We start from the raw sequence: 576716 nt of genomic DNA on the forward strand, positions 1-576716 counted from the left end.
GTCATTTTCATTGTTTTTTCTCCCATCCCACCGTCTTTTAATATCTCACCCACACGGCTATTCATTGTGTTATTAAGAGCATTTTGGGTTTTTTATTCTTCCTTTCATGGGGATGTGGCCGTCACTAGGATTCACTGCCCATCCCTAAATGCGTTTGAACTGAGCGCCTTGCTGGACCATTTCAGAGAGGAGTTAAGAGTCAACCAGATTTCTGTGGGTCAGGAGTCATGTATAGGCCGGACTAGGTACGAATGCCAGAGTTCCTTCCCGAAAGGCCCATAGTGAACCAGATGGGATTTTACAGCAATTGATAATAGTTTCATGACTAGCACCACTGATAATAAAAGCGACGCAGACCACTCCGGCGTCGGGCAGACCAGAAGTTGCAGAATCCTCCGCACTTCCGGGGGCCAGGCCGGCGGCGGAGCGGTTGACGCCGCGCCAACCGCCGCCGAAGAGCCAGCACGAGTTATCGCATGTTCAGAACTGCCGGCATGTTCCACACATGCGCAGACCGGCCGGCGTATTCTAGCACATGCGCAGGGGAGTGTCTTCTCCGCGCCGGCCAAGACGGAGCCCAACAGAGGCCGGCGCGGAAGGAAGGAGTGCCCACATGGCACAAGCCCGCCTACAGCTCAGTGGGCCCCGATCACGGGCCAGGCCACCGTGGGAGCCCCCCCGGGGCCGGATACCCCCGCACCGCCCCAAGGACCGCGCCAGCCGGCCTACCAGCCAGGTCCCGCCGTGTGGGACCATGTCCAATCCACGCCGGTGGGACTGGCCAGAAACGGACGACCGCTCGGCCCATCGGGGCCTGGAGAATTGCTGGGGGGCCGCTGCCAACGGCCCCCAACCAGCGTGGCGTGATCCCTGCCCCCATCCGAAAACCGGCGCCGGAGAATACAGCAGCCGGCGTCGGAGCGGGATTCACGCCGTCCCCCCTGGGGAATCTCCGACCTGGCGGGGGGTCGGAGAATCCCTCCCTGGGTTTATATCCCAGATTTTATTGATTTCATTGAAATTCTACCCAATACTCACTGGATTAGTTGGTCCAGTGACATTACCACTTTGCCAGCATCGCCCATATGCGCCATCACAGCCAAGACCAGTCCCACCTTCACCCACAAGCACTTTCCATTGGGTGATTCCCCCCCCCCCGGTAACACTATATGGCTAATTGCAACACCCTAGTTACCATGCAAGATGAGATTAGCCAGTCTCAGAATGGATGAGTAAATTCATCTGCTGAACAAATGAATATTCATTGGAAAACGTGACTGGGAAAGGTGAAGAGTTGCATGCCATCTTTGTCGCAGGGACATCGGAGGCAAGTGGTGGGTCCCTGAATGGAATTCACCTTCTCACGATTGTGTGTTCCTGCCACCAGCCAATTGCAGACCTCCGGAAGGGGGAGAGGGTGAATGACCCCACCCATTAATCTCCACGTGACATTACTGTGGATGAGATCATTGGTTATCAGGGCATTCAATGGACTGGGATGATCAAATACTTTGTTGGACACAATAGTCCCGTGTTTTGGGGGGCTCTGTAAAACAGGTGTGAGGGAATGTTGGCTGGAAAACAACAGGAAGAGTTGGGAATGTCAGGCTGGGTTAATACAATGGGGTCTTGCCGGGTAGTTTTGGCGAATCAGGGAATATTTCCACTGGACTTTTCCAGAGGAGATTAGAGTAGAATTTATGAAAGAGCAGACTGATCAAAGACTGTGGAAGGAGTGGTCGGAATGGCATGTCTTAATCCTCGCCATCTCTTGTTTCTTATGTATATATTTGAAAAACTGAATGAGCATTGATTTTTCGAGAGGGATTTCAGTGGTGGAACTCTAGCACCAAGGAGTTTCCCTTGTAGCCACTTAAAATGGCCAACTCCCGATTTAAAATGGCGAACGGCAAAGGCTGATGGGAAAGTCAGCCAACAAGACAAAAACGAGCAGCTGCAGGTTGGCTGTGTATTTACCTCTGGAAAGGCCAGACAATATTGATACCAGCAACCATCAGCATAACAAAACAACAGCCATCTGCATACTAATGAGCAATCCCCGGGAACAATAAGCAACATTTAGACACACAAAGCAAAACCAGACTCTTCGGCGCCAGCAGGAGCCAACACAAAAGGAAGTGAACGAGCACCTCAAGACCGTCCATCGATCAGGGAACCGCTCCAGCATTGGAGAAAATCGAACCAAGCGATTGGGACAAAGTCCAATCACTTGGGACCAGGTACAGGGTCCGCCCCGAAAGGCGGGAAGCCCCTGGGGACTATAAGAATTGAGCCCCAAGTTCAAATCGCTCTTCTCTTCCTCTCCACCTCTTCGAGCTCTTCGTCCTGCCCGGGTCACCCAGCAACAACGAACCAACATTGACCGTGACCGGAGCAGTGAAGATCGAATCATAAGTTTAATTCAACGTTCGCTACGAGATAGGCGCTCCTAGCTACCAATCTGTACCAACTTTGAATCCCGCAGGCTCAGAACCCGAACGAAAGGCCATGTGTTTCCCTGACCTGGTGGGCCAGTTCCAAGTTAAGTAGAGGCCTGTTAGTTGTAGAAGTAGCTTAAGCGTAGAATTTGTGCATGAGTTGCGATTACGGTGTATAATAAAGGTGCTTTGATTTAAATCTTACTAATCGGTGTATTGGAGTATTGATCATTACTCAGACTTGAACCACGTGGCGGTATCATAAAGATACCTGGCGACTCAAGAGCAAAGGTAATAAAACAGAGCAATTGAACTAAGGCAAAATTAGCAAAATGGTCCCCATTTTTACTGCTTTAAAATGAGGTGTGATTTGCCCAAATAAGACTATGCTGTAACAAGCTCAGTAGAAGTCTAATTTAGTGTCAAAAGTGACAGAGAATGTCACTCATGATCATGACAAGCTTGTGCATGCCAACACAGTGAGTGTTGGGAGGCTATTCTGATGTGAATGACCCAGTTCTAATAATATCCAGCATTCACATACACATGCTCCAGTGGAATGTTTTGGACGGCAATCAAAAGGCTCCATTTTTTTTTGCCCGTCTTGGAGCCCTCGGCCTTTAAGTCTATTTTGGCATTTCTTATTGCTGCACAGGCTGAAGTCAGCTACCTTAGCGCAGACTTGGTTTGCAGCTGGAAGGTTCTAGGAGGTGGGATTCTCCGTCGACCGTCGGCGAAATCGGGAAAGGCGATTGGGCGGAGAATCGGTTTTGACGCCAGAATCGTGGCTAGCGCCAGGTACACACCAAATCGCGATTGGCCTCAACAGCGGCGTCAATGCTGCCCACACCACTGACCGCCCACCATGGCCCGTGGTTCTGGGCAGTGACACCGGCCCCATGGGTACCCACTCTCCACGCCAGCACCCCCACATCTCACCCGCCCCACCCACCACCATTCCAGACCACACCCCAGCAACCAGTCCACAACCCACACCCTCCGCAATACCATCCCCCCCAATCGTCACTGCCCATTGGTGGGGCAGTACGCGGCCCACCCAAGGGCAATGCACACAGTAGCCCCTACAGGGAGGCGCCGAATGGGGGCCACAAAGCTTACACTGGCATTTGCAGTGCCAGCCGATGGTACTGTTATGGGCCAAGGTTTAGAGAACCCCAAAGTGTATCATGGAGTTCACCTGACCCACAACATTTAATAGATTGTGGTATGGGGAGCACACGGCCCACTCTACAGGTGTGGTACAGCAGAAATGGAAAAGTAATTTTTAAAGCAAAACAATGTTTATTTTATGAACTCAAGTTAACCTTTTTGAAAGATACAGTGAACATCTTAGCAACCGTTAATTCAAATACAACCCCCAAAACTACAACACTAAGTAATCCTTTAAGCTTTCCTTTTAACATCCACAAGACTTAAAAACCTTCAAAACAGAAAGACATCAGGCTTAACTTCACTACTGAGAACATTTAGAATTCTGAATTCACCAAATGATCAAGAGATAGTCTTTTGATGGCAGAGAGAACAGCAGTACACCTGCTTGGTCTGGCATCAGCTCCAATACTGAAAACGAAACTAAAACACACCCTGCAGCCTGCTCAAAAAGGAAAGTAAAAAGCTGACAGACTGCCCAGCTCCACCCACTCTCTGACATCACTGCAGTCGTAAACACCCATTTCTTAAAGGTACTCTCACTACAGATATTTATATACACCCCCATTGAGAAACACTCATTTCTTAAAGGTACTCTCACTTGACACCACACCCCAAAATTAAAAAATAAACCATCAACTTCAAGATGGTTTCATTATTCACCTTTTCATTATCCTTTAAGAAATGCACACAGTAAATGTACATTTTTGTTTTAAAAAAACAACACACGTGATGCGTGATCAATTACACTCAAGACGAAGTGATCTCATAACTGAAGGCTTTAATCTACTAGAACTTGTTCCCCAGCAGCTTTGGTACAGAAAGTGAAGGCTGCTGGGACAGCACCGTTTCTAATATTCCGCCTGTCAGGGCGGAGCTACGTACAACAGCCAATGGTAAACTCCTGGGTTTAACCAATGGTCATCAGCCTCTTAGGTACCGCAATACCTGGTACTACCACAACACGCAAACAGGTACAATAATATAGTCAATTTTTGTTCTTCTTCCTCCAACTGAAATCCTTCTCAATTGACAGTCTCTTTGAACAAGAAGGCCTCTGCACGATCCGTCCATTTCTCTACGTCTCGGCATTTCTCTTTAAAATCAGATACTTTAGTTCAACCTGATCAAAGAGTCCCTTGTAATTCTCCAACACAGGAGCATTGGTTATCACAGCTTTCAGGCCATCAAATGCCTGTTGAAAGTCTGCTTTCCATTGAAATTTTCGACGTTTCTTCAGCAAGTCCATCAGTGGAGCAATCACGCTACAAAACCTTTGCACAAATGTTCGATCAAGTCCACTCATGCCAAGAAATCGCATTATCTGCCTTCATCTTGAGGGTATCGAAAACTCCTCAAGGAAAGTGACTACGGTTTTTCCAAATTCACTTTTGGCTAGGTTTACCACCACCCGCCTCCTGAAGTCGATCGAATAACTCCATCAGATGTTTTAAATGTTCTGTCCATGTCTGGCTGAAAATTACCAGATCATCGATGTACCCCGCACAATTGGGTAATCCTGAAACAACTTTATTAGTTAACCGTTGAAATATGGCTGGGGCGTTTTTCATGCCAAATGGCAAAACTTTGAATTGGTATATACCATCTGGAGTCACAAAAGCTGAAATTTCCTTTGCCCTTTCGGATGAAGGTACCTGCCAGTAACCTTTAAGTAAATCCAGTTCCGAAATAAAAGCTGATTGTCCCACTTTCTCAATGCAATCCTCCAAACGTGGGATAGGATAAGAGTCCGTTCTTTTGCATTAACCTTTCTATAGTCCACACACAACCATTGGGTACCATCCGGTTTTGGCACCATCACTATGGGTGAGCTCCATTGGCTGTAACCCACTTCAATTATGTCATTTTTAAGCATACTCTCAATCTCTTTGTTAACCTGTGCCAATTTTAAAGGGTTAAGTCTGTATGGATGTTGTTTGATTGGAACAGCATTTCCCACATCTACATCATGTATAGGCATTTTAGTACTTCCCAATTTATCTCTACAAACCTGCCCATGTAATATCAATAACTCTTTCAGGTCAGTTTGTTTTTCCTCTGGAAGGTAACTCAACAATTTATCCCAATTTTTAAGAACATCCTCGTTTTCCAATTTAATTTGAGGTATGTCAAATTCACAATCATCTGGATTTGGTTCGTCACTTTGAGTTAGAATCATTACAACCTTATTTTTCTCTCCTTCCCTTTCAAAGTACCTTTTAAGCACATTCACATGACACACTCGGTGAGTCTTCCGTCTATCTGGTGTTTTTACCACATAATTCACCTCACTAAATTTCCTTTCAATCTGATAAGGTCCACAAAACCTAGTTTTTAAAGGTTCACCTACCACTGGTAACAAGACTGAAACTTTATCTCCACTGGCAAAACTACGAATTTTGGATTTCTTGTCTGCTACCCATTTCATCACATGATGTGCAACGTTTAAATGTTGTCTAGCCAATTCACCTGCTCTATTTAATCGTTCCCTAAAATTTGACACGCAATCCAATAATGTAATTCCCGATTTCTCACTCACAATTTTATCTGAATCAATTTAAGTGGTCCTCTTACCCCATGACCAAAAATGAGTTCAAAAGGACTAATTAGTTTGTTTGACTCATTCGGTGCATCCCGGATTGCAAACAGTACGAATAGAATTCCTTCATCCCTATCCTCTGGATAATCTTGACAATAAGCCCTCAACATTGTCTTTAATGTCTGATGCCACCTTTCTAACGCTCCCTGCGATTCTGGATGGTACACAGTTGATTTAAATTGTTTTATTCCTAAGATATCCATATCTTCTTTAAATAACCTGGAGGTAAAATTCGACCCTTGATCTGATTGTATTTCTGTGGGTAGTCCATATCTAGTAAAGAATTTAAGTAATTCCTCCACAATCTTTTAGCTGTAATATTACATACTGGAATGGCCTCTGGATACCTAGTAGACACATAAATTATAGTCAAAAGATATTGATTCTCACTTTTTGTTTTAGGACGCGGTCCTACGCAATCAATTAGGATCCTTGTAAAAGGTTCCTCAAATGCTGGAATGGGTATTAAGGGCACTGGTTTTATCACTGCTTGAGGTTTCCCTATCACTTGACATGTGTGACATGATTGACAAAATTTTACTACATCTTTATGTAGTCCAGGCCAATAAAAATGTTTCTGGATTTTAGCTTGAGTTTTCCTTATTCTCAAATGATCTCCCACTGGTACCTCATGTGCAACTTGCAACACCTCTTTTCTATACCCTACCAACAATACCATTGATGAACTTCTGCCCACTTTTCATCCGCCTGCATATGTAAAGGTCTCCATTTTCTCATCAAGACATCACTTTTATGGTAATAACACTCTAGTATACACTCAGATTCCTCTTCCGTGTATGCTTTCTGATACATCCGTTTTATTTCTATATCTTTCTGTTGTAACTCCGCCAATTTTCCTGAACTACAAATATCCGCCTCATCCTCCACCTGTTCTTGTTCTTTTTCAACCATCTGATCAAAAATTGTTTCTGATAATTGCACTTCAACTTCATCTTTACTCTTTGATTTCTCCTCTTGTCTTAACCTGTGACTTTGTGACCTTGTTACTACACAATCCGGAAAAATCCCAGGATATTCGTCCTTCAACACTTCAGTTGTCTGATTATCCACTGGCTTATCAACCACTGTAGGCATCACTCCCACCTGCAATCCAGCTATATCATTACCCAAGATGAACTGTATTCCTGGACAAGATAGTTTCTCTATTACTCCTACTACCACTTCACCACTCTTCACTGGACTTTCCAACCTTACCTTATATAATGGAACACTACTCCTCTCACCCTGAATTCCACATATTACCACCTTGTCTGGCAACATTCTTCCCAAACTATATAACTCCTCATCTCTTACCGTTAAAGATTGATTAGCTCCCATATCTCTTAAAATTGTGACTTCTTTACCTGCTCTTCCTGATACACATGAGTAAACTTTACCCACACAAGCAAATTCTTTAAAGAGATCTGGCACCTTCTTATCAATCACCTCTTGATCAAGCATTACAATCGTTTGCACCTCCTTTGCTTCACTTGGGCTTTCCTTTTCCACTTTAACAAACCCCACTGTCTTATCCTGTTTTACCACATCAGCCTTCCCAGTGCTTTTCTTCAACCACCAACACAGTGACTTTACATGGCCTAGTTTATTACAGTGAAAACATTTGAAACTTTTCATTTCTTTTCACCCTCCTGGATTTCTTTTTTAATCTGAGGTACACTCTGCTTATTATCTTCCATTAGATCACCTTTATCTTTACCACTTGAGAAGAACATGAGGTGGAGGGTGATTAGAGGGCAGCACGGTAGCATGGTGGTTAGCACAATTGCTTCACAGCTAAAGGGTCCCAGGTTCGATTCCTGGCTTGGTTCACTGTCTGTGCGGAGTCTGCACGTTCTCCCCCGTGTTGTGGGGACGAAACTCATGCAAACACAGGGAGAATGTGCAAACTTCACACGGACAGTGATCCAAGGCCGGGATTCGAACCCGGGTCCTCAGCGCAGTGAGGCAGCAATGCTAACCACTGCGCCACCGTGCTGCCGTTTGTATATAAATGTTAACATTTCCAAAGGAAGGGGGATGTGGTGATATGTCTGTGCACAGTTTTGTATATGGTTAGTAATGCGACCTCCAACCAGCTGGTGGCGTCAGACATCTGTCATGTGACTTTAGATGCCCGCCAGTTGGTAGTAAAACATACAACATGATAGTCACACTTAGAGTAGGTCCAGGAGAGTTCACCAAATTCATCTAGTAACTTTGTCTGTATAGTAATCTGTAAGTCATCTTTCCACATGTTTGCAAATAAATCATCATTCTAGTTAAACGACTAGATGTTTTGTGCACATCATTACAATGGTGGGATCACAGAACACAACACTGAGGTCATGAAAAGTGTTAAAAAAAATGAAAGTCTATCAATAACATATATTCAACTATGCCTTTCTTCACACTCTGCAACCATAGGTGGCACGGTAGCACAGTGGTTAGCACAGTTGTTTCACAGCGCCAGGGACCCAGGTTCCATTCCCGGCATGGGCCACTTTCTGTGCGGAATCTGCACGTTCTCCTTGTGTCTGCTTGGATTTCCTCCGGGTGCTCCAGTCTCCTCCCACAAGTCCCGAAAGACGTGCTTGTTAGGTGAATTGGACATTCTGAATTCTCCCTCTGTGTACCCGAACAGGCGCCGGAATGTGGCAACTAGGGGCTTTTCACAGTAACTTCAGTGCAGTGTTAATGTAAGCCTAACTGTAACAATAAATTGTATTATATTATTACCATTATATTATTATTAGAATTCCTACAGTGCAGAATGAGGCCATTCGACACATCGAGTCTGTCTCGCCCCTCTGAAAGAACACCATACCTAAGCCCACTCCCCTGCCCTATCCTCGTAACTCCTCCTAACCTGTGCATCCTTGGACACTAAGAAGCAATTGTAGCATTGTCAATCCACCTAACCCGCACATCTTTGGGCTGTGAGAGGAAACCGGAGCACCCGGAGGAAACCCACACAGACACGGAGAGAACGTGCAAACTCCACACAGACGGTCACCCACGACAGGAATTAACCCTGGTCCCTGAAGCTGTGAGGCAGCAGTGTTAACCATTGTGCCACCTTGCCGCCCTGCTGGGGTTTGCTCTCATCCCCTTCCTGAAACTAAAAATAACAAATAACTATGGGCTGCACAGTAGTAGAGGAGTCAATAACCAGGAGGCATAGATTTAAGGTAAGCAGCAGGGGATTTAGAGGGGATTTGAGGAAAAGCTTTTTAGGGTGGTGGGAATGTGGAACTCTCTGCCTGAATGGGTGATAGAGGTGGGAACCCCCACAACATTTAATAAGCATTTAGATCAGCGCTTGAAACGCCTGAGCATATAAGGCTACGGACCAAGTGTTGGAAAATGGGATTAGAATAGATCGGTGCTTGATGGCTGGCGCAGACACAATGGGCTGAAGGGCCTCTTTCTGTGCTGTTAAACTCTGTGGCCACGATCCTACAACCACGTTGCGTCCGAAACGCAGCTCACCGTGGCGCAGCGTAGCTGTTGAAAGCCGGGAGATGGGCAGGATCACTTTTTAGCAAATTTCCATATTAGCGCGAGGCATTAAATCTCACTCTAATGTCAGATTCCCGAGGTACCTGAGTCTTTGGGATTCAATCCCTTCACCTCAGAGATTTCGGGCAAGCACCGTTTAGTACTAGGCCCCACAAAGGGTACCAGACGGAATGGCATTCATGGGGTCTCCGGGGGGCTCGAAGACCCTCCAGCTTCATGCCCTTTGGGAAGGGTGGTGCCCTGGCACTGTTTGCTGCCACCTAGGTGCCCTGGCAGTGCCAGCCTGGCACCATGGCAATGCCACATGGGTGCAAGAATGGCACTGCCAGCTGGCATTGGCACTGCCAGGGTGTCGGATTGACACTTCCGAGGTGCCAAGCTGGCATTTTAGCTTGCGAGTGATCAGGCCGGGATTCTCAGGCAAGGGTGTTGGGGAGGGTGCAGGGGAGTGTCGGGGATCCTCCCATATTGCATTCAGGCTGCGGGGGGGAGGGGTAGGTCGGGGATTCTTTCAGGGGCCTCTGCGATCGGTACGTCATTTAAAAAAGGTGTCCCGATTTCTCGCTACAATGGGGTGTTCCAGCGAGCAGAGCTCCCCACTGTAAAAAACTGTGTGTGGTCTTGGGCACGCATTCCCCGTTCAGGCTCCTTACACAACGTGCATCACGTTAAATAGCCATGTGTTTCTCGGCACGGTGTGGGCCGGGAATTACGCGGCTAAACGTGATCGCTGGGGGGGGCGTTGTTCCCCTTTTGGAGAATCGCGCCTGATGACCCAATGGCTCTTCATGACAAGACACAGATCTTAACTGTGATTCAATTGCCAGCACAATCTGAGGGCAATAATCGTGGCAGATGATAAACATTGATTAAGAGATTGGGTTACAGGCATTAAATCACATTTGCTTCAAAAATAAAAACAGAAATGCTGGAAATACTCCCCAGTCTGGAGGCTCTGTAGAGTTACTGGAAAACATATTAATGAGGTTTCTCTCTCCATCAACGCTGCCAAACCTCCTGAGTGTTCCCAGCATTTTCTACTTTTATTTCAGATTTCCAGTATTTTATTGGTTACTCTTTGTTTTGGGAATGTTGTGTTCACAAAGATGGCAGATGCCAATGCTTGGAAATGGGGCGGGCTTGTTTCCCATTTAGATATCCCGAGATCTCTGCATTGCTCCCATTGTGGGCTCTTGTACGTCGCTCACTCCCTCCGCTCCACACTGGCAGCAATGCCTTCAGCTGCCGAGGTTATGGACTTTGGAATCCCTCCCTTGGCCTCTCTAAGTCCCCACCACTCTCTCATTCTTTTAAGCTATCCTTAGAGCCGACCTCTGTGACCCTGGTTTGGTTGCCTATCTTAATATTGCCTTTTTTTGGCTCAGGGTTAATTTTTGGTCTCTGACTGCACCCCTGGGAAGTGTCTCGGATGTTTAATGACGTTCAGGGCACTAGATATTAGGGCACTGAAAAATGAACAGTGAATCTTTCTCCAACACTGTCTCATTAACCACCACCCAGGGCAAAGCTTTGCCAAGATAATCAACCTCAACCTCAGAGGTCTCCTCACCACTCCCCCAGTATGAAATTTAAATGTTGTCACTTTGTGGCTTCTCCAGACCCTTGGATATTTCCTAGGTAGAACTGTAAGGGTAAAGAAAATCTCTCTCATCTGGATCAGAACAAACATTGGAAAAGAGGAATACATTCTGATAACCGGATGGTCCTCCTTTACCTTGTCTCATGACTTCACCCACCCCATTGTAAATAGGGCCAAAAAACCCTGAAAAGACCTGGGGCGAGATTCTCCATTTGTGAGTGTTGACGCCGACGCAAAACTGGCGCGGAACCTGGACCGATTCAGGAACTACGGAGGGACTGGTGCCAGTGCCATGTGGAGCACAATCGATTCCAATGAAAAACGCTGCGGGATTCGCCGAGTCCCTGATTGACACTCGGGAGGCTGACACGTTGCATCCGCATACACTCATTCCAGTCCCCACACACACTCATTCCAGCCAACAAATTGTCACTGGTTGTGCTGCAGCGCGCCCATACAACTGATGGGTCTGCTGGGGCCAGAGGGTACCTAAGCTCACCGTGGGCTGTGAGCAGCGTGTGCAGCTGCATGGCTGCCTTGTCGGCTGCGGCAATGGTGCTCCATGCCCATCCACCCTGACCCCACAGCCCACCTCCTGGCCAACCCCCACTACTGCCCCCGGCCCTGGCAGAAGGCCCTCGGCCAGCGGCACAACATTCAGCAAACTATGGCGATGTTTCCGTTCACTTTCCGTACCCTCTCTCTCTCCCTCAGCAGCCGCCTCGCCGGTTTCAGGATTTTTAAAAGCACAAGTGAACCGCGCCGTCGGAAACTCGGCCCATCGGAGGCGGAGATTCGCGGAGGCCCCGGCGAATACCGCGACGGCCCGCTGATGACATGCAAACGGTGTTTACTGCACGTGCATTCTGGACCGCATTGACATCGCTGTCGAGGTGACGGAGAATTGCGATTTGCCATCAAATCGGCGCCTGCTGCGATTTTAGCATCGGAACCTATTCTCCGCCCAATCGCCATTTTGGCGTCAGCCAACGAAGAATCCCGCCCCTGATTCTTCCCTCAATTGTTTTACTCTGGGTATTGATAGCCCAGGAGGCTTTTATCTAACAAACCTATCCTTTTTGTGATCAGAAATGTGGGTTATTAAGCGTTTGGCATGAGCCTGACCATTTGTCACCGCACTCTGCTGCAAGAACAATGCCAATCCAGTGAGCCAGTGACTAAAATTTTAAAAGGGACATGTCGCAATGTTTGGCTGAAGGTGACTTGAAAGCCAAAAGTGTCCATGACCAGATCAGGCAACCAGTGAGAGAGTTGGAGCATAACAGCAGTAGAAGAAGGTTACCGGAATTCAGAGTTGAACTCCACCAGCTAGCATCCAAGTGTTATGTCCCTGAGAACTGCAGAGTAAGGGCTACCAAGAGAGAAGCAACTCAGAAAGGAGAAAAGTGCAGCATTGGAATGCAACGGAAATTAATCCAATCATCCCAGAGGGAGATGAGACAATGAATGCTGTACTGACTCAGAGATAATTCTCTCCATCTTTGCCAAAGCATACTCGCAATCGTTGAATGAATTAGACTCACGATAATATCCAATGGACTCCTGTTCAAGGAGCTTGTCAGGGACAGCATATTGGGGTGGCACAGTGGTACAGTAGTTAGCACTGCTGCCTCACAGCACCAGGGACCTGGGTTCAATTCTGGCCTCGGGTGACTGTCTGTGAGGAGTTTGCACTTTCTCCAAGTATCTGCGTGAATTTCCTCCGGGTGCTCCGGTTTCCCGCCACAGTCCAAAGGTGTGCAGGAAAGGCGGATTGGCCAAAATAAAATTGTCCCTTAGTGTGCAGGTTAGGTTGGGATTGCGGGAGTATTGCTCCCGGCACAAGAAGTTCAAGATAGGGTGATCTCGGTTGTATGGGTCGGGGAGGGCAAGGTGTTGGAAATACACCAGGAGTTGAAAGAAGAGGGGGAAGCGCTGGTAGAAGAGTTGAAGGGTAAATGGGAGGAGGCGCTGGGGGAGGAGATCGAGGAAGGTCTGTGGGCTGATGCCCTAGCTAGGGTTAATTCCTCCTCCTCATGTGCCAGGCTCAGCCTGATACAATTTAAGGTGGTCCACAGAGCGCACTTGACGGGGACGAGGTTGAGTAGGTTCTTTGGGGTAGAGGACAGATATGGAAGGTGCTCAGGGAGCCCGGCGAACCATGTCCATATGTTTTGGTCATGCCCGGCACTGGAGGGGTTCTGGAGAGGAGTGGCGGGAGCAATATCTCAGGTGGTGAAAGTCCGGGTCAAGCCAAGCTGGGGGCTAGCTATATTTGGAGTAGTGGACGAACCAGGAGTGCAGGAGGCGAAAGAGGCCGGCATTCTGGCCTTTGCATCCCTAGTAGCCCGGCGAAGGATCTTGCTAATGTGGAAGGAGGCGAAGCCCCCCAGCCTGGAGGCCTGGATAAATGATATGGCTGGGTTCATAAAGTTGGAGAGGATTAAGTTCGCCTTGAGAGGGTCTGCGCAGGGGTTCTACAGGCGGTGGCAACGTTCCTAGACTATCTCGCGGAGCGTTAGAGGAAGGTCGGTCAGCAGCAGCAAACTTTGGGGGGGGGGAGATGTCCTTGGGGGGGAGTGGGGGGGGACTGCCTGGGAGGGTGGATGAGCAAGAGATAACATGAAGGGTTGGGGAAACTGGCACGTACGGGTGAGGGCCAGTGTACAAAGCTGTGTAAATATATCATTTTACCATGTATATATCTTGCTCTGCGCGATTTCTCGTTTTTTTTGTCACGAAGGGGGGGTTATTGTTTGTAAGGGAGAAAAATTGTGTTAAAAAACTTTAATAAAGATATTTTTTTTAAAAGGGATTGCGGGAGTAGGGTGCTCTTTCAGAGGGTCGATGCAGACCTGATGGGCTGAATGGCCTCCTCCTTCAGTGATTCTATTAAATTGGTCTTGGAGGAAGCGAGGCATGAACTCATCCGAATGACATTGGAGCTAAAATGGTTAAACTTACAAGATCAGGTTGCTGGAGGTTGCAGGTTCTTGTGTTCCCTTGAGTATAGAATATTGATTGACGTGTTTAAAATTTTTAAAAGAGTTCAACAGGGTAGATGCAGAGAAACCGCTTTCTCTGATGGTGGAATCAAGGATCAGGCGAGATCACCCTAAAATTTAGAACTCAGGCATTGGGCGGAGAAATCAGGAAGCATGTCGTTCACAGAAAATCTGGAATGTTCTGCACTAGAAGACTGTGAATTGATTTTAATCTGTATTGAAATTGAGGCTAAAATCAATAGGTTTTTGTTGGGCAAATGAGTCAGGTGCAGGAAAATGTAATTGAGGTGCAGGTCAGCCATGATCAACAGAATGACAGGTTCAAGGGGCTGAATGGCTCACTCTTCTTCCTAATGGGGGTAATTACGACCCCAACAACCAGTGGATGTCTTTCAGATAGAAAGTAAAATGTTTCAAATTTCAAACATAGTCTCAACACAACTCCACCCCACCCACGTCTAATTTTAATGGAGGTGGAACAAGAGGCTGCCAGCCAAACAACTTTCAGGCCGCAGGATAGTCATTGGAACCTTTTAATCGGCTAGATACCTCCATTTTAACTAGTTTCCATTTCCCTGGCCTTCGGAAATGCAACAGATTAAAGGAGGCGAGTAAGGCTCGATCCATATGGAAGTGTATTTCCAGCACTGCTTGTAGGCCAGGAGGAGCAGTAATCCTTTTTCTAGGCCCAGCAAACTTAATTCATTCCCTGTGATCTACTCACCCTACTGCAATCATTGAAAACCCCAACTACCTCTCATGCATATCCTCCCGACAATGATTGAACCCTCAACGAACACAAAATGTTCCTGCTCCCGTGAAGCTTATGCCACAGCCTTCCTCATCTGGTAGGCTGCCGTGCCTACCAATCAGACTGACTGTCAGGTGAAGAATGGGGGAACAAATTCTTGCTACCCCTGAACTAAATACCTAACACCATTTTGGGAAACTCCCATTTCTGGGATCCTTAGTTCCCCCGATGCATCCGCCCTGGTAAGTGTCGGAACAATGTCCCAACCTTCCAATGCTAACCTAAAATTACTTGCAAACTTTCTGTCAGTCTTGGACATTGAGCATAATCGTTTGCAGTAAGTGGAGCCCAGCTGAATTGACACACTGACACTGTCTTTTTAACCTCAGATTTTAATTGTGCTGCTTAATTACACTGAGTACAATATCACCCTTGACTTAAGTGGAGTCCAGTGAGTTGCTGTGATAAATTTGAACTGCTTTTGTAAGCTTAGCTGTTTATTCCATCAATTAATTATACAAATGGATTTTTTCCTCTCTGCATTGGTGAGAATGGAGAGGACAAGCAACTAAAATGGAGAGACTCCATTTCTCAGTCCATTCCTACTGGTTTCTGATAGTAACACAATGTTCAGATCAAGCGGCCACTGGATCCGAATGGAGTCTTCATGAACAGATGAGTATCTAGACCTGACCTTTCCAGCTTCGGGCAGGCCTAAAACATATGCACATGGTTCGCAGGGCCCCTCCCACATCGCTCGCAGACATTCTCCACCCCCTCAAGCAGCCAGCTCATCCTAGACTTTGTGAAGTGCACCCTGTACACTACCTTCAGTTGTATCAGCCCCCTCCTCCAGCACTACCCCCAATTCTTCCTCCCACTTCGCCTTAACCCCCTTCCATGGACACCTTATCCTCCTCCAAAACCCTCCCGTAAATCGCCGAGATGACCCCCCTCTCTAACCCTGCTGTTACCAGACTTCTGAATGACCCTCTTATGGACTGAACTGGTCTCTCCACACATCTTCTCTACTGAGTAATACTGCACTCTGTAGGCTTCACCTGATGCCTGTATCTATGTATTTACATTGTGTATTGTTGCTCTTATTAGCCTTAGTTTTATTAGCTCTAATTCTGTCACCTTTGCTCACGAGTCGCCAGGTATCTTTCTTATACCGCCACGTGGTTCAAGCTCAAGTAATGATTAATAATGCAGCACACCGCTTAGTAAAAGTTAAATCAACAATCATTTATTATATACAGCAATAAATACTTATACAATAATCCTACTTCTAGATTATTACCTACCACTAAAGGCCAATACTTAACTTTGGTGAAGGCCCACCAGGTCAGGGAAACGAATGGTCTATTGAATTGGGTCTGGCCTGCGGGATTCAAAAAGGCTGGTACGGGTCGATAGTCTGGAGCGCCTATCTGGTAGCGATCGCTGGAGTAAGACTTACTTGTTTCTTCGTCGAAGGGTCTCGAAGGTTGCAAGCATGAAGAGAAGGGTCGATCTGAACTTGGCCCCTATTTTTATAGTTCCCAGGGCTTCCCGCCTCTCGGGGCGGACCTTGACCCTGGTTCCAAGTGATTGGACTTGGTCCCAATCACTTGGTTCGATATGCTCCAATAATGGGGCGATTCCTTGATCGGGGGGTGGTCGTCCACCTTTCTTTGTCTCAGCCACTGCTGGCGCCGAAAAGTCTGGATCAGCTTTATGTTGCTAATGTGTAGCAATTGTTCCTGGGGATGGCTGCTTAGTATGCAGATGGCTGGGTTGTTGTGATGTTGATGGCTGCAAGTATCGGTCTGGGCCGACTTCCCCAGAGCCGAATACACTGTTTTGCCTGCAGCTGTCCGTTTGAGTCCTGTTGGCTGATTTTCCCATCAGCCTCTTTCGTTCGCCATTTTAGATCGGGGTTTGACCATTTTACTCGGGAATCAGCCATTTTAGGTGGCTACATTCCCTCCTTGTGATTCTAATGCGAAGCGTGAAGGATCACATAAATTTTGTTCTTTCCATTCCCTGACCGGGGGGATCACCTCCTACATGGCCACTGCTCTGACCCTAGCTATGCACACATTTCTTTTTACCTAAACAATTCTAAGGGCACTATGTCAGGCAGGGGACATGCATTTACAAAATAACGAACTTGGAACCCCTAATTTTATCCTGATTACACTATACTCACTAAACATTGCATTATCCTATCTTCCTAACACAACAACAATCACAACATTTAATATACTCTTTCCTGGCTTGGCAGTCAAGCTCAGGATCATACATTTTTTTTTGTTCATGAAAAGTTTTGTACATCTTTTTATTTACAGTAATAACGCAAGTGAATGCTCTTTATTATTTTGTTATAGATCGCGGGGGTCGGGGGTCTGGTCATAACCAAATATAGGGGATCGGATCCGATATACCGGGGTTCGAGCGCGGTACGCTCTCCTTCTCCATTTGCGGAGGCGCATAGTCTGCACTACACAGCAGAGTATCGCCAACGGTGCTTCAATCACGTAGGACAGGGAGTACCAGGTTATGAACCTGGCACACCAGGAAGATGCAGTGTCGCTGGTGACTGAGCTTTGGGTACTGCGGGGCAGTGAAACATTAACGGCAGGGAGGTTTGAAGTAATGGGGTCCGCGTTCCCGGGCAACCAAGTGTTCATGAAAAAAATGTTGAGCACGATGAAAGAAGTCCTCATGGCTGTCCTGGCTGTCCTCTTTCCTTTTCCTTCTTGTGTTCTTTTGTTTTCTCCGGTCCTGGAGCCTCTGGAGTTCTGTAAAAACAAGCATAGTATCTGTAACTACCTTGGTTTAATATCCGGTGTGTTAGTGTGTCTGTCCTTTTGGGGCCAATTATTCCCTTATAATTGGTCACTCTGTGTGACTCCCTCATTTTTTTTTTCCAAAAACAAACTTTAGGACACGGCACACCTCCCAATGAGGGACCAGTGCTGATTTACCATCCTAATGTTCCAGGATGTAAATAGCATATGGCAGCAACCTAAAGGTCGCCTAAACAAATAAAAACGTTTTGAAATGAAAAATGTCAAATGAGGTGCGTATGGGCCGCGACGGGTAAGATTTGGATGGAGTCCCCGGGTAGGACGGCTACCAATGCCGTATCTCCCCTACCCGAGCGTGTTTGACCAACAGGGGGGTCCCCAGGCAGGGCGGGTCTCACGCCGTTTCTCCACTGCCTGAGCAACCGACAAGAACGGGCAAAAATGTAGTCATCGTGGTGTGGTTGCTACAGTGATTCTATCCTTGAATCACAAGAGCAGCTATGATCGGGTGTCTGGTACCCGAACCGGTGTCAGCTGAAGGGTCTGCCGACAAGCGAGTTCCATTGAACAAGCGTCTGGTCTGTTGACCAGGTATCTGCAGATAAGTTGGTACCGCTGAACAAGCGGCTGGAAAAATTTCTCCCGTCGGACGAACAACACAAAACAAACGTACGAACAACATAAAACATCCTGCAGGTTCCACCAGGAAGGACAACCCTTCTCCCAAGCGTTTCCTTTAAACATCATGTGGACACCTCAGTTCTCGGTTGCGAACAGGGTCGCAAAGGGGTTGGCGGTTTGGGAGTCGGACTCGAGGTCGTCCCCTTCTCCCGGGTACCAAACTCTGGAGTGAATCAGGGCTGAAAGGGCTGCGTGGTGTGAGTTGGGGTTGCTTTCGTCGTAGCGGACGAGTCTGTAGGAGTTGTCGCGGTGCCAATGAGTTGTGTCGAGTTGTGTGGGGACAAAGTCGGGGTCGTCCGTGTGGTTCGGTGGTCGGTGGTGGGATTTGTTTAGAAAAGTGATCATGAAGGGATCACTGGAGTCGAAGTCGGAGTCGCTGGGTGTGGGTCCGGTTGTATGGGGATAGTAGGGAGGCGTGCTGTGGCTATCGTCAGAGTCACAGTCGCTGTCTCTGCTGCTGCAGTCTGTGGGCGTTCCGGGGCGGAGTGTAGATTTTGGGGGTGGAGTCGAGGGCGAGTCCGTGTCTGGGCTGGACGTGGCGGGGGTTGGTCTGCTGCGTCAAGCATGATGTGGTGGGCGTGGTTTGACTGTGCTCCATAAGCCTTTAACTGGTTTATATGAAACCACGCAGTCTTACCATTTGGGTATTTTATTTTGTATACCGATGGGCTTACTCTATCCGTAATGGAGTACGGACCCGAGTATTTTGGAGACAGGAATGTGCTGGGGTTATATACAGACAACATCACTTGCTGTCCTATATCATACTCCGTTGCATGCACTGCCTTATCAAAACAGGCCTTGCTCTGTTTCTTTTTGGTGCCCAATTTAACTGCGGCTGCTAACTGAGCCGTTTTTACATTAGCAACTAATTGCTCCACGGCTTTCTCGTGGGTGAGGGCCGTAACTTCAGGGCTGGTCAGGTCTAAACCTTACAAGTATTCTGTCCCTTTATGGGGCGTCCGGTCATAAGAGTGTGTGGGGTGTAACCTGTGGAGGTGGAAACGGTTACGCAAAAACATCAGCGCAAAAGGGAGGACTGAGTCCCAAGTGGTGTTGTTCTGCAGGACCATTTTTCGGAGGGTGGTTTTTAGGGCCCGATTCATGCGCTCCACTATACCACTTGACTGTGGGTGGTACGCAATGTGGAATTTTTGGGTAATGCCAAATATCGTGAGGACGTTCTGCATGACCCGTCCCATAAAGTGAGAACCTTGGTCCGATTCAATACTGCGGGGGAGTCCCCATCTTGTAAAGATGTGGTGGGTTAGGATCTTGGCTGTGGTTTTCGCGGTGTTGGTGCGGGCTGGAAATGCTTCCACCCACTTTGTAAAAGTGTCTATGACCACCAGAAAATATTTATAGCCATTCCTGCAAGGGGGCAATGGACCTATAAAATCAATCTGGAGGTTAGTCCAGGGGCCGTTAACGGGTTGGGTGTGGCTGAGTTGGGCCTTTTTGGCATATCTATCGGGGTTGTTCTGCGCACAGATAAGGCAATTCTCAATGTAATTGCTTACATCTCCCTTGAGATTAGGCCACCAACAAAGCTGTTTGAGGTGGGCTGTAGTGGGATCGATTCCCTGGTGTCCATGACCATCATGGAATAAACAAATGAATTGGTTCCTATCCTGCTCAGGAACTACATAAAGGGTGTCCTTTAACACCACACCGTCATGTGTGGTCAGTGTATTTCTGAACCTCTCGTAGGAGGCTGGAAACTTCCCTTTCACAATCTCAGTGAGAGCGCTATCCTGCTTCTGGGCCTCTACTAGATCCTCGATCCTAGTCTGCGTGACCTGAACTGCACTCACTGGCGCGCTTTCGGGGGGTTTCCAAAAGTACCCATGCCTGGATCCTGCCTTAGCCAGTGCGTCGGCTTTTACATTCCCAGGGGGGGAGGAACGATGGTGGCTGCGGACTTTTATGATGCCAAATGTCCTGTTCTGGGCTTTTTGTAAAATATGGCAGAGTAATGGGGCTGAGGGGAGGGGTTTCCCATCCGCGGAAACAAATCCTCTTGTTTCCCACAGGGGCAGAAATTCTGTAAGGCTGTTGCAGACTTATAGGCTGTCTGAGTATATGTCTGCTGGGCTGGGGAAGGAATCTGGGTGGTCTACTATGTACGCGATGGCCGCAAGCTCTGCTGCCTGCGCGCCTAAGTGTCCGGGGAGTTTTAATGCTATCTCCTCGAGGGCGCGTCCCTGCGCATCCTCAACATAAATCCCTCAACCTGTTATGCGTTGCCCATCTTCGACTGTGGAAGATCCAGCCACATAAATCTTAATGGGGTCACACGTGTCCGGGTGAGGGGGGCTCTGAGATGGAGTACCTATTTTCCTAGGGGGTGTTTTTGCTATAAAGGGGCCTGTGTTGTGGTGTGGAGAGATGATTTCACATTCATGGGGGGTTCCGGGGTACTGTAAATTGTCCGCTAAGTATGTGTGGGTCTTTGTCTGTTTGACTGTGATGTCCCGTCCTTGCAAGAGAAGGGTCCACCTAGCTGCGCGTATTTGGCTGACGGTACCGTCCTTAAGTCATCCGTCCAGTAAAAGTTGGGTGGGGGTGTGCTCGGTCAAAATGGTGATGGGGTTCAGTCCGGTAATGTATGAAAAGTACTGGACTGCCCAGAAAACTGCGAGCAGGTGCCTCTCACAGGCTGAAAATCCCTGCTCCACAGCATCTAAAATTCGGGAGGCATAAGCCACGGGTCTTAGCTGGTCGTGCCGTTCCTGCAGGAGCACGGCTGAAAGGGTGCGGTCTGTGGTCGCTACCTCTATTGCGTATGGGGAAAGCAGGTCTGGAACTTGTAGTGCGGGGGCGGCTATGAGCACCTGTTTTAATGATTCCACGGCATCCATATGCTGCGGAAGCCACTCCCAGGGGGCTCCTTTCTTTAGGAGGTCTGAGAGGGGCGCTGCCTTGCTGGCGAAACCGTCAATGTGGTTTCGGCAGTAGCCAACCAGTCCTAAAAACGACCGGAGGGCTGAAATGTTCTGGGGCAGGGGCAATTTAGCGATCGAGTCAATTCTTTTATGCTCGATCTCGCGTTTGCCGTGTGTGATAATTGTACCCAAATATACCACCTTTTCTTCCAAAATCTGGGCCTTTTTGGGGTTTACTTTACAGCCAATGGAATGTAACAATTCCAGGAGTTCGGACAGAAGCTGAATGTGCTCTTCCTTTGTGTCTGTCTGCAGTAGTAGATCGTTTACATACTGTACCAGACATTCGGGGTGAGAAAAGTTCGCTAGTCCATTTGCCAGCTGTCGGTGGAAAATGGAGGGGGAGTTGTGGAAGCCTTGTGGCAGGCATGTCCACGTGTATTGCTGCGCTCGGAAAGTAAAGGCAAATTTATACTGGCACGCCTTTACCAATGGAATGGACCAGAATCCATTACTGACGTCCAAAACCGTGAAATATCGGGAATTGAGTCCCTGTTTGAGCATGGTCTCGGGACTTGTTGCTACGGTGGGGGCTGCTGCGGGGGTGACTTTATTGAGTTCCCGATAATCAATGGTCAAGCGCCATGATCCGTCGGGCTTTCTCACTGGCCAAATCGGGGCATTATTAGTAGAGGCTACCGATCTTAGTACGCCCTGCTCTAATAAGCTCTCTATAACTTTTAGAATTTCTCCCTCTGCTTCTAGGGGGATCCGTACTGTTTTGGGGGTCTAGGATCCAGTCCTGTTACTTCTACGGAGCCAGTCATCCGTCCACAGTCGTGCTTGTGGGTCGCAAATGCTGCCCTGTTCTTTTGCAGGACTGCCCTAACCTGCCGGTCCGTGCTGAGTGTGGTGGGGTTGAACCAAAACTCGCCAACTGCGCTAATTTTGTTCATATAGTCCCCTATGTTGAGTGTTGCGGGGGCTCTCGCGGATTTCGCCATCTTCCAGACACACTGGTGGTGGGAATTCATAAAGTCGATTCCCAGAATGTGTTCTGCTGTGTGGGGCAGGTCGACTAAAACTACGGGGTGTTTTGTGGTTATGTTTCCTATCTGAATGGGTACAGGGGCTGTGATGTGTCCCTGTTGTGAGTGGCCTGTAAAGCCGCTGAGGGTGATAGTGGCTGTAGTGGGCCACGTGTCCTTTTGAAATAGCGTGGAGGAATTTATGGTGGTGCGGGACCCTCCTGTGTCCCAAAGAAACTCAATAGGCTGTCCCCGAATTTTCGCTGCGACTACGGGTCATCCTGACCTATCCCAAAGGGTATCGCAGACCCAACTGGGGGAGCCCGTACACCGTCAGTCCGTTTCGGTCAAGTCCGTCTGATCCGAACGGGCACTAACGCTATGGATGGGCTCTGCCTTTTTCTTACTCAGAGTGCCTGTTGGGCTCTCGGTGGCTTTTTGGGGCCATTGCACTCTTTTGCAAAATGTCCCAAATGTCCGCAATTGTAACATTCTTGGAATTTGGGTGGGGGGCTGTTCTTTCCCTCATTTACTCAGGCGGGGTTGTGAGGTGTGGCTTTTACTGTCTGCATGTCTGCGGCGGCTTGCTTTTCCTCGGTGGTTTTAGCGGCGGGTCCATTGTGAACAGACTGCTCCCAAACGTGGGACAATCTTTTAACCACCCACTTCTCGTTGTGAGCCTCCTCCGAGGGATCATAACTACTGCAGGCTTTCTGTCCTGTTTCTGTGGCATGGAAGATAAGGGTGCGGGTCCATTTGGCCATATTGTCTGGGGACAAATGGCACGGTCTACGTCTCCAAAAACGGCTTTGAAGTGAATCCACAGGCGTCCTGCGAACGCTGTGGGGTGCTCAGACTTCTTCTGCCTACACTTATTTAGTCCATCTACGGGGTCACCCCGGTTATACCCGATCGCATCCAGGATCGCGGTATGCATTTCTGCAAGGGTGCCTCCTCCTACGTTCTGTGGGTCGGGAAGGGCTGCTGCTACCGATGGATCCAAACTTAGAACCATGAGCTTTACGTGCTCTCTCTCATCCAGGCCATACATGGTCGCCTGATGTTTGACGGTGGCAAAGAAATGGTGTGGGTCTGAAGCGGGGAGGAACGGTGTGATTTTTGCACACGCGTCCCGTAATTGGGTCACTGTGAGGGGCGTGGAATATAGGAATTCCGCCTCGTCTGATGTGGCTGTGCGGTGGGTTGTTACAGGGTTCATTGGAGCCTGAACTACCTGCTGTGTGGGGGGTGGAGGTGCTTTTCTACTTTGGGGCTTTCCCTGCGCACATGTTCCCTGAACATATCTCTGCTCTGTTTCCTGTAATTCTTCCCAATCAGGGCCGTCTTCCTGGTCTAATTTTTCCCCAAAGCTTTCTTGAAATCCCTTTTGGACAGAAAGCAGTGACTGCAGGTCTGCAATTTGCTTCCGGCACTTTGCATGGTCTATTGTGCTCTGTCTTTGTTCTGTGGTGGCAGCGTGGAGCGCTCTCAAGGCTGCCTTGAGATCACTACATTGTTTCTGTAGCGTCTCCACCTGCTTCTCTGTTTCTTTCTTTACCAGGACTGCACGCTGCGTGTCCTGATAAACCTTTTTGTACTGGGACTGGAAACTACTCAAATACGCCAGACAAGACTGGTGACCCCGTTTGGCGTCAGCCACCTCTTCGTCCTTTGCTGCTAATTTGCGCCTTAATTCCAGATTCTCTTTCTCCACCTCACATACATCGACTTTACTCATACGATGTATGCCCTCTACTTCTTTGCGGAGCGTCCTGACGACCTCCTCTGTGCCTCGCAATTGTGCCAGACAGGACACAATTGCCATCGGCTTGCGAGCTTTTGTTAAGTTCTTTTTATGGATCTCACTCATGTTCTCCCACCAAGTATGCCCTATACCTCCGGGACCTGAGTCGTCATTATTACAGAAATCATTCCGCATGGGCCATCCTTTGCCCTTGAGGTATTTCTGAATTTCCTCTTCCCAAGTGGGGCACTGTCCCACTCTACTGCTGCTGGTCGCTGCGACCGCAAATTCCTCGGGGTTCATGAGGCGTTGCATTGCCTGCATGGCCATCTCTCCTATCTGCTTGCTTCGGTTAAATTTGGAACAGGGGGCTAAGGTGATGTCGTAGATGCGGGTACGGCTTGCGCTAATTTCCGAAAATACAGACTTCCGACAGTTTTGACGCAACAAAAATCTATCAGTTTTACTTTATAGCCCTGTTAGTTTCGCATGCATACACACACTTCCAAATTATGAATTATTAATCAGAACCGCTTGAACACTTTTTTTTCCAATTGGATTCTAATTCAAAATTTCTTGTGTTCTCCCAGAGTGGTTTTCCACTTCTAGATCGGGTCCCGTCAGGATGTCGCCAAAATGTTGCTCTTATTAGCTTTAGTTTTATTAGCTCTAATTCTGTCACCTTTGCTCACGAGTCGCCAGGTATCTTTCTGATACCGCCACGTGGTTCAAGCTCAAGTAATGATTAATAATGCAGCACAACGCTTAGTAAAAGTTAAATCAACGATCATTTATTATGTACAGCAATAAATACTTATACAATAATCCTACTTCTAGACTATTACCTACCACTAAAGGCCAATACTTAACTTTGGTGATGGCCCACCAGGTCAGGGAAATGAATGGTCTATCGAATTGGGTCTGGCCTGCGGGATTCAAAAAGGCTGGTACGGGTCGATAGTCTGGAGCACCTATCTGGTAGCGATCGCTGGAGTAAGACTTAATTGTTTCTTCGTCGAAGGGTCTCGAAGGTTGCAAGCAGGAAGAGAAGGGTTGATCTGAACTTGGCCCCTAATTTTTATAGTTCCCAGGCGCTTCCCGCCTCTCGGGGCGGACCTTGACCCTGGTTCCAAGTGATTGACTTGGTCCCAATCACTTGGTTCGATATGCTCCAATGATGGGGTGATTCCTTGATCGGGGGGTGGTCGTCCACCTTTCTTTGTCTCAGCCACTGCTGGCGCCGAAAAGTCCGGATCGGCTTTATGTTGCTAATGTGTAGCAATTGTTCCCGGGGATGGCTGCTTAGTTTGCAGATGGCTGGGTTGTTGTGATGTTGATGGCTGCAAGTATCGGTCTGGGCCGACTTCCCCAGAGCCGAATACACTGTTTTGCCTGCAGCTGTCCGTTTGAGTCCTGTTGGCTGATTTTCCCATCAGCCTCTTTCGTTCGCCATTTTAGATCGAGGTTTGACCATTTTACTCGGGAATCAGCCATTTTAGGTGGGTACAGTATTTATGTATGTCCTATGTTTTTTTTTCATGCATGGAACCGTCTGCCTGGATTGTACGCAGAACAATACTTTTCACTGTTCCTCGGTACACGTGATAATAAAAGCAAATCAATCAATCGATCAAACTGTCTGCTCTTTACGAACCGTCTGATCCTCCCCAATCACCTTCGGAAGGCACCCGTCCAACGTTAATGCCAATACCTTTGCCAATATCTCGGCATCCACATCCAGCGGAGATATGAGCCTGTATGACGAAAACTCCACCAAATCCTTGTCCTTCTCAAGCAACGAGATTGGGAGGCCTGCCCCATCGTTTGTGGCAAGACCCCCCCTACCCATCGCGTCCTCGAGCATTTCTACCATCAAGGGCATCAGCCTATCCTTAAACCTACTATAAAATTCGACCGGGAACCCATCCGGCCCTGCCACCTTCACTGCCTGCATGCTCCCGATTGCCACCTTTGCCTCCTCTACCCTCATCGGCTCCTCAAGCCCTGCCCTATCCATCTCACCCAACCTCAGGCACTCTAACCTGTCCAGGAACTCCCTCATCTCCCGCTCCTCCTCTGCTCCAATTTATACTCCAGAAAACTCCTCAAACACCTTGTTAATCTGTTCTGGAGCCACCACCAACTCCCCTATCTTGTCTGGAATTATCTCCCTCGATGTGGCCTCCCTATGAAGCTGCCCTGCCAACATACACCGTGCCTTCTCCCTTTACTCATAGACATCTCCCCTCACCCTTCTCAACTGACACACCGCTTTCCCCATGAACAATAGGTCAAACATGGCCTGCAATTCGGTTCTCTTTGCCAGGAGGTCCCAGGTCCCCGCGTATCTCCCATCCACCTCTAAAATCTCTTCTATCAACCATTGGCATTCCTCCCTCTCCCCCTATCAACCCTAGCCTTAAACGGGATCACCTCCGTGCTCACCACTGCCTTCAAAGCCTCCCAAACTACCAACGGTGATACCTCCCCCATGCAATTGAACTCCAAATGCTCCTTAATCATCTTCCCTATCGTGTCACAGAAGCTCCTATCCACAAATAACCCCACATCCATCCACCACACCGGCTTCTGGGCTGCCCCCTCTACATTACCACATCCATCCAATGTGGAGCGTGATCCGAGATCACAATTGCTGAATACTCTGCGCTCTTAACTCCGATCAATAGCGCCTTTCCCACCACATAAAAGTCATAGAATCATAGAATTTACAGTGCAAAAGGAGGCCTTTCGGCCCATCGGGTCTGCAGCGGCTCTTGGAAATGAGCACCCTACTCAAGCCCGCACCACCACCTATCCCCGCAACCCAGTAACCCCACTTAACCTTTTTGGACACTCAGGGCAATTTAGCATGGCCAATCCACCTAACCTGCACATCTTTGGACCGTGGAGCTGTGAAGCAACTGTGCTAACCACTATGCTACTGTGCTGCCCTCAATCATGCCTTGTGCACCGGGAGAAAAACAAATACTCCAGGTCCCTCGGGTGAAAAGGTCTTCACGGGTTAACCCACTCCCTCCATCTCCCTCATCAGCTAACGCCTTCACCGCCATCCCCCTGATGTGGTCAGCGAGCGTGGCTGAGACCTGCCATTCTCGGCTCCAGCACTGTGTGCAAACCACCCCACCCCCCCACTATCAGCTCATGGGTATCCAGATCCGGAATGGCAGCCAGCTCGCTTCACGAACCCCCCATCATCACAATTGGAGACATACGCTTAACAACGCCACCAACCTCTCCCCCAACTCACCCCATCACGTACCTGCCCCCCTGATCCGCCACCACCTTCTCCATGAGGAACCTCACCCGCTTACCCACCAAAACTGCCCCCCTCCACCGCGAGCCCTACTATCAATCCCCAAATGAATCACCTGGCTCAGCCACCCCTTCCTAAACCTCATCTTGTCTTACACCCTCAGATAGGTCTCTAGCAGCATCACCACATTGGCTTTTAAAATCTTCAAATGCGCTAAAACTCTCTCTCTTCACTCGTCCCCCTAACCCCCTCACATTCACTGTCACTATCCTGACCGGAGGTCTCTCGCCACACCCCTGCCCCTCCTACCCGCCATCACCATTACCCCAGGCCCCACCCCATCATTTTGTTACCTTCGACCCCCTCCCAGAATCCCCCTTTCCACTTCCTCTTGCAAACACATCACCCAGTATCAATCCCCTCCCCCACCATTCAGACCTCTGAGATCCATCGAAACCTGCTTGACCAGGCTCCAGTGACTGTGGCCCCTTCCCTTACCACACTCTCGTTCACTAGCTGTAGCACTATCAATTACTCACGGGACGAGAAGAGATGAAGTCAATCAAAGGCTTTATTAAGCAGACTTGTTCCCCAGCAGCTCAGTTACAGAATGCGGCTGCTGGGAGAACCCGGGTTCTTATACTCTGCCTTACTGGGTGGAGCCAGCAGGCGGATCCAATCAGGACCCAGTGTCTGTCTACCAATAGCCTCTCGGCATCACAAGTACCGTACTAACCCTAATACATACCACCACACTAGCCAGCCTTTGTCTGCTAGCACGGGGACCCCTGCTAGAGCTCCCCTTTCTCCCCACCCCCTCCTCAGTAACCCGGCCCCACGTGTCGAAAGCCTACCTTCCTCAAACCAAGAAACAAAAAGGAAGCACACCCAAAAGGAAAAACAAGAACATATGTAAATAAACCCTCCCCCATTTAAGAGACAGAAACCCCAATTCAAGTAGGAAACCCTCAATAAGAAAAAAATTTCCCGTCCCCACCAACCACATTCAAATCCCTCCTCTCATCCGAGTCCCAGTCCTTCAGCCTTAACGAACACCTCTGCCGCCCCCAACGTCTCAAAATAAAAGTCCTCCGAATTGTGAGTCACTCTCAGCTTCACCGGGTAGACCTCTCCGAACCTTACTCTGCTACAGTACACCCTTCCAAAGGCCACCCACCTTCTTGCTAACTCTAGTGCAGATATTAGTGTATGCATATACCAACGCCTTCCCCCTCCCCATCTCGTCCCTGCTTCACCCAGCTCAAAACCTTCTCTTTCACATGGTAGCTCATCCAAAAACTACCCCTGAGACTGGGCAGAAAAGTCCAAAAACCAGAGACTCCAGCAGGAGCCACCTAACGTGCGACCTCCACGAGGACGCTATTTTAAGCTTGGACTGAGTAGCTCAAGCTTTCCTTTAAGTTGAAGCATATTATGCTTCTCTCGGTCCTTAAGGAAGCCCTGCGTCTCCTCTGCTCCAAAATTACACTTCTCCTCAACAAGACTATGCTGAACAACCCCTGCTTGTAGGCAAGCCTTCCCTGGGTGCAGCTGGTGCCTTCCAGATGCACAAACATCCAGTCCATCATCCTGCTGCCAATTACCCAATCTCCACCATCCGGTAACCTGCTCGGGGTTTAAACCTGTCTCAGATTAAAACCTGTATTTTCAAAGGGTAGAATGTTAAGGACGGTGAGCGATCAGCGCTTGCCATCCCGAGAGTGCACTAGAGGCTACAACTCCCACTGCCGTGTCACACTCACTTGAGTGTTGATTGGCGTGGGCAGTGGGAAGGAAATCCCCCACTGTGAGAGACAACCAGATTGGCCAACAGCTGTGTACTGGCAATGCCAAGGAGCAGTGCCAGGGGGCCATGCCCTGGCAATTCCAGGGTACCCCCCGGATAGGATCCTCTTACCCCTGGACGTGGTAACTACCTGTCTTCCCCAGGCGGGTTCCGTTCACCAGGCCCGCATTTGTCAAAACGTCTTGCAAACCCCGCCGATGTGACATTGGGTGTAGTTGGAGGTGTGGGGCATTCAGGGAGGCATTTCCCCCATGTGAGGAGATGTTACAACGGTGAGGCCAGCTAACTGGATATCCATGTATGCTCATCGGGTTCCATCCGCCGAGAACGTGGGTGGAAACTCCTCCCCCCCCCGTGTGTTACCATATGCCAGGATTTTCAAAACTTTCTAATGATGTCCACATCCCATTTTTTGCCATGAAATAGATGCGAACACAGAAGTTAAATGTAGACAAGGGATGCAATCTACCGGCTGCGGCGCACTCTTGCTTGAGTGCGGCACAGCCATTAGATCGCAGGAGAGGCCAAAATCAGGAGCTGTGCCGGGCGCCGATCGGTTTGCGATCTAACCGGCCCGCAGAAACCAATAATCACCAATTAAAGCAAATAATAATAATAATCTTTATTGTCACAAGTAGGCTCACATTAACACTGCAATGAAGTTACTGTGAAAATCCCCCGGTCGCCAAACTCCGGAGCCTGTTCGGGTACACTGAGGGAGAATTCAGAATGTCCAATTCACCTAACAAGCACGTCTTTCGGGACTTGTGGGAGGAAGCCAGAGCACCCGGAGGAAATCCACGCAGTCACAGGGAGAATGTGCAGACTCCGCACAGACAGTGACCCAAGCTGGGAATCGAACTTGGTATCCTGGAGCTGTGAAGCAACCTTTAACGGAACAAGCCCTTATCTAACTGCCTCCCATGATCTAACTGCCTCCCCAGCAAGTGGTCACATGGGCGCCGATTAGTACACCTTTTTAAGAACGTGAAGTTGGCGCAAAGGCTGCTGTGGGTATCCGAAGAGGTGAGTAGCCATCTTCAATCCCAGGCAGTGAGCCCGAGGACACCGGGGGGGGGGGGGGGGGGGGGGGAGGGGGGGGGACCAGGGAGGGACGGGTGCGGCGGGAGGGTGGGCAGTGTGGAGAGGCCTTAGCAGGTGATGGCCTCGGTCAGGGGGTGGACCGTCATCAGTGGGGATGGGGAGGGGTGTCTCTGCATCTCCGGGTCCACCATGGCACCCCCGGGTCATCTGTACCCATAACTGGGGCAGCTCTGGGTGGTGCCTATCTGTCCCACCAACCACCCATAACCCCCATTGACCGTGGCGGCCTCTGGGCGCACAGCTGAAGGCTGTTGCTAATAAGGAATTGGCAATTGTAGTAATGTGAGCATTTCACAGCCCCCAAGTGGATTCCCGTGGGTAGACATGGAATGTTGCAGGTGAGAGTTACTGCCTCGCCTCCCAACCAGACCGTGAGGCCTAAACACCTGAGGTTTCAACACCACAGAGGCAGAAGGCAACATCCAAACACCCACGAGGTGGGCCTCAGCTGTGGAGACATATCCCGCAACCAGAGGGTGGGTGTGTGGGCTGGGAGGGTGGGGGGGGGGTGACCAGCACCCCGTTCAGGTAACATTACCAGCAAGTGTCTGGAGCACAGGGGCCTGGATCTGGACTGGATGGAAGCCATATTGGATTTACTGTCTGTAGACTTGTAAAATGGCCACCTGCAAAGGACCATGGGAATTGTGGTCAATTTGGGACACAGACAACCTATGTGTATTGTGCAAAGAAACCAGACTTGGCTGAAATTTGCATCCATTGAGAATCAATTACCATTTTCCGCAAGACAATAGCATTCGCATTAAGGACCATCGTCACTCCCCCTTTATTTAGAAAGGCCTACGTTCCTGGGACAATGATAGCTAGGGCCCGCCCAGCCATCGAGGTATCCACCACCTAATTGGCTGAGATCGATGAGGGTGATCGAAAATCCTATCGATCCATTGGACCTGGAGTTAGGACCGCCCAAAAGGGCGCAAAAGAGACGAAGGATAAAAAGTCCTACGCAAGAGAGATCGGTCTCTTTTGGGACCGGCCTGTGTGCGACCAACTGCAGCAGAACAACCAAGTTCAAGGACCCGCGACCATTCCTGAAGGACGAGCCCAGTCGAGCCGAACCTGAAGACTTCCAATTAACCACGTGGACACGGATAAAGGCCTTATCTCGCACAGCGCCGGTCACTCAAAGTTAAGTAAAGGTCATCTTAGTTGTTAGGTGTAGTTTAGGATGGAGCCGCGTGTATTATTGCATAGAGATACAAGTCTTGTGTTATTAATAAACTGTGTTTTGGAGCTAACATACTGATTGTGTGGTCATTTGGTCGATATAAGAAACAGCTTGTGGTTCACATAAAGGGTAAAAAGGCAACATGTCCCTCTCCCTCGTCAATTCCTTACAGATATTACAAGAGATGGATGATATATTGGACCCCACAGAGGCTGGCCTCAAGGTACTGGTGGCAGGCCAGGCGATCAGTTGCTGGAGAAGGCAGCGGCAGTTGCCTCAACAGAGGCTTGAGGAGGCGGCACATGTGTAGGGCCCCATCCACACACGGAGGAACTAGCCACCCACCAGGCCAGGGATGGACCCAGAGGGGGAGGCTGGCGATGGCCGAAAGGTATACAGGCGTCGCTGTCGATCGAACAGATGACGAACAGCATGTGCCGCCTCAATAAGGGGACAGTGCAGCAACTGTGCCATGTCCACCACGTGGAGGAGGAGGATACCCGCTCCCGGTGGCTGTCAAGGTCCCCGCAGCCCTAAAACATTATGCCTCAGGGACATTCCAGGGATGGGGCAGGGATTTGTGTGGCATATCATAACCAACAGCCCACAGGTGTATTTGTGAAGTCATGGATTCCCTGTTTGCCCACGCAGCTGAGTTTGACCTGGACCAAGCCCAATGGGATGCCCGGGCAGCAGGATTCTTGCCCATCGCTGGGGTGCCCCAGATCCATGGAGTAATAGATAGCATGCATGTTGAGTTTTGGGCATCAGGCATCTGGGAGCGTCCTTCATCAACAGGAAGGAATTCCGTTCCCTGAACATCTGGCTTGTGTGGAACCACCTCATGAAGATCATGCGCATCTGGTGTTATCTGGTTCTGCCAGCCTGGCGGCTCCCTAATGTCTGCACCGTGGTGTCGATGCCCTCAGCAATGCCCATCTGTGAGCGGGCCTTGCTCTGCAGTGATTTGCCATTGTCCACCTATGTCTGGGACATGCTCCGCAGCGCCTCAGCGATGCCCACCTGAGACTGGGACAGTCCACCTGCATCAAGAGTACGTTTCCCCCGCGACTTGGACATGCTGTTGAGGCACTCAGCCACGCCCTATACACCTCCATTCATGATGCTGACATCGTGCTCTCCACCGCGGTCACCGAATCTTGGAGCTGGTCTGTGCAGTGGCATGGCTGTGTGCGGTGTGGCGTTTGCTCTTTGTGATCAATTTATGTGCTGCTGCCCCTCATTAGCGTGGAGCCGCTCGGCGTGGTCCCGGCGAATCAGCCTGCGGGGCAGTCATTTGCGACTTGAAGCCCGTGAGGTCTCAATAAGTGGACCAATTAACGTTAGATACTGGTGACAGCCTCGCCGGGTCGGCTGTCGGGAAACAGCCGGCATTTCCCGTCGCTACCACACTTTGAATGTGTGGTGATATGCATGTTAAAAAAAAATCATAGATGGATGGTGTGTGACCTCCAACCAGTAGGTGGTGGTGTAGACACACCATGCGGTCTCAAGCCCATGGTTATGTGACTAGGGACTCCCATATAAGTGGTGACACTGATGTACTATCAATTACGACGAGACAAGAGTAGAATGTAATCGAGGCTTTATTACACAGAGATGTGTGGCCTCCTACAGCAGCTTACGAAATGGCTGCTGTTCGGAGAGCACACATATTTATACTCCGCCTCCTGGGCGAAGCCAGCAGGCAGGGATCTACCCCCGTACCTGTGGTACAGGGGCCTTACCGTAATACCCATATATACAATATAATACAACAGTGGTGACTACCACATTCACCCCCTGTTAAAAATGAGTCCAGCGGAGGGGGTGGAAAACTATATACATACAGATTGGTTTTAAAATTACAGAAAAGATTACAAATTTAGACGATCGGGCGCCTTGATCTGTCGTTGAGAGTGCCGCAGTGCTGGTGGTGACTCTGGCGTCGGCTTGGTCTTCGGTGACTCCGGGAGCGTGTCGAAATCCTCTCCATCCCCGGGTGTGAGCAAGGGGAGGACGGATTAGTCCTGGAGCGGGGGCTGCGGTGGGGTGCGCCGGAGGAGGGGAAGGTGGCGCTGGTGCAGGGGGGGAGGGGGGGAAGGGCGGGAACCCAGCTGGTGCCAGATCCCTGAGGGAGACTATGTCTTGGCGGTCATCGGGGTACGTTACGTAGGCGTACTGCGGGTTCACATGGAGTAGCTGTACTCTCGCAACCAACGGGTCCGCCTTGTGGAGCCGCACGTGCTTGCGGAGGAGAACGGGTCCTGGAGCTGTCAGCCATGTTGGGAGCGAAACCCCAGAGGTGGACTTCCTGGGGAAGGCAAAGAGACGTTCATGGGGGGTTTCGTTGGTCGTGGTGCAAAGGAGCGACCAAATGGAGTGAAGTGCGTCAGGGAGGACCGCCTGCCAGCGGGAGGCCGGGAGACTTCTGGACCGTAGGGCCAGCTGGATGTCCCTCCAGACTGTCCCATTCTCCCGCTCCACCTGCCCATTTCCCCGGGGGTTGTAGCTGGTCCTCCTGCTCAAGGCAATGCCCCTGTTGAGCAGGTACTGGCGCAGCTCATCGCTCATAAATGAGGATCCCCGGTCGCTGTGGACATAGGCAGGGAAACCAAACAGAGCGAAGATGGTGTTGAGGGCTTTGATGACGGTGGCAGACGTCATATCGGGGCATGGGACGGCGAAGGGGAATCGGGAATACTCGTCAACCACATTAAGAAAGTACGTGTTGCAGTCGGTGGAGGGGAGGGGCTCTTTGAAGTCCACGCTGAGGCATTCAAAGGGGCGGGAGGCCTTCACGAGGCGTGCAGGGTCTGGCCGGTAGAAGTGCGGTTTACACTCCGCGCAGACCTGGCAGTCTCTGGTGATAGCCCTGACTTCCTCGATGGAGTAAGGCAGATTGCGGGCCTTAATGCAGTGGTAAAAGCGGGTGACTCCCAGGTGACAGAGATCATCGTGCAGGGTCCGGAGTCGGTCCACTTGTGCGCTGGCACATGTACCTCGGGACAGGGCATCGGGGGGCTCGTTGAGGTTACCGGGGCAAAACAAAATCTTGTAATTGTAGGTGGAGAGCTCGATCCTCCACCTCAAGATTTTATCGTTTTTGATCTTACCCCGCTGTGTGTTGTTAAACATGAAGGCAACCGACCGTTGGTCAGTGAGGAGGCATGGAGGGTGCGGAAAAAGAATGCCACGGGCCTGCCTGCCTGGTTGAGGGTGGCGGCCAGAGCGACGTCTGATGCATTGCTCTCGACTTGGAAGGGGAGCGTCTCATCGGCCGCGTGCATCGCGGCCTTGCCGATGTTGGCCTTGATACGGTTGAAGGCCTGGTCAGCCTCGGCCGTCAGTGGGAAAGCAGTGGATTGAATGAGTGGGCGGGCCTTGTCCGCATAGTTTGGGACCCACTGGGTGTAATACGAAAAGAACCCCAGGCATCGTTTGTGGGCCTTGGGGCAGTGGGGAAGGGGGAGATCCATGAGATGGCGCATGCGATCGGGGTCGGGCCTAGAACTCCGTTCTGAACCACATAGCCAAGGATGGCTAATCGGTTTGTGCTGATCACACACGTCTCCTTGTTGTAAGTTAGGTTGAGGAGTGTGGCGGTGTGGAGAAATTTGGAAAGGTTAGCGTCGTGGTCCTGCTGGTCGTGGCTGCAGATGGTGACGTTGTCCAGGTACGGGAAAGTGGCCCGCAGCCCGTACCGGTCAACCATTTGGTCGATCTCCCGTTGGAAGACCGAGACCCTGTTGGTGACGCCGAAGGGAATGCGAAGGAAATGAAAAAGGTGGCCGTCTGCTTCAAACGCAGTGTATGGGCGGGTCCGCCTTGCAGATGGGGAGCTGGTGGTAGGCAGATTTCAGATCCACTGTCGAGAAGACCCGGTACTGTGCAATCTGATTGACCATATCAGATATGCATGGGAGGGGGTACGCGTCGAGCTGCATGTACCGATTGATGGTCTGACTGTAGTCAACGGCCATCCTGTTTTTCTCCCCGGTTTTCACCACCACCACTTGGGCTCCCCAGGGGCTGTTGCTGGCCTCGATGATGCCTTCCCGCAGCAGCCGCTGGACCTCAGTCCTGATGAAGGTCCTGTCCTGAGCGCTGTACCGTCTGCTCCTGGTGGCGACGGGTTTGCAATCCGGGGTTATGTTTGCAAACAGGGAAGGCGGGTCGACCTTAAGGGTCGCGAGGCCGCACACAGTAAGGGGTGATAGGGGCCCGCCAAATTTCACGGTTAGGCTCTGGATGTTGTACTGGAAGTCCAGGCCGAGTAGCAAGACAGTGCAGAGGTTGGGGAGGATGTGGAGCCGGAAGCCGCTGAACTCTACACCCTGGACGGTGGCGATGTAGTACACCCGGATCGCCACGGAGTGGGATCCGGAGGTCAGGGAGATTCTTTGGTTAGCGGGGTGTACCGCGGGGAGCAGCGCCTTACCGTATCGGGGTGGATGAAGCTCTCAGTCCAGAAGGCAGGCTATCTCGTGCCCGTCGACCTTCACCTTTGTCGAAGCAGTCGCAAGGTTGTGCGGTCGAGATTGGTCGATCGTGACCGAGGCGAGACGCGACTGGTCGTCGGCGGTTGCAGACGATGAGTGGCTCGATGAGGTGCAGTGGTCCTGAGGCAGGTAAGATGGCGGCGCCCACGGGCCGCATGTGTCCTGGGGCAGGCAAGATGGTGGCGCCCATTTGTTCTGAGGCAAGAAAGATGGCGGCGCCCACAGGCCGCACGTGTTGTGAGTGGAGCAAGATGGCGGCACCCACTGGCCGCACGTGGGGTGTGCCGGGACAATAGCGGCGATTGAGCGGGCCTGACACACTGCAGAGAAATGTCCCTTCTTGCCACAGGCCTTGCAGAGCACGCTCCGTGCCAGGCAGCGCTCCCGGGGTTTTTTTTGTCTGTCTGCAGAAGTAGCACTTGGGTCCCCCGGGGTTGGTTGGCTGCCACACGGCGCAGGCGTGGGGTTTGCTGAGGGCGGTCGCTGATGGGGTCCACGATGGCGTGGCCGCTGGTGGGGCCACGATGCACAGGGGGGTGGGCCGTGCGGTCGGGGGCATAAGCCTGTACGTTGCGTGAGGTGACCGTGAGCGAGAGCGCTGGCTTCTTGGTCACCACAAGGTCAAGCGTGGCCCCTTCTAAGAGGCGCTGGTGGATGTAGTCAAACCCTATGCCCATAACAAACGCGTCCCTCATTAGCAGGTTTGAATATTCAGTGGCCGAAACGGCCTGGCAGTCACAGTCTCTCGCCAGGGCGAGCAGGGCATGCCAGAAATCTTCCACAGACTCACCGGGAAGTTGGTGCCACATGGATAGGAGGTGCCTGGCATAGATCTTGTTGGTCTGCTGAGCGTAATTCTCCTTCAGTAGCGCCATGGCCTCTGTGTGGGTAGGCGCGTCCTGGACGAGGGGAAAAATGTTGGAGCTCAGCCGCATGTACAGAATCTGGAGCTTCTGTGCTTCTGAGTTTGGGTCTGACGCAGATCCGATGAATGCTTCAAAGCAAGCTAGCCAATGTTGGAAGTCCTTTTTGGCGTTGTCTGCTTGAGGATGCAGCTGCAGGCGATCCGGCTTGATGCAGAGATCCATCTCTGAAAAATCTTTGTGTGATAAATTGATGCACTATCAATTACGACGAGACGAGAGTAGAATGTAATCGAGGCTTTATTACACAGAGATGTGCGGCCTCCTACAGCAGCTTACGAAATGGCTGCTGTTCGGAGAGCACACACATTTATACTCCGCCTCCTGGGCGGAGCCAGCAGGCAGGGATCTACCCCCGTACCTGTGGTACAGGGGCCTTACCGTAAAACCCATATATACAATATAATACAACAGTGGTGACTGCCACAGACACATCCGGCCATCATCAGATGGTTTTAGGAGATCGTAATAAGACATGCAGGTGAACAGTTGTGCTACGTGTAGTTCCAGAGGAGTACAAAGGAACTCCATGATAACTTGCTCTGTAACAGATCACTATCTTACCATGCGTGATTCAATAAACATCCTGGTTTAGACAAGTCAAGGTGCTTGGTGGATTCCTGTGCAAGACATAGAAGACCAAACACAGAATGAGCTTGGTTAGATCGTGCCTCAAGTCTTTTCCCGCTATATCTGTGCATATATTTGTAATTAGGAAGAGGCACACAGCCTCATATAAATTCACTAGCTACATGTCCCCCTCACAGTAACCCCTGGCTAAGCCAACCTCCCATGGTCTCTTGAATTTATCCCTGGATGTAATACCCACTTTAGGAGTGGGTAATCTGGTAATATTTCAAAAGTTCTCATGTTAAAAAATACTTAAATCTTGCCGTTTGTCATTTTTAATGGGGCAGTAATGCTGGTAATTTGCTTCTCAAATCGGATTCAAGCACCTCTCCCTCGCACACATACGCACACTTCTCCCTCGCACACTGTAGCGCACAAAGACTCCGTGAGACGAATAGAGTGAAGTCGATGAGGCTTTATTAAGCGTGTCTGTTCCCCCGCAGCTCGATAGTAGAATGGCCTGCGGGGGAGGACTCTGGCTTCTTATACTCCGCCTTCAGGGCGGAGCTAGAGGTCAACGGCCAACCAGGACCCGGGATCTGTCAGCCAATGACATTAGGGCTTCCAGTCCCACATGACCCCTAATACATACTACCACATTCACCCCTTGTCAAAAATGAGCCCGGCGGGGTGATGCTTCGCATGGTGGTAAGGGTTTACAGGGCTGGTCCTGGGAGGAAAACATTCATATGGCAATACAGTATGTACAATTTTGTCCTGTTTCAACTATTTACAGAAGGTATCGGGAGAAAAGCAAAATGTTCTTGAGAAAAGTCCTCTATTGATTTAGATCGACGCCACGAGTCGGTCGGGCGGTCTGGTCGTCCGTGTCGATCGCCTCGGCCCCGGTGGTGGTGGTGGTGCTTGTACCGGTGTTGTCGTCTCCTTACGGTTTCAGCTTGGGCTTTATTCTTGGTCGGGCCTGAGGGGAGGGGAACCAATCCTCCTGGGAAGGGGGCGGTCGCGGGGTGCGGCGGTGGCAGGAAGGGGGGGGTTGGGTGAATGGTGTCGGAGGGGTGTGTGTGTTGCCGGCGGGCGCCAGATCCCGCAGGGAGACCGTGTCCTGTCGGCCGTCGGGGTACTCCACGTAAGCGTACTGCGGGTTCGCGTGGAGGAGGTGAACCCTTTCGACCAATGGGTCCGCCTTGTGTGCCCGCACATGCTTTCGGAGCAAGATGGGTCCTGGGGCCGCCAGCCAGGTCGGCAGCGACGTTCCAGAGGAGGACCTCCTAGGGAAGACAAGGAGACGCTCGTGCGGCGTTTGATTAGTGCTTGTACATAATAGCGACCGGATGGAGTGGAGAGCGTCCGGGAGGACCTCCTGCCACCGTGAAACTGGGAGGTCCCTGGACCGTAGGGCCAGTAGGACGGTCTTCCAGACCGTGCCGTTCTCCCTCTCTACTTGCCCGTTCCCCCGGGGGTTGTAGCTGGTCGTCCTGCTTGAGGCTATGCCCTTGCTGAGCAGGAACTGGCGCAGCTCGTCACTCATGAAAGAGGACCCCCTGTCGCTGTGGACGTATGCGGGGCAACCGAACAGTGTGAAGATGGTGTTCAGGGCTTTAATGACTGTGGCCGCGGTCATGTCAGAGCAGGGAATGGCGAATGGGAAGCGGGAGTATTCGTCCACCACATTAAGGAAGTATGTGTTGCGGTCGGTGGAGGGGAGGGGCCCTTTGAAATCCAGACTAAGGCGTTCAAAGGGGCGGGAAGCCTTAATCAGATGCGCACCATCCGGCCTGAAAAAATGCGGTTTGCATTCCGCGCAGATGTGGCAGTCCCTTGTGACTGTACGGACCTCCTCTAAAGAGTATGGGAGGTTGCGGGACTTAATAAAGTGGAAAAACCGAGTGACCCCCGGGTGGAGGGTTTGGAGGCGGTTAATTTGTGCGTTGGCACATGTGCCGCGGGATAGGGCATCGGACGGCTCGTTCAGCTTTCCGGGACGATACAAGATCTCGTAGTTGAAGGCGGAGAGCTCGATCCTCCACCTTAAGATCTTGTCGTTTTTGATTTTGCCCCGCAGTGCATTATCGCACATGAAGGCTACTGACCGTTGGTCGGTGAGGAGAGTGAATCTCCTGCTGGCCAGGTAATGCCTCTAATGTCGCACAGCTTCCACTATGGCTTGGGCTTCCTTTTCCACTGAGGAGTGGCGGATTCCTGAAGCGTGGAGGGTTCGGGAGAAAAAGGCCACGGGTCTGCCCGCTTGGTTAAGGGTGGCCGCTAGAGCTACGTCGGAGGCGTCGCTCTCGACCTGGAAGGGGAGGGACTCATCGATGGCGCGCATCGTGGCCTTTGCGATATCCGCTTTGATGCGGCTGAAGGCCTGGCAAGCCTCTGTCGACAGAGGGAAGGTCGTGGTCTGTATTAGGGGGCGGGCCTTGTCTGCGTACTGGGGGACCCACTGGGCGTAGTATGAAAAAAACCCCAGGCAGCGTTTCAGGGCTTTTGAGTAGTGCGGGAGGGGAAATTCCATGAGGGCGCGCATACGTTCGGGGTCAGGGCCTATTATCCCATTGCGCACTACGTAGCCCAGAATGGCTAGCCGGTTGGTGCTAAAAACGCACTTGTCCTCGTTGTACGTGAGGTTCAAGGCTTTGGCGGTCTGGAGGAATTTTTGGAGGTTGGCGTCGTGGTCCTGCTGGTCGTGGCCGCAGATGGTTACATTGTCGAGATACGGGAACGTGGCCTGCAACCCATGTTGATCAACCATTCGGTCCATCTCCCATTGGAAGACCGAGACCCCGTTTGTGACGCCAAATGGGACCCTTAGGAAATGGTATAATCGCCCGTCTGCCTCGAAGGCTGTGTACTTGCGGTCACTTGGGCGGATGGGGAGCTGATGGTAGGCGGACTTGAGGTCCACGGTGGAGAAGACTTTATATTGGGCAATCCGATTGACCATGTCGGATATGCGGGGGAGAGGGTACGCGTCTAGTTGTGTGTACCTGTTGATAGTCTGGCTATAGTCTATGACCATCCTTTGTTTCTCCCCTGTCTTCACTACTATCACCTGTGCTCTCCAGGGACTATTGCTGGCCTGGATTATGCCCTCCTTTAGTAGCCGCTGGACTTCGGACCGAATGAAGGTCCGGTCCTGGGCGCTGTACCGTCTGCTCCTAGTGGCGACGGGTTTGCAATCCGGGGTGAGGTTCGCAAACAAGGACGGGGGTTGCACCTTGAGGGTTGCGAGGCCGCAGATAGTGCGTGGGGGTATTGGGCCGCCGAATTTGAACGTAAGGCTCTGTAGATTGCACTGGAAATCTAATCCCAGTAATGTGGGGGCGCAGAGTTGGGGAAGGACGTGTAGTTTGTAGTTTTTGAACTCCCTCCCCTGCACCGTTAGGGTAACTATGCAGAAACCTTGGATCTGTACGGAGTGGGATCCTGCAGCTAGGGAAATCTTTTGTGCGCTGGGATGGGTGGTCAAAGAACAGCGTCTTACCGTGTTGGGGTGGATAAAGCTCTCCGTGCTCCCGGAGTTGACTAGGCATGGTGTCTCGTGCCCGTTTATTAGCACTGTTGTCGTCGTCGTCTGGAGTGTCCGGGGCCGAGCTTGATCGAGCGTAATTGAAGCGAGACGTGGTTGTAGTAGTGGAGCGTCTTCCTCGGACCCCGTGGAGCCGTCGACACTGGGGTCCGTTGTTGCCGTCCAAGATGGCGTCGGGGATGAACAAAATGGCTGCCCCATACATCGCACATGGCTGGGGGGTCACAAGATGGCGGCGGGGGTGGACAAAATGGCCGCCCCCACGCGTCGTACAGGTCTGGGGTGGTCCAAGATGGCGGCGCCCTTCCTCCCCTCGTGGTGGCCGGGACCCAAAATGGCGGCGTCTGCGGGTCGCACATGGGGCGCTGGGGGGGTTGGGGAGCGTTAGGACCGCGCGGGGCTCCCTCATCTCTGGGGACAGCGGTGGTCGGGACCCAAATTGGTAGCATCGGCGGGTCATATGGGGGGGGGGGGCGTTGGGGAGCGTAAGCGGCGTGCAGGGCTCCCTGTTCTCCCGGGACCGCGGTGGTCGGGACCCAAAGCGGCTGAACCTGCGGGTCGTACATGGGGCGCTGGGGGGGTTGGGGAGCGTAAGCTGCTTGCAGGGCTCCCTGTTCTCCCGGGACAGCGGCGACCTCGCGGGACCGGCACACAACCGCGAAATGGCCCTTTTTCCCGCAGCTCTTGCAGATTGCTGCGCGGGCCGGGCAGCGCTGCCGGGGGTGTTCACCTGGCCGCAGAAATAGCAGCGGGCGCCCCCGGTGCGACTTGGCGTTTGGACCGCGCAAGCCTGTGGGGTGTCCAGGGGGGTGGGTTTGTCGCGACGGGTACGTACGCAGCCCAATGGGCTGCCGCGCGGTCGGGGCCGTAGGCGCGGGTATTACGCGCGGCCACGTCTAGAGAGGCTGCTAGGGCCCGTGCCTCTGAGAGTCCGAGCGACTCTTTTTCTAGAAGTCTTTGACGGATTTGGGAGGAATTAATACCTGCCACAAAAGCATCGCGCATTAACATGTCCGTGTGTTCATTTGCGTTCACCGAAGGGCAGCTGCAGGCTCGTCCCAAAATCAGCAGAGCGGCGTAGAATTCGTTAATCGATTCTCCGGGACTTTGCCGTCTCGTCGCGAGCTGGTAGCGAGCGTAGATTTGGTTAACTGGGCGGACGTAGAGACTTTTCAGTGCTGCGAACGCCGTCTGGAAATCCTCCGCGTCTTCGATGAGGGAGAAAATCTCCGTGCTTAACCTCGAGTGCAGGACCTGTAGTTTTTGGTCTTCTGTGACCCGGCCGGTGGCCGTTCTGAGGTAGGCCTCAAAACAAGTCTGCCAGTGCTTGAAGGCTGCTGCCGCGTTCACTGCGTGGGGGCTGATCCTCAGGCATTCCGGGATGATCCTGAGCTCCATAGTCCTTTTTAGGCACGCTTAATAAATTGTAGCGCACAAAGACTCTGTGAGACGAATAGAGTGAAGTCGATGAGGCTTTATTAAGCGTGTCTGTTCCCCCGCAGCTCGATAGTAGAATGGCCTGCGGGGGAGGACTCCGGCTTCTTATACTCCGCCTTCAGGGCGGAGCTAGAGGTCAACGGCCAACCAGGACCCGGGATCTGTCAGCCAATGACATTAGGGCTTCCAGTCCCACATGACCCCTAATACATACTACCACACACACATACGCACACTCATCTCCCCCTCTCACACACACACACACCACTCCCTCGCACACACACAGTCACACACCACTCCCTCGCACACATACACACACTCATCTCTCCCTCTCACACACACACACACCACTCCCTCAGACACATACGCACACTCATCTCCCCCTCTCACACACACACACCACTCCCTCGCACACATAAGCACACTCATCTCCCCCTCTCTCACACACACACCTCTCCCTCAGACACATACGTACTCATCTCCTCCTCTCACACCCACACACACCTCTCCCTCGCACACATATGCGCACCTCTCCCTTGCACACATACGCACACTCATCTCCCCCTCTCACATACACACACCAGTCCCTCGCGCACACACACAGACACACACCAGTCCCTCGCACACATACGCACACTCATCTCCCCCTCTCACACCCACACACACCACTCCCTCGCACACATACACACATTCATCTCCCCCTCTCACACCCACACACACCATTCCCTCGGACACAGATGCACATTCATCTCCCACCTTGCACACATACACCACTCCCTCGCACACATATGCACACTCATCCCCCTCTCACACACACACCACTCCCTCGCACACATCTGCACACTCATCTCCCCTCACACACACACCACTCCCTCGCACACATATGCACTCTCATCTCCCCCTCACACACACACCACTCCCTCGCACACATATGCACACTCATCTGCCTCTCTCACACACACACTTGCTCACACACATACGCACACTCATCTCCCCCTCTCACACACGCACGCATCACTCCCTCACACACATACGCACACTCATCTCTCACCTCACACACACACCTCTCCCTCACACACACACACACTCTCACATCTCCCTCACACACACACCTCTCCCTCACACACATACACTCACCTCCCCCTCACATACACACACCGCCCCCTTGCACTTATACACACTCACCTCGCCCTCACACACACCTCCCCCTCACACACACAACTCTCCCTCAGGCACACATATATACACACACTCACCGCTCCCACACACACTCACCTCTCTATCACACACACACTCACCTTTCTCTCACACAGACACACACTCACCTCTCTGTCTCACACACACGCCCTCACCTCTCTCTCACACACACGCACTCACCTCTCTCGCACACAAACATACTCACCCCTCTCTCAGTCATACACACACTCACCTCTCTCATTCATACACACTCAACTCTCTCTCACACACACTCACCTCTCACATTCACGCATACTCACCTCTCTCTCACTCATACACACGCTCACCTCTCTCACACACACACACACTCACCTCTCCTTCACACACACAATGCTGAAGAAAGAGTTGCATTTCTTTAGCACTTTTCACAACCTCAAAAAAGATTGTGAGATACATTCATAGTAAACGAGTTCATTCTAATGTTACTAAGGTGCTGATTTTTGTCTCCGTCCTGTGTCAATTTATAAAATGCTAGAGCTTAAATTTTTGCAAAGTCAAGTGTGGCAAATTTAAACTGGTCTTGGTCAACTATTTTTAACGAAACATTTACATGAGGTATACGAAGAAGGCACAAACACACAATGCTGTCTGAGTTACAGTTGCAATGTAAAATATTTATCGCCTCTTAAACTTCCAAACCATAACTTAGACCCGCCATGCGACAATGTTTGTTTGATTATAGATTCCATTCGGACACATGTCAGAGAATACTCATGCCCTGTAATAAATAAGACAGTTAGACGTATTTTGTCGAAGCAATTACTGGATATATGGACAAGTGTTGATATATATTAGCAAGGAATGTGAACATGTTTATGACTTTGACCTATCTTGATTGACAGTTCTCTATCCAGAGCCTCTCAGGCTTGAGTTAATGCAGCAAAGTTCACCATTTCACTTCACTTAGAGATGAGCAACAAGGAACAATTCCATGGAGCCGACTGCCCTTGTCATACTTCCCGATGATATGTTAAGTAAGTTGGTTCAACGTTGACTGCAACTGGATGCAGTGAAACTAGAAACAGGCTTCTGACACAGGAGATGGTCCAACACTGTTTTATTGAACTTCCTGATTGCTGTACATAGTCTGCTGTGAGTTGACACGCTATCACTCTAACTGATAACCTCCTACTGGCTTGACCAGACTAACTCTCTACCTCATGGTGATAGTGCTCACTGGCTTGTGCACTCTTACTATCTCAGTAGCTGTGTCCTGTAGAGAGAGAGAGAGTCTTAATGCCCTGTGTGCTTTATAGTGGTGGTGTCCTGTTTGGTGATTGGTTGTTATGTGTCGTGTGTGTTCATTGGTTATCCTGTGTGTCAATCACTGCCTGGTTGCATCTTATTATATACGAGTGGATATTGTAGCCACCTGGGTTGGCCACTTCCCGACTTAAAATGGAAAACCGCAACGACGAAAGGGAAATTCAGCCAACACAGGCAAAATTGAGTAAGTGCAGAAATCATGTGTATTGAAACTTGCAACAACCAGACAGCGCTGAAACCAGCAGCCGTCTGCATAGTAATGAGCGATTCCAAGGCACAATCGCAACACTTAAGGTGATTAAAGCTAAGCCAGACTCCTCGGCGCCAGCAGGAGCCAAGACAAAGGAAGGCCAACGGACATTTAGGGACCACCCTGCGATCAGGGAACAACTCCAGTATTGGAGAAATCGATCCAAATGATCAGAACGCAGTCCAATCATTTGGAACCAGGTCCGGGGTCCGCCCCGAAGGGCGGGAAGCCCCTGCGGACTATAAAGTAAAGTCCCCCAAGTTCAAATCGTCCTTCTTTGGCAGGGTCACTCAGCAACTTGAATCAACCAGTGAGAGTGACCTGCCTAGGCTGCCGCATCAACCAAGTAAGTCTCCAGTCACCGCTCGCCACGAGATAGGCGCTCCTAGCTACCAGTCCATACCAGCTTTTGAATCCTGCAGACTCAGATCGAACGAAAGGCCATTTGTGCCCCTGACCTGGTGGGCCAATTCCGAAGCTAAGTATAGGCCTTTTAGTGATAGGAATAGTCTAGAAAGTAGAGTTTATGCATGAGTAGTGATTTACTGTGTATAATAAATGTGTTTTGATTTGAATCTTACTAATTGGTGTGTTGAGTTATTGATCATTACTTGAACTTGAACCTCGTGGCGGTATCATAAAGATACCTGGCAACTCTAGAGCAAAGGTTAAACAAACAGAGCAAATTACGAATGAAGAGCCAACCAAAAGTTAGCAACATATTACTGGCGACATCCTGACGGAACCCGACTTAGAAGTGACTGAACCACTCTGGGAAAACCCAAAAATTTGAATTAGAATCCAATTGGGAACAGAAAAACCACAAGTGTTCAAGCAGTTCTGATCAATCCTCGTAATTCGGAAGTGTGTAAATGCATGCATAACTAATAGGGCGGTAAGGTAAAACTGATAGATTTTTGTTGCGAAAAAACTGTCGGGAGTTTGTATTCCAGAAAATAGCAAAAGCCGTACACTTAATTACAGCACTGCCTTAGTACCCCTCGTTCCAAATTTTAAGAGAGTATTTAGAGAGGAAAGCTGGCAATGCAGGCAATGCAACGCCTCATGAACCCTCAAGAATTTGTGGTTGCAGTGACCAGCAGCAGAGAAGGACAGTGTCCCTTTTGGGAAGAGGAAATCAGGAAGTACCTCAAAGGGAAATGATGGCTCCTTTGGAGTGAATTCTGTGAGAATAAGGAAACAGGACCCGGGAGTATAGGACATACTTGGTGGGAGAACCTGTCAGAGATTCATAAGAAAAGCTTGGGAAAAGCTCGCAAGCCGATGGCAATCATGTCCTGTCTGGCACAATTACGAGGCACAGAGGAGGTCGTTCGGACGCTCCGTAAAGAGATAGGAGGAGTACATCGAATGAGCAAGGTTGATGTAAGTGAGGTTGAGAAAGAGAACATAGAGTTAAGAAGGAAGTTAGCAGCAAAGGACGGAGAGATGGATGATGCCAAGTGGGCACACCAGTCTTGTCTGGCACACCTAAGCAGTTTCCAGACACAGTACGAAAAGCCCTATCAGGACACGCAATGTGCAGTCCTGGTAAAAGAGGAAACAGAGAAACAGGTAGAGGCATTGCAAAGGCAGTGTAGCGACCTGAAAGCAGCATTACGAGCACTCCATGCTACCACCACAGAGCACAGACAGAGCTCACTAGATCATGCGAAGTGCAGGAAGCAGATTGCAGAACTGCAGTCTTTGCTTTCAGTTCAGAATGGATTCCACAGCACCTTTGGATCGCAGTTAGATACAGAAGACGGCCCGGATTGGGAAGAATCAAATGAGACCGCGCATAGATAAGTTCAGGGAACATGTGCGCAAGGAAAGTCCCAGAAGAGAAAAGCGCCCCAACCACCCACATCGCAGAGAGTTCAGGCACCAATGAATCCAGTAACCACCCACCGCACAGTCACATCGGATGGAGATACAGAATTTCTTTATACCACCCCCTTAACCGTGACCCAATTACGGGACGCATGCGAGAAAATCACACCGTTCCTCCCATCCTTAGACCCCCACCACTTCTTTGCTGGAGTAAAGCAGCAGGCGACCATGTATGGCCTGGACGAGCGTGAGCACGTGTAGCTCACAGTTTTGAGTTTAGACCCTTCGGTCGTAGCAGCCCTTCCCAACCCACAGAATGTAGGAGGAGGCACCCTTGCAGAGATGCACACAGCGATCCTAGATGCGATCGGCTACAACAGAGGTGACCCAGTAGAAGGCCTGAATAAGTGCAGGCAGAAAAAGACAGAACAGCCCACTGCGTTTGCTGGACGCCTGTGGATTCACTTTACAGCCGTTTTTGGCAATCTAGACCGCGCCCATTTGTCCCAAGACGGTATGGCCAAATGGACCTGCACCCTTATCTCCCATGCCACAGAAGCAGGACAAAAAGCCTGTACCAACTATGACCCCTCAGAAGAAGCGCATAATGAGAAATGGGTTTTAAAGAGATTGTCCCGCTCCTGGGAGCAATCTGTCCAAAACAAACCCGCAGTTAGGAAACCCGAGGAACAGCAGGCAAAAGCAGACATCCAAGTGGTGAAAACGCACCAGAACCCCGCATGGGTGAACGAAGGCAGGAAGAGCCCCCCACAAAAGCTACAGGAGTGTTACAACTGTGGACAGTTAGGACACTTTACACGAGAATGCAATGCCCCATGAAAGACACAGAGAGCCCAGCAGGCAGGCACTCTGAATAAGAATAGGACAGAGCCCATACATAGTGTGAGCACCCATTCAGACCAGACGAACCTGAACGGAACGGACTGACGGTGTTCAGGCTCTCCCAGTTGGGTCTGCGACACCCTTTGGGATAGGTACGGCCGACCAATAGTTGCAGCAAAGATACGGGGACAGCCATCGAATTTCTCTGGGTCACAGGAGGGTCCCGCACCACAATCAATTCCTCCACCATATTCCAGAAAGCCACGTGGCCCACTACAGCCACCATCACCCTCAGCGGTTTCACAGGCCACTCACAGCAGGGACACATCACAGCCCCTGTACCCATTGAAATCGGCAACATCACCACCAAGCACCCCATAGTTTTAGTCGATCTACCCCACACAGTAGGACACATTTTGGGAATTGACTTTATGAACTCCCACCACCTTTCATTTGATCCGGTAAACCAGTGTGTTTGGAAAATGGCAAAATCCGCAAGAGCCCCCGCAACGCTCACAAGAGGTGAATACGCAAACAAGATTAGCATAGTCGGCAAATTTTGGTTTGACTCGACCACGATTAGCACAGACAAGCAGGTTAGGGCAGTTCTGCAGAAGCACAAGACAGCATTCGCGACCCACAAACACGGCTGTGGCCGGATGATTGGTTCCGTTCAAATCACAGGACCTGACCCTAGACCCCAAAAGCAATAATGATTTCCCCAAGAGGCAGGGGGAGAAATCTCAAAGTTATCGACAGCTTATTAGAGCAGGGCGTACTCGGATCAGTAGCCTCCACTAATAATGCCCCGATTTGGCCAGTGAGAAAGCCCGATGGATCATGGCGACTGACCATCGATTACCGGGAATTCAACAAAGTCACCCCCGCAGCAGCACTCACGGTAGCAACAAGTCCCGAGACCATGCTCAAACAGGCACTCAACTCACATTACCTTACGGTTTTGGACGTCAGTAACGGATTCTGGTCCATTCCATTGGCAAAAGCGTGCCAATACAAATTTGCCTTCACTTTTAAAAGTCAGCAGTACACGTGGACATGCCTTCCACAAGGATTCCACAACTCCCCCTCCATTTTCCACCGACAGCTGGCAAATGGTTTGTCGAAATTTTCTCGCACCGAATGTCTGATCCAGTATGTGGACGACCTATTACTGCAGACAGACACCAAGGCACAGCACATCGAGCTTCTGGCCGAACTCCTACAGAAAATTGGTTGCAAAGTAAACCCAAAAAAGGCCCAGATTTTGGAAAACAAAGTGATATATTTGGGTACAACTATCACGCACGGTAAACACGAGATCGAGCACAAAAGAATTGACTCGATTGCCAAATTGCCCCTTCCCCAGAATGTTTCAGCCCTCTGGTCATTTTTAGGACTGGTTGGCTACTGACAGAACCATATTGAAGGTTTCGCCAGCAAGTCAGCACCCCTCTCAGAACTTCTAAAGAAAGGAGCCCCTTGGGAATGGCTTCCGCAGCATACGGATGCTGTGGATGCTTTGAAAAGAGCCCTCATTGCAGCCCACGCACTATAAGATCCAGACCCGCTTTCCCCCTATGCTATAGAGATAGCTAGCACCGACTGCACCCTTTCGGCCGTGCTCCTCCAGGAATGGCATGAACAGTTAAGACCCGTGGCTTACGCCTCCAGAGTTTTAGATCCTGGGGAGCAGGGATTTTCGGCCTGTGAAAGGCACCTGCTCGCAGTTTTCTGGGCAGTTCAGTAATTTTCCTACATAACCGGACTAAGGCCCATTACAATCCTCACGGAACACACCCCCACCCAACTTTTACTGGACGGACGACTTAGGACGGTACAGTTAGCCAAATTAGAGCAGCTAGATGGACCCTTCTTTTGCAGGGACGGGACATCACCGTTAAAAGGACCAAGACCCACACCTTCTTAGCCGATAACCTTCAGTACCCAGGCACCCCCCATGAATGTGAAATCATCTCATCGCACCACAAGACAGGCCCCTTTATGGCGAAAACACCCCCCAGAAAGTTAGGTAGTTCACCCCAGAGCCCCCAGCACACAGACACGTGCGCACCTATAAGAATTTATGTGGATGGTTCTTCCACTGTATTAGAAGGGAAGCGCATTACAGGATGTGGCACATATGTCGAGGACACGCAGGGACGCGCCCTAGAAGAGATCTCCTTAAAGCTACCAGGCCACTCAGGCGCACAGGCGGCAGAGCTAGCAGCCGTTGGTATATTATAGATCACCCAGATTCCTTCCCCTGCCCAGCAGACATATACTCGGACAGCCTCTATGTCTGCAACAGGTTTACAGAATTCCTACCCCTGTGGAAAGCAAGAGTATTTGTTTCCGCAGACGGAAAACCCCTCCCTTCAGCCCCATTGTTCTGCCACATTTTAGAGAAAGCACAGGACAGGACATTCGGAATTATTAAAGTTCGAAGTCACCACCGTTCTAACCCCCCTGGAAATGTAAAAGCCAACGCACTGGCCAAAGCAGGTTCCGGGCATGGATATTTTTGGACACCCCACGAAAGCGCACCAGTGAATGCAGTTCAGGTCTCGCAGACTAATATCGAGGATTTAGTGCAGGCCCAGAAGCAGGATAGCAATCTCATGGAGATTTTGAAAGGACAATTTCCAGCATCTTACATTAGATTTAAAATTGCACTGACCACACATGACGGTGTGGTGCTAAAAGACACCCTTCATGTGGTTCCAGAACAGGACAGGAATCAACTTATTTGTTTATTCCATGACAGTCATGGACATCAGGGAATTGATCCCACTATAGCCCACCTCAGGCAGCTCTGTTGGTGGCCAAGTTTAAAAGAAGATGTAATGCACTACGTTGAGAATTGCCTTATCTGTGTCCAGAACTATCCGGACAGATACGCAAAGAAAGCTCAACTTAGCCACACCCGCCCCGTTAACGGCCCCTGGACTAACCTCCAGATTGATTTTATAGGACCATTGCCCCCTTGCAGGAATGGTTACAAGTACGTATTAGTTGTCATAGACACTTTTACGAAATGGGTAGAAGCATTCCCATCCAGAACTAACACGGCAAAGACCACAGCCAAGATCTTAACCCACCACATCTTTACGAGATGGGGACTCCCCCGCAGCATTGAATCCGACCAAGGTTCCCATTTTACGGGACGTGTCATGAAGAACGTCCTCACGATATTTGGCATTACCCAAAAATTCCACATCGCATACCACCCCCAGTCAAGTGGTATCGTGGAGCGCATGAATAGGACCCTAAAATCAACCCTCAGAAAAATGGTTCAACAAAACAACACCACTTGGGATTCAATCCTCCCTTTTGCGCTGATGTTTTTGAGAAATACTATTTCAACATCCACAGGTTACACCCCACACACTCTCATGACTGGACGCCCCTTGAAAGGCACAGAATTTCTATTAGGACTTGACCAGCCCCGAAGTGACGGCCCTCACACACAAGAACGCAGTCAAACAGTTAGTGGAGAATGTGAAAATGGCTCAGCTAGCAACCGCAGTAAGATTAGGCACAAGGAAGAAACAGAGCAGGGCCTGTTTCGACAAGACAGTGCATGCGACTGAGTTTGAGGTAGGACAGCAGGTCATGCTCTCAATTTACAACCCCAGCACATTCCTGTCACCGAAGTATTCGGGTCCGTACTCCATTGCGGACAGAGTAAGCCCCTCCGTCTATAAAATTAAGTACCCCAACGGAAAGACTGCGTGGTTCCATATTAACCAGCTTAAGGCATGTGGCCCACAGTCCAACCACGCACACCATGTCATGCTCGACGCAGCAGACCACACCCCGCCCACAGCCAACGTATCCCTACCCTCCCCCAACACATCCACCCCACCCACGGACTCGCCCTCGACTCCACCCCCGACCTCTAGACTCCGCCCTGGAATGCCCACAGACAGCAGCGACAGCGACTGTGACTCAGACAATAGCCACAGCACGCCTCCCTACTATCCCCAGCCAACAGGACCCACACCCAGCGAATCTGACCACGATTCGAGTGATCCCTTCCTCATCACTTTCCTCAACAAACCCCACCAAACACCACTACCCTACGATGACGATTCCGTCCCCACAGAACTAGACACCACCTTTTGGAACCGCGATAATTCATTCAGGCTCGTCCGGAACGACGAGATGGACCCCAAATCGCACCATGCAGCCCTATCAGCCCTTATACATTCGAGAGTATGGCATCCGGGAGAAGATGACGACTTTGAGTCTGACTCCCAAAACGAGAACCCCTTTGCGACCCTGTTCGCAACTGATAACTGAGGTGTCCAGATGATGTTTTAAAAAGGAACCGCTTGGGAGAAAACGGTGTCCTTTCTGATGGAGCCTGCAGCATGTTGTTTAATGTTGTTTGTTCCTGTTATTGTTATGTGTTGTACGTAAGATCGGAAATTTTTTCACGGCCCCACGCCATATTTGTCGGCCGAAACCTATGAAAACTTGCCAGCACGCTCATCGGCAGAAACCGCTGAGAGCTTGCCAGCCCCTGTTCATAACTGCTCTTCTGGTTCGAAGGTAGAATCAATACGGCAACCCCCTCACGATGACTACATTTTTACCCGTTCTTGTCGGTTGCTCAGGCAGTAGAGAAACGGCATTGATCTCCGCCCTGCCTGAGGACCCCCCCTCTGGTCAGCTACGCTCGGGTAGAGCACACACGGCATCGGTCGCCGTCCTACCCGGGGATTCCATCCAATTCTTACCCGTCGCGGCCCATACGCACCTCATTTCGGCACTCTTGGTTCAAAAAGTTTTGTTTTGTTTTCCGGCAACCCTTAGGTTGCCATCCCTATGCTATTTACATCCTCAAACATTTGGATGGTAAATCGCACAGCCTGCGAGACGGCTCGCACTGTTTCAGTATTTTTAAATGTGTCTTGTCCTGAATATTCGGGTTTTTTTTAAATGAGGGAGTCACCATAAGACCATAAGTTTTAAGAGTGGAAGTAAGGCCATTCGGCCCATCGGGTCCACTCCACCATTCAATCATGGTTGATTTCAACTCCATTTACCCGCTCTCTCTCCATAGCCCTTAATTCCTCAAGAAATCAAGAATTTATCAACTTCTGTCTTAAAGACACTCAACGTCCCGGCCTCCACCGCCCTCTGTGGCAATGAATTCCACAGACCCACCACTCTCTGGCTGAAGAAATTGCTCCTCATCTCTGTTCTAAAGTGACTCCCTTTTATTCTAAGGCTGTGCCCCCGGGTCCTAGTCTCCCCTGCTATTGGAAACAACTTCCCTACGTCCACTCTATCTAAGCCATTCATTGTCTTGTAAGTTTCTATTAGATCTCCCCTCAACCTCCTAAACTCCACATGGTGACAAATTATAAAGGGAGAATTGGCACTAAAGGACAAACATACTAACGCACGAGATATTAACCAAGATAGTAACAGACACTATGCTTGATCCATAGAACCCTAGAAGCTCCAGGAAAAGAGACGAAAAGGAAAGGAAGAGACAAAAAGAGGAAGAAGAAGAACAATGAGGACTTCCTCCGTGTTGATCACCACCATTATGATGTGTATTCGGTTGCGTGCGAACGCAAACCCCCTGACCCCAACCCCCCCGGCCGTTAATGATTCACTTCCCCATAGCACCCAGAGCCCAGTAACAGGCAACACCACACCATCATGGTGTGATAAGCTCATAACGTGGTACTCCCTTTCCTACGTAGTCGAATCCCTATTAGTGTTGGCGATACTCTGCAGCATCGTGCAGACTATCCGCATGAAGAAATGGCGAAGGAGAGCCTACCGCGCTCGCACCCCGGTATACAGAATGAGATCCCCTATTTTCAGTTTTCACCAGGCCCCCGAACCCCTTGATCTACAATAAAGACCATTTGTGTTACATCTTTTGTAAATAAAGAAATGGAAATATTGTATACCCCTGTGCTTGACTGCCAAGCCAGGAAAAATGTAAATGCTGCTTTTATTTTGTATTGTTTAGGAAGTTAATATGACTGAATGTTTAGTGAGTGTAGTTTATTGAGGACAGTTAGAGGTACCGTTTTTTATTTTGTAATGCATGTCCCTGTTTTGACATAGCGCCACTCAGAAATTGTTAGTTAAAAATTTTCATTGCATAGTTATGGTCAGTGTAGAGGCCATGGAAGAGTGCTCACCGGGTCAGGGAATGAAGACAACGCAGTTATGTGATCCTTCACGCTTCGCGTTAGGGATCACAAGGAGGGTGTGTAGCCACCTGGGTTGGCCACTTCCCGACTTAAAATGGAAAACCACAAAGACTGAAGGGAAATTCAGCCAACACAGGCAAAATTGAGCAAGTACAGAAATCATGTGTATTGAAACTTGCAACAACCAGACAGCACTGAAACCAGCAGCCATCTGCATAGTAATGCAGCTGCCATCTGCATAGTAATGAGCGATTCCAAGGCACAATCGCAACACTTAAGGTGAATAAAGCCAAGCCAGACTCCTCGGCGCCAGCAGTAGCCAAGACAAAGGAAGGCCAACGGACATTTAGGGACCGCCCAGCGATCAGGGAACAACTCCAGTATTGGAGAAATCGATCCAAATGATCGGAACGCAGTCCAATCATTTGGAACCAGGTACAGGGTCCACCCCTAAGGGCGGGAAGCCCCTGGGGACTATAAAGTAAAGCCCCCAAGTTCAAATCGTCCTTCTTTGGCAGGGTCACTCAGCAACTTGAATCAACCCGTGAGAGTGACCTGTCTAAGCTGTCGCATCAACCAAGTAAGTCTCCAGTCAACGCTCGCTATGAGATAGGCGCTCCTAGCTACCAGTCCATACCAGCTTTTGAATCCTGCAGACTCAGGACCTGAACGAAAGGCCATTTGTCCCCCTGACCTGGTGGGCCAATTCCGAAGCTAAGTACAGGCCTTTTAGTGATAGGAATAGTCTAGAAAGTAGAGTTTATGCATGAGTAGTGATTTACTGTGTATAATAAATGTCTTTTGATTTGAATCTTACTAATTGGTGTGTTGAGTTATTGATCATTACTTGAACTTAAACCTCGTGACGGTATCATAGAGATACCTGGCGACTCCAGAGCAAAGGTTAAACAAACAGAGCAAATTACGAATGAGGAGCCAATCAAAAGTTAGCAACAATATTATGATACCCGAGATCAACTTAAGGAATTTTATAAATGAAAGGACTCTCAGCATTCTGAAATGTTGTGTTCTTTGGATTTCAAAAAGTGAATGGAAGCATTTAATAAAGCACAGCATTTCTCTCATTGTTTGGATTTATTTCCTTCCCTATATTGTTACATTTTACACTAACCACCTGTTGTTTAGCTTAAAATAAGTGGCCTATCAGATTGAAACTTTTCCACTGATTGGAGAAAGAAGGATGATACATTCACCAACCCTGTGCTCGAGGAAGGAGCTATGTATGAAGAGATAGTAGGACCGTGGGTTCAGGGTATAATTTTACAGACATAAATTCGATGCATGTTTCCTTTAAGGATATTTCCTCTAAGATTGGCATATTTATCCTTACATTTTCATAAGGTGCAATTTGAGGTAGTACATTACCTTCAGTAATTTCTTTCTTACTGTGAGCACAAAGGAAAATGCGATGGCTCGAGGACCAGGCAGATGGAGGTAATGAAGAACAAAGTGTTTAATGGCAACTAAGAAACGTAACTTATGTACAGGCACAGTCTCTAATACTGGCATTCATACTCTGGCTCCCGGGTTCACTCTGACCAGAACCACTCTCCCCGGGTCCCGCTCTTTTCCCTCATTGGTCGGGGTTTGCACGCTCCCGCATGATAGGCCCCGAGCCAGTCACATGGACCGCGAGTGGAACGTTCCTTAAAGGGGCCATGCTAACTGATCCCTCCCCGCTGAAGTACCTCAAATAGCACATGTACAAACTGTTATAATCTGCCTACTTACCATTGGCTGGGGACTAATGACCATCCCACAATCCTGTGGGAGTATGAGCTTCCCCAATGAGGGGGGCGGAGAGACCACTAGTAAACTCCTAGTATAAATAAGCTGGCCAGTTCAGGAACCAGGAGGAAGGAGTATGTAGCAAGGGAAGTTACTGCTACTGTTATGTATATATGTTATAGTAAATAAATGTTATTACTTTGTATCCTTAAAACTCGTGCTGGATTCTTCATGGCCCTTACAAAACTGGCGACAAAGGTAAAAGTGAATAGCTGTCTACACTGCTGAAGCCACCTCCCTGGATTTTTGTTGGATACAGGTTGGAAGTTGTTTTCTATTATACCATGCCTCTGTACGGACGTTTGGATGTTTTTGATGCTGCGCTGGAAAGCTGGAACGAGTACACCAACAGTTGCGTTACTATTTCCGGGCAAACAATATCACCGAAAACGAGCGCCAGGTGGTCATATTGCTCACCGCCTGCGGCCCGCATACATTTGGGGTGATTAGGAGCCTTACGTACCCAGCTGCGCCGGACGCCAAAACGTTTGATGAACTTGTGAATATAGTGGGGCAACACTTTAACCCAACCCCGTCCACGATAGTCCAGCGTTACCGGTTTAATACCGCTGAGAGGATCCCTGGAGAATCCCTTGCCGATTTTCTATCCAGGCTACGCAGGATTGCCGAGTACTGTGACTATGGTGAGACCTTGTCAGAAATGGTACGCGACCGTTTGGGTTGCGGTATTAACAATGCAGCCACCCAGAGAAAGTTGTTAGCGGAGCCAACATTGACTTTTCAACAGGCTATTCTTGTCCCGAGAGAGCGCAGAGCGAGGAGTACAGGAGCTACAGGGAATGGAAGTGCATGCCTTGGGGCGCAACCCTTTCTTCCAAAAACGTCCCCCGCACTCCTGCGGTACCTTGGGCGAGGCAACGTCCGGACCGACGCCAGTGGCCATCGGACATTCTTCCCCGAAGGGAGCCTTCTCCAGAGCCAATGGATGAGGAGCCATGTCCGTGTCAGACTTGTAGGCGCCGACCCCGTCGTGGACGGCGGTCCTGGGGACACCAGAGGCGCCGTCGTTCCAACCGAAACTGGGACCAGCCCAGGGGCCGTAACTGGGACCAGCCCAGAGGCCGTACCTTCCATGTGGATGAACCTGCGGCGACTACTCCTGAGGACGTGGAGATGGAGGACGACAGCCTGCAGCTGCATTGTGTGGCAGCTCCCCGTGTGGCCCCCATTAAGGTGACAGTACGGGTCAATGCCACCCGCTTGAGATGGAGTTGGATACTGGCGCAGCGGTCTCCGTGATCGCCCAGAGAACATTCGATCGCATCAAGCAGGGTATACAGACCCTAACATTAACCGACTCACAGGCCAGGTTGGCCACCTACACGGGGGAACCACTGGACATTGCAGGAACTACAATGACCCCTGTTGTCTATGGACACCAGGAGGGGCGTTTCCCACTTATCGTGGTGCGCGGCCATGGGCTCAGCCTGTTGGGCCGGGACTGGTTGCGCCATTTGCGGTTGCAATGGCAGCACATCCTCCAAACAGTTTCTGGAGGGTTGACTGAGGTGCTAGGACGATACCCAGATGTATTCCAGCCTGGTTTGGGGAAAATAAAAGGGGCCGTAGCCCGTATCCAAGTTGAACCAGGAGCCACGCCGCGCTATTTCCGGGCCCGCCCAGTGCCTTACGCCTTGCTCGAGAAGGTAGAAGGGGAGCTCACTCGTTTGGAGAGTTTGGGTATTATCAGGCCCGTCCGTTTTGCTGACTGGCAGCACCAATTGTACCTGTAATGAAGCCAGATGCCACAGTTCGCTTGTGTGGCGACTACAAACTTACAGTGAATACAGTTTCCCGACTCGACCGATATCCAATGCCTCGCATAGAGGATCTCTACGCGAAACTTGCAGGTGAACTCTCGTTCACAAAATTAGATATGAGTCACGCCTACCTGCAGTTGGAGCTGGACCCTGCCTCCTGACCATATGTAACGATTAATACACACCGGGGCCTGTATGAATATACAAGGTTGCCCTTTGGAGTATCCTCTGCCTGCGCAATTTTTCAACGTGTTATGGAGGGCATTTTGAGAGGTTTACCACGTGTGGCTGTCTACCTAGATGACGTTTTGATTACAGGGACGTCGGAGCAAGAACATTTGGAAAATCTGGAGGCTGTCCTTAGACGCCTTTCGGAGGCTGGAGTCCGTTTACGTCGCACAAAGTGCGTATTTCAGGCAAAGGAAGTAGTCTACCTAGGTTATCGGGTGGACCGCGAAGGTCTGCACCCCGTCGCAGAGAAGGTGCGTGCAATTCAACATGCCCCCGCCCCGACTGACACTTCGCATCTTCGTTCTTTTCTCGGTCTCGTAAACTATTACGGGAAGTTCCTCCCCAATCTGGCAACTACGCTGGCCCCCTTACACCTTCTGCTAAAGAAAAATCAAACCTGGGTTTGGGGTCAGCCGCAAGAAACCGCTTTCCGGCGGGTAAAGCAACAATTGTCGTTGTCTGGGTTACTAACCCACTATGATCCTGGAAAGCCTTTGCTCGTCACATGTGATGCATCCCCGTATGGTATTGGGGCCGTCCTGTCCCACAAGATGGAGAACGGGACCGAGCGACCGATAGCTTTCGCCTCCCGCACATTGACTGCAGCGGAGAAAAAGTATGCGCAGATCGAGAAGGAGGGCCTGGCAGTGGTTTTTGCGGTGAAACGCTTCCACCAGTACGTGTACGGCCGCCATTTCACTATCGTGACTGATCATAAGCCCCTGCTGGGAATTTTCAGAGAGGATAAGCCAATACCGCCCATTGCTTCTGCACGGATCCAGCGCTGGGCTTTGTTGCTTGCTGCATACGAGTATTCTCTGGAGCACAAACCAGGTACGCAGATAGCAAATGCCGACGCACTGAGCCGATTGCCTTTATCGACCGGCCCCATGTCGACCCCCACGACCGGTGAGGTGGTTGCAACCCTAAATTTTATGGACACCTTGCCTGTCACGGCATCACAGATCCGTGAGTGGACCCAGACAGAGCCAGTCCTGTCAAAGGTTCGGCACATAGTCCTGTATGGTGGGCAGCATAGACAGCTCCCAGGTGAGTTGCGGGCATTTTCCTCCACGCTGTCAGAATTCAGCGTGGAAGACGGCATCCTCTTGTGGGGGACGCGTGTGATTGTCCCGGAAAAAGGCCAGGAGCTGATACTATCAGACTTGCACAATGGGCATCCAGGCGTGACCAAAATGAAAATGTTGGCCCGGAGTTATGTCTGGTGGCCAGGCCTCGACACCGACATTGAGAAGGTGGCCCAAAACTGCTCCATTTGCCAGGAGCATCAGAAGCTTCCTCCGGCCGCGCCCCTACATCACTGGGAATGGCCAGGGCGGCCTTGGGCACGCTTGCATGCAGATTTCGCAGGCCCTTTTCAAGGATCCATGTTCCTTCTACTAATTGACGCCCAGTCCAAATGGCTAGAGGTGCATAAGATGCAGGGGACAACGTCCTGCGCAACAATTGAAAAGATGCGTTTATCGCTTAGTACGCATGGCCTCCCCGAGGTGCTGGTCACGGATAATGGCACTCCATTCACGAGTGAGGAGTTTGCTAGGTTCACAAAGATGAACGGCATCCGCCATATCCGCACTGCCCCTTACCACCAGGCTTCAAATGGGTTGGCAGAGCGCGCAGTGCAGACATTCAAAAGAGGCCTAAAGAAGCAGTCTTCCGGATCAATGGACACGAGACTGGCTTGCTTTTTGTTTACGTACAGGACCACCTCCCATGCAGTGACTGGGGTAGCTCCCGCAGAACTCCTAATGGGCCGGAGACTTCGCACCCGCCTTAGTATGGTTTTCCCGGACATTGGCGCAAAAGTACACCGCACACAAGAATGGCAGGGACAGGGATTTTCTTGGCATCGTCCGATTCGGCAGTTTGCGCCCGGTGACCCAGTATTCGTTCGGAATTTTGCTGGTGGTGCCCAGTTGGTTCCTGGTGTAATTTTTCGCCAAACGGGCCCTAGATCTTACCAAGTGCAAGCCCAGGGTCGCCTCCAGCGAAAACATGTAGACCACGTTCGGTCCAGAAGATCATCCCCTCAAAAGATTCCCCGCCCCCGGAGCTCATTTCAACAGCCGCAGAGACCAGAGACAAGGGAAGGTAGTCCTCACAATCTTCCACTGGTGCCTCACTCGAAGCCTGCGCAGGTCGTTACGGGACCGAATGGAGATAGAGACGCTGACATGACGGAGGCAGCAGACTCTGACTCCGAGATGGAGACACAGGATGCATCAGAGGGGGAATCCTCGGGTCCATGGGCCGTGGATGTACAACCGTTACGCTGTTCATCATGGAAGCGCCGGTCTCCGTCTCGTTATACGCCGCCTGATCCAGCGCCGCGTGCAAATGGTGTCCGGCCTGCGGCCAAACGAGTCCGACGCCCTCCTTCGCCAGGGTCTTCGGTGGATTCCTTGGACTTTGGGGGGAGGGATGTTATAACCTGCCTACTTACCATTGGCTGGGGACTAATGACAATCCCACAATCCTGTGGGAGTATGAGCTTCCCCAATGAGGGGGGCGGAGAAACCACTAGTAAACTCCAAGTATAAATAAGCTGGCCAGTTCAGGAACCAGCAGGAAGGAGTATGTAGCAAGGGAAGCTACTGCTACTGTTATGTATATATGTTATAGTAAATAAATGTTATTACTTTGTATCCTTAAAACTCGTGCTGGATTCTTCATGGCCCTTACAAAACAAACAATCTATATACAATATCTATATACAATTTAAGGCTCAGGAACAAAGGGAAGAGAGTCCAAACAGTCCATCAGAGCGATAGCCTATCGGGGGATTTCCTAGGTTCTGTTGTCCTCCTTAATCCCCCGAATGGCACTTCCAACTCAGAATGAAGTTGTCACTCTTAACAGAATGTCCTTGAGAGTCAACCAACCCCGCAGGATTATCCCCTTCTCCAGCTTGTTCCTGGATTATTGATGGGGCCTCCTCAAAACCTCCGGAACCCTTTGTTCCTGTTCCACCACAGGAGCGCTGGTGCTGTCTGTCGGCTCTAACTGTTCCGAGATTGGGGTTGTGGTCCCTCGGCTTCTCACGTGGTCAATATGTTTCCATACTGTCCTACCGCCTAAGTCCAAAACATATGAAAATGGGCAGACCTGGACACAACTTAGCCTGGTAACCATAGTGGGTCTGAAGCAAACTTCCTGACAAGAACCAGATCGTCCACTTGGAAAGATCTGTCCCCTCTTCATGAAGTGTGTTGCTTCCTCTGGGAGGCCTGCCTCCACTCTCCCCACCAAATGTGGTGGCATGAGGGTCATATTGTAAGACAAAAGAAAGTTCGCCAACCTAAGATGTAGTCGTCTGCTGGGCTGTTTCTTCACAGCGACCTTGAACATTTGTACAGCTCTTCCGCTAACCTGTTTGAGGCAGGGTAATAGGGGACTGTTTCATTCTGACAAAGTGTTGAAAGTCCTGACCAGTGAAGGGAGTGTCATTGTCAGACACCACGGGCTGAATTCTCCATTTGGGAGACATGGGGCGGTATTCTCTGCTCCGGCGCCGTATCAGAGAATCGCCTGGGTCGCCAAGTTTTCCCGTGACGCCGGTCCAACGCCCTCCCACGATTCACGGAAGCAGCCAGATCGGCACAATCGTGTTTTCGTCCAGTGAATCGCCGGAGACAGCCAAAATGGCGGTTCATCGGTACCCCCGCGATTCTCAGTGCCGGATGGGCCGAGCGGCCTGCCCAAAACAGCGGGTTCCCCCCGGCGCTGTCCACACCTGGGCGCTGTACACACCTGGTCGCTGCCGGCGGGAAAATCGCGAGAACGCTGGGGGGGCGGCCTGCGGGGGGGGGGGGGGTGGAGGGGGGATCCTGCACCGGGGGGGGGCCTCAAATGGGGTCTGGCCCGCGATCGATGCCCACCGATCGTTGGGCCGGCCTCTCTGAAGGAGGACCTCCTTTCTTACAAAGCCCCGCAAGATCCGTCGGACATCCTCTTGCGGGGCGGACTCGGGGAGGACGGCAACCACGCATGCGCGGGTGACGCCAGTTATGCGGCGCCGCACCTAGCCCATTTTCGGGCCCTGAATCGGTCAGGATAGGGGCCGTTTTGCGCCGTCTTGAACCTCAACGGCGTTCGCGACGGCGCGAACACCCTGTCTCCATTTCAGAGAATCGCGCCTAAGTTCCCACGCCAGCGTGAAAACGGTGGTGTTTTACGCGAGGAAACCTGGTGCAAAACGGCCCCCGATTCACCGTTTTGCTGGGGGCTGGCAGGGAGGCAGCGTAGAGCTCGCATCTCTAGCTGCCGATACAGCCCTGGGCATTTCTGGTTCCGTGGCCGTGCATGTGCATGGCGGTGGCCGGCAGCGGCTGCGCCGTGCTTCATGACGGACTCAGCCCGCGGACCCGGACCGTAAAAGTGGTGCCCCCCTTCGGCCGCACGCACGCCCCGGAACGCCTGCCCACAGTGCCCCCAGCCCCGAATAAGCCCCCCCCCCCACCCCCTCCCCACCCCCCACCCCCGCCCGCGGATCGGCTCTCCCCCGACTGTGGCGGCACCGGACTGAGTCCTCAGCCGCCAAGCTAAGTTCACAATGGGTGAGACCATGAGAGTCCCACGCCGTCGGGAACTCGGCCGGTCGGGGACAAAGCATCATATGGCGCGTACCCCCATGCAAACCATGTCCACTGGATTACATGATGGCCCGGATGGCACTGCAGGCTCTGCCCCCACATGTCCCCCCCACATCTCCACACCCCTGGCCCCATGATTGTCCGTCACCATGGAGGCCTGCTAATGATATGCAAATGATGTGTACTGTACTGTACGTGCGTTCCTTTACGCATTGACGCCGCTATCGAGGTGACGGAGAATTGTGATTTGGCGTCAAATCGACGCCTGCAGCAATTTCGGCCTCAGAACCGATCATGTTTCCTGATTTTGGCGTCAGCGAACGGAGAATCCCGACTGCCAACTTTCAACTGAGATGTTAAGCCAGGCCCCCGCCTGTCCTCACAGATGGCTGTAAATGATCCTGCGAAGAGAAGCCAACTGGCCAACTTTTATTTCTCAACCAACATCAGTGAACAGAATATCTGGTCATTAGCGCAATGGGAGATTGCTGTGCTAGAAGTGGTTACTGCAATCCCTCACAATGCAATAGTCACTGCAGTTCCTAGAAAATAAATGTTTGGAGGTCTGACGATTGAGTTTGAAAGGACTCCAGCTCTTCCTGTTATTGGGTTAGAATTGAAGCTAAAGTCTCTCAATGACTGGATCATGACCCCGATGGTTAAACTGGCTGAGGCCTCATTGATTTCAGAGGGCAGAACGCCCGCAATGTCATCACGGGCTTGTGGTAGTCACCACTGTTGTATTATATTGTATATACTGCACTGCATACGAGGGTATTACGGAAAGGCCCCTGTACTACAGGCACGGGGGTAGATCCCTGCCTGCTGGCTCCGCCCAGTAGGCGGAGTATAAATGTGTGTGCTCTCCGAACAGCAGCCATTTCGGCGGCAGCTGTAGGAGGCCACACATCTCTGTGTAATAAAGCCTCGATTACTCTACTCTCGTCTCGTCGTAATTGATAGTGCATCAATTTATTACACAGAGATTTTTCAGAGATGGATCTCCGCATCAAGCCGGATCGCCTGCAGCTGCATCCTCAAGCAGACAACGGCAAAAAGGACTTCCAACATTGGCTAGCTTGCTTTGAAGCATACATCGGATCTGCGCCAGACCCAAACTCAGAAGCACAGAAGCTGCAGATTCTGTACACACGGCTGAGCTCCGATGTCTTTCCCCTCATCCAGGACTCGCCTACCTACGCAGAGGCCATGGCGCTACTGAAGAAGAACTATGCTCAGCAGACCAACAAGATCTGTGCCAGACACGTCCTGTCCATGCGGCACCATCTTCCCAGTGAGTCTGTGGAAGATTTCTGGCGTGCTCTGCTCGCCCTGGTGAGAGACTGTGACTGCCAGGCCGTTTCGGCCGCTGAACATTCTAACCTGCTAATGAGAGACGCGTTCATTACGGGCATAGGGTCGGGCTACATCCGCCAGCGCCTCTTAGAAGGGGCTACGCTTGACCTCGCGGCGACCAAGAAACTAGCGCTCTCGCTCACAGTCGCCTCACGCACGTACAGATGTATGCCCCCGACCGCACGGCCCACCCCTCCTGGGCATCGTGGACCCCGCCAGCGGCCATCCCATTGTGGACCCCATCAGCGACCACCCCCAGCCAAGCCCACGACTGCGCGCATGGCAGCCAACCAACACCGGGGGACCCACGTGCTTCTTCTGCGGACAGACAAGACACCCCCGGCAGCGCTACCCGGCGCGGAACGCGTTCTTCAAGGCCTGCAGCAAGAAAGGACATTTCGCTGCAGTGTGCCAGGCCCGCTCAATCGCCACTATTGTCCCGGCACTCCCCGTGTACGGCCAGTGGGTGCCGCCATCTTCCTCGCCTCAGACCATGTGCGGTCCGTGGGCGCCGCCATCTTGCTCCCCGCACAACACGTGCGGCCCGTGGGCGCCGCCATCTTGCTTGCCTCACAACCAATGGACGGAGCATTCTTGTCTGCCCCAGGACATCTGCGGCCTGAGGGCGCCGGCATCTTGCCTGCCCCAGGACACGTGCAGCCCGTGGGCGCCGCCATCTTCCCCGCCCCAGGACCCCTGCCCGTCGGGCACCACATCGGGATGCTCATCGCCTGCAACCGCCGACGACCAGCCGCGTCTCGTCTCCGTCACGATCAACCAGTCCCGACCGCACAACCTCGCGACCGAGTCCACAAAGGTGAAGGTCGACGGGCATGAGATATCCTGCCTTCTGGACTCCGGGAGCACTGAGAGCTTCATCCACCCCGATACGGTAAGGTGCTGCTCCCTCGCAGTATACCCCATTAACCAAAGAATCTCCCTGGCGACCGGATCCCACTCCGTGGTGATCCGGGGGTACTGCATCGCCACCCTCATCATTCAGGGCGCTGTCTTGCTACTTGGCCTGGACTTCCAGTGCAACCTCCAGAGCCTAACCCTGAAATTTGGCGGGCCCCTACCACCCCTTACTGTATGCGGCCTCACGACCCTTAAGGTCGACCCGCCTTCTCTGTTTCCAAACCTCACCCCGGATTACAGTGCCCAGGACAGGACCTTCATCAGGTCTGAGGTCTAGCGGCTGCTGCGGGAAGGTATCATCTAGGCCAGGAACAGTCCCTGGAGAGCCCAAGTGCTAGTGGTGAAAACGGGGGAGAAAAACAGGATGGTCGTTGACTACAGTCAGACCATCAATCGGTACACGCAGCTCGACGCGTACCCCCTCCCACGCATATCTGATATGGTCAATCAGATTGCACAGTTCCGGGACTTCTCGACAGTGGACCTGAAATCTGCCTACCACCAGCTCCCCATTCGCAAGGCGGACCGCCCGTACACCGCGTCTGAAGCGGACGGCCGCCTTTACCATTTCCTTAGGGTTCCCTTCGGCGTCACTAACGGGGTCTCGGTCTTCCAACGGGAGATCGACCAAATGGTTGACCCGTACGGACTGCTGGCCACTTTCCCGTACCTGGATAACATCACCATCTGCAGCCACGACCAGCAGGACCACGACGCTAATCTTTCCAAATTTCTCCACACCGCCAAACTCCTGAATCTAACCTACAACAAGGAGAAGTGTGTGTTCAGCACAAACCGATTAGCCATCCTCGGTATGTGGTTCAGAACGGAGTTCGAGGGCCTGACCCCGATCGCATGCGCCATCTCATGGATCTTCCCCTTCCCCACTGCCCCAGGGCCCTCAAACGATGCCTGGGGTTCTTTTCGTACTACGCCTAGTGAGTCCCTAACTATGCGGACATGGCCCGCCCACTCATTCAATCCACCGCTTTCCCACTGGCGGCCGAGGCTCACCAGGCCTTCAACTGTATCAAGGCCGACATTGCAAAGGCCGCGATGCACGCGGTCGACGAGACGCTCCCCTTCCAAGTCGAGAGCAATGCATCAGACGTCGATCTGGCCACCACCCTCAACCAGGCAGGCAGGCCCGTGGCATTCTTTTCCCGCACCCTCCATGCCGCCGAAATTTGGCAGTCCTCCGTCGAAAAAGAGGCCCAAGCTATCGTTGAAGCTGTGCAGCACTGGAGGCATTACCTGGCCGGCAGGAGATTCACTCTCCTCACTGACCAACGGTCGGTTGCCTTCATGTTCAACAACACACAGCGGGGTAAGATCAAAAAAGATAGGATCTTGAGGTGGAGGATCGAGCTCTCCACCTACAATTACGAGATTTTGTATCGCCCCTGTACGCTCAACGAGCCCCCCGGTGCCCTATCCCGAGGTACATGTGCCAGCGCACAAGTGGACCGACTCCGAACCCTGCACGACGATCCCTGTCACCCAGGGGTCATCCGCTTTTACCACTTCATTAAGGCCCGCAATCCGCCCTACTCCATCGAGGAAGTCAGGGCTGTCACCAGAGACTGCCAGGTCCGCGCGGAGTGTAAACCGCACTTCTACCAGCCAGACCGTGCGTGCCTGGTGAAGGCCTCCCACCCCTTTGAACGCCTCAGCGTGGACTTCAAAGGGCCCCTCCCCTCCACCGACCGTAACACGTACATTCTCAGTGTGGTCGACAAATATTCCAGCTTCCCCGTCGCCATCCCCAGGGCAGCACGGTAGCATTGTGGATAGCACAATTGCTTCACAGCTCCAGGGTCCCAGGTTCGATTCCGGCTTGGGTCACTGTCTGTGCGGAGTCTGCACATCCTCCCCGTGTGTGCGTGGGTTTCCTCCGGGTGGTCCGGTTTCCTCCCACAGTCCAAAGATGTGCAGATTAGGTGGATTGGCCATGATAAATTGCCCTCAGTGTCCAAAATTGCCCTTAGTGTTGGGTGGGTTTACTGGGTTATGGGGATTGGGTGGAGGTGTTGACTTGGGTAGGGTGTTCTTTCCAAGAGCCGGTGCAGACTCGATGGGCCGAATGGCCTCCTTCTGCACTGTAGATTCTGTGATAATCTGTGAATCCCATGCCCCGATATGACGTCTGCCACCGTCATCAAAGCCCTCAACACCATCTTCGCTCTGTTCGGTTTCCCCCCCTACGTCCACAGCGACCGGGGATCCTCATTTATGAGCGATGAGCTGCACCAGTACCTGCTCAACAGGGGCATTGCCTCGAGCAGGACGACCAGCTACAACCCCCAGGGATTCGGGCAGGTGGAGCGGGAGAATGGGACGTCCAGCTGGCCCTACGGTCCAGAAATCTCCCGGCCTCCCGCTGGCAGGAGGTCCTCCCCGACGCACTTCACTCCATTCAGTCGCTCCTGTGCACGTCGACTAAGGAAACCCCCCATGAATGTCTCCTTGCCTTCCCCAGGAAATCTACCTCCGGGGTTTTGCTCCCAACGTGGCTGGCAGCTTCTCTGCAAGCACGTGCGGCTCCACAAGATGGACCCATTGGTTGAGAGGGTACAGCTACTCCACGCGAACCCGCAGTACGCCTACGTAGCGTACCCGGACGGCCGCCAAGACACAGTCTCCCTCAGGGACCTGGCACCAGCTGGGTCCCCACATAACCCCTCCCCTCTGCCCTGGCACCACCCTCCCTTCCCCCAGCGCACCCCACCACAGCCCCCGCTCCAGGACAATCCGTCCTCCCCTTGGTCCCACCCGGGGATGAAGAGGATGTTGACACGCTCCCGGAGTCATCGACGACCGAGCCGACGCCTGACTCGCCACTGCGGCGCTCTCAACGACGGATCAAGGCGCCCAACCGTCTAAATTTGTAACCTTCTCTGAAATTTTAATGACAACCTGTATGTAAATAGTTTTCCACCACCCCCGCTGGACTCATTTTTAACAGGAGGTGAATGTGGTAGTCACCACTGTTGTATTATATTGTATATACTGCACTGCATATGAGGGTATTACAGTAAGGCCCCTGTACTACAGGCACGGGGGTAGATCCCTGCCTGCTGGCTCCGCCCAGTAGGCGGAGTATAAATGTGTGTGCTCTCCGAACTGCAGCCATTTCGGCAGCAGCTGTAGGAGGCCACACATCTCTGTGTAATAAAGCCTCGATTACTCTCTATTCTCGTCTCGTCGTAATTGATAGTGCATCAGGGCTCTTCTGTGGCATGAAGCTTCACCACAGTGAACCCATCGATGCCCAGTCTGGACTACATAGTCGATGGTGGGCACCGATCAGGCCTCGGTGAATCACCAACCAACAGTCAAATCGGGGTGCTGGGACGTGAGGCCCAAATGCTTCGCGTTTAGGAGTTAAACCAGTTCAGGCCATTTTGTAACTATTTCTCTTTCCTTTGACCGTCAGATTTACTTCCCATTTAAAAATACGAACAGAACCATTTACATGAGGTAATTGTTTGCTGTGTTTCTGATATCAAAAAGAGTGGCCATACTTAAAAGGTGCTCAATTGACTGGAAAATGCTTTGGGACCTCCAACAGTTGTGAAAGATGTTGTACAAATGCAAGTTCTTTGTCTTCTTTTTGTTCTTTTAGCTGTTAATTAAGGTAAACCCATCAGATATTTAATGATTTAAATATGGGTGGCATGGTAGCACAGTGGTTAGCACTGTTGCTTCACAGCTCCAGGGACCCGGGCTCGATTCCCGGCTTGGGTCACTGTCTGTGTGGAGTTTACACGTTCTCCCCGTGTCTGCGTGGGTTTCCTCCGGGTGCTCCAGTTTCCTCCCAAAGTACCGAAAGACGTGCTGTTATGTAATTTGGACATTCTGAATTCTCCCTCTGTGTACCCGAACAGGCGCCGGAATGTGGCGACTAGGGGCGTTTCACAGTAACTTCATTGCAGTGTTAATGTAAGCCTACTTGTGACAATAAAGATTTTTTTTTTAAATTAAAAATATGGACCCCCGTGGGTGATAAGTGTTACATTTAACAACGTGGATGCCTTGACCGAGGGGCAGACGGACCCAGAAGCAGACTCCCTTCCCTCTTTCATTCCATGCCAATAATTAAAGCAGGATCGGGAGGATATTTTTAGAAACTCCATCATAAATTTCCAGGAAGTACGTAGGGGATTTGAACTAATAGAATGTACCATGGAGACACAGATGTAATGTGTTAACACCATATGCGAATCATATCCTGTGCCTTCACAACATGTAACATTATCAATTACTAATGCTGCATTATAATGCAAGGACATGAACCAGGCTCCAAAGTAATTCTAATTCTCTTCTCTTTTCTACACTTCTCTCCTCATACATCACTGGCAGATTCTGCACTATCAACATCCCGAGGGTCATCATTCACCAGAAACTGAACTGGATCAACCACATTAATGGCACGGGTACTACTGCACATTAGAGGCCGGGTATTATGCAGTAAGTGACTTACCTCCTGACTCTGCAAGGTCTGTCCACCAATTCAGAAGCACAAGTCAGGGCTGTGATGAAATACTCTCTACTTGCCTGGATGGATGCAACCCCACCAAAAAGGAGGGTTGGTATTACGCCTGACAAGGCACTCCGCTCGATCAGTACCGCATCTACCACCTTAAGCATCTGCTCCCTCCACCACTGGCACGTTATTGCCAAAGTTTGTCCTAGTATCAACCTGCCAAGACTTCTTTGGCAGCACATACCAAACCTTAGAAGGGCAAGAGCATCAGGTGCTTGGGAACACAATTGCCTCAAGGTTCATGTCCAAGTCACACACCCTTTCTGCTTGGACATAAAAGGTTGTTGTCAAAATGCTGGAATTTCTTCCCAATAGTACCTGTGGTGATATGCATATGCATAGCAATGTATTTAGTTGGATGTACGAACTCCGACCAGCACATGTGGGACAGTAATCCACCATGTGACTCCACACATCGTCAGTTGGCAGTAAGTCGTACTAGAGGACAGTCGCATTAGAAGTAGCTCCAGGAGAATTCACTTATTCGTTACCGTTTGCATTATAATTCTTCAGTTACCTTTCCACATGTTCATTTTGTTAATAAACTACCTTACAAACCAAAGAACGAGATGTTCTGTGTGCATCATTACCACAGCCACAACATAGAACATAACAGTACCTACGCCATAAGGACTCCAGCGGTTCAAGAACCACCACCTTCTCAAGGACAATTAGGGGTGGTCAATAAATGCTGGTGTTATGCCCGGTATCAGCGTGTCATGTCACAAATTTTCAGATACAGCTTTTAAAAATTGGATACAAACAAGCTGCTAATATGGCGGATGCAAATCATGTGCCTTTTAGCATTTGGGCTACAGTCAGTATCCGATTTTGGCAAATATCTAATTAAATATAGGCAGAGTTGAGGATACCTCACAACCATCCGTGGAATTCACACATACCTTTGTTTAAGGATGGGTCAACACCAAAGGCAATGGAGTGCCCTGACACTCCATGTTTTATACTGGACAAAATGGAAGATCGAAACTCAATTTGTGGTAGATGGAAGTGAATGTCCACTATAAATGGCAGGCAGTGACCTGTGGGGTACCGCAGGGTTCGGTGCTGGAACTCCAACTGTTCACCTTATATATTAATGATTTGGAAGGGGGAACTAAATGGATTATCTCCAAATTTGCAGATGATATAAAGTTGGGTGGGAAGTGAACTGTGAGGAGGATACAGAGATGCTTCAGCGGGATTTGGGCAGGCTGAGTAAATGGGCAGATGCATGGCAGATGCAGTATAATGTGGATAAGTGTGAGAAAATAAGAAGGAAGATTATTATTTGAATGGGTGTAAATTGAGAGAGGAGAATACTCAGCGAGATCTTGGTGTCCTCATGTTGAAATTAAGCGCGCAGGTACAGCAGACAGTAAAGAAGGGAAATAGTATATTGGCCTTCATAGCAGGAGGATTTGAGTATAGGAATGGGAATGTTTTATTACAATTGTATAGGGCATTGGTGAGGCCACATCTGGATTTTAGTATGCTTAACTAAGGAATGATATTCTTGCTATGAAGAAATTGCAGCGACTCCTGGGATGGCAGGACTGTCATATGAGGAGCGACATTGTTGGTTAGGATTAGATTCATTGAAGCTTAGAAGAGTGATAGAAACTTAAAATTCTAACAGGATTAGACAGGGTTGATTCAGAAAGAATGTTCCTGATGCTGGGGAGTCCAGAACTACGGGTCATAGTTTGAAGATAAGGGGTAAACCTTTTAGGACTGTGGTGAGGAGAAATTGTTTTACCCAGAGAGTGGTGAATATGAGGAATTCACTGCCACAGAAACTAGTTGAGGCCAAAATATTATGTAATTTCAAGAAGGAATTAGGTTGAACTCTTGGGGCTAAAGGGATATGGGGGTAAGGTGGGATCAGGGTTTTGAACTTAATGGTCAGCCATGATCATAATGAATGATGGAGCAGGCTGGAAGGGCTGAATGGGCCCCTCTTGCTTCTATTTTCTATGTATATTCTATATTTGTTTCTATATCTAGTTCTCAAAACTCTCGGAGAAGTGGTAGGCTCTCTCCCTGCAGGTAAATATTGTTGAGGATTATTTTGGGGATTATTGTATTCATGGTATTCCTGAATTCCTGAAATAGCTTAGGATGTGGAAAGATGCATTCATTTTGTCCTTTATCCCTCATATTCAGCCAACCTTATTTTGAAACACATCTTTGTACTTACACAGGATATCTCGAAAAATGCCATTTGAGATCCTGAACATTTCTCACCAGTTTAGCTCTATTTGACATAGCCAATCTCGCCCCAAGATCTTTAAGGTTTCCCCTGTGTACATTGCCAACTTTGCAGTCGTGCTGCTTAGACTCAGGCATTGGACTCCTTCTCAAAGGTACTTGTAGGTTTGTCCATCCACCACCATGACTGCTGCCCCTGTGTCGACCTCCATACCTTCCTGGATGCACCGTAGCTCAGAGAAGTGCCTTTCTCAGCACATTAATTGACCTGAGCTATCTTTTTATCACTTTACCCAGGGATATTTTCATTTTGGTTAACAATCTCCTTTGTATATTGATATCGTTGATGCCGCATACCAGACGGTCAGGCAACATGTCATTTAGTGCAGAGCCGGATTTGCAGTGTTCAGCCATTTGGCGAAAACTGGTTAAAAAAGCCCAAATTGTCTCCCCTGGGTTCCTGAGCACTGAATTAAATTTATACCACTGCAGTATAATGGAGGGTCTGGGGTAGAAATGCTCTTTCACGTGTATCATCAGCTGGCCAAACAAATTTATATTTGGGACCTCCGGGAACATTAAATTCCTAATGAAGTTGTAGGTCTGGGGCCCACAAACTGTTAACAAAATTATATTTTGCTTATCTTCACCCATTATCTCGTTTGCGGTACTAAAATACAAGAGCCTCTCGATATGCTGGCTCCATCTCCGGCCCCCTGGTCGAACAGATCGAGTTTCCCTATCATAGGCATTGTTCCTCGTTCACTGTTTTTCTGCCGGCCTCGTATTTTCCGTTCCTTGGAGATTTTCGAAGCGACTCCTTCCCCCACAAATGTCGAGACTTAAGACCATTGTCCAATTTACTCTTATGTTCTTATGTTCTTACTCTCGTCGCAAATGTAATGGTGTGAGGTATCACTGAGGAGGCTTCTTATATATAAAAGAGATTTATTGGAAACAACAATGAGGTCTAACTATATACAGGCACAAAGGTATATCATACAAATCTTTACTCCGTGACTCTCGGGTTCACACTGCCTGGGTCCCTGCGCTCAGGGCCCCGTGCTTTTTCCCCATTGGTCATGGTTTGCATGCTCCCACGCAATAGACGGCAAGCAGGTCATGTGCCCCGCGAAAGGTCGCTCCTTAAAGGGGCCATGCGACCACAATAATCGTAATTCTGGATAGCTGTTTCCCAAAATCACTGCAATCCTGGAAGGTGTTACGGCACCCTGGGGGAAGTGCGGGGTCAAATTCCAGCCCCTGGAGTCCCAACACAAGTGAATCAACCAATAATTTGGGTATTTTCCCGAGTTCATTAACCCTTTGCTGCTCCAATGAGTTACAGTCTCCAGATTTATAAGTTAGACGTTAAAAAACTGAACATGGTAAGAATGGAACAATGGTCTGCTAATCTAACTATTCTCTAAACCCCGGGGGGGATTCTCCCAGCCCGCCGCCGAGCCGGAGAATCTCCGCAACAGGGCCACGCCGCCCCGACGCCGGCACCCGATTTTCCGCACAGCGGAGAATCGGCGCCATTGGCGCCGGCGCGTTTGGCACGGCGCCGGTCACAGGTTGCTGTACGCGACCGGGCCGCTGATTCTCCGGCCCAGATGGGCCGAACGGCCGCTCTAAAAAGGCAGAGTCCCGCCAGCGGCGTCCTCACCTGGTCGCAGCCGGCGGGAACTCTGCGCGCAGGGTTGGGGGTGGCCTGTGCGGGGGGGGCACCCCAGGGGGTGCCTCCGATGGGGCCTGGCCCGCAATCGGGGCCCACCAATCGGCGGGCCAGCCTCTCGCTCCCCGGGCCTATTTTGTTACGCGCCAGCCCCTGAACTCCCGTGCCATGTTGCGTCGGGGCCGCCATGTTGAGGGAGGCCACCTCGCATGCGTGGGTTGGCGCGGAGCACAGTTCATGCTGGGATGGGAGACTGGAGCCCCTGTAGGGGCCAGAATCAGTACTGCCAGCGGCCCGTGGTCACTCTGCCGTCGAATGGGAGAATCCCACCCCCCCATCCCACCCTCCACCCAGACACACACAAGACAGACAAAGGATTGAAGATAACGGGGATTAAAAGGCATGAGATGGTTCCTTTGCTGCCATGGGCAGCAGTTTTTGAAGCCAGCGATATTCTAATGGTGGTCTTAAACCAGAACCTACAGGCTGTAGAATGCTCTTTGGTAAGTCACTTTCACTTTTAACAATTGGGGTCTTCACACTGAGAATTTCCCCTCTGAGGACTGTGCAATTCTAGCCTGCGCCCATCGGATGGACTATCAGCCTCACTGAGTTGAAACTACAGTTCTCAGCATGAAGGTTTTAAGTGGGCGTTTATCAGCACCTTTCCTTGTTCTGAATCCTCAGGAAGAAACCAACAGGGATGTGAGGATTTGGAGCACTGTCTTCAGAGTTCTTAATCAGGATAGAAATGTCTGTTTGCCCACAGTTCCCCTCGTAGTTCACTTTCACAGGCTAGCTGGAGGCATTTAAATCACCAGTCCTTTCAAACAGAGCTTTTACACTTTCACCAACCTGGCTGGAGACATTTAAGGAGGAGGTTTCTTCCCCAAGCTGGCTGGAAGCATTCAAATCGCCAGGCCGGGAGCTGATAGAGAGCCCAGACTGGCTGTGTGCTGTTTCCTAGGATCTCACAGAACTGAAAACAAAATGGAGCTGGTCTGGGTTTCCCAGAAACTTCCAGAAACTCTCTGACAAGCTCGTCCAATCCCAAACAAGAACAGTTTCAGAAGTGGCTGCTTGCCAAGTCTATCAAAATGACATCCCAGGCTATGCCACAGAGCAACAAGGGGAGATCTGGGCCAATACATTAAACCATGGGTGTTCTCAGTTTGACCACAATCTGCAGGTTTAAAGCGAAAACTTCCTGCGATAACTGTCCTGGGATAAGCTGTACTCCCATGATAGTTGTACTCCCATGATAGCTGTACTCCCATGGACTGAGTGCTGAATTTGGTGCATTTGAGTGCTATAGTGAGAGTTTGGTGACTGAGGGAGTATAAGGCTTCATTTTTATCTAAAGTCTAGTCTTTCTTTTATTTAATTAACTTAAACGTTGCTGTTTGGTTTAGAAGAAGGTGAATTTTCAATCAGCTTTAAACAAAGGTTCTACTTGTAGGTACTTCCAGCTGGAGCTTGTTAATTAGTTACTTGGATTAGGTCAGTTTTCAGAGGCTAGATTCACAGTATAAAAGTGATCCCCTACAGTGCAGACTTTGTTTGCACTGAGTGCTGAATTTGGTGCATTTGAGTGCTATAGTGAGAGTTTGGTGACTGAGGGAGTGCTGAATTTGGTGCATTTGAGTGCTATAGTGAGAGTTTGGTGACTGAGGGAGTGCTGAATTTGGTGCATTTGAGTGCTATAGTGAGATTTTGGTGACTGAGGGAGTGCTGAATTTGGTGCATTTGAGTGCTATAGTGAGAGTTTGGTGACTGAGGGAGTTAGGTGAGGAGGGAGCAAGGTGCTCCTTTCATTTTGTTTCCTACATTTCCACAAAGAGCAAGAAGAGAGCCAGGAGTTTACAGAGAGTGCAGCTGACTGGGAGCAGAGTCAGAGGGCGGAGGTCCAGTTGGTCCACAGGGCAGCTATATTCTGTAAGGTAAGAGGGGATGGAGGTTAGGCCAGTTGCATGCTCCTTTAGGATGTGGGTGGTGAGGGATACCACCGGTGTCCCTGCTGACTATACCTGCAGGAAGTGCACCCAACTCCAGCTCCTCAAAGGCTGTGTTAGGGAACTGGAGCTGAAGCTGGATGAACTTCAGATCATCCGGGAGGCAGAGGGGGTGATAGAGAAGAGTTACAGGGAGGTAACCACATCCAAGGTACAGGACAAGAGTAGCTGAGTTACAGTCAGGGGAAAGAAAACAAACAGGCAGACAGTGCAGGGATCCCTCGTGGCTCTTCCCCTTCAAAACAAGTATACCATTTTGGATGCTGTTGGGGGGGATGACCCAAGGGGGGAAGGCCCTAGCGGCCAGGTCTCTGGCACTGAGTCTGGCTCTGGGGCTCAGAAGGGAAGGGGGGAGAATAGAAAAGCAATAGTAGTAGGAGATTCAATGGTTAGGGGAATAGATAGGAGATTCTGTGGTCGCGGGCGAGACTCCCGGAAGGTATGTTGCCTCCCGGGTGCCAGGGTCAGGGATGTCTCGGATCGTGTCTTCAGGATCCATAAGGGGGAGGGAGAACAGCCAGAAGTCGTGGTGCACATTGGTACCAACGACGTAGGTTGGAAAAGGGGCGTGGAGGTAATAAACGAGTTTAGGGAGTTAGGCTGGAAGTTAAAAGCCAGTACAGACAGAGTTGTCATCTCTGGTTTGTTGCCGGTGCTACGTGATAGCGAGGCTAGGAATAGGGAGAGAGTGCAGTTGAACACGTGGCTGCAGGAATGGTGTAGGAGGGAGGGCTTCAGGTATTTGGATAATTGGAGCACATTCTGGGGAAGGTGGGACCTGTACAAGCAGGACGGGTTGCATCTGAACCAGAGGGGCACCAATATCCTGGGAGGGAGGTTTTCTAGTGCTCTTCGGGAGGGTTTAAACTAATTTGGCAGGGGAATGGGAACCGGATTTGGAGTCCAGCAATTAAGGTAGCCGATATTCAGGATGCCAAAGCGTGTAGTGAGGCAGTGGGGAAGGTAACACTGACAAAGGAGAGTACTTGCAGGCACAGAGATGGGTTGAAGTGTGTATACTTCAACGCAAGAAGCATCACGAATAAGGTGGGTGAACTTAAGGCATGGATCGGTACTTGGGACTACGATGTGGTGACCATCACGGAAACCTGGATAGAAGATGGGCAGAAATGGTTGTTGGAGGTCCCTGGTTATAGATGTTTCAATAAGATTAGGGAGGGTGGTAAAAGAGGTGGGGGGGGGGGGGTGGCATTGTTAATTAGAGATAGTATAACAGCTGCAGAAAGGCAGTTCGAGGAGTATCTGCCTACTGAGGTAGTATGGGTTGAAGTCAGAAATAGGAAAGGAGTAGTCACCTGGTTAGGAGTTTTCTACAGGCCCCCAATAGTAGCAGAGATGTGGAGGAACAGATTGGGAAACAGATTTTGGAAAGGTGCAGAGGTCACAGGGCAGTGACTCGAGTGAGGGAACCATGGTTGACAAGAGAGGTTGAATGTCTTGTTAAGAGAAAAAAGGAGACTTATGTAAGGCTGAGGAAACAAGGTTCAGTCAGGGTGCTGGAGGGATACAAGATAGCCAGGAGGGAACTGAAGAAAGGGATTAAGAGAGCTAAGAGAGGGCATGAACAATCTTTGGCGGGTAGGATCAAGGAAAACCCCAAGGCCTTTTACACATATGTGAGAAATATGAGAATGACTAGAGCGAGGATAGGTCCGATCAAGGACAGTAGCGGGAGATTGTGTATTGAGTCTGAAGGGATAGGAGAGGTCTTGAATGAGCACTTTTCTTCTGTATTTACAAATGAGAGGGGCCATATTGTTGGAGAGGACAGTGTGAAACAGACTGGTAAACTCGAGGAAATACTTGTTAGGAAGGAAGATGTGTTGGGCATTTTGAAAAACTTGAGGATAGACAAGTCCCCCGGGCCTGACGGGATATATCCAAGGATTCTATGGGAAGCAAGAGATGAAATTGCAGAGCCGTTGGCAATGATCTTTTCATCCTCAGTCAAAAGGGGTGGTACCAGGGGATTGGAGAGTGGCGAATGTCGTGCCCCTGTTCAAAAATCGGACTGGGGATAACCCTGGGAATTACAGGCCAGTTAGTCGTACTTCGGTGGTAGGCAAAGTAATGGAAAGGGTACTGAAGGATAGGATTTATGAGCATCTGGAAAGACACTGCTTGATTAGGGATAGTCAGCACGGATTTGGGAGGGGTAGGTCTTGCCTTCCAAGTCTTATTGAATTCTTTGAGGAGGTGACCAATCACGTGGATGAAGGTAATGCAGTGGATGTAGTGTACATGGACTTCAGTAAGGCATTTGATAAGGTTCTCCATGGAAGGCTTATGCAGAAAGTAAGGAGGCATGGGATAGTGGGAAATTTGGCCAGTTGGGTAACGAACTGGCTAACCAATAGAAGTCAGAGAGTGGTGGTGGATGGCAAATATTCAGTCTGGATTCCAGTTACCAGTGGCGTACCGCAGGGATCAGTTCTGGGTCCTCTGCTGTTTGTGATTTTCATTAATGACTTGGATGAGGGAGTTGAAGAGTGGGTCAATAAATTTGCAGATGATACGAAGATTGGTGGAGTTGTGGATAGTGAGGAGGGCTGTTGTCAGCTGCAAAGAGACATAGATAGGATGCAGAGCTGGGCTGAGAAGTGGCAAATGGAGTTTAACCCTGAAAAGTGTGAGGTTGTCCATTTTGGAAGGACAAATATGAATGCGGAATACAGGGTTAACGGTAGAGTTCTTGGCAATGTGGAGGAGCAGAGAGATCTTGGGGTCTATGTTCATACATCTTTGAAAGTTGTCACTCAAGTGAATAGAGCTGTGAAGAAGGCCTATGGTGTGCTAGTGTTCATTAACAGAGGGATTGAATTTAAGAGCCGTGAGGTGATGATGCAGCTGTACAAAACTTTGGTAAGGCCACATTTGGAGTACTGTGTACAGTTCTGGTCGCCTCATTTTAGGAAGGATGTGGAAGCTTTGGAAAAGGTGCAAAGGAGATTTACCAGGATGTTGCCTGGAATGGAGAGTAGGTCTTGCGAGGAAAGGTTGAGGGTGCTAGGCCTTTTCTCATTAGAATGGAGAAGGATGAGGGGCGACTTCATAGAGGTTTATAAGATGATCAGGGGAATAGATAGAGTAGACAGTCAGAGACTTTTTCCCCGGGTGGAACAAACCATTACAAGGGGACATAAATTTAAGGTGAAAGGTGGAAGATATAGGAGGGATATCAGAGGTAGGTTCTTTACCCAGAGAGTAGTGGGGGCATGGAATGCACTGCCTGTGGAAGTAGTTGAGTCGGAAACATTAGGGACTTTCAAGCAGCTATTGGATAGGTACATGGATTACGGTAAAATGATATAGTGTCGATTTATTTGTTCTTAAGGGCAGCACGGTAGCATTGTGGATAGCACAATTGCTTCACCACTCCAGGGTCCCAGGTTCGATTCCAGCTTGGGTCACTGTCTGTGCGGAATCTGCACATCCTCCCCGTGTCTGCGTGGGTTTCCTCCGGGTGCTCCGGTTTCCTCCCACAGTCCAAAGATGTGCAGGTTAGGTGGATTGGCCATGATAAATTGCCCTTAGTGTCCAAAATTGCCCTTAGTGTTGGGTGGAGGTGTTGACTCCTAACAAGGTGACTGCTCTTTCCAAGTGCCGGTGCAGACTCAATGGGCCAAATGGCCTCCTTCTGCACTGTAAATTCAATGATAATCTAGGACAAAGGTTCGGCACAACATCGTGGGCCAAAGGGCCTGTTCTGTGCTGTATTTTTCTACGTTCTATGTTCTAACTGTCCCGAGACAGCTGTACTGCCATGATAGCTGTACTCCCAGGATAACTGAACCGCGATAGCTATATCACAAAGTGCTTCGACAGGTTAGTCATGGCATGAATCAAATCCAGCCTCCCGGATTGCCTTGATCCACTACAGTTCGCCTACCGCTGCAACAGGTCCACAGCAGACGCCATTCCCTGGTCCTGCACTCAGCACTGGAACACCTAGATAACAAAGACACCTATGTCAGATTCCTATTTATTGACTACAGTTCAGCCTTCAACACTATTATTGCTACGAAACTCATCTCCAAACTCCATGGCCTGGGCCTCGGCTCCTCCCTCTGTGACTGGATCCTGAACTTTCTAACCCACAGGCCACAATCAGTAAGGATAGACAACAACACCTCCTCCACGATCATCCTCAACACCGGTGCCCACAAGGCTGTGTCCTCAGCCCCCTACTATACTCCTTATACACCTATGACTGTGTTGCTAAATTCCCCTCCAACTTGATTTTCAAATTTGCTGATGACACCACCGTAGTGGGTCGGATTTCAAACAATGATGAGACAGAGTACGGGAATGAGATAGAGAATCTGGTGAACTGGTGCGACGACAATAATCTCTCCCTCAATGTCAACAAAACAAAGGAGATTGTCATCGACTTCAGGAATCGACTTCCGTATTTCTTGTTGTATCACAGCTTGGTATGGTTCCTGCTCTGCCCAAGACTGCAGGAAACTACAAAAAGCCATGAATGTAGCCCAGTCCCTCACGCAAACCAGCCTCCTATCCATTGACTCTGTCTATAATTTCCGCTGCCTCGGAAAGGCTCCCAGCATAATTAAGGACCCCACACACCCCGGACATACTCTCTTCCACCTTCTTCCGTCAGGAAAAAGATACAAAAGTTTGAGTTCACGAACCAACCGACTCAAGAACAGCTTCTTCCCTACTGCCATCAGACTTTTGAATGGAGCTACCTCGTTTTAAGTTGATCTTTTCTCTACATGCTAGTTATGACTGTAACATTACATTCTGTCGTCTCTCCTTCCTTCCGTGTACGGTATGTGTTCTCTGTATAGCACGCAAGAAACAACACTTTTCACTGTATACTAATACATGTGACAATAATAAATCAAATCAAATATAATCCTGGGATAACTGTCCCGGGACAGCACTACTCTTGGGATGTCTATCCTCCCAGGTTAATTGAAGCAGGATAACTGTCCTCCTGGGATAACTGTCTCGGGATAGCTGGACTCCCTGGATACCCATATTCCAGGGATACCTGTCCCGGGATAGCTGGACTCCTGGGATACCTGTGCCGGGATAGCTGGACTCCTGGGATACCTGTCCCGGGATAGCTCTAATCCCGGGACAACAATGCTCCCGGGATGGCGGGCTGGCCGCTCTGTCTCCAGTCTGTGTGGGTTCCGTTGCCCCGGTAACGCGGTCACTTGTTTGCTTTCAACCCGAGTCTCCGGGGACAGGGAGCAGGCGGGCGGCTCCCGGGCTCTTTCCCCCGGCTCCAGCGGCCAGGCAGCAGCCAATGCCTTCCCCGGTGCCCTCCAGCCCCGCGGGCAGCCCCCAGTCCCACAGCCCCGAGGATTCACACCGAGTCCAGGGACCGCTGGACTCGCCCGAACTGCTCGAAGTCACAGCCAAGCGGAGCACCCTGGCGGCCAGCCCGGCGCCTGAAGCCGGGGTTCAGGAGTGGCCGAACGGCTGGAAATACGAGGGGGGTTTCCGAGGGAACCTGAAGCACGGGCAAGGGGTCTTTCAGTGGGCCAACGGAGAGGTAAGTGCCCACAAAGGCCGGCAGGAGGGTGGCATTTGGACTGCCATTGGCCCGCCCTGTTTCCACCCACCAGCCTCTCAAATCAAAGAATATTGATGTTCCTGCCTCCCGAACCACTGATCCCTGGAAGTGCACCCCACACCCCCCCAACTTTAAAAACTCCCCCGTGAAGAGGTTTCTCTTGCGTTTTAAAAAATAAATTTAGAGTACCCAATTAATGTTTTCCAATTAAGGGGCAATTTAGCGTGGCCAATCCACGTCACATCTTTTTGGGTTGTGGGGGCGAAACCCACGCAGACAAGGGGAGAATGTGCAAACTCCACACGGACAGTGACCCAGAGCCGGGATCGAACCTAGGACCTCGGCGCCGTGAGGCTGCAGTGCTAACCACTGCGCCACCGTGCTGCCCCCAGGTTTCCCTTGCTTGCTGTCTGTTCTCAATCACTGACATTTAATCTTGACGCTTATGCTCCACAGTTACCCTTAACCACTGCAAACATTCTGCTTGTTCAAGCCTGGCCCATCCGTTCATAAATCTGTGCTGCTCAGTTGAGAACAATAATCTTTACTGCCACAAGTGGGCTCACATTAACACTGCAATGAAGTTACTGTGAAAATCCCCTAGTCGCCACATTCCAGCGCCTGTTCGAATATATGGAGGGAAAATTCAGAATGGCCAATTCACCTAACAGCATGTCTTTCGGGACTGTGGGAGGAAACCGGAGCATCCGGAGGAAACCCACGCAGACACGGGGACAATGTGCAGACTCCGCACAGACAGTGACCCAAGCCGGGAATCGAAACCAGGACCCTGTGAAGCAACAGTGCTAACCACTGTGCTACCGTGCTGCTCATAAGGGGTGTCAGGGACAGGCAGGTATACAATCAAGCCTATTGATCAAAAACAAAATACTGCGGAATCTGGAAATCTGTATTGAAAACAGAAAATGCTGGAAAAACGCAACCGGTCTGGCAGTATCTGTGAAGAGGGAAACAGAGTTAACGTTTGGCGTCTGTTGTGGCTTCTTCAGAACCTGGTCATCAAGGCTGTATATTAAAGAATCCTTGGCAAACTTGGATAAAAACTGCACCAAGCTATTCCAAAAGTCATGAGGTTGTTGGCAGGAAGGTAGGTTGGGAGAAACAAGCTGCTCCAAAAGCCGGAAATGTGAATCAACTACCGGAACATCTTAGCGAGGGGTTAATGTTTCAGCCCAATGACCATTCAAAAGGCCATTGACCCGAAACGCTAACGCAGTTTCTGTCTCCGGGGATGCTGACCGACTTCCCGAGTGTTTCAAGTATTTCTTGTTTTTATTTTGAGAAGATTTATAAAGCTGATCCAACAACCCCAGCAGGGAACAGTGCGGATGTTTTTGAATAAGGACTGAGCCTGAATATTTTTAACATTAATTCAGCTACTTTGCCTTTAAAGCTAACTATATCACACCCAATAGTTCCCCCAAGTTACATCCTCAACAAACTCCCAACAGGTTTGTTCTACATAATTTCCCATTCCTAAATCCATGTTGACACTGCCCAGTATTACCATTATTTTGTTGGTCCTGTTAGCACATCCTTCATTATAGATTCCCAGCATTTATTCTCCGACTGATATTAGGGTAACAGGCTTGTGTTTCCTCTTCTCTCTCCCTCCTTTCTTAAGTAGTATGGTTACATTTTCTACTTTCCAGTCTGCAGGAACCATGGTTGCTGCCAGGGACCCGGTTTCGATTCCGACCTCGGGTGACTGCGTGGAGTTTGCACATTCTATATGTTTGCGTGGGTTTCCTCCGGGTTCTCTGGTTTCCTCCCACAGTCTGAAGATGTGCAGGTTAGGTGGAGTTACAGAGATAGTTTGGGGGAGTGGGCCTAGGTAGGGTGCTCTTTCAGAGGGTCGGTACTGACTCGATGGGCTGAAGGGCCTCCTTCTGCGCTGTAGGGATTCTGTTCTATTCCGGGGTCTGCAGAATTTTGCAAGGTGCCCACCAATGCATCCACTATCTCTACAGCCGCCACTTTGCGTACTTTGGGATGTAGATCATCAGGTCCAGATTATCTACTTTTAATTCCCATTAGTTTTTCCAGTACTTTTTTAAAACTAATATTAATATCTTGCAGTCCCTTGTTTACATTCCACACAGGAAAATGCTGAAAACCTCGCTGAAACAACGAAGACAGCGTGGTGGAATTTTCCACCCACCCCTAGCGGTTTGTTTATCGCAGCGATGGAGGAGGCCTGTCATTGATCAATTGCGGGATTTTCTGATGCCACAGCTGTCAATGGGGTGTTTCCGTTCTGTGCACTCCCCTCCCGTTGCCGCTGTCACCGGGAAACCCACAGTGGGGGTTCACCTTCAGCAGGACCAGAAGATCCTGTCAGCGAGAACGGCCGGAAGATTTCGGCTGAAGCATTTGATTAGCTTCTCTGCCATTTCCTTATGCCATGTGAAAGATTGGTTAATGGGGTAATATCCCAGTTTTGGAACCTCAAAGCTGCCCACTGGGAGTATTGTTTTCCAATTTGAAATGAGTGGAAATTCTGCTGCATGGCGGATTCTGCATTTGCATTGTGGAGAAGGGATTCTAGATTGACGACATGAAGGTCAGAAAAATATACTTAATGGCTGCAACTTTGGGTTGCATTTCCCTTGTCCTTCCCTGCTTTGAAGTCCCCACTGCCCGAACCACCTGAGCAATTAAAGTGCTGACTTTTCTTTTCATTCTTTCTTGCGTGGTACTCCCCCCACATGACCATATATGTTTTATTATTGCAGTATTACACAGGGCAGTTCTACAAAGATCATCGCCATGGAAATGGGACCTACGTCTGGCCAGATGGGAACAAATTCACGGGCATGTTTTACCTGGATCGGAAAGATGGATACGGGACCTTAGAAATGAAGGATGGCTGTATATTCCAGGTATTCAATGAGCTCAACATATGCAGGGGAAAAGAAGTGTCAAATATTTTTATTGAAGGTGAGACAGGCAGGACGGCAGGGGCTGTTTTCTTTTTACTCATTCTCGGGATGTGGCCATTGCAGGCAAAGCCAGCCAATCTCTCATTGCCCTTGAAAACAAGATGGCGGCCTCCGTGTGCTGTTGTTTATGCCAGAAATTCCGAGATCCTGACCTCGCAACATTGAAGGAATGGCGATGTGGTTCCAAGTCAGGATGGCGAGTGACTTGGTGGGAAAATTGCATGTGGTGGTTGATGCATGCACAAAGACTAAAGTTGGGTACAGCTGTGGCTTTATTACAGTCAGATGCGTGGCCTCCTGCTGCAGCTGGCGAAATGGCAGGGCACTGGAGGTCATGCATATTTATACAGTTCTCCGTGGGCGGAGCCAGCCGGCAGGAGCTACCGGTGAACCTGTAGTGCAGGACCTACCTTACATCTCCTATTACAGTGGTTCACCACATTCACCCCCTGTTAAAATGAGTCCGGCGGGGGTGACGTGAAACTATATACAATTGGTGCAATTATGTACAGTGGTAGGGAAAGAAAAGTCCATGTTGACGGTCCGGAGTTCGTGAAAGGTTCAGCCGGTCCGGTGCTTTGGTGCTTCGTTGGGAGCGGCGTAACGGTGGTGGCGAAGTCGGTGCTGGCGGTGGTGGAGGTGGCACCGGTGGCGGTGCTGATGCTGGCCAGTCATCGGGGAACTCGGGGAGCGTGCCGAAGTCCTCTTCATCCTCTTGTGCGGAAAAGGGGATAGGGGGGGGTGGGCGGTCTGGTGGGGTCAATATTGGCGGCGCGGTGGGAGGTTGGGGGGGGGGGGGGTGGAACCTGACAGTTCCCTGAGTGTGACAGTATCTTGGCGGCCGTCGGCGAACTCAACGTAGGCATATTGAGGGTTGGCGTGGAGCAGGTGAACCCTGTCCACCAAGGGGTCCCCGCCTTGTGGAGTCGGACGTGCCTACGGAGAAGGACCGGTCCTGGAGCAGCGAGCCAAGTCGGGAGCAACACCCCGGATGTGAACTTCCTGGGGAAGGTAAAAACACGTTCATGAAGTGTGTTATTAGTGGCGGTGCACAATAGTGACCGGATGGAGTGTAGAGCGTCAGGGAGGACCTCCTGCCAGCGAGAGGCTGGGAGGTTCCCGGACCATAGGGCCAGCTGGACGGCCCTCCAAACCGTCCCATTCTCCCATTCTACTTGCCCGTTTCCCCGGGGGTTGTAGCTGGTCGTCCTGCTGGCGGCTATACCCCTGCTGAGCAGGAACTGACGCAGCTCATCGCTCATGAATGAGGATCCCCTGTCACTGTGGATGTAGGCGGGGAAACCAAACAGAGCAAAGATGGTGCTGAGGGCCTTGATGACGGTGGCAGACGTCATATCGGGGCATGGGATGGCGAAGGGGAATCTGGAGTACTCATCGACCACACTGAGAATGTACGTGTTACGGTCGGTGGAGGGGAGGGGTCCTTTGAAATCCTCGCTGAGGCCTTCAAAGGGGCGGGGAGCCTTCACCAGGCGCGCACTGTCCGGCCAGTAGAAGTGCGGCTTGCACTCCGCACAGACCTGGCAGTCCCTGGTGACTGTCCTTACTTCCTCGATGGAATAGGGCAGGTTGCGAGCTTTGACCAGATGGTACAATCGAGTGACCCCCGGGTGACAAAGGCTGTCGTGTAGGGCCCGGAGTTGGTCCGCTGGCACATGTACCTCAGGAGAGGGCATCTGGGGACTCGTTGAGTTTACCGGGGCGATACAAGATCTCGTAATAAAGGTGGAGAGCTCGATTCTCCACCGCAAGATTTTATCACTTTTGATCTTGCCCCGCTGTGTGTTATTGAACATGAAGGCTACCGACCATTGGCCAGGTAATGCCTCCAATGCCGCATAGCTTCAACGATAGCTTGGGCCTCCTTTCGACGGATGAGTGTTGAATTTCCGAGGCATGAAGGGTGCGGGAAAAGAATGCCACGGGTCTGCCTGCCTGGTTTAGAGTGGCGGCAAGGGCGACGTCTTAAGCGTCTCTTTCTAGTTGGAAAGGCAGTGACTCGTCCACTGCGGCATCCCGGCCTTGGCGATGACTGCTCTGATGCGGGCGAAAGCGTGTTGTGCCTCGGTCGCGAGGGGGAATTGGGTGGACTAAATGAGTGGGCGGGCCTTGGCCGCATAGTTTGGGACGCACTGAGCGTAGTAGGAAAAGAACCCCAGGCAGCGTTTGAGGGCCTTGGGCAGTACCGATTGTACCGATTGATGGTCTGGCTGTAGTCCACGACCATCCTGTGTTTCTACCCAGTTTTAACCACTACCACTTGGGCTCTCCAGGGGCTGTTGCTGGCCTCGATAATACCCTCCTTAAGCAGCCGCTGGACTTCGGACGTGATGAAGGTCTTGTCCTGGGTACTGTACCGTCTGCTCCTAGTGGCAACGGGCTTGCAATCCACAGTTAGATTGGCAAAAAGGGAGGGGGGATCGACCTTGAGGGTCGCGAGGGCGCAAACGGTAAGGGGGGGTAAGAGCCCGCCGAATTTGAGGGTGAGGCTCTGGAGGTTGCACTGGAAGTCCAGGCCCAACAGGAGTGCAGCGCAGAGATTAGGAAGGACATAGAGGCGGAAGTTACTAAATTCTATGCCCTGGACCGTGAGGGTGACTGTACAAAAGCCTCGGATCGGGACGGAGTGGGATCCGGAGGCTAGGGAGATCCTTTGATTGGCAGGGTGGACCGCGAGGGAGCAGCGCCTTACTGTATCTGGGTGAACAAAGCTTTCAGTGCTCCCGGAGTCCAGCAGGCACGGGGTCGCGTGGCCGTTGATTTTAACCGTCGTCGACGCGGCGGCCAGATTGTGCGGGCGAGATTGGTCCAGCATCATCGAAGCGAGCTGCGGGTAGCCATCGGATGCTTCGGGTGGCGAGCGTGTGCGGTTCTGATGTCGGGATGTCCAGAGACCCTGTGGGGGACAAGATGGCGGCGCCCATGGTGCGCACATTGCGGGGTCGGGACAAGATGGCGGCGCCAATGGGGCGCACGTGGCCGAAAGGGAATAAAATGGCGGCTCCCATTGTGCGTCTGGCGTGGGGGGGGGCGATAGCGAGCGCAATCGCAGCGACTGCGCGGGCCTGGCACACAGCCACGAAGTGGCCCTTTTTACTGCAGGCTTTACAAACTGCAGTGTGGGCCGTGTAGTGTTGGTGGGGGTGCTTCTGCTGACCGCAGAAGTAGCAGCGGGGGCCCCCGGGGTGCACGGATCGGCGTGCGGCGCAGGCATATTGGGAAGGCAGGGCCCCGGCTGACGAGGTCGTCGGCGGGGTCCAGGAGGGTAAGAAGGAGTAGAAGGGTGGGCAGCGCGGTGGGAGGGGTACGATTGTGCGTTACGGGATGCGACCGTCATGGAGAACGCTGGAGCTCAGTCTGGAGTGCAGGACATTGATCTTCTGAGCCTCCGTTGGCGCGCGGTCTGCCGCGTTGATGTAGGCCTCAAAACATGCTAGCCAGTGAGTAAAGTCTTTCCTGGCGTCGGGTGTGTGCGGATCCAGCTGCAGACGATCGGGCTTAATTCGGATATCCATTCTGTGGAAAATCTAACTGTAATAAATTGATGCACGATCAATTGCACAAAGACTAAAGTTGGATACAACTGCGGCTTTATTATAGTCAGATGCGTGTCCTCCTGCTGCAGCTGGCGAAATGGCAGGGCACTGGAGGTCATACAGATTTATACAGTTCTCCGTGGGCGGAGCCATCCTGTAGTGCAGGTCCTACCTTACATCTCCTATTACAGTGGTTCACCACAGTGGTGTTCCCATGCATCTGACGCTCTTGCCCTTCTAGATGGTAGAGGCATCGTGTTTGGGAGGCGCTGCTAAAAAATCCCCTGCGGACAATACACGGGCAGACATGTTACACCGGTGGTGGATGGTGTGAATGTTCCAGCGATCAAAGAAAATTGGGCTGGCAGGAAAATGCTCTCAAATTGGCAGGATTGGCAGTGAACCTCGCTCACCAGTATGCATTGGGGATTGGTGGGCACATTGCTATTATTTCCAATCTGGGATGAAATCGCAGGTTAGCCAACAGCATGAAACTGGAGAACAGAGAAGGGGCCATTGTGCCATTCCTCCAGCAGTCCCTCAATGTATCTTTCTGAGGTTCGACATGTTAATATTGCAGGCTGCTAAGTTTTAATAGCAATAAAAGGAGATCTTCGATCAATCAAACGTGGAGAGGATAAATTCAATTCATTATCTTATAGGAGCTAAGGAAGAGATAAAGGCATGAAGATAAATATACACATACAAAATATGTGAATTCATTCAAGAAGGGAATAGAGCTAGAGGTCTGACAGCTAGTTTGATTACTGTATATCAAAAGGGTGATGGTACAAGTGCAGAGAACTAGAGATCGGCTAACTTAATGTAGGAAAGGTAATGGAATCTTTGCTCAATGATTTCATAGGAAAACTTCTCAAAAGCGAAAATGTATGAAAGAGTAATCACGTTCGTACAACTTTGTTGAGTTTTTTGTAGAAGGAACAGAAACATCATAGGATCTTTAGGAAATGGACTTCCTGTGGCGCCCATGATTTGACATTCCATTTTGGAGGAGAAACCAACTCCCTCCGCTTATTCTGCACATCTTACAAGCACAGTACCCATTAACCGTGTAGCAAGGGCGAAAACTGAAGCCTCCAAGCAGGAGCCAACTTGTGTGCCTGGACGAGAGGGGAGTCTAGTGGCATGGAGAGTTTTGAGTTAGGCGAGTGTTGAAATCAGATTTAGAAAGAAGATTATAGATAAGTTTACCCTGGCTTGAAGGCGTGTAAAGAGGCAATTTGTAGGAATAGATAGTGTATAAACATGCTTGTGATTTTATAACCTAAGAATTACTCATTTTAGAAAGGACAGACATACAATTAAAAGAAGTTATACAAAATGGCTGTTAGCTAAGTTAGCAATACTAAAGACACAAAATGGCTGTTTCTAAAAAATATATATTTATTAAAGTTTTTTGACAACACAATTTTTCTCCCTTACAAACAATAACCCCCCCCCCATAACAAATAACAAAAAATCGCACTGAGCAAGATATATACATGGCAAAATGGTATATTTACATAGCTTTATATACTGGCTCTCTCCCGCACATGCCAGTTTCCCCCACCCTTCATGTTATCTCTTGCTCATCCATCCCCCCAAGCAGTCCCCCATTCCCCCCCCTTCTCCCCCCCCCCCAAGACGCCCCCCCCCCCGGGTTGCTGCTGACCGACTTTCCTCTAACGCTCCGCGAGATAGTCGAGGAACGGTTGCCACCGCCTGTAGAACCCCTGCGCAGACCCTCTCAAGGCAAACTTTATCCTCTCCAGCTTAATGAACCCAGCCATGTCGTTTATCCAGGCCTCCAGGCTGGGGGGCTTCGCCTCCTTCCACATTAGCAAGATCCTTCGCCGGGCTACTAGGGACACAAAGGCCAGAATGCCGGCCTCTTTCGTCTCCTGCACTCCCGGCTCATCCACTACTCCAAATATTGCTAGCCCCCAGCTTGGCTTGACCCGAACTTTCACCACCTGAGATATCGCTCCCGCCACTCCTCTCCAGAACCCCTCCAGTGCCGGGCATGACCAAAACATATGGACATGGTTCGCCGGGCTCCCTGAGCACCTTCCACATCTGTCCTCTACCCCAAAGAACCTACTCAACCTCGCCCCGTCAAGGGAGCTCTGTGAAACACCTTAAATTGTATCAGGCTGAGCCTGGCACACGAGGAGGAGGAATTATCCCTACCTAGGGCATCAGCCCACAGACGTTCCTCGATCTCCTCCCCCAGCTCCTCCTCACATTTACCCTTCAACTCTTCTACTAGCGCTTCCCCCTCTTTCATCTCCTGGTGTATTGCCGACACTTTGCCCTCCCCGACCCATACACCCTGTCTTGAATTTCTTGTGCCTGGAGCAACGGGAATTCCCTGACCTGTCGCCTCACAAAAGCCCTCACCTGCATATATCTAAAGGCATTTCCTGGGGGTAACTCAAACTTCTCCTCCAGTGCCCCTAGGCTCGCAAATGTCCCGTCAATGAACAGGTCCCCCATTCTTCTAATCCCCGCCCGATGCCAGCTCTGGAACCCCCCGTCCATCTTCCCCGGGACAAACCGGTGGTTACCCCTGATCGGGGACCACACCGAGGCTCCCACTGCACTCCTTGCCATCTCCACTGGCCCCAGATCCTTAATGTTGCCGCCACCACCGGGCTCGTGGTATGCTTTGACGGCGAGAACGGCAGCGGTGCCGTCACCAACGCCCCCAGGCTCGTACCTTTACAGGACGCCATCTCCATCCTCTTCCATGCCGCCCCCTCTCCCTCCATAACCCACTTGCGGATCATCGCCACATTTGCTGCCCAGTAGTAGCTCCCTAGGTTTGGCAGCGCCAACCCTCCTCGGTCCCTACTGCATTCCAGGAACCCTCTCCTTACCCTCGGGGTCTTATTCACCCACACAAACCCCATAATACTCCTACCTACTCTCTTCAAAAAGCCTTTGGTGATCACGATGGGAAGGCACTGAAACACAAACAGAAACCTCGGAAGGACCACCATTTTGACCGACTGCACTCTACCCGCCAGCGAGAGCGGTAACATGTCCCATCTTTTGAAGTCCTCCTCCATTTGGTCCACCAACCTCGCCAGATTCAGTTTATGTAGGGCCCCCCAACTCCTGGCTATCTGGATCCCCAGATACCGAAAACTCCCCACCGCCCTCCTCAGCGGTAGGTCCCCATCCCTCTTTCTTGGTCCCCTGCCTGTAATACAAAGAGCTCACTCTTCCCTACATTGAGCTTATAGCCCGAAAACTCCCCAAACTCCCTTAGAGTCTGCATGACCTCCACCATCCCCTCCATTGGATCCGCCACATATAGCAACAGGTCATCCGCATATAGCGACACCCAATGCTCTTCTCCCCCCTCGGACCACCCCCCTCCATTTATTAGAATCCGTCAATGACATGGCCAAGGATTCGATCGCCAATGCAAACAACAGGGGGGACAGGGGGCACCCCTGCTTTGTTCCTCGGTACAGCTGAAAGTACTCCGACCTCCGCCGGTTCGTCACTTCACTTGCCACCGGGGCTCTATAAAGGAGCTTAACCCAGCTGATAAACCCTCCCTCGAACCCAAACCTACGCAGCACCTCCCAGAGGTACTCCCACTCTACTCGGTCAAAGGCCTTTTCCGCGTACATAGCTGCCACTATCTCCGCCTCTCCCTCCTCCGATGGCATCATTATCACGTTTAAGAGGCGCCGCACATTAGTGTTTAATTGCCTGCCCTTTACGAATCCCGTCTGGTCCTCATGGATCACCCCCGGGACACAGTCCTCAATCCTCATGGCCAGCACTTTTGCCAACAACTTAGCGTCCACATTGAGGAGCGAGATCGGCCTGTACGATCCACATGGCAGTGGGTCCTTGTCCCGCTTTAGGATCAAAGAAATTGTCGCTTCTGACATTGTCGGGGGCAGGGTCCCACTGCAATGTGGATCTCTTGCCTCGTTAAAGGTCCTCACTAGTAGCGGGGCCAACAGGTCTACGTACTTCCTGTAGAACTCCACCGGGAACCCGTCCGGCCCCGGGGCCTTCCCCGCCTGCATACTCCCCAAACCCTTGCTCAGCTCCTCCAACCCAATTGGTGCCCCCAAACTAGCCACCTCTTGCTCCTCCACCCTCGGGAATCTCAGTTGGTCTGAGAATCGTCTCATCCCCTCTTCCCCCGCTGGGGGCTGGGATCTGTACAGCTCTTCATAGAAGGCCTTGAATCTTATCTTCGTCGCACTCCAAACCGTGGCTCCCCTTCCATCTTTGATTCCCCCTATTTCCCTCGCTGCCGTCCTCTTACGGAGCTGGTGTGCCAGCATCCGACTAGCCTTTTCCCCATACTCATAGGTCGCCCCCTGCGCCTTCCTCCACTCTGCCTCCGCCTTCCCTGTGGTCAACAGGTCAAGCTCCGGCTGGAGCCGTCGTCTTTCCCCAAGTAATCTTTCCTCCGGGGCCTCTGCGTATCTCCTGTCCACTCTCAAAATCTCCCCCACTAACCTCTCCCTTTCTATGCCCTCTGTCTTCTCCCTATGAGCCCTGATGGAGATTAGCTCTCCCCTGATCACAGCCTTCAACGCCTCCCATACCACCCCCACTCGCACCTCCCCGTTGTCGTTGGCCTCCAAGTACCTTTCGATACACCCCGTCACCTTCCCACACACCACCTCATCTGCCAGCAGTCCCACATCCGGCCGCCACAGCGGGTGTTGGTCCCTCTCCTCTCCCAGCCCCATTTCCACCCAGTGCGGGGCGTGGTCCGAAACGGCTATGGCCAAATACTCCGTCCTCTCCACCCTCGGGATGAGCGCCCTGCCCAGAACAAAGAAATCTATCCGGGAGTAGGCTTTGTGCACGTGGGAGAAGAAAGAAAATTCCCTGGCCTGCGGCCTTGCAAACCGCCATGGGTCCACTCCTCCCATCTGATCCATAAACCCCCTAAGCACCTTGGCCGCCGCCGGCCTCTTTCCAGTCCTTGATCTGGAGCGGTCCAGTGCTGGGTCCAGCACTGTATTGAAGTCTCCTCCCATTATCAGGCCTCCTACCTCCAGGTCCGGAATGCGCCCCAACATGCGCTTCATGAATCCAGCATCATCCCAGTTCGGGGCGTATACATTTACCAACACCACCCACGTCCCTTGCAACCTACTGCTCACCATCACATATCTCCCTCCATTATCCACTACGATAGTCTTGGCCTCAAATGACACATGCACCCCCCCCCCCCCCGCTGACTAGCCATCTCCTTTTTTCTGGGCCAGTGTCGTGTCCGCGTCTCCCTCACCCTCCAGTCCCCCAGCCGGGGGACCTCCGTCCCGACCACCTCTTCTGTGTCCCATTCCCTTTCAGCCAGTGCAGCAGCAACCCCCCCCCCCCCCGCTAGACCCCTGTCTAGCTTTTTTGCTCCCCCCATATCACTCCCGTAAGTCAGCTGACACCTGCTGACCCCGGCTTCCCCGCTGTCCCATTGACCCCCCCCGTGTGGGAGTCTCCCAATCAATGTGCGTTCCTTCGTTCCCCTTCCCGCCTTCTTCCCGCACGCGGGAAAAACCCCACGCTTTCCAAAGCATGGCCCTGCCCCCTCTGGCGCAGCTCCTGTCGCGGCCTTGTCTCTCTACCCCAGCCCATGTAACATTTCCTGCGTGTGATTGACCCCCTATATACAACAACCATCACACATCAACCCTCAAACATCCCCCCACCCTCACAAACCCTCAGTTAGAGTCCAACTTTTCAGTTTGTATGAAGGTCCATGCCTCTTCAGGCGTTTCGAAGTAGTAGTGTTGGTCCTTGTATGTGACCCACAATCGCGCTGGCTGCAGCATTCCAAATTTCACTCCTTTCCGGTGCAGCACCGCTTTGGCCCGGTTGAAACCCGCTCTCCGCTTTGCAACCTCCGTGCTCCAGTCCGGGTATATTCGGATCTCTGCATTGTCCCACTTGCTGCTCCGCTCCTTCTTAGCCCATTTCAGGACCCTCTCTCTGTCCGTGAACCGGTGAAATCTCACCACCATCGCCCTTGGCGGCTCATTTGCCTTGGGCTTCCTCGCCAGCACCCGGTGTGCCCCGTCCAGCTCCAGCGACCTCGAAGGGGCCTCCGCGCCCATCATCGCCCTGATCATCGTGCCCGCGTATGCCACGGCATCGGCCCCCTCCACTCCTTCTGGGAGACCCAGGATCCGCAGATTCTTTCTCCTCGACCTGTTCTCCAGGTCTTCGAGTCTTCCTGCCCACGTCTTGTGTAGCGCCTCGTGCCGCTCCACTCTCACCGCCAGGCCCAAGAGCTCATCCTCATTCTCACTAACTCTTTTCTGTACCTCCTGGATCTTCACCTCGTGGGCCTTCTGGGTTATCCCTAGTCCTTCAATTACCGCCAGCATAGGCGCCAGCATCTCCTTGCGCAGCTCCTCGAAGCAGCGCTTGATGAATTCTTGCAGCTCTGGCCCGCACTCTGCTTTGTCCCCGGCCGCCGCCATTTTGATTTTTTTCCCCCGCTTCTCCCGCTGCTCCAATGCTGCTTTTTTGGCTGTTGCACCTCTGGTCCGGTCCATAAAAGTTGGAGGGGGACCTCTCTCTTCACCTCCCCACGGGTTGTCGTCAAAAAAAATTCCGTTGGGGCTCCTCCAATGAGCCCGAAAGTCCGTAGTAGCGGGAGCTGCCGAATCGTGCAGCTTAGCTCCGCATAGCCGCAACCGGAAGTCCACCGCACAAAATGGCTGTTAGCTGAACTACCTACATTCTTGCACAACCGTCAGCTGGATTAAGTTGCAAACTGGTATAAATAACATAATTTAATTACGGCAGCAGAGTGAGTCAGAGAGACAAGAATGATTGATATCAAGGCATTGAATGGGAAACAGACATGGGAGATTCTAGGGAGTACTTCACTAGCAAGTGATAACAGTTCCACCGGACAAAGAGCATCATGTATCTTCGCCAGCCCAAGATTTCCAGGTGCAGGGAGGAAAGATAATCTCAACAGTTGGTATGAGTGATTCTTCATGAAGTTAGGGGCTGGTAAGTTACCAACCCACTTTACGTGATGTCAAATTTAATTGGATATATAACTAATGTATGTAATGTATAACCAATATTATTGGACGAAGTCAAGCCGAAATGGGCTGTGTAGCTGTTTTGAAAAATGTATAAGAATAAATGTTTCCCTTTGTTTGGTGGAGTGACGGTCTGGGACTTTAACAGACGCCATCTCCCCACTGGCAAAATAAACCTTTTAATGCGAGGACCAGCAGCCCTGGGCTTTGAGTGATTTCTTCTAGATCCTCTCCCACTAACAGCAAAGATGGCGGACCTTAACAGAGGGGGGGTTCAAAAACCCCCGGTGAAGATAGTGACATGGTTGTTGTAAACGGAAAAGGCGCCAGTGGAGCAGATAAGATCGGAAATGGGAGGAGGAATTGGGGATAGAGTTTGGATGGGGACCTGCAGTGAGTTTATGCACCGGGTGAATTCGACATCATCCTATGCCAGATGAGCCTGATACAGTTTAAGGTGGTGCACAGGGCCCATATGACCCGGGCTTGTGTGAGTGGGTTCTTTGAGGTCAAGGACAAATGCGAGAGGTGCGCAAAGGGGTCTGTAAATCATGTCCATATGTTTTGGTCTTGCCAGAAGTTGGGCCAACTCTGGGCACCGATTTTCGAGACATTGTTGCTAGAGGGGAAGGGGGCCGATGTCGCGGCCTTCACCAATCTGATTGCCCGGCAGCAACTCTTACAGCGTTGGAAGTCAGCGGTGCCGCTGAAGGTATTGCTGTGGTTGGGAGATTTGGGAGTTTTTAAAACTGGAGAATATTAAGTTTGTTCTGAGAGAGTCAGAAGAAGGATTTTATGCAAGATCGAGGCTCTTTCTGTCTCTATTTGAGGATCTGTTTCATGCCGCCTGGGGGAGTGTGGAATCAGTTGTGGGGGGATTAGTTGGGTGGGGATAGTTAAGGCGAGAAAAAGGGCAATATAGTTATAGATATTGCTGATTGTTTGTATTGTTGATTGGGCTTGGAATAAAATATACTAAAAAATATACATATATCTTGAGGAAATAAGAGGAGTAGAGTATTCAACTCCGCCAGTCAATAAGAACATGACTGATCTGATTGTAACCTTAACCCCATTTTCCCGCCTTCTCCCTCCCCCACCTTGACTCTCTTGTGTATCAATAGTCTGTATAATATGTTCCATAGCCCAGAGCCAACTCCTATCAGGGGAAGAGAATTCCAAAGACAAACTGAGAGAAATTCCTCCTCATCTCAGTCTTAAATTGGAGACTACTTATTTTCTGCTGCAGCCGCTAGTTCCAAGTTTCCTCCCAGCTATTACCCTGTCAAACCCCGTCAGGATAAGAATTAAAAACAAAGAACGGTACAGCACAGGAACAGGCCCTTCGGCCCACCAAGCCTGTGCCGACCATGCTGCCCGACTAAACTACAATCTTCTACACTTCCGGGGTTTATACCCCTCTATTCCCATCCTATTCATGTATTTGTCAAGATGCCTCTTAAACACTGTTATCGTGTCTGCTTCCACCACCTCTCCCGGCAGCGCATTCCAGGCACTCACCTCTGTGTAAAGAACTTGTCTCGCACATCTCTAAACTTTCCCCCTCGCACCTTAAACCTATGTCCCCATGTAATTAACTCTTCTACCCTGGGAAAACTCTTCTGACTATCCACTCCGTCCATGTACCTCATAATTTTGTAGACTTCTATCAGGTCACCCCTCAACCTCCGCCGTTCCAATGAGAACAGAGTGAGTTCATCCAACCTCCCACATAGCTAATGCCTTCCATACCAGACAACATCCTGGTAAACCTCTTTTGCACCCTCTCCAAAGCCTCCACATCCTTCTGGTATTGTGACGACCAGAAGTGTGGCCTAACTATGGTACTATACAGCTGCAGCATGACTTGCCAATTTTTATACTCAGTGCTCTGGCCAATGAAGGCAAGTATGTCATATGCCTTCTTGACTACCTTCTCCACCTGCGTTGCCACTTTCAGTGACCTGTGGACCTGTACATCCAGATCCCTCTGCCTGTCAATACTCTTAAGGGCTCTGTCATTTACTGTATGTTTCCCACTGTATTGGACCTTCCAAAATGCATTACCTCACACTTGGCCTTGACTGTATTTGAGCACATGTAACTTTTCTGACTATCCACTCTCCATAATTTTGTAGAACTCTATCAGGTCACCCCTCAACTTCCATCGTTCCAGTGAAAACAATCCAAGTTTATCCAACCTCTCCTCATAGCTAATACCCTCCAGACCAGGCAACATCCTGGTAAACCTTTGCTGTACCTTCTCCAAAATATCCACATCTTTCTAGTAGTATGGTGACCAGAATTATATGCAATATTCCAAATGTGGCCTAACTAAGGTTCTGTACAGCTGTAGCATGACTTGCCAATTTTTACACTCAATTCCCCAATTGATGAAGGCAAGCATGACATATGCTTTTTCACTACCTTATTCACCTGCGGTGCCACTTTCAATGACCTGTGGACTTGTACAGTGAGATCTCTAGATCCCAGATCTAGTCTGTTTCAAAAAGATAACCTCTCATTTTTCCAAACTCCGATCTTTCCTCATACAACAACTCCTTCATCCCATTTGAATCAGTCAAATAAACATTCTCTAAACTGCTTCCAATGCAATTCCTTAAGCAAGGAGATCAGAACCATACACAGTACATGAGGTGTGGTTTTATGAATGCCCTGTACAATTATAGCAAGACCGCCCATACTCCATCCATCTTGCAAAAGAGGCGAGGGTAGAGAAGGGCAAGGCAGTGGATGTAACATACTTAGATTTTCAATCTAAGCACCACATTGTGGACTGATGATTAAGGTAAGAGTATATGGAGTCAGAAGAATGGAAAGCAAACCAGCTGCAAAAGAGAAAACTGGGATTAAATGTCATTACTCGGACTTGGTGATAGATAGGAAGTGGCGATCCACAGGGATTGGTGCTGGGGCCCCTGTTGTTCACCATTTACATTTACAATCAAAATTTCTGATGCCACCAAAATTGGTTTATAGTGAGAGTTAACATCATAGAGCTCCATAAAAAATACAAATAGACATTAACAAACTTGTCTGTGAATGCTAAATTAATTTCAATGTACATCAATGAAAGATGCTGCATTTTGGTAGGAGTACTATGGAGATCACATTTGTTTGGACAATAAGTTTAACTGGGATAGTGGAACAGAAAGATCTTGGGATACAAATTATCAAATCATTGGGACCCGGGTTCGATTCTCGACTTGGGTCACTGTCTGTGCAAAGTCTGCATGTTCTCCCCGTGTCTGTGTGGATTTCCTCTGGGTGCTCCGGTTTCCTCCCACAAGACATGCTGTTAGGTGAATTGGACATTCTGAATTCTCCCTCAGTGTACCCGAAAAGTGTAGCCTACTTGTGACACTAATAATGATGATTATTATTATTAAAAGGAGCAATGCCATTCAGAAAAAAGCTATAAAAATGCAAGCAAAACGTGAGGGTTCATTTCAAGAAGAAAACAATTCAAAAGTCAAAGAGAAGAGAAAGGGGAGGCGGTGACCTGATAGAAATCCTTAAAATGTTGAGAGCATTCAGTGAAGTAGATGTAAAAAGGATTTTTCCATTGCTCAAAAGTGAAAAACTAGGAACCACAAATATTTCAGTGTGTACTTTCAGTGTGTACTTTCTCCATGGGGAAGGCAAGAGTAAACTATGGGCGGGATTCTCCGGAGCCGCGTATTTCTCACCGGCGCACCATTCGTTGGCAGCGGGGTTCTTTCTTCCCGCCACTGCTTGTCGATGGAATTTTGCATTGAAACCACCCCATGGGCGGAGATGTGTTGCCAGCAGGAAAAGACAATCCCCACAGTCAGAGTATTCCGGCCTATATGTGATGATACAACAGAAACTAAATTAGATACTTACTGTTGGGTGTTTTTGGCGAAGGCAGCTGCAAAAATTCTCCATAAGCTGCTTCCGGTGTGTTGCAATCAGAATGCAGTTAGCTCATATTTGGAATAGGTTCACCTATTAGGTTAAGTGGGTTAGACATTGACTTTGCATCTTTGAACTCAGATTTTTGCCGAGCTGATGAAATGGAATCCTTGTGTAAAGCCTTGTGAAATATAACTAGCTTTTATTGCACGATTGTAAGATTTTACCCAATACCTAGTGGGTATGGTCCTACAGCACAAAACTGTCCTCAGTTATTTGCATTTGTGTTAAAAATAAAAGACTTCCTGGGCCCACAGAATAAGCATCAACTAAACATTAAACAACATGAAACCGTTGCTACTTAGAGTACAGAAGCATAAGCTATGTCACAGGATTCGTAATCTAGAGGCCTGGATTAATGGTCAGGAGGACAAGAGTTTAAATCCCATCATGCAATTGGAGAATTTAAATTTAATGATTTAAGCGAGGTTACAATTCTGGAACTTTGACCACAAAAGTACCAGGTTGTTGTAAAAACCCTTTACTAATGCCTTTTAGGATAGGAAATCATTGCATAATAGTGGTTTCATGCATTTATCTTTTTATCCATAAACAGGCAGTATACGGCCTGTATTGTGCAACATCTTTCAATATCCGTGTGGGGGAGGTTGGAAAGACCGCACTGGTAGATCTTGTTAGGATGACTGTCAAAATAGTAGATCTCAAGTCACTCGGGTCTTGGCACCCCGAGTGTACAGTATCGGTCTCCTTTTTTAAGGAAGGATGTAAATGCATTACGAAGCAGTTAGAGTCATAGATGTTTACAGAATGGAAACATTCTCGTCAGCCCAGCTTGTCCATGCCGTCCAGTTTCTATCACTAAGCTACTCCCATTTGCCCGCATTTGGCAGAGAGTCATAGAAGTCAGTTCAGAGAAGGTTCGAAGGTTTTTTTTTGTTTTTTAAAATATTTTTATTAAGGTTTTTTAACAACACAATTTTTCCCCCTTACAAACAATAACCCCCCCCCCCCCGGTAACAAAATAACGCAAATTCTCCCTGAGCAAGATATATACAAGGCAAGATGGTATATTTACATAGCTTTATACACTGGCTCTTGGCCGTGCATACCGTTTCCCCCCCACCCTCCATGCTATCTCCCGCTCGTCCATCCCCTCAGACAGTCTCTCTTCCCCCCCCAGGGTTGCTGCTGCTGCTGATCGACCTTCTTCTAATGCTCCGCGAGATATTCTAGGAACGGTTGCCACCACCTGTAAAACCCCTGTGCAGACCCTCTCAAAGCAAAGTTAATTCTCTCCAATTTTATGAACCCCGCCATGTCGTTAATCCAGGCCTCCAGGCTAGGGGGCTTCGCCTCCTTCCACAATAGCAAGACCCTTCGCCGGGCTACTAGGGACGCAAAGGCCAGAATTCCGGCCTCTTTCGCCTCCTGCACTCCCGGCTCATCCACTACTCCAAATATTGCTAGCCCCCAGCTTGGCTTGACCCGGACTTTCACCACCTGGGATATTACTCCCGCCACTCCTCTCTAGAACCCCTCCAATGCCGGGCATGACCAAAACATATGGACATGGTTCGCCGGGCTCCCTGAACATCTTTCATATCTATCCTCTACCCCAAAGAACCTACTCAGCCTCGCCCTCGTCAAATGCGCTCTGTGAACCACCTTAAATTGTATCAGACTGAGCCTGGCACATGAGGAAGAGGTATTAACCCTACCCAGGGCGTCGGCCCATAGCCCTTCCTCAATCTCCTCCCCCAGCTCCTCCTCCCATTTACCTTTCAGTTCTTCTACTAGCGCTTCCCCCTCTTTCATCTCTTGGTATATTTCCGATACCTTGCCCTCCCCGACCCATACCCCCGAGATCACCCTATCTTGAACTTCTTGTGCCGGGAGCAACGGAAATTCCCTCCCCTGTCGCCTCACAAAAGCCCTCACCTGCATATATCTAAATGCATTTCCCGGGGGTAACACAAATTTCTCCTCCAGTGCCTCTAGGCTCGCAAATGTCCCGTCAATGAACAGGTCCCCCATTCTTCTTATCCCCGCCCGATGCCAGTCTTGGAACCCCCCGTCCATCTTCCCCGAGCAAACCGGTGGTTACCCCTGATCGGGGACAACACCGATGCTCCCATTGCACCCCTGTGCCTTCTCCACTGGCCCCAGATCTTTAGTGTTGCCGCCACCACCGGGCTTGTGGTGTATTTTGTCGACGAGAGCGGCAGCGGTGCCGTTACCAACGCCCCCAGGCTCGTTCCTTTACAGGACGCAATCTCCATCCTCTTCCATGCCGCCCCCTCTCCCTCCATAACCCACTTAGGGATCATCGCCACATTTGCTGCCCAGTAGTAACTCTCTAGGTTTGGCAAAGCCAACCCTCCTCGGTCCCTGTTGCGTTCCGAGAACCCTCTCCTAACCCTCGGGGTCTTATTTGCCCACACATACCCCATAATACTCCTACCTACTCTCTTGAAAAAGCCCTTGGTGATCACGATGGGGAGGCACTGAAACACGAACAAAAACCTCGGAAGGACCACCATTTTGACCGACTGCACCCTACCCGCCAACGAGAGCAGGAGCATGTCCCATCTTTTAAAATCCTCCTCCATTTGCTCCACCACCCTCGTCAAATTCAGTTTATGTAGGGCCCCCCAACTTCTGGCTATCTGGATCCCCAGATACCGAAAACTCCTCTCCGCCCTCCTCAGCGGTAGGTCCCCTATCCCTCTTTCTTGGTCCCTTGCCTGTAATACAAAAAGTTCACTCTTCTCTACATTAAGCTTGTAGCCCGAAAACTCGCCAAACTCCTTCAGAGTCTGCATGACCTCCACCATCCCCTCCATTGGGTCCACCACGTATAGCAGCAGGTCATCCGCATATCGCGATACCCGATGCTCCTCTCCCCCGCGGACTATCCCCCTCCATTTCTGAGACTCCCTAAGTGATATGGCCAAGGGTTCGATCGCCAATGCAAACAACAGGGGGGACAGGGGGCACCCCTGTCTCGTCCCTCGGTACAGCCGAAAGTACTCTGACCTCCGCCGGTTTGTCACTACGCTCGCCACCGGGGCGCTGTAAAGGAGCTTAACCCATCTAATAAACCCTCCCCCGAACCCAAACCTGCGCAATACCTCCCAGAGGTACTCCCACTCTACTCGGTCAAAGGCTTTTTCCGCGTCCATAGCTGCCACTATCTCCGCCTCTCCCTCCTCCGATGTCATCGTTATCACGTTTAAGAGCCGCCGCACATTGGTATTTAACTGCCTGCCCTTTACGAATCCCGTTTGGTCCTCGTGTATCACCCCCGGGACACAATCCTCAATCCTAGTGGCCAGTACCTTCGCCAATAGCTTAGCATCCACATTGAGGAGCGAAATCGGCCTGTACGATCCACATTGCAGTGGATCCTTGTCTCGCTTTAGGATCAGGGAGATTGTCGCCTCCGACATTTTCTGGGGCAGGGTTCCCTCCTCTCTTGCCTCGTTGAAGGTCCTCACTAGTAGCGGGGCCAGCAGGTCCACATATTTTCTGTAGAACTCCACCGGGAACCCGTCCGGCCCCGGGGCCTTCCCCGCCTGCATGCTCCCCAAACCCTTACTCAACTCCTCCAGCCCAATTGGTGCCCCCAAACCAACCGCCTCCTGCTCCTCCACCCTCGGGAACCCCAGCTGGTCCAGGAATCGCCTCATCCCCCCTTCCCCTCCCCGGGAGCTGGGATCTGTACAGCTCTTCATAAAAGTCCTTAAATACCTTATTCATTTTCGTTGCACTTCGAACCGTGGCTCCCCTTCCATCTTTGATTCCCCCTATTTCCCTCGCTGCCGCCCTCTTACGGAGCTCGTGCGCCAGCATCCGACTAGCCTTTTCCCGTACTCGTAAGTCGCCCCTTGCGCCTTCCTCCACTGTGCCTCCGCCTTGCCCGTGGTTAGCAGGTCAAACTCCGTCTGGAGCCGTCGCCTTTCCCCAAGTAAGCTTTCCTCCGGGGCCTCTGCGTATCTCCTGTCCACCCGCAAGATCTCCCCCACTAACCTCTCCCTTTCCATTCCCTCTATCTTCTCCCTATGAGCCCTGATGGAGATCAGCTCTCCCCTGATCACCGCCTTCAACGCCACCCATACCACCCCCACTCGCACCTCCCCGTTGTCGTTGGCCTCCAAGTACCTTTCAATACACCCCCTCACCTTCCCACACACCACCTCATCGGCCAGCAGTCCCACATCCAGCCGCCAGCGGGCGTTGGTCCCTCTCCTCTCCCAGCTCCAGTTCCACCCAGTGCGGGGCATGGTCCGAAACGGCTATGGCCGAATACTCCGTCCCCCCCACTCTCGGGATGAGCGCCCTGCCCAGAACAAAGAAATCTATCCGGGAGTAAGCCTTATGTACGTGGGAGAAAAAAGAAAATTCCCTGGCCTGCGGTCTTTCAAACCTTCATGGGTCCACTCCCCCCATCTGATCCATAAACCCCCTTGGCCGCCGCCGGCCTCCTTCCCGTCCTTGATCTGGAGCGGTCCAGTGCTGGGTCCAGCACCGTATTGAAGTCCCCTCCCATTATTAGTCCTCCTATCTCCAGGTCCGGAATGCGCCCCAACATGCGCTTCATGAATCCAGCATCATCCCAGTTCGGGGCGTGTACGTTTACCAACACCACCCACGTCCCTTGCAACCTACCACTCACCATCACATATCTCCCTCCATTATCCGCTACAATAGTCTTGGCCTCAAATGACACATGCTTTCCCACCAGAATTGCCACCCCTCTATTTTTTGCGTCCAATCCCGAGTGAAATACCTGTCCTACCCATCCCTTTCTTAACCTGACCTGGTCCGCCACCTTCAGGTGTGTCTCTTGGAGCATTGCCACATCTGCCTTCAGTCCCTTCAAGTGCGCGAACACTCGAGCCCGCTTCACCGGCCCATTCAGGCCCCTCACGTTCCACGTTATCAGCCGGATTGGAGGGACTCTCACCCCCCCACCCCCTGCCGACTAGCCAACTCCTTTTCTGGGCCAGTCCCTTGTCCGCGTCTCCCTCACTCTCCAGTCCCCCAGTTGGGGGACCCCCGTCCCAGCCACCTCTTCTGTGTCCCGTTCTCTTTCGGCCAGTGCAGCAGCAACCCTTTCCCCCCCCCCCCCTTCCCCACCTCCCTCCTCTCCCCCCCTCCCTCCTCTCCCCCCCTTCCCCCCCCCCCGTTAGATCCCCATCTAGCTTTTTTGATCCCCCCATATCCCTCCCGTAAGTCAGCTGACACCTGCTGACCCTGGCTTCCCCCGCCATCCCTTTAACCCCCCCTGTGTGGGACTCTCCCAATCAATGTACATTTGTCCCCTTCCCGCCCTTTTTATTTATTTATTTATTTTTTTGCCGCGCGCGGGAAAAACCCCGCGCTTCCCAAAGCCTGCCCCGCCCCCCATGGCGTTGCTCCTGTCATGGCCTTGTCCCTCTCCCCCAGCCCATATATCCTTTCCTGCACGTGGTTGACCCCCTATGTACAACAACCATCATACTTCACCCCTCAAACACCCCCCTCCCACACAAACCCTCAATTAGAGTCCAATTTTTCAGCTAATGTAAAGGTCCACGCCTCTTCGGGCGTTTCGAAGTAGTGGTGTTGGCCATTATGTGTAACCCACAGTCGCGCTGGCTGCAGCATTCCAAATTACACCCCTTTCCGGTGCAGCACCGCTTTGGCTCGGTTGAAACCCGCTCTCCGCTTAGCGACCTCCGCGCTCCAGTCCGGGTATATTCTGATCTCCGCATTGTCCCACTTGCTGTTCCATTCCTTCTTGGCCCATTTCAGGACCCTCTCTCTGTCTGTAAACCGGTGAAATCTCACCACCATCGCCCTTGGCGGCTCTTTTGCATTGGGCTTCCTCGCTAGCACTCGGTGCGCCCCATCCAGCTCCAGCAATCTCGGGGGGGCCTCCACACCCATCAGCGTCCCGATCATTGTGCCCACATATGCCGCGGCATCGGCCCCCTCCATTCCTTCTGGGAGACCCAGGATCCTCAAGTTGTTTCTCCTTGATCTGTTCTCCAGGTCTTTGAGTCTTCCCGCCCACATCCTGTGCAGCGCCTCGTGCCGCTCCACTCTCTCCGCCAGGCCCACGAGCTCGTCGCCGTTCTCACTCACTTTTTCCTGGATCTCCTGAATCTTCACCTCTTGGGCTTTCTGGGTTGCTCCAAGTTTTTCCACCATTGCCAGTATAGACGCCACCATCTCCTTACGCAGCTCCTCGAAGCAGCCCTTGATGAACTCTTTCATCTCCTCTCTGTCCGTGGGTGCCGCCATTTTGTTTTTTTCTTCTTTCTTCTCCCGCTGCTCCAGGGCCGCTTTCCTTGCCGTTTCACTGCGGGTCCGGTACATGCAGGGCTGTAGGGGGCTTCCTCCGTTCTTCCCCACGGGTTGTTTTTTTTTTACAGGTCCGTTGGGGCTCCGTTAGCGGGCCCAAAAGTCCGTTTCTGCGGGAGCTGCCGACTCGCGCGGCTTAGCTCCGCATCGCCGCAACCCGGAAGTCGGTTAGAAGGTTTATTAGATTCATATCTGGAATGGGTGGATTGTCTTATGAGCAAAGGTTGGACAGGCTAGGCTTGTATCCACTGGAGTTTAGAAGAGGAAGAGGTGACTTGATTTAAACATATCCTAAGGGATTTTGACAGGGTGGATGTGGAGAGGACATTTCCTCTTGTGGGGGAATCTAGCACTAGGGGTCACGGTTTAAAACTAAGGGGTTGCCCATTTAATGCAGAGATGAGGAGAATTTGTTTTCTCTCAGAGGGCGGTAAGTATCTGGAACTCTCTTCCTCAAGAGACAGTGGAAGCAGAATCTTTGAATATTTTTAAGGCAGTGGTAGATAGATTTTTGATTAACAAGGGGGTGAAAGATTGTTGGGGGTAGGCAGGAAGCTGCCATCCAATCAGCCGTGACCTTATTGAAAGGGGTCACGCATTTAAGGCAGGGAGGAAGGGTCACTGTTTAAAATAAAGGGTCACGCATTTAAGACAGAGATGAGGAGAACTTTTTTCTCTCACAGAGTCATGAGTCTTTGAAACTCTCTTCCTTAAAAAGCAGTGGAAGCGCCCTATTGAGGTGCTATATAAACGCAGGTTCATGCTCTAACCTTTGACCTCCTGGTTTGCTGAAGTTACTTTTGTAATAAGTGAACATGCATTATCCCTGGATAAATGAAAGAGAAAATGCTGGAAAATCTCAGCAGGTCTGGCAGCGAAAGGTCTAGGGAGAGAAAAGAGCTAACGTTTCGAGTTCAATGACTCTTTGGCAAAGCTGCATCCCTGGATAAAAACAGTTCTGTGGACCATTTTATTTCACTCTGCTTTGCTCTTCCGCCTCGCATTGTGCTCTCCATAACCTGTAATCTTTCTTTTTCTTGTTAATTTAGGGGCTTTATAAAGCCGATGAGCGTTTTGGCCCTGGGGTGTTGACCTACCCCAATGGCCACCAAGATGTGGGCCTGTGGTACCGGAATCACCTCATCAGACTCTGTTCCGCAATGCCAGGAGACTTCACGGTGAAGAACCACCCGCTTTATCATTTGACCACAAAAGAGATTGACATCCCGCTCAAAGCCTACAAGGAGAAGTACTTCTGGAGAGCTGATCCCGAAGAGGACCCCTTCTTCTACCCTTACAAAAAGTTCCTCTTTGACGACAGCTACACTCTGCCTGCGGAGATTGGCACGTATTCCACGGATGCTGACCACTTGCCGCTCACTCGTTCTTACACCAGAGACGGTGACAGACATTTCTTTCAAGAAGACGACGAGCTGGGAGACGAGGACTTGACAGAGAAGATCACCATCACAAACCAGACTCCTTTGATGGTTAAAATGCAAATGCACATTCATAGGCACAGGTATACCACTCTCGGTTATTCTGGGATGCTGGCCAAGCACCGGCAGTTTATGATATGCAAACTTTGTCCATGTTTTACTTGATTGTGCACAGTTTTTGCTCCAGGTAATGGGAGGACGAGCAAATTTATCTATTCCCTGGCTTGTGTCAATGCCGCCCTTCACTGCAGCATGAATAGAGAAGAGGCTTGGAAATTAATTGCCTAACATAGAACATACAGTGCAGAAGGAGGCCAGTCGGCCCATCGAGTCTGCCCTGACCCACTTAAGCCCTCACTTCCACCTTACCCCATAATCCGATAACCCCTCCAAACCTTTTTTGGTCACTATAGGCAATATATCATGGCCAATCCACTTAAATTGCACATTTTAGCATGGCCAATCCACCTAACCTGCACGTCTTTGGACTGTGGGAGGAAACCGGAGCACCCGGAGGAAACTCATGCATACACGGGGGGAACGTGCAGACTCCGCACGGACCCAGCAGGGAATTGAACCTGGGACCCTGACACTGTGAAGCCACCACAGTGCTAGCCACTTGTGCCACCGTGCTGCCCCTACTCCCCTCCCCCTGCTCCCACGCAGCTTCAACCTCTGAAAGTGAGCACAAAGCCTAAGCTGCTGCTTCAGTGCAGTACTGAGGGAGCGCCACATTGCTTGAGCTGCAATCTATTGGATGAGGCACGTCTGCCCTCTCAGGTGGACTTAAATGATCCTGTGGCATTTTCTCGGCAAAGAAATAATCAGTTCTCCCTGCTGTTTGGGCCAATATTCATCCCTTAACCAGTTTACCTGAAACAAAAACAGTGACTACATTTCAAACATACTTCACAAGTTGTGAAGCACTGAGAGAAATCCTGAAGCAATGATGGAAGGCACTGCGTAAGTGCACAGAGTTTATTTTCTGAGTTTATTTTCCAGTCTGTTGTTGTTTCAGGTTAGATTGGAGTGAAGTACAATATAGAGTAATTACGGGCAGGGATTCTCCGGTCCCCCAGCCGCACGTTTCTCAGCGGCACGCCATTCGCTGATGGCAGGATTCTCTATTCTAGCCGCTGGACAATGGGATTTCCCATTGAAGCCACCCAAGCCGCCGGGAAACCTGTAGACAGGGGTGCGCTGTCGGCGGGAAAAGAGAATCCCAGCGACCGGAGTGTTCCGGCCTATAGCTTGGAAGCAGGTCATTCAGCTCAATAGGGCAATGTTGATGTTTACGCTTCACATGACACTCTCTCCGCCTTTCTTGGTCTAACCCCATCAACAAATCACAAGAACTAGGAGCCGGAGTAGGCCACCTGGCCCCTCAAGCTTACTCTGCCATTCAATAAGATCATGCCTGATCTTTTAGTGGACTCAGCTCCACTTACCCGCCCGCTCACCTTAACCCTTAATTCCTTACTGTTCAAAATTCTATCTATCTTTGCCTTAAAAACATTTAACGAGGTAGCTCAACTGCTTCACTGGGCAGGGGATTCCACAGATTCACAACCCTTTGGGTGAAGAAGTTTCTCCTCAACTCAGTCTTAAATCTGCACCCCTTTATTTTGAGGCTATGCCCCTAGTTCTAGTTTCACTCTCCAGTGGAAGCAACCCCCCTGCTTCTATCTTTATCTATTCCCTTCATAATTTTCTATGTTTCTATAAGATCCCACCTCATTCTTCTAAATTCCTCTCAACTCCGGAATTAACTTAGTGATTCTCCTCTGCACCCCCTCCAGTGCCAGTACGTCCTTTCTCAGGTAAGGAGACCAAAACTGTGCACAGTACTCCAGGTGTGGTCTCACCAGCACCCTATACGGCTGCAACATAACCTCCCTGCTTTTAAACTCCACCACCTAGCAATGATGGACCAAATTCCATTTGTCTTATTAATTACCTGCTGCACCAGCAAACCATCGTTTAGCGATTCAGGCACAAGGACACCCAGGTCCTTCTGCACAGCAGATTGCTGTAATTTTTTACCATTTAAAAAATAGCCCATTTTGCTGTTATTCCTACCAAAATGAATGACCTCATATTTACCAACATTGTACTCCATTGGCCAGACCCTTGCCCACTCACTTAATGTATCTATATCCCTCAGCAGACTTTAAGTATCCTCTGCACGTTTTGCTCTACCACTCATCTGAGTGTCATCTGCGAACTTTGTCACAATATTCATGGTCCCCAACTCCAAATCATCTATGTAAATTGTAAACAATTGCAGTCCCAACGTTGATCCTTGAGGCACATCACTAGCCACTGATCGCCAACCAGAAAAACACCCATTTATCTCCACTCTTTGCTTTCTGTTAGTTAACCAATCCTCTATCCATGCTAATACATTACCCATAATGCCATGCACCTTTACCTTATGCAGCAGCCTTTTGTGCGGCACCTTGTCGAATGTCTTCTGGAAATCCAGGTACACGACATCCACCAGTTTCCTGTTGTCCACTGTGCTCGTAATGTCCTCAATGAATTCCAGTAAATTAATTAAACGTGACCTGTCTTTCATGAACCCATGCCCAATGGGACAATTTCTATCCAGATGTCTCGCTATTTCTTCCTTGATGATAGATTCATGCATTTTCCCCACTACAGAAGTTAAGCTAACCGGTCTATAGTTACCCGCCTTTTGTCTACCTCCATTTTTAAACAGTGACGTGACATTTGCTGTATTCCAATCTGCCTAAATCACCCCGGAGTCCAGCGAAATTTGGTAAATTATCACGAGCGTATTTGTTTTCACCCACCATCTCTTTTAGTATCCTGGGATGCATTCCATCAGAGCCAGGAGACTTGTCTACATTTAGCGCCATTAGCTTGCCCAACACTACCTCCTTAGTGATAATGATCATTTCTAAGTCCTCACCTGCCATAGCCTCCTTGCCATCAATTATTGGCATGTTATTTGTGTCTTCCACTGTGAAGACCGACACAAAATAGCTGTTCAATGCCTCGGCCATTTCCTCATTTCCAATTATTAAATCCTCTTTTCATCCTCGAAAGGACCAATGTTTACCTTAGTCACTCTTTTTCGTTTTATATATTTGTGGAAACCTTTTCTGTCTGTTTTTGTATTCTGAGCTAGTGCACTCTCATAGTCTATCTTACTTTTCCTTATAGATTTTTTGTGGCTTTCTGTTGACCTTTTAAGATTTCCCAATCCTCTAGTTTCCCACTAATCATTGCCACTTTGTATGCATTTTCTTTCAATTTGATACCCTCCTTTATTTCCTTAGATATCCACGGCCTATTATCCTTTTTTCTGCAGTCCTTCCTTTTCGCTGGTATATATTTTTGCTGAGCACTGTGAAAAAACATTTTGAAAGTCCTCCACTGTTCCTCAATGGTCCCACCACAAAGTCTTTGTTCCCAGTCTACCTTAGCCAACTCCTCCCTCATCCCATTGTAGTCTCCTTTGTTTAAGCACAAGACACTGGTATTGTATTTTACCACCTCACCATTCATCTGTATTTTAAATTCAACCATAATGTGATCGCTCCTTCTGAGAAGATCCCTAACTATGAGTTCATTAATTATTCCTGTCTAATTACACGGGACCAGATCTAAGATAGCTTACTCCCTCGTAGGTTCCATTACATACTGTTCGAGGAAACTATCGCGGATACATTCTATGAACTGACATGTAGATTAAAATCCCCAATGATAATTGCCGTACCATTTTTCCATGCATCAGTTATTTTGTTGTGTATTATCCACCCCACCATGATGTTATTATTTGGTGGCCTATAGACTACACCTATCAGTGACCTTTTCTCCTTACTATTTCTAATTTCCACCCAAATGGATTCAACCGTTTTCTGCATAGAACTTGTATTGTCTCTCACTACCGCCATGGAGTCATCCGAAAGCTAGTGTTTGAAACAAACATGTTGGACTTTAACCTGGTGTTGTAAGACTTCTTACTGTGCTCACCCCAGTCCAACGCCGGCATGTCCACATCATCCTTAAATATCAGAGCTACACCATCTCCCTTAACTTCTGAATAGTCTGATATCCCGGGATATTTAACCCTTAGCCGTGACCAATGTCTCCAAAATGGCCACTAAATTCGCGATGATTTGTACCCTCAACTCATTTATCTTGTTTTGAATGCTACGAGCATTCAGGTAAAATGCCCTTATGGTAGTTTTTATACCTTTTTGAATTCTTCTATTACTTTCTCCCTCATGATTACCAAGCTTCCCCTTCAATGAATTACTCACCTCAGGTACTCCCTGTGGTAATAAGTTCGGCATCCGAAACACTCTGGGGTAGAAGTTTCTCCTGAACTCTCCTTGTTGTATTCTTTAGTGACTATCTCATATTTATGACCCAGTTCTAGTCTCACCCATTCTCCACATCTACCTTTCAAGAATCTAAGAGACCTCTATTCGGTCACCCTTCAATCTTCTCCTTCCAGAGAAAGAGCGGCATGGTAACACAGTCGTTAGCACTGCTGCCTCACAGCGCCAGGGAGCCAGTTTCAATTCTGGTCTTGGGTGACTGGCTGTGCGGAGTCTGCACGTTCTCCCCGTGTCTATGGGGTTTCTCCAGGTGCTCCGGTTTCCTCCCACAGTCAAAGATGTGCAGGTTAGGTGGATTGGCCATGATTAATTGCTCCTTAGTGTCCGAAGGTAAGATGGGGCTACAGGGATGGTAGGGGAGTGGGCCTAGGTGGGTTGGTGTAGACTTGATGGGCCAAATGGCCTCCTTCTGCACTGCAGGCATTCTATGATTCTATAAAAAGGGATCAAGTCTGTTCAATCTTTCCTGATATTCAGAACCTCCAGGTTTTGGCTCCATCCCAGCAGCATCCTTTCCGCTGCCTGTATATTGCTTTTATAATATTGAGATCAGAACTTTACACAGTACTGCAAGTGTGTAGCACCAGATAAGGTTAACATGAGGGGCTGCATTTTTCCTTCGGGGTTGGAAAGCAGGAGACCCTGCTCTGCTTGTGAGGGAAAACAGTGACTCATTTGAAATTTGGTCAGGGCACCTTTTTAATTGGCATAAAGACAGGTTCCCTGCCCAATTTAGGGTGGCAGACGGTTTCTCGATGTTGGAGGGTCTGCTTGCTTGGAGGACCTGGCTGCCATGAATGGTACATAGCTGAGAGGGCTCTTCAACATGAAGGTGCCCTCTCAACAACTGTTTTTTAAAAAATTAATACAAAATGGAGAAAGTCCGCCGCAGTTTGGTGGGGGTTGAGGGGAGGAGGTGTGGTGGGGATTGGGGGGAGGGGGGGTAGCCCCTCTCCAGGGTTTGGCTGCACCTGAATGTCCTGGAGCGCAGGCCTACCTGCCTTTCAGTGGATCTCTTTAACTTATTTCCACAAGGGTCTTAATGAGCCTGATTAGCTGACCGCCTTGTACTATCAGCCCGAAATCACCTTCAGACAAAATGGCTCATTCAGCGAAAACAGCGCGGGAGGAGAGAGCCGGGAGATTTTAAAAGCGCGGGAGGAGAGAGCCGGGACAGTGAAAACAGCGCGGGAGGAGAGAGCCGGGAGATTTTAAAAGCGCGGGAGGAGAGAGCCGCGACAGCGAAAACAGAGCGAGATGAGAGAGAGCCAGGACAGTGAAAACAGCGCGGGAGGAGAGAGCCGGGAGACTTAAAAAGCGCGGGAGGAGAGAGCCGGGACAGCGAAAACAGCGCGGGAGGAGAGAGCCGGGAGATTTAAAAAGCGCGGGAGGAGAGAGCCGGGACAGTGCTGGGAGAGGTGGGTGCATAAAAGGTATGGCAGGAGTGCCTGTAGTCAAGGAGTGCTGATTGGAACAGAGTGCATCTGAGTTTAGGTGAGTGATTGAGTTTGGGTGAGTGGTGAGAGAGGGCTGTGTTTTTGTTGGTGTTCGGGTTTATCCTTGAGGTTATTTTTTTTTTTAAATTATTATTATTTAAATTAATTAACTAATTGAATATGGCTGGACAGGTGATGTGCTGTTGCTGTATGATGATGGAACTGGTGGATCCCATTGAGACCGTCAGTGACCACATCTGCAGCAAGTGTTGGCTGCTCGAGGAACTTCGGCTCAGAATTGATGAGCTGGAGACCGAGCTGCACACACTGCGGCACATCAGGGAGGGGGAAATTACCTGGACGCTTTGTTTCAGGAGGCAGTCACACCCGGTAGAATAAGTGCAGGCAGAGAAATGGGCGACCACCAGAAAGGGCAGGCAGTCAGTGCAGGAATCACCTGTGGTTGTCCCCCTCTCGAACAGGTATACCCCTTTGGATACTGTCGGGGGGGGATAGCCTATCAGGGGAAAACAGCAGCAGCCAGAGCAGTGGCACCACGGCTGGCTCTGATGTTCAGAAGGGAGGGTCAAAGCGCAGAAGAGCAATAGTAATAGGGGACTCTATAGTCAGGGGCACAGATAGGCGCTTCTGTGGACGTGAAAGAGACTCCAGGATGGTATGTTGCCTCCCTGGTGCCAGGGTCCAGGATGTCTCCGAACGGGTAGAGGGCATCCTGAAGGGGGAGGGCAAACAGGCAGAGGTCGTTGTACATATTGGTACTAACGACATAGGCAGGAAGGGGCATGAGGTCCTGCAGCAGGAGTTCAGGGAGCTAGGCAGAAAGTTAAAAGACAGGACCTCTAGGGTTGTAATCTCGGGATTACTCCCTGTGCCACGTGCCAGTGAGGCTAGAAATAGGAAGATAGAGCAGCTAAACACGTGGCTAAACAGCTGGTGTAGGAGGGAGGGTTTCCGTTATCTGGACCACTGGGAGCTCTTCCGGGGCAGGTGTGACCTATATAAGAAGGACGGGTTGCATCTAAACCGGAGAGGCATAAATATCCTGGCCGCGAGGTTTGCTAGTGTCACACGGGAGGGTTTAAACTAGTATGGCAGGGGGGGTGGGCACGGGAGCAATAGGTCAGAAGGTGAGAGCATTGAGGGAGAACTAGGGAATAGGGACAGTGGGGCTCTGAGGCAGAGCAGACAGGGAGAAGTTGCTGAACACAGCGGGTCTGGTGGCCTGAAGTGCATATGTTTTAATGCAATAAGTATTACGGGTAAGGCAGATGAACTTAGAGCTTGGATTAGTACTTGGAACTATGATGTTGTTGCCATTACAGAGACCTGGTTGAGGGAAGGGCAGGATTGGCAGCTAAACGTTCCAGGATTTAGATGTTTCAGGCGGGATAGAGGTGGATGTAAAAGGGGAGGCGGAGTTGCGCTACTGGTTCGGGAGAATATCACAGCTGTACTACGGGAGGACACCTCAGAGGGCAGTGAGGCGATATGGGTAGAGATCAGGAATAAGAAGGGTGCAGTCACAATGTTGGGGGTTTACTACAGGCCTCCCAACAGCCAGCGGGAGATAGAGGAGCAGATAGGTAGACAGATTTTGGAAAAGAGTAAAAACAACAGGGTTGTGGTGATGGGAGACTTCAACTTCCCCAATATTGATTGGGACTCACTTAGTGCCAGGGGCTTAGACGGGGCGGAGTTTGTAAGGAGCATCCAGGAGGGCTTCTTAAAACAATATGCAGTCCAACTAGGGAACAGGCGGTACTGGACCTGGTATTGGGGAATGAGCCCGGCCAGGTGGTAGATGTTTCAGTAGGGGAGCATTTCGGTAACAGTGACCACAATTCAGTAAGTTTTAAAGTACTGGTGGACAAGGATAAGAGTGGTCCTAGGATGAATGTGCTAAATTGGGGGAAGGCTAATTATAACAATATTAGGCGGGAACTGAAGAACATAGATTGGGGGCGGATGTTTGAGGGCAAATCAACATCTGACCTGTGGGAGGCTTTCAAGTGTCAGTTGAAAGGAATTCAGGACCGGCATGTTCCTGTGAGGAAGAAGGATAAATACGGCAATTTTCGGGAACCTTGGATAACGAGAGATATTGTAGGCCTCGTCAAAAAGAAAAAGGAGGCATTTGTCAGGGCTAAAAGGCTGGGAACAGACGAAGCCTGCGTGGAATATAAGGAAAGTAGGAAGGAACTTAAGCAAGGAGTCAGGAGGGCTAGAAGGGGTCACGAAAAGTCATTGGCAAATAGGGTTAAGGAAAATCCCAAGGCTTTTTACACGTACATAAAAAGCAAGAGGGTAGCCAGGGAAAGGGTTGGCCCACTGAAGGATAGGCAAGGGAATCTATGTGTGGAGCCAGAGGAAATGGGCGAGGTACTAAATGAATACTTTGCATCAGTATTCGCCAAAGAGGAGGAATTGGTAGATGTTGAGTCTGGAGAAGGATGTGCAGATAGTCTGGGTCACATTGAGATCAAAAAAGACGAGGTGTTGGGCGTCTTAAAAAATATTAAGGTAGATAAGTCCCCAGGGCCTGATGGGATCTACCCCAGAATACAGAAGGAGGCTGGAGAGGAAATTGCTGAGGCCTTGACAGTAATCTTTGGATCCTCACTGCCTTCAGGTGATGTCCCGGAGGACTGGAGAATAGCCAATGTTGTTCCTCTGTTTAAGAAGGGTAGCAAGGATAATCCAGGGAACTACAGGCCGGTGAGCCTTACTTCAGTGGTAGGGAAATTACTGGAGAGAATTCTTCGAGACAGGATCTACTCCCATTTGGAAGCAAATGGACGTATTAGTGAGAGGCAGCATGGTTTTGTGAAGGGGAGGTCGTGTCTCACTAACTTGATAGAGTTTTTCGAGGAGGTCACTAAGATGATGGATGCAGGTAGGGCAGTGGATGTTGTCTATATGGACTTCAATAAGGCCTTTGACAAGGTCCCTCATGGTAGACTAGTACAAAAGGTGAAGTCACACGGGATCAGGGGGGAGCTGGCAAGGTGGATACAGAACTGGCTAGGTCATAGAAGGCAGAGAGTAGCAATGGAAGGATGCTTTTCTAATTGGAGGGCTGTGACCAGTGGTGTTCCACAGGGATCAGTGCTGGGACCTTTGCTCTTTGTAGTATATATAAATGATTTGGAGGAAAATGTAACTGGTCTGATTAGTAAGTTTGCAGACGACACAAAGGTTGGTGGAATTGCGGATAGCGATGAGGACTGTCAGAGGATACAGCAGGATTTTGATTGTTTGAAGACTTGGGCGGAGAGATGGCAGATGGAGTTTAATCTGGACAAATGTGAGGTAATGCATTTTGGAAGGTCTAATGCATGTAGGGAATAGTGAATGGTAGAACCCTCAAGAGTATTGAAAGTCAAAGAGATTTAGGAGTACATGTCCACAGGTCATTGAAAGGGGCAACACAGGTGGAGAAGGGAGTCAAAAAGGCATACGGCATGCTTGCCTTCATTGGCCGGGGCATTGAGTATAAGAATTGGCAAGTCATGTTGCAGCTGTATAGAACCTTAGTTAGGCCACACTTGGAGTATAGTGTTCAATTCTGGTCGCCACACTACCAGAAGGATGTGGAGGCTTTAGAGAGGGTGCAGAAGAGATTTACCAGAATGTTGCCTGGTATGGAGGGCATTAGCTATGAGGAGCGGTTGAATAAACTCGGTTTGTTCTCACTGGAACGAAGGAGGTTGAGGGGAGACCTGATAGAGGTCTACAAAATTATGAGGGGCATAGACAGAGTGGATAGTCAGAGGCTTTTCCCCAGGGTAGAGGGGTCAATTACTAGGGGGCATAGGTTTAAGGTGAGAGGGGCAAGGTTTAGAGTAGATGTACGAGGCAAGTTTTTTACGCAGAGGGTAGTGGGTGCCCGGAACTCGGTACCGGAGGAGGTGGTGGAAGCAGGGACGATAGTGACATTTAAGGGGCATCTTGACAAATACATGAATAGGATGGGAATAGAAGGATACGGACCCAGGAAGTGTAGAAGATTGTAGTTTAGTCGGGCAGCATGGTCGGCACGGGCTTGGAGGGCCGAAGGGCCTGTTCCTGTTCTGTACATTTCTTTGTTCTTTGTTTGTTTGTACTGTTAATTCGGACAGTGGTCAGGGACAGAGTGGTGTGACTGCAAGGGAGGCAGGTAGGGGGATCCTGAGTTTAGGAGTTGAGGAGCCTCCGCCCTTGACCTTGTCCAACAGGTATGAGGTACTTGCTCCCTGTGTGGATGAGGAAGAGGGCTGTAGGGAGGATGTGTTGACTGACCACTGCACCGTGGTACAGGAAGCCATTCAAGAGGGGGGAGCAAAAAGACAAGTGGTAGTTGTAGGGGATTCTATAATTAGGGGGATTGATGGCATCCTTTGTAAGCCAGATCGAGAGTCCCGCATGGTATGTTGCCTGCCTGGTGCCAGGGTGAGGGACATCTCTGATCGGCTTGAAAGGATTTTGGAGAGGGAGGGGGAGGATCCAGTTGTTGTGGGCCACGTTGGGACTAACAACATGGGTAAGACTAGGAAAGAGGACCTGTTTGGGGATTATCAAACACTAGGGACTAAATTAAAGAACAGGTCCTCCAGGGTTATAATCTCTGGATTACTACCCAAGCCACGTGCCAATTGGCATAGGGTTGAGAAAATTAGGGAAGTTAACACGTGGCTAAAGGAGTGGTGCGGGAAAGAGGGATTCCATTTCATGGGGCATTGGCATCAGTACTGGGGCAGGAGGGACCTGTACCGTTGAGACGGTCTTCACCTGAACCATTCTGGGACCAGTGTTCTAGCGAATAGGATAAATAGGTTGGCCACAAGGACTTTAAACTAGCAAGTTGGGGGGCAAGGGAAGTGTAAAGCTATGGACAGTATAATGGTTAATGGAGATCAAGGTAGCAGGTTACGTGACAGATTATTATGTAGAGATATGGATTCAAAGACAAGGAAAATTAGGAGAAAGGGCAAGAGGAAAAATAATTTGCGAAAAGTTACTGATCAAGGTGTTAGGATTCATAACAAATACATAAAAAACAGCATAAGTGTACTTTACATGAATGCTCGTAGTATACGAAATAAGGTAAATGAGTTGATGGCGCAAATCACGTGAATGACTATGATTTAGAGGCCATTACTGTAACATGGTTAAAAGATGGTCACGACTGGGAGTTAAATATCCACGGGTATCAGACTATACAAAAGGATAGAATGGACGGTAAGGGCGGTAGTGTAGCTTTGTTGTTTAAGGATGGTATCCGGGCAATAGTAAGGGATGATATTGGTGCTACGGAGGACAAGGTTGAATCAATTTGGGTGGAAATCAGGAATAGTAAGGCGAAAAGGTCACTGATAGGAGTAGTCTATAGGCCACCAAATAGTAACAGGATGGTAGGGCAGGCAATAAGCAAAGAAATAACGGATGCATGTAGAAATGGTACAGCGGTTATCATGGGAGATTTTAATCTGCATATCGATTGGTTTAACCAGGTTGGTAAAGGCAGCCTTGAGGAGGAGTTTATAGAATGTGCCCGGGATAATTTCCTGGAACAGTATGTAATGGAACCTACAAGGGAACAAGCGGTCCTATATCTGGTCCTGTGTAATGAGGCAGGATTGATTAATGATCTCATAGTTCGGGATCCTCTTGGAAGGAGCGATCACAATATGGTGGAATTTAAAATAAAGTTGGAGGATGACAAGGTAAAATCAAACACTAGTGTTTTGTGCTTAAACAAAGACGGTTACAATGGGATGAGAGAAGAACTAGCTAAGGTAGACTGGGAGCAAAGACTTCATGGTGAAGCAGTTGAGGAACAGTGGAGAACCTTCCGAGCGATCTTTCACAGTGTTCAGAAAAGGTTCATACCGACAAAAAAGAAAGACGGTAGAAAGGGGAAAAATCGACCGTGGATATCTAAGGAGGTGAGGGAGAATATCAAATTGAAGGAAAAAACATATAAAGTGGCAAACATTAGTGGGAGACTAGAGGACTGGGAAGTCTTTAGGGGACAACAGAAAGCTACTAAAAAGCCATAAAAAAGAGTAAGGTAGACTATGAAAGTAAACTGGCTCAGAACATAAAAGCAGATAGTAAAAGCTTCTACAAATATATAAGACAAAAAAGAGTGGCTAAGGTAAATATTGGTCCTTTGGAAGATGAGAAGGGAGATTTAATAATAGGAGACGGGGAAATGGCTGAGGAGCTGAACAGGTTTTTTGGGTCAGTCTTCACAGTGGAGGACACAAATAACATGCCAGTGACTGATGGAAATAAAGATATGATAGGTGAGGACCTTGAGATGATTGTAATCACTAAGGAGGCAGTATTGGGCAAGCTAATGGGGCTAAAGGTAGACAGGTCTCCTGGCCCTGATCGGATGCATCCCAGAGTGTTAAAAGAGATGGCTAGGGAAATTGTAAACACACTAGTGATAATTTATCAAAATTCACTAGACTCTGGGGTGGTCCCAGAGGATTGGAAAGTAGCAAACGTGACACCGCTGTTTAAAAAAGGAGGTTGGCAGAAAGCGGGTAATTATAGGCAGGTAAGCTTAACTTTGGTTGTAGGGAAAATGCTGGAATCTATCATTAAGGAGGAAATAGCGGGGCACCTGGAGGGAAATTGTCCCATTGGGCAGACGCAGCATGGGTTCACAAAGGGTAGGACGTGTCTGACTAATTTGGTAGAATTTTTTGAGGACGTTACCAGTGCAGTAGATAACGGGGAGCCAATGGATGTGGTATATCTGGATTTCCAGAAAGCTTTTGACAAGGTGCCACACAAAAGGTTGCTGCATAAACTAAAGATGCATGGCATTGAGGGTAAAGTGGTAGCATGGGTAGAGGATTGGTTAACTAACAGAAAGCAGAGAGTGGGGATAAATGGGTGTTTCTCTGGTTGGCAACCTGTAACTAGTGGGGTCCCTCAAGGATCAGTGTTGGGCCCGCAGTTGTTCACAATTTACATAGACGATTTGGAGTTGGGGACCAAGTGCAATGTGTCAAAGTTTGCAGACGACACTAAGATGAGTGGTAAAGCAAAAAGTGCAGAGGATACCGGAAGTCTGCAGAAGGATTTGGATAGGTTAGGTGAGTGGGCTAGGGTCTGGCAGATGGAATTCAATGTTGCCAAGTGTGAGGCTATCCATTTTGGGAGGAATAACAGCAGAATGGATTATTATTTAAACGGTAAGATGTTAAAACATGCTGCTGTGCAGAGGGACCTGGGTGTGCTGGTGCACGAGTCGCAAAAAGTTGGTGTGCAGGTGCAACAGGTGATTAAGAAGGCTAATCGAGTTTTGTCTTTCGTTGCTAGAGGGATGGAGTTCAAGACTAGCGAGGTTATGCTGCAATTGTATAGGGTGTTGGTGAGGCCGCATCCGGAGTATTGTGTTCAGTTTTGGTCTCCTTACCTGAGAAAGGACATATTGGCACTGGAGGGAGTGCAGAGGAGATTCACGAGGTTAATCCCAGAGTTGAGGGGATTAGATTATGACGAGAGGTTGAGTAGACTGTGACTGTACTCATTGGAGTTTAGAAGGATGCGGGGGGATCTTATTGAAACATATAAAATTATGAAGGGAATAGATAGGATAGATGCGGGCAGGTTGTTTCCACTGGTCGGGGAAAGCAGAACTAGGGGGCATAGCCTCAAAATAAGGGGAAGTAGATTTAGGATGGAGTGTAGGAGGAACTTCTTCACCCAAAGGGTTGTGAATCTCTGGAATTCCTTGCCCAGTGAAGCAGTTGAGGCTCCTTCTTTAAACGTTTTTAAGAAAAAGATAGATACCTTTCTAAAGAATAAAGGGATTCGGGGATATGGTGTATGGGCCGGAGAGTGGAGCTGAGTCCACAAAGATCAGCCATGATCTCATTAAATGGCGGAGCAGGCTCGAGGGGCCAGATGGCCTACTCCTGCTCCTAGTTCTTATGTTCTTATGAAACTGAGCATGTCGGCCATTTTTGATATTTCCAAACCCTGTCAACCTGACCCAAATCCTATCCCTTGAGCAACAAACTCAAAGGTTTTCTTTGTGGCCTTGTTAACTAATCTGGCTACTTGTAGTGATATACTTACCTGTGTGCTCTTCTCATCAAAATGTATCATAAGTTCATAAGATTTAGGAGCAGAATCAAACCATTTGGCCCATTGAGTCAGCCATTTGATCATGGCTGATCTCATCCTGGTCTTAACTCCACTGACCTTCCCGTTCTGCATAACCCTTCAACCATTACCAATTAAAAAGCTGTCTAACTCTTCCTTAAATTTACTCACTGTCCCAGCATCCATCGCAATCTGGGGTAACGAATTCCACAGATTCATAACCCTTTGGGAGAAATAGTTTCTCCTCAACTTTGTTTTAAACTTGCTACCTCTTATCCTAAGACTATGACCTCTCATTCTAGAATGCCCCACAAGAGGAGGCATGAAGGCAGCATTTGACAGAGTATTGCATCAAGGAGCCCTAGCTAACTGGAGTCAATGGGAATCAGGGGGGAAACTCTCCACAGGTTGAAGTCATACCTGGCCCAAAGGAAGATGATTATGGTGGTTGGAGGTCAATCATCTTAACTCCGGAACATCACGGCAGGAGTTCCTCAGGGTAGTGTCCTAGACCCAACCATCTTCAGCTGCTTCATCAATAACCTCCCTCCCATCATAAGGTCAGAACTGGGGATGTTTGCGGATGACTGCACAAGGTTCAGCACCATACGTGACTCCTCAGACAATGAAGCAGTCCATGTCCAAATTCAGCAAGACCTGGACAATATCCAGGCTTGGGCTGACAAGTGGCAAGTTACACTCCTGACACACAAGTGGCAGGCAATGACCATCTCCTACAAGAGAGGATCTAACCACCACCCCTTGACATTCAATGGCATTACCACCGCTGACTTCCCCACAATCAACATGCTGGGGGTTACCATTGATCAGAAACTGAACTGGACTAGCCACATTAATACTGTGGCTACCAGGGCATGTCAAAAATTAGGAATTCTACAGCGAATAACTCCCCTCCTGACCACCCCCCCGAAAGCCTGTCCACCATCTACAAGGCTCAAGTCAGGAGTGTAATGGAATACTCTCCACTTACCTGGAGGAGTGCAGCTCCAACAACACTCAAGAACTCGACATCATCCACGACAAAGCAGTCTGCTTGATTGCCCCCCCCCCCCTTCCACAAACATTCAAACCTTCACCACCGATGAACAGTGGCAGCCGTGTGTACCATCTACAAGATGCACTGCAGTAACTCACCAAGGTTCCTTCGACAGCACCTTCCAAACCCACGACCGCTACCATCTAGAAGGACAAGAGGAGAAGATACCTGGGAACCCCATTACCTGGAGGTTGCCCTCCAAGTCACTCACCACCCTGACTTGGAAATATATTGTCGTTCCTTATCTGTCGCTGGGGCAACATCCTGGAACTCTCTCCCTAGCAGCACAGTGGGTGTACCTGCACTTCAAGGACCGCAGCGGTTTAAGAAGGCCACTACCTTCTGAAATGCAACTAGGGATGGGCAACAAATGCTGGCCTAACCAGCGACTCCCACATCCCGCAAATGAATTTTAAAAAGTAGGCTCCATGTCTACTTTATCCATACATTTTAGCATCTTGTGTACCTCAATTTGATCTCCCCTCATTCTTCTAAATTCGAGAGAGTATAGGCCTGAACTGTTCAATTGTATCAAAGTTCATTTGTCACTTTTAGACTCCCACTGCAAGCATCTTAAAATCTTTCTGTCTTTTGTTATAGCTGTCCTTGTATTAACAAGCACCCCACTCCCTTGCCAATTCAATGTCAGCTGCAAATTTATTCATTTCCCCTTTATTCTTTCACATGGCTTGGACATCACTGACAAGGCCAGCCTTTGTTGCTCGTACCTAATTGCTCTGTCATGGTGGGATTAAAACCCATGTTCCCAGACCAATAGCTGGGCTCACCTAGTGATATCACCAATACACCAACAGCTTTTCCTTGATTATATCGTTGATTCCTGGGGTAGTTCTTGGTACCTAACCCCTTCGCTGCAGTTTGCAGGCTCCTGAAATGTCCTTTATGACAAACATTCCCTACCTAATTGCAATATGTGGCAAAATGGAGTGCAGCACCTTGTTTTTTACGAAGCCAGAAGCAACTCGGCATCATAGGGCAGAGAAATAATAAAAGGAGGGAACCCCCCGCCAACATGCAACGCAAGTTTAAGAGATATGATTGCTGGAGAGGTCATAGAAAATGGGTTTTGAAAAGGTTTCCTCGGCAGCACGGTGGCGCAGTGGGTTAGCACTGCAGCCTCACGGCGCCGAGGTCCCAGGTTCGATCCCGGCTCTGGGTCACTGTCCATGTGGAGTTTGCACATTCTCCCTGTGTTTGCGTGGGTTTCACCCCCACAACCAAAAGATGTGCAGGGTAGGTGGATTGGCCACGCTAAATTGCCCCTTAATTGGAAAAAATGAATTGGGTACTCTAAATTTTTTATTTTTTTTTAAGTAAAGGTTTCCTCAAAAGGAAAATAGAGAAATAGTGGGCTGGATTCTCCGTCAGCGGGATCCTCCATTCCGCCAGCAGCGCACTCACGCCCGTGGATTTCCCGATGGCGTGCGGGTGCCCACAATGGAAGACCCCATTGCCCGGCTGCCGGCATAGTGAATCCCCCTACCGGCGGGGCGTGCCGCACCTAGAAATGGGTGCCGCGGGACGGAGAATCCCGCCTGGAGAGATTTAGAGAGGTTGTTCCATAGGGTAGTTGACTGAAAAGAAAATGATAGACTTGAATTTATATAGCGCCTTCCACATCCTCAGGATGTCTCAAAGCGCTATCAGCCAATGAAGTTCTTTGACAGTATTGTCCCTGCTATAATGCAGGAAACATGACTGCAAGATCCCAAAAACAGGCCTGTTTTTTAAAAATTATTACTTTATCAGAGTTACAAAGCCAGAGCTCAGAGCGTGGACAGGGGCAAACCCCTAATCCAGCTCCTTGCCTGCTCCAAAAACCAAATAAAATTCAAATTCAATCCAATTCATGGTCCCCACATGAGAGACATACCAGATCCAGGCACTACACCTGAACCCACGCTCATCTTAGCCAAAAGGGGGAGAAGCGATAAACAGGTCACTGTTGATGGATAACTATTGACTAGGATAGCAGGAGAACTCATCTATTCTTCACTGAAGCAGAGCTATGGAGCGGGATTCTCTGACCCCCCGCCGGGTCGGAGAATCGCCGGGGGGCGGCGTGAATCCCGCCCCCTACGGCTGCCGAATTCTCCGGCGCCGGGGATTTGGCAGGGGCGGGAATCTCGCTGTGCCACTCGGTGGCCCCTGGCAGCGGCCCCCCTGGCGATTCTCCGGCCCGCGATGGGCCGAGTTGCCGCCCGTTATCGGCCGGCCCCGCCGGCGTATGTTATGACAGGTACTTACCGGTGGGACCTGGCTCCGCGGGTGGCCTCCAGGGTCCTTGGGTGGGGTGCGGAGTCCACCGATTGCGGGCGAGCCTGTGCCATGGGGGCACTCTATTCCACCGCGCTGGCCGCCGTAACAGTCCGCGATGGCCGGCGCAGAGATGAATTCCCCCCTGCACATGTGCTGGGTTGACGGCAGCACACGCTGGCGCTCCCGCGCACGTGCCAACTCGCGCCGGCCGGCGGAGGCCCTTCGGCAACGGTTGGCGTGGCGCCAAGCCCCTTCCGCGCCGGCCGGCGCAAACCACTCTGGCGCTGGCCGAGCCCCTGAAGGTGCGGAGGATTCCGCACCTTCGAGGCGGCCCAATGCCAGAGTGGTTCACACCACTCCATCGTGCCGGAGTTGCCCGCCCCGCCGGTTTCCGAAGAATCCCGTCCATGGTATCTTTTATCACCCCTTACAAGGGCTTAACATCCCAGTTTGGCAAATGGTGAAATTTGAATTCAGGAAAAAAATGATGGAATTAAAAAAGTCGAAAGGTGACCACAAAAACATTGTCGATTGCCGGAAAAACCCATCTGGTTCACAAATGTTTTTTAGGGAAGGGATTCTGTAGTCCGTACCTAGTCTGGCCGACATATGACTCCAGATCCACAGCAATGTGGTTGACATTGGATAGGCAATAAATGCTGGCCCAGCCAGCGACGCCCACATCTCATGAACAAATAAAAGAAAAGTCTGAAAGGCTCCACTCCGACGTTGCAGCTTTCCCTCGGCATCAAACTGACGTGCTAGCTTGGACTTTGGATTAAGACTGTGGGGCCCTCCACACCTGTGAGACACAGTCAAAGGAGGCAGGAGAACATGTGAGTGTTGAAAGCGGTTGATGAGTTAAGGAGAAGTGAGGCTGTAAAATGTTTGAGGGCAAGGATTTTAAATCTCATGGGGAGAGAGAAACCCATTTGGCCTCTCACCCATACTCAATCAATTCTGCCAGGGCCTCAACATTCGTTGGCCATAAAAAGACTCACTATGGTTTCCCCCTCACCTTAACTGTTGACTTCTAACCAATGTCTCCCCATACAAAATGCATATGAACATTTTTTCATTTCATTCTTTCATGGGACGTGAGCATCACGAGCAAGGGCAAGCTGTTGCCATCCAATTTGTCCGCGCACTAGTGCCTCACTAGGCCATTTCAGAGGGCAGTTAAGAGTCAACCACATTGCTGTGGATTTGGACCAATTCATCGGCCGTTAAGGGACTAGCACTTGCGCCAGGTGGAACATAATCGATTCCAATGGGAAATGGTGCCGGATTTGCCGGGTTGAGGATTAACACTCAGGAGGCTGACAAGCTGCACCTGCATAGATACACTTGACCCCCGACGCACACTCATGCCAGCCAACAAGATGGCTTCACGGACGCCAAACTCAAGACCCTGCTGAATGCCGGGGAGGAGAGGCGGGCGACCCTGTACACCAGGTTTGGAAGGAGGCTGCCAGCTGCTGCCATTTGCTGGGCCTGGACGCAGGTGGCAGAGGTCTTCAGCGCCATGGGCCACATCGCGCGGACCGGCTCGCAGTGCCGTAATAAGCTACACGACCTCCTCGGGGAGGCCAGGGTGAGTCGACAGCACTGTGCCCCTAGCGCCAATTCCCATCTCACACTCCTGTAACCCCTCCCTCTCCCCCACCCGAGGGTGGCCGAACCCCCACCCTGCACCACATGCCGACACCCATATCGGTTGCCATATCTGGATGCCCTGGCCACCAAAGCCACAAGCTACTCACTCCTTGGACTGTCTAACACTGATCATTTTCTGTTTCCGGCCCCCAACTACCCCCCTCCACCCCCACCCGCTCACAATTGGCGAGAGAGGGAGAGAACTGGAGGGAGAACAGCGGGCCTGCGGCCCCTCACTGCAGTTGATTAGGGAGCACTGGATATGGTCAGTGGGCTCAAAGAAAGGACAGTCGCTGAGGCAGAAGTCGGCATTGGGTGAGGCCCACACCCACCACCACCCCACGACCACCCCCATCCCCCCGCTCCACCACAACCACACGTCCTCTGCACCATCACCCCCCCCCCCCAGGCCCGCAATACAATTGTGCGTCTTGTGTTGTGTCTTGCATGAGCTATTGGTGATGCCGCGGGCCCTTCTGGTGTCCCCCAACTCCAATCACAAGCGGAGAGCAGCGATGACAAGGGCACCGATGGGAGTCATCAACCCGCATCCCATGACACCCCGGAGCTCAAGTCCGGGGAGGACACCGACATTCTGGCACAGCTGGGTCCAACACCCTCCACCATCCCAGAGACACGCACCTCGGTTGAGCACTGTGATGAGGCTCCTAGGACACGATCTGATGTGCTCCACACACATGCTGCGGAACACCGAGGGGGCAGACTGTCAGAGGGCGGGCTGACCCCAGGGACTAGCTGCCTTCCAGATGGCTTCTGGGCTTCTGGAACGGACAGTCCCATCGATTAGTGAAATGCAGTCGCAGAGCCAGGGACTACATGAGGGAATGTCGGCGAGAATCCAGCACCTGCAGGTGCAGTTGGATGAGTCCAAATGCGCGCAGGAGCAGGAGGTGGTGCCGACCATGTGTGCCACCCAGGCCCTGGGGCGAAGGTTTTGCCCATGGGTCAAGGTGACAAGGCCTGGGGCAATCTGTGCAGGAACTGGCTGAGGCCCAGGACAGAGCTGCCCTATCACAGGCAGAGCCACCTGGACATTGCAGTGGCGCTGCAAAGCATGGCCCAGTCACAGCAAGTCATGGCTGAGAGCATCGCCGGCATTGCCCAGGCGCTGGCAGACGTGGCACTGAACCAGAGGGAGGTGGCCAGTCCCAGAGGGAGATGGCGCAGATCCAGAGGGAGGTCGTCCACTCCCTGAGCTCCATGAGCGTGCAGACCCTGGTCAAGCTGAGAGCGAGCCAGGTGGCGGGGGAGCCTCAGGGGATAGCTCCATTCACACCCTCTCCCCGCCCCCCACCCATTGGGTAGCCGGGGACCATTGAGCACCCTGAGGGAGGTGGGGCCCAAGTTGGTGACTCCTGCAGGGGAGATGCCAGAACCCATCGCAGCACCTCGGACCTCTCCTCGTTTAGCACAGGGGTAAATAGCTGGCTTTTAAAGCAGGCCAGCAGCGCGGTTCAATTCCCGTACCAGCCTCCCCGGACAGGCGCCGGAATGTGGCGACTAGGGGCTTTTCACAGTAACTTCATTTGAAGCCTACTTGTGACAATAAGCGATTTTCATTTCATTCCATTTCATTTCCTCCTGTCCCTGGTGCATCACATGGGCAGTGGGCAGAACAGGGTGGCACCACGCCATTTGGGACACCTGAGCAGCAGCTGGGCCCACCCAGGCCTGGTCACCCCACAAGACAGCCGCCAAAGGGGGACCCAGGTCGCCTCTACTCCCACTGGGGATCCACTTAGGCATAGCGTTTGGGCCTGTGGGGCCAGAAAGGTAGACACCATTTAGGATGGCATAAAAGATAGCAATAGGGGCTAGGGCACGAACCTGATATTTATATGTTCCCAATAAACACATGTGCACGACATTACAACCTGCCTCGGTGTTCTGTCAGAAACTTGTGAGCGATGGGTTGGTTTGGGCTGGCCGCAGAGGGGTCGGGGTGGGTGCATAGGTTGGGGTGGGCTTGGCAGAGGGAACACAATTCAGCCAACGCTCACCACTCTGGTATCCCACCCCATCCCACCATGCCCACTTCCGCCACCCAATGATTCGATGGGAGCGTGTGATGGAATGGTCAGCTGGCATGCTGGGATCACCCAGGCCGATGGAGGAAAGTGCCACCATCGGCAGACATTGTTGAATGATGCGGAGCACCAGAGAGCATCCGAGGGTGGGTTGTCTTCATCTTCTATCCCAAGAGCCAGATGTACTGTTACTGCCATCCCAGTGCCTGCACCCCCATAGTGAGGCAGGTAGGAATCTTGGAGGGGATTTGCAAGGTTAGGAGGGAGGTAGTTTGTGTGGGGAGGGGTTCATGGCAGGGGGTGGCTGGCCGGCAGGGGGTGGTGGGGGTGGGACGGGATGTCTGCGCCGCTGGCCAGACAGCCTGGTCGCTGAGCCTGCAGACGATTAGAGCGTCCCTTGCCCGCCAGCCCAGGCGCACACATTGTGCAACCTCCTGTGCCTGCCCGGGCCCCATGTCCTACCCATCCCCACCCTTCTCCGCATCCTCCTTGCCGGACGAGGCCTGTCGTTCAGCCTCCTCCTCCAGCACGTCGCCCCTCTGATGTGTGATAGGACCCCTCCAGAGCGGTCCAGGCACCTGAACCACAACTTCAGGATGCCGAAGCACCGCTCAATCATGTCCCTGGTTGCTGCATGGACGTTGTAGCTTGTCTCAGCGTCGAGCTGTGGCCTCCGGATTGGCATCATCAGCCACGACTGCAGCGGATGACCACTGACACCCAGGAGCTACCCCCAGCCGGGGGGGGGGGACCTCAAAGAAGTCAGGAATCGTCAAGTGTGCCAGGATACAGGCGTTGTGCACACTGCCTGGGTATCGGGCGCAGATGTGCAGGATGAGCATGGCATGGTCACACACGCACGTTCAGCGAGTGGAACCCGTTTCGGTTTCTGAAGGCTGACCTGTCATCTGCAGGTGCTTGTAGGGCGACAGGCATCCCGCCGATCATCGCCTGGACCTGGGGCAAGTGGGCAATGATGGAGAACACTGCTGCCCGGACATTCTGATGGGCTCGGTCCACATTGAAATGGATATATTGTGCTGGCCGGGCATGTAGGGCCTCCGTGATGGCGCGGATGTACCTGTGCATCGAGCTCTGTGAGATCCCGGACAGGTCCCAACTCGGCGCCTGGAAGGGCCCCGTGGCGTAAAGGCTCAGGTCGACCATCACCTTGATAGCCACCATGAACGGGTGTCCTCCCCACACCCCAGTGGTACCAGGTGATCGAGCAAATATGTTGCACTGTCCCCCTGCTCAGTCGGAGTTCTTGACGGCATGCCAAGTCTGGCACATCCTCAAATAACAGACGCTGCGGTGTCTCTTTTACACCTCCTGCGCTTCGGCCTGTCGGGCAGGCGGCTCTCCACCTTCACCGGCTGCCTCCTGTTACTCTGGGGCAGGCTCCGCTACTGCAGCTGCCTCCTCCTTGAGCAGCTCCAGCTCGTACAGCCGCAGTGGCAGTCCGTTCTTAGACACTCCAGTCCCATGAAGGTTCATCCTGAACTCCACTGCCCATTCCATGGTCACCCCTCCGCTGTCCGCCCAGGTCTGGCAGCCCCCCCACCCCCTCAACCCCCCCCCCCCCCCCCACCCCCGCCAGCCAGCCTGGCCAATGTTAGGACCGCCAGTCCACGGTCATGCCTCTGCATGTCCTACCTCCTCGTTCTCCCTCATCAGCCACAGTGCCTGTTTCCTGATTTTTGAAACCTCATGTGAAACTCGCCGTCGGTAATTCCCGGTGGCGGCGCAACATCACGGAGGCCCCGGAGAAAACTGTGTCAGGCCCCGCTAATGATATGCAAACAGCGTTTCCTGTATGTGCGGCGTAGAATGCATTGACGTTGCTGAGGAGGCACTCCGCGGAGCACAACATTCTGCCGGGTGCCCGGCACTGGCCAGGATTTTGGCATCACAACCGAATCTCCGCCCAATCGCATTTTGTGATTTCGGCATCAGCCTGCAGAGAATCCCACCCACAGTGTTTCACCAATGCTGTCTGAATTGCAGAATGTTACCTGCAATTTCTGAGTCGATTTTGTTATTTCAAAAGTATTTAAGATGGACGCAGCAGGGGAGGGTGCTGTTTCATGGCCTTTGGAGCATTAGAAGGTGGGCGATCGTGTGATGTAGCCTTCAGATACACGTTCAATTGGAGGTGCGGCCAATGAGAATTCACAAACCCTGATTCAACACACTCTATTAACACGGTGCCAATTCTCTTTCCTGTAGGCGCATTCAAGCAATGCTCAAGTGGAATGTGACGGCTATAATAGAAGGAAATCGAGATAGCTTTGGACCAAAAGGACCCCTTGAGTGCAGCTCTGAACAGCTGATCGTTGCAGCTGGAGAAGGGGACTATGTGAAAGTGCACGAGATTCTCAAAACTAACTTAGTGAATGCCGATGTTGCTGATGTCCATGGCCATATGTCACTGATTGGTGCCTCAGTAAGTATTACTCCTGCCTTGCACTTCCCTTTGGTGTCTATATGAGAAACGTTCATACCAAGTGACATTGATACCGAACTGCCAGCAATGATCCAATACGCTGAAAGATGCTCTTAAAGTCACTATTTCTTGCTTTCCCTTGTTGAATGAATCAGTACTGACTCAGCACTGAGAGCGTTCTGCAGTGGGATATATAGCATCTTGTCATGTCTCAGAGGTGTGCACACCTCCACAATAGCAGTCGCTGTCCATTCTGGGCCTCCGCACAAAGGTGTAGAGCCACAAAGACACTTGTCTGTTGAGAGAAGGAGAATGGGTCTCAGTCCTTTCACACTCTGGGACTGGGTGAGACAGTGGGTCATGTGGGACATGTTTTGCGGGCCCTCTCGCACACTGCCCACACCTGTCCTCCGCCCCCAAAAACCTGCTCATCCGGGCCACTGTGTGCCCGGTGAACCACCTTAAATTGTATCAGGCTGAGCCTGGCACATGCTGAGGACGTGTTGACTCTGCTCAGAGCATGCTCCCACAGACCCGCCTCTTTCTCCCCACCCAGCTCATCTTTTCATTTACATTTTATCTCACCTATCTGGGTTTCCACCCACTCCATAAGTTCTTTATAGATTTCCGATACCTTACCCTCCCCCACCCCATTCTAGAAACCACCTTGTCCTGTATCCCCTGCGGCGGTAGAAGTGGAAAGGTCGAGATCTGCCTTCGCACAAAATCCTTTATCTGCAGATACCGAAACCCATTCCCTCCCGGCAATTCAAACTCCTCCAAATCTTCCAAACAGGGGAAGCTCCCATCAATAAACAGATCTCCCAGCCTCTCAATCCCTGCTCGCTGGCACCTCCGAAACCCCCCTTTCAATTATACTTTTAAACAAAGCTTCTGCTGTTCTTTTAACAGCGAATCCTGTCCAGGTTTTATGCAAACCCTTTTAAGATTTCTCTGTCTTAACTGCTGTATAATAATATTTATTATTGTCAAAAGTAGGCTTACATTAACACTGCAATGAGGTCACTGTGAAAAGCTCCTAGTCGCCACACTCCGGCACCAGTTCAGGTACACTGAGGGAGAATTCAGAATGTCCAATTCACCTAAACACCTTGTACAAACTAATCACAATTGCTTTAACTCTCGGTTCCCAGACTCTAATAAAAAGGCATCAAATGTTTGATTTACCTCTCTTCCAATTTCAATCTGGTTTCTGAAATTGTCTCTTTAACTCAGTTTAGGGGCAGCACGATGACACAGTGGTTAGCACTGCTGCCTCAAGGCGCCGAGGTCCTAGGTTCGATCCCGACCTTGGGTCACTGGCCGTGTGGAGTTTGCACATTCTCCCCGTGTTTGCGTGGGTTTCACCCCCACAACCCAAAGATGTGCAGGGTAGGTGGATTGGCCATACTTAATTGCTCCTTAATTGGAAAAAATGAATTGGATACCCTAAATTTATTTTTAAAAAGAACACTTTGTTTACTCTTCCTTCAATTCCTCTGGACAATACTTTGGTCTCTGTTCTATTAACCCCAGTCATCTTAAACATTCTTTCAGTCCAGTTCCCTGGTTATCTGGACTGTAACTTGTTCCTTAGGAAGCTTGTACCTTTGCAACTCCCTTGTCCTGTCCAGCTTCTGGCAGTTGAGAGGTGTTCACTCCCTAGTGTCCTGTCCCCAACTGCCAACAAATTCAGCTAAACTAAGAACAGAAAGATTTCCTACTTTAAAAGGGCCTCTAGTCACTAAGTGATGACTGCTACTACTATTTATTTTTCATGCATAACCCTCTCTAAGCACAATAGAATCACACTTGGAACTGAAACCAACTCCCGCACATATAAACGTCTTTGTCCAGCATGGATCTAACTGTAGGTTTTACCATTCCGGGCACAGAAACATTACATTAAACCGCCTTAAATTATACCTTATTTCTAATATTTACTAATACAAATATAAATCCCTTAAAACTACCTTTGTTTTCCTAACATTATCCTTTCACACTCTGGGACTGAGTGGTACAGTTGGTCAGACACTATTCTGTCACACTCTGGAACTGGTTGGGTTCAGTGTGTTAGCCTGATTCCCAACTCGGTACATTGAGAACTGGTTTGATGCGATGGCGACGGTCTCACATGATTGTCAGCCCTGTGCTCAGAGACTGTGACCCTTCCTTCCTCCCATGGGCTCCAAGGCACGGAGGGGTGGCCGACTCGCCCCCCCTCAAATGCAAGTAGTCCTCTCTCGATATTCATCAAGCAGGGCTGTTCAGAGTGAGGCTGTAATCCCTAACTTTCCAACAAAGAAGAGGGAATGCCAAACCTTACTCCTTCATGATGGAACCAGTTCCGCAGCAAGAGGGACCTATTCAGCCGGACAAGGCGGTGATGGAGGGATGGTGGTGGGCTGGGGGAGGTGGTGAGAGACAGGGCTGCACCTCTTTGGATTTGAGATTCATCTCCTCACAGGACGATTAACCATTGCTGTTCGGAAGGGGTTAAACTAATTTGTCAGGGGCTTGAGCCTCCAGAAGAGAAAGGTGAAACGAGGTGCACAATGTACTGTGAAAAATAAATAGATAAAACTTGGAAATGTGATAAACGCTGCGGAGTATGGTAACAGATTATAGATGGACATAGACAGACTGGTGAAAGAGACAGACTGGTGAAAGGGGCAGACGCCTGTCACGTAAAATTTCTGGAGGGAAGAATAAAGAGAGACCACATGAATAAATGGTTCCATTTTAAATGTTGTCGACTAACCGTGAGAGCTGGGGGTGTAAGGACCCAAACCCTTGAAGATGGCAGGAGAAGGTGAGAAGGCTGTTTAAAAAGCACATGGGATTCTTGGCTTTATTAATAAACCCGAGAGTACAAAGGGCAAGGACGTTATGTTATATCTTTCCAAATCAGTTATGTTATATCTTTCCAAATCACTCATTAGGCCTCCGCTGGTGTATCATGTTTTACGCTGAATAAGGAGTCGCCCATTTAAGGCAGAGATGGGGGGGGTGGGGGGGGGGGGGGGGGGGTGGGGGAGAGGGGGATTCTTTCTCTCAGAGGGTAGTGAATCTGTTGGTTTCTTTATCACACAGGGCTCTCTCGAGGCTGGGTACGTTCAAGTTTTCAATCAGTAAGGGAATCAAGGGTTATGGGGATAAGGAAAGAAAGTGGAGTTGAGGATTATATCAGATCAGCCATGATCTCATTGAATGGGGGAGCAGACTCAATGGACCGACCGGCTCACTTCTACTCCTACATCTTATGGATCTTATGAACGCTGTACTTCAGGAAGGATGTTAACGGCCTTGAGCAGAAGTGTAGAAAGGATCTATTAGAATGGTGCCAAGGATTAGGGATCTCCATTATTTAGAGAAGAGTGGAGGAGCCAAGCCCCAACATAAAGTCCTCAGAACAGTAATGTTTATTAATAATAATACTAATCGCTTATTGTCACAAGTAGGCTTCAATGAAGCTACTGTGAAAATCACCTAGTCGCCACATTCGGGCGCCTGTTCGGGGAGGAGAGATTTGATAGAGGTGTTCAAAATAATAAGGGGATTTGATCAAGCCATATGGATAAACTATTTCTCATAGCAGCAGGGCCTGTAACCAGATTTAACATGACTGGCAAAAGAACTAATGGCGACCGGAGGAAACATTTTCGGGCATGGCAGGTTGTTGAGATCTGGAATGTGCTGTCCGTGAAGCAGATTCAACTGCAATTTTCAAAAGAGATTTGGAAGAAATGTTCGAAGGGAGAAAAAGAACAAAAGGGCGACGGGGAAAGAGCAAGGTAGTGAGATTAGTTGCATTGCCAAAGAGCCAGTATAGACCGGATTGTCCAAAATGGCCTCTTCCTACTCTGTACATTCTTTGACTCTATGTGACTTTCACCAACTCGCACAGCTTCATCTGAGAAATTTCTTCCAGGTGGTTTGCAGTGCACTTGCCATCAACCTCCTGCTGGATTATGGAGCGAACGTGAACAAGCTGAACAATGAGGGTGTTTCGGCGCTCAACTGCAGCTCAACACTTTACTACCCCTCTGGATCCTTTCTGCACAAAGATATCTTCAATATCGCAAACGGAAGAGAGGTTTGTTTCATTTGAAGCCCACACCAGCCGGTGAGACCTTTCCCTGGTTCATTTTCCTAATTTCACCAGCACAACAGGTGAAACTGGGACAGCCAGATTCTGCTTCACTCAATTTATGGAATTATTCAGAATGAACTTCACCCACAATACAGTGAGAATGTGGAAATCGTTATCCGAGGGAGTGTGTTTCAGGGCCAAGCAGACGAGTATTTTTTTTTATTCGTTCATGGGATGTCATAGAATTTACAGTGCAGAAGGAGGCCATTCGGCCCATCGAGTGCGCCGGCTCTTGGAAAGAGCACCATGTGGCCGATGCTGGCAAGGCCAGCATTTATTGCCCATCCCTAATTGTCCTCGAGGGGGCAGTTAAGAGTCAACCACATTGCCGTGGGCCTGGAGTCGCGTGTAGGCCAGACCAGGTAAGGACGGCAGAGTTCCTTCCCGAAAGGACATTAGTGAACCAGGTGGGTTTTTATGACAATCGACAATGGCTTCATAATCATCATTAGACTTGTAAAAAATATATTTTTATTGGCATTTTCCAATTTTTGCAGAGTAACAGTTTAACATGAAATGAAATGAAAATTGCTTATTGTCACAAGTAGGCTTCAAATGAAGTTACTGTGAAAAGCCCCTAGTCGCCACATTCCGGCGCCTGTTCGGGGAGGCTGGTACAGGAATTGAACCCACGCTGCTGGCTTGCATTGGTCTGCTTTCAAAACCAGTGATTTAGCCCTGTGCTAAACCAGCCCCAACATATAGAGCACCTGATATTTACGTGGTATGACGTTTCCTATTTACAAATTTTACATCATCCAACTGCTCCCCCCCCCCCCCCCCCCCCCCCCCTCGGATGGTGAACTTGATCTTCTGCAGGTGGAGAAATTCCGAGTGGTCAGCCAGCCAGCCTGCAGCTGTGGGTGGTGCTGCTGATCGCCAGCCGAGCAGGAGTCTCCGGCTTGTCTGTGTTCATTAGTACCCATTATTTGACTTTCAATTTCTGTGCTGTGTCATGGCGGGATTTGAACCTGTTGATTCCTTTGCGAATCCCGCTATCGGGCTGCCATTTCGAGCGGTTGGCCTGATACTGAGGTACGGTGAATAACGTAAATCCTGCCCCGCTGACAAATAGGGACATCCTTCCCTCCACCAACATGGGAATTATTGGTCAACTCCCCCCCCCCCCCCCCCCCACTACAGTACGCACGCATGAGGATGACCCGATCCCCAACTGACCTTCCCATCAAACACTCAACAGATACACCCCATGTCGGAAACACCACATGTCGGAGATCCCCATGTCGGATACCACCCCCAAGTCAGAGAAACCCGCCCCCCCCCATGTCACGCAGTCTGCAAACTAAAGAGCAGTTCAGACAGAGACAGTGAAAAATCACTGCGTTTTCACTCACCAGTCCCTTACACCTGCTGCCTCAGCCAGAAGTGTTGAAAGCAGCAGCTGTTACTTCATAGAAAGCAAAAAAAACACATCACAAGGCTTTAAACCCCCTTCGATCCTTTGATCTGCGAGGTCCCTATTCTCTTCCAAGGAGAAATAGCTTTTAGTAGGCTGTAATGGACAGGGTAATGGCTTCCAGACAGCCAGGAGCCTGGATTGTTTATTATTATTTCCCTTCACTCTTGATACATCCCAAGTATCCGGCTGTGACGCTAACCATAATGTTTATAAACATCTAAGAGATAAGTGCTTTCACTTCCTCTTTTTCTCTTTTCCTCTTTTCACTTAATTACTTTTGATATGGTGAAGGCCTGTCAATCATAGTTGATGTTTATAAGCATTGGCGGGGATACTCCACTTCACCGGCAGCGCACTCACGCCTGTGGATTTCCTGAAGGCGTGGGGGTGGCCACAATAGGGAACCCCATTGGCCGGCTGCCGGGATGGTGGATCCCGCTGAAGGCAGGGGCGTGCCAGAAAATGGGTCTGGCGGGACGGAGAATCCTGCAGATTGTCTCTGATGGGGGGGATTCTGTTGGGAGGTCACTGATATTGAGGGGTGGAGGCCTCTGATATGGGGGAGGGGGCTCTGAGTGGGGAGGTGCTGGGCGATGGGGTGGATAGGATGTGTGTTGTAGATTAAAAAGGGCCCTCTGATGGACTTTGTGGCACCTTGACCCACTGCGGAGTCCATCGCGTCAAGGCCATGCTGGAAAATAATTGCACCAATCCACAACCGCGTGAATCCTTGCCGATAGGGTCAGAGCATCACAGAGGTGCACAGAGCCCCACTGCAGGTGGCTGGTGGCAGAGAACCCACTCCTCATCTTCAATTCCAGATTTATTAGTTGAATGTAAAAATCTACCCGCTGCCTTGTTGGGTTTTGAACCTATGCGCCGAAAGAATTTGCCGGGGCCTCTAGATTACTAGCCAAGGGACGTTACCACTACCCCACCTTTTCTCACTTGTAAAATGGAAGAGATTGTTGAGTTGGGAGGGAGGCGGGGTTCAAAATGGGCTCTGAGAAGAAGCATTCGTCTGAGGCCACTGTCATCTTCAATGGTTCCAACGCTGCCACAGACTGCAGCTTCAATGTCAGCCACACTAATGAGGGTGAACACCTTCTCCATCAGGGTAAAGATATAGAACCATACCTCTCACTGCCAATTTAGTGCTGTTGCCACTGTTTGTCCTTCGCCTTGTCCGACTCAAAAGACGCAAGGGTGTTAGTGAGTCTGGTGTGATTTGTTCAAGGGGTGCAGCTGCCTCGGTTGAAGAGCTGAAGGTCCGTGCCAGCTCTGTGATTTATTTTTTAAATTTGCGTGATGTGGGCACCTCTTGCCCTCCAGCATTATTGTCCATCCCGAATTGCCCTTCAGAAAGTGGCGGTGAGCTGCCCTTCTTGAACCGCTGCAGTCCGTGTGGTGTGGCGTAGGTACACACATGGTGCTGTTCGGGAGGGAGTTCCAGGATTTTGACCCAACAACAGTGAAGGACTGGTGATATAATACCAAGTCAGGATGCTGTGTGTCTTGAAGGGGAAATTCCAGGTGGTGGGGTTCCCATTCATATTCTGACCTTGTGTTTCTAGATGGTGGCAGGTTTGGAATGTGCTGCCTCAGAAGCCCTGGTGTGTTCTTGAGGATGGTACACACTGCTATCACTGTTTATGAGAGGTGGAGGGAGTAAATGTTTGTGGCAGGGGGTGCCAATCAAGCAGGCTACTTTGTCCTGGATGGTGTTGAACCTCTTGAGTGGTGTTGGAGCTGCACCCATCAGGGTAAGTGGGGAGGATTCCATCACATTCCTGACTTGTGCCTTGTAGGTGGTGGACAGGCTTTGGGGAGTCAGGAGGTGAGTTACTCACGACATGGGGTATGAGTCTTGTAGCAGTGTTCAGCGTGTGAGGATGAGGTGAAGCATATGAATGCCGCGTATGGGCACTGATTGATAGAGATTGTCGATGGGTGAGTGATGGGGGTGTGGTGCATTGAATAGTGTGGGGAGCTGATGGCGCAGGTGATCAGAGATGACATTTGAAGGTGCATTCACTGACCTTGACAACTCTTGTGAGCTAATTGAACTTCTGGCAGACCCCGTCCTTGGGGCTGCCCAGCTAGCGCTTACTGGCACTGCAATCTGGTCCAACTGCCTCCTGGGAGTCTGTCTGGAGACTGCCCTGGCCCATGTGGATGGCTGACACTTCTCCTCTTCACCTTCTGCACCAAGACCTCTAGTAGGAGCCCACTGCCTGCCTGACGGGGCCATCGTTCAGTGTTATTCTTGCTCAGAGGCTGTTCTGCAATCAGCCCCAGAAGCTGGTGCAGCCACAAATCACCGCTCCTTTAAGAGATGCAGGCCAGCATTAAAGTTGCTCTAACCTCCCATGATTTGGCAACCCCTACGCAGGTTTGCAGCCACTCAGCAGAGGGGTTAGGACTGGATGTGCATGGCCATCATTTAAATGAGGTGGCAGCACATTGCTTTGGAAGGCAGCAGGTGGTGTGAGTTCAGCGTACATTACGATCCCCGTACCCGATTTTTGGGCCTCATTGGAGTTTGCCGCCTTTGCCCTTAGTTAGGCGAGCTTATCTTTATGGCAGCAATACACTGCATTCAGCACGGAGAGAAACCATCTGGGCAGAGCTCGAATCATAAGCCTTGACAGCCAGTTTTGGGCTGTGTTACAACATGCAGATGTTCTCTTTGGTCAGCCACATGTCAGTCGAACTAACCTAATAAGACCATAAGACGCAGAAGCAGAAGTAGGCCATTCAGCACATCAGCTCTGCTCCGCCATTCAATGAGACCATGACAGATCTGATCCCATTATCCTCAACTCCGCATTCCCACCTTATCCCCATAATCCTTGATTTCCTTGCTGATTAATCAATCTAGTCCAGAGCTTTCCTCTGCCCCTCCCTCTATCCCACTCCAAGCTGATAGGGTTGAACGAGTCCAGACCATGAGTTGAATAAGCAGTTTTCTGCATTATGTTTGGGGCTGAAAATGGCAAATCACAAAATGCAACCCCACACTTCCTACTTCCGAATTTACCCCACCCTGTCTCCTCGGCAGGAAGCAGAGGTGTCTCTGTGTAACATGGTTGGGCGTTTTGCGACGGGAACTCAGTCTTTTTGTTCAGGTTTCTCACTGAAGGGTTTCTGGTTACACACTATGTGGCAAGCTCACGTTGAATTCCTTTCTCTCCAGACACCTGTTGATAAAGGCTCGTCGAAGGTGTTATCGGACGAGGAACTGACCACCCAGGTGAAGATTGCCAAAAGACTCTCGATTTATGACCGCAAGATCCGATTGGGCAGCATAAGTTTCAAGAAGATTGCGGTCATTCCATTGCTGGATAGCAAGCATGAGCTGAACCACCTGGATGAAGAGAATGTGGAGGAGGAGATTTTGAATTTCGAAGATCTTCTGGGGGAGGACGTTACAGACTTTGAGACTGAGGAGGACACTGAGAGCCTAGCATCGCCATCAGCAGGGGCTCCCTCAACTCAATTCGAATCGACACGAAGCGTGCACCACTTTCATTTCAGTGTCACCGGGCAACAGTTGCAGCGTGCAGCTCAAGTCTTAAGTCGGAACCAACAATTTCGGATGTCAGCTGAGAAAGCTTTGGGGTCACCTGAATTCAAGCACAACGAGAGAATATGGAGAATAGCAACGATGAAATCTCTGTAGGTGCAATAAGAGCGACTGTTTGTCTCACTTGTATTCCGGGGGCCGCGTAATAAAGGCAAATGGCAAGACGCAACCGAAAACACATTCCCCACTAATCCGCTTGATTCAGCTCCATGTAAACAAAGATATTTTTCCTCCCCCTCTCTGTCCTCCCCCCTCCGTATTCTCTTCATCTGGTGGGAGCACCAATTTAAATAGAGGTCCAAACCCATAGGAAGTTGCCCCGGAGCACATCATTTGCGTGTCTCGTAGTGAGTGGCGGCCATGGGAATGACGTCAGCTGCATACTGAGTACCTTCACCTGACCACCATCTGTAGTGCAAGCCCAAAGCTGCTTTTTTTTTTGTTTCAATACCTCCAGGGTCCTGAGGCTCACAGGAGCACCGTTTGGTAAAGAAGTTTACTCAACATAGGGATCGAATACTCAGCTTCCCTGCAGAGGCCCTGCAGTTAGACTCCTACTCTTCCCCTCCTCCATTACTAAATACAAGGCTCAATTCGCCTCACACTCTCCCTGTCCCATTATTAATTACTCTCACCCCTTTGCGGTCCAATTAACTCGTCCTTTGCCCCATTATTGCACCACCTGTCCAGCGTTGCTCCATTTAGTTTTACTGTTTGTTCCAATGCTCCCGTTTGATTAGAAATTGTTGATAAAGACAGAAAACGCTAGGAAAACTCAGCAGGTCTGGTAGCATCAATGGAGAGAGAAACAGAGTTAATGGGCTGTAACTTAAGTACTCCTCAGCCTCTGATATGAGTGCAGATGGGGGAGCTCCTATTGGAACTTCACAGGTTAAGGGTTTGAACGAATGACAATTGCCCAGAGGCTCAAACCTCTTCTGGGCATTTTGCCCTGTGCTGGAATTAATCTAAAAATGCGATTTAAATCGCCAACTTCAGAGTGTTCCAATAGGGTTACGCTAATTATTACCCAGAAAAGTTTAGAAGAATTAAAACCTCTTATAAATTCTGGGTAACTATTGTAAAAGACTGGGCTTCTGGTGGTGGCCATGGAGTGAGTGGTCACATGCTTGGTGGCTCCCGCTCGAGGTGGAATTGTTTTGTCCTTTTTACCCGATATAGGGGGTGTATATTGATGCAAAGTGCATGGACAGTGAGAGATAGAAATTCGCCTCTACTAGATCCAGTTTATTGCTTATCAAATGAGGAGTGTAATGTCCAAGGGGTAGCAGTCTGGCCGGGAGGTATTTCAAAGTGCGACAGAGGAAAAGATGGTGGAGGGATCTGGGCTTCGTTGCCTGCCCAGTGGTGCACTGGGCAATTGGTGGATTTCTTGAATGCCAAGTTCCAACAGCAGAAGCAAGAGGCCTCTGAACACCTGGCTAAGGTGGCGAAGCCAATCTGGGGGCGGTTACTGAGAATTTGGAGCAAAGGCTGGAGGCGCAGAGTTCAGTGCTCCAGAAGGTGGAGGAGTCGGTGATGGATCATGAGAACCGGTTGGCCTCATTGGAGGCAGAGATGGCGATGGTGGTAGTGGTTGGGGGTGGGGGTGCAGAAGCGGCTGAGGGAGAAGGTGGAGGACCTGGAGAATGTCAGGCCACAATGTATGTGGCGAAGATGTTCGAGAAGTTGATGGGGGAGGTGGATCGAGTGCACAAGGCATTGAGGGAGGCCGAAAGTGGGGTAGCAGCCGAGGAGGAGGATGGTGTGTGTGTGACATTATAGAAACGTTCAGTATACAAAGAGTTAATGTTATGTTCAAATTAACCACTAGATGGAGCTAGATGCAGTACTATATAAAGCACTGACTCACAGACTTCTGGTAGAGAGAGTGAAGGCTGGAGTAGAGTGCATAGGAGAGATTTAGAGAGGATAGAGTAAAGTTAGTGTTAGAGTGTAGAAACTAGTGTTAGTAGAGTGTAGATTACTATCATTATTGTTTATTATAGGAGTAAGTGGTCGAGCTTAATTTAAGTAGTGTAAATAAAAAGTTAGCTTTGTTATTAAACTTAGCTTCTGTGGTCTTTGTGAACACTACGGCAACCATCCTGATAACAGCATCACAAAGAACACCACAGTGCGGTTGCATCATTTTCTGGACAAAGAGACGATTCTGCAGTGGACAAAGGAGATGGGAAAGTATACTTGGGGAGGAAACGTGCAGCTTATCACTGGGACTTGGGTGCGGAGTTGGCTAAGGGCGGCTGGGTTCAATAAGGTCAAGGTGGTCCTCTACAAGAAAGGAGTGTCTATGGGTCACGCACCAGAATCAGGGATTCTATTTTGATACGCCGGAGAAGGCGAGTGAATTTATGAGAGATCATGGACTGGGGGACTAGTGAGGGCATTGCACTTCGGAGTCAGTATGGGGAATGTAGGTGTGTATGCTGGGCGGATTGTTGTATTTAGTGTGTTTGGACGTGATTTGGGTAAGTGTGCTCAACTGCTCTTGGGGGTAAGGAGTGGTAGGGGGAGAGAAGTAGGCGGTTGCATCGAGTGGGGGTTGGCATGCTAGCAGGCGAGTTAACAGGAGTGAAGTGGGGGCCCGATCCGTGGAGGGAGAGGGGGGTTACGGGATGGGTTGGTTTTCTTGGCCTATGGGGGTGGAGGGTGAGGTGGGGGGTGGAGTACTGATATGGGTGGAGTTGGTGTGGCGCAGTTGGTTAAGGGGACGTGGTGGCGGACATCTTGAGGAGACCCTGAGGTTGAACGAGACGTGGACATGGGGGATCTGGTTAAAGAGGAGCTGTGGCTGAACGGGGAATGAGGGGTTCCTCCGGTGTGGCTGGTGGATGGATCCACGGACTAGGAGTGGGGTGAGAAGAAAAGAGCTGCTGGAACAGGTGCGTCTTCGTGGTGTGCCACAGGACAAGATGGTAGATTCTAAGGGGGCTGCTCTGCCCACCCAGTAGTCAGGGGAGCAGCTAGTGGAGTTTCTGAGCGCAAAGTTCTGTCAGCAGATGACGGCGGCCCTGGAAGCCCTCGTGGAACCGATTAAGTCAGGGATCGAGAGAGTGGAGCAGAAGCTGCAGTCCCAGGGCCGGGAGGTCCAGATAGTGGAGGAGGCGGTGGGGGAACACGACGAGCAGCTGGTCTCATTGGTGGCTGAGGTGGGGGTGATGCGGGAGACCCAGAAGAGGCTGAAGGGGGATTTGGAGAATTGCTCCAGAAGACAAAACCTGTGGATCGTGGGGATGCCTGAAGGCATGAACGGTGCAGAGGCCGGCTCATACGTGGCTAAAATGTTGGAGAAGCTGATGGGGGAGGGGGCCTTTAACTGGCCGCTGGAGGTCAACTAAACGCACAGAGCGCGGATGAGGAGCCCACAGGCGGGCGAGCCACGAAGGGTGATGATGGTGCGGTTGCACCGCTTTCTGGTCAAGGAGAAGTTCCTCCGATAGGCGAGGCGGACGAGGACGTAAACCTGGGAAGGGACTGAGCTCCGGGTGTACCAGGACCTGGGAGCAGAGCTGGTGAAGAGGAGGGCTGGGTTTAATCGGGTCAAGGCTGCCCTCTTTAAGAAGGGGGTGAAGTTTGGAGTACTGTACCCGGCCCCCCTCTGGGTGACTATCCAGAAGCGTGAGTATTATTCTGGCATGCCAGAGGAGGTGATGGAGTTCATAAGGGACAATGGACTGGGAGGAGAGTGAGAACATTGAACTTTGGAGGAGTTTGTGTTCCTGTTTGTTTGTCGAAAGCTTTTCCTGTTGAAGAGTTTTTTGGTTTTGATGGCGGGGGTTTTGGAGGGCAGGCCATTCATGGATGAACATTAATGGTGAGTGCACCTTTTGCTGCTTTTTGGGGGAGCGTGAATGGTGGAGGCCTTGGGTGGGGGCCACCATGCTAGCTGGGCGGGCTTGTTAACGGGAGTGAAGTGGGGGATTGCCAGGAGGAAGGTAGGGGGGGGGGTAAAGGGGTTGATATTTTGTTTAAAAGTTGGGGGGGTGGGTTGCTGACAAGGGTGTGGTTGAAGTGGTGCAGTTCGAAAGGGATCGATGATGGTGGACATCCGAGGGTGGGCCTGGAGGGTCGCGTGACATGGGCCGGGGCTGGCAGATTGACAGGGAAGGGGAGCAGGGAGCCACCTGACAAGGCTGGTCACGTGGAATGTGAGGTGGCTGAATGGGCCGGTCAAACGGTCACGTGTTTTCGCACACCTGAGGAGTCTGAAGGTGAATGTGAGCCCTTCACAAAAAGGGCTTTGATATCAGCGCCTCTGCCGTTCTCGCTGGCCAGGCACTCCGTGAGCCCAGTGGTGCTGTTGGCCCGAAGGTGTGGGGCAATGGAGGCACCATTTGGGACTGGAGGGTGCCTCGGTGTGGGCACCGATCTGCAACAACCATAGGTTTGCGCGGGGGGAGCTGGATGCGAGGTTTAGGGTGTGGCAGCAGGCAGGGATTGAGCGATTCGGAGATCAGTTTATAGGGGGCAATTTCGCGAAGTTGGAGGACCTGGAGGAAGAGTACAAGCTGCCCAGGGGGGACAATTCTAGGTACCTGCAGGTCTGGAATTTTGTAAAGAGAGAGGTACCGTCCTATCCTGGGCTGCAGCCCCTGGGGTTGCAGAATAAGGTGCTATTGGGGGATGTGATAGGGGAGGGTAAGGTGTCCGAGGTCTACAAGGAGTTGATAGATTGGGCGGGGGCACTGCTGAGGGACATAAAGCATAAGTGGGAGTAGGAGCTGGGAGGGGAGATGGAGGCTGGGGCGTGGACTGAGGCCCTGTGGAGGGGGAATGTGTCCTCGTCGTGTGTGAGTTTTAACACATTCAGTTTAAAGTAGTTCATAGGGCACATATGACGGTAACACGGATCAGTGCATTTTTTGAGGGGGAAGAGGATAGGTGTGGGCGGTGCGCGGGGAGGCCCGTGAATCACGTCCACATGATTTGGGCATGTCCGAAGCTGAAGGAGTTCTGGCATGGGATTGCGGACGATCCGAGGTGCTGGGGGTAAAGGTGGCCCGTGTCCAGAGGTGGCGATATTCGGGATGTCAGAAGACCTAGGAGTCGAGGGGGCGGAAGAGGCTGATGTTTTGGCCTTTGCCTCCCTGAAGGCCCCGGAGACGGATCCTGCTCGGGTAGAGGAACCCAGAGCCGCCGAAAGCGGGGGTGTGGGTGAGCAACCTGGCGGAATTCCTGAGGCTGGAGAAGGTCAAGTTTGTCCTGAGGGGGTCAGTCAGTGGGTTCACTCGGAGGCGGAAGCCATTTGTTGATTTCTTTAAGGAGGATTGAGGGGTCAGCAAAGGGGGGATAAGGGGGTTAAAATGGGAAGACTGGATGGGAGAAGGAGGCGATATTGAGGGAGTGGGGGAGTGGGTGTTGGTTATTTATAATGTTGTCTGATTTCTCTTCTGCTTTTGTTTGTTTATATGAAAATGCCGTGGATAAAATATTTTTAACAGCCACGGAAGAAAACTCACAAAAGTAATTGTTCCCGAGGTGTCAGTCCGACAGTGATTGCCACTCCGAGGAAGATACAATCCAACCTTCCGAGTCTGTGTCACTCTTTTTCAGAGCGGGCTGGCGACAACTCTGGTTCTCGCTCCACAGATGCTGCTGGACTGGCATTTCCTGGTGTTATTTCAGAGTCTGCAGCGCTGTTCCCTTTATGTATAAAAACCCCCCTCTTAATCCTTGATTCATCGCGGGCTGAATGGTTGCATAATTCTTTTGTCTTTCGTACGTGTTACTATTCCCAGGCACAGGAGGAGAAGAGAGATCATCAACCTGCTTCTCAGAAGAGGGGCAGATCCCAACAATTCCACAAATCCATTACCGCCGCTGTTTTCTGCCGTGTTGGCAGGGGATATCGAAGCCGTCCAGTTCCTGCTGGAGAACAGAGCAGACCCGAACAATATACTTACATCACAGGTAATGCACCAAACTGTACCAGCAGCGCAACAAAGGCAATGACCACCAATCCCGAAAGACGTGTTTTTAGGTGAATTGGACATTTTGAATTCTCCCTCTGTGTGCCCGAACAGGCGCCAGAATGTGGCGACCAGGGGAGTTTCACAGTAACTTCATTGCAGTGTTAATGTGAAGCCTGCTTGTGACACTAATGAAGATTATTATTATTGGGTGCTGTGATGTGTTAAGAACGCACAGATGACAGTATGGCTAGACCTCAGGCTCTGAGTTGTGATGCAGTCTTGGAACTCAACAATAACTTGCATTCAGACCTGTGCAGCTCCAGTGATGAGACACGTCAGCTGGGAGAATAGACTGGAGAGTTTGGGACTGTTCTCCGTGGAGAGGAGAAGGCCGAGAGGAGATTTGACAGAGATGTTCAAAATAATGAGGGGGTCTGGACAGAGTAGACGGGAAGATACTGTTTCCCGCTTGTAAAAGGATCGAGAATGAGAGGTCACAGATTTAAAGTGATTTGCAAAAGAAGCATCTGTGATGTGAGGAAAACCTTTTTCACACAGCGAGCGGTTTGGGTCTGGAATGCAGTGCCTGGAAGTGTGGTGGAGGCAGGTTCAATCGAGGAGTTCAAGAGGGCATTAGATGATTATTTGAATAGAAACAAAGTACAGGGGTACGGGGAAAGGGCAGGGGAGTGGCACTAAGTAATAACGCTCATTTGGCGAGCCAGTGCAGGCACGATGGGCTGATTGGCCTCCACTGGCTTGTAATGCAGAACAAGACCAGAAGCGCAGGTTCAATTCCTGATCCAGCCTCCCCGAACAGACGCCGGAATGTGGAGACTAGGGGCTTTTCACAGTAACTTCATTGAAGCCTACTTGTGACAATAAGCCATTATTATTATTATTATTCTGCACAGTAATTCGGTAAGTTGCCATGATTCCAGAATGAATGAAAGCAGGCTGCTGGGAGAGTGCTCGGACAATAGGGAGGGCAGATTTACGACAGCAATGGGTTAGGGCTGGATTGAGGTTGAGCGTGATGGGGAGTGTTTAAGCTTTGGGGGGATATTTTAAAGAATCACTTGCCTTTTTGCAGACTTTATTTTTGGCAACACAAATCACGGGAAAAATTCTCCCGAAACGGCGCGATGTCCGCCGACTGGCGCCCAAAACGGTGCCAATCAGACGGGCATCGCGCCGCCACAAAGGTGCGGAATGCTCCGCATCTTTGGGGGCCGAGCCCCAACATTGAGGGGCTAGGCCGACGCCGGAGGAATTTCCGCCCCGCCAGCTGGCGGAAACAGCCTTTGGTGCCCTGCCAGCTCGCGCGGAAATGACATCTCGGGGCGGCGCATGCGCGGGAGCGTCAGCGGCCGCTGACAGTTTCCCGCGCATGCGCAGTAGAGGGAGTCTCTTCCGCCTCCGCCATGGTGGAGACCGTGGCGGAGGTGGAAGGGACAGAGTGCCCCCACGGCACAGGCCCGCCCGCGGATCGGTGGGCCCCGATCGTGGGCCAGGCCACTGTGGGGGCACCCCCCGGGGCCAGATCGCCCCGCGCCCCCCCCAGGACCCCGGAGCCCGCCCACGCCGCCTTGTCCCGCCGTTCAAAAGGTGGTTTAATCCACGCCGGCGGGACAGGCAATTTATCGGCAGGACTTCGGCCCATCCAGGCCGGAGAATCCAGCGGGGGGGCCCGCCAACCGGCGCGGCCCGATTCCCGCCCCCGCCGAATATCCGGTGCCGGAGACTTCGGCAACCGGCGGGGGCGGGATTCACGGCGGCCAACGGCCATTCTCCGACCCGCTGGGGGGTCGGAGAATGACGCCCCTGGTCTCCGAGATCTGTTCATTATCTTTGCACCCACGTTAAAAAAAATCAAGGGGATTCAAAGGGAACTCACAGCTGTTTGGTCTGATCTCCACAGTGAGCCATTGCTACCACAGAACTCACAACCCCAAAATCTTGTCTCATGGCCGCACTGGGGTCGTGACCCACAGTTTGGGACACCCTGATTTTTAAAAAAAATTTAGAGTACCCAATTCATTTTTTGCAATTAAGGGGCAATTTAGCGTGGCCAATCCACCTACCCTGCACATCTTTGGGTTGTGGGGCGAAACCCACGCAAACACGGGGAGAATGTGCAAAATCCACACGGACAGTGACCCAGAGCCGGGATTCGAACCTGGGTCCTCGGCGCCGTGAGGCAACAGGGCTAACCCACGGTGCACCATGCTGCCCTGGGACACCCTGATTCATACAGTGTGCTTAACATCATTAAGTGGCCCAAACACTTTTTGATGGTGTAAACAAAACAAAAAAATTGATCGCAGAACCAAAGATGGATGTGGGATTCTCCCCTATATCGGGATCAACCCAGTGAACCTTCTCTGGACTGCCTCCAAAGCCAGTACATCTTTCCTTAGTTAAGGGGACCAAAGCTGTTTGCAGTATTCCAGGTATGGTCGAACTAGTGCCTTGTATAGGTTTAGCAGGACTTCCCTATTTTTATATTCCATTCCATCTGAAATAAGGCCAACATTCCATTTGCCTTCCTAATTACCTGCTGAACTTGCATGCTAACCTTTTCTGATTTATGCGCGAGGATCCCTCAAATCCCTCAATGCTACAGCTTTCTGCAGTCTTTCTCCATTTAAATAATCGCGTTTGGCGATCGGCTGGAGAATCCACATTTATGCTGGAATTGGGGACGGTGCCGCTTTTGCGATGCTCCACCCCCTCAAAAACGGCATACTCGGGGAGTACGCCGAACGCCGTCGCAACCGCCTCAGGACATCACCTGAAGCCCTCCCCCGATGCTGCGCCCCCAGTGGGCTGACTTCCGGGCGGCGTGGGGCGCGTGTCATCGCAACGTTCGGGAACCTCGCGTGGCGGATCTGGACTGTGCCCAGCCGCCACAGTCTGGGGGGGGGGGGGGGAGAGCCATTCCTCTGGCGGGGGGTGCTTCGGCATGGGCTGGGGGAACTGGTGGGGGGTGGTCCGGGGATGACGAGGGGAGTTACAAGGGGGCAGTTTTTGTCAGGCCCGGTCCGAGCGCGGCCGGCGCCATGTTGCACGGCCACGGACCCGGCCATTCTGCGGACGTAAAGCCGGGGGCCTTACGCGGCGCGGCTGCTAGCCCCCCACCAGGCGGAGCATCGGTGAGGGGACGGTGCTGATTTTCTGGTCATAAGACTAGGCGGATCCTGCAGACATAGCCGCACAGTCGGAGAATCCAGCCCTTTGTCTCATCCTCATATTTGCCTTCCCGCCTATTTATGTGTCATCCGCAAACTTGGCAATGGTGCTTTCACTTTCCTCATCCAAGTCATCAATATAAATTGTAAATAATTGTGGCACTGATCCCTGTTGCACTCCACTGGTTACAGGTTGCCATCCTGAACATGCCCCTCTTAGCCCAACTCTCTGTCTTCTACTGGTTGGCCAATCCTCTACCTTTGCTAATCGACTACCCCCAACGCCATGGGCTCTTATTGAGTAGCCTTTTATGCAGTATCTTATCAAAACTATTTTTGGAAAGCAAGTATATTACATCTGCTGGTTCCCTTTATCTACCCTGTTCATTACCACCTGAAAGAATTCCAATAAATTTGACAGGCATGAATTCTCCTTCATGAAGCCATACTGACTCTGCTTGATACTCTGCTATTAGATCCTTTTCAATGGACGGTAACATTTGCCCAATGACAGATGTTACACTAGCTGGCCTTTGGTTATTTGTTTTTGTCTCCCTTTTTGAATGGCAGTTTTCCGATCATAGAATCCCTACAGTGCAGAAGGAGGCTATTTAGCACATCAAGTCTGCACCAATCATCTGAAAGAGCTCCCCACCCAGGCCCAATTCCCTACCCTATACCCGTAACCCCACCTGGGGCAATTTTAAAATAACCTGCACATCTTTGGACTGTGGGAGGAAACCGGAGCACCCGAAGGAAACCCACGCACACAGGGGGAGAACGTGCAGACTCAACACAGACCTGAGGTGGGAATTGAACCCGGGTCACTGGCACTGTGAACAGCAGTGCTAACCATTGTGCCACCATGCCACCCCTTTGGGATCCAAACCTCGAGGAATTTTCCAGGATTTAAGGCTTCTTGGAAGATTACTACCAGTGCGCGCACTATCTCTGTAGCTACTTCCTTTAATATCCTGGGATGCAATCCATCAGGCCCAGGGGACTTATTAGCCTTTGGAAACATTAGTTTCCCCAGTGCTTTTTCTCTGGCGAGATTTATTGTATTTATTTCCTCCCCTTCTTTGCCCTTTGATTATTAAGTCTTTTTGGAATGCTATTAGAGTCTTTGACAGTAAAGACAGTTGCAAAGTATTTATTTAACTCCTCTGCCATTTCCTGGTTCCCCATTATTTTTCCCCAGTCTCATTTTCTAAAGGGCCTCTGTTCATTTTGGCCTTTCTCTTCCTTGTTATATATTTAGAAAAGTTCTTACTGTCTGTTTTTATATTACTTGCTGGTTTACCCTCATAGTTTAGCGTCTCCTCTTTGTTATTATTTTGGTCATCTTTTGTTGGTTTTTAAAACTTTCTCAATCGTCCAGCTTATCACTAATCTTTGCCACATGGTATGTTTTTTATTTTAGCCTCATACTATCCCTAACTGCCTTGGTTAGCCATGATTGATTTATCTCCTTCATAGAAGACGCGGCAGCACGGTAGCACAAGTGGATAGCACTGTGGCTTCACAGCGCCAGGGTCCCAGGTTCAATTCCCCGCTGGGTCACTGTCTGTGCGGAGTCTGCACATTGTCTGCGTGGGTTTCCTCCGGGTGCTCCGGTTTCCCCCCACAGTCCAAGACGTGCAGATTAGGTGGATTGGCCATGATAAATTGCCCATAGTGATCAAAAAGGGTAAGAGGGGTTATTGGGTTACAGGGATAGGGTGGAAGTGAGGGCTTAAGTGGGTCGGTGCAGACTCGATGGGTCGAATGGATTCCTTCTGCAATGTATGTTCTATGTTCTAATCCTTCTTCCTCACTAGGATATGTCTTTGCTGTGAGTCATGAACTATTTTCATCAACATCTGCCATCACTTTTCTGCTTTTCTGCTTTCCCAGTCCATTCCAGCCAACTCTGCCCTCATTGCTTTGTAATTACCATTATTTCAGTTTAGCCCAGTTGTTTCTGACCCAGATTTCTCACTCTCAAACTGAATGCTAAATTCAACCTTGTTATGGTTACTGTTTCCCAGGAGATCTTTACTTTGAGGTTGTTTATTAAAACCTGGGTCATTTCACATTACCAGATCCAAAATTGCCTGATCCCTAGTGGGATCCTAACACCTGGGGCGGGATTAGGGTTAGTGTTGACACCGTTGTAAACGCCGGAGGGTTTTACGACTGTGTCATCTGGCCGCTAGGAACAGCGATCCTGCGCCGCACAGGGGGTCAGCACTGCACTGGAGCTCTTTATGCAGCTCCAGCTGCCGATACGGGTGCCAGCATGGGTGGCGTGGGTCCGCACATGCATGTAGCTTGCTCCGTGCCAGACCCCGGGCAACATGGCAGAGTCCTGCAGGGGCCCGGCATGGAGGAACATAAGCCCCCACTCCCCCCCCCCCCCCCCAGGATTAGCCTGCCCACCGATCGATAGGCCCTGATCGTGGGCCTGTCCACCGTGGAGGCCCCCCCCACCGGATTCGGATCCCCTCTCCCTCATGCCAGGACGGTCCCTGCAGCATGAACGGCGAGGTCCCGCCGGGTAGGACCACACGCGACCGGCGCTGGCGGAACTCGGCGGTCACTCAGCCCGTCGAGCGCGGAGATTCGCGCGGCCCCCGACCGGCGCTGCAGCAGCCGCGCTGGCGCCATTGGTGACCGGAGAATCGCCGGACCGGCATCGGAGCAGCGTCACATGATTAGCACCCCTCCCCCCCGCCGATTCTCTGACCCGGCGCAGGGTCGAAGAATCCCGACCCTTGTTCTAGGAAACTGTCCCAAATATACTCCGAGAATTGTTCCTCATGGCTACCTCTGCCAATTTTATTTTCCCATCCACATGAAATTCAAGTCACCCGTGATTAAAGTACCAACTTTTTGCCCACCTCATTATGTCCTGATTTATTCTCTATCCTACAGTATGGCTACTGTTTTGGTACCTATAGACTATCCCACCAGTGTCTTCTTCCCCTTGTTATTTCTTACCTGTACCCAGATGAATACAATATTTTCTGATCCGAGGACATTTCTTGCTACCGATCTCATTTCACCTTGCACTAAAAGAGCTATCCACCACCTTTTCCTTCCTGTCTGTCGGTAGGAAATATCACATTTCCCCCAAAATTTAGTTACCAGCTCCGATCTCCTTGTAACCAGGTCCCTGTAATGTCTATAAGGTCATACCCATTGACCTTAATTTGTGCCGTGAATTCATTGATTTTGTGCTGAATGCTACGTGCAATTAAGAAAAGAGCCACTAATTTTGCCTTTTAACCATTATTGCCCCGCTTTATTTGCTGCTGTTTCTTAATGTTTGTGCACGCTGTTCTTTCCTGTCACACTCTGGGTACCATTTCTTAAATAGCTGCCTTACAATGCTGCCATATGCTTTTGCTTTGCAAGTCTACATATCTCCTCTCCAGAATCGTACCGCCCCCCCCCCTCCCCACTCGTATTTAGTCTAAGGCCTTCTCTATGTGCTTCTGCTAAGGAAATCAGAAGCACAAAGGGACTTGGGAGCCCTTGTTTGCGATTCTCTTAAGGTTAATGTGCAGGTTCAGTTGGCAGTTAGGAAGGCAAATGCAATGTTAGCATTCATGTCAAGAGGGCTAGAATACAAGACCAGGGATGTACTTCTGAGGCTGTATAAGGCTCTGGTCAGACCCCATTTGGATTATTGTGAGCAGTGTTCGGCCCCTTATCCAAGGAAGGATGTGCTGGCCTTGGAAAGGGTCCAGAGGATGTTCACAAGAATGATCCCTGGAATGAAGAGCTTGTCATATGGGGAACGGTTGGGGACTCTGTGTCTGTACTCGTTGGAGTTTAGAAGGATGAGGGGGGATCTTATTGAAACTTCCAGGATCCAGCGAGGCTTGGATTGAGTGGACGTGGAGAGGATGTTTCCACTTGTTGGAAAAACTAGAAGCAGAGGACACAATCTCAGACTAAAGGGACGATCGTTTAAAACAGAGATGAGGAGGAATTTCTTCAGCCAGAGGGTGGTGAATCTGTGGAACTCTTTGCCGCAGAAGGCTGTGGAGGCCAAATCACTGAGTGTCTTTAAGATAGAGATAGATAGGTACTTGATTAATAAGGGGATCAGCGGTTATGGAGAGAAAGCAGGAGAATGGGGATGAGAAAAATATCAGCCATGATTGAATGGCGGAGCAGACTCGATGGGCCGAGTGGCCATTTCTGTTCCTATGTCTTATGGTCTATTTCCCTAATATCATGGTTTGCAAGAACACTAGTCCCCACATAGTTCAGATGTAGACTTGGTAAGTGTAGATATGAATGGGGGGGAACAGAGGGCTGAACTCTCCTACCCTGCCCGGTGCAAGATCGCAACGGGCGGGATGTGGACCATGTAAGTCCATGAAGCTCAGGCAGGAAATTCCGGTCACCGGGCGGGTGCGGCCGAAGCATCCCGCCTAGAAAGCGAAAACCAAATGGTGATGAATGTGAGGACATGAAGACGTTGCTTTGCTATCTGTTTTCAGATAAAGGGAATGCAAGGACTGCCCATACTCCAAGTCGCAGTGGATATCCCTGGCAAGAAAGGAGTGATGATTACCCAGCTACTGCTCAACGCTGCAGCAAATCCTGACCAAGGGGCAGACGATGGCGATGAGATCTATCCGCTTGATGTGGTATGGTGCTTCATGGGTGTTCTGAGGGACTCCTTAAACTTGTTGGGGGCAAGGTAGGCAGTGGCGCCACCGCTGGTTATTCCAGGAATGACACAGAGGCTCAGGGGAGGCCGGGCAAATGAGCACGAGGCCTAGATATTTAGTTTTACATCTTGATAATTGCTGATGGGGGCGGGGCATGGCGTATCCTGATTGGCTGGCTTTTTTTTTACAAGACTGGGAAACTTAGCACAGTCCAAAGCCATTCACAATTTGCGGAAAGCAGTTATTGGCCACCACCCCCTGTCATGATATGCAAACATGCAACCAATGAACACTCAGTATAGGACGCAACCAATGGGCAGTCAGGACACGCAGAGGTGGCAACACCTCATCCATTATAAAAGGGATGAGACACTCACATGCTGCCTCTTTCCACAGACAAACATCTAGAGGGTTAGACAGGGTTGATCAGCAGCATCACACCCCAGCACGTGGCTTAGAGCAAGCTGGTACAGTTAGACTGAGTTACTACAGTTAGATTAGCAGAGAGTCGAACTCATTTGAGAACTGTGTTAATAGTTCAATGAACACGTTGAACTCATTTCAGAGTCTGGAGTATCCTTTAGTTAAGACTGCATCAAGTAGCAGCCTGTGTTATCCGAAGCAGCATAACACAACATGATATCAGGAGTGACTGTTCAATCTATTTAGTTCAACTCAGCAAGATCCGTGACAACCAACTACTGAATACAGGCACAATGGACAAGATTCAGGCTCCTCATCAGCTCAGGACCACCAGCAATCTTAGTGCCAACTGGCGATCATTCAAGCAGAAATTTCAACGATACGTGGAAGCATCCGACCTCAATGGCGCGACTGATGCGAGGAAGATCGCTCTTCTACTCACCACTGCAGATAGAGATCTTCAACTCCTTTACGAAGGGCAGGACAAAACGAAGTACCAAACCATCCTGGACAAATTCGACAGCCACTGCGAGGTGGACACCAACGAAATCTTCGAACGCGACATCTTCAAGCAGAGGATGCAAAGGTAAAGACGAATCCTTCACCTCCTATCTAACTAACCTTAGACTGCTAGTGCAATCCTGCAATTTCGGTGATATCACTGACTCCATGATCAGAGACCAAATCGTTTTTGGAGTCCACTCTGATCCGCTGCGAGAGCAATTGTGAAAATCAAGCACATGACCTGCTAGTCGCGATTGAAACGTGTACTGTGCATGAGCACTCTAAAAATCGCTATTCACAGTACAAAACAGCAGAAAGTGAAAAACAAGCCTCCTACGAGGTGGAGAGTGTGCAGGCCATCTCCCGGATGCAGCGCCTCCACGTTGATGAAAGCGGCCATTTTGCGTGCTCTTCCCGGGGCCCGATGCATGCACAATGCGATCGGGAACACGAAGCGGCCAAAAACCGCACTGCGCAGGTGCAGACGTCCGAGAACCGCACCGCGCATGCGCAACGACGCACTGAGCATCATGACGTGTGTGAACTGCGGCACCGCCCATTTTTTAAAAAACTGCCCTGCAAGAGGCAAACGCTGTTTAAACTGTGGGAAACCAAACCACTATGCAGCCCTGTGAAGATCTGCACCACCAGTCAGGAGCCAGCGCTCCCAATTCCGAAAGCGGCGCATCAGAAGTGTGCAACACCGAAGGCATAACTCTGATCCAGGCAGTGCGACGGATCCAGATGATGAATACCTGGACAACACTTACCGAGTGGGCATTATTACGTAGTGCGAATACGCCACACCAGACACATCGCAAGTCCAATCAATCTTGGCCGTGGATTCCAAGGATGAATGGCGAGCAGTGATGAAGGTCAACCACTGCCCCATCCAGTTGAAACTGGACACGGGTGCCTCTGCCAACCTGATTCCACAGGTGGACTTGAAGAGAATCAAGAAGCCTCCCACAATCCTTCCAGCTGCCTGCAAACTCCTGGACTACAATGGAAACGCAATCAGGCACTGGGGTCCTGCCATCTGCAGGTGTCCAGCCGACACACACAAGCAAGCTTACGCTTTGAGATTGTTAAACCAGACAGGGCGTACCTGCTAGGTGCGCACGCCTGCAAGCAACTGAACCTCATTCAAAGGGTCTACACCACGACGCCGTCCCATTCGGATCTTCAGGCCAGCATCGACGACATCCTAACCCAGTACCCAGATGTATTTAGCAGGATGGGCACGCTGCTGTACGAGTACAAGATTCTACTGCGGCCTGATACTAAGCCAGTGGTCCACGCAGCACAACGTGTCCCTGCTCCACTGAGAGAGCGCCTGAAGGCAGAGCTCACGAGTCTACAACAAAAAGCATCATCTCCAAGGTCACTGAACCAACTGACTGGGTCAGCTCGATGGTGTGCGTAAAGAAGCCTTCGGGGGACCTATGCATCTGCATTGACCCCAAGGATCTAAACAAAACATTATGCGGGAACATTAACCCATCCCGAAGAGGGAAGAAATGACGAGTGAAATGGCACACGCGTGCTTCTTCACAGAATTGGACGCATCCCAAGGATTTTGGCAAATCCAACTTGAAGAATCCAGCAGAAGGCTCTGCACCTTCAACACGCCTTTTGGCAGATTCTGCTACAACCGAATGCCATTTGGCATCGTCTCGGCATCAGAGATTTTCCATCGCATCATGGAACAGATGATGGAGGGAATAGAAGGGGTTTGTGTCTATGTTGACGATATCATAATCTGGTTCACAACCCCAGAGGAACATGTGTCGCGACTCAAGAAAGTATTCCGACGCATACATGAACATGCCCTCAAGCTAAACAGGTCCAAGTGCTGTTTTGGGACATCCACGCTGAATTTCCTGGGCGATCAGATTTCACAACAAGGTGTGCGCCCGGACACAGACAAAATTAAAGCCATCAAGGCAATGAAAGTCCCCGAGGACAAGAAGGCAGTACTGCGCTTCCTGGAAATGGTCAATTTCCTTGGCAAGTTCATCCCGAATTTGGCCACACACACCACGGCCCTACGCAATCTGGTGTAAAAATCAACCGCCTTTGAGTGGAAGACGGAGCACCAAACAGAGTGGCTGGAGCTGAAAGCCAAGCTCACCACTGCACCCGTCCTTGCATTCTTTGACCCAGACCGAGAGATCAAGATATCCACTGATGCGAATCAGGATGGCATTGGGGCGGTGTTGCTTCAAAGAGACGACACGTCATCCTGGGTACCAGTAGCATACGCGTCACGGGCAATGACACCCACTGAGACCAGATATGCGCAGATTGAGAAGGAGTGTTTAGGTCTTCTCACCAGCATCCTCAAATTTCATGATTATGTCTACGGCTTGCCAACATATACTGTTGAGATGGATCATCGTCCTCTGGTCCACATCATCCAAAAGGACCTGAACGACATGACGCCTCGTTTGCAGAGAATTCTGCTCAAACTCCGGAGGTATGATTTCAATTTGGTATACACACCTGGCAAGAAGCTCATCATCGCCGATGCACTGTCCCGCTCCGTCAACTCACCCAGTGAACCACTGGAGATCATCCAGCACATTGAATTGCAGGTACAACTATGTGCAAGCACTCTCCCGGCAACAGATGAGAAGATTGTTCTCATCCGAGAAGAGACGGCCAAAGACCCCCTGTTGCAGCGAGTCATCCACAACCTCAGCAATGGCTGGCAGAAAGGGTAATGCCCTCAATTCGGCAACGTCAAGGACGACCTGACACTGATCGATGGCATCCTGCTCAAGCTGGACAGGATAGTCATCCCTCTACGCGTCCAGAGCATGGTGCTGCGGCAGGTTCATGAGGGACACCTGGGCGTAGAAAAGCGCAGACGCAGGGCCCGGCAAGCTGTCTACTGGCCCGGCATCAACCAGGACATCACGGACAGGTCCTGAACTGCGAAAACTGTCAGAGCATCCAACCAGCGCAGAGCAAGGAGACGCTCCAACCACTTGACCTAGAGACCTCTCCGTGGTCCAAGGTTGGCATTAACCTATTCCACGTGAATGGTCGCGACTATATCTTAATCATCGATTACTTTTCAAACTATCCTGAGGTGCTGAAGCTGCCAGACCTCACCTCACGGACCGTCATCAAAGCGTGTAAAGAGACATTCTCACGGCATGGCATCCCGGACACCACCATGAGCGACAATGTCCCGTGCTACCACAGTCGAGAATGGTCCACGTTTGCCAAGAGCTACAATTTCAGGCATGTCACCTCCAGTCCGCACTGTCCGCAGTCCAATGGCAAAGTTGAAAAAGGGGTGCACATTGTTAAGCAGCTCATCCGCAAGGCCTCTGACTCCGCTTCCGACATACACCTTGCACTACTTACGTACCAGGCGACTCCCTTGTTCACTGGCATGTCGCCAGCTCAACTGCTGATGAACAGGGACCTGCGGGTGACGTTTCCAGCCATACACCTGCCCAACCTTGATCACCTCCCGGTGCTGCAGAAGATGCAGCAGCTTCGCGACAGCCAGAAGCAGGGCTATGATGTACATGCCACCGATCTGGACCTGCTATCCCCAGCAGACATAGTCAGGATCAAGATACCGGATGGTGGGTGGCCTGCTCCGGCTGTCGTTGTTCGACAGGCTGCGCTCAGATCCCATGTCATACGTACGGCTGATGGCTCCATTGTGTGAAGGAATCGAAGGGCACTGCGAAAGTTGCTTGCCCACAACCACTTTCCCCTCCATTTCCACATATCGAATTGCCACCTCCAGACACCTCGAACCACGAGGCCACCAGTCGTGCCTCCCACTGGCCTGTCAAGACACCGTCATCCCCTCCACCACCTTTCCGGTGGTTGATGAGGATCTGATGCAGGCCTCAGAGACTGGACTTATGAGAATTTGATTTGTTTGTTCTGTTCTGTATTCCTCAGTCAGTCACATTAGACAGACACACTCACAGGTTATATACCTCTTTAAAAAGGGGGTGATGTCATGATAATCAAACATGCAACCAGTGAACACTCAGAATAGGACACAACCAATGGGCAGTCAGGACACTCAGAGGTGGCATCACCACAAGGGGGCATGACATAAACACTATAAACGGGATGAGGCACTCACACCCTGCCTCTTTCCACAGACAGACATCTAGAGAGTTAGACAGGGTTGATCAGCAGCATCACACCCAACACGTGGCTTAGAGCAAGCTGGTACAGTTAGACTGAGTTACTACAGTTAGATTAGCAGAGAGTCGAACTCATTTGAGAACTGTGTTAATAGTTCAATGAACACGTTGAACTCATTTCAGAGTCTGGAGCATCCTTTAGTTAAGACTGCATCAAGTAGCAGCCTGTGTTATCCGAAGCAGCATAACACAACACCCCCGGTTGTGTAGCGTCCACATTTCTGGTGCTACAGGCGCCATTTCATCTCCAAAATGGTGTCCACAGTGCCATGGGCTGGAACAGGAACAAGCGTTCAATGTGAGGATAGACCAAGATACCCCCCTTCCATTACCCACTCCTTACAGATTCTTCGTCAGCTGTAGGGCCGAAGCCGATTCCGCAGCTGTCCTTCAAAGTTACAACCACACTGAATTCTGATGCTACTGATTGGAGCTATTAGCCAGGGTTCAGTCTGGGTCACCCCACCGAATTACGGGACAGGTTCGAGGGACTGAAGGGCCTCCTCCTGTTCCTCCCAGGAATCAAGGGCATGTTGGGCTTTGAGATACCCTGACGGTGTGATAAGAGCAATGCACCAATGCAAGTTCTCTCCTTAATAGATAGACGTGCCAGAGGGATCAACAGGGTTTGTCATGAAGAGTCCCAATCTGTTGGGCGTCCCACCACATTATTATACTGCCTCTGGAATAGATTCTGTGGAAGGTGGGCGAACTCCGTTACATATTGCTTGCCAACGTGAGGACAACTACAAGGTAGGAAAGTATAATGTCATGTGTTGGCAGCCAGATCCTTGGACAGGGGTTCTGCTGAATTCTATATAAGTGTCAATTCTAGAATGATTGAGTTGGTGTGAGAGGGGTGCGATTGTTTCCGTCATAAGTTGGGTACTGAGTGAGTGGACGTTGGGCAGAACACTTCTTTTTTTGAATGTATTTTATTACAAACATGTATCAAAGCACGTTACAGCCAAGAAACAACCCAGGAAACATACTTCCCAACAATCAACTATACAAGCTGTAAAGACTTTCCCCCTTTTTCACCCCACCCCCCCCCCCACCACCACCTACCCCCTACCCCCCCCCCCCCCCCCCCAACGACGAACAGCTCCTCAAACATTGTCACAAACATCCCCCACCTTTTCTCAAACTCTACTGCTGAGCCCCTTAACTCATACTTCACCTTCTCCAACCGCAGGAAGTCGTACGGGTCACCCAACCATGCCGCTACTCCCGGTGGTGATGACGACGGCCACTCCAGCAATATTTGCCGCCTTGCAATCAGAGAGGTGAAGGCCACGGCATCGGCCTTCCTCCTCTCCATGAGCTTGGGCAGAACAGTTCTAATGCCCAGCCAATTTCAGGAAGTGATGGCCATAAGAATAACTCAATAAAATAATTCCCTTTTCCATTTCCTCAGTGGCCCCGTTATAGATCACTGGTGTGATGTGCGTCAATGTAAATGCATGTAGGCTAGCTAGACACTAGAGGGAGCACCAGAGACATCACACACACACACACTCAACCAATAGATCAGTTAGATAGGACACGACCAATGGATATTCACGATACATGCAGAGGTGACACCACCACAGGAGGGCATTACACCAACCCATATATAAAGGACACCACACACATGATCTGCCTCTTTCCAGTGGAGACACTCAGTGAGTAGAGACACAGGGTTGATTCAATATCATTCCCACCACGTGGATTGCAGCAACTGGTTAGTCAGTCTGGGTAGCTATAGTAGGATTAGCAGTAGTGTCGAACCCGAGTAATAGAAGTGTAAATAGTTTAATAAATGTGTTGAAGTTATCTCCACTTCTGAACCTTCCTTTGTCAAGTGCACCACAAATAAGCTGCTTATGTTACACCTAGAACATAACAAATCATGGTACCAGCAGTGAACTGTTTCAATCCAGATAGCCATACCTCAGCGTACAGTGACAACCAGCAACGATGCCCAGGCTAGATGTTCGAGATCCGGGTTCCGCAGCAGCTCCAGTGCCACGGCGATCTCCGTGAAAACTGGCGGGTATTCCGGCAAATGTTTGAAATCTACCTGGTAGCAGCCGACCTGGAAGACGTGGCCGATGCTGAAAAGACAGAGCTTCTCCTCACCATCGCCGGTGCCAGAGCAGAAGAAATCTTTTAAAAATTCAAGTTCTCCAAATGCAAAACAGGAGCGACTTCCAGGCAGTCCTGGACAAATTCGGCAAATACTGTGAGGAAAACACACTCCAACCAGCAAGAAAAGGTAAGAGAAGCACCAGTACTCACCACGAGGCCGAGATCCCAGAGCAGAGGACAATTTTGATCGGTGGCCATCTTTCTAAAGGGACTGCACTTGCGCAGTTGCGCGAGAAGTGCACAGAACGGGAAGGTTCGTTTGCGCATGCGTGAGACACCGCGCATGCGCAATCACGAAAACGCCCCCCGGTACAGGAACAGCAATTTGCGTATGCGCACACGCTTCCTACGTATGATGTCACATGCGTCATGACATCAAAGGCCACGGACCACGCCCATTTAAAGGGAAACGTCCCAAATCAAAGAAAAAATCTTTTAAAGCTGTAAAACAACCTTCTTTCACCTGGAATGACAGCACAATGCCTCAAATTGAACCAGGAAATGAAATTAACCTCCGAAGAACCCTGCAACAAGCAGTTACCTATGCCCAAACCGATGATTCCGACCTTGAATACTTCGAAACCGACATTTACATTTTCTCTGGACCTCCCGAGCCCAATGCCAGCTCCGACGCAAACAGTGATGATCTGGTCCTAGAAGACAACGACTCAGATGAACCTTTCACCTTGAGAGGCTACCCCAGTACCAAATCCGAACCGCAACTAGACGTGTTGCACATTGACGACCCCGACGACGAATTCTTCGGATTTGAGGATCATCAACCCAGCAGATATGACATCCCAACTCGTGAGTGCAGGATTATGCTGCAGCCTGAAACCAAGAGACAGAGAGCGGTACAAGCCCACAGAGAGCGGCCTGCTGCCACACAGAGCCTGGTCCACGCACTGCTCAGGGTTCCTGACTCTATGAAAGAAGACATGCAAGACTCCATACCGCAGTCCTTGCATGAATAAGAAAATCACTTATTGTCACAAGTAGGCTTCAATGAAGTTACTGTGAAAAGCCCCTAGTCGCCACATTCCGGCGCCTGTTCGGGGAGGCTGTTACGGGAAGACTACAAGAAGTGACTCCAGTGTCACAAGCCTCCACAGCGAGCTCGTGGACAGACTCCACAATTGCAGAAACGCAAGACTCCAGAGCGCAGTCCTTGCATGAACAAGAAGTGACTCCAGTGTCACAAGCCTCCACAGCGAGCTCGTGGATATACTCCACGATAGAAGAAACGCAAGACTCCAGAGCACAGTCCTTGAACACACAAGATGTGACTCCAGTGTCACAAGCCTCTGCAGCGAGCTCGTGGACAGCCACCACGATAGAAGCAACGCAAGACTCCGACGCGCAGTCCTTGCAGGAACAAGACCATGAGGGTCTAGCAACCTCCTCTGACCAACTAGCGGCAGATGATGCAAGTCTGCCATGCTCAAGTAAACAGCAAGAAGGCTATGATTGTCTACCACGCTCCAGTGCACAGCAGGACGACCATGACGGTCTATCATGCTACAGTAAAGGACAGCAGCAAGACAATGACAGTCCATCCTCATTGTTTGCGCCACCAGATGAAGATTCTGACAATTTACCCAACCCAAGTGAACAACAATCAGCTACTGAGGCTCTACCCACGGTATGTGAGGCGAGTGACGACAGCATCCCACTTCCCATGCAAGATGTGCAAAGTGACAGACCTTAGCTAGTGTGTACAGCGGCACTCGACGATCACTGTGAGACTACTGGTGACTCCGGTGACACCACGATACTTCCACCCTCATTCGCTCGAACCTCTCCACAAGTCAATGCATTCCTGCATGTTCCGACTCCAGAAATGCAGCTTCAAGAAATCTCAGCTGACTCCAGTGAACCTGCTAAGCCTCCGGACGGGGATCATCAACAAACCAACTAGGCAGAAAGTTAAAAGACAGGACCTCGAGGGTTGTAATCTCGGGATGACTCCCTGTGCCACGTGCCAGTGAGGCTAGAAATAGGAAGATAGATCAGCTAAACACGTGGCTAAACAGCTGGTGTAGGAGGGAGGGTTTCCATTATCTGGACCACTGGGAGCTCTTCCGGGGCAGGTGTGACCTGTATAAGAAGGACGGGTTGCATCTAAACCGGAGAGGCATAAATATCCTGGCCGCGAGGTTTGCTAGTGTCACACGGGAGGGGTGGCAGGGGGTTGGGCACGGGAGCAATAGGTCAGAAGGTGAGAGCATTGAGGGAGAACTAGGGAATAGGGACAGTGTGGCTCTGAGGCAGAGCAGACAGGGAGAAGTTGCTGAACACAGCGGATCTGGTGGCCTGAAGTGCATATGTTTTAATGCAAGAAGTATTACGGGTAAGGCAGATGAACTTAGAGCTTGGATTAGTACTTGGAACTATGATGTTGTTGCCATTACAGAAACCTGGTTGAGGGAAGGGCAGGATTGGCAGCTAAACGTTCCAGGATTTAGATGTTTCAGGCGGGATAGAGGGGGATGTAAAAGGGGAGGCGGAGTTGCGCTACTGGTTCGGGAGAATATCACAGCTGTACTGCGAGAGGACACCTCAGAGGGCAGTGAGGCTATATGGGTAGAGATCAGGAATAAGAAGGGTGCAGTCACAATGTTGGGGGTTTACTACAGGCCTCCCAACAGCCAGCGGGAGATAGAGGAGCAGATAGGTAGACAGATTTTGGAAAAGAGTAAAAACAACAGGGTTGTGGTGATGGGAGACTTCAACTTCCCCAATATTGACTGGGACTCACTTAGTGCCAGGGGCTTAGACGGGGCGGAGTTTGTAAGGAGCATCCAGGAGGACTTCTTAAAACAATATGTAGACAGTCCAACTAGGGAAGGGGCGGTACTGGACCTGGTATTGGGGAATGAGCCCGGCCAGGTGGTAGATGTTTCAGTAGGGGAGCATTTCGGTAACAGTGACCACAATTCAGTAAGTTTTAAAGTACTGGTGGACAAGGATAAGAGTGGTCCTAGGATGAATGTGCTAAATTGGGGGAAGGCTAATTATAACAATATTAGGCTGGAACTGAAGAACATAGATTGGGGGTGGATGTTTGAGGGCAAATCAACATCTGATATGTGGGAGGCTTTCAAGTGTCAGTTGAAAGGAATTCAGGACCGGCATGTTCCTGTGAGGAAGAAGGATAAATACGGCAATTTTCGGGAACCTTGGATGACGAGAGATATTGTAGGCCTCGTCAAAAAGAAAAAGGAGGCATTTGTCAGGGCTAAAAGGCTGGGAACAGACGAAGCCTGCGTGGAGTATAAGGAAAGTAGGAAGGAACTTAAGCAAGGAGTCAGGAGGGCTAGAAGGGGTCACGAAAAGTCATTGGCAAATAGCGTTAAGGAAAATCCCAAGGCTTTTTACACGTACATAAAAAGCAAGAGGGTAGCCAGGGAAAGGGTTGGCCCACTGAAGGATAGGCAAGGGAGTGGAGCCAGAGGAAATGGGCGAGGTACTAAATGAATACTTTGCATCAGTATTCACCAAAGAGAAGAAATTGGTAGATGTTGAGTCTGGAGAAGGGTGTGTAGATAGCCTGGGTCACATTGCGATCCAAAAAGACGAGGTGTTGGGTGTCTTAAAAAATATTAAGGTAGATAAGTCCCCAGGGCCTGATGGGATCTACCCCAGAATACTGAAGGAGGCTGGAGAGGAAATTGCTGAGGCCTTGACAGAAATCTTTGGATCCTCGCTGTCTTCAGGGGATGTCCCGGAGGACTGGAGAATAGCCAATGTTGTTCCTCTGTTTAAGAAGGTAGCAAGGATAATCCCGGGAACTACAGGCCGGTGAGCCTTACTTCAGTGGTAGGGAAATTACTGGAGAGAATTCTTCGAGACAGGATCTACTCCCATTTGGAAGCAAATGGGCGTATTAGTGAGAGGCAGCACGGTTTTGTGAAGGGGAGGTCGTGTCTCACTAACTTGATAGAGTTTTTCGAGGAGGTCACTAAGATGATTGATGCAGGTAGGGCAGTGGATGTTGTCTATATGGACTTCAGTAAGGTCTTTGACAAGGTCCCTCATGGTAGACTAGTACAAAAGGTGAAGTCACACGGGATCAGGGGTGAGCTGGCAAGGTGGATACAGAACTGGCTAGGTCATAGAAGGCAGAGAGTAGCAATGGAAGGATGCTTTTCTAATTGGAGGGCTGTGACTAGCGGTGTTCCGCAGGGATCAGTGCTGGGACCTTTGCTGTTTGCAGTATATATAAATGATTTGGAGGAAAATGTAACTGGTCTGATTAGTAAGTTTGCAGACAACACAAAGGTTGGTGGAATTGCGGATAGCGATGAGGACTGTCGGAGGATACTGCAGGATTTAGATTGTTTGGAGACTTGGGCGGAGAGATGGCAGATGGAGTTTAATCCGGACAAATGTGAGGTAATGCATTTTGGAAGGTCTAATGCAGGTAGGGAATATACAGTGAATGGTAGAACCCTCAAGAGTATTGAAAGTCAAAGAGATCTAGGAGTACAGGTCCACAGGTCATTGAAAGGGGCAACACAGGTGGAGAAGGTAGTCAAGAAGGCATACGGCATGGTTGCCTTCATTGGCCGGGGCATTGAGTGTAAGAATTGGCAAGTCATGTTGCAGCTGTATAGAACCTTAGTTAGGCCACACTTGGAGTATAGTGTTCAATTCTGGTCGCCACACTACCAGAAGGATGTGGAGGCTTTAGAGAGGGTGCAGAAGAGATTTACCAGAATGTTGCCTGGTATGGAGGGCATTAGCTATGAGGAGCGGTTGAATAAACTCGGTTTGTTCTCACTGGAACGAAGGAGGTTGAGGGGAGACCTGATAGAGGTCTACAAAATTATGAGGGGCATAGACAGAGTGGATAGTCAGAGGCTTTTCCCCAGGGTAGAGGGGTCAATTACTAGGGGGCATAGGTTTAAGGTGAGAGGGGCAAGGTTTAGAGTAGATGTACGAGGCAAGTTTTTTACGCAGAGGGTAGTGGGTGCCTGGAACTCGCTACCGGAGGAGGTGGTGGAAGCAGGGACGATAGTGACATTTAAGGGGCATCTTGACAAATACATGAATAGGATGGGAATAGAGGGATACGGACCCAGGAAGTGTAGAAGATTATAGATTAGTCGGGCAGCATGGTCGGCACGGGCTTGGAGGGCCGAAGGGCCTGTTCCTGTGCTGTAAATTTCTTTGTTCTTTGTTCTTTATTTGACTCAGTTAAAACAGACCAGACTCCAGATGGGGAGCAACCAAACGCCGACTCTGATTCACGTAAGCCGGACTTTACTCCAGACAGGGAGTGCCGCAACCTCAGTGATGGCATGCTCAGGGTGACAGCAGATGCCACAACGACAGGAGATGGATCCCTTAACAATTACACTGGGTCAGTAATAACAAGCAGCGGCTACAGTCCAAGAGGAATACACCAATATTCACCACAGCTATATCCACACATTTTTTCCACACCAGCAGTGCAGCCAATGACAGCTCATGCTGGACAAACCCAGTATTCAGGCATGCAGCAGCAAGCAGTCTATGCAGCATATTCTCAAACAGGCCAGCACTAAGGATTGCCCACTAATGGAATCAAGATTGAAGGAGGACTACCGCAAGCACAATCTGCACCACAGACTGAATGCCTTAGCCCAGGATTTGCTACCCCCCCAGCCTGGCCAGATGGCATATTCCTATCAGATGCAAGGTTCTAGTTTCACACCATCACCAGGTATTTATGCGAGCAGCAATTCTGTTTCCAATTCGACAAGCTTCAGCGGTTCTCAGCAGGATCACCCTTCCCGCACAGCACGTGGCCAGAACCAATATGTACAGTTTTATCCAACTTCAACATATGGCACATCCATGACCTCGAATTATACTGTTGATGGTACCTCTTCAACGTCAACACCTTATCAGCTACAAGATGCTATCCGACAGCACCATCACAAACATCGAAAAAGAAAGGGACTCCAAATCAGACAGCAAAGTGATTTGACTACTTCTTGGTTCCTGTGGCACAGGGACGTGGATGGCGTTCATAACCAAGAGAGACATTTGACCATGGTGATTGATAGTTTTTGGACTCGCACGAATGATTTGGACTTATTGTTTAATTACTGTTCCCATGACTTGTATATACCTTAACCTATCTACCTGTTCTTTGTTCAATTTTCTCAAAGTGTACAGAAAATATGTAACATATAAAAAAGGGGAGATGTGGTGATGTGCATCAATGTAAATGCATGTTGGCTAGCTAGACACTAGAGGGAGCACCAGATACATCACACACACACACTCAACCAATAGATCAGTTAGTTAGAACACGACCAATGGATATTCACGATACATGCAGAGGTGACACCACCACAGGAGGGCATTACACCAACCCATATATAAAGGACACCACACAGATGATCTGTCTCTTTCCAGTGGAGACAGTCAGTGAGTACAGACACAGGGTTGATTAAATATCACTCCCACCACGTGGATTGCAGCAACTGGTTAGTCAGTCTGGGTAGCTATAGTAGGATTAGCAGTAGTGTCGAACCCGAGTAATAGAAGTGTAAATAGTTTAATAAACGTGTTGAAGTTATCTCCACGTCTGAACCTTCCTTTGTCAAGTGCACCACAGGGAAGCCGCTTACAGCCAATAAACAACCCAGGAAACATACTTCCCAACAATCAACTATACAATCTGTACAGACTTTCCCCCTTTTTCACCCCCCCACCACCTACCCCCTAACCCCAACCACCCCCCCCTCCCCCCCCCCACGACGAACAGCTCTTCAAACATTGTCACAAACATCCCCCACCTTTTCTCAAACTCTCCTGCTGAGCCCCTTAACTCATACTTCACCTTCTCCAACCACAGGAAGTCGTACGGGTCACCCAACCATGCCGCTACTTCCGGTGGTGATGCCGACGGCCACTCCAGCAAAATTTGCCGCCTTGCAATCAGAGAGGCGAAGGCCACGACATCGGCCTCCCTCCTCTCCATGAGCTTGGGCAGAACACTTCTAATGCCCAGCCAATTTCAGGAAGTGATGGCCATAAGAATAACTCAATAAAATAATTCCCTTTTCCATTTCCTCAGTGGCCTCATTGGTAACGTTATAGATCACTGGGTGCACAGTTCCACTGAGTTGACTTCATGCTGCCTGCATAGTGGAAGGACAAGGTTACAACACTGGAGCTGGGATTGGCACTGGTGCACCTATCTGTAACAATGTTGCGATGCAACAAAGCAGAGCGGCCTTGCAAGGCCGCGGGCCCCAGAATTAGGAAAATGATCTTGTCTGCGGCTCAATTCCAATACTGAAAATTCTCTCAGCCCCCATTGAGATGGGGGTCGGCGGCAGTGAGACCCGGGAAAGCTCCAGCAGAACCCCTGTTCCACCATCGGGCAACATCTCCTTCAAGGTGAACCGCCACTCGAACCGGCTGCCCACCCCCCACAAAAAGTGGCTTCAGGGGGCAGGCAAGGAGAAAAATTAAGGCACTGATCAAGGGCCATTTTGCCCAGCGCTGCCACCTTCCTGGTGCTCCCTCGCTGTGTAAGGAGCACGGCAATTGTGCAGCGGCAGCAACCTGCGGGAGGATCAGCGGCCCTTGGGGTAGCAGAATTAATTGGCAGCACCAGGAGGCACAACGTTCACAGGGGCCCAGGAGCACCCTAAGGCCCCACTCCTGAAGAGGAAAGCCTACAGCAACTAATTGGACGGCAAATGCAGATGTGGCCAATTACTAGGCCACCTCACATGACGTTACTCCAGCAGTCGCACTGTGGCCCTGTGTGGGCTCAGGAGCTGGGGACGATGCCGACCGTGGGGTCCCAGTACCCACAGGGGGTGGGTTCAGACTATTCGTTGTCACACATTCCAGGCTGAGCTGGTTCTCTGACAGGGTTGAGCCGCATAGGAGGGGTGGGCCTGAAGGAGACGTGGAGCGAGTGTCGCGGCTTTGTTGGGAATCCCAAAGGCTTACGTTGCCCCACTTGCCGTGGAGATTTGACTCCAGGGTGTGTGTAGTTTTGCCCTGAGATGTTCTCCTCCAGGAGAACAGACTGGTTTATGAGGGCTTGCCTTCCAGTGGGGTTGGAAGCACGCCCGAGTCAGTAGTTGCCCCCGGAGAAGGAAGCCTCTAGCTGCAGTGGGAGCAGGGACGGGACGGCCTGATCCCTGGTCCAGAGGGAGAGGAGGTAACCGACCCCCGGGGAAGAGAGGGTGAGGGGCTTTATTGATTCAATCAGAGACTGTCTTTAAAATATTGCAAAAAGCAATCACTTCCTGTCAGCGACCTGGAAGTTCAACCCTTGTCTGGTCTCCCAGAAGCAAAGGGTTGCATTCAGACTTGGAGACTGTTTGAAAGTTTTAAACAACAACACTCCCCGCTCAACAAAATCCACCCGTTTTAAATGGTTAAGATTCAGGGGTGTGAATATTATCAGTGGAATCTTCACTGTGAAACTACTGTGAAAGGTTTGCGTGCGGGTGGTTTGAGTGTCGCTGGTCAGTTCACAGTGTCCACTGACAATGAATATGATGTCTAATTTCAGTACGCACATCAAATTGTTCGTCAGCTCCTGAAACACAAAGCAAATCCCAACCTGTTATGGAGTGGCCACTCACCTCTGTCATTGGCAATCGCCAGTGGAAACGACCTGGTGAGTATTCTCTTAAAGCGCTTTGAAACTGTTCCTCACTATTTGCCCGCCTTCCCCTTACAATATGGCAGACAGTGAACATTTCCTGATCATCTGTGTCCCCACCACTTATCAGGATTTAATGTCACTTCTTGCTGAACATTGTGTGTACATCAAATGACTTGGTGTATGTCATGATATCCATATTAACATATCATGGTGCAATCACACACACACTGATGGACAGGCAGTTGGACCAACCAGCACACACACAACATCGCAGCCAATCACCAGTGAGAGCACACGCACTATAAAACAGGGAACACCACAGTTCCCGCTCATTCTACCAGGAGATAGCTCAGAGCACAGAGCTCACAGCGCGCCACTCAGACATACACCATGTGCTGAGTGCCTCACTAAGATAGTGATAGGGCTGGGTCCACAGGTTAGCTGGTGAAGCACGTACCCAAGCCAGCAGTTAGTAGTTGTCGTTGTTAAGACAATAAAACAGAGTTGTACCATCTACAGCCGTGTTGGATCATTTGTGCATCAAAATACCCAACACGGCAGTGTAATGCCAAGCAAGTTAAATAACTCGCTGACACCTCCAAGGCAGAGGGGCATGAATATGATCAGATGGGCGCCTGGAGGGTTAGCTGGGACCTCGGGGTGGACCAGAATGGCTCCACCATTTTTTAATGATTGTCTTGAGTCCTACAGGACTAAGTATCGGCCACACGATGGTGCTGGTGTATCATGTATAAGTACAGGAAATGCTAGTCCCCTCTAGTGACAGCAGTCAGTGCTACAGCTGACAAAAATAAATAACAGAAAATGCTGGGGAAAAACTCAGCCAGTCTGTGACAGCATCTGTGAAGAGAGAAACAGAGTTAAGGTTTCGAGGCCAATATGATTCTCCTTTGAGGCTGACGGGGTGTTTGGTAAGTTCAAAATGAATTTTCCGTGCAGACAGTTGAACTTATTGTAAAGTTGGATATTTGGGACCTCACTCAACCTTTAAAAGTGTTGAGAGGAGAGGGAGTGGAGTTACCAGAGTGATGGCAGGGGACGCTGCATTTCAGTTACTCACAGAAGCTGGCATTGTCCTTTTCAGATCAGATTAGCCTGAACAGAGATTGGCAGAGCTGGAATGACAGCTTCCTTCTGACCTGTAAGATTCTAGAGTTATATGAACAGGATAACAGAATTCAAATGCATTTCAGTATCCACCCTGTTTGGCCCCATGTGAATAAAGTAACACAAACTGCCCAGGGGGATAATACCAGTCATTAACTCTCCCCCAAATCCATCAGTAACATCACCAGCACCCCGGTCCGACAATATATCTTCCCCTGTCTGGGTCCGTCAATGCAACTTCCCCCGGGGTGGCACGGTGCCGAGGTGGTTAGTACTGCTGCTTCAGGGCGCCGAGGACCCGGGGTCGATCCTGGCCCCGGGTCACTATCCGTGTGGAGTTTGCACATTCGCACCGTGTCTGTGTGGGACACCACCCCCACATCCCAAAGATGTGCAGGGTAGGCGGATTGGCCACGCTAAATTGCCCTTTAATTGGAATAAAAGTGAATTGGGTACTTTAAATTTTAAAAAAATACAACTTCCCCCATCCCACATAATTCTCCTGGCAATTCACCAATTTCCTTTGTCAGGGCCTTTGTAGTATCCAGTGCCTTCACCCATTTCTTGATGTCATGTGGAGTGAATCAAATTAGCTCAACATCTAGGATGCTGGGGACCTCCAGAGGAGGTCGAGATGGATCATCCAATTGGTACTTCTGATGGAAAATGGTTGCAAATACCTTGCCTGACCTTTTGCACTAATTGACTTTTGCACTTGGAAAGAAAATTGGCTGTATGATAGGAAATCGGGAGTAGTGATCAATTCAGATTGGAGGAAGATTTATAGTGGAGTACCCCAGGGTTCAGTGTCAGGTCCTTGTTCTTCCTGATATATGGAGTTATAGAATATGGGGTTCAGGGCATGATTTCAAAATTTGTAGATGATACGGACATTGAAACATTATCAGCTGTGAAAAGGATAGTCTTCAACATCAAAAAGGACTTAGAGCTGTTGGTAGATTGGGCAGACAAGTGGCAGATGAAGTTCAATGCAGAGAAACATGAGGTGATTCATTTTGGCAGGAAGACCATAACACCAGAATTAGGCCATTCGGCCCATCGGGTCTGCTCCACCATTCGATCATGACTGATATGTTTCTCATCCCCATTCTCCTGCCTTCTCCCCGTAACCTCTGATCCCCTTATTAATCAAGAACCTCTCTGTCTTAAAGACAGTGATTTGGCCTCCACAACCTTATGCAGCAACGAGTTCCACAGATTCACCACCCTCTGACTGAAGAAATTCCTCCCCATCTCTGTTTTAAAGGATCGTCCCTTCAGTCTGAGGCTGTACCCTTGGGTTCTCGTTTCTCCTCCCAGTTGAAACATCTGCTCCACATCCATTCTATCTCGGCCTCTTGCTATTCTGTAAGTTTCATTGAGATCCCCCCTCATCCTTCTAAACTCCCATCAGACCCAGAGTCCTCAACTGCTCTTCATATGACAAGTCCTTCATTCCGGGGATAATTCTTGTGAACCTCCTCTAGACCCCCTCCAAAGCCAGCACATCCTTCCTTAGATACGGGGCCCAAAACTGCTCTCCAAATGGGAATATTTCAAAAGAATATGGAGAGACTATTTAAAATAAATGGAGAAACTCTAAAATAGGTGCAGAGAAAAGAAGGCCGAGAGGAGACTTGGTAGAGCCAACTTATTGGGGTGTTTTGAGGAAGTAATATGTTCTGTGGATAAGTGTGGGGGGGGGGGGGGAACCGGTGGATGTACTGTCCTTAGATTTCCAGAAGGTATTTGGTGAAGTGCCACATCAAAGATCATTGTAGAAAATAAAGCTCATGGTGTAAGCTGTAACATGTTGGCATAGACAGACGATTGGCTGGCTAAAAGGAAACAGAGAGTAGGCATAAATGGGTCTTTTTCAGGTTAACAAGATGTAACGAGTGGTGTGCCACAGGGATCAGTGCTGAAACCTTTATGGGATACAATTTATACAAATGTCTTGAATAAAGGGATGGATGGGATGGTTGCCAGATTTGCTGATGATACAAAGATAAGCAGAAATGTAAGTTGTGAAGAGGACATAAGGAGGCTACAAAAAGATAGGTTAAGTGAATGAGCAAAGATCTGGCAAATGGGGTATAATGTGAGAAAATGTGAAATTGTTCACTTTGGTAGGAAGAATAGAAAAAGGAATGCATTATCTAAATGGTGAGAGATCGCAGAGCTCTGAGATGCAGAGGAATCTGGAGTACTGTGTGCAGTTCTGGTCACCACACTATAGGGAACGGACTTTAGGGCTCTCGAGAGGGGCCCCAACGGCACTTGTTCGACCGCTTCCAGTGTGGGAAGGTGACAGCAAGGTCCCCCTGACAGTATATGGATTGGACCAGGAGTGGAGCAGTGAAAAAAGGGATCTTGGAGCAGCGAAAGGTGAGAGGGAGAAAAAGCAAGATGGTGGCGGGTGGAGACCAAGCAGCATGGGCACAGTGGTCGCAGGAGCGGCAGGAGTTTCTTAAACGCTGCTTTGAGGAGCTGAAGACAGAAATGCTGGCGTCAATGAAGGCGGCGATTGAGAAGCTAGCGGAGACCCAGAGGGCCCAGGGGGCGGCGATCCGGGAGGTGCGGCAGAAAGCCTCGGAGAACAAGGATGAGATCGTGGGCCTGGCGGTGAAGGTGGAGGCACACGAGGCGCTGCACAAGAGGTGGGCGGAAAGATTTGAGGACCTGGAGAATAGGTCGAGGAGGAAGAATATTTGGATTCTGGGTCTCCCTGAAGGAGTTGAGGGGCCCGATACTGGGGCATATGTGAGCACGATGCTCAATTCGCTGATGGGCACGGGAGCCTTCTCAAGCCCCCTGGAGCTAGATGGGGCTCATCGGGTCCTGGCAAGGAGACCCAAGGCCAACGAGCCGCCAAGGGCTGTAGTGGTGAGGTTTCACCGCTTTATGGATAGAGAATGTGTCTTGAGATGGGCCAAGAAAGAGAGGAGCAGCAGGTGGGAGAACACGGAGATCCGAATCTACCAGGACTGGAGTGCAGAGGTGGCCAAGACGAGAGCTGGCTTTAATCGTGCCAAGGCGGTGCTCCATCGGAAGGGGATGAAGTTCGGTATGCTGCAGCCAGCGCGATTGTGGGTATCATTCCACGATCGGCTCCACTATTTCGAAACGCCTGAGGAGGCTTGGAGCTTTATACAGACTGAAAAGTTGGACTCAAATTGAGGGTCTGTGGTTGCAGGAGGGACGTCTGCTGTATATATGGTTTTAACTACGTGTAGGGAATGTTCCCTTGGTTGGGTGCTGGATGGGGATGGGTGAAGGGATTTGATGGGGAGAGTGTGGGCGCCGGTGTTGGAGGGAGGGAAGGCCCGGGGAGGGGGGAATTGAGATAAGGCCGCAAAAGGAGCTGCGCCAAAGGGGGCAGGGCCGGCTCAGGATAGCGCGGGCTTTTTCCCGCGCTAGGGAAGGATGGCGGTGGGGGTCGGAGGAGCGCACACTGACTGCTAGGGAGGAGGGGGAGGGGGGATTTCCACACTGGGGGGGTCGATGGGAAGGCGGGAGAGGCCGGGGTCAGCAGGAGTCAGCCGACTTATGGGAGTGTTATGGGGGGAGCAAAAGAGCTAGATATGGATCTAGCGGGGGGGAGGGGGGGGTTATAGGGTTTCTGCTGCATTGGCCAATGGGGAACTGGAAATAGGAGAGGTGGTCGGGGCGGGGGTCCACCGTCTGGGGGACTGGAGGGCGGGAGGCGCGGGCACGTGACTGGCCTAGAAAAGGAGATGGCTAGTAGGCAGGGGGGGTGAGAAGCCCCCCAATCCGGCTATAACTTGGAATGTGAGGGGACTGAACGGGCCGGTGAAGAGGGCCCGATTGTTCGCGCACTTAAAGGGACTGAAGGCAGACGTGGTTATGCTTCAGGAGAGACATCTGAAGGTGGCAGATCAGGTCAGGCTGAGAAAGGGATGGGTAGGACAGGTATTCCATTCAGGGCTGGATGCGAAGAACAGAGGGGTTGCAATACTGGTGGGGAAGCGGGTGTCGTTTGAGGCCAAGAATATAGTAGTGGATAATGGAGGTCGATACGTGATGGTGAGCGGTAGGTTGCAGGGGACGTGGGTGGTACTGGTAAACGTATACGCCCCGAACTGGGATGATGCCGGAATTATGAAGTGCATGCTGGGTCGGATTCCGGACCTGGAGGCAGGAAGCTTGATAATGGGGGGGGGATTTCAACACGGTTCTGGATCCAGCATTAGATCGCTCCAGATCCAAGACGGGGAAGAGGCCGGCTGCGGCCAAGGTGCTTAGTGGGTTTATGGACCAGATGGGGGGGGGGGGAGTGGATCCATGGAGGTTTGCTAGGCCCCTGGCCAGGGAATTCTCATTCTTTTCCCATGTACATAGAGCCTACTCCCGGATAGATTTTTTTGTTTTGAGTAGGGCGCTAATCCCGAAAGTGGAAGGAACGGAGTATTCGGCCATAGCCATCTCAGCCCACGCCCCGCACTGGGTGGAGCTGGAGTTAGGAGAGGAGAGGGACCAGCGCCCGCTGTGGCGTCTTGATGTGGGATTACTGGCGGATGAGGAGATGTGTGGGAGGGTGCGAGGGTGCATTGAGAGATACTTGGAGGCCAATGACAACGGAGAGGTGCAGGTGGGGGTAGTCTGGGAGGCGTTGAAGGCGGTGGTCAGGGGAGAGTTAATCTCCATCAGGGCTCACAGGGAGAAGAGAGAGGGCAGGGAGAGGAAGAGGTTGGTGGGGGAGATCTTAAGGGTGGACAGGAGCTATGCAGAGGCCCCCGAGGAGGGACTACTTAGGGAGCGGCGAAGCCTCCAGACGGAGTTTGACCTGTTGACCACAGGGAAAGCAGAGGCACAGTGCAGGAAAGCACAGGGGTCGACGTACGAGTATGGGGAGAAGGCGAGCCGGATGCTGGCACACCAGCTCCGTAAGAGGGTGGCAGCGAGGGAGATAGGTGGAGTTAAGGATAGCAGGGGGAATACGGTGCGGAGCGCGGTGAGATTAAATGAGGTATTTAAGGACTTCTATGAGGAGCTGTACAGATCTGAGATCCCAGCGGGGGAAGAGGGGATGCGACGATTTTTGGATCAACTGAGGTTCCCGAGGGTGGAGGAGCAGGAGGTGGCTGGTTTAGGGGCGCCAATTGAGTTGGAGGAGCTGATTAAAGGATTGGGGATCATGCAGGCGAGGAAGGCCCCGGGGCCAGATGGGTTCCCGGTCGAGTTTTATAGGAAATATGTGGACCTGCTAGGCCCGTTGTTAGTGAGGACTTTCAATGAGGCAAGGAAGAGGGGGACCCTGCCCCCAACAATGTACGGGGCGCTGATCTCGCTGATTCTGAAGCGGGAGAAGGACCCACTGCAACGTGGGTCGTATAGACCGATCTCACTCCTCAATGTGGATGTTAAGTTGCTGGCAAAAGTGCTGGCTACGAGAATTGAGGACTGTGTCCCTGGGGTGATTCATGAGGACCAGACGGGATTTGTAAAGGGCAGGCAGCTAAACACTAATGTGCGGAAGCTCCTCAACGTGATTATGATGCCATCGGTGGAGGGAGAGGCGGAGGTAGTGGCAGCTATGGACGTGGAGAAGTCCTTCGACCGGGTGGAATGGGAGTATCTTTGGGAAGTGCTGCGGAGGTTTGGTTTTGGGGAGGGGTTTATCAGTTGGGTCAGGCTCCTATATAGAGCCCCGGTGGCGAGTGTGGCTACGAATCGGCGGAGGTCGGAGCACTTTCGGCTGTACCGAGGGACGAGGCAGGGGTGTCCCCTGCCCCCCTTGTTGTTTGCATTGGCAATTGAGCCTTTGGCCATGGCACTAAGGGAGTCCAGGAAATCGAGGGGGTTGGTCCGAGGGGGAGAGGAACATCGAGTGTCGCTGTATGCGGACGACCTGTTGCTGTATGTGGCAGATCCAGTGGAGGGGATGGTGGAGGTCATGCGGATCCTAAGGGAGTTTGGGGACTTCTCAGGCTATGAGCTCAACGGAGGGAAAAGTGAGCTCTTTGTGGTGCATCCAGGGGACCAGGGAAGGGGGATAGACGATCTACCGTTGAAGAGGGCGGAAAGGAACTTTCGGTACTTGGGGATCCAGGTGGCTGGGAGCTAGGGGGCCCTGCACAAGCTCAATTTGACGGGGTTGGTGGAGCAGATGGAGGAGGATTTCAAAAGATGGGATGTGCTGCCACTCTCGCTAGCGGGCAGGGTACAGTCGGTTAAAATGATGGTCCTCCCGAGGTTTCTCTTTGTCTTCCATTGCCTTCCCATTATGATTACCAAGGCCTTTTTTAAGCGGGTAGGTAGGAGCATCATGGGTTTCGGGTGGGCAAATAAGACCCCGAGGGTAAAGAGGGTGTTTCTGGAGCGTAGCAGGGACAGGGGGGGCTGGCTCTGCCGAATTTGTGCGACTATTATTGGGCAGCCAACGTGGCGATGATCCGTAAGTGGGTAATAGAGGGAGAGGGGGCGGCGTGGAAGAGGTTGGAGATGGCGTACTGCAGGGGCACGAGCCTGAGGGCGCTGGTGACGGCACCGCTGCCGCTCTTGCCGACAAGGTACACCACGAGTCCAGTGGTGGCAGCAACGTTGAAGATCTGGGGGCGGCATAGGGGCGAGATGGGAGCCTCGGTTTGGTCCCCGATTCGGGAGAACCATCGGTTCGTCCCGGGAAGGCTGGATGGGGGGTTTCGGAGCTGGCATCGGGCAGGGATCAGAAGAATGGGGGACCTGTTTATAGATGGGACGTTTGCGAGCCTAGGGGCGCTGGAGGAGAAGTTTGGGTTACCCCCTGGAAATGCGTTCAGGTATATGCAAGTGAGGGCGTTTGTGAGGCGGCAGGTGAGGGAATTCCCGTTGCTCCCGGCACAGAGGATTCAGGACAGGGTGATTTCGGGTGTATGGGTCGGAGAAGGCAAGGTTTTGGCGATCTATCAAGAGATGAAAGAAGAGGAGGAGGTTTCGGTAGAGGAGCTAAAGGGCAAGTGGGAGGAGGAGCTTGGGGAGGAGATTGATGAGGGTCTGTGGGCTGATGCCCTGAGTAGGGTTAACTCCTCTTCCTCTTGCGCCAGGCTCAGCCTAATACAATTTAAGGTTACTCACAGAGTGCATATGACAGGGGCGAGGTTGAGTAGGTTCTTTGGGATGGAGGACAGGTGTGGGAGGTGCTCGGGAAGCCCGGCGAATCACGTCCACATGTTCTGGTCGTGCCCGGCACTGGATGGGTTCTGGAGGGGTTTCACGAGGACTATGTCCAAGGTGGTGAAAGTCCAGGTCAAGCCGAGATGGGGTTGGCATTATTTGGGGTAACGGATGAACGGGGAGTGCAGGAGGCGAAAGAGGCCGGTATTCTGGCCTTTGCGTCCCTGGTAGCCGGCGGAGGATCTTGCTATTATGGAAAGACGCGAAGCCCCCCAATGTGGAAACCTGGATAAATGACATGGCAGGGTTCATTAAGCTGGAGAGGATAAAGTTTGCCTTGAGAGGGTCTGTGCAGGGGTTCTTCAGGCGGTGGCAACCGATCCTAGACTATCTCGCGGAGCGCTAGGAGGAGGTCAGCAGCAGCAGCAACCCGGGGGGGGCGGGGGGGAGAGAGAGAGGGGGGGTCTCTTTCGGGGGGGTATTTGGGCAGGTGGGGGGGGGGTTTCCCCAAGGGTACTTTTGAATGTCATATGGGGGGGTTAATATATGCGGGAGAAACCCAATGTACAAGTAGTTTATTATTTTTGATTGTGGTGTTTGTGTTCTTTCTTCTTTTTGTTATGGGGGGGGTGTTTGTTAAAAAATTTTGTTGGAAAAATTTGAATAAACATATTTTAAAAAATAAAATAAAATAAGATAATGGGCAGGCGATTTAGAGAGGATTTGACGAAAATCCTTTTCATCCAGAGGGTGGTGGGAATCTGGAACTCACTGCCTGAAATGGTGATAGAGGCGGGAACCCTTACATTTCCATAGAACCCCTACAGTGCAGAAGGAGGCCCAACACCGACCCACTGAAAGAGCACCTTACCTAGGCCCATTCCCCTGCCCTATCCCCGGAACCCCGTCTAACCTGTACATCTTTGGACACGTAAGAGACAATTTTAGCATGGCCAATCCATCTTTTTTAAAAAGCATTTCGATGAGCACTTGAACTGCCATAGCATATAAGGCTATGGACCAAATGCTGGAAAATGGGATTAGAATGGATAGGTGCTTGATGGTCATGCAGACACAAAGTGTCCGAAGGGCCTCTTTCTGTGCTGCAAAAACTTTATGACTCTATGCCTAACAGAATGTTGTTGTTTATTGTGAGGGGAATTGAGTACAGAAGTAGGGATGTTAGCACTGGTGTGACCACATCTGGAGTAGTGTGTAGAGTATTCCTTATTTAAGGAAGCAGTTCAGAGAAGGTTTACCAGACTAATACCTGGAATGGGTGGGTTGCCTGATGAGGAAAGGTTGGACAGGCTGGGCTTGTATCCACTAGAGTTTAGAAGAATAAGAGGAGACTTAATTGAAACATGCAAGATCTTGAGGGTTATGACATGGCCGGTTTAGCTCAGTGGGCAACACAGCTGGTTTGTAATGCAGAACAAGGCCAGCAGCGCAGGTTCAATTCACGTACCGACTTACCCGAACAGGCGCCGGAATGCGGCTACTAGGGGCCCTTCACAGTAACTTCATACTTGTGAAGATAAATGATTATTATTATGTGGATAAGATGTTCCTTGTGTGGCGGATTCGAGAACTAGGAGTCACTGCTTAAAAATAAAAGCTTACCCATTTAAATTGGGAGAATATTTTTCTGAGGGTAGTGAGTCTCTGGAACTCTCTTCCTGAAAAGATGGTGGATATTTTTATGGGCGATGTGGACAGATTTGTGATTAACAAAGGGGTGATAGGATATCGGAGGGTAGGCAGGATGCAGATTTGAGTTTCCCATCAGATCCCATATGTAGCAGCTCACAGCACATAGACTGGCCCTGTATCCTGATTTTATTTAATTAGAATTTATTTCATTTAGAAGTTCAATTTATTTTTACTTATACCACTAATCTTTATTACCCTCCATTTCTGTACCCTACCTCGCCTTCAGTTCCAAAGTCAGAAAGGTAGAAGAGAGAAAGAATCACCGAACAGTCACTAACCTTGTTGGGTCCAGCCTCTCTCACCTGCTCTATCTCACGCTAAAGTTCCTCTCCCTTTTCCCACTGTTTTAACTCACTGGGTCACCCTCTCACCACACTCTTTCTCACTCTGAAACTGCACTCCCTTCCCCTGCTGTTTTAACTCTCTGGGTCCTCCTCTCTCTCCGCATTTTTGCAATTGAGGATACAGATTCTACAATTCTGCTGCTGCCGAAGGCCCACAGCACCTCATGGATGCTCAACCTTGAGTTGCTAGATCTGTTCGAAGTGTATTCCATTTAACGCAGCACGGTAGCACAGTGGGTAGCACTATTGCTTCACAGCGCCAGGGTCCCAGGTTCGAGTCACGCTTGGGTCACTGTCTGCGCGAAGTCTGCACGTTTTCCCCATGTCTGCGTGAGTTTCCTCCAGGTGCTCCGATTTCATCTCACAAGTCCCAAAAGCCGTGCTGTTAGGTGAATTGGACATTCTGAATTTTCCCTCATTGTATCCGAACAGGTGCCGGAATGTGGCGACTTGGGGCTTTTCACAGCAACTTCATTGCAGTGTTAATGTAAGCCTAGTTGTGACAATAAAGATCATTAAATTAAACACATGACACACAACATACCCATATAGAAGTTTATCCATGCTGTAAACTTCTATACCCTCAATATGAAGAAGGAACTGTGTCTCCACATGACTGTGCTGTGGTCCCTTATATTGATATTGCCAAGGCAGATGCACCTGCAACAGTTACATTGGTGAGGATAGAATAAGTTTTGACTCTTGTTGATTCCCTCACCAAGGCCCCAGTCTAGCTGTGATGTCCTGAGCCAGTCTGGGTGATGGGGAGGTGGTGGCTTAATGCTGCTGTCACTGGACCTGTAATCTAGAGACCCAGGGCAAGATCTGGGGACCCGGGTTCAAATCCCATAGCATCCCTACAGTGCAGAAGGAAGCCATTTGGCCCATCAAGTCTGCACAGACCCTCTGAAATGGCACCCGACCTATGCCCACTCCCCACCCAATCCCCATAACCCCACCTAACCTGCACATCTTTGGACTGTGGAAGGAAACCAGAGCACTCAGATGAAATCCACGCAGACACAGGGAGAACGTGCAAACTCCACACAGTCACCCAAGGCCAGAATCAAACCCGGGTCCTTGGTGTTGTGAGGCTGCACTGCTAACCACTGTGCTGCTGGCAGATGGTAAAATTTGAATTCAGTAAAAAATCTGGACTTAAAAGTCTAATAATAGCCATGAAGCCTTCTCAATTGTGGTAAAAACCCATCTAGCTCACTAATATCCTTTAGGGAAGGAAACTCCAGGGTCGTAGGTTCGATTCCCGGCTTGGGTCACTGTCTGTGTGGAGTCTGCACATTCTCCCCATGTCTGCGTGGGTTTCCTCCGGGTGCTCCGGTTTCCTCCCACAGTCCAAAGATGTGCGGGTTAGGTGGATTGGCCATGCTAAATTGCCCTTAGTGTCCAAAAAGGTTAGGTAGGGGTACTGGGTGATGGGGATAGGGTGGAGGCGTGGGGTTAAGTGGGGTGCTCTTTCCAAGGGCCGGTGCAGACTCGATGGCCGGATGGCCTCCTTCTGCACTGTAAATTCAATGATTCTATGACAAGGTCTGACATGGGAAACTGATCAAGAAGGTAAACGTCCATGGGATCCAGGGAAATTTAGTAAGTTGGATCCAATATTGGCTTAGTGGCAGAAGGCAGAGGGTCGAAGGTTGTTTTTGTGACTGGAAGCCTGTGTCCAGTGGTACACTGCAGGGATTGGGATTGGGTCCCTTGTTGTTTGTAGCGTACATTAATGATCGAGATGAGAATTTGGGGGGTAAGACCAGTATGTTTGCAGATGACACGAAAATTGTTGTTATGGTAGATAGTGAGGAGGAAAGCCTTAGATTACAGGATGATATAGATAGGCTAGTCAGATGGGCAGAACAGTGGCAAATTTAATCCTGAAACGTGTGAGGTGATGCATTTTGGAAGAACTAACAAGGCAATGAATGGTAGGACATTAAGAAGTACAAAGAACCAGAGGGATCTGTCTTGGGTTGAGTGTCTAAATAACCATGAAGGCAAAAAGACAGGTAGATAAGGTGGTTACGAAGGCATATGGGATACTTGCCATTGTTAGCTGAGGTATAGAATATGAGAGCAGAGAGGTTATGATGGTGCTGTTTAAAACACTCGTTAGGCCGCAGCTAGAGTACTGTGTGCAGTTCTGGTCACGACTCTATAGGGAGAATGTCATTTCACTAAAGGGGGTGAAAAGGAGATTCACCAGGATATTGCCTGGGCTGAAGCATTTCAGCTATGAAGAGAGGTTGGATAGGCTGGGATTGTTTTCCTTCGAGCAGAGACGGTCGAGGGGGCACCTAATCAAGGTGTACAAAATTATTAGGGTCATAGATAGGGTAGATAGGAAGAAACCTTTTCCCTTAGTAGTGGGGTCAATAACCGGGGGCACAGGTTTAAGACCAGGGCCAGAGGATTTGAGGAAATTTGAGGGGAAACGTTTACACCCAGAGGGCGGTGAGAATCTGGAACTCGCTGCCTGAAGGAGTGAGGGAGGCAGGAACCCTCACAACATTCTGACTATGACTCTGTGTCTCTCTCTCTGTCCTTTAACTGTACACAGGCAGTGGATGAGCTCTTGGCCAATGGGGCTGACCCAAACCTGGCACTCACTCAGGGAGTGGGGAGTGCATTGTGTGCGGCCCTCAACACCACATATGAGCAGAAGAGAAGCCTGACAAAAAGACTGACGCTGGTAAGTGTCAACGAAGCGGGGCACGTTGTGGCGTCTGTGGAGATAGTCCATTGTTGTGCTATAAAACAGAGAGGCCCCCTGGGCAGGTAAATAGGAGGAGAATCCAGAGCCCAGACTAACCCTGCACACCTGGACCAGCAGGTTTAATGATGCGCACCTAATGGCCCTCTGTCAGAAGTGTTACCCTGAGGAATGCTCGATCAAGGCTGGGCTCTTTGACTCCCAAGTTTTGTGTCCCTGTGCTGGTATTCATGGAGGTCAGCAAGTGAAAGCAAGGTGATTCCCCACAGAAAGAGTGGCACGGTGGCACAGTGATTCGCACTGCTGCCTCACAGGGCCATGGACCCAAGTTCGATTCCAGCCTTGGGTGACTGTTTGTGTGGAGTCTGCATGTTCTCTTTGTGTCTACATGGGTTCCCTCCCACAGTCCAAAGGTGCGCAGATGTCCCGGGATATCACTGCAGGAGTGCCTCAGTATAGCATCCTTGGCCCAACCATCTTCAGCTGCTTCATTAATGACCTTCCTTCCTACATATGGTCAGAAGTGGGGATGTTTGCGGATGACTGCAAAATGTTCAGCACCATTCGTGACTCCTTAGACACTGAAGCATTCCATGTGCAAATGCAGCAAGACCTAGACAATATCCAGGCTTGGGCTGACAAGTGGCAAGTAACATTCATGCCACACAAGTGGCAGGCAATGACCATCTTGAATAAAAGAGAATCAAACAATCGCCCTTTTACATTCAATGCCACTGTCATGGCTGAATCCCCAACAATCAACATCCTCGGGGTTACCATTGATCAGAAACTGAACTGGACTAGCCACATTAATCCTGTGGCTACCAGGGCAGATTAAAGGCTAGGAATCCTTGGGCGAGTAACCCACTTTCTGACTCCCCAAAACCTGTCCACCATCTACAAGTCTTGTGTGGTGGAGTGTGATAGAATACTCCAACTAGCCTGGATGAGTGCAGCTCCAACAACACTCATGTCGCTCAACACCATCCAGGAGAAAGCAGTCCCTTGATTGGCACCCCTGCCACAAACATTCAAACCCTCCACCACCGATGCACAGTATCAGCAGTATGTAGATCTAAAAGATGCACTGTAGGAACTCGCCAAGGGTCCTCAGACAGCACCTTCCTAAGCCACAACCACTATCATCCAGAAGGACAGAAGCAGCAGATACCTGGGAACTCCACCACCTGGGGGTTATCCTCCAAGTCACTCACCATCCTGACTTGGAAATATATCGCCATTCCTTCAATGTCGCTGGGGCAACATCATGGAACTCCCTCCCTAACAGCACTGTGGGTGTACCTACACCACATGGACTGCTGTGATTCAAGGGGGCAACTCACTACCACCTTCTCAAGAGCAATTAGGGATAGGCACAGATGTTGGCCTAGCCAGTAATGCTCACAACGCGTAAAAATGAACTTTTAAAAAAGGTTAGGCGAATTGGCCATGCTAAATCCTTAGTGTTCAAAGATGTGTAGGTTAGGTGGGGCTACAGGATAGCAGGGATAAGGTGAGGAATTGGGCGTGGGTGAGATGCACTTTCAGAGGGTCGGTGCATACCCGATGGGCCGAATGATCTCCTTCTGCATTTAGGGATTCTATGATTTAAGAGGAGGCACAATCGCATTCATTGTAGTGACTGCCATTCATTCCCTACCTGATATTGGCAAAAAAACAGCCTCGTAGTACAACAGACTCTGAATAATGCTGAAGAGAGACACGTTGTCAAAGCTTGTCCTCTTGCACTCATCAGAACAAGTGCAAGAATTCTAAATTTCCGACAAACACAATTTATACTTCAGGTGAAAAGAATGCCGTTTGGTTGGCAAGCCACCTCTGATTACTTGTGCCTTTTTCATGGAGAAATAACTGGGAATTAGTGCAAGGCAAAAAGCTACGGGAACGTGACTCTCCTTTCAACAATGTTGAAGTCGCCCTGACCTCCTGTCAGGACTATTCCTAATCTCTTTGGACCCCTGTTCACTGAATGTAGCCATTAGCTCAGATTTACAAACTTGCCTTTGGAGAGCAGCTCCTCCCCTCTTTTGCTGGAGAGCATAGGGATGGAGGGTGGATAGCTACAAATATTGACCCTTTACAGGATGTGCTTTTAGAATGCATCTTTTGGGCACTGTCTAGTAAGGCTGCAGCCCCCAGCTGACACAACGTCTCAGGATCAATCTTGGGTTAGAGACAGATCAAAGCTCTCCCCAGCATCCCCAGGAGAGGTGGTTGAAGAGGGCAACAGAAAATGGCTGCCGTAATTTTCCATTTGCTACACTGTCTTGTTCCTCCTAGGTCGACAAGTTACTTACTGCCAATGCCAATATCTTGATGCCCATCACGCTTAAGGCTCCGGATGGTCAAGTTACAGGAACAGCTCTGGATTACGGATACCACAAATACTATCAGGTAGTCATCATCAGCCTCATACTCTCTCTTCATTTGTTAAAGCTCCTCATGGTCCATTTCCTTGGTGGAGTTTTCACTATACACCCCCCTACCCCTGCACCTCTGCTTAATCTCCACCACCCTGACCCTGGGATGTGTCAGTGATGTCAATCTCACATCTGACTTCGAAGGTCACGAGTTCAAATCACCCCCCCCCCCCCGAGATTTCAGCGAACAACCTAGCCAATGCTCCAATGATGCTGAGGCACTGTTTGCCCTCTCTGGTAGATGTAAAAAATAATCTGCTGATTCTCCCTGGTTTCTTCACCAGTATTTGTAATGGTGATCTGCCCAAGGACAGAAGCAAGACCACTTTAGCCTTATTGAGACAAAGTTAGATATCTCCCAGGAATGTCATTTTTAAAGGTAGGCAGGTCATCATATCAGAAACGTTGTGACCAGATATTCTTCAAAAACCTCATCACTCACATGGGACAGGCTGGATGAGAAGATTCAAAGGAGGGACATTCTATTGGCCGCGTATGAACAATGACATTGAGATCATCGGCAAGAGGTGAGGGGCATGTCAACACAAAGCACAACTGATTCCACATAAAGTTCCTACTCATCCTTGATGCTAAATCGCATCTGACCTCTTTCGTGTAAAGGGCACAGACTTCATTGTCATCATCGACTACTGTACCAAGGAACCCATTTATTCAACAACTGCACAATACGTCACTTTAAGTGCAATATTCAGTTTATTTGGTGTGCCTAGAGAGATTATTACAAATAACGGACCTCAATTTATTGGTAAACCATTCCAGGATATGTGTGAGAAGTGGAATATCGATCACACTATTTCTTCTCCTCATTACCCTAGACCTAGCTGAACGAATAATTCACACGATGAAATCCCTAATTCTCAAATCTAGACAGACCAAACAAGATCTACACATTGCAATGTTACATCTGAGAGTGACACCTGAGAGTGAAGCTAATCCATTACTGTTGGAGCTCACGTTTGGCAGACCAGCGCAAACCAATTACCCATTCTACTCTCGCAGAAACTAGGGAACCAATTTTCCAAATGCAAGAGATGACTTATGTCCACAATAAAAAGGCAGGTACAGAATTGCCAAGTTTACAGTTGGACCAAGTTTGCATCCAGGATCCTATCGAAGGTACTAGGCAACCCGCCAAATGACAAGGGTTTGTTTAGAACCAAGGTCCTGTGGAATCATTGCACACAAAGGCAGAATGTTGAGACATAACCAAGGACAAATCAGATCCATTCCAGCTCCTCAACCACCGTATAACCCTATTGCATCTAGGACCAGATCCAGAATGAAATCAAGACCAGCATCCAAGGACTACAATCCTACAGATCACTGTGAGTAACTAAAACTTCCAGGCAAAGTTACCATTACAAGATCTGGCGTATCAGCAGATTACTTCTACCTATAATCATAGATTCATTAATTGTAGCTAAACATGAACATGTAAACTGTTTTACTTCTTTGATGCTGCAATATGCCTTTAAAAGATGGCAGCATAACATGACTAGAGGAGAAATGTGCCATGCAATCCAGTTTTAGTTTCACAGTTCACTGCCCATGAACAGAACACAGCACAGCTCTGATTTCTTCAGGCTTTCTGCCCATGCCTATCTGCCCTCATATGCCTAGTCTCAATAAATGAATCCACAGCATGTTTACCCGCTCCCTTATGAATGATTTGTTCCTTTATATCATTATAAAAACATAAGAGTTCCTCCTCGAGGTTCTAGCTCTTCCACCATCACCATTGTAAGAAGTCTTACAACACCAGGTTAAAGTCCAACAGGTTTGTTTCAAGCAGCATGGCTCCCATCACCATTGAAAATGCACTGATTCTGTGGTTGGCCATGACTCATACCTCTGAGCCTGGGAGTCATCCTTGGGCCTGGGGTAACTCACAAAAGGGCAGGGAGCCCCCCCCCCCCCGAGGTCTCTAATGATTCCCTTACTCACGGCCAAAATGTATCCCACAACAAATCTCACTAAAAACAGATTGTCTGCTCGTTATTCCATTGCTGATTGTGTGACCTTGCTGTGAAGCATCATGGGGACATGGGAATGGTGCTTCAGGAATGCAAGTCTTTCCACTCGTGGTGCTGTGCAAATGTATTAAATGTGTTGTTGTAATGTAGTGCCTGTGATCTGGGACCTTAACTTGCCTGTCCTCTCTTCAGGTACTGACTGACGTCCTGTTCCATTCCAGCATGCTCCATGCATTTTCCTGACTTATTTTCCTTGTTAGTTCTCATGGGACGGCTTGATTTCTGAGTGTGGATTTTCCTGTTCAGTTAGCAGTGGCTTCCAGGGGTATGTGTTCCTCCCTGCTCAATCTTTCCATCCAGCACTCCCAGCTTTCCCATTATTACATTGCACCGAATGTTACTCTATTTTCCAAGGACTGCCTGAGCGACTCCCTGCTGGCTGTATACCACTGTACCAGTGGGATGTACCCAGGAATGGTGATGGTGGTGTCAGGGTCCTTTACCTGTAAGGTAAGATTCCGTGAATATGACTATGTCAGGCTGCTGCTTGGTTAGCCTGTGAGACAGCTCTCCAAATTTTGGCACAAGCCCTGAGATGTTAGGAAGGAGCACTTTGCAGGGTTGGCAAGGCTGGGATTGCTGTTGCTGTGCCTGGTGCCTCGGTCGATGGTGGTCCATCTTGTTTCATTCCTTTTGTTTTGATTGAGTACAACTGAGGCGCTTGCTTGGCCATGTCAGAGGGCACATCAGAGTTACATGCAGGCCAGACCAGGTAAAGGCGGCAGATTTCCTTCCCTAAAGGATATTTTTACCACAGCCAACAATGGTTTGTTTCATGGTCGTCATTAGACTTTTCATTCCAGATGTTTTCTGGGCAGCACGGTAGCACAACTGGATAGCACTGTGGCTTCACAGCTCCAGGGTCCCAGGTTCGATTCCAGCTTGGGTCACTGTCTGTGCGGAGTCTGCACGTTCTCCCCGTGTCTGCGTGGGTTTCCTCCGGGTGCTCCGGTTTCCTCCCACAGTCCAAAGACGTGCAGATTAGATGGATTGGCCAGTATGAATTGCCCTTAGTGAGCAAAAAGGTTAGGAGGGGTTATTGAGTTACGGGGATAGGGGGGAAGTGAGGGCTTAAGAGGGTCGGTGCAGAATTGATGGCCCGAATGGCCTCCTTCTGCACTATATGTTCTATATAAGCTATATGTTTTATTAAGCTTTTAAAATCCACCATCTGGCATGGTTGGATTCGAACCCCTGTTCCCCAGATCATTACGCTCGGTCTCTGGATTACTAGCCCAGTGACAATATCACTAGGCCTCCACCTCCCCCGCAGTGAATCAAGCAGGCATGGAGTGTTGTTTGGCCATAAACACATTGGGCGGGATTCTCCCGTACCCGGCAGGGAGGGGGGTCCTGGCAGGACTGAGAGGCGTGAACCACTCCGACGTCGGGCCGCCCCAAAGGTGCGGAATCCTCCGCACCTTCAGGGCCTAGGCTAGCCCCGGAGTGGTTTGCACACCGCCGGCCGGCGGGAAAGGGACTTGGCGCCACACCAACCGGCGCCAAAGGGCCTCCACTGGCCGGTGCGAGTCGGCGCATGCGCACGGGGATTCACTTCTGCATCGGCCATCGCGGAGGACCACAACTGCCGATGCGGGAGGAATAGAGTGCCCCCACGGCACAGGTCCACCCAGGGATCGGTGGGCCCCGACCGCGGGCCAGGCCACCGTGGGGGCACATCCTGGGGCAATATCCCCCCAGACCCCCCAGGAACCCCGGAGCCCGTGCCGCCAGGTCCCGCCGGTACGGGACCTACTCTGATTTACACCCGTGGGAGCGGCTACAGGCGGGCGGGACTTCAGCCCATCGTGGGCCGAAGAATTCGGGCGGCCCCGGCGCCCATTGAGTCGTGCCGGACCCCGCCATTCTCCGAGGCGGGCGGCGCGACTCACGCCGGGCCGCTTTTTGGGGGGTGGGACAATTGTGAGGGCGGCGGCGGCGGGATTCACGTCAACCCCCGGCGATTCTCCCTCCCGGCGGGGGTTGGAGAATCCCGCCCATTATGTTCACTTGTTGGTGAAGTATTGCTGCGAATTGTATCATAGGGAGATTGCATTCTCAGCCTGCACTGTGGTATCAGGCAGAGCTACTTTAACCTCTGCCAGGTAACAGGTGTTGCAGTGGTATTGTTACTGGACTAATGATCCAGAGATCCAGGGTAATTCTCTAGAGAGATCAAGGTTTGAACCGCAGAGGGTGACATTTGAAATCAGTAAAAAAAAAAGAATCTGGATTTAAATGCATAAATCCATTGTCATAAAAACCCATCTGGTTCATGAATGAAATCTGCTGCCCTTGCCTCGTCTGGCCTACATGTGACTTCAGGACAATGTGGTTGATTCCTAAATACCCTCTACATTGGCCGAGCAAGCCACTCAGTTCAAGTGTCAAAGCACAGCCAGTGATGTCCAATTTCCTTAAATTAAATTTTTAAGAAATCACAGGAATGCAAGTATCCTCAGGGCTTCTGGGTCGGAGGGATGTTCCCAGTAGGTGTTGGGAAATGACAAGAGAGTTTTCATTCTTGACCAATACCTATTGCCTTCTGCTGGAAACAGGAAACAATCTGAAATGCCTTGCCCCGCGGCAGATTGAATGTGGCCAGTCTGGCTGCGTGACATTAAAGACCTCCATCTTGTTTTTGTGTGCAGGATTCAAAAATAGCACAGACACCTTACCACGCCCTGACTCCCGAAGAACGCGAAACCTTCAACGCCCGGCACGAACTACTCAACTATCTGAGCCAACCATTTCGAAAGTTTTCCATCAGCAAAGAACGGAAGCGGTTTGATGACATCATACAGCAAAGCTTACAAAGTAAGGAGAGACGTGGCTTTGACACTGTATCTGAGTTTTGGCTTGAATTCTTCTCACTCAGACTTGCCTCCCAGGCAGGTCAGTGTGTGCCAGAGCCTCCTCCAGGTTTAGGCGCCGTTAAGATGAACCACCAGGGGAACCTCAGGGTGAACGAGGATCTGCCTTCAGTGGGCTGTGATCAGGGCCCTCACCCGAAGCTCACGGGCCTGGTGGGAGATTCAAACTCCACACTACAGTGTCTCGCTAAGTCAGAGATAGCAGCTAAAGATGGAATTCCCTGATTTTTTGCCTGATGCCGCCACCCCCTTCCAGTGGGAAATGGGAGGATTCAGGTTGTGAATCCACCAGTAACCGCAAGCTGACTGGCCGATAGGACGGATGTAAATCGTGGACTGGTATTCATGATGAATTCCTTGAAGAAGCAATGGCCTTAGACATCAGTAGCAGATTTCACCCCCCCCCCCCCCTCCCCCATGTTTGGGGATTGCCCACCCCTTCTCCCTCTATTTGGGATCAGAAAGTATATTTCCTCAGTGTTTCAGGTTGAAACGCTGGCTCCAACCCACAGAGAACAGCATCCTCCCCTAATTTGTCCAACTGTCCATTAATGACGGCTCTTCAGGAGACCAGCACGGTAGCATTGTGGATAGCACAATTGCTTCACAGCTCCAGGGTCCCAGGTTCGATTCCGGCTTGGGTCACTGTCTGTGCGGATGTCTGCACATCCTCCCCGTGTGTGCGTGGGTTTCCTCCGGGTGCTCTGGTTTCTTCCCACAGTCCAAAGATGTGCAGGTTAGGTGGATTGGCTATGATAAATTGCCCTTAGTGTCCAAAATTGCCGTTAGTGTTGGGTGGGGTTACTGGGTTATGGGGATAGGGTGGAGGTGTTGACCTTGTGTAGGGAGCTCTTTCCAAGAGCCGGTGCAGACTCGATGGGCTGAATGGCCTCCTTCTGCACTGTAAATTCTATGTTCTATGTAAATCACACTGAGTTGGCATAGCAGATGCATCGAGAGGTTCAAAACACAATTAAAAATACTTACAACACCAGGTTAAAGTCCAACAGGTTTGTTTCGAATCACTAGCTTTCGGAGCACAGCTCCTTTCTCAGGTGAATGAAGAGGTGGGGTCCAGAAACATATATACAGACAAAGTCAATGCTGCAAGATGATACTTTGAATGGGAGTCTTTGCAGATAATTAAGTCTTCACATGTCCAGATGGAGAAACAGGAGAGAGGGTTGTTTGAAGGCAAGAAGTGGGGGTGTGGGATGACCTTGGCAAGATGTTCGTCATCATCGCTAACGTACTGAAGGCTGCGAAGAAGATGTCGTGGTTTCTCCGCTCCGGGGAAGTACTGGACGACGAAGGGTATTCTGTCGGTTGTGTCCCATGTTTGTCTTCTGAAAAAGTCGGCGCGGTTTTTTGCTGTGGCGCGTTGGAACTGTCGATCGACTCAACCGCCAGAGTGCCCTTCATCGATGAAGACAAACATCTTGCCAAGCTCATCCCCACACCCCCACTACTTGCCTTCAAACAACCGCGCAACCTCAAACAGATCATTGTTTGCAGCAAACCACCCAGCTTTCATAACAGTGTTCACGACACCACACAACCCTGCCATGGCAATCTCTGCAAGATGTGCCAGATCATCGACATGGGTACCACCATTACACGTGAGAACACCACCCACCGGGTACGCGGTACATACTCGTGCGACTCGGCCAATGTTGTCTACCTCATACGCTGCAGGAAAGGATATCCCGAAGCATGGTACATTGGCGAGATCATGCAGACGCTGCGACAACGGACATCGCGCGACAATCGCCAGGCAGGAATGTTCACTTCCAGTCGGGGAACACTTCAGCAGCCAAGGGCATTCAGCCTCTCCAAAGCGGCCTTCAGGATTCGCGACAACGCAGAATCGCCGAGCAGAAAATTATAACCAAATTCCGCACACATGAGTATGGCCTCAACCGGGACCTTGGATTCATATCGCATTCCATTCACCCCCCCCCCCCCCCCCCCCCCCCCACCATCTGGCCTGGGCTTGCGAAATCCTACCAACTGTCCTGACATGAGACAATTCACACCTCTTTAACCTGTGATTATCGCTCTCTCCCGTTGCTCCATCTGGACCTGTAAAGACTTAATTACCTGCAAAGGCTCGCATTCAAAGTATCATCTTGTACCATTTACTTTGTCTATATATGTGTTTCTGGAACCCACCTCTTCATTCACCTGAGGAAGGAGCTGCGTTCTGAAAGCTAGTGACATCGAAACAAACCTGTTGGACTTTAACCTGGTGTTGTAAGACTTCTTACTGTGCTCACCCCAGTCCAACGCCGGCATCTCCACATCACAATTAAAAATGGAATAGGCAAAATATGTCCCCAAGGTAAGGAACACAGAAATGAGGTTATGGCTTCATACAGGATCAAGAACATATGAAACAGGGGCAGACGTAGGCCATTTGGCCTCAAGCCTGCACTGCCATTTCATAAGATAATGGTTGATCTGTTTGTGTTTCCCATTCTACATTCCCATCTACCCCTGATAACTTTCAATTCCCTTGCTAAACAGGAATCAATCTCTGAATAATACATAGAATTCCTACAGTGCAGAAGGCAGCCATTCAGCCCATCGAGTCTGAACTGACCATCTGAAACAGCACCCTACCTAGGTCCAATTCCCCACCCTGTCCCCATAACTGTACCTAACCTAGACACCTTTGGACACTAAGGGGCAATTTAGCTAATCCACCAAACCTGCACATCTTTTGGACTGTGGGAGGAAACCGGAGCACCCGGAGGAGACCCACGCAGGCACAGGGAGAAAGAGCAAACTCCACACAGTCACCCAAGACCGGAATCGAACCTGAGACCCTGTGAGGCAGCAGTGCTAACCACTGTGCTAGCGTGCCGTCCAGAAGAGACACACGGACTCGACGTTAAAACTGTTTCCAGAATTTTCAGTTTTATTTAAGAATCTCTCTACCCCCGCCTTAAAGATATTCAGTGACCCCCACCTTCACTTTGTTCTGAGGCAGAGCGTTCCAAAGTCTCAGAAGCCTCAAAGAGAAAAGGTTCCTCCCCTAAAGGGCGACATCCAATTTTAAAACAGTGCCCCTTCGATCTGCACCCACCCACAAGAGGAAACACGATCGCAGGCGCGCAGCGGAGATGGTGCCTTTGAACAAGAGCCTACTCTCCCTGTGCAGTCAGAGCGTTCGCCAAATTGCAAGACAACAAGCTCACCATAAAACTGGTTCTGATATTCATGACAAGTCTGGAAATGTAGGACCACGTTCCTGCTGACTCAACAGGCCCCGTGCTATTTCACGTTCGAATGAGTGATGATTGACAGAAGGCGAGATTTCTGTCCGCACTTGGAAGGAAGTCCCACCTTGGAGATCTGTCGGCCAATTGGTCCATTCAAGCACAGCGCTGCAGTGGCTGGAAGAGGTACTGCAGTGCTGTGCATGATACTGAGTCACATGACCCATAGTACTGGTAAGTACCAGGGGTCGAGTTGAGTGGAGGGATTCCCTGGGGGGGTCACGATGGGGCGTGCAATCTCTCTGTCATTGGGTTGGCCGAGAGGGGAAGGAGGCCAGGGGTCTCAAGTCCATAAGAGGTGAAGAGGCCTTCTGATGAAGATTTCCTGTCCGAGATCGAGGGTGAGGCCTTTTCTGTTCTCCACTCTCAGTCATCGGGTACCCACTGGACTAAAATTTGAGGCTGGACAGGAAAAGACCCGAAGTGACCATTAAAAGAAGGCAAGGGTGAGCATCCTATCCAAGGCCATAAAATCACATCCCGGTCCGTGCAGGATCTCGGAGGGCATCCCCCCCATTTCAGAATCTGTGGAGGGGGTAGCGTAAAATTCTAGGCCTTTATTTCTTTCTGTGTGTCCGTAAGCCAAGGTGTTTTATATTTTGAAATAGACTGTGGCATTTTACTAAACGCTCTGTGAGGATACTTTTTAAAGTGTGTTGCAGCAAACTCTCTTTAGGGGTAAATCAGAAGTCTAGTTGATTCACACATTCAAACCAGGGGAATGGTTGAAAATTCACAATAGGAAGATAGGAAGAAATAGTTTTTACAACCATGAATAACTTCAATAAAAAGCACCACAGATAGGAATAGCAGTTGTGCCAGAGTCCAGATCAGAGTGCAGTGAAAGCTCCTTTATGCAGGAGCTGCTATTCAGGCAGGCTCAGCTAGCTGAGGCGAGGATTTGCAAAATTGCTTTAAAGTTAATGGGGACGTAGCAAGATGAGTTTGGTCCATGTTTGTTACACAGCAACGTGTGTAAATGTATCAGCCGTGGTGCTAAGTGCGTTATGAACTTTCCCAAGTAATTTAATAATATTAGAAACAACCTTAACTGAGTCAGTTCTGGAGCATCCAGGATCTCCAACATCTTCTTCGGTTCTTTGTGAAGACCGTCTTGGTTGATGATGTGACCAAGATAGTGAATAGAAGATTTTAAAAATTTGCACTTCTCTTTCTTGACCCTGAGGTTATGTTATTGACACTTTGCAAGAGCAGCTTCCAGGTTCTCTACATGGTTCAAACCTGGAATCAAAATGTGGTCCAGGTACCATTGCATACCCGATAGCCGACTCAAGATCTGATCCATGGCTCGTTGGAGCAGAGCCGGTGTTGATGTTATCCCAGGGAAGCCTCCGATACCCTTATGTGTTACTATGATCAGTAATGGTTGAGTCACAACAGTTACATTCATTTGCAGATAGGCTTGAGAGAGATGGATTTTGCTAAATATTTGGCCGCCTGACAGGCTGCAGAAAGATCTTAGATAAGTGGTTGAGGGTACTTATCAGCACATAATACAAGATTGATAGTTGCTTTGATATACGCGCATATTCGTACTGAACCATCTTTCTTTAACACTGGGAAGATTGGGGTAGCCTAATCGCTGGTGGTAACGGGCTCAATGACTCCTGTTTTCAGTCACCTCTCAAGTTCTTCTTCCACTTTAGGTCGAATAGCATAGGGTATGGTCCGCACTTTCAACCATTTGGCAGTCTGTCTGCCTTTATCTTCATAGATTATCATAGAATTTACAGTGCAGAAGGAGGTCATTCGGCCCACCGAGTCTGCACCGGCTCTTGGAAAGAGCACCCTACCCAAGGTCCACACCTCCACCCTATCCCCATAACTCAGTAATCCCACCCAACCCTAAGGGCAATTTTGGAGACTAAGGGCAATTTACCATGGCCAATCCACCTAACCTGCACATCTTTGGACTGTGGGAGGAAACCGGAGCACCCGGAGGAAACCCACGCACACACGGGGAGGATGAGCAGACTCCGGATGCAAGTGACTCTTTGCATACTTTCTCAGGAGGTGGTTGAAGATCGTTCGCAGAACCAAAACGTTGGTTCACAGTGGCCCAGTTTAGCTTAATCTTCCTTAACCATCCAAAGTTTGGCCACATTCACGGTACTTTGTATGCTTTTGCAACAAATTGTGAAATGTTTTCCCCTTCCTTCTGTGCACGACGGTGAAAGCGGGAATTTTTCAGCTATTAATTGTGAACAGGGAGAAAAATGTTGTTGCAAGACAGTCATTAACTTATCATATGAATCACTTCTCGGCCTTTTGGCTTCAATCAAGTGTCAGATCAAGCCTAAGATGCGGAGAAATGTCTTTTCTCGTCAGCATGGATCTTGTAGGTCTCCCTTGTGGAGACCATGGATTGGGTTCAATTTGAATTTGAATTGGTTTTTGGAACGAGCAATGAGATGCATCAAGGGTTTGCCCTGTCCACTCTGCACATTGGCTTTGTAACGTAAAGGATGGGATCAAAAAAAAATTTATACATCATATGAGTTGTCTCTAAGTTCAGTTGGGTGCACTAAATTCTGTGGCAACATGAATGTTCTCCTCCCAATTGAGCTGAGAAAGGCTGCAGTATTCAGGCCTGCTGGTGTCTGACTGGCTTTAAGGAACGACTGGAACCTTTCTTCATAAGACTTTGTGTCTCCTCCTCATCAAAAGTATCCATGGCTCCTTCCCGCTATTTTTGGATTGCAGCTTCCTGATCTGAGCTCAGCCTTTGGCCTGATTTCCCTGCTGTTTACCTTTTCTCTGTTTAAAGCAGACAAACTCACAGCGCACAAGCAGACTAGCTGTTTGTGTGCCCCGCTTTCGATTCCCGGGCAGTACGGTAACACAGTGGTTAGCACTGTGGCTTCACAGCGCCAGGGTCCCAGGTTCGATTCCCCACTGGGTCACTGTCTGTGTGGAGTCTGCACGTTCTCCCCGTGTCTGCGTGGGTTTCCTCCGGGTGCTCCGGTTTCCTCCCACAGTCCAAAGATGTGCAGATTAGGTGGTTTGGCTGTGCTAAATTGCCCTTAGTGTCCAAAAAGATTAGGAGGGATTATTGGGTTCTGGGGATAGGGTGGACATGAGGGCTTAAGTGGGTCAGTGCAGACTCGATGGGCCGAATGGCCTCCTTCTGCCTTCTGCACTGTATGTTCTATGATGTATAAAAGTACGTTGCAGAGTAGGCAGCCCTGTGGGTCTACATTCCCGCGCCCCATTTCAGTGCCTTGTGCGCCGTCTCCGCAGCTCTACCACTACAGCGATAAGTGTACTAGAAACTTTGATCCTCCATTTGAAGTAAGCCTCCAGTAATGCACAGTTGTTCGGTTGCTTTCTTTTCTTTCTGAAAACCCTTTTACTTTCACTGGCGGCTGTCGCGATCGACCGGATGATTCGCCAACGCCCAGCTACAAACCGCTCTGTGTCCAAATATTTACGAGAGTTATTTTTTACTTGTCACCACGATGATTTCACCTTGGAAGGCACTATGTATCTCCCGACCTCACTCGCGATGGTGTATGGGCCAGGATCTCCGTCGATGATTGCTTCTTCTGGCTCACAAAATCGTCATCGAAAGTTGTTTCTCTCCCTTTATTTTAGGGCTCAGATCCCGTCGCCAGTTGTTGTAGCCGCAGAGAGAAAGAATCAGAGGTGGCACAGGTCGAGTTTGTATAACATAGCGCAAGGGGGTTATTTACTAGATGCTGCTCAAACAGTGAACTCCACAGAAGCCCGTGAAATGCTCCGGTGATGCCTGTGAATAGCACGTGACATTGCACTAGCCAATGGTGTTTCTCTGATCCATAACACTCACCCATCCCCTCTCCATACCAACCCATGCACCTTCATACCGTCCATGCCATCCCATACCCCACAGACTGTGACACCTCCATTCCCTCCATGTAACCTCCTCCACAGCCACTCACCCAACATGCACGATGCACAGTCCTCACAAACCATGTAATAACTGCTTTAATCACGTATCAACATTACAGTACAGCATCCACTAGTCATATTTGAAGCTGGCAACACATTTCACACTTAACTGTCAGAATGTTTCAGACTCCTCAGCAGACTTCCCCTCATGATGCTCCAAAGCGACATTGCTTTCCGGACTTCCTACACCCCGCACCCACTCACAAAAACTGTGGGCGGAGGAATGACAATTTTCCTGTGGTCCTCACCATGGGGACCCTTCCCTTGCTGGAGTGTGTGTGCGTTCTGCAAACCAGGTCTTCCTGACCCACCCAAAGGCCACATGAAAATGGCGCAGGGTGAGAAGTATTATATTACTTGGTTTAAGTAATATATGTTGTGACTAACTGTAGACGATATTGAAGGACACTCAAGTCTTCGAAGTAAACTGAAAGAATTTATTAAGTAATGCAAAACTAATAAATGAGTTTGACACTCTACTGATCTAACTCTTGCAACAAAGTAAGAATTATTAACTGTACAAACTGTATCTAAGCTACACGTGGTGGCTGGACTGAGATCTCTCTGCTACACTGATGTTCTTCCTGTAAATCCTGCTGGAAGTGGGAGAGAGAGAGCATCTGGGAGCTCCGGTTATATAGTGGGTCGTGTAATGCCCTCCAGTGGTTATGCCACAGCTGGATGTTGTGATTAACCCCTTAGTTACATGTCTGTCTACATATCATTACAAGAAGGGAAGAGAAAAAACGCTTGGCTTGCAAAAGGAAACCGAAGTGCAGCTGTTTGCACCATAATTCCTGCCCTGAAAACCAGGCCCGATATCGCCAAACTTGAGGCAGCGCAATTCTCATTGGCAGTTTCCTTTCTTCCACCAATAGGTGGAGATACTTGAAAAGGAAATATGTTCGGGGCCACAGAGCGAGGGCAGAGGAATGGGAATAATTGGACAGCCCTTCCAGATGAACCACCGCAGGCACACGCCTTAGTGCAGAGCATTACGCAACTCTGTTACAGAGGCAAAGAGTCGGGGCCTCGCAAAGGAGGCTATTGAAAGAGCTGTGTTTGCTAGAGGCAGCCATTTTACCGTGGCTTTTCTCTTAATGTCCACTGGTGCCTCTCTGTGCAACGTACAGCCACTGCTTCATTAAAGGGCAGGCACCAGGGATTTAGTGCATTTCTGACTACAATACACTTTTTTTTGCAATGCTAGGTTTTTTTTTTGTTAGTCCATTAGGCAGGAGATTGTTTTTCTATTAGGGTCTTCGCATTCATCAGTGTCTTAATCATGGAAAGGCTGTAGCTTCTGATTGCCTGCTCAAAATTACAAGCAGATCTTCTCAAGCTCCTGACATCCAGCATTATTCTCTTACTCAGCTGGGATGCTGCTCTCATAATTGATCCGGAGCAATTTAAATTCCCAGTTTAGTTTTTAACCAGGGGCTCGTTTCTCCGTTTCTGAGACTAAGTGCTGACTGTGGAGTTTCACGACGGCAAAAATGGCGCGACAGGTAAAATTATTCAGCCACTCCAAAGGGGCTCGGATGGGCGTAACGGGAAATGCCACACTTTGTACGTGGAACGGCGGCATTTTGCCGGATCCGTGATTGCCGCACAGCTGAGCCGCACTGAAGAGATTCTCCACCCCCTCCCGTTGCAGACAACATGGATGGAAAGAGAGCAGCGCCGGTCTTTCGTGACGCTGAGCTGGAACCCCTCCTGGACGTCGTGGAGGAGAGATGGATGGTGCTGTACCCCGGCCCGGAGGAAGGTCCTCGGTTGTCTGGGCGGAGATGGGAGCCGCCGTCAATGTTGTCAGTGAAGTCGTCCAGACTGGCATCTCGTGCAAAAAAAAAAGTGCACGACCTCCTCAGGGAGGCCAGCGTGAGTAGGCAGCACTGTGCCCCTGGCACTAACCCCCCTACCCCCGCACACACGTGACCTGGAACCCTCCCCCCGCCAGGGAACAGCTGGACCCCCACCCTGCTACACATGCCAGCACCCATGCCAGCTGCAATGGCCGTGTGCCCTGGCCAATGATGCCATCAGCTACCCATCCCCTGGGTTGCGTGCATCGGACCGTCTAACACTGTCGTTGTCTGTGTTTGTCGTCCCCCCCCCCACCAGGACAAGGCCACGCACAATCGCTGGGAGCGGGAGAAGACCAGCGGGGGACCACCACTCCTGCGTCCCCTCACTGTGCCCCAGCAGAGGCCACTGGATGTGGTTGGCGGCCCGGAGCAGAGGGAGGTCGCCGAGGCGGAGGTAGGCGGCGTGCAACAAAGTGAGATCCCCTGCCTAGTTGTGGATCCTCATGACACATGTATGCCTCCCACCCCCCCTCATCCCACCCTCACCCCCGTCCGGCTGTTTAACCATACATGCCGTCGTGTGTCTTACAGGACGTGTCGGAGATGGGCCCGGCCCATCCGGGGTCCTCCGCCCCCAGCCAGTGCCAGAGCCGGTGCCCCCCCGGACAGCAGCGCACCGATGGGGAGAGCAGCCTGAACACCAGCCCTCTGCCCGAAACCCAGGAGTTCGGGTCGGAGGAGGACACTGATTTCCTGTCACAGCTGCCTCCAACACACTCCACCATCTCGGAGACTATCACCTCGGTTGGGCACATTAGTGAAGAAGCTCCTGGGACACTCACTGCTGCGCACCACACAGTTGGGTCGGTACAGCAGGTGGAGGTAAGAGCAGCCGATGGGCCGGACGGTCGGAGGGCAGGCCGGCCCCAGGAATCAGCTGCCACCCAGACGGGTCACGGGCTCCTAGAACATCCATTCCCAGCCATAGTGCAGGCACAGGATAGACCCAAAGACTACGGGAGGGGATGACAGCCGGCTTCCAGTACCTACAGGAGCAGGTGGAGGTGTCCATCCGCAGGCAGGAGCAGGGGCTGGTGCCAGTCATGCGTGCCACCCAGGCCAAAAACGCACGGGTGGCGTCCGCGGTGGAGGCAATGGGGGGCGACGGTGTCGGATATGGGTCAGAATGTGCGAGGCCTAGGGCTTCTGTGCAGGTGGGGCCGAGGCCCAGGACAGGGCTGCCCTCTCACAGGCAGCCATGTGCCAGAGCCACCTGGAGATAGCAGCGGCGGTCTTCAGCATGGCCCAATGACAGCAGGCCATTGCTGAGGTCGGCGGCGGCAGGTCCACGTGGCGCAGATACAGAGGGAGGTGACCCAGTCCCAGAGGGACATGGCCCACTTTCTGGCTGATGTTGCCCACACCCTGAGGGACACCGCCCACTCACTGGGTGCTGTGGTACAGACCCTCAGGGATCAGAGAATCCCGCCCGATATGCCTACTATAGTATCCGGCCGCGCGGTGGTGCCGCGACTTTGGCATTTTTGGGGGGCCCGAGAATCCTGATTTGGCGTGAAACCGGCGTCTGGCTCGATTTCGGTATCGGAACCTATTCACCGCCCGATCACATTTCAGCTACAGCTGACGAAGAATCCAGCTCCAGATCTGTGTGTGTGTGGTTTATTTTCTCTTTTACCACAATCCTTGAATTTCTTATTCGCGGTCACCTTTGTGACCTTTTCATCCTGTGTGGCCTCGCTATTCCCACCGTGTTTACACAGATAGGACCATATCTGATCATTTCCTTGTATCAATCACCACCAACATCTAATTTAGCACAGGGCTAAATCGCTGGCTTTGAAAGCAGACCATGGCAGGCCAGCAGCACGGTTCAATTCCCGTACCAGCCTCCCCGAACAGGCGCCGGAATGTGGCGACTCGGGGCTTTTCATAGTAACTTCATTGAAGCCTAATTGTGACAATAAGCGATTTTCATTCATTCATTGACCTCCAAACCAGACCTCATCCTCTGTCCGCTCCAGAAAGGAACTCCTCCCCAATTCACTTACAACTGTGCTTGCAAAATCCCAACTGGCTAGCATTCCGCACACCGTCTACCAAATTGTTTCTGAAGCTATTGTTCTTCTCAACCATACCCTGTCCTCCCCATCCATACCCTTCGACCTCATTGAATGCATTGGTCTCTCTCTCTCACCCCTGGCCTTTCTCTTAGTAACCTCTTCTCCCCACCCATTAAACTCAAGAAATACAGACTGAAATGGATATGGTGAACAAAAGCCTGAACCATCCATGGCCAGATCTAGATGAACGACCTGAAACATTATCAGGTCCTGCTCTCTCGTCTGTTAAAGGTGTTCACTATTCCAGGATCATCCTTGACTGCAAAGACAATCCCGGCTTCTTTTCTCTCCCACAAACCACCTTAAACACTTCTCCCATGTCTACCAGGACTACCAGTTTAACCCCCGGGGAAACGGACAGGTGGAGAGGGAGAACGCGATGGTATGGAAGGCCGTCCTCCTGGCCCTACGGTCTCGGAGTCTCCCAGTTTCCCACTGGCAGGAGGTCCTCCCCGACACGCTCCACTCCATTAGGTCACTCCTTTGCACAGCCATGAACGAGACTCCTCATGACCGTCTATTTGTTTTCACCAGGAAATCCACCTCCGGGGTCTCACTTCCAGCCTGGCTGAAGACACCGGGGCCCGTCCTGCTCCGCAAACACGTGAGGAGCCATAAGTCCGACCCCCTGGTCGAGAGCGTCCAGCTCCTTCACGCCAATCCCCAGAATGCATACGTGGCGCACCCGACGGCCGACAAGATACGGTCTCCTTCCGGGACCTGGCACCCGCAGGATCCCCTACGACCATCCCCTAACCCCCCCCCCCCAACCTACACCGAACAGTGCCTCTGCCCCTACATGGCCTACAACCCCTCCCCCCCCCCCCCCTACATCCCGTCCCCCCCAATCGCCGACCTACAGGAATGAAGCTCCAGAAGACACGCTCCCGGAGTCAACACCCGTGCCCGCAGCAACAAGTTCAACACCCGTGCCCGCAGCAACAAGTTCAACACCCGTGCCCGCAGCAACAAGTTCAACACCCGTGGCCGCAGTGACGAGTTCAACACCCGTGCCCGCAGCGAAACCAGAGTCAGGCGATTGCAGCGAACTATCAAGGCGCCGGACAGACTCAACCTGTGAGCCACTTCACCCCCGCTGGACTTCAATTTCTTAACAGGGGGTGAATGTGGTGAATGTATTAAGGCAACCATTCACCACTGTATTACATTACATTGTACGATGCTGATGCCCTTGTGGGCTCCACCTATGGACCATTGTATTACATTACATTACATTGTATCATGTTGTTGCCCTTGTGGGCTCCGCCCCCTCGGGGGAGGTATATAGATCTGCTGCGTGCAGCTCTCAGTACAGAGCAGTCACAGGCAGGCACCGTTCTAGCTGATTAAAACCACTGTTCACTTCAACTCTCCGTCTTGTGTGAATTGATGGTCGCATCAATATGTTTCACCTATAAATTAGTGCGAGGCTGAGTAAAGACTGACTCCAGGGTCATACTGCACGGGTTTCAGGACGAGGACAGTCATGGTTAGACAATCCAGGCCTGAGTTTTTCCATGCCTGCAGATTGTAGCAGCAAAGGGCAAACAGGACGGCATGAGGAGAGGATCAGCTCTGAGGCCCTAAAAAGAAGAGAAAGAGATTGGGCAATGCATTCTTGAGGCCAGCTTAACTTTCAAAAGAACACTCGAACAATAAAAACACTGATGAAATAGAGAAAGGGAAGGCTGGGAGAGAGAGATGTTGGCGACTAGAGCTGGGTGAAGGATCGCCCATCAGATATCAAGGTGTGGTGCGTTGAATCCAACTCACAAATGTTGAGAATTGTCAAAGGAAAATACCAGAGCCTGGCTTTGATTGTCCATTCTTTAGAGAACTGGATGGTAGAATACTCCAGTTTCGGGATGTCCTTACTTTCGGATTTGGGATTGACATGAATGCCTAACAGGAAAATACTTTTGGTGTTACAGGTCGAGAAACCAGTGAAACAGTGTCAGAACTTAGCGAATCTGAGGCACTCTCTTTGGCTGAAATCAGTCTGACGGCAAAAGCCATCTTGGAGCGGCATTCTCAAACTGCCGAGGGGAATTTGCCAATCTCACCGGTCACCGAAAAGAAGGGCAAAATCCAAGAAACAGCTCCAAGGTGAGAGGTGTGGGGCCGAAATTGTGGAAAGTTGGGATGCCCAACTCTCCAAATATCCAAGGGTTCCCAGTGTCAATACTTTCAGCTGAGCCCAACCTTAAGATACAGTCCATCGAACAGCAGGCCAGAGTATAAAAGTGCTAAATTGTGGACAGAACAGGGAAAACAGAGAACACCACAAGGTGACACAGTGAGAGAACAGAGAGGGACGGAGTGAGTGAGCGGAGAGGGACAGAGTGAGTGAGCGGAGAGGGACAGAGTGAGTGAGCGGAGAGGGACAGAGTGAGTGAGCGGAGAGGGACAGAGTGAGTGAGCGGAGAGGGACAGAGTGAGTGAGCGGAGAGGGACAGAGTGAGTGAGCGGAGAGGGACAGAGTGAGTGAGCGGAGAGGGACAGAGTGAGTGAGCGGAGAGGGACAGAGTGAGTGAGCGGAGAGGGACAGAGTGAGTGAGCGGAGAGGGACAGACTGAGTGAGAGGAGAGGGACAGAGTGAGTGAGCGGAGAGGGACAGAGTGAGTGAGAGGAGAGGGCCAGAGTGAGTGAGCGGAGAGACACAGAGTGAGTGAGAGAGGGACAGAGTGAGTGAGAGAGGGACAGAGTGAGTGAGAGAGGGACAGAGTGAGTGAGAGAGGGACAGAGTGAGTGAGAGAGGGACAGAGTGAGTGAGTGAGAGAGGGACAGAGTGAGTGAGAGAGGGACAGAGTGAGTGAGAGAGGGACAGAGTGAGTGAGCGGAGAGGGACAGAGTGAATGAGCGGAGAAGGACAGAGTGAGTGAGAGGAGAGGGACAGAGTGACTAAGAGGAGAGGGACAGAGTGAGTGAGAGGAGAGGGACAGAGTAAGTGAGCGGAGAGGGACAGAGTGAGTGAGCGGAGAGGGACAGAGTGAGTGAGTGAGTGAGAGAGGGAGTGAGTGAGTGAGTGAGAGGGACAGAGTGAGTGAGCAGAGAGGGACAGAGTGAGTGAGCAGAGAGGGACAGAGTGAGTGAGCGGAGAGGGACAGAGTGAGTGAGCGGAGAGGGACAGAGTGAGTGAGCGGAGAGGGACAGAGTGAGTGAGCGGAGAGGGACAGAGTGAGTGAGCGGAGAGGGACAGAGTGAGTGAGCGGAGAGGGACAGAGTGAGTGAGCGGAGAGGGACAGAGAGAGTGAGCGGAGAGGGACAGAGAGAGTGAGCGGAGAGGGACAGAGTGAGTGAGAGGAGAGGGACAGAGTGAGTGAGCGGAGAGGGACAGAGTGAGTGAGCGGAGAGGGACAGAGTGAGTGAGCGGAGAGGGACAGAGTGAGTGAGAGAGGGACAGAGTGAGTGAGTGAGAGAGGGACAGAGTGAGTAGGAGAGGGACAGAGTGAGTGAGCGGAGAGGGAAAGAGTGAGTGAGCGGAGAGGGACAGAGTGACTAAGAGGAGAGAGACAGAGTGAGTGAGAGGAGAGGGACAGAGTAAGTGAGCGGAGAGGGACAGAGTAAGTGAGCGGAGAGGGACAGAGTGAGTGAGCGGAGAGGGACAGAGTGAGTGAGAGGAGAGGGACAGAGTGAGTGACCGGAGAGGGACAGAGTGAGTGAGCGGAGAGGACAGAGTGAGTGAGAGGAGAGGGACAGAGTGAGTGAGCGGAGAGGGACAGAGTGAGTGAGAGGAGAGGGACAGAGTGAGTGAGCGGAGAGGGACAGAGTGAGTGAGCGGAGAGGGACAGAGTGAGTGAGCGGAGAGGGACAGAGTGAGTGAGCGGAGAGGGACAGAGTGAGTGAGCGGAGAGGGACAGAGTGAGTGAGCGGAGAGGGACAGAGAGAGTGAGCGGAGAGGGACAGAGAGAGTGAGCGGAGAGGGACAGAGTGAGTGAGAGGAGAGGGACAGAGTGAGTGAGCGGAGAGGGACAGAGTGAGTGAGCGGAGAGGGCCAGAGTGAGTGAGTGGAGAGGGACAGAGTGAGTGAGAGAGGGACAGAGTGAGTGAGTGAGAGAGGGACAGAGTGAGTGAGCGGAGAGGGACAGAGTGAGTGAGCGGAGAGGGACAGAGTGAGTGAGCGGAGAGGGACAGAGTGAGTGAGCGGAGAGGGACAGAGTGAGTGAGCGGAGAGGGACAGAGTGAGTGAGCGGAGAGGGACAGAGAGAGTGAGCGGAGAGGGACAGAGTGAGTGAGAGGAGAGGGACAGAGTGAGTGAGCGGAGAGGGACAGAGTGAGTGAGCGGAGAGGGACAGAGTGAGTGAGCGGAGAGGGACAGAGTGAGTGAGAGAGGGACAGAGTGAGTGAGTGAGAGAGGGACAGAGTGAGTAGGAGAGGGACAGAGTGAGTGAGCGGAGAGGGAAAGAGTGAGTGAGCGGAGAAGGACAGAGTGAGTGAGCGGAGAGGGACAGAGTGACTAAGAGGAGAGAGACAGAGTGAGTGAGAGGAGAGGGACAGAGTAAGTGAGCGGAGAGGGACAGAGTGAGTGAGCGGAGAGGGACAGAGTGAGTGAGAGGAGAGGGACAGAGTGAGTGACCGGAGAGGGACAGAGTGAGTGAGCGGAGAGGACAGAGTGAGTGAGAGGAGAGGGACAGAGTGAGTGAGCGGAGATGGACAGAGTGAGTGAGAAGAGAGGGACAGAGTTAGTGAGAGGAGAGGGACAGAGTGAGTGAGAGGAGAGGGACAGAGTGAGTGAGCGGAGAAGGACAGAGTGAGTGAGAGGAGAGGGACAAAGTGAGTGAGAGGAGAGGGAAATAGTGAGTGAGAGGAGAGGGAAATAGTGAGTGAGAGGAGAGGGACAGATTGAGTGAGCGAAGAAGGACAGAGTGAGTGAGCGAAGAAGGACAGAGTGAGTGAGAGGAGAGGGACAGAGTGAGTGAGCGGAGAGGGACAGAGTGAGTGAGAGAGGGAAATAGTGAGAGGAGAGGGACAGAGTGAGTGAGAGGAGAGGGACAGATTGAGTGAGCGAAGAAGGACAGAGTGAGTGAGCGAAGAAGGACAGAGTGAGTGAGAGGAGAGGGACAGAGTGAGTGAGCGGAGAGGGACAGAGTGAGTGAGAGAGGGAAATAGTGAGAGGAGAGGGACAGAGTGAGTGAGAGGAGAGGGACAGAGTGAGTAAGCGGAGAGGGACAGAGTGAGCGAGAGGAGAGGGACAGAGTGAGCGAGCGGAGAGGGACAGAGTGAGTGAGAGGAGAGGGACAGAGTGAGTAACCTGAGACGGACAGAGTGAGTGAGCGGAGAAGGACAGAGTGAGTGAGAGGAGAGGGACAGAGTGAGTGAGCGGAGAGTGACAGAGTGAGTGAGCGGAGAGGGACCGAGTGAGTGAGAGGAGAGGGACAGAGTGAGTGAGAGGAGAGGGACAGAGTGAGTGAGCGGAGGAGGTCAGAGTGAGTGAGAGGAGAGGGACAGAGTGAGTGAGAGGAGAGGGACAGAGTGAGTGAGAGAGGGACAGAGTGAGTGAGCGGAGAGGGACAGAGTGAGTGAGAGGAGAGGGACAGAGTGAGTGAGCGAAGAAGGACAGAGTGAGAGGAGAGGGACAGAGTGAGTGACCGGAGAGGGACAGAGTGAGTGAGCGGAGAGGGACAGAGTGAGTGAGCGGAGAGGGACAGAGTGAGTGAGCGGAGAGGGACAGAGTGAGTGAGCGGAGAGGGACAGAGTGAGTGAGAGGAGAGGGACAGAGTGAGTAACCTGAGACGGACAGAGTGAGTGAGCGGAGAAGGACAGAGTGAGTGAGCGGAGAGGGACAGAGTGAGTGAGCGGATAGGGACAGAGTGAGGGAGCGGAGAGGGACCGAGTGAGTAAGCGGAGAGGAACAGAGTGAGTGAGAGGAGAGGGACAAAGTGAGTGAGCGGAGAGGGACAGAGTGAGAGATGAGGGACAGAGTGAGTGAGCGGAGAGGGAGCGAGTGAGTGAGAGGAGAGGGACGGAGTGAGTGAGAGGAGAGGGACAGAGTGAGTGAGCGGAGAAGGTCAGAGTGAGTGAGAGGAGAGGGACAGAGTGAGTGAGACGAGAGGGACAGAGTGAGTGAGAGAGGGACAGAGTGAGTGAGAGGAGAGGGACAGAGTCAGTGAGCGGAGAGAGACAGAGTGAGTGAGAGAGGGACAGAGTGAGTGAGCGGAGAGGGACAGTGAGAGTAAGCGGAGAGGGACAGAGTGAGTGAGCGGAGAGGGACAGAGTGAGTGAGAGGAGAGGGACAGTGTGAGTGAGCGGAGAGGGACAGAGTGAGTGAGCGGAGAGGGACAGAGTGAGTAAGCGGAGAGGGACAGAGTGAGTGAGAGAGGGACAGAGTGAGTGAGCGGAGAGGGACAGAGTGAGTGAGCGGAGAGGGACAGAGTGAGTGAGCGGAGAGGGACAGAGTGAGTGAGCGGAGAGGGACAGAGTGAGTGAGAGGAGAGGAACAGAGTGAGTGAGAGAGGGACAGAGTGAGTGAGCGGAGAGGGACAGAGTGTGTGAGCGGAGAAGGACAGAGTGAGTGAGAGGAGAGGGACAGAGTGAGTGAGCGGAGAGGGACAGAGTGAGTGAGCGGAGAGGGACAGAGTGAGTGAGCGGAGAGGGACAGAGTGAGTGAGCGGAGAGGGACAGAGTGAGTAAGCGGAGAGGGACAGAGTGAGTGAGCGGAGAGGAACAGAGTGAGTGAGCGGAGAGGGACAGAGTGAGTGAGCGGAGAGGGACAGAGTGAGTAAGCGGAGAGGGACAGAGTGAGTGAGCGGAGAGGAACAGAGTGAGTGAGCGGAGAGGGACAGAGTGAGTGAGCGGAGAGGGACAGAGTGAGTAAGCGGAGAGGGACAGAGTGAGTGAGCGGAGAGGAACAGAGTGAGTGAGCGGAGAGGGACAGAGTGAGTGAGCGGAGAGGGACAGAGTGAGTGAGCGGAGAGGGACAGAGTGAGTAAGCGGAGAGGGACAGAGTGAGTGAGCGGAGAGGAACAGAGTGAGTGAGAAGAGAGGGACAGAGTGAGTGAGCGGAGAGGGACAGAGTGAGTGAGCGGAGAGGGACAGAGTGAGTGAGCGGAGAGGGACAGAGTGAGTGAGCGGAGAGGGACAGAGTGAGTGAGCGGAGAGGAACAGAGTGAGTGAGCGGAGAGGAACAGAGTGAGTGAGAAGAGAGGGACAGAGTGAGTGAGCGGAGAGGGACAGAGTGAGTGAGCGGAGAGGGACAGAGTGAGTGAGCGGAGAGGCAAAGAGTGAGTGAGCGGAGAGGGACAGAGTGAGTGAGCGGAGAGGGACAGAGTGAGTAAGCGGAGAGGGACAGAGTGAGTGAGAGAGGGACAGAGTGAGTGAGAGAGGGACAGGTGAGTGAGCGGAGAGGGACAGAGTGAGTGAGAGGAGAGGGATAGATTGAGTGAGCGGAGAGTGACAGAGTGAGTGAGCGGAGAGGGACAGAGTGAGTGAGCGGAGAGGGACAGAGTGAGTGAGCGGAGAGGGACAGAGTGAGTGAGCGGAGAGGGACAGAGTGAGAGAGGGACAGAGTGAGTGAGCGGAGAGGGACAGAGTGAGTGAGAAGAGAGGAACAGAGTGAGTGAGCGGTGAGGGACAGGGTGAGTGAGCGGAGAGGGACAGAGTGAGTAAGCGGAGAGGGACAGAGTGAGTGAGAGGAGAGGGACAGAGTGAGTGAGAGAGGGAAATAGTGAGAGGAGAGGGACAGAGTGAGTGAGAGGAGAGGGACAGAGTGAGTAAGCGGAGAGGGACAGAGTGAGCGAGAGGAGAGGGACAGAGTGAGCGAGCGGAGAGGGACAGAGTGAGTGAGAGGAGAGGGACAGAGTGAGTAACCTGAGACGGACAGAGTGAGTGAGCGGAGAAGGACAGAGTGAGTGAGCGGAGAGGGACAGAGTGAGTGAGCGGAGAAGGTCAGAGTGAGTAAGAGGAGAGGGACAGAGTGAGGGAGAGGAGAGGGACAGAGTGAGTGAGAGAGGGACAGAGTGAGTGAGCGGAGAGGGACAGAGTGAGTGAGAGGAGAGGGACAGAGTGAGTGAGAGGAGAGGGACAGAGTGAGTGAGCAGAGAGGGACAGAGTGAGTGAGCGGAGAGGGACAGAGTGAGTGAGAGGAGAGGGACAGAGTGAGTAACCTGAGACGGACAGAGTGAGTGAGCGGAGAAGGACAGAGTGAGTGAGCGGAGAGGGACAGAGTGAGTGAGCGGAGAGGGACAGAGTGAGTGAGAGGAGAGGGACAGAGTGAGTGAGAGGAGAGGGACAGAGTGAGTGAGCGGAGAAGGTCAGAGTGAGTAAGAGGAGAGGGACAGAGTGAGGGAGAGGAGAGGGACAGAGTGAGTGAGAGAGGGACAGAGTGAGTGAGCGGAGAGGGACAGAGTGAGTGAGAGGAGAGGGACAGAGTGAGTGAGAGGAGAGGGACAGAGTGAGTGAGCAGAGAGGGACAGAGTGAGTGAGCGGAGAGGGACAGAGTGAGTGAGAGGAGAGGGACAGAGTGAGTAACCTGAGACGGACAGAGTGAGTGAGCGGAGAAGGACAGAGTGAGTGAGCGGAGAGGGACAGAGTGAGTGAGCGGATAGGGACAGAGTGAGGGAGCGGAGAGGGACCGAGTGAGTAAGCGGAGAGGAACAGAGTGAGTGAGAGGAGAGGGACAAAGTGAGTGAGCGGAGAGGGACAGAGTGAGAGATGAGGGACAGAGTGAGTGAGCGGAGAGGGAGCGAGTGAGTGAGAGGAGAGGGACGGAGTGAGTGAGAGGAGAGGGACAGAGTGAGTGAGCGGAGAAGGTCAGAGTGAGTGAGAGGAGAGGGACAGAGTGAGTGAGACGAGAGGGACAGAGTGAGTGAGAGAGGGACAGAGTGAGTGAGAGGAGAGGGACAGAGTCAGTGAGCGGAGAGAGACAGAGTGAGTGAGAGAGGGACAGAGTGAGTGAGCGGAGAGGGACAGTGAGAGTAAGCGGAGAGGGACAGAGTGAGTGAGCGGAGAGGGACAGAGTGAGTGAGAGGAGAGGGACAGTGTGAGTGAGCGGAGAGGGACAGAGTGAGTGAGCGGAGAGGGACAGAGTGAGTAAGCGGAGAGGGACAGAGTGAGTGAGAGAGGGACAGAGTGAGTGAGCGGAGAGGGACAGAGTGAGTGAGCGGAGAGGGACAGAGTGAGTGAGCGGAGAGGGACAGAGTGAGTGAGCGGAGAGGGACAGAGTGAGTGAGCGGAGAGGGACAGAGTGAGTGAGCGGAGAGGGACAGAGTGAGTGAGAGGAGAGGAACAGAGTGAGTGAGAGAGGGACAGAGTGAGTGAGCGGAGAGGGACAGTGTGTGTGAGCTGAGAAGGACAGAGTGAGTGAGAGGAGAGGGACAGAGTGAGTGAGCGGAGAGGGACAGAGTGAGTGAGCGGAGAGGGACAGAGTGAGCGAGCGGAGAGGGACAGAGTGAGTGAGCGGAGAAGGACAGACTGAGTGAGAGGAGAGGGACAGAGTGAGTGAGAGGAGAGGGAAAGAGTGAGTGAGAGGAGAGGGAAAGAGTGAGTGAGCGAAGAAGGACAGAGTGAGAGGAGAGGGAAAGAGAGAGTGAGAGGAGAGGGAAAGAGAGAGTGAGCGGAGAGGGACAGACTGAATGAGAGGAGAGGGACAGAGTGAGTGAGAGGAGAGGGACAGAGTGAGTGAGCGGAGAGGGACAGAGTGAGTGAGCGGAGAGGGACAGAGTGAGAGAGGGACAGAATGAGTGAGAGGAGAGGGAAAGAGTGAGTGAGAGGAGAGGGACTGAGTGAGTGAGAAGAGAGGGACAGAGTGAGTGAGCGGAGAGGGACAGAGTGAGTGAGCGGAGAGGGACAGAGTGAGTGAGCGGAGAGGCAAAGAGTGAGTGAGCGGAGAGGGACAGAGTGAGTGAGCGGAGAGGGACAGAGTGAGTGAGCGGAGAGGAACAGAGTGAGTGAGAAGAGAGGGACAGAGTGAGTGAGCGGAGAGGGACAGAGTGAGTGAGCGGAGAGGGACAGAGTGAGTGAGCGGAGAGGCAAAGAGTGAGTGAGCGGAGAGGGACAGAGTGAGTGAGCGGAGAGGGACAGAGTGAGTAAGCGGAGAGGGACAGAGTGAGTGAGAGAGGGACAGAGTGAGTGAGAGAGGGACAGGTGAGTGAGCGGAGAGGGACAGAGTGAGTGAGAGGAGAGGGATAGATTGAGTGAGCGGAGAGTGACAGAGTGAGTGAGCGGAGAGGGACAGAGTGAGTGAGCGGAGAGGGACAGAGTGAGTGAGCGGAGAGGGACAGAGTGAGAGAGGGACAGAGTGAGTGAGCGGAGAGGGACAGAGTGAGTGAGAAGAGAGGAACAGAGTGAGTGAGCGGTGAGGGACAGGGTGAGTGAGCGGAGAGGGACAGAGTGAGTAAGCGGAGAGGGACAGAGTGAGTGAGAGGAGAGGGACAGAGTGAGTGAGCGGAGAGGGACAGAGTGAGTGAGCAGAGAGAGACAATGAGTGAGAGAGGGACAGAGTGAGTGAGCGGAGACGGACAGAGTGAGTGAGGGGAGAGGGACAGAGTGAGTGAGACGAGAGGGAAACAGTGAGTGAGCGGAGAGGGACAGACTGAGTGAGAGGAGAGGAACAGAGTGAGTGAGGAGAGGGACAGACTGAGTGAGAGGAGAGGGACAAAGTGAGTGAGCTGAGAGGGACAGAGTGAGTGAGCGGAGTGGGACAGAGTGAGTGAGAAGAGAAGAACAGAGTGAGTGAGCGGAGAGGGACAGAGTGAGTGAGCGGAGAGGGACAGAGTGAGTGAGAGGAGAGGGACAGAGTGAGTGAGCGGAGAGGGACCGAGTGAGTGAGAGGAGAGGGACAGAGTGAGTGAGAGGAGTGGGTCAGAGTGAGTGAGCGGAGAAGGTCAGAGTGAGTGAGAGGAGAGGGACAGAGTGAGTGAGAGGAGAGGGACAGAGTGAGTGAGAGAGGGACAGAGAGTGAGCGGAGAGGGACAGAGTGAGTGAGAGGAGAGGGACAGAGTGAGTGAGCGAAGAAGGACAGAGTGAGAGGAGAGGGACAGAGTTAGTGAGCGGAGAGGGACAGAGTGAGTGAGCAGAGAGGGACAGAGTGAGTGAGCGGAGAGGGACAGAGTGAGTGAGCGGAGAGGGACAGAGTGAGTGAGCGGAGAGGGACAGAGTGAGTGAGAGGAGAGGGACAGAGTGAGTAACCTGAGATGGACAGAGTGAGTGAGCGGAGAGGGACAGAGTGAGTGAGCGGAGAGGGACAGAGTGAGTGAGCGGAGAGGGACAGAGTGAGGGAGCGGAGAGGGACCAAGTGAGTAAGCGGAGAGGAACAGAGTGAGTGAGAGGAGAGGGACAAAGTGAGTGAGCGGAGAGGGACAGAGTGAGAGGAGAGAGACAGAGTGAGTGAGCGGAGAGGGACCGAGTGAGTGAGCGGAGAGGGACAGAGTGAGTGAGAGGAGAGGGACAGAGTGAGTGAGCGGAGAGGGACAGAGTGAGTGAGCGGAGAGGGACAGAGTGAGTGAGCGGAGAGGGACAGAGTGAGAGAGGGACAGAGTGAGTGAGAGGAGAGGGAAAGAGTGAGTGAGAGGAGAGGGACTGAGTGAGTGAGCGGAGAGGAACAGAGTGAGTGAGAAGAGAGGGACAGAGTGAGTGAGCGGAGAGGGACAGACTGAGTGAGCGGAGAGGGACAGAGTGAGTAAGCGGAGAGGGACAGAGTGAGTGAGAGAGGGACAGAGTGAGTGAGAGAGGGACAGAGTGAGTGAGCGGAGAGGGACAGAGTGAGTGAGAGGAGAGGGATAGAGTGAGTGAGCGGAGAGGGACAGAGTGAGTGAGCGGAGAGGGACAGAGTGAGTGAGCGGAGAGGGACAGAGTGAGTGAGCGGAGAGGGACAGAGTGAGTGAGCGGAGAGGGACAGAGTGAGAGAGGGACAGAGTGAGTGAGTGAGCGGAGAGGGACAGAGTGAGTGAGAAGAGAGGAACAGAGTGAGTGAGCGGAGAGGGACAGAGTGAGTGAGCGGAGAGGGACAGAGTGAGTGAGCGGAGAGGGACAGAGTGAGTGAGCGGAGAGGGACAGAGTGAGTGAGCGGAGAGGGACAGAGTGAGTGAGCGGAGAGGGACAGAGTGAGAGAGGGACAGAGTGAGTGAGTGAGCGGAGAGGGACAGAGTGAGTGAGTGAGCGGAGAGGGACAGAGTGAGTGAGAAGAGAGGAACAGAGTGAGTGAGCGGAGAGGGACAGAGTGAGTGAGCGGAGAGGGACAGAGTGAGTGAGCGGAGAGGGACAGAGTGAGTGAGCGGAGAGGGACAGAGTGAGAGAGGGACAGAGTGAGTGAGCGGAGAGGGACAGAGTGAGTGAGAAGAGAGGAACAGAGTGAGTGAGCGGTGAGGGACAGAGTGAGTGAGCGGAGAGGGACAGAGTGAGTGAGAGGAGAGGGACAGAGTGAGTGAGCGGAGAGGAACAGAGTGAGTGAGCAGAGAGAGACAATGAGTGAGAGAGGGACAGAGTGAGTGAGAGGAGAGGGACAGAGTGAGTGAGCGGAGAGGGACAGAGTGAGTGAGCGGAGAGGGACAGAGTGAGTGAGCGGAGAGGGACAGAGTGAGTGAGAGGAGAGGAACAGAGTGAGTGAGAGAGGGACAGAGTGAGTGAGCGGAGAGGGACAGTGTGTGTGAGCTGAGAAGGACAGAGTGAGTGAGAGGAGAGGGACAGAGTGAGTGAGCGGAGAGGGACAGAGTGAGTGAGCGGAGAGGGACAGAGTGAGCGAGCGGAGAGGGACAGAGTGAGTGAGCGGAGAAGGACAGACTGAGTGAGAGGAGAGGGACAGAGTGAGTGAGAGGAGAGGGAAAGAGTGAGTGAGAGGAGAGGGAAAGAGTGAGTGAGCGAAGAAGGACAGAGTGAGAGGAGAGGGAAAGAGAGAGTGAGAGGAGAGGGAAAGAGAGAGTGAGCGGAGAGGGACAGACTGAATGAGAGGAGAGGGACAGAGTGAGTGAGAGGAGAGGGACAGAGTGAGTGAGCGGAGAGGGACAGAGTGAGTGAGCGGAGAGGGACAGAGTGAGAGAGGGACAGAATGAGTGAGAGGAGAGGGAAAGAGTGAGTGAGAGGAGAGGGACTGAGTGAGTGAGGAGAGGGACAGAGTGAGTGAGCGGAGAGGGACAGAGTGAGTGAGCGGAGAGGGACAGAGTGAGTGAGCGGAGAGGCAAAGAGTGAGTGAGCGGAGAGGGACAGAGTGAGTGAGCGGAGAGGGACAGAGTGAGTAAGCGGAGAGGGACAGAGTGAGTGAGCGGAGAGGAACAGAGTGAGTGAGAAGAGAGGGACAGAGTGAGTGAGCGGAGAGGGACAGAGTGAGTGAGCGGAGAGGGACAGAGTGAGTGAGCGGAGAGGCAAAGAGTGAGTGAGCGGAGAGGGACAGAGTGAGTGAGCGGAGAGGGACAGAGTGAGTAAGCGGAGAGGGACAGAGTGAGTGAGAGAGGGACAGAGTGAGTGAGAGAGGGACAGGTGAGTGAGCGGAGAGGGACAGAGTGAGTGAGAGGAGAGGGATAGATTGAGTGAGCGGAGAGTGACAGAGTGAGTGAGCGGAGAGGGACAGAGTGAGTGAGCGGAGAGGGACAGAGTGAGTGAGCGGAGAGGGACAGAGTGAGAGAGGGACAGAGTGAGTGAGCGGAGAGGGACAGAGTGAGTGAGAAGAGAGGAACAGAGTGAGTGAGCGGTGAGGGACAGGGTGAGTGAGCGGAGAGGGACAGAGTGAGTAAGCGGAGAGGGACAGAGTGAGTGAGAGGAGAGGGACAGAGTGAGTGAGCGGAGAGGGACAGAGTGAGTGAGCAGAGAGAGACAATGAGTGAGAGAGGGACAGAGTGAGTGAGCGGAGACGGACAGAGTGAGTGAGGGGAGAGGGACAGAGTGAGTGAGACGAGAGGGAAACAGTGAGTGAGCGGAGAGGGACAGACTGAGTGAGAGGAGAGGAACAGAGTGAGTGAGGAGAGGGACAGACTGAGTGAGAGGAGAGGGACAAAGTGAGTGAGCTGAGAGGGACAGAGTGAGTGAGCGGAGTGGGACAGAGTGAGTGAGAAGAGAAGAACAGAGTGAGTGAGCGGAGAGGGACAGAGTGAGTGAGCGGAGAGGGACAGAGTGAGTGAGAGGAGAGGGACAGAGTGAGTGAGCGGAGAGGGACCGAGTGAGTGAGAGGAGAGGGACAGAGTGAGTGAGAGGAGTGGGTCAGAGTGAGTGAGCGGAGAAGGTCAGAGTGAGTGAGAGGAGAGGGACAGAGTGAGTGAGAGGAGAGGGACAGAGTGAGTGAGAGAGGGACAGAGAGAGTGAGCGGAGAGGGACAGAGTGAGTGAGAGGAGAGGGACAGAGTGAGTGAGCGAAGAAGGACAGAGTGAGAGGAGAGGGACAGAGTTAGTGAGCGGAGAGGGACAGAGTGAGTGAGCAGAGAGGGACAGAGTGAGTGAGCGGAGAGGGACAGAGTGAGTGAGCGGAGAGGGACAGAGTGAGTGAGCGGAGAGGGACAGAGTGAGTGAGAGGAGAGGGACAGAGTGAGTAACCTGAGATGGACAGAGTGAGTGAGCGGAGAGGGACAGAGTGAGTGAGCGGAGAGGGACAGAGTGAGTGAGCGGAGAGGGACAGAGTGAGGGAGCGGAGAGGGACCAAGTGAGTAAGCGGAGAGGAACAGAGTGAGTGAGAGGAGAGGGACAAAGTGAGTGAGCGGAGAGGGACAGAGTGAGAGGAGAGAGACAGAGTGAGTGAGCGGAGAGGGACCGAGTGAGTGAGCGGAGAGGGACAGAGTGAGTGAGAGGAGAGGGACAGAGTGAGTGAGCGGAGAGGGACAGAGTGAGTGAGCGGAGAGGGACAGAGTGAGTGAGCGGAGAGGGACAGAGTGAGAGAGGGACAGAGTGAGTGAGAGGAGAGGGAAAGAGTGAGTGAGAGGAGAGGGACTGAGTGAGTGAGCGGAGAGGAACAGAGTGAGTGAGAAGAGAGGGACAGAGTGAGTGAGCGGAGAGGGACAGACTGAGTGAGCGGAGAGGGACAGAGTGAGTAAGCGGAGAGGGACAGAGTGAGTGAGAGAGGGACAGAGTGAGTGAGAGAGGGACAGAGTGAGTGAGCGGAGAGGGACAGAGTGAGTGAGGAGAGGGATAGAGTGAGTGAGCGGAGAGTGACAGAGTGAGTGAGCGGAGAGGGACAGAGTGAGTGAGCGGAGAGGGACAGAGTGAGTGAGCGGAGAGGGACAGAGTGAGTGAGCGGAGAGGGACAGAGTGAGAGAGGGACAGAGTGAGTGAGCGGAGAGGGACAGAGTGAGTGAGAAGAGAGGAACAGAGTGAGTGAGCGGAGAGGGACAGAGTGAGTGAGCGGAGAGGGACAGAGTGAGTGAGCGGAGAGGGACAGAGTGAGTGAGCGGAGAGGGACAGAGTGAGAGAGGGACAGAGTGAGTGAGCGGAGAGGGACAGAGTGAGTGAGAAGAGAGGAACAGAGTGAGTGAGCGGTGAGGGACAGAGTGAGTGAGCGGAGAGGGACAGAGTGAGTGAGAGGAGAGGGACAGAGTGAGTGAGCGGAGAGGAACAGAGTGAGTGAGCAGAGAGAGACAATGAGTGAGAGAGGGACAGAGTGAGTGAGCAGAGAGAGACAATGAGTGAGAGGAGAGGGACAGAGTGAGTGAGCGGAGACGGACAGAGTGAGTGAGCGGAGAGGGACAGAGTGAGTGAGAGGAGAGGGAAAGAGTGAGTGAGCGGAGAGGGACAGACTGAGTGAGAGGAGAGGAACTGAGTGAGTGAGAGGAGAGGGACAGAGTGAGTGAGAGAGGGACAGACTGAGTGAGCGGAGAGGGACAGACTGAGTGAGAGGAGAGGGACAGAGTGAGTGAGCGGAGAGGGACAGAGTGAGTGAGAGGAGAGGGACAGAGTGAGTGAGCGGAGAGAGAAAGTGAGAGAGGGACAGAGTGAGTGAGAGGAGAGGGACAGAGTGAGTGAGAGGAGAGGGACAGAGTGAGTGAGCGGAGAGGGACAGAGTGAGTGAGCGGAGAGGGACAGAGTGAGTGAGCGAAGGAGGACAGAGTGAGTGAGAGGAGAGGGAAAGTGAGTGAGCGGAGAGGGACAGACTGAGTGAGAGGAGAGGGACAGAGTGAGTGAGAGGAGAGGGACAGAGTGAGTGAGAGGAGAGAGACAGTGAGAGAGGGACAGAGTGAGTGAGAGGAGAGGCAAAGAGTGAGTGAGCGGAGAGGGACAGAGTGAGTGAGCGGAGAGGGACAGAGTGAGTGAGCGGAGAGGGACAGAGTGAGTGAGCGGAGAGGGACAGAGTGAGTGAGCGGAGAGGGACAGAGTGAGTGAGCGGAGAGGGACAGAGTGAGTGAGAGGAGAGGGACAGAGTGAGTGAGAGAGGGACAGAGTGAGTGAGCGGAGAGGGACAGAGTGAGTGAGCGGAGAGGACAGAGTGAGTGAGCGGAGAGGACAGAGTGAGTGAGAAGAGAGGGACAGAGTTAGTGGGAGGAGAGGGACAGAGTGAGTGAGAGGAGAGGGACAGAGTGAGTGAGAGAGGGACAGAGTGAGTGAGCGGAGAGGGACAGAGTGAGTGAGCGGAGATGGACAGAGTGAGTGAGAAGAGAGGGACAGAGTTAGTGGGAGGAGAGGGACAGAGTGAGTGAGAGGAGAGGGACAGAGTGAGTGAGCGTAGAGAGACAGTGAGAGAGGGACAGAGTGAGTGAGAGGAGAGGCAAAGAGTGAGTGAGCGGAGAGGGACAGAGTGAGAGAGGGACAGAGTGAGTGAGCGGAGAGGGACAGAGTGAGTGAGAAGAGAGGAACAGAGTGAGTGAGCGGAGAGGGACAGAGTGAGTGAGAGTAGAGGGACAGAGTGAGTGAGCGGAGAGGAACAGAGTGAGTGAGCAGAGAGAGACAATGAGTGAGAGAGGGACAGAGTGAGTGAGCGGAGACGGACAGAGTGAGTGAGCGGAGAGGGACAGAATGAGTGAGAGGAGAGGGAAAGAGTGAGTGAGCGGAGAGGGACAGACTGAGTGAGAGGAGAGGAACTGAGTGAGTGAGAGGAGAGGGACAGAGTGAGTGAGAGAGGGACAGACTGAGTGAGCGGAGAGGGACAGACTGAGTGAGAGGAGAGGGACAGAGTGAGTGAGCGGAAAGGGACAGAGTGAGTGAGAGGAGAGGGACAGAGTGAGTGAGCGGAGAGAGAAAGTGAGAGAGGGACAGAGTGAGTGAGAGGAGAGGGACAGAGTGAGTGAGAGGAGAGGGACAGAGTGAGTGAGCGGAGAGGGACAGTGAGTGAGCGGAGAGGGACAGAGTGAGTGAGCGAAGGAGGACAGACTGAGTGAGAGGAGAGGGACAGAGTGAGTGAGAGGAGAGGGACAGAGTGAGTGAGAGGAGAGAGACAGTGAGAGAGGCAAAGAGTGAGTGAGCGGAGAGGGACAGAGTGAGTGAGCGGAGAGGGACAGAGTGAGTGAGCGGAGAGGGACAGAGTGAGTGAGCGGAGAGGGACAGAGTGAGTGAGCGGAGAGGGACAGAGTGAGTGAGCGGAGAGGGACAGAGTGAGTGAGAGGAGAGGGACAGAGTGAGTGAGAGAGGGACAGAGTGAGTGAGCGGAGATGGACAGAGTGAGTGAGCGGAGAGGACAGAGTGAGTGAGAGGAGAGGGACAGAGTGAGTGAGCGGAGATGGACAGAGTGAGTGAGAAGAGAGGGACAGAGTTAGTGGGAGGAGAGGGACAGAGTGAGTGAGAGGAGAGGGACAGAGTGAGTGAGCGGAGAGGGACAGAGTGAGTAAGAGGAGAGGGACGGAGTGAGTGAGAGGAGAGGGAAATAGTGAGAGGAGAGGGACAGAGTGAGTGAGAGGAGAGGGACAGAGTGAGTGAGCGAAGAAGGACAGAATGAGTGAGCGAAGAAGGACAGAGTGAGTGAGAGGAGAGGGACAGAGTGAGTGAGCGTAGAGAGACAGTGAGAGAGGGACAGAGTGAGTGAGAGGAGAGGCAAAGAGTGAGTGAGCGGAGAGGGACAGAGTGAGTAAGAGGAGAGGGACGGAGTGAGTGAGAGGAGAGGGAAATAGTGAGAGGAGAGGGACAGAGTGAGTGAGAGGAGAGGGACAGAGTGAGTGAGCGAAGAAGGACAGAATGAGTGAGCGAAGAAGGACAGAGTGAGTGAGAGGAGAGGGACAGAGTGAGTGAGCGGAGAGGGACAGAGTGAGTGAGAGAGGGAAATAGTGAGAGGAGAGGGACAGAGTGAGTGAGAGGAGAGGGACAGAGTGAGTAAGCGGAGAGGGACAGAGTGAGCGAGAGGAGAGGGACAGAGTGAGCGAGCGGAGAGGGACAGAGTGAGTGAGCGGAGAGGGACAGAGTGAGTGAGCTGAGAGGGACAGAGTGAGTGAGCGGAGAGGGACAGAGTGAGTGAGAAGAGAGGGACAGAGTGAGTGAGCGGAGAGGGACAGAGTGAGTGAGCTGAGAGGGACAGAGTGAGTGAGCGGAGAGGGACAGAGTGAGTGAGAAGAGAAGAACAGAGTGAGTGAGCGGAGAGGGACAGAGTGAGTGAGAGGAGAGGGACAGAGTGACTGAGCGGAGAGGGACCGAGTGAGTGCGAGGAGAGGGACAGAGTGAGTGAGAGGAGAGGGACAGAGTGAGTGAGCGGAGAAGGTCAGAGTGAGTGAGAGGAGAGGGACAGAGTGAGCGAGAGGAGAGGGACAGAGTGAGTGAGAGAGGGACAGAGTGAGTGAGCGGAGAGGGACAGAGTGAGTGAGAGGAGAGGGACAGAGTGAGTGAGCGAAGAAGGACAGAGTGAGAGGAGAGGGACAGAGTGAGTGAGCGGAGAGGGACAGAGTGAGTGAGCGGAGAGGGACAGAGTGAGTGAGCGGAGAGGGACAGAGTGAGTGAGCGGAGAGGGACAGAGTGAGTGAGCAGAGAGGGACAGAGTGAGTGAGAGGAGAGGGACAGAGTGAGTAACCTGAGACGGACAGAGTGAGTGAACGGAGAGGGACAAAGTGAGTGAGCGGAGAGGGACAGAGTGAGGGAGCGGAGAGGGTCAGAGTGAGTAAGCGGAGAGGAACAGAGTGAGTGAGAGGAGAGGGACAAAGTGAGTGAGCGGAGAGGGACCGAGTGAGTGAGAGGAGAGGGACGGAGTGAGTGAGAGGAGAGGGACAGAGTGAGTGAGAGAGGGACAGAGTGAGTGAGCGGAGAGGGACAGAGTCAGTGAGCGGAGAGGGACAGAGTGAGTGAGAGAGGGACAGAGTGAGTGAGCGGAGAGGGACAGAGTGAGTGAGCGGAGAGGGACAGAGTGAGTGAGCGGAGAGGGACAGAGTGAGTGAGAGGAGAGGGACAGAGTGAGTGAGAGGAGAGGGACAGAGTGAGTGAGAGAGGGACAGAGTGAGTGAGCGTAGAGGGACAGTGTGTGTGAGCGGAGAAGGACAGAGTGAGTGAGAGGAGAGGGACAGAGTGAGTGAGCGGAGAGGGACAGAGTGAGTGAGAATAGAGGGACAGAGTGAGTGAGCGGAGAGGGACAGAGTGAGTGAGCGGAGAGGGACAGAGTGAGTGAGCGGAGAGGGACAGAGTGAGTGAGAGGAGAGGGAAAGAGTGAGTGAGAGGAGAGGGAAAGAGTGAGTGAGCGAAGAAGGACAGAGTGAGAGGAGAGGGAAAGAGAGAGTGAGAGGAGAGGGAAAGAGAGAGTGAGCGTAGAGAGACAGTGAGAGAGGGACAGAGTGAGTGAGAGGAGAGGCAAAGAGTGAGTGAGCGGAGAGGGACAGATTGAGTGAGCGGAGAGGGACAGAGTGAGTGAGAGGAGAGGGACAGAGTGAGTGAGCGGAGAAGGACAGAGTGAGTAAGAGGAGAGGGACGGAGTGAGTAAGAGGAGAGGGAAATAGTGAGTGAGAGGAGAGGGACAGAGTGAGTGAGAGGAGAGGGACAGAGTGAGTGAGAGGAGAGGGACAGAGTGAGTGAGCGAAGAAGGACAGAGTGAGTGAGCGAAGAAGGACAGAGTGAGTGAGAGGAGAGGGACAGAGTGAGTGAGCGGAGAGGGACAGAGTGAGTGAGAGAGGGAGATAGTGAGAGGAGAGGGACAGAGTGAGTGAGAGGAGAGGGACAGACTGAGTAAGCGGAGAGGGACAGAGTGAGCGAGAGGAGAGGGACAGAGTGAGAGAGCGGAGAGGGACAGAGTGAGTGAGCGGAGAGGGACAGAGTGAGTGAGCTGAGAGGGACAGAGTGAGTGAGCGGAGAGGGACAGAGTGAGTGAGAAGAGAAGAACAGAGTGAGTGAGCGGAGAGGGACAGAGTGAGTGAGCGGAGAGGGACAGAGTGAGTGAGAGGAGAGGGACAGAGTGAGTGAGCGGAGAGGGACCGAGTGAGTGAGAGGAGAGGGACAGAGTGAGTGAGAGGAGAGGGACAGAGTGAGTGAGCGGAGAAGGTCAGAGTGAGTGAGAGGAGAGGGACAGAGTGAGTGAGAGAGGGACAGAGTGAGTGAGCGGAGAGGGACAGAGTGAGTGAGAGGAGAGGGACAGAGTGAGTGAGCGAAGAAGGACAGAGTGAGAGGAGAGGGACAGAGTGAGTGAGCGGAGAGGGACAGAGTGAGTGAGCGGAGAGGGACAGAGTGAGTGAGCGGAGAGGGACAGAGTGAGCGAGAGGAGAGGGATAGAGTGAGTGAGAGAGGGACAGAGTGAGTGAGCGGAGAGGGACAGAGTGAGCGAGAGGAGAGGGACAGAGTGAGTGAGAGAGGGACAGAGTGAGTGAGCGGAGAGGGACAGAGTGAGTGAGCGGAGAGGGACAGAGTGAGCGAGAGGAGAGGGACAGAGTGAGTGAGAGAGGGACAGAGTGAGTGAGCGGAGAGGGACAGAGTGAGTGAGCGGAGAGGGACAGAGTGAGCGAGAGGAGAGGGACAGAGTGAGTGAGAGAGGGACAGAGTGAGTGAGCGGAGAGGGACAGAGTGAGTGAGCGGAGAGGGACAGAGTGAGCGAGAGGAGAGGGACAGAGTGAGTGAGAGAGGGACAGAGTGAGTGAGCGGAGAGGGACAGAGTGAGTGAGCGGAGAGGGACAGAGTGAGCGAGAGGAGAGGGACAGAGTGAGTGAGAGAGGGACAGAGTGAGTGAGCGGAGAGGGACAGAGTGAGTGAGAGGAGAGGGACAGAGTGAGTGAGCGAAGAAGGACAGAGTGAGAGGAGAGGGACAGAGTGAGTGAGCGGAGAGGGACAGAGTGAGTGAGCGGAGAGGGACAGAGTGAGTGAGCGGAGAGGGACAGAGTGAGAGAGGGAAAGAGAGAGTGAGAGGAGAGGGAAAGAGAGAGTGAGCGGAGAAGGTCAGAGTGAGTGAGAGGAGAGGGACAGAGTGAGTGAGAGGAGAGGGACAGAGTGAGTGAGAGAGGGACAGAGTGAGTGAGCGGAGAGGGACAGAGTCAGTGAGAGGAGAGGGACAGAGTCAGTGAGCGGAGAGAGACAGAGTGAGTGAGAGAGGGACAGAGTGAGTGAGCGGAGAGGGACAGTGAGAGTAAGCGGAGAGGGACAGAGTGAGTGAGCGGAGAGGGACAGAGTGAGTGAGAGGAGAGGGACAGAGTGAGTGAGCGGAGAGGGACAGAGTGAGTGAGCAGAGAGGGACAGAGTGAGTAAGCGGAGAGGGACAGAGTGAGTGAGAGATTGACAGAGTGAGTGAGCGGAGAGGGACAGAGTGAGTGAGAGAGGGACAGAGTGAGCGGAGAGGGACAGAGTGAGTGAGCGGAGAGGGACAGAGTGAGTGAGCGGAGAGGGACAGAGTGAGTGAGAGGAGAGGGACAGAGTGAGTGAGAGAGGGACAGAGTGAGTGAGCGGAGAGGGACAGTGTGTGTGAGCGGAGAAGGACAGAGTGAGTGAGAGGAGAGGGACAGAGTGAGTGAGCGGAGAGGGACAGAGTGAGTGAGAATAGAGGGACAGAGTGAGTGAGCGGAGAGGGACAGAGTGAGTGAGCGGAGAAGGACAGACTGAGTGAGAGGAGAGGGACAGAGTGAGTGAGAGGAGAGGGAAAGAGTGAGTGAGAGGAGAGGGAAAGAGTGAGTGAGAGGAGAGGGAAATAGTGAGTGAGAGGAGAGGGACAGAGTGAGTGAGAGGAGAGGGACAGAGTGAGTGAGCGAAGAAGGACAGAGTGAGTGAGCGAAGAAGGACAGAGTGAGTGAGAGGAGAGGGACAGAGTGAGTGAGCGGAGAGGGACAGAGTGAGTGAGAGAGGGAGATAGTGAGAGGAGAGGGACAGAGTGAGTGAGAGGAGAGGGACAGAGTGAGTAAGCGGAGAGGGACAGAGTGAGCGAGAGGAGAGGGACAGAGTGAGAGAGCGGAGAGGGACAGAGTGAGTGAGCGGAGAGGGACAGAGTGAGTGAGCTGAGAGGGACAGAGTGAGTGAGCGGAGAGGGACAGAGTGAGTGAGAAGAGAAGAACAGAGTGAGTGAGCGGAGAGGGACAGAGTGAGTGAGCGGAGAGGGACAGAGTGAGTGAGAGGAGAGGGACAGAGTGAGTGAGCGGAGAGGGACCGAGTGAGTGAGAGGAGAGGGACAGAGTGAGTGAGAGGAGAGGGACAGAGTGAGTGAGCGGAGAAGGTCAGAGTGAGTGAGAGGAGAGGGACAGAGTGAGCGAGAGGAGAGGGACAGAGTGAGTGAGAGAGGGACAGAGTGAGTGAGCGGAGAGGGACAGAGTGAGTGAGAGGAGAGGGACAGAGTGAGTGAGCGGAGAGGGACAGAGTGAGTGAGCGGAGAGGGACAGAGTGAGTGAGCGGAGAGGGACAGAGTGAGTGAGAGGAGAGGGACAGAGTGAGTGAGAGAGGGAAAGAGAGAGTGAGAGGAGAGGGAAAGAGAGAGTGAGCGGAGAAGGTCAGAGTGAGTGAGAGGAGAGGGACAGAGTGAGTGAGAGGAGAGGGACAGAGTGAGTGAGAGAGGGACAGAGTGAGTGAGCGGAGAGGGACAGAGTCAGTGAGAGGAGAGGGACAGAGTCAGTGAGCGGAGAGGGACAGAGTGAGTGAGAGAGGGACAGAGTGAGTGAGCGGAGAGGGACAGTGAGAGTAAGCGGAGAGGGACAGAGTGAGTGAGCGGAGAGGGACAGAGTGAGTGAGAGGAGAGGGACAGAGTGAGTGAGCGGAGAGGGACAGAGTGAGTGAGCGGAGAGGGACAGAGTGAGTAAGCGGAGAGGGACAGAGTGAGTGAGAGATTGACAGAGTGAGTGAGCGGAGAGGGACAGAGTGAGCGGAGAGGGACAGAGTGAGTGAGCGGAGAGGGACAGAGTGAGTGAGAGGAGAGGGACAGAGTGAGTGAGAGAGGGACAGAGTGAGTGAGCGGAGAGGGACAGTGTGTGTGAGCGGAGAAGGACAGAGTGAGTGAGAGGAGAGGGACAGAGTGAGTGAGCGGAGAGGGACAGAGTGAGTGAGAATAGAGGGACAGAGTGAGTGAGCGGAGAGGGACAGAGTGAGTGAGCGGAGAGGGACAGAGTGAGTGAGCGGAGAAGGACAGACTGAGTGAGAGGAGAGGGACAGAGTGAGTGAGAGGAGAGGGAAAGAGTGAGTGAGAGGAGAGGGAAAGAGTGAGTGAGAGGAGAGGGAAATAGTGAGTGAGAGGAGAGGGACAGAGTGAGTGAGAGGAGAGGGACAGAGTGAGTGAGCGAAGAAGGACAGAGTGAGTGAGCGAAGAAGGACAGAGTGAGTGAGAGGAGAGGGACAGAGTGAGTGAGCGGAGAGGGACAGAGTGAGTGAGAGAGGGAGATAGTGAGAGGAGAGGGACAGAGTGAGTGAGAGGAGAGGGACAGAGTGAGTAAGCGGAGAGGGACAGAGTGAGCGAGAGGAGAGGGACAGAGTGAGAGAGCGGAGAGGGACAGAGTGAGTGAGCGGAGAGGGACAGAGTGAGTGAGCTGAGAGGGACAGAGTGAGTGAGCGGAGAGGGACAGAGTGAGTGAGAAGAGAAGAACAGAGTGAGTGAGCGGAGAGGGACAGAGTGAGTGAGCGGAGAGGGACAGAGTGAGTGAGAGGAGAGGGACAGAGTGAGTGAGCGGAGAGGGACCGAGTGAGTGAGAGGAGAGGGACAGAGTGAGTGAGAGGAGAGGGACAGAGTGAGTGAGCGGAGAAGGTCAGAGTGAGTGAGAGGAGAGGGACAGAGTGAGCGAGAGGAGAGGGACAGAGTGAGTGAGAGAGGGACAGAGTGAGTGAGCGGAGAGGGACAGAGTGAGTGAGAGGAGAGGGACAGAGTGAGTGAGCGAAGAAGGACAGAGTGAGAGGAGAGGGACAGAGTGAGTGAGCGGAGAGGGACAGAGTGAGTGAGCGGAGAGGGACAGAGTGAGTGAGCGGAGAGGGACAGAGTGAGTGAGCGGAGAGGGACAGAGTGAGTGAGCAGAGAGGGACAGAGTGAGTGAGAGGAGAGGGACAGAGTGAGTAACCTGAGACGGACAGAGTGAGTGAACGGAGAGGGACAAAGTGAGTGAGCGGAGAGGGACAGAGTGAGGGAGCGGAGAGGGACCGAGTGAGTGAGAGGAGAGGGACAGAGTGAGTGAGAGGAGAGGGACAGAGTGAGTGAGCGGAGAAGGTCAGAGTGAGTGAGAGGAGAGGGACAGAGTGAGCGAGAGGAGAGGGACAGAGTGAGTGAGAGAGGGACAGAGTGAGTGAGCGGAGAGGGACAGAGTGAGTGAGAGGAGAGGGACAGTGTGAGTAACCTGAGACGGACAGAGTGAGTGAACGGAGAGGGACAAAGTGAGTGAGCGGAGAGGGACAGAGTGAGGGAGCGGAGAGGGTCAGAGTGAGTGAGCGGAGAGGGACAGAGTGAGTAAGCGGAGAGGGACAGAGTGAGTGAGAGATTGACAGAGTGAGTGAGCGGAGAGGGACAGAGTGAGAGAGGGACAGAGTGAGCGGAGAGGGACAGAGTGAGTGAGCGGAGAGGGACAGAGTGAGAGAGCGGTGAGGGACAGAGTGAGTGAGCGGAGAGGGACAGAGTGAGTGAGCGGAGAGGGACAGAGTGAGTGAGCGGAGAGGGACAGAGTGAGTGAGCGGAGAGGGACAGAGTGAGTGAGCGGAGAGGGACAGAGTGAGTGAGCGGAGAGGGACAGAGTGAGTGAGAGGAGAGGGACAGAGTGAGTGAGAGAGGGAAAGAGAGAGTGAGAGGAGAGGGAAAGAGAGAGTGAGCGGAGAAGGTCAGAGTGAGTGAGAGGAGAGGGACAGAGTGAGTGAGAGGAGAGGGACAGAGTGAGTGAGAGAGGGACAGAGTGAGTGAGCGGAGAGGGACAGAGTCAGTGAGAGGAGAGGGACAGAGTCAGTGAGCGGAGAGGGACAGAGTGAGTGAGAGAGGGACAGAGTGAGTGAGCGGAGAGGGACAGAGTGAGTGAGCGGAGAGGGACAGAGTGAGTGAGAGGAGAGGGACAGAGTGAGTGAGCGGAGAGGGACAGAGTGAGTGAGCGGAGAGGGACAGAGTGAGTAAGCGGAGAGGGACAGAGTGAGTGAGAGATTGACAGAGTGAGTGAGCGGAGAGGGACAGAGTGAGTGAGAGAGGGACAGAGTGAGCGGAGAGGGACAGAGTGAGTGAGCGGAGAGGGACAGAGTGAGTGAGCGGAGAGGGACAGAGTGAGTGAGAGGAGAGGGACAGAGTGAGTGAGAGAGGGACAGAGTGAGTGAGCGGAGAGGGACAGTGTGTGTGAGCGGAGAAGGACAGAGTGAGTGAGAGGAGAGGGACAGAGTGAGGGAGCGGAGAGGGACCGAGTGAGTGAGAGGAGAGGGACAGAGTGAGTGAGAGGAGAGGGACAGAGTGAGTGAGCGGAGAAGGTCAGAGTGAGTGAGAGGAGAGGGACAGAGTGAGCGAGAGGAGAGGGACAGAGTGAGCGAGAGGAGAGGGACAGAGTGAGTGAGAGAGGGACAGAGTGAGTGAGCGGAGAGGGACAGAGTGAGTGAGAGGAGAGGGACAGTGTGAGTAACCTGAGACGGACAGAGTGAGTGAACGGAGAGGGACAAAGTGAGTGAGCGGAGAGGGACAGAGTGAGGGAGCGGAGAGGGACAGAGTGAGTAAGCGGAGAGGGACAGAGTGAGTGAGAGATTGACAGAGTGAGTGAGCGGAGAGGGACAGAGTGAGTGAGAGAGGGACAGAGTGAGCGGAGAGGGACAGAGTGAGTGAGCGGAGAGGGACAGAGTGAGTGAGCGGAGAGGGACAGAGTGAGTGAGAGGAGAGGGACAGAGTGAGTGAGAGAGGGAAAGAGAGAGTGAGAGGAGAGGGAAAGAGAGAGTGAGCGGAGAAGGTCAGAGTGAGTGAGAGGAGAGGGACAGAGTGAGTGAGAGGAGAGGGACAGAGAGAGTGAGAGAGGGACAGAGTGAGTGAGCGGAGAGGGACAGAGTCAGTGAGAGGAGAGGGACAGAGTCAGTGAGCGGAGAGGGACAGAGTGAGTGAGAGAGGGACAGAGTGAGTGAGCGGAGAGGGACAGTGAGAGTAAGCGGAGAGGGACAGAGTGAGTGAGCGGAGAGGGACAGAGTGAGTGAGAGGAGAGGGACAGAGTGAGTGAGCGGAGAGGGACAGAGTGAGTGAGCGGAGAGGGACAGAGTGAGTAAGCGGAGAGGGACAGAGTGAGTGAGAGATTGACAGAGTGAGTGAGCGGAGAGGGACAGAGTGAGTGAGAGAGGGACAGAGTGAGCGGAGAGGGACAGAGTGAGTGAGCGGAGAGGGACAGAGTGAGTGAGCGGAGAGGGACAGAGTGAGTGAGAGGAGAGGGACAGAGTGAGTGAGAGAGGGACAGAGTGAGTGAGCGGAGAGGGACAGTGTGTGTGAGCGGAGAAGGACAGAGTGAGTGAGAGGAGAGGGACAGAGTGAGTGAGCGGAGAGGGACAGAGTGAGTGAGAATAGAGGGACAGAGTGAGTGAGCGGAGAGGGACAGAGTGAGTGAGCGGAGAAGGACAGACTGAGTGAGAGGAGAGGGACAGAGTGAGTGAGAGGAGAGGGAAAGAGTGAGTGAGAGGAGAGGGAAAGAGTGAGTGAGAGGAGAGGGAAATAGTGAGTGAGAGGAGAGGGACAGAGTGAGTGAGAGGAGAGGGACAGAGTGAGTGAGCGAAGAAGGACAGAGTGAGTGAGCGAAGAAGGACAGAGTGAGTGAGAGGAGAGGGACAGAGTGAGTGAGAGAGGGAGATAGTGAGAGGAGAGGGACAGAGTGAGTGAGAGGAGAGGGACAGAGTGAGTAAGCGGAGAGGGACAGAGTGAGCGAGAGGAGAGGGACAGAGTGAGAGAGCGGAGAGGGACAGAGTGAGTGAGCGGAGAGGGACAGAGTGAGTGAGCTGAGAGGGACAGAGTGAGTGAGCGGAGAGGGACAGAGTGAGTGAGAAGAGAAGAACAGAGTGAGTGAGCGGAGAGGGACAGAGTGAGTGAGCGGAGAGGGACAGAGTGAGTGAGAGGAGAGGGACAGAGTGAGTGAGCGGAGAGGGACCGAGTGAGTGAGAGGAGAGGGACAGAGTGAGTGAGAGGAGAGGGACAGAGTGAGTGAGCGGAGAAGGTCAGAGTGAGTGAGAGGAGAGGGACAGAGTGAGCGAGAGGAGAGGGACAGAGTGAGTGAGAGAGGGACAGAGTGAGTGAGCGGAGAGGGACAGAGTGAGTGAGAGGAGAGGGACAGAGTGAGTGAGCGAAGAAGGACAGAGTGAGAGGAGAGGGACAGAGTGAGTGAGCGGAGAGGGACAGAGTGAGTGAGCGGAGAGGGACAGAGTGAGTGAGCGGAGAGGGACAGAGTGAGTGAGCGGAGAGGGACAGAGTGAGTGAGCAGAGAGGGACAGAGTGAGTGAGAGGAGAGGGACAGAGTGAGTAACCTGAGACGGACAGAGTGAGTGAACGGAGAGGGACCGAGTGAGTGAGAGGAGAGGGACAGAGTGAGTGAGAGGAGAGGGACAGAGTGAGTGAGCGGAGAAGGTCAGAGTGAGTGAGAGGAGAGGGACAGAGTGAGCGAGAGGAGAGGGACAGAGTGAGTGAGAGAGGGACAGAGTGAGTGAGCGGAGAGGGACAGAGTGAGTGAGAGGAGAGGGACAGTGTGAGTAACCTGAGACGGACAGAGTGAGTGAACGGAGAGGGACAAAGTGAGTGAGCGGAGAGGGACAGAGTGAGGGAGCGGAGAGGGTCAGAGTGAGTGAGCGGAGAGGGACAGAGTGAGTAAGCGGAGAGGGACAGAGTGAGTGAGAGATTGACAGAGTGAGTGAGCGGAGAGGGACAGAGTGAGAGAGGGACAGAGTGAGCGGAGAGGGACAGAGTGAGTGAGCGGAGAGGGACAGAGTGAGTGAGCGGAGAGGGACAGAGTGAGTGAGAGGAGAGGGACAGAGTGAGTGAGAGAGGGAAAGAGAGAGTGAGAGGAGAGGGAAAGAGAGAGTGAGCGGAGAAGGTCAGAGTGAGTGAGAGGAGAGGGACAGAGTGAGTGAGAGGAGAGGGACAGAGTGAGTGAGAGAGGGACAGAGTGAGTGAGCGGAGAGGGACAGTGAGAGTAAGCGGAGAGGGACAGAGTGAGTGAGCGGAGAGGGACAGAGTCAGTGAGAGGAGAGGGACAGAGTCAGTGAGCGGAGAGGGACAGAGTGAGTGAGAGAGGGACAGAGTGAGTGAGCGGAGAGGGACAGTGAGAGTAAGCGGAGAGGGACAGAGTGAGTGAGCGGAGAGGGACAGAGTGAGTGAGAGGAGAGGGACAGAGTGAGTGAGCGGAGAGGGACAGAGTGAGTGAGCGGAGAGGGACAGAGTGAGTAAGCGGAGAGGGACAGAGTGAGTGAGAGATTGACAGAGTGAGTGAGCGGAGAGGGACAGAGTGAGTGAGAGAGGGACAGAGTGAGCGGAGAGGGACAGAGTGAGTGAGCGGAGAGGGACAGAGTGAGTGAGCGGAGAGGGACAGAGTGAGTGAGAGGAGAGGGACAGAGTGAGTGAGAGAGGGACAGAGTGAGTGAGCGGAGAGGGACAGTGTGTGTGAGCGGAGAAGGACAGAGTGAGTGAGAGGAGAGGGACAGAGTGAGTGAGCGGAGAGGGACAGAGTGAGTGAGAATAGAGGGACAGAGTGAGTGAGCGGAGAGGGACAGAGTGAGTGAGCGGAGAAGGACAGACTGAGTGAGAGGAGAGGGACAGAGTGAGTGAGAGAGGGACAGAGTGAGTGAGAGAGGGACAGAGTGAGTGAGCGGAGAGGGACAGAGTGAGTGAGAGGAGAGGGATAGAGTGAGTGAGCGGAGAGTGACAGAGTGAGTGAGCGGAGAGGGACAGAGTGAGTGAGCGGAGAGGGACAGAGTGAGTGAGCGGAGAGGGACAGAGTGAGAGAGAGGAGAGGGACAGAGTGAGTGAGAGGAGAGGGACAGAGTGAGTGAGAAGAGAGGAACAGAGTGAGTGAGCGGTGAGGGACAGAGTGAGTGAGCGGAGAGGGACAGAGTGAGTGAGCAGAGAGAGACAATGAGTGAGAGAGGGACAGAGTGAGTGAGCGGAGACGGACAGAGTGAGTGAGCGGAGAGGGACAGACGGAGTGAGAGGAGAGGAACAGAGTGAGTGAGAGGAGAGGGACAGAGTGAGTGAGAGAGGGACAGACTGAGTGAGCGGAGAGGGACAAAGTGAGTGAGCTGAGAGGGACAGAGTGAGTGAGCGGAGAGTGACAGAGTGAGTGAGCGGAGAGGGACAGAATGAGTGAGAAGAGAAGAACAGAGTGAATGAGCGAAGAGGGACAGAGTGAGTGAGCGGAGAGGGACAGAGTGAGTGAGAGGAGAGGGACAGAGTGAGTGAGTGGAGAGGGACAGAGTGAGTGAGAGAGGGAAATAGTGAGAGGAGAGGGACAGAGTGAGTGAGAGGAGAGGGACAGAGTGAGTAAGCGGAGAGGGACAGAGTGAGCGAGAGGAGAGGGACAGAGTGAGCGAGCGGAGAGGGACAGAGTGAGTGAGCGCAGAGGGACAGAGTGAGTGAGCTGAGAGGGACAGAGTGAGTGAGCGGAGAGGGAAAGAGTGAGTGAGAAGAGAAGAACAGAGTGAGTGAGCGGAGAGGGACAGAGTGAGTGAGCGGAGAGGGACAGAGTGAGTGAGAGGAGAGGGACAGAGTGAGTGAGCGGAGAGGGACAGAGTGAGTGAGAGGAGAGGGACAGAGTGAGTGAGAGGAGAGGGACAGAGTGAGTGAGCGGAGTGGGACAGAGTGAGTGAGCGGAGAGGGACAGAGTGAGTGAGCGGAGAGGGACAGAGTGAGTGAGCGGAGAGGGACAGAGTGAGTGAGCGGAGAGGGACAGAGTGAGGGAGCGGAGAGGGACAGAGTGAGTAACCTGAGACGGACAGAGTGAGTGAGCGGAGAAGGACAGAGTCAGTGAGCGGAGAGGGACAGAGTGAGTGAGCGGAGAGGGACAGAGTGAGGGAGCGGAGAGGGTCAGAGTGAGAAAGCGGAGAGGAACACAGTGAGTGAGAGGAGAGGGACAAAGTGAGTGAGCGGAGAGGGTCAGAGTGAGAGGAGAGGGACAGAGTGAGTGAGCGGAGAGGGACCGAGTGAGTGAGAGGAGAGGGACAGAGTGAGTGAGCGGAGAAGGTCAGAGTGAGTGAGAGGAGAGGGACAGAGTGAGTGAGAGGAGAGGGACAGAGTGAGTGAGAGGAGAGGGACAGAGTGAGTGAGAGAGGGACAGAGTGAGTGAGCGGAGAGGGACAGAGTCAGTGAGAGGAGAGGGACAGAGTCAGTGAGCGGAGAGGGACAGAGTGAGTGAGAGAGGGACAGAGTGAGTGAGCGGAGAGGGACAGTGAGAGTAAGCGGAGAGGGACAGAGTGAGTGAGCGGAGAGGGACAGAGTGAGTGAGAGGAGAGGGACAGAGTGAGTGAGCGGAGAGGGACAGAGTGAGTGAGCGGAGAGGGACAGAGTGAGTAAGCGGAGAGGGACAGAGTGAGTGAGAGATTGACAGAGTGAGTGAGCGGAGAGGGACAGAGTGAGTGAGAGAGGGACAGAGTGAGCGGAGAGGGACAGAGTGAGTGAGCGGAGAGGGACAGAGTGAGTGAGAGGAGAGGGACAGAGTGAGTGAGAGAGGGACAGAGTGAGTGAGCGGAGAGGGACAGTGTGTGTGAGCGGAGAAGGACAGAGTGAGTGAGAGGAGAGGGACAGAGTGAGTGAGCGGAGAGGGACAGAGTGAGTGAGCGGAGAGGGACAGAGTGAGTGAGAATAGAGGGACAGAGTGAGTGAGCGGAGAGGGACAGAGTGAGTGAGCGGAGAAGGACAGACTGAGTGAGAGGAGAGGGACAGAGTGAGTGAGAGGAGAGGGAAAGAGTGAGTGAGAGGAGAGGGAAAGAGTGAGTGAGCGAAGGACAGAGTGAGAGGAGAGGGAAAGAGAGAGTGAGAGGAGAGGGAAAGAGAGAGTGAGCGGAGAGGGACAGACTGAATGAGAGGAGAGGGACAGAGTGAGTGAGAGGAGAGGGACAGAGTGAGTGAGCGGAGAGGGACAGAGTGAGTGAGCGGAGAGAGACAGAGTGAGAGAGGGACAGAGTGAGTGAGAGGAGAGGGACTGAGTGAGTGAGCGGAGAGGAACAGAGTGAGTGAGAAGAGAGGGACAGAGTGAGTGAGCGGAGAGGGACAGAGTGAGTGAGCGGAGAGGGACAGAGTGAGTAAGCGGAGAGGGACAGAGTGAGTGAGAGAGGGACAGAGTGAGTGAGAGAGGGACAGAGTGAGTGAGCGGAGAGGGACAGAGTGAGTGAGAGGAGAGGGATAGAGTGAGTGAGCGGAGAGTGACAGAGTGAGTGAGCGGAGAGGGACAGAGTGAGTGAGCGGAGAGGGACAGAGTGAGGGAGCGGAGAGGGACAGAGTGAGAGAGGGACAGAGTGAGTGAGCGGAGAGGGACAGAGTGAGTGAGAAGAGAGGAACAGAGTGAGTGAGCGGTGAGGGACAGAGTGAGTGAGCGGAGAGGGACAGAGTGAGTAAGCGGAGAGGGACAGAGTGAGTGAGAGGAGAGGGACAGAGTGAGTGAGCGGAGAGGGACAGAGTGAGTGAGCAGAGAGAGACAATGAGTGAGAGAGGGACAGAGTGAGTGAGCGGAGACGGACAGAGTGAGTGAGCGGAGAGGGACAGAGTGAGTGAGAGGAGAGGGAAAGAGTGAGTGAGCGGAGCGGGACAGACTGAGTGAGAGGAGAGGAACAGAGTGAGTGAGAGGAGAGGGACAGAGTGAGTGAGAGAGGGACAGACTGAGTGAGCGGAGAGGGACAAAGTGAGTGAGCTGAGAGGGACAGAGTGAGTGAGCGGAGAGGGAGAGTGAGTGAGAAGAGAAGAACAGAGTGAGTGAGCGGAGAGGGACAGAGTGAGTGAGCGGAGAGGGACAGAGTGAGTGAGAGGAGAGGGACAGAGTGAGTGAGCGGAGAGGGACCGAGTGAGTGAGAGGAGAGGGACCGAGTGAGTGAGAGGAGAGGGACAGAGTGAGTGAGAGGAGAGGGTCAGAGTGAGTGAGCGGAGAAGGTCAGAGTGAGTGAGAGGAGAGGGACAGAGTGAGTGAGAGGAGAGGGACAGAGTGAGTGAGAGAGGGACAGAGAGAGTGAGCGGAGAGGGACAGAGTGAGTGAGAGGAGAGGGACAGAGTGAGTGAGCGAAGAAGGACAGAGTGAGAGGAGAGGGACAGAGTGAGTGAGCGGAGAGGGACAGAGTGAGTGAGCGGAGAGGGACAGAGTGAGTGAGCGGAGAGGGACAGAGTGAGTGAGCGGAGAGGGACAGAGTGAGTGAGAGGAGAGGGACAGAGTGAGTGAGAGGAGAGGGACAGAGTGATTGAGCGGAGAGGGACAGAGTGAGTGAGCGGAGAGGGACAGAGTGAGTGAGAAGAGAGGAACAGAGTGAGTGAGCGGTGAGGGACAGAGTGAGTGAGCGGAGAGGGACAGAGTGAGTGAGAGGAGAGGGACAGAGTGAGTGAGAGGAGAGGGACAGAGTGAGTGAGAGGAGAGGGACAGAGTGAGTGAGCAGAGAGAGACAATGAGTGAGAGAGGGACAGAGTGAGTGAGCGGAGACGGACAGAGTGAGTGAGCGGAGAGGGACAGAGTGAGTGAGAGGAGAGGGAAAGAGTGAGTGAGCGGAGAGGGACAGACTGAGTGAGAGGATAGGAACAGAGTGAGTGAGAGGAGAGGGACAGAGTGAGTGAGAGAGGGACAGACTGAGTGAGCGGAGAGGGACAGACTGAGTGAGAGGAGAGGGACAGAGTGAGTGAGCGGAGAGGGACAGAGTGAGTGAGCGGAGAGGGACAGAGTGAGTGAGCGGAGAGGGACAGAGTGAGTGAGCGGAGAGGGACAGAGTGAGTGAGCGAAGAGAGAAAGTGAGAGAGGGACAGAGTGAGTGAGAGGAGAGGGACAGAGTGAGTGAGCGGAGAGAGAAAGTGAGAGAGGGACAGAGTGAGTGAGAGGAGAGGGACAGAGTGAGTGAGCGGAGAGGGACAGAGTGAGTGAGCGAAGAAGGACAGAGTGAGTGAGCGGAGAGGGACAGAGTGAGTGAGCGAAGAGAGAAAGTGAGAGAGGGACAGACTGAGTGAGAGGAGAGGGACAGAGTGAGTGAGCGGAGAGAGAAAGTGAGAGAGGGACAGAGTGAGTGAGAGGAGAGGGACAGAGTGAGTGAGAGGAGAGGGACAGAGTGAGTGAGCGGAGAGGGACAGAGTGAGTGAGCGGAGAGGGACAGAGTGAGTGAGCGGAGAGGGACAGAGTGAGTGAGCGAAGAAGGACAGAGTGAGTGAGAGGAGAGGGAAAGTGAGTGAGCGGAGAGGGACAGACTGAGTGAGAGGAGAGGGACAGAGTGAGTGAGCGGAGAGGGACAGAGTGAGTGAGCGGAGAGGGACAGAGTGAGTGAGCGAAGAAGGACAGAGTGAGTGAGAGGAGAGGGAAAGTGAGTGAGCGGAGAGGGACAGACTGAGTGAGAGGAGAGGGACAGAGTGAGTGAGAGGAGAGGCAAAGAGTGAGTGAGCGGAGAGGGACAGAGTGAGTGAGCGGAGAGGGACAGAGTGAGTGAGCGAAGAAGGACAGAGTGAGTGAACGAAGAAGGACAGAGAGTGAGAGGAGAGGGACAGAGTGAGTGAGAGGAGAGGGACAGAGTGAGTGAGCGGAGAGGGACAGAGTGAGTGAGAGAGGGAAATAGTGAGTGAGAGGAGAGGGACAGAGTGAGTGAGAGGAGAGGGACAGAGTGAGTAAGCGGAGAGGGACAGAGTGAGTGAGTGAGTGAGAGAGGGAGTGAGTAAGCGGAGACGGACAGAGTGAGTGAGCTGAGAGGGACAGAGTGAGTGAGCGGAGAGGGACAGAGTGAGTGAGCGGAGAGGGACAGAGTGAGTGAGCGGAGAGGGACAGAGTGAGTGAGCGGAGAGGGACAGAGTGAGTGAGCGGAGAGGGACAGAGTGAGTGAGCGGAGAGGGACAGAGTGAGTGAGAGGAGAGGGACAGAGTGAGTGAGAGGAGAGGGTCAGAGTGAGTGAGCGGAGAGGGACAGAGTGAGTGAGCGGAGAGGGACAGAGTGAGTGAGCGAAGAAGGACAGAGTGAGTGAACGAAGAAGGACAGAGAGTGAGAGGAGAGGGACAGAGTGAGTGAGAGGAGAGGGACAGAGTGAGTGAGCGGAGAGGGACAGAGTGAGTGAGAGAGGGAAATAGTGAGTGAGAGGAGAGGGACAGAGTGAGTGAGAGGAGAGGGACAGAGTGAGTAAGCGGAGAGGGACAGAGTGAGTGAGTGAGTGAGAGAGGGAGTGAGTAAGCGGAGACGTACAGAGTGAGTGAGCTGAGAGGGACAGAGTGAGTGAGCGGAGAGGGACAGAGTGAGTGAGCGGAGAGGGACAGAGTGAGTGAGCGGAGAGGGACAGAGTGAGTGAGCGGAGAGGGACAGAGTGAGTGAGCGGAGAGGGACCGAGTGAGTGAGAGGAGAGGGACAGAGTGAGTGAGAGGAGAGGGTCAGAGTGAGTGAGCGGAGAAGGTCAGAGTGAGTGAGAGGAGAGGGACAGAGTGAGTGAGAAGAGAGGGACAGAGTGAGTGAGAAGAGAGGGACAAGGTGAGTGAGCGGAGAGGGACAGAGTGAGTGAGCAGAGAGGGACAGAGTGAGTAAGCGGAGAGGGACAGAGTGAGTAAGCGGAGAGGGACAGAGTGAGTGAGAGGAGAGCGACAGAGTGAGTGAGCGGAGAGGGACAGAGTGAGTGAGCGGAGAGGGACAGAGTGAGTAAGCGGAGAGGGACAGAGTGAGTGAGAGGAGAGGGACAGAGTGAGTGAGCAGAGAGAGACAGAGTGAGTGAGCGTAGAGGGTCAGAGTGAGTGAGCGGAGAGAGACAGTGAGAGAGGGACAGAGTGAGTGAGAGGAGAGGCAAAGTGAGTGAGCGGAGAGGGACAGAGTGAGTAAGCGGAGAGGGACAGAGTGAGTGAGAGGAGAGGGACAGAGTGAGTGAGAGGAGAGGGACAGAGTGAGTGAGAGGGACAGAGTGAGTGAGCGGAGAGGGACAGAGTGAGTGAGCGGAGAAGGACAGAGTGAGTGAGAGGAGAGGGACAGAGTGAGTGAGAGGAGAGGGACAGAGTGAGTGAGCGAAGAAGGACAGAGTGAGTGAGCGAAGAAGGACAGAGTGAGTGAGAGGAGAGGGAAAGTGAGTGAGCGGAGAGGGACAGACTGAGTGAGAGGAGAGGGACAGAGTGAGTGAGCGGAGAGGGACAGAGTGAGTGAGCGGAGAGGGACAGAGTGAGTGAGAGAGGGAAATAGTGAGTGAGAGGAGAGGGACAGAGTGAGTGAGAGGAGTGGGCCAGAGTGAGTGAGAGGAGAGGGACAGAGTGAGTGAGCGGAGAGGGACAGAGTGAGTAAGCGGAGAGGGACAGAGTGAGTGAGAGGAGAGGGACAGAGTGAGTGAGCGGAGAGGGACAGAGTGAGTGAGAGGAGAGGGACAGAGTGAGTGAGCGGAGAGGGACAGAGTGAGTAAGCGGAGAGGGACAGAGTGAGTGAGAGGAGAGGGACAGAGTGAGTGAGCGAAGAGGGACAGAGTGAGGGAGCGGAGAGGGACAGAGTGAGTGAGAGGAGAGGGACAGAGTGAGTGAGAGGAGAGGGACAGAGTGAGTGAGAGGAGAGGGACAGAGTGAGTGAGAGGAGAGGGACAGAGTGAGTGAGCGGAGAGGGACAGAGTGAGTGAGAGGAGAGGGACAGAGTGAGTAACCGGAGAGGGACAGAGTGAGTGAGCGGAGAGGGACAGAGTGAGTGAGCGGAGAGGGACAGAGTGAGTGAGCGAAGAAGGACAGAGTGAGTGAGAGGAGAGGGAAAGTGAGTGAGCGGAGAGGGACAGACTGAGTGAGAGGAGAGGGACAGAGTGAGTGAGAGGAGAGGGACAGAGTGACTGAGCGGAGAGAGACAGTGAGAGAGGGACAGAGTGAGTGAGAGGAGAGGCAAAGAGTGAGTGAGCGGAGAGGGACAGAGTGAGTGAGCGGAGAGGGACAGAGTGAGTGAGCGAAGAAGGACAGAGTGAGTGAACGAAGAAGGACAGAGAGTGAGAGGAGAGGGACAGAGTGAGTGAGAGGAGAGGGACAGAGTGAGTGAGCGGAGAGGGACAGAGTGAGTGAGAGAGGGAAATAGTGAGTGAGAGGAGAGGGACAGAGTGAGTGAGAGGAGAGGGACAGAGTGAGTAAGCGGAGAGGGACAGAGTGAGTGAGTGAGTGAGAGAGGGAGTGAGTAAGCGGAGACGGACAGAGTGAGTGAGCTGAGAGGGACAGAGTGAGTGAGCGGAGAGGGACAGAGTGAGTGAGCGGAGAGGGACAGAGTGAGTGAGCGGAGAGGGACAGAGTGAGTGAGCGGAGAGGGACAGAGTGAGTGAGCGGAGAGGGACAGAGTGAGTGAGAGGAGAGGGACAGAGTGAGTGAGCGGAGAGGGACCGAGTGAGTGAGAGGAGAGGGACAGAGTGAGTGAGAGGAGAGGGTCAGAGTGAGTGAGCGGAGAAGGTCAGAGTGAGTGAGAGGAGAGGGACAGAGTGAGTGAGAAGAGAGGGACAGAGTGAGTGAGAAGAGAGGGACAAGGTGAGTGAGCGGAGAGGGACAGAGTGAGTGAGCGGAGAGGGACAGAGTGAGTAAGCGGAGAGGGACAGAGTGAGTAAGCGGAGAGGGACAGAGTGAGTGAGAGGAGAGCGACAGAGTGAGTGAGCGGAGAGGGACAGAGTGAGTGAGCGGAGAGGGACAGAGTGAGTAAGCGGAGAGGGACAGAGTGAGTGAGAGGAGAGGGACAGAGTGAGTGAGCAGAGAGAGACAGAGTGAGTGAGCGGAGAGGGACAGAGTGAGTGAGCGGAGAGGGACAGAGTGAGTGAGAGGAGAGGGACAGAGTGAGCGAGAGGAGAGGCACAGGCTCAGTGAGAGGAGAGGGACAGAGTGAGTGAGCGGAGAGGGACAGAGTGAGTGAGAGGAGAGGGACAGAGTGAGTGAGCGGAGAGGGACAGAGTGAGTGAGCAGAGAGAGACAATGAGTGAGAGAGGGACAGAGTGAGTGAGCGGAGACGGACAGAGTGAGTGAGAAGAGAGGGACAGACTGAGTGAGAGAAGAGGGACAGAGTGAGTGAGCAGAGACGGACAGAGTGAGTGAGAAGAGAGGGACAGAGTGAGTGAGAAGAGAGGGACAGAGTGAGTGAGAAGAGAGGGACAGAGTGACTGAGAAGAGAGGGACAGAGTGAGTGAGAAGAGAGGGACAGAGTGAGTGAGAAGAGAGGGACAGAGTGAGTGAGCGGAGAGGGACAGAGTGAGTGAGCGGAGAGGGACAGAGTGAGTAAGCGGAGAGGGGCAGAGTAAGTAAGCGGAGAGGGACAGAGTATGTGAGAGGAGAGGGACAGAGTGAGTGAGCGGAGAGGGACAGAGTGAGTGAGCGGAGAGGGACAGAGTGAGTGAGAGGAGAGGGACAGAGTGAGTGAGAGGAGAGGGACAGAGTGAGTGAGCGGAGAGGGACAGAGTGAGTGAGCGGAGAAGGACAGAGTGAGTGAGAGGAGAGGGACAGAGTGAGTGAGAGGAGAGGGACAGAGTGAGTGAGCGGAGAGGGAAATAGTGAGTGAGAGGAGAGGGACAGAGTGAGTGAGAGGAGAGGGACAGAGTGAGTGAGCGAAGAAGGACAGAGTGAGTGAGCGAAGAAGGACAGAGTGAGTGAGAGGAGAGGGGAAGTGAGTGAGCGGAGAGGGACAGAGTGAGTGAGAGGAGAGGGACAGAGTGAGTGAGAGAGGGAAATAGTGAGTGAGAGGAGAGGGACAGAGTGAGTAAGAGGAGAGGGACAGAGTGAGTGAGAGGAGAGGGACAGAGTGAGTGAGAGGAGAGGGACAGAGTGAATAAGCGGAGAGGGACAGAGTGAGTGAGAGGAGAGGGACAGAGTGAGTGAGAGGAGAGGGACAGAGTGAGTGAGAGGAGAGGGACAGAGTGAGTGAGCGGAGAGGGACAGAGTGAGTGAGCGGAGAGGGACAGAGTGAGTGAGCGGAGAGGGACAGAGTGAGTAAGCGGAGAGGGACAGAGTGAGTGAGAGGAGAGGGACAGAGTGAGTGAGAGGAGAAGGACAGAGTGAGTGAGAGGAGAGGGACAGAGTGAGTGAGCGGAGAGGGACAGACTGAGCGAGAGGAGAGGGACAGACTGAGTGAGAGGAGAGGGACAGAGTGAGTGAGCGGAGAGAGACAGAGTGAGAGAGGGACAGAGTGAGTGAACGGAGAGGGACAGAGTTAGTGAGAGGAGAGGGACAGAGTGAGTGAGACGAGAGGGACAGAGTGAGTGAGAGGAGAGAGACAGAGTGAGTGAGCGGAGAGGGACAGAGTGAGTGAGCGGAGAGTGACAGAGTGAGCGTGAGGAGAGGGACAGAGTGAGTGAGAGGAGAGGGACAGAGTGAGTGAGCGGAGAGGGACAGAGTGAGTGAGCGGAGAGGGACAGAGTGAGTGAGCGGAGAGGGACAGAGTGAGTGAGCGGAGAGGGACAGAGTGAGTGAGAGGAGAGAGACAGAGTGAGTGAGCGAAGAAGGACAGAGTGAGTGAGAGGAGAGGGACAGAGTGAGTGAGCGGAGAGGGAAAGAGTGAGTGAGAAGAGAGGGACAGAGTGAGTGAGCGGAGAGGGACAGAGTGAGCGGAGAGGGACAGAGTGAGTAAGAAGAGAGGGACAGAGTGAGTGAGCGGAGAGGGACAGAGTGAGTGAGAGAGGGACAGAGTGAGTGAGCGGAGAGGGACAGAGTGAGTGAGCGGAGAGGGACAGAGTGAGTGAGCGGAGAGGGACAGAGTGAGTGAGAAGAGAGGGACAGAGTGAGTGAGAAGAGAGGGACAGAGTGAGTGAGTGAGTGAGGGACAGAGTGAGTGAGTGAGGGACAGAGTGAGTGAGCGGAGAGGGACAGAGTGAGTGAGCGGAGAGGGACAGAGAGAGTGAGCGGAGAGAGACAGAGTGAGTGAGAGGGACAGAGTGAGTGAGAAGAGAGGGACAGTGTGAGTGAGAGAGGGACAGAGTGAGTGAGTGAGAGCGGGACAGAGTGAGTGAGAGGGACAGAGTGAGTGAGAAGAGAGGGACAGTGTGAGTGAGAGAGGGACAGAGTGAGTGAGTGAGAGCGGGACAGAGTGAGAGAAGGACAGAGTGAGTGAGAGGAGAGGGACAGAGTGAGTGAGAAGAGAGGGACAGAGTGAGTGAGAAGAGAGGGACAGAGTGAGTGAGTGAGAGAGGGACAGAGTGAGTGAGAGGAGAGGGACAGTGAGTGAGCGGTAAGGGGCAGAGTGAGTGACTAAGAGGAGAGGGACAGAGTGAGTGAGAGGAGAGGGACAGAGTGAGTGGAGAGGGACAGAGTGAGTGAGCAGAGGGAGAGAGTGAGAGGAGAGGGACAGAGTGAGTGAGAGGAGAGGGACAGAGTGAGTGGAGAGGGACAGAGTGAGTGAGCAGAGGGAGAGAGTGAGAGGAGAGGAACTGAGTGAGTGGAGAGGGACAGTGAGCAGGGAGGGACAAAGTGAGTGAGCGAGGAGGGACGGAGTGAGTGAGAGGAGAAGAGGACACACTGGGGGAGGGGAGGGGAGGGGCGGCGGGGGGTTGAGGGGAGGTGTCGGAACCTTATACCAAATGCGAGGCACATCTCTGGGGAAGTTCAAATTTGCAAGTCCCTCTGTTCAGCAAATTCTAGAGTTAACTGCAGCTTGAAAAATATGCAGTGGATCATGAGGGTTTAGTGTTCGAGCATGATCAGGCGTCCTAACAGCGGTATCTATTTTATTTCTCACAACCTATTGTCTTTACAATTAAGCTACCTCCCGCCTTGGTGCAGCAGATGCAGTGGACCAGAAGGTTCCGCATTGACACAAAAGCACACACAAAGCGAGCTTCACAAATTGCTCATATCTGTTTAAGTGGCAGGAAGTCAACTAACTGATCAGAAAAAATTGAATCGGTTAATTTCAACGTGTTGCTGAATATGTGTATCGGGTTAAAACATTCAGGTTGTGTACCGCACCAATTTGCAGCTTTCACCGAGAGCTGAACAGCAGATCCATTCATTTTTACTTTGCAAATGTCACAGTCTGCTGCTGAGTGAGCCACTTTGGCTCAGGAGGATGATCAATGAGGGACAACTGTAGGCCACTGGAGACCCTGGGGAGGTGGGGGGAGAAGCGGGACACAGGCTGTGTATGATCATGGACAAGGGCCCGCTGGTGTCTCTGAGGCAGACATGAAAGAAACCCAACTATTTATGGCACAAAATCAGCAAAACATGCGATTTAAAAAAAAAGAGAACGGGATTCACTGACAATGCTCAGTGAGTGGGAGAGGGATTCACTGACAATGCAGGGATCGGCAGAGCTGGAGGGCAGTCTGAGGGTGGGGGGGGATGGGTACATAAGGAGATCAAAAAGGAGATTCGTCATTTATGACGAGCCAAGGCAGTTACGTTTTCTCCCCTTGAAATATAAAGTCCTGATCTCCAATCACTTGTGTCTCAACTGACAATAAGGGAAAATAAATCAATATCCTTTTTTTCCTTGCCCATTTGCACCAAGTGATTACTATACTTTACGCCAACCTCTGACTCCATTATGCAGACATTTTGGCAAAATGCTCACCAAATGAGGTAGTCTGTTTTTCCCATACTGATCTCCAATGACAGTAATCAAACTCCCATTGTAAAATATATTGTACTCTTCGCGTCTCTCTCCTTGGCTTCACTTAGGGAATGATTCCCCAAACAATTTCTCAGTCCATTTGGGGCAGGTTTCTCAGTGAGTTTCCCGCCGGCTCTGCAGGCTAGTTCCCCACCGCTATTCACGAACACTTTGTGTCCGAAAAGCAGCTCGCTGCGGTGCATCGTGGCCAGTGAAAGCCGGGAGACCCCATCCCGCCATCTACACGGCTCGCAACGCCTCGTGAGCTTCATGAAACGTTGCAAGGGGAAATCCCACCCATAATGGGCGGAATCAGTTTTTGGCAAATCTGCATATTAGAGCGAGGCAGTAAACTTCACTCTAATGTCCAGATTCCTGAGGTACCTGAGATTCTGGGATCGTCTCGGAGACCTCAGGCGAGGGCCATTTGATACTGGTCCCCACAAATGGGGAACCAGTAGGAACGCCACTTGTGGGGGTCTCCAAGAGGTTCGGAGGCCCCTGGTACATGCCCTTTGGTGCCAGGCTGGCAGTGTCAGCCTGGCACCCTGGCAGTGCCACCTGGGTGCCAGCCTGGCACTGCTAAGGTGCACAGGTGGCACAGCCTGCTGGCAGGGGTACTGCCATTGTGCCAGATTGGCACTGCAAGGTGCCAAGCTGGCATTTTGGTGCAAATTGGAGCTCCCTGTTGTAAAAAACGAGGCTATGTGCGATCTCGGCTGTGCATTTCCTGTTTAGGCCCCTTATTCAAAGCGAGTCACGTTGAATAGCCATGTGTTTCAGCATTAACAGCTGGAGACCACTGCGAACCCTGCGAGTACCAGGAAACACACGGCTAAACACGCTCACTTGGGAACTTTGTTCCCTTTTGGAAGATTGCGCCCTTCGTCAATTCTTTGGGCCCTGGGGCGTTTCTCACCGGTTTAGCCCACACTTAAAAAATTTTTAGCACTGGGAAGCTGAACTGAGAGATCGGACCGCCAATTTGACACCTCACCCCCACCCCCCTCCCCTAGGCAATGTCGCCCCCCCATACACGTGGGCATTACTCCACACCCCGCTAAGTGAGGTCACTCTGCTATGGAGTCCCTGGGGGATCCCCCCTTCAGGGCCCCCATGCCCATGTACAGGCCCCTCCCCTTTGAGGACCCCCACCATCAACCCCCAACCCCCGAGAGGCCCCTACTTACCTGCCCTGCACACCCTCACCCTTCAAACACCCCACTCCGACCTCATTTCAATGGCATGGCCCTCCCCAGGGCCCTGAACATTGGCAGTGCCACCCCTGCACCTGGGCGCCCTTGCACTGCTGCCCTGACACCCAGGCAGTGCTCCTGCCAGCTTGACAGTGTAAGGTGCCAACAGGCAGTGCCAATGTGCCCGCATTCCAGGGGAAGGACCAGGAAGTCACTCTGCACTGATCCTGACCACCCAGGGGTCGTCGATGGCCTGGAGACCTCCCTTGGTGCCGGTCCGCCTGGTCCACGTTTGTGTGGATCAGTGCTGAACCGCGCCCGGCTGTGGCTTAGCTGGGGAGTACGGTGGTTCCCGGGTGAGATCGTCCAAGTCGGTTTAAAACCGGCTTCGGCGAGCACCGTTTGGTCCCGCCCCTTATGGCCGTGTTTCTGACTCGGACATCTCGCGGGACTTGGGTGGATCACATGAGGCGTGAAGTCTTCCGGGAAATAAGAAACAAGAGCAGCTTGAGGCCATTTGGCCCCTTGAGCCTCCGCCAGTCACTAAGATCCATCTGAATATGGCAACTCCACTTTCCTGCCTGCCCCCAATCCCTTATAGATGTATAGATCTGCCCAACTCAACCTGAAATTTATTCAATCACCCAGCCCCCACCACTCTCTGATGAAGAGACTTCCAAAGCTTGACAAGCCTCTGAGAGAAATTATTACCCCTCATCTCCATCTTAAATCGGAGACCCCTTATTTTAAAACCGTGCCCCCCTCCCCCTCCAGTTCTGGATTCCTCAACACGAAGAAACAACTGCTCAGCATCTTCCCTGTCAAGTCCCCAGAGAATCTTATATTTTTCAATCAGATCCACCTCTCATTCTTCTGAACTCTAATGAGTGTAGGCCCAACCTGTTCAGTCTTTCCTCAAAAGATGACCCTTCATGCCTGGAATTAGCCCTGTGAACCTTCTCTGAAAGGCTGCAGTAATTCACAGAACCTTTCAACGTTTCTTTAAAAATTAATTGGTTCCTCACTCTCTGAAGTCCTCATTCTTTCTGGTTTTCTTGATTCCTTTTTAGCCATGGTTGTGCTACAGCCTTTTCACTAATTAGAGTCCTGCTTTACTTTACACGTCCATTCGCCACCCTACTTCCACCAACTCCCCCCACCCCCGACCATCACAAAATGGAGTGCACACCTGCCCAACCTCACATGTCTAAAATCAGAGCGTTTAGGTGCAGGTTGTTGGAACCAAGGGCACTCGAGGGTGAGCAGAGGAGCAGTTTTAACAGAGCACCAGTAAATCTCCTGGTGCATTTCCTGTCAAGATCGCTTTGACCATTCGGCCAACGTTCGGCAAGGTTATCTGGTACCCCACTAGACCTGGCTCTCCTGATTCCATGAATGACTTAGCATCCCTTACAGAGCCTGTCTGGGTAAAGCCTGGGATGATCTGAAACAGAGAGTGACTTGGTTTTGAATGTTCCATTGTAAACATATCATCTTGGGGGCAGGCGCACACTAAACCCTGTGTACCGCCCACACAAACCAAAAATGTAAACTTAAGTAAGGCTGACATCAAAGGAATGAGATGTAAGCTGAACACTTGAAACTGGTGGAGCTGTTGAAAGGTTAAGGTTAAAAAAAAACAGTGGTGATGTACTCAAAGTATTTTGTTGAATACAAGATCAAGACAGAACGTTCACTTGGAGACTAGCTAGCAACCATGGCCAACAATACGAGGAATAGATTCTGCTTAAGGCACTTGGTATCCTGATTGATCTGAACATTTCCCGGAAACAGCCTCATTGCTGCTCGTATCTTTTGTAAATTCATTGCCATTGCTGAGAAATCCTATTTTATTGTAAATAGCAGGCATTCAAAACCTCTCCAGCTCTTTCTGGTCTCGTAGCACAGCCTGTAACACACATGAATCCTCCATTTCACTGCTTGACTCTTGTTTCTCCCTCAACTCTCAGCTTATTGATCTCGGCGAGAGAAGCTTCTGTCCATCTATCCTCTCTGTTTGATGGGGGCGTCCAACTTGGGGCTTTCCTCACCGCCGGCTCTCACATCGTCCAGGGCTTAAACTCTCTCATGGTTTCCTTCATATCTGCAAAATGTGTGCCCTGAATTAATCACTGTTCTATGTTATCTCTCACACTCACACTCGTCTTTGGAATATGTTCATGATCACCCTGCCACTGAGATTGTTTCCCCCCTTCAATAACCGTCCCCACCTCTTTCCATATGATCCCTTAAATTGATATCTTTTAAAGCTATGGAAGTTGTTGCGAGTTCGTAAATCATCTTTGGAAGCTTTGACCTAATCTATAACCAGCCATATAGTTTTCAGCTGGACACTTACACTGCTCTTCGTGTTGCCTGGATTGCACCATTTAAATTCCGACATGCTTAAATGCTTCAACAGATTTTCGATCATCTCTTTTAATGACCTCAAACTGCCTGATCTGTACACCTGACCACCACCTAAAGCCAGCTTTGACAAAGAGTCATCCAGACTCGAAATGGTAGCTCCCTTCGATCCCGGCCCCGGGTCACTGTCCGTGTGGAGTTTGCTCACCGTCACAACTCAAAGACGTGCAGGGTAAGTGGATTGGCCACACACAATTGCCCCTTAATTGGAAAACGAAACTTAAAATTAAAAAATAATTGGATGGGGGTCCCTAGAAGTGTTGTCTTAATTGTAAGCGGTGCCCCTCCTCAACCACTGCCAGGTTCCTTACCCAGGGTCCCAGTGATCTCTGCAAGTTAATTGCAAGGATCTCAAAGTGCAACAAGGTTAGGCTATTATTGCGTTCAATCCCAATTGTTAGGTGTCCATTGAGCAAAGCTGCTCATCATGTCTCTCAATCTGAGGAAAGGGTGGGAGTAGAATTAGGCCTGTGTGAAATTAGGCCATTGAGCCATTGATATCGAGAAGGTGTTAAGTTTGATCTCTGGAACCTGTTAAATTAGAGATTTCAGAGTGACAGTATAGATGCTAAAATAAACATTGAGCTAAGCATGGGAATGGGGGAAAATCACCTCTTTGCTCCCCAATGGGAAAGTCCACGCTTAAGAGTGCAGGTATGAATAGAATCGGGATTGACTTTGGAGGCTCATGTTACTAAGCAGTCTGTCGACGCTTATACACAGGTAAATGTTTCACAGGAAGAATGGCAACATGGGCAAGGTACCAAAGGAACTCATAGATTGGCCATAAAAACAAAATGCTGCAGATGCTAGAAATCTGAAATAAGAACAGAAAATGCCGGATAAACTCAGCGGGCCTGGCAGTATCTGTGGAGAAAACAGAGTTTATCCAATATTTCCTGTTTTCATTATCATAGATTGGTATTACTGACAAGGGTTATCTTCGAGAGTGGAACACTCTCACAGGTCCAATATCCTTGTCATGTAAGTTTGGATCTTCCCCCGAGTATATGACTTTTACTAGCGCCGTCACATTTCAACCATTGCAGAGTGTGGGCCGAAGAAAGTGGCCGGTTTACCGGCCTCACACCTGAAATACCACCAACCCCCAGGACAGGACATGCAGTATATCACAAGGCAGCTGGCAAAAGCCTGCCAATACACCTTCTGTAGGGAGAGGGCTTTCAGTGAGTATTATTCTCAAAGATCTACAGGTTAGGTGGGGTTAGGGGGATAGGGCGGGGGAGTGGGCCGAGGTAGGGGGCTCTTTCAGAGGATCGGTCAGACTTGATGAGCTGAATGGCTCCCTTCTGCACTGTAGGGATTCAATGATTCTCTTGTGCCCCTCCTACCCTTGGTCTAGGGCGTCCTACATCTTCAGTCCGCTTCTTTGGACTCTGAATGCTGCTTCGTGCTCTGCCCGATGTCATGGTATGCATCTGGTGGAGCTGGACCACCCTCATGCTGGCAGAGATACCTGTCTACAGGCACTCCCCCAGGAATAAAGGCACAGGTCCTTCCCTGACACACCTCACCGGGGGAAGAATCTGGCCCTACTGGCAACTCTTGATTGCACACCCTCTACCGGGACTAATCAGGTTTCTGTTCTTCCGCCCGGCTTCGCAGGAGACAGCTGTTCAAGTTCAAGTTCTGTTATTATTGTGGTCGCTCGGTGGGCGTTCGGCTGATCCTGTGCAGCCGGTGTAAGGAGGTGTACTACTGTAGCAAGGCTTGCAAGGTGGCAGCATGGAATGAATTCCACAAGGATGAATGCTATTTGACAAAAGGTAAGGGCATGTTTTTGTTGCATCGTCGTTTTGACAACCCTCCCAGATCAGCAATGTGAACCCAGTAACTAGACTGTACTTAAGCAGCAAAACCTGATCACCAAGGTAAAACATGTCCTTTGTAGTTCGGAAACTTTAGAAAAAGCATCGGTCAAACCATATATACTGGAGAGAGACCAGAGAGCATGGCTGGCATTATGGAGGAATGATTGATCATTGCTGAAAGCCTATAGGAACGGTAGCACAGTGGTTAGCACTGTAGCTTCACAGCACCAGGGACCCGGGTTCGATTCCCGGCTTGGGTCACTGTCTGTGCGGAGTCTGCACATTCTCCCTGTGACTGCGTGGATTTCCTCCGGGTGCTCCGGTTTCCTTCCACAAGTCCCGAAAGATGTGCTTGTTAGATGAATTGGACATTCTGAATTCTCCCTCCGTGTATCCAAACAGGCGCTGGAATGTGGCGACCAGGGGCTTTTCACAGTAACTTCATTGCAGTGTTAATGTAAGGCTACTTGTGACACTAATAAAGATTATTATTATTATTATTAGGACTGAGAGCATGTATGCTATTAAATTTAGGGGTGTAAAATTCCTCTCCAATCCCTCAAACAAGTGTAGGAGGCTGCATTGACCATGACTTCAATGAGTTGGTCCCTAGCTCTTGTAAGATGCAATCAGTACTCCAGAAACAGATTGACCCCAGTGCATTGCCGATAACCTATAATAAAAGATTAGAATGTTCAAGATTTTGACGTGCACATTGTCTAAATGTATGGATGACTTTACATGTAGATATACAGTGGGCGGAATTCTCCAGCTCTTCGCTGGCGGCAAGATCCTCTGGTCCCACCGGCAGCCCACCCCCACCCGCGGGCTTCCCGACAGCGTGGGGTATCTTCCATGGGAATTCCCATAAGGGGATCAGCGGTTATGGGGAAAAGGCAGGCGAATGGGGATGAGAAAATATCAGCCATGATTGAATGGCGGAGCAGACGCGATGGGCCGAGTGGCCTAATTCTGCTCCTATGTCTTATGGTCTTATGGACAAGCGACAGGAGTAGAGAATCCCGCCACCAGCGTACAGCGAGCCAAATTTCTCTGTCCTCGCTGGCAGTGGCAGCTGGGCTTATTTCAACCCCCGCCCTTATTTCAACCCCCACAATTTTCTCTCTGATCCCATTAACTTAGTTCAGTGCTCACGTATTTAAAGCATAACCACACACAGACAAAACATTTCCCATCTTCTAATGCAAAGCTGTCATTGGCACTGCAGGCATTCCAGACTTGGAGATGTATAATGCAGCAGGTCATTTGCCATCATCTGCTGCATTGGATTATTGCAAAGCCTCAAGACAATTGCTACATGGCCGGCCTGTCACCAAACGTTCAATTCAAAACTGCCCATTCCTGCCTCTTTCAACTCCCAACTGGCTAAATTGTTCTTCAAATCCTATTAATTGAAAGAGAGAGGTGCATTCCTCTTTCCCTCTCTCCTTGTCTGGCAGAGGGATAAACCTGTTCAGGAAGGTAGTAATTCCACTTTGGACGGACAATGCTGCCTTTGATCTCTTGTGACAGAGTGTTTCGATGAGGTTGCAGAGTGAAGCTGTCTTCTCAATAGTCAATTGAGTGCTCTCTTGAATGACGTGAACAATTTAACTTGCAGACATTCCTGAAGGCCAATGCAAACGTACCCTGCCTGGCTACTTTTATAAAGAACATCGGGTGAAATTTAATGGAAAAATCTCTACGATTGGCAGGGTGTTTCTCGGTGGCCGCATACCCAAGATCGCGGCTCATATTTAACAGCGCTTTGTGCCGGAAATGAGCCCCCACGAGCTTCTCGCCGTTACTGGCTGTCTCGCCGTCTAATTCGCCAGACTCACGTCTCAGCGTCTCGCCGCTTACTCCCAGTCAACACACAAGCATGGCACCACGCAGACCCATTCTTCGCATTGGGGACGCCAGGCTGGTCAGGCGTCTCAACGCTATGGATGCAAGACGAGACATCCTGTTCATCCGAGGCAGACAGAGGACCAGCAGCAAGGTCACCAGTATCGCCTGGGAGGCAGTGGCAGCTGCTGTCAGTGTGGGCAGCATGACCAGGAGGACCAGCGACCTCCACCGAGCTGGAAGGGCAAATTACCACCTCTCTCCTGGCATCAGTTCCGCCAGCCACCCCTCAAATTCCTATACCACCACAATGCGGGAGACCCTCTGGGGGGGTGTACTGCGGCGCACCACCTGAGCGGTCCAGGCATCGGAACAGCATTTTGAGCAGTCTGATGCACCGCTCAATGACAGCACGGGTAGCAACATAAGACCATAAGAGATAGGAGTAGAATTAGGCCATTCAGCCCATCGAGTCTACTCCGCCATTCATTCATGGCTGATATGTTTCTCATCCCCATCCTCCTGCCTTCTCCCCATAACGCCTGATCCCCTTATTAATCATGGGTCTTGTTATATCAGGTCTCCGCCTTGGCCTCTGGCCTCCACACAGGCGTCAAAAGCTAGGACCTCAGTGGGTATCCCTTATCCCCAAGAGCCAACCCGTCATCCTGGGGTGGTCCTCAAAGACGCCGGAATCTCCAAGTGTCCCAAGATGTAGCTGTCATGGTCGCTCCCCGGGAAGCATGCACACATGTACATGATCCAGAGGCGGTGGTCGCACACGAGTTGAACATTCAGGGAATGGATCCTCTTCCTGTTAATGAAGGGTTCTCCCTAATGCCCCGTACGTGCAAGGTGACATGCATGCCATCAATTACCCCATGACCTGGGGCATCCCGGCAATGGTGGAGAATCCTGCAGCCCGGGCACCTTGGCAGCCCTGGACCAACTCAAAGGTGATAAAGCCAGATGGGCGGGTGTACAGGGCATCCGTGACCTCACAGGTGCAGTTCTGGGCTGTAGCTTGGGAAATGCTTCAAGTCCCCGCTCGAGCCCTGGAATAATCCGGTTGCACAGAAGTTCAGGGCTGTGTTGATCTGCACGGCCACCAGGGGAGGGTATCCTCCTCCTTCACGGGGTGTCAAGTCTGCGAGGACGTGTCGCACTGTCTCCTAGTTGAGACACAGTCTCCTGAGGCACGCGTTGTCTGACATATCCTCGATAAACCAATGACGCCTGTACACCTTTGGCCTTCACTGGCGCCCCCCTCTTGGTTCCGCCTCAGCCTAATGGACGGTTGGGCCTTCAGGGGGTGTGGCGGCCCTCTGCATATGGTGTGTCGCCTTCGGCCAGCGCCGACCCTGCTGCCTTCTCCGGCGTTTGGCCGCCTGGTCTACCACCAGCACCGTGAAGGCGGCCTCTGCGGGACCGACAACACCAGCCATAATGTTATATCTGTAAGGATCTGGAGAAGGGGAGAGAGACTGACAATCAGTTTGGGCTTTCACCCCAGGACCCTCAATCCCCCAAGCCTCCCCACCCTTACATGTCCCGCCTTCTCTCAGAGTGCCATCCACCGAACCAGTTGTGCTGGAGAACCCCGCTCTGCACACGCACCTCCAGCCACAGCAGGAGCCCCTAGATCCTAGAGCCCTGCCAAGAACATTAGGAAGACCATGCTCAGGTGCCCTCCCATGATCCATATGCTTACTGTGGCCACGACTGTTTGATTATTGGCTGATGCCTCTATGGTTCTAGAGTTAAGACAAACTGTTCAGGCTTCAAGGTTTGATTGAAATGCAATGCAATAATATCAGCTGAGACATGGCACGTGTAATCCACGAGAAGCTACTTGAAGTGCTCTCACAATGAACAAGGCCAATTCCTCATCAGCAATAGCCTTCAGCTGTGAAGCTACAGTCAAAGGGAATTAAAGTGACCGGTCAACATATAACCAAGAACAGGGCTCTGTCCTGGAAGTGTTTGGCAGGACAGACAGGCAGGAGCTGTAGTTGCCCCTGTTATGGGTATCCACAATATTTAAAGGTGGCTTGAAGGCCTCACAGCTGAAAAGCCATTCACCACTCCCACCCCCAACCTGGCCCAGGGTCACCCCCCTGACCCGGACCGCTTAAGCCCCCAACCAGCCCAATTCCCCCAAGGGGTCCCTCACCCCACCCCCCATTCCAAAAATGGAAATGGTTACTCACCTCCTCAGATCCCCTCAGTACCCATTGCGCCAGCTTCATGTTTTTTAAAATGAATACTAAAGGACGCCCATGTGATTTCTCGCTGAAGAGCCTGTTAATTCCCTCGAGGCCATTGCATTTGACTTCAATCTCGCTAATGAGATGGAATTTAATGCAAATCAGGGTTAATGATATGCTCACCATATTTGGGCCTAATCCAAAATTTGCTATCTGAAATGGGCCTATTAGATAGCAAACTGATTTGGGCCTGGCACGAATCTCGATTTTGGCCTTTCCCGCTATTTAACCGGCGTGCCCAGATCCTGCGGCAACGCAGTTGTTACATCACATCCTTTGACTTCATTTAAAACATCTTATTAGCATGCCAGTCGTGAGGATGATCGAAGGAGGGGGCTGGAAGTCTCACTAGAACCGGGAGAAGTCATGGAGAGTATCAGCTCCATGCAGGCGGGGAAGGCGTTGGGACCAAATGGCAGCGACCCCGCAGCTGCGGGAGATGTTTGCGGACTTGCCAGCAAGGGGCACCTTTCCTCCAACGCTGGCACAAGCCAGTATGTCGCTGATACCCAAGTAAGACAAAGACCCAATCGAATGCGGATCCGACAGACCCATTTCCCTGCTCAATGTCGACGCGAAAATACTTGCAAAACACCTGGCAAGGCAACTGGATAACTGAATACCAGAGGTGGTTGCAGAAGAACAGAGCGGCTTTGTTAAAGGCAGGCAGCTAACAGTGAGCATCAGGTGACTGCTAAACGTGATAATTACCCAATCTGGGGAGGAAACCAGATGTGATCATCTCCCTGGATGCAGAAAAGACCTTTGACAGAGTCGAGTGAAAGTACCTCATTGAGGTTTGGGCTAGGAGCAGGGTTCACCTCATTGGTGAAACTCCTGCATGACACCCCCATGGCGAGCACATAGACCAACACCACCAGCTCTGAATACCTCCAGCTGCACAGAGGCACAAGGCAGGGGTGCCCGCTGTCCCCTTTCCTATTCGCCCTGGAAATCGAGCAGTTGGTGATCGCCCTCAGAGCGCCGAAAAACTGGCAGAGAATCCGGAGGCGACTGAGAGCACAGAGCCTCTTTCTATGCAGATGGCCTGCTCCTCTACAACCCACAAACCCACAGAGCAGCACATGAAGCTCCTGAGAAATATTGGAGCCGTCTCGGGCTACAAACTCAGTCTGAACAAGTGTGAAGTCATCCATGTGAACCCGAAAGGGGGATGGGGCAGAACTGGGTGGATTACCATTCAAACAAGCCCAAAGCAAATTCCATTAATGGGAACCTGACCAGTCTGACAGAGGAAGTAAAAAAAGCACATGGGACATATTCCCGCTCTCCCTAGTGAGGAGGGTGCAGACGATTAAAATGAACGTGCTGCCCAGGTTCCTCGTCCTGTTCAAATCCATATCCCAAGGCCTTCTTTAACTCGGTTGACAAAATGATTGCGGCGTTTGTGTATATGGGGGAGAAGGGCGGGGGGGAGGGGGGGGTTGGTCAGAAGAACCCAAGGATCCCCAAAAAGGTCCGTCTCCACCAGAAACATAGGCAGCCCTTACATTTTTCTCGACCCATGACGAGCCCAAGGCATTCCTTTTCAATCTGCGCATACCTGCGCTCTGTTTCGGTCAAAGCTCTCGCGTGTATGCCTCCGGCAGCCAGCTGTCACCTGCACCCTGCTGCAGAAATACCACTCCAAGACCATCCTGGGACGCATCAGTGGAAATCTTCGTCTTCTTTGGCGGGTCAAAGAAGGCAAGGACTGGTGCTGTCGTCAGCGAGATGCGCAGCGCTTGCCACTCCTGCTCGCGTTTGGGAGACAACTGAAAGACAATGTCCTGTTTTATCAAGTCCCGTAGCTGGGACGTTTTGGAGGCCAAGTTAGGAATAAACTTGCTCACAAAGATGATCATCTCAAGTATGCACAAAACGCCTTTTTGGCTGTGGGCCATGGCATCGTTAGAATGGCTTTAATCTTTTCAGTACCTTTTGCCGAGCGCCTATTCCCTAAAAAGGTAATGGTATCAACTCCGATTTGGAATTTTGTCTGATTGAGCGCGAGACCATTCTTGCTGACCCTGTGTAGAACTCAAAGAATCCTTTCATCATGCCCCTCACGTGTGGACCCCCAGATTACAATATCATCGACATAGACATGGACACCTGATAATCCTTCCACTACATGCTCCATGACACGATGAAAAATTTCAGATGGCGAAATTATTCCGAATGCATTCGCAGGAAGCAGTAGCGCTCAAAGGGTGTGTTGAAGGTGCACAACTTTGTGCTCGTATTGTCGAGCTTAAGCTACCAGAAGCCTTGCGATGCGACTGCCTTGCTGAAACACGTCGCTCCAGCCATTTCAGTAGAGCGGGCACACATGTGAATGCGTGCATGACCGGCTTCGCATTCTCTTTCAGCTGAATGAAATATGTAAAGGACAGGGTGCCAAATCCTTGAAACACCTACAGATAGTTCTTCATGATCGATTCAGTGGATATATATCGGTGGGGTGCCATGTTTTCTGCAGTGTACACCCTTTTGGCGAACCAAAGCTCTTCACACGCCTCCACTCCAATGAGCGATTCGTGCTCTGTCTCCACTATGGAGAATATCATTCTGCACGTTCTCTCCTTGACGGTGCCTTCGAGCTCACATGCCCCTAAGGTTGTGATCTAATGCCTGCTGTAATCCTTCAGGAGCACCGTTCTTGAGATAATTTTTGGCTTGACTTTCAGTCATCCCACCGCTAACAATGGGATCAGGTTGGCCCTTGCACCCGTATCAAGCTTACAGTTGATTGGCATGCCATTAACCATGAGCGGGATGTCCATCTGTCTCCAATGGTCCCCGCATTCGGCTCACTGTGGCTGCAAATTTGGAGAAAGCATTCTTTCCCTTGGCTGGTTGAACTATTTGCGTCCCTTTCTGAGATCATGCTCACATCAGTCCGGTCGTCGATACATTTATCCTTATCACACTCCTCGCTTCTGTCCGGACAACTGTCGGGACGCAAGTTGAATTGCCTAGCATAATGACCCATTCTGCCACACTTGTGACAAACGTTTTTAAGTGCAGGACATCATTGTGGCAAATGTCTATTGCCACTTTGCTGGCACAAAATGGCGGATCCGGTCTGTTGCCCAAAATGGCCACCCGCACTGAGACCACGTTTCTTTTTCGGCAACGTCATGGTGCTTATGGCGCTAGCGTCTTCTCTGAGATTGGCGCCAACATTTTCTACACGGAGCATACAGATCTGCTGTGCAGCCAACTCACTTGCCTGGCAGATCTTGATGTCATTTTCTAATGTGAGGTTGTCTCCCCACAACAATCTCTCACAAAGTCTATCATTCGATGTCCCAAAGACTATTTGGTCACTTTTGGTCACCATTCGGTGATGGCTGCAGATTTTCAAAATTACAAGGCTAGGCCTTCAACCTCAATTCCATCCAAAACGATTGATTTGCTTTTTTGGTGTTCACTGGCAGAGCTGAGAAACACATGGCGATTCAATGCGACTCGCTTTGAATTAGGGCCTAAACAGGGACCGCGCAACACAAGGCCACACATAGCCCTGTTTTGTTAGAATGGGGAGCTCCGCTCGACAGAACTCCACATTGTAAAGAGAGGTTGGGACTGCATTTTTAAATGGCATCCTGATCTCCGAGGCCCCCCAAAACAATCCCCTACCTCCCCCCACAGCCCAAAGGCAACATGGGAGGGTCCCCCGGCACCCCCCCGCCCCCCCCCCCCCCCCAACACCCCTCCCACTCCCCTCCCACGCCAACACCCACGGCGGGCAACCCCGGCCCGGTAGAGCGCGTGCAAAGAACATGCCAGCTTGGCACCTGGCTGCGGCCTCATTGGGGAGGCCTGAGAATCTCAGGAGGCCGGTGAATGCTGGGTAAGTTCAGCGTGTGCCGTTTAGTCCCGCCCCTTGTGGGTGAGATTCTGACTCCAACGCCTCGCGGGACTTGGGTGAATACCATGTGGCATGAAAATGTCTGGAAAGCCTGCAAGACCGCTCTCCCGGCATTCACCGGCTCAAGGGAGAGGGCAACTCGGCCGGTGGATAGCACCCGTTAACTATGTGTCTCTCTCCATAGACACTGTCGGACCTGAGTTTTTCCGGCATTTCCTGGTTTGATTTTATTATTGACAAAGGCTTTGACGGATGATGTAGAACTGATGAGCATGGCACTTAATGAGAGAGTTGGAGTATTAAAAGAGCAAAATTTTACATGCGAGGAGGGAATGTTAGCCTACCAAATACATGATCGAGTCCAATTGGAAGGTTAGGGCCTTGGATGGAGGGGCTTCAAAAGCAGAGATGGACTCTGATGGGATAGTTGGAGGACGGGAGGGATGCACTCTGATGGGATAGTTGGAGTACTGGAGGGACGAACTCTGATGGGAGTGTTGGAGTTGGAGGGATGGACTCTGATGGGACAGTTGGAGTACTGGAGCATTGGACTTTAATGGGATAGTTGGAGTAGGAGGGATGGACTCTGATGGGACAGTTGGAGTACTGGAGGGATGGACTCTGATGGGAGTGTTGGAGTTGGAGGCATGGACTCTGATGGGACAGTTGGAGTACTGGAGGGATGGACTCTAATGGGATAGTTGGAGTAGGAGGGATGGACTCTGATGGGACAGTTGGAGTACTGGAGGGATGGACTCTAATGGGAGTGTTGGAGTTGGAGGGATGGACTCTGATGGGACAGTTGGAGTACTGGAGCATTGGACTTTAATGGGATAGTTGGAGTAGGAGGGATGGACTCTGATGGGACAGTTGGAGTACTGGAGGGATGGACTCTGATGGGAGTGTTGGAGTTGGAGGGATGGACTCTGATGGGACAGTTGGAGTACTGGAGGGATGGACTCTAATGGGATAGTTGGAGTAGGAGGGATGGACTCTGATGGGACAGTTGGAGTACTGGAGGGATGGACTCTAATGGGATAGTTGGAGTATTGGAGGGATGGGTTCTGATGGGAGCATTGGAGAATTGGAGGGATGGACACTGATGGGACAGTTGGAGTACTGGAGGGATGGACTCTGATGGGAGTGTTGGAGTTGGAGGGATGGACTCTGATGGGAGTGTTGGAGATGGAGGGATGGACTCTGATGGGACAGTTGGAGTACTGGAGGGATGGACTCTGATGGGAGTGTTGGAGATGGAGGGATGGACTCTGATGGGACAGTTGGAGTACTGGACGGATTGAAGGGATGGACTCTGATGGGAGCGTTGGAGAATTGGAGGGATGGACTCTGATGGGACAGTTGGAGAATTGGAGGGATGGACTCTGATGGGAGTGTTGGAGCAGTGGAGGGATGGACTCTGATGGGAGTGTTGGAGTTGGAGGGATGGTCTCTGATGGGAGTGTTGGAGTACTGGATGGATGTACTCTGATGGGACAGTTGGAGTATTGGACGGATGGACACTGATGGGAGTGTTGGAGTTGGAGGGATGGACACTGATGGGAGTGTTGGAGGTAAAGGGATTGACTCTGACGGGACAGTTGGAGCAGTGGAGGGATGGACTCTGATGGGAGGGTTGGAGTACTGGAGGGATGGACTCTGATGGGAGTGTTGGAGGTGGAGGGATGGACTCTGATGGGAGTGTTGGAGTTGGAGGGATGGACTCTGATGGGACAGTTGGAGCTGGAGGGATCAACGCTGATGGGACAGTTGGAGAATTGGAGTGATGGACTCTGATGGGAGCGTAGGAGAATTGGAGGGATGGACTCTGATGGGACCGTTGGAGAATTGAAGGGATGGACTCTGATGGGACCGTTGGAGAATTGGAGGGATGGACACTGATGGGAGTGTTGGAGTTGGAGGGATGGACTCTGATGGGAGCGTTGGAGAATTGGAGGGATGGACTCTGATGGGAGTGTTGGAGAATTGGAGGGATGGACTCTGATGGGACAGTTGGAGTATTGGAGGGATGGACTCTGATGGGACGGTTGGAAAAATGGTGTGATGGACTCTGATGGGATAGTTGGAGAATTGGAGGGATGGACTCTGGTGGGAGTGTTGGAGTTGGAGGGATGGACTCTGATGGGACAGTTGGAGCTGGAGGGATCGACTCTGATGGGACAGTTGGAGAATTGGAGTGATGGACTCTGATGGGAGCGTTGGAGAATTGGAGGGATGGACTCTGATGGGACCGTTGGAGAATTGGAGGGATGGACTCTGATGGGAGTGTTGGAGTATTGGAGGGATGGACTCTGATGGGAGTGTTGGAGGTGGAGGAATGGACTCTGATGGGACAGTTGGAGTATTGGAGGGATGGACTCTGATGGGAGTGTTTGAGGTGGAGGAATGGACTCTGTTGGGAGTGTTGGAGTTGGAGGGATGGACTCTGATGGGAAAGTTGGAGTAATGGACGGATCGGCTCTGATGTGGCAGTTGGCGTACATGTGGGATGGACTCTGATGGGAACGTTGGAGTACTGGAGGGATGGACTCTGATGGGACAGTTGGAGAATTGGAGGGATGAACTATGATGGGAGTGTTGGAGGTGGAGCGATGGACACTGATGGGGCAGTTGGAGGTGGAGGGATGGACTCTGATGGGAGCATCGGAGTACTGGAGGGATGGACTCTGATGGGACAGTTGGAGAATTGGAGGGATGGACTCTGATGGGAGTGTTGGAGTTGGAGGGATGGATTCTGATGGGACAGTTGGGGCATTAGAGGGATGGACTCTGATGGGATAGTTAGAGTACTGTAGGGATGGACTCTGATGGGAGTGTTTGAGTATTGGAGGGATGGACTCTGATGGGATAGTTGGAGTACTGGAGGGATGGACACTGATGGGACAGTTGGAGTTGGAGGGATGGACTCTGATGGGAGCGTTGGAATTGGAGGGATGGACTCTGGTGGGATAGTTGGAGTATTGGTGGGATGGACTCTGACGGGACAGTTGGAGTATTGGGGGGATGGACTCTGATGGGAGTGTTGGAGGTGGAGGGATGGACTCTGTTGGGACAGTTGGAGTATTGGAGGGATGGACTCTGATGGGAGTGTTGGAGGAGGAGGGATGGACTCTGATGGGAGTGTTGGAGTTGGAGGGATGGATTCTGATGGGACAGTTGGGGCATTAGAGGGATGGACTCTGATGGGATAGTTAGAGTACTGTAGGGATGGACTCTGATGGGAGTGTTTGAGTATTGGAGGGATGGACTCTGATGGGATAGTTGGAGTACTGGAGGGATGGACACTGATGGGACAGTTGGAGTTGGAGGGATGGACTCTGATGGGAGTGTTGGAGTTGGAGGGATGGACTCTGATGGGAGTGTTGGAGTTGGAGGGATGGACTCTGATGTGAGTGTTGGAGTATTGGAGGGATGGACTCTGATGGGACAGGTGGGGCATTAGAGGGATGCACTCTGATGGGAGAGTTGGAGTATTGGAGGGATGGACTCTGATGGGACAGTTGGAGTATTGGAGCGATGGACTCTGATGGGAGTGTTGGAGTTGGAGTGGTGGACTCTGATGGGAGTGTTGGAGTTGGAGGGATGGACTCTGATGGGACAGTTGGAGTATTAGGGGGATGGACTCTGATGGGAGTGTTGGAGCTGGAGGGATGGACTCTGATGGGACAGTTGGAGTATTGGAGGGATGGTCTCTGATGTGAGTGTTGGTGTATTGGCAGGATGGACTCTGATTTGAGTGTTTGAGTATTGGAGGGATGGACTCTGATGGGTGTGTTGGAGTTGGAGGGATGGAATCTGATGGGAGTGTTTGAGTATTTGAGGGATTGACACTGATGGTAGTGTTTGAGTACTGGAGGGATGGACACTGATGGGACAGTTGGAGTTGGAGGGATGGACTCTGATGGGAGTGTTTGGGTTGGAGGGATGGACTCTGATGGGAGTGTTGGAGTTGGCGCGATGGACTCTGGTGGGAGTGTTGGAGTACTGGAGGGATGGACTCTGATGGGAGAGTTGGAGTATTGGAGGGATGGACCCTGATGGGAGAGTTGTAGTGGTGGACTCTGATGGGAGGGTTGGAGTATTGCACGGATGGACTCTGATGGGACAGTTGGAGTATTGGGGGGATGGACTCTGATGGGAGTGTTAGAGGTGGAGGGATGGACTCTGATGGGAGTGTTGGAGTTGGAGGGATGGACTCTGATGGGAGCGTTGGAATTGGAGGGATGGACTCTGATGGGAGCGTTGGAATTGGAGGGAAGGACTCTGGTGGGATAGTTGGAGTATTGGTGGGATGGACTCTGACGGGACAGTTGGAGTATTGGGGGGATGGACTCTGATGGGAGTGTTGGAGGTGGAGGGATGGACTCTGATGGGAGTGTTGGAGTTGGAGGGATGGACTCTGATGGGAGCGTTGGAATTGGAGGGAAGGACTCTGGTGGGATAGTTGGAGTATTGGTGGGATGGACTCTGACGGGACAGTTGGAGTATTGGGGGGATGGACTCTGATGGGAGTGTTGGAGGTGGAGGGATGGACTCTGTTGGGACAGTTGGAGTATTGGAGGGATGGACTCTGATGGGAGTGTTGGAGGAGGAGGGATGGACTCTGATGGGAGTGTTGGAGTTGCAGGGATGGACTCTGATGGGAGCGTTGGAATTGGAGGGAAGGACTCTGGTGGGATAGTTGGAGTATTGGTGGGATGGACTCTGACGGGACAGTTGGAGTATTGGGGGGATGGACTCTGATGGGAGTGTTGGAGGTGGAGGGATGGACTCTGTTGGGACAGTTGGAGTATTGGAGGGATGGACTCTGATGGGAGTGTTGGAGGTGGAGGGATGGACTCTGATGGGAGTGTTGGAGTTGGAGGGATGGACTCTGATGGGAGCGTTGGAATTGGAGGGAAGGACTCTGGTGGGATAGTTGGAGTATTGGTGGGATGGACTCCGATGGGAGGGTTGGAGTACTGGCGGGATGGACTCTGATGGGAGTGTTGGTTTATTGGAGGGATGGACTCTGATGGGACAGTTGGAGGACTGGAGGGATGGTCTCTGATAGGAGTGTTGGAGGTGGAGGGATGGACTCTGTTGGGAGTGTTGGAGTTGGAGGGATGGACTCTGATGGGACAGTTGGAGTTGGAGGGATGGACTCTGATGGGACAGTTGGTGTTAGAGGGATAGACTCTGACGGGACAGTTGGAGTATTGGAGGGATGGACTCTGATGGGACAGTTGGAGTATTGGAGGGATGGACTCTGATGGGACACTTGGAGTATTGGACGGATGGACTCTGATGGGACCGTTGGAGTTGGAGGGATGGACTCTGATGGGACAGTTGGAGCTGGAGGGATCGACTCTGATGGGACAGTTGGAGAATTGGAGTGATGGACTCTGATGGGAGCGTTGGAGAATTGGAGGGATGGACTCTGATGGGACCGTTGGAGAATTGGAGGGATGGACTCTGATGGGAGTGTTGGAGTATTGGAGGGATGGACTCTGAGGGGACAGTTGGAGTATTGGAGGGATGAACTATGATGGGAGTGTTGGAGGTGGAGCGATGGACACTGATGGGGCAGTTGGAGGTGGAGGGATGGACTCTGATGGGAGCATCGGAGTACTGGAGGGATGGACTCTGATGGGAGTGTTGGAGTTGGAGGGATGGATTCTGATGGGACAGTTGGGGCATTAGAGGGATGGACTCTGATGGGAGAGTTGGAGTATTGGAGGGATGGACTCTGATGGGACAGTTGGAGTATTGGAGGGATGGACTCTGATGGGAGTGTTGGAGTTGGAGGGATGGACTCTGATGGGAGTGTTGGAGGTGGAGGAATGGACTCTGTTGGGAGCATCGGAGTACTGGAGGGATGGACTCTGATGGGAGTGTTGGAGTTGGAGGGATGGATTCTGATGGGACAGTTGGGGCATTAGAGGGATGGACTCTGATGGGAGAGTTTGAGTATTGGAGGGATGGACTCTGATGGGACAGTTGGAGTATTGGGGGGATGGACTATGATGGGAGTGTTGGAGTTGGAGGATTGGACTCTGATGGGAGTGTTGGAGGTGGAGGAATGGACTCTGTTGGGAGTGTTGGAGTTGGAGGGATGGACTCTGATGGGACAGTTGGAGTAATGGACGGATCGGCTCTGATGTGGCACTTGGAGTACATGTGGGATGGACTCTGATGGGAACGTTGGAGTACTGGAGAGATGGACTCTGATGGGACAGTTGGAGAATTGGAGGGATGAACTATGATGGGAGTGTTGGAGGTGGAGCGATGGACACTGATGGGGCAGTTAGAGGTGGAGGGATGGACTCTGATGGGAGCATCGGAGTACTGGAGGGATGGACTCTGATGGGAGTGTTGGAGTTGGAGGGATGGATTCTGATGGGACAGTTGGGGCATTAGAGGGATGGACTCTGATGGGAGAGTTGGAGAATTGGAGGGATGGACTCTGATGGGAGTGTTGGAGTTGGAGGGATGGACTCTGATGGGAGTGTTGGAGTATTGGAGGGATGGACTCTGATGGTAGTGTTGGAGTTGGAGGGATGGACTCTGCTGTGAGTGTTGGAGTATTGGAGGGATGGACTCTGATGGGACAGTTGGAGTATTGGAGGGATGGACTCTGATGGGAGTGTTGGAGTTGGAGGGATGGACTCTGATGGGAGTGTTGGAGTATTGGAGGGATGGACTCTGATGGTAGTGTTTGAGTATTGGAGGGATGGACTCTGATGGGCGTGTTGGAGTTGGAATCGGATGGGAGTGTTTGAGTATTTGAGGGATTGACTCTGATGGGATAGTTAGAGTACTGGAGGGATGGACTCTGATGGGAGTGTTGGAGTTGGAGGGATGGACTCTGATGGGAGTGTTTGAGTATTTGAGGGATTGACTCTGATGGTAGTGTTTGAGTACTGGAGGGATGGACACTGATGGGACAGTTGGAGTTGGAGGGATGGACTCTGATGGGAGTGGTGGAGTTGGAGGGATGGACTCTGATGGGAGTGTTGGAGTTGGAGGGATGGACTCTGATGTGAGTGTTGGAGTATTGGAGGGATGGACTCTGATGGGACAGGTGGGGCATTAGAGGGATGGACTCTGATGGGAGAGTTGGAGTATTGGAGGGATGGACTCTGATGGGACAGATGGAGTATTGGAGGGATGGACTCTGATGGGAGTGTTGGAGTTGGAGGGATGGACTCTGATGGGACAGTTGGAGTATTAGGGGGATGGACTCTGATGGGAGTGTTGGAGTTGGAGGGATGGACTCTGATGGGACAGTTGGCGTATTGGAGGGATGGACTCTGATGGGAGTGTTGGAGTTGGAGGGATGGACTCTGATGGGACAGTTGGAGTATTGGAGGGATGGTCTCTGATGTGAGTGTTGGTGTATTGGCGGGATGGACTCTGATTTTAGTGTTTGAGTAGTGGAGGGATGGACACTGATGGGACAGTTGGAGTTGGAGGGATGGACTCTGATGGGAGTGTTGGAGTTGGAGGGATGGACTCTGATGGGAGTGTTGGAGTTGGAGCGATGGACTCTGGTAGGAGTGTTGGAGTATTGGAGGGATGGACTCTGTTGGGAGTGTTGGAGTTGGAGGGATGGACTCTGATGGGAGTGTTGGAGTTGGAGGGATGGACTCTGATGGGATACTTGGAGTATTGGTGGGATGGACTCTGATGGGAGTGTTGGAGTTCGAGGGATGGACTCTGATGGGACAGTTGGTGTAATGGAGGGATGGACTCTGATGGGAGGGTTGGAGTATTGGAGTGATGGACTCTGATGGGACAGTTGGAGTATTGGAGGGATGGACTCTGATGGGAGTGTTGAGTTGGAGGGATGGACTCTGATGGGAGTGTTGGAGTTGGAGGGATGGACTCTGATGGGACAGTTGGAGAATTGGAGGGATGGACTCTGATGGGACAGTTGGAGTTGGAGGGATTTACTCTGATGGCAGTGTTGGAGGTATGGTCTCTGATGGGACAGTTGTAGTATTGGAGGGATGGACTCTGATGGGAGTGTTGGAGGAGGAGGGATGGACTCTGATGGGACAGTTTGAGTTGGAGGAATGGACTCTGATGGGAGTGTTGGAGTATTGGAGGAATGGACTCTGATGGTAGTGTTTGAGTATTGGAGGGATGGACTCTGATGGGAGCGTTGGAGAATTGGAGGGATGGACTCTGATGGGACAGTTGGAGAATTGGAGGGATGGACTCTGATGGGACAGTTGGAGTTGGAGGGATTTACTCTGATGGCAGTGTTGGAGGGATGGTCTCTGATGGGACAGTTGTAGTATTGGAGGGATGGACTCTGATGGGAGTGTTGGAGGAGGAGGGATGGACTCTGATGGGACAGTTTGAGTTGGAGGAATGGACTCTGATGGGAGTGTTGGAGTATTGGAGGAATGGACTCTGATGGTCGTGTTTGAGTATTGGAGGGATGGACTCTGATGGGAGCGTTGGAGAATTGGAGGGATGGACTCTGATGGGACAGTTGGAGAATTGGAGGGATGGACTCTGATGGGACAGTTGGGGTACTGGAGGGATGGACTCTGATGGGACAGTTGGAGTTGGAGGGATGGACTCTGATGGGAGTGTTGGAGTTGGAGGGATGGACTCTGATGGGACAGTTGGAGTTGGAGGGATGGACTCTGATGGGAGTGTTGGAGTATTGGAGGGATGGACTCTGATGGGAGTGTTGGAGGTGGAGGGATGGACTCTGACGGGACAGTTGGAGTATTGGGGGGATGGACTCTGATGGGAGTGTTGGAGGTGGAGGGATGGACTCTGTTGGGACAGTTGGAGTATTGGAGGGATGGACTCTGATGGGAGTGTTGGAGGTGGAGGGATGGGCTCTGATGGGAGTGTTGGAGTTGGAGGGATGGACTCTGATGGGAGCGTTGGAGTACTGGCGGGATGGACTCTGATGGGAGTGTTGGTTTATTGGAGGGATGGACTCTGATGGGACAGTTGGAGTACTGGAGGGATGGTCTCTGATGGGACTGTTGGAGTATTGGAGGGATGGACTCTGATGGTAGTGTTTGAGTATTGGAGGGATGGACTCTGATGGGATAGTTGGAGTACTGGAGGGATGGACACTGATGGGACAGTTGGAGTTGGAGGGATTTACTCTGATGGCAGTGTTGGAGTTGGAGGGATGGACTCTGATGGGAGTGTTGGAGTTGGAGGGATGGACTCTGATGTGAGTGTTGGAGTATTGGAGGGATGGACTCTGATGGGACAGGTGGGGCATTAGAGGGATGGACTCTGATGGGAGAGTTGGAGTATTGGAGGGATGGACTCTGATGGGACAGTTGGAGTATTGGAGGGATGGACTCTGATGGGAGTGTTGGAGTTGGAGTGGTGGACTCTGATGGGAGTGTTGGAGTTGGAGGGATGGACTCTGATGGGACAGTTGGAGTATTAGGGGGATGGACTCTGATGGGAGTGTTGGAGTTGGAGGGATGGACTCTGATGGGACAGTTGGCGTATTGGAGGGATGGACTCTGATGGGAGTGTTGGAGTTGGAGGGATGGACTCTGATGGGACAGTTGGAGTATTGGAGGGATGGTCTCTGATGTGAGTGTTGGTGTATTGGCGGGATGGACTCTGATTTTAGTGTTTGAGTCGTGGAGGGATTGACACTGATGGTAGTGTTTGAGTACTGGAGGGATGGACACTGATGGGACAGTTGGAGTTGGAGGGATGGACTCTGATGGGAGTGTTGGAGTTGGAGGGATGGACTCTGATGGGAGTGTTGGAGTACTGGAGGGATGGACTCTGATGGGAGAGTTGGAGTATTGGAGGGATGGACTCTGTTGGGAGTGTTGGAGTTGGAGGGATGGATTCTGATGGGAGTGTTGGAGTTGGAGGGATGGACTCTGATGGGATACTTGGAGTATTGGTGGGATGGACTCTGATGGGAGTGTTGGAGTTCGAGGGATGGACTCTGATGGGATACTTGGAGTATTGGTGGGATGGACTCTGATGGGAGTGTTGGAGTTGGAGGGATGGACTCTGATGGGATACTTGGAGTATTGGTGGGATGGACTCTGATGGGAGTGTTGGAGTTCGAGGGATGGACTCTGATGGGACAGTTGGTGTAATGGAGGGATGGACTCTGATGGGAGGGTTGGAGTATTGGAGTGATGGACTCTGATGGGGCAGTTCGTGTTGGAGGGATAAATTCTGATGGAACAGTTGGAGAATTGGAGGGATGGACTCTGATGGGAGTGTTGAGTTGGAGGGATGGACTCTGATGGGAGTGTTGGAGTTGGAGGGATGGACTCTGATGGGACAGTTGGAGAATTGGAGGGATGGACTCTGATGGGACAGTTGGAGTTGGAGGGATTTACTCTGATGGCAGTGTTGGAGGGATGGTCTCTGATGGGACAGTTGTAGTATTGGAGGGATGGACTCTGATGGGAGTGTTGGAGGAGGAGGGATGGACTCTGATGGGACAGTTTGAGTTGGAGGAATGGACTCTGATGGGAGTGTTGGAGTATTGGAGGAATGGACTCTGATGGTAGTGTTTGAGTATTGGAGGGATGGACTCTGATGGGAGCGTTGGAGAATTGGAGGGATGGACTCTGATGGGACAGTTGGAGAATTGGAGGGATGGACTCTGATGGGACAGTTGGAGTTGGAGGGATTTACTCTGATGGCAGTGTTGGAGGGATGGTCTCTGATGGGACAGTTGTAGTATTGGAGGGATGGACTCTGATGGGAGTGTAGGAGGAGGAGGGATGGACTCTGATGGGACAGTTTGAGTTGGAGGAATGGACTCTGATGGGAGTGTTGGAGTATTGGAGGAATGGACTCTGATGGTAGTGTTTGAGTATTGGAGGGATGGACTCTGATGGGAGCGTTGGAGAATTGGAGGGATGGACTCTGATGGGACAGTTGGAGAATTGGAGGGATGGACTCTGATGGGACAGTTGGGGTACTGGAGGGATCGACTCTGATGGGACAGTTGGAGTTGAAGGGATGGACTCTGATGGGAGTGTTGGAGTTGGAGGGATGGACTCTGATGGGACAGTTGGAGTTGGAGGGATGGACTCTGATGGGAGTGTTGGAGGTGGAGGGATGGACTCTGACGGGACAGTTGGAGTATTGGGGGGATGGACTCTGATGGGAGTGTTGGAGGTGGAGGGATGGACTCTGTTGGGACAGTTGGAGTATTGGAGGGATGGACTCTGATGGGAGTGTTGGAGGTGGAGGGATGGGCTCTGATGGGAGTGTTGGAGTTGGAGGGATGGACACTGATGGGAGCGTTGGAGTACTGGCGGGACGGACTCTGATGGGAGTGTTGGTTTATTGGAGGGATGGACTCTGATGGGACAGTTGGAGTACTGGAGGGATGGTCTCTGATGGGACTGTTGGAGTATTGGAGGGATGGACTCTGATGGGACAGTTGGAGAATTGGAGGGATGGACTCTGATGGGACAGTTGGAGTACTGGAGAGATGGACTCTGATGGGACAGTTGGAGTTTGAGGGATTTACTCTGACGGCAGTGTTGGAGGGATGGACTCTGATGGGACAGTTGGAGTCCTGGAGGGATGGTCTCTGATGGGACAGTTGTAGTATTGGAGGGATGGACTCGGATGGGACAGTTGGAGTATTGGAGGGATGGACTCGGATGGGATAGTTGGAGTTGGAGGAATGGACTCTGATGGGAGTGTTGGAGGTGGAGGGATGGACTCTGTTGTGAGTGTTGGAGTTGGAGGGATGGACTCTGATGGGACAGTTGGAGTTGGAGGAATGGACTCTGATGGGAGTGTTGGAGTATTGGTGGGATGGACTCGGTTAGGACAGTTGGAGTACTGGAGGGATGGTCTCTGATGGGAGTGTTGGAGTTGGAGGGATGGTCTCTGATGGGAGTGTTGGAGTTGGAGGGATGGACTCTGATGGGAGTGTTGGAGTTGGAGGGATAAACTCTGATGGGAGTGTTGGAGTACTGGATGGATGTACTCTGATGGGACAGTTGGAGTATTGGGGGGATGGACTCTGATGGGCGTGTTGGAGGTGGAGGGATGGACTCTGTTGGGACAGTTGGAGTATTGGAGGGATGGACTCTGATGGGAGTGTTGGAGGTGGAGGGATGGACTCTGATGGGAGTGTTGGAGTTGGAGGGATGGACTCTGATGGGAGCGTTGGAATTGGAGGGAAGGACTCTGGTGGGATAGTTGGAGTATTGGTGGGATGGACTCTGACGGGACAGTTGGAGTATTGGGGGGATGGACTCTGATGGGACAGTTGGAGTATTGGAGGGATGGACTCTGATGGGAGTGTTGGAGGTGGAGGGATGGACTCTGATGGGAGTGTTGGAGTTGGAGGGATGGACTCTGATGGGAGCGTTGGAATTGGAGGGAAGGACTCTGGTGGGATAGTTGGAGTATTGGAGGGATGGACTCTGATGGGAGTGTTGGAGTATTGAAGGGATGGTCTCTGATGGGAGTGTTGGAGTATTGGAGGGATGGACTCTGATGGGACAGTTGGAGTACTGGAGGGATGGACTCTGATGGGACAGTTGGAGTATTGGTGGGATGGTCTCTGATGGGAGTGTTGGAGTATTGGAGGGATGGACTCTGATGGGACAGTTGGAGTACTGGAGGGATGGACTCTGATGGGACAGTTGGAGTTGGAGGGATGGACTCTGATGGGACAGTTGGTGTTAGAGGGATAGACTCTGATGGAACAGTTGGAGAATTGGAGGGATGGACTCTGTTGGGAGCGTTGGTAAATTGGAGGGATGGACTCTGATGGGACAGTTGGAGAATTGGAGGGATGGACTCTGATGGGAGTGTTGGAGTTGGAGGGATGGACTCTGATGGGACAGTTGGACTATAGGAGGGATGGACTCTGTTGGGACAGTTGGAGAATTGGAGGGATGGACTCTGATGGGAGTGTTGTAGTTGGAGTGATGGACTCTGATGGGATAGTTGGAGTATTGGTGGGATGGACTCTGATGGGAGGGTTGGAGTACTGGAGGGATGGACTCTGATGGGAGTGTTGGAGTATTGGAGGGATGGACTCTGATGGGACAGTTGGAGAATTGGAGGGATGGACTCTGATGGGAGTGTTGGAGTTGGAGGGATGGACTCTGATGGGACAGTTGGAGAATTGGAGGGATGGACTCTGATGGGAGTGTTGTAGTTGGAGTGATGGACTCTGATGGGATAGTTGGAGTATTGGTGGGATGGACTCTGATGGGAGTGTTGTAGTTGGAGTGATGGACTCTGATGGGATAGTTGGAGTACTGGAGGGATGGACTCTGATGGGAGTGTTGGAGTATTGGAGGGATGGACTCTGATGGGACAGTTGGAGTACTGGAGGGATGGTCTCTGATGGGACACTTGGAGTATTGGACGGATGGACTCTGATGGGACCGTTGGAGTTGAAGGGATGGACTCTGATGGGAAAGTTGGAGTATTGGAGAAATGGACTCTGATGGGACAGTTGGAGGTGGAGGGATGGACTCTGTTGGGAGTGTTGGAGTTGGAGGGATGGACTCTGATGGGACAGTTGGAGTTGGAGGGATGGACTCTGATGGGACAGTTGGTGTTGGATGGATAGACTCTGATGGAACAGTTCGAGAATTGGAGGGATGGACTCTGTTGGCAGCATTGGTAAATTGGAGGGATGGACTCTGATGGGACAGTTGGAGAATTGGAGGGATGGACTCTGATGGGAGCGTTGGAGAATTGGAGGGATGGACTCTGATGGGAGTGTTGGAGCAGTGGAGGGATGGACTCTAATGGGAGTCTTGGAGTTGGAGCGATGGTCTCTGATGGGAGTGTTGGAGTTGGAGGGATGGACTCTGATGGGAGTGTTGGAGTACTGGATGGATGTACTCTGATGGGACAGTTGGAGTATTGGACGGATGGACTCTGATGGGAGTGTTGGAGGTAAAGGGATCGACTCTGATGGGAGTGTTGGAGTTGGAGGGATGGACACTGATGGGATAATTGGAGTATTGGTGGGAAGGACTCTGATGGGTGGGTTGGAGTACTGGAGGGATGGACTCTGATGGGAGTGTTGGAGGTGGAGGGATGGACTCTGATGGGAGTGTTGGAGTTGGAGGGATGGACACTGATGGGATAATTGGAGTATTGGTGGGAAGGACTCTGATGGGTGGGTTGGAGTACTGGAGGGATGGACTCTGATGGGAGTGTTGGAGTATTGGTGGGATGGACTCTGATGGGACGTTTGGAGAAATGGTGGGATGGGCTCTGATGGGATAGTTGGAGTATTGGAGGGATGGACTCTGATGGGACAGTTGGAGTTGGAGGGATTTACTCTGATGGCAGTGTTGGAGGGATGGTCTCTGATGGGACAGTTGTAGTATTGGAGGGATGGACTCTGATGGGAGTGTTGGAGGAGGAGGGATGGACTCTGATGGGACAGTTTGAGTTGGAGGAATGGACTCTGATGGGAGTGTTGGAGTATTGGAGGAATGGACTCTGATGGTAGTGTTTGAGTATTGGAGGGATGGACTCTGATGGGAGCGTTGGAGAATTGGAGGGATGGACTCTGATGGAACAGTTGGAGAATTGGAGGGATGGACTCTGATGGGACAGTTGGAGTTGGAGGGATTTACTCTGATGGCAGTGTTGGAGGGATGGTCTCTGATGGGACAGTTGTAGTATTGGAGGGATGGACTCTGATGGGAGTGTTGGAGGAGGAGGGATGGACTCTGATGGGACAGTTTGAGTTGGAGGAATGGACTCTGATGGGAGTGTTGGAGTATTGGAGGAATGGACTCTGATGGTAGTGTTTGAGTATTGGAGGGATGGACTCTGATGGGAGCGTTGGAGAATTGGAGGGATGGACTCTGATGGGACAGTTGGAGAATTGGAGGGATGGACTCTGATGGGACAGTTGGGGTACTGGAGGGATGGACTCTGATGGGACAGTTGGAGTTGGAGGGATGGACTCTGATGGGAGTGTTGGAGTTGGAGGGATGGACTCTGATGGGACAGTTGGAGTTGGAGGGATGGACTCTGATGGGAGTGTTGGAGTATTGGAGGGATGGACTCTGATGGGAGTGTTGGAGGTGGAGGGATGGACTCTGATGGGACAGTTGGAGTATTGGGGGGATGGACTCTGATGGGAGTGTTGGAGGTGGAGGGATGGACTCTGTTGGGACAGTTGGAGTATTGGAGGGATGGACTCTGATGGGAGTGTTGGAGGTGGAGGGATGGGCTCTGATGGGAGTGTTGGAGTTGGAGGGATGGACTCTGATGGGAGCGTTGGAGTACTGGCGGGATGGACTCTGATGGGAGTGTTGGTTTATTGGAGGGATGGACTCTGATGGGACAGTTGGAGTACTGGAGGGATGGTCTCTGATGGGACTGTTGGAGTATTGGAGGGATGGACTCTGATGGTAGTGTTTGAGTATTGGAGGGATGGACTCTGATGGGATAGTTGGAGTACTGGAGGGATGGACACTGATGGGACAGTTGGAGTTGGAGGGATTTACTCTGATGGCAGTGTTGGAGTTGGAGGGATGGACTCTGATGGGAGTGTTGGAGTTGGAGGGATGGACTCTGATGTGAGTGTTGGAGTATTGGAGGGATGGACTCTGATGGGACAGGTGGGGCATTAGAGGGATGGACTCTGATGGGAGAGTTGGAGTATTGGAGGGATGGACTCTGATGGGACAGTTGGAGTATTGGAGGGATGGACTCTGATGGGAGTGTTGGAGTTGGAGTGGTGGACTCTGATGGGAGTGTTGGAGTTGGAGGGATGGACTCTGATGGGACAGTTGGAGTATTAGGGGGATGGACTCTGATGGGAGTGTTGGAGTTGGAGGGATGGACTCTGATGGGACAGTTGGCGTATTGGAGGGATGGACTCTGATGGGAGTGTTGGAGTTGGAGGGATGGACTCTGATGGGACAGTTGGAGTATTGGAGGGATGGTCTCTGATGTGAGTGTTGGTGTATTGGCGGGATGGACTCTGATTTTAGTGTTTGAGTAGTGGAGGGATTGACACTGATGGTAGTGTTTGAGTACTGGAGGGATGGACACTGATGGGACAGTTGGAGTTGGAGGGATGGACTCTGATGGGAGTGTTGGAGTTGGAGGGATGGACTCTGATGGGAGTGTTGGAGTACTGGAGGGATGGACTCTGATGGGAGAGTTGGAGTATTGGAGGGATGGACTCTGTTGGGAGTGTTGGAGTTGGAGGGATGGATTCTGATGGGAGTGTTGGAGTTGGAGGGATGGACTCTGATGGGATACTTGGAGTATTGGTGGGATGGACTCTGATGGGAGTGTTGGAGTTCGAGGGATGGACTCTGATGGGATACTTGGAGTATTGGTGGGATGGACTCTGATGGGAGTGTTGGAGTTGGAGGGATGGACTCTGATGGGATACTTGGAGTATTGGTGGGATGGACTCTGATGGGAGTGTTGGAGTTCGAGGGATGGACTCTGATGGGACAGTTGGTGTAATGGAGGGATGGACTCTGATGGGAGGGTTGGAGTATTGGAGTGGTGGACTCTGATGGGGCAGTTCGTGTTGGAGGGATAAATTCTGATGGAACAGTTGGAGAATTGGAGGGATGGACTCTGATGGGAGTGTTGAGTTGGAGGGATGGACTCTGATGGGAGTGTTGGAGTTGGAGGGATGGACTCTGATGGGACAGTTGGAGAATTGGAGGGATGGACTCTGATGGGACAGTTGGAGTTGGAGGGATTTACTCTGATGGCAGTGTTGGAGGGATGGTCTCTGATGGGACAGTTGTAGTATTGGAGGGATGGACTCTGATGGGACAGTTTGAGTTGGAGGAATGGACTCTGATGGGAGTGTTGGAGTATTGGAGGAATGGACTCTGATGGTAGTGTTTGAGTATTGGAGGGATGGACTCTGATGGGAGCGTTGGAGAATTGGAGGGATGGACTCTGATGGGACAGTTGGAGAATTGGAGGGATGGACTCTGATGGGACAGTTGGGGTACTGGAGGGATCGACTCTGATGGGACAGTTGGAGTTGAAGGGATGGACTCTGATGGGAGTGTTGGAGTTGGAGGGATGGACTCTGATGGGACAGTTGGAGTTGGAGGGATGGACTCTGATGGGAGTGTTGGAGGTGGAGGGATGGACTCTGACGGGACAGTTGGAGTATTGGGGGGATGGACTCTGATGGGAGTGTTGGAGGTGGAGGGATGGACTCTGTTGGGACAGTTGGAGTATTGGAGGGATGGACTCTGATGGGAGTGTTGGAGGTGGAGGGATGGGCTCTGATGGGAGTGTTGGAGTTGGAGGGATGGACACTGATGGGAGCGTTGGAGTACTGGCGGGACGGACTCTGATGGGAGTGTTGGTTTATTGGAGGGATGGACTCTGATGGGACAGTTGGAGTACTGGAGGGATGGTCTCTGATGGGACTGTTGGAGTATTGGAGGGATGGACTCTGATGGGACAGTTGGAGAATTGGAGGGATGGACTCTGATGGGACAGTTGGAGTACTGGAGAGATGGACTCTGATGGGACAGTTGGAGTTTGAGGGATTTACTCTGACGGCAGTGTTGGAGGGATGGACTCTGATGGGACAGTTGGAGTCCTGGAGGGATGGTCTCTGATGGGACAGTTGTAGTATTGGAGGGATGGACTCGGATGGGACAGTTGGAGTATTGGAGGGATGGACTCGGATGGGATAGTTGGAGTTGGAGGAATGGACTCTGATGGGAATGTTGGAGGTGGAGGGATGGACTCTGTTGTGAGTGTTGGAGTTGGAGGGATGGACTCTGATGGGACAGTTGGAGTTGGAGGAATGGACTCTGATGGGAGTGTTGGAGTATTGGTGGGATGGACTCGGTTAGGACAGTTGGAGTACTGGAGGGATGGTCTCTGATGGGAGTGTTGGAGTTGGAGGGATGGTCTCTGATGGGAGTGTTGGAGTTGGAGGGATGGACTCTGATGGGAGTGTTGGAGTTGGAGGGATAAACTCTGATGGGAGTGTTGGAGTACTGGATGGATGTACTCTGATGGGACAGTTGGAGTATTGGGGGGATGGACTCTGATGGGCGTGTTGGAGGTGGAGGGATGGACTCTGTTGGGACAGTTGGAGTATTGGAGGGATGGACTCTGATGGGAGTGTTGGAGGTGGAGGGATGGACTCTGATGGGAGTGTTGGAGTTGGAGGGATGGACTCTGATGGGAGCGTTGGAATTGGAGGGAAGGACTCTGGTGGGATAGTTGGAGTATTGGTGGGATGGACTCTGACGGGACAGTTGGAGTATTGGGGGGATGGACTCTGATGGGACAGTTGGAGTATTGGAGGGATGGACTCTGATGGGAGTGTTGGAGGTGGAGGGATGGACTCTGATGGGAGTGTTGGAGTTGGAGGGATGGACTCTGATGGGAGCGTTGGAATTGGAGGGAAGGACTCTGGTGGGATAGTTGGAGTATTGGAGGGATGGACTCTGATGGGAGTGTTGGAGTATTGAAGTGATGGTCTCTGATGGGAGTGTTGGAGTATTGGAGGGATGGACTCTGATGGGACAGTTGGAGTACTGGAGGGATGGACTCTGATGGGACAGTTGGAGTATTGGTGGGATGGTCTCTGATGGGAGTGTTGGAGTATTGGAGGGATGGACTCTGATGGGACAGTTGGAGTACTGGAGGGATGGACTCTGATGGGACAGTTGGAGTTGGAGGGATGGACTCTGATGGGACAGTTGGTGTTAGAGGGATGGACTCTGATGGGACAGTTGGAGTTGGAGGGATGGACTCTGATGGGAGTGTTGGAGTATTGGAGGGATGGACTCTGATGGGAGTGTTGGAGGTGGAGGGATGGACTCTGACGGGACAGTTGGAGTATTGGGGGGATGGACTCTGATGGGAGTGTTGGAGGTGGAGGGATGGACTCTGTTGGGACAGTTGGAGTATTGGAGGGATGGACTCTGATGGGAGTGTTGGAGGTGGAGGGATGGGCTCTGATGGGAGTGTTGGAGTTGGAGGGATGGACTCTGATGGGAGCGTTGGAGTACTGGCGGGATGGACTCTGATGGGAGTGTTGGTTTATTGGAGGGATGGACTCTGATGGGACAGTTGGAGTACTGGAGGGATGGTCTCTGATGGGACTGTTGGAGTATTGGAGGGATGGACTCTGATGGTAGTGTTTGAGTATTGGAGGGATGGACTCTGATGGGATAGTTGGAGTACTGGAGGGATGGACACTGATGGGACAGTTGGAGTTGGAGGGATTTACTCTGATGGCAGTGTTGGAGTTGGAGGGATGGACTCTGATGGGAGTGTTGGAGTTGGAGGGATGGACTCTGATGTGAGTGTTGGAGTATTGGAGGGATGGACTCTGATGGGACAGGTGGGGCATTAGAGGGATGGACTCTGATGGGAGAGTTGGAGTATTGGAGGGATGGACTCTGATGGGACAGTTGGAGTATTGGAGGGATGGACTCTGATGGGAGTGTTGGAGTTGGAGTGGTGGACTCTGATGGGAGTGTTGGAGTTGGAGGGATGGACTCTGATGGGACAGTTGGAGTATTAGGGGGATGGACTCTGATGGGAGTGTTGGAGTTGGAGGGATGGACTCTGATGGGACAGTTGGCGTATTGGAGGGATGGACTCTGATGGGAGTGTTGGAGTTGGAGGGATGGACTCTGATGGGACAGTTGGAGTATTGGAGGGATGGTCTCTGATGTGAGTGTTGGTGTATTGGCGGGATGGACTCTGATTTTAGTGTTTGAGTAGTGGAGGGATTGACACTGATGGTAGTGTTTGAGTACTGGAGGGATGGACACTGATGGGACAGTTGGAGTTGGAGGGCTGGACTCTGATGGGAGTGTTGGAGTTGGAGGGATGGACTCTGATGGGAGTGTTGGAGTACTGGAGGGATGGACTCTGATGGGAGAGTTGGAGTATTGGAGGGATGGACTCTGTTGGGAGTGTTGGAGTTGGAGGGATGGATTCTGATGGGAGTGTTGGAGTTGGAGGGATGGACTCTGATGGGATACTTGGAGTATTGGTGGGATGGACTCTGATGGGAGTGTTGGAGTTCGAGGGATGGACTCTGATGGGATACTTGGAGTATTGGTGGGATGGACTCTGATGGGAGTGTTGGAGTTGGAGGGATGGACTCTGATGGGATACTTGGAGTATTGGTGGGATGGACTCTGATGGGAGTGTTGGAGTTCGAGGGATGGACTCTGATGGGACAGTTGGTGTAATGGAGGGATGGACTCTGATGGGAGGGTTGGAGTATTGGAGTGATGGACTCTGATGGGGCAGTTCGTGTTGGAGGGATAAATTCTGATGGAACAGTTGGAGAATTGGAGGGATGGACTCTGATGGGAGTGTTGAGTTGGAGGGATGGACTCTGATGGGAGTGTTGGAGTTGGAGGGATGGACTCTGATGGGACAGTTGGAGAATTGGAGGGATGGACTCTGATGGGACAGTTGGAGTTGGAGGGATTTACTCTGATGGCAGTGTTGGAGGGATGGTCTCTGATGGGACAGTTGTAGTATTGGAGGGATGGACTCTGATGGGAGTGTTGGAGGAGGAGGGATGGACTCTGATGGGACAGTTTGAGTTGGAGGAATGGACTCTGATGGGAGTGTTGGAGTATTGGAGGAATGGACTCTGATGGTAGTGTTTGAGTATTGGAGGGATGGACTCTGATGGGAGCGTTGGAGAATTGGAGGGATGGACTCTGATGGGACAGTTGGAGAATTGGAGGGATGGACTCTGATGGGACAGTTGGAGTTGGAGGGATTTACTCTGATGGCAGTGTTGGAGGGATGGTCTCTGATGGGACAGTTGTAGTATTGGAGGGATGGACTCTGATGGGGGTGTTGGAGGAGGAGGGATGGACTCTGATGGGACAGTTTGAGTTGGAGGAATGGACTCTGATGGGAGTGTTGGAGTATTGGAGGAATGGACTCTGATGGTAGTGTTTGAGTATTGGAGGGATGGACTCTGATGGGAGCGTTGGAGAATTGGAGGGATGGACTCTGATGGGACAGTTGGAGAATTGGAGGGATGGACTCTGATGGGACAGTTGGGGTACTGGAGGGATCGACTCTGATGGGACAGTTGGAGTTGAAGGGATGGACTCTGATGGGAGTGTTGGAGTTGGAGGGATGGACTCTGATGGGACAGTTGGCGTTGGAGGGATGGACTCTGATGGGAGTGTTGGAGGTGGAGGGATGGACTCTGACGGGACAGTTGGAGTATTGGGGGGATGGACTCTGATGGGAGTGTTGGAGGTGGAGGGATGGACTCTGTTGGGACAGTTGGAGTATTGGAGGGATGGACTCTGAGGGGAGTGTTGGAGGTGGAGGGATGGGCTCTGATGGGAGTGTTGGAGTTGGAGGGATGGACTCTGATGGGACAGTTGGAGTTGGAGGGATGGACTCTGATGGGAGTGTTGGAGGTGGAGGGATGGACTCTGACGGGACAGTTGGAGTATTGGGGGGATGGACTCTGATGGGAGTGTTGGAGGTGGAGGGATGGACTCTGTTGGGACAGTTGGAGTATTGGAGGGATGGACTCTGAGGGGAGTGTTGGAGGTGGAGGGATGGGCTCTGATGGGAGTGTTGGAGTTGGAGGGATGGACACTGATGGGAGCGTTGGAGTACTGGCGGGACGGACTCTGATGGGAGTGTTGGTTTATTGGAGGGATGGACTCTGATGGGACAGTTGGAGTACTGGAGGGATGGTCTCTGATGGGACTGTTGGAGTATTGGAGGGATGGACTCTGATGGGACAGTTGGAGAATTGGAGGGATGGACTCTGATGGGACAGTTGGAGTACTGGAGAGATGGACTCTGATGGGACAGTTGGAGTTTGAGGGATTTACTCTGACGGCAGTGTTGGAGGGATGGACTCTGATGGGACAGTTGGAGTCCTGGAGGGATGGTCTCTGATGGGACAGTTGTAGTATTGGAGGGATGGACTCGGATGGGACAGTTGGAGTATTGGAGGGATGGACTCGGATGGGATAGTTGGAGTTGGAGGAATGGACTCTGATGGGAATGTTGGAGGTGGAGGGATGGACTCTGTTGTGAGTGTTGGAGTTGGAGGGATGGACTCTGATGGGACAGTTGGAGTTGGAGGAATGGACTCTGATGGGAGTGTTGGAGTATTGGTGGGATGGACTCGGTTAGGACAGTTGGAGTACTGGAGGGATGGTCTCTGATGGGAGTGTTGGAGTTGGAGGGATGGTCTCTGATGGGAGTGTTGGAGTTGGAGGGATGGACTCTGATGGGAGTGTTGGAGTTGGAGGGATAAACTCTGATGGGAGTGTTGGAGTACTGGATGGATGTACTCTGATGGGACAGTTGGAGTATTGGGGGGATGGACTCTGATGGGCGTGTTGGAGGTGGAGGGATGGACTCTGTTGGGACAGTTGGAGTATTGGAGGGATGGACTCTGATGGGAGTGTTGGAGGTGGAGGGATGGACTCTGATGGGAGTGTTGGAGTTGGAGGGATGGACTCTGATGGGAGCGTTGGAATTGGAGGGAAGGACTCTGGTGGGATAGTTGGAGTATTGGTGGGATGGACTCTGACGGGACAGTTGGAGTATTGGGGGGATGGACTCTGATGGGACAGTTGGAGTATTGGAGGGATGGACTCTGATGGGAGTGTTGGAGGTGGAGGGATGGACTCTGATGGGAGTGTTGGAGTTGGAGGGATGGACTCTGATGGGAGCGTTGGAATTGGAGGGAAGGACTCTGTTGGGATAGTTGGAGTATTGGAGGGATGGACTCTGATGGGAGTGTTGGAGTATTGAAGGGATGGTCTCTGATGGGAGTGTTGGAGTATTGGAGGGATGGACTCTGATGGGACAGTTGGAGTACTGGAGGGATGGACTCTGATGGGACAGTTGGAGTATTGGTGGGATGGTCTCTGATGGGAGTGTTGGAGTATTGGAGGGATGGACTCTGATGGGACAGTTGGAGTACTGGAGGGATGGACTCTGATGGGACAGTTGGAGTTGGAGGGATGGACTCTGATGGGACAGTTGGTGTTAGAGGGATAGACTCTGATGGAACAGTTGGAGAATTGGAGGGATGGACTCTGTTGGGAGCGTTGGTAAATTGGAGGGATGGACTCTGATGGGACAGTTGGAGAATTGGAGGGATGGACTCTGATGGGAGTGTTGGAGTTGGAGGGATGGACTCTGATGGGACAGTTGGACTATAGGAGGGATGGACTCTGTTGGGACAGTTGGAGAATTGGAGGGATGGACTCTGATGGGAGTGTTGTAGTTGGAGTGATGGACTCTGATGGGATAGTTGGAGTATTGGTGGGATGGACTCTGATGGGAGGGTTGGAGTACTGGAGGGATGGACTCTGATGGGAGTGTTGGAGTATTGGAGGGATGGACTCTGATGGGACAGTTGGAGAATTGGAGGGATGGACTCTGATGGGAGTGTTGGAGTTGGAGGGATGGACTCTGATGGGACAGTTGGAGAATTGGAGGGATGGACTCTGATGGGAGTGTTGTAGTTGGAGTGATGGACTCTGATGGGATAGTTGGAGTATTGGTGGGATGGACTCTGATGGGAGTGTTGTAGTTGGAGTGATGGACTCTGATGGGATAGTTGGAGTACTGGAGGGATGGACTCTGATGGGAGTGTTGGAGTATTGGAGGGATGGACTCTGATGGGACAGTTGGTGTACTGGAGGGATGGTCTCTGATGGGACACTTGGAGTATTGGACGGATGGACTCTGATGGGACCGTTGGAGTTGAAGGGATGGACTCTGATGGGAAAGTTGGAGTATTGGAGAAATGGACTCTGATGGGACAGTTGGAGGTGGAGGGATGGACTCTGTTGGGAGTGTTGGAGTTGGAGGGATGGACTCTGATGGGAGTGTTGGAGCAGTGGAGGGATTGACTCTAATGGGAGTCTTGGAGTTGGAGCGATGGTCTCTGATGGGAGTGTTGGAGTTGGAGGGATGGACTCTGATGGGAGTGTTGGAGTACTGGATGGATGTACTCTGATGGGACAGTTGGAGTATTGGACGGATGGACTCTGATGGGAGTGTTGGAGGTAAAGGGATCGACTCTGATGGGAGTGTTGGAGTTGGAGGGATGGACACTGATGGGATAATTGGAGTATTGGTGGGAAGGACTCTGATGGGTGGGTTGGAGTACTGGAGGGATGGACTCTGATGGGAGTGTTGGAGGTGGAGGGATGGACTCTGATGGGAGTGTTGGAGTTGGAGGGATGGACACTGATGGGATAATTGGAGTATTGGTGGGAAGGACTCTGATGGGTGGGTTGGAGTACTGGAGGGATGGACTCTGATGGGAGTGTTGGAGTATTGGTGGGATGGACTCTGATGGGACGTTTGGAGAAATGGTGGGATGGGCTCTGATGGGATAGTTGGAGTATTGGAGGGATGGACTCTGATGGGACGGTTGGAATAATGGTGTGATGGACTCTGATGGGATAATTGGAGAATTGGAGGGATGGACTCTGATGGGAGTGTTGGAGTTGGAGGGATGGACTCTGATGGGACAGTTGGAGAATTGGAGTGATGGACTCTGATGGGAGCGTTGGAGAATTGGAGGGATGGACTCTGATGGGACCGTTGGAGAATTGGGGGGATGGACTCTGATGGGAGTGTTGGAGTTGGAGGGATGGACTCTGATGGGACAGTTGGAGTATTGGAGGGATGGACTCTGATCGGAGCGTTGGAGAATTGGAGGGATGGACTCTGATGGGAGTGTTGGAGTTGGAGGGGTGGACTCTGATGGGACAGTTGGAGTATTGGAGGGATGGACACTGATGGGATAGTTGGAGTATTGGAGGGATGGAATCTGATGGGAGTGTTGGAGGTGGAGGAATGGACTCTGTTGGGAGTGTTGGAGTTGGAGGGATGGACTCTGATGGGACAGTTGGAGTAATGGACGGATCGGCTCTGATGTGGCAGTTGGAGTACATGTGGGATGGACTCTGATGGGAACGTTGGAGAATTGGAGGGATGAACTATGATGGGACAGTTGGAGTCCTGGAGGGATATGGATTCTGATGGGAGTGTTGGAGGTGGAGGGATGGACTCTGATGGGGCAGTTGGAGGTGGAGGGATGGACTCTGATGGGAGTGTTGGAGTTGGAGGGATATGGATTCTGATGGGAGTGTTGGAGGTGGAGGGATGGACTCTGATGGGATGGTTGGAGTATTGGAGGGATGGACTCTGATGGGAGTGTTAGAGGTGGAGGGATGGACTCAGTTGGGGGTGTTGGAGCTGGTGGGATGGACTCTGATGGGATAGTTGGAGGTCGAGGGATGGACTGTGATGGGATAGTTGGTGTTGGAGGGATAGACTCTGATGGAACAGCTGGAGAATTGGAGGGATGGACTCTGTTGGGAGCGTTGGTAAATTGGAGGGATGGACTCTGTTGGGAGTGTTGGAGAATTAGAAGTATGGACTCTGATGGGACAGTTCGGGTTGGAGGGATGGACTCTAATAGGAGTGTTGGAGTTGGAGGGATGGACTCTGATGGGATAATTGGAATATTGGTGGGATGGACTCTGATGGGAGGGTTGGAATACTGGAGGGATGGACTCTGATGGGAGTGTTGGAGTACTGGAGGGATGGTCTCTGATGGGACAGTTGGAGTACTGGAGGGATGGTCTCTGATGGGACAGTTGGAGTACTGGAGGGATGGACTCTGATGGGAGTGTTGGAGTATTGGTGGGATGGACTCTGATGGGACGGTTGGAGAAATGGTGGGATGGGCTCTGATGGGATAGTTGGAGAATTTGAGGGATGGACTCTGATGGGAGTGTTGGAGTTGGAGCGATGGACTCTGATGGGACAGTTGGAGTTGGAGGGATCGACTCTGATGGGACAGTTGGAGAATTGGAGGGATGGACTCTGATGGGAGCGTTGGAGAATTGGAGGGATGGACTCTGATGGGACAGTTGGAGTTGGAGGGATCGACTCTGATGGGACAGTTGGAGAATTGGAGGGATGGACTATGATGGGAGTGTTGGAGTTGGAGGGATGGACTCTGATGGGACAGTTGGAGTATTGGAGGGATGGACTCTGATGGGACCGTTGGAGTTGGAGGGATGGACTCTGATGGGACAGTTGGAGTATTGGAGGAATGGACTCTGATGGGAGTGTTGGAGGTGGAGGGATGGACTCTGTTGGGAGTGTTGTTGGAGTTGGAGGGATGGACTCTGATGGGACAGTTGGAGTTGGAGGGATGGACTCTGATGGGACAGTTGGTGTTGGATGGACAGACTCTGATGGAACAGTTCGAGAATTGGAGGGATGGACTCTGTTGGCAGCATTGGTAAATTGGAGGGATGGACTCTGATGGGACAGTTGGAGAATTGGAGGGATGGACTCTGATGGGAGTGTTGGAGCAGGGGAGGGATGGACTCTAATGGGAGTCTTGGAGTTGGAGCGATGGTCTCTGATGGGAGTGTTGGAGTTGGAGGGATGGACTCTGTTGGGAGTGTTGGAGTTGGAGGGATGGACTCTGATGGGAGTGTTGAAGTTCTGGATGGATGTACTCTGATGTGACAGTTGGAGTATTGGACAGATAGACTCTGATGGGAGTGTTGGAGGTAAAGGGATCGACTCTGACGGGACAGTTGGAGTATTGGAGGGATGGACTCTGATGGGATAGTTGGAGTATTGGAGGGATGGACTCTGATGGGAGTGTTGGAGTTGGAGGGATGGACTCTGATGGGACAGTTGGAGTATTGGAGGGATGGACTCTGATCGGAGCGTTGGAGAATTGGAGGGATGGACTCTGATGGGAGTGTTGGAGTTGGAGGGGTGGACTCTGATGGGACAGTTGGAGTATTGGAGGGATGGACACTGATGGGATAGTTGGAGTATTGGAGGGATGGAATCTGATGGGAGTGTTGGAGGTGGAGGAATGGACTCTGTTGGGAGTGTTGGAGTTGGAGGGATGGACTCTGATGGGACAGTTGGAGTAATGGACGGATCGGCTCTGATGTGGCAGTTGGAGTACATGTGGGATGGACTCTGATGGGAACGTTGGAGAATTGGAGGGATGAACTATGATGGGACAGTTGGAGTCCTGGAGGGATATGGATTCTGATGGGAGTGTTGGAGGTGGAGGGATGGACTCTGATGGGGCAGTTGGAGGTGGAGGGATGGACTCTGATGGGAGTGTTGGAGTTGGAGGGATATGGATTCTGATGGGAGTGTTGGAGGTGGAGGGATGGACTCTGATGGGATGGTTGGAGTATTGGAGGGATGGACTCTGATGGGACAGTTTGAGTATTGGAGGGATGGACTCTGATGGGAGTGTTAGAGGTGGAGGGATGGACTCAGTTGGGGGTGTTGGAGTTGGTGGGATGGACTCTGATGGGATAGTTGGAGGTCGAGGGATGGACTGTGATGGGATAGTTGGTGTTGGAGGGATAGACTCTGATGGAACAGCTGGAGAATTGGAGGGATGGACTCTGTTGGGAGCGTTGGTAAATTGGAGGGATGGACTCTGTTGGGAGTGTTGGAGAATTAGAAGTATGGACTCTGATGGGACAGTTCGGGTTGGAGGGATGGACTCTAATAGGAGTGTTGGAGTTGGAGGGATGGACTCTGATGGGATAATTGGAATATTGGTGGGATGGACTCTGATGGGAGGGTTGGAATACTGGAGGGATGGACTCTGATGGGAGTGTTGGAGTACTGGAGGGATGGTCTCTGATGGGACAGTTGGAGTACTGGAGGGATGGTCTCTGATGGGACAGTTGGAGTACTGGAGGGATGGACTCTGATGGGAGTGTTGGAGTATTGGTGGGATGGACTCTGATGGGACGGTTGGAGAAATGGTGGGATGGGCTCTGATGGGATAGTTGGAGAATTTGAGGGATGGACTCTGATGGGAGTGTTGGAGTTGGAGCGATGGACTCTGATGGGACAGTTGGAGTTGGAGGGATCGACTCTGATGGGACAGTTGGAGAATTGGAGGGATGGACTCTGATGGGAGCGTTGGAGAATTGGAGGGATGGACTCTGATGGGACAGTTGGAGTTGGAGGGATCGACTCTGATGGGACAGTTGGAGAATTGGAGGGATGGACTATGATGGGAGTGTTGGAGTTGGAGGGATGGACTCTGATGGGACAGTTGGAGTATTGGAGGGATGGACTCTGATGGGACCGTTGGAGTTGGAGGGATGGACTCTGATGGGACAGTTGGAGTATTGGAGGAATGGACTCTGATGGGAGTGTTGGAGGTGGACGGATGGACTCTGTTGGGAGTGTTGTTGGAGTTGGAGGGATGGACTCTGATGGGACAGTTGGAGTTGGAGGGATGGACTCTGATGGGACAGTTGGTGTTGGATGGACAGACTCTGATGGAACAGTTCGAGAATTGGAGGGATGGACTCTGTTGGCAGCATTGGTAAATTGGAGGGATGGACTCTGATGGGACAGTTGGAGAATTGGAGGGATGGACTCTGATGGGAGTGTTGGAGCAGGGGAGGGATGGACTCTAATGGGAGTCTTGGAGTTGGAGCGATGGTCTCTGATGGGAGTGTTGGAGTTGGAGGGATGGACTCTGTTGGGAGTGTTGGAGTTGGAGGGATGGATTCTGATGGGAGTGTTGAAGTTCTGGATGGATGTACTCTGATGGGACAGTTGGAGTATTGGACAGATAGACTCTGATGGGAGTGTTGGAGGTAAAGGGATCGACTCTGACGGGACAGTTGGAGTATTGGAGGGATGGACTCTGATGGGATAATTGGAGTATTGGTGGGATGGACTCTGATGGGACAGTTGGAGTATTGGAGGGATGGACTCTGATGGGATTATTGGAGTATTGGTGGGATGGACTCTGATGGGAGGGTTGGAGAATTTGAGGGATGGACTCTGATGGGAGTGTTGGAGTTGGAGCGATGGACTCTGATGGGACAGTTGGAGTTGGAGGGATCGACTCTGATGGGACAGTTGGAGAATTGGAGGGATAGACTATGATGGGAGTGTTGGAGTTGGAGGGATGGACTCTGATGGGAGCGTTGGAGAATTGGAGGGATGGACTATGATGGGAGTGTTGGAGTTGGAGGGATGGACTCTGATGGGACAGTTGGAGTATTGGAGGGATGGACTCTGATGGGACCGTTGGAGTTGGAGGGATGGACTCTGATGGGACAGTTGGAGTATTGGAGGAATGGACTCTGATGGGAGTGTTGGAGGTGGAGGGATGGACTCTGATGGGACAGTTGGAGTAATGGACGGATCGGCTCTGATGTGGCAGTTGGAGTACATGTGGGATGGACTCTGATGGGAACATTGGAGTACTGGAGGGATGGACTCTGATGGGACAGTTGGAGAATTGGAGGGATGAACTATGATGGGATAGTTGGAGTATTGGAGGGATGGACTCTGATGGGACAGTTGGAGTATTGGAGGGATGGACTCTGATGGGACAGTTGGAGTATTGGAGGGATGGACTCTGATGGGAGTGTTTGAGGTGGAGGAATGGACTCTGTTGGGAGTGTTGGAGTTGGAGGGATGGACTCTGATGGGACAGTTGGAGTAATGGACGGATCGGCTCTGATGTGGCAGTTGGAGTACATGTGGGATGGACTCTGATGGGAACATTGGAGTACTGGAGGGATGGACTCTGATGGGACAGTTGGAGAATTGGAGGGATGAACTATGATGGGAGTGTTGGAGGTGGAGCGATGGACACTGATGGGGCAGTTGGAGGTGGAGGGATGGACTCTGATGGGAGCATCGGAGTACTGGAGGGATGGACACTGATGGGAGTGTTGGAGTTGGAGGGATGGATTCTGATGGGACAGTTGGAGTACTGGAGGGATATGGATTCTGATGGGAGTGTTGGAGGTGGAGGGATGGACTCGGATGGGATGGTTGGAGAAATGGTGGGATGGTCTCTGATGGGACAGTTGGAGTATTGGAGGGATGGACTCTGATGGGAGTGTTAGAGGTGGAGGGATGGACTCAGTTGGGAGCGTTGGAGAATTGGAGGGATGGACACTGATGGGACAGTTGGAGAAATGGTGGGATGGGCTCTGATGGGATAGTTGGAGTATTGGAGGGATGGACTCTGATGGGACGGTTGGAATAATGGTGTGATGGACTCTGATGGGATAGTTGGCGAATTTGAGGGATGGACTCTGATGGGAGTGTTGGAGTTGGAGCGATGGACTCTGATGGGACAGTTGGTGTTGGAGGGATGGACTCTGATGGGACAGTTGGAGAATTGGATGGATGGACTCTGATGGGAGCGTTGGAGAATTGGAGGGATGGACTCTAATGGGACAGTTGGAGAATTGGAGGGATGGACTATGATGGGAGTGTTGGAGTTGGAGGGATGGACTCTGATGGGACAGTTGGAGTTGGAGGGATGGACTCTGTTGGGAGTGTTGGAGTTGGAGGGATGGACTCTGATGGGAGTGTTGGAGTACTGGATGGATGTACTCTGATGGGACAGTTGGAGTATTGGACAGATGGACTCTGATGGGAGTGTTGGAGGTAAAGGGATCGACTCTGACGGGACAGTTGGAGTATTGGAGGGATGGACTCTGATGGGATAATTGGAGTATTGGTGGGATGGACTCTGATGGGACGTTTGGAGAAATGGTGGGATGGGCTCTGATGGGATAGTTGGAGTATTGGAGGGATGGACTCTGATGGGACGGTTGGAATAATGGTGTGATGGACTCTGATGGGATAGTTGGAGAATTGGAGGGATGGACTCTGATGGGAGTGTTGGAGTTGGAGGGATGGACTCTGATGGGACAGTTGGAGCTGGAGGGATGGACTCTGTTGGGAGTGTTGGAGTTGGAGGGATGGACTCTGATGGGAGTGTTGAAGTTCTGGATGGATGTACTCTGATGTGACAGTTGGAGTATTGGACAGATAGACTCTGATGGGAGTGTTGGAGGTAAAGGGATCGACTCTGACGGGACAGTTGGAGTATTGGAGGGATGGACTCTGATGGGATAGTTGGAGTATTGGAGGGATGGACTCTGATGGGAGTGTTGGAGTTGGAGGGATGGACTCTGATGGGACAGTTGGAGTATTGGAGGGATGGACTCTGATCGGAGCGTTGGAGAATTGGAGGGATGGACTCTGATGGGAGTGTTGGAGTTGGAGGGGTGGACTCTGATGGGACAGTTGGAGTATTGGAGGGATGGACACTGATGGGATAGTTGGAGTATTGGAGGGATGGAATCTGATGGGAGTGTTGGAGGTGGAGGAATGGACTCTGTTGGGAGTGTTGGAGTTGGAGGGATGGACTCTGATGGGACAGTTGGAGTAATGGACGGATCGGCTCTGATGTGGCAGTTGGAGTACATGTGGGATGGACTCTGATGGGAACGTTGGAGAATTGGAGGGATGAACTATGATGGGACAGTTGGAGTCCTGGAGGGATATGGATTCTGATGGGAGTGTTGGAGGTGGAGGGATGGACTCTGATGGGGCAGTTGGAGGTGGAGGGATGGACTCTGATGGGAGTGTTGGAGTTGGAGGGATATGGATTCTGATGGGAGTGTTGGAGGTGGAGGGATGGACTCTGATGGGATGGTTGGAGTATTGGAGGGATGGACTCTGATGGGACAGTTTGAGTATTGGAGGGATGGACTCTGATGGGAGTGTTAGAGGTGGAGGGATGGACTCAGTTGGGGGTGTTGGAGTTGGTGGGATGGACTCTGATGGGATAGTTGGAGGTCGAGGGATGGACTGTGATGGGATAGTTGGTGTTGGAGGGATAGACTCTGATGGAACAGCTGGAGAATTGGAGGGATGGACTCTGTTGGGAGCGTTGGTAAATTGGAGGGATGGACTCTGTTGGGAGTGTTGGAGAATTAGAAGTATGGACTCTGATGGGACAGTTCGGGTTGGAGGGATGGACTCTAATAGGAGTGTTGGAGTTGGAGGGATGGACTCTGATGGGATAATTGGAATATTGGTGGGATGGACTCTGATGGGAGGGTTGGAATACTGGAGGGATGGACTCTGATGGGAGTGTTGGAGTACTGGAGGGATGGTCTCTGATGGGACAGTTGGAGTACTGGAGGGATGGTCTCTGATGGGACAGTTGGAGTACTGGAGGGATGGACTCTGATGGGAGTGTTGGAGTATTGGTGGGATGGACTCTGATGGGACGGTTGGAGAAATGGTGGGATGGGCTCTGATGGGATAGTTGGAGAATTTGAGGGATGGACTCTGATGGGAGTGTTGGAGTTGGAGCGATGGACTCTGATGGGACAGTTGGAGTTGGAGGGATCGACTCTGATGGGACAGTTGGAGAATTGGAGGGATGGACTCTGATGGGAGCGTTGGAGAATTGGAGGGATGGACTCTGATGGGACAGTTGGAGTTGGAGGGATCGACTCTGATGGGACAGTTGGAGAATTGGAGGGATGGACTATGATGGGAGTGTTGGAGTTGGAGGGATGGACTCTGATGGGACAGTTGGAGTATTGGAGGGATGGACTCTGATGGGACCGTTGGAGTTGGAGGGATGGACTCTGATGGGACAGTTGGAGTATTGGAGGAATGGACTCTGATGGGAGTGTTGGAGGTGGACGGATGGACTCTGTTGGGAGTGTTGTTGGAGTTGGAGGGATGGACTCTGATGGGACAGTTGGAGTTGGAGGGATGGACTCTGATGGGACAGTTGGTGTTGGATGGACAGACTCTGATGGAACAGTTCGAGAATTGGAGGGATGGACTCTGTTGGCAGCATTGGTAAATTGGAGGGATGGACTCTGATGGGACAGTTGGAGAATTGGAGGGATGGACTCTGATGGGAGTGTTGGAGCAGGGGAGGGATGGACTCTAATGGGAGTCTTGGAGTTGGAGCGATGGTCTCTGATGGGAGTGTTGGAGTTGGAGGGATGGACTCTGTTGGGAGTGTTGGAGTTGGAGGGATGGATTCTGATGGGAGTGTTGAAGTTCTGGATGGATGTACTCTGATGGGACAGTTGGAGTATTGGACAGATAGACTCTGATGGGAGTGTTGGAGGTAAAGGGATCGACTCTGACGGGACAGTTGGAGTATTGGAGGGATGGACTCTGATGGGATAATTGGAGTATTGGTGGGATGGACTCTGATGGGACAGTTGGAGTATTGGAGGGATGGACTCTGATGGGATTATTGGAGTATTGGTGGGATGGACTCTGATGGGAGGGTTGGAGAATTTGAGGGATGGACTCTGATGGGAGTGTTGGAGTTGGAGCGATGGACTCTGATGGGACAGTTGGAGTTGGAGGGATCGACTCTGATGGGACAGTTGGAGAATTGGAGGGATAGACTATGATGGGAGTGTTGGAGTTGGAGGGATGGACTCTGATGGGAGCGTTGGAGAATTGGAGGGATGGACTATGATGGGAGTGTTGGAGTTGGAGGGATGGACTCTGATGGGACAGTTGGAGTATTGGAGGGATGGACTCTGATGGGACCGTTGGAGTTGGAGGGATGGACTCTGATGGGACAGTTGGAGTATTGGAGGAATGGACTCTGATGGGAGTGTTGGAGGTGGAGGGATGGACTCTGATGGGACAGTTGGAGTAATGGACGGATCGGCTCTGATGTGGCAGTTGGAGTACATGTGGGATGGACTCTGATGGGAACATTGGAGTACTGGAGGGATGGACTCTGATGGGACAGTTGGAGAATTGGAGGGATGAACTATGATGGGATAGTTGGAGTATTGGAGGGATGGACTCTGATGGGACAGTTGGAGTATTGGAGGGATGGACTCTGATGGGACAGTTGGAGTATTGGAGGGATGGACTCTGATGGGAGTGTTTGAGGTGGAGGAATGGACTCTGTTGGGAGTGTTGGAGTTGGAGGGATGGACTCTGATGGGACAGTTGGAGTAATGGACGGATCGGCTCTGATGTGGCAGTTGGAGTACATGTGGGATGGACTCTGATGGGAACATTGGAGTACTGGAGGGATGGACTCTGATGGGACAGTTGGAGAATTGGAGGGATGAACTATGATGGGAGTGTTGGAGGTGGAGCGATGGACACTGATGGGGCAGTTGGAGGTGGAGGGATGGACTCTGATGGGAGCATCGGAGTACTGGAGGGATGGACACTGATGGGAGTGTTGGAGTTGGAGGGATGGATTCTGATGGGACAGTTGGAGTACTGGAGGGATATGGATTCTGATGGGAGTGTTGGAGGTGGAGGGATGGACTCGGATGGGATGGTTGGAGAAATGGTGGGATGGTCTCTGATGGGACAGTTGGAGTATTGGAGGGATGGACTCTGATGGGAGTGTTAGAGGTGGAGGGATGGACTCAGTTGGGAGCGTTGGAGAATTGGAGGGATGGACACTGATGGGACAGTTGGAGAAATGGTGGGATGGGCTCTGATGGGATAGTTGGAGTATTGGAGGGATGGACTCTGATGGGACGGTTGGAATAATGGTGTGATGGACTCTGATGGGATAGTTGGCGAATTTGAGGGATGGACTCTGATGGGAGTGTTGGAGTTGGAGCGATGGACTCTGATGGGACAGTTGGTGTTGGAGGGATGGACTCTGATGGGACAGTTGGAGAATTGGATGGATGGACTCTGATGGGAGCGTTGGAGAATTGGAGGGATGGACTCTAATGGGACAGTTGGAGAATTGGAGGGATGGACTATGATGGGAGTGTTGGAGTTGGAGGGATGGACTCTGATGGGACAGTTGGAGTTGGAGGGATGGACTCTGTTGGGAGTGTTGGAGTTGGAGGGATGGACTCTGATGGGAGTGTTGGAGTACTGGATGGATGTACTCTGATGGGACAGTTGGAGTATTGGACAGATGGACTCTGATGGGAGTGTTGGAGGTAAAGGGATCGACTCTGACGGGACAGTTGGAGTATTGGAGGGATGGACTCTGATGGGATAATTGGAGTATTGGTGGGATGGACTCTGATGGGACGTTTGGAGAAATGGTGGGATGGGCTCTGATGGGATAGTTGGAGTATTGGAGGGATGGACTCTGATGGGACGGTTGGAATAATGGTGTGATGGACTCTGATGGGATAGTTGGAGAATTGGAGGGATGGACTCTGATGGGAGTGTTGGAGTTGGAGGGATGGACTCTGATGGGACAGTTGGAGCTGGAGGGATCGACTCTGATGGGACAGTTGGAGAATTGGAGCGATGGAATCTGATGGGAGCGTTGGAGAATTGGAGGGATGGACTCTGATAGGACCGTTGGAGTTGGAGGGATGGACTCTGATGGGAGTGTTGGAGTTGGAGGGATGGACTCTGATGGGACAGTTGGAGTAGTGGAGGGATAGACTCTGATGGGACAGTTGGAGAATTCGAGGGATGGACTCTGTTGGGAGCGTTGGAGAAATGGAGGGATGGACTCTGATGGGAGTGTTGGAGTTGGAGGGATGGACTCTGATGGGACAGTTGGAGTATTGGAGGGATGGACTCTGATGGGAGTGTTTGAGGTGGAGGAATGGACTCTGTTGGGAGTGTTGGAGTTGGAGGGATGGACTCTGATGGGACAGTTGGAGTAATGGACGGATCGGCTCTGATGTGGCAGTTGGAGTACATGTGGGATGGTCTCTGATGGGAACGTTGGAGTACTGGAGGGATGGACTCTGATGGGACAGTTGGAGAATTGGAGGGATGAACTATGATGGGAGTGTTGGAGGTGGAGCGATGGACACTGATGGGGCAGTGGGAGGTGGAGGGATGGACTCTGATGTGAGCATCGGAGTACTGGAGGGATGGACACTGATGGGAGTGTTGGAGTTGGAGGGATGGATTCTGATGGGACAGTTGGAGTACTGGAGGGATATGGATTCTGATGGGAGTGTTGGAGGTGGAGGGATGGACTCTGATGGGATGGTTGGAGTAATGGTGGGATGGTCTCTGATAGTATGGTTGGAGAATTGGAGGGATGGACTCTGATGGGAGTGTTGGAGTTGGTGGGATGGACTCTGATGGGATAGTTGGAGTTCGAGGGATGGACTGTGATGGGATAGTTGGTGTTGGAGGGATAGTTTCAGATGGAACAGTTGGAGAATTGGAGGGATGGACTCTGTTGGGAGCGTTGGTAAATTGGAGGGATGGACTCTGTTGGGAGTGTTGGAGAATTAGAAGTATGGACTCTGATGGGACAGTTCGGGTTGGAGGGATGGACTCTGATGGGAGTGTTGGAGTTGGAGGGATGGACTCTGATGGGATAATTGGAGTATTGGTGGGATGGACTCTGATGGGACAGTTGGAGAAATGGTGGGATGGGCTCTGATGGGATAGTTGGAGTATTGGAGGGATGGACTCTGATGGGACGGTTGGAATAATGGTGTGATGGACTCTGATGGGATAGTTGGAGAATTTGAGGGATGGACTCTGATGGGAGTGTTGGAGTTGGAGCGATGGACTCTGATGGGACAGTTGGAGTTGGAGGGATCGACTCTGATCGGACAGTTGGAGAATTGGAGGGATGGACTCTGATGGGAGCGTTGGAGAATTGGAGGGATGGACTCTGATGGGACAGTTGGAGAATTGGAGGGATGGACTATGATGGGAGTGTTGGAGTTGGAGGGATGGACTCTGATGGGACAGTTGGAGTTGGAGGGATGGATTCTGTTGGGAGTGTTGGAGTTGGAGGGATGGACTCTGATGTGAGTGTTGGAGTACTGGATGGATGTACTCTGATGGGACAGTTGGAGTATTGGACAGATGGACTCTGATGGGAGTGTTGGAGGTAAAGGGATCGACTCTGACGGGACAGTTGGAGTATTGGAGGGATGGACTCTGATGGGATAATTGGAGTATTGGTGGGAAGGACTCTGATGGGTGGGTTGGAATAATGGTGTGATGGACTCTGATGGGATAGTTGGAGAATTGGAGGGATGGACTCTGATGGGAGTGTTGGAGTATTGGTGGAATGGACTCTGATGGGACGTTTGGAGAAATGGTGGGATGGGCTCTGATGGGATAGTTGGAGTATTGGAGGGATGGACTCTGATGGGACGGTTGGAATAATGGTGTGATGGACTCTGATGGGATAGTTGGAGAATTGGAGGGATGGACTCTGATGGGAGTGTTGGAGTTGGAGGGATGGACTCTGATGGGACAGTTGGAGCTGGAGGGATCGACTCTGATGGGACAGTTGGAGAATTGGAGCGATGGAATCTGATGGGAGCGTTGGAGAATTGGAGGGATGGACTCTGATAGGACCGTTGGAGTTGGAGGGATGGACTCTGATGGGAGTGTTGGAGTTGGAGGGATGGACTCTGATGGGACAGTTGGAGTAGTGGAGGGATAGACTCTGATGGGACAGTTGGAGAATTCGAGGGATGGACTCTGTTGGGAGCGTTGGAGAAATGGAGGGATGGACTCTGATGGGAGTGTTGGAGCTGGAGGGATGGACTCTGATGGGACAGTTGGAGTATTGGAGGGATGGACTCTGATGGGAGTGTTTGAGGTGGAGGAATGGACTCTGTTGGGAGTGTTGGAGTTGGAGGGATGGACTCTGATGGGACAGTTGGAGTAATGGACGGATCGGCTCTGATGTGGCAGTTGGAGTACATGTGGGATGGTCTCTGATGGGAACGTTGGAGTACTGGAGGGATGGACTCTGATGGGACAGTTGGAGAATTGGAGGGATGAACTATGATGGGAGTGTTGGAGGTGGAGCGATGGACACTGATGGGGCAGTGGGAGGTGGAGGGATGGACTCTGATGTGAGCATCGGAGTACTGGAGGGATGGAGACTGATGGGAGTGTTGGAGTTGGAGGGATGGATTCTGATGGGACAGTTGGAGTACTGGAGGGATATGGATTCTGATGGGAGTGTTGGAGGTGGAGGGATGGACTCTGATGGGATGGTTGGAGTAATGGTGGGATGGTCTCTGATAGTATGGTTGGAGAATTGGAGGGATGGACTCTGATGGGAGTGTTGGAGTTGGTGGGATGGACTCTGATGGGATAGTTGGAGTTCGAGGGATGGACTGTGATGGGATAGTTGGTGTTGGAGGGATAGTTTCAGATGGAACAGTTGGAGAATTGGAGGGATGGACTCTGTTGGGAGCGTTGGTAAATTGGAGGGATGGACTCTGTTGGGAGTGTTGGAGAATTAGAAGTATGGACTCTGATGGGACAGTTCGGGTTGGAGGGATGGACTCTGATGGGAGTGTTGGAGTTGGAGGGATGGACTCTGATGGGATAATTGGAGTATTGGTGGGATGGACTCTGATGGGACAGTTGGAGAAATGGTGGGATGGGCTCTGATGGGATAGTTGGAGTATTGGAGGGATGGACTCTGATGGGACGGTTGGAATAATGGTGTGATGGACTCTGATGGGATAGTTGGAGAATTTGAGGGATGGACTCTGATGGGAGTGTTGGAGTTGGAGCGATGGACTCTGATGGGACAGTTGGAGTTGGAGGGATCGACTCTGATCGGACAGTTGGAGAATTGGAGGGATGGACTCTGATGGGAGCGTTGGAGAATTGGAGGGATGGACTCTGATGGGACAGTTGGAGAATTGGAGGGATGGACTATGATGGGAGTGTTGGAGTTGGAGGGATGGACTCTGATGGGACAGTTGGAGTTGGAGGGATGGATTCTGTTGGGAGTGTTGGAGTTGGAGGGATGGACTCTGATGTGAGTGTTGGAGTACTGGATGGATGTACTCTGATGGGACAGTTGGAGTATTGGACAGATGGACTCTGATGGGAGTGTTGGAGGTAAAGGGATCGACTCTGACGGGACAGTTGGAGTATTGGAGGGATGGACTCTGATGGGATAATTGGAGTATTGGTGGGAAGGACTCTGATGGGTGGGTTGGAATAATGGTGTGATGGACTCTGATGGGATAATTGGAGAATTGGAGGGATGGACTCTGATGGGAGTGTTGGAGTATTGGTGGAATGGACTCTGATGGGACGTTTGGAGAAATGGTGGGATGGGCTCTGATGGGATAGTTGGAGTATTGGAGGGATGGACTCTGATGGGACGGTTGGAATAATGGTGTGATGGACTCTGATGGGATAGTTGGAGAATTGGAGGGATGGACTCTGATGGGAGTGTTGGAGTTGGAGGGATGGACTCTGATGGGACAGTTGGAGCTGGAGGGATCGACTCTGATGGGACAGTTGGAGAATTGGAGTGATGGACTCTGATGGGAGCGTTGGAGAATTAGAGGGATGGACTCTGATAGGACCGTTGGAGAATTGGAGGGATGGACTCTGATGGGAGTGTTGGAGTTCTGGAGGGATGGACTCTGATGGGACAGTTGGAGAATTGGTGGGATGAACTATGATGGGAGTGTTGGAGGTGGAGCGATGGACACTGATGGGGCAGTTGGAGGTGGAGGGATGGACTCTGATGGGAGCATCGGAGTACTGGAGGGATGGACACTGATGGGAGTGTTGGAGTTGGAGGGATGGATTCTGATGGGACAGTTGGAGTACTGGAGGGATATGGATTCTGATGGGAGTGTTGGAGGTGGAGGGATGGACTCTGATGGGATGGTTGGAGTAATGGTGGGATGGTCTCTGATGGTAGGGTTGGAGTATTGGAGGGATGGACTCTGATGGGACAGTTGGAGTATTGGAGGGATGGACTCTGATGGGAGTGTTAGAGGTGGAGGGATGGACTCAGTAGGGGGTGTTGGAGTTGGTGGGATGGACTCTGATGGGATAGTTGGAGTTCGAGGGATGGACTGTGATGGGATAGTTGGTGTTGGAGGGATAGTTTCAGATGGAACAGTTGGAGAATTGGAGGGATGGACTCTGTTGGGAGTGTTGGTAAATTGGAGGGATGGACTCTGTTGGGAGTGTTGGAGAATTAGAGGTATGGAGTCTGATGGGACAGTTCTGGTTGGAGGGATGGACTCTGATGGGAGTGTTGGAGTTGGAGGGATGGACTCTGATGGGATAATAGGAGTATTGGTGGGATGGACTCTGATGGGAGGGTTGGAATACTGGAGGGATGGACTCTGATGGGACAGTTGGAGTATTGGAGGGATGGACTCTGATGGGACAGTTGGAGTACTGGAGGGATGGTCTCTGATGGGACAGTTGGAGTATTGGAGGGATGGACTCTGATGGGATAATTGGAGTATTGGTGGGATGGACTCTGATGGGAGGGTTGGAGTACTGGAGGGATGGACTCTGATGGGAGTGTTGGAGTATTGGTGGGATGGACTCTGATGGGACGGTTGGAGAAATGGTGGGATGGGCTCTGATGGGATAGTTGGAGTATTGGAGGGATGGACTCTGATGGGATAGTTGGAGAATTTGAGGGATGGATTCTGATGGGAGTGTTGGAGTTGGAGGGATCGACTCTGATGGGACAGTTGGAGAATTGGAGGGATGGACTCTGATGGGAGCGTTGGAGAATTGGAGGGATGGACTCTGATGGGACAGTTGGAGAATTGGAGGGATGGACTATGATGGGAGTGTTGGACAATTGGAGGGATGGACTCTGATGGAAGTGTTGGAGTTGGAGGGATGGACTCTGATGGGACAGTTGGAGTATTGGAGGGATGGACTCTGATGGGACAGTTGGAGAATTGGAGGGATGGACTCTGATGGGAGCGTTGGACAATTGGAGGGATGGACTCTGATGGGAGTGTTGGAGTTGGAGGGATGGACTCTGATGGGACAGTTGGATATTGGAGGGATGGACTCTGATGGGAGAGTTGGAGTTGGAGGGATGGACTCTGATGGGACAGTTGGAGTATTGGAGGGATGGACTCTGATGGGATAGTTGGAGTTTTGGAGGGATGGACTCTGATGGGACAGTTGGAATATTGGAGGGATGTACTCTGATGGGAGTGTTGGGGTTGGAGGAATGGACTCTGTTGGGTGTGTTGGAGTTGGAGGGATGGACTCTGATGGGACAATTGGAGTAATGGAGGGTACGGCTCTAATGGGGCAGTTGAAGTACAGGTGGGATGGACTCTGATGGGAACGTTGGAGTACTGGAGGGATGGACTCTGATGGGACAGTTGGAGAATTGGAGGGATGAATTCTGATGGGAGTGTTGGAGTAGGAGGGATGGATTCTGATGGGACAGTTGGAGTACTGGAGGTATATGTACTCTGATGGAAGTGTTGGAGGTGGAGGGATGGACTCTGATGGGATGGTTGGAGTAATGGTGGGATGGTCTCTGATGGGTGGGTTGGAGTATTGGAGGGATGGACTCTGATGGGACAGTTGGAGTATTGGATGGATGGACTCTGATGGGAGTGTTGGAGGTGGAGGGATGGACTCTGTTGGGAGTGTTGGAGTTGGTGGGATGGACTCTGATGGGATAGTTGGAGTTGGAGGGATGGACTCTGTTGGGACAGTTGGTGTTGGAGGGATAGACTCTGATGGAACAGTTGGAGAATTGGAGGGATGGACTCTGTTGCGAGCGTTGGTAAATTGGAGGGATGGACTCTGTTGGGAGTGTTGGAGATTTGGAGGGATGGACTCTGATGGGACAGATGGAGTTGGAGGGATGGACTCTGATGGGAGTGTTGGAGTTGGAGGGATGGACTCTGATGGGATAATTGGAGTATTGGTGTGATGGACTCTGATGGGAGGATTGGAGTACTGGAGGGATGGACTCTGATGGGAGTGTTGGAGTTGGAGGGATGGACTCTGATGGGATAATTGGAGTATTGGTGTGATGGACTCAGATGGAACAGTTGGAGAATTGGAGGGATGGACTCTATTGGGAGCGTTGGTAAATTGGAGGGATGGACTCTGTTGGGAGCGTTGGTAAATTGGAGGGATGGACTCTGTTGGGAGTGTTGGAGAATTAGAGGTATGGACTCTGATGGGACAGTTCGGGTTGGAGGGATGGACTCTGATGGGAGTGTTGGAGTTGGAGGGATGGACTCTGATGGGACAGTTGGAGTATTGGAGTGATGGACTCTGATGGGACAGTTGGAGTACTGGAGGAATGGTCTCTGATGGGACAGTTGGAGTATTGGAGGGATGGACTCTGATGGGATAATTGGAGTATTGGTGGGATGGACTCTGATGGGAGGGATGGAGTACTCGAGGGATGGACTCTGATGGGATAGTTGGAGTATTGGAGGGATGGACTCTGATGAGACGGTTGGAATAATGGTGTGATGGACTCTGATGGGATAGTTGGAGAATTTGAGGGATGGACTCTGATGGGAGTGTTGGAGTTGGAGCGATGGACTCTGATGGGACAGTTGGAGTTGGAGGGATCGACTCTGATGGGACAGTTGGAGAATTGGAGGGATGGACTCTGATGGGAGCGTTGGAGAATTGGAGGGATGGACTCTGATGGGACAGTTGGAGAATTGGAGGGATGGACTAAGATGGGAGTGTTGGAGTTGGAGGGATGGACTCTGATGGGACAGTTGGAGTATTGGAGGGATGTACTCTGATGGGACAGTTGGAGAATTGGAGGGATGGACTCTGATGGGAGCGTTGGACAATTGGAGGGATGGACTCTGATGGGAGTGTTGGAGTTGGAGGGATGGACTCTGATGGGAGAGTTGGAGTTCGAGGGATGGACTCTGATGGAATAGTTGGAGTTTTGGAGGGATGGACTCTGATGGGACAGTTGGAATATTGGAGGGATGTTCTCTGATGGGAGTGTTGGGGTTGGAGGAATCGACTCTGTTGGGTGTGTTGGAGTTGGAGGGATGGACTCTGATGGGACAGTTGGAGTTGGAGTGATGGACTCTGATGGGACAGTTGGATTATTGGAGGGATGGACTCTGGTGGGAATGTTGGAGGTGGAGGGATGGACCCTGTTGGGAGTGTTGGAGTTGGAGGGATGGACTCTGATGGGACAGTTGGAGTTGGAGGGATTGACTCTGATGGGACAGTTGGAGAATTGGAGGGATGGACTCTGTTGGGAGCGTTGGTAAATTGGAGGGATGGACTCTGTTGGGAGTGTTGGAGAATTGGAGGGATGGACTCTGATGGGACAGTTGGAGTTGGAGAGATGGACTCTGATGGGACAATTGGAGTATTAGTGGGAAGGACTCTGATGGGACAGTTGGAGTATTGGAGGGAAGTTCTCTGATGGGAGTGTTGGAGTATTGGAGGGATGTACTCTAATGGGAGTGTTGGAGTATTGGAGGGATGGACTCTGATGGGACAGTTGGAGTATTGGAGGGATGGACTCTGAGGGGAGGGTTGGAGTTGGAGGGATGGACTCTGATGGGACAGTTCGAGTATTGGAGGGATGGACTCTGAGGTGACAGTTGGAGTACTGGAGGGATGCACTCTGATGGGACAGTTGGTGAATTGGAAGGATGGATCTCCGATGGGAGTGTTGGAGGTGGAGGGAAGGACACTGAAGGGACAATTGGAGGTGGAGGGATGGACTCTGATGGGAGCATTGGAGTACTGGAGGGATGGACTCTAATGGGAGTGTTGGAGTTGGAGGGATGGATTCTGATGGGACAGTTGGAGTACTGGAGGGATATGGACTCTGATGGGAGTGTTCGAGGTGGAGCGATGGACTCTGATGGGACGATTGGAGTAATGGTGAGATGGACTCTGATGGGATAGTTGGAATATTGGAGGAATGGACTCTGATGGGAGTGTTGGAGTTGGAGGGATGGACTCTGATGGGAGTGTTGGAGGTGTAGGGATGGACTCTGATGCGAGTGTTGGAGTTGGAGGGATGGACTCTGATGGGAGTGTTGGATGTGGAGGGATGGACTCTGATGGGACAGTTGGAGTATTGGAGGGATGGACTCTGATGGGACAGTTGGCGTATTGGAGGGATGGACTCTGATGGGAGTGTTGGAGTTGGAAGGATGGACTTTGATGGGAGCGTTGGAATTGGAGGGATGGACTCTGATGCGATAGTTGGAGTATTGGTGGGATGGACTCTGTCGGGAGCGTTGGTAAATTGGAGGGATGGACTCTGTTGGGAGTGTTGGAGAATTGGAGGGATGGACTCTGATGGGACAGTTGGAGTTGGACGGATGGACACTGATGGGACAGTTGGAGTTGAAGGGATAGACTCTGATGGGAGTGTTGGAGTATTGGAGGGATGGACTCTCTCGGGAGCGTTGGTAAATTGGAGGGATGGACTCTGTTGGGAGTGTTGGAGAATTGGAGGGATGGACTCTGATGGGACAGTTGGAGTTGGAGGGATGGACTCTGATGGGAGTGTTGGAGTTGGAGGGATGGACTCTGATGGGATAATTGGAGTATTGGTGGGATGGACTCTGATGGGAGGGTTGGAGTACTGGAGGGATGGGCTCTGATGGGACAGTTGGAGTATTGGAGGGATGGACTCTGATGGGAGGGTTGGAGAAATGGTGGTATGGGCACTGATGGGATAGTTGGAGTATTGGAGGGATGGACTCTGATGGGAGTGTTGGAGTTGGAGGGATGGACTCTGATGGGACAGTTGGATTATTGGAGGGATGGACTCTGATGGGAGTGTTGGAGGGATGGACACTGAAGGGGCAGTTGGAGGTGGAGGGATGGACTCTGATGGGAGCATTGGAGTACTGGAGGGATGAACTCTGATGGGAGTGTTGGAGTTGCAGGGATGGATTCTAATGGGACAGTTGGAGTTGGAGGGATGAACTCTGATGGGACAGTTGGAGAATTGGAGGGATGGACTCTGTTGGGAGCGTTGGTAAATTGGAGGGATGGACTCTGTTGGGAGTGTTGGAGAATTGGAGGGATGGACTCTGATGGGACAGTTGGAGTTGGAGAGATGGACTCTGATGGGAGTGTTGGAGTTGGAGGGATGGTCTCTGATGGGACAATTGGAGTATTGGAGGGATGGACTCTGATGGGAGGGTTGGAGAAATGGTGGTATGGGCACTGATGGGATAGTTGGAGTATTGGAGGGATGGACTCTGATGGGAGTGTTGGAGGTGGAGGGATGGACACTGAAGGGGCAGTTGGAGTTGGAGGGATGGACTCTCTTGGGAGCATTGGAGTACTGGAGGGATGGACTCTGATGGGAGTGTTGGAGTTGGAGGGATGGAATCTGATGGGACATTTGGAGTACTGGAGGGGTATTGACTCTGATGGGAGTGTTGGAGGTGGAGGGATGGAGTCTGATGGGATGGTTGGAGTAATGGTGAGATGGACTCTGATGGGATAGTTGGAGTTGGAGGGATGGACTCTGATGGGAGTGTTGGAGGTGGAGGGATGGACTCTGATGGGAGTGTTGGATTTGGACGGATGGACTCTGATGGGAGTGTTGGAGTTGGAGGGATGGACTCTGATGGGAGTGTTGGAGTTGGAGGGATGGACTCTGATGCGAGTGTTGGAGTTGGAGAGATGGACTCTGATGGGAGTGTTGGAGTACTGGAGGGATGGACTCTGATGGGACAGTTGGAGTACTGGAAGGATGGTCTCTGATGGGAGTGTTGGAGTATTGGAGGGATGGACTCTGATTGGACAGTTGGATTACTGGTGGGATGGTCTCTGATGGGACAGTTGGAGTATTGGAGGGATGGACTCTGATGGGAGGGTTGGAGTATTGGAGGGATGGACTCTGATGGGACAGTTGGAGTATTGGAGGGATGGACTCTGATGGGAGGGTTGGAGTACTGGAAGGATGGAATCTGATGGGACAGTTGGAGTATTGGAGGGATGGACTCTGGTGGGAGTGTTGGAGTTGGAGGGATGGACTCTGATGGGACAGTTGGAGTTGGAGGGATGGACTCTGATGGGACTGTTGGAGAATTGGAGGGATGGAATCTGTTGGGAGCGTTGGTAAATTGGAGGGATGGACTCTGTTGGGAGTGTTGGAGAATTGGAGGGATGGACTCTGATGGGACAGTTGGAGCTGGAGAGATGGACTCTGATGGGAGTGTTTGAGTTGGAGGGATGCTCTCTGATGGGACAATTGGAGTGTTGGTGGGAAGGACTCTGATGGGACAGTTGGAGTATTGGAGGGATGGTCTTGATGGGAGTGTTGGAGTATTGGAGGGAACTACTGTAATGGGAGTGTTGGAGTATTGTAGGGATGGACTCTGATGGGACAGTTGGAGTATTGGAGGGATGGACTCTGATGGGACGGTTGGAGAAATGGTGGTATGGGCTCTGATGGGATAGTTGGAGTATTGGAGAGATGGACTCTGATGGGAGTGTTGGAGTTGGAGGGATGGACTCTGATGGGACAGTTCGAGTATTGGAGGGATGGACTCTGATGGGACAGTTGGAGTACTGGAGGGATGCACTCTGATGGGACAGTTGGTGAATTGGAAGGATGGATCTCCGATGGGAGTGTTGGAGGTGGAGGGATGGACACTGAAGGGGCAATTGGAGGTGGAGGGATGGACTCTGATGGGAGCATTGGAGCACTGGAGGGATGGACTCTAATGGGAATGTTGGAGTTGGAGGGATGGATTCTGATGGGACAGGTGGAGTACTGGAGGGATATGGACTCTGATGGGAGTGTTGGAGGTGGAGCGATGGACTCTGATGGGACGATTGGAGTAATGGTGAGATGGACTCTGATGGGATAGTTGGAATATTGGAGGGATGGACTCTGGTGGGAGTGTTGGAGTTGGAGGGATGGACTCTGATGGGACAGTTGGAGTTGGAGGGATGGACTCTGATGGGACTGTTGGAGAATTGGAGTGATGGAATCTGTTGGGAGCGTTGGTAAATTGGAGGGATGGACTCTGTTGGGAGTGTTGGAGAATTGGAGGGATGGACTCTGATGGGACAGTTGGAGCTGGAGAGATGGACTCTGATGGGAGTGTTGGAGTTGGAGGGATGGTCTCTGATGGGACAATTGGAGTGTTGGTGGGAAGGACTCTGATGGGACAGTTGGAGTATTGGAGGGATGGTCCCTGATGGGAGTGTTGGAGTATTGGAGGGAACTACTCTAATGGGAGTGTTGGAGTATTGGAGGGATGGACTCTGATGGGACAGTTGGAGTATTGGAGGGAGGAATCTGATGGGACGGTTGGAGAAATGGTGGTATGGGCTCTGATGGGATAGTTGGAGTATTGGAGAGATGGACTCTGATGGGAGTGTTGGAGTTGGAGGGATGGACTCTGCTGGGACAGTTCGAGTATTGGAGGGATGGACTCTGATGGGACAGTTGGAGTACTGGAGGGATGCACTCTGATGGGACAGTTGGTGAATTGGAAGGATGGATCTCCGATGGGAGTGTTGGAGGTGGAGGGATGGACACTGAAGGGGCAATTGGAGGTGGAGGGATGGACTCTGATGGGAGCATTGGAGCACTGGAGGGATGGACTCTAATGGGAATGTTGGAGTTGGAGGGATGGGTTCTGATGGGACAGTTGGAGTACTGGAGGTATATGGACTCTGATGGGAGTGTTGGAGGTGGAGCGATGGACTCTGATGGGACGATTGGAGTAATTGTGAGATGCACTCTGATGGGATAGTTGGAATATTGGAGGGATGGACTCTGAAGGGAGTGTTGGAGTATTGGAGGGATGGACTCTGATGGGAGTGTTGGAGTTGGAGGGATGGACTCTGATGGGACAGTTGGAGTATTGGAGGCATGGACTCTGATGGGATAGTTGAAGTATTGGAGGGATGGACTCTGATGGGACCGTTGGAGTTGGAGGGATGGACTCTGATGGGACAGTTGGAGGTGTAGGGATGGACTCTGATGGGAGTGTTGGAGTTGGAAGGATGGACTTTGATGGGAGCGTTGGAATTGGAGGGATGGACTCTGTCGGGAGAGTTGGTAAATTGGAGGGATGGACTCTGTTGGGAGTGTTGGAGAATTGGAGGGATGGACTCTGATGGGACAGTTGGAGTTGGAGGGATGGACTCTGATGGGAGTGTTGGAGTTGGAGGGATGGACTCTGATGGGATAATTGGAGTATTGGTGGGATGGACTCTGATGGGAGGGTTGGAGTACTGGAGGGATGGACTCTGATGGGAGTGTTGGAGTTGGAGGGATGGACTCTGATGGGACAGTTGGAGTATTGGAGGGATGGACTCTGATGGGACAGTTGCAGTACTGGAGGGATGGTCTCTGATGGGACAGTTGGAGTATTGGAGGGATGGACTCTGATGGGAGGGTTGGAGAAATGGTGGTATGGGCTCTGATGGGATAGTTGGAGTATTGGAGGGATCGACTCTGATGGGAGTGTTGGAGTTGGAGGGATGAACTCTGGTGGGACAGTTGGAGTATTGGAGGGATGGACTCTGATGGGAGTGTTGGAGGTGGAGGGATGGACACTGAAGGGGCAGTTGGAGGTGGAGAGATGGACTCTGATGGGAGCATTGGAGTACTGGAGGGATGGACTTTGATGGGAGTGTTGGAGTTGGAGGGATGGATTCTGATGGGACAGTTGGCGTACTGGAGGGATATGGACTCTGATGGGAGTGTTGGAGGTGGAGGGATGGAGTCTGATGGGATGGTTGGAGTAATGGTGAGATGGACTCTGATGGGATAGTTGTAGTATTGGAGGGATGGACTCTGAAGGGAGTGTTGGAGTATTGGAGGGATGGACTCTGATGGGAGTGTTGGAGTTGCAGGGATGGATTCTAATGGTACAGTTGGAGTTGGAGGGATGAACTCTGATGGGACAGTTGGAGAATTGGAGGGATGGACTCTGTTGGGAGCGTTGGTAAATTGGAGGGATGGACTCTGTTGGGAGTGTTGGAGAATTGGAGGGATGGACTCTGATGGGACAGTTGGAGTTGGAGAGATGGACTCTGATGGGAGTGTTGGAGTTGGAGGGATGGTCTCTGATGGGACAATTGGAGTATTGGAGGGATGGACTCTGATGGGAGGGTTGGAGAAATGGTGGTATGGGCACTGATGGGATAGTTGGAGTATTGGAGGGATGGACTCTGATGGGAGTGTTGGAGGTGGAGGGATGGACACTGAAGGGGCAGTTGGAGGTGGAGGGATGGACTCTCATGGGAGCATTGGAGTACTGGAGGGATGGACTCTGATGGGAGTGTTGGAGTTGGAGGGATGGAATCTGATGGGACATTTGGAGTACTGGAGGGGTATGGACTCTGATGGGAGTGTTGGAGGTGGAGGGATGGAGTCTGATGGGATGGTTGGAGTAATGGTGAGATGGACTCTGATGGGATAGTTGGAGTTGGAGGGATGGACTCTGATGGGAGTGTTGGAGGTGGAGGGATGGACTCTGATGGGAGTGTTGGATTTGGACGGATGGACTCTGATGGGAGTGTTGGAGTTGGAGGGATGGACTCTGATGGGAGTGTTGGAGTTGGAGGGATGGACTCTGATGCGAGTGTTGGAGTTGGAAGGATGGACTCTGATGGGAATGTTGGAGTACTGGAGGGATGGACTCTGATGGGACAGTTGGAGTACTGGAAGGATGGTCTCTGATGGGAGTGTTGGAGTATTGGAGGGATGGACTCTGATTGGACAGTTGGATTACTGGTGGGATGGTCTCTGATGGGACAGTTGGAGTATTGGAGGGATGGACTCTGATGGGAGGGTTGGAGTATTGGAGGGATGGCATCTGATGGGACAGTTGGAGTATTGGAGGGATGGACTCTGATGGGAGGGTTGGAGTACTGGAAGGATGGAATCTGATGGGACAGTTGGAGTATTGGAGGGATGGACTCTGGTGGGAGTGTTGGAGTTGGAGGGATGGACTCTGATGGGACAGTTGGAGTTGGAGGGATGGACTCTGATGGGACTGTTGGAGAATTGGAGGGATGGAATCTGTTGGGAGCGTTGGTAAATTGGAGGGATGGACTCTGTTGGGAGTGTTGGAGAATTGGAGGGATGGACTCTGATGGGACAGTTGGAGCTGGAGAGATGGACTCTGATGGGAGTGTTTGAGTTGGAGGGATGCTCTCTGATGGGACAATTGGAGTGTTGGTGGGAAGGACTCTGATGGGACAGTTGGAGTATTGGAGGGATGGTCCCTGATGGGAGTGTTGGAGTATTGGAGGGAACTACTCTAATGGGAGTGTTGGAGTATTGGAGGGATGGACTCTGATGGGACAGTTGGAGTATTGGAGGGATGGACTCTGATGGGACGGTTGGAGAAATGGTGGTATGGGCTCTGATGGGATAGTTGGAGTATTGGAGAGATGGACTCTGATGGGAGTGTTGGAGTTGGAGGGATGGACTCTGATGGGACAGTTCGAGTATTGGAGGGATGGACTCTGATGGGACAGTTGGAGTACTGGAGGGATGCACTCTGATGGGACAGTTGGTGAATTGGAAGGATGGATCTCCGATGGGAGTGTTGGAGGTGGAGGGATGGACACTGACGGGGCAATTGGAGGTGGAGGGATGGACTCTGATGGGAGCATTGGAGCACTGGAGGGATGGACTCTAATGGGAATGTTGGAGTTGGAGGGATGGATTCTGATGGGACAGTTGGAGTACTGGAGGGATATGGACTCTGATGGGAGTGTTGGAGGTGGAGCGATGGACTCTGATGGGACGATTGGAGTAATGGTGAGATGGACTCTGATGGGATAGTTGGAATATTGGAGGGATGGACTCTGGTGGGAGTGTTGGAGTTGGAGGGATGGACTCTGATGGGACAGTTGGAGTTGGAGGGATGGACTCTGATGGGAGTGTTGGAGGTGGAGGGATGGACTCTGATGGGAGTGTTGGATTTGGACGGATGGACTCTGATGGGAGTGTTGGAGTTGGAGGGATGGACTCTGATGGGAGTGTTGGAGTTGGAGGGATGGACTCTGATGCGAGTGTTGGAGTTGGAGGGATGGACTCTGATGGGAGTGTTGGAGTACTGGAGGGATGGACTCTGATGGGACAGTTGGAGTACTGGAAGGATGGTCTCTGATGGGAGTGTTGGAGTATTGGAGGGATGGACTCTGATTGGACAGTTGGATTACTGGTGGGATGGTCTCTGATGGGACAGTTGGAGTATTGGAGGGATGGACTCTGATGGGAGGGTTGGAGTATTGGAGGGATGGCATCTGATGGGACAGTTGGAGTATTGGAGGGATGGACTCTGATGGGAGGGTTGGAGTACTGGAAGGATGGAATCTGATGGGACAGTTGGAGCATTGGAGGGATGGACTCTGGTGGGAGTGTTGGAGTTGGAGGGATGGACTCTGATGGGACAGTTGGAGTTGGAGGGATGGACTCTGATGGGACTGTTGGAGAATTGGAGGGATGGAATCTGTTGGGAGCGTTGGTAAATTGGAGGGATGGACTCTGTTGGGAGTGTTGGAGAATTGGAGGGATGGACTCTGATGGGACAGTTGGAGCTGGAGAGATGGACTCTGATGGGAGTGTTTGAGTTGGAGGGATGCTCTCTGATGGGACAATTGGAGTGTTGGTGGGAAGGACTCTGATGGGACAGTTGGAGTATTGGAGGGATGGTCCCTGATGGGAGTGTTGGAGTATTGGAGGGAACTACTCTAATGGGAGTGTTGGAGTATTGGAGGGATGGACTCTGATGGGACAGTTGGAGTATTGGAGGGATGGACTCTGATGGGACGGTTGGAGAAATGGTGGTATGGGCTCTGATGGGATAGTTGGAGTATTGGAGAGATGGACTCTGATGGGAGTGTTGGAGTTGGAGGGATGGACTCTGATGGGACAGTTCGAGTATTGGAGGGATGGACTCTGATGGGACAGTTGGAGTACTGGAGGGATGCACTCTGATGGGACAGTTGGTGAATTGGAAGGATGGATCTCCGATGGGAGTGTTGGAGGTGGAGGGATGGACACTGAAGGGGCAATTGGAGGTGGAGGGATGGACTCTGATGGGAGCATTGGAGCACTGGAGGGATGGACTCTAATGGGAATGTTGGAGTTGGAGGGATGGATTCTGATGGGACAGTTGGAGTACTGGAGGGATATGGACTCTGATGGGAGTGTTGGAGGTGGAGCGATGGACTCTGATGGGACGATTGGAGTAATGGTGAGATGGACTCTGATGGGATAGTTGGAATATTGGAGGGATGGACTCTGGTGGGAGTGTTGGAGTTGGAGGGATGGACTCTGATGGGACAGTTGGAGTTGGAGGGATGGACTCTGATGGGACTGTTGGAGAATTGGAGGGATGGAATCTGTTGGGAGCGTTGGTAAATTGGAGGGATGGACTCTGTTGGGAGTGTTGGAGAATTGGAGGGATGGACTCTGATGGGACAGTTGGAGCTGGAGAGATGGACTCTGATGGGAGTGTTGGAGTTGGAGGGATGGTCTCTGATGGGACAATTGGAGTGTTGGTGGGAAGGACTCTGATGGGACAGTTGGAGTATTGGAGGGATGGTCCCTGATGGGAGTGTTGGAGTATTGGAGGGAACTACTCTAATGGGAGTGTTGGAGTATTGGAGGGATGGACTCTGATGGGACAGTTGGAGTATTGGAGGGATGGACTCTGATGGGACGGTTGGAGAAATGGTGGTATGGGCTCTGATGGGATAGTTGGAGTATTGGAGAGATGGACTCTGATGGGAGTGTTGGAGTTGGAGGGATGGACTCTGCTGGGACAGTTCGAGTATTGGAGGGATGGACTCTGATGGGACAGTTGGAGTACTGGAGGGATGCACTCTGATGGGACAGTTGGTGAATTGGAAGGATGGATCTCCGATGGGAGTGTTGGAGGTGGAGGGATGGACACTGAAGGGGCAATTGGAGGTGGAGGGATGGACTCTGATGGGAGCATTGGAGCACTGGAGGGATGGACTCTAATGGGAATGTTGGAGTTGGAGGGATGGATTCTGATGGGACAGTTGGAGTACTGGAGGTATATGGACTCTGATGGGAGTGTTGGAGGTGGAGCGATGGACTCTGATGGGACGATTGGAGTAATTGTGAGATGCACTCTGATGGGATAGTTGGAATATTGGAGGGATGGACTCTGAAGGGAGTGTTGGAGTATTGGAGGGATGGACTCTGATGGGAGTGTTGGAGTTGGAGGGATGGACTCTGATGGGACAGTTGGAGTATTGGAGGCATGGACTCTGATGGGATAGTTGAAGTATTGGAGGGATGGACTCTGATGGGACCGTTGGAGTTGGAGGGATAGACTCTGATGGGACAGTTGGAGGTGTAGGGATGGACTCTGATGGGAGTGTTGGAGTTGGAAGGATGGACTTTGATGGGAGCGTTGGAATTGGAGGGATGGACTCTGTCGGGAGAGTTGGTAAATTGGAGGGATGGACTCTGTTGGGAGTGTTGGAGAATTGGAGGGATGGACTCTGATGGGACAGTTGGAGTTGGAGGGATGGACTCTGATGGGAGTGTTGGAGTTGGAGGGATGGACTCTGATGGGATAATTGGAGTATTGGTGGGATGGACTCTGATGGGAGGGTTGGAGTACTGGAGGGATGGACTCTGATGGGAGTGTTGGAGTTGGAGGGATGGACTCTGATGGGACAGTTGGAGTATTGGAGGGATGGACTCTGATGGGACAGTTGCAGTACTGGAGGGATGGTCTCTGATGGGACAGTTGGAGTATTGGAGGGATGGACTCTGATGGGAGGGTTGGAGAAATGGTGGTATGGGCTCTGATGGGATAGTTGGAGTATTGGAGGGATCGACTCTGATGGGAGTGTTGGAGTTGGAGGGATGGACTCTGGTGGGACAGTTGGAGTATTGGAGGGATGGACTCTGATGGGAGTGTTGGAGGTGGAGGGATGGACACTGAAGGGGCAGTTGGAGGTGGAGAGATGGACTCTGATGGGAGCATTGAGTACTGGAGGGATGGACTTTGATGGGATTGTTGGAGTTGGAGGGATGGATTCTGATGGGACAGTTGGCGTACTGGAGGGATATGGACTCTGATGGGAGTGTTGGAGGTGGAGGGATGGAGTCTGATGGGATGGTTGGAGTAATGGTGAGATGGACTCTGATGGGATAGTTGTAGTATTGGAGGGATGGACTCTGAAGGGAGTGTTGGAGTATTGGAGGGATGGACTCTGATGGGAGTGTTGGAGGTGGTGGGATGGACACTGAAGGGGCAGTTGGAGGTGGAGGGATGGACTCTCATGGGAGCATTGGAGTACTGGAGGGATGGACTCTGATGGGAGTGTTGGAGTTGGAGGGATGGAATCTGATGGGACATTTGGAGTACTGGAGGGGTATGGACTCTGATGGGAGTGTTGGAGGTGGAGGGATGGAGTCTGATGGGATGGTTGGAGTAATGGTGAGATGGACTCTGATGGGATAGTTGGAGTTGGAGGGATGGACTCTGATGGGAGTGTTGGAGGTGGAGGGATGGACTCTGATGGGAGTGTTGGATTTGGACGGATGGACGCTGATGGGAGTGTTGGAGTTGGAGGGATGGACTCTGATGGGAGTGTTGGAGTTGGAGGGATGGACTCTGATGCGAGTGTTGGAGTTGGAGGGATGGACTCTGATGGGAGTGTTGGAGTACTGGAGGGATGGACTCTGATGGGACAGTTGGAGTACTGGAAGGATGGTCTCTGATGGGAGTGTTGGAGTATTGGAGGGATGGACTCTGATTGGACAGTTGGATTACTGGTGGGATGGTCTCTGATGGGACAGTTGGAGTATTGGAGGGATGGACTCTGATGGGAGGGTTGGAGTATTGGAGGGATGGACTCTGATGGGACAGTTGGAGTATTGGAGGGATGGACTCTGATGGGAGGGTTGGAGTACTGGAAGGATGGAATCTGATGGGACAGTTGGAGTATTGGAGGGATGGACTCTGGTGGGAGTGTTGGAGTTGGAGGGATGGACTCTGATGGGACAGTTGGAGTTGGAGGGATGGACTCTGATGGGACTGTTGGAGAATTGGAGGGATGGAATCTGTTGGGAGCGTTGGTAAATTGGAGGGATGGACTCTGTTGGGAGTGTTGGAGAATTGGAGGGATGGACTCTGATGGGACAGTTGGAGCTGGAGAGATGGACTCTGATGGGAGTGTTTGAGTTGGAGGGATGCTCTCTGATGGGACAGTTGGAGTATTGGAGGGATGGTCCCTGATGGGAGTGTTGGAGTATTGGAGGGAACTACTCTAATGGGAGTGTTGGAGTATTGGAGGGATGGACTCTGATGGGACAGTTGGAGTATTGGAGGGATGGACTCTGATGGGACGGTTGGAGAAATGGTGGTATGGGCTCTGATGGGATAGTTGGAGTATTGGAGAGATGGACTCTGATGGGAGTGTTGGAGTTGGAGGGATGGACTCTGATGGGACAGTTCGAGTATTGGAGGGATGGACTCTGATGGGACAGTTGGAGTACTGGAGGGATGCACTCTGATGGGACAGTTGGTGAATTGGAAGGATGGATCTCCGATGGGAGTGTTGGAGGTGGAGGGATGGACACTGAAGGGGCAATTGGAGGTGGAGGGATGGACTCTGATGGGAGCATTGGAGCACTGGAGGGATGGACTCTAATGGGAATGTTGGAGTTGGAGGGATGGATTCTGATGGGACAGTTGGAGTACTGGAGGGATATGGACTCTGATGGGAGTGTTGGAGGTGGAGCGATGGACTCTGATGGGACGATTGGAGTAATGGTGAGATGGACTCTGATGGGATAGTTGGAATATTGGAGGGATGGACTCTGGTGGGAGTGTTGGAGTTGGAGGGATGGACTCTGATGGGACAGTTGGAGCTGGAGAGATGGACTCTGATGGGAGTGTTGGAGTTGGAGGGATGGTCTCTGATGGGACAATTGGAGTGTTGGTGGGAAGGACTCTGATGGGACAGTTGGAGTATTGGAGGGATGGTCCCTGATGGGAGTGTTGGAGTATTGGAGGGAACTACTCTAATGGGAGTGTTGGAGTATTGGAGGGATGGACTCTGATGGGACAGTTGGAGTATTGGAGGGATGGACTCTGATGGGACGGTTGGAGAAATGGTGGTATGGGCTCTGATGGGATAGTTGGAGTATTGGAGAGATGGACTCTGATGGGAGTGTTGGAGTTGGAGGGATGGACTCTGATGGGACAGTTCGAGTATTGGAGGGATGGACTCTGATGGGACAGTTGGAGTACTGGAGGGATGCACTCTGATGGGACAGTTGGTGAATTGGAAGGATGGATCTCCGATGGGAGTGTTGGAGGTGGAGGGATGGACACTGAAGGGGCAATTGCAGGTGGAGGGATGGACTCTGATGGGAGCATTGGAGCACTGGAGGGATGGACTCTAATGGGAATGTTGGAGTTGGAGGGATGGATTCTGATGGGACAGTTGGAGTACTGGAGGGATATGGACTCTGATGGGAGTGTTGGAGGTGGAGCGATGGACTCTGATGGGACGATTGGAGTAATGGTGAGATGGACTCTGATGGGATAGTTGGAATATTGGAGGGATGGACTCTGGTGGGAGTGTTGGAGTTGGAGGGATGGACTCTGATGGGACAGTTGGAGCTGGAGAGATGGACTCTGATGGGAGTGTTGGAGTTGGAGGGATGGTCTCTGATGGGACAATTGGAGTGTTGGTGGGAAGGACTCTGATGGGACAGTTGGAGTATTGGAGGGATGGTCCCTGATGGGAGTGTTGGAGTATTGGAGGGAACTACTCTAATGGGAGTGTTGGAGTATTGGAGGGATGGACTCTGATGGGACAGTTGGAGTATTGGAGGGATGGACTCTGATGGGACGGTTGGAGAAATGGTGGTATGGGCTCTGATGGGATAGTTGGAGTATTGGAGAGATGGACTCTGATGGGAGTGTTGGAGTTGGAGGGATGGACTCTGATGGGACAGTTCGAGTATTGGAGGGATGGACTCTGATGGGACAGTTGGAGTACTGGAGGGATGCACTCTGATGGGACAGTTGGTGAATTGGAAGGATGGATCTCCGATGGGAGTGTTGGAGGTGGAGGGATGGACACTGAAGGGGCAATTGGAGGTGGAGGGATGGACTCTGATGGGAGCATTGGAGCACTGGAGGGATGGACTCTAATGGGAATGTTGGAGTTGGAGGGATGGATTCTGATGGGACAGTTGGAGTACTGGAGGGATATGGACTCTGATGGGAGTGTTGGAGGTGGAGCGATGGACTCTGATGGGACGATTGGAGTAATGGTGAGATGGACTCTGATGGGATAGTTGGAATATTGGAGGGATGGACTCTGGTGGGAGTGTTGGAGTTGGAGGGATGGACTCTGATGGGACAGTTGGAGCTGGAGAGATGGACTCTGATGGGAGTGTTGGAGTTGGAGGGATGGTCTCTGATGGGACAATTGGAGTGTTGGTGGGAAGGACTCTGATGGGACAGTTGGAGTATTGGAGGGATGGTCCCTGATGGGAGTGTTGGAGTATTGGAGGGAACTACTCTAATGGGAGTGTTGGAGTATTGGAGGGATGGACTCTGATGGGACAGTTGGAGTATTGGAGGGATGGACTCTGATGGGACGGTTGGAGAAATGGTGGTATGGGCTCTGATGGGATAGTTGGAGTATTGGAGAGATGGACTCTGATGGGAGTGTTGGAGTTGGAGGGATGGACTCTGCTGGGACAGTTCGAGTATTGGAGGGATGGACTCTGATGGGACAGTTGGAGTACTGGAGGGATGCACTCTGATGGGACAGTTGGTGAATTGGAAGGATGGATCTCCGATGGGAGTGTTGGAGGTGGAGGGATGGACACTGAAGGGGCAATTGGAGGTGGAGGGATGGACTCTGATGGGAGCATTGGAGCACTGGAGGGATGGACTCTAATGGGAATGTTGGAGTTGGAGGGATGGATTCTGATGGGACAGTTGGAGTACTGGAGGTATATGGACTCTGATGGGAGTGTTGGAGGTGGAGCGATGGACTCTGATGGGACGATTGGAGTAATTGTGAGATGCACTCTGATGGGATAGTTGGAATATTGGAGGGATGGACTCTGAAGGGAGTGTTGGAGTATTGGAGGGATGGACTCTGATGGGAGTGTTGGAGTTGGATGGATGGACTCTGATGGGACAGTTGGAGTATTGGAGGCATGGACTCTGATGGGATAGTTGAAGTATTGGAGGGATGGACTCTGATGGGACCGTTGGAGTTGGAGGGATGGACTCTGATGGGACAGTTGGAGGTGTAGGGATGGACTCTGATGGGAGTGTTGGAGTTGGAAGGATGGACTTTGATGGGAGCGTTGGAATTGGAGGGATGGACTCTGTCGGGAGAGTTGGTAAATTGGAGGGATGGACTCTGTTGGGAGTGTTGGAGAATTGGAGGGATGGACTCTGATGGGACAGTTGGAGTTGGAGGGATGGACTCTGATGGGAGTGTTGGAGTTGGAGGGATGGACTCTGATGGGATAATTGGAGTATTGGTGGGATGGACTCTGATGGGAGGGTTGGAGTACTGGAGGGATGGACTCTGATGCGAGTGTTGGAGTTGGAGGGATGGACTCTGATGGGACAGTTGGAGTATTGGAGGGATGGACTCTGATGGGACAGTTGCAGTACTGGAGGGATGGTCTCTGATGGGACAGTTGGAGTATTGGAGGGATGGACTCTGATGGGAGGGTTGGAGAAATGGTGGTATGGGCTCTGATGGGATAGTTGGAGTATTGGAGGGATCGACTCTGATGGGAGTGTTGGAGTTGGAGGGATGGACTCTGGTGGGACAGTTGGAGTATTGGAGGGATGGACTCTGATGGGAGTGTTGGAGGTGGAGGGATGGACACTGAAGGGGCAGTTGGAGGTGGAGAGATGGACTCTGATGGGAGCATTGGAGTACTGGAGGGATGGACTTTGATGGGAGTGTTGGAGTTGGAGGGATGGATTCTGATGGGACAGTTGGCGTACTGGAGGGATATGGACTCTGATGGGAGTGTTGGAGGTGGAGGGATGGAGTCTGATGGGATGGTTGGAGTAATGGTGAGATGGACTCTGATGGGATAGTTGTAGTATTGGAGGGATGGACTCTGAAGGGAGTGTTGGAGTATTGGAGGGATGGACTCTGATGGGAGTGTTGGAGGTGGTGGGATGGACTCTGATGGGAGTGTTGGAGTTGGAGGGATGGACTCTGATGGGAGTGTTGGAGTTGAAGGGATGGACTCTGATGGGAGTGTTGGAGTTGGAGAGATGGTCTCTGATGGGAGTGTTGGAGTTGGTGGGATGGACTCTGATGGGAGTGTTGTAGTTGGAGAGATGGTCTCTGATGGGAGTGTTGGAGTTGGAGGGATGGACTCTGATGTGAGTGTTGGAGTACTGGACGGATGTACTCTGATGGGACAGTTGGAGTATTGGAGGCATGGACTTTGATGGGATAGTTGAAGTATTGGAGGGATGGACTCTGCTGGGAGTGTTGGAGGTGGAGGGATGGATTCTGATGGGAGTGTTGGAGTTGTAGGGATGGACTCTGATGGGAGTTTTGGAGTTGGAGGGATGGACTCTGATGGGAGTGTTGGAGTTGGAGGGATGGACTCTGATGGGAGCGTTGGAGTTGGAGGGATGGACTCTGATGGGACAGTTGGAGGTGGAGGGATGGACTCTGATGGGAGAGTTGGAGTATTGGAGGGATGGACTCCGATTGGACAGTTGGAGTATTGGAGGGATGGACTCTGATGGGAGTGTTGGAGGTGGAGGGATGGACTCTGTTGGGAGTGTTGGAGTTGGAGGGATGGACTCTGATGGGAGGGTTGGAGTACTGGAGGGATGGACTCTGATGGGACAGTTGGAGTATTGGAGGGAAGGACACTGATGGGAGTGTTGGAGGTGGAGGGATGGACTCTGTTGGGAGTGTTGGAGTTGGAGGGATGGACTCTGATGGGACAGTTGGAGTTGGAGGGATGGTCTCTGATGGGATAATTGGAGTATTGGTGGGATGGACTCTGATGGCACAGTTGGAGTATTGGAGGGATGGTCTCTGATGGGAGTGTTGGAGTATTGGAGGGATGGACTCTGATGGGAGTGTTGGAGTTGGAGGGATGGACTCTGATGGGACAGTTCGAGTATTGGAGGGATGGACTCTGATGGGACAGTTGGAGTACTGGAGGGATGCACTCTGATGGGACAGTTGGAGTATTGGAGGGATGGACTCTGATGGGTGTCTTGGAGGTATAGGGATGGACTCTTTTGGGAGTGTTGGAGTTGGAGGGATGGACTCTGATGGGACAGTTGGAGTTGGAGGGATGGACTCTGATGGGACAGTTGGTGTTGGAGGAATAGACTCTGATGGAACAGTTGGAGAATTGGAGGGATGGACTCTGTTGGGAGCGTTGGTAAATTGGAGGGATGGACTCTGATGGGACAGTTGGAGGGATGGACTATGATGGGAGTGTTGGAGTTGGAGGGATGGACTCTGATGGGACAGTTGGAGTTGGAGGGATGGACTCTGATGGGAGTGTTGGAGTTGGAGGGATGGACTCTAATGGGAAAGTTGGACTATAGGAGGGATGGACTCTGATGGGAGCGTTGGACAATTGGAGGGATGGACTCTGATGGGAGTGTTGTAGTTGGAGTGATGGACTCTGATGGGATAGTTGGAGTATTGGTGGGATGGACTCTGATGGGAGGGTTGGAGTACTGGAGGGATGGACTCTGATGGGAGTGTTGGAGTTGGAGGGATGGACTCTGATGGGACATTTGGAGTATTGGAGGGATGGACTCTGATGGGACAGTTGCAGTACTGGAGGGATGGTCTCTGATGGGACAGTTGGAGGTGGAGGGATGGAATCTGATGGGAGCATTGGAGTACTGTAGGGATGGACTTTGATGGGAGTGTTGGAGTTGGAGGGATGGATTCTGATGGGACAGTTGGAGTACTGGAGGGATATGGACTCTGATGGGAGTGTTGGAGGTGGAGGGATGGAGTCTGATGGGATGGTTGGAGTAATGGTGAGATGGACTCTGATGGGATAGTTGGAGTATTGGAGGGATGGACTCTGAAGGGAGTGTTGGAGTATTGGAGGGATGGACTCTGAGGGGACAGTTGGAGGTGGAGGGATGGACTCTGATGGGAGTGTTGGAGGTGGTGGGATGGACTCTGATGGGAGTGTTGGAGTTGGAGGGATGATCTCTGATGGGAGTGTTGGAGTTGGAGGGATGGACTCTGATGGGAGTGTTGGAGTACTGGACGGATGTACTCTGATGGGACAGTTGGAGTATTGGAGGCATGGACTCTGATGGGATAGTTGAAGTATTGGAGGGATGGACTCTGCTGGGAGTGTTGGAGGTGGAGGGATGGACTCTGATGGGAGTGTTGGAGTTGGAGGGATGGACTCTGATGGGAGTGTTGGAGTTGGAGGGATGCACTCTGATGGGAGTGTTGGAGTTGGAGGGATGGACTCTGATGGGAGTGTTGGAGTTGGAGGGATGGACTCTGATGGGACTGTTGGAGTATTGGAGGCATGGACTCTGATGGGATAGTTGAAGTATTGGAGGGATGGACTCTGATGGGACCATTGGAGTTGGAGGGATGGACTCTGATGGGAGAGTTGGAGTATTGGAGGGATGGACTCTGATTGGACAGTTGGAGTATTGGAGGGATGGACTCTGATGGGAGTGTTGGAGGTGGAGGGATGGACTCTGTTGGGAGTGCTGGAGTTGGAGGGATGGACTCTGATGGGAGGGTTGGAGTACTGGAGGGATGGACTCTGATGGGACAGTTGGAGTATTGGAGGGATGGTCACTGATGGGAGTGTTGGAGGTGGAGGGATGGACTCTGTTGGGAGTGTTGGAGTTGGAGGGATGGACTCTGATGGGACAGTTGGAGTTGGAGGGATGGACTCTGATGGGAGTCTTGGAGGGATGGTCTCTGATGGGATAATTGGAGTATTGGTGGGATGGACTCTGATGGCACAGTTGGAGTATTGGAGGGATGGTCTCTGATGGGAGTGTTGGAGTATTGGAGGGATTAACTCTGATGGGACAGTTGGAGTATTGGAGGGATGGACTCTGATGGGAGGGTTGGAGAAATGGTGGTATGGGCTCTGATGGGATAGTTGCAGTATTGGAGGGATGGACTCTGATGGGAGTGTTGGAGTTGGAGGGATGGACTCTCATGGGACAGTTCGAGTATTGGAGGGATGGACTCTGATGGGACAGTTGGAGTACTGGAGGGATGCACTCTGATGGGACAGTTGGAGTATTGGAGGGATGGACTCTGATGGGAGTGTTGGAGGTGGAGGGATGGACTCTTTTGGGATTGTTGGAGTTGGAGGGTTGGACTCTGTTGGGACAGTTGGTGTTGGAGGAATAGACTCTGATGGAACAGTTGGAGAATTGGAGGGATGGACTCTGTTGGGAGCGTTGGTAAATTGGAGGGATGGACTCTAATGGGACAGTTGGAGGGATGGACTCTGATGGGAGTGTTGGAGTTGGAGGGATGGTCTCTGATGGGATAATTGGAGTATTGGTGGGAAGGACTCTGATGGGACAGTTGTAGTATTGGTAGGATGGTCTCTGATGGGAGTGTTGGAGTATTGGAGGGATGGACTCTAATGGGAGTGTTGGAGTATTGGAGCGATGGACTCTGATGGGACAGTTGGAGTATTGGAGGGATGGACTCTGATGGGAGGGTTGGACAAATGGTCGTATGGGCTCTGATGGGATAGTTGGAGTATTGGAGGGATGGACTCTGATGGGTGTGTTGGAGTTGGACGGATGGACTCTGATGGGACAGTTCGAGTATTGGAGGGGTGGAGTCTGATGGGACAGTTGGAGTACTGGAGGGATGCACTCTGATGGGACAGTTGGTGAATTGGAAGGATGGATCTCCGATGGGAGTGTTGGAGGTGGAGGGATGGACACTGAATGGACAGTTGGAGGTGGAGGGATGGACTCTGATGGGAGGATTGGAGTACTGGAGGGATGGACTCTGATGGGTGTGTTGGAGTTGGAGGGATGGATTCTGATGGGACAGTTGGAATACTGGAGGGTTATGGACTCTGATGGGAGTGTTGGAGGTGGAGGGATGGACTCTGATGGGACGGTTGGAGTAATGGTGAGATGGACTCTGATGGGATAGTTGGAGTATTGGAGGGATGGACTCTGAATGGAGTGTTGGAGTATTGGAGGGATGGACGCTGATGGGAGTGTTGGAGGTGGAGGGATGGACTTTGATGGGAGTGTTGGAGTTGGAGGGATGGACTCTGATGGGAGTGTTGGAGGTGGAGGGATGGACTCTGATGGGACAGTTGGAGTATTGGAGGCATGGACTTTGATGGGATAGTTGAAGTATAGGAGGGATGGACTCTGATGGGACCGTTGGAGTTGGAGGGATGGACTCTGATGGGACAGTTGGAGGTGTAGGGATGGACTCTGATGCGAGTGTTGGAGTTGGAGGAATGGACTCTGATGGGAGTGTTGGAGGTTGAGGGATGGACTCTGATGGGACAGTTGCAGTATTGGAGGGATGGACTCTGATGGGACAGTTGGCGTATTGGAGGGATGGACTCTGATGGGAGTGTTGGAGTTGGAAGGATGGACACTGATGGGAGTGTTGGAATTGTAGGGATGGACACTGATGCGATAGTTGGAGTATTGGTGGGATGGACTCTGATGCGAGTGTTGGAGTATTGGAGGGATGGACCCTGTTGGGAGAGTTGGTAAATTGGAGGGATGGACTCTGTTGGGAGTGTTGGAGAATTGGAGGGATGGACTCTGATGGGACAGTTGGAGTTGGAGGGATGGACTCTGATGGGAGTGTTGGAGTTGGAGGGATGGACTCTGATGGGATAATTGGAGTATTGGTGGGATGGACTCTGAAGGGAGGGTTGGAGTATTGGAGGGTTGGACTCTGATGGGAGTGTTGGAGTACTGGAGGGATGGACTTTGATGGGAGTGTTGGAGTTGGATGGATGGATTCTGATGGGACAGTTGGAGTACTGGAGGGATATGGACTCTGATGGGAGTGTTGGAGGTGGAGGGACGGAGTCTGATGGGATGGTTGGAGTAATGGTGAGATGGACTCTGATGGGATAGTTGGAGTATTGGAGGGATGGACTCTGAAGGGAGTGTTAGAGTATTGGAGGAATGGACTCTGATGGGAGTGTTGGAGTTGGAGGGATGGACTCTGATGGGAGTGTTGGAGTTGAAGGGATGGACTCTGATGGGAGTGTTCGAGTTGGAGGGATGGTCTCTGATGGGAGTGTTGGAGTTGGAGGGATGGACTCTGATGGGAGTGTTGGAGTACTGGACGGATGTACTCTGACGGGACAGTTGGAGTATTGGAGGCATGGACTCTGATGTGATAGTTGAAGTATTGGAGGGATGGACTCTGCTGGGAGTGTTGGAGGTGGAGGGATGGACTCTGATGGGAGTGTTGGAGTTGGAGGGATGGACTCTGATGGGAGTGTTGGAGTTGGAGGGATGGTCTCTGATGGGACAATTGGAGTGTTGGTGGGAAGGACTCTGATGGGACAGTTGGAGTATTGGAGGGATGGTCCCTGATGGGAGTGTTGGAGTATTGGAGGGAACTACTCTAATGGGAGTGTTGGAGTATTGGAGGGATGGACTCTGATGGGACAGTTGGAGTATTGGAGGGATGGACTCTGATGGGACGGTTGGAGAAATGGTGGTATGGGCTCTGATGGGATAGTTGGAGTATTGGAGAGATGGACTCTGATGGGAGTGTTGGAGTTGGAGGGATGGACTCTGCTGGGACAGTTCGAGTATTGGAGGGATGGACTCTGATGGGACAGTTGGAGTACTGGAGGGATGCACTCTGATGGGACAGTTGGTGAATTGGAAGGATGGATCTCCGATGGGAGTGTTGGAGGTGGAGGGATGGACACTGGAGGGGCAATTGGAGGTGGAGGGATGGACTCTGATGGGAGCATTGGAGCACTGGAGGGATGGACTCTAATGGGAATGTTGGAGTTGGAGGGATGGATTCTGATGGGACAGTTGGAGTACTGGAGGTATATGGACTCTGATGGGAGTGTTGGAGGTGGAGCGATGGACTCTGATGGGACGATTGGAGTAATTGTGAGATGCACTCTGATGGGATAGTTGGAATATTGGAGGGATGGACTCTGAAGGGAGTGTTGGAGTATTGGAGGGATGGACTCTGATGGGAGTGTTGGAGTTGGATGGATGGACTCTGATGGGACAGTTGGAGTATTGGAGGCATGGACTCTGATGGGATAGTTGAAGTATTGGAGGGATGGACTCTGATGGGACCGTTGGAGTTGGAGGGATGGACTCTGATGGGACAGTTGGAGGTGTAGGGATGGACTCTGATGGGAGTGTTGGAGTTGGAAGGATGGACTTTGATGGGAGCGTTGGAATTGGAGGGATGGACTCTGTCGGGAGAGTTGGTAAATTGGAGGGATGGACTCTGTTGGGAGTGTTGGAGAATTGGAGGGATGGACTCTGATGGGACAGTTGGAGTTGGAGGGATGGACTCTGATGGGAGTGTTGGAGTTGGAGGGATGGACTCTGATGGGATAATTGGAGTATTGGTGGGATGGACTCTGATGGGAGGGTTGGAGTACTGGAGGGATGGACTCTGATGCGAGTGTTGGAGTTGGAGGGATGGACTCTGATGGGACAGTTGGAGTATTGGAGGGATGGACTCTGATGGGACAGTTGCAGTACTGGAGGGATGGTCTCTGATGGGACAGTTGGAGTATTGGAGGGATGGACTCTGATGGGAGGGTTGGAGAAATGGTGGTATGGGCTCTGATGGGATAGTTGGAGTATTGGAGGGATCGACTCTGATGGGAGTGTTGGAGTTGGAGGGATGGACTCTGGTGGGACAGTTGGAGTATTGGAGGGATGGACTCTGATGGGAGTGTTGGAGGTGGAGGGATGGACACTGAAGGGGCAGTTGGAGGTGGAGAGATGGACTCTGATGGGAGCATTGGAGTACTGGAGGGATGGACTTTGATGGGAGTGTTGGAGTTGGAGGGATGGATTCTGATGGGACAGTTGGAGTACTGGAGGGATATGGACTCTGATGGGAGTGTTGGAGGTGGAGGGATGGAGTCTGATGGGATGGTTGGAGTAATGGTGAGATGGACTCTGATGGGATAGTTGGAGTATTGGAGGGATGGACTCTGAAGGGAGTGTTGGAGTATTGGAGGGATGGACTCTGATGGGAGTGTTGGAGGTGGTGGGATGGACTCTGATGGGAGTGTTGGAGTTGGAGGGATGGACTCTGATGGGAGTGTTGGAGTTGAAGGGATGGACTCTGATGGGAGTGTTGGAGTTGGAGAGATGGTCTCTGATGGGAGTGTTGGAGTTGGTGGGATGGACTCTGATGGGAGTGTTGTAGTTGGAGAGATGGTCTCTGATGGGAGTGTTGGAGTTGGAGGGATGGACTCTGATGTGAGTGTTGGAGTACTGGACGGATGTACTCTGATGGGACAGTTGGAGTATTGAAGGCATGGACTTTGATGGGATAGTTGAATATTGGAGGGATGGACTCTGCTGGGAGTGTTGGAGGTGGAGGGATGGATTCTGATGGGAGTGTTGGAGTTGTAGGGATGGACTCTGATGGGAGTTTTGGAGTTGGAGGGATGGACTCTGATGGGAGTGTTGGAGTTGGAGGGATGGACTCTGATGGGAGCGTTGGAGTTGGAGGGATGGACTCTGATGGGACAGTTGGAGGTGGAGGGATGGACTCTGATGGGAGAGTTGGAGTATTGGAGGGATGGACTCCGATTGGACAGTTGGAGTATTGGAGGGATGGACTCTGATGGGAGTGTTGGAGGTGGAGGGATGGACTCTGTTGGGAGTGTTGGAGTTGGAGGGATGGACTCTGATGGGAGGGTTGGAGCACTGGAGGGATGGACTCTGATGGGACAGTTGGAGTATTGGAGGGAAGGACACTGATGGGAGTGTTGGAGGTGGAGGGATGGACTCTGTTGGGAGTGTTGGAGTTGGAGGGATGGACTCTGATGGGACAGTTGGAGTTGGAGGGATGGTCTCTGATGGGATAATTGGAGTATTGGTGGGATGGACTCTGATGGCACAGTTGGAGTATTGGAGGGATGGTCTCTGATGGGAGTGTTGGAGTATTGGAGGGATGGACTCTGATGGGAGTGTTGGAGTTGGAGGGATGGACTCTGATGGGACAGTTCGAGTATTGGAGGGATGGCCTCTGATGGGACAGTTGGAGTACTGGAGGGATGCACTCTGATGGGACAGTTGGAGTATTGGAGGGATGGACTCTGATGGGAGTCTTGGAGGTATAGGGATGGACTCTTTTGGGAGTGTTGGAGTTGGAGGGATGGACTCTGATGGGACAGTTGGAGTTGGAGGGATGGACTCTGATGGGACAGTTGGTGTTGGAGGAATAGACTCTGATGGAACAGTTGGAGAATTGGAGGGATGGACTCTGTTGGGAGCGTTGGTAAATTGGAGGGATGGACTCTGATGGGACAGTTGGAGGGATGGACTATGATGGGAGTGTTGGAGTTGGAGGGATGGACTCTGATGGGACAGTTGGAGTTGGAGGGATGGACTCTGATGGGAGTGTTGGAGTTGGAGGGATGGACTCTAATGGGAAAGTTGGACTATAGGAGGGATGGACTCTGATGGGAGCGTTGGACAATTGGAGGGATGGACTCTGATGGGAGTGTTGTAGTTGGAGTGATGGACTCTGATGGGATAGTTGGAGTATTGGTGGGATGGACTCTGATGGGAGGGTTGGAGTACTGGAGGGATGGACTCTGATGGGAGTGTTGGAGTTGGAGGGATGGACTCTGATGGGACATTTGGAGTATTGGAGGGATGGACTCTGATGGGACAGTTGCAGTACTGGAGGGATGGTCTCTGATGGGACAGTTGGAGGTGGAGGGATGGAATCTGATGGGAGCATTGGAGTACTGTAGGGATGGACTTTGATGGGAGTGTTGGAGTTGGAGGGATGGATTCTGATGGGACAGTTGGAGTACTGGAGGGATATGGACTCTGATGGGAGTGTTGGAGGTGGAGGGATGGAGTCTGATGGGATGGTTGGAGTAATGGTGAGATGGACTCTGATGGGATAGTTGGAGTATTGGAGGGATGGACTCTGAAGGGAGTGTTGGAGTATTGGAGGGATGGACTCTGATGGGACAGTTGGAGGTGGAGGGATGGACTCTGATGGGAGTGTTGGAGGTGGTGGGATGGACTCTGATGGGAGTGTTGGAGTTGGAGGGATGATCTCTGATGGGAGTGTTGGAGTTGGAGGGATGGACTCTGATGGGAGTGTTGGAGTACTGGACGGATGTACTCTGATGGGACAGTTGGAGTATTGGAGGCATGGACTCTGATGGGATAGTTGAAGTATTGGAGGGATGGACTCTGCTGGGAGTGTTGGAGGTGGAGGGATGGACTCTGATGGGAGTGTTGGAGTTGGAGGGATGGACTCTGATGGGAGTGTTGGAGTTGGAGGGATGCACTCTGATGGGAGTGTTGGAGTTGGAGGGATGGACTCTGATGGGAGTGTTGGAGTTGGAGGGATGGACTCTGATGGGACTGTTGGAGTATTGGAGGCATGGACTCTGATGGGATAGTTGAAGTATTGGAGGGATGGACTCTGATGGGACCATTGGAGTTGGAGGGATGGACTCTGATGGGAGAGTTGGAGTATTGGAGGGATGGACTCTGATTGGACAGTTGGAGTATTGGAGGGATGGACTCTGATGGGAGTGTTGGAGGTGGAGGGATGGACTCTGTTGGGAGTGCTGGAGTTGGAGGGATGGACTCTGATGGGAGGGTTGGAGTACTGGAGGGATGGACTCTGATGGGACAGTTGGAGTATTGGAGGGATGGTCACTGATGGGAGTGTTGGAGGTGGAGGGATGGACTCTGTTGGGAGTGTTGGAGTTGGAGGGATGGACTCTGATGGGACAGTTGGAGTTGGAGGGATGGACTCTGATGGGAGTCTTGGAGGGATGGTCTCTGATGGGATAATTGGAGTATTGGTGGGATGGACTCTGATGGCACAGTTGGAGTATTGGAGGGATGGTCTCTGATGGGAGTGTTGGAGTATTGGAGGGATTAACTCTGATGGGACAGTTGGAGTATTGGAGGGATGGACTCTGATGGGAGGGTTGGAGAAATGGTGGTATGGGCTCTGATGGGATAGTTGCAGTATTGGAGGGATGGACTCTGATGGGAGTGTTGGAGTTGGAGGGATGGACTCTCATGGGACAGTTCGAGTATTGGAGGGATGGACTCTGATGGGACAGTTGGAGTACTGGAGGGATGCACTCTGATGGGACAGTTGGAGTATTGGAGGGATGGACTCTGATGGGAGTGTTGGAGGTGGATGGATGGACTCTTTTGGGATTGTTGGAGTTGGAGGGTTGGACTCTGTTGGGACAGTTGGTGTTGGAGGAATAGACTCTGATGGAACAGTTGGAGAATTGGAGGGATGGACTCTGTTGGGAGCGTTGGTAAATTGGAGGGATGGACTCTAATGGGACAGTTGGAGGGATGGACTCTGATGGGAGTGTTGGAGTTGGAGGGATGGTCTCTGATGGGATAATTGGAGTATTGGTGGGAAGGACTCTGATGGGACAGTTGTAGTATTGGTAGGATGGTCTCTGATGGGAGTGTTGGAGTATTGGAGGGATGGACTCTAATGGGAGTGTTGGAGTATTGGAGCGATGGACTCTGATGGGACAGTTGGAGTATTGGAGGGATGGACTCTGATGGGAGGGTTGGACAAATGGTCGTATGGGCTCTGATGGGATAGTTGGAGTATTGGAGGGATGGACTCTGATGGGTGTGTTGGAGTTGGACGGATGGACTCTGATGGGACAGTTCGAGTATTGGAGGGGTGGAGTCTGATGGGACAGTTGGAGTACTGGAGGGATGCACTCTGATGGGACAGTTGGTGAATTGGAAGGATGGATCTCCGATGGGAGTGTTGGAGGTGGAGGGATGGACACTGAATGGACAGTTGGAGGTGGAGGGATGGACTCTGATGGGAGGATTGGAGTACTGGAGGGATGGACTCTGATGGGTGTGTTGGAGTTGGAGGGATGGATTCTGATGGGACAGTTGGAATACTGGAGGGTTATGGACTCTGATGGGAGTGTTGGAGGTGGAGGGATGGACTCTGATGGGACGGTTGGAGTAATGGTGAGATGGACTCTGATGGGATAGTTGGAGTATTGGAGGGATGGACTCTGAATGGAGTGTTGGAGTATTGGAGGGATGGACGCTGATGGGAGTGTTGGAGGTGGAGGGATGGACTTTGATGGGAGTGTTGGAGTTGGAGGGATGGACTCTGATGGGAGTGTTGGAGGTGGAGGGATGGACTCTGATGGGACAGTTGGAGTATTGGAGGCATGGACTTTGATGGGATAGTTGAAGTATAGGAGGGATGGACTCTGATGGGACCGTTGGAGTTGGAGGGATGGACTCTGATGGGACAGTTGGAGGTGTAGGGATGGACTCTGATGCGAGTGTTGGAGTTGGAGGAATGGACTCTGATGGGAGTGTTGGAGGTTGAGGGATGGACTCTGATGGGACAGTTGCAGTATTGGAGGGATGGACTCTGATGGGACAGTTGGCGTATTGGAGGGATGGACTCTGATGGGAGTGTTGGAGTTGGAAGGATGGACACTGATGGGAGTGTTGGAATTGTAGGGATGGACACTGATGCGATAGTTGGAGTATTGGTGGGATGGACTCTGATGCGAGTGTTGGAGTATTGGAGGGATGGACCCTGTTGGGAGAGTTGGTAAATTGGAGGGATGGACTCTGTTGGGAGTGTTGAAGAATTGGAGGGATGGACTCTGATGGGACAGTTGGAGTTGGAGGGATGGACTCTGATGGGAGTGTTGGAGTTGGAGGGATGGACTCTGATGGGATAATTGGAGTATTGGTGGGATGGACTCTGAAGGGAGGGTTGGAGTATTGGAGGGTTGGACTCTGATGGGAGTGTTGGAGTACTGGAGGGATGGACTTTGATGGGAGTGTTGGAGTTGGATGGATGGATTCTGATGGGACAGTTGGAGTACTGGAGGGATATGGACTCTGATGGGAGTGTTGGAGGTGGAGGGACGGAGTCTGATGGGATGGTTGGAGTAATGGTGAGATGGACTCTGATGGGATAGTTGGAGTATTGGAGGGATGGACTCTGAAGGGAGTGTTAGAGTATTGGAGGAAAGGACTCTGATGGGAGTGTTGGAGTTGGAGGGATGGACTCTGATGGGAGTGTTGGAGTTGAAGGGATGGACTCTGATGGGAGTGTTCGAGTTGGAGGGATGGTCTCTGATGGGAGTGTTGGAGTTGGAGGGATGGACTCTGATGGGAGTGTTGGAGTACTGGACGGATGTACTCTGACGGGACAGTTGGAGTATTGGAGGCATGGACTCTGATGGGATAGTTGAAGTATTGGAGGGATGGACTCTGCTGGGAGTGTTGGAGGTGGAGGGATGGACTCTGATGGGAGTGTTGGAGTTGGAGGGATGGACTCTGATGGGAGTGTTGGAGTTGGAGGGATGGACTCTGATGGGAGTGTAGGAGTTGGAGGGATGGACTCTGATGGGAGCGTTGGAGTTGGAGGGATGGACTCTGATGGGAGTGTTGGAGTACTGGACGGATGTACTCTGATGGGACTGTTGGAGTATTGGAGGCATGGACTCTGATGGGATAGTTGAAGTATTGGAGGGATGGACTCTGATGGGACCATTTGAGTTGGAGGGATGGACTCTGATGGGACAGTTGGAGGTGGAGGGATGGAATCTGATGGGAGGGTTGGAGTATTGGAGGGATGGACTCTGATTGGACAGTTGGAGTATTGGAGGGATGGACTCTGATGGGAGTGTTGGAGGTGGAGGGATGGACTCTGTTGGGAGTGTTGGAGTTGGAGAGATGGACTCTGATGGGAGGGTTGGAGTACTGGAGGGATGGACTCTGATGGGACAGTTGGAGTTTTGGAGGGATGGACACTGATGGGAGTGTTGGAGGTGGAGGGATGGACTCTGTTGGGAGTGTTGGATTTGGAGGGATGGACTCTGATGGGACAGTTGGAGTTGGAGGGATCGACTCTAATGGGAGTGTTGGAGGAATGGTCTCTGATGGGATAATTGGAGTATTGGTGGGATGGACTCTGATGGCACAGTTGGAGTATTGGAGGGATGGTCTCTGATGGGAGTGTTGGAGTATTGGAGGGATGGACTCTAATGGGAGTGTTGGAATATTGGAGGGATGCACTCTGATGGGACAGTTGGAGTATTGGAGGGATGGACTCTGATGGGAGGCTTGGAGAAATGGTGGTATGGGCTCTGATGGGATAGTTGGAGTATTGGAGGGATCGACTCTGATGGGAGTGTTGGAGTTGGAGGGATGGACTCTGGTGGGACAGTTGGAGTATTGGAGGGATGGACTCTGATGGGAGTGTTGGAGGTGGAGGGATGGACACTGAAGGGGCAGTTGGAGGTGGAGAGATGGACTCTGATGGGAGCATTGGAGTACTGGAGGGATGGACTTTGATGGGAGTGTTGGAGTTGGAGGGATGGATTCTGATGGGACAGTTGGCGTACTGGAGGGATATGGACTCTGATGGGAGTGTTGGAGGTGGAGGGATGGAGTCTAATGGGATGGTTGGAGTAATGGTGAGATGGACTCTGATGGGATAGTTGTAGTATTGGAGGGATGGACTCTGAAGGGAGTGTTGGAGTATTGGAGGGATGGACTCTGATGGGAGTGTTGGAGGTGGTGGGATGGACACTGAAGGGGCAGTTGGAGGTGGAGGGATGGACTCTCATGGGAGCATTGGAGTACTGGAGGGATGGACTCTGATGGGAGTGTTGGAGTTGGAGGGATGGAATCTGATGGGACATTTGGAGTACTGGAGGGGTATGGACTCTGATGGGAGTGTTGGAGGTGGAGGGATGGAGTCTGATGGGATGGTTGGAGTAATGGTGAGATGGACTCTGATGGGATAGTTGGAGTTGGAGGGATGGACTCTGATGGGAGTGTTGGAGGTGGAGGGATGGACTCTGATGGGAGTGTTGGATTTGGACGGATGGACTCTGATGGGAGTGTTGGAGTTGGAGGGATGGACTCTGATGGGAGTGTTGGAGTTGGAGGGATGGACTCTGATGCGAGTGTTGGAGTTGGAGGGATGGACTCTGATGGGAGTGTTGGAGTACTCGAGGGATGGACTCTGATGGGACAGTTGGAGTACTGGAAGGATGGTCTCTGATGGGAGTGTTGGAGTATTGGAGGGATGGACTCTGATTGGACAGTTGGATTACTGGTGGGATGGTCTCTGATGGGACAGTTGGAGTATTGGAGGGATGGACTCTGATGGGAGGGTTGGAGTATTGGAGGGATGGACTCTGATGGGACAGTTGGAGTATTGGAGGGATGGACTCTGATGGGAGGGTTGGAGTACTGGAAGGATGGAATCTGATGGGACAGTTGGAGTATTGGAGGGATGGACTCTGGTGGGAGTGTTGGAGTTGGAGGGATGGACTCTGATGGGACAGTTGGAGTTGGAGGGATGGACTCTGATGGGACTGTTGGAGAATTGGAGGGATGGAATCTGTTGGGAGCGTTGGTAAATTGGAGGGATGGACTCTGTTGGGAGTGTTGGAGAATTGGAGGGATGGACTCTGATGGGACAGTTGGAGCTGGAGAGATGGACTCTGATGGGAGTGTTTGAGTTGGAGGGATGCTCTCTGATGGGACAATTGGAGTGTTGGTGGGAAGGACTCTGATGGGACAGTTGGAGTATTGGAGGGATGGTCCCTGATGGGAGTGTTGGAGTATTGGAGGGAACTACTCTAATGGGAGTGTTGGAGTATTGGAGGGATGGACTCTGATGGGACAGTTGGAGTATTGGAGGGATGGACTCTGATGGGACGGTTGGAGAAATGGTGGTATGGGCTCTGATGGGATAGTTGGAGTATTGGAGAGATGGACTCTGATGGGAGTGTTGGAGTTGGAGGGATGGACTCTGATGGGACAGTTCGAGTATTGGAGGGATGGACTCTGATGGGACAGTTGGAGTACTGGAGGGATGCACTCTGATGGGACAGTTGGTGAATTGGAAGGATGGATCTCCGATGGGAGTGTTGGAGGTGGAGGGATGGACACTGAAGGGGCAATTGGAGGTGGAGGGATGGACTCTGATGGGAGCATTGGAGCACTGGAGGGATGGACTCTAATGGGAATGTTGGAGTTGGAGGGATGGATTCTGATGGGACAGTTGGAGTACTGGAGGGATATGGACTCTGATGGGAGTGTTGGAGGTGGAGCAATGGACTCTGATGGGACGATTGGAGTAATGGTGAGATGGACTCTGATGGGATAGTTGGAATATTGGAGGGATGGACTCTGGTGGGAGTGTTGGAGTTGGAGGGATGGACTCTGATGGGACAGTTGGAGCTGGAGAGATGGACTCTGATGGGAGTGTTGGAGTTGGAGGGATGGTCTCTGATGGGACAATTGGAGTGTTGGTGGGAAGGACTCTGATGGGAGTGTTGGAGTTGGATGGATGGACTCTGATGGGACAGTTGGAGTATTGGAGGCATGGACTCTGATGGGATAGTTGAAGTATTGGAGGGATGGACTCTGATGGGATAGTTGGAATATTGGAGGGATGGACTCTGAAGGGAGTGTTGGAGTATTGGAGGGATGGACTCTGATGGGAGTGTTGGAGTTGGATGGATGGACTCTGATGGGACAGTTGGAGTATTGGAGGCATGGACTCTGATGGGATAGTTGAAGTATTGGAGGGATGGACTCTGATGGGACCGTTGGAGTTGGAGGGATGGACTCTGATGGGACAGTTGGAGGTGTAGGGATGGACTCTGATGGGAGTGTTGGAGTTGGAAGGATGGACTTTGATGGGAGCGTTGGAATTGGAGGGATGGACTCTGTCGGGAGAGTTGGTAAATTGGAGGGATGGACTCTGTTGGGAGTGTTGGAGAATTGGAGGGATGGACTCTGATGGGACAGTTGGAGTTGGAGGGATGGACTCTGATGGGAGTGTTGGAGTTGGAGGGATGGACTCTGATGGGATAATTGGAGTATTGGTGGGATGGACTCTGATGGGAGGGTTGGAGTTCTGGAGGGATGGACTCTGATGCGAGTGTTGGAGTTGGAGGGATGGACTCTGATGGGACAGTTGGAGTATTGGAGGGATGGACTCTGATGGGACAGTTGCAGTACTGGAGGGATGGTCTCTGATGGGACAGTTGGAGTATTGGAGGGATGGACTCTGATGGGAGGGTTGGAGAAATGGTGGTATGGGCTCTGATGGGATAGTTGGAGTATTGGAGGGATCGACTCTGATGGGAGTGTTGGAGTTGGAGGGATGGACTCTGGTGGGACAGTTGGAGTATTGGAGGGATGGACTCTGATGGGAGTGTTGGAGGTGGAGGGATGGACACTGAAGGGGCAGTTGGAGGTGGAGAGATGGACTCTGATGGGAGCATTGGAGTACTGGAGGGATGGACTTTGATGGGAGTGTTGGAGTTGGAGGGATGGATTCTGATGGGACAGTTGGCGTACTGGAGGGATATGGACTCTGATGGGAGTGTTGGAGGTGGAGGGATGGAGTCTGATGGGATGGTTGGAGTAATGGTGAGATGGACTCTGATGGGATAGTTGTAGTATTGGAGGGATGGACTCTGAAGGGAGTGTTGGAGTATTGGAGGGATGGACTCTGATGGGAGTGTTGGAGGTGGTGGGATGGACTCTGATGGGAGTGTTGGAGTTGGAGGGATGGACTCTGATGGGAGTGTTGGAGTTGAAGGGATGGACTCTGATGGGAGTGTTGGAGTTGGAGAGATGGTCTCTGATGGGAGTGTTGGAGTTGGTGGGATGGACTCTGATGGGAGTGTTGTAGTTGGAGAGATGTTCTCTGATGGGAGTGTTGGAGTTGGAGGGATGGACTCTGATGTGAGTGTTGGAGTACTGGACGGATGTACTCTGATGGGACAGTTGGAGTATTGGAGGCATGGACTTTGATGGGATAGTTGAAGTCTTGGAGGGATGGACTCTGCTGGGAGTGTTGGAGGTGGAGGGATGGATTCTGATGGGAGTGTTGGAGTTGTAGGGATGGACTCTGATGGGAGTTTTGGAGTTGGAGGGATGGACTCTGATGGGAGTGTTGGAGTTGGAGGGATGGACTCTGATGGGAGCGTTGGAGTTGGAGGGATGGACTCTGATGGGACAGTTGGAGGTGGAGGGATGGACTCTGATGGGAGAGTTGGAGTATTGGAGGGATGGACTCCGATTGGACAGTTGGAGTATTGGAGGGATGGACTCTGATGGGAGTGTTGGAGGTGGAGGGATGGACTCTGTTGGGAGTGTTGGAGTTGGAGGGATGGACTCTGATGGGAGGGTTGGAGTACTGGAGGGATGGACTCTGATGGGACAGTTGGAGTATTGGAGGGAAGGACACTGATGGGAGTGTTGGAGGTGGAGGGATGGACTCTGTTGGGAGTGTTGGAGTTGGAGGGATGGACTCTGATGGGACAGTTGGAGTTGGAGGGATGGTCTCTGATGGGATAATTGGAGTATTGGTGGGATGGACTCTGATGGCACAGTTGGAGTATTGGAGGGATGGTCTCTGATGGGAGTGTTGGAGTATTGGAGGGATGGACTCTGATGGGAGTGTTGGAGTTGGAGGGATGGACTCTGATGGGACAGTTCGAGTATTGGAGGGATGGACTCTGATGGGACAGTTGGAGTACTGGAGGGATGCACTCTGATGGGACAGTTGGAGTATTGGAGGGATGGACTCTGATGGGAGTCTTGGAGGTATAGGGATGGACTCTTTTGGGAGTGTTGGAGTTGGAGGGATGGACTCTGATGGGACAGTTGGAGTTGGAGGGATGGACTCTGATGGGACAGTTGGTGTTGGAGGAATAGACTCTGATGGAACAGTTGGAGAATTGGAGGGATGGACTCTGTTGGGAGCGTTGGTAAATTGGAGGGATGGACTCTGATGGGACAGTTGGAGGGATGGACTATGATGGGAGTGTTGGAGTTGGAGGGATGGACTCTGATGGGACAGTTGGAGTTGGAGGGATGGACTCTGATGGGAGTGTTGGAGTTGGAGGGATGGACTCTAATGGGAAAGTTGGACTATAGGAGGGATGGACTCTGATGGGAGCGTTGGACAATTGGAGGGATGGACTCTGATGGGAGTGTTGTAGTTGGAGTGATGGACTCTGATGGGATAGTTGGAGTATTGGTGGGATGGACTCTGATGGGAGGGTTGGAGTACTGGAGGGATGGACTCTGATGGGAGTGTTGGAGTTGGAGGGATGGACTCTGATGGGACATTTGGAGTATTGGAGGGATGGACTCTGATGGGACAGTTGCAGTACTGGAGGGATGGTCTCTGATGGGACAGTTGGAGGTGGAGGGATGGAATCTGATGGGAGCATTGGAGTACTGTAGGGATGGACTTTGATGGGAGTGTTGGAGTTGGAGGGATGGATTCTGATGGGACAGTTGGAGTACTGGAGGGATATGGACTCTGATGGGAGTGTTGGAGGTGGAGGGATGGAGTCTGATGGGATGGTTGGAGTAATGGTGAGATGGACTCTGATGGGATAGTTGGAGTATTGGAGGGATGGACTCTGAAGGGAGTGTTGGAGTATTGGAGGGATGGACTCTGATGGGACAGTTGGAGGTGGAGGGATGGACTCTGATGGGAGTGTTGGAGGTGGTGGGATGGACTCTGATGGGAGTGTTGGAGTTGGAGGGATGATCTCTGATGGGAGTGTTGGAGTTGGAGGGATGGACTCTGATGGGAGTGTTGGAGTACTGGACGGATGTACTCTGATGGGACAGTTGGAGTATTGGAGGCATGGACTCTGATGGGATAGTTGAAGTATTGGAGGGATGGACTCTGCTGGGAGTGTTGGAGGTGGAGGGATGGACTCTGATGGGAGTGTTGGAGTTGGAGGGATGGACTCTGATGGGAGTGTTGGAGTTGGAGGGATGCACTCTGATGGGAGTGTTGGAGTTGGAGGGATGGACTCTGATGGGAGTGTTGGAGTTGGAGGGATGGACTCTGATGGGACTGTTGGAGTATTGGAGGCATGGACTCTGATGGGATAGTTGAAGTATTGGAGGGATGGACTCTGATGGGACCATTGGAGTTGGAGGGATGGACTCTGATGGGAGAGTTGGAGTATTGGAGGGATGGACTCTGATTGGACAGTTGGAGTATTGGAGGGATGGACTCTGATGGGAGTGTTGGAGGTGGAGGGATGGACTCTGTTGGGAGTGCTGGAGTTGGAGGGATGGACTCTGATGGGAGGGTTGGAGTACTGGAGGGATGGACTCTGATGGGACAGTTGGAGTATTGGAGGGATGGTCACTGATGGGAGTGTTGGAGGTGGAGGGATGGACTCTGTTGGGAGTGTTGGAGTTGGAGGGATGGACTCTGATGGGACAGTTGGAGTTGGAGGGATGGACTCTGATGGGAGTCTTGGAGGGATGGTCTCTGATGGGATAATTGGAGTATTGGTGGGATGGACTCTGATGGCACAGTTGGAGTATTGGAGGGATGGTCTCTGATGGGAGTGTTGGAGTATTGGAGGGATTAACTCTGATGGGACAGTTGGAGTATTGGAGGGATGGACTCTGATGGGAGGGTTGGAGAAATGGTGGTATGGGCTCTGATGGGATAGTTGCAGTATTGGAGGGATGGACTCTGATGGGAGTGTTGGAGTTGGAGGGATGGACTCTCATGGGACAGTTCGAGTATTGGAGGGATGGACTCTGATGGGACAGTTGGAGTACTGGAGGGATGCACTCTGATGGGACAGTTGGAGTATTGGAGGGATGGACTCTGATGGGAGTGTTGGAGGTGGAGGGATGGACTCTTTTGGGATTGTTGGAGTTGGAGGGTTGGACTCTGTTGGGACAGTTGGTGTTGGAGGAATAGACTCTGATGGAACAGTTGGAGAATTGGAGGGATGGACTCTGTTGGGAGCGTTGGTAAATTGGAGGGATGGACTCTAATGGGACAGTTGGAGGGATGGACTCTGATGGGAGTGTTGGAGTTGGAGGGATGGTCTCTGATGGGATAATTGGAGTATTGGTGGGAAGGACTCTGATGGGACAGTTGTAGTATTGGTAGGATGGTCTCTGATGGGAGTGTTGGAGTATTGGAGGGATGGACTCTAATGGGAGTGTTGGAGTATTGGAGCGATGGACTCTGATGGGACAGTTGGAGTATTGGAGGGATGGACTCTGATGGGAGGGTTGGACAAATGGTCGTATGGGCTCTGATGGGATAGTTGGAGTATTGGAGGGATGGACTCTGATGGGTGTGTTGGAGTTGGACGGATGGACTCTGATGGGACAGTTCGAGTATTGGAGGGGTGGAGTCTGATGGGACAGTTGGAGTACTGGAGGGATGCACTCTGATGGGACAGTTGGTGAATTGGAAGGATGGATCTCCGATGGGAGTGTTGGAGGTGGAGGGATGGACACTGAATGGACAGTTGGAGGTGGAGGGATGGACTCTGATGGGAGGATTGGAGTACTGGAGGGATGGACTCTGATGGGTGTGTTGGAGTTGGAGGGATGGATTCTGATGGGACAGTTGGAATACTGGAGGGTTATGGACTCTGATGGGAGTGTTGGAGGTGGAGGGATGGACTCTGATGGGACGGTTGGAGTAATGGTGAGATGGACTCTGATGGGATAGTTGGAGTATTGGAGGGATGGACTCTGAATGGAGTGTTGGAGTATTGGAGGGATGGACGCTGATGGGAGTGTTGGAGGTGGAGGGATGGACTTTGATGGGAGTGTTGGAGTTGGAGGGATGGACTCTGATGGGAGTGTTGGAGGTGGAGGGATGGACTCTGATGGGACAGTTGGAGTATTGGAGGCATGGACTTTGATGGGATAGTTGAAGTATAGGAGGGATGGACTCTGATGGGACCGTTGGAGTTGGAGGGATGGACTCTGATGGGACAGTTGGAGGTGTAGGGATGGACTCCGATGCGAGTGTTGGAGTTGGAGGAATGGACTCTGATGGGAGTGTTGGAGGTTGAGGGATGGACTCTGATGGGACAGTTGCAGTATTGGAGGGATGGACTCTGATGGGACAGTTGGCGTATTGGAGGGATGGACTCTGATGGGAGTGTTGGAGTTGGAAGGATGGACACTGATGGGAGTGTTGGAATTGTAGGGATGGACACTGATGCGATAGTTGGAGTATTGGTGGGATGGACTCTGATGCGAGTGTTGGAGTATTGGAGGGATGGACCCTGTTGGGAGAGTTGGTAAATTGGAGGGATGGACTCTGTTGGGAGTGTTGGAGAATTGGAGGGATGGACTCTGATGGGACAGTTGGAGTTGGAGGGATGGACTCTGATGGGAGTGTTGGAGTTGGAGGGATGGACTCTGATGGGATAATTGGAGTATTGGTGGGATGGACTCTGAAGGGAGGGTTGGAGTATTGGAGGGTTGGACTCTGATGGGAGTGTTGGAGTACTGGAGGGATGGACTTTGATGGGAGTGTTGGAGTTGGATGGATGGATTCTGATGGGACAGTTGGAGTACTGGAGGGATATGGACTCTGATGGGAGTGTTGGAGGTGGAGGGACGGAGTCTGATGGGATGGTTGGAGTAATGGTGAGATGGACTCTGATGGGATAGTTGGAGTATTGGAGGGATGGACTCTGAAGGGAGTGTTAGAGTATTGGAGGAATGGACTCTGATGGGAGTGTTGGAGTTGGAGGGATGGACTCTGATGGGAGTGTTGGAGTTGAAGGGATGGACTCTGATGGGAGTGTTCGAGTTGGAGGGATGGTCTCTGATGGGAGTGTTGGAGTTGGAGGGATGGACTCTGATGGGAGTGTTGGAGTACTGGACGGATGTACTCTGACGGGACAGTTGGAGTATTGGAGGCATGGACTCTGATGGGATAGTTGAAGTATTGGAGGGATGGACTCTGCTGGGAGTGTTGGAGGTGGAGGGATGGACTCTGATGGGAGTGTTGGAGTTGGAGGGATGGACTCTGATGGGAGTGTTGGAGTTGGAGGGATGGACTCTGATGGGAGTGTAGGAGTTGGAGGGATGGACTCTGATGGGAGCGTTGGAGTTGGAGGGATGGACTCTGATGGGAGTGTTGGAGTACTGGACGGATGTACTCTGATGGGACTGTTGGAGTATTGGAGGCATGGACTCTGATGGGATAGTTGAAGTATTGGAGGGATGGACTCTGATGGGACCATTTGAGTTGGAGGGATGGACTCTGATGGGACAGTTGGAGGTGGAGGGATGGAATCTGATGGGAGGGTTGGAGTATTGGAGGGATGGACTCTGATTGGACAGTTGGAGTATTGGAGGGATGGACTCTGATGGGAGTGTTGGAGGTGGAGGGATGGACTCTGTTGGGAGTGTTGGAGTTGGAGAGATGGACTCTGATGGGAGGGTTGGAGTACTGGAGGGATGGACTCTGATGGGACAGTTGGAGTTTTGGAGGGATGGACACTGATGGGAGTGTTGGAGGTGGAGGGATGGACTCTGTTGGGAGTGTTGGATTTGGAGGGATGGACTCTGATGGGACAGTTGGAGTTGGAGGGATGGACTCTAATGGGAGTGTTGGAGGGATGGTCTCTGATGGGATAATTGGAGTATTGGTGGGATGGACTCTGATGGCACAGTTGGAGTATTGGAGGGATGGTCTCTGATGGGAGTGTTGGAGTATTGGAGGGATGGACTCTAATGGGAGTGTTGGAATATTGGAGGGATGCACTCTGATGGGACAGTTGGAGTATTGGAGGGATGGACTCTGATGGGAGGCTTGGAGAAATGGTGGTATGGGCTCTGATGGAATAGTTGGAGTATTGGAGGGATGGACTCTGATGGGACAGTTCGAGCATTGGAGGGATGGACTCTGATGGGACAGTTGGAGTGCTGGAGGGATGCACTCTGATGGGACAGTTGGAGTACTGGAGGGATGGACTCTGATGGGAGTGTTGGAGGTGGAGAAATGGACTCTTTTGGGAGTGTTGGAGAATTGGAGGGATGGACTCTGATGGGAGTGTTGGAGTTGGAGGGATGGACTCTGATGGGACAGTTGGAGTTGGAGGGATGGACTCTGATGGGACAGTTGGTGTTGGATGAATAGACTCTGATGGAACAGTTGGAGAATTGGAGGGATGGACTCTGTTGGGAGCGTTGGTAAATTGGAGGGATGGACTCTGATGGGACAGTTGGAGGGATGGACTATGATGGGAGTGTTGGAGTTGGAGGGATGGTCTCTGATGGGATAATTGGAGTATTGGTGGGAAGGACTCTGATGGGACAGTTGTAGTATTGGTAGGATGGTCTCTGATGGGAGTGTTGGAGTATTGGAGGGATGGACTCTAATGGGAGTGTTGGAGTATTGGAGGGATGGACTCTGATGGGACAGTTGGAGTATTGGAGGGATGGACTCTGATGGGAGGGTTGGAGAAATGGTCGTATGGGCTCTGATGGGATAGTTGGAGTATTGGAGGGATGGACTCTGATGGGAGTGTTGGAGTTGGACGAATGGACTCTGATGGGACAGTTCGAGTATTGGAGGGGTGGACTCTGATGGGACAGTTGGAGTACTGGAGGGATGCACTCTGATGGGACAGTTGGTGAATTGGAAGGATGGATCTCCGATGGGAGTGTTGGAGGTGGAGGGATGGACTCTGATGGGAGGATTGGAGCACTGGAGGGATGGACTCTGATGGGTGTGTTGGAGTTGGAGGGATGGATTCTGATGGGACAGTTGGAGTACTGGAGGGATATGGACTCTGATGGGAGTGTTGGAGGTGGAGGGATGGAGTCTGATGGGATGGTTGGAGTAATGGTGAGATGGACTCTGATGGGATAGTTGGAGTATTGGAGGGATGGACTCTGAAGGGAGTGTTGGAGTATTGGAGGGATGGACTCTGATGGGACAGTTGGAGGTGGAGGGATGGACTCTGATGGGAGTGTTGGAGGTGGTGGGATGGACTCTGATGGGAGTGTTGGAGTTGGAGGGATGATCTCTGATGGGAGTGTTGGAGTTGGAGGGATGGACTCTGATGGGAGTGTTGGAGTACTGGACGGATGTACTCTGATGGGACAGTTGGAGTATTGGAGGCATGGACTCTGATGGGATAGTTGAAGTATTGGAGGGATGGACTCTGCTGGGAGTGTTGGAGGTGGAGGGATGGACTCTGATGGGAGTGTTGGAGTTGGAGGGATGGACTCTGATGGGAGTGTTGGAGTTGGAGGGATGCACTCTGATGGGAGTGTTGGAGTTGGAGGGATGGACTCTGATGGGAGTGTTGGAGTTGGAGGGATGGACTCTGATGGGACTGTTGGAGTATTGGAGGCATGGACTCTGATGGGATAGTTGAAGTATTGGAGGGATGGACTCTGATGGGACCATTGGAGTTGGAGGGATGGACTCTGATGGGAGAGTTGGAGTATTGGAGGGATGGACTCTGATTGGACAGTTGGAGTATTGGAGGGATGGACTCTGATGGGAGTGTTGGAGGTGGAGGGATGGACTCTGTTGGGAGTGCTGGAGTTGGAGGGATGGACTCTGATGGGAGGGTTGGAGTACTGGAGGGATGGACTCTGATGGGACAGTTGGAGTATTGGAGGGATGGTCACTGATGGGAGTGTTGGAGGTGGAGGGATGGACTCTGTTGGGAGTGTTGGAGTTGGAGGGATGGACTCTGATGGGACAGTTGGAGTTGGAGGGATGGACTCTGATGGGAGTCTTGGAGGGATGGTCTCTGATGGGATAATTGGAGTATTGGTGGGATGGACTCTGATGGCACAGTTGGAGTATTGGAGGGATGGTCTCTGATGGGAGTGTTGGAGTATTGGAGGGATTAACTCTGATGGGACAGTTGGAGTATTGGAGGGATGGACTCTGATGGGAGGGTTGGAGAAATGGTGGTATGGGCTCTGATGGGATAGTTGCAGTATTGGAGGGATGGACTCTGATGGGAGTGTTGGAGTTGGAGGGATGGACTCTCATGGGACAGTTCGAGTATTGGAGGGATGGACTCTGATGGGACAGTTGGAGTACTGGAGGGATGCACTCTGATGGGACAGTTGGAGTATTGGAGGGATGGACTCTGATGGGAGTGTTGGAGGTGGAGGGATGGACTCTTTTGGGATTGTTGGAGTTGGAGGGTTGGACTCTGTTGGGACAGTTGGTGTTGGAGGAATAGACTCTGATGGAACAGTTGGAGAATTGGAGGGATGGACTCTGTTGGGAGCGTTGGTAAATTGGAGGGATGGACTCTAATGGGACAGTTGGAGGGATGGACTCTGATGGGAGTGTTGGAGTTGGAGGGATGGTCTCTGATGGGATAATTGGAGTATTGGTGGGAAGGACTCTGATGGGACAGTTGTAGTATTGGTAGGATGGTCTCTGATGGGAGTGTTGGAGTATTGGAGGGATGGACTCTAATGGGAGTGTTGGAGTATTGGAGCGATGGACTCTGATGGGACAGTTGGAGTATTGGAGGGATGGACTCTGATGGGAGGGTTGGACAAATGGTCGTATGGGCTCTGATGGGATAGTTGGAGTATTGGAGGGATGGACTCTGATGGGTGTGTTGGAGTTGGACGGATGGACTCTGATGGGACAGTTCGAGTATTGGAGGGGTGGAGTCTGATGGGACAGTTGGAGTACTGGAGGGATGCACTCTGATGGGACAGTTGGTGAATTGGAAGGATGGATCTCCGATGGGAGTGTTGGAGGTGGAGGGATGGACACTGAATGGACAGTTGGAGGTGGAGGGATGGACTCTGATGGGAGGATTGGAGTACTGGAGGGATGGACTCTGATGGGTGTGTTGGAGTTGGAGGGATGGATTCTGATGGGACAGTTGGAATACTGGAGGGTTATGGACTCTGATGGGAGTGTTGGAGGTGGAGGGATGGACTCTGATGGGACGGTTGGAGTAATGGTGAGATGGACTCTGATGGGATAGTTGGAGTATTGGAGGGATGGACTCTGAATGGAGTGTTGGAGTATTGGAGGGATGGACGCTGATGGGAGTGTTGGAGGTGGAGGGATGGACTTTGATGGGAGTGTTGGAGTTGGAGGGATGGACTCTGATGGGAGTGTTGGAGGTGGAGGGATGGACTCTGATGGGACAGTTGGAGTATTGGAGGCATGGACTTTGATGGGATAGTTGAAGTATAGGAGGGATGGACTCTGATGGGACCGTTGGAGTTGGAGGGATGGACTCTGATGGGACAGTTGGAGGTGTAGGGATGGACTCTGATGCGAGTGTTGGAGTTGGAGGAATGGACTCTGATGGGAGTGTTGGAGGTTGAGGGATGGACTCTGATGGGACAGTTGCAGTATTGGAGGGATGGACTCTGATGGGACAGTTGGCGTATTGGAGGGATGGACTCTGATGGGAGTGTTGGAGTTGGAAGGATGGACACTGATGGGAGTGTTGGAATTGTAGGGATGGACACTGATGCGATAGTTGGAGTATTGGTGGGATGGACTCTGATGCGAGTGTTGGAGTATTGGAGGGATGGACCCTGTTGGGAGAGTTGGTAAATTGGAGGGATGGACTCTGTTGGGAGTGTTGGAGAATTGGAGGGATGGACTCTGATGGGACAGTTGGAGTTGGAGGGATGGACTCTGATGGGAGTGTTGGAGTTGGAGGGATGGACTCTGATGGGATAATTGGAGTATTGGTGGGATGGACTCTGAAGGGAGGGTTGGAGTATTGGAGGGTTGGACTCTGATGGGAGTGTTGGAGTACTGGAGGGATGGACTTTGATGGGAGTGTTGGAGTTGGATGGATGGATTCTGATGGGACAGTTGGAGTACTGGAGGGATATGGACTCTGATGGGAGTGTTGGAGGTGGAGGGACGGAGTCTGATGGGATGGTTGGAGTAATGGTGAGATGGACTCTGATGGGATAGTTGGAGTATTGGAGGGATGGACTCTGAAGGGAGTGTTAGAGTATTGGAGGAATGGACTCTGATGGGAGTGTTGGAGTTGGAGGGATGGACTCTGATGGGAGTGTTGGAGTTGAAGGGATGGACTCTGATGGGAGTGTTCGAGTTGGAGGGATGGTCTCTGATGGGAGTGTTGGAGTTGGAGGGATGGACTCTGATGGGAGTGTTGGAGTACTGGACGGATGTACTCTGACGGGACAGTTGGAGTATTGGAGGCATGGACTCTGATGGGATAGTTGAAGTATTGGAGGGATGGACTCTGCTGGGAGTGTTGGAGGTGGAGGGATGGACTCTGATGGGAGTGTTGGAGTTGGAGGGATGGACTCTGATGGGAGTGTTGGAGTTGGAGGGATGGACTCTGATGGGAGTGTAGGAGTTGGAGGGATGGACTCTGATGGGAGCGTTGGAGTTGGAGGGATGGACTCTGATGGGAGTGTTGGAGTACTGGACGGATGTACTCTGATGGGACTGTTGGAGTATTGGAGGCATGGACTCTGATGGGATAGTTGAAGTATTGGAGGGATGGACTCTGATGGGACCATTTGAGTTGGAGGGATGGACTCTGATGGGACAGTTGGAGGTGGAGGGATGGAATCTGATGGGAGGGTTGGAGTATTGGAGGGATGGACTCTGATTGGACAGTTGGAGTATTGGAGGGATGGACTCTGATGGGAGTGTTGGAGGTGGAGGGATGGACTCTGTTGGGAGTGTTGGATTTGGAGGGATGGACTCTGATGAGACAGTTGGAGTTGGAGGGATGGACTCTAATGGGAGTGTTGGAGGGATGGTCTCTGATGGGATAATTGGAGTATTGGTGGGATGGACTCTGATGGCACAGTTGGAGTATTGGAGGGATGGTCTCTGATGGGAGTGTTGGAGTATTGGAGGGATGGACTCTAATGGGAGTGTTGGAATATTGGAGGGATGCACTCTGATGGGACAGTTGGAGTATTGGAGGGATGGACTCTGATGGGAGGCTTGGAGAAATGGTGGTATGGGCTCTGATGGAATAGTTGGAGTATTGGAGGGATGGACTCTGATGGGACAGTTCGAGCATTGGAGGGATGGACTCTGATGGGACAGTTGGAGTACTGGAGGGATGCACTCTGATGGGACAGTTGGAGTACTGGAGGGATGGACTCTGATGGGAGTGTTGGAGGTGGAGAAATGGACTCTTTTGGGAGTGTTGGAGAATTGGAGGGATGGACTCTGATGGGAGTGTTGGAGTTGGAGGGATGGACTCTGATGGGACAGTTGGAGTTGGAGGGATGGACTCTGATGGGACAGTTGGTGTTGGATGAATAGACTCTGATGGAACAGTTGGAGAATTGGAGGGATGGACTCTGTTGGGAGCGTTGGTAAATTGGAGGGATGGACTCTGATGGGACAGTTGGAGGGATGGACTATGATGGGAGTGTTGGAGTTGGAGGGATGGTCTCTGATGGGATAATTGGAGTATTGGTGGGAAGGACTCTGATGGGACAGTTGTAGTATTGGTAGGATGGTCTCTGATGGGAGTGTTGGAGTATTGGAGGGATGGACTCTAATGGGAGTGTTGGAGTATTGGAGGGATGGACTCTGATGGGACAGTTGGAGTATTGGAGGGATGGACTCTGATGGGAGGGTTGGAGAAATGGTCGTATGGGCTCTGATGGGATAGTTGGAGTATTGGAGGGATGGACTCTGATGGGAGTGTTGGAGTTGGACGGATGGACTCTGATGGGACAGTTCGAGTATTGGAGGGGTGGACTCTGATGGGACAGTTGGAGTACTGGAGGGATGCACTCTGATGGGACAGTTGGTGAATTGGAAGGATGGATCTCCGATGGGAGTGTTGGAGGTGGAGGGATGGACTCTGATGGGAGGATTGGAGCACTGGAGGGATGGACTCTGATGGGTGTGTTGGAGTTGGAGGGATGGATTCTGATGGGACAGTTGGAATACTGGAGGGTTATGGACTCTGATGGGAGTGTTGGAGGTGGAGGGATGGACTCTGATGGGACGGTTGGAGTAATGGTGAGATGGACTCTGATGGGATAGTTGGAGTATTGGAGGGATGGACGCTGATGGGAGTGTTGGAGGTGGAGGGATGGACTTTGATGGGAGTGTTGGAGTTGGAGGGATGGACTCTGATGTGAGTGTTGGAGGTGGAGGGATGGACTCTGATGGGACAGTTGGAGTATTGGAGGCATGGACTTTGATGGGATAGTTGAAGTATAGGAGGGATGGACTCTGATGGGACCGTTGGGAGTTGGAGGGATGGACTCTGATGGGACAGTTGGAGGTGTAGGGATGGACTCTGATACGAGTGTTGGAGTTGGAGGAATGGACTCTGATGGGAGTGTTGGAGGTTGAGGGATGGACTCTGATGGGACAGTTGCAGTATTGGAGGGATGGACTCTGATGGGACAGTTGGCGTATTGGAGGGATGGACTCTGATGGGAGTGTTGGAGTTGGAAGGATGGACTCTGATGGGAGCGTTGGAATTGTAGGGATGGACACTGATGCGATAGTTGGAGTATTGGTGGGATGGACTCTGATGCGAGTGTTGGAGTATTGGTGGGATGGACCCTGTTGGGAGCGTTGGTAAATTGGAGGGATGGACTCTGTTGGGAGTGTTGGAGAATTGGAGGGATGGACTCTGATGGGACAGTTGGAGTTGGAGGGATGGACTCTGATGGGAGTGTTGGAGTTGGAGGGATGGACTCTGATGGGATAATTGGAGTATTGGAGGGTTGGACTCTGATGGGAGTGTTGGAGTTGGAGGGATGGACTCTGATGGGAGTGTTGGAGTATTGGAGGGTTGGACTCTGATGGGAGTGTTGGAGTACTGGAGGGATATGGACTCTGATGGGATGGTTGGAGTAATGGTGAGATGGACTCTGATGGGATAGTTGGAGTATTGGAGGGATGGACTCTGAAGGGAGTGTTGGAGTATTGGAGGAATGGACTCTGATGGGAGTGTTGGAGGTGGTGGGATGGACTCTGATGGGAGTGTTGGAGTTGGAGGGATGGACTCTGATGGGAGTGTTGGAGTTGAAGGGATGGACTCTGATGGGAGTGTTCGAGTTGGAGGGATGGTCTCTGATGGGAGTGTTGGAGTTGGAGGGATGGACTCTGATGGGAGTGTTGGAGTACTGGACGGATGTACTCTGACGGGACAGTTGGAGTATTGGAGGCATGGACTCTGATGGGATAGTTGAAGTATTGGAGGGATGGACTCTGCTGGGAGTGTTGGAGGTGGAGGGATGGACTCTGATGGGAGTGTTGGAGTTGGAGGGATGGACTCTGATGGGAGTGTTGGAGTTGGAGGGATGGACTCTGATGGGAGTGTTGGAGTTGGAGGGATGGACTCTGATGGGAGCGTTGGAGTTGGAGGGATGGACTCTGATGGGAGTGTTGGAGTACTGGACGGATGTACTCTGATGGGACTGTTGGAGTATTGGAGGCATGGACTCTGATGGGATAGTTGAAGTATTGGAGGGATGGACTCTGATGGGACCATTTGAGTTGGAGGGATGGACTCTGATGGGACAGTTGGAGGTGGAGGGATGGACTCTGATGGGAGGGTTGGAGTATTGGAGGGATGGTCTCTGATTGGACAGTTGGAGTATTGGAGGGATGGACTCTGATGGGAGTGTTGGAGGTGGAGGGATGGACTCTGATGGGAGGGTTGGAGTATTGGAGGGATGGACTATGATGGGACAGTTGGAGTTTTGGAGGGATGGACACTGATGGGAGTGTTGGAGGTGGAGGGATGGACTCTGTTGGGAGTGTTGGATTTGGAGGGATGGACTCTGATGGGACAGTTGGAGTTGGAGGGATGGACTCTGATGGGACAGTTGGAGTATTGGAGGGATGGTCTCTGATGGGAGTGTCGGAGTATTGGAGGGATGGACTCTAATGGGAGTGTTGGAATATTGGAGGGATGGACTCTGATGGGAGGCTTGGAGAAATGGTGGTATGGGCTCTGATGGAATAGTTGGAGTATTGGAGGGATGGACTCTGATGGGAGTGTTGGAGTTGGAGGGATGGACTCTGATGGGACAGTTCGAGCATTGGAGGGATGGACTCTGATGGGACAGTTGGAGTACTGGAGGGATGGACTCTGATGGGAGTGTTGGAGGTGGAGAAATGGACTCTTTTGGGAGTGTTGGAGTTGGAGGGATGGACTCTGATGGGACAGTTGGAGTTGGAGGGATGGACTCTGATGGGACAGTTGGTGTTGGAGGAATAGACTCTGATGGAACAGTTGGAGAATTGGAGGGATGGACTCTGTTGGGAGCGTTGGTAAATTGGAGGGATGGACTCTGATGGGACAGTTGGAGGGATGGACTCTGATGGGAGTGTTGGAGTTGGAGGGATGGTTTCTGATGGGATAATTGGAGTATTGGTGGGAAGGACTCTGATGGGACAGTTGGAGTATTGGAGGGATGGTCTCTGATGGGAGTGTTGGAGTATTGGAGGGATGGACTCTAATGGGAGTGTTGGAGTATTGGAGGGATGGACTCTAATGGGAGTGTTGGAGTATTGGAGGGATGGACTCTGATGGGAGGGTTGGAAAAATGGTGGTATGGGCTCTGATGGGAAAGTTGGAGTATTGGAGGGATGGACTCTGATGGGAGTGTTGGAGTTGGACGGATGGACTCTGATGGGACAGTTCGAGTATTGGAGGGATGGACTCTGATGGGACAGTTGGAGTACTGGAGGGATGCACTCTGATGGGACAGTTGGTGAATTGGAAGGATGGATCTCCGATGGGAGTGTTGGAGGTGGAGGGATGGACTCTGATGGGAGTGTTGGAGTTGGAGGGATGGATTCTGATGGGACAGTTGGAGTACTGGAGGGTTATGGACTCTGATGGGAGTGTTGGAGGTGGAGGGATGGACTCTGATGGGACGGTTGGAGTAATGGTGAGATGGACTCTGATGGGATAGTTGGAGTATTGGAGGGATGGACTCTGAATGGAGTGTTGGAGATGGAGGGCTGGACTTTGATGGGAGTGTTGGAGTTGGAGGAATGGACTCTGATGGGAGTGTTGGAGATGGAGGAATGGACTCTGATGGGACAGTTGGAGTATTGGAGGGATGGACTTTGATGGGATAGTTGAAGTATTGGAGGGATGGACTCTGATGGGACCGTTGGAGTTGGAGGGATGGACTCTGATGGGACAGTTGGAGGTGTAGGGATGGACTCTGATGCGAGTGTTGGAGTTGGAGGAATGGACTCTGATTGGAGTGTTGGAGGTTGAGGGATGGACTCTGATGGGACAGTTGGAGTATTGGAGGGATGGACTCTGATGGGACAGTTGGCGTATTGGAGGGATGGACTCTGATGGGAGTGTTGGAGTTGGAAGGATGGACTCTGATGGGAGCGTTGGAATTGGAGGGATGGACACTGATGCGATAGTTGGAGTATTGGTGGGATGGACTCTGATGGGAGTGTTGGAGTATTGGAGGGATGGACTCTGATGGGAGCTTTGGTAAATTGGAGGGATGGACTCTGTTGGGAGTGTTGGAGAATTGGAGGGATGGACTCTGATGGGACAGTTGGAGTTGGAGGGATGGACTCTGATGGGAGTGTTGGAGTTGGAGGGATGGACTCTGATGGGATAATTGGAGTATTGGTGGGATGGACTCTGATGGGAGGGTTGGAGTACTGGAGGGATGGACTCTGATGGGAGTGTTGGAGTAGGAGGGATGGACTCGGATGGGACAGTTGGAGTATTGGAGGGATGGACTCTGATGGGAGTGTTGGAGGTGGAGGGATGGACACTGAAGGGGCAGTTGGAGGTGGAGGGATGGACCCTGATGGGAACATTGGAGTACTGGAGGGATATGGACTCTGATGGGAGTGTTGGAGGTGGAGGGATGGATTCTGATGGGACAGTTGGAGTACTGGAGGGATATGGACTCTGATGGGAGTGTTGGAGGTGGAGGGATGGAGTCTGATGGGATGGTTGGAGTAATGGTGAGATGGATTCTGATAGGATAGTTGGAGTATTGGAGGGATGGACTCTGATGGAAGTGTTGGAGGTGGAGGGATGGACTCTGATGGGAGTGTTGGAGTTGGAGGAATGGACTCTGATGGGAGTGTTGTAGTTGAAGGGATGGACTCTGATGGGAGTGTTGGAGTTGGAGGGATGGACTCTAATGGGAGTGTTGGAGTTGGAGGGATGGACTCTGATGGGAGTGTTGGAGTACTGGACGGATGTACTCTGATGGGACAGTTAGAGTATTGGAGGCATGGACTCTGATGGGTCAGTTGGAGTATTGGAGGCATGGACTCTGATGGGATAGTTGAAGTATTGGAGGGATGGACTCTGCTGGGAGTGTTGGAGGTGGAGGGATGGACTCGAATGGGAGTGTTGGAGTTGGAGGGATGGACTCTGATGGGATGGTTGGAGTAATGGTGAGATGGATTCTGATGGGATAGTTGGAGTATTGGAGGGATGGACTCTGATGGAAGTGTTGGAGGTGGAGGGATGGACTCTGATGGGAGTGTTGGAGTTGGAGGGATGGACTCTGATGGGAGTGTTGTAGTTGAAGGGATGGACTCTGATGGGAGTGTTGGAGTTGGAGGGATGGACTCTGATGGGACAGTTGGAGGTGGAGGGATGGACTCTGATGGGAGTGTTGGAGTTGGAGGGATGGACTCTGATGGGAGTGTTGGAGTTGGAGGGATGGACTCTGATGGGAGTGTTGGAGTTGGAGGGATGGACTCTGATGGGAGTGTTGGAGTTGGAGGGATGGACTCTGATGGGAGTGTTGGAGTACTGGACGGATGTACTCTGATGGGACAGTTGGAGTATTGGAGGCATGGACTCTGATGGGATAGTTGAAGTATTGGAGGGATGGACTCTGCAGAGAGAGTTGGAGGTGGAGGGATGGACTCTGATGGGAGTGTTGGAGTTGGAGGGATGGACTCTGATGGGAGTGTTGGAGTTGGAGGGATGGACTCTGATGGGAGTGTTGGAGTTGGAGGGATGGACTCTGATGGGAGTGTTGGAGTTGGAGGGATGGACTCTGACGGGAGTTTTGGAGTACTGGACGGATGTACTCTGATGGGACAGTTGGAGTATTGGAGGCATGGACTCTGATGGGACCGTTGGAGTTGGAGTGATGGACTCAGATGCGAGTGTTGGAGTTGGAGGGATGGACTGTGATGGGAGTGTTGTAGGTGGAGGGATGGACTCTGATGGGACAGTTGGAGTATTGGAGGGATGGACTCTGATGGGACAGTTGGAGTATTGGAGGGATGGACTCTGAAGGGAGTGTTGGAGTATTGGAGGGATGGACTCTGATGGGACAGTTGGAGGTGGAGGGATGGACTCTGATGGGAGTGTTGGAGGTGGTGGGATGGACTCTGATGGGAGTGTTGGAGTTGGAGGGATGATCTCTGATGGGAGTGTTGGAGTTGGAGGGATGGACTCTGATGGGAGTGTTGGAGTACTGGACGGATGTACTCTGATGGGACAGTTGGAGTATTGGAGGCATGGACTCTGATGGGATAGTTGAAGTATTGGAGGGATGGACTCTGCTGGGAGTGTTGGAGGTGGAGGGATGGACTCTGATGGGAGTGTTGGAGTTGGAGGGATGGACTCTGATGGGAGTGTTGGAGTTGGAGGGATGCACTCTGATGGGAGTGTTGGAGTTGGAGGGATGGACTCTGATGGGAGTGTTGGAGTTGGAGGGATGGACTCTGATGGGACTGTTGGAGTATTGGAGGCATGGACTCTGATGGGATAGTTGAAGTATTGGAGGGATGGACTCTGATGGGACCATTGGAGTTGGAGGGATGGACTCTGATGGGAGAGTTGGAGTATTGGAGGGATGGACTCTGATTGGACAGTTGGAGTATTGGAGGGATGGACTCTGATGGGAGTGTTGGAGGTGGAGGGATGGACTCTGTTGGGAGTGCTGGAGTTGGAGGGATGGACTCTGATGGGAGGGTTGGAGTACTGGAGGGATGGACTCTGATGGGACAGTTGGAGTATTGGAGGGATGGTCACTGATGGGAGTGTTGGAGGTGGAGGGATGGACTCTGTTGGGAGTGTTGGAGTTGGAGGGATGGACTCTGATGGGACAGTTGGAGTTGGAGGGATGGACTCTGATGGGAGTCTTGGAGGGATGGTCTCTGATGGGATAATTGGAGTATTGGTGGGATGGACTCTGATGGCACAGTTGGAGTATTGGAGGGATGGTCTCTGATGGGAGTGTTGGAGTATTGGAGGGATTAACTCTGATGGGACAGTTGGAGTATTGGAGGGATGGACTCTGATGGGAGGGTTGGAGAAATGGTGGTATGGGCTCTGATGGGATAGTTGCAGTATTGGAGGGATGGACTCTGATGGGAGTGTTGGAGTTGGAGGGATGGACTCTCATGGGACAGTTCGAGTATTGGAGGGATGGACTCTGATGGGACAGTTGGAGTACTGGAGGGATGCACTCTGATGGGACAGTTGGAGTATTGGAGGGATGGACTCTGATGGGAGTGTTGGAGGTGGAGGGATGGACTCTTTTGGGATTGTTGGAGTTGGAGGGTTGGACTCTGTTGGGACAGTTGGTGTTGGAGGAATAGACTCTGATGGAACAGTTGGAGAATTGGAGGGATGGACTCTGTTGGGAGCGTTGGTAAATTGGAGGGATGGACTCTAATGGGACAGTTGGAGGGATGGACTCTGATGGGAGTGTTGGAGTTGGAGGGATGGTCTCTGATGGGATAATTGGAGTATTGGTGGGAAGGACTCTGATGGGACAGTTGTAGTATTGGTAGGATGGTCTCTGATGGGAGTGTTGGAGTATTGGAGGGATGGACTCTAATGGGAGTGTTGGAGTATTGGAGCGATGGACTCTGATGGGACAGTTGGAGTATTGGAGGGATGGACTCTGATGGGAGGGTTGGACAAATGGTCGTATGGGCTCTGATGGGATAGTTGGAGTATTGGAGGGATGGACTCTGATGGGTGTGTTGGAGTTGGACGGATGGACTCTGATGGGACAGTTCGAGTATTGGAGGGGTGGAGTCTGATGGGACAGTTGGAGTACTGGAGGGATGCACTCTGATGGGACAGTTGGTGAATTGGAAGGATGGATCTCCGATGGGAGTGTTGGAGGTGGAGGGATGGACACTGAATGGACAGTTGGAGGTGGAGGGATGGACTCTGATGGGAGGATTGGAGTACTGGAGGGATGGACTCTGATGGGTGTGTTGGAGTTGGAGGGATGGATTCTGATGGGACAGTTGGAATACTGGAGGGTTATGGACTCTGATGGGAGTGTTGGAGGTGGAGGGATGGACTCTGATGGGACGGTTGGAGTAATGGTGAGATGGACTCTGATGGGATAGTTGGAGTATTGGAGGGATGGACTCTGAATGGAGTGTTGGAGTATTGGAGGGATGGACGCTGATGGGAGTGTTGGAGGTGGAGGGATGGACTTTGATGGGAGTGTTGGAGTTGGAGGGATGGACTCTGATGGGAGTGTTGGAGGTGGAGGGATGGACTCTGATGGGACAGTTGGAGTATTGGAGGCATGGACTTTGATGGGATAGTTGAAGTATAGGAGGGATGGACTCTGATGGGACCGTTGGAGTTGGAGGGATGGACTCTGATGGGACAGTTGGAGGTGTAGGGATGGACTCTGATGCGAGTGTTGGAGTTGGAGGAATGGACTCTGATGGGAGTGTTGGAGGTTGAGGGATGGACTCTGATGGGACAGTTGCAGTATTGGAGGGATGGACTCTGATGGGACAGTTGGCGTATTGGAGGGATGGACTCTGATGGGAGTGTTGGAGTTGGAAGGATGGACACTGATGGGAGTGTTGGAATTGTAGGGATGGACACTGATGCGATAGTTGGAGTATTGGTGGGATGGACTCTGATGCGAGTGTTGGAGTATTGGAGGGATGGACCCTGTTGGGAGAGTTGGTAAATTGGAGGGATGGACTCTGTTGGGAGTGTTGGAGAATTGGAGGGATGGACTCTGATGGGACAGTTGGAGTTGGAGGGATGGACTCTGATGGGAGTGTTGGAGTTGGAGGGATGGACTCTGATGGGATAATTGGAGTATTGGTGGGATGGACTCTGAAGGGAGGGTTGGAGTATTGGAGGGTTGGACTCTGATGGGAGTGTTGGAGTACTGGAGGGATGGACTTTGATGGGAGTGTTGGAGTTGGATGGATGGATTCTGATGGGACAGTTGGAGTACTGGAGGGATATGGACTCTGATGGGAGTGTTGGAGGTGGAGGGACGGAGTCTGATGGGATGGTTGGAGTAATGGTGAGATGGACTCTGATGGGATAGTTGAAGTATTGGAGGGATGGACTCTGAAGGGAGTGTTAGAGTATTGGAGGAATGGACTCTGATGGGAGTGTTGGAGTTGGAGGGATGGACTCTGATGGGAGTGTTGGAGTTGAAGGGATGGACTCTGATGGGAGTGTTCGAGTTGGAGGGATGGTCTCTGATGGGAGTGTTGGAGTTGGAGGGATGGACTCTGATGGGAGTGTTGGAGTACTGGACGGATGTACTCTGACGGGACAGTTGGAGTATTGGAGGCATGGACTCTGATGGGATAGTTGAAGTATTGGAGGGATGGACTCTGCTGGGAGTGTTGGAGGTGGAGGGATGTACTCTGATGGGAGTGTTGGAGTTGGAGGGATGGACTCTGATGGGAGTGTTGGAGTTGGAGGGATGGACTCTGATGGGAGTGTAGGAGTTGGAGGGATGGACTCTGATGGGAGCGTTGGAGTTGGAGGGATGGACTCTGATGGGAGTGTTGGAGTACTGGACGGATGTACTCTGATGGGACTGTTGGAGTATTGGAGGCATGGACTCTGATGGGATAGTTGAAGTATTGGAGGGATGGACTCTGATGGGACCATTTGAGTTGGAGGGATGGACTCTGATGGGACAGTTGGAGGTGGAGGGATGGAATCTGATGGGAGGGTTGGAGTATTGGAGGGATGGACTCTGATTGGACAGTTGGAGTATTGGAGGGATGGACTCTGATGGGAGTGTTGGAGGTGGAGGGATGGACTCTGTTGGGAGTGTTGGATTTGGAGGGATGGACTCTGATGGGACAGTTGGAGTTGGAGGGATGGACTCTAATGGGAGTGTTGGAGGGATGGTCTCTGATGGGATAATTGGAGTATTGGTGGGATGGACTCTGATGGCACAGTTGGAGTATTGGAGGGATGGTCTCTGATGGGAGTGTTGGAGTATTGGAGGGATGGACTCTAATGGGAGTGTTGGAATATTGGAGGGATGCACTCTGATGGGACAGTTGGAGTATTGGAGGGATGGACTCTGATGGGAGGCTTGGAGAAATGGTGGTATGGGCTCTGATGGAATAGTTGGAGTATTGGAGGGATGGACTCTGATGGGACAGTTCGAGCATTGGAGGGATGGACTCTGATGGGACAGTTGGAGTACTGGAGGGATGCACTCTGATGGGACAGTTGGAGTACTGGAGGGATGGACTCTGATGGGAGTGTTGGAGGTGGAGAAATGGACTCTTTTGGGAGTGTTGGAGAATTGGAGGGATGGACTCTGATGGGAGTGTTGGAGTTGGAGGGATGGACTCTGATGGGACAGTTGGAGTTGGAGGGATGGACTCTGATGGGACAGTTGGTGTTGGATGAATAGACTCTGATGGAACAGTTGGAGAATTGGAGGGATGGACTCTGTTGGGAGCGTTGGTAAATTGGAGGGATGGACTCTGATGGGACAGTTGGAGGGATGGACTATGATGGGAGTGTTGGAGTTGGAGGGATGGTCTCTGATGGGATAATTGGAGTATTGGTGGGAAGGACTCTGATGGGACAGTTGTAGTATTGGTAGGATGGTCTCTGATGGGAGTGTTGGAGTATTGGAGGGATGGACTCTAATGGGAGTGTTGGAGTATTGGAGGGATGGACTCTGATGGGACAGTTGGAGTATTGGAGGGATGGACTCTGATGGGAGGGTTGGAGAAATGGTCGTATGGGCTCTGATGGGATAGTTGGAGTATTGGAGGGATGGACTCTGATGGGAGTGTTGGAGTTGGACGGATGGACTCTGATGGGACAGTTCGAGTATTGGAGGGGTGGACTCTGATGGGACAGTTGGAGTACTGGAGGGATGCACTCTGATGGGACAGTTGGTGAATTGGAAGGATGGATCTCCGATGGGAGTGTTGGAGGTGGAGGGATGGACTCTGATGGGAGGATTGGAGCACTGGAGGGATGGACTCTGATGGGTGTGTTGGAGTTGGAGGGATGGATTCTGATGGGACAGTTGGAATACTGGAGGGTTATGGACTCTGATGGGAGTGTTGGAGGTGGAGGGATGGACTCTGATGGGACGGTTGGAGTAATGGTGAGATGGACTCTGATGGGATAGTTGGAGTATTGGAGGGATGGACGCTGATGGGAGTGTTGGAGGTGGAGGGATGGACTTTGATGGGAGTGTTGGAGTTGGAGGGATGGACTCTGATGGGAGTGTTGGAGGTGGAGGGATGGACTCTGATGGGACAGTTGGAGTATTGGAGGCATGGACTTTGATGGGATAGTTGAAGTATAGGAGGGATGGACTCTGATGGGACCGTTGGGAGTTGGAGGGATGGACTCTGATGGGACAGTTGGAGGTGTAGGGATGGACTCTGATGCGAGTGTTGGAGTTGGAGGAATGGACTCTGATGGGAGTGTTGGAGGTTGAGGGATGGACTCTGATGGGACAGTTGCAGTATTGGAGGGATGGACTCTGATGGGACAGTTGGCGTATTGGAGGGATGGACTCTGATGGGAGTGTTGGAGTTGGAAGGATGGACTCTGATGGGAGCGTTGGAATTGTAGGGATGGACACTGATGCGATAGTTGGAGTATTGGTGGGATGGACTCTGATGCGAGTGTTGGAGTATTGGTGGGATGGACCCTGTTGGGAGCGTTGGTAAATTGGAGGGATGGACTCTGTTGGGAGTGTTGGAGAATTGGAGGGATGGACTCTGATGGGACAGTTGGAGTTGGAGGGATGGACTCTGATGGGAGTGTTGGAGTTGGAGGGATGGACTCTGATGGGATAATTGGAGTATTGGAGGGTTGGACTCTGATGGGAGTGTTGGAGTTGGAGGGATGGACTCTGATGGGAGTGTTGGAGTATTGGAGGGTTGGACTCTGATGGGAGTGTTGGAGTACTGGAGGGATATGGACTCTGATGGGATGGTTGGAGTAATGGTGAGATGGACTCTGATGGGATAGTTGGAGTATTGGAGGGATGGACTCTGAAGGGAGTGTTGGAGTATTGGAGGAATGGACTCTGATGGGAGTGTTGGAGGTGGTGGGATGGACTCTGATGGGAGTGTTGGAGTTGGAGGGATGGACTCTGATGGGAGTGTTGGAGTTGAAGGGATGGACTCTGATGGGAGTGTTCGAGTTGGAGGGATGGTCTCTGATGGGAGTGTTGGAGTTGGAGGGATGGACTCTGATGGGAGTGTTGGAGTACTGGACGGATGTACTCTGACGGGACAGTTGGAGTATTGGAGGCATGGACTCTGATGGGATAGTTGAAGTATTGGAGGGATGGACTCTGCTGGGAGTGTTGGAGGTGGAGGGATGGACTCTGATGGGAGTGTTGGAGTTGGAGGGATGGACTCTGATGGGAGTGTTGGAGTTGGAGGGATGGACTCTGATGGGAGTGTTGGAGTTGGAGGGATGGACTCTGATGGGAGCGTTGGAGTTGGAGGGATGGACTCTGATGGGAGTGTTGGAGTACTGGACGGATGTACTCTGATGGGACTGTTGGAGTATTGGAGGCATGGACTCTGATGGGATAGTTGAAGTATTGGAGGGATGGACTCTGATGGGACCATTTGAGTTGGAGGGATGGACTCTGATGGGACAGTTGGAGGTGGAGGGATGGACTCTGATGGGAGGGTTGGAGTATTGGAGGGATGGACTCTGATTGGACAGTTGGAGTATTGGAGGGATGGACTCTGATGGGAGTGTTGGAGGTGGAGGGATGGACTCTGATGGGAGGGTTGGAGTATTGGAGGGATGGACTATGATGGGACAGTTGGAGTTTTGGAGGGATGGACACTGATGGGAGTGTTGGAGGTGGAGGGATGGACTCTGTTGGGAGTGTTGGATTTGGAGGGATGGACTCTGATGGGACAGTTGGAGTTGGAGGGATGGACTCTGATGGGACAGTTGGAGTATTGGAGGGATGGTCTCTGATGGGAGTGTCGGAGTATTGGAGGGATGGACTCTAATGGGAGTGTTGGAATATTGGAGGGATGGACTCTGATGGGAGGCTTGGAGAAATGGTGGTATGGGCTCTGATGGAATAGTTGGAGTATTGGAGGGATGGACTCTGATGGGAGTGTTGGAGTTGGAGGGATGGACTCTGATGGGACAGTTCGAGCATTGGAGGGATGGACTCTGATGGGACAGTTGGAGTACTGGAGGGATGGACTCTGATGGGAGTGTTGGAGGTGGAGAAATGGACTCTTTTGGGAGTGTTGGAGTTGGAGGGATGGACTCTGATGGGACAGTTGGAGTTGGAGGGATGGACTCTGATGGGACAGTTGGTGTTGGAGGAATAGACTCTGATGGAACAGTTGGAGAATTGGAGGGATGGACTCTGTTGGGAGCGTTGGTAAATTGGAGGGATGGACTCTGATGGGACAGTTGGAGGGATGGACTCTGATGGGAGTGTTGGAGTTGGAGGGATGGTTTCTGATGGGATAATTGGAGTATTGGTGGGAAGGACTCTGATGGGACAGTTGGAGTATTGGAGGGATGGTCTCTGATGGGAGTGTTGGAGTATTGGAGGGATGGACTCTAATGGGAGTGTTGGAGTATTGGAGGGATGGACTCTAATGGGAGTGTTGGAGTATTGGAGGGATGGACTCTGATGGGAGGGTTGGAGAAATGGTGGTATGGGCTCTGATGGGAAAGTTGGAGTATTGGAGGGATGGACTCTGATGGGAGTGTTGGAGTTGGACGGATGGACTCTGATGGGACAGTTCGAGTATTGGAGGGATGGACTCTGATGGGACAGTTGGAGTACTGGAGGGATGCACTCTGATGGGACAGTTGGTGAATTGGAAGGATGGATCTCCGATGGGAGTGTTGGAGGTGGAGGGATGGACTCTGATGGGAGTGTTGGAGTTGGAGGGATGGATTCTGATGGGACAGTTGGAGTACTGGAGGGTTATGGACTCTGATGGGAGTGTTGGAGGTGGAGGGATGGACTCTGATGGGACGGTTGGAGTAATGGTGAGATGGACTCTGATGGGATAGTTGGAGTATTGGAGGGATGGACTCTGAATGGAGTGTTGGAGATGGAGGGCTGGACTTTGATGGGAGTGTTGGAGTTGGAGGAATGGACTCTGATGGGAGTGTTGGAGATGGAGGAATGGACTCTGATGGGACAGTTGGAGTATTGGAGGGATGGACTTTGATGGGATAGTTGAAGTATTGGAGGGATGGACTCTGATGGGACCGTTGGAGTTGGAGGGATGGACTCTGATGGGACAGTTGGAGGTGTAGGGATGGACTCTGATGCGAGTGTTGGAGTTGGAGGAATGGACTCTGATTGGAGTGTTGGAGGTTGAGGGATGGACTCTGATGGGACAGTTGGAGTATTGGAGGGATGGACTCTGATGGGACAGTTGGCGTATTGGAGGGAAGGACTCTGATGGGAGTGTTGGAGTTGGAAGGATGGACTCTGATGGGAGCGTTGGAATTGGAGGGATGGACACTGATGCGATAGTTGGAGTATTGGTGGGATGGACTCTGATGGGAGTGTTGGAGTATTGGAGGGATGGACTCTGATGGGAGCTTTGGTAAATTGGAGGGATGGACTCTGTTGGGAGTGTTGGAGAATTGGAGGGATGGACTCTGATGGGACAGTTGGAGTTGGAGGGATGGACTCTGATGGGAGTGTTGGAGTTGGAGGGATGGACTCTGATGGGATAATTGGAGTATTGGTGGGATGGACTCTGATGGGAGGGTTGGAGTACTGGAGGGATGGACTCTGATGGGAGTGTTGGAGTAGGAGGGATGGACTCGGATGGGACAGTTGGAGTATTGGAGGGATGGACTCTGATGGGAGTGTTGGAGGTGGAGGGATGGACACTGAAGGGGCAGTTGGAGGTGGAGGGATGGACCCTGATGGGAACATTGGAGTACTGGAGGGATATGGACTCTGATGGGAGTGTTGGAGGTGGAGGGATGGATTCTGATGGGACAGTTGGAGTACTGGAGGGATATGGACTCTGATGGGAGTGTTGGAGGTGGAGGGATGGAGTCTGATGGGATGGTTGGAGTAATGGTGAGATGGATTCTGATGGGATAGTTGGAGTATTGGAGGGATGGACTCTGATGGAAGTGTTGGAGGTGGAGGGATGGACTCTGATGGGAGTGTTGGAGTTGGAGAAATGGACTCTGATGGGAGTGTTGTAGTTGAAGGGATGGACTCTGATGGGAGTGTTGGAGTTGGAGGGATGGACTCTAATGGGAGTGTTGGAGTTGGAGGGATGGACTCTGATGGGAGTGTTGGAGTACTGGACGGATGTACTCTGATGGGACAGTTAGAGTATTGGAGGCATGGACTCTGATGGGTCAGTTGGAGTATTGGAGGCATGGACTCTGATGGGATAGTTGAAGTATTGGAGGGATGGACTCTGCTGGGAGTGTTGGAGGTGGAGGGATGGACTCGAATGGGAGTGTTGGAGTTGGAGGGATGGACTCTGATGGGATGGTTGGAGTAATGGTGAGATGGATTCTGATGGGATAGTTGGAGTATTGGAGGGATGGACTCTGATGGAAGTGTTGGAGGTGGAGGGATGGACTCTGATGGGAGTGTTGGAGTTGGAGGGATGGACTCTGATGGGAGTGTTGTAGTTGAAGGGATGGACTCTGATGGGAGTGTTGGAGTTGGAGGGATGGACTCTGATGGGACAGTTGGAGGTGGAGGGATGGACTCTGATGGGAGTATTGGAGTTGGAGGGATGGACTCTGATGGGAGTGTTGGAGTTGGAGGGATGGACTCTGATGGGAGTGTTGGAGTTGGAGGGATGGACTCTGATGGGAGTGTTGGAGTTGGAGGGATGGACTCTGATGGGAGTGTTGGAGTACTGGACGGATGTACTCTGATGGGACAGTTGGAGTATTGGAGGCATGGACTCTGATGGGATAGTTGAAGTATTGGAGGGATGGACTCTGCAGAGAGAGTTGGAGGTGGAGGGATGGACTCTGATGGGAGTGTTGGAGTTGGAGGGATGGACTCTGATGGGAGTGTTGGAGTTGGAGGGATGGACTCTGATGGGAGTGTTGGAGTTGGAGGGATGGACTCTGATGGGAGTGTTGGAGTTGGAGGGATGGACTCTGACGGGAGTTTTGGAGTACTGGACGGATGTACTCTGATGGGACAGTTGGAGTATTGGAGGCATGGACTCTGATGGGACCGTTGGAGTTGGAGGGATGGACTCAGATGCGAGTGTTGGAGTTGGAGGGATGGACTGTGATGGGAGTGTTGTAGGTGGAGGGATGGACTCTGATGGGACAGTTGGAGTATTGGAGGGATGGACTCTGATGGGACAGTTGGAGGTGGAGGGATGGACTCAGATGCGAGTGTTGGAGTTGGAGGGATGGACTGTGATGGGAGTGTTGTAGGTGGAGGGATGGACTCTGATGGGACAGTTGGAGTATTGGAGGGATGGACTCTGATGGGACAGTTGGAGGTGTAGGGATGGACTCTGATGCGAGTGTTGGAGTTGGAGGAATGGACTCTGATGGGAGTGTTGGAGGTTGAGGGATGGACTCTGATGGGACAGTTGGAGTATTGGAGGGATGGACTCTGATGGGACAGTTGGCGTATTGGAGGGATGGACTCTGATGGGAGTGTTGGAGTTGGAAGGATGGACTCTGATGGGAGCGTTGGAATTGGATTGATGGACACTGATGCGATAGTTGGAGTATTGGTGGGATGGACTCTGATGGGAGTGTTGGAGTATTGGAGGGATGGACTCTGTTCGGAGCATTGGTAAATTGGAGGGATGGACTCTGTTGGGAGTGTTGGAGAATTGGAGGGATGGACTCTGATGGGACAGTTGGAGTTGGAGGGATGGATTCTCATGGGAGTGTTGGAGTTGGAGGGATGGACTCTGATGGGATAATTGGAGTATTGGTGGGATGGACTCTGATGGGAGGGTTGGAGTACTGGAGGGATGGACTCTGATGGGAGTGTTGGAGTTGGAGGGATGGACTCGGATGGGACAGTTGGAGTATTGGAGGGATGGACTCTGATGGGACAGTTGCAGTACTGGAGGGATGGACTCTGATGGGAGTGTTGGAGGTGGAGGGATGGATACTGAAGGGGCAGTTGGAGGTGGAGGGATGGACTCTGATGGGAATGTTGGAGTTGGAGGGATGGACTCTGATGGGAGTGTTGTAGTTGAAGGGATGGACTCTGATGGGAGTGTTGGAGATGGAGGGATGGACTCTGATGGGAGTGTTGGAGTTGGAGGGATGGACTCTGATGGGACAGTTGGGAGTATTGGAGGCATGGACTCTGATGGGACAGTTGGAGTATTGGAGGCATGGACTCTGATGGGACAGTTGGTGAATTGGAAGGATGGATCTCCGATGGGAGTGTTGGAGGTGGAGGGATGGACTCTGATGGGAGCATTGGAGTACTGGAGGGATGGACTCTGATGGGAGTGTTGGAGTTGGAGGGATGGATTCTGATGGGACAGTTGGAGTACTGCAGGGTTATGGACTCTGATGGGAGTGTTGGAGGTGGAGGGATGGACTCTGATGGGATGGTTGGAGTAATGGTGAGATGGACTCTGATGGGATAGTTGGAGTATTGGAGGGATGGACTCTGAATGGAGTGTTGGAGTATTGGAGGGATGGACGCTGATGGGAGTGTTGGAGATGGAGGGCTGGACTTTGATGGGAGTGTTGGAGTTGGAGGAATGGACTCTGATGGGAGTGTTGGAGATGGAGGAATGGACTCTGATGGGACAGTTGGAGTATTGGAGGGATGGACTTTGATGGGATAGTTGAAGTATTGGAGGGATGGACTCTGATGGGACCGTTGGAGTTGGAGGGATGGACTCTGATGGGACAGTTGGAGGTGTAGGGATGGACTCTGATGCGAGTGTTGGAGTTGGAGGAATGGACTCCGATTGGAGTGTTGGAGGTTGAGGGATGGACTCTGATGGGACAGTTGGAGTATTGGAGGGATGGACTCTGATGGGACAGTTGGCGTATTGGAGGGATGGACTCTGATGGGAGTGTTGGAGTTGGAAGGATGGACTCGGATGGGACAGTTGGAGTATTGGAGGGATGGACTCTGATGCGATAGTTGGAGTATTGGTGGGATGGACTCTGATGGGAGTGTTGGAGTATTGGAGGGATGAACTCTTTTGGGAGCTTTGGTAAATTGGAGGGATGGACTCTGTTGGGAGTGTTGGAGAATTGGAGGGATGGACTCTGATGGGACAGTTGGAGTTGGAGGGATGGACTCTGATGGGATAATTGGAGTATTGGTGGGATGGACTCTGATGGGAGGGTTGGAGTTGGAGGGATGGACTCTGATGGGATAATTGGAGTATTGGTGGGATGGACTCTGATGGGAGGGTTGGAGTACTGGAGGGATGGACTCTGATGGGAGTGTTGGAGTAGGAGGGATGGACTCGGATGGGACAGTTGGAGTATTGGAGGGATGGACTCTGATGGGACAGTTGCAGTACTGGAGGGATGGTCTCTGATGGGACAGTTGGAGTATTGGAGGGATGGACTATGATGGGAGGGTTGGAGAAATGGTGGTATGGGCTCTGATGGGATAGTTGGAGTGTTGGAGGGATGGACTCTGATGGGAGTGTTGGAGTTGGAGGGATGGACTCTGATGGGACAGTTGGAGTATTGGAGGGATGGACTCTGATGGGAGTGTTGGAGGTGGAGGGATGGACACTGAAGGGGCAGTTGGAGGTGGAGGGATGGACTCTGATGGGAACATTGGAGTACTGGAGGGATATGGACTCTGATGGGAGTGTTGGAGGTGGAGGGATGGATTCTGATGGGACAGTTGGAGTACTGGAGGGATATGGACTCTGATGGGAGTGTTGGAGGTGGAGGGATGGAGTCTGATGGGATGGTTGGAGTAATGGTGAGATGGATTCTGATGGGATAGTTGGAGTATTGGAGGGATGGACTCTGATGGAAGTGTTGGAGGTGGAGGGATGGACTCTGATGGGAGTGTTGGAGTTGGAGGGATGGACTCTGATGGGAGTGTTGTAGTTGAAGGGATGGACTCTGATGGGAGTGTTGGAGTTGGAGGGATGGACTCTAATGGGAGTGTTGGAGTTGGAGGGATGGACTCTGATGGGAGTGTTGGAGTACTGGACGGATGTACTCTGATGGGACAGTTAGAGTATTGGAGGCATGGACTCTGATGGGTCAGTTGGAGTATTGGAGGCATGGACTCTGATGGGATAGTTGAAGTATTGGAGGGATGGACTCTGCTGGGAGTGTTGGAGGTGGAGGGATGGACTCGAATGGGAGTGTTGGAGTTGGAGGGATGGACTCTGATGGGATGGTTGGAGTAATGGTGAGATGGATTCTGATGGGATAGTTGGAGTATTGGAGGGATGGACTCTGATGGAAGTGTTGGAGGTGGAGGGATGGACTCTGATGGGAGTGTTGGAGTTGGAGGGATGGACTCTGATGGGAGTGTTGTAGTTGAAGGGATGGACTCTGATGGGAGTGTTGGAGTTGGAGGGATGGACTCTGATGGGACAGTTGGAGGTGGAGGGATGGACTCTGATGGGAGTGTTGGAGTTGGAGGGATGGACTCTGATGGGAGTGTTGGAGTTGGAGGGATGGACTCTGATGGGAGTGTTGGAGTTGGAGGGATGGACTCTGATGGGAGTGTTGGAGTACTGGACGGATGTACTCTGATGGGACAGTTGGAGTATTGGAGGCATGGACTCTGATGGGATAGTTGAAGTATTGGAGGGATGGACTCTGCAGAGAGAGTTGGAGGTGGAGGGATGGACTCTGATGGGAGTGTTGGAGTTGGAGGGATGGACTCTGATGGGAGTGTTGGAGTTGGAGGGATGGACTCTGATGGGAGTGTTGGAGTTGGAGGGATGGACTCTGATGGGAGTGTTGGAGTTGGAGGGATGGACTCTGACGGGAGTTTTGGAGTACTGGACGGATGTACTCTGATGGGACAGTTGGAGTATTGGAGGCATGGACTCTGATGGGACCGTTGGAGTTGGAGGGATGGACTATGATGGGACAGTTGGAGGCGGAGGGATGGACTCAGATGCGAGTGTTGGAGTTGGAGGGATGGACTGTGATGGGAGTGTTGTAGGTGGAGGGATGGACTCTGATGGGACAGTTGGCGTATTGGAGGGATGGACTCTGATGGGACAGTTGGAGTATTGGTGGGATGGACTCTGATGGGACAGTTGGAGTATTGGAGGGATGGACTCTGATGGGACAGTTGGCGTATTGGAGGGATGGACTCTGATGGGAGTGTTGGAGTTGGAAGGATGGACTCTGATGGGAGTGTTGTAGGTGGAGGGATGGGCTCTGATGGGAGTGTTGTAGGTGGAGGGATGGACTCTGATGGGACAGTTGGAGTATTGGAGGGATGGACTCTGATGGGACAGTTGGAGGTGTAGGGATGGACTCTGATGCGAGTGTTGTAGGTGGAGGAATGGACTCTGATGGGAGTGTTGGAGGTTGAGGGATGGACTCTGATGGGACAGTTGGAGTATTGGAGGGATGGACTCTGATGGGACAGTTGGCGTATTGGAGGGATGGACTCTGATGGGAGTGTTGGAGTTGGAAGGATGGACTCTGATGGGAGCGTTGGAATTGGAGGGATGGACACTGATGCGATAGTTGGAGTATTGGTGGGATGGACTCTGCTGGGAGTGTTGGAGTATTGGAGGGATGGACTCTGTTCGGAGCATTGGTAAATTGGAGGGATGGACTCTGTTGGGAGTGTTGGAGAATTGGAGGGATGGACTCTGATGGGACAGTTGGAGTTGGAGGGATGGACTCCGATGGGATAATTGGAGTATTGGAGGGATGGACTCTGATGGGAGTGTTGGAGTTGGAGGGATGGACTCTGATGGGAGTGTTGGAGTATTGGTGGGATGGACTCTGATGGGAGGGTTGGAGTACTGGAGGGATGGACTCTGATGGAAGTGTTGGAGTTGGAGGGATGGACTCGGATGGGACAGTTGGAGTATTGGAGGGATGGACTCTGATGGGACAGTTGGAGTTGGAGGGATGGAGTCTGATGGGACAGTTGGAGTATTGGAGGGATGGACTCTGATGGGAGTGTTGGAGGTGGAGGGATGGACACTGAAGGGGCAGTTGGAGGTGGAGGGATGGACTCTGATGGGAGTGTTGGAGTTGGAGGGATGGACTCTGATGGGAGTGTTGGAGTTGGAGGGATGGCTCTGATGGGAGTGTTGGAGTTGGAGGGATGGACTCTGATGGGAGTGTTGGAGTACTGGACGGATGTACTCTGATGGGACAGTTGGAGTATTGGAGGCATGGACTCTGATGGGACAGTTGGAGTATTGGAGGCATGGACTCTGATGGGATAGTTGAAGTATTGGAGGGATGGACTCTGCTGGGAGTGTTGGAGGTGGAGGGATGGACTCTGCTGGGAGTGTTGGAGTTGGAGGGATGTACTCTGATGGGAGTGTTAGAGTTGGAGGGATGGACTCTGATGGGAGTGTTGGAGTTGGAGGGATGGACTCTCATGGGAGTGTTGGAGTTGGAGGGAAGGACTCTGATCGGAGAGTTGGAGTACTGGACGGATCTACTCTGATGGGACAGTTGGAGTATTGGAGGCATGGACTCTGATGGGATAGTTGAAGTATTGGAGGGATGGACTCTGATGGGACAGTTGGAGATGGAGGTATGGACTCTGATGGGAGTGTTGGAGTTGGAGGGATGGACTCTGATGGGAGTGTTGGAGTTGGAGGGATGGACTCTGATGGGAGTGTTGGAGTTGGAGGGATGGACTCTGATGGGACAGTTGGAGGTGTAGGGATGGACTCTGATGGGAGTGTTGGAGTTGGAGGGATGGACTCTGATGGGAGTGTTGGAGTTGGAGGGATGGACTCTGATGGGAGTGTTGGAGTTGGAGGGATGGACTCTAATGGGAGTGTTGGAGTTGGAGGGATGGAGTCTGATGGGAGTGTTGGAGTACTGGACGGATGTACTCTGATGGGACAGTTGGAGTATTGGAGGCATGGACTCTGATGGGACAGTTGGTGTATTGGAGGCATGGACTCTGATGGGATAGTTGAAGTATTGGAGGGATGGACTCTGCTGGGAGTGTTGGAGGTGGAGGGATGGACTCGGATGGGAGTGTTGGAGTTGGAGGGATGGACTCTGATGGGAGTGTTGGAGTTGGAGGGATGGACTCTGATGGGAGTGTTGGAGTTGGAGGGATGGACTCTGATGGGAGTGTTGGAGTTGGAGGGATGGACTCTGATGGGAGTGTTGGGGTACTGGACGGATGTACTCTGATGGGACAGTTAAGGAGTATTGGAGGCATGGACTCTAATGGGATAGTTGAAGTATTGGAGGGATGGACTCTGATGGGAGTGTTGGAGTTGGAGGGATGGACTCTGATGGGAGTTTTGGAGTACTGGACGGATGTACTCTGATGGGACAGTTGGAGTATTGGAGGCATGGACTCTGATGGGATAGTTGAAGTTTTGGAGGGATGGACTCTGATCGGACCGTTGGAGTTGGAGGGATGGACTCTGATGGGACCGTTGGAGTTGGAGGGATGGACTGTGATGGGAGTGTTGTAGGTGGAGGGATGGACTCTGATGGGGCAGTTGGAGTATTGGAGGGATGGACTCTGATGGGAGTGTTGGAGCTGGAGGGATGGACTCTGATGGGACAGTTGGAGTTGGAGGGATGGACTCTGATGGGACAGTTGGTGTTGCAGGGATAGACTCTGTTGGGAGCGTTGGTAAATTGGAGGGATGGACTCTGTTGGGAGTGTTGGAGAATTGGTGCGATGGACTCTGATGGGACAGTTGGAGTTGGAGGGACGGACTCTAATGGGAGTGTTGGAGGGATGGTCTCTGATGGGATAATTGGAGTATTGGTGGGATGGACTCTGATGGGACAGTTGGAGTATTGGAGGGATGGTCTCTGATGGGAGTGTTGGAGTATTGGAGGGATGGACTCTGATGGGAGGGTTGGAGAAATGGAAGGATGGATCTCTGATGGGAGTGTGGAGGGATGGACACTGAAGGGGCAGTTGGAGGTGGAGGGATGGACTCTGATGGGAGCATTGGAGTACTGGAGGGATGGACTCTGATGGGAGTGTTGGAGTTGGAGGGATGGATTCTGATGGGACAGTTGGAGTACTGGAGGGATATGAACTGTGATGGGAGTGTTGGAGGTGGAGGGATGGACTCTGATGGGACGGTTGGAGTAATGGTGAGATGGACTCTGATGGGATAGTTCGAGAATTGGAGGGATGGACTCTGAAGGGAGTGTTGGAGTATTGGGGGGATGGACTCTGATGGGAGTGTTGGAGGCGGAGGGATGGACTCTGATGGGAGTGTTGGAGTTGGAGGCATCTACTCTGATGGGAGTGTTGGAGGTGGAGGGATGGACTCTGATGGGACAGTTGGAGTATTGGAGGGATGGACTCTGATGGGACAGTTGGAGTTGGTGGGATGGACTCTGATGGAAGTGTTGGAGCATTGGAGGGATGGACTCTGATGGGAGCATTGGAATTGGAGGGATGGACTCTGATGGGATATTTGGAGCATTGGAGGGATGGACTCTGATGGGACAGTTGGAGTTGGTGGGATGGACTCTGATGGGACAGTTGGAGTATTGGAGGGATGGACTCTGATGGAAGTGTTGGATTTGGAGGGATGGACACTGAAGGGGCAGTTGGAGTATTGGAGGGATGGACTCTGATGGGACAGTTGGAGTATTGGACGGATGGACTCTGATGGGAGCATTGGAATTGGAGGGATGGACTCTGATGGGATATTTGGAGTATTGGAGGGATGGACTCTAATGGGACAGTTGGAGTTGGTGGGATGGACTCTGATGGAAGTGTTGGATTTGGAGGGATGGACTCTGATGGGGCAGTTGGAGTTGGAGGGATGGACTCTGATGGGACAGTTGGAGTATTGGACGGATGGACTCTGATGGGATAGTTGGAGTTGGAGGGATGGACTCTGATGGGAGTGTTGGAGTTGGAGGGATGGACTCTGATGGGACAGTTGGAGTAATGGAGGGATGGACTCTGTTGGGATAGTTGGAGTACTGGAGGGATGGACTCTGATGGGACAGTTGGAGAATTGGAGGGATGGACTCTGATGGGAGTGTTGGAGTTGGAGGGATGGACTCTGATGGGAGTGTTGGAGTTGGAGGGATGGACTCTGATGGGACAGTTGGAGTACTGGACGGATGGACTCTGATGCAAGAGTTGGGATGCTGGAGGGAAGAAATCACATGGGAGAATTGGAATACTATCCGGATGGACTGTGATGGGAGAGCTGGAATATTGGAGGGTTAATCGGCAACGGGCCAAAATGGCCATTTCCTATCCTAATCATGTGATCTTTGCTGATGAAATCTCTCTCTCGGTTTTCAGGTCGTGCCGCAAACAAAAAGGGCGATGGGCTCTTTTGGGACGATGGGCTGACTCGGAGCGAGTCATCATCACCATCTGCAGAATTGGACAACTACAGCTTTAATTGAAGTAATTTTTCGTCTCCGTATCTCATGTTGCTCCATGTCTCACACTTCTTTCGTGGGATAGTAGGGATTCTATGGAGATGGGTATTTGGAACGTTTTTCACGGTGATGGATGCCAACACACGGAATTAAATACCTTTTTGGACATGCGCCAATATTAAGCAGTACAAGGGCAGAATTTATATTGACTAAAACGTCCCTTTCGCACCAAGTACTTCCAGGCAAATTCAAGGACTAGAGAGGTGCAAAATAAAGTTCACAAGAACTCTCATTGTATGGTGTTATGTTTCAGACTTTAGTGTAATATGTTAAAGTTTCTGCCATTGAGCTAAACCATGTTTAATGATGTAAGTTGTGTAACAGTGGGCAGGGCTTCCTGGTGTAAATCTGTCGCTTCTACGCACAAAATTTAAACGCGGGTGCTGGAGGCAAGGCAGGACAGTTTAACATTTTGGTGAACCATCGCAGTTATTGCTGCTGTTCATTTGAATTCAAGAGGCCGTTGCCACTTTTGTCCTGTGGTTCCCACTCTGAGGGGAAGGGTATTCGTTTGACGAAAAGCTGACACCGCAGTCAACTTTTTAACAAACAAGAAGGGGTGCTGAGGTTGGGGAGAAGGGGCGACTACAAGGCCCTGAAAAAAGGTGAGCCAAGAGAGTTACGAAATAAACTCAAAGTCAATCCTGATGGTGGCAGTGTACTGTGTTTGTCATTTTTATATCATACTAAGATCTAAGATAAGATGGAAGTGAATGAATTTGATCATAATTTTTGCTCTGTATGTTCACATCACTGTGAAATAAATTAATGATTTTCACTGAGTCTTGCCTCATTTAATGATAATTCAGGCTACACTTAGAGAGATTCAGGGAATACACATATGAAAAACGCAAGAATTCAATGCAAGGAAATTGTAGCAGTGTGAGTCAACTCGGGTAAATCATTCAGTCTTGTTGATACCCAGCTCGACACAACAATGTGTATTATCTCGTGTACCGTCCAATCAACCCAGCTCCCTTGGCTCCCAGTCCTCAGTGCCATCCCCCCGCGCCCCCCCCCCCCCCCCCCCCCCGCCCTCCCAATCCCTTCACATAAGATGGGAGATTGCAACAAGAAAGCTCCTGGAGAAGGTTTACACTAACCCAAGCCTGCTGCTGCACGAGGATCTTACCAATCAACCTGCAGGGGCGGCACAGTGGTGCAGTGGTTAGCATTGCTGCCTCACGGCGCTGAGGATCCAGGTTCAATCCGGGTTCAGCCCCGGGTCACTCGCCCTGTGAAGTTTGCACATTCTCCCCGTGTCTGCGCGAGTCTCACCCCACAACCCATAGATGTGCAGGTAGGTGGATTGGCCACACTAAATTACCCCTTGAAGACAAAACAATCAACCTGCTCCTCGCCTTCCATCACACCAGCCTGTATGGCTGAGACCACCGTGCCCAGAAATAACAGCGGACGCCCTGTGGCAGCAGGAATGGAACCAACATGCCCCCATTAAAAACCACTTCCTCATCACAGATCCCACAGCCTGTCCACCTGGCTTCAACCTGCCACACCAACACTGGGCACCCCGCAGCCATTTCCACACTGGCCAAGGCCTTTGCAGCAAATGGGCACAAGTGGTGCCTTGCAGGGAACCCGGACTTCAGTGGTGGTGCCCCTCCCAGCCAATGACCCACATCACTGAAGACAGCTACCTGACAAAACTCAGCGGAGGCCTCCCAGAGCTCCGTTTAGCCACTGCAGAAGCTATTGCCTGGCTCGGTAATTACTGCACACATGAAAGAAAATTCAGGCTGCTCAAACAAGCAAATGATCCCAGTGAACCTGAGAAGGTATCCGTGACAGACTTCAATTGAGAGCAAATAAACTAAAATCCCTGAATGTTCCTTCCGCCATCAATCATTTGCTGGTCAGCTACTTTAGGATTAGGGAAAGGGAGAGATAGAGACTAAAGTTCCCTCCACGCTGTGCAATTAAGCACTAGATCAGCTTTCAGCATCAGTTGGACATAGATTACATTATTCAAAGTGCAGTTATGCCAAGGATGGCAGATTAGAAACATTGCTGGTTCAATGCAGAAAAAAGCTCTCTCAAAACTGTCCCATAAACCATTCCCAGGCAGGCACTGCACAGGTTAGATACAGAGTCCAACTTTGTCTTCATTGCACTATCAAAGGTCTATCCAATTCAAGATCCAGAGGAAAAGCTCCCTCTACACTGCTCCATCAAACACAGCTAAGTCACGTAAGGTACAGAGTAAAATTCTTTTTACACTGTCCCATTAAACACAAACAGGGCAAATTTGATACAGATTCAAGTCCGATCAAACAATCCTCGGACAAGTAATGCATGGGTTAGATGCAGAGTAAAGTGGCAGAATTCTCCATTCCTGAGACTGGGGCCGGGATTCTCCCTTCTGGGGACCAAGTCCCCACACCGGTGGGAAAACCGGCGCCAACCATTCCAGCGCCAACCACTCCGGCGTCTACAGCCCCCGAAAGTGTGGAATTCTCCGCATTTTCGGAGGCTAGGTGGACGGCGGAGGGGTTGGTGCCGCTCCAGCCAGCGCCGAAGGGACGGCCCGAGTTTGTGCATGCGTCGAAGAGCCGGCGTGATCTCGCGCATGCGTGGAACGGCCGGCATGATTCCGTGCAAGCACAGACCGGCCAGCGTATTATGGCTCCGCCATGGCCGGCGAGGAAGAAAGAAGTGCCCCCATGGAACAAGCCCGCCCTCAAATTGGTGGGCCCCGATCGCTGGCCAGGCCACCGTGGGGGCCCCCCCTGGGGTCGGATCCTCCCACGCGCCCCCCCCCCCGCCCGAGGACCGCCCATGCATACTCGCCTGCCATGTCCCGCCGGTGGGTGAGTTCAGTGATTCACGCCGGCGGGACTGGCCAAAAAATGGATGGCCGCTTGGCCCATTGGGGTCTGGAGAATCACTGGGGGGCCGCTGTCAATGCCCCCGACCGGCGTGGCGGGAATCTCCCCCCCCCACCCGAAAAACGGCACTGGAGAATACGGTAGTCGGCGTCGGGGCTCGCCCCCCCCGGGTATTCTCCAACCCGGTGATGGGGGGGGGGTTGGCGAATGCCGCCCTAAGTGTTGATGCCGGGCTGGGTCGTGGAATTCTACGACAGCAGAATTGGCGTCATACCTGGACCGATTCAACGACCGATAAGGGGCTAGCACCAGAGCCACGTGGGACACAATCGATTCTATTGAGAAACCATGCCGGATTCACGATTCACACTCAGGAAGCTGACAAGCTGCATATAAACATTTCACTCCCCACACACACCATCCCAGATGGCAGCGAGGAGAGCGGCACCCCACCGGGCTTGAGACCCTGCTAGATGTCATTTAGGAGAGGTGGGCGACTCTGTACCCCGGGCCGGGAAGGAGGCCGCCAGCCACCGCCGTTCACTCTGCCTGGCCGCAGGTGGCAGAGGCTGTAAGCACCGTGGGCAACACCATCTGGCCTGGCCAGCAGTGCCGTACGAAACTGCACCACCTCCTCAGGGCGGCAAGAATGAGAGGGCAGGACTGTGTCCCTGGCACCAACACCCGTCCCACATACCCATTGCCCCACCTCTGCCCTGCACCACATGCCAGCACCCATGCCAGCCACCATGGCCGGGTGCTCTGGCCAGTGTAGCCACCAGCTCCCATAAGAACATAAGAACTAGGAGCAGGAGTAGGCCATCTGGCCCCTCGAGCCTGCTCCGCCATTCAATGAGATCATGGCTGATCTTTTGTGGACTCAGCTCCACTTTCCGGCCCGAACACCATAACCCTTAATCCCTTTATTCTTCAAAAAACTATCTATCTTTATCTTATAAACATTTAACGAAGGAGTCTCAACTGGGCAAGGAATTCCATAGATTCACAACCCTTTGGGTGAAGAAGTTCCTCCTAAACTCAGTCCTAAATCTACTTCTCCTTATTTTGAGGCTCTGCCCCCTAGTTCTGCTTTCACCCACCAGTGAAACAACCTGCCCGCATCTATCCTATCTATTCCCTTCATAATTTTATATGTTTCCACAAGATTCCCCTCATCCTTCTAAATTCCAATGAGTACAGTCCCAGTCTACTCAACTTCTCCTCATAATCCTACCCCTTCAGCTCTGGGATTAACCCAAAACTGAACACAATACTCCAGGTGTGGTCTCTTTAACACCTTATACAGTTGCAGCATAACCTCCCTAGTCTTAAACTCCATCCCTCTAGCAATGAAGGACAAAATTCCATTTGCCTTCTTAATCATCTGTTGCACCTGTAAACCAACTTTTTGCGACTCATGCACTAGCACACCCAGGTCTCTCTGCACAGTTGCATGTTTTAATATTTTATCATTTAAATAATAATCCCTTTTGCTGTTATTCCTACCAAAATGGATAACCTCACATTTGTCAACATTGTATTCCATCTGCCAGACCCTAGCCCATTCACTTAACCTATCCAAATCCCTCTGCAGACTTCTAATATCCTCTGCACTTTTTGCTTTACCACTCATCTTAGTGTCGTCTGCAAACTTGGACACATTGCCCTTGGTCCCCAACTCCAAATCATCTATGTAAATTGTGAACAATTGTGGGCCCAACACTGATCCCTGAGGGACACCACTAGCTACTGATTGCCAACCAGAGTAACACCCATTAATCCTCACTCTTTGCTTTCTATTAATTAACCAATCCTCTATCCATGCTACTACTTTACCCTTAATGCCATGCATCTTTATCTTATGCAGCAACCTTTTGTGTGGCACCTTGTCAAAGGCTTTCTGGAAATCCAGATATACCACATCCATTGCCTCCTCGTTATCTACCGCACTGGAAATGTCCTCAAAAAATTCCACTAAATTAGTTAGGCACGACCTGCCCTTTATGAACCCCTGCTGCATCTGCCCAATGGGACAATTTCCATCCAGATGCCTCGCTATTTCTTCCTTGATGATAGATTCCAGCATCTTCCCTACTACCGAAGTTAAGCTCACTGGGCTATAATTACCCACTTTCTGCCTACCTCCTTTTTTAAACAGTGGTGTCATGTTTGCTAATTTCCAATCCGCCGGGACCACCCCAGAGTCTAGTGAATTTTGGTAAATTATCACTAGTGCATTTGCAATTTCCCTAGCCAACTCTTTTAGCACTCTGGGATGCATTCCATCAGGGCCAGGAGACTTGTCTAACTTTAGTCCAATTAGCTTACCCATCACATGTCGGTGCAACATCGTGGGCCGAAGGGCCTGTACTGCGCTGTATCGTTCTATGTTCTATGTTCTATGTACCTCCTTAGTGATAACAATCATCTCAAGGTCCTCACCTGTCGTAGCCTCATTTCTATCAGCCATCCCCTGGACTGCATGCATCCTACTGTCTAACACCATGCGTTTTCTGTTTCCCCCACCCTGCCCCCAGGAGAAGGCCGCTGGGAGCGGGAAAAGACTGGAGGGGGACAGCCGCACCAGCAGCCTCTCACTGTGGCAGAGCAGTGGGCGCTGGACGTGGTCAGCGGGACCGAGGAAAGGGCAGTCGCCGGGGTGGAGGTTGGTATCGGCCGAAGAAATGAGACCCTGCTCAGTTGCGGTTCCCCGTGACACACTACCCAGTGTATACAACAAGCATAGAAATGTTACAGCACAGAAGGAGGCCATTCAGCCCATCTTGTCCATGCCAGCCCGAGGATACCCAGGCACCCTTTCTAATCCCACCTTCCTGCACCCAATCCATAGCCCTGTAACTTACAGCACTTAAGGTGCAGATCCAGGTACTTTTTAAAAAGCTTAGGGTCTCTGCCTCCACCACTAACTCGGGCAGCGAATTCCAGGCTCCCACTGCCCTCTGAGTAAAACAATTCTTCCTCATGTCCGCTCTACACCTTCTGCCACTTATCCTGAATCTATGCCCCCTGGTTCTAGAATTCTCCACCAGGGGAAACAATTTTATCCTGACCATTCTATCTCTTCCCCTCACAATTTTGTACACCTCAATTAAGTCATCCCTCAGCCTTCATTGTTCCAAGGAAAATAACCCAACCTATCCAATCTCTCCTCATTGCCACACTTTTCTAGCCCTGGCAACATTCTTGTAAACCTCTTCTGCACTCTCTCCAGAGCAATGATGTCCTTCCTATAATGTATGGAACTGGGACTTCCGGGTGCGGCTATGCAGAGCTAGGTCGCATATTCGGTAGCTCCCGCTTGGAACGGACTTTTGGGCTGTTTTGCAGGGCCACCACGGCATTTGTTTGGCATTTCCCGGTGTGGCAAGAGGACTGCAACACTCCCCTGACGGTGTCCCCCAGGAGTGTTGTGTCTTTTGGCTGCCAGGTCCAGCAGAAGCAGTGGAAGATTTGGCTGCAATCAGGATAAACAGGGCCCCTTCCAGCATGCAAGCGGGGGAAGGGCAAGCTTAAAGCTGCAAACTGACCTGAGGACCTTTATCAAAAGTGAATTCTAACAGCAGAGGGAACAACTGTGAAAAGATCTCACCAGGGCCACTGAAGAAGCGGGGACGAGGCTTCCGGTGGCGGCCATGGAGGAGTAGGTCACGCATTCGGCAGCTCCCGTCTGGAACGGACACTGAGACCTTTTTCAGGAGTTTCCACGGACATTTTGGGGCAGATTGGTGAAGAGAACACTGCCAAAAGGATTCCCTCTCAAGACTTTTGGGCTCTTTTCAGGGCCCCCAAGGGCACTTTTTCGACGTTTCCCGGTGTGGGAAGGAGTTAATAATAGTTCCCCGTCAGTATATGGCTTTAACTAGGAGCAGGGTGACAAAAAAGGTGGTGGTGGACCAGAAGAAGGGAGGGAAGAAGGACAAAATGGCGGCGGGCGGAGACCAGGCAGCGTGGAGGCAGTGGGCGGAGGAGCAACAGGAGGGTATCCAGCGCTGCCTCAGAGAGATTAAAACGGACCTGCTAGAGCCGATGAAGGCTTCTATTGATAAGCTGCTGAAGACACAGACGGCCCAGGGGGTGGCGATCCGAGAGGCTCAACAAAAGATCTCTGACAATGAAGACGAGATCTTAGCCCTGGTGGTAAAGGTGGAGGCGCACGAGGCGCTCCACAAGAAATGGCAGGAGCGGTTCGAGGAGATGGAGAATCGGTCGAGGTGGAAGAATCTGCGGATTCTGGGCCTCCCGGAGGGGTTGGAGGGGCCGGACGTGGGGGCCTATGTGGTCACCATGTTAAACTCGCTGATGGGAGCGGGGTCCTTCCAGGGGCCCCTGGAGCTGGAAGGGGCCCATAGAGTGTTGGCGAGGAGGCCCAAGGCTAACGAGCCTCCGCGGGCGGTGCTGGTGCGGTTCCATCGGTTCGTCGATCGGGAGTGTGTGCTCAGGTGGGCCAAGAAGGAGAGGAGCAGCAGGTGGGAGAACGCGGAGGTTCGGATATATCAGGACTGGAGTGCGGAGGTGGCGAAGAGGAGGGCCGGGTACAATCGAGCAAAGGCGGTGCTGCACAGGAAGGGGGTGAAGTTTGGCATGTTGCTGCCGGCGCAACTGTGGGTTACCTACAAGGACCGGCACCATTATTTTGAGTCTCCGGAGGAGGCGTGGGCCTTTGTTCAGGCCGAGAAGCTGGACACAGACTGAGGGTCGGGATGGGCGATTGGGGACTGCGGTGGATATGTTATGCCTATTTTTGGTTCGGGGGGGGGGGGGGGGGGTGCGGAGGGGACCTTTGCATTATTTTGGGTTTCTTTTTCTCTGTGTTTTTCTCTTTCGGGTTGGGGAGGGTGGATGGGGCGGGTTGGGCACTGTTTTGGTTGGTGGCGGGGCCTGGTAGGTGGAGAGCGTGGGATTTTTTTCCCGCGCCGAAGACTGGGGGGGGGGGCGGGACCGGGGCGGGGAAGCGAGGATTGTTTCCCGTGCTTAGAACGGAGGGGGAGAGCCTGTGAATGGGGAGCGGGAGAGGAGGGTGTGCCACATAATGGGAGGAGTCGAAGGGGAGGCGGGAGTGGCCGGGGTCAGCAGGAGTCAGCTGACTTGCGGAAGTGCAATGGGGGGAGTAAACCAGCTAGGATGGGTCCTAGCCGGGGGGGGAATCGAGTTGCTGCTGCTAAGATCAAGGAGGAGCTAGAGCGAGTGGGGTGGGTCAAGACGGGGGTATGCCGCTGTGGGGAACGGGCCGGGTGTGGGGTACGGGCGCGTGGCTGGCCGAGGAGGGGTCATGGCTAGTCGGCGGGGGAGGGGGGCGGGTAGCCCCCTAATCCGGCTGATAACCTGGAATGTAAGGGGACTGAATGGGCCGGTTAAGCGGGCCCGCGTGTTCGCGCACCTGAAGGGGCTCAAGGCGGATGTGGTTATGCTCCAGGAGACACACCTGAAGGTGGCAGACCAGGTAAGACTGAGGAATGGGTGGGTAGGTCAGGTGTTTCACTCGGGGCTAGATGCCAAAAATCGAGGGGTGGCGATCTTGGTGGGAAAGAAGGTGTTATTCGAGGCGTCGAGCATTGTGGCAGATAATGGCGGTAGGTACATAATGGTAAGTGGTAAGTTGCAGGGAGAGAGGGTGGTACTGGTCAATGTGTATGCTCCGAACTGGGACGATGCGGGTTTTATGTGGCGTATGTTGGGTCGGATCCCAGACTTGGAAGTGGGGGGCCTGATAATGGGGGGAGACTTTAACACGGTGCTGGATCCGGCACTGGATCGCTCCAGGTCTAGGACGGGTAGGAAGCCGGCGGCGGCTAGAGTGTTGAGGGGATTTATGGACCAAATGGGAGGGGTGGACCCTTGGAGAATTGCAAGGCCGGGGGCTAGGGAATTTTCATTCTTCTCACATGTCCATAAGGCTTATTCTCGAATCGACTTTTTCATTTTGAGTAGGGCGCTGATAGCGAGAGTAGAGGATACCGAGTATTCGGCAATAGCCATTTCGGACCACGCCCCGTATTGGGTGGACTTGGAGATGGGGGAGGAGAGGGACCAGCGCCCGCTGTGGCGCTTGGAGGTGGGGCTGTTGGCGGACGAGGAGGTGAGCGAGCGGGTCCGAGGAAGTATAGAGAGGTACTTGGAGACCAACGACAACGGGGAGGTCCGAGTGGGGATGGTATGGGAGGCACTGAAGGCGGTGGTTAGGGGAGAGCTGATCTCCATTAGGGCCCACAAGGAGCGGAGGGAGCGGGGGGAGAGGGAGAGGCTGGTGGGGGAGATGGTGAGGGTAGACAGGAGGTATGCGGAAGAACCTGAGGAAGGATTGTTGAGGAAGAGGCGCAGCCTCCAGGCCGATTTCGACCTGGTGACCACCAGGAAGGCGGAGGTGCAGGAAGGCCCAGGGGGCGGTCTACGAGTATGGGGAAAAGGCAAGCCGGATGCTGGCGCATCAGCTTCGGAAGCGGGACACAGCTAGGGAGATCGGGGGAGTTAAGGACAGGGGAGGGAGAGTGGTGCGGAGTGGGGTTGGCATCAATGGGGTCATCAGGGACTTCTACGAAGAATTGTACCGATCCGAGCCCCCACGGGAGGAGGGAGGGATGGGCCGTTTCCTGGACCAATTGAGGTTTCCAAAGGTGGAAGAGGGACTGGTGGCGGGACTGGGGGCCCCGATTGGGCTGGAGGAGCTGATCAAAGGGATAGGAAGCATGCAGGCGGGGAAGGCACCGGGGCCGGACGGTTTCCCGGTCGAGTTCTACAAAAAATATATGGACCTGTTGGGCCCGCTGTTAGATAGGACCTTTAATGAGGCAAGGGGGGGGGGCTTTACCCCCGACGATGTCCCGGGCACTGATCTCCTTGATCCTGAAGCGGGACAAGGATCCCCTGCAATGTGGGTCTTACAGACCGATTTCCTTGCTAAATGTAGTTGCCAAGGTGCTGGCGAAGGTCTTAGCCATGAGGATTGAGGAATGTTTGCCGCAGATCATCCATGAAGACCAGACGGGGTTTGTGAAGGGGAGACAGTTGAACGCGAATGTGCGGAGGCTTTTGAACGTTATCATGATGCCGGCGAGGGAGGGGGAGGCGGAGATAGTGGTGGCGATGGACGCTGAGAAAGCCTTCGATAGGGTAGAGTGGGGGTACCTGTGGGAGGTGCTGAAGAGGTTTGGGTTTGGGGAGGGGCTTGTCAGGTGGGTTAGGCTGTTGTACGAGGTCCCGATGGCGAGTGTGGCCACAAATAGGAGGAGGTCCGAGTACTTTCGGTTGCACCGAGGGACGAGACAGGGGTGTCCCCTGTCCCCCCTGCTCTTCGCACTGGCGATTGAACCCCTGGCTATGGCACTGAGAGAGTCGAGGAACTGGAGGGGGTTGGTGCGGGGTGGGGAGGAGCATAGGGTGTCGCTTTATGCGGACGACCTGCTGCTGTATGTGGCGGACCTGGTGGGAGGAATGCCAGAGGTAATGAGGATGCTTAGGGAATTCGGGGACTTTTCGGGGTACAAACTCAATATGGGGAAGAGCGAGCTGTTCGTAGTTCAGTTAGGGGACCAGGAGAGGGGGATTGGCGAGCTCCCACTAAAAAGGGCGGAGAGGAGTTTCAGATATTTGGGGGTCCAGGTGGCAAGGAGCTGGGGGGCCCTGCATAGGCTTAACTTTACAAGGCTGGTGGAGCAAATGGAGGAGGAGTTCAAGAGGTGGGACGCGTTGCCGCTGTCCCTGGTGGGTAGGGTGCAGTCAATCAAAATGACGGTGCTCCCAAGGTTTTTGTTCCTGATCCAGTGCCTCCCCGTGTTTATCCCGAAGGCTTTTTTCAGGCGGGTTAACAGGAGTATAATGGGGTTTGTGTGGGCGCGAGGGACTCTGAGGGTGAGAAAGGTGTTCCTGGAGCGGAGTAGAGATAGGGGGGGGCTGGCGCTGCCCAACCTCTGTGGGTACTACTGGGCCGCCAATGCGACAATGGTGCGCAAGTGGGTGATGGAGGGGTAGGGGGCTGCATGGAAGAGGCTGGAGACGGCGTCCTGTGTAGGTACGAGTCTGGGGGCACTGGCAACGGCACCGCTGCCACTCCCTCCAAGGAGGTATACCACGAGCCCGGTGGTGGTGGCGGCCCTCAAAATTTGGGGGCAGTGGAGGCGGCATAGGGGGGAAGTTAGGGCCTTGGCGTGGACCCCATTACGGGGGAACCACCGGTTCGCCCCAGGAAGAACAGGTGGAGGGTTTTCGGGGTGGCACAGGGCAGGCATACGAAAGTTGGGGGACCTGTTTGTGGACGGGAAGTTCGCGAGCTTGGGTGAGCTGGAGGAGAAGTACGGGCTCCCCCGGGGAACACCTTCAGGTACTTACAGGGAAGGGCGTTTGCCAGACGGCAGGTGTTGGAATTCCCACGGCTACTGCCACACACAGTACAGGACAGGGTGCTCTCGGGGGGGGGTGGGTGGGAGTGGGGAAGATCTCGGAAACTTACCAGGTGATGCAGGAGGAGGAGGAGGCCTCGGTGATGGAGTTGAAAGGTAAGAGGGAGGAGGAGTTGGGAGAGGAGATCGAAGAGGGGACGTGGGCAGATGCCCTAGGGAGGGTGAACTCTTCCTCTTCATGCGCGAGGCTCAGCCTCATACAGTTTAAGGTGCTGCACAGGGCACACATGACCGGGACAAGGATGAGCAGGTTCTTTGAGGGTGAGGACAGGTGTGTTGGGTGCTCAGGGAGGCCAGCAAATCACACCCATATGTTTTGGGCATGCCCAGCGCTGGAGGAATTTTGGAAGGGCGTAGCGAGGACGGTGTCGAGGATGGTAGGATCCAGGGTCAAACCGGGCTGGGGGCTCGCAATATTTGGGGTGGCAGAGGAGCCGGGAGTGCAGGAGGCGAAAGAGGCCAGAATTCTGGCCTTTGCGTCCCTGGTAGCCTGGCGAAGGATTCTCCTTCAATGGAAAGATGCGAGGCCCCCAAGCGTGGAATCCTGGATCAGCGATATTGCAGGGTTCATTAAATTGGAGAGGGTGAAATTCGCCTTGAGAGGGTCGGGACAAGGGTTCTTTAGGCAGTGGCAACCGTTCTTAGACTTTCTGGCAGAACGATAGACATTGGTCAATGGCAGTAGCAGCTCGGGGGGTGGGGGGGGGAGGGTTTACTTTATTTTTGTTTATGTTATTTACACTGGAAGGGTCTGAGGGGGTGTATACACCTGTTGTGTTAAGTCGGGGTGTTAATGTTAATTTATTATTTAGGTACAGAGGGGGAGGGGGTTGGGGGGTTGCTTTTTTAGATTGTGTTTTATACTTAACCCTGTTGGGTTCTTTTTTCTTTCTCATTTTGTTAGTGATATTTTATGAAAACCTTTAATAAAAATTTTTTTTTTTAAAAATGTATGGAACTGCACACAATATTCCAGTTGTGGCCTCACCAGTGATCAGAACGGCACACAATATTCCAGTTGTGGCCTCACCAGTGATCAGAACGGCACACAATATTCCAGTTGTGGCCTCACCAGTGTTTTAAACAATTTTGACATTATATCCTTACTTTTACTCTGTGCCTCTGCCAATGAAGGAGAGCATTCCGTATGCTTTCTTAACAACTTTGTCTACTTGAACTGCTGCCTTTAGGGACCTGTGTACCTGGACGCCAAGATCTCGCACTTCATCTACCCCCCTTAGTATATTCCCATTTATTGTGTACTGCCCACAACTGTTTGACTTCCCTAAATGCATGACTGCATACTTCCCTGTGTTAAATTCCACCTGCCACTTTATCGCCCACTCCACCAATCCATCTATTCATTTTGAAGATGATATCTATCCTCTACACTGTCCACCACTAGGCCAATTGTTGCGTCATCTGCAAATTTCCCAATCATGCTCCCCATATTCACATCCAAATCGTTAATATTTTACACAAACAGTAAGGGTCCCAACACAGAGCCCTGTGGAACACCACTTGCAACAACTTTCCCATTGCAAGGGCAGCCATCGACCATTGCCCTTTGTTTCATGTTACTAAGCCTGTTACAGTGAAGACTTTGAAAGCAGCATTGTAATATAAACACAATTGTGTACATAATTGCTGAAGGGGAAGGAAATGTCACGTTATGAGGTCCTACTGGAGATAAATACCAGGGACAGGAAAATTAAATGGCTATCATTGACTGGCACTACACCTGCTGGGAGCCCTTTAATGTTTGGACGAACTCACAGCCCAATTGTGCAGGTTGACAAAGGCCTCCCAACCATCCGGGCAAAGAGGGGTGAGCTGGTCCCTTAAACCAGTCCAATCCAGGCTTGGTGCTGCCTCGTGCACCATCGATCCACAAGCCTCTCTCCCCAATTCATGCATTCTCTGGGGAAAGGCCAAAAGAGCATCTAAAATTCTGGAGGCGTAAGCTACGGGTCTTAACTGTTCGTGCCGTTCCTGCAGGAGCACGGCTGAAAGGGTGCAGTCTGTGGTCGCTACCTCTATGGCGTAAGGGGAAAGCGGTCTGGAACTTGTAGTGCGGGGGCTGCTATGAGCGCCTGTTTTAATGATTCCACAGCATCAGTATGCTGCGGAAGCCACTCCCAGGGAGCTCCTTTCTTTAGGAGGTCTGAGAGGGGTGCTGCCTTGCTGGCGAAACCGTCGATGTGGTTTCAGCAGTAGCCAACCAGTCCTAAAAACGACCGGAGGGCTGAAACGTTCTGGGGAAGGGGCAATTTAGCGATCGAGTCAATTCTTTTATGCTCGATCTCGCGTTTGCCGTGTGTGATAATTGTACCCAAATATACCACTTTTTCTTCCAAAATCTGGGCTTTTTGGGGTTGACTTTACAACCAATTGAATGTAAGAGTTCCAGGAGTTCGGACAGAAGCTCAATGTGCTCTTCCTTGGTGTCTGTCTGCAATAGTAGGTCGTCTACATACTGTACCAGACATTCGGGGCGAGGGAATTTGGCTAAGCCATTTGCCAGCTGTCGGTGGAAAATGGAGGGGGAGTTGTGGAAGCCTTGTGGCAGGCATGTCCACGTGTACTGCTGTGCTTTAAAGATGAAGGCAAATTTGTACTGGCACGCCTTTGCCAATGGAATGGACCAGAATCCATTACTGATGTCCAAAACCGTGAAGTAGCGGGAATTGAGTCCCTGCTTGAGCATGGTCTCGGGACTTGTTGCTACGGTGGGGCTTCTGCGGGGGTGACTTTGTTGAGCTCCCGATAATCAATGGTCAGTCGCCATGATCCATCGGGCTTTCTCACTGGCCAAATCGGGGCATTATTAGTGGAGGCTACTGATCTAAGTACGCCCTGCTCTAATAAGCTCTCTATTACTTTTAAGATTTCTCCCTCTGCCTCTAGGGGAAATCCGTACTGTTTCTGGGGTCTAGGGTCAGGTCCTGTTACTTGTACGGAGCCAGCCATCTGTCCACAGTCATGCTTGTGGGTCGCGAATGCTGCCCTGTTCTTTCGCAGGACTGCCCTAACCTGCTTGTCCGTGCTAAGCGTGGTCGGGTTGAACCAAAATTCGCCTACGACGCTAATTTTGTTCATGTATTCGCCTATGTTGAGCGTTGCGGGGGCTCTTGCGGATTTTGCCATCTTCCAGACACACTGGTTGACTGGATCGAATGAAAGGTGGTGGGAAATCATGAAGTCAATTCCCAGAATGTAATCTGCTGTGTGGGGCAGGTCTACTAAAACCACGGGGTGCTTGGTGGTGATGTTACCAATTTGAATGGGTACAGGGGCTGTGATGTGTCCCTGCTGTGAGTGGCTTGTAAAGCCGCTGAGGGTGATAGTGGCTGTAGTGGGCCACGTGTCTTTTTGAAATAGCGTGGAGGAATTTATGGTGGTGCGGGACCCTCCTGTGTCCCAAAGAAATTCGATAGGCTGTCCCCGAATTTTTGCTGCGACTACGGGTCGTCCTGACCTATCCCAACTGGGGGAGCCCGTACACCGTCAGTCTGTTCCGGTCAAGTCCATCTGATCCGAACGGGCGCTAATGCTATGGATGGGCTCTGTCTTTTTCTTACTCAGAGTGCCCGTCTGTTGGGCTCTCTGTGGCTTTTTAGGGGCATTGCACTCTTTTGCGAAATGTCCCAACTGTCCGCAGTTGTAACATTCTTGTGACTTGGGTGGGGGGCTGTTCTTCCCCTCATTTACCCAGGCGGGGTTGTGATGTGCTGCTTTTACTGCCTGCATGTCTGCGGCGGCTTGCTTTTCTTCGGTGTTTTTAACTGTGGGTTTATTCTGAACAGATTGCTCCCAAAGGCGGGACAATCTTTTAACTACCCACTTCTCGTCATGGGCCTCCTCTGAGGGATCATAACTATTACAGGCATTCTGTCCTGCATCTGTGGCATGGGAGATAAGGTTGCGGGTCCATTTGGCCATATTGTCTGGGGACAATATTGTCTACGTCTCCAAAAACGGCTGCAAAGTGAATCCACTGGCGTCCTGCGAACGCTGTGGGGTGCTCCGATTTCTTCTGCCTACATTTATTGAGGCCATCTACGGGGTCACCCCGGTTATACCCGATCGCATCCAGGATCGCGTATGCATTTCTGCAAGGGTGCCTCCTCCTACATTCTGTGGGTCGGGAAGGGCTGCTGCTACCGATGGATCTAAACTTAGAACCATGAGCTTTACATGCTCTCTCATCCAGGCCGTACATGTTCGCCTGATGTTTGACGGTGGCAAAGAAATGGTGGGGGTCTGCGGCGGGGACGAACGGTGTGATCTTTGCACACGCGTCCCGTAATTGGGTCACTGTTAAGGGGGTGGAATATAGAAATTCCGCCTCGTCCGATGTGGCTGTGCGGTGGGTGGTTACAGGGTTCATTGGAGCCTGAACTACCTGCTGTGTGGGGGGGGTTTTCTCCTTTGGGGCTTTCCCTGCGCACATGTTCCCTGAACATATCTCTGCGCTGTTTCTTGTAACTCTTCCCAATCAGGGCCGTCTTCCTGGTCTAACTTTTCCCCCAAAGGTTTCCTGAAATCCTTTCTGAACAGAAAGCAGTGATTGCAGCTCTGCAATCTGCTTCCGGCACTTTGCATGATCTATTGTGCTCTGTCTTTGTTCTGTGGTGGCAGCGTGGAGCGCTCTCAAGGCTGCCTTGAGATCACTACATTGTTTCTGTAGCGTCTCCACCTGCTTTTCTGTCTCTGTCCTTACCAGGACAGCACGCTGCATGTCCTGATAAGCCTTTTCATACTGTGATTGGAAACTGCTTAAATGCGCCAGACAAGACTGGTGACCCCGTTTGGCGTCAGCCACCTCTTCATCCTTTGCTGCTAATTTCCTCCTTAACTCTAAATCCTCTTTCTCAACTTCGCTCACATCGACTTTACTCATCCGATGTATGCCCTCAACTTCTTTGCGGAGCGTCTTGACGACCTCCTCTGTGCCTCGCAATTGTGCCAAACAGGACACGATTGCCATCGGCTTGCGAGCTTTCGCTAAGCTCTTTTTATGTATCTCACTCATGTTCTCCCACCAAGTATGTCCTATACTTCCGGGACCTGATTCGTTATTATCGCAGAAATCATTCCACAGGGGCCATCCTTTGCCCTTGAGATATTTTCGGATTTCCTCTTCCCAAATGGGACACTGTCCCACTCTACTGCTGCTGGTCGCTGCGACCGCAAATTCCTCAGGGTTCATGAGGCGCTGCATTGCCTGCATGGCCATCTTTCCTATCCGCTTGCTTCGTTTAAATTTGTAACAGGGTGCTAAGGCGGTGTCGTAGATGCGGGTACGGCTTGCGCCAATTTCCAAAAATACAGACTTCCGACAGTTTTGACGCAACAAAAATCTGTCAGTTTTACCTTATCGCCCTGTTAGTTACGCATGCATACACACACTTCCGAATTATGACTATTAATCAGAACTGCTTGAACACTTGTGGTTTTCTGTTTCCAATTGGATTCTAATTCAAAATTTCTTGGGTTCTCCCGGAGTGGTTTTCCACTTCTAGATCAGGTCCCGTCAGGATGTCGCCAAAATGTTGCTCGTTTTAGCCTTAGTTTATTTGCTCTAATCCTGTCACCTTTGCTCATGAGTCGCCAGGTATCTTTCTGATACCGCCATGTGGTTCAAATCCAAGTAATGATTAATAATGCAACACACCGCTTAGTAAGAGTTAAATCAACGCTCATTTATTATATACAGCAATTAATACTTATACAATAATTCTACTTCTAAACTACTACCTACCACTAAAAGGCCAATACTTAACTTTGGAAATGGCCCACCAGGTCAGGGAAACGAATGGTCTTTCGAATGGGTTCTGAGCCTGCGGGATTCAAAAGCTGGTACAGGTCGATAGTCAGGAGTGTCTATCTGGTAGCGATCGTTGGAGTAAAACTTACGGCCTTCTTGCAGCAAGGGTCTCGAAAAGTGCGGAGCGGGGAAGAAGGGTCGTGTTGAACTTGGCCCCTATTCTTATAGTCCCCAGGGGCTTCCCGCCTCTCGGGGCGGACCTTGTACCTGGTTCCAAGTGATTGGACTTGGTCCCAATCACTTGGTTCGATATTCTCCAATACTGGAGCGATTCCTTGATCGAGGGGTGGTCGTTTACCTTTCTTTGTGTCAGCTCCTGCTGGCGCCGAAAGGTCTGGGTCGGCTTTGAGTTGCTAATTTGTAGCAATTGTTCCCGGAGATGGCTGATTACTATGCAGATGGCTGGGTTGTTGTGATGTTGATGGCTGCAGGTATCGGTCTGGACTGACTTCCCCAGAGGCGAATACACTGTTTTACCTGCAGCTGTCTGTTTGAGTCCTGTTGGCTGATTTTCCCATCAGCCTCTTCCGTTCACCATTTTAGATCGAGATTTGACCATTCTAATCGGGAGTCAGCCATTTTACATGGCTACAAAAGAAAATGGCTTCCTAATGTCCAAGGCCCCATTGTCAATATTTTTTATAATCATTCCATTTCACCTTCATTCCACCCTCCATTCTAATCCGAGTACTGTGCAAGGTCCTTGATTGTCCAGTGAAATCAACTTCATCAAACTTCCATTTGAATTGTTTCTACCTTCGCCAACCACAGATTGTAGAATGCAAGGGCGCTTTTCAGGACTGAACAAGCCCTTAAATACATTTGTTCTATTCTGTTCAACTGATCCATGTTGTACCAAGTTCCCACATGTTCACCACTCTCTGGGCAGAGGCTTTTAAAAAAAAGAATCAAATGGCCTGCATGTCAGAAGCGGGATTCAAACACACGTCTCGAAGGGAACACTACAAACCAAAGGCAGCAACTTAGATGACTGGGCCGCCCTGATTTCCACATGGGAATATTGAAATTTCCTGAAATCCAGGACTAATCTGTGGCTTGACGTAATTGCTGGGATCAAAATACAGCTCCACTGATCGCCATTGTTGAACCTACCCAAATGCATCCCATTGAATTGTGCAACCAATATAGAGGAAGGCTCTGTGGTCAGAATAATTGATGTTACAAATGCAGCTTTGGAACCAACACGTACAAACAAACATGCCGGATGGGTGTCTGTCCCTGTGTTGTACTGTCTCTGAATCCTCGCTCACTGCAAACAGATTGGAGTCAGATCTCAGGTAGCCAGACCAGGAAAAAGGAAAGGAAGAATTTGCAGTTATATCACAACTTATGTGACCTCAAAACATTTCCAAGTACTTCGGAGCCACTGAAGTCCTTTCTGGAGTCTACTCACTGTTGTAATGTAGGAAACAAAGCAACCAATTTGCATGTCGTTAGCTAAACCTCAATGAGATAAAGTAAATGTGCTCTGATGAGTAGGATGTCGCAAGTGATATTCTCCAGACATCTGTACTTGGACCTCATCTTGTTGCTGTCGATATTAATGACTGAGAATAAGGAATACAGAGTTGCACATCCAAGTTTGCAGACAACACTCCGGTAAGAAGCACAGTGAAATGAATGAAGGGAGGGGGAAGTTGTGAAGGGATATAGGAAAATTAAGTCAGTGGGTGACATTTTGGCAGTTTAATGTGGGAAGCTTGAGGTCAACCCTGGATCTGAGAGAAAGACAAACCTGGGGCTGGATTCTCCACCGGCAGGATGATCCGTTTTGCCGGCAGCCCGGGGGAAGGGTTTCCCAAGGCGTGGGGCTGCCCCACAATGGGAAAACCCATCGGCCGACCGGCATAACGGAGCTTCCCGCCGGTGGGGTAAAACAGAAATATGGCGCGGCGGAGAATCTAGCCCCAGAATTTTATCTAAGCACTGCTGCCTCACGGCGCCAAGGTCCCAGGTTCAATCCCAACCCAGGCCACTGTCCGTGTGGAGTTTGCACTATCTCCCCGTGTCAGCGTGGGGCTCATTCCACAAACCCAAAAAGATGTGCGGAGTAGGCGGATTGGCCACTCTAAATTGCCCCTTAATTGGAAAAAAAAATTAAGTACTAGAAATTTATTTTTAAAAATAAGGAATTTCAACTAAATGCTGAGAGATTGGGGGCTGCCAAGGAGCAGAGGGATTTGGGTATGTCAAACACACGTCACTCAAAGCTAGTGTACAGGTTACAAAAGTGACCAAAAAGGCAAATGGAATGGTGGCCTTTACCTGTGTGGTGATGTGCCTGTGCACAGTTCTGTATAAAGTTAGCAATGCGGCCTCCAACCAGCTGGTGGCGATAGATATATCACATGACTCAAGACACACACCAGTTGGTAGTAAGTCGTACAAGAGGATAGTCGCACTTAGAGTAGCTTCAGGAGAATTCACTGGATTCATTTAGTGGCCATTGTCTGAATCATAGTCTGTTAATTATCTTTCCATGTGTTTGTTAATAAATCATCTTTCCAGTTAAAGAACCAGATGTTCTGTGTACATCATTACAATGGTTATATCGCAGAACACAACAACCTGAAAAGGATTGTAATTGAAAAGTGGGGGTATGATCCTTCAGCTGTTTACCCTAGGTCAGAAACTACCTTGGGTGCTCTACTTAGTTTCGGGCAGGAAAGTCCCAGGAAAAAAATATATTGACCATGGAGAGGATCGAGTGCAGAGTCACCAGAATCATACCAGGCTCAGAAGATTACATTGCGATGATAGGTTTACAAAAAGCTGGCTTGTGTTCTGTTGGATTCAGAAAGTTTTGGGGTGATCTAATTGAAGTGTTTAAAATACTGAATGGATTGGACCGGGTAGATATAGAGGAATAGTTTCTTCTGGGGGAAATGCGGTGCCTCAGTTCATTTGGTCAATGCATGCTTTTAAATCAAAAGCGTTTGAGAAAAGTGCTGTGACCATAAAAATAAAGCAAGGTTATTCAGGAGTGGAATGGAAACGCACTTGTTCCATAGAAAGTATTTTGGAAACCTGGAAATCTACCAGAAGTCTATTGATGCTGGGTCAATTCAATTTTCCACTACCCTGATGTGGATTTTTATTAGTTAAGAACAAAATAGTACAAGAAATAAGGGCTGGACGAGGCCATTTTGAGCTTACTTTGCCATTCAATCATCTTCTACCCTAACTCCACCTTGCAATGTACTATACGCATATTTTTTCATTCCCTTAATATCCAAAGAGCTATCAACTTCTGTCTTGAATATACGCAATTGCTGAGCATCCACAACTCCATGGGGAAGGAAATTCCAAAGATTCACAAACTGTTGAGTGAAGAGGTTATGATTGGGGTGACTGATTGGGGGCAGCCTGATCGGGGGCCTGGGGGGTTGGTGAGGCAGGTTAGTCCATCCTCATCTGTGTATGATGTGGGGGGGGGGGGGCGGAAACGGAGCATCCCGCCGGCGGAGAATCCAGCCCCCTATCTTTGGCTTGGTTGTCGTATGTTGTCAAGGATGTACAATGTGCTGACCTTTCCCAAGCACCATGATCCCAGCTGTCAGTAAATGGGAGCAGAAGAGAGCCAAGTAAAGTGTAATAGAGATTCACCTGAGGAAGGAACTGTGCTCTGAATAGTGATTCGAAACAAACCTGTTGGATTTTATCCTGGTGTTGTAAGACGTCTTAAAGTGGAATAGCATTGGGAGCCAACTTTAACCCAACAGAAAACCAGGCAGGTGCGCTATTAAAACTGAACAGGTCACTTACCTGCTCAGATCCTGACATTCTTTGTGCCAGTTCTGACCTTGACCTGCAAGGTTTTGCAAATGGATGAAATGCCTCCATGAACTCATACATTTATACAGATCGGAGGCCCCTACGTTATGAAGATCTGGTAGCAGTTTTACAGGGGCCTGAGCGGAGATGACGTCAGGTGTGCAGATGGAGGCGGGCGGGTCATCCAAGGTAAGTGAGAAACTTCCTTTAGTGGGATTCTGTAGGGTGGGGACGTAAAAGATTCTGCAGCATTAATCGTAGGAAAGATGGGGAAGTTCTCTCCCACAGTGTCCTGGCCAACATTCACCCCTCAGCCGACGTCACTGCAACAGGTGATCTGCTCGGTTACCACATCGCTGTTTGTGGCCTCTTGCTGTGCAGAAGTTGAAAGCTGCGGCGTTTGCCCTACAGCAGTGGCTACACTTCAAAGTCACTTAATTGGCTGCGACGCACTGCAGGATGCGCTGTGTTTGTGAAAGGCGTGACATAAATTCTTATCCTTTTATTTTACACCAGGTTGTGACCGGTACTTAATATGGAAAAGTGTTATTGCCCAAAGTGATATTTCGTGTAGTGCTTTTTAAAAGTGTTTTATTGAGGTGTGCACTGATTTGTGCCCTGGGGGGTTGTAAATTTCCTTGTAATTAACAATGATAATGCTGTAATGGACAATGCTGTTCACAGGAGTTATTAATGACCTCGGTTGCAGTATTGTAATTAATCATCCGAGTCGGAGGATGACATGCATAGAGGAGAGCAGGGCATTTCAATATTACTGAAGGAGACCTGCAGTCATTTAGCAACTGGACAGAGATGAATAGCAAACACATTTAATCGAAAATGTGCTCTGTGAACAGTAAATTGGAGAGTATGAATATCAAATGAAAAACTTTGAACAAGCCAAGAGATTATTTGACCACAGTTCAGTGGGTTAGACACCCGGCTGAGAGAAATTAGCACAAGAAAATGCAAAAGGCAGAAAGAACATATGCGTAATTATATAACGTCTTCCACAACCTTCCATGATGTCCCAAAGGGCTTCACAGACAATGAAGTACTTTTGAAGTGTAGAAACTGCTAGAAACATTCAAGGGAAAATGGCAGCCAATTTATACATCGCACGATCTTACAAACAATGAGCAGATCATCAAAATGAGTGATTACCTCCAGAATCTGCAATATTTTGCTTTTTTTCTTATTCTATTTTACTTACGTTGGTTGAGATTAATTGATGACCAGAATACTGGGGAGATCTCCCCTGACTCTTGTTAGCTGTGGGATCTTGAAAGATCATTAGGGAGGGCAAACAGGACCCCGGCTTAACGTCCTCAGATGAAGCCTTAAACCGGGGCTCCTGGTGAGGTCAACTTTGAAGGCCCAAATTCTGACCGGGGTATTCATTGGAGATTGAACTTGGGAGTTTCTGGTTGAAGGCTGCCAACTTTGCTTGGATGTATTGCTGGAGTATACAAGACTTGGCTTCTCACCTTTAATTCCCTTACCCAGTAAGATGGGTCTTTTTAAAGATCTTCACCATTTCTATAACCAATAAACCAAAGTGCTTCAATAAAAAAGAAAAACACCTTTAAAAATATATATATTTGTGTTCGGGTTTTTCAATTTTTACAAATAATGCAACACTCCAAACTGGTGCGGAACAGCATATATGCTTCTGGCTGCATGAATGGAGAAAAAGACACCAGCACAATTGGTTCAGCTTAATCATTAAACTTGGTGTTCCCAGGGCTGCAGGGTGGCGGAGTGGTTAGCACTGCTGCCTCACAGCGCCTAGGTCCCAGGTTCAATCCTGGCTCTGGGTCACTGTCCGTGTGGAGTTTGCACATTCTCCCCGTTCTCTAAATTTAAAATAAAATTAAACTTGGTGTTCCCGATTCTACAATGAAAAACAATGAAAGGGTAAGTTAGAGGATTGGGGAGAGAAGGATAAAGCTACGAAAACATGGTAATATGATGCACACCTTCATGGCTAGCGAGTTCAAGTTGGTGCTACATAACATTTTTATTTCAAAATAATTGTAATCAAATATTTTAATATAAATTTAGAGTACCCAATTATTTTTTTCCAATTAAGAGGCATTTAGCATGGCCAATCCACCAAACATGCATATCTTTTGGGTTGTGGGGGTGAAACCCACGCAGTCACGGGAAGAATGTGCAAACTCCACACGCACAGTGACCTAGAGCCGGGATCGAACTCGAGTCCTCAGTGGCGTGAGGCAGCAGTGCTAACCACTGTGCCACTGTGCCGCCCCGTATTCACATTTTCAGCATTTGACCATTTTTCCGACAATACGCAAACCCCCCCCACCCCCTCCAAAACACCACAACCCCCACCCCTTGAAAGCAAGCAGGTTTCCTAGATGTTAAAGCAGACAACCCCATTTCTGGTGGATCCCCTCATCAGCCCCTCTCTGAACAAATTTCACCTTCTCCAGGTATAGGATCTCCATTAGATCCCCCAGCCATGCTGGCGGGGTGGGGGGGGAAGCTGGCCTCCACCCCAACAGAACACGCCTGCGCACAATCAACCAGGTGACGGCTAAAACGTCTGCCCCAGCACCCATCTGCAACTCTCGGCCTCCAGGAGGCCCGGCTCCAATTCCATATGCAGAACTCGGGCATGCTGCTGAAAAACAACAGCCAATGTTTCTCCAACTTCAGGCAGCACCAAAACATATGGATGTGATTGGCTGGGCCCCTCCCACACCGCTCACAGCTATCTTCCACCCCCTCAAACAGCCAGTTCATTATTCCTTGGGTAAGCGCACCTTATGCACCACTTTGAACTGAATCAGCCCCAGCCTCCCACACGAGGTCGAGGCTTTGACCCTTCACAGCACTTCGCACCATAACCCTTCTTCCAGCCCCATGCCCAACTCTTCCTCCCACTTGGCCTTAATCCCTTCCATGGATTCCTTATCCTCCTCCATAACCCTGCTGTAGATGACTGAAATGACCCCACTCTCCAGCCCCCCCACCGACAGCACCTCCTCCTATAACGAGGCACCGGGATAGTGGCACCGGGAAGCTCGGGAAAACCTTCCTCGCAAAATTCCGCAGCTGCATATACCTGAAGTCCTCCTCACGCTGCAGCCCATACTTCACCCCCAGCTCCTCCAAGCTTGCGAATTGCCCCTCCAGAAACAGATCTTTGGATCCTCACTGTCTTCAGATGATGTCCCGGAGGACTGGAGAATAGCCAATGTTGTTCCTCTGTTTAAGAAGGGTAGCAAGGATAATCCAGGGAACTACAGGCCGGTGAGCCTTACGTCAGTGGTGGGGAAATTACTGGAGAGAATTCTTTGAGACAGGATCTACTCCCATTTGGAAGCAAATGGACGTATTAGCGAGCGGCAACACGGTTTTGTGAAGGGGAGGTCGTGTCTCACTAACTTGATAGAGGTTTTCGAAGAGGTCACAAAGATGGTTGATGCAGGTAGGGCAGTGGATGTTGTCTAAATGGACTTCAGTAACGCCTTTGACAAGGTCCCTCATGGCAGACTGGTACAAAAGGTGAAGTCACACTGGATCAGGGGTGAGCTGGCAAGATGGATACAGAACTGGCTAGGTCATAGAAGGCAGAGAGTAGCAATGGAAGGGTGCTTTTCTAATTGGAGGGCTGTGACTAGTGGTGTTCCGCAGGGATCAGTGCTGGGACCTTTGCTGTTCGTAGTGTATATAAATGATTTGGAGGAAAATGTAACTGGTCTGATTAGTAAGTTTGCAGACGCACAAAGGTTGGTGGAATTGCGGATAGCGATGAGGACTGTCAGAGGATACAGCAGGATTTGGATCGTTTGGAGACTTGGGCGGAGAGATGGCAGATGGAGTTTAATCTGGACAAATGTGAGGTAATGCATTTTGGAAGGTCTAATGCAGGTAGGGAATGGTAGAACGCTCAAGAGTATTGACAGATCTAGGTGTACAGGTCCACAGGTCACTGAAAGGGGCAACACAGGTGGAGAAGGTAGTCAAGAAGGCATACGGCATGCTTGCCTTCATTGGCCGGGGCATTGAGTATAAGAATTGGCAAGTCATGTTGCAGCTGTATAGAACCTTAGTTAGGCCACACTTGGAGTATAGTGTTCAATCTGGTTGCCACACTACCAGAAGGATGTGGAGGCTTTAGAGAGGGGCAGAAGAGATTATCCAGGATATTGCCTGGTATGGAGGGCATTAGCTATGAGGAGTGGTTGAATAAACTCTGTTTGTTCTCACTGGAACGACGGAGGTTGAGGGGCGACCTGATAGAGGTCTACAAAATTATGAGGGGCATAGACAGAGTGGATTGTCAGAGAATTTTTCCCAGGGTAGAGAGGTCAATTACTAGGGGGCATAGGTTTAAGGTGCAAGGGGCAAGGTTTAGAGGAGATGTACGAGGCAAGTTTTTTTACACAGAGGCTAGTGGTTGCCTGGAACTCGCTGCCGGAGGAGGTGGTGGAAGCAGGGACGATTGTGCCATTTAAGGGGCATCTTGACAAATAGATGATAGGATGGGAATAGAGGGATACGGACCTAGGAAGTGTAGCAGATTTTAGTTTAGACTGGAAGCATGGTCGGCACAGGCTTGGAGGGCCGAAGGGCCTGTTCTTGTGCTGTACTTTTCTTTGTTCTTTGTTCTTTGTTCAGATCCTTTATCTTTTTACCCCTTTCTCCTCCCATCCCCGGAACCTCGTGTGGTAGTCTGTGTCACGGTATTACGGTACCTGGTGATGCTGGAACACCATTGGTAGATATTGTATGTTTCCTATTGGTCAAGCTGGATGGTAGCTCTGCCCTGCAAGGCGGGGTATAAGAGCCAGTGCGGCCCCAGCAGCCTTCATTCTGTACCTGAGCTACTGGGGGTAAGGACTAGCTTATTAAAGCCTTCAGTTGGACTACAACCTCACTTTAGTGGTCATTGATCATGCATCAATTTAATAAACTACATTTAAAAGGATGGAGCTCCGAATCAAGGCAGAGTGTTTGCAACTCATCCCCCACGCGGCGAACTCAGCGGCAACCTTCAAGCACTGGCTGGCGTGTTTTAAAGGATAACTCGGAACGGCCGAAAACACACCCACGGGAGAACAGAAATTGCAAGTCCTGCACTCAAGGGTGAGCTCAGAAATTTACACCCTCATCGAGGACGCGGATGACTTCGATGCAGCAATGGAGCTGCTAAAAGGACATTATATTCGCCCGGTAAACCAGGTCTACGCCCGACATCTGCTAGCAACAAGGTGACAAATCCCTGGGGAATCGCTGGAAGAATTCTACCGTGCGCTCCTGGTGTTGGGGAGAAACTGCAGCTGCCCGCAAGTTTCGGCGAGCGACCACACAGAACTCTTGATCCGGGACGCTTTCGTGGCAGGTATGCTGTCCTCCCAAATCCACCAGCGATTGCTGGAAAAAGACACCCTAGGCCTCAAGGAGGCACGGGCCCTTGCAGGCTCCCTGGATGTGGCCTCCAGAAACGCCCGCGCTTACGTTCCCAACCGCGCGGCAACCCCCTGGGCAGCATGGAACCCCTCCGCAGACATCTCCCATCCCCCCACAAGCTTGTGCTGCAAGGCGGCCTGGCAACCCTGGGGGGCCCCGCTGCTACTTTTACAGGCAGGCCAAGCACCCACGGCAGCGCTGCCCAGCCCACGCATCCACCTGCAAGTGATGCGGTAAAAAGGGCCACTTCGTGGTGGTATGCCAGGCCCGTGCAGTCGCCGCGGTCTCCGGTGGCGAATGCGACTGCCACCACAAACCTCTCCACGGTCCCCGTGCGGCCAGCGGGTGCCGCCATCTTCCTCCTCCAGGGCCACGTGCAGTCCCCGGGCACTGCGATCTTGTCCCGCGGACGCCACGTTCGATGGACGGGCGCCGCCATTTTGTGCACCCCCAGCCATGTGCGACCAATGGGAGCCGCCATCTTGGATGGACTCCCATCCCGAAGAGAACACTCAACTCCTGCGATTAGCCTCGGTGACCCTGGACCAGTCCCGGCATCGAACACTCTCAACTGCGACAACAACAGTACTAATCAACGGGCACGAGACGTCCTGCTTAATCGACTCTGGGAGCACGGAGAGCTTCGTACATCCCGACACGGTAAGGCGCTGTTCTCTCCCCGTCCACCCCGTTAATCAAAAACTCTCCCTGGCCTCCGGTTCCCACTCAGTAGAGATAAAGGGGTTTGTGTAGCAAACCTCACAGTCCAGGGAAGGGAGTTTAAAAATTACCAGCTCTACTTCCTTCCCCACCTCTGCGCGGCCACACTCCTGGGTTTAGACTTCCAGTGTAATCTCCAAAGTCTAACCTTCAAATTCGGTGGCCCTATACCCCCCCTCACTGTCTGCAGCCTCGCGACCCTTAAGGTCGACCCGCCTTCCCTGTTTGCGAACCTCACCCCAGATTGCAAACCCATCGCCACCAGGAGCAGACGGTACAATGCCCAAGATCGGATCTTTATTAGGTCAGAGGTCAAAAGGCTACTGAGGGAAGGAGTCATTGAAGTTAGCAACAGTCCCTGGAGAGCTCAAGTAGTGGTGGTAAAGACCGGGAAGAAGCATAGGATGGTAATAGACTATAGTCAGACCATCAACAGGTTTACGCAGCTGGACGCGTACCCTCTCCCTCGCATATCCGACCTTGTAAACAGGATCGCGCATTACAAGGTCTTCTCCACGGTGGATCTTAAGTCCGCCTACCACCAGCTCCCCATCCGCACTAGTGACCGCAAATACACTGTCTTCGAGGCAGATGGGCGGCTCTATCACTTCTTAAGGATTCTCTTCGGTGTCACCAACGGGGTCTCGGTCTCCCAGCGCGATTTTGACCGAATGGTTGACTGGTACAGTTTACGGGCAACATTCCCGTATCTCGATAATGTCACCATCTGCGGCCACGACCAGCAGGACCACGACACCAACCTCCGAAAATTCCTCCAGACCGCAAAGATCCTTAACCTTACATATAACAAGGATAAATGCGTGTTTAGCACCGACCGCCTAGCCATCCTCGGCTACGTAGTGCGAAATGGAGTTATAGGCCCCGACCCTGAACGCATGCGCCCCCTTACGGAGTTCCCCCTCCCCCACTGCTCCAAGGCCCTGAAGCGCTGCCTTGGGTTTTTCTCTTACTATGCCCAGTGGGTCCCCAACTATGTGGACAAGGCCCGTCCACTGATCCAATCTACAGTTTGTCCCCTGTTGATAGAGGCCCGCCAGGCCTTCAGCCGCATCAAAGAAGACATTGCAAAGGCCACGATGCACGCCATGGACGAGTCCCTCCCCTTCCAGGTCGGGAGCGACGCGTCTGACGTAGCTCTGGCGGCCACACTCAACCAAGCGGGCAGACCCGTGGCCTTCTTCTCACGTACCCGCCATGCTTCCGAAATCCGCTACTCCTCAGTGGAAAAGGAGGCCCAGGCTATAGTAGAAGCTGTGCGACATTGGAGGCATTACCTGGCCGGCAGGAGATTCACTCTCCTCACTGACCAACGGTCGGTTGCTTTCATGTTCGATAATGCACAGCGGGGCAAGAAAAAAATGATAAGATCTTGGGGTGGAGGATCGAACTCTCCACCTACAACTACGAGATCTTGTATCGTCCCGGGAAGCTAAACAAGCCTCCTGACGCCCCGCGGCAGATGTGCCAATGCACAAGTGGACCGCCTCCGAGCCCTTAACGAGGACCTCTGCCATCCGGGGGTCACTCGCTTTTTCCACTTTTTCAAGACCCCCAACCTGCCCTACTCCATCGAGGAGGTCAGGACAGTCACCAGGGACTGCCAAATCTGCACGGAGTGCAAACCGCACTTCTACCGGCCAGAGAAAGCGCACCTGATAAAGGCTTCCTGTCCCTTTGAACGCCTCAGCATGGACTTCAAAGGCCCCCTCCCCTCCACCGACCGCAACACGTACTTCCTGAACTTGACTGACTAGTACTCCCAGTTCCCATTCGCCATCCCCTGCCCAGACATGACCACAACCACCGTCATCAAGGCCCTCCATAGCATCTATGCACTGTTCGGGTTCCCCGCTTACATACATCGTGATAGGGGGTCCTCCTTTATGAGCGACGAACTGTGTCAATTCCTGCTCAGCAAGGGCATCGCCTCGAGCAGGATGACCAGTTACAACCCCCGGGGTAATGGACAGGTAGAGAGGGAGAACAGAACGGTCTGGAAGACCGTCCTACTGGCCCTACGGTCCAGGAATCTCCCAGTCTCCCGCTGGCAGGAAGTCCTCCCGGATGCTTTGTACCACGACCAACCAAACACCTCACGAACGTCTCCTTGTCTTCCCCAGGAAGTCCTCCTCTGGGACCTCGCTCCCGAACTGGCTGGCAGCTCCCGGACCCATCCTGCACCGAAAACACATACGGGCGCACAAATCGGTCCCGTTGGTCGAGAGGGTCCACCTTCTCCACGCTAACCCCCAGTACGCCTGCATACCCCAACGGCCAACAAGATACGGTCTCCCTACGAGACCTGGCGCCCGCCGGATCCCCACGCACAGCCCAGCCACCAGTCCCACCCTCCCTCCCACCAGTGCACCTAACAGGAGGATCGGTCCTTCCGCCGGCCCCGTCTAGGCGCCCCCCCACCACCCACCGACACACGCCGCAGACGCTCCCTTCCCAGGTCAACCGTTTTCCCCACCAGTGCCGCCTAGGGGTGTTGAAGCTGCCACAGAGATCGACGCCACTCTCCCGGAGTCACCACCGAGGCTTCGACGATCACCGAGGACGACCAGAGCCCCCGATCGACTGATTGCTTCCTTTTAAAGTGTATAGTTAATTATGAATCTGTAAATAGTTACAAAATGCTGTACGGAAGTATTACGGTACCTCCATAACTATACTTTCTACTATGTTAACATGTTGTAATATCAAGCCACACCCCCACCGGACTCTTTTTTAACAGGGGGTGAATGTGGTAGTCTGTGTAGAGGTATTACGGTACCTGGTGATGCTGGAACACCATTGGTAGATATTGTATGTTTCCTATTGGTCAAGCTGTATGGTAGCTCCGCCCTGCAAGGCGGGGTATAAGAGCCAGTGCCTCTCCAGCAGCCTTCATTCTGTACCTGAGCTGCTGGGGGAAACATCTCGCTTATTAAAGCCTTCAGTTGGACTACAACCTCGCTTTAGTGGTCATTGATCGTGCATCACCTCGCATTCTTCCTCCCTGGCTTGAACCAGTGATTCCCTCATATCACCCTCAATCCTGTCCTCAACTTGAAGTGCTGTTGAAATTGCCCCAAATCTTCAGTGTGTTTACCACTACAGGATTACCTGAATACCTCACTGGGGCAAGCGGTAGCAGTGCCGTTGCCAGCGCCCACAACCCCAGTCCTTTACAAGAACCCACCTCTATCTATCTCCACAAAGCCCCCGTCTCCTTACTTCAGCCCCGCACTTTCTCCGCATTCACCGCTCAGTAATAGTGCAACAAATTCGGGAGGGCCAAGCTCCCCAGCTGCCACCCACTTTGAAGCACCGCCTCCCTTACCCTCACGACCTTCCCTGCTCACACAAACGACAAAACCAGCCTGTCCACCCCTCGATAAAATTACTTTGGCAGACACTGGAATGAAAACAGGAACTGTGGGAAAATATTCCTTTTCACCGCCTGCACACAGCCAACCAACAATAAAGGGAGATTGTGTCATTTCCCCAAAACCTCCTTCACCCTCCCCACCAGGACCCGTGAAATTAAGCTTGCAAAGTCATGCCCAGTCCCGTGCCATCTGACCCCCCAAATATCTAAAGTGAGTTGTCGCTACCCGAAATGGCAACCCTTCCACGCCTGCCCCTGATGAAGACACCACAAAATACTTACTCTTGCCTTGTTGAATTTACTAAATGCACCAAATTTTCTTTGCAACCCCATTATGTCCCTCACCGATGAACCCAGGTCCGAAATGTACAGCAGCAGATCACCTGCATACAGCGACGACCCATGCTGCACCCCCTCCCCCTCACTAGCCCCCTCCATAAGTCTGAACCCCTCAGCACCAAGGGCTAAATAGCCAATGCGAACAGAAGGGGGAACAGGGGGCATCGCTGCCTTGTTCCCCGACATAGTGGGAAATACCCCAAATCCGTATCATTTTTCCACACAGGTGCTGTTGGATTCTTATATGACAAATTCACCTCTGCGTGGGTTTCCTCCGGGTGCTCCGGTTTCATCCCACAGTACAAAGATGTGCAGGTTAGGTGGATTGGCCATGCTAAATTGCCCTTTAGTATCCAAAAGGTTAGGTTGGGTTGCAGGGATGGGGTGGAGGTGTGGACTTAAGTGGGGTGCTTTTTCCAAGGGCCGGTGCAGACTCGATGGGCCGAATGGCCTCCTTCTGCACTATAAATTCTATGATTCTATGCTTCTTTGCCACAAATTTCTCCAGCACTGCAAACAAATAGCTCCACTCCACAATGCCAAATGCCTTCTCCGCATCTCACGCCACCACCACTTCTAACTCCCGCCCCTCTGCTGGAGAAAGTACCACATTGAGCAGTACCCTCACATTCGACGACAGCTGCCTGCACTTGACGAACCTCGTCTGATCCACCCCCACCACCTTTAGAAGACACTCCTCCAGCCTCACTGCCAACAGCTTCGCCAATATCTCAGCAACCACATCCAGTAGAGAAATGGGCCTATTCGACCCATACTTCACCGGATCCTTGTCCTTTTTAAGTCACAATGAAATGCATGCCTGCCTCATTGTCTAGGGTAATCCGCCCTTTACCATTACGTCCTCAAACATTTCCACCATCAGTGGCGTCAACATTTCCTTGAACCTCTTATAAAACTCCATCAGGAGCCCATCAGACCCCAGTGCCTTGCCCAACTACATCTTCCCTATTGCTATAAAAGTCCTCAAACACCTTATTCACCTGTTCTGGAGCCACCACCACCCCTCCTGTTCCATCCCTAATTTGCACGATCTCCCTCGCTGCTGTCTGCCGACGGAATTGGCCCGCCAGCAATGGACTGGCCTTCTCACCATAGTCATACACAACCCCCCTCACTCGCCTCAGCTGCCAAACCCCCACTCCCCGTGGACAGGAGGTCAAACTTTGCCTGCAATTCCTTCCTCCTCACCAAAAGCCCTGGCTCCAGATCCTCCGCATCAACCTCCAAAATCTCCTCTATCAGCCGCTGTGTTCTTCCCGTGCCTCCCTATCCACCTTCGCCTTGAGCGAGATGACCTCACCTCTCACTACTGCTTTCAATGCCTCCCAGACCACCGACGACGAGACCCCCCCCCCCCCCCCATTTTGGTTAAATTCCCCATACTCCTCAATCACCTTCCCCATCTTAATGCACAAATTCGGGTCTGCCAACATCTCGCCTCCACGCTGGCCTCTGGATCGGACCCTTCTACATGACCACATCCACCCAGGGTGGAGCATGCTCCGATATCACGATCGCTGAATATTCTGCTTTCTTCACCGCAGCTAGCATCGCCTTCCCTATCGCAAAAAAGCCGATCCTCGAGCACACCTTATGCAACGTTGAAAAGAATGAATATTCCCTATCCTGTGGGTGCAAAAACCTCCATGGATCCACTCATCCCATCTCCTTCATGAACCCGGCCAACACCTTCGCTACTCTCCGAAGGGACCAGCGAGCACAGCCGGGAGCTGTCTACCTTTGGGTGCAACACCGTATTCCAATCTCCACCCCTTCCCAACATAAACTGATGAGTATCCAAGTCCAGTATGGCTGCTAACATCTTCCTCCCAAAGCCAGTGTCATCCCACTTTGGGGCATATACGCTACCGAACACCACTAACAGCCCTTCCAGCCCACCCGTCACTATCACACATGCCTGCCCCCCTGGTCCGCCACCACCTTCGCTATTTGGAACCTCACCGTTTCGGTGCTGCATAACCTTTGTTACAATACCGGACCAGACCCAAATTTATATTAGGAAACTGGACGAGAAACCCCAACTGTTTTTCAACTTGGAAACCGTGAGGAAAGAATACTTCACCCCCAGGAGTAATTCGACCGACAAATAGGGATTTTCATATTTAAACAAACTTTATTGTTAACACAAGATTACCCCATTAACATCCATGGAAAAAATGGCTTTTCAATTAACTGTTGAACAGTTCTTAACAGAATAAAGAAAGGTCTTTGAACTTACTTTCCCATCAACTTCTAAAATTTAAATTAAGCAAAATCCGTATACTGGTCAAATGGCACTTATTAATAAAGTTAACATTCAGTGGCTTACAGATTTATTCTCAAAGTCCTTTGGAGAGAAGATTTCAGAGGTCAGTCTGAGAACACAACTCCTTTTCTCAGAACTCAGAGCAGAACTCAAAAAATGAAACTAAAAACAGACACAGGGTCAGGGTTGAAAAATGAAATTAAAAATAGGCCCAGCCCAGCCATTCCCATGAGTGACATCACAGCCTGTCTAGCTGTTAACCCCTCAATCACAGTTTTAGCAGACATATAATCTGGATAATTTAACCTAAGTGTCTTTAATAACATTACTGCAACAGAGACACATAATACAATATATATTAAACATTTCTACATTCCTCACACCTTGTAGGAGCGCTTTTGACACGGTGATATAGACAGGTCAAACCTGTGTCTTAAGCTTGGTGTGATATGCAGACCATGTAACATTTTGAACCAAGACTCCTTTGTTCTATTACAGACTGAAATTCCATATATTACCCCAGGTCTCCTCATCAATACTGACTGCAAAGTCTTTCTCCCAAGACCACAATGTTTTTAACTGTAAAGACCTTCCTGTAAATCCTCATCAGTGCCTTGTTTTCCTTTATTTCCTGTTCTTTTGGCTTTTATCATTTCTGTATCTGGACAAAAAACTCACCTATACCTTTAAGGAGAACTGCACCTATAATCCAAAACCAGGAGGCCCCCAGAAGGCTGTGTTGTGGCTCTGACATCAACGATGACACATCTTGATGGACTTGGCTGTTGGCCAATGGGCTACTTTACATTCCCGGGTCTTAACTGAAACTCTATGCTGATCAGTGCTGGCCATTCCAGATTGATCAGTGAAGGCACGCTTGTTCTCAGAGTTTTAGTTTTGTTTTGATCAAGAAACTAGAGAGCCATAGCCCTGACCTCTCTCTCTCTCTCACCTGATGGTCTATGAGTAAAGAACTGAGAAAAAGATCTTTTTCTCTGCACACCCTGTGAAACTGTTTCCAAGAGTTAGTTTCATTTTGAACACAGAGCTGAAGAAAGCTCTTTTGGGATCTCTCTCTCAGAGCGTAAAACTCTCTCAAACACTCCAGTTGGAGGCTCTGTTTTCTCCTCAGCCAAGCTAGTAGATGTATTCCGGAAGATGGACACCAAGTAAGATTAAAAATCCAAGCTGAGTTTAAGTGGAGACCAGTCATCTTAAGGATCCAATCCAGCCACTAGCTGAGCAGGGTCAGTGGTTTAAAAAATCCTTTTGCCAATCACATGTGGAGGTCTCTAGCTTTAGCTCAGTGAGGCTGATAGTTATTCTGGTGGAGTTGGAAGCAAATCAGTATTAAACAGACCTGGCGGATTTTCCGAGTGAAGGCCCAGGTTAATACAAATTAAAGTGACTCCCCAGTGGGGATCCCCCTGTCTGAGAGTTCTGCCTGAAGGTTCCAGCCAGCCATCCAACCAGTGGTTCGCAATCATTTCACGTCCTGGAGGGACACGCAGCTGGAAAACAACTTCAACATCCAAAGCAAGGACACTCATTTTGCATCTCACACTAATTCTCTATTATTTTACCCTTCCCTTTCATGTGTGTGTGTCCATCTTGTGTGTGTTTGGGTAGAGAGTGGGACAGATAAGTGGGGGGGGGGGGGGGGGGAGTAGTAGGTAGCTGGTTGTTATCCTAGTATAATTATTGCATATCTTATCTCTATTGTTGTTATAATTAAAGAGCTGCTGTGTTTCATTTACAAATCTGGTGCCTGTATGTCATTGGAGCAGTCAAATGCCAAAGCCCTCAGAAATTGGCTAATTCACTTGTGTTGGGACTCCGGGGCCTCTGGGGCTGACGTTGACTGTGCACTAGCCATCGAGATCAGGATATCTTCCCACGGGAAGGCAAAAGAGTCAACACGTATAGTTGTCTTAATAAGGGGGAAGTTTCTGGTTGCAGATATTTGTAAAAGGAATATCCCATTGTTGGCATAGCTTCTCAAACTATGGCAAGGAAGCACCACTAAACATGTTGCCCAGCCTACAAATACCTCTATCCCTCCAGATAGCCCAAAGCCCATTACACCTCGTGATAAATCCGGATGACCCTGAATGGGAGAGAATGGAAAGTTAATTTTAATCTCCCCTCCAGCCTCCAGACTACCCTCCATGCACTTAAGAGTGTTGATAATTATAGGCTTTGCACACTTGACAGACCCAGCTTTGAAATCCCTGTAAAACACCAAGGCTTTTGAGGAGTATACAGACTGGTCTGCTTCAATGTCGAGCCAAATGGAGGAGGGGTTCTCTCGGACCCATTCCCTTTTGCATTTGAGATAAGAGGCTAATTGATGCAATTTAATGTTTGGCACCCGTAACCCTCCCCTTGGAACCAGAGAACTGCAGTTTCGCCAATTTCAAGTAAGGTTTATTTTTGTTCCATATGAATGAACTAGGCATCCCAATGATTTTAGGACCCTAACAGACAACAAGATTGGTAGTTTCTGTAAAGGATACAATTACTTAGGCAACATATTCATCTTAATCAGCACTATCATGCCCACCATGATATCGGCAAGGAGGACCAAATGTGTCAGTCCCACTTAATAGGTGAGTAATGGGGGGGGGGGGGGGGGGGGTTTGCCCCATACCAGAGGGTAACCACAATACCCAAATATGCAAATCCCAAAGGGGATCCCTAAATGGGAAATTAGTAATGGGGGAGGCCTCCCTCAAAGCCCTCAAAATGATGTGGCCTCAGACTTCATAAAATTTATCTTACAACCCGAGAAGAGGCTAAATTTACCCACCACATCAATAATAGTGGGGACAGAAACATCTGGCTTAGATAAGAATAGCACCACGTCACCGCGTATAGTGTAATCTTATGTTGCTTCTTTTCACTGCTTAACCCAAAAACCGAAGGGTCCTGTCTGATTGCCTCTACCAGGGGCTCAATAGCTATTGTGGATAGCAATGGGAATAATGGGCAGCCCGGCCTAGTCCCTCGTTGAAGACATAAATTCTCAGACCTACACCCACGCACAAGAACTTTCATCAGAGGTCTTTTATAAAGCATTTGTATCCACTTAACATATTCCTCTCCCAACCCAAACCTCTGCAGTGTATGAAGCAGGGAAGATCATGGAACAGATGGACCTTGGACTTCGGGTGCACGGTTCTCTAAAGGTGGAGTCACAGGTAGATAGGGCAGTGAAGAAGGCTTTTGGCATGCTGGCCTTCATCAGTCAGGGCATTGAGTATAGGAGTTGGGAAGTTATGTTGCAATTGTACAGGACGTTGGTGAGGCCGCACCTGGAGTATTGTGTTCAGTTTTGGTCGCCTGTCTATAGAAAAGATGTTAGTAAACTGGAGAGAGTGCAGAAGAAATTTACAAGGATGTTGCCAGGACTCGGGGGGGCTGAGTTATAAGGAGAGATTGGTCGGGCCAGGACTTTTTTCTTTGGAGCGTAGGAGGCTGAGGGGTGATCTTATAGAGGTGTATAAAATCAAGAGAGGCATGGATAGGGTGAATGCACTCAGTCTTTTTCCCGCAGTTGGGGAATCGAGAACCAGAGGGCATAGGTTTAAGTTAAGAGGGGAAAGAATTAATGGGAACCTGAGGAGTAATGTTTTTACACAGAGGGCGGTGTGTGGAATCAGCTGCCGGAGGAAGTGGTTGAGGCGGGGACATTGACAACATTTAAAAGGCGTTTGGACAGGTACATGGATAGGAAAGGCTTAGAGGAATACGAGCCAAATGCTGGTAAATGGGGTTAGCTTAGATGGGCTTTTTGGTTGACATGGACCAGCTTGGGCTGAAGGGCCTGTCTCCTTGCTGGAGATTCGATGAAATAATACCATTCCACCTGATCAAAAGCTTTCTCTCTACCTGGGGAGATCACCAACCCCCCTAACGCCTGCTTTTGAAAGGCGTGAATGACGTTTAATAACCTCCTGTCATTGTGAAATGACTCTCCGCTCTTTGTGAACCCAAGGCAGCATGGTAGCCTTGTGGATAGCAAATTGCTTCACAGCTCCAGGGTCCCAGGTTCGATTCTGGCTTGGGTCACTGTCTGTGCGGAGTCTGCACATCCTCCCCGTGTGTGCGTGGGTTTCCTCCGGGTGCTCCGGTTTCCTCCCATAGTCCAAAGATGTGCAGGTTAGGTGGATTGGCCATGATAAATTGCCCTTAGTGTCCAAAATTGCCCTTAGTGTTGGGTGGGGTTACTGGGTTATGGGGATAGGGTGGCAGTGTTGACCTTGGATAGGGTGCTCTTTCCAAGAGCCGGTGCAGACTCGATGGGCCGAATGGCCTCCTTCTGCACTGTAAATTCTATGAGAATCTATGAACCCAATCTAATCGCACTGGCCGATCATAGGGAGAACTCTTTCAAGGTGCCGCGCCAACGCTTTGGACAACAATTTCAAATCAGGGCGGCACGGTGGCGCAGTGGGTAGCACTGCTGCCTCACGGCGCCGAGGACCCGGGTGCGATCCAGTCCGTGTGGAGTTTGCACATTCTGCCCGTGTCTGCGCGGGTCTCACCCCCACAACCCAAAGATGTGCAGAGTAGGTGGATTATCCACGCCAAATTGCCCCTTAATTGGATAAATGAAATAAAAGCTATTTCAAATCTACATTCAGGAGCAAAATTGGCCGAGAGGATAGACACACTTCAGGCTTCTTGCCTGCCTTCAGAATTCAGAAAATATTCGCTTCACGTAGCATCTGTGGCAACAGATGTGCTTCAAATGAGTGAGTGTGCTGGCCACTCAGCGGATACATTAGCATGTCTTTAATTCTTTATAAAATTCACATCCAAAACCATGATCTGGGGTCTAAAAATGTTTTCCCTGGGCTATTTACGACAGTTTTCTGGAGGTTAGTGTGTAAATACAGTAAAGGCCAGGGCAATCGTGGGAGGTTAGCAACCTGTAGTTGCCAGTTCAATGGGAACTGTAACATTGTGCTTATGTAGCTAATATCCTTCATGACAACTGGGCATTTAAATTCAATTAATTAAATAAATCTGGAATCAAATCTAGTATCAGTCATTTCCAGATGCCTCATCAATGACCTTCCCTCTATCAAAAGGTCAGATGTGGGGATGTTCACTGGTGATTGCACAATGTTCAGCACCATTCACAACTCCCCAGATACTGAAGTAATCCGGGTCCATATGCTGCAAGATTTGGACAATATTCAGGCTTAGGCTGATAAGTGGCAATTAACATGCAGGTCACACAAGTGCCAGGCAATGACTATCTCCAAAAAGAGAAGAATCCAACTATCTTCCCATGACATTCAGTGACGTTAACATCACTGAATCCCCCACTATCAACATCCTGGGAGTTCTCATTGATCGAAAACTGAACTGGACCAGCCATATAAATATTGTGTCTGCAAGAGCAGGGCACTGTCTGGGAATTCTGTAGCAAGTAACTCGCCTCTTGACTCTCCTAAACATGTCCACCACCTACAAGGCATAAATCAGGAGTGTGATGGGAGAGTCTGTGCTTGCCTGGATGAATGCAGCACACTCAGGGAATTCAACACCAAACCAGTCCACTTTATTGATACCTCATCCACCCTTTCAAACATTCACTTCCTTCACCACTGGCGCACAGTGGCAGCAGCGCGTACCTTCTATAAGATGCAGTGCATCAACCCCACAAGCCTCTGTTATAATAATAATCTTCATTGTCACAAGTAGGCTTACATTAACACTGCAATGAAGTTACTGTGAAAATCCCCTAGTCGGCACACTCTGGCGCTTGTTCGGGTACACAGAGAGAGAATTCAGAATGTCCAATTCACCTAACAGCACGTTTTTCGGGACTTGTGGGAGGAAACCGGAGCACCCGGAGGAAACCCACGCAGACACGGGGAGAACGTGCAGACTCCGCACAGATAGTGGCCCAAGACGGGAATCGAACCTGGGATCCTGGCGCTGTGAAGCAACAGTTCCAACTACTCTGCTACCATGCCGCCCTATTGACAGTACCTTCCAAATCTCATACCTCTACCACTTTGAAGGACGCATGGGGACATCACAGTTCCTCTCCAAGGCACATATCATCCTGACGTGTAACTATATTGCAGCTTTTTCATTGTCACTGTGTCAAAATCCTGGAACTCCATTGCTAACAGTACTGTGGGTGTACCGAAATCACATAAACTGCAGCGGTTCAAGGAGGTGGCTCACCACCACCTTCTCATCTTCAGTTAAAAGTGCAGAGTGGTCGCACAGCCAGAGTGGTCACACAGCCCCTTATTCTTTCCCCCACTCTTACCTCCCCCTCAATCATGCATGATATTGTTTCCCCCTTCAAGATTCACCAATCAATTCCCAAACAGTCACAGAAAGGTGGTAAAATTATATTATTCAATATAATTATTTCATACAATTGGATTCTATTTTATCTGTATTCTCACAAGGTAGAAAGACCAGATGACCACTGAGCAAAAAAAGTGAACAATGCTTGAACAGCTACAGTCTTCACTGTCAGTGAGAAGCATTGGAGCCCTCAGGTGTCTCTGTGTGACATGACTTTTAAGTGGCCAGAGGTCAAAGATTTAATGGTTCACAATTGTATCCATGATTTTTGATCAGGAAGCCTGAAGAATCTATTGGTTGCTGCTTCTTACTACAATATATTTGCAATAGCTATCATGCAACACAATGTTACCATGATATTTCAATATATCTCACAAAACTCATAAAAAGCACCAAGATAGAGTGGAATATTAAGTAAGTAAACAAAAGGAGAAGATTGAAGTCAATGTAAAGGACTCTTGAGAATGATGTGCAATTTAAAACAGGTTATTGATTGACAATGAGCTCATTATGTACTCCTGTCCTGCACAAATTTACCCCCAAATCTTTCTCAAAATGCACTTGCATTCACAACAAAATAAACAGAACTTTAGACAGGATTCCACCCTCTAGTCACAAGACAATTCTAGGTGGCAAAGGTCATGTAACCCTGTTCATCTCATCCATCCCAGGAGTGACATACAAACATTAGTAATAGGAGCAGGAGTAGGAACCATTTGTCCCCTCAAGACTGCTCTACCATTTGATAACATTGGGCACCGGACCCAGGGCACAACACGGCTGGTAGATTCCGGGACAGGTCTCCTCCCTCCGGGATTCCCGATTGCCGTTACCCCTCGCGAGATCTAACTAGATCTGGGTCTCGCACAGCTAAGTGGCTTATGTAACCACTGAGCCGTGCTCGCGCTGGATCTAATGGACACATGGCATCTACCAGCCTCGCTGAGGAGACCCCGAGGCTGCACTGCCCTTTGAGAGAGAGCTGACGGGTGGTGATTTCACCTGGGGGTTGTCACACCTCAGGCGAGGGACAAGATTGAAAAGGCGGGGCCTTCATGAATAACCTCATCCAGTACAGGAATTGAACCCGTGCTGTTGGCGTCACTCTGCATCATGAACCAGCTGTCCAGTCAATCTAGCTAAACGACTCCCATTTATTACCTTGTACAGCTTAACAGATTTATCAGACATAGATATAGCTCTTGGGGCTAAAGGAACCAAGGGACATGGGGGGGAAGGTGGGATCAGGGTATTAAACTTGATGACCAGCCATAAACATAGTGAATGACAGAGCAGGCTCGAAGGGCCGAATGTCCTCTTGCTCCTATTTTATATGTATGTTTCTATGTATGAAGCAATCCAAGCCCGTATGGTCCAATGCAACAATCAGCCTTGGGCTGATAAGTGGTAAGTAATGTTCATGCTAAGTGTCATACAATTAAAATCTCCAACAAGAGAAAGTCTAACCAAATGGCTTTTGATATCCAATAGCATTACTATCATTGAAGCCCCCACGTCACCATCCTGGAGGTCACCATTGACCAGAGAATTTACTGGACCAGTCACATAAATATTGGGGTTACAAGAGCAGGGTAAGATTTTGGGAATTCTGTGGTGAGTAACTCACCTCCAGTCTTCTCAAAGCCTGTCCACCATCTACAAGGCGCAAGGCAGGAGTGTGGTGGAATACTCTCCCCTTGCCTGGATGAGCGCAGCTCCAACAACACTCAAGAAGCTCAATATCATCCAGGACAAAGCAGCCCGCTTGAACTACCACCCACCATCGCAGACATGCCCTCACATTCACTGGTGCACAATGGTGCATAATGTGCAAATCTATAAGATGCAGCCCAGCAATTTACCAAGGCTCCTTCAACAGCATCTTCCAAATCTATGACTTGTAAAAGACTTAGAAAGACAAAGATATCAGGCACAAGTTCATCCCAAAGGTGACGATGCCCTGGAGGGTTGGCAACCCTAGAGCAACATATGGGAGCAAAATGGAGTGAGTGATCTGAGCTTTTTTAGAAAGAAGATGAAAGCACGGTCAGATAGAGGGAAAACAGGGAAGAAAAATAATGAACAAACAAATGAAACTGTGAGGAATGATCATGTGCAATGCAGGCTCCATGAAACAGAGCTCCAACTTTCTGCAGCAACATATCTTGGGGCCTGGTTTAGCACATGGGCTAAACAGCTGCCTTGTAATGCAGAACAAGGCCAGCAGCGCGGGTTCAATTCCCGTACCGGCCTCCGTGAACAGGCGCCGGAATGTGGCGACTAGGGGGCTTTTCACAGTAACTTCATTGAAGCCTACTTGCGACAATAAGCGATTATTATTATTATCTTATTGTCTGATCATTGAGCAAATTACTTTGTAATAGCCAGTCTGTGCTACGGCACATTAATAAAATATTTCCAATAATACCAGATGAGCAATAATTGCCACAGAAATATTAGCTAATATTGTTTTTTTGAAAAAGAAAATACTCTTTACACTGTTTCCCAACAGAAAACCAGTTTCACTTGGGAACAAAAACAATTAAAGTGAAATGATTTTCTGGCATTTTGCTTAATTAGCTTTTTGGGAGGGTACAGTTGCCAAGCAACCTTCTTCCAGAAGATTAAAAAGGGGTGGGTAGAGTCCAGCATCGAGTGGATTACTAACTGTCCTCACATTGATTTTGATGAAGGTGTTGCTAATAGTGTCACGTTTTCTCCATATACTTTCGATGTGCATGATGGTTGGTGAGGTTATGTGTGTCTCAGGCACTGCTGAGGGGAATGGGGGAGGGGAGTAGAACCCAGCCTGCAATTAAATAGTTGGAAAGAAGGTCACATTCATGAGCTTGCTTTCACTACTGGCCTTTGTCTGATCTTCCTTTAACATAGAAAGACATCCCAACACAACCCTTTCAAGGACAATCATTTTCTAATCACCCGAGTGGTCTCTCTCTCAATATTCTAAAAAATACACACTTTTATCCGAGCTAAGCTGATAGTGCTCTGTTAACAATTTCAATCACACAGAAATACCTCAGTCAAGGTGTAAATGATTGGTCAGTGTCCCGACAGGCTGGTGGAGAGGCTCCTGTGGGGCGGCACAGTAGCACACTGGTTAGCACTGTTGCTTCACAGCACCAGGTTCGATTCCCGGCTTGGGTCACTGTCTGTGCTGAGTCTGCACGTTCTCCCCGTGTCTGCGTAGGTTTCCTCAGGGTGCTCCGGCTTCTTCCCACAAGTCCCAAGAAACGTGCTTGTTAGGTGAATTGGACATTCTGAATTCTCCCTCTGTATACACGAGCAGGCGCCGGAGTGTGGCGACTAGGGGCTTTTCACAGTAACTTCATTGCAGTGTTAATGTAAGCCTACTTGTGACACTAATAAAGATTCTTATTATCATTATCCATTCCACTTATTTCCCAAGGCCAGAACACTCCCCTTTCCCGTGGCCAGAACCCCAATCCTCCATTCCCGAGCCCAAATGCCACCCCCTACATTCCTGAGCCTGAACCCCACCAACTCCTTTTCTGAGGCCCCTCCACTGCTGCCACCACGGCCCATATTCTGGCCAAGTGTCTCATGTCAACTCCTTCCTCACCTCGACATCGCTATTGGCCATTGGTTAGTTTTGCCGTGCAACAGCGAGATGGAATAAAAGGGGCGGTATGGTGACTAAGTGCCTCAAGGCGCCAGGGACCCGGGTTCAATTCCGACCTCGGGTGACTGTCTGTGTGGAGTTGGCACATTCTCCCCGTGTCTGCATGGGTTTCCTCCGGGTGCTCTGGTTTCCTGCCGCAATCCATAGATCTTCAGGTTAGGTGGACTGGCCATGGGAAATTGCCCCAAAGTGGGGTCATGGGGAAAGAGCGGGGGAGTGGGCCTAGGTAGGATGGTCTTTCGAGGGTCAGTGTAGACTCAATGGGCTGAATGGCCTCCTTCTGCACTGTAGGGATTCTGTGATTCTGTGAAATGGGCCAATCAGAGCAAGGCATTTTGGGGCGCTGGTGCTGATGGACTGACCAGTCAGCCTATCAGCATCCAGTGCTTCACGAGGTCATGCACTGATTGGTTCATTTAATTTCTCTGATTTGTTTAAAATGTTGCACGTTTGAACCAGGTCACATGTGTCGGCAGCCAGCTTCACGGACCCCCTGGAGAACCTACACGGATCCCTGGGGGGTGGGGTGGGGAGGCGATCTGCGGATCCCAGTTTGGGAATGCCTGACATGGAATTTGAATCAGAAACACAGGCTATTCAGCCTATTCCATGTAAGCTTCCGCGCACATCACCTCATCTCATCGTATCAACATATCCTTCTATTCCTTTGCCCTTCCTTTTTTAAAAAAAATATTTTTTATTCTCCTCCTTTTTCACATTTTCTCCCAAATTTACACCCAACAATAAACAATAATCTGTAACGAATGTAATGTCAATCCCAATATCAAGAACAACAATCCCATCCTCCCACCAAATCCCCAAACATTAGCCCGCATGTTAACATAAACAAATGACAAAGAGGAATCAGGAATCACCCATAGCGACCATTAATACATACAGTGGTTTGCGCCCCCCCGCAACGTTCACACACATCTTTTCCCCCCTTAAAGAGCCGGCTCATCCTCGCCCTGAAAGGTGCGCTCTGTACACCACCTTCAGCTGTACCAGCCCCAACCTCGCACACGAGGTGGAGGCGTTCATCCTCCGGAGCACCTCACACCAGAACCCCTCCTCCATCTCTTCCTCCCACTTTGCCTTGATCCCTTCTAGCGGCGCCTTCTCCTCCTCCAAAATAGCCCGTAAACCGCCGATATTACCCCCTTCTCCAGTCCCCCTGTCGTCGGCACGACCTCCAGCAATGTGGAAGCTGGTTCTACTGGGAAGCTCTGTATCGCCTTTCTGGCAAAGCCCTTCACCCTTCCTGTACGTTCCCTTAAATGCATCAATGTTAATCACCTCGATTGCTCCAGTTCCCATTGCAGCAAGTTTCCACATTCTCACTCTCTGACCAAAACTGTATTCAGTGGCACAGCATTTGCTGAAGCATTTAAAAAGCAAACGGTCCTGGTCAAGTCTTTGTGAGTGGAAATGGGCAGAGCTTGTGTTTTCTGCAGCATTAAACGCAGCAACCACGGGGCTATTTTAATGAACATACTGCCAGTTTCACAGCAAGTGATCATTCAGTTCTGAAATCTCAGATCCTGCCAGCACATGAACAGCACAATGCTCCCTCCGCTGGGAGAAGACTAGTGTCATCAGTCAAAGAACCTAATGGGACTCGCCGAGTGATGATACTGCTACTCCTGTCAATCAAACTTGAGTTGAAAAAAAACCCCATCTGAATATGAGTAATTAAAAATAAAGAAGTAAAATGGAAAGATCTCTGAGGTTGAAGCTCAGCTGACCATAAGTTAGAGACGACGGGCAGAATTCTCCATTTCAGAGTCGAAGCGCTGGCACCGGGACTGAATCGCGTGAGTTCTGTGGCACTGAAAGCGATGCCGGTCCCAGAGTGATTCAGGGCATTCTAATGGGCTAGCACATTTGGAACTAGTGAAATTCCAACTAACGCTGGCATGTCATTCGCCAGGATCGGAACTGGCACTCGAGAGCCTGACAAGCTGCAGCTTTCGGCCCTCTGCTCCCCACACACTCTCATTCCAGCCAAGATGATGCCACCCCGAAGAGCGGCACTGAGGCTCACTGATGCCAAGCTGGAGACGCAACTAGATGCCGTGGAGAGAAGGCGGGACACCCCGTTCCCTGGGGTGGAAAGGAGGCTGCCACCAGGGGAAGACAACCAGGCCTGGGCGCAGGTGGCACAGCTCCGTCCATGGGCCCAACCACCAGGACCGACCAGCAGTGCAGAAAGAAGCTGCACGGCCTCCTCAGGGCGGCCAGGGTGAGTCACTGCCCCTGGCAACAATTCCCGTCCTACAACTCCCCACCCACCCTCCATGTGGCCCCCACCAGGCATACCGGTAGGCAGAACTGGGCAAGGGTAAGCAACCCCCCCAGACCAGCCAGGGGGTGCCAACTCCACCAGCATGTCCCTGGTACCAAACCCGTCCCACACACCTGTAGCCACCTCCCCAGAGGGCGATCGAACCCCACCTGCCGACAGTCCGTGCACACCCCATCCTGCACCACATGCCTACAACCATGCCGCACACCATGGCCAGCTGCCCTGCACACCAGCCACAGACCCCCTTTGCTCCCAGTGTCCGAGTGTCTCACGCTGTGCGTAATCTGTACCCCCCCCACCCCAGGAGAAGGCGGCCCACAACTGACGGGAGAGAGAAATGACCGGAGTGCCCGCCGGACCTGCGGCCCCTCACCGTCACAGATGTGTTGGACCTGGTCGGTGAGGTCAGGGAGCAGGAAGTCGCCAAGACGGAGGTCAGCATCGGAGAAGCAAGTGAGCCCGCAGTGAATACCGATGATCCTTTGGCACGTGTGGTACCCCCCTCCCACCACCACACCAGCGAACTAACCATGCATCTTGTCTTACGTCTTGCAGGATCACCTGGAGATGCAGAAACAGTGCCAGAGACTACAAGAGGGGGTGTCAGCAACCATCCAGCGCCTGCAGGTGAAGTTGGAGGAACCTAAACGCGAGCAGGAGCAGGAGGCGGTACAGACAATGTGTATCGCCCAGGCCAACACCGAACGATGATGTCCCCGGTGGAGGCCTAGTTTGCAACAGTATCGGCCATGGGTCAGGATGCCCAAGGCCTGAGGCACTCTGTGTGGGCGGTGGTGAGGCACAGGACAAGGCAGCTCTGTCACAGGCAGCCATGTACCAGGGCAGCATGCTGCGGCACTCCAGAGCGTGGCCCATTCACAACAGTCGCAAAAGGTGATGGAGCCCGTGCCAGTGGTTCCCGCCAGGCAGGTGCCGGAGCACCGCAGCACCTCTGAATCTCCCCCACCTGTCCCTGGTGCATCTGATGGGCAGCGGGCAGAACAGGGTGGCATCATGCCATCTGAGTCATCTGGAAGACTGTCGGACTCATCCAGGCCCAGTTGCTCCATGAGGACGGCTGCTAAAGAGGATCCAGGTCACAGAGCAGGAATCATAGCAGGCCGCCTCCACTTCTGATGCACCGCCTGGGGACCCACCTAGACGGAGCATTAGGGCACGTAAGGCTAGTAAGTTAGACACCAGTTAAGTTGGCATGGGTGAAGCATGGGATAGCGATAAAGATATTGTGATATGTTCAATCACAATAAACACCTGTTAACCAACGTTCCGACTTGCCTCAGTGCTCTGTCTGAAGGGTGAGAGGGATGGGCTGGGCTGTGGGCAAAGGGTGTGCCAGGTGGGAGGTGGGAGGCCACTTGTGTGGGGCATGGGTGATGGAGGTGGGCATGGGCCAGGGCAGTCAAGGTGCCATGTGGTAGGGCCTACCCGGTGAGTGACCCACCTCTGCACACCGCCCCAATACCCTTTAGTGTCCAAACTTTAGGTGAGGTTGAGGGGATAGGGCGGGGGTTGTTGTCCTGGGTGGGACGCTCTTTCGGCGGTTTTATGGACAATTGATGGGCCAAATGGCCTCCTTCTGTGCTGTAGGGATTCTATGATTTGGATAAGTTGAGTGAGTCGGTAAAAGCATGGCACATGCAGTATCAGGTGGATAAATATGAAGTTATCCACTTTGATAGCAAAATCAGGAAAGCAGATTATTATCTGAAGGGCTATAACTTAAGAGAGGAGTATGTGCAACCAGACCTGGGTACCCTGGTACACCAGTCGCTGTAAGTAGGAATGCAGGTGCAGCAGGTGGTAAAGAAGGCAAATATTGGCCTTCATAGTGAGAGCATTCGAATCCAAGAGCAAGGATGTCTTGCTGTAATTCAGAGAATCATAGAATTTAGTGCAGGAGGCCATTCGGCCCATCGAGTCTGCACTGGCCCTTGGAAAGAGCACTCTACTTAAGCCCACGCCTCCACCCTATCCCCTTAACCCAGTAACCCCACCTAACCTTTTTAGACACTAAGGGCAATTGATCATGGCCAATCCACCTAACCTGCACATCTTTGGACTGTGGGAGGAAACCGGAGCACCCGGAGGAAACCCACGCAGACATGGGGAGAACGCGCAGACTCCACACAAGCCAGGAATTAAACCTGGGACCCAGAAGAAGTGAAGCAACAGTGTTAACCACTGTGCTACCGTGCCGCCATATTATACACGGCTTTGGTGAGGCCACACCTGGAATATTGTGAGCAGTTTTGGCCCCCTTATCTGAAGAAGGATGCTCTTGCTGTAGAGGGAGTGCAGCGAAGGTTTACCATACCATATTCGTGGGAGAGCAGGACTGACGTATGAGGAGAGATTGAGTCAGTTAGGATTATATTCGCTGGAGTTTAGAAGAATGAGAGGGTTTCTTATAGAAACCCATAAAGCTCTAACAGGACTTGACAGCAGAGATGCAGGAAGGATGTTCCCGATAGTGGGGGGTGTCCAGAACCAGGGGTCATAGTCTAAAGATACGGGATAAACCATTTAGGACTGATATAAGGAGAAATTTCTTCATCCATAAAGCGGAGAGCTTGTGGAATTCGCTTCCACAGAATACAATTGAGGCCAAAACATTGTATGTTTTCAAGGAGTTAGATATAGCTCTTGGGGCTAAAGGGACCTCATGGGGAAAGCCCGAACAGATTACCCAGCTTTATGATCAGCCATGATCATAATGAATGGCGGAGCGAGCTCAAAGGGCTGAATGGTCTCCTCCTGCTCCTATTTTCTGTGTTTCTATCTGCCCATGCCATGTTGACAGTGCGCACACCAACAGCGAGGTCACGCAGCCTTCACAACACAAAGCCAGCATTAGCTGTCACTGCTCAACACACTAGTCCCGACCCAGCATCCCGACAGACCCAGCAAATGTTATGCAGTGCACGAGATGACCAAAATGACTTGGATAATCCTGTGCCAAAATGTTACTGATAGAGCCTCAGTTGAAAGCCAGGGATCAACAGCTCCCAAGATTCCGCGCCCAGGACCTGGACATCCTTATCCAGGCTGTCGGCGGGATATCCTGTACCTGGCTGGGAAGAAACTATCGTCAACAATAATAAAGAGAGCCTGGCTGGAAATTGCAAACTATTGTGAGCCCCTCAGGAAACCACTGGCCCGCTAGGATGCAATGCCCTCAGCACTGCAAAGGGCAAAGACTCCTTCAGTAGACCAATTTGTTGGCAATCTGCATCATTTCACAGCAGCTGGATCTCATGCTTCTACTCTATCTCAGAGGACTGCGTGAACCCTTGTGGTGTCCACTGCAACCAATGGTTTCACATGTGAACGATCACTGTTGCCCTCAAGTCGGTGGATGTTACCTTTCTCCATGTGGGAATGTAGTGCCTAATATCCATCTGTCTCTTGGCCTTTCAGGAGAAGAAAAATTGCAGTGGGATATCCCAGACAGGGAATGAGACACCACTGCTGAGGACTATTAGGGCTGTAGAGGATTGGGGGAAGGCGATCGTGAGCGACAGAGCTTTGTCGGAGATGGTCCATTCCAGGTACACATGGCCATGGACAAGGCACTTGGAAGCTTGGTGGCATGGTGTGGTGCTGGGAATTTTGGTGTCGGTGCTGGGAGAGGGTTGGTGGGGGAGTGATTGTGGTATCTGACGGAGTTTGTAGGGTGGGTGACACAGAAAGATGTGATACATGGGGTTTCAGACATTGGCTTGGTGCGAGTGGACCCACAGCATGTTGAGCACTGGGTGGTGCGGATGGAGCTATTAATACACAATCCACAGGATGTACCTCCTTTGTCCCACGGTGCCCCTACAGGTAGTGCAGTTGCAGGATGATCTCCGCACCATGAGGTCCATCACCGCTATCCTCACAGCCACGTACGCAGAGAGGTCAAGGGACTGCCTCCACCTCCCCCAAGACAACATGGCGAGCACTACAGCCGCAGGGCATCACGATGATCACTAAATGGGCAATAGTGGTGTGAAATTCTAACACATTGTAAATACTCACTTTAAACCACAATGTAAATACATTCACCATCTGCTTCAATATCTAGGTCATTATTTGTAATCTTTGCAATCTAGGTTGATTAGCTATGTACACGTATACCATCGGGTTCTTACCAGTGCTAATGGAAACTGCAGCCAGTAATGGATTATTGGTCTTTCAGTGACAGGTTGCTGTTGTTTTCATTGTGAGGTGAAGATGAACAAGTCTCCATCATCTGGGGTGTTTGGGAATGTTCCAGAATGGAAGGTTCTGCTGCAAAAATAAACAGACTTTCATCTGTTCCCGGAGCGAGGTTTTTCCTGGAACAGGTCACACTACTCCGTCGCCAGGGGCTTCCCGCTTGAGGGCTGCCATTCTGCATGAAGCACAGCTAACCGGCAGTCACTCCCACTCTTACTGCCTGCCATGTGGGAAGGATTTTGCAGGTTGGATACTCAACTTGTTTGACTGAGTTTTGGAGATACCTTCCTTAGTCAGAGAAACTCAAGAGACTACCCACTTGCCACAAAACTTCCTTTAAGATCTCGGTGCTCCTCTAATTTTGGCAACCTGTACATCCCCAGTTATAATTGCTCCACCATTGGTGGGCGTGCCTTCAGTTACCTAGGCCCAAGTTCTGGAATTCCCTCTCCACAATCCTTTGCCACTCCATCTCACTTTCCTCCTTTAAGCTACTTAAAACCTTCCTCTTTAACCATAGCGCGATTTAATGACCAAAAAGAGAGTCCCGTTTTGGGTGAGTCGCGGGGTCTTTGTCAGCGCTGCAGTGCCCCACCAAGGCCATACTTACTTCACTTCCTGAGCTTCAGCTCATCAGTGCAGGAAGAGATCTAGGCATCATTTTTATAGGCCGGCCCGATCACTTGAACTCCTCTGACACCCTACTACAGCCTCCAGACCATCCCCACCCCCACTACTCGAACCTACCTCTAAAGGGATCTTCGAGACGCCCTCACCCCACCTCTTAAGGGGAGGACACCCCTGGGCCTGATCCAAGAAACCTGGCACTGCCAATGCCCATACCAGCACCACCTGGGCACCTTGGCAGTGCTAGGGTGGCATCACCGGGGTGCCCGGGTGGCACCAAGGTGCCATGCTGTCAGTGCCGAGGTTCTAGCGGGAGTGTCATGGTACCATCCCAGCCAGAGCCTGACCACCCGGGGGCATCCGGTAAACTGGGAGCCCCCCCCCACCCCACCAGCGCTGTTACACTTGGTCCATGTTCAGGGTAGCACGGTAGCACAAGTGGATAGCACTGTGGCTTCACAGCACCAGAGTCCCAGGTTCGATTCCCCGCTGGGTCACTGTCTGTGCGGAGTCTGCACGTTCTCCCCGTGTCTGCGTGGGTTTCCTCCGGGTGCTCCGGTTTCCTCCCAGTCCAAAGACGTGCAGGTTAGGTGGATTGGCCATGATAAATTGCCCTTAGTGACCAAAAAGGTTAGGAGGGGTTATTGGGTTACGGGGATAGGGTGGAAGTGAGGGCTTAAGTGGGTCGGTGCAGACTCGATGGGCCGAATGGCCTCCTTCGGCACTGTATGTTCTATGTTTGTGTGGACCAGTGCTAAACAGCGCCATGGCGAGGTCTCCCAGGCATGGGCGTTCGTTCCCGGACCTCGGGAGAATTGGGCACTGACATATTTAAATTAGCCGCATTTAAATATGTTAATCTTCATCGCGCAAATCTCGCACGGCCTTGTGGCGTCACCAAGTCGGGCGTAACGAGGTCGTCCGATCGTGCCTATTAGCTCCAAGTGTGGTTGAGCCATACGAGTTTTTAATAATGTTCCTGTGAAACGCCTAGAGACACTTCACTAAGTTAAAGGTGCTAGATAAATCTAAGTTGTTTTGTTCAAATCCCACTCAAAATGTGAGCATAAAATGTAGGTCGACACTTCAACGCAGTGCTGAAGGAGTGCAGCACTGTTGGAGGGGCTTTTGCGTGAGTTGTTAAATTGTGGCCCCACCTGCCCCCTCAGATATATGTGAAAGATCCCGTCGACATTACGTTGAAGAAGAAGGCTGCTATTATGGCAGCTGATGGAATATAAATTCAATTAATAAGTCCTCTGACAATGTGGTTGACTCTCAACTGCGCTGAAAGGCCGATCAGGCTGGTTTAGCTCAATGGACTAGACAGCTGGTTTGTGGTGCAGAACAAGGCCAGCAGCGCGGGTTCAATTCCCATACCAGCTTACCCGAACAGGCGCCAGAATGTGTCGACTAGGGGCTTTTCACAGTAACTTCATACTTGTGACAATAAAAGGTTATTATTATAATCAGTCATTCAGTTCAGGAGCAACTGAGGATGGGCAAAATATGCCAGCCAATGCCCACATCACATGGAAGAATAAATAATAAATACTTATCCCTCAATCTACATGATATGATCTGGTCATTATCACATTGTTTGTGAGAGTTTGATGTGCCCAGAACGATGTTTCCTACATGACAACATTTCAGAAGTAATTAATTGGCTGTGAGGCACTTTGGGAAACTTTGAGGTCATGAAATGATAATAATAATCGTTATTATTCTCACAAGTAGGCTTACATTAACACTGCAATGAAGTTACTGAGAAAAGCACCTAGTCACCACACTCCGGCGCCTGTTCGGGTACACAGAGGGAGAATCCAGAATGTCCAATTCACCTAACAAGCACCTCTTTCGGGACTTGTGGGAGGAAACCGGAGCACCCGGAGGTAACTCACGCAAACACGGGGAGAACGTGTAGGCTCCGCACAGACAGTGACCCAAGCGGGAATCGAACCTGGGATGTGATTTCTTTTTTTACCTGGACAGTATCTATCCCTGAACGAACATCACTGAAAACAAATAATCTGGCCATTACCACCGTGTTCTTTGTGTCCCTTACTGTATGCAAGCTCGTTGCTACCTTTCAAAAATACAGCAATTACGACATGTTGAAATTGGCTGTCGAACACTTTGGGACACCGAGAGGTTGTGAAATGCGAGTTTTGAAAGAGGCAAGAATAGCTGAGACATTAGACTCAAAATGTTCTTTTTATTTTCTGAAAAGCTTTGAAACCAAAAGTGTAGTAAACGGGTGAGTGTGTATTTTTGTTATTTTTTTAAAGCAACAAAATAACACAATAAAGAAAGACTTAACAACATTGATTTCCAAAGCATCTTAGTCTTGGAGGTTATTGACAGTAAACAGCCCAATCAAACGATCAACATTAAAATTAAAGGGAGACTACCATAATGACATTTAATACATTCCTTTTGAGTTTAAAAAGGCACAGAATGACTTGTGAGGTGTTTCAACTTGATGGGGCAAATGCCAGTGGACCCATGAAGTGAGCAAAACAATCCACTGGGATTACATGGCCACAGGGGCTAGAGCTGTGCTACCTAGGCCCGAGGCTGCTGTTGGCATGGTGGCAATACACGTTTGTGGTAAGAGCCATTTAAGAGGTCCTCCCAGGCACAACAGGCCCTCTACTCCTTCCCCGACTCTATAAAGACCAATCCAACATTTTTGTGCTTTCGGCAAACAAACGGATATGTTGGCAACCACACCAGGAATTGAGAGCAAGAGAATGTGGGATGCAAAATGGCCCTCTGACTTGTAGACCTTTGGACCATCTAGTATGACATAACTGGACCACAATTAAATGAGAAGAAAATTCCACCTGGAATTTAAGGGGCCATGGAGAACCCTTCTCTCCAGCAATCTCCCCCATGCTTGCTCATGTTTGACTCCAAACCAACAGTGGGGGTCCCATTAGTGCAGCGCACACACCAGATTTTACAAGGTTGGTTAGCCTGCAAGGAACCACCAGCGACCTCACCACCACCCTTACTCCCCCAAGAATGGCAACCAAAGAAAAAAACCAACAGATGCTGCCAATTACCAGGTGCCGAAACAAAACAGGGCCAAGAAACTAGAGGCAGTTGAAAGGCCCCAATAAGTCAAACGCTGCCTTTTTTGTAAAGACGAGTGAAGATGCATGTGTTACCAACGATGATGCACAAGATGCCTCGATCCTAACCCCCTGCCACATCCCAAATGAATTCTCAAAAGATGACCGATGATTATGCAAAGTGTCGAACATCACAGGATAAAGGTAGGCCTTTCAGGGCTTGTCTCTCTTATGTTTAGTGTCAGAACTGCATGAACCCTGAGCTGATATTAGTACAAAAGACAGGAAGGTGTAGTTAACAACTTAAATGGTGAAGGGAAGGGGAAGGGGAAAGGAATGGAGATGGTCCTATTATGTTTCATTATTTTGAGATGTACATGCTTGCTATGCTGTGTCTGTAAAACTATTTCCAATATGCCTTCTCCACACACATAAAAGGCGACCTGTTAGCTGGGATGAGTGGAAGGGAGCTGAGTAGGCCCTCTTGTCAACTACCCATGAAGCCTCCTGAAGCCAGACTCAACTAGCAATTCCATATTGGACAAGGCTCACCACAGATTAAGTTAGGCAAGGTCGTTCAATTGATCTGGTGCCTTGCAACCCCAAAAGCAATGTGTGTGGATTCCTCCATACAGTTGACTTAACTAGTGTTGAGTACATGGATTACTAGGTTAAAAAAGACTTTCTCCTCCGATCGCAGCAAATCATTCTCCCAATTCGTTACACTCCTTCCCATTGTCATCAAAAAGGTGGCTTTTTTTCTGTGAACTTAATAGATTTTATAAAAATTTACACCTGCGGTAATATAAAAAATCCTAAACCATTCACTCATAAAGGTACCGAGAAATGTTAATCACATGTAAACTGCACCTCTGATCTCATTGTAAAAGTTCACTCCCTGCTGTGCAAGAGAGCGAGTGGGAGGGGGAATAATTGAGTGGGGGGGGGGGAGAGGGGGGATGCAACAGAATGATTTCGACAGGCCGTGAAAGAGAGACGGGGAGTTCTTTTTGGAGGGGGGGGGGGTGTTGTTCCCAGTTACGTTTTATTTTAAAACCCAAAGTTGAGACAGTGCAAAAAAAATTAAAATATATATTTTTCTCATAGAATCACAATCACCAGCTAGAATATGAGCAACGTGCATGTAAAACAGGACCCAACATGAAGCAGAAACTGGGATGTAGCATCCGAAAAGGAAAGCAGGCATTTGATTCTCAATTGTCTGGTTAGAGGGAAGGGAGAAAATCAACAGAACAGCCGTTAATAAATGAAATATTCTGAGGAGATTTGAATGGTTTGAACGGAGTTTGACAGTGGGAATCTTTATAAATCGGTCAGGTCCTGACAGACAGTTTCGATCGTCAATACATTTGACTTTGTTTTTGGCCTTTTTGCGTCCCTTCCAGTGCTTTCTGCTGTGTCAGCATATCATGAAGAATTGCTGAGTAAAAATGTAATTTAAAAATATGAACAAAGTAATCTTCTACCATGTGACATCTGCGACCTAGCAAACTAAATAAAGTACCTTTTAATAAAAAAATACAAAGTTTTGTTTAATGGAGGCCTATAAGCAAACACCATATGGACACCCTAAAGGTTACTTCCTGTAAAACAAGGCAAAACTGTTCATGGGGTGGGGGGGGGGGGGGGGCTAAGAGCATGTCCTGTATCACCACGGGGTATGGGGTTATCCAGGGTCATCACTGGGTGAGAGGTTATGCAGGATCACCACTGGCCGAGAGGTTATGCAGGGTCACCACTGGCCAAGTGGTTACCCAGGATTACCACTGAGTGCGAGATTATGCAGGGTCACCACTGAGCGAGGTGGTGAGGGGTCATCCAGGCTTGCCATTGGGTGAGGTAGGGTGACATGGTTACCCAGGGTCACCGCTGGCTGAGAGGGTGATGGTTGCGAGGTTATCCCAGGTCACCACTGGGTGAGAAACAAGCACAACCAGAGTCACCACTGATATATCAAATCATTGTGGGAGAAAATACCTAACAACATACTTATTAATAATAATAATCATCATCATTTATTGCCACGAGTAGGCTTCAATTAAGTTACTGTGAAAAGCCCCTAGTCGCCACATTCCGGCGCGTGTTCGGGGAGGCTGGTACGGGAATTGAACCCGCGCTGCTGGCATTGTTCTGTATTACAAGCCAGCGATTTAGCCCACCTTGCTAAACCAGCCCCTGTTCACATAAGATTGGAATTAATTTTGGTTGGGAGAGATGGGGATGTACAGGTTTGAAATGAAATATTAAATTAAACAGAAAACGAGAGATGTTAAGAGAGCTAATAGAAATAAACTGGAGGTTAGCATGCTATTCCGGAGTGCAATTTAGATTTAAAACATTTTTCCCCCCCAAAAAGCATACAGGCAACGCCGAGGACGAAATTAATTCCTCCAATGAATGGGTGCAACTGGAGAGCTGAACAGCTGTCACGCAGCCAGCTCTCTATTGCCAATGCAAAACCACCCCTTACCCACCGAGTGAGATATCCTGTTGATGTCTTTTCAAGCAACGTGACTGAATTATTTTTCCTTATTTAATTTTTGCAGTTCAAAGGCAGTGACCACCCTATTCGGACGCAACATTTCCCAGCATTGCTACCTCAGGATGCCTCTGCTGGCTGCTGCCTTTTGGGCTCAAAACGGTAGCCGGATTTTAAAACACAACAATGCTATCACACCTCTACCACATAATGGACAACATACATTAAAGGTATCTGATCTGTGGCCCATACCCTTTTCTCGGCCCCACGACCACCACCACACCCATTTATTGACCTTGGTCTTTCAGTAAATTGAGAATTTAAGAACCAGAAAGTAAGGGAACATTTTATTCATCTCCCTCCTGTGCACCGCTGCTGAATTTTAATTGTCTGCCCCGGGTCAGCTGGAAGTTGTTTTTTTTTGTTTTTGTTTGCGTGTGCGATCCTGTAATCATTTTCTCTTTTTGAAACTTCCCCTCTGCCTATTCTAGCTTTCCGTTAACCCTTCTGTCCAAGCAAAAATGAATACAAGTGACTCGTTTGCATGAGGCAGCAGCAGATGCCCGGCTGTGGCCTTGAAGGGGCATTTGTGTCACAATTACGAGGAGGATGGTGTCAATCGCCCAATTTAAAAAAAAAAGTTTGAATACCTGGAGAAGGTAACTTCTCACTCTCATCCTGCTTGCACCCCCCTTCTCCCCGCCCCACCCCACCACCGAATTCAACAATCCCAATCTCTACCATCTTGACAGTGCAGCATTAACAACGGTACAAGTAGCATCAGTCACTCTCTGAGCCTTTTGAGAAATATTGACCGCCATTTTGCTTTTAAAGGCGTAGCACGAGAAAGAGACCCTCGCGATAAGAACGTTTCACAAACAATTATACCAACGCTTCATATACTACAGGCCAAGACCAAATAGCCTTGCTATTGGGGAAAATAAATCTCCAGGGAGACCGATCCTAGTATTCCACAATGATGCAACTGACCTGGTCTCATAGGATAACATCCAACACGACATCCCTGTGGGTGCCTGTACTGTCAATGTACACGATGTACCAGATAATACTTCGCTGGCATGTTTACCTTCAAGAAGAGGAGTTCAATCTCAAACTTAGGGCTTTTTTTTTTTAATGATTAGCCTTTCTATGCACAGAAATCTCCTGGTCTCCCAGTGGGAGCTTGTGTTTGGGTTGTGTTGAGAACGGGTGACCAGATATCCCAAAGGTGAAGAAATAAAATTTGGCTTGAAAAGCACTGGGACCTCCTCCAACTGTGCAGAGGAAACTCCCCTCCCCAAAGTGTTCAAAGATCCAAAGTATGTTCACCTCCAGCACCGCCAGAATTTACAAATAGCCATAAGATTCTTTTATTTTTGTTGCAAAGTTAAACAAAATGCTTGTCCTTTTTGGCAAAGGTTTTGCCTCAGTCTCTCTCTCGTGCCCCATAAAGGATTCTACCGACAGAAAAATGGCAGGGCAAGGGCCAAGGCCAGCAGGTGGAACGAAGTGGCTGAGCATCGCAGGGCATTACCCCCATTTCCCAGTTTGGATTTCCCGCTCTTCTCCGGGATGGCATAGACAATGGGTGACCTGGTTGCAGCATTGATGAACCTTCTCCTGCCACAGCCATCCTCTGAGCAGGAATCTCCGCTTCCCGATCCACTGCTATCGTCACCTAAGGGAAATTCAAATGTGTTAATACAAAAGATTCTGTTATACTCCCAACTCCGAGCGCAGCTACCTTCCAGCTACGTTCCCAGTTCGTGTCCAGCTCCGAGCCCAGCTACATTCCCAGCTCCGAGCGCAGCTACGCTCCCAGCCCAGCTCTGAGCCCAGCTACACCCGAAGCTACGCTCCCAGCTCCGAGCCCAGCTAGGCTCCCAGCTCCGAGCCCCGCTAGGCTCCCAGCTCCGAGCCCCGCTAGGCTCCCAGCTCCGAGCCCCGCTAGGCTCCCAGCTCCGAGCCCCGCTAGGCTCCCAGCTCAGAGCCCAGCTAGGCTCCCAGCTCTGAGCCCAGCTAGGCTCCCAGCTCTGAGCCCAGCTAGGCTCCCAGCTCCGAGCCCAGCTAGGCTCCCAGCTCCGAGCCCAGCTAGGCTCCCAGCTCCGAGCCCAGCTAGGCTCTCAACCCTGAGCCCAGCTCCGTGCCCAGCTTCGCTCCCATCACCGTGCCAAGCTCCAAGCCCAGTCTTGCTCCCATCTCCGTGCCCAGCTTTGCTCCCAGCTCCGTGCCCAGCTTCGCTCCCAGCTACGTTCCCAGCTACGTTCCCAGCTCCGAGTCCAGCTAAGCTCCTAGCTACGCTCCCAGCACCGTGCCCAGCTTCGCTCCCAGCTACGTTCCCAGCTCTGAGCCCAGCAACGCTCCCAGCTCCGAGTCCAGCTACACTCCCAGCTACGCTCCCAGCTCCGAGCCCAGCTACGCTCCCAGCTCCGAGCCCAGCTACGCTCCCAACTCCGAGCCCAGCTACGCTCCCAGCTCTAAGCCCAACTCTGAGCCCAGCTATGCTCCCAGCTACGCTCTCAGCCCTGAGCCCAGCTACGCTCCCAGGTCTGAGCCCAGCTCCACGCCCAGCTCCGCTCCCAGCTACGTGCGAGCTATGTTCCCAGCTACGTGCCCCAGCTATGCTCCCAGGTCCGAGCCCAGCTACACTAACAGCTGTAAATCGTGGAATGATGTGAGATCCCAAAGGGGTTCTGGGTTGGAGGAGGTAAGGCTGGAAGAGCTTCCTGAGATAGCGAGGGCTGAGGCCTTTGAGGGATTTGAAAATTAGGAAGTTTTAAATTTCAGGCATGATGGATGGGCCAGGACATAGGACATGTAGGTCGGCAAGCACAGGGTGAAGGAATTGTCAGAACATATAGTAATTTGGGAAGAGGTGCAGTCTAGTTGGCTGGAGAGCAGTAGAGTAAAACATAGGCACCACAGCACTACTAGTGGTAGGAAGGTATAACTACAGTCCGAAAGGTTTACACAGGCAACTTAACAAAGTGGGCACACCAATGTAGAATGGAAAACCTTGACATAAAAGTATGATCAATATGAAATAATATCTTGTAGTGTTTGCATCAGCTTCAGGAGGTGATAGATCATGTGATTTGCAGCTCTTAATAGTGTTGTAGCAGAGATAGCCAAACAGAGCACGGCAATGGGGGATATTAGCCCGGGAGAGCTTTTCTTTGTTGATTTTCCCAATTCTTAATTGATAATGTCAAAAGTTGGTTGATGGTCAGAACTGACAGTTTATTTAAATTAATCTAACCACTGAACCGTTAAAGTACAGTGAATGTGGGGAGATGGCATTGATATTAGATCGCAACACACAAGTGCAAACTTCAAAGCTTTCGAGTAATTCCCCTGGCGGCATATCTCAATTTTAACTCAATCAGGACACGGGAATACTGTGGATTGGAAATTCTCAGTAAAATTCTCACATTCAACTTCACACTGTGCAGGTGTATGGAGCATTATCAAGTGAAAGAAATAGATTCCAAAGAAGGTAACTTAACTTATTGTGATCTGCGTCTATTTTGTTATTTGAAGGATTTGTGCTTCCAATTGCTGTGTGTTGTCAATATCTTACTAATCACATTGTTACGGTTTAAATACGTTATTAAACAGGTGATGGAATTTGCACACCGATAAATGGGGATAGCTGGGACACTGGTGGATGTGAGTAGTGTTTAATGTGAGCTAATAAACTCTTTCCAACAAAGCTGCTGTCTCTTCATTTGAACTTCACCAACCAGTGGTGGATCCAATTAACAACTTTCTATTTTTTCAATAAAAATATACTTTTAAATTTTTTAAAGATAAGAAAAACATAAGAAAACGTACCCCAACCCAAACAAAACTCGTGCAAAAAAATCCACAAATCAAACCCCCGTGCCCCAGTCCACCCCCCAAAACCCTACTCCCCCCCCCCCCCCCACCCCACCCTCACAGCAGCTGACTGTGACCAATTCTGTGAAATACCGAATGAACGGGCGCTATCTTTTGTAGAACCCTTCGATCACCCCTCTCAAGGTGAATTTAATGGAATTCCATTAAGTCCCCTAGCCATACTAAGGCACAGGGCGGGGAAGCTGACCTATAACCCAATCAGCGCGGTGAAAGCTAAAACAGCCACTCCTGTCCCCATCTGTAGCTACGGCAGGTCCAATACCCCAAATATGCCTCCTAGGGGATTGGAGTCCAAATCTATTTGCAAGATTGCCGACATGGTGCTGACGAACGAACCCCAAAACCTCCCCAGCTCAGCAAGACCGAAACAAGTGAACATGATTGGCCGGGCCCCTCCCACATGCTCACAATTGTCCTCAACATCCTCAAACAAACAGCTCATCTTCGACCTCGTTAAATGTGCCCTATGCACCACCTTTAATTGAATCAACGGTAGCATTGCAGCACGGTAGCATTGTGGATAGCACAAATGCTTCACAGCTCCAGGGTCTCAGGTTCGATTCCGGCTTGGGTCACTGTCTGTGCGGAGTCTACACATCCTCCCCGTGTGTGCGTGGGTTTTCTCCGGGTGCTCCGGTTTCCTCCCACAGTCCAAAGATGTGCAGGTTAGGTGGATTGGCCATGATAAATTGCCCTTAGTGTCCAAAATTGCCCTTAGTGTTGGGTGGGGTTACTGGGTTATGGGGATAGGGTTGAGGTGTTGACCTTGGGTAGGGTGCTCTTTCCAAGAGCTGATGCAGACTCGATGGGCCGAATGGCCTCCTTCTACACTGTAAATTCTATGATAATCTATGAAACCCTAATCTCGCACACAAAGTTATGGCGTTCACACCACATCCCCTCCTCCAGTGTCATTCCCAACTCCTCCTCCCGCTTAGTCTTAAACCCCTCCAGCAACACCATGTCCTCCTCCAGAATTCGCCCATAAATCGCGGAGGTAGCCCCCTCCTCCATGTCCGCCACCGACAGCACTCTTTCCAAGGGCGAGGAAGATGGCATCACCGGGAATGTTGGAAAGATCTTCCTTGCGAAATCCCACACCTGCATATACTTGAAGGTTTCAGACTGTGGGATCCCAAACTTCTCCGTCAACTCCTACAAACCGCCCCTCCAGAAAGAATTCCCTTATTCCTCTCACCCCCTCATCCTCCCAACTCTGGAACGTAGTGTCTAATCTAGCCAGTTAAAACAGACGATTTGAGCCCTCTCTATTATTTAATCTCTAAATAAATCTGACTATTAATATTAGCCAGTGTTCACCCGTCTGGCAGTGTAGCATTTTCAGCCTAATTAAATGTCTATGGAGAATAGGACAGGTGAACTCTGGTAGCGGATGCGACAACATTTTGGGATTTATTTTCATTTATTTATTTTATTCTATTTATTCTTAGCCAGGGCCTATGCAAGGGTGCAGGTTTCAATTCATGTGCAATACGTGCTCTTTACGATAAAGTGTCAGGAGGAAGCCTGCAAATGTGAAAATGGTCTCAGCGTTCGACTAAAGTAGGAGTAGAGATCGCGGGAAAAACAGTTGGAGGTCGCAACTGAGAAAATAAGTTAGAAGGCAAGATGAAACTGCAGAGGCAAAGGGGATAGAATGAGAAACAGAGGAAGGGCCTCAAAAAATGAGGAGCGGGGAGTGTGGTCTTGGAAGGAATGCTATAGATGAGTGATAGAAGAGGAAGGAGCTAAGAGGGGGAAAAGTAGCATAAAAATAAAATTAATGAAGAAAGAGCACAAAGATTATTAATGGGAAAGTATCAAGTGAGTTAAACACAAAACCTGATCCAAAGCATCCCAATGACAGTGTTACTGGATTGAGCCTCTCCTTAGCATGTAAATTCTTTCACATCCCTGAGCACAACTGCATTCACTAAAAGGCAAACAGCAATAAAGACAGAACAGAACTGGCTACTCACTCGTGTCCTGGAAATCCACATCATTCCCATCGTAGGCATTCCGCAGTCGATTGGTCATTATCCGTAGCTGCATGATCTGCTGGCGAATGGCCATGTCCGGTTTGGTTATGTCAACCTCAACCTCTGGATTATTAATCTGATTGGCTAATCCATCTGCCATGACCTCCGGGAGGTACCTGTCAGGCATGATGAGAGTTGACAATCATTAGTCCACAGTGTGCACAAAAGAAAGGGAGCGAGGGAGGGAGAGGGTGCTGGGAAGGAGGGAGTGGAGGGGAGGGGAGGGGAGGAGGGCAGGGGAGGAGGGAGGGGAGGTGAGAGGGCAGGAGAGGGAGGTGAGAGGGGAGCGGGAGGGTAAGGGAGGGCAGGGGAGAGGGAGTGAGGGGAGAGAGTGGGAGGGGAGGGGAGAGGGGTGAGGGTGGGAGGGGAAGGGAGAGGGTGGCAGGGGAGGGGATGGGGGAGGGTGAGAGGACAGGGGAGGGCACGGGAGGGAGGGCAGGGGAGAGGGTAGGAGGGCAGTGTGGTGGTTCTTTGTGTTGCTTATTTAGAATGGTTAGCGTAGTGTTCCACAAAGACCACAGTGCAGCTTTTACTTAAACAAATCTGTGATTTTATTTACATTACTAAACTGGGTTTCGACACTTTGATGTGCAGGTTAGGTGGATTGGCCATGATAGGGGCTGGTTTAGCTCAATGGGCTGGACAGCTGGTTTGTGATGCAGAACAAGGCCAGCAGCGCGGGTTCAATTCCCGTACCACCTTACTCGAACAGGCACCTGAATGTGGCGACTAGGGGCTTTTCACAGTAATTTCATACTTGTGACAATAAAAGGTTATTATATCGTCCTTTAAAATACAGAATTGATCAACAACATCTAACTACACTCATCTACTACTAATGTCACTATTGATATAAACTATAACCTAACCTTCTCACACTAACTGCTCTTCTGACCTTCACTAGCTGTCTCCTGCACACACTCCTCCCCTAAGGTCGAGCATCACTGCTTTATATAGTATCTGCAGCTCCATCTAGTGGCTACTCTTGACACTACATTAACCCCTGCAATGCTGATAGTGATGATAATACCACATCCCCCCTTCTTTGTAAAAGAAAATTAGCACAGTGGTTGTGATATCTTCTTTAACCCTGACGTTAAAGGCCTGACTATCACTATCTTATTATCATACAATACAGTATTTTGTAATGACAGTTACATCATTTAGATGAGTACAGGTTCATTATACAATCACAAGTTCAGTCTCTCTGCAGATCGTCTTCTCCTTGTAGAATGTCTCAGTGAAATGTTCAAAGTGTTGGATTGCTCTGCCACATCTTCCAGCTGTGGTCTGTGCTAAGTATGGATCTGGAAAGGCAATGTCCTTGAATATGACATCACATGGTACAACTTTGTCATGTTGAGTTTGAACCTAGTGCTTGACATGCAGCAATGCTTGTCTGTTTCTCCTGAACAGCAATCCCTGTTCTGTTTGTATTAAGTAGAACCTAGGTGCTACCTGCTCCAGAACCTTCGCAACATTTTGCCAGCCACCTTCTGGATTCTGAATTCTCACAACGTCGTCTTCTTGAAGTTCAGCCAGAGGTTTGGTATGTCTATTGTCGACCTCTTTTTGTGGTCGTGTTTCTTTCACGTATCTCTTTATTATAGTTTCTAGACTGATGATCTCTGGTAAAGTGGTTCTTCGTCTTCTCCCCATCAAAATTTGAGCAGGTGAGAGACCCATCACTAAGTGTTGCTCGGTATGTTAACACATCTTGAGCATCTTCACTCGCTTTGCGGAGTAACTTCGTAATCATCCCTACTTGTTTCTCTGCTTTCCCATTAGACTGAGGATAATATGGGCTAGATCAGTGTTCTTCAAACTCGGGGGCACGACCCGCAGGTGGGTCGCGGGCGGGTGTCGGGAGGGTCGTGGAGCCGTCCTTCGCGGCGCTCCCGATCGCGCAAATCCTCGCACAGCAGCCGGCTTTTAATAACGCGGACTGCAAGAGGCCATTAAAATGGCCGTGAACATGTAAAACAATTTCGGCCACATTGCGCATGCGCAACACTGCACATGCGCAATGTGGCCGCTATTTTTTAAAATTTTAAAAGCTTAATCGCTCATTTGTGCATGCACAATTTATCATTTCACTTCATTGTTCCTTGATTATCTGGAGTAATTTAAAAAGGTGCAATGAAGTAAGTAGTTTGTGTGTGTAATGTTCCTGTCTCCATCTATATGAGAATAAAAGGAATGCAAATCATGGTATTTCCATGCTCATCTGTTTACCGTTCCTCTGTAACCGTTTTTTATTCATTTATTTTATTCATTTAATTTTTATTTTTTTCATTTATTTTATTCATTTAAAGAATTTTTTTTTTTTACAAGTTCGGGGGCGGGGGGGGTTTATTTAATAAAATTTTACGGAAGAAATGCAGAACTTTGGACAGATGGAGACTCCATACTTTCCGACACCGGAAGGCTTCACCTTCATCCAACAGGTTCCATTGGAGGAGCGTGTACGAGGGCCAAAGGGACCCAAAACCATTTCCTCCATTTTTGTCAGCAGCAAACAAGGTAAGAGAAAATGGTGGGTTACTCAGGTCGGCCGGCGTGGGTCGCGAAGGTCGGCCGGCGTGGGTCCCGAAGGTCGTCCGGGTTGGGTCCGGAAGATTGGCCGGTTGGTAAAAATGGGTCCCCGGGAAAAAAAGTTTGAAGAACACTGGGCTAGATGTCACTCGGTTGAAATTATATTGCTCTGCAAACTGTGTCCACTCCCAACTCGAGAAACATGGACCATTGTCAGAGACAATGTCAAGAGGTATTCTATGTCGTGCAAAAATCGATTCCGTTGCCTTTATCACTGAACTGGCAGTCAAATCTTTCAGCATCATTACCTCTGGAATGTTGGAGTAATAGTCTATGACTATCAAGTAGTCAGGACCCTGGAAATAGAATAAATCCATGCCCGCTTTGTACCATGGACTGGTCACAATCTCCATCTGTTGCATGGTTTCTTTGCTCTGTGCAGGCTGGTGCATCTGACAAATCGGCCATGCTTGAACATACTGATCGATCTCTGTTTATTCCCGGCCAATACACCGATTTGTCTGGCTCGCCTATGACACTTTTCGATGCCTTGATGACCCTCATGAATCTGCTGCAGAATCTCGAAATGTAAACTGGCAGGTATCACTATCCTGTCTCCCTTGAGCAGGACACCATCAATTGTAGTCAGATCATCTCTTATATCTTGAAAGGGTGATTTGCATCCAGCAGGCCATCCTTCTCAGAGGTATTGTTTCACCTTCTGGAGGGTCAAGTTGTTTTGGCTTTTATGGTCTGTAGTTTGTGATCAGATACTGGTACTATCTCAGAAATTAAACGAGCTTGCGATTCCACTATTCGGACTAACTCGAGTTCTGATGTTTCAGCATCAGTCATAGCTTTGGAGAGGTCGTTCACATCATAGAATCATAGGATTTACAGTGCAGAAGGAGGTCATTCGGCCCATCGGGTCTGCACCGGCCCTCGGAAAGAGCACCTTACTTAAGCCCACAGCTCCACCCTATCCCCGTAACCCAGTAACCCCCCCTAACCTTTTTTGGACACCAAGGGCAATTTATCATGGCCAATCCACCCAACCTGCACATCTTTGGACTGTGGGAGGAAACCGGAGCACCCGGAGGAAACCCACGCAGACACGGGGAGAACGTGCAGACTCCGCACAGACAGTGACCCAAGCCGGAAGTCGAACCTGGGACCCTGGAGCTGTGAAGCAACTGTGCTAACCACTGTGCTGCCGTGCTGCTCTAAGTCACCCAAGTCTTCCTTGGACTCAACATCTGTGTCATCTGAAGTACTGGTTGAGTGAATCCTTTCAACTAGCTGAAATCTTTCACAAGATTCAACACCAATCAATGACTATTTCTCACCCTCTATCACCTCGAAGTCGAAGGGTATCTCAATTTTACCATTCTTCACGACGAGACAGCATGATCCTTTGTAGCTATCATGTTACCGTTGTAATCTGTGAGCCTGCAGGCGGACTGCTTTATCAGAGGCTTTATGATTGCTTGCTTTAAAGATCGGTACTTGATAATATTTGCATGCGTCCTGTATCAATCTTAAATGGGATCAATTTCCAATCATTTCTAGTGAGGCAGTCCACTCCTTTATTATCTATGAGAGTGCTTTTCCTGGTCTTTCTTCTCGATCCAGTAAATCAATCCTCGTGATAGCTTCTATCATGAAGGTATCCGAAAGTGAATGTGGTGAGCAATTCTCTTTATCTGCTATAATTTTGGATTTTTTTCTCAGCACTTTGCACACTTTGGATCTGTCTGCAATCACTATAAGACTTTTAAATTTGGTTACTGGCACAGTTGCTGATAAACGACACTGTGCTGCGAAGTGGTTCAGTTTGCCACAATTGGAACAATGTTTCCCCCTCGCCGGACAATCTTTTTGAATGTAGGCGTGTCCACAGCGTGTGCACGTCATCACGTTCGTGACATCACTTTCAAAATGGCTGCCAGCCATTGTATGCAATTTTCTTTGCTGAGCCACAGCATTGATGGTGTCAGCCACGTTTATCGATTTTGCACGCTTTTCCTTAGCCAAGAATTTGTCATATTCGCTCAATGCCTGCTCGCTTGCCGTACACATATTTGTAGCGTCTTCATCGACAACACTGGTCTTCGCAATTTTTTCTCGCCCACCTATTCACCGCTTATTCCGAATGAAAAGTTATCTCGCAGCATAGTCTCGGAGGCCGAGGAAAAATTACCGGACTGCACTCGCAGCTAAAGAACTGTGATGTCTGAATCTGCAGACTCTCCTCTGGACTGCAGCCGTTTGTTTAACATGTAGCACTCATAGAATTTTTTCATGATCGGTGATCTCTGTAGCACCATGCTGTATTTATTTTTATCCTCATCTGTACTGAATTCAAACAAATTAAACAGCTCCAATGCTTGCGGTCCCGCCAAATTTAGTCGGAGTACTATTTTGCATTGGTCTGATGCATTTTCAAGTGAGGAGGCAGAAATAAAGACGACAAACTGTTGCTTAAAGAAAGCCCAGTTCTGGCATAGTTTATCATGTGTCTTGAAGTGCTCAGACTTCTTGAGACCTTCCATCTTCTGATCAGTCTTTACGGTAGATTTTTTCTGAGTTGTAGCTTCCGGATTGCTTCTTCAATCTCCATTGCTATTCTAACCTAATGTAATTGCTGTTTCTTATAAGGAATAGACTCCTGGTATCATGTGGTGTTCTTTGTGTTCCTTATTTAGGATGGTGAGCATAGTGTCCCACGAAGAACACAGTATAGCTTTTACTCAAACAAAGCAATGATTTTATTTACACTACTAAACTGGGTTTCGACACTAAGTCCTTTAGAATACAGAACTGATCAATAACATCTAACTACTCTCCTACTGCTAATCTCACTACTGGTATAAACTATAACCTAACCTTCTCACACTAACTGCTCTTCTGACCTTCACTAGCTGTCTCCTGCATACACTCCTCCCCTAAGGTCTAGCATCACTACCTTTATAGTTGTATCTGCAGCTCCATCTAGTGCCTATACGTGACACTGCATTAACCCTTGTAATGCTGATAGTTATGATAATACAATAGGCAGGAGAGGGAGGGCAGGGCAGGAGGGAGGGCAGGACATGGGAGCAGGGAGGGCAAAGTGGGGGAGGGAGGGCAGGGTAGGGGGCGAGGGCAGGGAGGGGGAGAGAAGGAGAGAGGGAGGGAGAGAAGGAGAGAGGGAGGGAGAGGAGACAGGAAGGGGTGGAAGGCGAGAGAAGGAGAGAGAGAGGGAGAGGAGGGGAGAGAGAGAGGGAATGGAGAGGAGGGGAAAGGGAGGGAAGAGAGAGGGAGGGAAGGGAGGGGAGGGGAGAGAGGGAGGGAGGGAGGGAGGGGAGAGGAGAGAGGGAGGAGAGAGGGAGGGAGTGGAGAGGAGAGGATGGGAGGGGAGAGGGAGGGAGGGAAGGGGGGACAGGAGAGGGAGGGGAGAGGAGAGGAGGAGAGGGGGAGGGATGGGAGAGGATGGGGCAGAAGGGAGGGGGAAAGGAGTGAGGACTAGTCTCATTTGCTTAAAGTTGAGCTGCTCCAAATTCAGCAAATTGAAATCATTTGAGGTTAAATAGTATATAGTGTGTGCTCCATAGGAACAACTCGGGTATATTAAAGAGCTCTAAAGGGTTCTGTATGATAAAATCGACATTCAAATAGCCCACTTGTTAAATGCACAGCCTAGTGAGGCACTAGGCCATACAGGATAGATAGTCTTGTGCTCAATGCCTTGATACCTGATTTCAACAAGGGAAGGTATTGACACAATACTTGGCATTAACTCCCCTCGACAAGATCGGGTGGAAAGAGGTTAGTCAGGTCACGACCAGCCTTCAGGAATGTGCATGTTTAGATAATGGGGAATGGAAAGACTGTCCTCACCATGACACAATACATGGTCAAAAAGCCAGCTGAATGCCTTGTCAACTAAACTAGTGGCTCCCATTTGGCAAGGGGGGTGGGGGGGGGGGGGGGGGGGGGGGGGGGGTCGCTTAGCATCTGACAAAAGTAGACCAGCCCAGAAAAATCTACCTTAATGAGCTGTTTGTTAATAAAATTGGCTGTCCAACTCCATTCAGAGGCCAGTCCATCCCTCTCCATGCCCACTACAGATCCCCAATACTTTCTATTCACACTGCACCTTCCCCTCCAACAACCTCACCCGTCCCAACCTCAGAGCTGCCCAGCCCCTCAATCCTTTGATATACACACATGAAAAGGTAACAGCGCCTCAAGCACAAATCTGGGGCGGGATTCGGCCGCAACTCGCCGGATGGCCCGACGCCAGTACCAAGAGCGGCACGAACCAGTCCGGCGCCGGGCCGACCGGAAGTTGTGGAATCCTCCACACTTCCGGGGGCTAGGCCGGCGGCGGAGGGGTTGGCGCTGCGCCAACTGGCGGCAAATGGCCGGCGCGAGTTGGCGCATGCGCAGACAGGCTGGCGTGTTCCTGCGCATGCGCAGGGGGGTTCTTCTCCACGCCGGCCATGGCGGAGCCCTACAGAGGCCAGCGCGGAAGTGAAGATTGCCCCCATGGCACAGGCCCGCCCGCAGACCGGTGGGCCCCGATCCCGGGCCAGGCCACCGTGGGGGCTAGGCCACCGTGGCCCCCGCCCCCACCCCGGGCCGGATCTGCCCTCCCCCCCAGGACTCACCTAGCCGGCCTACTAGCCAGGTCCCGCCGTGTGGGAACATGTCCATTTTTCGCCGGCGGGACTGGCCAGGAAATGACGGCCACTCAGGGCCTGGAGAATTGCCGGGGGGGGGGGGGTTATGCTGCCACCGGCCCCCGACCGGCATGGCGTAAACCCCTTCCCCGGTGGAGGTTCGGAGAATCCCACCCCTGGTGTTCTTGATTAATAAGGGGATCAGGGGCTATGGGGAGAAGGCAGGAGAATGGGGATGAAAGAGGAACATATCAGCCATGATCGAATGGTCGAGCATCCTCAATGGGCCGAATGGTCTATTTCTGCTACAATATCTTGTGGTCTTTCAGTAGCCTCTGCTCAGAAAGGATCAGCTGGATCATGTTTTCCCTCTCAATTTCTAGTCTGGTGGAGGGTAACCGAGGCCTGATTATCGAGTCCAGCCAATGCCACACAGTCCAGGCACTGAAACCGCCACCTTCTTGGTCTTTCTTTGTCCAGTTCTGATGTCCTGAGAGGCAGGCAGCCTGTGTACTGTCATGAGAATGTCGCTTTAAGAAATGTTTGGCTGCTCATATTACTGCAGTGATGTCAGAGTGTGGGTGGAGCTGAGCTCTGGTTCTGCTTTTTACTTTCACTTTGAGGAAAGCTTGGGTGTGTCTCTGTCTTTTTAGTTTCGTTTTTCAGTGTGTTGCAGCTGAAGTCAGCCAAAGCAGCTGTACTGTTGATCTCTCTGCCATGAAGGACTGTCTCTTGATCATTTGGTGAATTCAGAAATTTAAATGTTTTCAGTATTGAATGTAAACCCTGATGTGCTTCTGTTCAACGTCTTTTGGATGTTAAAAGAACAGCTTAAAGGATTACTTAGTGTTGTATTCTTTGGGGGTTATCTTTGAATTAATGGTTGCTAAGATATTCACTGTTTGTTTTAAAAAGGTTAACTTGAGTTCATTATACATAAGAACATAAGAACTAGGAGCAGGAGTAGGCCATTTGGCCCCTCGAGCCTGCTCCGCCATTCAATGAGATCACGGCTGATCTTTTGTGGACCCAGCTCCACTTTCTGGCCCGAACACCATAACCCTTAATCCCTTTATTCTTCAAAAAACTATCTATCTTTATCTTAAAAACATTTAATGAAGGAGCCTCTACTGCTTCACTGTGGCAAGGAATTCCATAGATTCACAACCCTTTGGGTGAAGAAGTTCCTCCTAAACTCAGTCCTAAATCTACTTCCCCTTATTTTGAGGCTATGCCCCCTAGTTCTGCTTTCTCCCGCCAGTGGAAACAACCTGCCCGCATCTATCTATCTATTCCCTTCATAATCTTATATGTTTCTATAAGATCCCCCCTCATCCTTCTAAATTCCAACGAGTACAGTCCCAGTCTACTCAACCTCTCCTCGTAATCCAACCCCTTCAGCTCTGGGATTAACCTAGTGAATCTCCTCTGCACACCCTCCAGTGCCAGTACGTCCTTTCTCAAGTAAGGAGACCAAAACTGAACACAATACTCCAGGTGTGGCCTCACTAACACCTTATACAATTGCAGCAGAACCTCCCTAGTCTTAAACTCCATTCCTCGAGCAATGAAGGACAAAATTCCATTTGCCTTCTTAATCACCTGTTGCACCTGTAAACCAACTTTTTGCGACTCATGTACTAGCACACCCAGGTCTCTCTGCACAGTAGCATGTTTTAATATTTTATCATTTAAATAATAATCCCTTTTGCTGTTATTCCTACCAAAATGGATAACGTCACATTTGTCAACATTGTATTCCATCTGCCAGACCCTAGCCCATTCACTTAGCCTATCCAAATACCTCTGCAGACTTCCAATATCCTCTGCACTTTTTGCTTTACCACTTATCTTAGTGTCGTCTGCAAACTTGGACACATTGCCCTTGGTCCCCAACTCCAAATCATCTATGTAAATTGTGAACAGTTGTGGGCCCAACACTGATCCCTGAGGGACACCACTAGCTACTGATTGCCAACCAGAGAAACACCCATTAATCCCCACTCTTTGCTTTCTATTAATTAACCAATCCTCTATCCATGCTACTACTTTCCCCTTAATGCAATGCATCTTTATCTTATGCAACAACCTTTTGTGTGGCACCTTGTCAAAGGCTTCCAGATATACCACATCCATTGGCTCCCCGTTATCTACCGCACTGTTAATGTCCTCAAAAAATTCCACTAACTTAGTAAGACACGACCTGCCCTTTATGAACCCATGCTGCGTCTGCCCAATGGGACAATTTCCATCCAGATGCCTCGCTATTTCTTCCTTGATGATAGATTCCAGCATCTTCCCTACTACCGAAGTTAAGCTCACTGGCCTATAATTACCCGCTTTCTGCTTACCTCCTTTTTTAAACAGTGGTGTCACGTTTGCTAATTTCCAATCCGCCGGGACCACCCCAGAGTCTAGTGAATTTTGGTAAATTATGGTAGAATTTGGTAGAATAAACATTGTTTTGCTTTTAAAAAATACTTTTCCATGTCTGCTGTACCACACCTCTAGAGTAGGCCGTGTGCTCCCCAATTCACAATCTATTAAAAGTTGTGGGTCAGGTGAACTCCATGATACACATTGGGGATCTCTAAACCCTGGCTCATAACAGTACATACTGAGCTAATAGGGAACGCTCCCTGACAAAGTTCAGTGACGTGATTGAGGAGCCCAGGATAAAGTTCACACACACACATGCTCACAAGTGCCTCCTCGAGCATCTACATGCCTGCTTCCGCACACAACAGCACCATAATCTCCCCTGAAACTCTTGTCCCAGCAGATGCCGGGCTTGGTATTTGCGTTGTTCCATTGACTCTCATCACACAACCCAATTTGGGTGTACATTACATGCCTGTGAAGGCAGCTGCTACGCAAAGCAATACACTGCGGTTCGGGGAGGGGAAACTGAATCTGCCCAGCCTGGATAAATACCACCACTGTTGAGATATTGATTGCGCAATCTAATACAGCACTTAATAGCTCCGAGCCCCCATCTCTGCACACAAGCTCTGGAATTTAGTCGATAGGATTTTTAATTAGAAAACCACTCAAACGATAAACTTCCATTATTTTCTTTGGAAAAAAAAAACATTCCCATTACTTAAAGCCGCACAATTCCCTTTGGGTAATTTTTCAGCACAGTAATCAATAAGGAAAAAAATTCATCAGAAGGCCTGTTGTCGGAGAAAGTCCATTTGTTGCTCCCTAACAAGATCAGCATCAAGCAGTCTAGCAATCCTCAGGGGCACAGTGTATCCTTGTGCTGCCAGGCTGGGGCTCCAGCATTAGACATCACCTTCTTTATCACTATGAAGCCCATAGAATTCTTAAAAGGCCCTTCTTATAAAATTACAAATCCAATTGAGAGGAACAAAAAGCACGCTCACACACGCAGCATCATTTTCGATATGGGAGTTGCTGACTTAACACAAAGCCATGAAGCTGCTAATCTCCAGAAACACCGATGGACGCCACATGAAGATCTCTTGGCTATCTGAGCACTAATTAGATTAATCCAGCAGGCAGCGACTCAAATGTAGGCCCCGCAATTCTGCGACAGGCCTTTTCATTAACTTGTGGTGAAGTGAGTCGATCTCAGCAATATCAGCCTACAGAAAGAAGAGGTGTGGATCTACCCTGATGACACCCCGCCCCAAGCACAACCAGGCCCGAATTTCAATCACCCTGCAGTTGGCAGCTTCGATGGCAATCCATAGTTCCATTAATAGATTGTATTTCCAATTAAGGGGCAATTTTAGCGTGGCCAATCCTCCTACCCTGTACATCTTTGGGTTGTTAGGGTGAGACCCACGCAGACTCGGGGAGAATGTGCAAACTCCACACAGACAGTGACCTGGGGCCGGAATCAAACCGGGGTCTGCGGCACAGTGAGGCAGCAGTGCTAACCACTGCACCACCGTACCGCCCTAGTTCTATTAATGTAACTGCAGTTTGATAGGGTGCTTTCACTCGTTGTCGGTGGAAGCTGGGGTGGCGTGACATTTCCTTATATTTGCAAGACAACTGGAAGTGGAGATGGAATGTATGAACCCCAGCCCAGTTATTAATTCACAATCATGCAAGCTGCAAATGGAGACCTTACGGGCAAATGGGATAGGAAATGACAAGGAAGAGTAGACCCATTATGAGTCTTACAAATTATCTGTCTAATTAGGCGACTTGCCTTATAGTCGCCAAGTGTAAAAAAAAAGCATAGTCTAAGAAAGAAGTCACTTGGTCAAAAGAGGTGACTCTGTAGAATGTGCCCAAACTGCCCGGTAATGGTCTCCACTCATCTCACCCATTCAAAGTCCTGAGGAAGCGTTCCATATAAAGATGCCTCATTCCAAATTAAACATTGGCATTATCCCAAGTTAATTTAAAAGGTTTATCTAATCTCGTCTCTCCACCATTCATCCCTTCTCCACAAACATCATACCCTACCCCCAAGTAAACAGAAGAAATTCCTTGTGGGGTCACTTTCTCAGACAATCCACTGGAGAAATTTGGACTTACATATCCCGGTTACCACTTGTTAAATGCTCCACGACAACCCATACAATCAATTCTGCCCCAGTGACCTCGATAAAACATCTGCTCTTCTTCAGTGCTAATTACCTCCCCCAATCCCCCACTGACTGACAAACACACACACCCAAGGCTTGAAGGTTTCACTAGTCACTAGGGCTGATAAGCTAATTTAGCTTAGTCATGAAGTCAACTGCTAAAAGCAGGAACCTATTTGAATTTTGATTGATCAACCTATTGATTCTTCACACCATTAAAAGCCTATAACTGCTGGCTAAGACACTGCTCTCAACTGCGAAACAGTCAAAGAATCATAGAATTTACAGTGTAGAAGGAGGCCATTCGGCCCATCAAGTCTGCACTGACCCAAGCCCACCCCCCCACCCCATTCACGTGACCTAGTAACCCCACCCAAGCTTTGTGGACTAAGGGCAATTTAGCATAGCCAATCCACCTAACCTGCACATCTTTGGACTGTGGGAGGAAACCGGAGCACCCGGAGGAAACCCACACAGACACGGGGAGAACGTGCAGGCTCCGCACAGACAGTGACCCAAGCCGGGAATCGAACCAGGGACGGTGGAGCTATGAAGCAACTGTGCTAACCACCGTGCCGCCCACTCTTCCAAACCCAAGTCACCTCGATTGCTCAAAGCATGAATATCAAACATTTGCTAAGATTCCCAGCTCCTGAGACTCAGTCAGGGCAGGATTCAGTACAGTGGCTGACATGGAGCAAATGTAGCAAAAACGGTGCGGAGGTACAGGTCAGCTATGATCTACTTGCATGTTGATGCAGCTCTGAAGAACTGAATGACCTACTCATATTCCAATCAGAAAACAGGTGTGAAACGATTCACCCCCAAGTAGCTCAGATGTACTAGATGAAGAGGACATTTGGTGAGTGACAACGAGATATTCTCATCTCCTGGGTAAAGGCCAAACAGCTCAGAAATGAAACCTTTCCTCTCAAGTCTCATCAATTTGGTACTGTACTAAAACACACCCGGAGGTAAAATAATCCTCAGAGTTAAAGCAGAAGTGTAATCATCTGATACAGCAACCCATTTTTGTTTCTGTTCATTGAGGGCTTATTAGCCCTCCCCCTGACTCCTTCTCACAACTCTGCAGTTCATGTCCTCTAAGGTATATCTGTTCAACCAAACAGCATTCAAGCCCCTTGTACCCCAGTTTATTAACCTCAAAAACCTCTGGCGCCCACCCCTCCCTGTCGAAGTGGTCCTCATCAGCTTAAGGGCCTTGTTTGTGTCTGCTGCTCTTCCAACACTGCTTGATTGTCCACCATCAGACACAGGCACTCCTCCCCCCCCCGCCCCCCCATCCCCCAGCCCAACACAACTCTTCCCAGCCCAACACAACTCCACTCACCCCCAACCTCTCCCAGAAACCCAGTGTCTTGTCACATTCCTCAGTGGGTTTGAGAACATTCTTGACCCGTGTCTTCAACCTTCTTCTTTCCAAACATTCTGTACTTGCTTTTGCTCGTTAATGGATCAGAGGTATTTTCTCGGATTCCATAATTCCCCCCAAAAGGAGAATGAGCGGCCTTTTTGCCTGGGAAGTTCTGGGTGTAACAATATGTGTATTGTAAGGAATACAAGAGGTTAACAATAAGGTAATAATACTTCTCACCACCAGTTGGAGATAAGGAGCAGTGAAATAAATATCATGTGACTTCTGGGATTCTGGGAGAAGGTTGTAAGGCGTTACAGCGATTAGGTGCACAGCATGGAGTTCTGTCGTAAGAGATATTGTATTGTTTTATTTAATAACTTATTCCTTGTTGGCTGGTTAGAATCTTAAATTTCTCGTGTAAATAAATCAGCTTTGTTCAATAACATAGCTTGATGTTCTTTGTTAACACTACTTTCTCAAAGCATCCTGATAGACCCAGCAGAGAACATCACACTGGGAAGGCACTTGAAACATGTCAGGTAATAGGGAAGCAGAGACAAACCACATAGAACAGTTTGGAGACTGCAGAAAGCTCAAAACCTAGAAAACATAGCGCAGTTGGGCATTATGAGGACATGCCAATGCAAGGCCTTCTGGGTACATCGGGTTACCCAAGCCAATCAGGGTAGTGAGTGTTAAATAATGGGTTAAGAGGCACTCCAATTAGTTGTCTCATTTATGTTAAGTATCCAATAATTGACACTGATATGTAAAGAGGCTTCAGATGGCCTTTGTGTCAGGTGATGTGAAGATAGAGTTCTGTGCAGAGTCTGTTAAAATGAAATAAAGGTGTTTGCAAAAAGGAGCAGTACCTTTGACTCTTTATACAACAGCAGCTAAACGTCTAACATATGGTAGCAGAGGTTAGTTACGATCCATCGATGTCTGGGTTATGGGCCCAGAAACGCAGTGCCAGTTCAGATAGTAAATCGGATAGTGGACAGGTCCGCAAGAAAAGGTCGAGAATTATTGAAAGGACATCCCACAGCAGAAGGGAAAGATCAAGCAATAGCAGTACAGAACGAGATACCAGGCAGGAGAGGGGACGTAATTGATCAAGATCTCGGAACATGAGTAAGACTACGAACACTAATAGGAGTAGAAGCCCACATGCACGTGAGATTTTGGTGGCTTCCAATCAATTAGATGAAAAAGATATCAAAGATGCCAAACAGCAAGAACTGCATAGTTGGAGTGAATTTGGGGTATACACGGAAGTACCGGATAGGGGACAAAGAGCTCTATTCCACAGATGGATTTGCACGGAAAAGGTTCTTCCAGATGGAACTTAGAAGGCAAAGGCCAGGCTCGTGGCAAGGGGATTTGAAGAAAACTTAGATGATCAGGATTTAAGGGTAGATTCACCTGCGGCAGGAAAGGTTATTTTGAAGATCTTCTTGGCTCTATTAGCCACAAAGCCATGCGAATGTAAATCTATAGATATAAAAGCTGCCTTTTTGCAGGGGTATCAGCTCCAGAGAGACATTTTTCTCCGTCCTCCTAAAGAGGCAGCTAACACAGAAGGGGTACTCTGGAAGTTGAACAAATGTGTATATGGATTAAATGATGCGTCTAGATTTTTCGGTAAGGTCAGTTTTGTTAAAGTTAGACTGTTGCCAGTTGAAAGCAGATCCTGCAATGTTTTACTGGCACTATAAAGGAAATCTTTCTGGCATTTTTATGATGCATGTCGATGATTTTTTGTGGGGTGGGACTAGTGATTTTGAAGCTATTGTAATCTCTGGTTTGAGGAAAGAATTCAGGGTTGGAAGTCAGGCTTCCGGTGCATTTAAATATATTGGACTGGAAATCGGACAGACTAAGTTAGGGGCAACTTTACATCAGCAATCTTATTTGGAAAGCATCAGCCCAATAGCAATTAGTCGTGGCCGAGTTTCACAAAAAGACGCAATGGTTTCAAAGATGGAAAAAGAGCAACTGCGAAGTTTAATTGGGCAACTGAATTGGTTAGGTAGACAGACTAGACCGGACTTGAGTTTTGATGTCTTAGAGTTGAGTACAAAAATGAATGATCCCAAAGTGGAAGACATAATAAGAACAAATAAAGTGTTGGTCAAACTAAAAATGCAGGAGTGTGGTTTGAAGTTTCCGATTTTAGGTGACCTTCGGCACTTGAAACTCAGTTTATAGTTATGCGTCCTATGCAAATTTCTGTAATGGGGTTTCAAGCACAGGAGGTTTTATAATTTTCCTTTTGGGGAACAATGGTAAATGTTGCCCTTTTGTGTGGGAAACAAAGAAAATAAGGAGAGCGGTCAAAAGCACTTTGGCTGTTGAGACGTTAAGCCTTGAAGAGGCAGTGTATATGGCGTTTTATATATCTCAGATATTGAGAGAAATTTGGGGATTAGGGGATTTGGGTAATATACCTATTGAATGTCACATTGACAATAAATCCCTGTGGGAAAATGTGGACTCTACAAAAAGTGTCAATGAAAAAAGGTTAAGGATAGACATCGCAAGTTTGAAGCAGATGTTGGACAGAGGGGAAATAGCAAAAATTAAATGGGTCGACAGTAGCTATCAATTGTCAGACTGTTTTACAAAAAGAGGGGCTAGTTCACAGAAAGTTTTGGATATTGTTAATGAAGGGCGCCGGTTTCCAAGACTTTTTTTTCTTCCCCCAAAAAATGAAAAAAAAGAGAAGGGGGAAATTGCGTGTGTTTTTGAGTTTCTTATAATTTTGTTTTCACCTAATTTTTTTTTCTCCAAGGAAGTGGAGATTGTTAAGTAATGGGTTAAGAGACATTCCAATTAGTTGTCTCATTTATGTCAAGTATCCAATAATTGATACTGATATGTAAAGAGGCTTCAGGGGGCCTTTGTGTCAGGTGATGTGAAGACAGAGTTTTGTGCAGAGTCTGTTAAAGTGAAATAAAGGTGCTTGTAAAAAGGAGCAGTACCTTTGACTCTTTATACAACAGCAGCTAACCATCTAACAGAGAGCACACCATTAGATACCAGGTTCAAACGTATTAGGATTGGCTACAAAAATTAGGTTCTAATTCTTCGAGCTTATAGAAAGGGTGCAAAGTAAAGTTGTGCTTTTCTGCAAGATCACTAAATGGGAGATACAATGTACAGCCATTCAAAACTTTCCTTGTGTGCGATCATTTCCCCTGCAAGTCTTCAGTTCACACAACGTGTGCCATTTCTGCTTGTATAAGCTGTTGGCATTCACTTACAGCCAGTTTTAGATACGGGCACTGGATACCCAGCCATTACCTCATGGCTTTTAGCCACCATAATGGGTTTGAAAGGCAAATGCCAGCTCACCCTGATGGCACAATAGGTTAACACGCTCCTTAAAAGTGAAGTCTCAGCTTCAATCCATGGTCTGTGCCAGATCAGCTGATTGTAACTATTGTGGTTGGGGGTCCTTCAGTAAGGCTCAGCTCCAGACAAAATATATTTCTGCGAGATGGCCCCTGGCATTAAGGGTTCACTTTGATGTCCGCAACCCACCAACATATCGGGGGGGGTTAAAATTAATTTACAGGATGTGGGTGTTGCTGGTTAGCCCAGTATTTATTGCCCATCCATAGTTGCCCTTTCAAAGGTGATGGTGAGCTGCCTTTTTGAACCACTGCAGTCCCTGAGGTGTAAGTACACCCACAGTGCTGTTCGGGTGGGAGTTCCAGGATTTTGACCCAGTGACAGTGAAAGAGCAGCGATATATTTCCCTGTGACTTGGAGGGGAACCTCCATCTGGTGGGGCTCCCAGGTATCTGCTGCTCGTCTTTCTTTAGGGCCGTGGGTTTAGAAGGTGCTGTCTAAGAAACCGTGACATGTTACAGCAGTGAATCGTGTAGATGGTACACATGACTGCTACTGTTCATCGGTGATGGTGGGAGTGAATGTTTGTGGAAGGGGGAGCAATCAAGCGGGCTGCTTTGTCCTAGATGGTGTCAGCTTCTTGAGTGTTGTTGGAGCTGCACTCATCCAGCAAAGGGGAGAGTATTCCAACACACTCCTGACCTGTGTCTTGTAGGTGGTGGACAGGCTTTGGGGGGGCGAGGGGGCAGGAGGTGAGTTACATGTCATAGGATTCCTAGCCTTTGACCTGCTCTGGTAACAAACACTGTTGGCGTCTGATACAGAATTTAAAGAGAAATGAGACGTTTAATTGTGTGAAATATTAAGAGGCAACATTTTGCGTTATAGGAATAAACCACACATTTCCCCACTTGAGAGACACCAGATTCAGGATGCGAGGCTTCCCAACATGTGCCCAATAGCTCAAAGTGAAAAAACACCTTGGAGATCCGAGTGGTTGGTTTGATTGTAGGATTACAGTTCAGTTGTCATTTCCACAGAACTGCTGGTCATTGGTAACAAGGCATCTCAAAATGCAAGGAAAATTATTTGAATGTTAGGAGGGAGAATGGGGAAAAGAAGAGGGGTATGGGGAGAAGGCATTCGAAGGTGCGGTGGGAGCTAGCATGGTGGAGGGAGTTCCATGATTTTGACCCAGCGACAGTGAAGGAACGACAATATATTACAAAGTGAGGATGGGTGAGTGACTTGGAGGGGACCGTCCAGATTGTGGTGTTCCCAAATGTCTGCTGCCCTTGTCCTTCTAGCTGGTAGCAGTCGTGGGTTTGGAAGGTGCTGCCTAAGGAGTCTTGGTGAGCTCCTGCATGCCGCCTTGTGGATGGTACACACAGCTGCTATTGTGCATTGATGGTGGGGGGAGTGAATGTTTGTGGATGGGTGCCAATCAAGTGGGCTGCTTTGCCCTGAAGGATGTCAGATGTCTGGTGTTGTTGGAGCTGCACTCATTTAGACAAGTGGGGAGTATTCCATCACATTCGAGCCTTATAGATAGAGGACAGGCTTTGGTAATCAGGAGCTGAGTTACTATGTGCCTCTGATCTACTCTTGGAGCTATAGTAATTATATGGCTCGTCCAGTTCAGTTTCTGGTGAATGATAACCCCTCGTGCAAAGTGCACAAGTGTTTACTGGGTGAATAGCTAGCAGTCACTCACTTTCTGGACTCTCATATAAAAAATGGCCATTTCTCGGAGGAAATGGAAGGCTACCAGCATGCTCTAACTTGTCAATACCCTCAACAGATAACGGATGGAAAACTGAAATGAGCAATATCCAATTAGGCTCATTCGCTATATTTAACCAACAGCAGAACGATATCTCGTGGTCCAAATCACACACTAGATTTTTCAGTGGTAGAAGGGTCATGGACAACTTTCTCCAGTTGCGACTGAGAGAGCAGCACCTTACCTCCCTCTGCTCTGCCCATTCCAACACCTGTCCTCGTTGGCTGACCCTGCAGTCACCTTCTCGCTGCACAGGGCACTGGGAAGCGTGACCCACAATTCCTTAACATCTCGGAGTTTCATCTTGACTTCAGTAACCTGCAAGCATACCAGCCATTACTGCAACCTTGAACTTACTCACAACCACCTTCACCCTCAAACCCTCAATGGGTAGCGGCTAATGCACCGTGTAATCGCAAAGGCAGCGCAAATTCTCCTCGCCGAGAGTCATAAGCGGTTGCCCTAATCAGCGACGTTTTAAAGATCCTGAAGCATTGGATAACCGCTTCAATTCACAGCAGGCAGATCTTGTCCACAGTGGGTGTTGCGATGCATTTGGGGGGGAATCATTCTGGGTCACACTGTTTAGTGCAACATTGGGAGAGAGTTGGTTGGCCAACTGGTCTTTTCCTTTCCATTTTTCTTGTAGTTTTGCAACACATCAAACTGAGATGGTTCTATGATTGTATGAGTGGAAGAGGATGCATGTTGGAACCTAAACTCCAGGGGGCACAACCTAATCATTAACACATACCAACGGACATGACAAGGGAGTGAGGGGTTGTGGTGGGGATTGGGGGAGGTTGCAGGGAGGAAAGTGGAGTTAAGGCCACAATCAGTTGAACCATGATCACAAATGGAGTCATTAGCGGTAGCCCTGGTGACTCTGACTGCATTCTTTCTCATGTGTTTGACAGCAAAGACAGCTTCAGAGGAGTATCACCGCAAAAGGCATGTGGTTTGCCGTTTCCCTATCACTGCAGCTTGATAGGCGCCATGGTAGCACAGTGGTTGGCACTGTTGCTTCACAGCATCAGGGTCCCGGGTTCAATTCCCGCTTGGATCACTGTCTGTGCGGAGTCTGCGCGTTCTCACGTTGTCTGCGTGAGTTTCCTCCGGGTGCTCCGGTTTCCTCCCACAAATCTCAAAATACGCGCTGTTAGGGGAATTGGACATTCTGAATTCTCCCTCAGTGTACCCGAACAGGTGCCGGAGTGTGGTGATTAGGGGATTTTCACAGTAACTTCATAGCGGTGTTAATGCAAGCCTACTTGTGACAATAATAAAGATTATTTATCATTTAAATTGGCTGTAGAGTTCTCCTCTTTCCCCAAAGTAATAGGCACAGGTGTCTGGAAGAGGAGAGTAGCTCTCTTTAATGGTAAATAATGTTAAACACACTGTGTAGTTCAGGAATTAGCCCCATGTTTCTCAACTATTTTTATCCATTCATGGGATGTGTGCATTGCTGGCTGGGCCAGCATTTGTTATCCAACCCTAATTTTGCCATCTGCCAGGGTGGGATTCAGACCTGGGTCCCCAGAACAGTACCCCTGGTTCTCTGGATTTCTAGCCCAGCGACAGTGCCACAACATCCTGCTTCTCCGCTGAATGACTGAGGCTCAAGCCCTGGTCTCAGTTGAGTTAACAGGGTGAGACATTCATGGGCGGGATTCTCCAGTAATGGGGCTATGTCCCCACGCCGGCGTGAAAAGCAGCGCTAACCACTCCGGTGTCAACAGTCCCCGATAATGGGGAATGCTCCCCTTCCTAGGGGGCAAGGTCGGCGCCGGAGTGGTCCCTGCAGCTCCAGCTGGCACGGAACGACCGGCGTGATTCAGCACATGCGCGCTACAGCCGTCATGATTCCGCGCATGCGCAGGGGTCCCCTTCTCCACGCCGGCCCCTGGGCAATATGGCGGAGCCCTGCAGGGGCCGGCGCGGAGGAACATAGGCCCCCACGGAACCAGCCTGCCCGCCGAACGGTAGGCCCTGATCGCGGGCCAGGCCAGCGTGGCACCCCTCCTCCCCCCCCGGGGTTGGATCCCCCCCCAGGACGGCCCCCGCAGACACACCTTCCAGGTCCCGCCTTGTGGGACCTGAGTAACACACGCCGGCGGGACTTGGCCGAATCCAGCGGCCACCTGGCCTGTCTGGGCCCCGAGAATCGCCAGGGTGGCCGCTTTCAATGGCCCCCAACCGGTGCTGCGGGAATCCCGCGGGCGCCCGAGAATTGGCAGGGGAGAATTGGGAAGCCTGCATCTGGGCTCGATTCTCCCGTCCCGTCTAGGTAACCCTACTGGAAACTGTAAGCACATGATCCGGCTTCACAGTGCTGCCCCCACAATCAAAGTCAGCCACACCCCACTTCCTGGAAATGTTTGTTTTGACGAAAATCAGCAATGCTAAAATTCAACTGAAACGGGAATCTTAAACCTCGGAGTCATCCAGCACCTACCAATCTGTCCACGGCGGGAGTAACTAGACCGACTGGTCTTTCCTCCACTGGGTAAGGCTTTCCACGTTTTTTTGCATCATCATCCACTGATCTTTTGCTCACTGATTTGAGGTTACCACAGCCCTGAAGAACCTGGGAAAGAAACAAGGAAAGGATGGAAAATGCAGCCAAACGAATGAATAAGCATATCCTACTCACAGGCTCTGCTTCTAATATATATATAAACTGAAGCATGGTGCCTTTGTAGGCACTCCTGTATTTGGCATGAGGGAATCTCGTGGTAACGGAGAGCAGGTATTGCCGTAATGCCAAATGGGACAGAATTGCCGAATAAATAACCATATATATGGAGGCGGTCGCAGAGAAAGGGATATTTGAATGCAAGGATTTAAAAACCAATGCATTGCCAGGTCGGCTGCCAGTGTTGGTCAGCGAGCACAGGAGTTACAGTTGAATGGGACTCGGTGCGATTCAGGACACAGTCAGTCTGGTTTTGGAAGAGTTCAAATTTCTGGAGGGTGGAGGATGGTTGTCCTGGTTAACCTTAAAACAAGCTTTAGAAAGAAAATTTGATGTTCCTGCCCGCAATGTCCTGACCGTAGCAACCTCAAGAGTTCAACCCCACCCTCCACTTTCTTCTCAGTTCCCTTTCCACCCAATTCTTACTTCCTTGACTTCCATTTTCCAGCAATTTTGTTTTGTTTTTGGTCTTTCCGATGTCACTTCACAACCTTACTGAGACGATGCAGTGGCTCCATTCAGCTCTTTCAAAACCATTCTTGCCGACTATGAAACTCATTAACTTTGTGACCCGATTCCTGTCCTTTAAATCTGACTGCTTTCCCCATTCCTGCCTTCAGTTCAGTCCTATAGTTGAGCCTGTGATCTCTCTTGCCATGGGCTGACGGGCCTGCTGTGTATTTTTGGGCCTTACGGGATATTGTTGGTGTAATAACCCCCACGAGCGCTATGGGGATGCCCTAATCCATCTCCTGTGGCACTCTTGGAATACAAGATTCCCCGTGCCTGGGCGGAGGCCCACCCAGCTGGGAATCAGTTTCTTTTGACTGTGGCCATCGCCTGACTACTCAACCTCCTGGGTCATTGTAGTGTCCTCTAGATTTCCAGGTTTCCTTTCGGTCCCAGGTCACCGACACCAACGCAACAAGTTGGGGGGAATACCACAAGAGGAAATCAATAAAGAATTGCAGCAAAGGCTAAATTAATTGTTAATGGTTTGAGGGGAGCTAATTATTGACCTGATAAAACAGTGGCGATGGGTCAGGGGAAGAGTGTAATGGGGGTGATTACTTAAAGGCTCAACAAGATAATCCCTCAAGTTTACTTTCAGAAATGACCAGATATTTTAAAAAGCGGCGCTCACAAAGGAACTCAGCACAAGTAGAGACAGAGATGGGAGGGATGAAGGAAAGGCAGAGAGGTGACCCAGGTTAGAGCACTAACTGCTGGGTGTTGTGAAGGGAGGCAAGAGAATCAGAAATCACCCCTCACCCCCCCCCTGTGAACAATCCTGGTCCCTTCATCGCCTTCTTCATTACAGGAGGATACAGCTGCTGCCAGCGTCAGATTGCATATCCTTTCTCGTCCTAACCCAAGCACAATGTTACGTGTGGCAGCAGCCCCCACCCTTTCATACAGAAAGGTTTACCAAGCATTTAATCTGTCGAGGTGAAATTCAAAATAGGGTCCTGGAAAATGGATCGAGTATTGTGTGGGACCCCAGGTGGATACAGTGATAAGTTTAAAGAATGAGTTCAATACAAAATGTGAAGAGACGATGACAAAACCTCTTTGGAATGGTTGGAGGAGGAAAACAGGTGGAAAGCCCCTCTCCGCCATGATTTGCCAATTGCAATAGGAGGAGCAGACAGCACTGCTGAAACACGAACACTTAACGAACTGTCATCGACTTTTACCCCAATTTTTACCGAAACCAGCTGTTTAGCCCAAGTCGTCTATTCTGGTCTTTATGCTCCACACGAGCTTTCTCCCACAACACTTCACCTACACTATCCACGTACCCTTCTATTCCTCTGTCCCTCATGTGGTTACCTAGGCCCTTAAATGTTCACCTCAACTATGTTCTGACCACTCTGAGTAAAGAACGTTCCCCAGAATCTTTTACTGGGTTAGTCATCATCCTGTATGAATGGCCCCCAGTTTTCCCAATTCCAATTCTCTTCCCACACCTCGTGGTGCATTAAGGCAGGCTTTTGTCTGTTTCCATAGCTAGTTATTCATGAAATACATCGCTAGTCTGTCTCTGGGGGCTTATAGTTTGAGATGCGCCACTCGATATCAAGTGTGGCTCACCGGGAGTCCCTCCCACTCTTACCGACAGCCAATGGTGCGTTTGGAAGGATTTGCAGGTTGACACACTCAACCTATTTGACCGGGTTATGAACGCATCTTCCTCGGCCATCAAACCCTGGGGTGGGACTCGAACCTGGAGCTTCTGGTTCAGAGGTAGGGACGCTACCCATTGCGCCACAAGAACTTGACCCCTAGTTTTGGACATCCCATAAGTAGAAACAATTATCTAACCCCTTCATAATGTTAAAGCCCTCTATCAAGTCAACGCTCAGTCTTCCCTTTTCTGGAGATAAAAGAAATGAATTCATCACTTCTAAAGTCCAATGATTGTAGTCAAACATAGCAGCCATTTTGTTGTATGGCTCTAGGGTGGTGTGGGACATCGGCTCCCAATTTATTACCGCCGGCAACTCCAAAGTAAACAAGTTGGATTTAACAAGCCTGGCGTGCCAGAAAGATCCGCGTTCTTTTGACATTTCCAGGATCAGAGGCACACTGAATGCTCTAAATTAAATTAACACACACTGCCAGTACTCGGTGCCCAGTCTCACACACAAATAACAATGGCAACAGCCATGAAACAGAGCCTCAGCAAGTAGCAGTCGCTTCAGGAGTTAGCAGGGGAGGGGTGGGTGTAAGGAAATGGGAGGAAAATATCCAAAGCCCAGCATTCCCTTCAGAGGAACCACTTGAACACCAAATTGCCAGGTTTTAAGGTGGTTTATAAGTAGCGTCTCAGAACAATGAAGAAACAGATGGAACAGCACAAGTCCAAACGTGAATGGTATTTGCAGGTGTTTTTGCACAATGCTGTCTGTGGTGCTTCAGTCTAAAAGAATCTCATTGATACTTCCACCCAGGAACCAAGAGAAGAAGTTAATCTTACTTACAAATTGCAGAGTAGGGATGTCAAAGGTCATTGTACTGGAGATCAACAACAACTCGTATTTCACCTTTAATGTAGTTTAAAAACATACCCCAGGGTGTTTCATGGAACATTATCAAACAGACGTTGGCACCGAGCCACAGAAGGAGATATTAGGATAAGTAACCAAAGACTTGGTCAAAGAGGCAGGTTTTATGGAGCATTTTAAAGGAAGAGAGAGAGACAGAGAAGCGGAGAGGTTTTAGTGGTGGTATACAAAGCCTAAAGGCCTAGGCCGATAAAGTCAAAGCCATGAGTGGTGAAGTAAATGAACAAAAACAGAAAATGCTCAGGTCAAGTGACTATGGTTCAGGTCCGCTCCTGTTTCTGTCTCCAGAGAGACGACCTGGAAGTATTTCTTGTTTTAGTTCCAATTTCCTACATCTGCAGTATTTGGCTTTTGTCGCTGGGTCGTCAACCTGGAACTCCTTTCCTAACTGCAGTTTACCTACAGCAGTTGGACTATAGCAGTCCAACCTTGGCTCCCAAATTCGATCCACTCCCATCCTCCGCTCCCAAAACCAATCCAATCCCAGCCTCAGCTCCCAAAAACAATCAAATCCCAGACTTGGCTCCCAAATCCAATCCAATCCCAGCCTTGGCTCCCAAAACCAATTGAATCCCAGTCTCGGCTCCCAAAACCAATCCATCCCAGCCTCAGCTCCCAAAACCAATCCAATCCCAGCCTCAGCTCCCAAATCCAATCCAATCCCAGCCTCAGCTCCCAAAACCAATCGAATCCCAGTCTCGGCTCCCAAAACCAATCCATCCCAGCCTTGGCTCCTAAAACCAATCATATCCCAGCCTTGGCTCCCAAAACCAATCCATCCCAGTTTTGGCTCCAAAATCCAATCCAGTACCAGTCATGAGTCCTAAATCCAATGCAATCCCACCCATGGCTGCCAAATCAAAGCCCAACCTTGGCTTCCAATGTTATATCAATCATTGATTAATACAGACCTCCTGCACTCCAGCAGTATTCAAATTCCGTCAAATGCTAGCCATCCTATGGCATAACATAAATGTGATGCCAACGCATTGCCACTTAGCATTCAATGCTGGGTGGGTTTATCTTGGTCATTAGTGTCACACACAACTGATGCTGGACGGCTCTTCATTTCTCCTCGCAGTCATCCAGCTGGCAGAACGAGGAGCATTTTTCAACTCAACTGCCGTATTGGAAAGACATTTACTTCCAAGTGCGGCGTGCACTCTCTGCCGTGACTAACCTTACCTTTGATGAGATGCGAGCTCTGTTATCTATCATGGTCTGTACTGCTTCCGTGATCTTCAAGGAAATTGTATCAACCAGCGACTCCAAGTTTGAAGGCCCATTAAACCTGTCAGCCACCTGAATCATTGAGTCTGAAACATCAACAGCAGTTAAGATCAGTGCTCAAATTTCTCCCATGGATCACAGTACTGTGAGCACAATGACTAATAATAATCTTTATTATTGTCACAAGTAGACTTACATTAACACTGCAATGAAGTTACTGCGAGAAGCCCCTAGTCGCCACATTCCAGCGCCTGTTCGTACACAGAGAGAGAATTCAGAATGTCCAAATTACCTAAAAGCACATCTTTCGGGACTTGTGGGAGGAAACCGGAGCACCCGGAGGAAACCCACCCAGACACGGGGGGAAAGTGCAGACTCCACACAGACAGTGACCCAAGCCGGGAATTGAAACCGGGACCCTGGCACTGTGAAGCAACGGTGCTAACCACTGTGCTACCGTGCCGCCCTGGGCCACACACACACACTGGAATTCCAACACCCAGCCGCTCTGCATCTCAACCTTCCTTCCTTTGAGGCTGCCCCGAAAACACATTTGTTTGAGGAGACAGATTATCACCCTGATGCGCAATCAATTACTCTCAAGACGAAGTGATTCATAACTGAAGGCTTTAATCTGCTAGAACTCTTCCCCAGCAGCTTCGATACAGAAAGTACCGCAATACCTGGTACTACCACACACACGTCCTACTCTCTCCTTTGATTGGGCATTGACTGTTGCTTGATTTCATAGCTACGAAGTTCCTTGACATTTTCTTTCCATGTTAACGGCACGGTGTAGTAGTTATGTTATATATGATTTTTTAAAAACCTCCCACCACTAATCTTCTCTCCTGGTCTCTAGAAGGAGATGGCTCTAGCTCGAGTAGCGGTACGGACTCTCCTGGAACTCTTCTGCTCTTCAAGACGAGGGTTTTCAAAATCCATGAGCAGTGCAGAAAGAGCAGGGAGAAATTGTTCTCATTGGCAGAAGGGTTGAGAACTGGAGGACACCAATTTAAGGTGATTGGGCAGAATAACCTATGAGGGATATTTTTATACAGTGAGTGATCAGGATCGGCAATGCACTGCCTGCCAGTGTGTTGGAGGCAGATTCAATCGTGCCTTTCAGAAGGGAATTGGATAAGCATCTGCAGGGCTATCGGGAAAGGGTGGTGGAGTGGGTTGGTCCATCTTGCTGAGATACAGCACGGGCACGACAAGGCAAGTGGCACTCATCTCTGTTGCAAGCGTTCTCTAACTTTGCGCTGGGCAATAGTTAATACCAGCGTGCCTTTCACCTGCCATTAGCATACCCCAAAGGCTGGGAACAAGGCTGATATTTTCATCTCTAGTTTAGAGTCGGGCAAATTCTAATGTTGCCCTGGCTGAAATCAGTTAACATATCAAAGACCAAAAATTACACCTGTGACACTGTGCTGCTGACTGTATCTCCAGTGATGTTAACCCACTTCCCTCACACTGTCACTCAGTAACCCCTCTCCCCCAGCACCCCGTGTTACTGACTGTGTCTCTACTGATGTTAATCCAGCTCCCTCACACTGCCACTCAGTCACCCCTCTCCTTCAGCACCCTGTGTTACTGACTGTATCTGTAGTGTGCTAATCCAGCTCCCTCACGCTGTCCTCAGTAACCCCTTTCCAGCAACTTCACCCAGTGATGACACCAGCACCTTTGGTTTAAAGGGATGGTCACCTCACCTCACCTCTCCCCCCCCCCCCCCCCCCCCCCGTCCCCCCCCCCCCCGGCCCATCTCTCTCTCTCTCTCTCCGCCCCCCCCCCCCCACCCCTTCTGGTCAGAATAAACCTTACCGATTAGGTTCCTCCATTCGCTGTCTAGGTCAGCTTGGTTGGCCAGACAGCCCTTCAGGATGTTGAGGCAGTAGTTGTTGCAGGGTTTCACACTTGCCATGCTCCGACAGTGAGGGCAATACATCAATCTCATCATGGCTCGAATGCATTCTGGGCTTGGAGGCACCTGGAGAGGTGGGGTGAGGGGTGGAATTTAATACAACTTTGAATAGTTTGAAAAGAGTCACCGTCAAAAATTGCCCTCCCCAAAATGCGCAATATGCTTCTTCCTCACTGAATGCCCTGTGCTCTTCAAGGTGGGGGATATTAGTGCTTAAGAATGGAGCAGCGATGCCCAGGCTAGGTACAACTCTGGCAGGCACATGATACGTCTAACCTCTGTACCATCCCAAACCTTATCAGATATACAGAGGTACGGCTGCAGTAGCCTTGTGGCTAACTTGTAACACACAGGTTCAGAGTTCAAATCCTACTATGGCCGATTGCGAAACTGAACTTCGCAACAATCTCTCTCATCAATGTTTCAGAAAATAACCAACGCAAAAAACCCAACTGGTTCATTGATGTCCTTCAAGGAAGGCAGCTTGCCAGCCTTCAGGTACACATCCAAAGGTACAATTTCTTTGACGAGAATGAGCCCTACTTTTCCATTTCGGGCCAGCATCAGCATGAAGCGTTCCCGGGTCACATGCAGACAGCATGGTTGGTTTTGTCTCAACATTGCGCTTCAGCTCAAACACAGAATATTAACCCCTACTGCACCAGCATGCCACAGACTGCCATTTCAACAGTGCCCAGACTGAGTACTGAGTCAATGTCAGGCTAATTTAAAGGTAGTTCTGTGATGTGACACGATGTCGACTGTTAACTGGGGCTTATACTGGAGACAGCAGAGGAGTTGGGTTCAAAGACAGGGCGAGGTGGAAATGGCAGTGTGTTTAGCATTTAATTCAGAAGACAAGAGCCCGCTGTCAGAAAACAGGTCGTCTCTTAGAGAAAAACAAATCGAATACTTAGATATGACCCAGCATTTTCCAGCAATAAAGAACTGGAGTTAAGTGAAAATACTCATGAAGCTTGGCAGCATTACTGAAACTGAGAAGCGTTTAACACAAGTTCAAAATGATAAAAAAGAACAGAGAAGATAAGCACACAAGTGATTTCCATTAGTGGTAAAGTTCAAGACTGTGGCGTCACCTCAAGATTAGCATCAGATGCGCAAAGGGATTATTGTGAGACCTTTTACACACTGCGAAATTGGAAGCTAGAATGTTTCACTCGAGTGGGTGTTCAATGCTAACTCAATTCCAGACTTAAGAAAGATCCCGGAGAATTAGGGACTCAGAATTAAAGCAGGGAATGGAAGAAGCAGGATTGGGAGATCTATACAAACAGCCAGGGAAGTACAGGCAAGGAGAGTTGGATGACTTCCTCTTGTACAAACTATCTCTGCCTCTATTACCTATTTTAAAAATGCTCTTTAAAGATACTTTCAACACCTTGTACAGAAACCACCTGACATAGTTCTCTCCAAAACCGTGCTTTTGTGTTTTTGGCAACTGCTTATTTTGACTAAACTACTGTAAGGGCTTTTATTCGGAATGTGTCCGATATGTAGGATCTACCCCTCCCGTGCCCCACAATCGATGACAAATTTTGAATATAAATGACCTGATCCCTGAAGCACCAGCAGCTCTCACTGTTTGATGAACGGACTCCTCAAGGTGATATTATCATAAATGTAAGAACTGCAAGGGTTAATGAAATGTCTAGATCAGCCACTAGGGGAGGCTAGAGTTTCAAGTATATAAGACATTGATGCCAAGCCTTGTGGGGGAGAGACGTGAAGGAGTTAGCTAGAGCATAGACTGAAGGAAAGATAGTGTGAGTAAGAGCAGATCATAGTTTATAATAGTATAGAGATTAGTTGTAGGTGAGTGTAGATTATATGTTAATTATTAACTGTGTATTATTTAAGAGTACGTGTTGAATCCAAATTAGTGTTAATAAATTTATAGCGTTGTTCAAGTTAAAGCTATTTTGTGGTCTTTGTGAACGCTACGCCAACCATCCTGAATTTAACAACACAAAGAACACCACACTCAACTGTTTCCATCTCCTGTCATCGAGGTTTTTCTCCTTTCCTCAGATGGTGGTGAGGGTCTGAAGCTTGTCATAATATCCACTCATGTATATAATGAGATACAGACAGGCAGTGACTGACACACAGAATAACCAATAAACACACAGGACACAGAACAACCAATCACCAGACAGGACACTGCAGGGACACCACCACGATAAAACACTTGAGGCATCAAGACTCTGCCTCTGCTCACGGTATACAGCTACAGAGATAGTCAGGGTGCACAGTTCAGTGAGCACTGTCTCCATGTGACAGAGAGCCAGTCTGGTCAAGCCAGACAGAGGTTATCAGTTTAGATTAATGGAGTGTCAACCCAGAGCAGATTATGTACAGCAACCAGCAGGTTCAATAAAACAGTGTTGAACCATCTCCTGTGTCAGAAGCCTGTTTCTCGTCTTACTGCATCCAGTTGCAGTCAGTGTTTTTTTAAAAAATAAATGTTTCATTAAAGTTTTACCAATGAGTGTTTTTACATAACAAAAATAGAAATACATATAATAATAAAAAATAACAATAAACATATCCCAAACTTACAGTGAAACTACTTACACAACAGAATTTTTGTATTTAAAAAAAAACAGAACAAGGTGGATTTTGCCTCCATGCCCAACTCACATTATATCAACAGTGCCCCCACCTGAACCCCCCCCCTCCCCCCCAGGATGCTGCTGCTGACACTTACTGCTCCCCATGAAAATCAAGGAAAGGTTGCCACCGCCGGGAGAACCCCATCAAGGACCCTCTCAAGGCAAATTGTATTCGCTCCAGGATGAGGAACCCCGCCATATCGCTAACCCAGGTCTCCACACCCGGGGGTATTGAGTCCCTCCACATTAGCAAGATCCGTCTTCGGGTTACCAGGGAGGCAAAGGCCAGTACCTCGGCCTCTTTCGCTTCCCGCACTCCCGGATCCTCCGACACCTCAAATATCGCTACTATTGGACTCGCCTTCACCCGAGTGTCCAAAATCCTAGACATCACCCTCGCAAACCCCTGCCAGAATTCCTTAAGCGCCGGGCATGCCCAAAACATATGGGCATGGTTCGCCGGACTCCCTGCACATCTCGGGCACCTGTCCTCCACCCCAAAAAACGTTCTCATTCTTGCCGCCATTATATGCGCCCGATGCACCACCTTAAACTGAATTAAACTAAGCCTGGCACATGATGATGAGGAGTTCACCCTGCCCAGGGCGTCGGCCCACAGGCCCTCACCCAGCTCCTCCTCCCACTTGTCCTTCAACTCCTCCACTGAGCTTCCTCCACGTCCTGCAGCTCCTGATATATGTCCGACACCTTCCCCTTCCCTACCCAGATGCCAGACACCACCCTGTCCTGGATCCTACGCGGGGGCAGCAGCGGAAATGTCCCCACCTGTTTTCTAAGAAAGTCCCAAACCTGGAGGTACCTGAACGCATTCCCCGGGGGTAGGCCGAACTTCTCCTCCAGCGCCTGCATGCTAGGGAAAGTCCGTCTATAAACAGGTCCCCCATCCTCCTAATACCTGCCCTATGCCAGCCTTGGTATCCCCCATCCAACCTACCCGGAGCAAATCTGTGGTTATTCCATATCGGGGTCCACACCGATCAGTCAGTTAAACCAACTCAATTAACACTTGAGCTCACAGTCTGAAAAGGTATTCACATTTCCAAAAAATCACTTCAATATGCACTTGAAGAATATTAACCTACAAGGCAGCAGACCAATAGCTGTAAAGTGGGGTTAGACAGGATTAGTCTATTGGCCGGCATGGACGTGACGGACACTTATTCTGCGCCATTGTTTTATGTTTCTAAGGGTGACCACCACCAAAGGGGATGGGCAATAAACACATCCTTGCCAGCTCTGGCCACACCTCAGCGCCACCAAACCCATCTCTTTAACCGAACTTGCAGTCATCCCTATAAAACTGCTCCCTCTCTCTCTCAGGCCTAATTTTCCGGCCATTTGCTGGCGGCGGAATTCTTTGGTCGCCCATGGGTTTCCCGACGACGTGCGGTGGCTACAATGAGAATTCCCATTGACAGCAGTGCGAAGGGAGAATCCCGCCACCAGTGAATGGCTCCCGCTGCCGAGAACTACCTGGCTGGGAGGCTGGAGAATCCCGCCCTCAAGTGTCTGCTTTTCTGCTGCCTACTTATGGAAACATCTCGACGTATTTCACAAGTTGAAGGCGGCAGGCAGCCAAAGCTTGTTGTCATTGGAAGACAATGCGTTTGAAGCAAAGGAAGAACTCCCACTCCAGAGACTGGAGGACATCATTTGGGATGACATTTTGGTATAATAATCATCTTTATTGTCACAAGTAGGCTTACATTAACACTGCAATGAAGTTACTGTGAAAATCCCCTCGTCGCCACATTCCGGCGCCTGCTTGAGTACACTCAGGGAGAATTCAGAATGTCCAATTCACCTAACAGCACGTTTTTGGGGATTTGTGGGAGGAAACCGGAGCACCCGGAGTAAACCCACGCAGACACGGGGAGAACGTGCAGACTCCACACAGACAGTGAGCCAAGCCGGGAACCGAACCTGGCATCCTGGAGCTGTGAAGCAACAGTGCTAACCACTGTGCTACCGTGCTGCCCTATTGAGCAGGTACTGCATCATCGGCCATCTTCCAGAAACTGAGAGCTCATCTGCTCTCTCAGGCGAGTGCAAACAGTCCCATGGCACTATTTCAGAGGACAGAGAAACTCTCCCCAGTGTCCTGGCCAATAAATAATCCCTCAAACAAAGTCAGCAATACAGATGATCTGGTCATTATTTTCATTGCCGTTTATGAGACTTTGCTGTGTGAAATTGGCTGCTATATCACCTACAATGCAATAGTAGTCTGCACTTCAAAAGTACTTGACTGGTTGTAAAGTGTTTTGGGGCTTGCTGAGGTCGGGGAAGATGCTATGGAAAGGCAAGGCTTTCGTTTTATTATACGCATTTCACAGATGTAATGCATGCAGCATAACACCACGCAAGGCAAGAAGATAATGCCAGTTGATCTGTTTTGATGGTCTTGGCTGGGAGAAGATCGCTGGTCAGCACAGTGAGAGTTCCTAGACCTGTGAATTGTGTTATAGAATCCTTGATGTGCGGCACGGTGGCACAGTGGTTAGCACTGCTGCCACACAGCTCCAGGGACCCGGGATAAATTCCGGCCTCGGGTGACTGTTTGTGTGGAGGTTGCACTCTCCCCGTGTCTGCGTGGGTTTCCTCCGGGTGCTCCGGTTTCCTCCCACAGTCCAAAGATGAGCACGTTAGGTGGATTGGCCATGTTAAATTGCCCCGTAGTGTCCAAAAGGTTCGGTGGGGGTGCTGGATTGGGTGGAGGTGCGGGCTTAAGTAGGATGCTCTTTTGAAGGGTTGGTGCACACTCGATGGGCCGAATGGCCTCCTTCTGCACTGTAGGGATTCCACAATTCTATTCTCTGTCTTTCCAAACAGACGGACTGGGCCTCGGTTTCAAAACTCTCATCCAAAAGAGAATACCTCCGACAGTGCAGTGCTCCCACTGTACTTCACACTTCTCTAAGGTGGAAGCCTTGGATTACCAGCTCATAGAACATAGAACAATACAGCGCAGTACAGGCCCTTCAGCCCACGATGTTGCACCAAAACAAAAGCCATCTAACCTACACTATGCCATTATCATCCATATGTTTATCCAATAAACTTTTAAATGCCCTCAATGTTGCCGAGTTCACTACTGTAGCAGGTAGGGCATTCCATGGCCTCACTACTGTTTGCGTAAAGAACCTACCTCTGACCTCTGTCCTATATCTATTACCCCTCAGTTTAAAGTTATGTCCCCTCATGCCAGCCATTTCCATCCGCGGGAGAAGGCTCTCACTGTCCACCCTATCCAACCCCCTGATCATATTGTATGCCTCTATTAAGTCTCCTCTTAACCTTCTTCTCTCCAACGAAAACAACCTCAAGTCCATCAGCCTTTCCTCATAAGATTTTCCCTCCATACCAGGCAACATCCTGGTAAATCTCCTCTGCACCCGCTCCAAAGCCTCCATGTCCTTCCTATAATGCGGTGACCAGAACTGTACGCAATACTCCAAATGCGGCCGTACCAGAGTTCTGTACAGCTGCAACATGACCTCCCGACTCCGGAACTCAATCCCTCTACCAATAAAGGCCAACACTCCATAGGCCTTCTTCACAACCCTATCAACCTGGGTGGCAACTTTCAGGGATCTATGTACATGGACACCTAGATCCCTCTGCTCATCCACACTTTCAAGAACTTTACCATTAGCCAAATATTCCGCATTCCTGTTATTCCTTCCAAAGTGAATCACCTCACACTTCTCTACATTAAACTCCATTTGCCACCTCTCAGCCCAGCTCTGCAGCTTATCTATATCCCTCTGTAACCTGCTACATCCTTCCACACTATCGACAACACCACCGACTTTAGTATCGTCTGCAAATTTACTCACCCACCCTTCTGCGCCTTCCTCTAGGTCATTGATAAAAATGACAAACAGCAACGGCCCCAGAACAGATCCTTGTGGTACTCCACTTGTGACTGTACTCCATTCTGAACATTTCCCATCAACCACCACCCTCTGTCTTCTTTCAGCTAGCCAATTTCTGATCCACATCTCTAAATCACCCTCAATCCACAGCCTCCGTATTTTCTGCAATAGCCTACCGTGGGGAACCTTATCAAACGCTTTGCTGAAATCCATATACACCACATCAACTGCTCTACCCTCATCTACCTGTTCAGTCACCTTCTCAAAGAACTCAATAAGGTTTGTGAGGCATGACCTACCCTTCACAAAGCCATGCTGACTATCCCTGATCATATTATTCCTATCTAGATGATTATAAATCTTGTCTCTTATAATCCCCTCCAAGACTTTACCCACTACAGACGTGAGGCTCACCGGTCTATAGTTGCCGGGGTTGTCTCTGCTCCCCTTTTTGAACAAAGGGACCACATTTGCTGTCCTCCAGTCCTCTGGCACTATTCCTGTAGCCAATGATGACATAAAAATCGAAGCCAAAGGTCCAGCAATCTCTTCCCTGGCCTCCCAGAGAATCCTAGGATAAATCCCATCAGGTCCCGGGGACTTATCTATTTTCAGCCTGTCCAGAATTGCCAACACCTCTTCCCTACGTACCTCAATGCCATCTATTCTATTAGCCTGGGGCTCAGCATTCTCCTCCACAACATTATCTTTTTCCTGAGTGAATACTGACGAAAAATATTCATTTAGTATCTCGCCTATCTCTTCAGACTCCACACACAATTTCCCATCCCTGTCTTTGACTGGTCCTACTCTTTCCCTAGTCATTCGCTTATTCCTGACATACCTATAGAAAGCTTTTGGGTTTTCCTTGATCCTTCCTGCCAAATACTTCTCATGTCCCCTCCTTGCTCGTCTTAGCTCTCTCTTTAGATCCTTCCTCGCTACCTTGTAACTCTCCATCGCCCCAACCGAAACTTCACACCTCATCTTCACATAGGCCTCCTTCTTCCTCTTAACAAGAGATTCCACTTCCTTGGTAAACCACGGTTCCCTCGCTCGACGCCTTCCTCCCTGCCTGACCGGTACATACTTATCAAGAACACGCCGTAGCTGATCCTTGAACAAGCCCCACTTATCCAGTGTGCCCAACACTTGCAGCCTACCTCTCCACCTTATCCCCCCCAAGTCATGTCTAATGGCATCATAATTGCCCTTCCCTCAGCTATAACTCTTGCCCTGCGGTGTATACTTATCCCTTTCCATCATTAACGTAAACGTCACCGAATTGTGGTCACTGTCCCCAAAGTGCTCTCCTACCTCCAAATCCAACACCTGGCCTGGTTCATTACCCAAAACCAAATCCAACGTGGCCTCGCCTCTTGTTGGCCTGTCAACATATTGTTTCAGGAAACCCTCCTGCACACACTGTACAAAAAACGACCCATCTATTGTACTCGAACTATATCTTTTCCAGTCAATATTTGGAAAGTTAAAGTCTCCCATAATAACTACCCTGTTACTTTCGCTCTTATCCAGAATCATCTTCGCCATCCTTTCCTCTACATCTATTAGGAGCTATTAGAACATCTATCAGAACTATTAGGAGGCCTATATAAAACTCCCAACAGGGTGACCTCTCCTTTCCTGTTTCTAACTTCAGCCCATACTACCTCGGAAGAAGAGTCCCCATCTAGCATCCTCTCCGCCACCGTAATACTGCTCTTGACTAGCAGCGCCACACCTCCCCCTCTTTTGCCTCCTTCTCTGAGCTTACTAAAACACCTAAACCCCGGAACCTGCAACATCCATTCCTGTCCCTGCTCTATCCATGTCTCCGAAATGGCCACAACATCGAAGTCCCAGGTACCAACCCATGCTGCCAGTTCCCCTACCTTGTTTCGTATACTCCTGGCATTGAAGTAGACACACTTCAAACCACCTACCTGAACACTGGCCCCCCTCCTGCGACGTCAAATCTGTTATGTGGTTGGACTTGTCTGCGTGGACTGTCCATGACCAATTGCTTTTAGTGTCTAAAAAGGTTAGTTGGGGTTACTGGGTTTATGGGGATAGGGTGGAGGCTTAACTAGGGTGCTCTTTCCAAGAGCCGGCGCAGACCTGATGGGCCGAATGGCATCCCTCTGCACTGTAAATTCTACGATTCTATGGTCTTGAAAATTCACTCACTTCCAGGTGAGTGTCCAACCTACTGAACCAGGCTCACACCTCCAAAGTGACAAGATCACTTCAGAAAAGCTGAAATGAATAGTCCCAAACTTCTGCTCCATCGCTCTCCAGATATTAGTGGGAAGTGAAATAAAGTAAACCACAGATGCGCGCCAATAAAACCAGCTAATTTGAGGAGACGGCTGCTTTCCATTTGTTATGATGTAATCTGACAGCTCTGTCTTCTCAATAACAAGAGCTCCTTTGTTTGGTGGACGTGCAGTAGATTTATCTCGATTTCCAGGCATTTTCTCAACAGGAGGTGGGAGGATCTTTTCAGGACAGATCGCTTCGGGGGGGGGGGGGGGGAAGTCCGGTGCTGTAACACCTAATAATTAAAATTTTCCTTTACATACTTTCATCAGACAGGTGCATAAGACTCGAGTGCCAAAAGGGTCTGATCATTCTGTACTGCTAAGCTGGTTAACAAAAGGTGCGCCAGTGAGGGAATATCTCGGAAGCAATTGATCCCGAATGCCAACACAGACCTTTTTCTCAATTTGACCAAAGGGATGAAGGGCAAACCGAGCTTCCTGCATGAAGTCTGGACTTCGACTAAATCGCAGACAAGCCGGTTAAGATCCCATCACATCTGGATCGAACCAAGGAGTGCTTCCACATGGCAGGGAACTTGGAAACAAAACTCTTCAAATGAATGAGGGAGAGATCAAGGGTTAAAAATACCTCTTACAGCAGTGGGAAACAAGGGGAAATAATGAGAGGAGGGGTCATGAGGGAACGCAGCACGCCTAATATAACTTATCCTTTTTACTGCCAAGTCATCTTCAAACTGCAGAACAGCTCAAACCTCAGGCAGGGCGTTTAGCATAATGCCAACACTTGGCTCAATACTTTGAAACACTAACAGCACCACCAAATACTCTCTGCCTTTTTAAATTCAAGACCCACAGCTAGTCACAGCACTATTTCCAATCTTCTCTCTACTTCTTCCCAACACTCTTGCTCAGTGTGGCCCAGGGGTGTCAGCAACCTTCCAAAACTGTAACTGAATGACTAATCCTCGATTCTGGCCAGTGAGCATGGCTGAGCTGTCCTGTTGCTGAGAGAATCAGAGCCAAGCCTAAACTAAGCCTGTGGCACAGTGGCTAGCACTGCTGTCTCACAGCGCCAGAGACCCTGATTCAGTTCTGCCATTGGGGGACTGTCTGTATGGAGTTTGTACTTTCTCCCAGTGTCTGCATGGCCTTCCGCCAGGTGCAGGTTGAGTGGATTGGCCATGCTAAATTGCCCCTTGGGGTCCAAAGATATGCAGATTCGGTGGGGATAGGGCGCTCTTTCAGAGGGCTGAATGGCCTCCTTCTGCACTGTAGGAATTCTATTTCAGATGCTCTCTAGTGAGCGTGGAAGGATGTTACATCAGGCACCACTTTCTGAGTCAATCAGGAAATACATGGTATCTTCAATATGTTGGAAACCACAGCCAAGTAAGACGGGTGCCCTGTTACAACCATGGAAGAGATAAAGGATTATGTTCTTGAACAGATGCTTGATGTATGTTCTCGATCTGGTACATAGACCATGGGCTGGATTCTCCGTTTGGGAAACGAAGTGCTGATGCCAGCGGAGCATGTGTGGACTTTCACGACCAAAAGAATCGTCATGAAACCCTCACCGCTTCCGGTACCGTTGAGGGGCTAGCACCGGCGCCGACTGAAACCCCTGAGGACTGCAGCAAAATCGGCCAGAGAATGGCCGGGTCCCGGGCCGCGCATGCGCACGGCTGACCACCTGCACCGGTCGTGCAGTACAACATGGCGCTGGCCGTGCGCGAACCCAACCCGCCAACCGCAACCCCACAGCCCACCCCCTAGCCACTCTCCACCAGTCCCCCCAGCCCTCGCAGAAGCCCCCCCTGGCCAGCGGCACGGTTCCCGGCTGAGTGTGGCGGCGGGCTGGATACAGCCCGCAGCCGTCACGGCGGATTCCCAGTTGGGACCACACATGGCCCGTTCTGTCGGGAACTCGGCCCCATCGGGGGCGGAACATCGCCGGTGGGCCGGCCCATGACGCGCCAATGCCGTTGAAATGACGCGTGGCACGTATCACGATGATGTCAGTTTGGAGGCCGCAGAGCATGGCGGAGCGACGTCAAACCGGCGCTGGCTCCGATTTTGGTGTGGGATTCCATTCTCCGCCCGATCGCCAAACACGAATTTGGCGTCAGGCTACGGAGAATCCACCCCATGTTTTTAATTAGGTACAAGAGGTTTGTTCTCGAACTAGAGTGTGGCATATGTTTGTAAACTGCTTCGTGGAGTGCATTCTTGAACTGAGGCACAGAATAGGTTCTCAAACTGGCTAACAGGATGCACCTTTGTATTGGTGTGTGGGATATATTCTTGACCTGCCACATGGGGTGAATTCTAAAACTTAACACACAAAGTTCATCTGCACAGTTATTGAAACACAGCGATTAACCTGAACATAGAACCAGCGAAAGGTTACAGCACAGAAGGAGGCCATTCGGCCCATCTTGTCTATGCCAGCCCGAGGACACCCAGGAGCTCTTTCTAATCCCGCCTTCCTGCACCCAGCCCATAGCCCTGTAGCTTACAGCACTTAAGGTGCAGATCCAGGTGCTTTTAAAAAGAGTTTAGGGTCTCTTTTCTTTTCTAGTTTAGCGTCTCTGCCGCCATCATCAACTCGGGCAGCAAATTCCAGACACTCAATACCTTCTGCGTAAAAAAGTCTTTCCTCCTATCCCCTGTACACCTTCTGCCACTTATCTTGAATCTGTGACCTGTGGTTCTAGAATTCTACGCCAAGGGGAAGCAATTTTATCCTGACCACTCTATCTCTTCCGCTCATAATTTTGTGCATCTCAATCAAGTCACCCCTCAGCCTTCTTTGCTGCAAGGAAAGTAACCCAAATCCTCCAATCTCTCCTCGTAGCTACAATTCTCCAGCCCTGGCAACATTCTTGTAAACCTCCTCTGCACTCTCTCCAGAGCAATTACATCCTTCTTGTAATGTGGTGAACAGAACTATGCACAATACTCCAGCTGTGGTCTCACCAGTGTTTTATACAATTCCAATATTATATCCTTACTTTTTTTACTCTGTGCCTCTGCCAATGAAGGCGAGCATTCCGTATGCTTTCTTTACAACCTTGTCTACTTGAAGTGCTGCCTTTAGGAACCTGTGTACCTGGACGCCAAGATCTCTCACTTCATTTACCCCTCTTAGTATATTCCATGTATTGTGCACTCCCTATAACTGTTTGACCCCCTTAAATGTATGACCTCACGTTTCTCTGCATTTAAACCCATCTACCACTTCACTGCCCACTCCACCAACCCATCTATATGGAGATTGTAGCTATCCTCAACACTGGCCATTACTTGACTAATGTTTGTGTGGTCTGCAAATTTCCAAATCTAGCCCCCCACATTTACGTCCAAATCATTAATATATAACACAAACAGGAAGAGTCCCAACACCGCGCCGTGTGGAATACCACTTGAAACAATCTTTTTGAAACAGCGCACCAAGTAATTTAATATAAGTGTATTGAATATTGATGGCAGCAGCACGCATTGGAAAGTCGACCACCATCACAACACTTACTGACTTCCGGGTGCGGCGAGGCAGAGCTAAGTCGCATATTCGGCAGCTCCCGCTTGGAACAGACTTTTGGGCTCTTTACAGGGCCCCCAATGGCATTTTTTCGACATTTCCCAGTGTGGGAAGACGACTGCAACATTCCCCCGACAGTGTCCCCCAGGAATGGTATGTCTCTTGGTTACCAGACCCGGCAGAAGCAGTAAAAGATTTGGCTGGAGCTGCAGGAAAGACAAAAGCCTCTTCCAGCATGCAGGCGGGGGAAGGGCAAGCTTAAAGGCTTCAAGCTGACTTGAGGACCTTTATTAAAGGTGAATTCTAGCAGCAGAGGGAACAACTGTGAAAAGATCTCACCAAGGCCATTGAAGAAGCAGGGGCGAGGCTTCCGGTGGCGGCCATGGAGGAGTAGGTCGCGCATTCGGCAGCTCCCGTCTGGAACGGACTCTCAGACCGTTTTCAGGAGTTTCCACAGATTTTTTGGGGCAGATTGGTGAAGCGAACACTGCCAAAAGGGTTCCCTCTAGAGACTTCCGGTTGCGGCTATGTGGAGCTAAGTCGCACATTTGGCGGCTCCCTCAAAAACGGACTTTTGGGCTCTTTTCAGGGCCCCCAACTGCACTTTTCCGACGTTTCCCGGTCTGGGAAGGAGTTAATAACAACTGCCCGTCAGTATATGGCTTTAACTAGGAGCGGGACGACAAAAAAGGTGGTGGTGGACCAGAAGAAGGGAGGGAAGAACAAAATGGCAGCGGGCGGGGACCAGGCAGCGTGGAGGCAGTGGGCGGAGGAGCAACAGGAGGCTATCCAGCGCTGCCTCAGAGAGATTAAAATGGACCTGCTAGAGCCGATGAAGGCTTCTATTGATAAGCTGCTGGTGACACAGACGGACCGGGGGTGGCGATCCGCGAGGCTCGTCAAAAGATCTCTGACAATGACGACGAGATCTTAGGCCTGGCGGTAAAGGTGGAGGCGCACGAGGCGCTCCAGAAGAAATGGCAGGAGCGGTTCGAGGAGATGGAGAATCGGTCGAGGCAGAAGAATCTGCGGATTCTGGGCCTCCCGTGGGGGCCTATGTGGTCACCATGTTGAACTCGCTGATGGGAGCGGGGTCCTTCCAGGGGCCCCTGGAGCTGGAAGGGGCCCAATGGTCAAGGAGGAGCTGGGGCGGGTGGGGGGGGTCGAGACGGGGGTATGCCGATGTGGGGAACGGGCCGGGTGTGGGATGCGGGCGCATGGTTGGCCGAGGAGGAGTTATGGCTAGTCGGCGGGGGAGGGGGGGCGGGTAGCCCCCTGATCCGGCTGATAACCTGGAATGTAAGGGGACTGAATGGGCCGGTTAAGCGGGCCCGCGTGTTCGCGCACCTGAAGAGGCTCAAGGCGGATGTGGTTATGCTCCAGGAGACGCACCTGAAGGTGGCGGACCAGGTAAGACTGAGGAAAGGGTGGGTAGGTCAGGTGTTTCACTCGGGGCTAGATGCCAAAAATCGAGGGGTGGCGATCTTGGTGGGAAAGAAGGTGTCATTCGAGGCGTCGAGCATTGTGGCAGATAATGGCGGTAGGTACATAATGGTAAGTGGTAAGTTGCAGGAAGAGAGGGTGGTACTGGTCAATGTGTATGCTCCGAATTGGGACGATGCGGGTTTTATGCGGCGTATGTTGGGTCGGATCCCAGACTTGGAAGTGGGGCGCCTGATAATGGGGGGAGACTTTAACATGGTGTTGGATCCGGCACAGGATCGCTCCAGGTCTAGAGTGCTGAGGGAATTTATGCACCAAATGGGAGGGGTGGACCCTTGGAGATTTGCAAGGCCAGGGGCTAGGGAATTTTCATTCTTCTCACATGTCCCTCACATGTTCTCACAGTGCAGCACGGTAGCTTGGTGGTTAGCACAATTGCTTCACAGCTCCAGGGTCCCAGGTTCGATTCCCAGCTTGGGTCACTGTCTATGCGGAGTCTGCACGTTCTCCCCGTGTGTGTGTGGGTTTCCTCCGGGTGCTCCGGTTTCCTCCCACAGTCCAAAGATGTGCAGGTTAGGTGGATTGGCTATGCTAAATTGCCCTTAGTGTCTAAAATTGCCTTTAGTGTTGGGTGGGGTTACTGGGCTATGGGGATAGGGTGGATGCGTGGGCTTGGATAGGGTGCTCTTTCAAAGAGCCGGTGCAGACTCGATGGGCCAAATGGCCTCCTTCTGCACTGTAAATTCTATGGTTCTATGTCCATAAGGCTTATTCTCGAATCGACTTTTTCATTGTGAGTAGGGCGCTGATAGCGAGAGTAGAGGATACCGAGTATTCGGCAATAGCCATTTCGGACCACACCCCGCATTGGGTGGACTTGGAGATGGGGGTGGAGAGGGACCAGCGCCCGCTGTGGCGCTTGGAGGTGGGGCTGTTGGTGGACGAGGAGGTGAGCAAGCGGGTCCGAGGAAGTATAGAGAGGTACTTGGAGACCAACGACAACGGGGAGGTCCGAGTGGGGATGGTATGGGAGGCACTGAAGGCGGTGGTGAGGGGAGAGCTGATCTCCATTAGGGCCCACAAGGAGCGGAGGGAGAGGGAGAGGCTGGTGGGGGAGATGGTGAGGGTAGACAGGAGGGATGCGGAAGAGCCTGAGGAAGGATTGTTGAGGAAGAGGCGCAGCCTCCAGGCCGAATTCGACCTGGTGACCACCAGGAAGGCGGAGGTGCAGTGGAGGAAGGCCCAGGGGGCGGTCTACGAGTATGGGGAAAAGGCAAGCCGGATGCTGACGCATCAGCTTCGGAAGCGGGACGCAGCTAGGGAGATCGGGGGAGTTAAGGACAGGGGAGGGAGCGTGGTGCGGAGTGGGGTTGGCATCAATGGGGTCTTCAGGGACTTCTACGAGGAATTGTATCGATCCGAGCCCCCACGGGAGGAGGGAGGGATGGGCCGTTTCCTGGACCAATTGAGGTTTCCAAAGGTGGAAGAGGGACTGGTGGCGTGACTGGGGGCCCCGATTGGGCTGGAGTAGCTGATCAAAGGGATAGGAAGCATGCAGGCGGGGAAGGCACCGGGGCCGGATGGTTTCCCGGTCGAGTTCTATAAAAAATATATGGACCTGTTGGGCCCGCTGTTAGTTAGGACCTTTAATGAGGCAAGGGAGGGGGGGGCTTTACCCCCGACGATGTCCCGGGCACTGATCTCCTTGATCCTGAAGCGGGACAAGGATCCCCTGCAATGTGGGTCTTACAGACCGATTTCCTTGCTAAATGTAGATGCCAAGGTGCTGGCGAAGGTCTTAGCCACGAGGATTGAGGATTGTGTGCCGCAGATCATCCATGAAGACCAGTTAGGGATTTGTGAAGGGGAGACAGTTGAACGCGAATGTGAGGAGGCTTTTGAACGTTATCATGATGCCGGTGAGGGAGGGGGAGGCGGAGATAGTGGTGGCGATGGACGCTGAGAAAGCCTTCGATAGGGTAGAGTGGGGATACCTGTGGGAGCTGCTGAAGAGGTTTGGGTTTGGGGAGGGGTTTGTCAGGTGGGTTAGGCTGTTGTATGAGGTCCCGATGGCGAGTGTGGCCACAAATAGGAGGAGGTCCGAGTACTTTCGGTTGCACTGAGGGACGAGACAGGGGTGTCCCCTGTCCCCCCTGCTCTTCGCACTGGCGATTGAACCCCTGGCTATGGCACTGAGAGAGTCGAGGAACTGGAGGGGGTTGGTGCGGGGTGGGGAGGAGCATAGGGTCTTGCTTTATGCGGCCGACCTGCTGCTGTATGTGGCGGACCCGGTGGGAGGAATGACAGAGGTAATGAGGATCCTTAGGGAATTCGGGGACTTTTCGGGGTACAAGCTCAATATGGGGAAGAGCGAGCTGTTCGTAGTTCAGCTAGGGGACCAGGAGAGGGGGATTGGCGAGCTCCCACTAAAAAGGAGCTTCAGATATTTGGGGGTCCATGTGGCCAGGAGCTGGGGGGCCCTGCATAGGCTTAACTTTACAAGGCCGGTGGAGCAAATGGAGGAGGAGTTCAAGAGGTGGGACGCGTTGCCGCTGTCCTTGGCGGGTAGGGGGCAGTCAATCAAAAATGACGGTGCTCCCAAGGTTTTTGTTCCTGTTCCAGTGCCTTCGTGAAGGGGAGGTTGTGTCTCACTAACTTGATAGAGTTTTTCGAGGAGGTCATGAAGATGATTGATGTAGGTAGGGCAGTGGATGTTGTCTATATGGACTTCAGTAAGGCCTTTGACAAGGTCCCTCATGGTAGACTAGTACAAAAGGTGAAGTCACACGGGATCAGGGGTGAGCTGGCAAGGTGGATACAGAACTGGCTAGGTCATAGAAGACAGAGAGTAGCAATGGAAGGATGCTTTTCTAATTGGAGGGCTGTGGCCAGTTGTGTTCCACAGCGATCAGTGCTGGGACCTTTGCTGTTTGTAGTATATATAAATGATTTGGAGGAAAATGTAACTGGTCTGATTAGTAAGTTTGCAGACGACACAAAGGTTGGTGGAATTGCGGATAGCGATGAGGACTGTCAGAGGATACAGCAGGATTTAGATTGTTTGGAGACTTTGGAGGAGAGGTGGCAGGTGGAGTTTAATCCGGACAAATGTGAGGTAATGCATTTTGGAAGGTCTAATGCAGGTAGGGAATATACAGTGAATGGTAGAACCCTCAAGAGTATTGAAAGTCAGAGAGATCTAGGAGTACAGGTCCACAGGTCACTGAAAGGGGCAACACAGGTGGAGAAGGTAGTCAAGAAGGCATTTGGCATGCTTGCCTTCATTGGCCGGGGCATTGAGTATAAGAATTGGCAAGTCATGTTGCAGCTGTATAGAACCTTAGTTAGGCCACACTTGGAGTATAGTGTTCAATTCTGGTCGCCACACTACCAGAAGGATGTGGAGGCTTTAGAGAGGGTGCAGAAGAGATTTACCAGAATGTTGCCTGGTATGGAGGGCATTAGCTATGAGGCGCGGTTGAATAAACTCGGTTTGTTCTCACTGGAACGAAGGAGGTTGAGGGGAGACCTGATAGAGGTCTACAAAATTATGAGGGGCATAGACAGAGTGGATAGTCAGAGGCTTTTCCCCGGGGTAGAGGGGTCAATTACTAGGGGGCATAGGTTTAAGGTGAGAGGGGCAAGGTTTAGAGTAGATGTACGAGGCAAGTTTTTTACGCAGAGGGTAGTGGGTGACTGGAACTCGCTACCGGAGGAGGTGGTGGAAGCAGGGACGATAGTGACTTTTAAGGGGCATCTTGACAAATACATGAATAGGATGGGAATAGAGGGATACGGACCCAGGAAGTGTAGAAGATTGTAGTTTAGTCGGGCAGCATGGTCGGCACGGGATTGGAGGGCCGAAGGGCCTGTTCCTGTGCTGTACATTTCTTTGTTCTTGTTGTTGTTCTTCCCGTGTTTATCCCGAAGGCTTTTTTCAGGCGGGTTAACAGGAGTATAATGGGGTTTGTGTGGGCGCGAGGGACTCCGAGGGTGAGAAGGGTGTACCTGGAGAGGAGTAGAGATGGGTGGAGCTGGCACTGCCCAACCTCTGTGGGTACTACTGGGCCGCCAATGCGACGATGGTGCGCATGTGGGTGCTGGAGGGGGAGGGGGCTGCATGGAAGAGGCTGGAGACGGCGTCCTGTGTGGGTACGAGTCTGGGGGCGCTGGCAATGGCGCCGCTGCCGCTCCCTCCAAGGAGGTATACCACGAGCCCGGTGGTGGTGGCGGCCCTCAAAATTTGGGGGCAGTGGAGGCGGCATAGGGGGGAAGTTGGGGCCTCGGCGTGGACCCCATTACGGGGGAACCACCGGTTCTCCCCAGGAAGAACAGGTGGAGGGTTTTTGGGTTGGCACAGGGCAGGGATACGAAAGTTGGGGGACCTGTTTGTGGACGGGAAGTTCGCGAGCTTGGGTGAGCTGGAGAAGTACGGGCTCCCCCCGGGGAACACCTTCAGATATTTACAGGTAAGGGCGTTTGCCAGACTGCAGGTGGTGGAATTTCCGCGGCTGCTGCCACGCACAGTACAGGACAGGGTGCTCTCGGGGGGGTGGGTTGGAGTGGTGAAGATCTCGGAAACTTACCAGGTGATGCAGGAGGAGGAGGAGGAGGCCTCAGTGGTGGAGTTGAAAGGTAAGTGGGAGGAGGAATTGGGAGAGGAGATCGAAGATGGGACGTGGGCAGATGCCCTAGGGAGGGTGAACTCTTCCTCTTTGTGCGCGAGGCTCAGCCTCATACAGTTTAAGGTGCTGCACAGGGCACACATGACCGGGACAAGGATGAGCCGGTTCTTTGGGGGTGAGGACAGGTGTGTTAGGTGCTCAGGGAGCCCAGCAAACCACACCCATATGTTCTGGGCATGCCCAGCGCTGGAGGAATTTTGGAAGGGCGTAGCGAGGACGGTGTCGAGGGTGGTAGGAACCAGGGTCAAACCGGGCTGGGGACTCGCAATATTTGGGGTGGCAGAGGAGCCGGGAGTGCAGGAGGCGAAAGAGTGTCGGTACAAGGGTTCTTTAGGCGGTGGCAACCGTTCTTAGACTTTCTGGCAGAACGATAGACATTGGTCAATGGCAGCAGCAGCTCGCGGGGGGGGGTTTACTTTACTTTTGTTTGTGTTATTTGCACTGGAGGGTCTGAGGGGGTGTATATACTTGTGTTAAGTCGGGGTGTTAATGTTAATTTATTATTTATGTACGGGGGGGGGGGAAGGGGTTTGGGGGGTTGCTTTTTTAGATTGTGTTTTGTACTTAACCCTGTTGGGTTCTTTTTTCTTTCTCATTTTGTTATTGATATTTTATGAAAACCTTTGATAAAAATTTTTTTTTAAAATCACAACACTACTGCATTTTAATAGGCCACAATTTAAGATTGGCAAGACCATCCCCAGTGTGCACCACGGGCTTCTCCTCTCATCTCCTGGTCACCTGTTATCATTCCCACTTTCCTAGTTTTTATTTGCCATTTTTATGCCTTTGCTGTCCACACTCGCGTTGTCCAATTGAGGAGTTACTTCAAGGTGACACCCATGCAGGCGTTAAGGCTAAAAGGGTATCCGAAGAATGGTGTGCATGTGTGATTTTACTTGGAATCATGACAGCATGAATGGCCATTCAGTCTATCTTTCGAAATTTAAGGAAAGAATTTGGTCAAACATACATGGAGTTTGAAAGGCTCAGAGTAATTTTGATGGGTGGATCAGGGCTTTGAAAATAGACCAAACGTATGAAGCTCTCAGAGAAATTATACTTTTGGATGAGTTTAAAAATTCAATTCCTGATGTAGTGAGAACTCATGTGGAAGAGCAGAGGGTTAAAACTGTGAGATTAGCAGCAGAAATGGCAGATGATTATGAATTAGTTCATAAATCAAAGCTTGGTTTCCGACATCAGTTTCAGCCTGTGAGGGATAGAAACTGGGGATATGAAATGAAAAAATGAAAATCGCTTATTGTCACAAGTAGGCTTCAAATTAAGTTACTGTGAAAAGCCCCTCGTTGCCACATTCCGGCGCCAGTTCGGGGAGGCTGTTACGGGAATTGAACCGTGCTGCTGGCCTGCCTTGATCTGCTTTAAAAGCCAGTGATTTAGCCCTGTGCTCAACCAGCCCAGGATATGATAAATACTCAAGTGGTAAAGGTAAAAGTGATCTGATGGGAGATAATAAGGAGAGTGTACCTCAGATTAAAAAAGAAATCCAGAAGGGTGGAAAAGAAATGAAAAGTTTCAAATGTTTTCACTGTAATAAACTCGGCCATGTAAAGTCACAGTGTTGGTGGTTGAAGAAAAGCACTGGGAAGGCTGTGGGGTTTGTTAAAGTGGTAAAGGAAAGCCCAAGTGAAGCGAAGGAGGTGCAAAAGATTGTTCAGCCTGATCAAGAGATGATTGATAAGAAGGTGACAGATGTCTTTAAAGAATTTACTTGTGTGCGTAAAGTTTACTTATGTGTATCAGGGGGAGTAGGTAAAGAAGTCACAATTTTAAGAGATACGGGAGCTAGTCAATCTTTAATGGTAAGAGATGAGGAGTTATGGAGTTTGGGAAGAATGTTGCCAGAAAAGGTGGTAATATGTGGAATTCAGGGTGAGAGGAATAGTGTTCCATTATATAAGGTAAGTTTGGAAAGTTTAGTGAAGACTGGTGAAGTGGTAGTAGGAGTAATAGAGAAACTATCTTGTCCATGAATACAGGTTATCTTGGGTAATGATATAGTTGGATCGCAGGTGGGAGTGATGTCTACAGTGGTTGATAAGCCAGTGGAAAACCAGACAACTGAAGTGTTGAAGGATGAATATCCTGGGATTTTTCCGAATTGTGTAGTAACAAGGTCGCAAAGTCACAGGTTAAGACAAGAGGAGAAATCAAAGAGTGAAGATGAAGTTGAAGTGCAATTATCAGAAACGATTTTTGATCAGATGGTTGGAAAAGAACAAGAACAGGTGGAGGATGAGGCGGATATTTTTAGTTCAGGAAAATTGGCAGAGATACAACAAAAAGATATAGAAATAAAACGGATGTATCAGAAAGCATACACGGAAGAGGAAGCTGAGTGTATACCAGAGTGTTACTACCTTAAAAGTAATGTCTTGATGAGAAAATGGAGACCTTTACATATGCAGGCGGATGAAAAATGGGCAGACGTTCATCAAGTAGTATTGCCGGTAGGGTATAGAAAGGAGGTGTTGCGAGTTGCACATAAGGTACCAGTGGGAGGTCATTTGGGAATAAGGAAAACTCAAGCTAAAATCCAGAAACATTTTTATTGGCCTGGACTACATAAAGATGTTGTTAAATTTTGTCAATCATGTCACACATGTCAAGTGATAGGGAAACCTCAAGCAGTGATAAAACCAGCACCCTTAATACCCATTCCGCATTTGAGGAACCTTTTACAAGGGTCCTAATTGATTGTGTAGGACCGCTTCCTAAAACAAAAAGTGGGAATCAATATCTTTTATCTATAATGGATTTGTCTACTAGGTTTCCAGAGGCCATTCCAGTATGTAATATTACAGTTAAAAAGATTGTGGAGGAGTTACTTAAATTCTTTACTAGATATGGACTACTCACAGAAATACAATCGGATCAAGGATCAAATTTTACCTCAAGGTTATTCAAAGAAGTAATGGATAGCTTAGGAATAAATCAACTGCGTACCATCCAGAATTGCAGGGAGCATTAGAAAGGTGGCATCAGACATTAAAGACAATGTTGAGGGCTTATTGTCAAGATTATCCAGAGGATTGGGATAAAGGAATTCCATTTGTACTGTTTGCAATTAGGGATGCACCTAATGAGTCAACCAAATTTAGTCCTTTTGAACTAATTTTTCGTCATGAGGTAAGAGGACCACTTAACTTGATTAAGGAAAAATTGGTGGGTGAGAAATCGGAAATTACATTATTGGATTAAGTGTCAAATTTTAGGGCACGATTAAATAGAGCAGGTGAATTGGCTAGACAACATTTGAAAGTTGCACAAAATGTGATGAAACGGGTCGCGGACAAGAAATCCAAAGTTCGTAGTTTTGCCAGTGGGGATAAGGTTTTAGTGTTGTTACCAGTGGTAGGTGAGCCTTTAAAAGCTAGGTTTAGTGGACTTTATCAGATTGAAAGGAAACTAAGTGAGGTGAATTATGTGGTAAAAACACCAGATAGAAGAAAGAATCACCGAGTGTGTCATGTGAATCTGCTTAAAAGGTACTTTGAAAGGGAAGGAGAGAAAAAGGAGGTTTTAATGATTCTAACTCAAAGTGACGAACCAAATCCAGATGACGTTGAATTTGACATACCTCAAATTAAATTGGAAAATGAGGATGTTCTTAAAAATTGGGATAAATTGTTGAGTTATCTTCCAGAGGAAAAACGAACTGACCTGAAAGAGTTACTGATATCACATGGGCAAGTTTGTGGAGATAAATTGGGAAGTACTGAAATGGCTATACATGATGTAGATGTGGGATATGCTGTTCCAATCAAACAACATCCATACAGACTTAATCCTTTAAAATTGGCACAGGTTAACAAAGAGATTGAGAGTATGCTTAAAAATGGCATAATTGAAGTGGGTTGCAACCATTGGAGCTCACCCATAGTGATGGTACCTAAACCAGACAGTACCCAACGGTTGTGTGTGGACTATAGAAAGGTTAATGCAGTTACAAGAACGGACTCTTATCCTATCCCACGTTTGGAGGATTGCATTGAGAAAGTGGGACAGTCCGCTTTTATTTCCAAATTGGATTTACTTAAAGGTTACTGGCAGGTACCTTTATCCGAAAGGGCGAAGGAGATTTCAGCTTTTGTGACTACAGATGGTATATACCAATTCAAAGTTATGCCATGTGGCATGAAAAACGCCCCAGCCACATTTCAACGGTTAACTAACAAAGTTGTTCCAGGTTTACCCAATTGTGCGGTATACATCGACGATCTGGTAATGAAAATCGCTTATTGTCACAAGTAGGCTTCAAATGAAGTTACTGTGAAAAGCCCCAAGTCGCCACATTCCGGCGCCTGTTACGGGAATTTTCAGCCAGACATGGAAAGACCATTTAAAACACCAGATGGAGTTATTCTATCGACTTCAGGAGGCGGGTTTGGTGATAAACATGGCCAAAAGTGAATTTGGAAAAGCCCAAGTCACTTTCCTTGAGGAGTTTTCGATACCCTCGAGACAAAGGGAAATAATGCGATTTCTTGGCATGAGTGGATTTGATCGATCATTTGTGCAAATGTTTTGTCGCGTGATTGCTCCACTGATGGACTTACTGAAGAAATGTCGAAAATTTCAATGGACAGCGGACTTTCAACAGGCATTTGAAAGCCTGAAAGATGTGATAACCAATGCTCCTGTGTTGGAGAAGTGCAAGGGACTCTGTGATCAGTGCAGATCATGCAGAGACCTTCCTGTTCAAAGAGACTGCTAATTGAGAAAGATTTCAGTTGGAGGAAGAAGAATGAAAAAAATGGACTATTATTATACCGGTTTGCGTGTGTTGTTTTTTGCAACGATAAAGTATATTTACTGTGTGCATTTCTTAAAGGATGGTGAAAAGGTGAAAAATGAAACCATCTTGAAGTTGATTGGTTTTTTTTTTTTTCTTGGAGGGAGGTGTCATGAGAATGTCGCTTTAAGAAATGGTTAGCTGCTCATGTTAGTGCAGTGATGTCAGAGTGTGCGTGGAGCTGAGCTCTGGTTCTGCTTTTTAGTTTCACTTTGAGAAAAGCTTGGGTGTGTCTCTGTCTTTTTGGTTTTGTTTTTCAGTGTGTTGCAGCTGAAGTCAGCCAAAGCAGCTGTACTGTTGATCTCTCTGCCATGAAGGACTGTCTCTTGATCATTTGGTGAATTCAGAAATTTAAATGTTTTCAGTATTGAATGTAAACCCTGATGTGCTTCTGTTTAAAGGTTGTTAAGTCTTTTGGATGTTAAAAGGACAGCTTAAAGGATTACTTAGTGTTGTATTCTTTGGGGGTTATCTTTGAATTAATGGTTGCTAAGCTGTTCACGGTTTGTTTTAAAAAGGTTAACTTGAGTTCATAGAATAAACACTGTTTTGCTTTAAAAATACTTTTCCATTTCTGCTGTACCACACCTGTAGAGTGGGCCGTGTGCTCCCCATATCACAATCTAGTAAAAGTTGTGGGTCAGGTGAACTCCATGATACACTTTGAGGTTCTCTAAACCCTGGCCCATAACACTGTGCTAGGTGCTCAATGGCAATGGTCTCTTTTAATCCCATACCCAGCTTTATCTCTGCATCTTTTTACATCGTAACCTGTCAAATAATTATCTAATTGCCTTTCAAATTAGTATTTCTTTTATTATTCTTTCATGAGGTGTGCGTCACTGGCAAGGCCAGCATTTGTAACCCATCCCTAATTGGGCTGCATAGTGGCATAGTGGTTAGCACTGCTGCCTCATAGCACCAGGGACCCGGGTTCAATCCCAGCCTCGGGTGACTGTCTGTGTGGAGTTTGCACTTTCTCCCCGTATCTGCATGGGTTTCCTCCCACAGTCCAAAGATGTGAACGTTAGGTGGACTGGCCATGCTAAGTTACCCCTTAGTGACCAAAAGGACAGATGGGGTTACGTTGGGGACGTGGGCCGAGGTAGGGTACTCCTTCGGATGGTCGGTGATGTGTTAGGCAGGTCGGTTCGGTGTGGACTGCACTTGATGCAGCGATGCGAGTAACAGACCTCTAACACTGTAGAAGATCCAACACGGTTTTATTGAACAATAGAACTAACATACATATTTAACTGTGGGTCGACACTATACTGAACTGACTGGAGACCTTGTACTAGCCTGACCAGACTTACTAGTTTGGTGTTTGCACTTGCTAGCTCGTGGACTCTGACCGTCTCAGTGGCTGGTTTCAGAGAGAGCGAGAAACCTAGTGCCCTCTGGCTTTATAGTGGTGGTGTCCTGTTAGGTGATTGGCTGCACTGTGCTGTGTGCTTACTGGTCATCCTGTGTGTCAATCACTGCCTGTCTGCACTTCATTGTATACATGCGTGGATATTATGACAGTCGGTGCAGACTCAATGGGCAAATGGCCTCTTTCCACACTGTAGGTATTCTATGAATTATCCTCGAGCAGATAAGAATGAACCATATTGCTGTGAGTCTGGAGTCACGTGTGGACCACAGCGGGTAATGATGGCAGATTTCCTTCCCTAAAGGACATTAGTGAACCAGATGGGCTTTTACGAGAATCAATAATAGTGTTAAATGTAAGTGTCAAATGTTACTGAGACTAACTTTTATATATTCCAGATTTATCAACTGAATTCAAATTCCACCTGGTTCTCTGGATTACGAGTACAGCAATATCACCACTGCTCCATCTACTTCAACAGGACGACAATATTTCACGTCCTTTTTACTCTCTTGGTGAAAATATATCTTGGGTTCTCCCTTCATTCATACCATCAGCTTTTGTCCTTTATATTTTATTAGCTCATGGGTTGTGAGTATCGTTGGTAAGGGCAGCAATTGTTGCCCATCCCTAATTGTCTTTCAGTGGGGTAGTGGTGAGCCACCGTTTTGTAATCCATGTAGTGTGGGTATATCACACTGCTGATAGGGAAGGAGTTCCAGGTTTTTAAAACCAGCAACCGTGAAGGAACAGAGATATATTTCCAAGTCACGATGATGTGTGGCTTAGTGGGTAAATTGCAGATACAAAGTTCTATACAATTGACGTCAGACTTAGTTATTCCTGCATTCAAATACCTTGCGATAAAGGCTAACATTCCATTAGTCTTCCTAATAGTTTGCTGCACCCTCATGCTAGCTTTCAGCGACGTATTGACACACAGGTCCCTTCGTAAATCTACACTTTCTAATCTCTCACCATTCGAGAAATACTCCACACATCTGTTCCTCCCACCAAAGTGGATAACCTCACATTTATCCACGTTATATTCCATCTGCCATGTTCTTGACAACTCACAAAGTCTTTCCAAATCCCCTTGAAGCCACTTTTTCACCTTCATCACCATACATTCTCACCCAGCTCTGTGCCATCCGCAAACTTACAAATCCTATATTTGGACTCCACGTCCAAATCATTGATATATATTAAAGGTAAGGTAAAGTCGTCACAGTCCCAGGTGACCATAGGCTGCTTTCCTCTTTCAGCGGGAGAGCGGACAGGTGATGATTTAACCTGAGGATCACCACACCTCAGGCGAGGGGCAAGGTTGATATTCTGAACACCTGGGGCCCAAGTGCTGATCCTTGCGGTACCCAACTAGTCACAGCCTGCCAATTCGAGAATGACACATTTATTCTTACTCTCTGTTATCTGCCTGTTAGCCAATCCTCAATCTATGCCAGTATGTTGCCCCCTGTCCCATGTGCTTTAATTGTGCTATCTAACCTCCCTCTGGGAGAATTTATTAGAGGTTTTCTGGAAATTCAAGCACACTGGGCGTGATTCACTGTCCTGCCAGACCCGTTTTCTGGTGCAGCGCGTGCCCGCGGGCAGCGGGATCCTCCATCCCGGCAGCTGGCTAATGGGGTTTCCCATTGTGGCCACTCCCACGTTGTTAGGAAATCCGCGGGAGTGAGTGCGCTGCCGGCGAAGCGGAGGACCCTGCCGATGGAGATTCCAGCCCTTTACATCCACTTTATTAATTCTAGTTGTGACATCCTCAAACCAAAACCTCCAAGAGGTTTGTGAAACTAGATTCCCATTCATAAATTCCTGTTGACTATGCCCAATCATATCATTATCGTTCATTTATCACATCTTTCAGACTAGATTCTAGCATTTTGCCTACCGCTGATGTAAGGTCTGCAGTTCCCTAGGACAGTGGGGTGACATTTACTACATTCCAATCTGCAGGAACCATTCCAGAATCCATAGAATCTTTGAAGATCCATAGCTACCTCTTTCAACACTCTGGGATGTCGAATATCGGGTCCCAGAGACTTATCAACCTTCAGCCCCATTAATTTCTCCAGTACAACCTTCTTACTAATGCTAATTTCCTTCAATGCCGCAATCTCACTGGTCCCTTGGATCTCTAATTCTGGGAGATTTCACGAATCTTCCTCAGTGAAGATAAACACAAAGGAATAAGAACATAAGAACCAGGAGCAGGAGTAGGCCATCTGGCCCCTCGAGCCTGCTCCGCCATTCAATGAGATCATGGCTGATCTTTTGTGGACCCAGCTCCACTTTCCGGCCCGAACACTATAACCCTTAATCCCTTTAGTCTTCAAAAAACTATCTATCTTTATCTTAAAAACATTTAATGAAGGAGCCTCTACTGCTTCACTGGGCAAGGAGTTCCATAGATTCGCAACCCTTTGGGTGAAGAAGTTCCTCCTAAACTCAGTCCTAAATCTGCTTCCCCTTATTTTGAGGCTATGCCCCCTAGTTCTGCTTTCACCCGCCAGTGGAAACAACCTGCCCACATCTATCCTTTCTATTCCCTTCATAATTTTATATGTTTCTATAAGATCCCGCCTCATCTTCTAAATTCCAATGAGTACAGTCCCAGTCTACTCAACCTCTCCTCATAATCCAACCCCTTCAGCTCTGGGATTAACCTAGTGAATCTCCTCTGCAGACCCTCTAGCACCAGTACGTCCTTTCTCAGGTAAGGAGACCAAAACTGAACACAATACTCCAGGTGTGGCCTCACTAACACCCTATACAATTGCAGCATAGCCTCCCTAGTCTTAAACTCCATCCCTCTAGCAATGAAGGACAAAATTCAATTTGCCTTCTTAATCATCTGCTGCACCTCTAACCCAACTTTTTGCGACTCATGCACTAGCACCCCCAGGTCTCTCTGCACACCAGCATGTTTTAATATTTTATCATTTAAATAATAATCCCTTTTGCTGTTATTCCTACCAAAATGGATAACCTCACATTTGTCAACATTGAATTCCATCTGTCAGACCCTAGCCCATTCACTTAACCTATCCAAATCCCTCTGCAGACTTCCAGTATCCTCTGCACTTTTTGCTTTACCACTTATCTTAGTGTCGTCTGCAAACTTGGACACATTGCCCTTGGTCCCCAACTCCAAATCATCTATGTAAATTGTGAACAATTGTGGACCCAACACTGATCCCTGAGGGACACCACTTACTACTGATTGCCAACCAGAGAAACACCCATTAATCCCCACTCTTTGTTTTCTATTAATTAACCAATCCTCTATCCATGCTACTACTTTACCCTTAATGCCATGCACCTTTATCTTATGCAGAATCATTCAGCTTCTCTGCTATTTCTCCATTCCCCATTATAGGGTGTGATTTTCTGGCTCCAACCTCCACTGGGATCATCTGTCTGTGCCAAAAGTCAGTGGACTTTTCACTGGGTGGCTGAACTTCCCATGGTGGCCCTGGCACAACAGGGCCGCACAATCCTAGCCAAAAATTCACCTGACTCTGCTGGTAATGGACCCACATTTGTCTTAGCCAAACATTTCCTTTTAACGTACCTACAGAAACTTTCCCCGCTTCCCACAGATGTTACATTTGCTAGGGCTTCTTGATGCCACACATGCTCAAATGCAGCCTTGAAGATTAGCACTGTCACTCTCGACTCGCCTCTGGAATTCAGCTTTTTTGTCCTGTCATTCACTTTCAAATAACATCTGCCCAAATGAGTATTTATATAACCTAACAGCTCACTTTGGTTCAAAAAATATTCAGAGTTGTTTAATTAAAGGAAGAGAATTTGTCGCCACCATGACTGGGCTGATCATTACTCCAGTTTATGTATAAAATGACTAATCAGCAATCAGTTCTGACCTCCCTACCTAAGAAAGTTTATACTTGCCACAGAAGGAATGCAGCGGAGGTTCACTAGGTTGATGCAGGGGTTGGCGGGACTGTCCCATGAGGAGAGATTGGTTCTGTATTCACTAGAGTTTAAAGGGGTGAGAGGAGATCTGATTGAAACGTATAAAATTCTAATAGGGCTGGGCAGACTATACGCAGGGAGGATGTTTTCCCTGGTTGGGGAATCTAGAGCCAGGAGACACAGTCTCAGAAAATGGGGTAGACCATTTAGGACTGAGATGAGGAAACATTTCTTCACTCGAAGCTGTGGAATGCTCTGCAGCAGGAGGCGTTGGAGGCCAAGTCACTGAGTGTATTCAAGAAAGAGATAGATTATACTTTAGATTTTAATGGCATCAAGAGGTATGGGGCGAAAGAAGGAATATGGCATCGGGATCGAGGATGAGCCATGATCATATTGAATGGTGGAGCAGGCTCGAAGGGCCGAATGGTCTACTACTGCTTCGCGTTTCTGTGTTTTCATGCTTGTAGAAAGGTTGTAATGCGGCCTGGAGCAGATTGCTCCTGGCGGAACTCAAACTGAGCATCAGTGAGCTGGTTAGGTCTGAGTAAGTGATGCTCAATGGCGCTGTCAATGATGACTTTCCATCACTCTGCTGATGATTGGGACTAGACCGATGGAGCAGCAATGTGCTGGATCGGATTTGTCCTGCATTTTGCAGACAGGATGTACGGCAGCAATTTTTCACATCGTCAGGTAGATGTCAGTGTTGTAGCTGAGTTGGAACACTGGTGCCGTTGTGTGCTAACGGCACAGAAACAAAGACATTCAAACATATATCTGAGCTACACTTCTGCAAAATCCCTTCGCCTCGCAAAGAAGTGCAAATTATTACGCTTCTCAGTTTGCCAAAATACATTTTAAATTAAATTGTTGGAATCCCTATGAGGCAGAGTGTTCAGGTTGATACATAGGGTACATTTGGAGGCCTCCCTCGTGCACCCCTGCTTGGTCCTCGAACGCAACTAACTCGCATTGGAATATCAGGCTGAGGCTCCCTGGTTGCAGTGTAACAATGGCTTGAGCTGACTGCGTGACAGTGTGACTTTGAAGTTTTAAGTGGCATTTTACAGCACTGGTAGACACTTTGGTGGAATCACCTCACTCTTGTATATGAACCGCACTGCCCTTTCATACCAGAAACCTGGGATCGAATACAAGCCAGCCACATGTGCTAAAACATCTCCTCACTCTGTTTGCTTTGAATCTGCAGTTAGAGCTGACAGCATTAAGCCAGTGCGTGTACAGAAGCACCCACAAACAAGCAAAGCAGACGACAGGATCGGCAAATATCACAATGGTGCAGTAGTAGATACTTCTCTGAGACACTGACTGTGAGATACTCTGATATGCCACAATAGATGCTTTACTCTGTATCTAACCAAAGTTTTACTGAATCTGGGAATGTTTGGTGGGACGTCTATGTTATATCGAATCCTATTGTACAGGACTTAGAGACATTTTAATCTCTTCCCAGAAATGAAGAGATCCTGATGTTCTTTTTTTTTCCTCTCCTGTCCTCGGATGGGGATTACTTTGAAACTTCAGAAAACTTACTGTCCCCACTGATCTGCCCAAGGGGATCGAAGCTGGCACCCACAAGGGGCAGACGCCAGCTGAGCCCCAAATCATGTACTTGTGAAATGAGACACCAGCTTCACTGCTGCGAGATCTGTTAACACCCACAGTAAGGGCAGCATGCTTGGTGCCAGTACCATTGCCCCTCACTGCAATCTCTCACACCATCCAGATTAGTAGACCTCACTGTGCCTTTCCTGGGTTGATTACTGTCCAACAACTTCTTATAAACCAGGGAGAGGTTTCTGCAGCCCTGATTATACTGCCAATTTCTTTCACGGTCCACTTTTCTCTGAGACTGCAGGATATTAAAAGCGCTAGGTACGTCTTATCTCAGACTGTCAGGCTCACCAGAGAGTGAGCTCCAGGGAGTCCGATCCCAGAAACAAACAGCCCCCTTGAGATTCCAGTAATGAGAGATGGATCTTGGGTTGCCAGGGCGAGTTCTTCTCAACGCAGCAGGGTTGAGCTCCAGAATAAACGGGCCACGCTCTGTTTTGTAAGCCTGAGGAGAATATGGGGTGGTGTGGTCTATTCCTGATCACCATCCAGATAGAAGAAAGCATACATCTGTGTGGATGCTGGGTAAAGCCTGTAACAAGCTTGGCTACAATGGCCCTCACTGGTGTGTACCCTGCCTCTGCTCAATTGTTGAGGCTCACAAGAACACCTATTTGGGAACACTTTAGTCCAGGGCTTGCTGCACTTAAGACAGGGGTCAACAAAGGTCAACAACCTTAGAAGCAGACAATAATAATCTTTATTAGTGCCACAAGTAGGCTTACATTAACATTGCAATGAAGTTACTGTGAAAATCCCCCAGTCGCCACATTCCGGCGCCTGTTCGGGTACACCGAGGGAGAATCCAGAACGTCCAAATGACCTGACAGCGCATCTTTTGGGACTTATGGGAGGAAACCTGGAGCACCCGGAGGAAACCCACGCAGACACGGGGAGAACGTGCAGACCCCGCACAAACAGTGATCCAAGCCGGGAATCGAACCCGGGTCCCTGGCGCTGTGAAGCAACAGTGCTAACCACTGTGCTACTGTGCCGCCCAAGAATATACACAAAGCATTTATAAATCTAACGATTCAATCAATTCTCCTTGGAGAGATAAGGCTAAGAGGAGATTTGATAGAGATCTTCAAAGTCATTAGCGGGTTGGACAGAGTAGATCAGGAGAAACAGTTCCAGCTCGCAAAAGGCGAGAACGAGAGGGCACAGATTTAAAATAATTTGCAAAAGCAGCAAATGTGATGTGAGAAAAAACTTTCACACAATGGGTGGTTCGAGTCTGGAATGCACCGCCTGGAAGTGTGGTGGAGGTAGGTTCCATCAGGTGGTTATTTGAATAGAAAGAATGCGCAGGGACAAGGGGAAAGGCAGGGGGGTGGCATGATGTTCATTTGGAGAGCCGGTGCAGGCACGATGGGCTGAATGGCAGCGGAACAATTCTGTGATCATTACAGGGATGTCTTTTTTTTATAAATTTAGAGTACCCAATTATTATTTTTTTTCCAATTAAGGGGCAATTTAGCGTGGCCAATCCACTTAACCTGCACATCTTTGGGTTGTGGGGGTGAAACCCACGCAGACACGGGGAGAATGTGCAAACTCCACATGGACAGTGACCCAGAGACCGTATCGAACCTGGGTCCTCAACGCTGTAGTCCGAGTGGTAACCACTGCGTCACGTGCCGCCCTATCACTGGGATGTTAAACGCAGTTGTGTGGGGGTGGTGTTCTGTTGTATTTATACACTAGCAAGCTGGGGTTAATTTCCTCAGAGCAGGGGTTAATAGGGAAGGAGGTCAAAATTCTGAGCTACTTTATGGAATAAATTAGAAAAAAACAGAGTTGCCACTGAGAGGGGTGTTGGTAATCAGAAAACACAGATTAACATAACTGGCAACGGACCCAGGGGACATGTTATTTACACAGGGAGTTATGATCTGGATTGCACTGTGTGAAAGGGCAATGGAAGCCGATTCAATAATAGCTTTTAAAAGTAAACCAATCGATGACCCTGGATCACGATACCGGACTACGGAAAGCAGTGGAGTAATACCAACAACCTAATCCAGAGGTCACCAAGGCATTTCTCGGAGATGATACTGTTGCTCAGCGAGGCTCGTCAGTTGACTTGCCATACGAGTTTAAGATGAAAGTGCAATTTAAAGAAAAACTGGACTAAACTAGGATGTATATTTGAAAAAGTAAAATTCAGAGCACTTTGGGGCAATGGTCGGGTGTTATGCTAATTGAATAACTCTTTCAAAGAGACAGCACAGGTTTAATGGGCTGTATGGCCTGCTTTTGATAATGTACTATTCTCGGATTCATAGTGTAATGCTGTGAAGCAATTGGTGATGGACAGACCACTTGCTGCCACAATACCAACAGGATAAGGGAGAAACCTCCCTGTGGAATGATACATTCTAAAAGATTGTAAAAAGCATGAAAACACAGTTAGCTCATGGAACATCCCTTGGGATGGGACTCTTAAGTCACTTACACTGCCCGTCTACCATTGAGCCAATTGAGGCCTCCAACTACCACCGCTGTTTTTTTTTTTTTACCAGCAATGAACGTCCCCATGCCATGCGGCAAGGCCACCAAGTAAACTGCTGTGGGCTAAGTGTTGGTTGGGGAATAGGAGAGTATATAGCCATAGCTGCTCCTGTTCAGGCACCCAGTACTCAACAGAGCATCCGCCTCACATCCCCCCCCCCCTTCCCCCCCCCCCCCCGCAACAGTGATCGCTGACCCCATTTGTTCCACTACCCAGCCTCCCGATCGCAGCACCCGCCCCCCCCAGCTCCAGCAAAGCCACTGCTTTGAACGGGGCTCCATGCTGCTCCTTGTGGAAGACTGGTGCAGGCCCAGCAATGGCCACCACCCCTCAGGATGCTGCTGGATGGGAGAGCTGTTTGCCTCTGATTGGTCAGCAGGTATTAGCATCAGCATATCTTTCCAGATGGAAGTGGAAGCCACGACCTTAGTCAGTTCCGTTCTTCCCAGCCCTGCAGAGACAAGCTGGCCCCCCGGGGGGTCACTGCCTCACCGAATGCCTTTGGCCAATGGCACAAAAGTATGATGATAGTAGGTAATACTGCACTTGAACAATAAAGGAGTTGTTCTCTGTATCTAACCCATGCTCTCATCTAGGAATGTTTGATGGGTCAATGTAGAGGATGCTTTGCTCTTCAATCAATCCTTGCTGCAACTAGCTTGTGTAGAAGGAGCTTTACTCTGGATCAAACCCATGCTACACATGAAGTAGGATTGTTTGTCACAGGACAAAGCTTTTTTTTAAAAACCCTGATCTTGAGGTGATGGGATAACGTAAAGTGATCCACATCTAATTTAGAATAAACTAAACATGGGAGTGCTTGGTTATGGGTCAAATATTAAATACGATTATATTAGGTATCTAGCAGACAAATGGGCCATTCAACATAAAAATCCCTGCAGGTGTTCCACTCAAGCCTTCTCCTGTGCTTGCTCATATAACCAACTTCTTCTCAAGGGCAATTAGGGACGGGCAATAAATGCTGGCCTGGCCAGCGATGCCCACATCCCGCAAATTAATTGAAAGAATAGCACGGAGGGAGGTCTCCACTTGAATTCAATCCTTGCTACATCTGCCTTGAGAGTGTTTGATAGGGCAGTGTAGTGGGAGCTTTATTTTAATATATCTAAGAGTATCTGATTGTTGAATACTCTGCACAGTCAATGTCTAAATTCACGCTTTTCATATACTTGCTAGACCAACTCCAGCCGCGCAATCTTCTACCCAAAGTTAACAGGGTCAGTGGGGGCGGTGGAATGGAGGGAGAAGACAACTTGGCAGAATGAAATAGCTCCACAGTGAATGAAAGCAGTTTTATTAGGCTTGACCAGATGAGATGATTGAAGCCAATGGCCCTCTGCCAATGCTAATCCAGCTCGCTCGTCCAGTCAGATCGACTCACTCCCCAAAACCGATATTGCAAGCTGAGCTCAGCAACATTCCATTTAGTAGAGGTTGAGCTGTGAAGGGCTATTACAAAGCGAATCGCTTGCGCGGCGTCGAGACTTGGTTTCAACATTAATCACATCATCGCATCAACATTTTGGCAAGAGTAGCAGTGAAAGATTTGGCAAACATTTTTGGATGTGCGTTGTACGAATTTTAATGAGAATATTTCTATGAATGAGGTGAACCACGGAATCATTTTAATGCAATAATCTCAAGTCAGTATTTTTCAGTTGAACCAATGCATCTGGGGAGGCATGGTGACAAAGTGGCTAGCACTGCTGCCTCACTGCGCCAGGGGGTTCGATTTCGACCAAGGTTTTGGCCAAGGCCGATACAGGTTTGGAGAGCCTCAGGGCCTGTTCCTGTGCTGTATTGGTCTTTGTAAAATAATACGCTGAAGTATATTAATCATAGAATTTACAGTGCAGACGGAGGCCATTCGGCCCATCGAGTCTGCACCGGCCTTTGGAAAGAGCACCTTACTCGAGCCCACACCTCCACCCCATCCCTGTAACCCAGTAACCTCACCCAACCTTTTTTGGACACTAAGGGCAATTTAGCATGGCCAATCCACCTAACCTGCACATCTTTGACTCTGGGAGGAAACTGGAGCACCCGGAGGAAACCCACGTAGACACGGGGAGGATGTGCAGACTCCGCACAGACAGTGACCCAATCCGGGAATCGAACCTGGGACCCTGGAGCTGTGAAGCAACTGTGCTAACTAGTATGCTACCGTGCTGCCTAATAACAGATTAGCGTGTTCAATTACTAATTAATGATCAATAATGGATAATTTAAACTTTAAAAAATATAGCTAGGTTAATAATAGACTGAAACTGGGGGAGCCACGGGTGGACTCACAGCGTCAGCGACCTGGGTTCAATTCCGGCCTTGCATGACTGTCTGTGTGGAATTTGCATGTTCTCCTGTATCATCATGGGTTTCCTCTGGGTGCTCCTGTTTCCTCCCACAGTCCAAAGATGTGCAGGTTAAGTGGATTGGCTACATTAAATTGCCTCTAGTGGGGTTACGGGGATAGGGTTTTAGTTGGGCCTAGGTAGGGTGCTCCTTCAAAGGGCAGGTGTAGACTCGATGGGCCGAATGACCTCCTCCTGCGCTGTAGGGATTCTATGATTCTCTGATTTAGTCTCCTCCTTCTATACCCTAAGCTAATCTCTCATGGACTCTGCTCACCTATTTAATCTTCAATTAAATCCCTCCGGACGGAACTATTGGCCTTGCAGATCAGATTTACCAGAATGATATCTGAACTCTAAGGGCTAAATTAGGAAGGGGGATTATACAAATCAGGGCTATAATCCATGAAATTCAGAAGGTGACAGGTGATTCAATTGACCGTTTCAAAATATTAAAGGAAATTAAGAGAAAATTTATTTCCACTGGTTGGGGAATTGAGGGCGAGAAAGAATTAGAGTCCGGAACAAAATTAGGAAACATTTCTATGATGTTTGAAGTTTGGAACTCTCTTCTACAAATGGCAATTGATGGATCAATTGTTGAGGGTAAAATTAAGATTGGTAAATTTTTGTTGACCGAAGATAGCAAGAGATAAAAGGACAAAGATATATGTTAGATCACTGATCAGTCGTAATCTTACTGAACGATGGAACAGGTTCCAGGGGTTAAATGGACTCCTGTTTCTTTTTTTCCTCATCGTTTATTTGTTTAGCTCATTTATGTAAATAAGTTCGAAGCACGCGACTCACATAAACCAAACTGCTCACGCCTCCTCATTTTAAAGATTAGAAAAACATAAATTTGCTGGGAGCTCAGAACAGGAAATCTTTTCCTCATTCTAATTCCGTCCAGTATAAGCCAGGATAACTCGTGAATTTGCATGCAGTTTACGGGTCCCGTGTCCAGCAAACGTGTTTGCCCTTGTTCACTGGGCCCATGTTCTCGGAGGACTTCATGTTCATTCGAAGTTGGGCGGACAGGGCAACTGGCACCGCGGTGACGTGGAGGGGCCTTTGCACACCAGCAGTAGGCCCGAGGGGCAGCCAACAGGAGGCCAGAAGCTGACGGTGACTCCTCGACTTGGAAGGGATTTTGTGGGCCAGTTAAGTCTGCGATGGCGGAACTATTTCCGGGAGGAAGAGGGGCGGAAGAGCAACATGAGACGGCGTGAGAGAGCTGGCAGAGGAGAGAAAGCAATGACCGGTTTATGGGCTGCCTGACAAGCAGCAAGCAGTAAACCAGTCGCTGAGGGAGGCAGTGATTGTATATCTCACATGCTGAATGCACAGCTTGCGTCCTTATATCTTTGCACGGGGGTTGGGGCAGTCCCATTTGAATACAAAACAGAACTGCAATATTGTGCAAGGAAGAAAGATTTGCATTTATGTAGCATTTCAGGGTGTCCCTTTACAGTCAATCTAGTTTTTCTGAAGTGTCGTCGCTGTTGTAATGGAGGAAGCACAACAGCCACATTGTGCACAGCAAGGCTCCACAAACTGCTGCGTTGGAATGTCAGCCCTGCATTTTGTACACTGTTGGAGTTAGACTTGAACTCTAACTTTCTGACTCAGAGACAAGAATCCTACCCCACTGGCCACAGTGGTATAAATGTCACACAAAGTGATGGGTTAAAGATATCCTGTCTGCCTATCCCTAAGGAGCAGGCCCCGTCCCAGGTGGAATGAAAAAGGCACAATTTCAAAAAGGTCAATACTTAACGAGAGGGACGAGTGAAGAATCCACTGTGACTCTCGTGGGCAGAACACTTGTACATAGTATTGTGACTTGCACAGGCTGTCTGGTGTAAAAGAAGAAATTTCCTGGAGAGGTTGAGTGCTGCGTCAAGCTCAGCAGAGCAAACGTTTGGAAATGTTCCCAGATCAAGTAATTAAGTAGGTTGGGAAGACTGGAAGACGTCCCATTATGAAAAGGTTGCCACATACAACAGCTCACAGGGATTCACTCAAGTAACAGGCTAATCTTCATGCAAAAGAAGCTTGCGGCTGTGACCCTTGAAAGCACATGGAGGGAACTTGTCCATCAGCTTGTAAATTTGGGGCTTAACAATAACTTGCAACTTTATATAACACCTATAACTCCCAGTTGCTTCATGGGAGTCTATCAAGCAAAACAAAACAACAAGAAGCCACATAAGGAAGTGTTGGGGCAGATGGCCAAAACCTTAGTCAAATAAATCAAGGTGTGATCATGATGGAGCATGCCCAGGTTAGCCATAGTTGTCATATACATTATGTAGCTCCGCACCCCCCCCCCACATCTCAATCTTTAGTTGAGAAGATTAACACCAGACAGTGCTCTGCATTTCGTGCACCAGCCATGAATTGGCTCTTGTTGAGTGAGATATCAATTTAGCTCTCAAAGGGAACCAAATTGAACCTGTCACAATTAAGACACAGACAAACCTTATAGGTAGCAATGACTTATTGAAAGAGGGTCCATTGAGCAATCCTTGCTTGAAATCAACCACTTAAAAGTTCCAGGAAGGGGTTAAATTTGTTGTAATTCAGTCCAACATCACATTTTAAAATAAGGACAGCTCTAGCACTGGGGGAGTTCAACAAAAGACTCTTTCCAATTCTGATTCCAGTCCATTGAAAAACCTGACGTCTCTCTCTAGCTCATTGGCTGCAAAGACCATGAAGATCTACCGCCACAAAGCCAGTCAGTACTGAGGCGTCAAGGTCAGTGAATCCAGCCACAAAGTCTCTTGCTCCTCCCTCCCTGCCATTCGAGGGAGAACCCGGGATGTGAAGATTTATTTTATTCTGATAACAAGCCAAAAATTTCATGTACTTTTTTAAGGCCTCGCAGTCATGGGCCTAAATATTTTGGAAGTCGGGAAACACATCCCCACCAATTCTGACTGCACCACAGCCGTTCCACACTCGAATGAGCATCAATTGTGGGACTTCCGCCCCTCACTCAGGAGAAAGTCCCACCTCGAGAGAGCTGCCAGCCGATAGCAGCTGCAATGGACAGAAGAGGAAGTGCTTCAACATGTTGGAGCCTAAGTCCCGGAAAGAAAGGTTTAGGCCTCCGGGGGATGGAAAGTGGGTGATTAGGGTGTCGGTGGAGAGTCTGGTGGTAGGGGGGGGGGGAAAGGGGCAGGAGGGGAGGGGGTACAGCAGTAACTGATCTTAAGGGTCTGAAGTGAGAAGGGGGCATTTGATGGAGGCGCGTCCAACCCCACCCCTCTCGTCTGAGGCCTAAACCCGTTCATTTCCAGGCTTTCACCATGTCAGGTTGGCCACTTAAGGGCCTCAAATGGGGAAAGGACACGAGGCCTAGCCCACCCCAGTATAAAGTCACTGTGAGGTCAGGATGGGCGGGAACCGGGTGGAAATTCCATCAATTTCATGCTCCCCCCTAACCCCGCCTAAAAGCTTTAGTATGGGAAAGTGTGAAATTCAGGCCACAGTCTAGGCTGACAACAGTGTGATTTTAACATAAAATATTCCTGGGAGTCAGCTGATGCTGTCCATTCTGAAATGTTCCTCTGGGCTCTGTGTGACCAATTCCATTTCAAAGTGCAGTGCTGGAGGTAAGCAGAGTGGCCATTCTATACACATATGATCCCACAAACAGCAGTGTGATGAATGAATGCTTAAAACTGCCACCGGCTGAGGGAGAAGTGGCTGTGCCTATGAGAGGTCACATGACCAAGAGCAGCAGCCTCGGCTCATTTACGTTCTCCATGTCTTTTGAGATGTTGAGACCAATCAGCTATCCTAGCTGAATAGTGCCAAGGCCAGGAGCAGGAGCAGGATTGGGATGAAGAGCAAGGGCAGAAATGGGGACAAGATAGGGACCAGGAGCAGAAACAGGAGGAGCAGGAGCAGGATTGGGACCAGGGGCAGGGTTGGGACCAGTGGCAGTGGCAGGGTTATGAGCAGGAGCAGGGTTGGCACCAGGAGCAGGGTTGGGACCAGGAGCAGGGTTGGGACCAGAAGCAGGGTTGGGACCAGAAGCAGGTTTGGGACCAAAACTACAGGTAGAAACAGGAGCAAGATTGGGACCTGGAGCACGAGCAGAAACAGGAGCAGGATTGGGAGCAGGAGCAGATTGGGAACAGGAGCAGGATTGGGAGCAGGAGCAGGATTGGGAGCAGGAGCAGCAGGATTGGGAGCAGGAGCAGGAGCAGGATTGGGAACAGGAGCAGGAGCAGGGTTGGGAGCAGGAGCAGGATTGGGAGCAGGAGCAGTAAGAGTCTTGGACCTTTTTGGAGAGTATACTTACTTCCACTTCATGTTTTGTGTGTTACTCATTGTGTGAGTAAACAATTGGTATTCTCTTGGTTGGAAACCCTACTCACCGAATGAACAGTTAACTTTTCCTCAAAATTATCTGTTGTAAATCATGTGACAACTGTGCGAATACAAACTTGTTTCTTTTTCACCTGCTGTATATTTTGGGGAAAATGAACATCCTGAATCTGAAATACTAACCTGTCCATTTTCCATCTATCAAATGTTGCCGTTCTGCTGTTTATCTCCACGCACTCTCCAGTTCCATTTCAGACAAGTTCATGTTTTGCCTTGGGCAACAACAGCTTGAATGTACATCTCTGTTTGAACTGCTTGTATATCCCTTAGCAAAGTCCTTGCTCTATCTTCCTGGAGATCTTTCAGTTCTCGGAGTTATTAATGGCTGCAGTTGAGGTAGCATTCTGTGGTGCTGAATGCTTTGATTGTAAGGTGCAGGTGGAAAGCAATGTTTTTGCGTATCACTGAGCCGGTGTCTCAATGCATCTTTCTCTTGTCCTGGCAAGATTCATCTATCTCTGCCTGGCTCAGTTGTGTAGTAATTTGTCAAAACGCAAACTGCAGAAAACAAGAGGGGACGAGGTAGGACACTAAAATGTCAGAAAAGTCAAAGGCAAGTGAGTGGAGGCCACTTGACTCATCAAAGTTCATACCAGTGAACCCAATACCCCAAACATTTGTGTTTAAGCATCCAATTGCCTGTCTGTTTTGCCTCAAGAGATTTGGTTTGGCAAATTCTTCAATCAAGTATCCGTGTTGAGGTGCTTCAATTGGTAGCAACTTGAAAATGAAATTGTCCGAGATCGAAATCGAAATACACAGCAGAGCGTCAGTGTTGCAGCTACAAGATGTCCATTTTCTCCCAAAGTATGCAACAGGTTGGGGGGGGTCTTGTGGCGCAGCGGGTCAGCATCCCTCCCTTTGAGCCAAGAGTTCTGGGTTTGAGTCCCACCCAGGACATGATGGCCGAGGAAGGAGTGTCAACCTGCAAATCATTCCAAACACGCCAATAGCTGGCGGTAAGAGCGGGAGAGATTCCTAGCCAGTCATGCTTCATGTGGAGTGGCGCCCCTCACTACAAGCCCCAGGCGACAGACCGGTGACCTGTTCTGGGAATTAGTAGCTATGGAAACAGATGAAAATCTGCCTTAGTGCATCAGTAGGTGCGGGAAGAGAATTGGAATTGGAATGCAGCAGGTCAAAAAGAAACAAGTTTGTATTTGCACAGTTGTTATGTGTTTTACAGCAGATAAATTCGAGGCATAGGTAACCGTACATTCAGTGAATAAGGTTTTCAATACAGACGAATAGGACAATATCGGACTATTTTAGGCTGCATCGGGGACGAGGCAGGGATGCCCCGTCTCCCCACTGTTGTTCGCGTTAGCCATAGAGCCGCTGCCAATTGCACTGAGAACCTCAAGGGACTGGTCCGGGAGGGGGGGTGTGGGGTGGAGCATAGAGTCTCGCTTTACGCAGATGACCTGCTCCTGTACGTATCGGACCCAGCAGAGGGGATGGAAGAAATCATGAGGATTCTGGGGGAATTTGGCCGGTTTTCGGGATATAAACTAAATATGGGGAAAAGTGAGATGTTTGCGGTCCAGGCGAGGGGACAGAAGAGGCGATTGGGGGAGCTGCCGTTTAGGGTGGTAGGGGGAAACTTTTGGTATCTAGGTATCCAAGTGGCATGGGAATGGGAACGGCTGCACAAATTAAATCTGGCCCGACTAGTAGACCAAATGAAGGACGATTTTCGGAGGTGGGACGCGCTCCCGTTGTCACTAGCTGGCAGGGTGCAGACGGTGAAGATGACGGTCCTCCCGAGATTCCTGTTTGTGTTTCAGTGTCTCCCCATCTTTATTCTGTGGTCCTTTTTTAAACGGGTCAACAAAGTGATCACTGGCTTTGTATGGGCGGGCAAGACCCCGCGAGTAAAGAAGGGGATGCTCGAGCGGAGCCGGGGGAGGGCGGGCTAGCGCTGCCAAACTTCAGTAACTACTATTGGCCAGCGAATATAGCCTTGATCAGGAAGTGGGTGGTGGGGGGAGGGTCGGCATGGGAGCGTATTCGGGCAGCACGGTAGAACATGTGGATCGCACTGTGGCGTCACAGCGACAGGGTCCCAGGTTCGATTCCCCGCTGGGTCACTGTCTGTGCGGAGTCTGCACATTCTCCCCATGTCTGCGTGGATTTCCTCCGGTTGCTCCAGTTTCCTCCCACAGTTCAAAGACTTGCAGGTTAGTGGATTGGCCATGATTAATTGCCCTTAGTGACCAAAAAGGTTAGGAGGGATTATTGGGTTACGGGGATAGGGTGGACGTGAGGGCTTGAGTGGGTCAGTGCAGACCCGATGGGCCGAATGGCTTCCTTCTGCACTGTATGTTCTACGTTCTATGTATGGAGGCAGCTTCATGTAAGGGCACCAGCTTAAGGGCGTTGATAACGGCGCCTCTGCCGTTCCCGCTGGCATGGTACTCCACCAACCCCGTCGTGGTGGCGGCCCTGAGAGTCTGGGGGCAATGGAGGAAGCATGTGGGAGCAGAGGGAGCATTGGTTTGGTCTCCAATCTGTAATAATCACCGGTTTGCCCCCGGACGGATGGACGGGGGGTTTCGGAGATGGCAGAGAGCAGGGATCGAGGGGATGGGGGATATGTTTATTGAGGGAAGCTTTCCTAGCTTGAGGGAGTTGGAGGAGAAATTTGGATTGGCGAGGGGAAACAAATTCAGGTACCTGCAGGTGCGGGACTTCCTACGTAGGCAGATTTCAATCTTCCCGCTCCTACCACCACAGGACAGGGTAGTTTCCAGAGTGTGGGTGGGAGAAGGGAGGGTCTCTGATATTTACAAGCAACTTATTGGGTCAGAGGAGATGCAGACTGAGGAGCTGAAGCGCAAGTGGGAAGAGGAGTTAGGAGGAGAGATAGAGGATGGTCTATGGGCCGACGTGTTGAGTAGAGTCAACACGTCAGAAACATGTGTCAGGCTCAGTCTGTTACAATTCAAGGTCGTTCATGGGCTCACATGACAGTGGCCCGGATGAGCAGGTTCTTTGGGGTAGAAGATAGGTGTGCAAAGTGTGCGGGAGGGCCAGCGAACCATGTCCACATGTTCTGGACATGTCCAAAGGTTAGGGAATTTTGGCAGGTGTTTGCGGATGTCATGTCCACGGTGTTAAAAACAAGGGTGGCGGTGAGTCCAGAGGTGGCGATTATCGGGGTGTCGGAAGATCCAGGAATCCAGGAGGAGAAAGAGGCAAACGTTCTGGCCTTTGTTTCCCTGGTAGCCCGGAGACGGCTACTATTAGCTTGGAGGGACTCAAAGACCCCAAAGTCGGAGACCTGGCTATCGGACGTGGCTAGCTTTCTCTGTTTGGAGAAAATCAAGTTTGCCTTGAGGGGGTCAGTGTTAGGGTTCACCCGGAGGTGGCAACCGTTCGTCGACTTCTTTGCGGAAAATTAATCATCAGCAGAAAGGGGGGGGTTAGCTTAGAGTAGGGAGGACCTAAAGGTGGGACTTGTAAGGGAGGAAGACGGCTTTTGCTTTATGTTTATAGATTCATGTACATTGTTTATTTTGCTGTTGTAAAACCAAAAAATACCTCAATAAAATGTTTATTTAAAAAAAAAGGTTTTCAACGAGAATACCAATTGTTTACTCACCCAATAAGTAACACATAGAATGTGAGGTGGAATCAAGTTTACTCCCCAAAAAGATCCAAGTCCTTTTGCTGCTTTTGGCTGCTACCCCTTCCCCCTGCTTCTGTTTCTGGCCTTGGTACCGTTCTGTCCAGGTGTCTGATTAGCCTCAGCATCCCAAACGTAATAGAGAGGGAGGAAGATGAGACAAGGTTCCCGCTCCTTGACCATGCGCACACCTGGGCAATGCCCATTTCCCCCTCAGCGAGTGGCAATTTCAAGTCTCAATTCCTGTCATTGCTATCTGTGGGATCGGACCATGTTCAGAATAGTAGGTTGTGGGTTAAATTTGTAATCGAGGTGAACACTTAACCCTTAAGAGAGTGCTGCATTCGCCCCCTCAAAAAAAAAAACGGTTCACAGGTTAACAAATCATAAAAATACAAACAAATGATTGAGCTTCATTGTTGAGGACAGAATTTGAAAGCAGAGATGTAATGTTGTACTTAAATACAACCTGGAGGGCTGTGCTCAGTCCCAGCTTCCATTTTACAAAACATGATAGATACTGGAGTTGGGGCAAAAACAACATTTACCAGGCTGACACCCGAACTGATTACGACTATCAAAAGGAATTGAATAAGTTGGGGCTTCTTTTCTCAAAAGAAGAGAAGTTTGCCTGGTTAATTAATAGTAGATCTTTAAAATTACGAAGGCACTCAAGGTAGTCCATGTAGCGGAGTCCAAAACCAGGGGCCATAAATATATGATAGTCACTAAAAATCCATTAAAGAATTCAGGAGAAACATCTTTAACTAGAAAGTGTTGGGAATATCAAACGGGCTGCCAAATGAAGATAAATAGCTTGGATGCATTTAAGAGGAGGTTAGACAAGTAGATGATGAAAAAGGGCATAGTAAGATGTGTTGATAGGATAAATGCAATAGGGTCGGAGAAGGCTTCACTGTGGAGCATAAACATTAGTCGACACCTATTGGGCTTGCCTGTCCTGTTATTTTTACTGTAAGATCTTTCAATGACGGGGACAATGGAGAAGTCCATTGACCTCGGACGGCATTTTCCTGTCACCGGGCAGAATCCAATCAAGATTTAATAAGATAGTATCACCTCTGTAAGCAACCAATGGATTTGGTTTCATTTTAATTGTTTGGGATGGGACAGGCCGGCTTGTGAGGTAAGTGGTAAATCCGCAGTCTCTTTTTTTCCCGTTTTTATAAATTTAAAGTACCCAATTCTTTTTTTCCAATTAAGAGGCAATTTTAGCGTGGCCAATCCACCTACCCTGCACATCTGTGGGTTGTTGGGGTGAGATCCACGCAAACATGGGGAGAATGTGCAAACTCCATATGGACAGTGACCCAGGGCCAGGATCGAACCGGGGTCCTCTGCGCTGTGAGGCAGCAGTGCTAAGCACTGCGCCACCGTGACGCCCATAAATCCGTGTTCTCAATCCTTCCTCTGAATGCTGGGATTGGGTGTGACTAGTAGGCATTTAAACTTAGCCAAGCGATTTGATGGTGGGCGTTTCAGGTAATGATGGGGAATTTACTGGGTTGACTCTTCCCTCTGCTTTGGGATGCTGAATAATGGGTGCAGAGGAGATTTACTAGAATGATGCCAGAGGGGAGAGACTCTGAATGGAATTGAATGAGCACGGTGGGGGGGAACCTGACATCCAACACCAGAACAGGCGGCACCCCCAATCGCCATGAGCCCCGAGGGAATTAAGGCCGCAACTAGTAGCAGGAACCCTGCCACCGGGGCTCCTGGCTCTCCAGAGGACGTTTAATTCCAGGAATTCACCCAGGTATTTACCAGAGCAGGTACGATAGCAGCATTTAAGGGGCATCTAGACAAACATATGAATAGGGTGGGAATGGAAGGATACGGACATACGGTTTTAGTTTAGGCAGGTGCCATGGTCAGCGCAGGCTTGGATGGCTGAAGGGCCTGTTCCTGTGCTGTACTGTCCTTTGTTCAGTCGAATGGAAATCCTGTCCCCGCTATTGCTGGACAGTCAGGGGCTCCACCAGTAATTCTGTCAGTAATTCACTCAAGCTTTCAACAGCACTCCCCCCCCCCCCCCTCCATCACCACCTGGAGAAAGTTACAGTAAGAAGTCTTACAACACCAGGTTAAAGTCCAACAGGTTTGTTTCAAATCGCTAGCTTTCGGAGCACTGCTCCTTCCTCAGGTGAATGGAGAGGTATGTTCCAGAAACATATGTATAGACAAAGTCAAAGATGCAAGACAATGCTTTGAATGCGAGCATTTGCAGGTAATTAAGTCTTTACAGATCCAGAAATAGGGGTAACCCCAGGTTAAAGAGGTGTGAATTGTCTCAAGCCAGGACAGTTGGTAGGATTTCGCAAGCCCAGGCCAGATGGTGGGGGACGAATGTAATGCTACATGAATCCAAGGTCCCGGTTGAGGCCGTACTTATGTGTGCGGAACTTGGCTTTCGGTTTCTACTCTGGCGAATTTGCGTTATCGCGCATCCGGCGAATTTGCGTTATCGCGCATCCTGAAGGCCGCCTTGGAGAACGCTTACACGGAGATCAGAGGCTGAATGCCCTTGACTGAAGTGTTCCCCGACTGGAAGGGAAGATTCCTGCCTGGCGATTGTCGCGCGATGTCCGTTCATCAGTTGTCGCAGCATCTGCATGGTCTCGCCAATGTACCACGCTTCGGGACATCCTTTCCTGCAGCGTATGAGGTAGACAACGTTGGCCGAGTCGCACAAATTTGTACCGCGTACCTGGTGGGTGGTGTTCTCACGTGTAATGGTGGTATCCATGTCGATGATCTGGCACGTCTTGCTGAGATTGCCATGGCAGGGTTGTGTGGTGTTGTGGTCACTGTTCTGAAGACTGGGTAGTTTGCTGCAAACAATGTTTTGTTTGAGGTTGCGCGGTTGCTTGAAGGCAAATAGTGGGGGTGTGGGGATGACCTTGGCAAGATGTTCATCTTCATCAATGACGTGTTGAAGGCTGCGAAGAAGGTGACGTATTTTCTCCGCTCCGGGGAAGTACTGGACGACGAAGGGTATTCTGTCGGTTGTGTGCCGTGTTTGTCTTCTGAGGAGGTTGGTGCGGTTTTTTGCTGTGGCACGTTGGAACTGTCGATCGATGAGTCGAGTGCCATATCCCGTTCGTACGAGGGCATCTTTCAGCGTCTATAGATGTCTGTTATGCTCCTCCTCGTCTGAGCAGGTCCTGTGTATACGGAGGGCTTGTCCATAGGGGATGGTTTCTTTAATATGCTTCGGGTGGAAGCTGGAGAAGTGGAGCATGGTGAGGTTATCCGTGGGCTTGCGGTAAAGCGAAGTGCTGAGGTGACCGTCCTTGATGGAGATGAGTGTATCCAAGAATGCAAACAATTTTGGAGAGTCGTCCATGGTGAGTCTGATGGTGGGATGGAACTTATTGATGTCATTGTGTAGTCGTTTCAGTGATTCTTCGTCGTGGGTCCAAAGCAACAAAATGTCATCGATGTATCTGGTGTATAACGTCGGTTGAAGGTCCTGTGCGGTGAGGAGGTCTTGTTCAAACTCGTGCATGAAGATGTTGGCGTATTGAGGTGCGAATTTGGTCCCCATGGCTGTTCCGTGCGTCTGGATGAAGAACATGTTGTCGAAGGTGAAGACGTTGTGATCCAGAATGAGTTGCAGAATTGCGTCTGGAGATTGGCAGTTGTCAGTGTTGAGAACGGAGGCTGCTGCAGCAATGCCGTTGTCATGGGGGATGCTGGTGTAGACTGCCAAGACTTCCATTGTGACGAGGAATGTTCCTGGTTTAACTGATCCATGGGTACTGAGTTTCTGTAGGAAGTCCTTCGTGTCGTGACAGAAGCTGGGTGTTCCTTGTTCGATGGGTTTCAAGATGCCCTTGATGTAGCCAGAGAGGTTCTCACACAGGGTCCCATTGCCTGATATGGTCGGATGGCCGGGTGTGTTGGCCTTGTGTATTTTCTGGAGGCAGTAGAGATCTCCAACGCGGGGAGTACGTGGAATGAGAGCACGTAGGGTGCTCTGAAGGTCTGGATCCAAGGTCTTGATCTGTCTGTTGAGTTGGCGGGTGTGTCCATTGGTCGGATCTGCGGGTAACTATCGATAGTGTTCCTGGTTGTTCAGTTCTCGGTACACTTCTTTGCAGTAGTCCGTTCTGTTCAGTATGACGGTGGCCCCTCCTTTGTCTGCTGGTTTGATGACGATGTTGCAGTTGGTCTTGAGAGCGCGGATGGCGTTGCGTTGTGCATGTGTGACGTTCGGGACTGTCTTGTGAATGCGACTGATGAATCTGGCATTGACCCGACTCCTGATGGCTTGAGCATACATGTCGAGTCTAGGGCAGCGGCCTTCCGGAGGGGTCCAGTTCGACTCTTTCCTCTTTGGTTGCCGCACCGCAGATCTCTTGTTCTGCTGTTCCGGTTCATCGGTTGACTAATTGGGTGCACTGTCGGCCTCTTGTGGTCTGTGGAAGAACTCCCGGAGCCTCACTCGCCCGATGAATTCCTCCGTGTCTGCCACAAGACTAATGGGGTCCATTTTCGTGGTGGTGCAGAAATTGAGCCCTCTGCTGAGGACTTCGATTTCGTCAGGTTGAAGGGTGTAGTCTGACAAGTTGACAATAGATTTCCCTGTATTGTTTTCTACTGTGGTACTGGGAGGCTTGGTTGCTGCTGGTGGTGATGCAGAGTTTCTCAAGCTTCCTGTTCTTGGTGTGCATATAGGTGGCGTGGTATTGTTGACTCATCTATTTGGCGGTGTTCTGCAGCTAGTGTGTTGCGACCTGAGCGCAATTTGAGAATATGGCCTCTATCTTGGTTTCCAGGTTGCGGTGTCTGCTGTAGAGTTGGTGTACGAGGTGGTTGAGGAGTGTGAGAGAGGTGTCTGCTTTCTTGCATCTTTGTAGAAACTTAGTGTCAGTGTCGATATGCGCAATCTTCTTGGAGGTTCTCTCCACTTTGAGCCGGCAGTTTGCGGTGTCGATGGTAGCCATGATGTGGAGATGCCGGCGTTGGACCGGGGTGAGCACAGTAAAAGGTCTGGAACATACGTCTTCATTCACCTGAGGAAGGAGCAGTACTCCGAAAGCTAGTGACAATGCAAAATCGCCGAGCAGAAGCTTATACGCAAGTTCCGCACACATGAGTACGGCCTCAATCGGGACCTTGGATTCATGTCACATTACATTCATCCCCCACCATCTGGCCTGGGCTTGCTAAATCCTACCAACTGTCCTGGCTTGAGACAATTCACATCTCTTTAACTTGGGGTTACCCCTCTCTCTGGATCTGTAAAGACTTAATTACCTGCAAATGTTCGCATTCAAAGTATTGTCTTGCATCCTTGACTTTGTCTATACATATGTTTCTGGAACCTACCTCTTCATTCACCCGAGGAAGGAGCAGTGCTCCGAAAGCTAGTGATTCGAAACAAACCTGTTGGACTTTAACCTGGTGTTCACTCTGTGCTCACCCCAGTCCAACGCCGGTATCTCCACATCATGGAGAAAGTTAAGTGAGGGAAGGATGGGGGGTGTTCATGGTTTTGGTGGTGGGGGGGGGGGGGGGGGCGTGTGGAATTCTTAGAGCACGGCATCAATGGGCATCCCACCTTTCTGATGCCGGGTTCTTCGATCAGGACTGAAGGCCAGAATTCTTTGGCCCCGCTGCCGCGGGCAATGTGACGAGTCATTCGAACAACCTTCCGGCTCAGAGGCAGGGACATCACCTGCTGCGTCACAAGGCCTCCCTTGAGAATTGGAACGAAGCCAGTTAAAACTGAACTCGGGCAAAGCATTTTCACACAAGAGAGGTTATAGGGCTATGGAATTCCCTTTCTCGAAAGGTTAGAACAGCATATTTAATTGCAGTGTTTAGAAGAGACATAGATACCGTACTTCAGAAGTACGGCCTTTAATAGATATAGAGAGATTGGAGGAAACGGGATTAAAAAGGCCTCGCGTTCCTGACTGAGACTGTGCAGGCTTGTTCGCCGCTCCATTCGGACCCTGCAGCTGGTGGTGTGACATTCCCCACTTTCTGTGGTCAGGTTACATCTATTTATCCTCGGAAAGCTGATCTGCTAACACTCCGCAGGTGTGAGCAGATCCTTCAGCTCTTTCTCATGATCTGCGGAATTACAAGCCAGAATCCAGCCAAAGCATTTTTTTTAAAGCACCCAGGTGCAGTTGGAAAGTGAACTGCGTTCTTTAAGGGGAAAAAAAGCATGATCACGGTGCTAAATCCAGCAAGCACTGACCTCCCAGCAGAGAGCTATGTTAAGGGCGCGTTACGTTTGCCCCCACCGTCGACCCTCACAGACCTTCAAGTGCGACTCTCTGTTGGCAGTGTGGGATTCGTGAATTTACCCACCATTTCATGTAATTAATCTAGAATACCTGCAAAGAGGCTCCCCTGACTACTCCAGTCTAGGGAGAAGTTCAGAGTTGTTTTTTTTTGTTTGTGCTCTCAATTAGGAACTGGCTAGATGTGTCCCGGAGTGAGGGAAGAAATGTTAGCCAGGGATTGTGCTCCTGATAACTGGACAGTGATCCTTGGTGTTTATGTTGCATTTGCAGCACTCAAACACAGGCCATTCAGTTCAACTGGCCTGCGGTGTTGTTTATGTGTCACATGAGCTTGCTCCCATCCTACTTTTTCTAATCTCATCCAAGATGGGCAGTAAGGTGGCACAGCGGTTAGCACTGCTGCTTCGCAGCGCCAAGGAACCGGACTCAATTCTGGACACTGTTTGCACTTTCTCCCCGTGTCTGCGTGATGGTGCTCCGGTTTCCTCCTCCAGCCCAAAGCTGTGCAGGTTAGGTGGATTGGCCATGATAGATTGCCCTTTTGTGTCCATCGGTTAAGTGGAGTTATAGGGTTACGGGGATAGGCCGAGGGAGTGCGCTGAGGTATGATGCTCTTTCAGAGAGTGGGTGCAGATTCAAAGGGTTGAAGGCCTCCTTCTGCACTGTAGGAATTCTATCTCAGATGCTCTCTCTAGTGAGCATGAGAGGGACTGGGGTTAGTGATGTGTTCCCCTGCTAGCTAGCTTCTCCTGTGACACATCTGTGGTAGTCATCTCAACCGCTCCTTGCGGTGTCAAATTCCACATTCTCAATAGGTAAAATATTTTCTCCTGAAATGCCGGATTGTATCTTATAGCTACCACAGAATCACACAATTATTACAGAACAGAAAGAGGCTATTCAGCCAGCCTTGTCTGCGCCGGCACTCCAAATGTGTAAAGTACCTACTGCTATTCTATCGCCTTCTGCCCACAACCTGGCAATTCTTCCTTTTCAGGAAATAATCCAATTCCCTTCTGAATGAATCATAGAATCCCGACGGTGCAGAAGAAGGTCATTCAGCCCATCGAGTCTGCACCGGCCCTTGGAAATAGCACCCTACTTCAGCCACCACCTCCTCCCTATCCCCGTAACCCAGTAACCCCACGTAAACTTTTGGACACTAAGGGGCAATTTAGCATGGCCAATCCACCTAACCTGCACATCTTTGGGTTGTGGGAGGAAACCGGAGCACCCGGAGGAAACCCACACAGCCACGGGGTGAAAGTGCAAACTCCACACAGACAGCCACCCGAGGCCGGAATTGAACCTGGGACCCTGTAGCTGTGAGGCAGCAGTGCTAACCACTGTCCCACCTTGGATGAATCTGCCTCCACCACGCTCTCAGGCAGCGCATTCCAGATTTTAAACACTTGCTACATGAAAATGTTTTTCCTCATGTCGTCATTGTTTCGTTGGCCAATTGCCTTCTATCTCTGCCCCGTCACTTTTGATACTTCCACCAATGGGAACAGTTTCTCCCGATCTGCTCGGTCCAGACCCTTCCTGATTTTGGACCCTCTATCAAATTTCCTCCTCCTCCCAACTTCTCCAATCTTTCCACGTAACTGAAGTTCCTCATCCCTGGAACCATCCTTGTGAATCTTTTCCTCACCCTCTCATGCCTTTGGACCCAGAACTGGACACAATACTCCAGTTGAGGCCAAACCAGTGTTTTATACAAATTGAACATAACCTTCTTGCTTTTGGACTCCATGTCTCTATTAATAAAACAAAGGATGCTGCCCAATTTATCTGTCTTTTTGAAGTTCGACACTACTCTCACAGTTCACGATGCTTCCGGTTTCATATCATCCACATATTCTGAAATTGTGCCCTGTACACAAAGATATAAGTCATTAAGAACATACGAACTAGGAACTGGAGTAGGCCATCTGGCCCCTCGAGCCTGCTCCGCCATTCAATGAGATCATGGCTGATCTTTTGTGTACTCAGCTCCACTTTCCGGCTCGAACACCATAACCGTTAAAATCTTTATTCTTCAAAAAACTATCTATCTTTATCTTAAAAACATTTAATGAAGGAGCCTCTACTGCTTCACTGGGCAAGGAATTCCACAGATTCACAACTCTTTGGGTGAAGAAGTTCCTCCTAAACTCAGTCCTAAATCTACTTCCCCTTATTTTGAGGCTATGCCCCCTAGTTCTGCTTTCACCTGCCAGTGGAAACAACCTGCCCACATGTATCCTATCTATTCCCTTCATAATTTTATATGTTACTATAAGATCCCCCTCATCCTTCTAAATTCCAACGAGTACAGTCCCAGTCTACTCAACCTCTCCTCGTAATCCAACCCCTTCAGCTCTGGGATTAACCTAGTGAATCTCCTCTGCACACCCTCCAGTGCCAGTACGTCCTTTCTCGAGTAAGGAGACCAAAACTGAACACAATACTCCAGGTGTGGCCTCACTAACACCTTATACAATTGCAGCATAACCTCCCGAGCCTTAAACTCCATCCCTCTAGCAATGAAGGGCAAAATTCCATTTGCCTGCTTCATCACCTGTTGCACCTGTAACCCAACTTTTTGCGACTCATGCACTAGCACACCCAGGTCTCTCTGCACAGCAGCACGTTTTAATATTTTATCATTTAAATAATAATCCCTTTTGCTGTTATCCCTACCAAAATGGATAACCTCCCATTTGTCAACATTGTATTCCATCTGCCAGACCCTAGCCCATTCACTTAACCTGTCCAAATCCCTCTGCAGACTTCCAGTATTCTCTGCACTTTTTGCTTTACCACCCATCTTAGTGTCGTCTGCAAACTTGGGCACATTGCCCTTTGTCCCCAACTCCAAATCAGCGATGTAAATTGTGAACAATTGTGGGCCCAACACTGATCTCTGAGGGACACCACTAGCTACTGATTGCCAACCAGAGAAACACCCATTAATCCCCACTCTTTGTTTTCTATTAATTAACCAATCCTCTATCCATGCTACTACTTTACCCTTAATGCCATGCATCTTTATCTTATGCAGCAACCTTTTGTGTGGCACCTTGTCAAAGACTTTCTGGAAATACAGATATACCACATCCATTGGCTCCCCGTTATCTACCGCACTGGTAATGTCCTCAAAAAATTCCACTAAATTAGTTAGGCATGACCTGCCCTTTATGAACCCATGCTGCATCTGCCCAATGGGACAATTTCCATCCAGATGCCTCGCTATTTCTTCCTTGATGATAGATTCCAGCATCTTCCCTACTACCGAAGTTAAGCTCACTGGCCTATAATTATCCGCTTTCTGCCTACCTCCTTTTTAAAACAGTGGTGTCATGTTTGCTAATTTCCAATCCGCCAGGACCACCCCAGAGTCTAGTGAATTTTGGTAAATTATCACTAGTGCATTTGCAATTTCCCTAGCCATCTCTTTTAGCACTCTGGGATGCATTCCATCAGGGCCAGGAGACTTGTCTACCTTTAGCCCCATTAACTTGCCCATCACTACCTCCTTAGTGATAACAATCCTCTCAAGGTCCTCACCTGTCATAGCCTCATTTCTATCAGTCACTGGCATGTTATTTGTGTCTTCCACTGTGAAGACCGACCCAAAAAACCTGTTCAGTTCCTCAGCCATTTCCTCATCCCCCATTATCAAATCTCCCTTCTCATCCTCTAAAGGACCAATATTTACCTTAGCCACTCTTTTTTGTTTTATATATTTGTAGAAACATTTACTGTCTATTTTTATATTCTGAGCAAGTTTAAAGATGTACAAGGAAAAGTAAGTATCAGAACACCGACCCCTGCGGAATTCCACTACAAACCTTCCTCCAGCCCGAAAAACATTCCATCAACCACAACACTCTATTTCCTGTCGCCCAACCAATTTTGAATCCATGTTGGTAGTGTCCATTTTATTCCATGGGCTATAACTTTGCTCACAAGGATAGACACCCTATCCAATATCTCCGCCTCATCAGTTTTAAGCCCTCCCTAGTTTACGAATGTCCTCCTTTCACCAGGATCTGGGCAGAATCTCCTTCCTCGGTATAAATAGACACATAGTATTCATTTAATACCCCCTTCCTTCATACATAAACCCCCTTTTTAGTTCCTGATTGGCACCACTCCTTGTTTTACCACCCGTTTACTATTTATATGTTTATTGTGGACTCTGGGATTTCCTTTTATGTTCGCTGCTGGTCTCTTTTCATATAGTTTCTTAGCTTCTCTTATATGCTTTTTCACTTTCCTTTCACTTTTCAGCCCGGTTCTTGACTGTGCTGTCCACCTGTTATCTGTCATAAGCACACTTAACGGGGCTGTTTAGCACAGGGCTAAGTCGCTGGCCTGGAAAGCAGACCAAGGCAGGTCAACAGCACGGTTCAATTCCCGTACCAGCCTCCCCGAACAGGCGCCGGAATGTGGCGACTCGGGGCTTTTCACAGTAACTTCATTGAAGCCTACTTGTGACAATAAGCAATTTTCATTTCATTTCACTTTTTTCTTCTCCACCGTATTCTCTATTTCTTTTCATTACCCAGGGAGCTCTGGGTTTGTTTGCTCTACCTTTCGTTTTCCAAGGGCATATCTCTTCTTTAAAGGTAGCCCATTGTTCACTTGCTGCTTTTTCCTGCCAACTTTCTATTCCAATTCATCTGGCCCAGACCCATTCTTACCCCATTGAAGATAAAGGCAAATTACTGCAAATGCTGGAATCTGTCACAAAAACAGAAACTACTGGACAATCTCAGCAGGTCTGACAGCATCTGTGGAGAGAGAAGGGAGCTAACATTTCGAGTCTGGAGGATTCTTTGTCCAAGCTTTGACAATCATCCAGACTCAAAACGTGAGCTCCCTTCTCCCTCCACTGATGCTGTCAGACCTGCTGAAATTGTTCAGTATTTTCTGTTTCTGCTTCTTACCCCACTGAAGTTGACTTTGCCCCCAGTTAATTATACTTACTCTTGGTATATATGGCCCTATATCTGGTCAAGCTCGTAAGTTGAAACATCTGCTATATGTCCAGTTTATCTAGCATTTCATCATTTTAAAGCCCTCTATCATGTCACCCCTCATTCTTCCCTTTACTTGAGAAAAAAGCCTCAGCTGGTTCAATCTTTCCTGATAGGCATAGTCTGTCAGTTCTGATAAACTACTCTGTGTCTTCTCCAGTGCCTATATATACTTTTATAACATGGAGCCCCGAACTGTTCACACCAATCCAAGTATGATCTACCCAAGAGTCCATACAAGGTTAACTTCTCTGATTTTCAAATCTGTGCCTCTCTCAATTGGAAACTGAGTGCTTGCTTCGGGTAAAGGGATATCATAGGATCCATAGAATAGAATCCCGACAGTGCAGAAGGAAGTGATTTGGCCCATCGAATCGGAATTGGCCCTTGGAAAGAGAACCCTATTTAAGCCCACACCTCCACCCGATCCCCACAATCCAACCCAACCGTTTGGACACCAAGAGGCAATTTTAGCATGGCCAATCCACCTAACCTACACTTCTTTGGGCTGTGGGAGGAAACCGGAGCACCCAGAGGAAACCCACGTAGACACGGGGAGATAGTGCAAACTCCACACAGACAGTCACCCAATGCCGTAATTGTACCCAAGTCCCTGGAGCTGTGAGGAAGTAGTTCTAACCACTGTGCCACCATGCTGCGGTGATCCATTATTGCCTCTTTATCTCTTAGCCGGTTATTTGAAAGAGAAATGATAGTTTATTTGCGTACAAGCAGGTCAATTGATTGAAAATGCAACAGGTTTTAGTCATTGCTTCTCCAGGAACAAACAATGCAAAGAGAAGGGAAAAGCACTTTATTATCCTTGGGCATCATTAAGAAAATTCCAAGTCCCTTTAGCAAGCCTGTAATGAAAGAGTAGAATCCATTCGATCAGGTTAACAGGCCCCCAAAATGTTTAACAACACAATGATCAATAGTTCCGACAGTAACAATCCCACAATGTCATGTGGGGCAGCAGTTAACCACAATGTTGTACCATGAGTACAGCACGTCCCTGTACAAAGTGCCAGTCAGCAGAAATGCCGAAGGCAACTATTCGATTACCCCCTTATCTGAGTTTTATTCAATCAGTGCTGCTGTTAAATGCAGTGCTTCCGGATCACAAGAAAGCAATTTCTAGGGGATTGTGTAGTGACACTGATGAGAAGTTTGGTTCCCCAATGCGCTGCGCAAACTAGCAAAACATTAACAGTCAACAAACACAAGACTAAGATAAACACAAGAAAATCAGATGGGAAATCTAAATTTTGTCTGGTAACGGCATTTGATTGTTGTAGTTGCATAATCACGACAGATTTAAACTGTATTTGGGGACTGGTACATTGTGGGTCTTAACCCTAAATTATATGACGTGCTAAATCTAAAGATGTGTGGGTTAGGTGGATTGACCATGATAAATTGCCACTTAGTGTCCAGGGATGTGCAGGTTATGTTATGGGGTTACGGGGATCGGGCGGGGTGGACTGGATATGGGTAGAGTGTTCATTGGAAGGGTTGGTGCAGCCACAATGGGCTGAATGGCCTCCTTCTGCACTGTCGGGATTCTATGATATAGTAAGGAGCTTTTCTCCCAAAAGCAAATGTTTAATACTCCATTCTGAGGCACATCTACCTGAACTTTACCATGGGCATCAGGTCTTCCAAGATTGGGGTGAAAACTGGCAGCAGGACCACCCTTCCAATTTTACCACTGCCAGGCTCCTAATTGCCTGCCTTTGGGGCTGTCATCCAACTAAGGGTGGGCTCCTGTTGCTGTCAGTCCACTCAGAGGCTGGCAGTTTGGAGCCTCAACGAAACCACTCAGAGTGGTGGATGCTGCTGAAGCAGGGAGGAAATCTTGGGAGCTGGGACAGGTTAATTTTAAAAAGAGTAAATTCAGGGGGCTGTGAGTTGGATGAGAAGGCTCCCGGGGTTGGCTTCCCTGCCCTGCGGCCCCTTCTTTGGGTCATCAGGTCTTCGACTCTGATAGAACATAGAACGTAGAACATACAGTGCAGAAGGAGGCCATTTGGCCCATCGCGTCTGCACCGACCCACTTAAGCCCTCACCTCCACCCTATCCCCGCAACCCAATAACCCCATCTAACCTTTCTGGACACTAAGGGCAATTTATTATGCCAATCCACCCACATCTTTGGACTGTGGGAGGAAACCGGAGCACCCGGAGGAAACCCACGCAGACACGGGGAGAACGTGCAGACTCCGCACAGACAGTGACCCAGCGGGGAATCAAACCTGGAACCCTGGCACTGTGAAGCCACAGTGCTATCCACTTGTGCTACTGTGCTGCCCGTGATAGCCTCTCCAGACTCCCCGCACAACAGGGGGCACACTGCCATTGCACACCGCCATTCAACAAAATGCCAATTGCCCCGTCACTAATTGGCCGCAAGCCTCCTTGGAGTGGGCAGCCACTCCGCATCAGTTGCTGCCACGGGGAAAATGCCCTGGCCACAAGACCGCATCGAAGGGCCGCCCTCAAAGCAGTTTTAATTTTACTGCCTCCCCCTCCCACAACCTACCCTGCAGGATCTGGGGAAAATCTGCAGCATGACTCAGAGTTTAATATAACACACCGAGTTAATGCCAGAGATGAAAAAATGTTACAACCCCCCCCCCCCCCCCCCCCCCCCCTCCAGTGCCACACTGATCGCATGGGATTTTGCACTTGTAGCATATCGACCATTGTGTCTCTGTGTGAATGTGTCTATATTTGTCTGTGTGCATGTCGAAATAATCCTGTGTGCACGTTCTTGTGTGGAGAATGGGTGATGATAACAGATAGAGAAATGGAAGGAAATCAGGCTTAAAAAGGCAGAACGCCTCATGCTAATTAAATGATGGAGCCGGCTGAGTATTCTTTTCCAAGCCATTTGATCGTCTGATTAAAAACACATTCTGCTTTTGAGATAAAGGACATTTGAGTGAAATTTCTAACCAGTTAAACTGAACGACCAGAAACCATTGACACTCCATCCCCACAAAATTGCTGCCCAGAAGAAACTTATTTCTTTCATTGTTGCTGTAAGCACTGTGGGGGAGGCTGCCAGCCCCAGCTGCTTTCCCCTTCGTGCTCAGCTGTTGGCATTGTTAGTCTCAATCTCCAACACTTGCTTCAAATAGAAACCATGAGGAATCTCGAATAAAACACTTGCGATTCAACACACCCATGTTCTGTGATGGAAGTTAACAAACTGCATTTCCAAACCAAACATGCGGTGAAGCTATGGAATCCCCCCGCGCCCCACCCCAAACCAAATGTTGCGGCTCAGTGTGTAGCGCTCTTATCTCTGAATCAATGATTATGGGTTCAAGTCTCAATCCTGGGCCTTCAGAAGAATAATCTCGGGTGATGCTCCAGTGCAGTGCGGAGCCAGTGCTACCCTGTCAGGGATCCCCTCTCAAAGCTCCTAAGGCACTATTTCAAAGAAAACACATGGAGTTCTCCCTGGTGAGCAGGCCAATGTTTATCCCTCAACGCACAATATCAAAAATAGTTGAGATTAAGTTAACGAAAGACCTGTGCACCTACCTGAGAGACTTTCTTCACCACCTCAGTGCCAAGGCTGAGACTCCGCACGAAGGAGCGAGCGGCAATGAACACCCGGGTTAGCCTTAGCTTGAAGAACCGAGGTACCTCACCATAGGGCCTCAGCTGCTCTGCGTGCTTAACCATACACTCCAGGTATTCATCACTAATCTGGGAGTGTGGGTTCTGATGCTTGAACTGGCACTCCATTAGCCTCGACCAGAACTCATTCAGCACGTCCTCAAGGTTGATGCTGCCGCCCTTGTAGTAGTGAAGGAGCTCGCTGAACAGGTCCTTAAAGATTTTGCTATTATCAAAGCAAAGGAGTCCGTGCATGGGCGAAAGCTTCCTGAGAAGGTTCTTTTCCGAATGATCCAGCAGTTCTTTGAAATAGCCTGCGGGTGAGAAAAACCAGGCGGTCACCCTTGGTACCCAGGATACTCGAGGAACATGAAAGTCCAAGTGCTCAAACTCCCCAGTACCAACACCCTCAACCCTATCTGGGCAGAATCTCTAACATCTCCTCCGTCTAGATAAGGTGCAAGGGAAGATTCCGGGTCATGCCTCTCCCAACTCCATCTACTGAAATGTGACACGATCACACCTTTCTTCTTGTACTGTCTAAGCTCATGCACTCTCCTACAATGTTTCTCCTCGTCCAGTGTTAACACCAACAAATATCGTCATCCATTATTTCCCAGGATGTCAGCGCTCCTTACCTTTCGTCTCTTTGCGTTAAACCATTTAATCTTCACCTACTGCCTATGAAATTTTCCCAGACCCCCCCCCACACACAATGAAAAGATTAGGGCATCAGCTCCTGCCCCCCCCCCCCCCTCCACAACACAAAGATTGGGGCACCCTCCAACTCACAAGTATCGGGAGTGACCCGTACCCTCTGGCACCAGGGTGGATACCTTTCACAAGCAAAGGAATACCCATAGGGGGAAAACATCCCAATGGGGCTCCCCAGAGGGTCCACGCTTGGCAGTGTTGCCCTGGTACTGCCAGGTTGGAATGGCCCTTGGCACTGCCCAGCCATGTCCCACAACACTCAGGATTTGTGCCTCAATGTACTCACCGGTCATCACAACTGTTTTTTGTAGTGATTCGAGTTGGGGTCGTGAGCAAAAGTAACGAGGTCAAGTCCAGTAATTATATCATAATGTATTAAAATTTATGGAAATCAGGTTCACATCCTTTCTGGGCAAGATTTAAGTTCAAATCTCGCAAGTAACTTGTCTGCTTGGGGACTTGACTCGTTTGGATTTTCAGCTGTCCTCCTGAGCAAGTGACAAGGTTTTCCTCTCAAAAACAGGGAAGCCCCCCTTTTAACAAATGGAGACGATATAATAATAATGATAATCTTTTTTGTCACCAGTCGGCTTAACACTGCAATGAAGTTACTGTGAAAAGCCCCAAGTCGCCACATTCCGGTTGAGACGCAGGTGTAATTGAGTAGCCGCAGGGATGGCTTTTCCGCCTTGTCCGACCCGGCAGTGAAGAGGATCAAGAGAAGAACGGGCCTAAAAAGGCTAAATTTGAGATTTTTTTTTTTAAAAACAACTTTTCTTGAAGGATCAGGGAGGCCAAAATTGCTCCTCAGGTTACCACAAAGCAAAGGTCAGCCTCACCTGATGCAATCATGCCCATATCCATCAGCCCCCTTGACTATAGCGAGTGCCCAACCCTTCTTCCAACCCTGCCACTTACAGGATTCAAACGCAGCCCAGGACTTGAAACACCCCAAGCCCTAACTCACACACTGTTATCCACCCACCCTAAAGCCGACCCATAGATAAAATCCAGGCCCGGTTTCTGGGGCCCCAAACACAAGTACCGCTCAAGTGCAGCGTTTGCTGTGATTAGGTTCAAAGGTTATAAAAGCCCATATTCAAAGGGAAGAATTATTCAGCAGGTTTTACAATAACATAGTGAGTCAACAATTGGCATGATCACACTGGAAGAAAAACCAGAGGCCCAACTATTCCATATATTTTGGTTGGTTCCTACCGAGACCTGACCCGTCAATCTGAAAATTAAAGCCTTAAAAGAAGCTTTGCCCCAAACTGTTGCGATCAGCAGCCGTATGTCCATTCCTGAAACACATGTCAACCAAGATTGTATCCTCTCGAGGCGAGATCAGTGTCCTCCAGATGCTGGAATGAGCAGACAGAAGGGATCAGTACAAGTGCCCAAGAGATCTATATTGTGGCCAAACACCTGTTGGTTCAAAGGGTAGACACAGAGACCAGCATTGTGCCGGGATTGTACTGAAGCCAACTCAGACTGGGTGACAACATCTTTACAGTGTTAGCAAACCAGGTGCAACGAGCGGCAACCGCAACAAGGTATTTACAATCATGAGGTTATTTTAATGGAGCAAAAAATGGCACTTTGCCGATCAGTAGTAATGGGTGCTTGAGAGTACCCCCCTCTTTAAGATACACCTTGAAACTTATTTCTTTTTCACAAGCCTTTCACCATCTGTCCTTGCGCATTCTGATGTGGCCCAGTTTCAAATTATGTTTGGTTATTGCTCCTGCAAAGCATCTGGGGGGCATTTCAGGTACTTCATAAATGCAAGCCATTGCTTTTGTAAATGGGAGAGAATCTCAGAATCATGTACCATAGCAGGAAGGCCATTCAGCACGTCGGACCTCTGCCAGCTCTCTGGTGGAACTTCCTCGCTTTCCCCGTGGACCTGCCTTTTTTTGCCTCCGATACACGTATATGCCCAATTCTCTTTGGAAAGGCAACCAGAGAGATGTTGAACAGGTTATTTCAAAGGTTGAGAGGGTTGAGTAAGTTGGAGAGATTTAGGGAGCGTTCCAGAGAGTAGGGCTGAAGCAGGTGAAAATGCACCCTCCCATGTCAGAACAGGGATTGGGTTTGAGGCAAAGGAGATGACAGAGCAAGAGGGACAAAGGACTCCAGGCGTAGCATAACAGTGGGGGAGGCAACAGCAATATGAAAGAGTGAGGCCATTACAGATGAGTCAATTGATTTTGTAATTAATATGTTGGAGTATAGAATGCCAGTGTTCTTCAGTGAGAATGACTGTGCCCCTTGGCTGAGAAACCTGGGTGAAGGACTAAGACCCACACTCCAACTAATTCTGCCTCTTGTAAGACATGTTCGAAATCTAATCAACCCATGCACCTTCTTCCATTCTTCATTGGGTTTAGCTGTATGCTTGCGTAATAATCAGCAAATAATCACATTTCTGCTTGCAAGATTATAATGTGCCAATCATTCTCTTAGCGGGTGTGTGTGCCTGTGTGCATGCGTGCATGTGTCTGTGTTTTCTTAATTCATTTACGGAGTGTGGGCGTCGCTGGTTAGGCCAGCATTTATTGCCCATCCCTAGTGGCCCTTCAGAAGGTGGTGGGGAGTTGCCTTCTTGAACCTCTGCCGTCCCGGAGATGTAGGTACACCCACTGTGCTGTTAGCTAGGGAGTTCCAAGATTTTGAGCCAGCAACAGTGAATGAACGCCAATATATTTCTAAGTCAGGGTGGTGAGTGTCTTGGAGGGGAACCTCCAGGTGGTGGGGTTCCCAAGTACCTACTGCTCTTGTCCTTCTAGGTGGCAGTGGTTGTGGGTTTGAAAGGTGTTGCCTAAGGAACCTTGGTGAGTTACTGCAGTGCATCTTGTAGATGGTACACAATGTTTGTCAGTGGTGAAGGGTTTGAATGTTTGTGGACGGGGGAGCAATCAAGTGGGCTGCTTCATCCTGGATGGTGTCGAGCTTCCTGAGTGCTGTTGGAGTTGCACTCAGCCTGGCAAGTGGAGAGTATTCCGTTACGCTCCTGACGTGTGCTTTGTAGCTGGTGGGCAGGCTTTGGGGCGGTCAGGAGGTGAGCTACTCGCTGTGGGATTCCTAGCCTTTGACCTGCCCTGGTAGCCACAGTATTAATATGGCTAGTCCAGTTCAGTTTCTGATTAATGGTAACCCCCAGGATGTTGATTGTGGTGGATTCAGCGATGGTAATGGATTGAATGTCAAAGGACGATGGTTAGATCCTCTCTTGTAGACGATAGTCATGTCTGGCACTTTTGTGGTGCAAAAACGTGTCACTTGTCAGTCCAAGCCTGGATATTGTCCAGGTCTTGCTGCATTTGGACATGGATTGCTTCATTCTCTGAGGAGTCGCAAATGGTGCTGAATGTTGTGCAGCCATCGCCAAACATCCCCACTTCTGACCTTATAATGGAAGGGCGGTCATTGATGAAGCAGCTGAAATTTGGTGGGCCAAGGACACTACCCTGAGGATCTCCTGCAGTGATGTCCTGGAGTTGATATAATTGACCTCCAACCACCATAACCATCCTTCCTTTGTGTCAGGTATGACTCCAACCAGTGGAGAGTTTTCCCCCTGATTCCCATTGGTTCCAGTTTTGCTCGGGCTCCTTGATGCCACACCCGGTCAAATGCTGCCTTGATGTCCTGGCTTGGTGGTAATAGTAGAGTGGGAGATTTACCGAGCCATGAGGTTGCAGATTGTGGCTGAGTACAATTCTGCTGCTGCTGATGGTCCACAGCACCTCATGGATGCCCAGTCTTGAGTTGTTAGATCTGTTCAAAGTCTATCCCATTTAGCACGGTGGCAGCAGTGCCACACAACACGATGGGGAGTATCCTCAATGTGAAGATGGGACTTTATCTCCACAAGGACTGTGCGGTGGTCACTTCTACCGATAGTGTCATGGACAGATGCATGTGCAGCAGGCGAGTATGTTTTTCCTCTTGCTGGTTCCCTCACTACCAAGCCACTCTTGGTGATGGACATTGAAGTGCCCCACCCAAAGTATATCCTGTGCTCTTGCCATCCTCGGTGCTCCCTCCAAGTGATGTGCAACATGGACTAGTATTTTTTTAATTTTAGAGTATCCAGTTAATTTTTTCCAATTAAGGGGCAATTTAGCATGGCCAATCCCCCTATCTTGTAGATCTTTGGGTTGTGGGGGTGAAACCCACGCAAACACAGGGAGAATGCGCAAACTCCATACAGACAGTGACCCAGAGCCGGGATCGAATCTGGGACCTCGGTGCCACGAGACTGCAGTGCTAGCCACTGTGCTGCCCTCAACATGGAGGAGTATTGATTCATCAGCTGATGGTGACCGGTGCGTGGTAATCAGCAGGAGGTTTCCATGCCCATGTTTAACCTGAAGCCCTGAGACTTCATGGGATCCCGAGTCGATGTTGAGGACTCCCAGGACAACACCCTCCCGACTGTATACCACTGTGCCGCCACCTCTGCTGGGCCTGTCCTGCCGGTGAGAAAGGACATACCCAGGAATGGTGATAGTGCTGTCTGGGGCATTGTAAGATATAATTCTTTGAGTATGACTATGTCAGGCTGTTGCTTGACTAGTCTGTAAGACAGCTCTCCCAGTTTTGGCACAAGCTCCCAGATGTTAGTAAGGAGGATTTTGCAGGATGGACAGGCCTGGGTTTTGCGTTGTCGTTTCCGGTGCCAGGTGCATGTGTGTTTGTGCCTGGGCGAGTGCATGCCTGTGAAGTGGTGACAGTGAAAGGTTTTGCTTTAAAGCCCTTGCAGAACCACACAGAGCTGTCTCGTACAAGAAACAGCCCATTCAGCCCACTGAACCTTCTCAACTAATTCTTCTCCATGACCCGCAGGGCTAACTCTGCTCTTCTGTTCACTCCCCTTTGATTCTGCTCCTTGTCGATTGGCTGACACCGTTCCTTTTCAGGAAGAGCTCCTAGGCTTTGCCTCAGTGACTGGGTGAGCTCCCCGTCAGTGCTCAGAGTGGAGAGCAACAAATGAAAGATGGCAACATCAGCCAACATACTCCACAGATAGAGTGGTGCAAGAAATCAATGCTAGTGTTGTGTCACAAAAGATTAGAGTAAAGAGTTTTCTTGGAATTTGTAACCATTCCACCAGTTGCTGAAGAAATCAGTTAGAATTATCACTCCGTTCTTTTACAGAGCACCGTGTCTCATTTTAACAGGATCAAGCTGGAAGAAATGACAATTTAATGTCTTGCACCTCGTACCATTTTACTGAGTTCCCTTTAAAGATTTGCAGCATTTTAACACGCATTCAATCAAGGAACACAAGACTGCAGTTGTAAAAGATAATGGCATCTCATTAAATGCTGCTGCACTGGGTTGAAATTCAATTTGTATGGATGCGGAGCTCTTATAGTGAGGGCACTCGGAATGCTGTGGGTTTTCTTTCTAAAGGGGTAGTGCGTATCCCCTTGCCCCCCTCCCCGCCGCTGTGGATGTGGAAGACTTCTTCTGGTTGTTATGGAGAGATGGTGACGAAGGAAGCAATCCACAGACCCAGGGTAATGCTCTGGGGCGCAGGGTTCGAATCCCACCACGGCAGATGGTGAAATTTTGAATTCAAGAAAAAATAATCTGGGATTATAAATCTGATGCGGACCATGAAACCATTGCTGATTGTCATTAAAAAGCAATCTGGTTCACTAATGTCCTTTAGGGAAGGAAATCTGCCTTCCTTACCTGGCCTGGCCACCACGTGACTCCAGACCCACAGCAATGTGGTTGACTCTTAAATGCTACTCAGTTCAACGGTAATTAGGGATGGGCAACAAAGGTTGGCCGATTTCAAGCTCACACCAAGACCTGTTGACCATGTAACTATGTGCTCACAGACCTACTTTGGCTCCAGATGTACCAAAAACTCCATATTAAAATTCTAATGCTCAAATTCATTATTAACATCCTCCACTAGGTGATCAGGCTCATTTGGCGATAGAGCAGCAACCCACTCTCTGACTCAACATTTACAGAACTTTGACATTTGCCGTGAGTTTGGTGGACATCATTCAACAACTACTCATATTTATATAGTGCCTTTAAAATAAAGTATCTGACCTTGAGCCACAAATAAATATTAGGTCACTTGACCATAATCTTGGTCAAAGAGCTAGGTTTTAAGAAGTGTCAGAAGGGAGCCAAGGGGTAGAGATGCGGAGAGGATTTAAGGAAGGTATTCATAGAATTTACAGCGCTGATGGAGGCCATACAGCCCATCGAGTCTGCACCAGGCTTTGGAAAGAGCACCCTACTAAAGCCGACACCATCCCGTAACCCAGTAACCCCACCTAACCTTTTTTTACACTAAGGGGCAATTTAGCATCGCCAATCTACGTAACCTGCACAACTTTGGACTGTGGGAGGAAATCGGAGTACCCGGAGGAAATCCACGCAGACACAGGGAGAAGTGCAAACTCAACACAGACACCCGAGGCTGGATTTGAACCCGGGACCCTGGAGCTGTGAGGCAGCAGTGCTAACCATTGATTGACCGTGTCACTGGAGCTTGGGGCCGAGGCAACTGAAGACATAGCCAACATAATGGCGCGATTAAAATGGAGGATTTTTAAGAGACCAGTATTAGAGGAGCTTGGATGTTTCGGACCGGGGTGGTGGGGTTGGAGGAGGTTTTAGAGCTAGGGTGGGGTGAGATCACAGAGAGATTTGAAGACAAGGATGATAATTTTAAAGTTAAGATGTTGCTTTTGCACTGTGGGGATTCTATGATTAGAAAGAAGATTAGGGCCATTTCCTGAAAATGTCAAGGATTGTTGACAACCTGGCTAGGTCTAGTGGAACTTTTGTTTCTGAAATCAGGAGTCAAAAGGTTGGAAGTTCAAGCGCCACTCTAGCACTGGAGATGTTTTACAAGTTCAGTGCTCTAAGTCATTTAGCGCGCAAAGTATTATTCAGCTGTAAAAGTGAGGCTTTGCCAAATTGTTGTGACCTTAAGCACAGGCCAGGGAATGGCCGCGAAGCAGGGGTTGGACATAGGAATAGTGAGGGGGTGACGTGAGGTGAACATCAAGTAGTCAGCAGCTATGAGAGATGGTGGCAGGGCAAGGGGGCAAACACCATCAGGCCACGGGTCCAGTTTCACCAATTCCTAATGGGTAACACTGCTGTCCCACCCATATTATCGAAGGAACTAGGAAGTAACAAGGAAGTTATTTGTGATTTGTTAAGATTTCCAGAAGGCCTTTGATAAGGTGCCGCATAAGAGACTGTTAAATAAGTTAAGAGCCCAAGGTGTTAAGGGTAAGACCCTGGCATGGATTGAGGATTGGCTGACTGGCAGCAGGCAGAGAGTGGGGATAAAGGTTTTTTTTTCAGGATGGCAGCCGGTGACTAGTGGTGTGCCTAAGGGTCGTTGCTGGGAACACAACTTTCACAATATACATTAATGATCTGGAAGAAGGAGCTGAAGGCATTGTTGCTAAGTTTGCAGATGATACAAAGATCTGTAGAGGGTCAGGGAGTATTGAGGAAGCAGGCGGGCTGCAGGACTTGGACAGGCTAGGAGAGTGGGCAAGGAAGCGGCAGATGGAATGCAATGTGGAAAAATGCGAGGTTATGCACTTTGGAAGGAGAAATGGAGACATAGGGGGGGATTCTCCCAACGGGCGACTAAGTGCCAAGGCCGGAGTAAAACCGGGAGTGTTTTACTCCGGTGTCGGCGCCCGTTCCGGGACCCCATTCTGCGGCCCAAAGGGGGCTAGCACGGCACTGGAGCTCCAGCTGCCGATCCCAGCCTGAACCCAGCACAGTTGGGCCGCGCCAACTAGCGCATGCGCAGTGGCCTTCTTCCCCGCGGCGGCCCCGATGCCAAATGGTGCAGGGCTACAGGAGCCAGCATGGAGGAAAGGAGGCTGGGAGGCAGAGAGGCCAGCCCGCCGATTGGTGGGCCCCGATCGCGGGCCAGGCCACTACACAGGCGCACCCCCGGGGTCGGACCCCCCTCCCCTCCCACAGGCCACTCTCGGACCCTTCAACACCGAGGTCCCGCCGGCCCAGTGCAGGTTAGAACGGCGCCGGCGCGACTCGGCTTTTTGTTGACGGCCGCTCGGCCCATCCAGGCCAGAGAATCGGCCCGCCGGCCCATGCCAGAGAGCCAGCACTGCGCCGACCATGCCGGTTCACCGCATTGCAGAGAATTGCGTCCCGGCGTGGCGCGATTCGCGCGGCGCAGTGCCAAATTCCGCCCATAGACTATTTTCTAAATGAGGTAATGCTTAGGAAATCAGAAGCACAAAGGGACTTGGGATTCCTTGTTCACGATTCTATTAAGGTTACGTGCAGGTTCAGTCAGCAGTTAGGAAGGCAAATGCAATGTTAGCATTCATGTCAAGAAGTCAAGACCAGGGATGTACTTCTGAGGATATACAAGGCTCTGGTCAGACCCCATTTGGAGTATTGTCAGCAGTTTTGGGCCTCCTATCTAAGGAAGGATGTGCTGGCCTTGGAGAGAGTCCAGAGGAGGTTCACAAGAATGATCCCTGGAATGAAGAGGTTGTCATATGAGGTTTGTTTGAGGACTCTGGGTCTGTACCCGTTAGAAGGATGAGAGGGGATCTTATTGCAACTTACAAGATACTGCGAGGCCTGGATAGAGTGGACGTGGAGAGGGTGTTTTCACTTGTAGGAAAAACTAGAACCAGAGGACACAATCTCAGACTAAAGGGACGATCCTTTAAAACAGAGATGAGGAGGAATTTCTTCAGCCAGAGGGTGGCGAATCTGTGGAACTCTTTGCCGCAGAAGGCTGTGGAGGCCAAATCACTGAGTGTCTTTAAGACAGAGATAGATAGGTACTTGATTAATAAGGGGATCAGGGGTTATGGGGAGAAGGCAGGAGAATGGGGATGAGAAAAATATCAGCCATGATTGAATGGCGGAGCAGACTCGATGGGCCGAGTGGCCTAATTCTGCTGCTATGTCTTATGGTCTCAGAGGTGAACTATGCCACAGCAATGCACACAGGAAAGGGGTACAAAAAGTGTGACACTGACAGTAAGTGTGGCCTATACACTAGGCTTCTAATAAATGGAATACATGTACAAAGGGTAGACTGAACTGCTCCAGTATTGACTTAATCGGCAGAGGTATCAGCTAATGTAACAGAGATGTAGTTCATTTCAACTGTATTTGAGGAACACAATCTGGATGAAGGAATGTTGCTGGGTGACTGGGATCTTTACCGTGATCTCAACGGTGTCAGAGAGGTCTCAAGATAAGTACTCGGAGCTTCAAGACGGACTCTGCAAGATCCTCGATGGGTCAGACAGCCAGCCTGAGAGATTTCAAGTGAAGATAATCCACAAAGGCTCCAACAGCAACATCCCACTGTTGAATCATTCTTCCCAAAGACAATCCCACAATGGAACAAGCTGTGAAAGCAAATACCCACAGCCCCATCACTGGAAATCTTCAAGACCCATCTTTAGATCATCTCTCATTTAAAGGCTTTCATTATCAGGATTACTATCTCAGCAGCTCATGCCTGCTTTAGCCAGTGCTCCTAACATAAATGTTGGTGGAAAACGGATATTAGTCTGCGATGCTGAGTCAAGTAATGCAGAGGGAGAATTTTGCCTTACATTTGTATATTCGTGGGCACTCAAGAGGGAACAATGGCTTTTCCATGGTTATTTGTACAAGGTCAGCACACACAGTTAACAGTTATAATCTTTATTATAATCTTTATTATTGCCACAAGTAGGCTTGCATTAACACTGCAAAGAGGTTACTGTGAAAATCCCCTAGTCGCCACATTTCGGGTACACATCGAGGGAGAATTCAGAATGTCCAATTCACCACCCTTGTGGGAGGAAACTGGAGCACCCGGAGGAAACCCACACAGACACGGGGAGAACCTGCAGACTCCACACAGACAGTGACCCAAGCCGGGAATCGAACCTTGCACCCTGGCGCTGTGAAGCAACAGTGCTCACCACTGTGCTACTGTGTTTGAGGAATAGTTCAGTTTCTTTACAATCATTTCACTTCGAACTAACAGAGTCAGTGTATTCCAAGAGGCATTAAATGTGCTGCGTATGTCCAGGACTGAGGGGGTTAATATTTTCCAAGCAAGCGGATATCAGGTTCTCGTTACAACCAGCGGGCAGGACCGACTCATGTGCACAATACCGAGAGGAATGGGCGGAGGCAGCTGCCTGGCGGAAAGGGGAAGAGAAAGGTCCAATTACAGGGGGACCAGGCAAGCAAACTCCAGCAGGCTGGAGCGAGAGGGGAACGGGGGGGGGGGGAATCTGGGAGAGAGAGAGGGAGAGGGTGGGGAATGAGAGGGAGAGAACGGGGGCGAGAGGGGGGGAAAGAGGGAGGGAAACGAGATTGGGTTGGATTGGATTTGTTTATTGTCTCGTGTACCGAGGAACAGTGATAAGTATTTTTCTGAGAGCAGCTCAAACAGATCATTAAGTACATGAAAAGAAAAGAAAATACATAATAGGGAAACACAAGGTACACAAATGTAAATACATAAACACCAGCATCGGGTGAAGCATACAGGGGTGTAGGGTTAATCAGGTCAGTCCATAAGAGGGTCGTTTCGGAGTCTGCTAACAGCGGGGAGAAATGTGTGTCTTAAATTCCCACAGGCCTGCTGCATACCTGCAGATGCATCTGACAGGGTGAGGACAGGTGGGAAATGAGCTCGGACCTGCTGATGCCAGATTCACACTCCGAAGGACCAGATGGGATCTGGTAGAATTCCCAGTGCTCCAGCTTTCTGTTCTGCTCGCACACTCATTCCCGTCCTCCTTGCTACCCTTTGCTCACTCTCGTTCCCACCTCTTCCCCCATCTCGCATTCGCCCTCCGTCTCCTCCTCTTTCCCATCTCTCACTCGCGCTGCATTCTCTCCCCCTCTGCATCCCTCCCTCACTCAACTTCCCCCCCACCCCCACTTCCTGTGTTCCCCTGCCCGAGTAAACTGGATACTGGTATGACGCTGGTGCACAGTTCAGAACAGCAGCACAAGTGGGGTCGAGACTGGAGCAGAGCTAAATGTCTTGTAAAAGACTGGCTGAGTTCAAACATGATCCGTCCTTTGAAGCCAGTCCTGTTGGTTCCACCCTCAGGCAGCCGGTCAAATGTAACATTTTGACTGCCTGCCCACTCCCACGTGTGGAGTGCGCACCCACCTGCACCACGCCAATTGGCTGATCCCAATGGCTCGGTTAAATGTGGGTGCAGGTGGAGGAAATCCCACTCTGCCACTGTCATGTCAGCAGAGCTGGACTCAATATCCTTGCAAATAGTTCCACCATAAAATAGCTACCGTTGAAACTATAATGACGGATGTGTAGGTGGTGTTCGTCTTCATTGGACGGCACGGCAACACAGTGGTTAGCACTGTTGCTTCACAGCTCCAGGGCCCCAGGTTCGAATCCCGGCTTGGGTCACCGTCTGTGCGGAGTCTGCACGTTCTCCCCGTGTCTGTACGGGTTTCCTCCGAGTGCTCCGGTTTCCTCCAACAAGTCCCGAAAGACGTGCTGTCAGGTAATGTGGACATTCGGAATTCTCCCTGTGTGTAACCGAACAGGCCCGGCGACGAGGGGATTTTCACAGTAACTTCATTGCAGTGCTAATGTAAGCCTACTTGTGACAATAATAAAGATTATTATTAAAATTATTATTATTTTATGTTATTAAATTGTTTTATCCGGATAAATTAGATGACTGAAGCAACATTAGAAAGGAAACATTCGGGCAGCACGGTGGCGCATTGGGTTAGCCCTGCTGCCTCACGGCGCCAAGGTCCTAGGTTCGATCCCGGCTCTGGGTCACTGTCCATGTGGAGTTTGCACGTTCTCCCCATGTTTGCGTGGGTTTCGCCCCCACAACCCAAAGATGTGCAGGGTAGGTGGATTGGCCACGCTAAGTTGCCCCTTAATTTGAAAAAATGAATTGGGTACTCTAAAATTATAATTAAAAAAAGAAAGGAAACATTCTAGCAGTCCGAATGGACTTGATGGTTTGTGAATTCTTTGCCTGTGGGAGGGCCAAAGCAAATCATCATTATCAAATTCCCTCCGGAACATTCAGATTGATTTGCTTCCTCCCAACATTTCAGGCAGTGCGTTCCAGATCATAAGTCATTGTATGAACAACATCCCCTCCCAATCCAAAAGAGGGGGGTAGCGATAGGTGGAGAGGCTGGGTAGGGTGGGGATGAGGGAGATGAACTTACTGCCTTGGCTGCAGGAGCAGCTCAGGATCAATTACAAGATGCGCTGTGGTCTGAAGCAGCCAAGCCAGCTGTGGAGGAATCAGACTCTTAGCGCCAGAGCGTCCTGTCAGCTGCTGGGCACACTCCGCCAAGCAGCTGTGCCCCCCCACGCCCCACCCCACATGGCGATGGTTGACACTCCAGGAACAGATGGGACACAGGCCCCGGCCCACCCTCCCACAATCGGACTTGAGCAGTCAGTGACTCATAGAAGGAAAGCAAAAGCAGGAATCTGGAATCTGCTGGGGATTAGCCCACACAGCCACTCCCAAGGCTTTCGGAACTTCCTGACAGGTGACATTTTTGACTCTGAAATTAGCACAATTACGAAAGTGTTTCCTCCTTATCCGTGCGATTGACGGGCAACAGTTGCATTCCTTGTTTTTCCACTTCTTCCGGGGGGGATTCTAGCTTGAGGCGAGTAGAAAGCGGAAATATTTGATTTCCTTTTCTCGTTATTTTGTTGGCCTGTTCCCCTCATGCTCGACAGCCACTGGGAAGTTATCATGGAAACCTTGGGACTAGGAGAGAAAGTGGAAGGCACAGAGTAACCGACAGGATGTGGGAGCAAGAGGGAGATAGGAAATGAGAGTAATAGGCAGGGTGTGGGAGTGAGACGGAGATAGGTGCATGAGTTGGCATGTGTGAGCATGGGAAGTGAGTGTGGGGGGGGGGGGGGGGGGGGGGGTGGTGAGGCCTAGAGAGCTGAATAGTTAGCAAAACAATTGGTACAAGTTGAGAAACAAGGCAGGTATTTTACGCGGCCCAGCTTGGCACTCTGCAATCCCTGCGGCAACCTCCAATCAGCATCTGGAGGTGGTGGGCCCAACTCTACGTCGCACATTTGTGCCCGTCAAATGACGATCCTGCCACTATTTCTACTACTAACCATCACCCCCCCCCCACCCACCCACACACACACACACTCTTGAGGACAATGTGGCTCTGTATGGAGAGAATGAGTGAGAGAGAGATGCAGAATGAAACCTATGAGGGTGACAGAAAAATCACCCAGTGAGTACTGAAGACAAATGGACACCTGCAGAGTAAGTTGGAAAGTGAGGGATTGGCAAAGATAAATGAGAGTGACAGGGAGACAGAATGAGAGAACGAAAGGAGGGGATAGACAGACAGGCAAACCGATCAACACAGTGAGACTGTCAGCCACACACAGAAAGTGAGGTACATGGTATGAAAGAGACAGAGAAAGAAATAAAGCTCGACGGTGAATGAGGTGGAGGTAGAGAAGTGACAAGAGAGGCAAAATAGACTGAGAGACAGAACAAGGCTGGTGGATCCAGGGGAGAAACAGGCACATATAAAGACATAAATACACCCCATAGACGTACACAGCCCCACAGGCACCACACACATATACAACCACATACCGGCAGAACACACACACACACACTCACAAACACACATACTGAAAGCACACACACATTGCGAAAGTTACTGAAAGTACTTTCATTCTGACAGTCAGAGTTAATGCTGTGATATTTCTTCCCTATTTCTGGTTCAGGGTTTGTTCCAACTTTGACAATATTTTCTAGGTTACAACATATAATATGCAACACAGAAATAGCAGGTTCAATCCAAAAATAACAAAGCTAGTCATTCAAACAGCCTGGCCATATGCGAGCAGCAAGAACACTTCCACACTTGTTGTTTCAAATGGAGTTACATTGAAGATATTGTCGACACTAGTTGGGAAACCCAATGACTTGACCATCCGCTTTAATGTTCCAGCTTCCCTGGCCCAACTCTCCACAGGCTTTAATCACCTGAAGCCCCATCCATCAGGCCATTCGCCTCCCATATTCCATCAGCTGCCTGGGCCCAGAGACCAGACTTCAAAACCGTCATCCTCCAGTTTCAAACCCTTCTGAGGCCTCATGTCCAATGTTCCCTGGAAGCAGTACACAGCAACCCAAAAGGTACCCCTGCAGGTAGCTCACAGGGCATCTAGTCTAAGGTCCTCAATATGCAGGGCCGCTCAAAACAATTTACAGACAGCACGTTGAAATGAACAGTCTGCGCACAGTGAAAAAGAAGGGTACATTGCCAGTCTCTCTTACCCCATAGCTCTCCTTTCCCCACCCCTTCTCCTCCTCCCAATAATAATAATCTTCATTGTCACAAGTAGGCTTACATTAACACTGCAATGAAGTTACTGTGAAAAGCCCCCTAATCGCCACATTCCGGCACCTGTTCAGGTACACAGAGGGAGAATTCAGAGTGTCCAATTCACCTAACAAGCACGTCTTTCGTGACTTGTAGGAGGAAACCGGAGCACCCAGAGGAAACCCAGCAGATACGGGGAGAACGTGCAGACTCCGCACAGACAGTGACCCAGTGGGGAATCGAACCTGGGACCCTGGAGCTGTGAAGCAACAGTGCTACCCACTGTGCTACCATGCCTTCTAGTCATGCCTCCTTATTGGATGGAAGATCATGGTCTCCTAGCTGGCGAATCCAATGGGGGGAGGGGGAGATGTTTTGTCTGGGGGGAAAGTGTTTGTATAGCATAGACCCTTTGAGGGAACAGAGCAATGGTTATGTTAGCTGACTGGTAACTGACAGGCTACGGCAGTTTTCAAATGTGAATTTAGTATTTTAATTTGAAATCTGGCACCGGTAAAAGTGACTGTGGATATCCAGTCGTCTTAAAAACCCAACTGGTTCGCTAATTAATCCCCTTTAGGAAAGGGAGCCTGCCGTGCTGACTCAGCTTGGCCTATATGTGACTCCAATTTCGCAACAGCATGCTCAACTCTCAGACTGACCTCGAAGGTAGCCGAAGAAATCATTACAAATTGATGCATTAAGTTCAAGAAGAAGGAACACTACCATTTTCGCAAAGGTATCTAGGGATGGATGAAAAGGACTGACCTTGCCAGTTATGCTCATGTCCCTTGAAGTAATTTAAAAAAGAAATCTCCCAAAGTCTCAATTGTTCAAAAATAAAACTCTTGAAATTGCCTCTGAATGAGGTTCTGGCCACAGATGACATGGGTCAGCAAATTGTATTGGGGAAGGAATTAAACTAGTTAATAAAGGGTACAGCTGCCATCACAAAGTCAGATCGCTGATACAATCTATTTTTGATTCAGGTTCATTTTCACAAAGCTGAACCCTTTTTGAAAAACAGTCACTTGAGCCCAGCACATCACCAATAAGCGAGGTTGCTGAAGTCCTCACTCGTCAAGCCAATACCAATATATGGCATAAATGAGATTCAAGGCCAGGGCAGAGAGATACAATACTCCTCAGACTGCTATAACAGAAGGGTGTCCCAATACAGCAAGCTGGAGATGCATGCTCCTCCTCCCATGTTCCCAGCACAAAGTTTTAATTGCAGCTTCTTAACTCAATAACTTGTTCTGTAAGCAGCAGCTATCCCCAGGAATTTAGCATGATCGTGTGTTTAACACATCGTTCAGGACCGCTGTTCTGATTTCCCCTCGAGATTGGGGGTTAAGCCACAAGCACTCAGCTCAACATCTACCAACATTCGCACCTCCGAGGAAAAAAAATGAAAGCCATGGCACGGTAGCACAGTGGTTAGCACTGCTGATTCACAGCTCCAGGGTCGCAGGTTCGATTCCCGGCTTAGGTCACTGTCTGTGCGGAGTCTGCATGGTCTACCCGCGTCTGCGTGGGCTTTCTCCGGGTGCTCCAATTTCCTCCCACAAGTCCCGAAAGACGTGCTTATTAGGTGAATTGGACATTCTGTGTACCCGAACAGGCGCCGGAATGTGGCGACTAGGGGATTTTCACAGTAACTTCATTGCAGTGTTAATGTAAGCCTACTTATGACAATAAAGATTAGTATTATTATCCTAACTAATAGAGCTGGGCTTCAATGGGAAATTTTCCCTCAAGACTACGCTTATAATATTAACTTGTCTCTTCTCTCTACGGATGCTGTCCAACTCACTGAATATTTTGAGGAATTTCAGTTTCTGTTTTCTCAAAGCAGGACGCATTCCTCAGGAAGCTACGCCTTTCTCCAAACTTAAGGAACAAAACCTAAATTTGGTCAGATTGCCTAATTCCTCCACTGCCAAAAGGTGAGCTTCTCTGAATCATCAGCTGCTGCACTTCAGATTTACACCACTTAGAGTTGCTGGTCTTATCGCTATGAACAATAAGTTATATTTGTACAGCGCCTTTAACCTGATAAAATGCCCTGCGGGAGCTTTTTTCAAACAGAATGTGACTCTGAGCCACATAAGAAAATATTGGGTCTGATGACCAGACTTGGTCAAAGATTTTAAGGAGCATTATAGAGGGTGAAAGAGAAGTAGAGAGGGAGAAAGATTTAAGAAGTTAATTCTAGAACTTAGGGTCAAGGCTACTGAAGGCACACTCACTATTGCTAGAATGATTAACAATTGGGGATGCTCAGGAGGGCAGAATTAGATGAGCTCAGGATATCGGAGGATCGTGGGGTTGAGGAGGTTGCAGACATAGTCAAGGGCAGAGGCCATGGAGGGAGCTGAAAACCAGGAAGAGAATTTTTCAAATCAACACATTGCTAAACCAGGAGCCAATGTACATCATAATCACAGGGGGTGATATGCGAATGGGATTTGGTGGGAGTTGGGTAGGGGCAGCCAATTTTTGGATACCTTCATGTTTACAGAGGGTAGAATGCGGGTAACCAGTCAGGGGTACATTGGAATTGTCACGTCTAGAGGTGACATGAATGAGCGTTTGAACGGCAGATGAGCTGAGACTGGGATACATTGGGCAACGTTATGGAGATGGAAATAGGCATTGCAAACTGATGATGAGAAAGTGTGTCTGAAAGCTCACCTCAGGATCAGCTGTGAGACTGAGGTTGCAAACAGATCTAACCTCAGACTGGGAGCGTGATGGTGTCGGTAGTTAGGGAATGAAGTTTGGAGCAAGGACCAAAATCAATGGCTTCAGCCTTCCCAGCATTCAAATGGAAGAAATTTCTGCTATACCAGTACTGGATTTCGGAAAAGCAGTCTGATAATTTAGACATAATGGGTGGTGAGGTAGAGCGGGTGTTGTCAGCGTACCTGTGAAAACTAATGAATTATTTCTGGATGATGCCACTGAGAGGCAACATGTCGATGGAATATCGGAGGCGGCCAAGGATTGATCCTTGGGGGACGACCAGACGTAATGATGCAGGAGCAGTCAGGGAAGCCATTGCAAGTGATTCTCTGGCTGCCGTTAGATAGATAAGAATGGAACCAGGTGAGAGCAGTCCCACCCAGCCGGATAAGTGGAGAGGTGCCAGAGGAGGTTGGCGTGATCAACCATGTGGAAGGCTGCAGACAATTCGAAAAGGAGAAGGGGGTGGGGGGAGATGGAAGTTTACCTTTGACACGGCCGCATAGAATGTCAAATGTGTCTCTGCTAAGAGCTGTTTCAATATGTTGGCAGGGATGGGAACCAGATTGGAGGGATTCCAGAAAAGCTGGGCACAGATTTGGGAGGTGGAAGGACTTTGGAAAGTTATAGGAAGTTGGAGATGAGATGGCCGTTTGCAAGGACAGTGGAGTCAAGGATTGATTATTTTTTAAAAGGGGTTGATGATGGCAGATTTTAAGGAGGGAGGGATGGCACAATATCGGTTTAACATGGGGGCAAGGAAGGGAAGTTGGGTGGTCAGCAGTTTAGTGAAATAGGGTTAAGGGAGCAGGAAGTGGGTCTCAAGGACAAGATGAACGTGGAACGGGCATGAGGGGAAATAGGAGAGAAACAAGAGCAAGGAAGGAGTTCAGGACTAGGGCAGGAGGGCAGTGAGCTTTAGAGGAGGTTTGGCCTGGTGGGCTATTAGAAAGGAGCACTGTACACAGAAAGATCAGCCAATCGCATGGTCTTGACCTTAGGGACAAAAAAGTCTATGAGCTCCTCACAATTATTGTTGGGGGTGCGGGTGAATGAGGTAGGGAGAAAAGTGCAAGAAGATGGTTTGCAGTTAAAGTCCGGGGGGCTATCTTTGCATTCCAGAATACCGTGGAACAATGAGCAGTTTTAGCAGGTGAGAGCCATCTGTAGTAAAGCCAGATCTGGAGGTGGAAGGCTAAATCAGTTACCGCCATATCTATTCAAGACTACGCCCCTTGGACGTTGTGGGAGCTTGCTCTGCCCAAATTAGCTGTCATGTATCCTGCTTTACAATAATGACTAAACGCGGAAGATGTGTTCCTTTATGAGAACAAAGGAGCGGTCCATATCAGGGGGAATGACAAGAGGAAGTCTCACCATCAGAAATCTAATCAAACCGAAAATCTTTGTTTACTATATTTGAGCAACTTTCCCAGAATGCTGGTGAATTCAAAGAACCGGTTGGAAAAAATTACCATGCCTAGCCATGTAAGCTTGCATTGACATAGATCCAAAAGAATACATAGTCCACTGAAGCTTAGGGTGGGACCTCCACTAATTTCCATTCAGCTCCATTTCACGAATTTCCCACTCTCCTGGGCCTCTGAGTTCAGTTTTGGCAGCATCTGTAGCTTCATAAGACCCCAAGCCAAGATCAACAGTAACCCCAGCCTTTCTTCAAGTAGAGGCCTGGAAGAAAGTTGCAAGGAGTCTGCCCAGCTGTCATGCTTCCTTAAATGGAAGAGGTTGCTCCATTCTTCCATCAAGCCAAGTGCTTGTTAGGAGTACAGACACCAGATAGAAACAGTTGGGCCCAATGGTCTGTTTCTGTGCATTCAAAGCAAAACTCTATAATTGCTCGTTCCAGCTGCCCAGCCAAGTGGTAATAATAAAACCTTGCATGATTCTATAGTTTTCAGTCGACAATATTCTTCATTAAATATGAATGGACTTCCTCCTTTTCTTTCCACCCAGCAGTTACACAAGATATGAATGATCCAAGAGGCCGCTTAAGTTACACACAACTGTACTGGAATAGTTCTGGAGCTCGAGCATGTAACACCAACGCTGAATTAAAGACATCCTATTTATTTTGCTGTGGTTGTCAAGGATACAGTGAACAGAGTCAAGCCAGAAGCACAAAAAATTAAGTCTCTGGCCAAAGGTCCAGACTACTCAGTGACCTCTCCCAACAACAAACAGACTTAAAGCAGAGGTGGAAATACAGCAGCAGGGAACATCTCCATAGAGATGAAGAAACTGAAATCTGGGCCAACAATTTCCTTTTGTCAGAAATCTGAAGTTCAACCCCCGACGAAATGGCCAACGATGCTTCCAGGAAATGCATCTTGGCATCGCCCATGTCCCACAGCTCAGTTCTGAAGAGATGGAAGCGCATTAGGTGGTCTCCAGGCTAGAGGAGCCAAAGATAGACAACTGTTCCGCGTTCAAAACTGGCCAGCAGTAACCCAATTTAACCAGTGGTGTGAATGAAATGGGACCACTTTATCCCTCAGTTAGTATAGAAAATGCAGACCAATAGAAACGGTGCCTTATAAAATAGGTAAAAAGAAATAAAATCCTCCATTTAGGTAAGACCCTCAGCACACTTCACAACCAATTTGAGCAGTTTTGAATTGTAGTCACGATTGTAATGTGGGATGCCATCACTTGGGGGAGTGCAGGGAAATGCCCATTTTTGTGAGGGGGGGGGTGACATTCCCCATGGGTGGGGTATGTGGGGGACCCATAAGCCCACCTAGAGATCAGGGCACCCTTTCAAAATAGTGGCCCGATCTCAGAGGGGCCGGTCTGGTCAGGAAGTTTAGCTTCCCAGTGATGAAAATAATTCTATTTGTGGGCTTGACCGGGGAGCAAATGCCCAGGGCCCAAACACAAATGACTAAGTGTGGATAGATAGCGGTGCGGAACTCGCCAACAGAGCCAGCAGGAAACTCCAAGCAAATCCCGCCACAAATGACTTAGAAATCCTTCCATTAGATCACGCCCTTGATAAGACTATGGGCTAGAAAGCCACACTTGGGCATGCAGTTGGGCAAGTGCCTGTTCAGGTCGAAGTGGACAACATCTAAATATGATGGACCATCTCACTCGGAACAATTGCAGTACTGATGTTTCTCTGTGGTGAATGCTGCCTGCAACCTCGATTCGTGGCAGGGGGCTCAACACTGCTGTTTGCAAACCATGTCGTTCAGGCACCTTGCTTCTGTTAAAGGATAACTCCTGTTAAAGGGAGGCAGCACACCTGAGCTGCCTCCAGGGATATCGACTTTTAGGTTTGCAGGAACCACAATGGCGCAGCAGATAAGAGAGCACGCTCCTTGGAGGTTCTTGTGAGTGAGGTGAGCAGAAAAGCCCTCACGTTCCCAGGAATGGGAGCATGTCGCCAGGATGATGAAATCCCGGAGTCCGGCCCCAGGACACAGCAGCGGTGCTGGGAAAAGTACAATAACCTCACAGGATCGCAGGAGTGGTCAAGGTCTTCGCTTTCGATCTCACACCCTCCACACCACCTACCTCTCACGCTGAATAATGGACCACACGTACATCACTCAACAGCTCCCCGGCATTCAGGACTCACTCCAAACTTTCAGATAATTTACCTCACGCCCATTCTATTCCCATCCTATTCAAGTATTTGTCAAGAAGCCCTTTGAACATCACTCTCGTCCCTGTTTCCATCACCTCCTCCGGCAGTGAGTTCCAGGTACCCACTACCCTCTGTGTAAAAAAACTTCCCTCGCACTTCCACTCTCAATTTTGCCCCTCGCATCTTAAACCTATGTCCCCTGAGTAATTGACGCTTTCACCCTGGGAAAAAGCTTCTGACTATCCACTCTGTCCATGCCCCTCATAACTTTGTAGACTTCTGTCAGGTCGCCCCTCAACCTCTGTCGTTCCAGAGGGAACAAACCAAGTTTATCCAACCTCTCCCCATAGCTAATGCCCTCCATACCAGACAACATCCTGGTAAACCTCTTCTGTACCCTCTCCAAAGCCTCCACATCCTTTTAGTAGTGTGGCGACCACAATTGAACACTATACTCCAAGTGTGGCCTAACTAAGGTTCTATACAGCTGCTGCATGACTTGCCAATTTTTATACTCAATGCCCCGGCCGATGAAGGCAAGCATGCCACATGCCTTCTTGACTACCTGCGTTGCCACTTTCAGTGACCTGTGGACTTGTACATCCAGATCCCTCTGCCTGTCAATATTCATAAGGGTTCTGCCATTTACTGTACATTTCCCATCTGTATCAGATCTTCATTCCAAGAAACAGCTCAGTTAAACTCCGCTGAACCTCTTCCAATGCAATTATATCCCCCCTTAAACAAGGAGACCAAACTGAACAAAGTGCTTTGCTGAGTGAGGCACGGATTTGTGGGCTGGGTCTGTGTGGTCCAAGCTTCCAATCGTGCCCTGGCACAAGTTTGGGTTTAGTGGCATCAGGATGGCGACCATCTGAGGCTTTCCGACACATGCAGGGAATGTATCTGCGTGCGGCGTTCGAATACAGCAACGTCATGTCGACTGCGTACGAAGTGGCCATTATCTTTTACCCGCACGCACTCCCCACCTCCGCCCCCCCCCCCCCCCCCCCCACCACCCAACCCTGAGAAAACAGCAATTGGCATATGTAGCACCACTCGACTCATTTCTACACAAACCAATTTCTTTGTCCAAATTCTGTGGAGCTATAGGGATGGGGTGGAACTAATTGGATAGTTCATTCAAAAAGCCAGCATTGGCTCAAGAGCCCAAATGGCCTCCTTTCCTGTTGCAAGATGCTACAATTTCAATGCGATGGGGGGGAAATGATACAACAGCATGCACTGTGCAGCTGGCTGAATGATGACTTGTGAAAACCTCCTCACTTTCACGGTCTCACCCCATCTGCAGGACATGTCAAGTAATCCCAGAGGAAGCATCAAAATAAATTACATCTCTGGTGTGCTGCTCCCGTCGCTGTGACATCTGAAGGATGAGATGACAAGCGGACAGCTTTGGAATTGCTTTGCGGTATCTGGGGAGAGCTGCATGGCTGGGAGTCGTCACAGACAGAGAGCAACCGCTCCTCTACCTTCAATAAGTAGGCCGGCAGAGGCAAGTTCATTCCATTCCAAGGTGACAGGCTCTCTCAAAAGCAGAAAGGTACTGTTCCTTCAGAGTGCACGGCGACACAATGTTTAACACATCATTTTCGATTTTCTTTTTTAAAAAGCTTCATTACCCACATCCTTGGCTGACCTTGCAGGTAGGAGCGACATGATAGTACCAGGGAATGCAGACTCAGTTGGGGCACCACGTTGTGGTGCAGTGGTAATGTCACAGGATTAGTAATCCAGGTACTGCTCTGGAAGACATGAGTTCAAATCCCACTCTGGCAGAATTTATATTCAATTAATAAATCTGGGTTTATAAAGCCAATCTCAATGACCAATGGTGTCCACAAAAATATTGCCCTTCAGGGAAGGAAATCTGCCATCCTTACTTGGTCTGGCCTACATGTGACTCCAGATCCACAGCAGTGTAGTTGACTCTTAGCCACCCTCTGAGTCGGCCCAGCAAGCCACTCAGTTCAAGGGCAATTAGGGATGGGCAAATGCTGGCCCTGCCAGTGATGCCCACATCCCCATGGAAGAATAAAGACAATAAATAGAATATAAAACATAGAAACGGGCCATTCAGCCCAAGCAGATAATGCTGGTGTTTATGATCCACTCTCATGTTTCCCTCATTAAATAACCCTCAATTGCATTTTTGCCCCACATATTTGTCAAGATTCTCCTTAAATTCACCTCAGCTATATCCTGTGGTTGTGAGTTTAGAAATTGTACTTTTGATTCCAAAGTGTAAATTGTTGATATCAATTGCGAAGGTCAATGGTCCCAGCACTAAACCTGTGGAATGCCACCTCCCACCTTCATAGAATCATAGAATTTACAGTGCAGAAGGCCATTCGGCCCATCGGGTCTGCATTTGCTCTTTAATCCGACTCTTTGGTCTTGAAGTTAGTTAGCCCCGGCTCCGCCTACTCTGACCTTATTCATTGGTCTATCAGGTGGTGCCTTTTGAAAATCTGGACTATTACACCCACAATGCCATTCTTATCCAAACTCCCGTAAGAGCTGATATTCTTAAGAGGAAGCAAAATATGAAATGGACAACTGGAAGCAAAAGTGGCAATGTCATTTAGGAATCTTGAGTACTGCGATGGGGTAAGTTGCAGAGTATGTCTACCTTCCCCAGTTCTATACTGACCTTGAGATGCGACGCAATAATTGTTAGTGAGACATTATCAATTTACATCTCATTTGCACTTTCTATTAAACCATGTCAATTTACCTCATGAGGTAAACATGCCCTTATTTACACCTATTTAGTGTTGTTACTTGTCAGATTAGGCACATGAGCTGTAAGCAGGTCACACTTCACCCGAAGAAAGCTCATCGACCTGAAGCATTAACTCTGTTTCTCTCTCCAGGTGCTGCCTGACCTGCTGAGTCTTTCCAATACTTTCTGTTTATATTTCAGATTTCCAGCATCTGCACAATTTTGCATTTGCACTCGTCACCTAGCATGTATTAATGTTGTGCCAATATCCTACTGTGGCACCTTATTCATCGTCTCCAAGGGTCTCACCTGGACCGATCCCCCAGGATCCTGACCCTAATCCTTTGTTCCGCAAAGGGCTTGCTTCATACACAACTCAAGTTTGGAAGGTCAGGGAGTCAAATCATGGGATGGTCCACCGCCAACAGGTTTGAAGGCAGTGTAGGCTTATAAAATGCAGTGCAGGGCCTGCCCACAGTGTACCAGCCCCACCCCCCATCTATTTTACTGTAGTGGTAAGGCACAGGGTGGCCCACTGGCCCTTGGGCCTGTTGAGGCTTATGACGCTTGCGTGCCTCATCTCCCCCCCCCCGCCCCCCCCGCCCCCCAGCAACCACCATCACCACTGCTATTTAACCTGTGGCAGGGGTAGCCCAGCACATTTTACTAGGCCGGCTGGTGTCGGGTAAGTGACATCCTTTGGGCATCACATGTCCCCATCGGAGACAACGCACTTCCCCCTCACAAGGTCATCCACTCATTGCCCCCCCCCTCCACCCCAGCCCCTCAAAGCTAGCCTCTTATCCCCCCCTCCTCAACTCCCGCCTATCGCTGGGGCCTACCAGCCAGGCCCTGCCATTATCCAGGCGTTCCTGAAATCCGGCCTCTATCAGTTTCATTGCTTGGGGATTCCTGAAGTCCCAGCAGTGGGTGTAATATCCCACATGTAACCTATGGGGTAGGAATGCTCATCTTCTCCATGCTCCTTGCGGTGTACGAGCTCCCCTGCTAGGGGTGGGGTACCTCAATTAAGCCATGTATATAAGGTCATCCAGAAAGGGACCGAACTGATCAGGAGCCCGGTAGGGATCGACCAGGTTGTGTAGGTATCATTTGTGTAAATAAAACTGTGTTTCTTTTTACTCGGTGTGTACTCCCCATGTCCTTATTAAAAGTGGGAACGCCGCAAACGTCCCAAACAAGGGCGGAAGTCCCATCTCCATCTAATTAAAGCTTTTAAATGGTTGTGGAGGCAACGGGTTGAAGAATCATAGAATCCCTACACTGCAGAAGGCGGCCATTTAGCCCAGCGAGTCTGCACTGGCCTTCTGAAAAGAGCCCCATACCTAGGCCCACTTCCCGCCCTGTCCCTGTAACTCCCACCTAACGTGCGCATCTTTGGCAGTATAGATATGTTCCCCCGCCAACTGAAAAAACCTTACCCCTAGTGCTTTACACAGGTCAAGTGAACGTTGGGTACGAGTCGATATTGGGAATTTTGACCAATGCTATTGTGATTTTCTGGAGATTTTTCTGCCAACCTTCTGAAAATCATAGGCACGGGCCATAGCTACATGAGGGGCACACTTGTAAAACTATCCAAATGTTAACATTTCATATACCCTGTGTCACGTGAGAGTGCCAGGGTCCAGGATGTCTCCGAACGGGTGGAGGGCATCCTGAAGGAGGAGGGCAAACAGGCAGAGGTTGTTGTACATATTGATACTAACGACATAGGCAGGTATGGGCATGAGGTCCTGCAGCAGGAGTTCAGGGAGCTAGGCAGAAAGTTAAAAGACAGGACCTCCAGGGTTGTATTCTCAGGGTTACTCACTGTGCCACGTGCCAGTGAGGCTAGAAATAGGAAGATAGAGCAGCTAAACACGTGGCTAAACAGCTGGTGTAGGAGGGAGGGTTTCTGTTATCTGGACCACTGGGAGCTCTTCCAGGGCAGGTGTGACCTATATAAGAAGGACGGGTTGCATCTAAACTGGAGAGGCATAAATATCCTGGCCGCGAGGTTTGCTAGTGTCACACGGGAGGGTTTAAACTAGTATGGCAGGGGGGTGGGCACTGGAGCAATAGGTCAGAAGGTGAGAGCATTGAGGGAGAACTAGGGAATAGGGACAGTGTGGCTCTGAGGCAGAGCAGAGAGAAGTTGCTGAACACAGCGGCGCTGGTGGCCTGAAGTGCATATGTTTTAATGCAAGAAGTATTACGGGTAAGGCAGATGAACTTAGAGCTTGGATTAGTACTTGGAACTATGATGTTATTGCCATTACAGAGACCTGGTTGAGGGAAGGGCAGGATTGGCAGCTAAACGTTCCAGGATTTAGATGTTTCAGGCGGGATAGAGGGGGATGTAAAGGGGTGGCGGAGTTGCACTACTGGTTAGGGAGGATATCACAGCAGTACTACGGGAGGACAACTCAGAGGGCAGTGAGGCTATATGGGTAGAGATTAGGAATAAGAAGGGTGCAGTCACAATGTTGGGGGTTTACTACAGGCCTCCCAACAGCCAGCGGAAGATAGAGGAGCAGATAGGTAGACAGATTTTGGAAAAGAGTAAAAACAACAGGGTTGTGGTGATGGGAGACTTCAACTTCCCCAATATTGACTGGGACTCACTTAGTGCCAGGGGCATAGACGGGGCAGAGTTTGTAAGGGGCATCCAGGAGGGCTTCTTAAAACAATATGTAGACAGTCCAACTAGGGAAGGGGCGGTACTGGACCTGGTATTAGGGAATAAGCCCGGCCAGGTGGTAGAAGTTTCAGTAGGGGAGCATTTCGGGAACAGTGACCACAATTCAGTAAGTTTTAAAGTGCTGGTGGACAAGGATAAGAGTGGTCCTAGGATGAATGTGCTAAATTGGGGGAAGGCTAATTATTACAATATTAGGCGGGAACTGAAGAACCTAGATTGGGGGCGGATGTTTGAGGACAAATCAACATCTGACATGTGGGAGGCTTTCAAGTGTCAGTTGAAAGGAATTCAGGACCGGCATGTTCCTGTTAGGAAGGATACATACGGCAATTTTCGGGAACCTTGGATAACGAGAGATATTGGAGGCCTCGTCAAAAAGAAAAAGGAGGCATTTGTCAGGGCTAAAAGGCTGCTAACAGACCGAAGCCTGTGTGGAATGTAAGGAAAGTAGGAAGGAACTTAAGCAAGGAGTCAGGAGGGCTAGAAGGAATCACGAAAAGTCATTGGCAAATAGGGTTAAGAAAAATCCCAAGGCTTTTTACACGTACATAAAAAGCAAGAGGGTAGCCAGGGAAAGGGTTGGCCCACTGAAGGATAGGCAAGGGAATCTATGTGTGGAGCCAGAGGAAATGGGCGAGGTACTAAATGAATACTTTGCATCAGTATTCACCGAAGAGAAGAAATTGGTAGATGTTGAGTCTGGAGAAGGGAGTGTAGATAGCCTGGGTCACATTGAGATCCAAAAAGACGAGGTGTTGGGCGTCTTAAAAAATATTAAGGTAGATAAGTCCCCAGGGCCTGATGGGATCTACCCCAGAATACTGAAGGAGGCTGGAGAGGAAATTGCTGAGGCCTTGACAGAAATCTTTGGATTCTCACTGTCTTCAGGTGATGTCTCGGAGGACTGGAGAATAGCCAATGTTGTTCCTCTGTTTAAGAAGGGTAGCAAGGATAATCCAGGGAACTACAGGCCGGTGAGCCTTACTTCAGTGGTAGGGAAATTACTGGAGAGAATTCTTCGTGACAGGATCTACTCCCACTTGGAAGCAAATGGACGTATTAGTGAGAGGCAGCATGGTTTTGTGAAGGGGAGGTCGTGTCTCACTAACTTGATAGAGTTTTTCAAGGAGGTCACAAAGATGATTGATGCAGGTAGGGAAGTGGATGTTGTCTATGTGGACTTCAGTAAGGCCTTCGACAAGGTCCCTCATGGTAGACTAGTACAAAAGGTGAAGTCATATGGGATTAGGGGTGAGCTGGCAAGGTGGATACAGAACTGGCTAGGTCATAGAAGGCAGAGAGTAGCAATGGAAGGATGCTTTGCTAATTGGAGGGCTGGGACTCATGGTGTTCCGCAGGGATCAGTGCTGAGACCTTTGCTGTTTGTAGTATATATAAATGATTTGGAGGAAAATGTAACTGGTCTGATTAGTAAGTTTGCAGACGACACAAAGATTAGTGGAATTGCGGATAGCGATGAGGACTGTCAGAGGATACAGCAGGATTTAGATTGTTTGGAGACTTGGTCGGAGAGATGGCAGATGGAGTTTAATCCGGACAAATGTGAGGTAATGCATTTTGGAAGGTCTAATGCAGGTAGGGAATATACAGTGAATGGTAGAACCCTCAAGAGTATTGAAAGTCAGAGAGATCTAGACACGTCCACAGGTCACTGAAAGGGGCTACACAGGTGGAGAAGGTAGTCAAGAAGGCATACGGCATGCTTGCCTTCATTGGCCGGGGCATTGAGTATCAGAATTGGCAAGTCATGTTGCAGCTGTATAGAACCTTAGTTATGCCACACTTGGAGTATAGTGTTCAATTGTGGTCGCCACACTACCAGAAGGATGTGGAGGCTTTAGAGAGGGTGCAGAAGAGATTTACCAGGATGGTGCGTGGTATGGAGGGCATTAGCTATGAGGAGCGGTTGAATAAACTCGGTTTGTTCTCACTGGAACGACAGAGGTTGAGGGGCGACCTGTTAGAGGTCTACAAAATTATGAGGGGCATAGACAGAGTGGATAGTCAGAGGCTTTTCCCCAGGGTAGAGGGGTAAATTACTTGGGGGCATAGGTGTAAGGTGAGAGGGGCAAGGTTTAGAGTAGATGTACGAGGCAAGTTTTTTTTTTTTTACACAGAGGGTAGTGGGTGCCTGGAACGCGCTACTGGAGGAGGTGGTGGAAGCAGGGACGATAGTGACATTTAAGGGGCATCTTGACAAATACATGAATAGGATGGGAATAGAGGTATACGGACCCAGGAAGTGTAGAAGATTGTAGTTTAGTTAGGCGGCATGGTCGGCACGGGCTTGGAGGGCCGAAGGGCCTGTTCCTGTGCTGTACATTTCTTTGTTCTTTGTAGTACCTTTAAGAAATGGGTGTTTATAAATGGGTGTGTATATAAATAACTGTAGTGAGAGTACCTTTAAGAAATGGGTGTTTATTACTGCAGTGATGTCAGAGAGTGGGTGCAGCTGGGCTGTCTGGCAGCTTTTTACTTTTGTTTTAGGTTGTTTGCTGCAGGGTGTGTTTTAGTTGTGTTTTCAGTGTTGGAGCTGAAGCCCGACCAAGCAGGTGTACTGCTGTTCTCTCTTCCATCAAAAGACTATCTCTTGATCATTTGGTGAATTCAGAATTATAAATGTTCTCAGTAGTGAATGTAAACCTAATGTGCTTATGTTGAAAGGTGTTTCTTCTGTCTTCTGGATGTTGTTTGGGAAGTTATTTAGGATTACTTAGTGTTGTATTCTTTGGGGGTTGTATGTGAATTGATGGTTGCTAAGATGTTCACTGCATGTTTCAAAAGGTCAACTTGAGTTCATAGAATAAACATTGATTTGCTTTAAAAATTACTTTTCCATTTCTGCTGTACCATGCCTGTAGAGTGGGCTGTGTGCTCCCCATACCACAATCTATTAAAAGTTGTACGTCAGGTGAACTCCATGATACACTTTGGGGTTCTCTAAACCCTGGCTCATAACAAATTGGGGGCTCGAGGGGGATAAAAGTCTAAGGATTGGCTTAGTGAACTTAAAGACAGTGAGGGGTGAGTATTTCAGGTGTGGTATTCTAGGTTAAGTAGGGGGGTGGTTGTGGACAATGCCTCTTTCAGAGGCTCAGAGGTTTTTAGGGGTGGAGACGGCCACATGCAGAACCTTACGGACAGACTAAAAGCAGACTGTTAGATTTGGCAAAAACATTGCAGTTAACATTACCTGACAAAATGCGAAAAGATGAGGTAATTATGGCGGTGGCTAAGCATTTAAAGTTGCCTGAGATACAGTTTGACTCATTGGCAAAACTTCAGTTGCAAATTAAACAAATGGAGCATCAGAAAGAATTAAAGCAGCTTGAATACGAAAGAAATAGAGAGGAAAAAGAAAGAGAAAGGGAGATACAGATCAGGGAAAAAGATAAAGAGAGAGAACTTGAACTTCAGAAATGGCCATGAAACATGACAGTCAGTTAAAATTGGCAGGCATAAAGGGAAACGTATAGTTGGATGATAGTGATGAGGATAGTGAGAAAGAGCGTCATAGTCAAAGGCTTGGTGGGGATCTATTTAAAAATGTCCAAGCATTGCCAAGGTTTGATGAGAAGGAGGTAGAAGCATTTTTCATTTCATTTGAGAAGGTAGCTAAACAAATGAAATGGCCACAGGACATGTGGGTATTACTGATTCAAACAAAGCCGGTAGGTAGGGCTAGTGAAGTGTTTGCATCACTACCGGAGGAGGTATCTGGGACGTATGAGGAGGTGAAAAAATCCATCTCAGGTGCATATGAACTAGTGCCTGAAGCCTACAGACAATGGTTTAGAAATTTAAGGAAAAAAACCTGGTCAAACATACATGGAGTTTGAAAGGATCAAAAAGATTTTGATAGGTGGATAAGGGCTTTGAAAATAGACAAACGTATGAAGCTCTCAGAGAAATTATACTTTTGGAGGAACTTAAAAGTTCAATTCCTGATGTAGTGAGAACTGATGTGGAAGAGCAGAGGGTTAAGACTGTGAGATTAGCAGCAGAAATGGCAGATGATTATGAATTCGTTCATAAATCAAAGCTTGGCTTCCGACATCAGTTTCAGCCTGTGAGGGATAGAAATTGGGGACATGAGAAATTCTCAACTGGTAAAGGTAAAGGTGATCTGATGGGAGATAATAAGGAGTGTACCTCAGATTAAAAAGGAAATCCAGGAGGGTGGAAGAGACATGAAAACTTTCAAATGTTTTCATTGTAATCAACTAGGCCATGTAAAGTCACAGTGTTGGTGGTTGAAGAAAAGCACTGGGAAGGCTGATGTGGTAAAACAGGATAAGACAGTGGGGTTTGTTAAAGTGGTAAAGGAAAGCCCAAGTGAAGCAAAGGAGGTGCAAAAGATTGTACAGCCTGATCAAGAGGTGATTGATAAGAAGGTGCCAGATCTCTTTAAAGATTTACTTGTGTGGGTAAAGTTTACTCATGTGTATCAGGAGGAGCATGTAAAGAAATCACAAATTTAAGAGATACGGGAGCTAGTAAGAGATGAGGAGTTATGTAGTTTGGGAAGAATGTTGCCAGAAAAGGTGGTAATATGTGGAATTCAGGGTGAGAGGAGTAGTGTTCCATTAAAGAAGGTAAGGTTGGAAAGTCCAATGAAGAGTGGTGAAGTGCAAGTGGGAGTAATAGAGAAACTATCTTGCCCAGGAATACAGTTTATCTTGGGTAATGATTTAGCTGGATCGCAGGTGGGAGTGATGCCTACAGTGGTTGATAAGCCAGTGGGAATCAGACGACTGAAATGTTGAAGGACAAATATCCTGGGATTTTTCCGGATTGTGTAGTAACAAGGTCGCAAAGTCACAGGTTAAGACAAGAAGAGAAATCAAAGAGTGAAGATGAAGTTGAAGTACAATTATCAGAATGGTTGAGAAGAACAAGAACAGGAGGAGGATATTTTTAGTTCAGGAAAATTGGTGGAGTTACAACAGAAAGATGTAGAAATAAAATGGATGGATCAGAAAGCATGTACGGAAGAGGAATCTGAGTGTATACCAGAGTGTTATTACCGTAAAAGTAATGTTTTGATGAGAAAATGGAGACCTTTACATTTGCAGGCGGATGAAAAGTGGGCAAACGTTCATCAAGTAGTACTGCCGGTAGGGTATAGAAAGGAGGTGTTGCGAGTTGCACATGAGGTACCAGTGGGAGGTCATTTGGGAATAAGGAAAACTCAAGCTAAAATACAAAGACATTTTTATTAGCCTGGACTACATAAAGCTGTAGTTAAATTTTGTCAATCATGTCACACATGTCAAGTGGTAGGGAAACCTCAAGCGGTGATAAACCCAGCGCCCTCAATACCCATTCCAGCATTTGAGGAACCTTTTACAAGGGTCCGAATTGATTGTGTAGGACCGCTTCCTAAAACAAAAAGTGGGAATCAATATCTTTTGACTATAATGGATGTGTCTACTAGGTTTCCAGAGGCCATTCCAGTACGTAATATTACAGCTAAAAAGATTGTGGAGGAGTTACTTAAATTCTTTACTAGATATGGACCACCCTAGAAATACAATCAGATCAAGGATCAAATTTTACCTCAAAGTTATTCAAAGAAATTATGGATAGCTTCGGAATAAAACAATTCAAAACAACTGCATACCATCCAGAATCGCAGGGAGCGTTAGAAAGGTGGCATCAGACATTCAAGACAATGTTGAGGGCTTATTGTCAAGATTATCCAGAGGATTGGGATAAAGGAATTCCATTCGTACTGTTTGCAATTAGGGATGCACCCAATGAGTCAACCAAATTTAGTCCTTTTGAACTAATTTTTGGTCGTGAGGGAAGAGGACGACTCAAATTGATTAAGGAAAAATTGTTGAGTGAGAAATCGGAAATTACATTATTGGATTACGTGTCAAATTTTAGGGAACGATTAAATAGAGCAGGTGAGTTGGCTAGACAACATTTGAAAGTTGCACAAAATGTGATGAAATGGGTAGCGGACAAGAAATCCAAAGTTTGTAGTTTTGCCAGTGGAGATAAAGTTTTAGTGTTGTTACCAGTGGTAAAAAGCTAGGTTTTGTGGACCGTATCAGATTGAAAGGAAGTTAAGTGAGGTGAAATACGTGGTAAAAACACCAGATCGAAGGAAGACTCACCGAGTGTGTCATGTGAATATGCTTAAAAGGTACTTTGAAAGGGAAGGTGAGAAAAAGGAGGAGATTTTAATGATTCTAACTCAAAGTGACGAACCAAATCCAGATGACGTTGAATTTGACCTAACTCAAATTAAATTGGAAAACGAGGATGTTCTTAAAAATTGTGATAAATTGTTGAGTTACCTTCCAGAGGAATAACGAACTGACCTGAAAGAGTTATTGATATATGGGCATGTTTGTGGAGATAAATTGGGAAGTACTAAAATGGTTGCACATGATGTGGATGTGGGAAATGCTATTCCAATCAAACAACATCCATATAGACTCAACCCTTTAAAATTGGCACAGGTTAACAAAGACATTGAGAGTATGCTTAAAAATGGCATAATTGAAGTGGTTTGCAGTCAATGGAGCTCACCCATAGTGATGGTACCTAAACCAGACTGTACCCAACGGTTGTGTGTGGACTATAGAAAGGTTAATGCAGTTACAAGAACGGACTCTTATCCTATCCCACGTTTGGAGGATTGCATTGAGAAAGTGGGACAATCAGCTTTTATTTCCAAACTGGATTTACTTAAAGGTTACTGGTAGGTACCTTTATCCGAAAGGCTTTTGTGACTCCAGATGGTAGATAAAAATTCAAAGTTATGCCATTTGGCATGAAAAACGCCCCAGCCACATTTCAACGGTTATCACAAAGTTGTTTCAGGATTACCCAATTGTGTGGTATACATCGACGATCTGGTTATTTTCAGCCAGACATGGAAAGAACATTTAAAACATCTGATGGAGTTACTCGATCGACTTCAGGAGGCGGGTTTGGTGATAAATCTAGCCAAAAGTGAATTTCGAAAAGCCCAAGTCACTTTCCTTGAGGAGTTTCCGATACCCTCAAGACGAAAGGAAATAATGCGATTTCTTGGCATGAGTGGATTTGATCGAACATTTGTGCAAAGGTTTTGTCGCGTGATTGCTCCACTGATGGACTTGCTGAAGAAACGTCAAAAGTTTCAATGGACAGCGGAGGTTCAACAGGCATTTGATGGCCTGAAAGCTATGATAGCCAATGTACATGTGTTGGAGAATTATAAGGGACTCTGTGATCAAATTGAACAAAGTATCTGACTTTAAAGAGAAATGCCAAGACGTAGAGAAATGGATGGGTCGTGCAGAGACCTTCTTGTTCAAAGAGACTGTCAATCGAGAAGGATTCCAGTTGGAGGAAGTAGAAAAAAAAATGGACTATATTATTGTACCTGTTTGCGTGTGTTGCTTTTTTTTAAACAAAAAAGTATATTTACTGTGTACATTTCTTAAAGGATAGCGAAAAGGTGAAAAATGAAACCATCTCGAAGTTGATGGTTTGTTTTTGTTTCTTGGGGGGAGGTGTCATGTGAGAGTACCTTTAAGAAATGGGTGTTTATAAATGGGTGTGTATATAAATATCTGTAGTGAGAGTACCTTTAAGAAATGGGTGTTTATTACTGCAGTGATGTCAGAGAGTGGGTGCAGCTGGGCTGTCAGCTTTTTACTTTCATTTTAGGCTGTTTGCTGCAGGGTGTGGTTTAGTTTAGTTTTCAGTGTTGGAGCTGAAGCCAGACCAAGCAGGTGTACTGCTGTTCTCTCTGCCATCAAAAGACTATCTCTTGATCATTTGGTGAATTCAGAATTATAAATGTTCTCAGTAGTGAATGTAAACCTAATGTGCTTATGTTGAAAGGTGTTTCTTCTGTCTTCTGGATGTTGTTTGGGAAGTTATTAAGGATTACTTATTCTTTGAGAGTTGTATTTGAATTGATGGTTGCTAAGATGTTCACTGTATGTTTCAAAAAGACTAACTTGATTTCATAGAATAAACATTGTTTTGATTTAAAAATTACTTTTCCATTTCTGCTGTACCACACCTGTAGAGTGGGCCGTGTGCTCCCCATTCCACAATCTATTAAAAGTTGTGGGCCAGGTGAACTCCATGCTACACGTTGGGGTCCTCTAAACCCTGGCCCATAACACCTGCATTTCTGCAAATCAATTATTGCACATCCTCACAATTTGCTTGTATTCTGCAGTTGTCATATGATAATATGATAATATGATAATGATAATCGCTTACTGTCACAAGTAGGCTTCAATGAAGTTACTGTGAAAAGCCCCTAGTCACCACGTTCCGGCGCCTGTTCGGGGAGGCTGGTACGAGAATCGAACCGTGCTGCTGGCCTGCCTTGGTCTGCTTTAGAAGCCAGCGATTTAGCCCAGTGTGCTAAACCAGCCCCTATCACATGATTGATATGGGATCACAATTTGCCCACTGGACTCACCCTTACACTAGCTATCACATGACAGTACCCTGTGTCCCTTTGCTCGAGGTTTGCAAGCAGATTACCGGGGATAATGGGAATAATTGTTTTTCGTTTTTGAAGGTTGTGGGTTCGAGCCCCATTCCGCAGACCCGAGCAGATAATTCAGAATGGATAAGGGAGCCGAGACCTGCAGGAGCTTAAGAAGCTCTTTTGCGGAAACCACGCGGTTACCGGCATCACGATCAGTGGTCAGTTTTGGCATTGGCATTTTTCACAAAGTCGGCTTGTGAATTTGGAACGGTACAAAAATACCAACACTCACCGGCAACAAAAAAAATGATTGCTTCCAATCAGCGTACTTACTCAGCCATTGTGATTAACTGACCATCTCGCCAATTATTAATCCAATCAGAGGACCACTTACCCTCTCCATACGCAGGGCCTCTCCATGGGTCAGAGCACCAAGGATTGGAAAGGTGTCACTGGCTATGCATTCCAAATCAGCATTTGATTTTCTTTGGCAACATCAATCACTTGAACTACCTCATGCCCTGGGGTCTCCTGATTCTTGTCCAGGAACCTTCCTTCGGTCAGCTTTTTAAATAGCAGGAAGCAACAAAAAGCCTGCATCAGCTTTCTCTGATGCTCACTCATAACAGCTCGCAACTTATTATTCACTGCTTTGGTCACAGCAACAGCACTAATGTACAGCAAAACAAACAGGGTGCAAAATTGTAAAAGCTATCCGATTCCGGCAGAGAGATCCGCGGATAATCCAGCGGTCAAAAATGAAACAGCCCGTTTCCAATGCTCCGTACCCCGCTGGCAGTGGCACCGTGGTTCATGCCACATGCCAGCGAGAGTATGCAAATAGGTCAAATTGGCCTATTTGCTTCCTATTAACCTGCTGGACAGCGGATTCTCCACACCTCCATGATTCTCCAGTCCTCTGGCCTACCAGAGAGCCCCCCCCCCATTGCTTTCTGCAGAGAAAAAGAATAATTGAGACCATTTAACTGCTTTTGAGGTGGTCAAGAGCTGTCAATCATAGCTAGATATTTATAAACATCGCAGTTGGTTTCGCAACAAGGTACTGGAGATACATTCAAGTGTGAAGGGAAATTAAATTAATCAGTCCAGACAACTAGCTGTGTAGAAGCTGTCAATCACAGCCTAGTACAAGCAATTTCCCATTGATGTGAAAGAAAACCTTGCAGATCGACGATCGGAGGGGGTTTAAACCTAGAGATATGGTTTTCGCTTTCTAGGAATTTACCAGCTGCTGCTTTCTCTGCCTAAGGTCCAAGTGTAGGGCACAGGTGAGTTTCAAAGCATGGCAGCACAGTGATTAGCACTGTTGCTTCACAGCACCAGGGACCCGGGTTGGATTCCTGGCTCGGGTCACTGTCGGCGCAGAGTCTGCACATTTTCCCTGTGTCTGCGTGGGTTTCCTCCGGGTGCTCTGGTTTCCTTCCACAAGTCCCGAAAGATGTGCTTGTTAGGTGAATTGGACATTCTGAATTCTCCCTCAGTGTACCCGAACAGGCGCCGGAATGTGGCGACTAGAGGCTTTTCACAGTAACTTCATTGCAGTGTTAATGTAAGCCTACTTGTGACTCTAATAAAGATTATTATTATAGAGCAGTGATGTTTCCACTGTTGCTACATGGACTACTCTCTGGCTTCCAAGCAACAGTCTCTGTAATGCGTGGGCCTCTGGTGGGGGTCTCTGTTATGGGGAGGGTCTGGTGGAGGGGTGGGGGGGTCTGGTGGAAGGGCAGGAGATCTGGTGGAGGGGAGGGGTCTGGTGGAGGGGGGATCTGGTGGGCTGCAGGGTTCTGGTGGAGGGGCGGCGGTCTGGTGGAGGGGCGGGGGTCTGGTGGAGGGGCGGGGGTCTGGTGGAGGGGCGGGGGTCTGGTGGAGGGGCGGGGGTCTGGTGGAGGAGCGGGGGTCTGGTGGAGGGGCAGGGGTCTGGTGGAGGGACAGGGGTCTGGTGGAGGGACAGGGGTCTGGTGGAGGGGCAGGGTTCTGGTGGAGGGGCAGGGTTCTGGTGGAGGGGCAGGGTTCTGGTGGAGGGGCAGGGTTCTGGTGGAGGGGCAGGGTTCTGGTGGAGGGGCAGGATTCTAGTGGAGGGGCAGGATTCTAGTGGAGGGGCAGGATTCTAGTGGAGGGGCAGGGTTCTAGTGGAGGGGCAGGGTACTGGTGGAGGGGCAGGGTTCTGGTGGAGGGGCAGGGGTATGGTGGAAGAGCTGAGGTCTGGTGGAGGAGCGGGGTTCTGGTGGAGGAGCGGGGGTCTGGTGGAGGAGCGGGGGTCTGATGGAGGGGCAGGGGTCTGGTGGAGGGGCGGGGGTCTGGTGGAGGAGCGGGGGTCTGGTGGAGGGCAGGTGTCTGGTGGAGGAGCGGGGGTCTGGTGGAGGGCAGGTGTCTGGTGGAGGAGCAGGGGTCTGGTGGAGGAGCGGGGGTCTGGTGGAGGGGCGGGGGTCTGGTGGAGGGGCGGGGGTCTGGTGGAGGAGCGGGGGTCTGGTGGAGGGCAGGTGTCTGGTGGAGGAGCGGGGGTCTGGTGGAGGGCAGGTGTCTGGTGGAGGAGCGGGGGTCTGGTGGAGGAGCGGGGGTCTGGTGGAGGAGCGGGGGTCTGGTGGAGGAGCGGGGGTCTGGTGGAGGAGCGGGGGTCTGGTGGAGGAGCGGGGGTCTGGTGGAGGAGCGGGGGTCTGGTGGAGGAGCGGGGGTCTGGTGGAGGAGCGGGGGTCTGGTGGAGGAGCGGGGGTCTGGTGGAGGAGCGGGGGTCTGGTGGAGGAGCGGGGGTCTGGTGGAGGAGCGGGGGTCTGGTCGAGGAGCGGGGGTCTGGTGGAGGAGCGGGGGTCTGGTGGAGGAGCGGGGGTCTGGTGGAGGAGCGGGGGTCTGGTGGAGGAGCGGGGGTCTGGTGGAAGAGCGGGGGTCTGGTGGAGGAGCGGGGGTCTGGTGGAGGAGCGGGGGTCTGGTGGAGGAGCGGGGGTCTGGTGGAGGAGCGGGGGTCTGGTGGAGGAGCGGGGGTCTGGTGGAGGAGCGGGGGTCTGGTGGAGGAGCGGGGGTCTGGTGGAGGAGCGGGGGTCTGGTGGAGGAGCGGGGGTCTGGTGGAGGAGCGGGGGTCTGGTGGAGGAGCGGGGGTCTGGTGGAGGAGCGGGGGTCTGGTGGAGGAGCGGGGGTCTGGTGGAGGAGCGGGGGTCTGGTGGAGGAGCGGGGGTCTGGTGGAGGAGCGGGGGTCTGGTGGAGGAGCGGGGGTCTGGTGGAGGAGCGGGGGTCTGGTGGAGGAGCGGGGGTCTGGTGGAGGAGCGGGGGTCTGGTGGAGGAGCGGGGGTCTGGTGGAGGAGCGGGGGTCTGGTGGAGGAGCGGGGGTCTGGTGGAGGAGCGGGGGTCTGGTGGAGGAGCGGGGGTCTGGTGGAGGAGCGGGGGTCTGGTGGAGGAGCGGGGGTCTGGTGGAGGAGCGGGGGTCTGGTGGAGGAGCGGGGGTCTGGTGGAGGAGCGGGGGTCTGGTGGAGGAGCGGGGGTCTGGTGGAGGAGCGGGGGTCTGGTGGAGGAGCGGGGGTCTGATGGAGGAGCGGGGGTCTGGTGGAGGAGCGGGGGTCTGGTGGAGGAGCGGGGGTCTGGTGGAGGAGCGGGGGTCTGGTGGAGGAGCGGGGGTCTGGTGGAGGAGCGGGGGTCTGGTGGAGGAGCGGGGGTCTGGTGGAGGAGCGGGGGTCTGGTGGAGGAGCGGGGGTCTGGTGGAGGAGCGGGGGTCTGCTGGAGGAGCGGGGGTCTGGTGGAGGAGCGGGGGTCTGGTGGAGGAGCGGGGGTCTGGTGGAGGAGCGGGGGTCTGGTGGAGGAGCGGGGGTCTGGTGGAGGAGCGGGGGTCTGGTGGAGGAGCGGGGGTCTGGTGGAGGAGCGGGGGGTCTGGTGGAGGAGCGGGGGTCTGGTGGAGGTGCGGGGGTCTGGTGGAGGAGCGGGGGTCTGGTGGAGGAGCGGGGGTCTGGTGGAGGAGCGGGGGTCTGGTGGAGGGGCAGGGGTCTGGTGGAGGGACAGGGGTCTGGTGGAGGGACAGGGGTCTGGTGGAGGGGCAGGGTTCTGGTGGAGGGGCAGGGTTCTGGTGGAGGGGCAGGGTTCTGGTGGAGGGGCAGGGTTCTGGTGGAGGGGCAGGGTTCTGGTGGAGGGGCAGGATTCTAGTGGAGGGGCAGGATTCTAGTGGAGGGGCAGGATTCTAGTGGAGGGGCAGGGTTCTAGTGGAGGGGCAGGGTACTGGTGGAGGGGCAGGGTTCTGGTGGAGGGGCAGGGGTATGGTGGAAGAGCTGAGGTCTGGTGGAGGAGCGGGGTTCTGGTGGAGGAGCGGGGGTCTGGTGGAGGAGCGGGGGTCTGATGGAGGGGCAGGGGTCTGGTGGAGGGGCGGGGGTCTGGTGGAGGAGCGGGGGTCTGGTGGAGGGCAGGTGTCTGGTGGAGGAGCGGGGGTCTGGTGGAGGGCAGGTGTCTGGTGGAGGAGCAGGGGTCTGGTGGAGGAGCGGGGGTCTGGTGGAGGGGCGGGGGTCTGGTGGAGGGGCGGGGGTCTGGTGGAGGAGCGGGGGTCTGGTGGAGGGCAGGTGTCTGGTGGAGGAGCGGGGGTCTGGTGGAGGGCAGGTGTCTGGTGGAGGAGCGGGGGTCTGGTGGAGGAGCGGGGGTCTGGTGGAGGAGCGGGGGTCTGGTGGAGGAGCGGGGGTCTGGTGGAGGAGCGGGGGTCTGGTGGAGGAGCGGGGGTCTGGTGGAGGAGCGGGGGTCTGGTGGAGGAGCGGGGGTCTGGTGGAGGAGCGGGGGTCTGGTGGAGGAGCGGGGGTCTGGTGGAGGAGCGGGGGTCTGGTGGAGGAGCGGGGGTCTGGTGGAGGAGCGGGGGTCTGGTGGAGGAGCGGGGGTCTGGTGGAGGAGCGGGGGTCTGGTGGAGGAGCGGGGGTCTGGTGGAGGAGCGGGGGTCTGGTGGAGGAGCGGGGGTCTGGTGGAAGAGCGGGGGTCTGGTGGAGGAGCGGGGGTCTGGTGGAGGAGCGGGGGTCTGGTGGAGGAGCGGGGGTCTGGTGGAGGAGCGGGGGTCTGGTGGAGGAGCGGGGGTCTGGTGGAGGAGCGGGGGTCTGGTGGAGGAGCGGGGGTCTGGTGGAGGAGCGGGGGTCTGGTGGAGGAGCGGGGGTCTGGTGGAGGAGCGGGGGTCTGGTGGAGGAGCGGGGGTCTGGTGGAGGAGCGGGGGTCTGGTGGAGGAGCGGGGGTCTGGTGGAGGAGCGGGGGTCTGGTGGAGGAGCGGGGGTCTGGTGGAGGAGCGGGGGTCTGGTGGAGGAGCGGGGGTCTGGTGGAGGAGCGGGGGTCTGGTGGAGGAGCGGGGGTCTGGTGGAGGAGCGGGGGTCTGGTGGAGGAGCGGGGGTCTGGTGGAGGAGCGGGGGTCTGGTGGAGGAGCGGGGGTCTGGTGGAGGAGCGGGGGTCTGGTGGAGGAGCGGGGGTCTGGTGGAGGAGCGGGGGTCTGGTGGAGGAGCGGGGGTCTGGTGGAGGAGCGGGGGTCTGGTGGAGGAGCGGGGGTCTGGTGGAGGAGCGGGGGTCTGGTGGAGGAGCGGGGGTCTGGTGGAGGAGCGGGGGTCTGGTGGAGGAGCGGGGGTCTGATGGAGGAGCGGGGGTCTGGTGGAGGAGCGGGGGTCTGGTGGAGGAGCGGGGGTCTGGTGGAGGAGCGGGGGTCTGGTGGAGGAGCGGGGGTCTGGTGGAGGAGCGGGGGTCTGGTGGAGGAGCGGGGGTCTGGTGGAGGAGCGGGGGTCTGGTGGAGGAGCGGGGGTCTGGTGGAGGAGCGGGGGTCTGCTGGAGGAGCGGGGGTCTGGTGGAGGAGCGGGGGTCTGGTGGAGGAGCGGGGGTCTGGTGGAGGAGCGGGGGTCTGGTGGAGGAGCGGGGGTCTGGTGGAGGAGCGGGGGTCTGGTGGAGGAGCGGGGGTCTGGTGGAGGAGCGGGGGGTCTGGTGGAGGAGCGGGGGTCTGGTGGATGAGCGGGGGTCTGGTGGAGGAGCGGGGGTCTGGTGGAGGAGCGGGGGTCTGGTGGAGGAGCGGGGGTCTGGTGGAGGTGCGGGGGTCTGGTGGAGGAGCGGGGGTCTGGTGGAGGAGCGGGGGTCTGGTGGAGGAGCGGGGGTCTGGTGGAGGAGCGGGGGTCTGGTGGAGGAGCGGGGGTCTGGTGGAGGAGCGGGGGTCTGGTGGAGGAGCGGGGGTCTGGTGGAGGAGCGGGGGTCTGGTGGAGGAGCGGGGGTCTGGTGGAGGAGCGGGGGTCTGGTGGAGGAGCGGGGGTCTGGTGGAGGAGCGGGGGTCTGGTGGAGGAGCGGGGGTCTGGTGGAGGAGCAGGGGTCTGGTGGAGGAGCGGGGGTCTGGTGGAGGAGGGGGGGGTCTGGTGGCGGAGTGGGGGTCTGGTGGGCATTGGGTGTCTGGTGGGTGTTGGGGGTCCGGTGGGTGGCAGGGGTCTGGTGGGTGGCAGGGGTCTGGTGGGTGACAGGGGTCTTGTGGGCAGCGGTGGTCTGCTGGGTGGTGGTGGTCTGCTTGGCGGAGGCCATTTAGCCAAGGATTTTCATCTGGGGGCAAGAGTGCACTCAGATGGCCTTTGGAACACCCAAGACTTAAAGACGTACCCCCTTGGCCCACTGCGAGGTCCACCGCGCCAGGACCATGCTGACAAATACCTGCACCAATCTGCACAAATAACTACCCATGTCAATCCAGGCCCAGAGAATAATGGAGGTGTGGAGCCCGCCACCAGCGGGGGACCTGAGCATCCCTTGTGACAACGCTGAATTCTCCGCCTGATCGCGGATCTCTGTGCCAATCTCGGGCAGTAGAGAATTCAGCCCCAGAACTATTGCTGTGTGAAAACCGGCTGCTTGTAAAAGGCGCTATATAAATGCAAATCTTTTTCTGATAGACACAATTTCGAAACAAGCCAAGTCTATCAAGCTGTGCCAGTGTGGTGAATCCTCAGAGGTTTGGACTAATGCGCTGGTGACCTCATTTTTAGGATGGGTCCTGCAGTGGTTCACCTGGCTGCTCATTAGATTCAACCAAAGTCAATTCCTCACACAGATATGGTAAACCCAGGGCTCTTGTCCTCAGCTGAGGAAAGATCAGTAACTGGGCACAGTAGAGAGAGGACACTAAGGGCTTTCAGCTTCGAACGTCAGAGAGGTGCAGCCACTGCAACGTTAAATTAGTCTTTTTGAAGCATTTTCTTCAAACACCGTAGTTCAAAAAAGCCCAAATCAGAATCCGAGACAGACTCCCCCCGTGGATCCTGAACTGCTCATCTTCTTGTCTCATGTGACAAGCCAGTTAACGCAGGCATGGTATGTAACTAAATCTGTGCACTTCATTATCGCTGCTTCCTCACATATATTAATAGCCAAATGCTGGTTTCGCTAAATTTCTCATTACATTAATGCACAAATCCATCTCATAAACTGAAGCTGCAAAAGATCACAGTAAATTTCATCACAAAAGCCACTGACAGGAATGTGTGAGCACTTGGCGACTGTAAAGGTTACAGTGCCGGGGGTTCAGAGGTGGCGACTGTAAAGGTTACAGTGCCGGGGGTTCAGAGGTCAATTGCTGCCCCTGAGCTGTGTTGTCTGCAGCGCAGCTTGGTAACCTGATGCGCAGCCTGGACAGGAATGGATGAGTCTCGAGGTTTGTTCCTGCCAAACCAGGGAGGGCGGTGATACAGAGGAAACAGTCAGAGCATCTAAACAGGGAAGGAGGATACAATCCCTCAGTGTTACTGGGCCCTGGTGGAGTGAATCTTCAGAGCCGTGGGAACATTCACTGCCTCAGATTGAAGGACGGTAAGGGTCAAACCCAGTTCTGGTAGGCGGAGACCGGGGGCCGGATTGGTGACCCAGCAAAGTCAGGAATGGGTGTGGGAATTGGCAAGCCTGAGGCTGCAGAACCAGATGTTTGAATTCCCCCTCAAAAAAATGAGCCCCACACAAACTTCCCATCGGCAGAAAGAGGTCCAAGACTTTGGGGTCACGATTAACAGCACGAGGATAAATTTGTATTTCATCACGTCCGCCGATATTTTCATTGGGTTGGGCGGGTTTTGGAAGCCTTTGGAAAACCCACCAGGGCAGAGTGTTTTGAAACCCTGGTAGAAGCCTGTTGAGGAGTCGAGCCGAGTGTTGAATATTTTGACAACTTCGAATGTCAATATTAGATGCTGCGTTATAAGTTAGATGCATTTTTACTGCAGTCCAGGAAAGGTAAGCCGACCATTACATTAACCACCATTATAGGGACGGCACGATGGGGCAGTGGTTAGCACCGCTGCCGCATGGTGCCACGAATCCGGGTTCGATCCCGGCCCGGAGTTTGCACATTCTCCCCGTGTCTGCGTGGGCCTCACCCCCACAATCCAAAGACGTGCAGGTTAGGTGGGATTGGCCATGCTAAACTGCCACTTAATTGGAAAAATAAATAATTGGGTCATCTAAATTTATTTTTTAAAACTACCAATATGTAAGTGTTGAGATCTGTTCTGAGCATTTTTCCCATTGGAATAAAGTGCTTTAACACAAATAAAAATTCCCACCTGCTCCTGGAATTCTTTGAATGACAGGCCATCTGGTGCAGTTTAGAAAACCCCCCAGCAATCTGATATTTTGGGTTTAATAGAATCCATGGCCTGGATCTATAATGATTGTTTTGACAGCTACGCCCATCGTTTGGGTTTCAAGAGTTGATGAAGCAGTTTGATTGACAGATTTAAAAGGTGAAAGTATTATCGTTTTTTGATGTGGTTTTTCAATAGATAGATGTTTGCTAGGAGATTTAACTTATTTTAAATGGATCTAAATTTTAATTAGAACAGTAGGCGTGGTGGTGTGTTTGAACAACAGGTTTAATCATTTGTTAGAGGTTTATTTTTTATTCATGTCTATTTCAAAGACTTCCCATTGCTATTACATGTATGCTTAATTTGTCTGAAGTGTATGTTGGGTGAGTGGCCATGGGAGATACATGGAGGGGCATGGATATCACATATGAAGTCCATGGAGGTCTGAGAGGAAATAGATGAAGCTTTCAAGAGTATGAGAGGACAGTATGGGGATATGAGGAGCATGAGGGTTGGTGGGGGTTGATGGGGTGAGAGGGCACATGAATGATGTGCAGAGTTGGATCAATTACCCCAAACACCAGGGTGTGCTTTCTAACAACACACCTCAGTGTGCTCATGCCTCTGACACTGCCTTGGGTCTGCCTTCGGAGGCGGCAGATCCCACCCTTGCCCGCACACATATTTGGGAGACAAAACTATTGTGGGTATGGGAGGTGGTGACGGGTTCGGATGGGTATGGGAGGTGGTGACGGGTTCGGATGGGTATGGGGGGTGGTGACGGGTTTGGATGGGTATGGGAGGTGGTGACGGGTTCGAACGGGTATGGGAGGTGGTGACGGGTTCGGATGGGTATGGGAGGTGGTGACGGGTTCGGATGGTAATGGGAGGTGGTGACGGGTTTGGATGGGTATGGGAGGTGGTGACAGGTTCGGATGGGTATGGGAGGTGGTGACAGGTTCGGATGGGTATGGGAGGTGGTGACGGGTTCGGATGGGTAAAGTTAGGAACTGCCCCAATTGTGCTCTCCAAACCCAGGGCGACAATCCATCCCCGAAGCATGGGATCTGAATTCGCCACTGACACCCAGAAGGAAACACATCATTAGCAGGTGTGAGTGACCTCCCTCTACCACAGGCCCCATAAAATCCTCCTGCCATACTGAGATAAAGTAAGCATAACATTTATACAGCATTTTTCACAACCTCAGGATGTCGTAATACACTTTCCAGCCAATTAAATGCTGTTGGAAGTGTAGCCACTATTGCAACATTGTAGGAAACATGGCAGACAATTTGTGCACGGCAAGCTCCCACAAAACGTCACTGCGATAATGACCAGGAAATCTATTTTTAGCAATGTTGGCTGGGGCATAAATATTGTCAAGGACACTCGAGTTCACTCCAGTGTTTCTCTTTGAAAGAGTGATATGGGACCTTTTACATATGCCCAACAGGGCTTGATTTAACATTCCACCCAAAAGACATTGCCTCTGACACTGCAAAGCTCCCTCAGTACTGCACTGGAGTGTCAGCCATGGGTAGATCTCCAGAGTGGGACACTGAGCCCAATACTGTCTGATTCAAAGACATGGGGCGGGATTCTCCGCAATCGGCGCGACGTCCGCCGACCGGCGCCAAAAACGGCACGAATCAGTCCGGCATCGCGCTGCTCCAAAGGTGCGGAATTCTCCACATCTTGAGGGGCCGAGCCCTCACCTTGAGGGGCTAGGTCCGCACCGGAGTGATTTCCGCCCCGCCGGCTGGCGGGAAAGGCCTTTGGTGCCTCCCCAGCTGGCGCGGAAATGACTTTGCCGTGCGGCCCATGCTCGGGAGCGTCAGCGGCCGCTCACGGCATCCCCACGCATGTGCAGTGGAGGGGGTCTCTTCCGCCTCCGCCATAGTGAAGACCATGGCGAAGGCGGAAGGAAAAGAGTGCCCCCACGGCACAGGCCCACCCGCGGATCTGTGGGCCCCGATCGCGGGCCAGGCCACCGTGGGGGCACCCCCCGGGGCCAGATCGCCCCGCGCCCCCCCCCAGGACCCTGGAGCCCGCCCGCACCGCCTTGTCCCGCCGTTCGAAAGGTGGCTCAATCCACGCCGGCTGCCGTGGGTTGACAGCGGCGGGACTTCGGCCCATCGTGGACCGGAGAATCGCCGGGGGTGGGCCCGCCGATCGGCGCGATTTCCGCCGACCGGCGCGATTCCCGCCCCCGCCGAATGTCTGGTGGCGGAGAATTCGGGACACGGCGGGGGGGAATTCACACCAGCCCCCGGCGATTCTCCGACCCGGTGGGGGGTCGGAGAATCGCGCCCATGGTACCGGAGTTACATCCCCAAAGCGAGGTGTGAGTCGGGACACGAAAAGCAGAGCATGGTTTTCCTGCAAGGAATACAATTTTCCTCTACCTTCCCGAACAAACGCCACTTTTGTGTGTCCTTTTGGTGGGTCAGAAAGGTGCAAAAAGCACAGGGACATCTTCCAAAGCTGGGTCCCCACTGAGACCAAAGGAAAATTGCATTTTCTCCCCCACGCTCTTTTTGTGTACTGGTGTGGGTTTTTGGCATATTTTAAAGGAAAATACGCACATCCTTGGAGAAGTCATGACCACTGCCTAACGAGGAGCCAGAGCATTCGAACAGAGACACCTTCAAATGTCACTATTTGATGCTGTACAATCATGTAGATATGTTTTTAATTTAGTGATTAATGATAGGGACCTGACCTGCAAAGGAACGTTAATCCCTACATTAACCATCATTCTGTAATTGTTATGCATTACAGTACTCTTCCATAAGACCATAAGGTATAGGAGCAGAATTACGCCATTCGGCCCATCGAGTCTGCTCCGCCATTCAATCAAGGCTGATATGTTTCTCATCCCCATTCTCCTGACTTCTCCCCATAACCCCTGCTCCACTTATTAATAATGAAATCTCCTCATTCAACAAAAACACAGTGGGCGGGATTCTCCGGCGGGAGGCGCGAATCCCGCCCTGCCGCTCCGACGCCAGCTGCCGTATTCTCCGGTGCCGGTTTTCGGGCGGGGGTGGGGATCACGCTATGCCGGTCGGGGGCCGTTGGCAGCGGCCTCCCCTGCAATTCTCCGACCCCGATGGGCCGAGCGGCCATCGGTTTCGGGCCAGCCCTGCCGGCGTGGATTGGACATGATCCCACACGGCGGGACCTGGCTGGTAGGCCGGCTTGTGCGGTCCTCGAGGGGGCGCGGGGGGATCCCCACGGTGGCCTCGCCCGCGATCGGGGCCCACCGCTCTGCAGGCGGGTCTGTGCCGTGGGGGCACTCCTTCATTCCGCGCCGGCCCTTGTAGGGCTCCGCCATAGCTGACGTGGAAAAGACACCCCCCTGCGCATGCGGCAGAATACGCCAGCGGATCTGCACATGCGCTAACCCGCGCAGTCCCTTCGGCGCCGGCTGGCACGGCGCCAACCCTTCTGCCGCTGGCCTAGCCCCCGGAAGTGTGGAGAGTTCCGCAACTTCCGGTTGGCCCGATGCCGGAGTGGTTCGCACTGTTCTTGGCGCCGGTGTCGGGCCAATTCGCCGATTGCAGTGAATCCCGCCCCAGATTTGTGCTTTAGGTGCGGTTATCTGCAGGGCTACTGACCAAGAGCTGGAAGGTGGTCAAAAGTAGCTAAATGGATAAAGAATGTACAAAAAAAAGGCATGGCATCTTCTACTGGCATGTTCTGCTTCGTTAGTTACATTAGCTGACAGCTGGGTGGCACGGTGGTACAGTGGTTAGCATTGCTGCCTACAGCACTAATCCCCACCCTGGGTCACTGTCCGTGTGGAGTTTGCACATTCTCCCCGTGTCTGCGCGGGTCTCACATCCCCACCCAAAAGATGTGCAGGTTGGCAGATTGGCCACGCGAAATTGCCCCTTAATTGTAAAATATAAAAATTTAAATTTTAAAAAATTGGTTGACAGCTCCGACTGTTTAAACCACTGTTTCTGAAAGTTTAAATAAATCTATGGACCCGCTCACCTCCATTAATTCACAGGCACTCTGCTTTGAAATGGAAATTGGACACCATTCTGTTCTGTCAGTTTCAGGCACTGTAACTGGAAGCTTTTGTTATGACAGCCGTAGTCATTATGAATGCTTGGCTGGGTTCCAAAATGTATTGATAGCTCCAGCTCAGCAGGTGGTCCATTGATCCAAGAACAATTGAAACTTTCAAGAGGCTGTAATAACAGAATATGCCTTCGATGTTGGTTTCTTGTTTATTTACAAACCTAACAGGCACTTGGAGGATTACACATTTTTTACACTGGTGTATTTTTTCTTTCCAGCATTAATGATAGTGAATTCAGAGTTCTATTAAATTGTTAGAGGCATAACATTTTGGAACAAATTTTAAATTATCCCCATTGCTAATTCACGGCTCCTGATAACTGAACAGAGTGCATACTGGGTAGTGGCAATGGAGAATACGTGGGAAGAATAGCGGTGGCTTGGGGTATCTGAGGTGGCTCGAATGATCTGAGGGGAATAGATTTGAATGAAAAGGTGGGGGAGCATGTCGATGGCATGGGTATCTGAGGAGACATGGGTTGACATGGTCAATCTGAGGGGACATCGGTGATCTGAGTGGGCATGGTGATTTGTGTGAGTATAAGTGGGCATGGATGATCGGAGGGGATATTAAGTGGCATAGGCAATCATACGTTTTTTTACCTGTTGCCGAGGTTTGTATTTTTGTACATATGAAAAATGCCTTCAATAAAAATATTTCTTTAAAAAAATTAAATGGGGAAAGGGGAATATGGTAGCATGGGAGATGGGGCACCATGGAGGGGGGGTGCGGGGAGAGACCGAGGATTTGTTTTAGAAGACCATTAAATGATGTTGGGAGTTACACTGCTGTGCTGGAATGAAGGTGGGTCTTCGAGCTGACCCACCTCTACACCACACTCCGCACACCATTGCAGCTTGCAAAGCACTGAACCTGACCACTGTGTGAATAGTCAAACATCCCCGGAAAAGTCCCATGTGGGTCAGGTGAGCATTTTAGAAAGGCACAAAAGTGCAACGTCAGGCGTTTCCGAGCCCACACGAAAATCCTGGCTCAAAGGTCCACAGCTAACATTACCAGCCTTGTGGCGTTTGTAAAATATCTGCCTGAACAGACATTCTTTACCACAATGGACAACAAGCAATGTCCAAATTGCGCAATGATCTTTCACGTCAGGAAACAAAGCTCAAACCTACCCAGCCTTATTTCTTGAGCACAAGGGTCCGATGTGAAATGAGTTTGGGTGATCCCAACATGGGCAGCACGCTGGCACAGTGGTTAGCACTGCTGCTGCCTCACAGAGCCAAGGACCTGGGTTCGATGCCGGCCTTGGGTGACTGTGTAGTTTGCACATTCTCTCAACGTCTGCCTGGGTTTCCTCTGGGAGTTCCAGTTTCCTCCCACAGTCCAAAGATGTGCTGGTTAGGTTGATTGGCCATGATCAATGCGCGGGTTTAAGGAGATAGGGTAGGGGAGTGGGCCTAGATAGGTGCTCTTTTGGAGGGTTGATGCAGACCCGATGGGCTGAATGGCCACCTTCTGCACTATAGAGATTCTATGGAACTCATACCTTGGTGGGGTTTGGTCTATGTCACGAAACAGCAGCAATCAATGCCATTAAGTGGTACTAACTTGATTATTTGCAAGAGGTTGGGTTGGGAAGCAGGAAAATACCCCTCTGCTGAGATTTGAGGCTCACACAGATTAATAGTGCAGCGGAGAGGAAGATTGACTGTGCTGTGGTATGCTAAATCTCGGAGGTCCTGGCACCAAAGGTGAGTTCCAACTCCTCAGCACTAATATCCTTCACCTTGATAAGCTTAAAACTCAGAGAAAACTCATCTGCTGAAAACATCTCTCACTAAAATATTCCACTCAGATTCAGAAATTTAGCTTGGCGATATAATTATAGAGGATAGAATTCAAATTTGCAGTCTAGGAGGAGCCCAACTAGCCCATCATCTTCAACTGGTGTCTTTAAATCCAGTTCTATTTACATACATAGGTACAAACATATGAATGAGAAGCAGGAATAGGCCACTCGGCCCCTCGGGCCTGTTCTGCCCTTCAATAAGATCATGGCTGATTGGATTGTAGCCTCAATTCCACATTCCGCCGAACCACAATGACCTCTGACTCCTTTATTAGTCAAGAATCTATCTACTTCTGCCTTAGAAATATGCATTGACCCTGCCTCCAATGCTTGCTGGCAAGAGAGCTCCAAAGACACACCATCACTCTCAGGGGAAACCTCCAACTTCATTCTTAAATGGAATACCCTTATTTTTAAACTGTGTCCCCTAGTTCTTGTATGACCTCGCCTTTTTCCATACACCATTCCATATTCTTACTTTCAAAATTGTTAAAAACAATTCTCCTTTGAAATAGTGTTATTGTGTCTAGCTCAGCTACCCCAAAAACAATAATTTATATTTACATAGCCTTGTCAATGGAGTAAAGTGTCACAAGAGCATTATGGGAAACATTTGGCATCAAGGCAGAGGAGACATTATGAGGGGTGGTCAAAGGCTTGCGCAAAGATGTGGGTTTTAAGGAGAGCAATAGAGAGGCAAGAGTTTGAGAGGGGAACTTTTAGGCTTGTGGTGGGGCGATGTCAAAGACAAGAAGCGAGCGATGGTGGAGCGTTCGGGATCTCAGAGAATTGAAGGGCTAGAGGACGTTACAAAGGTAGGGTGGGATGAGGGAACAGAAGGATCTGAAAACAAAAAAGACATGAATTTTAAAATTGAGACGATGCCAGAGCGCGAGCCAGTTTAATTAGCAAGCAAGCACAGTGGTGATGAGTTAATGCGATTTGGTAAGAGTTCATGCTGCAGAGTTCTGTAATTCCAAGTGCAATTAAACAGCAACAGTCTCGGGCGGCACAGTGGTTAGCACTGCTGCCTCGTGGTGCCGAGGAGCCGGGTTCGATCCCGGCCCCGGGTCACTGTCCGTGTGGAGTTTGCACATTCTCCCCGTGTCTGCGTGGGTTTCACCCCCACAACCCAAAAAGATGTGCAGGGTAGGTGGATTGGCCACGCTGAATTGTCCCTTAATTGGGGGGGGGGGAAATTGGGTACTCTAAATTTTAAAAAAACAGCAACAGTCTCACTGTAAATGGTGAGCAGATAAGGAGATATTGTCAAGCAAACACATTTTCAGGATGAAAATATAGCACAGTGCTGCGCACCAAGCATCTGCCTGCCAAATGTAGGAGCATAATTTGTACTTTGCACAGCTAAAGATGCAGTTTGAGTTGATCCTGCGATAAACGAAATGGCCTTTGGATAGTAAGATATAGAAAGGTGGATTGAAATTGTTGGAAAAGCTTATAAAATAATGCAACAAAAAGCCTTGCCAAGGAGTTAGGCTTTGGAGAGCGTCTTAGAAGATAGGAGAGATTTAAAAAAAAGGTGGGAGGGCTAAGGACCTCACCAGCTGAAGCCAAAGCAAACAAAAGTAGGGCGAAGAAAATTAGGGATACACAAGGTAATGGTAGACACCCAGAGTTTGCAGACACTGGTAGGACTGGAGGAGATCACAGAGATAGGGAGGTGCGAGTTGTGAAGGGACTGGAACACAAGGCTGAGAATTTTTAAATGGAGGCATTGCTTAACCAGGAGCCCTCAAAGGCCAAGGGTGACATGCGAACAGGATATTTGAGAGAGTTGGGATAAAGGCAGCGGACGTTTGGATGAGTTTAGGTCGGACGATAGGAGGGTGGCCACCCTTGTGCTTTCCAGCCAGTTTCAGCAACGCCAGTCCCGTTTAAAGGGAAGTCCGACATAAAAACTGCTGTGTGGATATTCACCAAGGTGAATTTACTGGAACTCAGATGCTTGCTGAAGATGATTTCCCATTCTGAGATGCGAACAAAGCCCTGAATTCCCAATTTTTATGCTCCTGCCGGATAAAGCCAAGTAGCAATCATAGAATCATAGAATTTACAGTGCAGAAGGAGGCCATTCAGCCCATCGAGTCCGCACCGCCCCTTGGAAAGAGCACCCTACCGAAGCCCAAACCTCCACCCCATTCCCCATAACCCTACAACCCCATCTAACCTCAGGGCAATTTAGCATGGCCAATCCCCCTAACCTGCACATCTTTGGACTGTGGGAGGAAACCGGAGCACCCAGAGGAAACCCACGCACACACGGGGAGAACGTGCAGACTCCGCACAGACAGTGACCCAAGCCGGAATCGAACCTGGGACCCTGGCGCTGTGAAGCTATAGTGCTAGCCACTGTGCTACCGTGCTGCAATCTAGAAGAATTCCCTCTATGGCCACGCAAGAGCATTTGGCAACTCTTAGGATTAGTCAGACACAATATTTTAAAATGTATTTATCCATCCTAAAGTAGGGTGGCATGGCGGCACAGTGGTTAGCAGGTGGATCGGCCATACTAAATTGCCCTTAATTTGAAAAAGAAAGAATTGGGTACTCTAAATTTATTTGAAAGAAAGAAAACAAAAAAGAGACTGCGGATTTATCACTTCCCACGCACAAATTGGAAAAAAATTGGATTCTCTAAATTTATTTTGTAAAATCCCATCCTAAAGTTACAAAGCCAATGCGCAGAGTGCACAGGGCAAACTCTTAATCCACCTCATTGCTTGCTTGAAAAATCAATTCAAATTGATTCCAATTCCTGATCTCCACAAGAGAGACATACAAGATCCAAGCTGACAACAAAAGGCATGGCACCTCATCTTGGACTTGATCTGACACTTGATCCCAGCCAAAAAGCCACAGTCCCCGCTATAAGCACTGGTAACATGAAGCTGTAATCAAGGTGTACATCCCACAAACAGTTTAGGTTTGAACATAGTGATTAATCTTCTGCAATGATCATAAATGCCAAGTAAAACTAATTTGTTATTCAAATCCGTACGCTGCCTCAAACTCCATTCAAAACAGGAAGGCCACTCAATTGCTAGCTGCAGGCATTAATAACAGAGCTCACATAACTGGCGAGGAATTGGGAAGCTCATCATATTTTTGTAATTACAAACCACACGACCTCAGCTTTGAAAATAAACCACTTCAATAATTAAAGACGAGAAGCACAGATGAGATAACTGAGTACTTATTCAACCCCTCCCCCGCCCACCCTCTGCTTGCTGACCGTGAACAGCAAGGCCCAAACGGGCACTCTTCATAACACCACAAGTCGCATTCAACTCTAACAGACAGGGCAGGCCTGCCAACTGCGCACTCAGGTGCCTCCACACTCTTAGAATAGAAGTGCAAATGCGGGGGCAGGGAGAGGAGCAATAAAGTAATGATTGTTGATACTAAAATGGAATTATTTTCTCCAGTAATTCATAGAATGGAATCCCTACAGTGCAGAAGGAGGTCATTCGGCCCATCGAGTCTGCACCAACCCTCTGAAAGAGCACCCCAATCTAGGCCTAATCCCCCACCTTGTAACCCCTTGCAGGGGCAATTTAGCATATCCAATCACCTACCCTACACATCCCTGTACCGTGGGAGGAAACCGAAGTACCCAGAGGAAACCCACACAGGCACAGGGAGAACGTGCAAACTCCGCACAGTTGTCCAGGGTCAGAATCAAACCTGGATCCCTGGAGCTGTGAGGCAGCAGCGCTAACCAATGTGCTAATGTGCCACCCCGATTCTGCATCGTCTCTGTAAACTTACATTGAGTGATGAATCATTCTCCAGCAAGGCAGGCTTACTACTGATATATGACCTGTTACCGGGGCTGGAATTCACAACAACATAAGAAACAGGAACACGCATAGGCCATATAGCCTGTCAAGCATATTCTGCTGTTCAATACAATCACGGCCAATCTTCTGCCTCCACCCAACTTTCCCTGAATGTTCCCAGTATCCCTCGAATCCCTGCTACACGAGAAACCTATCTCAATCTTAAACATACTCAATGAAGCACCCCGCAACCCTCTGGAATAACCAATTCCAAAGATTCACCGATCTCAGTCCTAAATGGTCAACCCCTTGCCCTGAAGCTGTGACCCAGTGTTCTAAAATCCCCAACCTCAGCTTCTAGCCTGTCAAGCCCCTTCAGAATACCAAATGGAAACAGAAAGTGCTGGAAATAGTCAACAGGTCTGTCAGCATCTGTGGAGAAAGAAACAATGTTCGAGTAAAATTCAACCCTTCTTCAGAACTGAAGGAGGGTAGGTATGTGACGGGGTTGTATGCCAGCAAAAGGTGGCAAGGGACGAACTAAAGGGAAGGTCAGGGATGGGGTAGAGGGCGGAACAGATTTAAAGACAAAGAACAAAAGGCAACGGGAGTGGTAATGGTTGTCGTAATAAAACAATGCATTTGTAGAGTGATTGTGAAAGGCAGAATAATGAACGGCTGCCTGCAAGCCAAAAGATGAAAAACAAAATTCAAACTGGCAATCGGCATAAAAATTAAAATGGTGGATAGAGTTCATAGTCTCAAGTTGTTGAACTCAAATGTTGAATCCAGAAGGCTGTAAAGTGCCGTAGCGGATGTTGAGGGGCTGTTCCTCCAGTTTGCATTGGGCTTCATTGGAACATTGCAGAAAGCCAAGGACAAAAATGTGGGCTTGAAAGCAAGACAGTGAATTAAAATGGCAAGCGACCAGAATGTCGCGCTCATGTTTGTGGACTGAACAGTGTTTCAAGAAAGCGATCTCCCAATCTACATTCAGTTGCCCCATTGCAGAGGAAATGGCATTGTGAACAGCAAAGATAGTATACTAATTTGAAAGAAGTCCAAGTAAATCGCTGCCCTTGGAAGGAGTGCTAGATCCATTCAGAATCTTATATGTTTCATTGAGATCACCACTCATTTCTCTAAATTGTAGAGAGGATAGGCCCACGATGGACTAGAAAAATCATGATGGGCAAAGGTAGCGTGTCTGCGTGGGTTTCCTTCGGGTGCCCCGGTTTCCTCCCACAGTCTGAAGATGTGCAGGTTAGGTGGATTGGTCATGCTAAATTTTCCCTTAGTGTCCAAAGATGTGCAGTTTCAGTGCGGTTGTTATGGAGATAGAGCGGGGCCGTGAGCCTCAGAAGGGTACTCTTTCACAGGGTTGGTGCAGACTTCTGCACTGCAAGGATTCCATGGGTAAGGAGTTCATAGAATATTTTTGGGATAGTTTCTTGGAAAAGCACAATCTGGAGCCAACCAGAGAGGAGGCTATACTAGGCCTTGTATTGTGCAATGATATGCAATTAATTGATAACCTCATCGTGAAGGCACTCCTAGGTGGCAGCGACCATAATATGATTGAATTTTCCATTCAGTTTGAGGGAGAGAAGAGTGAGTCCAAGACTAGTATTTTAAAGTTAACTAAGAGCAATTATGAGGCCATCAAAGCAAAGATAAAGTGAACCTGGAGGTTAAGGGATAGGTCCATAGAAATGCAGTGACAGACCTTTAAAGGGTATTCCAGAATACATAGAATAGATTCCAATGAGAAAGGAAATTTCAAAAGGAGAACACAACATCCGTGGTTAACTAAAAAAAAATCAAAGACCGGATTAAACTTTTTAAAAGGCATATAATTGTGCAAAGATAAGTGGAAGGTCAAAAGATTGGGTCGAATATAAAGAACAGCAAAGAATGACTAAAATATTAATAAGGAGGGAAAAAATTAAGAGCATGTGAGAAAGCCAGCTGGAAATATAAAGACAGATAGTAAGAGTTTCTATTGATATTTAATAAGAAATGAGTTAACAATGTGAGAGTTTGTCCCATAGAAAGTGAGTTTGTGGAATTAAAAATGAGAAGGAAGGAGATGGCAGATTAATTGGACAGGTATTTTACATCAGTCTTCCATGTAGAGGATACAGGTGACATCCCAGAAATAACCGTAACTCAGGAAATGGAAGGGAAGGAGGAACTCAGGAAAACTACAATCACCAGGGAAGTGGGACTGAGCAAATTGTTGGGTCTGCAGGCTGACAAATTCCCAGGTCCTGATGGATTTCAACCTAGGGTCTTGATGGAAGTGGCGAATTAAATCTTTGATGCCTTGGTTTTAAGTTTCCCAAGTTCCCTAAATTCAGGGATTTTCCATTAGATTGGAAATTAGCAAATGTAACTCCGTTATTCAAAAGGGGAGGGAGGCAGAAAGCAGGAAACTACAGGCCAGGTAGCCTAACATTTGTCATCGGGAAATTGTTGGAGACTATGATTATGGATGTCACAGCAGGGCACTTGGAAAAGTTTAATGCAATTAGGTAGCGTCATCCTGGTTTTGTGGACGGGAAATCATATTTGACCAATTTATTGAAGTTCTCTGAAGGAGTCACATATGCTGTGGATAAAGGGAAACCAGTGGATGCACTGTACTTAGATTTCCAGAAGACAAATAGGAAACAGAGGGTCTTTTTCTGTAACGAGTGGTGTGTCACAGGGTTCAGTGCTGGGGCCTCAACTTTTTTACAATTCATAGAAATGACTTGGATGAAGGGACAGGTGATATTGTTGCTAAATTTGCTGATGACACAAAGATAGGCAAGGAAAGTAAGTTATGAAGAAGACGGAAAGCGGCTACAAAGTTGTATAGATAGGTTGAATGAGTGGGCAAAGATCTATCAAATGGTGTATAATGTGGCAAATGTGAAATTGTCAACTTTGGCAGGAGGTATATAAAAAAAGCATATTATGTAAATGGTGAGATTGAGAGGGATCTGGGTGCCCCAGTGCATGAATCATGAAAGGCTAGTATACAGGAACAGCAAATAATTAGGAAGCTAATAGAATGTTATTGTTCATTGTGAGGGGAATTGACTACAGAAGAAGCGAGGTTAGGGTTCAGTTGTACTGGTGAGAGCACATCTGCAGTAGTGTGTACAGTATTGGTCTCCTTACTGGTCTCCTTACTTAAGGAAAAATGTACATGTGTTAGAAGCACTTCAGAGAAGGTTTACTCGATTAATACTTGGAATGAGCAGGCTGTCGTCTGAGGTAATGTTGGACAGGCTAAGCTTGTATCTGTTGGGGTTTAGAATCATCAAATCCCTACATAGAATCCCTACAGTGTAGAAGGAGGCCATCGAGTCTGCACCGACCCTTCAAACGAGCACCCTACCTAGGTTCAACCCCCCCGCCCCATCCCCATTACCCCAGCCAAGCTTTGGACACTAAGGGACAATTTAGCATGGCCAATCGATCTAACCTGCACATCTTTGGACTGTGGGAGGAAACCGGAACACCCGGAGGAAATCCACGCAGGCACTGGGAGAATGTGGCGTCTCCACACAGTCACCTGAGGCTGGAATTGAACCCGGGTCCCTGGTTTTGTGAAACAGCAGTGCCCTATGCCACCATGCCGCCCCCTAGAACTGGAATAGTAAGAGGCAACTTGATTTAAACTTTGAAGATCCTGGGGGATTTTGACAGAGTGGATGTGGAGAAGATGTTTCTTCTTGTGGGACAATCTAGAACTAGGTGGTCACTGTCTAAAAATAAGGATCATTCATTTAAGACAAAGATGTGGAGAATTATTTTCTCACAAAGCGTCGCTAGTCTTTGGAAACCTCTTGCTCAAAAGGCAGTGGCAGCAGTGTTTTTGAATATATTTAAGGCAGAGCTAGATAGATTCTTGATTAATAAAGGGGTGAAAGGGGTTAGGCAGGGATGTGGGATTGAGGTTACAATGAGATCGGCCAAGATCTTATTGAATGGTGGAGCAAGCTCGAGGGGCCGAGTCTTTACTCAAGACTCTATTCATTGGACAACCCTATGTTGCCCTGTCGATAAGATGAATTCCTTCCAGATAGCTCTCCCAGATAAAGGCTAATAGTTGGGATGGTGCTAGGTATGCAAGCAATGGAAAGGTCATGGTTTTAACTAGTTAAACTCCTGCAGTTCCCTGCACACATTTGGGTGTCTAGAAGCCTCGGCTCTACTCAGTTATATCCAAGGCCTCAAGATTTAAGAATCACTGAGGAGAGTGCGCACTCCATGTTAGACAGACATAATAACTGCCTTCATTTCAAAGGAGACTTACAATTATGTGGAGATGGTGCTAGGTGTGCAAGCAATGGAAAGTGCATGGTTTTAACTAGTTAAACTCCTGCAGTTCCTGCACACATTTGGGTGTCCAGAAGCCTCGGCTCTACTCAGTTATATCCAAGGCCTCAGGATTTAAGAATCACTGAGGAGAGTGCGCACTCCATGTTAGACAGACATAATAACTGCCTTCATTTCAAAGGAGACTTACAATTATGTGGAGACTATTGGAGCTTCTACTGTTCTCTTCAGGGGAGATTGAATGGAAGTGTTCAAAATTCTTCTAGAGTAGATAAGGAGAAGGTGTTCCCATTGGCATAAGGATCAATAACCAAAGGACATAAAAGAAGAGATTAAGAATGAGTTTTTATGATGTGGAAGGCACTACCCGAAAGCATAGTGGAAGTAGATTCAATAAGAAATGTCAAAGGGATTGAATATGTATTTAGGAAGGAAAAATATGCAAGGCTATGGGGAAAGAGATTTTCATTTCAAAGTTCTTTCAAAAAGCTGGCATAGTACTGATGGACAAACTTTCCTGCTGGAAGGTTGTACGAATCCATCAAAAAAATCCATTAGTCGTGAATCACTTCGAAATGCCACAAAGTTATGATTCAGTATCCATCATTCTCTTTCAGTCTTTTTTGATGCAATCTATGAAGGCAACTTTCCAAAAACTTCCCATAGTCCTGGGTCGCAATGTGCTCAAACTGTCTGGAAACCACAAGATTGTATTGGGTGGACCCCCGGTGTTGAAGGTAACAACAAGCCACAGGCGCGATCTGTTGAGTTGCGTACTCTGGGATAACACAGGCTGCAACTGGATGCAGCTTTAACCAAAAGATACTCCAGACCTTGAAGTTAGTTCAATCTGGTTTATTGAACCAGTAGCATAGTTAGCACAGTTCTCTATGAGTTCGACTCTCTGCTAACCTAAGTGTGGTTACTCTGTCTGACTGAACCAGACTAGCTCTTAGCCACGTGCTGGAGATGTGATACTGTACATACACCCTGACTCACTCTGTAGATGTTCATCAGTGGAAAGAGTGTGAGTGCCTCGTGCCTTTTATAGTGAGATACCACCCCTGAGTGTCCTGCCTGCTCATTGGTCATGTCCTTTCTCTGTGTTCATTAGCTGCCTGTCTGTATATCATTATCTGCATATCATGACCCAATCTAACGGAAATGAAACAGAATCCCGCAGCGCGCCCGTTTTGCCTGGTGTTTCCCGGTGCTCACTGTGTCAAGAAAGACCCCACTATCTAACGGGACTCTGTTTTGTTTTGGAGCCTCAGCGGGGAACACCCCATCAAGGATACACTTAGTCTCGTTTCACGCACTGGCAAGCGGAACTCTATTTCAAAATGGTGCCCCGTTCTCGAGACCCCCCCAGTGCCCCTACAAGGGTGTAATTGAGCCTCCCACACCCCACCTAGTAAGTAAAAGTCTTACAAAACCAGGTTAAAGTCCAACAGTGATCACTAGTGATTAGAAACAAACCTGTTGGACTTTAACCTGGTGTTGTAAGTCTTCTTACTGTGCCCACCCCAGTCCAACGCCGACATCTCCACATCAAGCCCTCCTAATAGGGGCAGAGCACCCATGGGCCCGGTTCCCAGTGCAGCCCAAATGCCAGGGTGCCCAGAGCGCACCACTATAGTGCTACCCTGCCCAGTACCCAGCTACCCAGGGGCCCCCGATCCCCTGGGTGACCCCACCCAAGTGCGGGAATGCCTGGGGCATCTTTTGTGAAGACCAGTACTAACTGGCATTCGCTCGGGGTCTCCAAGGCGAGCGGGTTAGATCCTGCGCCCTGGGTAACTCTGGTGAGTGCATATTAAAGTGTGCCTGACTGCAACACTTTATTCTGTAGATTAGCCAGAACCGGGTCCCGTTAGATCTCGCGAGGCGTGGCGAGACGGGTAAATCCCAGAAGAGGCCTCTCCCGGGTCTACTGGCCATGTCGCGACCCAACAATGGGTTTGTTGTCCAGCCACTAATACTAATACATAACAAAAGAAACAAAGTTAGCTGGTGATATGCCACAGTTTGATGACCTGCACCCAAGACTCCACCGGGTCAGGTTTTATTGCTGGCTGGATAGCCATTGGGCACTGAAGAAGCTCCTTCAGAGCTGCACAGGGCACAGCAACAACGGATTAACAGATGGCATTAGATTATCCCTTGGCTCAGTTGAGAAGCCCAGTTCCAGTAAGGTTGATCCTGTAGTCTGTATAAAGCTGTTTCACCTCAGCCAGGTCCCATTGCTCCTGGGTTGAGGGTGCGATCAGCAATGGTTCATTTAAAGTTGTGATTTACCCCCTGAATTCTACTGGGGGGAGGAGAACATCATCTTTATTAAAGTCTCACACACATCGCACATCTATAATACACTAGGTTCATAGAGGGTAAATGGATTGTGGGGGGAGAAAAACATAATCCAATCCCTATACCACAGCGGACCACTAGCATGCTGCCTCGGCCGCTGGGGGAGAAACTGCACCTTGCCAATAATGGGCTCTGTAGTGGTGAAATCTTAAAAAACAATCTTGGTGCCACTTAATCACGACAATGTTATGTGCTTTATCTCACCTTCTATATTACACCAAGGTTAATCATCTCCGACACTCTTCCACCTTGGTAATGCTGGTGAGGTGCTCAATGAAAATGACAATGAGGTGGCTCATGACTACTGATGTTGGCAATGTCGAGAGCCTATGGCACCATAAAAGCAGAGCACCAAAAGTACATCACTGTCAACTCAATAGCCAAAATAGATTCGCTAAGATCTTCAACAAGAAGCTATTTAGCTACCTAATTACTTTTACTTCTTTTTTTTTTAAATTTAGAGTACCCAATTCCTTTTTTTTTCCAATTAAGGGGCAATTTAGCAAATCTTTGGGTTGTGTGGGGACAAGCACGGGGAGAATGTGCAAACTCCACACGGACAGTGACCCAGAGAGCCGGGATCGAACCTGAGGCCTCGATGCCGTGAGGCTGCAGGGCTAACCCACGTGCTGCCTCTTACCTATTTTGACACTTGATTCAAAGTAGTTTCTAAACGACCCTTTCCTTGTCAATAAAGGGACAGGCGGCACCAATGATACAGGGGGGGGGAAGGCTAAAACAAAAAATCAGCTTGAATTCCCATACCAGATCATAATTCAATAATCGCTGCTTGAAAGTGCATTGGGGTCAAGGTCCAAGATGCCCATGCAAGGCTCTTCATCGTCAGGAGAGAAGGGAAGGGCAGACAATGACCTGGACTTTTGTCAAGTCAAGCCAACCCTGGCTGCCCTTCAGAAATGGCAGATGGGACCCCATTCTGGCTTGCCATTCCATTCCCGTGTCTGGCAAATTTTGCCAGTGTGGGATAAAGTTACAGGTAGCCAGCCCGCACGGACCACTCCCGCCCTTGCCAGCTCAGCTGCAAGCTTGTGCAGTTATTCACCATGTGGCCAACCACCTCACATAAGCCAAGGCAGTGAGCATAAGCTTGGAAGGTATCGGAGCCAAGACCAAACAAGTTGTCACTTAACGGCCACATTTTTCAACCGAGTCACGAAGGAGCAATTGGAAGCAGGATGCTTCACTGATTTTTCACCTCCCTTAGCCTTAGGGTTTCCCCAAGTGAGGTCAGCAAATACCACTGGGAATCAAACCTGGGCCATTTCCTGGCCTTCACTACTCATTACCACACTGTGTAATACATTTACTCAGCAACACATCAGTCAAGTTTAGAAGGATCAAGTGAAGCTTATAATCGGCCGTGCAGCTCCATGCATTTCAAACATGCAACCAAACCAACAGAAACAGGTCTGATATAGTCAGCCCCAAGCTATTCAGGATGTTTTCTAACAATGCTGCCAACTCCTGCACAGACTTGCTGAGGTAGTTTTATACGTAGGGGGAAAAAGTGTTTGAAAAATCACTGCCGTCTGATGAGAGAGAATTCAAAGCAGATCTTCAAGGGAAAGTGAGGGGAAGAAGAAAGGAATTCTGCCTTCTGACTGGGAGCCCTTTCTTCTCCATCCAGCTGGCTAATTGGCTCTGACAAAACGTCAAGTGTCAATCTTCAGGGAGATGTGAGCATGTGGGAGTAAAGTCAATAGTAGTTGCGCTTGGAGAACTAGATCAAGATCAAACCTCAACTACACACAAGCAATGGATGAGCATCACCAAATTACTTTTATAAAGGATAATGATCTGGACACTTAATGCCAGCCAAAATTATGACACAAGTTGAAATCACTAAATATCTAAAACTCTACCTGTCACTGCAGTGAGGGGAGGGTAGCATAATAAGATAGCTTGGTACGGTCAATTGGCTATGGCATCTGAGGGCGTTTGGATAGTCACCCACAGACTGGCTGCAAATGCTTCAAAGATTGGGCGGTTGTATTTCCCTCTTTGAGGTCATTTGATAAAAGCGATGCGGTGAGCAGAGTGGTCGCAGGCCTCATCCCTTGGGTAAATTAGCAGATCCCCATCATGGCACTGTGAGGTCCCAGTTTCCATGAACGCAGTTTTCATGCTCCTTCCTCAGGAAAATAAAGAAGAGAAAAAGGAGGATGGGGGGGGGGGTTCTGCAATTAGCCTTCACACCACTACCCCTTCCATGGCCCCAGCAGTAGACAATACTGGAAAAAAATCTGACAAGAAACAAGTCTATTTATATGTGCATTAAATTTCACCTCAGGTTGAAGGTGGTGGATGGGGTGCCAATCTACTTTGCCCTGAATGGTGTCAAGCTTCTTGAGCGTTGCATTTATCCAGACAAGTGGAGAGTATTCCATTACACTCCTGACTTATACCTTGGAGATAGTGGACAGATTTCTGGGGGGGTGGGGGGCATGGGAGATCCGATGTCAAGGGAGGATGGACTTCGATTCCCTCTTGTTAAAGACAGTTATTGTCTGGCACTTGTATGGTGTAAATGTTCCCTGTTACTTATCAACTCAAGTCAGGATGTTACCCAGGTCTTGCTACACGTGGGGACAAAATGCGTCAGTACCTCTACCTTGAATGCATGTTCCTATGTAATGTGTTGTTCCTTGTCGTACCTTAACTTATTCCTCCTTGATTTGACATAGAAGTTTTAATTATTTATTCACGCACTGTAGTTTCTGAAGTTGAGGGGGAAAATTGAGGAAGCTGGTTAAAAAAAAATGAATAGAATTCCTGGTTTTATTAGTCGAGGCAAATGGTAGAAAGGAAGTTATGTTAAACCTTTCAAAATCACTGGTTAGACCTCTCAGCTAAAATGGAGTCTCTACTTTTGGCACCACCGTTTAGGAAGGATCTCAAGGTCTGAAACAGGTTGTAAATTGGGTCCAAGGATGAGAGACCTGTTATGTGGAACGACTGTGATAATTCTCCATATGGCACTGAAGGTCAAGTGGAAATTTAATAGAAGCCTTCAAAATTGTAAAGACTTTTGAAAGAGTAGAACAGAGAAACTGCTACCATTAGGAGGAGGGTCACGAACCAGAGGATACAGATTCAAATTATCAGCAAAGGAACCTGATAATTTCTTTTTAGGCAGTGAGTTATGATCTGGAATGCGCTGCCTGAAAGGGTGGTGGAAGCGCCATTGACCCTTAACTTGCTCAGAGGGGCAATCTGCAGATTGCCACTCTGGATGGACTTACCCTGCCTGAAATTCCAAAGCTCCTGGTTCGCCCAACCTTCCTCACTCAGACTGGGTGAGACGGGTGCAGCAAAGCGTTCCTTCAGGTGCATCGACGAGGAGCAACTGGGGTGCAGGAAAGAAAGGAATGCCCCCTTTCACAGGACTGGAGACAATTTAAACGGAGAAGGTACATTTCAAACATTAAAGGTTCAGACAATCGCAGGACGCCAGGAGGGGGCTGGGATGGCAGAGACGAGGAAGGGTGGGGGGGTCGGATTGTGGAGAGGATGCTTGGGTTGAGCCATGGGGATGGGCGAGTCAGCTCTGGGGTTGAGTGTCCGCTGGGGGGGGGGGGGGGGG

At 50.4% G+C, this 576716-nt stretch overlaps 2 protein-coding genes across 4 annotated transcripts in view; one reads left to right on the forward strand and one right to left on the reverse strand.

The window, feature by feature from the left end:
- The first annotated feature begins 80535 nt into the window (after window positions 1-80535).
- On the forward strand, window positions 80536-366450 carry ankmy1 (ankyrin repeat and MYND domain containing 1). 3 transcript variants are annotated; one of them, XM_072474912.1, is made up of 16 exons: window positions 80537-80881; window positions 83659-83805; window positions 105784-106256; window positions 129380-129596; window positions 133528-133692; window positions 138366-138847; window positions 144515-144686; window positions 152376-152525; window positions 158264-158416; window positions 168327-168434; window positions 181296-181427; window positions 183750-183863; window positions 188595-188760; window positions 201929-202103; window positions 246075-246235; window positions 365530-366450. In XM_072474912.1, exons 1-16 carry the CDS (start codon window positions 80633-80635, stop codon window positions 365634-365636), a joined length of 3171 nt encoding a protein of 1056 aa, XP_072331013.1. In that variant the 5' UTR covers window positions 80537-80632; the 3' UTR covers window positions 365637-366450. The 3 variants fall into 3 exon arrangements, with proteins under 3 accessions (XP_072331015.1, XP_072331013.1, XP_072331014.1); XM_072474913.1 differs by lacking the exon at window positions 158264-158416; XM_072474914.1 differs by lacking the exons at window positions 201929-202103; window positions 246075-246235; window positions 365530-366450 and adding an exon at window positions 200532-200754 and having other exon boundaries at window positions 80536-80881.
- A 51637-nt stretch (window positions 366451-418087) lies between these two features.
- Window positions 418088-576716, reverse strand: part of LOC140390054 (glypican-1-like) — a 311113-nt gene continuing 152484 nt past the window's right edge. The window contains exons 3-9 of the mRNA XM_072474915.1: window positions 512674-513065; window positions 454520-454685; window positions 452645-452775; window positions 448152-448283; window positions 445878-446011; window positions 427349-427524; window positions 418088-423147 (exon numbers count right to left, since the gene is read on the reverse strand). Coding sequence (XP_072331016.1) covers window positions 422927-423147; window positions 427349-427524; window positions 445878-446011; window positions 448152-448283; window positions 452645-452775; window positions 454520-454685; window positions 512674-513065 — 1352 coding nt within the window. The 3' untranslated portion in view covers window positions 418088-422926. The remainder of the gene's footprint in view (window positions 423148-427348; window positions 427525-445877; window positions 446012-448151; window positions 448284-452644; window positions 452776-454519; window positions 454686-512673; window positions 513066-576716) is intronic.

Source organism: Scyliorhinus torazame, chromosome 14, assembly GCF_047496885.1.
Source record: "Scyliorhinus torazame isolate Kashiwa2021f chromosome 14, sScyTor2.1, whole genome shotgun sequence".
Lineage (NCBI taxonomy): Eukaryota > Metazoa > Chordata > Chondrichthyes > Carcharhiniformes > Scyliorhinidae > Scyliorhinus > Scyliorhinus torazame.

Excerpts from the sequence above, each read along its gene's own strand:
- ankmy1 (XM_072474912.1), top strand. The coding sequence starts at position 80,633 with ATGCCTTCCCCGGTGCCCTCCAGCCCCGCGGGCAGCCCCCAGTCCCAC. Across the intron at positions 83,806-105,783 it reads AGGATGGCTGTATATTCCAG|GGGCTTTATAAAGCCGATGA; the intron begins GTATTCAATGAG and ends TTGTTAATTTAG. Across the intron at positions 129,597-133,527 it reads TGTCACTGATTGGTGCCTCA|GTGGTTTGCAGTGCACTTGC; the intron begins GTAAGTATTACT and ends AATTTCTTCCAG.